This window comes from Carassius auratus, chromosome 28 (assembly GCF_003368295.1).
Source record: "Carassius auratus strain Wakin chromosome 28, ASM336829v1, whole genome shotgun sequence".
Lineage (NCBI taxonomy): Eukaryota > Metazoa > Chordata > Actinopteri > Cypriniformes > Cyprinidae > Carassius > Carassius auratus.
The window spans coordinates 17,276,640-17,692,230 of NC_039270.1; the positions used below are offsets into that span (position 1 = coordinate 17,276,640).

Sequence of the window (415,591 nt, forward strand, 5' to 3'; positions counted from 1 at the left end):
ATTACATATTGCGCCTTTAACTTTTCAAAAGAGACTCATATCAGTCTAAGACACATGACTTCTTCATATGTACGGGTCATATGATGTGATTTTAAATGTTTCCTTTCTCTTTGGAGTGTTACAAGCTCTGGGTCCATAAAGAAGATCTGTAAAGTTGCAAAGACTAAAGTCTTAAATCCAAAGAGATATTCTTTATAATAGTTAATAGTCAACCACATCTACCTAAAACGGCTCGTTCTAACACCCCCCCCCCCCCCCCCCCACATGTCTACGTCAAGATATGGGAAGATTTGCATGACGCCACCCAAATGTTAATGCAAAGAAATAAGGCTAACTTTTATTCTCGCTGTTGCTGCCCGATGCCTTGTTGTGGAGATGCTGTGTATTTTGTTGTAAAAGCGAAGCTTCTTTGATTTGTCCTCCAAAAGAGGACACAACAACAAATCAGTGGTTAAGTTGTATCTACAACACTGTTCCAGAACAGTTCAACCCAAATTATCAGATGTGTGCAAATGTTTCCTGTGAGAGCAGCCTACAATGCCGGCATCTGTTTCTATAAAGTGGGACAATTCCAACTTTGCAAAGACAGTCTGGTGCTTCTGACTCACAGTCTGTAAGTACGTTTTCATATGTAAAGAATTTGCCACTGATTCAAACTGAGTTTTGAGGAGTGTAGAGTAGCGCTTGTTGTTTGTCGTTTCTAGATCACAAAAGCAGACATGGTTATAAGACATGTAATAAGACAGTATAAGTGATTATAATCAGGAATTTTGTCACACTGTGACTGAGTGTGGAATCATGGGAGTAGTGGTCTTCATCCCCACAGCCGATGCAATCCGATGGGACTCGGGCAAAAATGATGTGCTTGGATAGCTAATGATTTATTAACATAGTAGAATGAAGCAGGGTGAGGCTTAAAGCCATCAATGCGAAACAAGGCCACTGAACGAGCGTGACACACGGACTGTGTCACCTGTTAAAATTGCTTATTTCTCTGGATATAAATATTAACTGAATCATTTGGGAATGATACTGTAAGTACACAAGTCAGCTAAATTTATAACACTGTTCTAATGGTTTTGGGATATTTTGTATAATACATATTGTGCCTTTAAATGAATCATTATTTTATATATATATATATATATATATATATATATATATATATATATATATATATATATATATATATATATATATATAACAGAGAGTTACAGACTATTTTGAGTTTGAATTTTAATTAATTGGCTAAAAAGAGATAAATAATATGCCCTGGAATCTTGAGGTATGAAAATCTCTGAATTGGCCTACTCTTTTAAGTCAGTTATTTTTAATGAGCTAAGATAATGAAATAGATAAAGAATAGCAGTGCCACGATTATAACAATAAAGGCACAGAGAAACTATATCGTTGGAATCACTCCCAGAACGATTTTTTCCAGCTGATAAATAATCATTGACACCCAATCAGAATCCATACTGCTATCACAAGCTGGAGAATTTAAAGTGGCAGACCATTATCGTTAAAGACGTTATCTTTATTGTCATCTTTATAGTTATCGTTCTTGGTGTGAATGGGCCTTTATTCTATTTATATATATATATATATATATATATATATATATATATATATATAGAATTTATATATGACCAAGTCTAATGAACCATTCATTGACCGAAATCTGTCTTTATTTGTTAAATGAATCTGAAATGCGTTTATGATTCTTTAAAGTCAAATCACTTATTTACTGACTGAATCAGCTTTCTTTAAGTAGTAAACAAATCTGTAATAGAATTGTTAAGTAATTGGAATGGTGTAAATTCCCACAATCCCCATGACTATTCCTGGATCAACATGCTTTGTTGCTAATGGAAAAGGATTACTGTCAACCAACAGCCACAACCCTACCTCTAAAATCAGAGAGCAATAAATGGGTGATGTTGATCCAACAACATGCCCTTCTTGTGTGAATCGCATTAAGCGTGAAGAGCCATCTAAAGTGACGTTTGACCTTATTTTTTATCTATTTTGACTCCTGACTCTCTGTCTGCAAAATCTCGCACCAGACTTGAGAGGTACAGCAAGGTGGCGCAACGTGGAAATACTAATAATGTCTCAAGCCTCAGTGCCCAAGTTCACCCTCTCTCATCCGCAACAGTTTGTCTGCCCTCTTCCACTGGATTGCTCCTTTTTGAGATCTCCATTTTATTTTGTTACCATGACAACCATCTCTAAGTGAGTCGCCCACATCTCTCGTTCCCTTTCCTCTTTTATTTTTTACTTTCCTTGCAGTTACTTTCATCTTTCTGTCTTCTCGTCTCATTCCCCTACTCTTTCTTCCACCATCACTGTGACTCTCAGTTTTCCATCTTCAGGCTCACCCACATTTTTTTTTCTTTCTCACCACCATAATATGTGGTACAGATTTATGTTCAGTCTTCTTCACTACAGTCTGCTATAAAATATTAATGCTTCATTCCAAATATCTCCACCATACAGAGTTTCAAATGGGTACTGAGTTGCTCCTGGCTTTTCTTCTTCTTCTTCTTCTTCGTGACATAGTGTCTGTCTGAAACTGCAACCAAACAGACTTTAATAAAGGCTAATTGCACCAGATTTAACATCAAATACATCACCTAAATTGACATCAAAGGGTAAACTAAGTTATATAAAAACATACATGCAGCCAGAAAATGCTTTTTACTAATCGGTTAGCTATCCAGTCATAAAAAGATCAAAAGTAAGTGCCCTCCAGGATGTATTGAGATAAATCCAACGGATGTGGTTTGAGTGGAATAAGATGCAACATACTCAACTTTAAATATATGTAGTTGTTTAGGCCACATAAGTAATCTTCACTCATCTCAGACGGCTTCATGGCTTCTCTGAGGCTTCCTAGTCCTGCATTTGTAAGCAAACTTATACTGTATATATAATGACATTTCAAACATTAATTTTTACTACAACTCAAACTGAAAAATGTGTGTGTTTTTTTTTTACTAAAATTGCTGTATACAAATAATCTAACAAATATATAATTGAACAAATTTAAGACAAGAGTATCATAATTCAGCTCAATTTACTTCTGTGTTGTCAATTCAGTTCAATAAATGTGTAAATTTTGCAAAGCTCTTAATTTATGAAACAAGCTCAATAGGTCACTATTTCATTGTTAGCTGATTAAATTCAGATTGATAACAGTGTTTGCAGTGTTGCAAAGTTAGTGTCATTATTCAGCTCAATTCACTTCCAAAGTTTAGTTGATATAGTGTCAGTGCAGCTAAACAGAAAATATTGCTGAACATAAGTAGCCTTTTAAAGGTGGGGTATGTATTTTTTCAAGAACGCTTTAGAAAACTGATCCAGGCCGAGTACCAAAACAAACTTGTAGCCAATCAGCAGTAAGGGGCGTGTCTACTCATGATGTGGAGGAGAGAGCGTTCAGTGCTCAGCATGGACATTAGCAGATCTGAGCGACAGAAAGATAGAGATGGCGGATAAAAAAACAGGAAGAAAAACATTTGCGGAACAAAAGAAGGCTTAAGATAAGGCGAGAAGTAGGTAAATATTGGATCAGCTTACCCAGCGCTGGAGAGAACTCATTGGTCGGCTGGCACAGCCGATTCTGCCATAATCGTTGTTGATGTGTGGGGCGGAGCTATCAAGACCCTTCTGGGGTAGGGGCGTGTTTGTTTTTGGGGTTTGAAATATCAACACTGGCTACCAGAAATCACTTAGCCAACCTTTAAACCCCAACTTCACCCACTGGAAGTTTGTAAGAGAAGAAGCCACACTTAAATGACCAACCATGAACTAATAATGTAAGCACTAAACAAAAAACGTTGCATTAGCATCCTCAACATCATCACTGTATGGCATCTGGGAACAGTGTAAACCACATTCAAACAGCTGTCATGAATGAGACAGTCATGAACAGAGTAACTGCAAATCTTACAGTAAATGCTGATTGCTATATGGAGCAAAGAGAGTGTTAAACTGTAAAGTTTGCTGCAGAATTTAGCATATAGCCCAGGGATAGTAGGCTTCTATCTGGGACAGTTTTTGGCCAAGTGTATACTGAACGCAACTGATCAATTAAAGAGCATGAAATAACAGCATAAATGTACCCTGTGTTGCAAAGAAGCCATGGCTGTGTCTGGTTACATCATATTGTGTTAGAAAAAAAAGCATCCTTCAGACTTATTTGGCAGGATCATGTCCCTTTCCTTTTAAGCTAAAGAGAAAAGTGATGAATATTCAATCCTCTGGCATACTTTGCGTGTGACTGTTTGCATGGGAGTGATAGAGTGGCTGAAAAAAACAGCGAGTGCACTTCACCCGAAGCAGTCATCTCTTCAGCATCTCTCTTCAAAGCAAATACTGTTGTTCACACATTTCTCACACCCCAGGGACACACTGTGGCAAAGGCAGAGTGGTGGCATAGGGAGGCGTCTGCATTCACATGGGCTGATGTTTTTCACCACTGAAACAAGGGGCTCTATATATCACGCTGCTCTGGCTAAACTGCTCTGCTGTTCAGATGTCCATTTTAAAGCTTGATGCATTGCTGAGTGTATGGAGTTGGCCAGCAGGCCGCTAAAGCACTCTGCACAGAGAGGGGAATTAAAATCAGGAGTTCTCTGTACGGGTATGAAAGCACATGGAGAAAAGATTTAAAGGTGACTTATTATGCACCTTTTTACAATATGTAATATACGTCTCTGGTGTCCCCAGAATGTGTCTGTAAAGTTTCAGCTCAAAATATCCCACAGATCATTTATCATATAATTTAGAAAATGCCCATTTTGAGTTGAAGCAAAAACCCACTGTTTTTTTGTGCCTGTCTCTTTAAATGCAAATGAGCTGCTGCTTCCCACCCCCTTTTCCAGAATAGAGCTGTGTCATTACAGCTCAGACATGCTAAAAACATGTGTTTTGTTTCTGATTGTCATGTTTATCGCACTGAAATCATGCATTTTAAACTTCTGATATAGGGTTTTCTGAGTGCAAACATCTGAAGCACATGGACAGAAAGCGGCTGTCACAGCATGTAAGTACTAAACTAAGTTCTTATTCACACACAAGTTCATGTTAAAAAAACACAAGTTACAAAAAACAGTCGGTTATGTCTGTGAAGGTTTTAGATCTGTGTGGCTGCAGCAATATACAGTAAAAAATATATATATATATAATTCCACTGCTGTCTTGTCTCCTCTGAGGCTGGGACTCTAAATAGTGTTCTGTGCTCATCTGTGCAGCTAAAGACAGAACAGTTAGTATGTTTTGCTCAAACTTTCACCTTGGCATTAGAGCTGGTACACTGTTTTTGCTTGCAAAATCAAAATGACAGCACCGCGGGCGGAAGTTTACAGATTAAAGGGTGGTAATATTGTAATGAGATCCTTTTGCCACGTCACCAAAGGAGCGAAATCAGACACGCTCGTTTTCTCAGACACTTGAAGAAAAAGGCTTACCAAAACAAAGTTAATGGGTTAATCTTTTTCACATTTCCTTGAATGGTAATTGCACTGGGGACCTGATTATAGCACTTAAAACTTTGAAATCAGATTTTCATGAAATGTCCCCTTTAAAGGTGACACAGGTTACCAGTCACTCAAACACTGCCAAATTCAAAGAGATGTGTGGAGGAGGACGATTGAAGAGACAGACCGTGGTCCATTCTAATCTCTAGTTGCATATGTTGTGAATCAGTATAGACTGTGAACACAAATTTGCATGCTAGCAAGTAGGGATAGGCCAAACTTCATATTTTCAAAATAGACTAGTCATTTAGTTGACTCAACTCTTAATCATAAGACAGATGTTCAATAACAGCCAGACAAAGTGCGGTATGATGGAACAGAATGAAAGGGTCTATTAAACTAGACTATTTTTATCATGACATTTCCATCTGATTGTGTATGGTGGTGCTTTAAAGGAAATGAAATTAAAGATGGGATTTTTGTAAGAGGATAGAAGTGCGAATGGTTCAAACAGCTAAAGCACAGCACAAAAAGCATGCATGCATTAATGAATAGACAAACAAACAAAGAAATATTTACTGTGCAGAAGTTTGGTCAAAGTTTTTATTTTTAATTAATACATATATTTAGCATGGATGCATTCAGTTGATCGAAAGTGACAGTAAAGACATTTACAATTTAATATGTTTTCTATTTCAAATAAATGTTGTTCTTTTAAACCTTCTATTCATCATAGAATCCTGAAAAAATGTATCAAAGTTTTCAAAAAATAGTATCTGCTACTAAAACAGTATTCACCACTGACAGCTAATAAGAAATGTTTCTTGAGCACCAGCTCAGTACATTAGAATGATCTCTGAAGGACTGGATATAAAGCTTATGATTGTCCACCTTTCATGTCAGTCATCCCTTTTAGCAATGAGGACCTTGATCTGCTGAGCACTAGAGCACTTCTGCATTATATAAACATAATGGCATTCAGATATTATACCAATATAATACACAGAAGACTGCAGAACATACATAAATGAACAAATAAATCAAACGATGTGTGGGGGGGATTTCATCTGTTCCTCTGATCTGCTCTTTTAATCGAGCAAATCAAATTCTTGTGTAACACTTGTATAGAAAGTTTGCAGGTTTGTTTCCTTTGCAAGCACATACAGGATGAAATATCATTTCTGCTCATTCTCTGATGATGTCCTTTATGGCTGCTCCTTATCAGACTGTGTAACCTTTGTGAAAAAGTCGATGTATGACACTGTCTATCTTGACTGTGCAACATAGTAGTCAAGACTTTGGTCACGACTGACAGCACTAACTGACTGTTTTACGTCACCAGCCCACGTCACGCATCCCTACAAGGATAGCTACTCACCTGGGAATTGTATTTCCTCTTCTATCTCCCTCCAGGTGCATTCTCGGAATTTTTATTTCAGTGAACTGGAAGGATTTTAACAAAGGGACACTCCTAACAATGTCCTTATTAAGACATATCCTGAAAAATGCAGAGAAGAGAGTTCGGTTGAACCTAGTTGTGAGAGAAGCGGATCAAAACAAAGGAGATAAAAGACAAACATTTTAAGAAAAATCTCTAGGAGGAGGAGGAGGAGGGGGAAGACCTGAAGGAATTGGGAAAAAAATGAAGCAAATGAAAAAAGGCTTTGTTTATTTGTGGTGTCAGGGATGTTTGGTTTCACAAGCTAATGAGAAGCAATTAGACAGCTGCCAATTAAGCATGACCGTTAGACTGTGACTGAGAGGATGGGGAAAAGACAGAAATACTGATGAGGGATAGAGCACAGTGACAGGAGACGGCTGGGCTTTAGGGGAGAACGAGGGAAGAAAAAACACCGAAAGTAATTATTACAGACAGAAACTTCTGGAAACCTAACAAAGAGCTTGAGTGTTTATCTCTGTCTGTAAACAACAAGCCCTGAGGGCCGCCTGAATACAAGCACTCTGAGTGCTGTTGGTCAGTCAATGTGAAACCCGTGTGCATAATATCTCCCTTAACATGGTGGAATTGTGGAAACAGAGCCATCACTGTGGCAAATAAGCTACATGCTCACTCAGCCGTTGTGCCTGGCGCTGGGGAGCTCCACTCTTCAGGCGGAACAGTCACACTGTGGAGGAGCAGAAATCTGGAGACGAGCGCGTCTATGTGTGTGTTTTTGTGTACGTGTAGTCCAGCAGGAGGTGCTACTCTGGGTTCTTGCTCCGTCTCTGTGAGGGTTCCACTCAGCCATCTGGCTCTCAGCTGAAGAAGTGATGCTGAAGTAATGATTAACCTCTACAGGCTCCAGCTCTCTGCTAATGGAGGCTATTTCTCTCTCTCTTTCTCTCTCTCTTGGCCCTTCCCCCTCCTGCTGCTACCTGAGACTGGTCACTCAGAGAGATTGAACTGATGGGTGTCTAGGGGTGTACAACCATAATTATAGGGAAAGGCAGGGCTACTTTTATAACAGAGAGGTTTTTTCCCCCTCGATGTCCAGATGGAGCAAGTTGTCACAATTGTTTTAAATATACAGTGCCCTTGAAACCCTTGGTAAATATGAGCAAAGGTGGCTGTGAAACTAAATCTGCATCTTTTATCCTTTTGATCTTTCATTCCAAAAAAATCTATCATTGAAGAAAGAAGATGGAAAGTGTGGGTCTCATTTAATAAATGTTTTTCTCTAGTTCACTTTGGCCACAATTACCAGCACCACATTACTGCAACATCCTTTTCCCAAGATAACAGCTCTTGAGTTTTTTTTTCTTATAATGCCTGATGAGTTTGTAGAACACCTGACAAGAGATCGGAGCATTCCTTCATCCAGGATCTCTCCAGATTCTTCAGATTCACAGCTCCGTGATGCTGCTTCTTCTCTATAGTTCTTACAGGGTTCAGGTCAGAGAACTGACCTTGGACGGCCATGGCAGAAGCTTCATTTTGTGCTCAGTGACACATTTTTCTGTTGAGTTTAATGTTTGTTTTGGATCATTGTCCGTACAGAAAATCTAAACACGGTTCATTATAAAATTTCTTACAGAGCCAGTCAGGTTTAGATTTTTTATCTGTAGGTATTTGATAGAATCCACAATGCCATGTCTCTAAACAAGATGTCCAGGACCTCTGGCAGAAAAATATAGGCCTTTGACATTAAAGATCCAGTAGTATATTTAACCCTGGACATGTGGTCCTTTCTATGCCTGTTTGTACTAAACTCTTTTAGTGGTCTGCTGCCAAAAAGCTTTCTGACCATATAGAAGTCAGTCTCGCTTGAAGTTCCAGTCATGTTTGACAACTGAATATGCTGGAGTTTGTTTTGGGATGAGCAAGGAATTTTTTTTTCTTGAAATTCTCCCAAACAACATGTCGTAATAGGGGCAGCTTGACTCTTTATTTTTAGGGTTTCTGACCCCGAGACTCAATTAATCTATGCAATTCTCCAGATGCGATACTTAGTGAGTCTTTTAAAAACTTTAAGAGTAGGCTTTCAAACTAAGTCCAACTAGAAAAGCATGTCTATCTTTACAAACATTGCTTTTCTAGTTAAGTAGTCATTAGTTTTATCTACAGTTAAATTACAGTTATACATAAAAAATATATATTTTCTTACATTCAAATATGCTATGCAGCTTTGCATTCTGTTTGCTACCTTAATTCAAATTCAATTCATATGAATCGGTAATTAAAGGGTATTCTCATTTCATTTCTGAATGGCATGGTTCATTGAACTGTATCTTTTCTATCTGGTGCAATGAAAGCCGAAATGTGGAATAGCTTTTTCTAGCCAAGACATTAAGGTATGTGGCTACACAGAACTCTTTTAAAATAAATCTACCCTGAGAAATAATTAAAAAGAGTGCTGTGTAGCTCCAGTTTTCCCTATACATTCACACATATTCTTCAGAGCGGACTGCCCATCTAAGCCTTCAGCTTGTCTCAGAATATTGCACACACACAAGCACTACATTAAGTCTCTCTTCTCTGCGGCCAGCCAAACTCTTTATTTAATTTGGCTAATTAAAAAGCTAGGATAACCATTTTGCTGATTACTCATAATTTTGTGCGTTAAAGAATTGAGCAGACAAATTAAGCCAGCTAGTCTCTTCTTCATTTCCCTTAACTGACCCAGTACACACACGCTTTCTTGCTGTCTCTCCCACTCATGCTGTTAGTGTGAAGGATGACACTGATTTTATATGATGTGACACAATAAGCTCCTTAACACATGGAGTTAATGGACTCCATTTCTGAAAGCATGGGGAAAACTAAGGATAAAAACCTTCCTCAACTCACAGCCTTTTAGATGTACATAGATATTTTGAAGAGTTCCCGAGGTATTGCTGGTAGTCTAACAGTGCTCATACTTTCAATACCAGGTAAAGGACACTTGGGAGCTTTAGAGATGGTACTGGATGAGATATGAGATACCAGGACATCAGCACTGTGCCTATGAGCAAGAGATACAGTCACAAGAAAAAAGTATGTGAACCCTTGGATGGATCATAAAATAGAGTTTGCGTAAACACAACACAACACACACACACCCACACACATTTGCAAAATGAAACAAATTCAAATTATTATTAAAGAAATTAAGTGCATTTGGAGTGCATGGTGGAAAAAGGCTGTGAACCCTTTAATGTAATAACTGGTTCACCCTCAGTAACCTCCACAAAATGTTTCTTTTAATTGCTGGTCAGAGGCACAGAGATCAAAAGGAACTTTACCCAACTCCTCTCTACAAAATTGTGACAATTCATCAATATCTGGTGAGAAATGCTCAGCATTATTGCTCAGCAATAATGATTCACAAGATTTTTGGGTGAGGTAACCAATCAGTATTTGGTAGCACTTTATTTTACAGTCCTGTTCCTCATGTACATACTATGTACTTATTATAGTAATTACAATAACTGTGTAATAACTAGGTACTAACCCTGAACCCAAACCTAACCCTACCCCATGTAGTTACCTTGTATTACCAGAACTTTCTTAGATAAATACACTGTAAGTACACTATAAGTACATGTTAGTACACGTACTGTAAAATAAAGTGCAACCCTGTATTTTCCCAGCCATCAGTGTATGTCACAAATTTGTTAATAAACAACCAACAAAATACTCATTACGTCTGTGCTGATATCTCAATAACTCCTGTAAAACACAATTTATTTGTACCCTAATAGGGCTACATGGAATTAGACTGAAAGTGTGGCATATATGTGACTGGATGACACATTTAGAGGACTTATAAATCTCTTCTTTCTCAGCACAGCTCCAGGGTCAGGGTGACTGATGAACTTGTTCCCTTGGTGGAAATTTTCTTTGGATGCCAATTTCAACCTAAAAATCTTTTGTATTTTTCTAATAATGGTAGCAGATAGGGGTCAGGCAGCTTTGCTGTACACCAGTGTAGACTTATGTCTAGCTTTAAATTGAAGCTTTTCTTTCATTATTTCAAAGCTTTCTTATGGTCGTTTCTGCATGATTAGTCACTATGGTTTTTTCAGAATGGGGTTATGATCATATGCTGCAAGGTGGTGTTATGTACAGTCAGTGGATCATTATCAGAAAATAAACCCAAGCAGGGTGACCTGGTATATATATATATATATAAAATTGCAAACCTTCCACTAAGAAAACAGTCATGTAAAATAAAATTTGCCCACCAACAACATCATCATAATTCTAATGAGGTTATTTTAACTGTATAGTCAAAAATGTAGAAGTAATTACATTGCAATGAAACAAAAGAGCGCGAGTAAGCCTGTGGTTTGATCCATGAAAGTAGTGCTGGTTTAATTTACCCAGATTAGCTTATATAAAGTGTTGCCACATATGAGGGCAAATAGAGGACAACAATCAGGCTCCAGAAATAATTTCAAACATTTCAACGAGAACTGTTTTTTTTTTTTTATTATAAAAGCTTACTGTGAGCTACAATGTTGTTAACCGATAATATGCCTTTCTTGGAGCTGTCAAACTGCATTATTTGGAACTTGTTTTGTTTTTTTCTATAGTTGTGTTCAGGGATCTCGCAACTAGGGACAGCAATGTCCTTTTCTCCCAACTGAGATTGATAACCCATCCACCATCCAGTGTCAAGATCCCGAAGCACAGATGTTTCGAAACACTGCTTTGAAGTGTGATTTGAAACACCTATTTCACGGGACCAAGGCGATTCGAAACATCCACGTCATGGGACCAAGGCGATTCGAAACACCCACGTCACGGGACCAAGGCGATTCGAAACCCCCACGTCATGGAACCAAGGCGATTCGAAACACCCACGTCACGGGACCAAGGCGATTCGAAACACCCACGTCACGGGACCAAGGCGATTCTAAAAACCTACATCACGGGACCGAGGCGATTCGAAACACCCACGTCAGGGGACCGAGGCGATTCTAAAAACCTACATCAAGGGACCAAGGCGATTTGAAACACCCACGTCACGGGACCAAGGCGATTCGAAACACCCACGTCACGGGACCAAGGCGATTCTAAAAACCTACATCACGGGACCGAGGCGATTCGAAACACCCACGTCAGGGGACCAAGGCGATACTAAAAACCTACATCACGGGACCGAGGCGATTCGAAACACCCACGTCAGGGGACCAAGGCGATTCTAAAAACCTACATCACGGGACCGAGGCGATTCGAAACACCCACGTCACGGGACCAAGGCGATTCTAAAAGCCTACATCACGGGACCGAGGCGATTCGAAACACCCACGTCAGGGGACCAAGGCGATTCTAAAAACCTACATCACGGGACCGAGGCGATTCGAAACACCCACGTCACGGGACCAAGGCGTTTTGAAACACCCACGTCAGGGGACCGAGCCATTTTTTCATGACCGAAATAACATATTCACAAAGAGTTCATTCAGTTGTCATAGAGATGTTACAACACATTACAAGAACAGAACAATAAAAAAAACAACTTTCAAATTAGGGCTGGGCGATATATCTAACATATGATCATGCACATCTAGTCAGTAAATCTGGTTCCCTGATAACCACTAAATCGCCATCACCTGCTTTTAAATGGAGCGGCATTTAATAGACAGAGCCATAGATCACTGACAAGCTAAGCAAAATATTGCGTTCATTATCGAAGGCGATTCTTTTGGGATAATGAACACGATATTGTGTAGCTTGTCAGTGATCTATGGCTCTATTGTCAGTGTCTATTCTCAGATATATTGTTAGATATATCGCCCAGCCCTATTTCAAATATTTATTATAAATACAAACATGCTTCAGTCAGTATTCGAACCTAAAGTGACAGGTTCTGACACCATGCCAAACGTGCACTCCCTGACCACTAACCACTCCCCCATCCCACAAGCTGACAGGAGTGTACAACATATACCTTATAATTTGTCAATTTTGCTTAACTAATTCATTGCCAAAGCTGTTTCTGGGCAATATTTGAAAATGACCACTAGTTGTCACTGTGGAGACGGTGTCGAATTGTTTCGAAGCTTCTGCACATTTGCTTCAGCTGTTTTAGTGTCTCATGAAGCCTCGCTCTGCCCATCACTAATAATGGATAGTGATTGCATGTATCAGAATTAGGCTACCTAATTGCTCGGAAATCCGCCATGGCACAAGTGTTACTGCCTCTTAAAGGGAAGGTGAGGTGACACTCTGATTGGTTCATTGCATGTTGCACCCAAAAAACACCCATTAATCATTAATAGAATAGGAACAACTCGTTTAGATCATGTGCCCAGGCACGCTGATCGCTTTCCCGTCTTTAAAATACGGCCTGATGTCTCTGGGCCAAAAGAAGTTGAATGTGATTGTTTGACAGAAAAATGACAAAATCAATAAAAAACGAACTGCCTATCCCTCCATGTTTACAAACACAACACCGGAGACACAGCCTAATTATCAAAGACTTGATCTGAGAGAATCTGTGATGTGTCACCTACATAGGTCACAGGCATCCAGTATGGTTTTCTGGCCTTGAGTCTTATGCACAGAGATTGTTCCAGATTCTCTGAATTTTTGGATGATAATATGCACTGTAGATGAGGATAACTTCAAACTCTTTTTCAATTTTTCTCTGAGAAACTCCTTTGTGATATTGCTCCACTATTTTTCGCCGCAGCATTGGGGGAGTTGGTGATCCTCTGCCAATCTTGACTTCTGAGAGACACTGCCACTTTGAGAGGCTTTTCTGGCAATCTAACTTTTCCGGCCTCTTATTGCTGTCCTGTCCCATCTTTTTTGGAATGTGTAGCTCTCATGAAATCCAAAATGAGCCAATATTTTGCATGACATTTCAAAATGTCTCACTCTCGACGTTTTATATATCATCTATATTCTATTTTGAATAAAATATGTTTATGAGATTTTTAAATTATTCCATTCCTTTTTTACACACAATTTGTACTGATTTCCAACTTTTTTGGAATCAGGTTTGTAAAAATGTGGACCTGTCAGCGATTCAAAATCCTGCTTTGTGAAATTAGCTGACTGAAAAATACATTGCCGATGACCTACAGCCAATGAGAGAGCAAGATATAGATTCAGGAAGCTAAGGGATGAGTTAAATAAAACATAGTTTTTTGCAATTGAGTTGTTGGCGATTCATACTATTGTAAATACCTCCTGTCGCTGAACGATTGTGTAATGTGAACACAGCAGCAACTGATGCTTCCCCAGTCGTGCAGTGTGAAAACAAGGATGATCCAATGACTTTGAAAATCGTGCAGTGTGAACTCAGCATTAGAGGTCATTTCCTGTTAATGATGTCACAGAATTGACCAGTATTTTGAAACTTATGTGGTAATGGTGCTTTACCGGTAAAAAATATGGAACGTCATTGCCTGTGTGAACAGAGCATTTTTGTCATTTAAGTCATTCTAACAAATTTAAGGCAAGTTACTGGTATTACTATGTGAAAGGGGCTAGTGATGACAGATTTTACATTTTTGTGTTCCTGTGTAAAACTGAACACAGAAACTCACACTGTAATGTCTTTTGTGGTTCAAGGGGAAATATAAACTTACACAGAGCTACTCAAACACAGAAGGATATAATCTCAATTTCTCTTGGGTGACTGTGTTTCCCTTTGTCGTTCTATTCCTCTCTTTTTCCTCTCACACACACGACAGTGAGGGGGAGCCTGTGAATGACAGATTGCTGAACTGCTCATATGCTGTGTGCCTCGCTGGAAGAGCGTGAGTCACCCCCCACACATATATCCGCACACATTTATGTGCGTTTATCACAGACGCATCGAGTTAAAATCATCAACATACATCCACGCATGTTTGTGTGCATAAGCATTAGTAGACTTGATGACATGACGTTTTAAATAAACATAAATACAGACCTCCAGCCAATAATCATCATGATAAGCTCACTGAAAACCGTAAGCGCGCGCGCACACGCATCCCGTTTAAAATATAATGACCATATTTAAGTGGCTTCTGTCAGTTCGAGGGTGAATGTGTCAGTGGTGGGTGAAAAAAATGGGTCGGAGGTTTGTAATCTAACAATGAAAAGCAGAGAAAAACAGTGCTTAATGCTACTCGATTGTACATAGTTAGAATAGCAAAGCTTGTAGCAAATACAAACAGGGTTCAAATAAACTTGGCATTATCGACCAGATTAATTTATCACGCAAATAATGTGGCTAATGTTAATTCAATATTTGGCACAGGGTTTGCTGCTCTAGGCCTAAAATCACCCTTGTGTTGTTTATCTAATTGTCAGTTTTCTTTTTCAGTCTAATCTAATAATTTTGCATATGTTTCATGATTGTATTCACATCGGTGTTTGTTTTCAATTTAAAAATAAAATAAATAAAATAACTTACCTTTGACCAAAAACAAACATTATGATACTGGGCTGCCACTTGATGTCCAATATAAATGTCTCGATGTCTTGATGTCTCGAAGCAAGACCGGTGGAGACCCAGTTTGTGTTTGAAGTCAACGGTCATTGGTTTAGCAGTAACAGACCATCAGTTATCAAAGATAATTACTTCATAAATCAACAGCGTCCTCTGCTGGCTCACACCGCCTCTTACGCGACAGAAGTAGGCCTTGCTATGTATTTCTATAGAAGTTACATAATTACCCAATTGAAATGATAAATAGAGCACATCAGTATTGTAAGATAATCTGCCTATGAGAACATGCTGGCAGGCGAATGATGAAATTTAAGAGGCGCTTGGTGTCCGTTGAAAATAATATCGATCTATAAAAGCATCCACAGCAGGTTTGTGTTTGGAATACAGTGTTCTTCCTGACAGACTGTAGAACACAGCGTTCACAGAATCACTATCTTTATTCTCTTTGCTGAGACTCTGATTATTTGCCACGCACTGCTGAAATAGTGTTGCTTTTCCACTCTGAGTGTGAGATGTTAGTTCTTACTGAATAAATATTAGTCTTGTGACCTTGAATATCTGTTAACTTCATGATCTGTGAGAATATATGCAAAGAAATAAACACGCATGTATGTGACCCTCTCTGTGAAAAGAATGATTGATTTCAACAGTTAATTTCACTCTGATTTTAATCTTTGACATGTTCTTACTCTGTTGATATTAAATATATTATGGTTACATTTTCACACCTTATAAGGCTATTGCCTTAAGGATGATTTTATGTAGAAAACCATAAATCACAAAAAATGACTTTAGCTGGATTTTTACAGCCAGGATCATATATATATAAACTTTTATTTTGGATGACAGCACTAGAATTCACATAAAAGCCATGCTGTGATAGTATTGGCAGAAGATGTTACTTATTTAAAATAGGGTATATTTTCCCTTTTCCTCAGAAACCCTATGGAAATGTACCTACCAGCAGGAAAACAACTTTAAAAAGTAAAAAAATAAAAAATAAAAAAATATTGTGAAAGTATTTGCTACAGGAGAATATAGGGCAACAATTGTCCTTGCATCTGAGAGTTAAGAATTGTGGATAAAATTAACAGATTCTGCACAATTTTTCTTAATAAGTAGTCACCCTCCTCATCACTGTTCTGAGGTATGAATTCACTATAGTTACTGTGACACATGCAATGAAAGCAAGCACCTACATTTTTGCTTGAGTTAAATGTTTAAAAAACTGAAAAGTAAAAAGAATTTTTTTTTTTTTATGAAATTGGCTGGTTACTCATAGCTTATGCCAGCTTGCCTGAGTGCAATTATTTTCCATGTGAGAAATTTTATGCAGACAGCCAGCAATAATCAGCACATTTATGGGCTGTGCTTATTTTTGCAAAGGGGAAAGGTTAATGTTGCTCAAAACTGTGGGAAAGGAACTGACCCTAGGAAAATCAGGCTCAGAGTGGGAACATTTGTGACTCATGTACTCCTGATGCACGAAAAGCATGTATGTGAGTGAGAATGTGTGTGACAAGCACTCGAGGCAATAAACTGAATGATCTGACACTATTAAAAGATGTGCTGCGGGGTCCAGTGGAGCTGAAATCCTGAGATACGTGAGCAGGCTGACTCATGTGTGAGTCCACACACATATCCTTTAATACATATTCAATTCATCGAAAAGAGATGGTTTTGTAACGTTACAGAAGATTTATTTCAAATAAATGTTATTCTTTTTTTTTTTTTTTTTTAGTTTTAAATATAAAATAAATGCTAATGTTTTAAACATTCTTCTCATAATAGTCTTGAAAAGATGTACTGTAGTTTCCACCAAAATATCAAGTACAACATTTTTTTTTGTTTTTTTTTTTGGAGCCGCATATCACCATACTGATTTCTGAAGGATCATGTGACACTGAAGACTGGAGGAATGATGCTGAAAACACAGCTATTCCACCAGAAGAAAAGAAATACATTTTATAACATATTAAAATAGCAGTTTTTAAATTGCAATTGTAAATTAACTTTTTTGTTTTGTTTTTATGATCATCTTTCAAAAAAAAAAAACATATTTAAGATGAAAAAGTTATTGTGAATTGTAATAATATTTTACAATATTACTATTTTTACTGTATAATTCAAATGCAGCCTTGGTGAGCATAAGAGAATTCTTTAAAAAACATTTTAAAATCTTTTTAGAAAATGTTGTCCCCCAATTATAGCAGAGTTTTACACCCACACACACACACACACACACACACACACACACACACATTTATTTACAGCCCCATATATTTGCACCAGCACGTGGCCTCAGGACATGCACAGAGTGAAATATGAACAGTACAAATAAAATGTGTCTATGTATAATAATCTGTATGTGCTCACAGAATGTTTTTATTTTTTTCAAGATGATTAATAAGAACAAGACTCACAGTAATATGTATCCCTTTTAATACTGCTAGCGTTCGCATTAGAATAGTGATGGTGCAGAAAATACTGCCCTGATCCAATGTAATTTACTCGCACTACGGCACAAACAAACACTGTGCTCATTTGCATACATTTCCTTTGGTTAGACTGACATCTTAAAACACAACAGAAATACACACCAAGAGACCATAATGGATCCCGTGGCTATCACTTTAAAAGTGGTGTTGATTAGTACTGCCTCTGTGTAACTAAAATTACTAAATGTGAGACAAGTGACATTTACAAGCACGACCAAAGCGGATAAAATAGCATATTATCATACCTATTAACACCTTGCGTGAAATTTGCAGCTGTAGATAACATCCTAAACATCTGGCCCCTTTTACACAGGCATCAGATATAACGCAATTCTCGGCAGAAGAAATATGTCACTGATAAAACGTAAATAGGCGGTGACATCTTTGGTGTGAGACACTCTCCTTAAAATACACTGTAGGTTCATGCAAGCATCAAGACAATGCAGTTCATATTCTCCTTATATATTAGAGGATCTTGATACCTAATCATATTATAACGTATGAAAATCTCTGCATATTTTTGATTCAAAGCTACAATGTGACACACAATCAAACATAACATTACTATGTTCTCAAGTAAGATCGTAGTGAAAGAGCTTTGGAAACATTTTCTCATTCTGATCCCAACTTTACGCACTCAATACAACTCTAAACCTTTACCTGTGTACCCTCCGTCCACCGAAAACAAAGCAGTCTTCAATAAAAATGGCTGTGAAGCAGGCTTAAACCTGGACACTCTGTAGGCATCATGGACCCCAGAGCTGGAGCTCGATGCTGTTCTGTTGGTTTTATACCACCTCCACGTAGTTCGCAGGGTAAAGGCCCTCTTTCCCTCCGTCCATCATGCCTCTGCACCAACCCTGATCATCCTCATCCTCGATCTTCAGAAACTCCTCACCTGCACACACACAAACATTAAACATCACGTACATCATTCAGACAAATAATATATGAACACACAAACTTACCTGCTTTGAAGGACAGTTCATCCGTCTCCTGTCCAGCGTAGTCATAAAGAGCTCTGACTCTCACTCCTCCAATCATTACACTGAGGAAACAGACAGTCACTAGAATAAGCCTTTTCTTAAAAATATTACGATCCACTAAATCAGCAGACAAGCATTTGCTCTTTTCTAATGCAAATGTGTGGATAGTTTTAATCAAAACCTGGTTGTTGCCTTTTGCTGGATAATCATGGAAGCCCATTTTTGCCACATAAGAAAAAAAAAACATGCTTTTGTAAATCATTAGGAGATATAAAGTCAAAATTGTCACACAATAAGTCAAAATTATGAGACTCATAATTACAAGATAAAAAAAAATCCAAACTATGAGATTAAAAGTCTCATAATTCTTACAGGTCAAAATGACAATAACAACAACATAAAAGAAAGTCCTAATTATAAACAAATCTAATAATAATTTGCACAATGCTACATTTGAAATATTTACTCATAATTATGATTTAGTATCTCATAATTGCTGGCCATAATTATATGACATTTTATGTCATAATTCTAAATAAATCTAATGTTTTTTTGTTTTTGTTTTTTTTATTATGCTGCAAAAATAGGCTTCTATTGTGATACAACATAGAAACATAACTGTATATTTGTTTCTTTATTCAATACATTAAATATTAAATATAACATTTTTAGGAACCATATAACTAACAAAACTTACAGTGTGAAACACTAAACCAAAAGAAGGATAATAAAGGAAGTTTATGAGGATTTTAGGGTCCATTTTTTTCACACCTTCCTAAAAAGGATACCAAATACTATAACATTTCGGACTGTTACTGTCCTCGGATGAGTAAAATAGGATTTATCTATAAATACTAAACTTTGTTGTAAGCCAGTGCTCTTGCAATACATAGAAAAGATAACAGCTGATTTAGGCTCTTTTTAAAATCTTCCTGAGGAGTTATGAATACGTGCCACCTATCATTCTCAGATCATGCAGAAGCACAAAGAACACAGAACATTAGAAAGAATTTGCTCCAAGGATGTTGATGTTACTAGCCTAGCATCATTGCATTTAAATATTGATTCAGATTATTGTACTGCATTGTTGATAGCAATTAAAGGGTTCACGGTTCCATAGTGAATGTGCTGTAGAAACATTAGGAACTAATGTAATGTTCTCACTCAAAATGTCTTTTTCTTTTAAGTCGACTGTGATCAACGTTTGCCTCAGTTCTGGTTCACAGTCACCACAATCTAACAATACTGCATAGTGACTTACTTTTGTAAAGAAAAACAGCCAGAATGTTGTGCAATGTCACAATTAATTCCAGTACTGGATATGTTTGCTTCTGTGTTTTACTGAAAAAAATCACTGTTCAGTCCCCGACTCATCCTTTGTCAAGCTTGTCTGAGCAATATTAACCAAAGAGACTGAGCTTTGCAACAGGTCAATACACAGCAGCAAACATTAACAAGGCCTGAAGTTCAAGACGGCCCCGTTTGGTTTGTAGTGAACAACAGTCAGGCAGCCCAGCGCTGTGAAGCCCTACAGCAAATATCACTGTAGTAAACTGACCTTCTCTCCATCACTACTGCTTTCTGCTCCACCTCCTTCTTTCCCTTTTTATGCTTCTTGTCTGGTGTCCACTCCTGAAATAGAAAGAGAGTGAGAGACGGAGTGAGTGAGTGAAGGAGTAAATGTGGGTTTTGGCACAACAGAATGCAGTATATTTGAAGATGTGCTGCTGTGAGATACATAAATATCACATATAACAACAAAGAGGTCAGTTTAACACCCTCAAGAATGCATGAGTGATACCAGTGTAGCTAACTGCACATTTCTCATCACACACAATGCACCTTATTTTTACTATAAGACCGGATGCGATCATTTGTAGCTTGAATGTGCCAGGCTTCCTATGCACTAGCTGTACAAAAACAGTCACTTACACTGCTTGATCATTTCAATTATCGTAATACATTTACAGTATGCTTCTAGTTATTTACCTATAGCAAATAATAAAGCAGAAGTCACGGAAAAGACTTTACTTCAGTATTTCTTAATAAAGTGGAAGGGTCCAGGTAACAGAGGTCGAGTAACAAACATACAATGGCAAACACTTACCACACCGTAACATTTTCTTTTGGAAATTTAAAAAGTACGTTTTAGCTAATGTTTGTCAATGTAATGTTTTTGCAAGATAAACCGCGTGTATTTACCTGAAACTGAGGCCAGTCGGTGGGCATTCCTGGCCCGTGTGTATTCTTCCACCAGCGCAAATCTTCCTGATCGCTGATGGACATCAGAGTGTTGTGGAGCTCATTGTACACTGCTTTTACACTAACAGAGAGAGAGAGAGAGAGAGTATGAGATACTCATTGTGAGTAATACTGAAATGGACAGAAACTGAGATTTGACCAGTACAGTACAGCGGTTCTCACACACCTCTCGTTGTTGGTGATATCCAAGTGTCTGTGGATGGACAGGAAAGCCTGTTTGAGGAAGCTTATCCTTTTTCTCTCCTCCTCCTGCGATTGGTCAAAGATCGACTCCATTTCCTCCATGTAGCGTGGAGCATAACGGGTCACTTCCTCAAGAACCTTCTCATAGCGGGCTCGAACCTGTGAACAGGAATTTGCAGCCAGTCAGTCAGATGTGTTGTGTTTATCTGCCACTTCAGACTGAACTGGATTTTAAAATGCAACTTCAAAACAATGTTTAAATTGTCAAAGCAGTTATTATTCAAACAATAAAAACAATGGTTAACTTTAAATATATATATATATATAAGTTAGTACAAATGCAGTTCTTTTAAATTAATTACTCATTAAAAAATCCTGAAAAAAAAAATGTTTAAATATTGATAAGAAGAAAATCAGCATTGAATAAATTACACTTTGAAATATATAAAATCGGGAAACATTTATTTTAAGCTGAAATAATATATTACAATATAAATGTTTCTACTGTATTTTTACTCAAATAAATATTATTTTATTTTAGATTTCAAACTGAGTCTTGAATGACAATCAAAAATGTCCTGCAACAAATAATACTAAATTTACACGTATAGTATTAGGGAATACTAAATAGTTAAAACACAAGTCGTGTCATCTGTTGTTGTTGTTTTTCTCCACAATGCTGTAGATTAATCTTAACATAGATCATTATTCTGAGCAGTACATTGCATGATTTCACTGTATTGTTATGAAGCTTGTAAATGTAAAGTTAAATGTAAAGTAAGGTAAAAATGTAAACTTTTTTCTGCTTCCTTTTCCCAACTGGGATGATAAAAGACTATTTGAAACGGTTATTTTCTTTTTCTGTGTCTGTTTCTTTCTGACAGTCTCCCCCGCACCGCAGCGCACTCACCTTCTCTGTCTCCTGGTGAGCCAGTTCAGTCTCCTCCTGGATCTTCCTCTGTTTCTCGATGGCGATGTCAGGGTTGCCTTGGGCATGGGCCTCCCGCTCACGAGCCATGTGTTCCTTACGGCAAGCTTTGTGAAACGCTGACTTAGCCTTCTCTAGCTGCCAAAAAATAATAATAATTAGTTTCATGTAGGCCAGGGGTTAGTATTGCACACTCCTTCATTTTCAAAAATGTATTATTCAACAATTACCATATTTAAGCATTTATGCAAAAAAAAAAAAAAATATTCCCCCTACAATACTGTGTACAAATAAAATGAGAACTGCAATGCTTGCATTACCTTCTTCAGTCTCTTGGCCCAGGGCTTCTGAGCACGCGAGAAACCAGTTTCAAAATCCTGGGACTCCTTGAAACCTCCAAATATCTTCTTATGGAAAGTCTCCTTCTGCCATGTCCGGATGCGATCTCCGTCCTCTGACACCAGAGAACGACAGATGGAGGAGTGCAGTGACGAGAGGCGGTCAGCAGAAGAGAGGAAGCACTGCCAGGCTCGTAACAGAGAGCCGTAGAGAGGACCTGGACAAAGATGAAGACAAACATATTGATGGAAGAAAGAAGAGGGCCATTTAAGGTCACAAGAAGAAACTTGTGGACATCTCATATAAAACACGGGTCACAGCTCCTTAGCTATATGTAAAGCAATACATTTTTTGTTCAGAGCATCTTGATGAAAACTGCAGTACTCACTAGCATCCACTAGAGGTTTCCACTTGGTACTCCACTCACTAAGTTGCTGTGCGTACTGTCTCTCGACCCTGGCTCTCTCCTGGAAACACGTCACTATATCATTACACGCCTGGAACGCGTCTTCGGTCCTCTTCACTGTCTGGTGGTAGTTCCCTGGCTGAAAAACAGAACATGGAAAAAACTGTAAGATATTGAGGGGAAAGAAAACTAAAGACTTGGCACTAAAGGTTTATAGGCTGTTTAAGAGGTCAAGAGTGAGGCATTTACTGTTAGACACAGAGAAGATGTCCCTCTCTCCCCCAAGGGACTGGCCTCATTTCTTTTCCAGAAGGGTCACTGGGTTTGTTTGCTATGGATTGGACAGGCTATCAGTATAGCGTAAGGTTTGTTTCTAATATAAACGCCTGAAGACAACATGTGGTGTGGAAAACCAGAGCACAATTCAAACATTATTCCCCCGAAAAAAGAAAAAAGAAACATCTGTGACTAGATGAGTACCAGTGAGTGGAGAGAATTCAGGCCACGGTAAGTGGGGCATCACATGGACAGCCCAGTGAAAGGGGTTGATTAACTGTAATAACACAATAAATGAGAGAGAATGAGGGAGGAGGGCAAACATAATGACATTTCCAGAATGGGCGTCGTGTTTGCTGATGTGGAGCGTGTTCTTCCATTTTATTAGCAGCTCCCCCACAATTTGATCAATTCATCTCTCTCCTCTACATCTTCCTTATGTGTTATTCTTTCTCAGTTCTTTCTCTTTCTCTTAGCTGTGGTTTGCACCACGTATTTTCCCCAGTCTGTGAAAAAAGTAAAAACAGCTGAGGAATCTCAGCTCCGGCCAAGAGCGCTGCAGAGCAGCACCTGCCAACCAATCAGAGAATCCCAGAAATCAAACAAATAACACGGTCCCTGTCAACGGAGTATAACATCCAGCTGGACTCAAAGCTGCACAATATTGCAACAGAACTGTTTTACTGAACAGACAAGTCTATTTAAAAATCAACCCCGTTTAACTCCGGCCGAAACTTTCTGCATTTCATCACGGCAATCTACAGTCAGTGCTGTGGCTGACCAATCACAGCATCTAGGATGAACACAAAAACCCTACAGCGCTCAGTTCTGGTCAGCGGCCAGCCAATTACAAGGTAGGACATGCAACGAAACCCTTGCAGGCAGAAGCAGTGTGGTTGTGGTAAACTGACTGAACATCATTGGTCGGAGCACTTCACCCCAAACCGTAGCACTGGCCAAGCTCCAGATGGGATGGCAACTCAGCAAAAAGAGCTGAGGCTACAAAAGAGAGCTGAGGAGAATCTTAAACAGCTTCTGTATGATCATACTGCTCTAGATGTCATTGATAATAACAACAAATCACCACAGGAAACTCCATAAATATTCATCAGATAAAACTCACCAACAATGTATATGTGGGATACTATTACATGCATATTCATTTACTGTAGATGAAGAATTACTTTTTTGCAATGAAAGTACATTTTAATGTTCATTAGGTTCCAAAAAAAGATAGTAAAACTCCAAATTACCTACTTTACTGGGACCAACCAACTGCCCCCAGGAGAAAGAATATAAATCTATTTGTGAACCTGGACCACAAAAACAGTCTTAGGGGTCAATTTTTCAAAACTGAGATTTATACATTATCTGGAAGATGAATAAGTAAGATTTACATTGACGTATGGTTTGTTATGATCGGAAAATATATGGTGGAGGTATAACTAGTTGAAAGTCTTGAATCTGAGAGTGCAAAATCAATTGAAATCAAATTAAGTTCTTAGTCATGCATATTACTAATCAAAAAAAATTACAAAATGTCCTCATGGAGCATGATCTTTACTTAATATCCTAATGATTTTTGGCATAAAAGAAAAATCTATAATTCTGACCCAGACAATATATTTGTGGCTATTGCTTCATATACTGTACACACATGTGACTTAAAACTGTTTTTGTGGTCCAGGGTCACATTTAATAAACAAATTAAATAATATTGTAATGAAAATCTGGTTTCTTTTGGGTTTCAAAGAGGCTTAGGGGATACAAAATATCATTAGTCAAAATAAAGACAACAGTGGTGAAGAGAAAGTCTTCTTCAGTATGATGCAGTAACAAGTGTACTGTATGTGTGAGCATCTAACATCAATTTGTCCCAAGGGGGCCGTCTCTGTAATAAGTATACTGTAAATCACTTTGGATAAAAGCAACTGCTAAATATCAGCTTGCTATTTACTTTCTTCCTAAACATATTGTAAGTTTAAACATGGGCATGACAGTTAATAGTGCCTATGTGTAATTATATATACAGCATCATTGCATAATTGCCATTATTAGTATCATAAGAACTTGTTAGAAGTATGTTAACTACTGCACTAATATAAAACTGAAAACTAAATGCTAACATTTCGACGGATGAGCAAACACACAGAGGGTGATTTAAGGTTAACACAGAAAGATCTGAACATGCAAAATGTGAAAATAGTACAGAATTGCTATACAGTCTAAAAAATACCACATTTATAAAGGTATTTAAAGGCAAGGTTCTGCAATGATTCCCAGCAGCACTGCAGAGCAGAACAGCAAACCAATTAGGGAGCCGAGAGACAAAAGCTGAGCTAATTAAAATGGGTGGAGGCACAATGGATGGAATTTATAGACTGAGATTAAAGGTTAAAGAACCATAAAACATGCTTCAGAAGTCTCAAAGAAGTAAAATAGACTTCACTCGAATATTAATCTTCATTTGGCTAATGTAGGGTGTTCAGAAGCTTTTGTGAAGCATTCCACTTAATGTCCAAACAGATCTTGTCATTTCCAACTGTTTAAACTGTTTAACTGTTAAAACCAAGTCAAGCTACATCATTCAAATGCATTTCTTTCTGCTAACACATACATAAAGCAGAAGCGGATGGTATTTTCTAGAGGTCCACCGCCCGTCTGAGTCATTGCTGTCCTTCCTCCCACTCTCACTTACCATCCAGAAGCTCTGATTGTTGACATCCTCAGGGCCCGTCTCTGCCGAGAGCGTTGACATGATGACAAGTTGACAAATCTGAAATAGAGATATGAAAAGCAGCATTTAAAGTTGCACGCATTTTCCTCATTAAAAACAGTTACAAAAAAAGCAGTTATTGGTACCTTTGAAAAACGTTTAAAAATCATCTATATTAACATAAGATGACCACTGCAGAGTTTAAATCTACACAGGGCGGGTCGCCTCGTGGGAGCTGCCATGTTGAGATCACATGACAAACAATATACTTGTCACTTTACCTCAGTAACCCGCTTTTACTGCACACTTTCATTTGGGGAATACATTAATTCTTGCTGACTACTGTAGACTACATTTCTACAGGGGCATCGATAAACAAAAACATTTGTTTTTGCGTGATGCTGCATCCAAACCACTAGGTGTCAGTATAAGTGCATCCCTGTTGCATCAAATAGTGCAACAAACAACACAAAGTTCCTAATATGTCTTAAACAAAATTACTAGTAGTCGTTTTTCTTCATTTAGCTGTGAGAATTAGAGGTCAGTAGTTGGGCTAGTACTCTCCATTTGACATGGCAGATAATGGCTGGATTGTATTTCTAGCTTGTCTTAACTTGCAGACAACAGTCAGATATGTGTGACAGCGCTGAATCGCATACTGTGTCTAATAGCATGCTTGGAGAGTGTTCTGTTTTACAAGCTTTCTTCTCTTTAAACTACAGTTTACGAACTGCGTCGGAAAGTGCATGTCTCCAACAAACAAGTTTAATGGTCTTGAGGTCTAGTTCTTGAAGAAAGGAGGATAGTTATATACAAGGTTGTTTACAGAAGATCAAAGAGCTCTCTGACTGACTAGTTAATGTGTGAAAAATGAAGCAGATGCAAGTGTTGAAGTAAGATAGATAGATAGTGCTTAATACTCTCCACTGCTATCTGCCTTGATCCAGAGCGCTGGGCTTTGACATTTGAGCCATCCTAAAATAAACATGGACTGAAAGTTCACCAACACCAACACATACTCAAACACACACTCTTCTAAAACCACACATGTTGATGAGCTCTTTGACACACATGCTTGCAAACACAGGCGCATGTCTGAGCTGCCCTGAACACACACCCTACAGACAGCACAACATGCCTGTGGCCATTTGTTTCTGTAAATGCAATAAACCACATTTTGTCACAAGACATGGAGAGAGAACAGGACGACAGAAGCGAAGTGCATGAACAAGCTGTTATTTGTCTGTTTTTTCTACTTTCTCTTTCCCTCTCTGAGGGTTCATGGACCTCAGTGCGTTATCCCACATTTTCTCTTCCTATCGTCTTTCACACTGCATACCATCATGGGTATAGTAAATCACTCTATATTTGAACTTTAACCTCACTTCCTGTTCCCCCTCTTTTCCTCTCCCTTCAGATATAGTCTTGTGCTCTCAGAGAATATGAGCAGGGACAAGCTTAAAGGGACAGTTCAAGCTTAAATGAAAATTATATTTAATTTCTTTCATTTCTTTTAATTCTATTAGATTTTTTGTTTAAGGCAAAATATGTGGTTTGTTGAACACCCAATGAGATTTTCAAGATTCCAGAATGATGCAAAAGTATATTTTAAGTCTTCTGTAGTTTTGTGTAAGGAAAAGACTGACATGTACTGTATGTTATTTTAAGTTTTTTTTTTTTTTTTTTAATTGTTAAAAACATCTGAATGAATCATTCATAATCCAGACTGATTCAGATCTAAAAGTTTCGATGTAACGGAGGTAGATCTTTGCTTTCATTGTGTGACATACATCAGAGTGAAACAGACTGAACGGGGAATTTTTTCTCCATTGGTTGTTGATGAGATGGAGCCAGATGTAAATGCAGGTTTTTGGTCAACTGTAATGAAGAGGCGGGTTTATGCAGAACTTTTAAAAGGCAATGTCATTCCACCAAAAGATGACAGATATGACATTTTGATAAAAAAAATGATAATAATATAAATTAATTAATTAATAGATAGATAGATACATAGATAGATAGATAGACAGATAAATAAAACATAAAAGACCATCCATGGATTAATCGTTCAATATGATGCGTTTAGAATATAGATAGGGTTAATACTAAAGGGGAAGATTTTCACTGAATAAATGTTTAAACTAAACTTAAAATTTTCTATACTTTTCTGATGTATTTTTACACCAGTTTAGAAGATCAAATGATTTCATCTGCATTCACAACTGCATGAAAAAAATCAACTACATTCATCAAAATTTTCCCTGTTTTGTTCCAAGTAAGACAGAAAGTTATGCGGGTTTGAAGCAATATGAGGGTGATAATGTGATAACAGTATTTTCATTTTTTTCACTGTTGTCTGTTTGCATTCGGTCTTTTGTGTGAAGTTAACCGTCTCCAGGAAAGTTTCATCTTCATAACCCATCTCTGTTTAGTCTTTATAACCCAGAATAAAATCACAATTTTATGTATAATTATATAGAAGGTATAAACCCATCCACTTGAATGATTTAAACGATCATTACTGCAGAGGTACTCTAAAACATCTAAGAAAATCACAACCTAGAATGGCATGTTACAAAGAACTGCATTTTGGAAAAGGACAAAATAGTCGATTCAAAATAGAGATCAAAAACTATTTGAAAGTTTCGAAAGATCCTGTAACTGGAGAGGAGGGAATGACCCATTTCTCTGAAAATATCATCATGACGTTGCTGTGAATGTCCCTCTTCTCTCCTCTTATTTTCTCTTTTCTCCCCCTTTTCAAAGCCCCTCAAACCCCCATACCCCACACCCACCCTGGCTCTCTTTTTCTCTCCTCCCCCTGTCCCCGTTTTGAGTGTCACACATAACTCAACACACACCCACACACTGAAGAAATATATAGCAACTTATGAATGCATCAGACAGAAATAGTATATGAATTCTGCAGAACTCATCAATGCGATGTGATCTAACCTGACAGAAACATATGAACAAATAAAGTAGGATAGAGGAAAAAAGGACGCAACAGACTCACCTCTAACTTTTTCAGAGAAAGTCTTTTAGTTCACACTTTTTCTTTTCTGGAGTAACAGACCACCCCTTTCTGCTGGCTTTTCCACTTCTAACGCCACCATATGTTTATGGTGTGTTCTGGACACACTCTTTCTCCTCCTCTCTGTCTTTGACCCGCTGTCAGTGTTTAATGAGGTGGCTTCCTGTCACTTTCTTTCTCTCCTCTCCTCTTCTCCCTCTCTCCAGATCCCCCTCTTTCCGAAGCAGCTGCGGGCGACCAGACTCTTCTCTCTGTGGATCATACTACATGACAACCCTCCTCCCTCTCGCTCTCTCTCTCTCTCTCTCTCTCTTTTAAACACAGAGCTGCTCCTTACAGTAAAGTGGTAATGAAGTGGGTTCGATCCAGACAGTTAGTTCGGATGTGTTTCATTCAAGAATAACTTACAAAGAGAGACACATTTTTACTTACCCCCCTAATTAAAGATTTCATAGTAACAAAAGAAATGTTCAAATAAGGTCTAATTTTGTTAACTAATGCATTACTGTAACATGAACTAACAATTAGCAATAAATGTTTACAGCATTTAATAACCTGTTACTTAAAAATGTTCATGTTCATGTTAATTAAACTTTTGATTTTTAAGAATGTATTTGTAAATGTTGAGATTAACAAGATTAATAAATGCTGCAGAACTATTGTTCTTTCATTAATGTTAACAGATGCAACTTTATTGTAAAGTGTTACACATTTCATATTCCGTGAATTATTATATTTTGAATAACCACATACATTTATTTCTATCACAACTTCAAAACCTCAACTTCAAAACCTCACCTCAAAAATGCTTAATCTCATAATTCCCCTGGTCTCCGGAGGTCCACACAGCAGCTGCCTGGCACTGGCACATCCAGGGGTTCTTAGGGATGGGAGATGAGAGAAGAGCTGCAGATTGTGTTGAACAAAGCGCTGTGACTCAGTATTACAAATACGGCAGCTGTTGTACACACTGACAAGAGCCCATCTCAAATATCTCTGCATGCATGCTTCAGTTATATTTTTATAATCTCAGTAAAGCATTTTGATAATTAATAATGAACCATTCTATCTCTGTTCTATTTTTAAGACAATGTGGTCATAATCGGGGTTAAATATCCTACCCTTACCATTTTACACTGAATCACATAATACCCTCTTTCTGATATTTTACATATTTTACTGTATTACATTTAGCTGCTATAAAACTATACGGAAAAAAAACAAACAAATCTACAAATAAATTATATGAAAATCATACAGCATTATTTTATTTTAAATAAATAAACAAAAATCCATATAAGTTCAAATAAAGTTAAGAAATATTGTAAATATAAGAAAAGAAATCTTGCTTTTAAAAGGTCAAAAACCTGTTCAACCTGATGAACCAAGCAAAACGTTAAATCTCAAACTAACATAAAGTGGCCTATAGGCCTAGCTACTACTACAAATGTACAATTTCATTTGTGAAAGTACAATATAGGGAAAAAAGCAGTGAACTACATTATTAACCAAACAAAATATCTGGCAAGATATTTGGGCGAGTTACGAAAAAAGATCACTTTTAAACGTTATGTTTCTAAATGCACCACAGCCCTGCCTGCTTGAATTTTGTAAAGGCGCTATTAACGGACACCTAAAGGTAGGTCCTACTCAGGATATATAAAGCGGCACACTGCAGGCGGAAGAGTCCTCACTCCTCAGTCTGACGCCGAAGAAACTGATAAACTATGTGAGTTTGTGGGTAAGTGTATGGTTTTTGGTTTTCTTTGTTAGGAGTGTATCGTATTTATTGTTAAACCCGGGATTTATGTTGTAATAATGGTAAACATAAGACTACTATAGGTTAATGCATCTTAAGTGGGTTTATTCAGCTCTACCGTCACCACGTGGCGCGCAGATGATGAATCGCATCTGAGCGTGTGGTGCGCTTTAGTTATTTGAATGAATGAGTTATTGCCTTTCAAATTGTTTTTAATGTGTTCGCGCGGAGTAAGTTAGTTCAAACACCGCTTTTGTTCACATTAGTCTTACCTCTGGGCATCTTTTCTCTCTCCTGCAGAAAGACCTGGACGCTTCTGCTGCTGTGAGGTGAGATCCAGCTTTAATCACTTTATTTTGGCTTGTAAAACGCTTCTGTGATGTTTTAGCACTGGGCTCTGAACTCCTGTGAAGACACCGTGCAATTCTGCTCCTGACATGGCAGAATCTGAGAAGTGCTGTTGAAGTTTACTTTTTTTTTTTTTTTTTTTTTTTTTTTTTTTTAAAGGAATGAAACCCAACACTAGTAATAACAAGTATTCTTTCCTTCCAGATTGGAATCTGTGACCGTGGCCTGTGGAGGAGCTTCTGCGTTTCTACAACGTGTAAAAATCAATACCGTACAAATGCCGGTTGTGTAAATCTATAAAAGTTTTATGTAATTCGTGTTTGCTCCTTTTGTTCTATTAAATGAGACTTTGAAAACCATCGTTGGCGTCTTCAGGTTGATTTGGAAAGTGCTGTTAAACTGGTGTTCCTACCGAAGTCGTCAAAGCTGAAAATGGTTTATGCTGCATTACATTAAATGCTTAATCCAGTCTGTAACTGGCTAAAAGTGGCATGGAGTGATTTGGAAATGTACGACTGAGGGAAAAGTGAGCACCCTGTTTAACTTGACCGATTAGACTTAACTAATAGTTTTTAACTTTAACGATGTCTAGCTGCCTCACATGATCGCAAACTGGTTGTCTTTAACAAAAAAAAAAAAAAAACGGTCATGAATGTTTCTGAATGACAAGTAACGTTAGCCATAAATTGTGTAGTCCTCTGCATAATGCTGTACGCTTTGAGAATCTATTATTGCTTGCTTTCTTCTGTAGTCTCCTAATAGTTGTATGCATGCCAGTAGCCAGGTTTTGTAAAATATTGAGGCTCACGGGGTTTCTATAATAACCCCCTTATTATATAATTGTGCTATAATAACCCTTATAAATACAACTAATTATATATACTAACACTTGAAAAGATAACCGAGATGTAGATGTTTTTGGAGGGATGCTCGTTTTTTAATATCCTAATTATTGCATCAAAGTTTAATACTTTACTGTAGTTATGGGGTGGATTATTGTATCCGTTTATTCATGCAACCACACATATTGCTGTTATTGTTTTTATATTTTTACGCCTCTAGTGGCCCAGAAGATAAACCGTGTGTCATATTTTGACAGGTTCGAATCCGCCTTTTGGCCAACTTTTTTCTCCCTTTTCAAATCACATCTGAAAATGAGGAAATAAAAAAGGTTTAAAATAAAGTATTAATTATTCCATACTGTTTTATAATGTACTACTATACTGAGGTGCAGATAATTGCCACTATTTGCAAATTGTATTATAAAGATCAGAAAATCCAGCTATTTGAACTTAGTGCAAATAGCCGCTGCCTTTTTGATTACTGCCAGACACCGGCGATGTAATATTGCCAGATATTATTGAAATAAACAAAAACTATAAATAAATAAAACAAAAATTATTTCAAATATTTTAGAAATTGGGTAAGATAAAGTTATCGCTGACCCTAAATAGCAACTTCCTACTTTATTAACTTTCTAAAGTGTCCTATTAAGTGGAAAAATGAGTCAAAAATGCTAGATCTGGGAACACAGAGGCTGCGTCTCGCGCTCTCGCTTACAACTCTGTAGACTCGTTCACTTCTGAAGCGTCTCGGAATATATAATTTTCACACCACGGACGCTAAACATTCAGAATTATACATGCAGAAATTCATATGAGGAGTTTAGCAGCAAATTAGTCAATTAGAGAACACAGTTTGGTGCGGACCTCGGTGACCTCATAGGTGGCTACGGCCATGGCTGTATGTGCCTCAGTTGTAAAAGTGTGAAGAGTTGAGTCTTTAAATAATTTTACATTCCTGCTGGAAATCGATTTAGCTTCATTACTCAGGACAAAGCTGGCACAACTACCACAAGACATGCCAAAATCAGCGAGAAAGCTACGAATTTGTGTAAAATTACCTGTTATTTTCGCATGTGTAATTTATGTAAACGCTTATTTAAAAAAAGCTAAGATATGTACTAATTTATATATATATATATATATATATATATATATTTTTTTTTTTTTTTTTTCTTAATAAACACTTGGCTAGGTGTAAATGCACTAGAACTATGTACGTTTTAAAACGTCCATATAACAAATGCGCTAGTAAACCACAAGCCACTCAAGGTAATTCCTGCATCTTTTATTATAATTCTAATAATCTTTACTCATTTCTTAAAACATTTGTATTTCATATGTGTATATGAATGTATAGTCGCATACACATATATATTCTGTAAATAACCCTTTACTGTTCATAGTTAATTTTCTTCAATTTAAAAGAAAAGAAGATGCTTTCTGCACACCCTGGACGGCTACTGCATCAGTTGCTCCTGTGTGTGATCCGTGCCCAGACCCTTTAATGGCTATGTGATCTTCAATGTGCATGTATCCTCAGCACGCGTGTCTGAATACTGTTTTATTATTAGAAGTTGTAATATTTGACAATCTGAGCTGCAGAGCCTGAGGACTGAACAAAGACTTACAAATTACCTTTTCCCAACCAGAAAATGGTCCAATCCTTTATTCAGACACGCGGATGAGAACTGTTACATGTACTCCACCTAGTGGACAATATTGGAAAGTGAGAATATTTAGCGTTCATCAGAGTGCAACACCTGCTGCTATTGAAGCGAATTTGGTTGATGAATTGGACTGAAAAGATGAGACAACAGGATGTGTAGAAAGCATGATTTGATTACACGTTAAACATTTGGAAGACAGAGATTCTTTAAAACTTTTTTCCATCTCAGAAAGATTTCTTTCATTGTCCTTACTGTTATCAACATCACTATACTTACCAGTCTTAAACATCAAAAATACAACAAGTTCTTCAATCGTTTTGTCCAGTATGGGTGATTAAGGTAAAGCCATCACTGTGATGAATGATGTATGAATCCCACACTCATTCTGAGAAGACGAACAGATGCAAAATGGGCAGAGGGAGATGAAGGGGGCAAAATCTTTACAGATGGTCCTGAAAGACACATAGACAGGAAGGTAACAAAGGTGAAGTTGTTGGTGGTTTGGACTCGATGACTGCGGATGAAAGGAAGAGGAAAAGGATGAATGACTCATGAAAGGTCCAATGTGATGATAAGGAGCCCTTTTAATTGATTGAGCAACAATTTGTGATGTGGGAGATGAGGGCTGGAGGTCACTAGATTTACTTAAGTTCGAGTGATGGAATATGAATGTAAAGGATATATCTACTGCCACACACAATAAACTTCTTGATAGTCCTTGCATACAAAGTGATGACACAATAATTTTGTGTTTTAAGGGAAAAGCAGGAGGGTAAAGGGGCATTAAAAGACACAATTGTCTTGTCTCCAATTTAAGTCCTAGAGGTACCACAGATCTGAATAAGTTGCATGTGGTCACAAATTAATTATTATTATTTTTCTTTTAAATGTCAAGCATAAACACCTGTCCAGCATTTGCGCTCAGAAACAAACAAGAAACACTGCAGCTTATAGCGATAACAGCAAGGACCATGAGAACAGTGACTGCAATTAATAACATCTCTTAAATCAACAACAGAACTCCAGACCCACTTAGAGTTTAAAAACTGTTATAGGAACAATCATCGTATTAAAACAGATATTAGCACATATCCCTCACCCAGGTCAGAGTGCATGTTCGTCTTGCCTCGCCTCCATAGAAAGAGTGTTTTTTGGAAGGAGAGAGGGAGAGTGACTTGGAAAGAAATACAGGCAGTTTGGTTTTCCCTCCCCCCCGTCTCCATGTTGTCTCCTCTTCTAAAATGGAGCCTTGATATCGTTGATAGGTTCATTGAAGTCAGAGTCAACTCTATATTTTGAGAGTCTGTGGTAAAAATGTTGATAAATTTTCAGCATATATATATATATATACTTTTAGTTTTACAATGTTTTATCATCTTCCTTCTTTAAAATATTTTTTTTTTGCGTTATAACTATCTTCATCTTGTATCCATAGATATTTTATTGTGTCCAATTATGTGTTATATAAATAAAAGAAATGAGTGTATCGTCATCGACAGGTGTTGTCGTACGTTTGTGTATGCTGCTATCAGTAGATTGAGGATGTACTGAGTGCATGTGTGTAAGTGGTAGAGCGCTTGTGTGTTATGTTGGTCTGGGCACTTATTTTTGCTACGGGTTTGTAATACAGTGACCAGTCTGTATATATATATATATATATATATATACATATATATATATATATATATATATATATACATATATATATATATATATATATATATATATATATATATATATATATATATATATATATATATATATATATATATATATATATATATATATATATATATATATATATATATATATATATATATACATACATATATATATATATATATATATATATATACATATATACATATATATATATAATTTCATTACAATACATGAGAAGGTAAAGAAGTTCTAGTGAAATACAAGATAAGCACAAGCCCCAGTCTGACTTCAGCAAACTAGAATTCCTCCATTGGTGAGGTAAAAACACATAACAAATCACGGTCATGCCTCTAGTGATAACCTTTCACATTAGTACACGCACACACACTCACACACAAACAACAGGAACCCAAGCATAAACACAGTCTTACCAAATAAGTGCCTGCCGTTAAATTGGCCTCTATTTTAAGGGCTTCCCTAGTCATACCAGACAGGAGGTTTGTCAGTACTTGCCCTCCCTGCATTGGTCTATATTGAACCTACTCTATAAATGAGACCATTTGTTAATATTTGCCAGTAATACAGAATACAGAAAACTGAGAAAAAGAGAAAGATAGCAAAGGAGGTTTCAATATCTTTCTTTCTCCCTATCTCTTCCTAAAGAACTACAGAAAAACAGAAAAGCTAAAGAGCATTATGATTGATTCCCTCAAATTATTTGGCTCAGTTATGTAGTTACCTTCTCATGTTGAACTTCGGTATCCTAGTAAAGTTAGTTTCCCCGATTTGATTAATCTATTTCCATTTTGATCACCTTGTGAGTGCCTGCAAGCTAAAAACCAAGTGTGTTCTGTTTAAATGTTGATATGTACGGATGTGTATGTGGGTGTTAGTTTTTGTTGACTGAAACACACATAAGCGCAGGCATGTTCACAGTTCGACAGGCCTTCGATGCTCTCCGTTTCTCCTGTATCTCTCCATCTGCGAGTCGGCAGTTTGACGTCGAAGTCACCTCTTCTTGCATGTTTCTTAATTCAGGCAATAATCTCTGATGGCAGCAGTTGTCACCTCATCCTTCCTGTCCTCTCAACTCCGGTTGGCCTCATCTCTCCTTCTGTCTGTCCGTTTATCTCGAGAGGAGAGGGCAGAAATGGGGAAAGTGCTAGAAGACAGCCTGATGATAGGGGGGAAGGTGGAAAGTGTAAGCAAATATTTTTTCTTTCTGTTTGCCAGCATCCCCCTTTCTGTTCTCCTTATCTTTATCCATGCCATCCTGGACCTCATGCAGCGGTCCACTCCAAATGTTCCCAGAAGTTAGTACTAGTAATAGCATATCAATGGTTTTATCTCAACTTTACTACCTTTGTTTGTTCATGCACTACCCCTTTCTCACCCTAATCCCTCTCCATCGCTGTCCTCCCTTGTGTCTCTCTGCTTCCCCTTCTATCCCTCCTCTCACCTGTCCATCACTCTCCTGAGCGCCCTCTCTATGTTCATGCGATGTCCAACCCTGGTCACACCCAGGTCCAGGTAGTCATCCTTGGTAAGAGAGGGCAGGTGCGTGCCATCAATCTCGTTGTCTAGGAATCGCTCCCTGTGCTCACCCAGGTTCAGGTAGCCCAGCCAATCCGCAACATCATACTTAGTCCAGTATGGGAGTGGTTTGGAGGCGAAAGGTTTGGTGGGTGAAGGGGGTGGGAGATGAGGGTAACTCAGGCAAGTGGGTGGAGGAATGGGGTGGAGTGGTGGGGATGAGGTCCCTGACAGGAAGTGGGTGGGGGACAAGGAGCGAGAGACCAACAGAGAGGAATTTGGAGGAGGTGGAGCCCCTGAGGGGGCAAAGAGAGGGGGAGAGGGGGAGAAGTAGGGGTCCCCAAGAGGATTGGCAGGTGAGGGTGGAGTAATAGAACCACGGAGATCATACAAGCTGCTATAGAGGGGCGTAGTGGGGAGAATGGGAAGGGAAGAGGGGCGGGGAGGGCCAAGCTTGGGGCGGTCAGAGGGTGAAATTAACGGGCTGGGTGCTCGCCTGCGCTGAGCATGATGTGACTCTGCCTTACGTGACTCTCGGCTGGGGATAAACTGGAACTCCAGGGCTTTGGTGCGGTAAACGGGCCGGTGTTTGGGTGAGGTAGGGTACGGTGAATATGAAGAGGGAGAAACAGGTGAGTGTGATCGGGGAGGAGGCTGGGATGAGGCAGCAGGGGGCTGAGGGGAAGGAGATCGAGCCCAGTTTGGGTAGAGTGGCTGGGAAGAAGGGGTGGGGGAGGGAGACAAGGCAGGCTGAGAGAGCTGAACAGGAGATGGGGAGCTAGAGCGGACAGAGGGAGGACTCAGGGCACCTGTGGAGTCCTCTGAAAACCTGAAATGAGAGAAAATGCAACAAAAATTAGGGGAAACAAGTAAGAGATAGGACAAAAAGAGAGAAAAAGGAAAAACAGTTTGACAGTAAAGAGAAAGAGAGAGTGGAACAGTGCAGCAGTTACCTGTGTCTGATGTGGGACAAACAGACGTACATGGACAGTGCGATAAAAAGCAGAAATCACAAAAGAGAGGAATAGTTTAACAGACACAGTTAGACAGTACACACACCCGGAGTTCATTGGTGTTTGAGACACTGATAAATAAATGAGAGTTCAAAAATGTTTTTGTTACTCTGAATATCCCAGGTGTTCTTAAACTGAATGGCTCATATTTTGATTATGTCTCATGGCATACCAAATCACACAATGCTTGTGCCGCTTAAGAGATTTTCCATGCCACATGCCTCCTTTCAAGGCCACCATGCAGACATTTACACAGTCATGCACATATACCTAAACTGATAACACACAAATACCTATGTCTGCTCAGTGATCGCTGAGTTCCCCAGTTCTCTGTTCCTTTGCTCCTCTGCTGTAATTTGGTGCTGAGTTCATTGATGATGCTTGCCTTCATACCGGATATGGGAGGATGCAGTTTACGTGCCTCCACATATGTCCCCCCAGTCTGGATCCCTCCCTCCCCCATCGACTGCGCTGCTCCAGCTGACCCGTCACCCCATAGAGGTTTTATCTCTGGAGTGCGGGGCCGGTCAAAGTACATTACAGAGGAGCGAGCGATCCCTGGCCCTTCCCTCATTCCATAACCATCGCGGACATTCATGTCCTCCTCCTCTTCCTCTTCTGCCTCCTCCTCCTCCTCTTCCTCCTCTCTACGACGGTGGAATGCAGGGGGTGCCGTGCTGGTTTGGCGTCGAAGATCTCCAGCCCGGCTCCCTTCTCTGTACCTCTGTGTTTTTGGGTAGGTGGATGCTGTACTGGCGGCTTTGGCATTGTGCATTTCAAAAGTCTGACCATCAAGATAGCTCATATAAGACTCTAAAAAGTCTGCCCCACTTGTTCTGTCAGCCTCTGTTGCCCTACCTCTTTCTCCAACTCCACCTAAGCTACCCATCCCTGCTCTCTCTAATCTTTCTCTGACCCCACTACCACTAAGTGCAAGGATGTTGTCTAAGTGATGGTCACTGCTGCTTCGGCTGTCCAGCTCCTCAATCCCAGAATCCACCACTGTCTCCTGGGACTCGCCACTCTTAGCTGCAGCTGCTGGGTGGTGGATGACGTTCTGCGCTGGGCCTTCTGCTACCCCCTGTAGCTACTGTGGAGACAGTTGCAATACGTGTGTGTGGTGTGACAGTGGCAGCAATGGTAGTAGCAGAAGAGACGACAGTTGTAGAAGCAGTTGTGGAACAGCTTGCGGTCACAGTTGAGGCACCTCTGAGAGATACAGAAGTTGCTGGGGTGGATGTTGCTGTTGGAGGGCCTCTGTAGGCAGGTGGAGCTGGAATAGAGAGAGGAGGTGGTGTTGGAGAAGAGGAGCGTCCGGCTGAATTTGTACTGTTGTATAAGTGTTGTGACTGAGAAAGGCCATACGGTCTATGGTAGGAGGTGGGTGGTGGCGGAGGTGACACAGAAGGAGGTGGAGGTGGCCCAGAGGGCTGCAAGGTGGAAGGGGAGGGAGGTGGTAGTGGGTTGGGGGAAGATGGAGAGGGAGACGGGGCTGACTGGGTGAGGTTGGCGACCTCACTGTCATAGGAAGTAAGGCTGGAAGTTGTGGAATCTCCTGCCTGGGGTGAGGGCAAGGGGTGTGTGTTGTTGGAACCCAGACATAAAGCAGTCTTTTGGAGGGGGAGGAGGTGGCGGAGGAGGTGGTGGTGGAGGTGGATGATGAAGCTGCTGGCGGGCTGTCATATTGTGAGACATCATCGCAGAGTAACCCAAACCACGATCAAAACTATTGGCAAACTCCAGAGGTGGAGGGAGAGGATCAACAAACACAAACTCATCATCTACATCTACTGAGGGAGCTGGGGGAGGAAGAACCATCAGACCAGAGCCACTTGCACCTTCACCTGCAGCTCCTGCTGAAGGACGTGTAGGGGCTGTTGTTGAAGGTGGAGAAGGTGGTGTCAAGGAAAGGATGTATGCCCCAGCCTCACTCTCCATCCTCAAGAACGAGGGGCGTCGAGGCTGCTGGGGTGTTGGCTGTGTGGACTGCTGCTGTAACTGGGTCTGAGCTTTTTCTATCTCTCTTTCCCTCTCTCGTTCTCTCTCTCTTTCTCGTGACCTCTCTCTCTGCCGCTCTCGTTCGCGCTCTTTGTAAGTAGGCTGATAGTGCTGAGACTGATAGTGGTGCGGGTGGACAGTTTTATCCTCAGAGAAACGAACCCTTAGGCCTTCTCTGGGAGCAGAGGTGCCAGCAGCCTCCCTATCTGCACGCTCTCCAGCCCCTGCTTCCTCACCCCAGCTGCTTCCTGCTCCACGCAGGATCCTGGGAGATGGAGGCCGAGTGGATGTAGTGGTGGCAGCGAGTGATGAGGAGGTAACAAGGTATGAGGAGGAGCTTGAGGACTGAGCAGCAGAGGAGGTTGCAGAGGAAGACGAGGCCATTGAGTAGGAGATGTGTGACGTTGGTTGAGCAGTGGATGAGGGAAAGGCCCCAATGCTGGACAACTGACGGGTAAAATGATGTTCAGTGGTCCTCTCTCTGCGTATGCGACCATCATCTTTCAAAGCACGTTCCCTTGCAGCCAAGGCCAAGCCTAGTGGGGATGAAGGGTCTAGAACTTTCCCCGTTAATGGGTGAATGAAAGTTGTGGTGGAGGCTTGCTGCTGCTGTTGCTGTTGCTGTTGTCGGCTTCCCGCCCCATAGAAGTCAGCAGGTACAGACTTAGGCTGGTAATCCCCAGGAGGAGCAGGTGAGGAGTACTCAGGCAGGCCGAAGGCAGGAGGCATACTGCGTGTGTGGTGGATAAAGGTATCACCTGAAAACATGCCTTCATCTATAGATTTGGACGGTCGCAGACGAGGTGGAGGCTGGGAACTCAGCTGCTGTTGGGAAGTCTGGGTCCGTCCTCCCATTTCTCCTGCTCCACCCAACTCTTCTTCAGCAGAAAGAAAAAAGGATGCACTCTTCCGTCGTGCCTCATGGAATCGTTCCCGATCTCTGCGAGCTGCCCCTACAATGGCAGCACCAAACTGGCTGGTGAAGTCTAAACTCTCTTGAGTACGCAGTGATGGGGGTGGGGGAGCAGGTATGGATGGAGGGGCTGGCGGTGGAACGGTGGGTGCAGGTGGTGGAACAATAGGTTGGGGTTTAGAACTTTCACTCTCTCCTGGAGGAGGCGGTTCAGCTTCCATGCTGCTGCCTTGGCTACTGCGACCACTGCTGCTGGTGGAAGGAGCTTTAACGATGATGGTTGGGATAGGAATAGAGCTCTTCTCCACTGACCCCTTCCCTTCCAATGTGCCCTGGCCCAGACGCAGATCCTCCACCTTTGACTGCTTCACCAAAGGCCCCTTGCCTCTCCGGGCACCACCTTTTGGTATGCCTCCTGCCACTGCTCCTGCCCCTGTTGCACTGCGGTCCATCCTGGAAGGTTGGCTCTGAGTAGTCTGCTGCTGTTGTGGAATTACAGTAGCTACACTAGTGGGTGGGACTGCATTGCTGTAGCCCCTTCTCAATGCTGCGGACTTGGCTCCTGGTGCTCCTCCAGCCCCTGCAAGGTCCCCTGTGTACCCAATAACCTTTCTGGAGGCAGTCCTGCTTGGCACAGAGGGGTGGGATTGAGCATGGGAGTAAGAGAGTTCACCAGTTCCGGAACCAGCAGGTGGTCCAGGGGACCTGTCTCTTGGTCCATGTGTGACATGTACTGACTGTGAGTAGAGCTGATAATGTGCAGAAGAGGAAGTGGATTGGGACACAGAAACAGACGGCTGCTGGGAAGTCTTCCCCCTAAAGCCAAGAGGGGGAGCTGAGGAGAAAGGGGGCTCAGGGGGAGCTGTAGTAGGGGGAGGAGGGATGTCATCTGAACCCGGTACTGAAAGACTGCGGGCAAACTTCATGGCTGGAGGATGAAGGAGCTGCTTCTCCTCCTCTGGAACCCCTGCAGAAAAAGAAAACCAAAAAGAGAAGATGAAATACATTTTCAAGGAAATAAATAAAGGGAGAATTAATAGAACGTAGAGTTACAAAACAACAAAGACAAAAGAAAAATATGTTTGAGAGAGAAAGAGAACGTACAACAGCTGGGAGTGAGAAAAGAGTAAGAATGGAAAATATATCTTTATTTCCTAAAAAAAAAAAAAAAAATGAGCAGAGGGCAATAAAATGGAATACAGAAATGAGACCATCTTGTAGTATGTCTGTCTGTCTGTCAGCTTGTCTGTTATTACCATAACTGGACAATCCCCCAGCAGTAACACGTACAAGCCATTCACCTATCTACTTCTGCGAAGCTCTTTTGTGTCAGTGCAGACCAGTTTTAGTTACATTGTGTTATACAAGGACAAATGCAATACACAGAAAGTCTACCTCAGGACACAAGAAGTGACATACACAATGGCTTTATCTAATGGCATGCAAATTGTACAAATGCTTGTTTGTTGTTTAATGTAGATAAAGTTAGCAACTGTGCAACCCAAGAAAGTTAACGTTCAAATTGAATATTTAATAACATATTGACATTGACAGCATTACTGTCATGGCATGGGACAGAAAGCATTTCTTATCACACAGATAGTGTGCTAATAATATTGGGGGTTACAAATGGGCTGTAAACTATATAGTTCGACCAAGAATGAACACTCATTAAATAAATGTCATTCACCTTTGTTATGGCAACTAGCCTCTCCAGTAACCCATTCAAACCCCGGACAAAATTCATATGGACTGTTTCCAAAAACTTGACATGTATGGTCTCTATTCTAAAGCACTAAAGCATTACAGATGATAAACATTAAAGCAAACCCACAGCAGCACTCTTTTGAATGCTGTAAACGCACGTACCATAGATGTACAGCAGTATGGTTAGACAGACAGGTGTGCAGACAGACAGATGGACTAACAGACAGCCTCACCGATGGACTTCTGTCGCAGCATACCGTGCGGGGGGCCGTGGCCAGACACAAATTGACCACGGTCATAGCCTAGCCCTGCTCCAGATGATGTCATTCCCATTGCCGATTGGTCGAAACCTGGCTGCTAAAATACATGGAGAGAAATAATATTATAAAACAATTTTTTAAAAGAATGTGATATTGCTAAACTTTTTCCGCAAAAAATATAGCTCAGAAAATATTGAGTATCATCTGATAAATTTGATCTCATAATCATTATGATCTTAGCCATCTTTAATAACTACTTCAATCATCTCACAAATAGATGTAAACTCACCTCATTATAAAAACCTCTGCCCCGTTCTCTTTTTACCCCCTGAATCCGAGTCCCTGGGGCCTCATTGGTACTGATGGTCTGCTGTGCCGCTGCTAAAATCTCATCCAGTTTATCTACCGTAGAATTAAAGAGAGAGAATTAATTAATTAATTTACAAGCTATTTCTATTTTTTTTTCTTCCATGAAACACAAAGGAATTTATTTATAACAGAATAGCAAAGCTGCTCTTTTTGCATACAATTAAAGTAAACTGGGGTTATACTTGTCAAGCAAGATTTTCAATGAATAATAAAACTAAATATCAGCCTAAACATCACACAAAACTATCATATGCCTTTAAATCACTTGGAGTATGGTTGAAAAGATTTGGACTAGGACTATTTTTATGATGTTTCATCTTTTTTTTCATTCCGCCTAATATCTATTTGGTGCTCAGTAATGGAATTTTTAATTGCATAACTGAATAACTGATGAAAGAATATTTTTTTTTAGGGTGAACAATCCCTTGATTTTTTAACTAAGTATGACTAGATGCATGACAGTCCCTCTGTATAACACCAATGAATCTCTTACTCAGAGCCATCTGATAAACTGTCCTCTTTTTCTCTGTAGCTTGTGAAGACTCAAACTCTGTAACAGATAGACAGGTTTCATCCCATAAGAAATATTTGCAGAGCCATCAGGTCAAGTGTCTCATACAAGACAGACTAAGCGGACAAAGAGCTTTACCTGATTTTTTTTTCCATGGGGCAGAGGCTGTGATCAAGCAAACAGAGAGTCAATGTAAGTTGGAACACCATCAGCCTGTAGTAATACTATATCAACTAACAAGTAGCAAGAAGTTGAACACTTTTATTTAGGTCAGGCACAAACAAACAAACAAACAAACAGAAAAAGCACTCTTTTCAGGATGCACACAAAATGCGTTCCCAATCATGAACACACACAACTTTAGCAAAACACTTAAAGTGAAACTGAAGTGTCTCTTACCTCTGTCCACTGTGTATGGAATGCCAGGACAGACAGAAAGATTAAGGAGGTTATAAGACCGGTTAGTTAGGGTTTCTGTCAGTCAACTAAAAAACAACCCATGTGACAATATTGTGCAGGAGAAGTTCATAACAGCCACAAGTGAGTGTGTAGGGATTGTATATGTGTTTCTGTATGCATATAAAGCTGAAGGATTCTAGTGGGATTATAGGATGGGTTGATCTGCTTGCCTGTTAAAATTAATCATTAGCCCTTTTGTATTCCTAGAGTTGTTTCTGTCTTTCTTTCATACATTTAGATGTTGCTGCCTGTATTATAAGGTACCAGTACAGCAAAACATTCATGCTAGAGCAATTTCGGCTATCTTTAGAGCATGGCAGCCAGTGAGGTGGGAAATGGCACCAGGTGGAGAGGTGAATACGTCTGAAAAGGTGAGAGTTCTTCACTCACATTAAATTGCTGCATTTGAATAGACACAGGGTATGAAATAACATAATACCTGCACACATTAAACACCTGAGACACCTTCAGTAAACTGAGAAGATACAACAGTAACACATTAAAAGCACTCTGATCCAATTATCATAATGGAGTATTAACTTAAACAGCATTAAATGTAACAGCTGACATGCATTACTCTAGTGCCCTACATTAGTCTCTGGACTTTTGGCAGTAAGTCTGTTCTACACAGCAGCTTATTCTGGATAAAAAAAACACCCACTTAGACAGGAAGGGACCACGTTTTACTACATGTAAAAAAAAAACATTGCTATACTTTGCCTTTTATTACGTTTATGTTTAAGGATTGGTAAACCTCATGATCCGTTCATGCAATAATAATAAACTGGTATGAAACAAATTGGTAGTTCATTCAAAACAAAAAACTCCTGTAAATGGTTTTAAAGTCATCAACAATAAACTGTGGAAAAAAAATACTAGTGAAGCATAGATAAATACTTTTTGGTCAATGACTATTACTGTTATATAATATATATTGATATATATTAATTATATATATCTACAATATATATAATTGGCCAATATAACATGAGTCTACACAGCAGCAGAAACGTTCCTACAACTTTCTACAAACATTTAGTAATAATGTATTTGTGATCATTATCAGTTAATGACATTACCTTTCAAAAAATTTGGGGTCAGTAAGATTGGTAAAATGTTTTTGAAATAATTCACTCATGCTACCAATGCAGCATTTATTTGTCTCAGAAATACAGTAAAAACATCAATATTGTGGACAAAATGTGTAATTTAAATAACTTTTCTATTTACAATATATTTTCAAATATAAATGTAATTTAGCTATGCAGTATTTTTGCAGCAATTACTTCAACCTCACATGATCATTAAGAAAACATTCTAATACGCTGATTTGGTGCTCGGTGAACATTTCTCATTATTAATAATGCTGAAAACAATGGTACTGCTTCATATGTTTTGTGGAAAGTGGGACACATTTTACAGCATTTATTTGAAATATAATGTCTTTGTAAAAATGTAAAGATCATTACATTCCCATTTGATGAATTGTGATCACATTTGGACCCCTTTGATATTACTGACCCCAAACATCTGAACAGTAGTGAATATATACTGGCCTAATTAACTTATCATAAAAGATAGACTGTCCAGCTGTACTGAACATACACAATGCACAAGGATGTCAGTACATGCTAATTATAAGCGTAGAACAAATTTATAAATTCAGTAGCATGAACTTGTTACATCTAGCTCTTGCTTGGAAGTGTTCATTGTAAACATGACTGTTTATGATTCAAACCTGTTCACCCTGATTTCCAGAACCTGCGTAGAAGCCAGCCAATCTGATTGAGTGCTGTAATCAGCACTCACTATTACTGAATTGCATTACCCTCACACTAACCCCGACTACTGAATTATGGGAACTGGGCTGATGAGAGCATTGAGCATTTACAGTAGACACAATGCCACTAGGGACTCGGAGCTCTGAGAATATTGCTTGGGCTAAAGAGAAGGGAGAACGGAGAAGGGAAAGCATGCCTCAATGGACTACAGAGGTGATTTTAGTTTTAAAGATTGAATAGGGGAAGGTATATACATGGGTTTGGATACAGATAACAATAAGCAGTGTTTGTCTTTGTGGTGGGGCGTGGAAATAATCTAGTCTGATTCTCTTGATGTGATATAAGCCTGACTGGTAAACTAAATGATTGTCAGTGATGGTGACACCTTGAACCAGCACATAATGTGCCTCTCTAGCAATGCTGCAATACTACAGTAACACACACAGCACTCAGAAACCTGTTTCTCTGACAGCCAGAGGTGTGTGACTACAAGGGAGGTGGCTCAGATTGAGGTTTAGGGTTAAAGCTAACAGGGGTTGCAGGTGTAGGATTGAGGGGTAAGGTGGAAGGCAGGGGATATAAGGGTTGGGAGGGGACAGTTTTTGGGGGGTTACCTGTAGTGGGGGTGCTGGTAGTGACTGTGGAACTTCTGAAAGAACAGCAAAAGAACATTCTTAATGCTGTCTCTCTCTTTCTCTTTCTCTTCATCTCTATCTCTATGTCATCCATGTCATCAAACACTTCCCTCCATCCTTTCTACTTCTTTCAGTGTATGACCCATTCACTCTCTCCTCTCCCTTCTGACCGTTCAAACTTTTCTATTTGGCTCTTTCATCCTCTCTTGAATTTCTCTCCTCGCTGTCCTCTCTCTGGTTCTGTCCTCAAGTGCAGTGATTCCCAGCCCAGGGTATGCAAACCCCAGGGGTTACATAAGCAGAAAGTACTTTAAGAAATGTAGCTTTTTGCTGAACCCATATGATAGAAATGACTCCTTAAATTTAAGTGCTGCTAATAGAATAAAATTATTGTTAAAGATTATTCATCATGATTCAGTTGTATGTTATAATTCTAAATACACTACTGTTCCATATTGTTTATCATTTTTTTATACTTTCTTTCAGAAAGGATGAATTACATTGATCAAAAATGACAGTAAGACAAATACTTTTAACCAAATATTTCCATTTCAAATAAATGCTGTTCTTTGTACTTGTACCTATTCATTAAAGGGCCCTGAAAAAATTATAAATGTTTTACTCAAAAATATTAAGCAGCACAACATTATGCTTGATTCCTTAACTTTATTTACAACAAGATGTATGACAGCAAAATGTTTTCAACACTGATAATAATAAGAAATGTTTCTTGAGCAGCAAATCAGTGTATTGGACTGATTTCTGAAGGACCATGTGACACTGAATAATGATGCTGAAAATCCACCTTCGTTTAATTAGTTTTTGAAAGATATAGAAAACAGAAACAGCTATTTTAAAATGTCCTAATGCTTAATGTTTTTACTGTATTTTGATCAAATAAATGCAGCCTTGACAAGCATATGGCATTTCTTTAAAAAATATTCCTGATGAGCACAAGCTTTTCAACAGTGGAGCATGTACTACATAGAAACACCTTATAGAGGCAGATTTCTGTGTCACTATATGTAAATCATATCCAGCATATGAATTCAATTGAAAAAAATATGGTTTGTGCTGATTAAGGGGCAATTGACCCTTGGCGAGGGGCTGTAGGGATCAAAAAAGGTTGGGAAACACTGCACTCACCCCCCCCCCCATTCTGTCCTCTCATTTCCCACATCTTACCCATCTCTTCCAGTTCTGATGTCATGGATTTGGAGCGCAGAGCGATAGCCGGTGTGCTCAGCCTTTTACTCTGCTGTGGGACTGTGTAGAGAGAGAGAGAGGGAGAGGGGGAGAGAGAGAGAGAGAGAGAGAGAGAGAGATAGAGAGAGAGAGAGTGTGTGTGTTAGCGGTGTCCAATTATAATCATCATGCAACACTTCACTGTTGTATCTGCTGTGTGAGTTTGTATCTCTTACTTTTCTTTCGGACCCCTTCCTCCATATCAGGGTTCCGGGTAACCATGACAACCTTGACCATGAGGCTGTTGCCGCCTTGCCTGATCATATTGACCACCTGCCTGTGTCCCACCTTAACCACATTCTGACCATTTACCTGGAGAAGAGAAAGAAGCAATAAACAGGAAGATACAGAGAGGCCTTGAGTAATGAGGACAGTTCTAGAGAGAATTGAAGTAATGATAAAGGAGGGGAGAACAGAACATAAGTTCCATGATGCAGTTCTGCAGACACCTCGATAAGGAAGTCTCCCATTCGCAGACCAGCTCTCCAAGCCACGCCTCCCTCGTCGACAGACTCAAGGTACTGCAGTGCTGGAAAGGCTGGGGTGGGAGTGAACTCTTCTATAGGGGTCTGAGCTACAAAGAGAGGACATTTATATAATCAGTGTAGCGTGCCTGTCCAGAATGTTCTATTGAGGTTGACAATTATGAGAAAACACGAGAAAATGACAAAGAAAAGATGAGCAGTGATAAAAGAATGTGTCATATGTTCCTCCCATTCCTGCTCTTGAACGCATCAGTGTAAATGTGTGTGTAAGAGAGTGAATGTGCCCTCTTATGCAGTGTGTGAATTATTCAATGACTTTCAGGGGGTCGATTTATTAAAAGAGAGTCATTTTTGCCAGTTGTTTTTGGGGCACTGTCTTTTTTTGGGTAATGTCATTCTTTTTTTGTCACCCCAAGCCATTGACATTAATAACAAAAACAGATATTTTTAGGGTGCAAAAACGGCACTTTTAATTCTGGGGCTTTCTGAACATATGCATTCATTATCAGGAGCACAACACAAACTGCTTGCATACAGTTTAATTACAGCCAAGAAGTTACTACTGTTGTTCTGGAAGAAAATTGAGTGTTTTTCATGTAAGCTATATGGCTTGGAGAGATGATTTCTACTTTACATTTGGAACAAATTAGGTACTGCCTGAAGGGCAAATTTGAGCAGTTTTTCAAAACTCTGTTATCCTGATGGAGACTCTACGGGCTAAAGCATCATTTGTTAATATTAATAAAATGTTTATTTCATTTTACAATTTAACGCAAACAGTTCTAGTAAGGGATGGTTTGTGATGTTTTTTTTTCTCTCTCTTTTCTTTTTTTGATTTTGACGAAATATGTAACAAATACATCTTCAAAATCTTTATCTTTCAATAAAACGTATTTGCCAAAAAAAAAAAAAAAAAAAAAAAGAAAAGTGACAAAATTGTATGTGATATATGGTCCTGTTAATGAGCATCTATTTACTGCATAATGACAAATCTGTGATCTAACTTTGTGGTTAATGAAATGCTGAAACAGAAATTAAAATAGTAAAAAAAAAAGATATTATGCACCCTGCACTTACCCTTGGCTCCTCTCAGCACAAAGCCAAAACCTTCATTGTCTTTTTTCTGCAGGAGGACTGTCTTCTCCTTGATTATGTAGTCACTGAAAGAAAGAAAGAAAGAAAGAAAGAAAGTTGGAGTAGAAGAGGCAGATAAAAGAGGACAGAAGACATGGTAAAAGTCAGGAAAACACTTAAACAAGCTACTGAGTGAAGGAGGTGATGGTGGGAGGGTCAGAGGTCAGAGAAAAGCGGAGTACAGTGTATGAACCATAGACTGTATAAAAAGGTAAGAACGCATACATTACAGGACAGCCTGCACTCACTCTTTAAAGTTGAAGTGTGCCATTTTCTTTCATTGCTAAAATTCTTCAATGCCGGTTTAATATGTTTTTCATTAGTGGGGAGGCACAGATGTCACATATAACTGAAAAAAATATATAGGCCTATATGATTTTTATGGTTAGACACTGAAATTACCTACCTAAAAAAATACCTAAAAATTATATTTTAAACAATATTTCCAAATAGCAATATGCAAGATGAGAACATAAAGTTTTGTTTTAAAACTAAACAGTGCCATGTAATAACTTTTGCTTTAATTTTCTAAAATATTTAAATATATGTCCTCTCAGTAAGATGTTTTATGAGTGTTTTACAAAAGTTTTTTATTACAAACAAATGCCTATTTAAAAATAATGTATCACTGTATACCTTTACCTATCTAACTGACCCAAATTGAATGGCAAGGTAAGTTTAATACATATATCGTTCAAGTAAGCCATTGGTTGTCGGTTATCGATAGCTGTCCCACTAGTGGTTTCCATTCACAGCAGAGCCCATCTAACTGACACCACGGCTTTGTGTACAATGCTCTGGCATCCATGCTCTTGTGTCAACACAGTATCCCCATCCTTCAGCTCTGTGTTCAGAAGATTTAACCAACTGTATCCTTTCACTGCCCCAGGACCAGAAGAGAGGGACTAGGGGGATGGACTGGGTCGATGCAAAACACAACGGCAGGTCAGACCACACACGGCCATTCTCCTGCTGTAAACAGTATTACAAGCACAATTTGGCGGGAAACCAGTTACAGAGGCTTGATTTGAAGGCTGTCTGAAGTTCATCCATCGAACAAACCTTCACAACATTGTGCCAATCTTGAATGGAGCTCAAACGTCACACAGCCGAAGACTGGGCAGAACAAGTTGATCCACTGCAATAACACAATAATGTCGTCCTGTAGTTAGGATCCAGATCTACAGATCTTCTATGTGCTGTTTGTATGTGCAATGGGCACTGTAAGTGAGATGTTGGCGGTTGCCTGAGCAACGGCCAGAACTGGATATAGGAACTAGCCAGACTAATATGTAGACATGCACAGTGAGTGATACAGTGCACACACTTGGCAGCCATATTGAACAGAATTCGTCATTCAGCTTCCCAATGTTCACCTCGAAGGGAATCTCAACAAAACACCCAAGCATAATGTTTTCCAAATCAAACCAGTGTAAGCTGGGCCAAGTACATAACTAGCCACAGCTAGAATATAAAACAAATGGCAAAAGCCAGGTTGTTATGTCTGAGATCACGTCTATATTTAGGCACTGTTTGCTCGGAATAGTAAAAGGTGAGGCAATGCAATCTCAATGCATCATTCAAGGATTTGCAGAGGTAATGAACATTTGACACAGAATCCACAGTGAGCTATATATATATATATAAGTAAAAAATAAAAATAATAATATAAAATGTATGCATTTAGCAGAGGCTTTTATCCAAAGCAACTTACAGTGCATTCAGGCTAGCATGGCACAACAATGTAATTCATAATTTGCAATATGAAAATAAAATAATAATAATACATTTTATTTTAGGTGGGGCCGGTGAAAGTTATTAAAAAGCATGTAAAAATCCTTATGTAAATAGTAAAAAATCCTCAAAAACCTTAGTTGTGTCCCCACTTGCCTTTGTGCATTATTCTATGCTATTTTGTAGTATAAATACCATAGCATGGTCACACTGAAAACTTTACAAAACAGATTGTGGAATTTTGGACACTTGGACACATGCACTCAACTGTTGCAGTTTTCATCATATAGAGTCCTTTATCAGATTTCAAAATTGTATGATAAATACATGTTCAATCCATACACTAGACTAGACAGTTAAATACATAGCATAAATGCACTGTGTAAAGTATGTCACTTGGGACACAACTCATATGTTTATGCTTCTTAATGAGTGTATACTGGACTCCAGAATGATTTACGAGCAGTTGAAATGATTCACAGCTCCTTCAGTCATTATATCACTCACTGTCATTCAGTCTCTGCGCTGATATATTTGTGAATGTGTGAAGTCAGTAGACAGTTATGCTGATACTTAGATGGTATAGGTTTCAGTGAGTTAGATGAGTCGTTACTGTGTTAGTGACTCAGTGTGGTTGTTTGTCCAACAGTGTCTCTGCCAGTCCATGAGTCATATGGCCGGTGATTTCATGAATCATGTGCAGCAGCTCTGATAAACGCCATCAGAAATGCTGCCTTCATGCTTTACAGCTCCAAACCCAGATGCTGCAGGTGTGCATGTACAGCCCAGAGCAATGTGTCTCCTTTCATCTAAGTTGAAGTGTTTTGGGGGAATCTTAATGTGATAGTGGCATTAAAGCAGCGCTCGACTATAAGGTCAGTGTAAGAGAGATTCAGGCTAGTATTGCGCTCGTGTTGTCAATGCACTACCACAGTTTGTGGGCTTGTTCTGTACAGGTGTTCAAGTGGGAAACAACCAAGCAAGCACACACAGACGCACAATCGAGTCCACACAGTGACATATATTAGTAAGTGCACTGAGTGAACGTGTGAGTGTACTGAACTACAGTAGATCACTCTCCTAGATTGCCCTTGGCTGCCCCGGGTTGAAAACCATGGAAATGAAAGCCTGAACAGTGCTGTAGGATTTCAGGTATGACACTTGCAATAAAATACTAATATTGCAAGTTCAACATTCACAATGCAAGAAATTCCTGCATACGTTTATCTGCTACAGGTGAGAGCAAATTAATCCACAGAAATCAACAAAAGTAAATGAATTATGTTAGTTAAATGAATTATTTTAAATCATTTTGAGTTTAGTGAGCCTGCAAATGTTGGTATTACTTACACAGTAAAGGAAGTGCCTTTTTTGTGTTACCATCTGTTAAAACTGTTCACTTTGCAACATGGCAGATTAAATATTTTGTAATAAAAAAGGACACTAGACCAAGCCTGTACACGGCTAAATTTCGCCACAAAACATTCAGTAAAAATGGAGAACTTAAGAGGGCAGAGGTTAATACCATATGTTTAGCATGTAATATATACATAAAGTGCCCTCCATAATTATTGGAACAGTAAAAATTAAAATTACTCTGTTTTCTGTGGAGTCAAGACATTTGCAAATATGATTAAAGAGCCAGTAAGATGAAAATTCTAAGCTTCCTATCACTGTTTATAAGTCCTGTACAATAGGTTTAAATCCATCCAAGGTTAAAAAACATTGTCATTTTGTCAAAATATCATTTTAAAATTACCTCAATTCTCAGAGAACCCCAAACGGTTCGCGCGAAGCTATTCAGTTTCCTTAAACCCCACCTTTCGGAGGCATATTGTGTTCTGATTGGTCAACTGACATAGTCAGTTTTGATTGGTTGTTCCGCACACAACTTTATGGTAAACAATGCGTTAGCATCTTTTTGGGGTGAATTATGTCTTATTCCTCTCATCGCGAAGCAAACAGTAAAATAAAAAACTTGAACAGTCTCGCTGCTTTTTCTTCTGTGTGTTCAGTTTGAATCTGAAAAGCGCGTTCAGCGCGGGGGCGTGGTCACATTAGAATGAAGGGAGACATGAAAAACAGACATCGCGTTGTTTTCATATGGATTACTTTATCACAAAATATCTGTTAGCAGCACTTGTTACACTTCATTTTAATGACGTTTTTGCAAATGAAGATCAGCGCAGACAGGCTGCAGACAGCACACATACTGATAAGGCTCTCGGGAGAAAACAAACACATAACTTCATAATCATACTTCACTTTGTGATTCGGAGATGCTTGTTGGTCTAAATAAAGTTGGTAATGAACCATCTTTTATGGCCAAACGCTTTGAAAATCCCGCTGTACTCACCGAGATTAGAAAAGCAGTCATCAGTGAAATGTTGTGAACACAACAAAAGGGATTTGTTGTACTGCTCTGGTATTGTGGTAAAAATACATTTTAGCCATTGGTTCTTCTGATCTTCATTCTTTGGCAGTGAAAATAAAACAAACTTGCCTTTACAATTAAAAACACACTGTCTCCTCGACATGATGCTCTCACACCAAACAGAGCGTCTGTGTGGGGGGTGGGGCAGCTCAGAGTTTAGTTTCTCTCAAGACGGTAGGCGGAGATTATTATGCAAAGTGTCCTGGTGACGTACATATAGATGGGCAAAAGATTTGAAATCTATAACGACTCGTTTCAGCGATTCAGAGTCGACTCCTTACTTTAGAAGCCAATAACTTTATAAATCGTGTACTTTTAGGACAGCTACATCATACACTGTAATACAGGTAATTTTTGATTTCCCATCTGTGTGGCTCTTTAAAAGATGAATATGAGACAAAACTAAGGAATACCACATTTTATTATTAGCTGTTTCATACATTGTCTGACACATACTGTATATGTTTTACCAAATAAAAAGGACAGCACTTTCAGAGTTCATCCCACTATCTGATGTGAGCAGAAGTGTTGGAACAGTTGAATTTAAGGCAGATGTAAAAGATTAAAAGCCATTATTTTGTTGCAGATCCTTGCATGCAATCAGAGCAGTGAGTCTGCGACCTGCAGACATCACCAGACTCTTGATTTAAATGTGGAGATTGACTTGGGCAATCTAAGACTTTACATTTTTTTGCTCTGATAAAGTCCTTGACTGAACTGGCGGGTGATTGGGGTCATTGTCCTGATGCAATATGTAGTGCTTCCTGATGACTCTGTTGGTATTTTTTTTAATATTGGTAGCCAAGATGATTTTGTACCCTTCTAAATTCATCCTGCTACGGCCATTATTGAAGATTCCAGAGACAGCCTTGCATGCCCATGCCATGACACCACCTCCACCGCACTTTACACATGAGGCTGAATGCTTGGATCATTTGAAGTTCCCTTTTTTCTCTCCACACTTTTGCTTTCTCATCATTTAGATGAGGTTGATCTTTGTCTCAGCTGTCCATAAAACTCTACTGGCTTTTAACTGTAATCTTGCCTTTCTGTTTTTGGTACTTGTCAGAGGTTTGCATCTTGCTGTAGCTTCTGTAATTCTGTGTCAAAGTCTCCTGCGGATTGTAGATAGACAGAGCATCACCCCAGTTTTCCATGTATTTTAGGGTTCATTTTCACAGCTTTCATGATTTTTCTGTGATCAACTACTGTCATTTTTCTCAGCCGATCAGGTTGTTGTTGGTTGCTGATCTCGCTGGTAGTTTCCAAACTTTTGATTTCTCCATGCCCTTTGTTTTTGCAGTAGCTCTAATTGACTTCCTCTGTTCTGTTAGCAGCCAAAATGCTTGCTTTTCTCTCAAAGTCAGCCTCCTCGTCTTCATCCTGGTTTGTGTGTGTCGTCATCGAATGCGAGACTGAGAATGCAGAAGCAATGAATTTAACTGATACGACACATTCCCTGCTTTTTATATCTGAAGAATGAATGCAACAGGACACAGCTGAACACTTAGAAAGACCTCTGAGGCAACTGCTCCAAACTTCTGCTCACATCAGAGGGAGATGAAACTCTAAAAGTGCTGATCTTCTTAACTGGTAAAAGATTTGTATTGAAACACCCAATAATAAAATGTGACAAAGTCACATTCTGTAGTTTTGTCTCATATTCATCTTTTAATCATATTTACAGATTTCTTGGCTCCACAGTAAACAGAGCAATTTTGTCTTTTTTGTTCCAATATTTATGAAGGGCACTGTATATACAGGTATATTGCAAGTATTTATATATATATACAGTACACACCAAAAGTTTGGACACACCTTCTCATTCAAAGAGTTTACTTTATTTTCATGATTCACACTGAAGGCATCAAAACTATTAATTAACACATGTGGAATTATATACATAACAAAAAAGTGTGAAACAACTGAAAATATGTCATATTGTAGGTTCTTCAAAGTAGCCACCTTTTGCTTTGATTACTGCTTTTCACACTCTTGGCATTTTCTTGATGAGCTTCAAGAGGTAGTCACCTGAAATGGTCTTCCAACAGTCTTGAAGGAGTTCCCCGAGAGATGCTTAGCACTTGTTGGCCCTTTTGCCTTCTGTCTGCGGTCCAGCTCACCCCTAAACCAACTCAAATGGGTTCAGGTCCGGTGACTGTGGAGGCCAGGTCATCTGGCGCAGCACCCCATCACTCTACTTCTTGGTCAAATAGTCCTTGATGCCTTCAGTGTGAATCTACAATTTTCTTAGTCATGAAAATAAAGAAAACTCTTTGAATGAGAAGGTGTGTCCAAACTTTTGGTCTTTACTATATATATATATATATATATTTACATTTACATTTCGTAATTCAGCAGACGCTTTACATTTACATTTAGTAATTCAGCAGACGCTTTTATTCATAAATTACTTACAAATTAGGACAATGGAAGTAAACAAAATCAACAAAAGTGATGATATGCAAGTGCTACAACAATTCTGTTAGTTTAACATAGTACATGTCATGTAGCAATATTTTTTTTATTCTATAATAAATAAAATGAAAACACAGAATAGAAAAAAGAATGTGTTAGTTAAAACTAGTGTTAGTTTTTTTCTCAAAGAAAACAATCAGTTAGTAAATGAATAGAGTGCAAGTCTAAAAGAGGCATGTTTTTTTTAAAGAATAGAATTAGAATGGAGAGTGCTAGAGTTAGAGGGTCAGGTAAAGATGGAAGAGATGTGTTTTTAGCTGATTCTTGAAGATTGCTCTGATTTAGTTGGGCAGGTGCACCACACACACACACACACACACACACACACACACACACACACACACACACATATAAACATACATCTGCACACACAAATTATGAAAATATGGCCTACCTTTCTTTCTACCATTATTATTATTTATTTTTTTGTCAAGTAATACTGTCACTTTGAAGCCTGATTGCTTGTGTTGGAAGTTGTTTGCACTCTAGGTCTGTGTGAGGGCTTCTGTGTGTGTGTCCAGTGCCAGTCAGGTGCTGGTGAGATATTGTTTCAACTGTACCATACTGTACCCACATGCTGATAGTCACACTGTACACAGGCTCAGCCCTCAACCCACTCCATCTGTTCATTTCTCTCTCTCTCTTTCCTTCAATGCTTCCAAACTCCAGCCTCCATCTAAAAGCTAAATGTAAAAGCTTTCAGTGAACCTCTTAAAGACCATGAACCCGAGGCCAGGGGGTTGCTCATAACTCCCCGTCAACTCTTTCAGTAACTCCTCTGTGTGTCACCTCCTACCCTGCTTTCTATCTCAGTCCTGTCTTCTCTCCAGCAGTCCTTCCGCACTCCTCCTCACTTATCTTCGATCGCGCCTGCACAGAGGGATGCCAACGGTGGCCATTCTCCATATCACCCACTCATCCCTGCCCAGATCGAAAACAAGCCAGGAATGAATTGATATGCAGAAAGTGATAGTCTCTCTTCAAGTTGGCACTCCCTTTTTAAAGTTACAGACATATCACACCCCACCGAACCTCTCTGCCACACACTTAATCGTTGTCTTCGCTCTCTTTCTGACATTTTGGGCAATAGGTTCGTCCTATGAAGTGACACAGACAGTTTATACAGTAGCCGTATCCGTAATTACTGTACGTACGGTGAAGACTACGCAATCTCAACGTGCAACTATTAAGAGGTTACACCATCTTCATAGTGATAAACCAACACCCAGCCACCTCGCAGGGACAATAACACACCACGGTTGTATTTGTCCAACTTAATAAAAGAGTTTTCGGTCTAATAAGAGCCAACACATGATAACATCAGTGCACGAAAAAAAAAAAAAACGCCATGCGGACACTGTACAAGATCAGCACCACATCAAACCTAACACACTCCACAATAAACGCAGCAGGGGTTACAAGAACCCAGCGCATACGTCCCCTCCTGAGTGATCATTCTTAATTTCTTGAATGTACACATGCAAATCCCACATACGGTGTGTATGATCACACACACACCCGACAGAAGAACCCAAAAGCATCAATCCCTTCCAGTGAAGCAAACTCCTCTAAATCAGCAGCTAACAGAGCCCAGCGCATTCTCTCTCCATCCCACACACACACACTCACATGCGCAGAAACACACACCCGTTTAGCATTCTGTCCATCAGAGCAACGGTGTATCTGGCTGGAGGCAGACATTGTATTCTGCGGCCGTTAACAGAGAGACAGAAGCTGCGATTCACACACGCGCACACACACACACACACACACACACGCATGCAGCGGTGGAGACGTGCTACCCTGGCTATTGCGTGAGCGAGTGCTCACTCTTCTGCACATAGACACACGCACACGTCCAAACACGCGTGCATTGCAACACATCCATGCCTGTCGATCCACTCCATCACTCCGGCTTGTTCCTTGCACAGATGCGGCGCTCTCTCTAGCCCACCTCCCTCCCTCCCTCCCTCCCTGCCAACCGTGAGAAAAACATGAAAACAGCCAGTACCTGTAAATGAACCAGACGCTGCGATTCATAGGGCCTAGCGACGGCCAGGACGACGAGAGGGAGAGGGAGAGAGAGAGATCCTCCTCTCCGCATCCTCCCATCGCCATTTCCCCCCCCTCCTCCTCCTCCTCCTCCACCTCCTCCTCTTATTGCTGCTCCTCTTCCAGCCAGAGAACAGCAAACGAGAGCCGTGCAAGGGGAGGAGAGGAGGAGAGAGAGATGGAGAGAGTGAGAACGAGGGCCTAGCTCTCCCAACCCTTTCATACTTAAGACGGAGAGAGAGAGAGAATGTGAGAGAGAGAATGCAAGAGAGAGCGAGAGAGAGAGAGCGATGGTTCACTGTGACTGCGACAGAGGAGGAGAGAGAACGAGCGAGGCAAGGAGAAAGAGAGGGAGGGAGGGTGAGATAAGAGGGACAGAAAGAGAGAGAGAATGTGTGGTTGGAAGACATGGTTTAGCATGAAAGAGGAGAGAAATGATGCAATTTGATGAAGGGAGAGAGGGAGAGAGAATGGGGCTTGAGGTGACTTAGTTTGTTTGCTGATTAGTTAATGCATGCATTGAATGTAAAGGATTTTTAGACGCCATGTACAAAGGAATTATTTCAGCGTTTTAAATAAAGCTAGGGATAATTCACAGGTGTCGCAGATGTCAATCGCTCATGGCGTGAGACGCTTAAAAAACAGCAAAGTGCACCGTAACAGTCGCAAGCATTCATCTAGAGCATATTTAGATAGAAAAAATAAATAAAAAGCACATGGCTAATGCGTGCATACGCACACCTGCTGCAGTGCAGGAGATCAAACCATTGGGAAGGTGCAATTAAAACGCCTAGCACCAGTTTCACTAGGGCAAGATAACTGTCATCTATCTCTCTTTTACTCCTCCCTCTCATGTACACATCTGCCTCTTCCTCTCTTCTTCAGCAGCCATGTGAGATGAACAGAGCGATGTTTCTATCACTGCCTCCACAAGTCACTGTTTTCCCATTCATAAAACTGGCAGCAGCCTTTGAGAGGTAGAGAGACAGGAAAAGAACAAGAGAGAGAGAGAGGGAGCACTTTCTAGTGCTCTTGTTGGGTAGCCATAGAGCACTACAGCTCTGAACCACCCTCCGCCTATTACATCATCAATATCACTAGCTACTGAATGAACCTGATTTTTTTTATTTCTATTTTCAATGCTGTTGCCTGTGGTCACACGGATTCATTGTTACATCGACTGAGACAAGATACAGCAGTCTGAGGGACTGTGTATCTGGAATATATATATATATATATACAGTATTGTTCAAAATAATAGCAGTACAATGTGACTAACCAGAATAATCAAGATTTTTCGTATATTTTTTTATTGCTACGTGGCAAACAAGTTACCAGTAGGTTCAGTAGATTCTCAGAAAACAAATGAGACCCAGCATTCATGATATGCACGCTCTTAAGGCTGTGCAATTGGGCAATTAGTTGAATTAGTTGAAAGGGGTGTGTTCAAAAAAATAGCAGTGTGGCATTCAATCACTGAGGTCATCAATTTTGTGAAGAAACAGGTGTGAATCAGGTGGCCCCTATTTAAGGATGAAGCCAACACTTGTTGAACATGCATTTGAAAGCTGAGGAAAATGGGTCGTTCAAGACATTGTTCAGAAGAACAGCGTACTTTGATTAAAAAGTTGATTAGAGAGGGGAAAACCTATAAAGAGGTGCAAAAAATGATAGGCTGTTCAGCTAAAATGATCTCCAATGCCTTAAAATGGAGAGCAAAACCAGAGAGACGTGGAAGAAAACGGAAGACAACCATCAAAATGGATAGAAGAATAACCAGAATGGCAAAGGCTCAGCCAATGATCACCTCCAGGATGATCAAAGACAGTCTGGAGTTACCTGTAAGTACTGTGACAGTTAGAAGACGTCTGTGTGAAGCTAATCTATTTTCAAGAATCCCCCGCAAAGTCCCTCTGTTAAAAAAAAGGCATGTGCAGAAGAGGTTACAATTTGCCAAAGAACACATCAACTGGCCTAAAGAGAAATGGAGGAACATTTTGTGGACTGATGAGAGTAAAATTGTTCTTTTTGGGTCCAAGGGCCACAGGCAGTTTGTGAGACGACCCCCAAACTCTGAATTCAAGCCACAGTACACAGTGAAGACAGTGAAGCATGGAGGTGCAAGCATCATGATATGGGCATGTTTCTCCTACTATGGTGTTGGGCCTATTTATCGAATACCAGGGATCATGGATCAGTTTGCATATGTTAAAATACTTGAAGAGGTCATGTTGCCCTATGCTGAAGAGGACATGCCCTTGAAATGGTTGTTTCAACAAGACAATGACCCAAAACACACTAGTAAACGAGCAACGTCTTGGTTCCAAACCAACAAAATTAATGTTATGGAGTGGCCAGCCCAATCTCCAGACCTTAATCCAATTGAGAACTTGTGGGGTGATATCTAAAATGCTGTTTCTGAAGCAAAACCAAGAAATGTGAATGAATTGTGGAATGTTGTTAAAGAATCATGGAGTGGAATAAAAGCTGAGAGGTGCCACAAGTTGGTTGACTCCATGCCACACAGATGTCAAGCAGTTTTAAAAAACTGTGGTCATACAACTAAATATTAGTTTAGTGATTCACAGGATTGCTAAATCCCAGAAAAAAAAAAATGTTTGTACAAAATAGTTTTGAGTTTGTACAGTCAAAGGTAGACACTGCTATTTTTTTGAACACACCCCTTTCAACTAATTGCCCAATTGCACAGCCTTAAGAGCGTGCATATCATGAATGCTGGGTCTTGTTTGTTTTCTGACAATCTACTGAACCTACTGGTAACTTGTTTGCCACGTAGCAATAAAAAATATACTAAAAACCTTGATTATTCTGGTTAGTCACATTGTACTGCTATTATTTTGAACAATACTGTATATATATATATATATATATATATATATATATATTTTAAATACATAAACAATAGCCAAGAAAGCAGAAGTGTGAGTTAACCGACTCATGTAACAAACACTATGATAAATATTAAGTATTAGCCATATTGAAATGAATTTGCAGCAAAACCTCGTAGATTGAATACACACGCATGCTAACTTTACTCAGTTAAATGGTTAGCTGCAGTTTATAATGCGCATCTAACGTGCATCTCCCCTGCTGTTATGACCAGACACCCCCCGACCCATTTTCAGCATGCAGTCCATCCGTTGAGAACAACTGATCTAAACCACAATGCATGTCCACCACCATTCAATAGTTTGGGGTTTGTAGGATTTTTATATTATATTTTAAAGAACTCCAGTCTTCAGGAATCATTCTAATATGCTGATTTGCTGCTCATGTAACAGTGTGCTCATTTTTAGTGTACAGTATTTTTACGGAAAAGCAAAATATACTTGTCAAAAATATCACCTGTAAGCTTTTCTTTGTCCTAGCAATTACCTTGTCTCTTGCTTTGAAACCAGTTCTTTAAATAATACCTTTGCAAACACATTGTAATTACGCTGGATTATACTTAGATAAAACATTTCTATTCAGTTTGAAAAAAAGACAAAGACCACACTCCTTGAATAAGATAAAAAAAGTGGTTTAGACCATTTTTTGTTTAAAGAAACTAATGGGCACACACCTTGTTTGGTCTTTAAAACTACTGCAACAAACTTCCTAGTAATAGTTAAGGTCCAAAATGTATTTAGCAATAAGAACAAGAACTACTGTAAAACCTTCAAGAATTTAAAGGTTATTGTCTATTAAGATGTTAACTTTTAAATGCATAAAATAACACAAAATGTATTTTCTGCAGAGTTAAGTATTACTGATTTAAAAATTAATAATTTTTTTTTTCTTTTTTTTTTTTTTACATAATTACATCAAATTAATGAACTCTCAAAAAGTAATTGGCGTGTTAATTAGCTCAATGTTTGTAATGGTCCAAGAGTCTCTGCATGTTAATCAGACTAATAAGCAGGCCATGGGTCAACGACATTAGCCATGCATGCTATGTGTACCATTGGTGCATGGTTGAGTAATCATGGTCACACAAGCAATAAGAGCGAGAGAGATTCATATAAATCTCACTAGCCACTGGACAGAGACAAGTGGATCTGTTTACTTACACAAGCAACTGTTTGTACAGCTATCGGGACAGAAAAGATACACGAACAATCTCACTCACTTCTTATTGCCTTTTAAAGTGTCTGTGGGTATCGCACTTGTCTGTGGTGCATTTTTCGTCCTACTCTGAACCTGTTGATCTGTTCCTGTCTCTGGACCGTGGCAGATGTACACACTTCCACACCCATCTGCTTCCTCTTCTGCCTTCTGTCCAACTGACCTTAGTTCTTTCCTCTTCCTCTGCTTGTCCTCCCACACCTAACTCACTCTGACCCTCTCTGTCCTTTATTTTTTTCCCATCTTCTCTTATTATCATAGTTCTATGCTGCCACTGCCCCTTATTTCTGCAATGAACTTGAGTAGAGGCTTAAACCCCTAAAATCATGCTGCCTTACCTTAAAGGGCTAGTTCACCCAAAATTACAATTTTGTCATCATTTACTTAAGCCCCTTTCACAATGCCATTCCAGCAAATACAGGGGTAAAGTGTTCCTGCAATTGGTCCCTGGTCGCTAGATTTTGCACTTTCACACTGCCAGTGATGACCCGGTATATGTGCGTGCTTTCACACACAACCCTAGAAGATCCCGTATTGACACGTGACATCAGCGCGTGACGTGTAATGTACGAGTCGACAACGCTAGGCACGTTATACTTTCACTGAAGCAAGCAAACGATCTCTGCGTCAGCGCGGAAAGTGAGGAACTAACTGATCTCTGCTTCATTACAGTTTGCACATATGTTTTCGTTCGCAAATGTTGATCTTCCTTCAAAACAGCCGGTATCTCTAAAAAATGATTTCTAAAAAAATTGGTCTAATTCCGTGTCGAATCATCACTCCGACACGGAATTAGATCTGGCTTTTGTTCACACAGCGCTCGTCCCGGGTTGAACCCCCAAATGTTACTAGGTCCCCGACCCGGGTTCAATTCGATAATCAATTCCGGGACGTGGTTGCTTTCACACAGAAGGCGACCCGGCAATGTTCCGGAAATATTGCCGGTCCGAGGTGCAGTGTGAAAGGGGCTTTACTGTCATATGGGTTTTTGTCTTCTGTGGAAGACAGAATTTCCAAGCTGTACTTTTCCATGACATAAAAGTGACCAGAACTAGACTACTAGATTTTCTGTAAACTTTGACTTTGAATCATGAGTGTTTTTCACACAAATCTTATCATATCTCAAATGATTTGAAAATAGTGCACGAGCACGAGAAGAATACTTTATTTGGTGTTTTTTGTAATTTCTGGAGCTTGACAGCCCTAGAACAATTCTTTTCAACCCTTTTGGACCTTTTGGACTCCAAAGTCCACAATTCTTCACAAAAACATTCCCAAGAGAATGTTCTTCAGGGTTACCACTGTTTTCATGCACACAGACACACACACATAAAAAACACACAATATTTTTTTTACTCAGAATTTCTACCCAATACAGTTTTTAGAGCTTGCCACAGCTATGTAATGTCCATTAATTTTAAGATTTTATTAATTTACATGATCTATTTAAATGTACTAATTTACCTCATTTATGCAGTTTTTTGATTATTAGTTGTTTTAGTTGAATTCAAATTATTTTAAGTCAGCCTGAGGCCCCCTTAGAGATTTGCTGATGCTATTTGAGAACCACCGCTCTACACTGAAAAAAAAAAAAAACTGATTTAAGTGAACTGGTTTTAGGTCAACAATAATATATAATTATCACTGAATCAACCAAAATACATACATTTTTTAGCAACAAAAGTAATTTTATCAGGTAGAAACAGCATTTTACAGTATAGGGTCTTCAATCCTTTAAATGTATAAAGCAGCTTGGTCATTCGGTTAAACTTCTCATAGTGTTCTAGAACACAACGATGACAGTATTATCACTTAAAGGTGATCCATCCCTTTAAAAACAAGCACACCAATGTACCCACCAGACAACGCTTGCACAAGAAGGTAGAGAGAGACCCCTCCCCCTCCCCCTGTCACCTCCCTCTCCTTTAACAATGTCTGTAAACAAAACAGATCCTATGAATGAAGGAGGACAGCGAGCGAGTGAGGGAGGCAAACGCAGCAGCACATCTCCATCACTCAGAAGAAACACAGTCAGGGATGAGAGAGCTGAGAAGCAGAAGACACGAACATGAACAAGAAGATGAAGAGAGAGCAAAAGGGGAGAGAAAGCAAGAACTCACATCATCTCTGTCAAAGCCTCTTTCGCTGGATGTCGATGTTGTCCTCGCTGCCCTCCCCCCTCCGTCTCCCTCTGCCTCCTTCGCTCTCTACGGCATTGCTGGATCCACAATCTACTGCCTTATTCCTCCTCTTTCTACAACTCTCACACTCTTTCTGTCCTCCAGCATGGTAGACTACACCACACCGCTGTTCATTCAGAGCATGTGTGTGATGAAGAGCATGAGAGAGAGAGAGAGAGAGGAGGAGAGAAAGAGAGAGCTAAAGAGAGGGAGAATCAGCAGGAAGAGAGGGGGTAAGGAAGTGTGGATAGTGGCAGAAGGCGTATGTGTGCCTGTACAGTACAGTATGTATTTGTGCACGTGTTCCCATATCTGTATCGATGCCAGAAAACTTGCTGGCACGTTTTCAGCGGAAGACTGCGCAGCCGTGTTCAAGCAGACTCGTTCAGTGAACTTTTACCTGAAATTATACTGGACGTCCTTGACCCTATTACGCAGATCACTGTCCTATAAAAAGCTCACGTGCACTGGGAAGGGAAAAAGAGAGTGCTGCAGGGCGCTCAGGGACAGGGACGCTGGAATTATGACACAGTTGAGCTCGCACAGGCCGAAGGAAGACAAGGAGCAGAGAAGGATGATGCAGAGAGAGGAAGCTGCTATTAAAAATGACTCTGCGAGGGAAGGACAATGATGGAGGTGGTGAGGCGATGCCAGAAAGGACATAGTGATTTGTAGGGTTCTGGAAAAGTGGGGCTGGGGTGAGAACAGAAGAGCTGAGAGGTTGGAGGAAGAATAGAGACAGTTTGATGAGAATATTTTTATAGAACTTAATCAAGGTTAATATTTTTTTTTTTAAATGCTATTTGACATGCGTTCATAACACATTAAAACTATCCTATAAAGATAAAAAAAATGTATTAAATGTATTAGTAGAAGTAGAAATTTGAACACACACACATACATCTCTCTCTCTCTCTCTCTCTCTTTCTCTGTTTATATATATATTTACATAGTCAAACCAATTTTTTTTCAGACACATTCAACATTTCTAACCTTTTTACTACTTTATTTGCTATAGTTTAGAAAATGGACAATATGACAAGAACTCAGAGTTAAACTGTGGCAGAACAAATTAAATTTATCTTGATAATGTCAGATAAGCTTGCTAGAAAGGTATGTAATATATTAAGCTGAACAGCTGTCAGCTGTTGAATTTAACTACACTATTGATTTAGGTCAAACAATTAGCAAGCAATGTTTAATTTTGTTCAGTCTTTGGTGTAAAAAGGTTGCATTAGCAATTAAAGAAAAAACACTAAAGCAAAACGTGGTCAGGTCAAAGTGTCTGAATAATTTCTGGTCCCAAATTTTTATCAGGTTTACTGGCAGCCCACTGTCAAATCTTTGGGTATAATACAACCCAGAATGTTTGGGTATAATACAACACAGTTTACTTTATTTTGCTATCCTCATTTACATAAATGAAATAGCGTTTTGCATCAAAAATGATAGCTGGTGACTACTACTGATTTTATTACTACACTAACATGTTTCACACTTGTATAAAGACTTAGGGTAAGGTGCCAAAAAGTTTTTTTTCCTCTTTGGTCATGTCAGTAGTTGCAAGATGCTTTTTCATCCATTTATTCATCCATGCATCCATGCATTCATCCCTCTCTTTCTCTCTCTCTTTCCCTTGCTCTTTAGTGCCCTTCATAGTATGACCTCCAGATGGAGTCACCACAGGGGTGGGAGGGTGATGGAGAGAAAATGAAAGAGTGCAGGGGGTTAGTAAAATGGGAGGAATTAAAAGAGAGAGAGAGAGAGCACAAGGGAGAGGTGGAGCGGGACGAGGGGGTGACTAAGCCAAAAATAGAGGGGTGAGAAAAAACATTTACAAACTGAAAACACAGTAAGAAGTTTCAATCTGTGTGTCTTTTAGTGTATTTCTACACATGCACGAATGGGAGTAAGCGAGCGTGATCAGTGAGATTCAGAGTATACATTAAAAATCGGATTTATTATGTGTATATTTGTATGTAAATAATTTGCTAGGCTTGTATTGTGTTGTCTTGCAGGCTGCTGTGATGAGGTGAATGTGAGCTCTCTTTGCGACTGGGACAGAATGACATCACATGAGGCAGCTTTATGTTTACTGTGAGGTGCTAATGAAAAGAGCACAGCAGTGTTAAGTTACCAACACATGACTCACAGACAGTTAGACAGACTGAGATAGAGAGTGAGATTACAACATGGCCACCAAATACAGGTATTACAGTCTTGCGCAAAGTATTTCATTTCATAGGTGTGTCAGTATTTTTAGTCCCACCCTGCTCCCCAAGGCCAAGTGAGTAGGCTACACCATAGAGGAGCTCAGTAACTCCCCTCATTTCCCCAAGCCCCTGACAACGGCCCTGGGTGACACATGTCACATGACACTGATTATGTGAAACATCCTATAAAAGTAGATTACTGATGATTTAGGAGCCGTCCACAAAAGAATCTGTTTTTGCATTTAGAAATGTGTGATGCACAGCATATATATTAAACACATAAAGCATATTTTAAATGAATGGCAACTTACCCTGTATAAAATAAATTAATAAAAAATATGAATAAATTAATTTTAAAAAATACAGAAGCAAATAAAATAAAATCCTCAGACCCAGTTTACATTAAGTGGCCTTAACTACTATGTACTTACATTTTAATTAATAATTTAGTACAATGTACTTATTGTGTACATACATGTTTTTACATTGTACTTATATATAAAAAAACTACATGTAATTACATCTGTATTTAATTTCTGTAATTACATTTATAATTACACTGTTGACCCATACTTTACACCTCAACCCACCCTTAAACTTACCCATACCTCCAACCCTCTTCCTAACCTTACCCCTATCCCATCTCAATAGCAGCAAAAGTGTTTTACAATACAATATGGACACAATAAGTACATTGTACTTATTGTTTTATGTAAGTACATAGTAGTTAAGACCACCTAATATAAAGTGGAACCAAATCCTCTTTACAATAATTTGTTAACAAATTTTCCAGTCTTAGAATTAATCATACATATTTGGAAAAATATTAAGTGTTTATTGCTGAAACAATTAAAAAAATATTTAAAGACTTAAAGGGTTAGTTCATCCAAAAATAAAAATAATGTAATTAATAACTCACCCTTATGCTGTTCCAAACATGTAAGACCTCCGTTTATCTTCGGGACACAGTTTAAGATATTTTAGATTTAGTCCGAGAGCTCTCAGTGCCTCCATTAAAGCTGTGTGTACGGTATACTGTCCATGTCCAGAAAGGTAAGAAAAACATCATAAAAGTAGTCCATGTGACATTAGAGGGTCCGTTAAAATTTGTTGAAGCATCGAAAAATACATTTTGGTCCAAAAATAACAAAAACTGTTGATGTATGATGCTACTGAGGTGTTTTCTGGTGCGCCGAACAAAGATAACACGTCAGCAGCATCATACGTCAACAGCCACAGCAGTCGCACTCACAACAGACCCGGAAGAGAAGAAAATGCTGAATAAAGTCGTAGTTTTTGTTATTTTTGGACCAAAATATATTTTCGATGATACAACAAATTCTAACTGACCCTCTGATGTCACATGGACTACTTGATGATGTTTTTCTTACCTTTCTGGACATGGACAGTAAACTGTACATACAGCTTCAATGGAGGGACTGAGAGCTCTCGGACTAAATCTAAAATGTCTTAAACTGTGTTCCAAAGATGAACGGAGGTCTTACGGGTTTGAAACAACATGAGGGTGAGTCATTAATAACATAATTTTCATTTTTGAATGTACTAATCCTTTAAGCATAAAAAATATAAAACTCCATTATGAAGCAGATCTTAAATAAAAAAAAATCAAACAAACTTTGTGTTAAGGAACTTCACATTAGAAAAAAAAAAAAAGATTTTCTTTTGTGTGTGTGTAAATCAAGTCTACAACCTTCTGGTTACCACACTGAGCTTTAAATTGACAGTTCACCCAAATATGAATATTCTGTAATTTATTACTCATACTTGCCTCATACCATTCAAAACCTCTAAGACCTTTTTTCATCTTCAGAACAAAATTATTTTTGATGAAATCTAATAGTTTTCTGAATCTTCACAGCAACTGAAATATTTTATGGCTCAGAAATGTAGCAAGGACATCATTAAAATAGTCCATGTGACATCAGTGGTTCAATTGTAATGTTATGAAGTTATGAGAATACTTTTTGTGTGCAAAAAAAAAAAAAAAAAAATACGTTTACTCAACGCTTTCTTCTCTTCCAGGGGCCTGTACCATGAAGCTGGATTAGGTGGCTAGCCAGCTATGTTTCAGCTTAGTTTCTGCCAACCCTGGGTTTTAGGTACTATGAAAGTAGCTCGGCTTTAATCGGTGTTCGTTGCCATGGTATCTTACGCTGCACGGCTAACCTGCTCCGGGGCAGGTTATGTTCTGGATTCAAGATCTCAGACTGAAGGTGAACCAATCAGATGTGAGAGAAGTGACACATGTCTGACACAAAGTCACTCCAGTTTATTTTGCTCCAAATTAAAGGTCACTAATGCTAAAAAAAAAAAAAAAAAAAAAAATAGAAGTCCAGCTTTAATGATAATAACTGAGTCATTTTATGATTTATATAATTATAGTGATTCATATTATTATTTATCTCTTACACACAAGCAATTTTAGTTTAACAGTTATTATAAATTATTTTAATTAAATATTAATGTATACAGATCATGTAATATAAATAAGCTGTAGTATCAAAAGATTGCACTATTTAAAAAACAAATCTGAATTTATATGTTCAAGTCTCTATCACCATATATTTTCAAATGTATAAACTAAGTTAACAAGTTCCACTTGTGACTACAAGATCATTTATTTTATTAGTCCTCCTTCATTTTTCATATGACATTTAAATTTGTCATATTCTTCAATCTCTTAACCTTTAGCAAAACCTTTAACCTTTAGTTTTGAATCTCGCTGGGTCTCTCACGAGAAGTAAATCAAACTTGCTTTGTGTTCCAAGGCTCGTGATTGGCTGTTCGCCAGTGATGTCACACATTCATGTGCACGCGCTCCACAAACTCAGGATCAAAGCCCGAATTGACAAAGAAAGTTGATGAACAGCATCATGGTACCAACAAAGCCGGATTGGAGAGGTTTGGTTTTGTCAACTCAAAACTAATCCTGTAAGTCTGAATTTGTTCAGCTACCATCATGGTACATGCCCCAGGTCAGTCAACACCAGCATTCAGGAGAGTACCACAACACACGTGTGTGATGCTGCTGACGCAGCTGACCCAGCTGACACAGGAGCCGGCGTTCTGATGAAAACCCAGATGTGCTGAGACTTGTTTACAAGCAGAGGAATGCACAGGGGTGTAAAGGGATGGTTGGGGGAACTATCCCTTTGAACATTACACTGCACTTGGTATACACTTAGTACACTACTCTTACATGAAATATGAAGCTTGAATCGAAATGCCACACTTTATCCGCTTAAATGATGGATGACTAATTGTAAAGTATTGTAGTTCAATTCAGTGTTACATTCTTCAGCGTCAGTCTCAGCTGTTTAATTCTGAAATTAATTTCAAATAACAGACTCGCATCTGACTTCCAAAACCAGCTTCACAAGCCGCAAACATTGAGATGCATGAATCACACGCTGGCATCTCCGTCTACATGCCCGTCAGTCTATCACTCACACTCACAGCAGTGCGAGAAAAGACGCCAAGGCCTCCTCAGGTGAGTCACAGCCAACGGCAGCATTTCAGAACAACTGACAGAAAACTCTCCACGTGCTGAACGAAACACAGACTAACCCACAAGACACGCGAGTAGATAATAAAGAATGCAAATTTTTTTGGGAAGTTTTGGGAAACAAATCTATATGGGAAGAATGCAACTTGAAAAGACCAACATTTTAGATGCTTCTTAACTACCTTAAACTAACAAGATGTACTTTGAATGCAATTGTTGTATTGTATTTATGTATTTTTTTTGTATTTTACGCCTTAGTGGTTCTTTTACACTAGTCCACTACCTAAATCAGCAACAAACCAGCGTAAACTAACTCTAAACTGGCCTTCTCAGCAGGAAGTCCTTCATTACAACAAATCGACATCTACATATTAGCAATGCACATCCATAAATTTGAAAGTGTTCTTACCTGGGCGCGTCAAAGCTGTCGTAGGATCCAACGGTGTAGTGTCGGAAGAGTCGCTTGGCTCTCTCGCTGCGGCTCTCTGAAAGACGCACACACAACCGCATCCACATGAGCTTGGGTGTGAGGGTGCAACTACAGCATGACAGGAAAATATATGTCCGACTTGAAGTTTCCTGCTCTGACAGAGCGCTGGGCCCCAAACCACGGTGAGTTTAGCCAGCGTGAAATGGCACAATCGGTCTCTCTCACACTCCAGTAGTGCTGTAAACTATTAATAGTCATCATAACTGCTCTCCCTCTCCAAGTCTGACATCACAACATCACAGGGAAGCTGTGGCAGTCCGACTGTCCTACACCTCCATCTGGGTCTATCAAAATGACAGCTCTGAGTGTAGCGTGGACGTCTTTGAAACAAATAATGTGTGTGCAGGTGCATGAGGAGTCTCACCTGAACGGGACTCCAGGCTGCGGAGAGCCACCTCCTCCACGCAGTCAGAGGGGAACCAGCCCGTGCGCCCGCGAACTGTCCCCTCCCAGTAACCTCCTTCACCCACACTCAACACTGAGAGAAGAGGAGAGAGAGAAACAACAGTGTGTGTGTGCGAGCAGGAAACATGAACAATGCACAATGTAATGAAAACACAATATATAGACCAGAAGCACCATGACCAGACAACTGGATTTTGAATCACCATCTTTTATATTTAGGTTCCACATTTGTTTCAGGATGCTTTGATGAATAGAAAGTTAGAACTGCATTTCTCAGGCTGGAAATGACAGTTCAGTTTTTGAATGTGGATCCCCTGCACACACTCATATAATGAACCATCAAAATAATAATCTTATACCCCTTAGGGCACCAAAACAGCTAGGACTGCCCCTTGTACCCAATTAAAAAACATAGGTGCAAGACGCCCCTGATACACACTTAGAGCACAATCTGAAGTACAAACAAACACACACACCCGGCTCAATCACAAATCACATGCAAAATGACTATCACTTATGCGTTTACTAATTCTTTAAAAAACATTCACGTATGCAAGCTATGGTGACAGATGTAAACAGAGTAATGGACTCTAATATAAAACACACACATACACACACACTAACATGCACATTGTTATTGGTCACAAACAGACATATACTGACATACCAACACATATCACCAGAATACATACACAGACAACGTTTATCCACACCTGTGAAAAACATACAGAAACAAACAAACATTTAACGGCACTCTTGCTGACATACACACATATTCTCCCACAACGCACACTGACACAGAGGCACACACACACACACACACCCATTCACCTTTGACTTTGTCTCCCTTGTTGAAGCTGATCTCACGGTCCCCCTGGGCCGAGTGCGAGCGGGTGGCCACAAACACACGGCCAGGCACGGCACTGTAGAGACGGCGCCGCTGCCCGCTTGCTGTGCCCTGACTACTGATAGAGCCAGCCCTGTACAAAGGCACACGTATCAGACAACAGGGTTAACATTCATTTATGCACATTTATTACCGGCTCGACTCATTCAGTTGTACGTCTTCAGAGGACGTGAATATTGATGATGATTTAGGCATAGAGTTCGCTGAATCACAAGCTATAACCTTGTCCTTTCTACTCTCTCTTTCTCACCCTTGTCTTCCTCGTGTTTGCCGGCTCCGATCGTCTCGGTCGCCTGTTCGGCCACGGGACGGGGAACGGGTTCGTGCTCCACGGGGACTGCTGGAGCTACGCAAGGTGCCACCATGCTTTAGACCCTGACAGATAGACATTAACACGATGAGTAGCAATTAAAGTTCAAACATAAATACGAAGAATAACAATTAAATTGCATGCACAAAATGCAAAAATTTAGAATTTAGTTGTTTGATAACTTTATTTAAATATATGGGGAATTATTAGCATTGGTATCAGTGATAGTTGCTATCAGTCATAAAAAGAGGCTATTAAACAAACATTAAATATATACTGTCTTTATTTTGTTTCTACATTCATTTGAATATTGAATGTAAAATTATTGCAATAAAAAACTATATTTAAAAACTTTAATGTTAGGTGGGGTTAATCATGATTAATCGCAGTTAATTTCAGAAAGAAATATGCAATTAGTTATTTTTCTTAATAAAATGATAAGGAAAAACAAAAAACAAAACAAGTACCTTATTTTTGTTTGGGGGGAAAAAACGTACAGACCCCCACAATTTTGTATTTATTTATACATGAAACATTGTTTTTAAAACAAAACAATAAATTACCTGCACGGAGACTAGGCTTGATCCGGCAGCATTGGGAAAAGCGATCCAATCTGGCACATTCATACTGTTGTCACTGTTGGCCCGCAAGAAGGGGTGAGGATGGGGCAATCCAAGAGTACGAGAACTCTCCCTCCTCTGGGGGGCATACTTTGGAGACTCCAAAAAGGGAACTGACATCAAATCAGGAGAGAAACAGTCATATCGAGAGAGAACAGATGCCAAGACAGACAGAATTATGCTCCAATTGCCAAATAATGTCCTGCAAAATGCACTTCACAGGATATTCGGTGTACAATCGTACACTGCATGGGTGGTCTGTATTCAGTGATGTTGCAAAGCATTACAAATGAAGTGAACTTCAACAGATCCCCTGCTGAGTGTGTAGAGAGCAGTCAACACTGCTTAGGGACTGTGTGAATCGCAAAGCAGCTAAAGAGAGACGAAAGTATCAAGCTCCAAATGTCACACAGTTTGAAGAGCAAATAAACTGTCTCACTGAGAATAAAAATACCGGCACAACCAAAATAAATCTCCGCTCCTTACCTACGTCTGATTCACGGTGGTTTTTAATGATTTCTCCCAGCTCAAAATGGCCAGACATCACAGCTACCTAGAAAAGAAGTTCACCTACGATTAATATTTGCATCTGTGAATGACGCACAGTGACGCAAGGCTTGGGAATAACACAATACTAAACACACATGCATTTACTTCCCTTGATCTAAAACACAAACGCACGATCACAGTCACAGCTGGATCTGTGGAGATGGCTGAGGTTAAGTAAAACTCTTTCGGCTCGCTGCAGCTTCACTCCACCTGGGACTCGCAATGCATGCAAAAAACGATACAAGCTACGAAACCGCAAGTGAAAGGTGCCATTTCGGTGCCACAAGCATCGACAGATTTAAGTGCAAAAATAAAATAAAAATTTGTTTACAAGCACAACACGTTTTGACATTAAACCGACACATGCACTAAATAAGTCAGCAGAATCAAGATGTTTACATAATTGTAGACATTATTATTATACTAACTTATAGTTATCCATGCATATTAAACTGGAATAGGTGTTCCTGTGGCTCAGTGGTACAGCATTGCATTAGCAACCCAAAAGGTTGTGGGTTCAATTCCCAGTGAACATACATATTGGTGAAAAACAAAATGTATAGCCTGAATGAATAGCCTGAATATCGCTTTGGATAAAAGCATCTAATAAATGTAAATGGATGGGAGGAGGCATCTTAAAATCCAAAAACATTCTTTACCTAGAAGTTATCTTTACCAACATAAGGTTGGAAGAGGGTTTGTAGAATTTAGCTTCATTTAATTACTTGATTCAACCAGTTAATGATATGCAGAGCGTTTAAAAACAAACACAAATAACAACATGCAAATGTCTCATAATTACCTGGAAGGGGGTCTGCCCACTGTTATTCTTTGTGTCCTTACTGGCTCCTCGATACAGCAGAATGCGGGCACAGCTCTCCTACATGGTGAAATTAGACAATAACGGCCTGAAGATATTGAAGCCATCTGATGCTGACCATAAAATGTAACAAGCATTGTACATCATGCAACTTTATGCCCCAAGTAAATACACAACTTGTACACAAAATAATGACATTTTCACAGGGATCTTTAAAGCATGCTTGGAAACAGCATTCTGTTGACCAACTGCTGAAGAGCATGTGTATGCTTGACCAGCACTAGTTAGCACAAACCAGCCTGAAAACTCCCGCTGGTTTAAGACAGGCATTTTCAACATGAGATTTTATAATTTGACTTGATTTTTGTGTCAGGACCAGCTGTTATACCTTGTTATATAAAGCACATATGTGCAGGGCAGTGTTTCCTGAGGCATTCTGGGATGAGGAGTCTGCACCATAAAAAAGCAGGTGCTCTAAGTGTTGCGAGTTCCCATTTTGACAAGCCTGGAGAAAGAAAAAAGAGAACGAGAACAGGATAGACAAAGAATGAGAGGAGAGGAGGAAAGAGAAAAGAGAGGTGGATAGGAAGAACAGAAACATTCATTTGACATTGACAGAAGGGAAAAGAGGGAGGGAGGAATAGATTTTATACATCGTCAGAACAGACACCTTTGCTAATTAACACCACAGTGGATGTGTGAGTGAGAGGAAGAGAACGAAAGAATCGAAATAGATATGGAAATGCACACATGCACAGAGAGAGAACAAGGACTGAGCAGTGATTCCCAACTGGTGATACTTGGAAGAAACTTAAGATCGGATTCTTGAACTTGTAAGTCTTTATTGCTTTTATGTTTGTAATGTCTGTCAGCAACTTGTTTAGCTTTGATAATTATTAAATTCTGCCACAAAAGATTGCACATGACTTTATTCTTGTTAAAGATTCCATCTGGTTGTTTTTAAAGGCTAAAAAGTGATTTATAAAAAGTAATAATAAAGTGATTTATTAAAGGGAGGAGAAACCTTGCAAGTGTGTTTTTCAACCACAATTTGACTGTTTTCAGTTTAAATGTGAATCATTGTAATCATTCCCATAATATTACTAATGATGCTAAATGATATCTAGAGTAATATGAGTCGAAAAAAGGAACACATTTTCTTGTTAGTCTCCATGAAGCTTTACAGACGGAGGAACTGTGAAAACACTCAAGAAAGTTTGTACAGTGTAAGAAGGCACATAATAATATCTGAATAGTATGGTGGTGGTGTTTTATGAAGTTTCTTATGCTTACCAAGGTTGTATGTGACCCTGGAGCACAAAACCAGTCTTAAACCCAAAAAACATTGTATGGGTCAAAATTATAGATTTTTATTTTATGCCAAAAATCTTTAGGATATTAAGTAAAGATCATGTTCCATGTATATATTTTGTACGTTTCCTACTGTAAATATATCAAAACTTAATTTTTGATTAGTAATATACATTGCTAAGAATTCATTTGGACAAATTTAATGGTGAATTTCTCAGTATTTTGATTTTGATTCAGATTTCAGATATTCAAACAGTTATATCTTGACCAAACATTGTCCTATTCTAATAAACCATACATCGATGGAAATCTTATTCATGCAGCTTTCAGATGATGTAAAAATCTCAATTTCCAAAAATTTACACTTAGGACTGGTTTTGTGGTCCAGGGTCACATTTATATTTTTTTAATACAGTGTAATTTTTGTTCTATGAAACATTATTACAATTTTAATACATTTTAAAATTGTATTTATTACTGTATATGCTTATTTGGTTCTCATGACATCTCTTAATATTTCCACAGTTTAAGTAGAATTTTACAGTTGTGCTGCTTAATATTTTTGTGGGGACCATGATAACGTTGTCGTTTTGTAACAATGTGAAGTTGTTTCTTTCACTTTTGATCAATTTAATGCATGCTTGCAGAATAAAACAAACATACTGCAAACTTACTGTAATGGTACCGTAAGTATCCAAAAAACAAAAAACAAACAAACATAAAAACATAACGTGTGAATAATATGCAGGGTAGATGAGTGCTTCTCCTGACATATGAATGAATGAATGATTGACAGATACAATAGGTCACAAAAATCAAACCCATAGAATAAAAAAAACCTTACATTTTTCACTTTTCTAACTGTTATAATCGACTGCAATAAAATTACATGAATTATCAAATTATTGTTACATATATATATATATATGAATTTGTATGTTTAGAATAACACTAGACAGTTGTTGTGTGGTACATCAAGTATATCAGTTACAGCAGTTATACACTTCTATTATTCATGTGTTTCCTGTATATGTCACACACTGTTCTTCTAAGCACTTTTTGTACCTGATGGGTCTCGTCCCAGCCATTCTCATCACGGACCCCCAGCTTGGCTCTGTGGAAGAGGAGGGTCTCGCAGCAGGAGGTGTCGCCCCCTGTCAGCACAGTGTGGTAAAGTGGTGTCAGCCCGCGGCGGTCCTTATAATCAGAAGATGCCCCCAAAGACAACAGCGTCTAAAAACACCCAGAAAACAGACAATTACATTTAAATATGACTTTCTGATTACAAACATAAAGTCATCCTAATCATGGTTCTGAGATGCTATGTGTTACCAGTAGGGCAGTGTGCACATGGGCTCTGACAGCCTTGTGGAGAGGGGTCAAGCCATCCTTTGCCCTGAAGTCAATGTGAGCTCCCCCCATCACCAGCACCCTGATGATCTCCCCTCCGCCCGGCTCCGTCTGTACGGCCAGAGTCAGTGGGGTTTCTGTCACACACACATGAGGACAATCGGACAGTTACAATAGCCAAATAGACAATTACCGTTTCCTTTCTTACCGTTTTTTATTTATTTATATAACAGTTATATTATATGACAATAAGAAGGGAAACAGTAATTGTCTTATATTATTAAATTGCAGCTTCCAAACACTTCCAAACTTTTTACATACAGAAAACAGTAGTTTCACGACTTTGCAATGCTCTGTGGATAATATTTACAAAACTGCACATAATTTGAAAAAGTTAGTGAAATGTATTAATTTTTTATAGAAATTTAAAAAGAAAAAATGTTTAAAATTAACATTATTATACTGCTGTAGACACTACGGTAGAGACATTTTGTAAGAAGAAGAGTTGAAAAACATAAAAAATAAAGTAATAAACATGTTCTAAATTAAAATCTGGAAAAAATAAAATACATTATTGGCATGCCAACTAAACAGTCTAAACAATTTGGCTAAAAAGTTTTGACCTAAACCAATCGATCAAGATCGTCTGCATGTTGATGTGATGATGTAGAAGCTGCCCTTTCGAGTCACACAGTGCCTTGGGAAAATATTCATACAACTTAATGTTTTTCACATTTTATTAAGTGGTTGCCTTATTAACTTCTTTAAATTACTTTTTTTTTCCACATCAATCTACACTCCATACACCATACTGACAAACCAAAAGAAGAATTGTAACTTCGTAAATGTATATAAATAAAAAAAACTGAAATAAGTACACTGCATAAATATTCATACCCTTAACTAAATATTTAGCTGAAGAATCTTAACAGCCTTAAGTCTTTTTTGTTTGATGCGACAAGCTTTGCACATCAGTATTTGGTAATTATCTGCCATTCTTCTCCTCGTCTCTTCACCTCTCAAGCTCTGTCAGGTTGGATGAGGTCAGATAATAGAAATATTTGACTGGGTTCAATCCCAGGCTCTGGCTGGGTCACTCAAGGACATTCACAGAGTTGTCTATAAGCCACTCTTGCTGTGTTTAGGGTCATTGTCCTGCTGGAAGTTAAACCTTTGGCCCAGTCTGAGCTTCTGAATGCTCTGGACTAGGTTTACATTAAGACTGTCTCTATATTTTGCTGCACTGAGCTTTTCTTCTACTCTGACGAGTCCCTCAGTCTCTGTCACTGAAAAACAGCCCCGCAGCATGAGGCTGCCACCAGCACACTTTACTTTTGGGATGGTGCTGTGCAGGTGATGAGCAGAGCTGGTTTCCTTCAAACATGATGTTTAGAATTGAGGTTCATCAGACAGAAAATCTTGTTTCTCAGAGTCTGAGGGTCCTATAGGTGGTTTTTAGTATTTTATCCAAGTGTGTTTTCATGTGTCTTCATATTTCTCCTATCTCCACATATGATCATGGAGCTCAAGTGAAATGGCCACACTCCACACTAACCAAAGCTCTTCTCCATCAGATGCTCAATTCTGCCAGAAGTCCAGCTCTAGGAAGAGTTCTAGTTCTAGTTCTAGTTCTAGTTCTAGTTCTAGTTCTAGTAAACTTCTTCCTTTAAGGGCAACAGAGACCACATGCTTCTGTCACCCTTCAATGAAGCAGAATTTTCTTCTGAACTCTTCCACAGATGTGTGGCTTGACTCAAACCCGTTTCTGAGCTCTACAGGCAGTTTTTTTTTTAACCTCAGGGCTTGGTTTTTGCTCTTATATGCATTATCAGCTGTTAGACTTTTTATTAAGGCGTGTGTGCCTTTCCAAATCATACCCATGCAGCTGAATTTGCCAAAGGTTAACTTCACTTGAAGTGTAGTAACATCTTTAAGCAATATGAATGCTCCTGAGCTAAATTTCAACTGTCCCAGGTAAGGGTATGAATAGGCCTACTTATGTAATGAAATCATTTTAGCTTTTTATTTTTAATAAATTTTGCAAAGACGTTAAAAAAACTTTTTATTTTTTCTTTCTTTACAATTATGGTGTATGTAGTGTAGATTGTTGTGGGGAAAAAACTAATTTAAATCAGTTTAACATAGGGCAGCAACAAAACAAAATGTGAAAAATAATGGGGTATGAATACATTAGCAAGGCACTGTATATTTTTAATAAATCCATTGATACAGCTCACAACGATTCAGTCATAAGATTGATTCACAAATCAGCCTGACCCAGATCCCAAATTCAACCCAGTGATTCGGCTGCAATGGTTAACAGCTTTATAATACACATACAGTGCATATGTTTTCAGTAAATTATCTAAAAGGCTAAAAGGCCATGCACTGGTCAATTTTGAGATTTGGGCTATTCAACTTTTAATAACATATTTTTGTTTTTAGATTAGTGGAAAGAAATCATCCAAAATACACTTTAAAGTGTTTATTTCATTGTATTTTTTTTCCACTTATCTGTAGATTTCAAATACTATACATATAATAAAGGCAGTTTTCTCAGGAGTTTTTTCTCAGGCAGTGAACCGTAACTCTCCACCTCAGAAATATTTACATAAACAAAAATGGTATTCCTATCTATTTTCAGAAGAGTTTTACAGAGGACCTTTTGTTTCCTCATGATTTTATATATTTAAAACATTTACACTTAACATTTTATTCCTAAAAAGTGGTGAAATTGTTTTTTTCTGGCTGGTGACAAATTATTTTCTGATTTATGGAGTGATAGAAAGACATAAAAAACAAGAATTTTGAACCTGGCTTACTCCAGAATGTATGCAAATGAGTCTATATTTAATTAGATGTTGCAACATCTGCATATTTAAACACGTAAACCATTTTTTTTTTTTTTTTTTTGCAATTAATGTATTCAATCAATTGAAAGTTAAATATATTTATTTTCCTTATTAAATAGGTTTGGAATGGCATGAAGGTGAGTAAACAAAAAATTGACTTTAGCCTAAACTATCTCTTTAATTGCAACATCAATTTTCTCTTGGATCAGCCTCCTAGTGGTTGCAAATGTTGCTGCAGCTCTCACTCCTTGTTAGCAGGCTCTGCTTCGAGAAGTGACTGTCAGCCTGGCAAGCACAACATCAACTCTGTGACAACGCAGACGACACAAACTGTGAACAACACTCAAGGTAGCCTTCTTGCAAGTCAAACACTGCTGCAAACGAATGCTAATATTACTCTGCATTGTCATCTGGTCCATAAAACGGCTTTCACAGCATGTCTGGCCATGTCTCCAGCTCACCAAATGCTTGCCAAAGCGCTAAAAACTTGAATTAATATGCCATCAAAGATGCCCCGTTACAAATACATTCAAATTATTCAGTGGTTTTTGCTCTGTTGACACGCATTGAACTGAACCGCTGAGCTGCAGTAATTGTTTCATCTCATTAAACAGCCCAAGTGTAGTAATTGGGTTTTTGTTTGTTTATTTTGGAGGCAGCTACTGAGTCTAACGTTAACTTTACGCATTTGTTGCATAATTTAAACTCCAGATGACTTTTGTTGGCAACTGCATGGATCATTTGAGAAGATGCAAATGTCCTGTACACGCTCACTGAATATTCATTCAGCCCTATTTCCATATGCATATAGCATGTGTGTGGACCAGTTTCTGCTCTGCTGGCAGAAATTCATTATTCAGTTCACTAATGGAAAGTTCATTAAGTCTCACAGGAAGAGAACAGTGTAGTGCCTGGCACCTCACCTCCTGTATCAGGGTCATGGTAGTTGGGGTCAAGGCCTTTGTCTATAAGTTTGGCAACCTTTTCCACAGCCCCAGCCTGGATGTAGTCCATGAACTTCTTCAGACTGGCCTGTAGGGGGAGACACATACAGTCATGCTAGGCAGTGCCCTGAGGATAAGCTACTTATCAAAGGGTCATGAAACCCCAGACCTCTTTTTCAGACAATTTAGCAGAGGTGTTTGTGTTGCACATCATAGAAGACCATGTTAGCAACCGTCATTTTCATTTCTTTGTAAAGAAAACGGGTTCATTTCAAGCTTTTTTGCACTATTTTCATCTCCCAGGTTAAACATCTACATAGTGTTGACATCACAATTTGTGACAGGGCAAAGGACAATAGGTTTGTTTGAGATGACCAGAATCTGTGCAGTGATCACCCTGAGATGCATGCCAGTTAGAAAAGTGTCCGTGTTACGGCCAACTTTTTCTGATGTCATGTCGTCGAGGCGGCTGTGTGGGATTGTGCAGTCAAGTGCAGTTTCTCTCCACCGACTGCGCTGATAAAAAGCATGATGGGAATCGACAACACAGCTTAATGCTCATTGGCTCAGACAACCGTGATGTTGCGTTCTCTCATAAAATATTAAATTTTTTAAATGTAAAGTTATTTAAATTATGCATGAATATATATATATATATATATATATATATATATATATATATATATATATATATATATTTATATATATATATATATATATATATATATATATATATATATATATATATATATATATGTGTGTGTGTGTGTGTGTGTGTGTGTGTTTGTGTGTGTGTGTGTGTGTGTGTGAAGCAGAGTGCAAATGGCTGGCCATTTATTTGTGTTTTTAACTCAAAGGGAGTGAAATGAAACTGTCTGAAACAAGTAGTGTCGTCTGTCTCCCCTCTTCCCCCTCCACTCTGCATCGCAGTGTACCACACACTCTTTTTTGAGCATTTCTAAAACTGTGGTGAGAACTAACCAGTGCTGAAACAGGGGGTTTCATCATGACCCTTAAACTTGCAGACTAAGATGCAAGTAGCACACTTTGAATGTTCACTTTATACTTCTATTTTTAGAAAAGAATTTGATGATTTGTGTGGAGACGCATACCTTTGTGTGTAGTTTGGCCAGCTGTTTTTCATCTAGATTTGTCTGTTTGTACACCCTGGTTTTGTAGCGGAACTGTGTGAAAGAAAAACAGTCAAACATCCAAAATCAGTGGAAGACAGTTATCTTGGAGCTATCAAAGAAATGTCCATCAGTTTGTGGAGGGAAAAAAATGGTTACATTAATGTAAGGAAAAGGAGATACGATAAGTAGAGTTAAAAAGCACGAATGTTGGTCTTTTCTCAAAAACCCTTACAGAAATCTTTTCAAAATAAAAGTTTTTGTGATTAGTAAAGTTCTCTGAGGAAGGACTACTTTTCTAGGTGGACTAACTCCTGTTTATGGCACAATTCATAGTATTGTTGTGTTGATTAATGTTCATGTAAACCAAAACTATTAAAATAGTTTCTTTTCATAGTTTCATTTGTTTTATTATTTATTTTATATTACCTCAACGATTAAAAAAGTAATTTAAATCCAAATTAAGTCAAAATAAAATATACATTTTAGATGAAACACTTAAAAAAAACTATGTCAGTTAGAAATGATGACATGGAAACTGACTGAAACAAATAAATTTAAGCGAGACGTATTAAAAAAAAATTCTAAAATATACAATATTTAAAAAATTTTTTTTAAATAACAATAAATACTAACATTATAAATAATACTAAAAAATTGAATTCACCAACCCCAGCTATAAACTTCAGATATAATGCTTTTTTTGTGAATTAATAAGACTTTGTGTTGAATACTGTTGTATAACATTAATTGCCTTGTGTGCTACAAATAATAATAATAATAAAACATTTTACTTTTTTACATTGTAAGACAAATCTCCAATGAACCATATCAGGGTGATTAGGATTCATAGTTAACAGAGAAGCCGCTTAAAGAATTATTATCACCAAGGCAACAAACAATTTGAAGCAGCAGTTTCCTAGCACCAACATTCACATTCAATTATAGAACAAGACTTTAAAAATAAAAAGAAAGAAGAAAAAAAAGTCAGTAAACTAATTTGCCTAAAATGAAGAGGAGAATAAAAGGAAGGGTACCTCCAGGTAGGGCACTCCTTTCTCAAAGGATTGTGGGTATTCGCGGAGCGGCCTCTCTTCCTCCAGGAACTTGGCATCGTGCCCATCAGTAGCAGGTTGGAAAAGGCCGTAGTTTAATACATCCCTTAGAGATTCAGTTAGACTACACAACACCTGCTGCTTTGCCTTCCATACGGTTGCATCAGGGTTAAACCTCAGACACTTCTACAAAAACAGAGAGAGAACAACTGGCTGTTAGATAAACAAAACGATTATATTATATTACATTATATAAAGTAACACTTGAGTATAGGGAACAATTTTTAACCTATTATGAACATATTGGCTGTTTATTAGTACTAATAAAGCACATATTCTGCACTGCCATATTCTACATTCCTAATCCTGCCCAATAATACCCAAACTTAACAACTAATAAGCAGAAAATTAAGGTTTATTGAGGTAACAGTCAGTTACTGGTTTGTTAATAGTGAGAATTTGACCTTTAAATAATGTGTGACCAAATACTATATTGTAATATTACATTTCAGACATGTATAATACTTATGCCTTTTTTTGTGTTTATATATATATATATATATATATATATATATATATATATATATATATATATATATATATATATATGTGTGTGTGTGTGTGCGTGTGTGTGTGTGTGTATTGTTTTATTATTTACATTTTTATTATTCACAGTAACATTCAAAGCTTTGGGGTTGGTACATTTTTTTTTTTTAATGTCCTTAAAAGAAGTTTAAAAGAAGTGTTTTCTGCTAACCAAGGCTGCATTTATTTAATCATAAATACAGTAAAAACTAGCAATATTATGAAATATTATTACACGTTAAAATAACTTTTTTCGCTTTTCTTTATTTTAATAAAATGTAGTTCATTCCTGTGATCAAAGCTGAGCTTTCAGCATCATTCCTCCAGTCTTCATTGTCACATGATCCTTCAAATATCACATAATATGCTGATTAGCTGCTCAAGAAACATTTTACATTATTTTTCGAACAAATTATTAACCGTTTCACTGTTTCTTTGAATAAGAAAAAGGCATCAAACATTTGAACAGAAGTTTGTATGACTCTTTTATTATATTTATTAAAATGACTTTTTTTCATATATTTTACATTATTCACATAAAATATACATGCTTGAAAATAAAATGAAAATTGTATTTGTTAATAACTACCAAACAACTACTGTAAATGACAATTTATTCCTATTGACCTTTAAGAGACCCAAAAATAAATAAAATATCAGTTCTGACCGATGTGCACTAGAGGGAGACGTTGTGATTCACTGAGGTGAAACATCCCCTCTTTTGGATTAGCAGACCCCTGACAGGGGACCTGTCCATCAGCTTCATTAACATCCAATCTGAGACTTTAGTCACCCTGGTAGTGCTAAATGGCAATGCTAATTTATTAATTAGCCTGCAGTAATAACCACAATCCACAGCCTGCCCAGGTACTGCAGTAGACGCTCGGGAATTGGGACGTGATTTGTGACAGACCCCACTCGGAAAGGACAGCTCGGTTCCTGCTGCAACATCACCTAAATCCCTTGCAGGCTACAAGCTTGAGCACAAGCTCCAGGCTAAGGGACATAGTCGCTTCGAGCTGGATTTTGGGACAGTAGCGCTTCCAGGAAATGTGAAAATGGGACAGCCCTGCAGCAGAGTGTTAGACAGAAATCCCCTCCTCTGACCTTAAGGAGCTGCTGGGATTGGTCCGTGTCTGTGTTGAGGGGTTAAGTCCCAAATGGTCAGTTTCCTGCACTGTCCTCTTGTATGTGTGTGTGTCTGAGAGAGAGAAGGAGAGAGAGAAATAGAGAGCGTGTGTGTGTGTGTGCGTACATGCAGTGGCACAGAAGTGTGAAATTTCTTCCGCCCTCTGTTATTCAGTCTCACACTTTGCACACAGCCTATCCCCATCACCATGGCAACCAGTTCATTAGTGGAGCAAGCTGCAGGTTGCCATAGAAACATCTCAGCAGTCCCTCGGTGCCATAGACTGTATCAGTGCGCTATGGTATGGTGCACGGTTTTCACTGTAATCTTACGGAGAGCATGTGCACTGGAGGGAGTTCTGCCCTAGAGAGGTCATGGGTGTGGTGTGGACAACCTCACAGACAATTTGGAATATCGAGACCTGATGAGATCACTTACATTTCAGTATATACAAGTCAAACATTTTGCATATGCAAGGATATGCAAAATAGTGCACCAAGAAATGAAAAATTCATCATCTTTTATACATGCATCATGCCTCCCTAAACCATTTCTCTTTTTCTTTTGTGGAAGACGAAAGGTGTTTACAGGAGAACATCCATGCTGCTTTTTTCCCATATAGTGCAAGTGGATGGTGTTTTTTTTTTTTTTTTTCAAAATTAGCACAACAACAGAAACAAGTCGCAACACAATGAAAACAAGCGGAACCACAATAGAAGATTTCACACTGTTTTAGTTCCAGAGCTAAATGTACAGTACTAAAGTAGTGGGACGATTTTGCACAAACTATTTCCCAGTACCATTTAAAGAGTTGCATTCGCACCGAGTGTATTAGTAAATGATGTAAGCCGGTCGACAGCAATGCCATTTGTGTGTGACGTTCAACAACGTTAACAAAGAAGAAGAATGTTAACAACAGGAGGATGGAGGACGCTGTGATCGGAGCTGTGTTTTCTGTTGTGTCTCATGGGTTTCACAGTTATGGACGTATACGTAAAGGGATTGAAAGAACGGAAAGGAGGACTAAGAATCTCCAATGACAACTTGCAGAGCTACCTTTGCTACAAGTACCAGCACTTAAGCGTCCGTCCCTTTATCGCTGTTCATCACACTTGCAAAATAAGTTGACACAATGTTTACAGTATGTTACACAGCATTTTAATTCATGGCAGGTGAGGACATTTTCAAACACATCTGGCCAATCAATGTCTACTTACGTCACGGTTAGTACCAGTTGTGCTGGTTAGACCCTGCTGCAGAGTAGGAGCTAATCTGGTTCTGGAAAAAGGCAGTCTGGTACTAAAATCGCACGCAGTTCCAACGGTGCAAAAAAGCCCAAGAGTGGATAGTTCCACAATTTGATTTGGTTCTATGAAAAGGTTCCGGTGGTGCGAAAGGCCCTATTGAAATCAGCACAACAGAAATTGCAAAACAAATCGCAAAACAATGAAATTAGCACAACACAATGGAAACAAGTCGCTACAACGAAATTAGCACAACACAACAGAAACAAACCACAGTGAAATCAGTCCTATACGTTGTGTTTTGGCGATTTTGTTGTGTTGTGCACTACTGGTCCACCATACTGGACAGCCTCTTATTCATATCTACTTCAATGTATGGAAAAGAACCGTGTGAACGTTCATTCAAACATCTCCTTGTTTGTTCCACTGCAGAAAAAAAAACTCATAAAAGTCTGAAATGACTTTAGGTTAGTAAAAATCAAATAACTGTAATTTTTGAGTGAACTATCCTTTTAACACTTCATGTACAATGCAAATTATTTATTAAAAAAAGTGCACAGCACAGATGTAGATGTGAGTTCATTTGCACCCATGTGATTACAATAATTTTGTTGGAATGATAATCAACCTGGAAAATGATTTATTATAATGATATCTAATTATAGTAATTTGGCAGTTAATCTAAGAGCTATTATTTTCAGGTCCAAACCACAGACTTCTTCACAATGCCATCCTCTCTTATTTTCCTCTGATAATAAGCGTGACATCCTGTGGTGTTTTCAAAGCATTGAGGAACAATTTACAGATAAAAGTTCTAAACAGATTAGCTAATTAAACAAAATGTGCCTAAATGTCTTTGCTTGTATCTTCTGGTTTAATTGCTTTATTGATAAAGAATCTGTTTAAGAGCTACTTCTCTCTCTCTCTCTCTCTCTTGACATTTTCATACTTGTTTTTCTCTGTTCTTAAGCTAATATTCTGTTTTGAGCCCATTACTATTATTCTTTCTCTCTGTACTTTTTCTCATTAAGCTCAGTGCCAAGAGATACAACATTCAGTTAAAGTTAAAATATAAAAAAGACAACTTTGATCTAATAGTTTGGTTTAACTTCTGCTCTGGTGACTTTTTTTGAGAGACTATCTCTCTTATCCATTTAATGTACATGTAAAGTAAATAAGTGGAAACCAATGTTTCAGATAAAATACCAATCCTGAATAGGGTCATGTTACAGAGTTAGTTCAACCAAAAATAAACATTTTGTCCATGTGTTACTCACCCTCGAAGCATAGGTGTATGTCACTTTCTTCTTTCAGACGACCAGAGTTAAATTAAAAATAGAGTTAGTGACTAGCGCGGTGAGAGAACGGAGAGAGAACAAAATGCTGGTAACAAATTAGAAGCACAAAATGTGGATTTGTAAAGAAAATGGAGAATTTCGATATAAGCCAAGAGGAGACTTTTTTCCCTACATTTCCCAGAGGAGCGCGCAACGCATACATCTTCCGCATTCCATAGTCAGCACATGTGAAAAAAATAAAATAAAAAATAAGTGTTGTTTATTACGTTTGCAAAATGCATGGATTCGCTACAGGAGGACTTTATTCACTCCCCGGAGCCATGTGAGGGACATTTTATTACAGATGCATGCACTTTATTTCAAGTCTACTAAACTGTTGGTAATAAACACCAGCTTACCCCATTGAAAGGATTGGAAGAGCAATGACAATTTTTTATACCTCAGATTAGCTTCATCTGAAGAAAAAAAAAAGTCACATACACCTAGGTTGCATTGAGGGTTGGTAAAACATGGACAAATTTTCATTTTTGGGTGAACTAACCCTTTTACAAACATGTGCTAACGTGGACATTACAAAAATTCATTACAAATAAACTGAGTTTAGCTGTCCTACATTACTAGATTGGTTTCATTCAAAGTACATTATTGATTTAGAGGGCTGGGATCCCTGCAGATTGCGTATAAAATTGAGAACAGAAAAATGGCACATTTTGTGATATACTTAAGGTGGTCACGGATCACGAGACCACAGGGTGGGTAAATTGTAAGTCATGAGGTATTTATTGAAAAACTGAAGGAAGCAGAGGAATGGAGAATCAGCAGGTGAGTATCACAGTAGCTTTTAAGATAAGTCCCATTCCATGGTCCCATTTCTTTGCAGGAAACATTGAAGACTAAAAGACAGAAAACTGGGGAAAATGCAGGTAATTGAGTCAGGTACATAAGTGGCTTGTTGTAACAGTGAGGTGTAGGGATTACCAATGACGAGACCAGACAATGAGGAAGTGAAGGTGGCTTTATACCATAAGTGATGAGGCGAATGGTGGCAGGTGTGCTGATTTGGGATCAGGTGCAGATGTGTAGCAGGCGAGATGCTTGGAAATGGAGTCCTTTGTGGTAAGATGACTGGCTGGCGACTGGGTTGACAACTGGGCTGGTTAACTTGTGACAGTACCTCCTCCCGGAAGGCGCAACACCAAGCTAAAAGGAGGCCACTGTGACTTCCGGTGCTTGATTGTGCCTCGTCGGTGCTTACTTGGGGCCAATGGCCCAGGTTTTTTGGCCCAACGCAAACCTTGGGCCAAAGCGGGTCGGCTAGGGCTAGAGGAGAGGTTATGAACACAGGCCGAGTTTCTCTGTATCTGGAGAGCATCTGCGCTGTGGATCATTTCAGAAAGCTAACAGCTATAACACCAGTATTAAAAGCTTTTTAAAATAAGTTGAGCTCAAAACTCATTTTAAGTCAGCAGCGAGTGTTTGAAATAACTTGATCCGATGTGGATTATAAATCACCATACAAGGCAGAAATAATTATAACTGATGCAAAAGACTATGCACGCTAGGCATTAATGTTACCATAGTAAACATGGTAAATACAACTGCTTGAAGAAATCAGACGTAAGCTTCTTATACTCTATCACAATCATTAATTTATTTAGTAATATATTTTGCCATAGGTCTCGTATCGAGAGTTTAGCTCCGCAAAGTCTGTCATAAAAATATAATATTTTTTTTTGTTTGGGAGCTTTTATAAAAACATAGAAATGATAATTTTTTCTAAATGTGACTACAAATAAACAGAAACAGACTCGACTGAATAAGGACACTTTATTTCTGTGTGACTAATTTTCAATCCTGATAAATTAATTCATTATGATCAACGTATCACTTATTATAGTAAAACATCGATGCTTTTGGATTTAAATATTTAACAAAGCGTGCAAAACGGCCGCTTTTATAGTGTTTGTTTTGTGATCGCACTAGTTCCTGTGACAATTTTTTTTATTCGTTTTCGGATAACTTCTCTTTGTGGTAAAATAATGGGGTTGCATGATGTTGTTCCTGAGAGGTGTGTAAATGGCAGGTTTTAGTAAAGCGCAGCAGAGCTCCTGGCCCGATGGTGGAAACGCAGCGCTATTTTGGCCTCTGTGCTACAGGTCCGAGGTTATTAGCCCCGCCCGGCCCATTTGAAGCACTAGCTCGCACTGGTCCGACAGTGGAAAAGCAGCTTTTGATTAAAGAGGGAACGGCACTCCTGGCCTTGACTGGGAAGATTATTCTTACAGCGAGGGGAACGGCTCTCCTGGCCGTGGCAAGGAATCTCCTGGCAGTGATAACATACTTGGATTTCTAAAGGCGGGCATACACTGTTTCTGTGTGATTTCAGCAAGGTACCAACTCGCACTGTACAAGTAGATCGCATGCAATGTAAAGCCAAAGCTCACGATTTTTATGCGGTCACTGTACGGTCCAATCGTCAAGTTGCGATTTGACTGCTCACACTATACATGGGGAATCAACCGAATCAACACATAGGATCCCTCAGAACCCGAATGTTTGTGGCTGTTTCAGAATAATCATGCTTTCCCGGGATAAACGCACTGCTTTTGTGATATGCGGATGTCTGTGTACTGAAACGTTCCCCCAAAAAAAGGCGCTTGTGTATCTAGACGCGCAGGTGGCTCGGAAGATGTGGCCAATATGTTTTATCCATTTTGCAACGCGAACTGGAGGTAAGCAGGCGCTTTCTTCCCTCTTTTATTTTTATTTTTCTTTGCCATAACCCCTCAAGTTTTCCCTCCACACTACACGACGTGTCACCATGGTTTCGTTTATGGTTTCGCGTATGCGCAGTGGAGGGAAACTCGGAAAATCGGTTCGTAGCCCTGCTTTAATACTGCGATACCTCACGAGAGGCGACCAAAAAGGCTTATCGCCTCTCGTTTCCCTTTGTACACTGCATGACAAACGACGCACGAAAATGCTGAAAATCGGCTTTACTTATGAGATGCGCATTTGATCGGCCGATCTTGATCGGTGCACCCCTACAGATCATAGGCAGGAGCCTTTACTGGACTCTGGTCTGGGACTGAAACTAGCTTTACACTTTGATCAAGGGCTGAAATGTGCTCTGGCCTGTGGTCAAGGCCTTGAGCTTGCACCAGACTCTGGTCAAAGGCTGGGGCCTGTACTGGATTCTAAAGGTTGGAGCCTGCTTTGGACACTTGTTGAGGGCTGAAGCTGGCACTTGACTCTGCTCAGGGGGTGAAGCCGACAGACCTTGCTCTGAGGCTGAGGCTGACAATGAACTCTGGTTGAGCCCTGTAGAATGTTCTGTAATCCGGTTTGGGGCTTGAGTCTTTACTGGGAACTGGTTGGGGCCGGGAGCTCCGGGGACTCATTCTAGGACTGGAGCAAATTAACAGCCTGGAGCTGATACTGGAGCAAACTTGGGGGTTGATTCCAGAGTCAGAAAAAACAGTGGGTCGTAGTTAGGAGCTTGACTTGCAGAGGCACATTTCTTCCTCCTGCGCCTCCTCCTTTGGGCAGACTCATAAGCTGGAGTGGACTCGGGATCAGCAGCCATGATCGGTGATGACTGAAAAAGAACGGGATGGAGTGGATCTCAGGACAGAAGAACTCTGTAGAGGAGAGACTAAGAATGTGAAGGATTCAGGTGGGGGCTTGGGGTGAACTCATGCCACTGGCTGGAATTGGGGAAACATCACATGAATCTCCATCTGCTTCACCAAAAAAAAAAAAAAAAACTGGCACCCATTACTTTGAGAACTCTATTAATAAAATCCACCAGAGATAATTCATAAACATCCAAAAGCATAAAGATGATTAGCAGGTCATTATCCAGTTTAATCAGGAACATGTGATTCAGAACGGAATCACTCCAACTCACCCAATGGACATGTTTCCCCAAACTCATCCACATAATGCTCCAGAGAATGGCCATCTTGGCAGAGAGAGTCATTATTATAATCCATATTGGGGGTCTGGTCTTCTGTCACAGAACAGGAGACCACAAGGTGAGTAAATGGTAAGTGATGAGGTATTTATTGAAATAAACTGAAGGAAGCAGAGGAACGGAGAATCAGCAGGTGAGTATCACATTAGCTGGTGAGATACAGGTAAGCCAACTTAGCTTGATCCTAATAGTAACCTGTCCTTTTTCCTTCCAGGAAACACTGATGAACATGACTGAAGACAGATGAATTACATGTAGATAGGGATGCACCAATACTGGTATCGGTATCGGGCCCAATACTGTGCGCCTGTACGTATACTCATAAAAATGCCCCGATACCAAAAGTCGATACTACACAGCGTGTGAACAGAGCTGTATCCAGAAAAAGCAACACTGACAACAGAACAACAGAGAGTAGAATGAAGTTATCAGAGATTAAGGATGTCTATGAAGTACATGTAAGTAATTAATATAATGTTAAACATAAAATATTCATGCCTGTATAGCGGATGTGCACCGCACGAGCTGATAAGCAGAGAGCGCTGAGTAGATTGAGCACGCGGCCGCGCAGCTGCACAAGCTTGTCGAGTGAATATCTCACACAGACATCACTGGAAAGTTTGTAGTTCAGGCGGATATGTCAAAAGAAAGCAAACAAAACAGTGTACAGGTTATTAAAGTTATTTGACGGTGAGGAGAGTGAGCGAGCGAGAGCAGAGATGTATAGTAACGAAGTAGAACTACTTCACTACTGTACTTAAGTACTAAAAGGCGGTATCTGTACTTTTCTAGAGTATTATTTTTTTCTCCTACTTCCACTTTTACTTCGGTACATATTTTCGCTGAGTTTAATACTTTTACTCCGATATTTTTTTATGTGCGGCATCGTTACTCGTTACAATTATAATAATGTTACGAATAATTCCATTACAAACCACTGCCAGAACTGTAGATGGCAGGTTTGATGAAGCTGGCACTGAGCGAATCAAGCGACACTGCGCGTGCTGAATGAACTGCTGTGAAGAGAGAGATGAACACCGAGCCGAGCCAGATAATGACTCGTTCACGAGTCAAGAACCGGTTGCATCGGTTTTCGGATGACCAGTAACGTTAGTTCTTTCTGACAGTTCGATTCAATAAACCAGTTGAAGAAAACAGTTCACCGATTCTTTTGCGCTCGATGCAATGGCGTCATTGGCGTTGACTGCACATGGGCTCATAACAATAACACAGAATCAGTTCAGAATCAATCACCAAAAGAAAACAGTTGGTTTGGAAAACAGACGCGTCTGACACAAAAGGTTCTTGACTCGTGAACGAGTCATTATCTGGCTCGGCTCGGTGTTCATCTTCAGTTCTCTCTTCACAGCAGTTCAGTCAGTGTACTGTTTGAGTCAATGAATTACTCCGGGATATTGGTTTGTTTTAACTCCGAGGGAGTGTCAGACACATTAAACAAGTTAACGTCTTAATTCATCTGTGGATTAATGCGTATTGGAGACGCAAACTGTTTAAAACGATTCAGTTCGATTTGGCGGACTGTTTCAAAAAGATCCGGTTACATCGAATGATTCGTTCGCGAACCAGATATCACAAACTGCTTTGTTTTTAACTGTCTTAAAACAGACACGGAAGAGAAGACAATGCTGAATAAAGTCATAGTTTTTGCTATTTTTGGACCAAAATGTATTTTCGATGCTTCAAATAATTCTAAATGACCCTCTGATGTCTTATGGGTTTGAAACAACATGAGGGTAAGTTATTAATGACATCATTTTGCAAATTGGGCTAACTAACCCTAGTAACCGTTTTTTGTTTACAAGAAGTTACAGTCAAAGGAATTGTGATTGTCCTTTAGGTTAAACATTTGAAATGGTACAAACAATATGTTCAAACTTTTGACTACTTTCTTTAATAGCTACATAACACAATACTTCTACTTTTACTTTCAGTAATTGAGTAGTAAATTTTAAAATAGACTACTTGCAATACTTAAGTACAAAAAATGTTAATACTTTAGTACTTCTACTTAAGTGTGGTGCTTAAAGAGCACTTCTACTTCTACTCAAGTCACTTTTTTGATAGAGCACTTGTACTTTTACTCAAGTATGGTTCTCTAGTACTTTATACATCTCTGAGCGAGAGAGAGAGAGTGAGAACAAGAGCAAGAGAGAGTCCGAGAGCAAGCACTTCTGTTGCAAGATCTTGATTGCTGTACGCTACATTAGTGCATGCATTTGGATTAAAACTAAATTGTAAATATAAAACAAACAAAATTTTAGGGGCATTCACTATAAACAACATTTTAAACATCAAGCATACACAATTACAACAATAGTGAAACTAGCAGACTGTGTGAAATGCACTAGGCTGGAAGTGTTTTTTTTTTTTGTGACGCAAATTACATCAACAAAATAGCATGGGCGTACTCGTATAATGTAGAAGGAGTGGTTCCCTGCATTAAAGTATTGAGCTGCTACAATGGAGCAGCTCTAATGCACCATTTAAATCAACAGTGAAAGAAACAAAAGCATATACAATACATTTTATCAGGTATAATTAAGTGTGGAAATAACTGGAGGAAATATCTGTTTGCTAACTGAAGCCAACTAACATGATTGTTCTTCTTATCATTATTATTTTTTCTCCGTACCCAATATTTGTATAAAAAAAAATGCTGTGAAAATACAGGTATCGGTAAAAACCAAAAATGAAAGCATCGGTATCAGACTTGTTTTGAAAAGAAAACAAAAGTGATATCAGTACGTCCCTACATGTAGATGAGACCAGACAATAAGGGTGTGAGGGGTTTATACAGTTTGATCTCATCAACATTGGACATCGTTTGATTAAATAACAAACAAAAATGTATGTGTTTTCATGTCTTTCTGCAAGTCAAGTCAAGTCACCTTTATTCATAGCGCTTTAAACAAAAAAGATTGCATCAAAACATCTGAAAAACATTAATTAGGAAAACATTGTGTCAAAATTGCAAAATGACATTTAAATGCAGTTCATCACTGAAATCAGTGATGTCATCATTCAGCTCAGTTCAGTTTAAATGGTATCAGTGGAATCATTTCCAATCAAGTCAACGATATCGATAAGCAAGCCAGAGGCGACAGCGGCAAGGAACCAAAACTCCATCGGTGACAGAATGGAGGAAAAACCTTGGGAGAAACCAGGCTCAGTCGGGGGGGCAGTTCTCCTTTTACCAGACGAAGCCAGCAGTTCAATTCCAGGCTGCAGCAAAGTTAGATTGTGCAGAAGAAACATGTAAAGATTTACAGTGCAGGGTGGAAAAATAATCTGAATAGTTGGATTAATAACACTTTTGTCAGTAAATTAAATCACCAAATGTTTGCAAATCAGACCTACAGGAATTCAGGGGGAACTCTGCACTATTATTCCTTACAAAACTGTTTCAGCTCTGTAATATGCTTGGGATGTCTGGAGTGAATCTCCACAAGGCATGTATTCTTCTGTCGAAGTCATTCTGTTGCTAATATACTCCTATGTTTTGGTTTATTGCCTTGTTGCATCACCCCGCTTCTAAAAACTTTATATATTGTTTTTAAAGGCTGGGCAGTTCAGACCAACAACTCATCTTAAAGTCAGTGAATGTTTACATGGTGTGTTCAATAAGGACATAGAAACGTATAATTGTGACTTTATTTTCTGTGACTTTATTCTATGATATTTTAAGTAACAGACAGGAAGTAACTGAGCCAATCATGGAAAGACCACTATTTCAATAAATGAGCATGAAAATATGCTCAAAAATGTAACCCATTGATAAAAAAGTAAATAATTACTGCAATTTGAAACTGTCATATATATATATATAATGCGAGCATTATGTGGTGTAGTCTTACTAAAGTGTTTACTTGTGTTTGACTGGTAGTGTTTCTCTCTCATTCTAGCAGCTCCCTCAGGCCCGTTTCTGCAGGGCAAGTGCAGAGGGGATTAGTAGAGTTTAATGAGATCTATAGGGAAATAACATTCACTGCCTCCTCCTACTCCTCTATCTCTCTCTCTTTCTATCACTGCCATCTTCATGACCACTCCCGTCCCATCTAGTCTTCACAATTACACATACCTATCTTTTTTAACCATCTTCCTCTTCCGCTGGAAAAATTTTTTTTCTCTCATTGGCATATAGTTTTTTAAAAGCATATAGTTTTTTACATTTTCATTTAAATGTGGTTCTTTAAAACTCTATTTATTAAGATTTCTGAAAAAAAAAAAATGCATCATGGTTTCCAAAAAAAAAAAAAAAAATATGTATGAAGCTGTTTTTAACACTGATAATAATAAAGGAATGTTTACTGAATGCCACATCAGCAAATTAGAAAGATTTCTCAGAAGTCATGTGACACTGAAGACCGGAGTAATGATGCTGAAAATTCAGTTATGAAATCATATAAAATAAAAATAAAGGTTATTTGAAATTGTAGTAACTATTTTGCAATATTTCTGTTTTTATTGTATTTTTTGATTAAATAAATGCAGCCTTAGTGAGCAGAAGACACCTCTATAAAAACATTAAAAGGGTCACAAACTGCCTTTTTTCATTATTTTGTACTGTTCTTTGAGGTCCATTTTCTACCAGATTTCTACATTGAAATACATCATAATTTATAAGTAATAGACTATTTTCTGTCCTGTTTCGAGCCCCTCATCAGAATGTTCTGTTTGATAAGTGTGCCAGATTGTAGACTTGGAAGTAAATGCCCACTGCTATGATTGGCTAATAGTTGTGTATGTTTGACAGCGTGCTTTCCTCATAGATGGACACTGCTATGATTTACGGGGGGAAAAAAACACATAAATACTCAGTACATATGAAACGATGTGTCATAACATACACAGCAATAATGATCACGTAATAAAAATTATTACTCTCACTTGTGTGGTGAGACATTTCTGTTGAATTGTGAAAAATAAAGTTGATCAAATTAAGTTTATTGTTTAGTTTATGAATAGACCTTTACTACATGTGTGTATTGGTGGTCAGGGCTAAACAGGCAGTGATTTAGAAGAAGGTGATGATCTTCTTCTGCGTAAGTGATGTTTACTACATTGTTACATCATAAAGTGGCAATCAGATTCAACAATCTGTTAGCAGATTGGCTTCAATATAAGCTGTTTTAGACAAAAGAGAAAGTTTTGAGTTCTGAAACATACAGAATATTTTTTATAGCACATGACTTCTTATATATACAGTCAGGTCCATTAATTTTGGGACATGGACACAATTCTAATCTTTTTGGCTCAATAAACCACAACAATGGATTTGAAATGAAACGAACAAGATGTGCTTTAACTGCAGACTTGCAGCTTTAATTTGAGGGTATTTACATCCAAATCAGGTGAATGGTGTAGGAATTACAACAGTTTGTATATGTGCCTCCCACTTTTTAAGGGACCAAAAGTAATGGGACAATTGGCTGCTCAGCTGTTCCTTGGCCAGGTGTGTGTTATTCCCTCATTATCCCATTTACAAGAAGCAGATAAAAGGTCCAGAGTTAATTTCAAATGTGATATTTGCATTTGGAATCCGTTGCTGTCAACTCTCAATATGAGATAGCTGTCACTATCAGTGAAGAAAGCCATCATAAGGCTGAAGAAACAAAATAAACCGATCAGAGAGATAGCAAAAACATTAGGTCTGGCCAAATCAACCGTTTGGAACATTCTTAAAAAGAAAGAATGCACCGGTGAGCTCAGCAACTCCAAAAGACCCGGAAGACCACGGAAAACAACTGTGGTGGATGACCGAAGAATTCTTTCCCTGGTGAAGAAAACCCCCTTCACAACAGTTGGACAGATCAAGAACACTCTCCAGGAGGTAGGTGTATGTGTGTCAAAGTCAACAATCAAGAGAAGACTTCACCAGAGTGAATACAGAGGGTTCACCACAAGATGTGAACCATTGGTGAGACTCAAAAACAGGAAGGCCGGATTAGAGTTTGCCAAACAACATCTAAATAAGCCTTCACAGTTCTGGAACAACATCCTATGGACAGATGAGACCAAGATCAACTTGTACCAGAGTGATGGGAAGAGAAGAGCATGGAGAAGGAAAGGAACTGCTCATGATCCAAAGCATACCACCTTATCCGTGAAGCATGGTGGTGGTAGTGCCATGGCGTGGGCATGTATGGCTGCCAATAGAACTGGTTCTCTTGTATTTATTGATGATGTGGCTGCTGACAAAAGCATTAGGATGAATTCTGAAGTGTTTCGGGCAATATTATCTGCTCATATTCAGCCAAATGCTTCAGAACTCATTGGACGGCGCTTCACAGTGCAGATGGACAATGACCCGAAGCATACCGCGAAAGCAACCAAAGAGTTTTTTAAGGGAAAGAAGTGGAATGTTATGCAAAGGCCAAGTCAATCACCTGACCTGAATCGGATTGAGCATGCAACCCAGCGTCTGGTGATGTCTATGCGTTCCAGACTTCAGGCTGTAATTGACTGCAAAGTTTAATTTCAAGTCCATTGTGGTGGTGTATCGAGCCAAAAAGATTAGAATTGTTACGATGTCCCAATATTTATGGACCTGACTGTATATGTGTGTGTGTATATATATATATATATATATATATATATATATATATATATATATATATATATATATATATATATCAAAAGATCAAGGGAATTTTGATTTCTCAGTTGACCCCTTTAAGATAAATAGCTAAAATACTGTTAAAGACAGTTAGTTTTTTTTCACTTTACAATACTTTCCCTCCCTGACTTGTCCTATCCTCTTTCCACGTCTCTCACTCTCACTCTCTCTCAGTGATCGCTGGTTCATAGAGCTGCAGGCAGACTCTGTGGTTAATGAATGTGAGATGTGGGGTCGCTCTGATAATGCCCTGATCCCCCTCAGGGTTCAGCGCCCAACACTCCAAACACATCTGTTTCACTATTTCGATCACTGCATACAGTTCCTATGAATTTTGGGATAATACTAATACATTTTGATGTTTGACTTCAAGTACATTTTGTACTATAAACAATTCTAGTTCTATTTTGGGTCACTGCTTGATGTCTGATGGCAAATCTGTGTCCAAAAGCATTTAGTGCATTACGGGGTGAATGGGCATTCCCGCGGCCCTACATTTGCTCAGTTGTGCTTGTGCACATCCTGTCTCTCCCCAAACTCATTAAACCACAATTAACGAGCAATTGCAGTTTATTGAGGGTGAATTAGCTGGTATGTAGAGCAAGCCTAATGTACTGGGATTATACGGACACATTACTCCACAGAAAAAAAAACTGAGAGACTCATAAAAGAACATGGTTTGAGGCAAAAGAGAAATCATGAAGACATAGGAGAGAAAGACATGAAAGAGAATCTCAAAGTCAGACGAACCTTATTATAGGTATTTTTAATAAAATAACACTAACAGCTTTCTGCACCTGACTGCCTTCTTTAATGTTTTAATGACTAATTAGCAATGTAACTGAAATAACAACAGATCTTTTATTTCATATTGTGACGTATGTCCAAGTGAAATTAATTATTGAAAAAAGAAAAAAGTTGGGAAATGACTTTGTTCCATCCATTGGTTTCTGGACTGGATCTGAATGTGAGGGCAACTGTAGGCAATGGCTTAGACTTTTAGCAGACTAAATGTTTGGAGAAGACTGCCATACATCATCAGAAAGAAGAGTGACATTTTATTGGAAAACTGGGTTATGATATTTTGATGAATAATTACAAGTTCAAAACAAATACAAAAAAAATTACATACATGGATTAAACATTCACAATAACATCAATAAAAGAAGATTAATATGATTTAAATTATGTTACTCAAAATTACTGTTAAAAGTTAGTTCTAATTTTAGAACCCAATACATCATGAATTCAATCGCTGTATTGCAGCATTTGACTCATGTATCATTTTTGCACAGGCAGGTGTTGCAGATGGGCTAAAATCACAAGAAAAATGTTTGGCAGAGTGTTTCGATGCAGCTCAGATCACCTCCAGGTGTTTCACTGCCATCTTGTTTCATCTATCCACCAATCTTACACTAATTACAATTTGCTAGTGGCTTGTTGGACTAAATAAGCAGCTTCAGATAACTGGAAATAGAAAATACCACTCATTGTCTCTCTCTTCCACTTGCACACAAACATACATAAACATCCTCCTCACAAACACATGCACACTAATAGACATATGCACCCCTACATTAATTATGCAATGCCGCATTGGAAGAGTAAAAAAGCAAGAGCAGATACAGTTCAGTTTTTACAAACACTAAGAATAAAAAGAGAAAATAACAAAGAAATTGCCGAAACCTTGAATATGCTCCCTCATTGGGCATGTCCAAATGCATTGTTTGAGTATCATCCATTCTAATAGAATGCCTCCATCTGCTCAATATTTGAATGCAGATATCCCATGATCCTATGCGTGTGGTTTGCCAGTTGGTTGCAAGAATAAAAATGTTTTCCGACCTAGTTTAATTAAATTAATTCAGTCCCACTTTATATTAGGTGGCCTTAACTACTATGTACTTACATAAAAAATAATTGTACTTATTGTGTTCATATTGTATTGTAAAACACTTTTGCTGCTATTGAGGTGGGATAGGGGTAAGGTTAGGGAGAGGGTTGGAGGTATGGGTAAGTTTGATAAATAATTAATAAAAGTTTAATTAAATACAGATGTAATTACATTTTTTAAATATAAGTACAATGTAAAAACATGTATGTACACAATAAGTACATTGTACTAAATTATTAATTAAAATGTAAGTGCATAGTAGTTAAGGCCACTTAATATAAAGTGGGTCCATTAATTCATAGATAACCAGATTGTTTTTCCCCCTAGAAAAAAAAATATATATATATATTTAAATTATAAATTAGCTAGAATGTGTCAGGATTGGACTGTCTTTGTTGTGTTTTGCTCCCCACGTGCTCCCAGTGACCCAGTTTCTCCCTCATGTGCCCTTATTTGGTCATTTCCTGTTCTTAATGTCTCTTAATTAGTCATTCTGTGTTCCTCCCTCTTTAAGTCATGTATTTAGTTTGATTCTGTGTCTTTCTTTGGCTTTCAAGTGTGTGTGTTGTATTTAATAAAGGACAGTTTCATTTATCCCTGATTCCTTCCAGCAGTGTATCGTGACAGAAAGTCTCTAAATATTTGCTTGGTTATTTCAAACAGCTCACAGTAACTATTTACATTTTATATAAATTGGTGTTTATTTAATTCCGGCTTTGCTACTGTCCAGACGATATTGCTTACTGCTCTTTGCTCCGTTTATGTACTTTACCCAGATTTTTAAAACAACATATTTAGTGCAGAAACACTAAAACTAAAAACTTTACAAGAATGGAATAATGCTAGCCAGGGGCTTACATTCCAGAGACAGGAAAACACTGCTGCCTACATTCAAACAGATGATAAAGAAAATGCCTCTTCTTGTTGCATGAACTGCCACAAACTTCTACAAAGGATTGTGGTTCTTGAAACAGTTACTTGCTGGACTTCCAAAACACTCGGGACATCAGATTGTCACTAGTATCTCATATTTTTGTGGTAGCATTCTCTACCCCAGATACGGCTGTGACACAGAAGATTTGAAGCATTAATGAATGTGGGTGAGGAAACCCCAAATGCGACTGAACATGGATCTTATCAGCCAGCAGCTAACATCGCTACTAACAGGCGTTTAAGATTGAGCAGACAGCGGCATTCAGCTCCGAGTGTAGCCGGCCCCAGGACATGAAGACATGAGAAATATTTCTATAGAAAGCCTGTGTCTACTTTTTAATGAATTCAAATTGAAAAAAGAATATTCTCTGATTATCTAATCTGTATGAAACTAAAGCGAGGTACAGTCTTTCCTGTATCTGAGCTTGAAGTGTCTAATTTTAAATGAAGAAATTCAAAAAAAAAAAATGAATCTCATCTGATTATGTAATATGAAACTAAAGCGAGGTCATAAGTGTAAGGTGAACCAACTCCAGGCTAAGGCTAAAAGCAGCCAAATGTTTTAAACATCATAAAACCATCTCATAAAAACATCTCTTTAGGCAACAGCTAATTAAATATGTTTAATGGGACTGAATTTGTATTGAACGTGATTACAATTTTATAAAAACATTAGAAATGTATATTTAGGCTCTATAACGTTTCCTTTCCATGGTTATTCAAACAGGGAATAAATTATAGCTAACGTTATATAGAAATGAACTGACATTATCACTAACTTCAGAGGCGTCCTGTCCATTCAAAGTTTTTACTAGTTAGTCTATTTGGGCTTTTCTTGCCAAACTGAAATGTTTTGTTTAACTTCTCTTAAGCTTTTTTGTTGTTCAGATATGTTGTTATTCAGAGTATTTCTATTTTTTAACCAAAGAAGCTCAAATGTTTTATAAAAATGTTTAAGTATTACCGATGTTTTAAAGCTTAAAGGCTGGACTATTACATGTTTAACTCTAACTGAAAGAATATGAGTTTAATAGGGATTTTAAGACCTAGCCTAATTAGAGATTTAAATAATTAAGTTACTTTTCAGACAGAGTAATTAGTAAAGTAATTTAAATACAATATTGATGATGTAACTAGTAATAGTAATGAATTACTTTTTGAAAGTGGTTCCCAACACTGAGCAGGACTACAACTACATGCTGCTTTCCTCAATCAACCGTCTCTGATGTAAACCAGGAATTTCGGAACATTCTAATGAAGCACAAGACTGCAAATCAAATCATCATCCATGTGGGGAAGAATGATATCTGGAAAGAGCAGTCAGAACCCCTTAACAAGGATTTCACTGAACTCCTTGAAACACTTAGAAGAAGTTCAGTCAATCATCAGTAGGGCTGTCAACGAATATTCTAAATTCGAATATGTATGCGAATAGTTACAAAAAAACTAATTTCGAAGGTGAAAATTAATATTCGAATTGTGAAAAGTGTAAAAAAAAGCCTGCGGTAGTAGAGTAAAGTTGTCTGCTTTGCGAGTGGGCGCGCTAGCGTGCCTGAGGGTTCAGGGGCAGGTCACAGGAGTTGCACTGTCTGGCACAGCATCACTGCTGAAAGTTGACGCGTCTTCATGGAAGATGCCAGCAAGTGCAGAGCCCAACTCGACCGCAGCAGAGAAAGTGAGGTAAAATTGTTGACCCGCGAGATAAAGTTGTATGCAAGCTATTTAAGATACAGTTAGCATACCATTCGACCACTAGCAACATGAGTTCACATCTCAAAAATGTGCACCCAAATGAGCATGGCATAATGTGTGGAACTCCAGCTAAACAGTCATGTCTTGACACTTAACGTTACTTTGCATCGCCCGCCGCAAGCTCTTTGTCTGCAACACGACAAGAGGCCATAACGGATAAAATAATTTAATTCATTTGTAAGGACATGAGACCAAACAGTATCGCGGATGGGGCACGCTTCGGGAAGTTCTGGCAAGCAATGGATCCGAGGTTTGATTATTTATAGTTTCATGTCAAGGAAAAGTTCCATGTTTACCACAGCACAGCTCGCTCGGAGCATTCAATGTCAGTTCTATATGCTGTAAAACTTCAATTAATATTAATAATATTTGTTTCAATCACTGAATGAAGCCTGCTATATTTGGGACAACAGTGGCGACCTTAAATTGCTTGCACAAAAATTAGTTTGTTAATTTAAACCATTATGCGCAGAGAATGTGAGCGTGAGGTCTGCAGTCTACATTAGTTGTTTTCCTTGTTTTTGTGTAGGTAATACTTTGTTGCATATGTTTAAACTTAAATAGACTACCTATACAAGTAGTTATGTCTCTTTGAATTATTTTGTCCTGTTATTGACATAATGCGCGTGCAGCGCGTCATTGACAACATGCGCAACCAGATGTTCGAATAGTTTGAATATTCGTGTGTTTTTTAGAGGGAATATTTGAACGTCATTTTTGAGCAATTTTGACACCCCTATTCATCAGTGGACCACTCCCAGCAAGGATAACTTTTTTTTTGGTGATGTTTTTATGGTTGTCTGGGCTGCAGTATAAAAGGAGTCAACTTCATCGACAACTTCAAACTTTTCTGGGGCCATAGACAACTGTTTAAACTGGATGGCCTCTACCCAAACAAACTTGGTGCAACAGTGCTAATGAATAATATCTATTTCTCCCACTTTCATCCTTCAGTGTGTACCAAACTACTCAACCTGAATGGCACACACACACCTGGACAAGCTGTGTGTGTGTATGACCACAGGACTTCATATCAACTTTTGAGTCATCATGTGGTTGACACATCCCACAAGGACACTGATACCAGCACGCAGCCAAAACAAGCACTGCTCACGGACAAAACGCCGGCTGAACCCTGTCCACATCTCATCATAGACAGACTGTGAGATACTACCACAGCTCTAAAACTCAGCACCCAAGGACGATTTTCTTGCTGGCCAGGGAACAGCCAGGGAAGCCAGGACAACATATTCCAGCCACTGGAATCACCAGAGTCAGAGCCCCGCTCACCAAGCACATTATCCCTCTCTGCAGCATCTCCGCATCTATGCTTATCACAGAAAATGGAGAAAATGCTGGACTCTCCAACTCTCTTGAATAAGCACTGTGCTACTGTACGTCCACACTGATTGTATTGTATTCTATGTATAACTGTTTTAATTCATTTTAAAAGTTTAAACAGAAGTTTAAAGTAAGTACTATGAAGGTAAAGAGAATGTGGGCAAAGAAAGACAAGCTTGCTGAAAGTTGGACCTCTGAGTTCTATTTGTTTGGTTTATGATGGTCAAGGTAAGTAGGGGGTGAAGTGGTGGAATAGTTAGGTATTTTGGGGGGATTTCCACTTAGCGGGCAAGAGGTTGAACAAAGCTTGAGAATGCTTGTTTGTGTTAATGAGCACATTACTTTTTTTAAATTCCTTGTTTTTATTGTAGTCCTTATTATCATTATTATTTGAATGAATATTTTACTTCCTTTTATGTAAAGCACTTTCAATTGCCATTGTGTATGAAATGTGATATATAAATAAACCTTGCCTTGATCTTATTAACTAAAACTATTAAAAAGTTTTGGTAATCTAAGTAAAACTGAAATACAATATAACAAAATATAAATATTACTCCCAGATTATTACTAAAACTGATATAAAAATGAGTTACAAAATTTACAATAAAAACCTTTTAGTAATATTTAAAAACAATAAAAATACTAAAAACTAATAAAAAAAAATTTAATAACAAAAGCACATAGAATTACAAAAAAATTTACATTAAAATGAACACTAAAAATATAAACAAAATACAATTCAATATATTAATAAATACTAGTATACAGTGCCTTGTGAATTTATTCATAAAACTAAATTTTTACATGTTTTGTTTTGTTGCTGCCTTATGTTAAACTGCTTTAAATTACTTGTTTCCACATCAGTCTGCACTCCATACACCACAATGGTAAAGCAAAAAAATGTATTACAAATTAAAATTAAACCTGGGACAGTTGAAATTTAGCTCAGGAACATTCATATTGCTTAAAGATGTTACTACACTTCAAGTGAAGTTAACCTTTGGCAAATTCAGCTGCATGGGTATGATTTGGAAAGGCACACACGCCTTAATAAAAGGTCTAACAGCTGATAATGCATATAAGAGCAAAAACCAAGCCCTGAGGTCAAAAGAACTGCCTGTAGAGCTCAAATCACACATCTGTGGAAGAGCTCAGAAGAAAATTCTGCTTCATTGAAAGGTGACAGAAGCATGTGGTCTCTGTTACCCTTAAAGGAAGAAGTTTGAAACAACTAGAACTAGAACTAGAACTAGAACTAGAACTAGAACTAGAACTCTTCCTAGAGCTGGACTTCTGGCCGAACTGAGCAACTGATGGAGAAGAGCTTTGCTTAGTGTGGAGACCAAGAACCTGATGGTCATTCTAGTTGAGCTCAATTATCATATGTGGAGATAGGAGAAATATACAGAAGGACAAACATCTCTGCAACACTCCACAGATCTGGGCTTTATGGCAGTGTGGCCAAACTCAATCCTCTCTTCAGTTAAGACACATGAAAACACACTTGGATAAAATACTAAAAACCACCTATAGGACCCTCAGACTCTGAGAAACAAGATTTTCTGTCTGATGAACCTCAATTCTAAACATCATGTTTGAAGGAAACCAGCTCTGCTCATCACCTGCACAGCACCATCCCAAAAGTAAAGTGTGCTGGTGGCAGCCTCATGCTGCGGGGCTGTTTTTCAGTGACAGAGACTGAGGGACTCGTCAGAGTAGAAGAAAAGCTCAGTGCAGCAAAATATAGAGACAGTCTTAATGTAAACCTAGTCCAGAGCATTCAGAAGCTCAGACTGGGCCAAAGGTTTAACTTCCAGCAGGACAATGACCCTAAACACAGCAAAAGTGGCTTATAGACAACTCTGTGAATGTCCTTGAGTGACCCAGCCAGAGCCTGGGATTGAACCCAGTCAAATATTTCTATTATCTGACCCCATCCAACCTGACAGAGCTTGAGAGGTGAAGAATGGAAGATAATTACCAAATACTGATGTGCAAAGCTTGTCTCATTAAAACAAAAAAGACTTAAGACTGTTAAGATTCTTCAGCGAAATAGTTTAGTTCAGCAATGTACTTATTTCCGTTTTTTATTTTTAATAAATTTACGAAGTTGTGACAATTCTGTTTTTGGTTTGTCAGTATGGTGTATGGAGTGTAGATTGATGGGGGAAAAAAATAATATAAAGCAGTGTAATATAAGGCTTCTTGAGTATCTGGTCAACTGGGCAGCGAGGCAGCAAAACTGCCTTCAGTTTGACTTCCACTGAAAGAACACTCTGGGCCTAAGTCTTTTAATTCAATTATCGAGCATAATCATATGACTCATGAATCATTAATCTCCTGCAACTGCCCACAGCTATAGGACGGTCCAGGGAGCATGATGGGAAAGTAAACCTCAGTACTGTCATTCAAAGGAATGAAGCACAACTAGAACCATACTGTAGAGTACTAGATGCTGTCGTGTGTTTCTGGTCTGGGAGAAAGCAGCGCCATTGTTTGAATCCCCTTCGGCAAACATGTTCACAGTGACTTTAATTAAAAGGTCCTGCTTTAATTTGTGGTGTACAATAAAGAGATCACAGCAGTGGTGATTTCCTCAAATCAATGATCTTCTTCACCCGTCTTGTGAAAAAGAGCTTCACTTGCACAACATCACATGCATTTTACTGGGCAAATTTAAGCCCAAATCTTTTTATCCCACCTTTTCTCTCTATCTTAAACCGTTGAGGTCACCTTGAGTCTGTTTCTATTTGAAAGACATACAGTTGTAAACAGGATTTTTTTGGGGGAATGATTTTTGCCAATTGGATATTTAACTGAAGTCCCTGTACTTACATTCCCTTGTTTTGTTTTTTTTTGTTTTTTTTTCTTCAATTTGCTCTCTCTCACTCTCTCTCTCGATCTTTCTTTTTGCTTTATCTGGGGAAAAAAAATGCCAACGTTTGCACATCTGTATGGAGGAGAAGTCAGGATAAAATCTACTTACACACACATGCATGCACACACACTCATGCAAGCGCACACAGACCGTATAAGCATATGCTGGAGGGCAATTTCAGCAGATCCAGCCAGCGTCAGCCCATATTTAAATATAGATTCCTGAGCAATCAGAATCCAGTAAAACCATATACCATATCAAGAGAAGTGTTAAATATTGTATAGTATAAATGTTCAAAGTAACTGGACATGTCAGTGATTTATTTGAAACTCTTTCTGACAATACCAAATCTTGAATACTTAAAGTGACAAGGGCTGCGTTTCCCAAAAGCGTCGTAACAGTATCTACACCGGGCTCGAGCAGCGCGATGCGACACATGAGACAATAGAACCTATAACAACTAAGTGTTGAGGCAGTGTAAGTCCAAGTAGATTATAGAACCATTACCACCAATGGTCTCTACAATCAACTTATCTCACAATGCTTTTGAGAAATGTGATGCTTCTGATCAAGTATTCAGTAGTGAATCAGTGGATTTAGTTCTGATGGAAACAACCGATCTGAATGTAATGTTGGATCACTGAGAAACTAACTACATATATGCTACCATTTTAAAGTTTGTGATAAGTAAGATATTTTTAAAAGAAGTATCTTATGCTCATCCAGGTTGCATTTATTTGATCAATTAAAGACAATGGTGAAATATTATAACAGCGGTTCTCAATTGCAGTCGTCACGACCCCCTGCTCTGCATATTTTGTATGTCTCTCTTTGTTAACACAACTGATTCAGATAATCAGCTCATTAAAAGTGAGCTCCATGCATGAACAGTGTTCCCATTGACATGAGGTGTTTCTCAATGTCAAGGAAGGATCCTCGGAAGCCAGTATTTCGAGGATGCTCCGTCATCGACATCCGTCGAAGGACTGTTCCAATGTCGAGGATCCTCGGAATTTCAACCAAGGACTGAGTCCTTCGTTTAAAGAATATGCCATATACAGGAAAGGATGCATATGTGTATCCTTCGCGCTCTCAAATTACCCACAATCCTATGCGCGCAGCTTTGCTATCTTGTTCAAAAATTCAAGTCGGAGTGTTAACGGTTTTTATTTACATTACCAAACATTTGTTATAACTGTAGTAAATATAAGTAAAGTTTAACGTTTAAATGCCAGTACAAATTACTACCATATTGATATTGTAAATTATACAAACAAAACAAATGGTTAACTGAACTGGATCTGTCATTTAACAATTGTTAACTTGGTTGCGTCATCGGCATATCTTTTATAAATAACTAGTTAAGTTTTTCGACTGAAAATATCAACATGTTTGATATCCTCCGACTGGATGGAATCAGGCTGATGATACACTGGGCAACTTTTTGAACAATATTGCCGTCAACAGGCAACCAGGTGAAACACAGGGCCCACAACTGATCGATAGTATTAAGATAGAAAGTGTTACCCATTCTCATTTTCTATGGAACCTGTCAACTCAAATCTGCTCTGACTTTCGGCAACTAGCCTCAACTTGTCCAGACAGTAAAAAAACTAAAACCCAACTTTGTGCATGTAAACAAACTTATTGAAAGTGCTAATGACACTTCTGTTTCGTGGTGGCAACCGCAGCACTCAGTGTGTGTTTGTTCGGTGTGTGGCACACTTACTGGCAGCATGCAGCGCTCTGGGATCTATTTTAAAGTCTATTCACATTTTATATATGTATACGGTACTGTTTGGGAAGAAAGTGTAAGCACAGCAGGTCTTTTGTGCAGCAGAGGTCATGTGTTTTGACCAAGAGGTGTCTAGAAAAGCTAGTTCTGACATGTCATAGCAGAGCACATGCGCCAGACTTTTTGAGATGACATTGAGCACTTGAGAACAGCTTTTCCAAGTCTGTGAAATTCATTTTTGCCTTCTTTTTTAGATTCATATACTTGTCATAAACTTGTATCACTCCCAGTATACGCTTAATTGATTCTTGGAACGGTGTTTGGCGGTGCTCTGACTGTCTGGTTAATATGTATGCTGTGGGCTCAACCAGGCATGGCTAGCAAAAGACGGATGTTGCATAGTGTATGAGTGGGTAATTAGAAAACAGGTGTGGGTTTTTGTGTGCGTGTGTGTGTGTGAGACTAACCGTCTGTTTGATATCAGGAATGCCAATTCGAAAGACCATCATAGCTATGGGTGTGTCATCGGGGGTGTTGCTTGAGCTTCGCTCTCGTAGCTTCCGCTGCTGTTGTGGCTGCTGCTGATTAGCTGGCGCTTGGTGGGTGGGTCCAGGGTTGGACGAATACGGGTTGGCCGTGTGGCCCGGGTTGCCGGGTCGTAGCGGTCTGTCTCCTGGAAGTCGTCCAGCCATTGTGCCTTTTTGCCTGTGCCCCTCTTCCCTGCCTCCTCTCAAACGCCCTGGTCCTCGCCTGATGTCATTTTCATCATCCACGTCCTCTTCATCATCCAACTCCAGCTCTCCATTCTCCTCCTCGCCTTCTTCGTCCACGCCATCATCATCCATTTCCTCTTCTTCCTCTTCCTCCTCTTCTTCTTCCTCTTCCGCCCCTGGATAAAGGTGTTTACTGTTTCCCAGCATCCTTTGCTGCTCCTCGTCGCTGGAGAGGGGGCTGAGCGGCATCGTCATGGCGACAGGGAGAGTGGCACCAGTGGCAACGGCATCATCCCCAGAGACACACTGTGAAAAGAGAAGAGGAGTGTAAGCATGAGAAATAGCGAGAGGTGGATGATGAGAGGAGGAGAGAGCAGACTGAGAGAACAGAAGTAGGAGTTCGAGAGAATATAAAAGAACCAACAATCCCACATCGCTCCATCACTTAGCAGCTCGCACCAAGTCACAGCAGGCCGTTCATGCAAGACGTGATCGTGCATTTGTGCCATTTTTAAATGCACACTAGAGTGACGTTTTTACAGTCGCGACGTGTCTCACTGGTTTTCAAGCATCTCAGGCCTCTAGCATTACGTTTGAGAAATGAATGAACCAACGGGAATGGAAATGAATCAAGATGAACTTCTCTTAACTTGACACAGTGTCTCGAAAACATGGAGCTCATAGCATGGGACTTCAGTGAAGTGCATGTTTACAAATGTTATTTTTTTTTTTACATCTGTTAAGTCACTTAATGCAATTGTTCTCCACAAAATAAAAAATTACATCACCATCATCATTATGTGTGCCACCTTTACAATTCAGTCCAGCTAAAAAATAAATAAAAAGACTTTAAGTAACACATTTAAAACCAGCTATATATTTCTGATTTATTGGCTGAAATATTGTATTACTTTTTTACAGTTATATCCAGATTGGTTTTGTTATAAATATTGCACTCATGTAACACCAATACATATATATCCATAAACCATAATGGTAAAGCAAAAAACAGGGTTTAATATCTTTGCAATTTATTAAAAATAAAAAACTTAAATGATTCCATTTCTAAAGTATTCATACCCTTATCTGGGACACTTATATTTTAGCTCGAGAGCATTCATATTGCTTGTAGATGTTATTACACTTCAATTGAAGTTAACCTGTGGCAAATTCGATTGAATGGGTATGATTTGACAAGGAACCCACATCTTAATAAAAAGTCTAACAGCTGAAAATACAAATCAGAGCAAAAACAAAGCCCTGGGGTCCAAGAAAACTGTCTGTAGAGCTCAGAGAGCTTGTTTCAAGACAGTTTCAGGCATCTTGTTTGAAGTAACCCAGCTCTGCTCATCACCTGCACAGCACCATCCCAAACGTAAAGTGTGCTGGTAGCAGCCTCATGCTGCGGGGCTGTTTTTCAGTGACAGAGACTGAGGGACTCGTCAGAGTAGAAGAAAAGCATCTGCCCCCATCCAACCCAACAGAACTTGAGAGGTGAAGAGAAGAATGGCAGATAATTGCCAAATGCTTGTTACATCATACCCAAAAACACTTAAGACTGTTAAGGTGCATCAGCTAAAAGCTGAGTTAAGGGTTTGAATACTTATGCATTGTACTTATTTCAGTTTTGTATTTTATTACGTTTACATAGTTGCGATAATTCAGTTTTTTGCTTTGTTAGTATGGTGTTTTGAGTGTAGATTGATGTGGAATAAAAAGTAATTTAAAGCAGTTTAACGTAAGACAGCAACATAACAAAATCTGAAAAAAGGGGTATAAATACTTTCAAAAAGGCACTGTTTATATATAATCATATATTGCTTAATTATTTTTATTTTTTTCACCAAGAGAGGAGCATTTAGATAATGATCAGTGAGCCGCATTAACTTTTTTTTTTCTAATGCTCTTGGGTGCCTCATTAAGCATGAAAGTGAATCATGACACCCCATCAATATATTGAATTCACCAAACTGGATATTCATTGAATTGTCTTATTTTGTGTTCAGATTAAAACAGTCATACAGTATATACATTTTTGGTGAACTATTCCTTTAAAAGGATACTCCACACCAAAATTAAAATGTTGTCATTAATCACTTACCCCCATGTCGTTCTAAACCCGTAAAAGCTTAGTTCATCTTCGGAACAAAATTTAAGATATTTTAGATGAAAGGCTTGTGACTGTCCCATTGACTGCAAAGTAAATTACACTGTCAAGGTCCAGAAAAGTATGAAAGACATCATTTGAATAGTCCATCTGCCTTCAGTGGTTCAACTGTAACGTTATGAAGCGACAAGAATACTTTTTGTATGCAAAGAAAATAAAAATAAAGACTGTATTCAACAATTTCGCAACCTTGCAGTTGTTCTTCAAAATGATGCTACGGTGATGTGGAATTGTTAAATAAAGTCATTATTTTAGTTTTCTTGGCATACAAAAAGCATTCTCGTCACTTCATAACGTTATGGTTGAACCACTGAAGGCAGATGGACTATTCTGATGATGCTGTCATACTTTTCTGGACCTTGACAATGTAATTTACTTTTAACAAAATATCTTAAATTGTGTTCAGGACAATCCAAGCAGTTATGAGTTTGGAATAACATGGGGGTGAATGATTAATGCCAACATTTTTATTTGGGGGTGGAGTATCCCTTTAAGAACAGATCAAATTGTCAAGGCATCAGCATTATGTTCCAATTCCACTGCACAAGCCTAGCTAGTTATCAATGCAGAACAGTCTCCTTGGGAATGGCCCCTTGGCAAGAAGCCAATTCTCATTCAGATTACCAGCTACCCCTCATGTCCCACTTGCCCTTATGCAAAACATACACACTATGACGTGAGTGAACTGTCAATGTACAGACACCCATGCACTGCTTGTATTACAGTAGAAAGAAGATGTTTGGTGTCTACCGGCTCTGTCGCTACAAACACAAACCCGTGCACCTCTTGTATTACAGCACAGACTGGACTCTTGCCACACACGCCGCAAACAGCACTCGACACAGTGTTGTAACTTCTCATATGTCCCAGATCAGTAACAAAGCCACTGTAGCCCAGCACTCTAAGGCACTGAGTGTCTGTCCTTCAAATAGATCTCTTCAAAATAGGATCACTTGTGTTTAGCAGAGGGAACCAAATACTTCTCTGTAGTGCCACTCACACCCAGCTGCTGTGTGGATCAGATGCTGCACTCACACTTTAGATGTGGAGGATATCTTATGACAATGTGTCTTGTTCTGGTGCCAATCAGCTGTCGTATCCGAAAGTGTTCACTTATTACCCATAAAATCAAATCTGTCTCTATACACAGAACCAGGGGTTTTCAAACTTTTTGATGTCAAAACCACTCATATGATTATCCCTGATGTGACATGACATGATATGAAGCCATTTATATTACAATTTTAGAAAAATAAAAATTCCAGATAGGATTTCAACAAATCTGCATTCAGTTTTGTGGAAGAAAAAACACAGATTTTCTTTCTTTCTTTTTTTTTTTTTTTTGTTAAAGAAAAACAATAAAATAATTGCAATTATCTCATAATGTAATGTCTAGAGAAAGCAGAATAAAATAGTGAAATGCTATTTTAGTAATTCAATTTACTGAATATGAAAGTAAAAATACAAAATCATTACGATTTAACACATTTCATTAATATCTAAATTGCACGTTACTTTCACAGCCACAAAAGGACATTTTGCTATTTTTTTTTCTCTACAATTTTTCACAGACTCCCAGGATTCCCTTTTGGCACCCTGGGCTACCCAGACATCTGCTTGAAAACCTCTGCCATAGAGATACTACTCTTAATACCTGACAACTTTAATTAAATTACCAGCAATTATCAACCAGTTTCTTTTTTTTTATCTCTCATTTATGCCATATATTGCACTGCAGATCCTCAATTGTCCATGTCTGCCATCAACTTAACTGAACTTTCATAAAAAAGACTATTTTATACCTTGGCAAGATAGGAAGCAATTGAAGAAGCACTGAACAAGACATCATTGCTTGACCGCCACCAGGGTTATTGACTCTGTAAAGGAAGCTGGAGGGCAGCTGGTGTTAATGTCTCTGCAGACACTTAATTCAGAAGCAGATCCTGAGGGTACTGCAACATAATTTCTTTGTTTCATATGCCCATATCCTCAGCACAGAAGCAAACTATTCAAAACAATAGGAAAATAGCCCTAGAACATCTTAGCTGCATGAAGAATTTCAGTCATTCAATTAAAAAAACACTGTGTAAAATATACAGAGAGAGGCGCTATCAAAGTTGACAATGTGCCAAATACAATTACACCCAATTTGCATCTTCAGCAAAGCACACAAATCATAATAGCTGTGAGCCTGTGGATTTGTTGTGAAGTGCCCCACAGAGATTCAGGGAGACAGCTAGGCTTCCTGAAAGAGTATCTTAGTACTGGCTTAAGGAGTTCCCTTCAAGTTCAGTGTAATACTCTGACCCTCAGGTTGTTGATCATCAGTCATTTAAAGCTTAAATGTGTTTATGAACAGAGAAGTCAGCTCGTGTGTGTGTGTGCACTGCATTTACAACACAGATTGCCTTTTATTTTCTCAGAGGTCTATGTGTGCTTCTGCATGAGCATGATTCAATTTGCTGAGCGTGAATGATTTTTATGCTATTTATGTAGTCTGAAAAGGCACTTGCAATGCAAAGTGGCAGTGTATACCTTTTAGTCAATGTTAAGACCAACAGCACGCTTGCGTGATATTTTTTACACTAGTATCCAAATAAGTTTTTGTGTGAGAATGAATGTGTGAGATTTCCGGTTTGTAAACTGCTGTAGGGAAATAACGAGAAGATTTACAGGGTGCAGTAAACAGTAAAATTATTTGCACTACAAACCAGTGTGTCTGTAACTGATAATTTAACCCTCTACGGGACACCTTTGCAATTGAATACCCATTGGCTAGTAAATTTTGGCTAGTACATTTTTTTTACAATTCTGGCTAGTAAACTCGCCAGACTGATATACCACATATGGATGTGTGTGTGTTATATGATAATCAAGTATTATTTAATGATAGAGTAAGACGTTAGTCATTAAAATTAAGAAGAAAGTGAAGTGACATTCAGCCAAGTATGGTGACCCACACTCAGAATTTGTGCTCTGCATTTAACCCATCCGAAATGCAGACACACACACACACGCACGCACCCAGAGCAGTGGGCAGCCATTTATGCTGCGGCACCCGGGGAGCAGTTGGGGGTTTGATGCCTTGCTCAAGGGCACCTAAGCCGTGGTATTGAAGGTGGAGAGAGAGCTGTTCATGCACTACCCCCACCCACAATTCCATCCGGCCCGAGACTAGAACTCACAACCCTTCGATTAGGAGTCCAACCCTCTAACCATTAGGCCACGACTTCCCACCATATAAAACCATATATGAATGCATATTAGTCATTTAACTGGTCTGGTGGTGCTGTATAAAAAAATTAAATGGGGCAAAACTAACAACGATACTGATAAGATAATATTATTATTAATAATAATAATAATAATAATACTTAGAATTCTAATAATGGGAATGATATAAAACTAACAAGCTGATAGATTCATGAATATTAATCAGCTTGTGTGCGTTTGGCATAATTTAGTCTCATATGTGAGTGATTTACTCGCAATGTAGAGGGTTGTACATTAAAATAATATGGTAAGACACACCAGTTTGCAATATCAATCCGCAAAAAAAGATTTTTTGTACAGCTAAAAATAGCTGGAAGCACTAATAGACCCATAAAATTAATGTGATGATGCCAACCCCCAGCATGACGAGACAAAACCAATAAAACCCATTACAAACAAGGCATTTGTTGCATCCAGAAGGGACATAATTTCTTATTATAATGACTAATACTGTCCTTTTACGCGGTGCAATGCGTTGTGGGCCGTATAAACATAAAAGCATGTCTGCACCTGTGATTGGAGAAATGACAAACAACAGGCGCTACTCTACACTGCTCAAAACTCTGTTTGAATCATCAGTGGCAAATTCTTTACATAAGAAAATGTACTTAAAGACTGTTAGTCAGAAGCGCCAGACAGTCCTTGCAAAGTTGGAATTGTCCCACTTTATAGAAACAGACACCGGCATTGTAGGCCACTCTCCTAAGTTCAGGATACAGTCCTCCGTAAAATGTGCTGCACACATATTTGGTGCATACACATATTTGGGTATTGTAAATACAACTTAACCACTGATTTCTAAATGTGTCCTCTTTTGCAAGGCCAAATAAAGTAGTTTCACTTTCACAATAAAACACACAGCATCTCCACAACATGGCGGCGCAGCAAAAACAATACTACAACAAGAATAAAAGTTACACCTTCTTTCTTTTCATATACATTTGGCCGGTGTTATGCAAATGGTCCCCACACAGTGACGTGTGTTTAAACAAGGCGGGCGTGGACAAGTAACCAGTTGGGCAAGTAACTCTGAAAATTTAATCAAATTATTGATAACAAATCACTCCTTTTAAAAGTTCTGATTACTTTATTTCAAAGGTAATTAGAAATTAGTTGCATTTTTAGTTACGTTACTTTATTTCCATGAAATGTATGAAATCCCAACATACACACTCCCCGATAATTTTTTTTTTAAAGCATTAACATTCACAGAACACTGTTATTTTTAACTGAAGTAAGTGGCTGCGGTGTGCATGGTTTGGCATGGCAGAATGCCAGCAAAGAGTGCTGCATTTATAATCTCTTTTAGAGGGTGTTTGAAAACAATTGTGTGGCCACAGTGTGTGAAAACAACCAGCCTATAATGGTAAAAATCCAACCACCCATTGTTTTATAATCCCAGTAAATCATAAACAGTCTCTCCACATGAGCAGTTCCAGGTTTCTCACTACTATGACGCCATACTTGGGGAAAGTCCTGCCCATTTGTGACTCTCTCTGCCTTACTAGGATAAACATAGGCTTGAGTAAGAAACAGCAGTCCGCCATTACTGATTTATTGCTATAGCTGTTGGAGCCGTCAAAAGTGTCGTATGTTGGGATGCACCAACGAACACAGGAGTCTCCATATGACACTGTAATTAAATGTTATTTTCAAAGGAATGTCCCAGGAAAAACGGAAACGAGCTATACTTTGTGCTAACATTTTAAGCTGAACTGCCTCACAAATGAGGGTCAGTTTAGAGCTAGAGTTGTTGAAAGATTGCTTCTTAAAGAGGGATTGATACCAACACTACAAACATCCAGACTACAGACAAAGTAAGCATCACAACTCATATTTTGTTTTCCAAAAGAGCTTCTTGGCTCTCTGTAAGGCTAATGTTGCTAAAGCTACCATTGTCTCTGACTGTTTTCACTAATGCTGCCTTCACGTGCTACCAGAATGATTGTAAATAAAAATTTAATTTGGAAGCAAATGTGAGATCAGTAACACGGTCACCACCAGTTAAACCGTAACGCCGGTGGTATGCCCGAAAGCATGAGCTTTTGAAGCTCTGTACTCTTCTGAAAAAGGGAGGCAGGAGCAATAGCTCATTTTCATTTAAAGGGGACATCAGAAAACAATTTAAAATATTTTATCAATGCATTCTATTCACCTTTAAAGAAAGGCAGCAGCTATTTGCTCTATGTGTAAATAGCAATTGAGGCTATTTACATAGTTAACTTTCAAAATAAATTTTGGTATGTTTTAGCTTACCTCAAGGGCATCCAAGATGTAGGTCTCTTTGTTTCCGAAGTAGTTTCCATTTTAAAATCTTTAGGTCAAACCATTCTTGTCTGTGACTCACATAAAACAGGTATTTAAGGAAATCACAATGGAAGACGATTTTGATATATCAACAGACAATGTTGAATTTTTTTCACAACCATATTTATTCGAACCAGAATACACAGATCAAGTACTCAGAGCGATGGAGGAAGCATCCGCTGCAGCAGCACGTCTTAAAGCCTCAGAGAGACAGAGATCTCTTCAAAATTGGTGGTGTTCTTGTAGCAAGTGTTGTGAGATGCCAACAGAAGTGGAGAACATATGTTGTCATGAATGGAACAACTACAAGACGACGACGAGGACATTGACAGTATCGCATCACACACCTGCCTGACTGAAGATACTGAGTTTTCTCCACTGTTGAGCCGCAGTGTTTTGCACAGTGTGTTTAGTTTGCCACGTATAAACTGGAGTCAACATCCAATGCCCGAGGGACCCAATGGCACGATGTCAATAGATTGAGTAATGTGTTGTGTTTTTATTATTATTGCAACGATTATAGGGTGCATTATAAACCAATTAATTAATTAAATTACTGCATTATATTTCAGACAGTGCAGATTGGTGGCGTATCGTGTGGTAAACAGTAAACAATGAGTGACGTACACGCACGAGAGATCACTTCCGGGGCTTTCCGCGCTTGCGCAGAATAAGCCAGAACGCACGCACATGTCACACACCAGGAAGCACGCGTGCCCTAAGATCAGTTGGACGTGGTTGTGTACAAGAGGCAAAAACTATATAAATACTGTTTGTTTTCTCACACAAACACTCGTTTTGTGTTTTAGGTCATCAATGTGTACTTACGATGGGGAATTGTTTAATTTGGACTTCTCTGTGCATGCTCTTTGAGGTGGTGACCATAGACCTCCATTATATGAGTCACAGACAAGATCGGTTTGACCTAAAAATATCAAAATGGAAACTACTGCGGAAACAAAGAGACCTATGTGGATGCCCATGAGGTAAACTAAAACATACCAAATTTTAATTTGAAATTGAACTATCCCTTTAAGTGCAAATAGCTATATATTAACTGTAAAAATTTTACTACTTATTGCAAATAGTTGCAATTATCTGCATCTCAGTATTGTTGTACATTGTAAAACAGTATGCAATATTAACTTATTGAGTGTAAATTTGAATTCAAATTTATAAATGGATACCACCTTATTGGGTAAATAAAGCCCTCCCCAAACCTATCCTAACCCTACCTGACACTTTATTTTCACTCTTTGATTATATTCTTAATTTTCATTTAAAATAAATGCTTTTCTGATTTGATTTGAAATTTGAAAAGGTAGAAAAAAAAGTTTGCCAAAAGGTGGATTCGAGCCCAGGTCCATAGCGTCAAAATGGACATACTACACATTTTACCATCTGCACCACTGGAGCTGAAGATTATCAACTGTTTTTTTGTGGTGGGTGGAGATAGTGTAAATAGCTTCAGCCAACAAGGTGGGCCATTTGCACTTAGTGTAAATAGGCACTCTGTTAAAGAAATCATGTTAATGCTGTCAATAAGATAATTCACAAACAATTTTGTGACGTGTGGGATTTGTTTTAGAGAAGTATATGCCAATGCTCCTCATAGCTGCCTTAACTTGGGCAAGTAAAGATGTGTTTACAGTGATTGGTGACTGCATAAAACACAGAATATAAGAGAAGAGCTTGGGAACAGGCTGTTTGATGCATATTGACCAGCCTGCCCAGATCAGACAATGAGTGAGGGACAGAAAAAAAAGGAGGAACAGCGATAAGTAATGGGGAAAATATGGAAAACACCAGAGGGATGAAAAAGGGTGAAAAACTGACAGAAAATATGTGATGGGAACATTAAAGGGCTGTAAAAGAAATAATATGACTGTCAGAGAAAATAAACGACAATGGCCGAGAGAAGTGGAGTGGGAAGAGAGGGTAATATGAAAGAGATACAATAAATGAAGCACAAAGCCCTCTTATTTACAACCAAAGATCAAACTAACGCCCCTTTGGCAAGCTCTGTGAAATTGTGCTGTCATACAAAACTCCTTTATCATTACAGGCACCCTAAAACCATGAAACAGAGCCACAAATGGTGTGCAATTTAGGCAGAAACACTGGCCATATTCCATAACATAGGGACTATAAGTCCCTGTTCAATAGAGCAATGAAACAGACAAAAACCACATGATTTAGGGAGTATTGACAGTACAGAGAGTAACTAACAGAGGAGGCTGGAAAAAGAAAGAGGAGAAACAAACAGCAACATTCAGCTGAGGTAGACCAGCTGACATGAAACTGAAAAGCATATGAATAAGGACAAAATGAAAGAGTAAAAAAAAACACTGGCTGAAGAACAAAGTATATTTTTCCTGCTGACTAATCAGAGATGAGGGGGATTGAAGATGAGGGAAAGCGGGAGGGAGCTGACTCTGAGATAGAGGGCAAAAGGAGAAGGGTGGAGAGAGCTAGAGTGAGAGACTGAAGGGGGCCAGGATGGTGATAGGGAGGGATTAGTCTCAGCAGGTTCTGGATCCAGGGAAGAGGAACTCGGCCACAGCGGGTGAAGGGAAATGTGAATTGAATGGATAGATTAAAAATCAGAACACTGAAGAGCTGAACTCATATGTGCAGGCCTGTAACCAGAGGCCCAGACCTCGGTACATTTTTCATGTACAAAAATAAAATTTGATCTCTGAATGACTAATTAAACTCTTGTACAAGTCATGTATAATTCAGTCTGGTATGAAAATGATCGCTGTGAGAAGCCGGCTGAGTGAACGAGTCATCAGAGTTATGTGAATGAGGGCGCGGGCGCTATTATAAGCGTTTTGTACTTGTCTTTTCAACTTAATTTAACACTTTAGAAAGTTAACAAAGTAGGAAGTTGCAGTTTAGAGTTAGCAATGTCTTTATCTTATGTTACTTGCAAAAGATTTGAAATATTTTCAGTTTATTTTTTATTTATTTTTAGTTTATTGTTTGTTTTAGTAGTGATATCTGGCAACAATGTGTCTGAACTTAAATTGACAGCAATCAAAAAAACCCACGGACAGGTTTTTACTGGCAGGATACGATATTCGGTAAGAGAAATGCAAAAATTATCATGATATTATCTGTCATAAACGTTATCAATGCTGTCAAAAACAGTATCATGTAACACTAGTACACACAGATTTGTAGAACAAGTAGGTTACAGAATGAAATGAAATACACAAAAACTAGCCTTGAAGAATACTTCTATGTTATTCAGTTAAATTTTCCCAAATCATGCTATAAACTTTTATAAGAGCACCAGACAAAGTTATTGTAGTTATGTACTGTTGCATGAATAATAAACAACTGATCAAATTATCCACCCTTAAATATAGCAAAGTATTAACAAATTTCAATGCAATAAATAGGATATGATTTAAAAATAATCATCCCTCCAAAACAGAGAAAACATCCTTAAAGGGACCTTAAAAGCTTAGTTAATAAAAAAAAAAAAAAAAAACATTATTTCAGAATTCTGTTATCATTTACTCAACCTCATGTTGCTTCAAGTCTCTATGACCTTTTTTCTTTAAAATGAAATGATTTCAAATTTGTTCATGCTGCTCTTTTACTGAAAAAATGCTGTAAAGCTCCAAAACTGTAAAGCTATATAGTTTATATGATATGTTTGTCTGAAGAGCAGACGAGAATTAAATCTTTATTCGTAAATAAATTTTATATTGCATGCAGCTTGAAACTACCCTGCAATTATATCCAGAAGAGGCGTAATACAAACATTACTATAATAGAAATACTAGAATATATTTTTTGGTCTTTTTTATTGTCTGACAATGCCTGGTTACTATCAACACAAAAATGGTTTTAAAGCAACAGTTTTTTTTTTTCATTTTTGAGGTAATTTTTCTTTTAAAGATGCGATAAAACAAAAATAGCAACAGATCTTGTATTCCATATTGTGACACATATTCATGTTTATAACATGAATTGACAAAATAGGGTGGATTTTTATTTAGTACAAACTTATTTATACACTAATCATTTTTGCAAACTATGCTGCATGTGTTTGGAGTGACGTGGAGGTGAGTAAGTTGATTTATTTTTTTATTTTTAAGTGAATTTTTCCCTTAAGGTCATAGTTAGGATAATGAAGGATGTCAGAGCACAACATGAACTGAGCATATCTCAATTAATCTTGAGCAAAGGGGGAAGGTTTGAATCAAGACAAAGGAAGTGATTGATGCCCTACAGAGGGCATCGATCACATGAAGAGATAACGAGTGCAAGATAACAGTATCTCTCCCCATCTCTTTCTCTTTCCTTATCCTCCCATGGGTCCCTTCTCTCATTTACTCTGTCCAAGCAAACTTGCAGCTTCGTATTTCTGCTAAATTTTAATGAGCTTCAAGGTTACGGAGCCTGTTGAGCGATTACTCAGTATCAAGGTTTCTGAAGTTTGATGTGTATTGTGCATTGTGTAGCGTTAAGTATTTTTACAGACCAGTCTTGCCTTGTCCTGTTATTTTGAGTTTGTTTGCCTTTCAGTTTTGATGAACCTGAAATACTTTAAATCTGCAATTACAATATCACCCTATATCTAATCAACAGTATTACCCTAAGTGTTGCCCTAACTTGTCTAACAGAGTTGTCTGGACAAACAGTTTCATATTTAACATGTTGTTGATTTGATAAGGATTCGTGAGCTCCCAAGGGAGCACCGCAGCATGAGCAGTGCCGGCTCGTCGGGGGAGGCACAGCTTCCCCAAAATTCTGAGGTGAAAATTCACAGTTCATTTCAGTTCATGTCTCAGAATGTATATATTTTTGTTTGTAATTTCACAGTTGTAACACCATTACGTGAAAGCGCCGTTTTTCTGTCGCGAATGTGCCGAATCTGCTGATGTAATTACAACCACTAGGTGACAACCGTAGCGGCAGGGCTGATAATTACTAAGTACTTATGATGAGTACTGATATCGAATATTTGATCTCCAACAGATTTTCCAAGCTGTCATTCAAACAGTATATATATACAAATGAAAAATAAAGGGAACTAGAACAGTAGGCCTAATTAAATAGCACAACAGGCTAACTCTTTTAACACAGATTTTTAAGAAGGGATGGATGTTTGTTTTAAGCGATAGGACAGGTAAGTTCATTTATATTACCTTGCTGTATATGTGTCATTTTCTTAACGTTTTCTGACCAAAAGCCACCAAAAAGCCATTTTAAAGTGGTTAAGCAAATATTAATAATAACAATCGGCAGGGATCTCCAGACCAATATAATTAGTGTGTCTCCTCTATTTTAAAACCCATGAGTCAATTATGCGGTTATAGTTATTGGATTAATGTGTTGGTGATTTACTTTGTTGTTGTGTTCTGAGCTTGCCTTTATACACAACGTTTGTTGATTCTCACCAACCTTTTTTTTTTTTTTTACAACATTCTGGTTGTTCAGCTGACAAAACTTTAATGATAAAAAATAAAAAAACTTTTATTTTTAATTTTAGGATCTAAGACCTTTATGCAGTGTGTTCCACTGTAAAGAATGTAAATCTATCCTTTGCAGCCTTGTTTTCAACCATGTTAAAATCAATATGGCATCTAATCTGATTAAGGTTTATTGAGATAGCTTTGAGTTTAAGACCTTCACCTTGCAAGATTTGAATGACTGCAGAAACGATTGAGTTGACTTCATGTTAAAGGATAGTTCACCCAAAAATTTAAATTCTGTCATCATTTATTCATATGAACCTGTATGACTTTCTTTCCTCCACAGAACTCAAAGGAAGGTGTTGTATTGATAACCAAACTGTATGGGCAACAAACAAAATACATTTTTAACCGAAGAAAGAAATTTATACAGATTTGAAATTAAAACTTTTGGACGAATACTAATTTGGATGAATAAAAAATATTAGCGTATCGGTTTTCAGAGCATGACATCTATAGTTGCATTGTCAAGAATTTATAGAAAAAATAAAACTGCATTTACAGCAGTGAATGAGTTAATTCAAGATAACCACAGAAAATGTTTCACTGAGACCTGTTATTAATGCCATTTTTTATTTTAAACTTAAATGCAACATGCTTCTTTCTTACCTTTTCTCTTTCTTTCTTTTTTCTTAATCTGTAACTTTATTACAGTATAGAAGCTTTCTAAAACGGCAATGATCTCCCAATAAAATACAGTTATTTCTAAAAGCCTCTGTGTGTGAGCTCTGCTGAGAAAAAAAAAAAAAAAAAACATTTTAAACCAGCTTAAGCTTGTCTTCTAGTCTCCCAGATTGGCTAGTTTCAAAGCACTTATGAAAAATTTTAGCTGGTCAAGATGGGAGACCAGCCTAAAACATGTTTGATAACCTATTTATGACTCTTGATCAGGCTGCTTCTGACTTGATACTCATGATAGCCAATGAGAGCGAGCAAGCTTCCCAAACCAGATGTTGCGTGCTTCCATACCTGAAACTTGGCCATCACAACCATGCCACAACAGTGGATTATTGAGAAAGAAGATTGCTTTTTTTTCTTTTGGATTTCTCAATGTAAAGGCCCGTTCACACCAAGCACCATAACTATAAAGATAAAGTTCTAAAAATAGTTTTCAATATTAAAGAATGTCAGAGTCCACACCATAGCTGTAACGATAAAGGCACAGAAAAACCAATATCATTGGAATATCAGGTTTTTTTTATTCTCCAGCTGATGAATGATAAAAGACATTGACACGTGATCAGAATCACTAATGAGCTCGAGAATTTAAAGCGGCAGATGAGCGTAAACTTACAGACGATATTGTTCGCTGGTGTGGACGCTTATATTGTTATCTTTATAGCTGTCTTTAAAGACAAAACTTGCACGAGGAGAACCAACTGACAATGTTGTTCATCCTCCATTTGTTTTTGTTTGCAAGTCACATTTAATCTCGCGAGTCTCTGTGAAATCTCGTCTGGCGAAAACAATACCACATTCGGCAGGTGTGGTATTCAGAGGATTATAACGGTAAACATTGGTTGAAACTGTGCTTAAGTAGGACTAGCCTATGTGGTCTCCACCAGCGGTTAAGTTGTGTCGTCTATTGTGTACAAGGTTTTACACTGATTGTTACGTGCTCGGACAAACCTGTCAGACATCAGCTCTTAGTTTATCTTTATTCACCGACCCCAATAGTCACATGTATAGATAAAACCAACTGGTCATTTCTGTCCATCTAGACCTCCTGTGAGTTTCCAACGGGAAAATCCGCATAGTCCTTCTTCCATCCCTAAAATGGCTTTTCTCTCTTATCACTCTCTGTCATTTGCACAATCTCAGGTGTTCTGCCCTCTCTCTCTCTCTTTCTCAAGCTCTCTCACTCTCTCTCTTTCACCCTCACTTTAATGTAGGACAAAGCATCTATATAGATAGATATTTTCAGTATCTCGGCCCCCAGGACATTAAACTGGGAAACTTCCAAGGAACAGACCGCCCCACTTTCACACCATGAAACTGGAACGGCCAATTTCTCTCTGATACATACACACAAACGCATACACACAAACGCACAGGTACATACGTGCCTATCCACAGGCCAATGCTCTGTGTACAGATAGGACAGGAAATGATGTATGTGCACACTTATTCTCTTAAGACTGTCTCTTATGACCTCACAATCGTGTATGTCAGAGCGAATGGCAATCAAGCAACTAAGACACAAGCTCGGCCCCTCAGAGAGTTATTATGCAGTCTCCTCCACATAATGGAAGCAAGTCATCCTAATTCCCTCTCTCCATCAGCCATCGATACACAGGAGCACATAAAACAATAACCAACGCACCATATTTCATGGTTTGGGTAATAACAGCGAGTTACTTCCGGAGCTCTCTTTCCTGCCATTCATAATTATTTTGAAGTATTGGGAATGTCCGATTATGTCACTGAATCGAACACTCATCATGACACAGGCATGTCAAGAGACAACATACAACAGCATTTGCAGAGAAACATTTTCCCACAGATGGGGAAAAAAGCTGCCAAAATCTCTACTGTGTACTCTGTATGATCCTGGTCTGGTTATATAACAGATATCACATTAGAGAGCTGAAAACAGCTGTACTTCCACATACACGCACCTTAGGGGAAGCTACAAATCAAACTCCCCCTCTGAGTCGACAACTCTCCACCATGGGGCTAATTAAGATCTCAGATCCCGCTCAGACTGTCTTCTCCAAAATGGCTGCAATTTCAAAAGACGTTCAGAAAATATTATAAGATCTGGGAAATGTCTCAGACAGAGAGGGGAATATAACTCGCTCAACCACAGCCATCCTCCCTTTTTTGACATTTCTAACAGATTTTTTCACTTGAATGTCAGTAGACCAGGGTTATGTACCATTTACAACTGATAGATAGATTTTAAAACATAATGAAAATAGGGAACCATTATTGTAATAAGATTTTGCAATATTATTGATTCATTTATTTTTGATCATCTAATTACAAGAGAGTCCTAACCGACCCCAAACCTATGAACGGAAGTAAATGAACTTTAGGCACCAAGAGCAGAAGAACACTTATTTCCCACCGAACACATTAGCATGTTAATTTACTCTGTGCAATTCTGAAACTTCCTCCTTTTGCCCTTCGAATCCAAATTCCAGTTCAACTTGTGACCTGATAAGGAGCCAGTTCTTTAATTCAGTACTGTACTCTGACAAAAGACACTGTTCTGAGTCAGAATCTGGCTGACGATTTTGAAGAAGCTCAGACCCTTAAAAACACTCTCACGTATGAGATTAGTAAAATTGTGGCATGTCAATCGAATTTAAGAGAAGAAAGACAGCTTAAAAAGAGAAGACTTCAAGGGCCACTACAGTCTCACGAAACACCTCAGCATCATGCCTTCATTAAAGTGGAGAGATTTCATATTCTATTCACACAATGATACTTCAGAGTTCACTAACATCATTCAGCAGTGACCTGTGGTTCTAGAAGAAGAGCGTGAGATTCTTACACAGAGCAGCAGCCCATATACAGAGTATTTATGAGCGTGTTTCAGAGAGACGGAGAGAGAGAATAAGCCAGCATGTATGGAAAGAGAGAAAGCGAGGCAGAGGGGAAAGGTCACCATGTCTTGTCAATAACAAAAATGATATCAAGTGACTTCCACCTTCTCTTTGCTCGCGTTTGACAGTGATGTCACCTCGTGTCCTGTTCATCAACCAGCCATTGGGCACATGACAGCCTCGTATTTCCTCTGAGCTCGAACCTCGCTCGACGGGCGCAGTGATAATGTCAAAACATGAAAACAGCCCTAGTCCCAGCCACCTCCGAGAGGCCGAACAATGCCTCGCTAGCCTGCCTTTTCTGGCTAGACTGATAAGAGCAAAGACATCTCAATGGGAAAGAGCTCGCAGAAATGTTGCTGAATGGAAGCGCATAAAGAGGTTACACACATTGGAGCGGAACGCTGCAGGGGGAGAGAGTGTGTGGGCTCTGGGATTGATGCTTGAGTTTTTCATGCTTGAAAAATGATTGGAGACGCCACGCACGATGGCACAAACGCAGGACGGATCATCCCACTATGAACGAGACATATTGATGTAATGCTGCTTTCAGTTTTTCTTATAATATTGCATATAGCAGAATATATAAAAGATAGTCCAGACTATAGTCTTTTTACCCTCCTTCCATCCAGCAGACGTTACAGGAGCCTACACTCTCGCACCAGTTCTCGCACAATTTATATAAAAATATCATTGCACTACTGTTATTTTGCATAGAATACATTGTTTAACAATACTTTTGCACACTCATCCAACTGTATTTATTACCACTGTTCTCATGTTCCTGCTGTTCATAATGTATATATAATCTTTCATTGCTCTGTTCATAATGTACATACAATCCCTACATTGCATTCATATTTATATTCTGTATATACTCTGATCAACATTGTATATAGTAACTCCACTGTACATTCTGTTTATCATAACTTTACATACTCTGCACTTTTATGTATATAAAACACTATATTCTTGCACTTCTGGTTAGATGATAAACTGCATTTCATTAGCTCTGTACTTGTAATCTGCATAATGACAATAAAGTTCAATCTAATCTAAATCTAATCTAATCTAATCTAAATCTAATCTAATCTAAAGGGACAGCTCAAAACTAAGGTTTCTAGTATTTTTATGGTAAAATTTAACTAGAAATATAAAAAAAATTCTTCCATCTAATAATTACATTTTTGATGGAAAAGAATATTTGATTTTAGTGTAAACGTAAACTTAAAACTTGAAAATTAGAAATGTTGGCAACTAACAAATAAGTTTAATTTGAAGTCAAATTCTAAAGAAAAAATATAGAAATCTTCTATATAGTAAAAATCTGATACATAACAAAATTATTTAAACTTAAAATGAAATGAAAACTAAAGTTAATTCAAAATATGAATAAATGGAATATTAGTATATAAAGAATCCTAAAATAAACCTGTATTAATTTTTCTTTTTTTCTCTGTGGATCACAAAATAAAAGATTTTAAAAGAAAATACATTTTAAAAGCAAATGTCTTTGTGCATAGGATGAAAGTCAATGGGTTCCAATGTTGTTTCGACCACATTGACTTTCACTGTATGGAAAACACAATTGAAAAATATACAAATATCTTTCATTTTGTTTTGCACGATAAAAAAAAATTATGCAGGTTTGCAGCAACTTAAGGATAATTAAATGATGACAGAATTTTCTAGATGTCAACTGTAGTCCAATCAATCTAGTCCAGTTTGTCTCATGAATATGTAATGACTTAAACAGCAGTGTGGGAAGTACCATCCATAAATAAATTAGGTTTCTATTTGGCTTTAGCAAAGAAAACAGACAAAATGGATGCATTAAAGTTATACGTGTTAAATAACACAATGTTATGCAATCAAACTACCTCCTCTTATTTGTCAATAAACTCTCCTGGCCTTTCTTTTTCTTGCCTGCATGTCTGAAAAGACACCCTCAAGCGAACTTTGGATCTGTGTGGTCCACAAAGGCTCCACTGACTCAGCTGTTGTGGTCAGTGTGTAGGTTTTCTAAGCTAATGCACTGAGGCTTGTGTTAAAAACAGAGCTAATGGGCACGGATTATACAACTAGGAAGAACTTATTAAATCCTACGTAACTATCAAAAAAGCTAACAAAAGGATCAGACACATCATATGCCCACAACAAATCAACACAACAAAGTAAAAAAAATGGTTTTCTTATTCTAGGGGATTACAAATGAATGCTCAAACAGCTACAGTATATCCAAAAGGGATAAAAGACATTTGAAAAAATACTAGTCTTGACAGTCTGAGGTAAATCTCAGAAAAGACAAAAAACGAGTGAAATCAACCTCAAAATCCTTCACATGCACAAACCACTGCATTACTGAGGTGTTTCCCGTAAATCCCTTAAATGCTAGCAGAAGATGTGGTTGTGTATTTTGTCGACTCACAATCTTTTTCCATTAATACTGATATTTTAATCATTTCTGTGCAATAACTCTTTAAACTGAGGAGATCTCAGTTTCTCTTGTTATTTTATCTTGAGGTGGAGTATTTGGTTTGCAAATAAATGTGTTTTAGAGTTAAAAAAACGAAATGGAAGATTTCCTCTCAGCCAGCAATTGGTTTGCAAGGAAAACAAACTGATTTTCCTGCAAACTAAACCTCCATAAAAATATGATGACATACTTGGGTAAACCACAGCTGTATTAACATGTCAAATAAAGCTGGTTTAATGTGTTTGAGACAGTGCTGTGTGGCCTGAGGGCTTCCTCCAGCTGATGGTGTTTGACAGAACTGCAACAGTTCAGGCTGTGGTTTCCTGACAGAATGCACTGCTGTTTTGCCACGGCTCCCTCAGGTGCAAGCCAAGCTGACTTGGCATTTGGTGAGGGACATATTTTGTCATGATACAGTCGTCAGAGGGATTTGAGTGAGCAAACACAGGATTGAAATGTCTCTGTGTGTCTGTTTGAGAGAGATGGCTGAGAGGGAAGGCGGGACGAAACTGGATCAGTGGAGCTTGCACTCAGACAAGTACATGCTCTCTCTTCCTCTGCGAAAGTGCAATTCACACACGCACTACAGATGTCAAATTCAATTCCACAAACACAGGCCAAACCGAGCACTGGTACTGTAATGAAACAAAATGGAAAAGATTATGAAACTGTATCACAACTTAAAAAAAATTTAAAATGTGGAGGCAAAAATCCCACGTTGCACTTTTTTTAGGTTGTAAACAAAACAAAGATTATTGAAGTATGTTTTATAATAAAATACTATTTCATACTTTTTTTCACATTTAATTTAACGTTACTTGCTTTATTTGTAATTGAAATGTACAAGCAGTTTCTGAGTGACATCTTATCTTCGAAGCACTGACATGCTGACTACATCGTACAACAAATAATACAACATTTTTATAACTTTGACATTAATTGAATAATCCAAAAATACTCCATTCCTTGTAGAAAAATAAATAGAAGCTCATTTTACCTACCAATTACTTAATATTAGACATGTTTAGCATTCATGTTAATGCATGATTTTCACACATTACAAAACATTTACCATTGCTAAAACTTGTGACTGTTATGAGTTATGAACTAAGTGTGACTGTTATGAGTTATGAAATAGCATATAAAATGTTAGTTTTTTTGTTATTATTAAACTTATTACTTCATATAAATATTTATTGTTAATTTAATTAATTTCGGATTACAAAGATTGCAGAAATCATAATATAAACATGTAGCCTACATTTAATTTCAAATATAAAATTTTAAAAAAAAATTTATTAAATATTTAAGCACCTTTCTTCATTGAACGTGTTGAAAATGCTGTATTTTGTAGGAAAGCATATGACACACACACACATAAACATGCTCTGACGCGTTGAGCCATCCATCAAACAGATGAAAGTCGTGACATTTGCCAAGTATGATAACCCATACTCAGAATTGGTGCTCTGCATTTAACCCATCCAAGTGCACACACACAGCAGTGAGAAGTGAATTATCTCAAGGGCACTTCAGCCATGGGTATTGAGGGTAAAAGAGCACTGTTCATTCACTCCCCCCACCCAACTACTGCCAACACCAAGACTCGAACCTGCAACCTTCAGGTTACAAGTCCAACTCACTACCCATTAGGCCACAGTTGACCCAATCTAGTTGCTGTCCCTTTCTAATATTCAATGCTCCAAACCAGCCAGTGACACATCATCTTCCTCACTGAGATCTGACAGATTGAATTGCAGTATCAAAACTTTAACCATCAATTTAAAACCACCACATTTTTTTTTCACCATCTGAGCATAAAATACTGTGAAGAAGTGTCATATTGGGTAAATGATAGTGACTTGACATTTAGAAGGCAGTGTCAATATTATACGGGGTGCTGATGTCACTGATGTGAAGCTGCTTGGTATTTAAATGAGTTCTGTGGGCAGCTTTCTAACCACCTTCACCGGAATCAATAATAAATATTCCTGCCGGCCCTCAAAAAGACATGACCACCATAAAACATCAATGGCATGTTGAAGGTATAATCTTGGTCAGATTCCCACTGTATTATATATTCTGGATGCCATGGAACAATGAAAACTATTTTTATATTCCTTTTAAAAAGCCAACAAAAGGGGTTTTGCAGTGCAGAAGAACCATTTTGGGTTCCTCAAAGAACATTTTGATCGTCTGAAGCACTTTTTTTCCCCACAATAAAAACCTTTTGTGGAATTGAAAAATTCTTTGGATGTTAAAGGTTCTATATGGAACCACAGATGCCAATAAAGAATCTTTACCTGTACTTTAAACACATCAAACCCTTAATTCCACAAATTCTCACTGCGTTCAAAATCATTAGCTTAGCATCTATGCATAAATAGTTTAAACATAAAGAGAGATAAGAGTGGCTTTTATCTCAGCTACATGTTTTTTACGTGCATTAATCGTTATCCATTAACATACACTAACTACTGCCTCTAAAAGCTTCTGCCTTTGATGGTTAATGACAGCAGCCTTCATATTCTCAATTAATTTTAGTGGAGAGTGTCAGATGGAAAATAGAGAGAACAGCATCAAGATGCTGAAGCTTAAATTTGACTATTGTGTGTTCTAATTGTGAATGAAAGGGGAAAACCAACGCACAAGTAATCGTCTTTTAATCGTTCTAATCTATTCTATATAGGCCAATCAATATGGCAACAATTCAAACAGCACTTCTCTTCCCCCTCCCTCTCCTCCAGGGCCCTCAGCTTCGACAATACGTGTGCACGCTTCAACTCCTGTCTGTGTTTGCATTTTAAATTATTCAAAGCAATAAAAAGAACAGAAAAGATGATTAACATTCCTCCAGCTTTCACAAGACTCCAAATCCACAGCTGTCACACAAAACTGCACATTCTGCTTGAGGAAAGGTAGGGATGCATGCTCCCAGGACAATGCTAAATGATGCGTATGACAGAAATGATAAAGTGCCATTTCACAACAGCATTATTTTTTTTACATCTAGAAAAGATCCATGAAAAACATCTGAAAATTCCCTAAAATGCAGTACAAAGCGCAATTTTACTGAATCTCCTGACTGTATTGTTAACATATTTAGTGTAACTCAATAAATCATATTATTGATTCTGTAAAATCACTTTCTAATAATCTCTTTGATTGAGACACAAAACAAGTGATCCTGGTTTCTTAGCTCTAATCTCTAAGACTGTGATCAATTAGGGCGCTGCAGGCAATGGTCCATGGCTGATTTGAAAATAAAGCAATAATCTGGCAATAATGCATTTGAGGGGTGTGAATAAAATCAATCCTGTCTAGTGTGAAAGCTTTCTGCTTTCAAATGTTAATGTGACGATTATGGCCATCATTACGTAGTCTTCTTTCGTAATTACCAAAGCTCTGGAGAATCTGCGCCCTGTATAACATAAGAGTAGCCACCTGGACAGAGTCTGAAGAGCCAACATCACTGACCTTATGTTGAAAGGAAGCCAGAAGTCTTAAGCCTTGATATTATGGAAAATAATTGTGCCTGTGAGAAAAGCTTAGAGAAACGCATTGGGTTTAATACAAGCTTTCAATCAGCAGCAAAACAATGAGAGTGACTTACAATAAATATGAAGGGGGCCAGTTTCACTTTCAATGGTGTAGCCACAAGACTTAATAGGGGTCATATGACGTTGCTAAAAAAGAACATTATGTTGTGTGTTTGGTGTAATGAAATGTGTTTTAATTTGGTTTAACATTAATAAACACATTATTTTACACATACTTTACATTATTGTTTCTCCTCTATGCCCCGCCTTCTCAAACGTGTCAAGTTTTACAAAGCTCATCGTTCTGAAAAGCAAGGTGTGCTCTGATTGGCCAACTATCCAGTGTGTTGTTATTGGCTGAATGCCTCAAGCGTGTGATGGAAATGTACAACCTGTCACAGTGTCTGGTCTGTAGGTGTTTCTCAATGTCAAGGAAGGATCCTCGGAAGCCAGTATTTCGAGGATGCTACATCATCGACATCCGTCGAAGGACTGTTCCAATGTCGAGGATCCTCGGAATTTTAGTCCTTCGTTCGAAGAATATCTCATACACAGGAAAGGATGCATATGTGTATATTTCGAGCTCTCAAATCACCCACAATCCTATGCGCGCAGCTTTGCCATCTAACGTTAGTTCAAAAATGCAAAAATGTCGGAGCGTTAACGGTTTTTATTTACGTTACCAAACATTTGTTATAACTGTAGTAAATATAAGTAAAGTTTGACATTTAAATGCCAGTACAAATTACTACAGTATGATATTGTAAATTATACAAATACAAATGGTTAACTGAACCGGACCTGTCATTTAACAATTGGTTGCGTCATTGGCATTTCTTTTATAAATAACTAGTTAAGTTGTCCAAAGTAATTTAACGATACCATTAAAAGCGTTATTCAAACAGACCTTTTCACTGACGTAATGACGCAATTACGTGCACTTGCTAGGCTGTTCCATTTATGTGTTCTCCAAATGCTAAAGAGGACTCTCGCCTAGCCTCTTAAGGAAGTGACTTGGAAGGATCAGTCCAGCCAAGGAAGTATCCTTGATATTGAGAAACGCCTTGTGTTTCCCTGGGTGTCCACTAGTTGTCACACTTCCCCATAGTCACCCCACTGCAGGCACTACATTTCCCACGAGCCTTTGTCCCATTCATCACTGTTAATTGCACACCTGATATTGCACTCAGCTGTCTCCACTTTCATCGTTTTCACCTGTCCATATGAACCAGCCTGTCTCATTCTGTTTCAGTGAGACCTTGTTTTCCGTCACCCGGCTTTCTCGTGTTCCCTTGTGGTTTTCTTGTTTCTTGTTCTTGGACTGATTTTTATGGTTATGACCTCTTGCCTGTTTTTGATTGATTTTGGATTACCCCATTAAAACACTGCATTTGGATCCATCGTTTCCTGTGTGCATTCGTTACACGCCCCTCACCATACTGTCATACTGTGTCCCGGTGTGACAAGACAAAACCAACTAAATCCTTTACAAACGAGGCATTTGTTGCATCCAGTGGGGACATAATTACTGATTATAAGATGTTTTTAAATGTCGAGTTGCATCGTGTCGCATAAACATAAAACCATCTTTGCATATGTGATTGGAGGAACGACAAACAACAAGCGCTACTCTACACTGCTAAAAACTCAGTTTGAATCATCAGTGGCAAATCCTTCACTTATGAAAACATACAGCCTGTGTGTCAGCATTATTTGTCAGAACACTGCCATTGTATGCTACTCTCCCAGGGAACAGTCCTCTGTAAAATGTGCTGCACGCATCTGAATATTTGGGTTGAACTGTTCTGGAACAGTGTTGTAAATACAAGTTAACCACTGATTTCTAGTTTTCTTCTCTTTTGGAGGACAAATCAAAGAAGCGTTGCTTTCACAACGAAACACACAACATCTTCACGACATGGCTGCAACAACAATACTACAGCGAGAATAAAAGTTACTCCTTTCTTTGCGTGAACATTTGTGCAACTTTGTTGCCATTATAACATCATAAACCGAAAACTGAATTTAAGTTCTTTTATAAAAAAAAGTATAACCTTCACATTTCTGCTTTTAAATGCTTAAAAATGGGCCCCATGTACTTCCATTGTAGGTGTTTTTTTGTTGTTGTTGTTGTTGTTTTTTTTAGGAAATCAACGTCATGCCAAGGCTGTCAATTGGTGGTTATGCACAACAAACTTCTGTATTGTGTAAAACAGGTTACTGCTTCTGGTTCAGGTATGTGAACCAGATGTGTATGTGCTTCATTAAATATGGAGCAGTTATACTCAAGATGCTACCAGAGAAGGAGCTACCAAAGATGAGCCTAAACTGTCCATCACATAAAGTGATATCTAAAAGTGTTTTTTTTTTCTAATTATTTTTCTTACTATCATTCAGACATTAAAACCCAATAAAATGCCAACAACAAAAATAAATATGCAGCTTAGCTGATTGCCTTTATTATCACCGTCAGTTCATGCTGCTATTAATATTTATTACATAATTTCTCTGAAAAACAGATGCGATGAGACCAGTTTTGGCATATGCCCCATTGAACTTGAATATTGAATATTTTGAACCCCAAAATATTTCTTTAACTGTTTAGACAGACCTTCAGACACGAGAAACGAAAAGATGTTTTCAGCTAAATGGAGCACTGAAAGTTGCAAGTTTATGTTTGTTTGTGTGCATCAAAGTCTGCCAGTGTACATGCAGTGTACATGGACCCTACCGCCGGCGTACGGCTGATTAGTTAGGGAGGATCTGTCATATATCATTCCCCATTCACAGTGCCACCACCCTCCAATCTTTCTATAAATACAACCAGCAGCGCCTCCATTATTAATGCACACAGCCACTCCAGCCAATCACGCCAATCTTTGCTGAATCCATCATCCCAAGCTGAACGGCACAATCTCCAGATGCCTGCCTGTCTGGATGACCCTCCCACAGCTTTCTGAATAAGGCCTGCAGCTACACACAGGCTGTAGAAGAGGATCAAAACCAGGATCCTGGGGTGGATGAGGGTCTGGCTCATTCACCATAATCTTTTAGAAATGGGATGAACGGATGACTGAGCACATAGTGAGGGCAATATAACTGCTCTGACACACCTGAGGACACATCATCCCATTGCTGCAATGTGAGAGAGTATTACAGTCATTTCTACCATTTAGACCTCTTTTTTATTTTTATTTTTTCAAAATATTATTATTTTATCCGGTCAGTCTCTTGAGATTAAAATCTCAATAAGTTTGATGGCAGCACAAAACATTACAACAATACCAACAACAAAGAATTATATGTAAAGAAATGTGACTAACTGCATAAATGCCAAAATTACTGCTTAAAAATCTTTGACCTGAGTCCTAAAACAATTTAAAGGCACTAGGGTTTGAAGTGTAAAAAGTGATTAGGACAAGACCCTGACTCTGGGCAGTTTGCATCAATATTACTCTAATATTAATACTGAAGCTGTATTTTTCATTTTCAGTACAATTGATAACTAAGAGGCAAGGCCACGGCAGTTGCATTTGTATTAAACGAGAGAGCAATGAGATATGAGAGACATCAAAGTAGTGCCAGTTTCACTTACTCAGATGAGCGGTGAATAGAAAATGGCAAATAATACGAAATACCTGACAGATTTATGCTGTGATTGACCAAATATTCCAGAAAGCCCCACAATAGTGATAAGCATCATGACACTATACATAATAAGGTAGGTCACTGCCACATGTTCATAAAAAGATGTGTAAAATATGACTCAAAACTAGGGCTTGTTAAAACGTGATGCAAGTGCACAGATGGACTCTTGTTTTCTTATAATTTATGCTGTCACATATTGCTCATCTCTTCAGGCTAATAGCTTTAGGCTTGAACATGCACCTGTTTTGGTGAAAGAAGAACTGTTATGAATCGTTTTCGATTTTCTTTTCTCAAATGGAAAAAAAGAAAGAAAAAAATGGGCCTATACTACAGGTCTATCCTTGTATTCTTGGTAAACACATATCAGCAGTGTTCCCACGTTCCAGGAAAGCTTGAAAATGTCATTGAAAATGTTCTAGAGTCAATATTCATTTTTCAGTCCTGTATTAACTCCAGTGACTTCCAAAACACTTGTTTTTGAAGACACTTGTTCAATGAAGCCAGACTCATATTGATACTAAATATACAAAGTTCTGTCATCATTTACTCACCTTCCAGTTGTTTCAAACCTGTATGAGTTTTTTCCTTCTGCTGAACACAAAAGAAGATATTTTAAAGAATGTTGTTATCCAAACAGTTGACGGTAGCCATTGACTTCCATAGAATTTTTTCTAAGTCAACTGTTTGGTTAACAACATTCTTCAAAGTATCTTATTTTGTGTTCATACTTGTTTGGAATAACCTAAGGGTGAGTAAATGATGACAGTTTACACTTTTGGGTGACCTATCCCTTTAAGTACCCAGAAAAATGCTAAAAACAATCAAAAAGACAAAAATCACATGTCAAATTCTAAATAAACATTCACAAATCGAACTTATTACACAAAATAATAAGTGATGTTATACAAATTTCCATGCCAACTCACCTAAAAACCATTAACCTAAAAAAGGACATGACTGACAGGAAGGACAGCTTTAAAAGCCTATTGATCTAGTTGTTGACTTGAGCTGACACTGCCACCGCAGCTAAGCTGAAGGTTGATTGATGGTCTGTGTGCGCCTGACACTGATAAACTGAGACAAACCTGCCAGCATATGAGGAAGTACATCTGCAAATTTAGCATAGCTGCTGCAATGTAGGCTGAAGTATGTGGCCATTAGACTTGCAATAGATGAGCAGAGACTGAAGGATAGCAGACATGCACCACTGGCCTCCAACGAGCTATTCATCAACCAATGCAGTGGATCACACACAGAGTTAATCTGTTTGGCACAACTCTAAAACACGTTCCTAATAAACAAACCGGATAGCGTCATTTGCCTTAATGGAATTCAGTCTTCCCGGATCTGCAGGGGTGAGCTATAGCCATTTTTGCACACTGATATTCTCATCAGAAGCTGTGTCGCTTTATTATACAACTGCAGAAAAGCAAGCGTGGCTGGATTACTACAGGTTTTGTGTGCAACTATATGATTGTGCAAACAATGTGATTTTATGCAGAAGTATTCATGAGTAATTGATTGTCTCCCGTCCTCATTAAGCAGGTCTCAGCAGCATAATCCCTCTGAATGAAGATGAGCGCTTCTTAGCCACACACCAACATACTGTTACTCATTCTTCATTGCAGTTTTGATCAGCTAACACAAAACACAAGTTAAACATGTTTGTCCATTTGCCTGATATGGTTTACTGATTGATAATAGACTGAATGATATTACGCAAACTGAGAAGGGTGAAATATTTGTGCGCTTAAAAGTCTTTAGAGGCTGCTAACTTCGATTAAAAAAATCAGTCCGTGTTTATACAGCAGTGGTTCTCAACCTTTTTGACTCCAAGGTTCCCAAATTTTCCACAACTACATTAGAAGGTCCAACTTCAAATTTAAAAAAAAACTTCAAAGCTCAGTACTTCAAAGAAAAAGATTGTTGGGGAGGTGGGGGCATCTTGATTTTTAGTAACATGCATCACACGGAACAGGGGCCTTAACATTTTTGATGACAAAAAGCCCAAAATATAAAGTGATCAAATTTAATTGAGCAATTACATTTTTTGAAAATTTGTTTGGTTTGATTATTCTTGCTATTTCTACTACCAGTTCTTTTTTGTATGTATGTATGTATTGATTGACTGAAATCAATAAAACACAGTACAAACATGTTCTTGCCTTATTCCAAGTCACTGATTCAGAATTTTATGGTTCGGTTTAGCAGGAAGTGTCATGTATCCATCAACTTATTCCAATTCACAATTTGAATATTTTCGGGTCATATATGTCTAGTAGGACATTCTTACTTAAGTGACCCTTGTTGTAACTACATAGATATGCTTAGACACAAAAATACATAAGACATATGTTTGCACAGCTATATGCTGATTGATTTTTATTTTTACTGTAATTATAAAACAATGGCTGTCAATAAAATGTAATGTAATTTTCTATTGACACCCAAGTGGACCTCAGTTTAAAAACCCCTGATATGGAGTATTACATTTACTCCTAAGAGTCGTCTTACTGAACCTGAACATCAACACTTAATAAATGCGCATAAGCAGCGAACCGGTCCATAGAAAAGTCAATATGGGGCATAATGCACTGCCACGGCAGTTTAAAACTGCTGTTCTGGGCCAACCGGCTCACCACCAATGCTTCTGAGTCTAAAAATAGCTGTACTTTGATGATGCACTGGTGACTGCTGGGAAAATTCATGCCCCACTCCCCCTCTTTTGCTGCATCCCTCTTTCCCTCTCAATGGTGCAATTAGCACTAATACACTGGGATCCGGTCCACAGAATTGCAGGAGACTGCGGCCAATCGCTCAGATCAATTGGCATCAATGAGCACATACTCATGCAGCGAGCAGGAAGGAAGAAGAACAGCAGCATGCAACCATCTTTCTCTTGCATTTTTGCAAGTGAGTGACTGAAAGAAAAAGAGAGTGATGATGCCCTCTGAGATTTAACAAAGGGATTCTGTTCTACTTATGTGCATACACACGCTCAACCACTGCTGTGAGAAACACCCCAATGCCCTGTGCTCACACCAATGCCGACATCATCTCACGCTGACTCCGCTTGAATTTCCAAAGTGCTAGACCAATCTCAGCAGCAGGACTTGTGTTTAGGTTTTTTTTCAGTCACATGGGGAAACAGCTCTGTCAGTACAAGGGGGCTTTGACACAACACTCCTATTCTGCCAAAGCCAGATACGACCAGAGTCCATGACACCTGTCCCTATGTAACACTTCAGCAATCAAAAACTATTGATCAACATCAACCTCCTTGCCTGAGAAAACCAGCTTAAAACAACATTGTCTTGGTTTGGTGCTTATCTAGCTGGTGGACCAGCAATGTTATGCTATTTACCTGCAATTAAGGCAAGTCATCAAGCCCTTACCCTTTGATGAAGATAGTTGACCCAGGAAGTTTTGCTAAGATGAAGAAAAAAAAGACTGGTGGGTACACCAGCAAAGCAACATCCAATTCTGAGGAACAGAAATCAAAACAAAATAATGCAAGTTGCATTATCAGATCATTTACACCATTAAACCAGGATGACTATATTTCAAATATTACATTTGAAGGGATAGTTCATCCCCCAAAAACTGCAAATTCTGCAATCGTTTGTGCATTCATGTACCGTTTTAAATCATTTCCATGCAGAAACAAAAATCCTTCTGTAGAACACTTGAAAACACTTCACTATTTTGAAAAACGCTGGGTTCCAAAAAAACATTGGAACCTAATGAATTTCATTTTAAGGATAAACACACACACACACACACACACACAGAGAAGAAATAAAGCAAATGCAGGTTTATGCCAGGACATAGCATGAGGGTAAGTAAATTTCAAGGACAATGATCAGATTTGCATATGTATGCAAAAACTTATCTGCTGAAATTATAGAAGCACTTAAGTGTTCATATAAAGTGTTTTAAAAAGACATTGTTTTAGTCAGAAAGAAGCTTAACTTTTAATGAGCATATAATGCACTGAGCTTGGCACAGTTTCTTTCAATCCACAGTGAGATTTGTAGTATAAAAACTTCAAATGCTGCTACTAAACGAAAATAGAGCTCCAAAATAAAAATCCAGCTGTACTCTGTTTTTGGGTGATGCCTCAAAGCAGCAGTAGATCTCCTCTGTCCTTGAGCTCACAGGTATGGCCGCCAAAAATCTTGTCATTGTCATGACAATCAGTGTGCAATTTTTTCACAGTAAAGCCTTTATGTGACACAAAACTTGTCAGTGGAAAACCACTTGTCCATGGCACAGTAAAAAAAAAAAAAAAAAAAAACATATGTAAGCCAAGCAAAGTGCTTCAACTTTGGTGAAGAAAGTGGTGAGAAAAATGTTACACAGCATAACTTTTTATAAAAGCAATGTAACTTTGTCATGCATAAGTTTTACAAGTGACTTGTTTTTACCGGACACTGTTAAGTACTTTGGTCAACCATGGTTGTTTTTAAATGTGCTATATAAATAAAATTGAACAGAACTGAACTTCGCCCAAAACTAGTCATCGGCCCAAACGCCAAAGAGAGACACACTCAAGGCAAAAGAGCGAGAGACAGATGGAAAGTGGAAAAGAGGAGTTTGGGGAGGTGAGAGAGAAAGGACAGAGCTGAAGTAGGCCAGAGCACAAGGGAGACCGTCTGTCCCAGATCAGTCCTTTACCGCGAGCAGAATGAGAGAAGGAGAAAAAACGTGAGCGGAAGTGCGTAAAACGACTGGGCTAAATCCTGAAAGCTTGAACTCTGCCCCTCAAGAGCCTACACAGTAAATATTAGAGGAAGGAGAGATTCACCATCTTCAACCACTGGGCAAACACAGAGAGAGAGAGTAAAGGATGAAAGGGCAAGAAAAACTCACTGATTGTACAAGGGACAGAAAAGTAAAGTGCTTAAAGAGTGGACGAGGAGGAGGGGAAGTGGTTGGCAACAGCTAAAAAGCCAGGATGGAACTGAGCACAAACACAACCTGATAGGAGTTGAGTAAAATGAAGAGGAATGAAACAGTGAACACTATATCAGGCCTCCACGCTGGCCTAATTCACACAGATCCATTGGTATCGATCCATGCTGGCCAGGTAGCGCCCACTGCCTCGATTCATTAGCTTAGACAGGCAAATGTGTTATTAGAAAACGCTCAGGATGGAAATATGTGTGTTGAATGCCACATTTGTATCTACTTATTTCAACTTCAACTTCAACTAAACAAAATAAACCACTTTATGAACCAACCAACAGATGACAACCACCCTGTATCAGGTCAATACAGTTTCAAAGGACAATGTGAGAAGCACTTCAGATTACATTGATTAGAATTGTTCTGTGTGACAGTCATCAGGTTGTCCACATGTGCAGTAGATTTGAGTTGTGTGTGTGTGTGTGATCATTTATCTAAGCCTGCTGAAATGGTGTGAGCTGTTACTATGTTGAGATGAGAACATTTCTCCTCATTTACTGTTACGAGTGTGAGGATGTGTTAATAATGTGCATAATGAGAGAGAAGTGTTTGAACTACAAGGAGAGCAGCAGTGCTTGCACATACCAGCACGTCTCTATACGAAGACGTGGAAGAGGCAACAAATACAAATATGAAATAACTGGAAAGAAATACTAAGGATGGGTCAGGATGGATGACGCTACTCTCACATACCTGCAGTACTATAGTTGTCCTTCTCTTCAGCACAGATGCATTAGACAGTAAGTGACGGTAAAGATTTTTACAATGTTACAAATTATTTTTTTCATCAAATAAATGATTTTTAAACTTCTATACATCAAAGTATCCTGAAAAAGTATAATGGTTTCCACCAAAAAATGAAAGGGATAGTTCACCTAAAAACGAAAAATGTCGTTCCAAACCCTTAAGACCTTGTTCATCTTCAGAACACAAATTAAGATATTTTTGATGAAATCCGAGAGCTTTCTGACCATCCATAGACTGCAAGGATCCTACAACGTTCAAGGCCCAGAAAGGTTTTAAAGACATTGTTAAAATATTCCATGTGACATCAGTGGTCCAACCGTAATTTTATGAAGCTATGGGAATACTTTTTGAGCGGAAAAACTAAAATAACTTTATTTAACAATTCCTCTTCCCCAAGTTACCATCTACTGCTATTATGGAGAGTACCATGACACATGCACGTGCTTTCCTCTGTACATAAACGAGGCTCAGCGCATCCGTGTTTCTACAACATGTTTGTGCCATGGTACTCTTAATAGAGTGCAGTATAATGGTTGTAGATGGTAACTCAAGGAAGAAGAATGGTTGGAAGTCTTTTTTTTTTTCTTTGCACACAAAAAGTATTCTCATAGCTTCATACATTTCTGGTTGAATCACTGATGTCACAGACTATTTTCTTGATGTTCTTGGTACCTTTCTGGGCCTTGAACATGGTAGGACCCTTGCTATCTATGGAGGGTCAGAAAGTTCTCTGGGTTTCAACAAAAAAATATCTTAATTTGTTTTTCAAAGATGAACGAAATTCTTACGGGTTTGGAACAGAGTAATTAATGACAGAATTTTTATTTTCGGGTGATCCCTTTAAGCATCACTTCTGTTTGGAAGACTGATATTAATACAAAATGTATCTTAAGCAGCAAATTTTAATTATTTCTGAAGGATCATGTGACACTGAAGACTTGAGATAATGACTGCTGAGGATTCATGACATGACTAAGTATAATATGATAATAAATATGTGGTTTTCACACCCCTACCCTGGACACATCCATGTGTATGCATACTATGCATGGGGCAATGCAAACAAGAGGAGAGGCCGGGTTTTCCAGAGCATTGAGTGGAAGGGTGTCAGTGGCGTTCTAGTTTCCCAATTTATCAATGGCCCGTTCCATGTGGCTAATTTTAACTCTCTTTGTATGCCTTTGTCTGATTATCCACTCTGTCATCCTATCTCATTTCCCCCGAAGCGAAAAACTCAAACTACACCAGAACAGACTCTAAGTGCATGTGTGTGTTTAAGGGAAGACATAGAGGGTGTGAGAAAAGAGAGCGGGTGACAGTTGTGACAGCATGTGACTGAGGAAGAAATGTTTTATTGCATGCAATGTTGGCAACACCATTCTGCCACAATGTCTGTGCCAGGAAAACAGATCTGGAATTTTTTGCTTCACTTATCCTAATATTGGCAAATATATATATATATATATATATATATATATATATATATATATACAGCTGGTAGAAGTTTTTATCCACAGATCTTCATTTCTCTTTGGCTTCATTGCTTATTTTTCCCTCCCCCATGTTATTTCTCTCTCTCTGTCTCAATAACTGGCTAGAAATACATATATTGTGTAATTATGGGTGCCCGCAGCAAAGACCTGCAACAATTTCCCTCTTCTGAGCACAGACAATGTATCAGAGGAGGATATACGCGAAAAACAAAGGCTTCTAATAATAGATTCAGCAGATAATGGCAGGGGACAGTCCCAAACTAAATCAACACACACTCTCGGGAAAGCAGCACACTGAGACTCAAGATCTCTTCACATCCGTGCAGAGGAGAGAATGTTTGCTTGTTGGTTCACTTGTGTGCCACTTCTAGCCTGTGAGATGAGGAGGTGGCTGTCTAGTTAAGGGGCATTCAGTGGGTTGTGTCTGAGCAGCAGTGTGTCTGTGGGCGGAGAAGAATCTGTAGCGAATTGTGTGATTATGGGAATCACCTGAAAAGTACCTAGCCTACTTATATTCACAACATTTTATAATAAATATTAACCTGGAATAAATGGCATGTATTAGACAAACGTTAGAAACCATTTTTTTTTTCCCACCCAAATGGGTATGATTTGCTTTCTTCTATTGAAAGCAAAAGGTGAAATTTTTATGACCGTTTCTATGTTCGGTTACACACAGAAATACACTTAATGGATACAGAAGCTTTTAAGCTTCAGAAAGAACACAAAAACATCATACAAAGGGGTCCATATGACTGTCAGAGGTGTAATGATCTGCATCATCTGACGTTATACAATAGTTCTGTGTGACAAAAAGATAAAAGAACTTAAGCTGCTATTCATTCAAAATATTGACATTTGCTCTGGCTCTCCTTGGCGTGTTTGTGGATTCATGATCACATCAAGTCAGATCTTTTTAATGAATCGGTTGATGCGCTTCACAAAACCCAGTGGTATTGATTTGTGCACAAAGATTATCATTAAATAATAACCTTAATTTTAATCTGTACTAACAAAGCTTTTGCATGGATTTATAAGACATGGAATATAGTGCACTAGTCGTATGGACCACATCCAGTGATGCTTTTTGAATCATCAGTTCAATATAATCGCATGGAAAGGGTGACCAGTATAATATTCAGTATTGCACCCTTTGTGCTCCACAGGATAAAGACAGTTGTAAAAATCTGAAATGACATAAGAGTGAATAACTGATGACAGAATTTTCATTTTGGGTGAACTATCCCTTTAACAGCCAATTCTGTCATTCACTGCATATGCTTATAAGAAAGAAAGACAAAAGGCAGTGTACAGGAAAGAAAACTGGTGTGGCATTTAAGAGATGCAATCATACGAGAGAGCTGCCACACTTTCAGATCAGTCCGTGAGGAAGAACATGCCAGTGTATGTGGGTGGGTGGGTGTGTTTCAGGGTGTGACAGGATACTGCATATCAGGCTTCTCCCTTTAAAATACAGAGGAGAAAAAAAACATATTGCACTCTGCACAAGGAGCTGATTTATATCATTTAATTGTCATTATGATAATCTTTCTATGCCAAGCTCTTTCTCTCACAGCAATGCCACATATATATCCAGAAAAACTTCCTAAATTCTGATTCAGTATTCACCTATTCTTTCTGTACACCTCTTGTTTTAAGCGAACCTCTGTCTCTTTAAAGGAAGATCAGATTCTCACGCTGCTGCAGCCAAACTACAGATAACAAGCGACACCAGCCCAGTCTGATCACCTCACATCATTCACTCTGTCCAACAGACACAGTGCATGCACGAGTCGCTTTTCCCAAACGCTCATATTTCTCAACTTTGAATGGCAAACCACCAGCCAGCATCTACACTCATAACCTCTTTCAGGATCCATTCATCACTCATCCTCCGCACATTTTCACAGCCTCCCATTGCATGCACAACCCTGGCACAGGCGTGAGGAGAAAAGAAGCCTCACTTACTGTCTTGCTGTGGTTGCCTCTATTTGTAGATCCCTCCTTTGTAAATGGAGAGAACGACAGCAGTTATAAAAGAAAGGGAAAATCCAGCAGCTGCTAAAAAAAAAAAAATACAACAACGGCAAAAAAGAGAAGGAGAGGAGAGAGAGAAGGCAGATAAAAAAAGAAAAAAAAAAGAAAAATGAAATGGAGGAAAATAAATCAACGTGGCAACAATTAGGCCTTTTGAAATTACATTTTAGAGTGTGTCCTGCGAGCCGGTGAGCGCTGGGAGCCAATGCATATCCTCAGCGGGCAGACACCGTTCCAGTGGCCGTGCAATAGTAACACTTCTATTTCCTCAGATCCGACAATCGATCTCTCCCTCTCTCTCTCCCTCCTCCCTCCTTTTCTCCCAGCCACGTTCAAACAGCCCCGATCGCTCGTTTTCTTTCAGCTGGTTGGTTGGCTTCGTTCCTCTCTCATCCTCTTGTCTCCCTCCCTCCATACCTGCATTTCTCTCTCTCTCTCTCTCTCTCAATCGCTTTTGTCCCTCCCCCTCTCCTCCACCGTCTTCTCCATCAGAATCCAGATACAAGGCAGACCCCTCCTTCCCGCTCTCCTTCTCTCCAGCATTCTTTGATGTTGTGAGGAGTTCTAGACTTTTGGCTGAGGACAAGGAGGAGATGTCTTAGACTATGGAGGTTTCTGAGGATGGCATGAAAGAAGGAGAGAGATGAAATGAAAAATACATCAGGCTACACATTCTGCACAAAGCAATAATGTGAACTCAGGCTAAATTCATTAGAAGGAAACAAAAGACAGCCATTCGCAGCATGGGGCGAAGACTACTGAGGAGCACGCGGTAATAGCGGTTTCCTGGACGAGAACACCTTTCGATACGGTCTGCTGAAGAGATTTTGGCTCTGCAGCAAAGGCCAACTGTGTTAAAACATGAATCGAGAACAGAAAATACATCTGTAAGAGAAGAATTTACACTACAAACGCAACATGTTTCTGTCTGAAATGTTTTCTGTAATAACTGTTGTTTGGATTGAATCTGATGGCCTCACTCAAAATAGGTTATCACCCAAGGATATCAGTGAACTTATTTTGGAATTCAGAACTGAATTGAGAATGTTTTTAAATTCCAAACTCTGTTCCTGAATGTGAATTGAACTAGAATTGTTAGAATTGAGGTGAGAAAATAGGAACTTGAGTTGAGGTGCTTATTTTAATTTATGATTAAAAAGTTGAAAATAAATTAAGAGAAAATACATTTAATAATAACTCAGGTACCCAAAAAGGCCAGAGGTGCTCAGGAAAGGGTGAAAATACATATCACCCATACCAACTACATATACTATGTTTATATGCATTTGTATTTGTACGTATGTACTGTATATGTATTTATGTATGCATGTATGTGTATATATTCAGAATTTAATTTTACACATAGATTTTTTAATAAAAATCTTAATAGAGGGGCTACATTAAAAAGGTGCTGGTGCTCTTCTATTAAAAAGAAATCAATTAAAATAAATTACATTAATGTTATTAATTAATTTAATATAACCTTAAGGTCTATAAGGTATTTAGGATTCTACAGACAGATTAGGGTGGAACAAGATTTCATTTTCCAGTATGTCATGAACTTCTCTGAACTGAATTTCAGCTTCATGTCAATTCACATTAATTCAAGTTAATTCAACTCAAATTCCAGCTGATTAGTTGAAAGGGGGACAATTTTTTAGTTATGAGTTTTGTGTAATCCTGATGTCAATAGCAGGTTAACATGTCCATGTGACTGTCAGCCACCAGGTTCAGCTTGTGTTCAGTTACATCAGTATGGAGTTTGTCTTGTCGCATGTCTGAAGGTATATGATTATGTGTGCATTAGAGATCTGATTTACAGCATGTGGGATACGATGCATCATAAATCTAATGTAAGAGTTTCACTTTGGCCCTAACATAAAGTTGTTCCACTCAAGTCTACATATATATATATATATATATAAATATAAAATGAATAATGCCTACCAGTTCCACTTCCACGTGCACTTGGATGGGTTAAATGCAGAGCACAAATTCAAAATATGAGTTATAATACTTTGCTACATGTCTTTTTCACTGTTGTACAGTATGAAATTACAATGATTTTCGATGTTTTACTGTGAAAGAATGAAAGAAAGTGATACACTTTTATCCATATTATAGATTTGTAATGTTGCTAGAGCCCAATTATCCTCAAAGTTTTGTTGAAACTCATAAATATTGAATTGCAAATGCTAAGATTCTTTATTGTACGTAATCTTATTTTTCAGGTGAGGTTGACCTGGTAAATATACAATTTAAAATAGGAAATTTGACCATCATGTTTATCACCTGATATGGCATACATTATATGTAAGGCCAAACATTTCTAAATTTTGGATTTTCTTCAAGATTTTTGCAGTACAGTAGTGCAATAGTGAACATATGATATGATAGTTCTTAACCTGCTGTTGTCACAACAAAAACATTTCTCCACTGCAAAGTCTTGCCTTTATGCCTCCATAACTGCCTTTCATGTCTCCTGCTACTATATTTTCTTCCTTCAACACTAAATCAGTCTGGCTTTTAACCTTCCATCTACAAATTCCTCACTATTTTCATCCAGTGTCGTTATCGAGCGTTCATCACATCTACCATCTACTTTGCTTTAAAGCACCAGGTGCTGTGTCTCTGAAACTCCCTCATACATCTTTCCTTACTCATCCATTAAGTGGCTACTAGCAGATTCTTTCAACCCATCTTCCTCTTTGAGATTCACAGCGATTCCTTGTCTCTCTTTTCCTTCATCACACAATTGTTTCTGAGAATGAAGTACAGCTGTTTTACACCAGTGCTTCTGATGTAGTCTGTCACATCCAAAAATGTAAATCACTTCCAAACCACATCTAAAAAGGCTTTGGTTAATATAATTGTGTTTACATACTATATTATCGCTAACTGTGTTTGATAATTCTATCTCCAGAAGACACTGATTGAGACCACTTACAAATAGCTTAATGTCATAGGGCAAGTAATTCAATATACAATTTTCTGCTAAATTAGCACCGAAGCATTGTGGAACTTGAACGTCCAGTTAAGGAAAGAATTCATCATTCACTTCTGGATCGATTTAAATCCCTACAAACACTGATACTGTAAGGCAGTTTGTCAGCTTTGCCTGTTTCAAATCTAAAGGGGTGAAAGTGCCTCCTCCGTTCCCCTGTCCTAATCTATTATCCATCCATTTCCACCCTCTGTGGATATGACAACAGGCTTTCAGGCTGCTCCGGGTCTCTGTAAATAGTGCCATTTGCACGGCTCTCTAAGGGAGGTCACTGGTTCTTCATTTAAAGATGATGTTATAACTTTTAGTACATTTACACTTCAGAGTTAGAAACATCACATCAAATCCTGGAAAGCTTGTTGAAACTGAATGTTGAACTGTAGCACAAAGACAAAAAAAAAAGAAACGAGAGGGAAAAGGACATTGAATAAAGCCTTCCGGCAGAAAATACTTAATTGATCGGACCTCTTAAATAAAAGAATACGATTTTAATAATTGATTCATTTCGAAATATAATCGCATGGCAATTATCAAGGAACAGCTTTTAATGGTTCAGCTTTAAAGATTTCATTTTCATCTGACGGAACGAGCATTAAACATGGATGGAGAGATATGGCTGGAGTTACCACGAGGGAACAGATGGAAAGGTTAATGTTGCCATTTTAAACTATAAATGTTTAGTAACATTACGTGTACAGGAAGGTGGGAGGAGGGAGAAAGGATGGTTGGGTGTAGGAAAGGATTACTGAATAATTCAAAGAGAGAAGAAAGCACGGATGAATCAAGCGGGCTATAGTGCCTGTCTCACACTGAAGCAGTATAAAATGGAGGATGCTACTGTACATCTCTTTTGTGGCGCAAATCCGCCTGTAATATCTGTCAGTGAAAAAGGCAGTGTCTTCAAAAGAAGCGAAACCTTGTGTCGCCAGATCTGAGTCAACAGCAAGAATTGCATGTTGAGGTCTTTCGTCACCTGCTTTCACAGTAAACTGGAGCCTGGGTTTATGAATTGTTACATCTGCACAAAGGAAGTCATGGTGACACCGCAAGGTTTTTGGGTCCTACAGTGTTTTCCGCAGTGCCTCAAAGGTTCAGCCTTTCACCGCCTCAATATCCACTGCCTTGCTGCCTGTGTCCTCGTTATGGAAAAGCTGTTCCACTTGGCTTCAGAGTTAACCCTCTGCTCACTGTTGAGAGAAGAGAAAATGGGTCATGAACGGGGAAAGGGGATGAGCGGGCGATAAAGAAGAAAAAGCAAGTGGACAATGGCTGAAAGGATTGAGGGATGAGGAAGAACCAGAAGTACTGTAACAGAGACAGTTGGGTGAAGATATGGCATGTATAAAAATGAATGAACAAACAAGGTCCTGTTGTTTAAAAAGGCAAAGGTAAAAAGCAAAAATGGAATGTAGACAGCTGAAGAGTTTTGAAGAAGACGGCTAAAACAAAGGCTACGGTAAATGATTAGCTGTAAGCTATTAGGAAAGCAGTAAATAAAGTGCACATTTTAAATATACATGCAAAGGACAGTGCAAACACACAATAATATGAAAAGAAGTGAGGAAACAAGAAAAGGCTGGTTAAATCTGAATAAGCTGCAGTGATTGATAAAAGTGCTTACCATAAAGATGCATTGTGGGTGGGACAAATGTGCAAATTTATTCATAATGCCTATGCATTTGTCTGTGTGTGCGAGTAGATGATATACAGACGTTCCCTTCCCTCTCCTATGGCTAGTTATTTATATAGTCTTTGCAGGAATTAGGCCAATTCTGACACTGCAGAAAATACCTGCAAAGACCTGTAACCTTGAAGAAGTATCTACTGGTAGTGCTCTTTGAGAAAACTGATGAAACTTAAATGGCTTTTTACAAAGGGATGAGTTGAAAGAGGAAATGTATAGACTCTTCAGTCAGATTAAACTCCTAATAAAGCCATACAAGGCCTAATCAATATAATTATTATATATCAATAAAAATCTATTAAAGAATTGCCCTTTTTAAAAGAAACATTAATTTTGAGATAATAGACACAGACAGATAGATAGATAAAATAAAATACCATGAACGGTTTCATTTAAAATCATTTCATTTTAATTGCATTAATTTCATTCTTTACAATTTTACAGTTGAACATTACAATTGAAAATGTATCTCAAATGTCCTAAGTAACAAACAGGATGGCCATACAAGACATACCGGAAAAAAGACATCTGAATAGTAGATATTAAAAAACGATAATATACATTAAGTTCAGTACAATCAAAATATTAAGTTATATTGAAGCACCATGTTAAGAACATATTAAAATAAATATAATTAATACACTGGCTTTTCATAGACCAAGGCAAGGCTTAACACAAACTAAGTTATAAACATGTAGGACAGCCCAGGGCTCTCTCATGTCTGCAACTATTAAAACTGAGAAGAAACCAACAAACGCATTCCATGTACTTGGGAGGTAAAAAACAAAAAAACAAACAAAACAAAAAAACAACACAATATATATGGTCGGAGATGGTGTCAGGTTTTGGGTCTTGGTGACCTGCAGGACTACAGTACATTATCGTAACAATATTCTATAAATGTTAAGAGAGTCTGATCAAGGATCAGCTCCAAAGGACTCTAAACATCACTCTAGAGTAATACAAGTGGTAACTAATTAATTATGCATTGGCCCAGTGTACCAAAGCAATATCCAATATGATACAAAACCCCATGAAGCTGATATAAACAAATGTTTGGTGTTAAAAAGGGCATTTAATGCCTAAAACACAATTGTGCTTGCAAAGCGTGTGTGATTTGAGTGGAAAAGATGGGAGTCTATTCAAATGAATGACATCGCAGATGGTAAAGATGCTGAAATCTCTGTGATTTGTATGCATTTAATGTAGCAGCTGCTGCGGTCCTTTATCGACATGCAAAATCCCCTAAACCAAATACACAACACCTGAGAGCAGCTCAAAGTATGTGTCTTTCATATGTCTCACAAATATCTGTGCAGTCAGTGTGGCACACTCATTTACTTGACAAATGGGCTTTCAAACATCCCTAAATTAAAAGCACATGCTCCATGCTCTGGTCCTTCATGTGCTAAACCACTGAGCTGCGCAAGTTGCCAGCCACGCTGCTTTTTCTCACATATGATTGCTCACATGTCCTGCATTCTAGACTGCTAACTCCGAACTGAAAAGGCTATGAGGAAACAGAGAATTTTCACATTGTGGAGAACAAGCTCCCCATCATGTGGCAAGTCTAATGTACTACAGGACAAACAGAATATCTGTTTTAATACAGAACCACTAGATTGAAAATATTACCTTCTATAATAAGGAACTAAACAAAATCCATCATGTAGCATACATATAACTGAATCAAGTGTGCTAATAAAAATATGTCTTTAAATATTTCGAGAAAATCTGTTTCGATGCTAAGAACCGGACATTTTACATGATACAAGTTTAATGGAAACAAAAAGAACATCTTATTACATTGAAGTTGTTTGAAATAAATAAAGTCTCAGCATATCAACGACAAACGGTCGCCATTAATCCGTATACTGCAGGTCCAGATCCACTGTACCATCAGTCACCACAAGCCTAAGTCTCTTAGGCTTGCGTTCTGTTATGGGGGTGCTTTGTGAGTGTGAGGTGGAGAAGTGTAGAGAGTTACATGAGTGAGTTCCTGTCGCCTGATGCTGCTGATCCTTACTGGTTTGGCCCCCGTGGACTTTAGACCCTGCAAACTTACTTGCAGAGGAAGGAGGTAAGAAATTTGAAGGACCACACGCTTCTACAACCAGCCTTCCTTGAGTTCCCGAAGGTTCCATGAGACAATGGTAAGTGTAATTTGCAGGTCCTGAACCAGAATAATTCAAGCTTTCACCATCCTCACTGTAGCCCAGAGTCAGAGAATGATCTCCAGTGAAGTTGACTACGTAAGACTGGTGAGGAGGTTGACCGTGTTCAAAGGTGGTTGACTGAGTTTTAATCAAAGGGACTTCATGAATCGAGGACTCTCTGTATCCCAGATGAGGACTGCTGTGCTGCGACGCAGGAGGTGAAAGAGAAGAGCTGAAGTTGAAATTAGAAGAATCACAGTGAGAAATGTTTGAACACATCTGATTCTTACTGGGCTGGATAGAAGACACTCCAGAAAGTTGAATGTTTTGAGTGGGAGCCACAACAGCATGGGGTTTTTCCAATTTTGAGAGTTTGCTTTGAGTTGCACTGTAACATTGAGAACCTTGAGATGAGGGAAATAAAAACGTGGAGGACAGAGATGGATCTTTATCATTCCTTGAGATCTGGGACTTTAGGCCTGCATTGTTCTTGAAAAAGTTTGTTGTGGTTTTGCTAGAGCTGATGAAGTAAACGGGATGAATGCGATCACCTTGCGGACCAGGATTAGCAGGGTACTGTTTGGAAGGGACATTCTTTGGGGTTTTTAGCAGATTTTCAGCAAATCTTGAGAACCCAGCATTAGGAGATCTAGCAGAAGACTCTTTTCCACTGTGAGAGCTTGATTGACCTGGACAAGCATAGATGCTTTCCAGATTGTTGGGAGATTTCGAGCTGCCTGCAGCCACAGAAACTCGACAAGCACTCTGGACTTCTTCGTTTTTCAAGACATTCTTGGGGTTTGAAAAAAAGGGAAGCTTCTTGTCATTGCTACGAAAAAGTGCATTGCCAGAGTGGAATGCACCTGGATAATCAGCATGGAAGGGTGTAACAAGGTTACTCTGAGGTCCAGCACCATGTAGACTTTGTGCCGACTGGTTTGGAAAGACAGATTCAGATTCAGATTTTGCTTTTGAGCTATGCAGGTTGAGAGGTCCATTGTCTTTAATGCCAATTTTAGCAAGGCCTGACTCGGAGGACTTCAAGTTAACAATGGAATCAAGAAAGTTGAACTTTTTATCCTGAGGATGCACACGTGAATTTGGGTGCCCAGGCTGTTTAGCACTTGTAGATGCATTGTTAAACATGGTCAAGTCTTTGGGAAGAAATGGTGTTGCTGAATCTTCCTGGACCTGGAGCTCTATGGGAGTTTTGGACAACTCGCCATCAGACAAGTACAGATCTTTCTCAGGGTCTTGAAGAGGAGCAGAACTCGTGGCTGTATTACAGAGCTTATCTTTGAAGAGACTGAGTTGAGATGCACCAATAGATGAGGATGTGTCAGGCTGAGAAAACACAATATCCGGGAAACTCAGCTCCTCATCACTACTGAAGTTACTCACTGGGCTTGGCGATCCTAGGTAAGGGGTCTCTGGATTCCAAGCATCATTGGGACTTTGGGAAAAGGGGCTGTTGAAGGACCCGGTGTTATGTGGTTCACCAGGATAGTAATCTATTAAAGAGCCTGCCAAGTTGTTTTGTGCAGGCATCTGATCGTAGCTTTCGAGATTTAAACATGGAAAGTCCAGCACATCTTCAGAATAGTTACTAAAGCCACAATCTGTGGAAAAGGGAGAAATGGGAGGAGACTGAATTTGAGAGGCGGTTACACTGGTGTTAGTGGGCACACTTTTTTCACATACCTGTGATTGACTCAGAGCCTGGAGTTTTGACAGACTTTTATTAATCTGTAACAAATTGTGACTCAAGCAAATGTCATTCCTTTCGTTATTGTCACTTCTACTAACTCCAGGCTTAAGACTATCGAAATTGTCTGACACCTGCTCTTTTACACTCTCTTTTGCTTGAGTACACCCACTGACATTACTAACTCCTGCCAGCCCATCATTACAGGGAGAGTCAAGTGACAAATGTGAAAGGGATAATGGTAAGGGTGAAGTCTCAAAGCTCAGTGGGTCTCTGAAGGTCTCTGTCCCCTTGGTACAACTATGCCCCGCCATTAGTTGCTGGCATTGAGACGGGTTTTCGTCTTTAACATTGCCGAGAGGCATCTGTTCCACCATTGCTGCTGTAGAGAAGACAGATGTTAATTTTTTTGGCTCCATGTGCACAGTATCAGTGCTCCTATCTTCATTGTGAGCTTCTTTCCACTCCACCTCCCACTTGCCTTCAGCTCTCCTGCACAATCTAATCAGAGGTAAGGGTTTAATGTCATCAATGTCTGCCTCAATTTTTGGATCAGGTGATTTTTCTTGTAGTTGCTTGTCGGTAACCTCACTACTGTCTTGAACAATTTCTTTTGGTGTACTAACGATCTTCTTGTTAATGCAAACAGCTGATCGGTTTTGTTGTCTCTTACATGGCTTAGCTGCGCATTCTTTTCTGCAATGCTCCAGCACATCTTGAACTGCTTTGGTGGCTTTCTCCAAACCTTCGCTGTCATCGGCCTCCCCATGCCCCCGAATCCTCTCCATTTCTGCATTTAAAATTGAGACCGAATCCAAAATGGCCCTAAAAGGGTCAACTAAAGCCAAGCATTGCTGTGGGCTTGACTTGTCCGCAACACTTTTTGCCTCATCCGTACACTCCATTGACCACTCCTTTCCCCTCTTCCTCTTAAGGCGGATTCTGACGTTATGCTTCTGCTCTTCTTCCATGTTATCTGAAACATTTGAGGTAGACAACTCATCGCTGATGGCATGTTCACTATTATCTGTAATCTCACAGTCCCCTGGTCCATTATTTCTTCCTTCTACTCCTTTGCCACTTTTCTCTTGGTTCTCCTCTCCCATGTTGCAATTGATGGCTTCTGTAGTTTTAGATGTCTCATGCTTAGGGTCACTGATTGTCCTCTCACAAACATGTACTTTACTGCCATCTCTATATTTAGGATCTCGGACATTGCTTCTCCCTGGTCCACGATGAGCACTCTGAAGAGCTTTACAGTTTTGTTTAGTATTGGAAGTCTTTATTGACTTGGGTGAGCTACGCTTTTTGGACCCAACGCCGACATTGGCTTTGAGAGATAAACTTGATTCTGAACATTTCGACAATGTTGTATCCACACTGCTGCTTTCTCTTGGCTTAGGCAACAGATTGTCCAAAATTGATTCTTTGCCTTTACTGACATCAGTACAAGGTGTTGCAGGTGCATTAACATCCTGTTCTGGGTCTGTATCAAGCGATTCTCGAAACGCTCGTTTCTTTAGGGGAATGCTGCTCTGGGGACTGTGATCCAGGGAAACCTTGCACACGGATGGAGGTTCTGAGGAAATCAAAGTGTTTTCTGACTGTTTCACTGGAGTATCTTCATGTATATTTGGATGATCAGCTGCCGTGAGTCCTTTATTAGGGTTCTCATTCCTGTTATTAAGTGCTTCATGCTTGTCCTTTGTCTCTTTACAGTCAGTAAGTGATAGTGTCTTTATATTATCAGCTTCTTCTTTACCACTGTAACTGCACGCAGGTTGGTGGTCATTAGAGTCCTTATCTCGTTGACTAAACTTGCAACTCAAATTCTTTCTAATATCCTTCAGCAGTACCCTTGCCTCTTTAACAACAACAGTCATGCTACCAAAACGTGCTGTTACCTCTTTCTTTTTCAAGTGATTTTCTTCAACAATTACTTCTTCTTGCTTCTTGATCGTGTTTTCTTTATCCTGCACCTCAGGTATGTGTTCAACATGTGTCTGTTTCTCATCCTTATCTGCTCTTTTCCGTTTCTTTACAGCAACTTCTGAATTTTTGGGAACTGTAACTTCAACAGTCGCGACCGTTAAAACGTTATTATCTTGCTTGTCTTCAATTTTATGCTCACTGTGGCTATCCTTACCAAACACATCCACAAGTTCTTTTACAACAGGTTGTGTAACTGTGTTTTTGCCAGTCTCTAAATCACATGTTACTCTTAAGTACTTATCTGCACTCTCCATATTTACTGGTCTGAAATACAACTCCTTCACCCCTTTCTTACCTTGTCTATTGCTGTCTTTGTTCCCATTCAATTTTGTGCTCTGCTCTACTGATGCTGCTGCTGGTGCTGTAACCTTGTCACTTCTACTGTCTGCCTCCCTCTGACCTGTACTTTCAACCTCTGGCTTTCCTGGGATAGCCACCCTGACCAGACTTACTCTGAGGTAACGATTTAACCCTGAGTGGAAAGAGACAGGACTATTAGGAGATGGAGAAGACAAGGAGGGTGTATCGCTAACAGTGCTAGATGAGACAGACTGCCTGTGATCCCCTGAGGTCTCTGAAGCTACACAAGCACTAACATCACCTGCCCTAGGAGCAATGGAACCACTGATGTGTCTCCTGTCGCCTGCCACTTCCCTGAGGCAATCCCTAAAGACACTCTGCTGCGTCTCTCTGATCACCGTGCTCTCTGTTTGTGATGATTTGTCACTGTTAGTTTCAGCATCTCCATCAACGTGTACATGTTTATCATTACAAGGTTTACCTGGAGAAATTAAAACAGGGTTAGTAGTGTCCTTGGACTCAACCTTGCTTCTTTTTTGCTGCATCCCATTTCGTGTCTGAGAGTCAGAGCATTCATTTTGCCCTTTAGAGAGTTTAGAATTGGATTTGATCAGTCTGGTCCTCCTTTTGTTGAATCTGGAGAGTTTAGATCGACTCCTTGCTTGGAGACTGCTCAGACGAGTACGAAGAATATTCCTGGTCCTTGAGGAAATGCCCTGGTTGACAATTCTGACAGATGATGCATCAGTGTTACCTCCCTTGGCCTTCATGCTGTCTCCTTCATGTACACTGGAAACACATCCAAGAGTAAAGGGTTTAAACCTAATAACGGGGTCTCCATTTAACATTTCTCCATCCTCATCTTTCGTCTCCTCCGGTCCATTTATGTTAGCACTACTGAGAGGTGGAGAAACAGATTTGCTGTTCTTTGTGATCCTCTCTGGTTTTGGTCGCTCTTTCTCAATTAGGTATAGCAGGGCCCTTTCTTTGCTCAAGGGGTCCTTACAGCTTAATAGGAAATTTGTGCTGTGCTGATAGAGGCAGATGCTCAGCTCCTTTAGCTTCAGGTGAGGGAAAGATGAAAAGAGATTTTGTGTCCTCTTTTCCACCTGTTTGCATTGCTCCTCCCTCCTCCACCTATCAGTCTTTCTCATCTTGCTCAAAACAAGGGCGTTCCTTTTTGTCCGTTGGGAAAATTTATTCCTCATTGGCAAGGCTGACAAGAGAATGAGACAAGAAGAATAGACAGCCAGAGTTAAGCGGTTGGCAATAATGAGATTATGGCAATACAGGCTTTATTAGGAAATTGCATGAAGATGCTTAATTATAACCCTTTTAATTTTACACTCAGAACATACGCATTTTTTTTTCCAGGACACAAGTAATAAGAAAACAACTAAATATGAATGGCATAACAAACATACCTGAGTTTGATACAGTAAGAAATGGCTTTGGGGTGCCATTTCCCCTATTCCTGTTAAGCCTTAGGTCAGTCTCTCTGAACACATATTTCTGTCCTGAAGGATCCCCAGAGCAAGCCACATCTGGTGACTGGTCTCTCTTCTTAAACGATCCCTCTCCTCTCCTGCATCGATTGGCATCATTAGAGTTGTAATAAAAGCAGGTTTAAAAAGGCTTTTAAAAATATTTCTGTCATTAAAACCTAACTGACAATAAACCCTAATACAGTTCAGACCAAATACAAGCATCAGATTGGCCTTGAAGCAGTATTAATGTATGTTCGCTCACCTCTCACATGTGCAACATTCACACATTTCATTATTCTCTCCAAAAAAGCTGTCCCCATAGTAACAGGTAATCTCCTCCCCCGGTGAGATGGGCCGCACCACTTTTACACAAGCTCCATTCTTATCTCCAGGGTCAAACTAATAAGAGGAACAGAAACCATGAGCAAATTACTTTTCAGTATACACTGTTTGCCTATAATCTATATTTAGTCATATGCCGGGAAACAAGTGAAAACAAATTAAAGAAACGTAATTTTAAAAAGGCTGATGCTCTGTTAGAACTGAAGTCAGAAAGAATAATACAATAAAATAAGTTAATAATCAAATTTATATATGTTCACTTTTAAACTACCGTTCAAAAGCTTGAAGTCAGTAAGATATTTAAAGTGCTTTTGAAGTCTGTTATTCTCACCCAGATTGTATTTGTTCAAATTTAGTAAAACAGTAATACTGCTAAGAATCATTACAATTTAAAAGGACTATTCTATTTTAATATAGATGGGGATTTGACCAAGAAATGCATCACACACATCTGTGTATCTAAGCTCATCTCAGTGTACAAATGCATCAGCCGACTGTGTGCAGTTATCAAATCAGTAATTTGTTCTAAAGAAAAACTGGTATAGTTTTATATATTATAGAGTGAATACAACCATGACAATTGAAAAACAATTGAAAGAAACACCTTACTCTCTTTTATCAGAACTAGCAAAACCTAGTTCAACTTTACAGAGAAGTCTAATGAATCTAATGTACATAAATGGACATTCACGCTCCAAGATACACTACATTTACAGTAGTGAAAAGGTTTATATACAATTCAAAAGATTCGCTAGTTAAGCAAAAGTAATCATTTAGTATCTTACCGTACAGTTGGGTCTGCAGTCTTCTCCCAGCAATAAAAACAAAAGAAAATATTGTAATCAGATCTTGTACGTTACCAAAGACCGTCTTTTGAAAGAGATGAATATTACTGATCCATTTATGCATACAGGCTCGCTCACCATGATTGATAAAGGCAGCCGGCCCCAACCAAAGCTGAGCACATCTCTTGCGCGTCGAGTACATGACACTGAAGTCATTCACTCCTGCTCTGAGGACAGCACTATCCTCAGGACTCAGCTCAGCTATACAGCCCTGCAGGACCTCCACCCGCTCTCCAACAAACCTGGACAATTCAACAGCGTCAGATCTTTAAACACGGTCATCAACACAACTTAAAAAGTAGACCAGGTTACTATGTATAAGAATTTAATAATTAACATAGTTTAAATTTAAAACAATTGAAAAATTCTGATTAAAAAAATAAATAAAAAATCTAACCAGTGTCGAGTGGATGTGATTTTGGCTCCATTAGTCTCCGAGGAATAGCGGTTACATGGCTCGATGTTCACACCACTGTCCAACAGAAATGCTGTCATATAGCGATACATCTAAAGAAAATAAAGAGCAAGTTAAAACCATTTTTAAAGGGACACTGCCATACACATGATGTTATTTGAATATTGTGACACACTCTGCTTGTCTTTAATAAAATTGGATGGAAGGAGGGAAGAAAGGAAGGGAGAAAGGGGGTGCTTCTCAATTCTTATTTGCCCATTATAGTTTCCTTTCGTCGAGTCCTAGCTCCACCCCTTAGGACGTGAGGGAAGGATGTAAGGGGAGAAAATGAGGATGGAGAAATCAAAGGAAAGCTTATTTGTGCACTGGAATATTCTTGTTCACTCAAGCATCACTTCAAAGCTTCGCCAGCTATGCTCAGTGGATCTGCCCTTGTGTTATTAAAGTTTGGTGATCTAAAACATGCATGATAAATATTAATAAAGCAAAGTGCCCTGTTGAAAAACATAAGATGTATGGTTTATTTAAACTGCTAAATTATGACGGATGTGATGAGGGAGAAGAATTTATATGCATGAGGCTTTTCGACAAGAAAGTTGTCCAAATAGGATACACCTGTGTATTCTCACTCACAGCTCCCCTGAAATCTTCCTCACACCTCGTCATGCAATTAGAGAACTGAGATGTCCATCAAAGTAGCTAACTTCAATCAGTTTAATCAGGAAACAAGGAAGCATCAATTTGAGTAGTGAATAACACCCATAAGCCAAGCTTTGATTCCTCCATCCTCATTTTCTTTTCTTGCATCCTAAGGGGATGAAGCTAAACGTGAGAAATTGAAGTGAAGAAAGGAAACAAGGATGCACAAATAAGAAATGAGAAGCAGAGAGTGAGGAAGAAAGAAAGAAAAGCTCCTCCTCTCTAATCGAACAGGTGTTGAACAAAGCAAATAGTTGTAAAAGATTAATTTTGATCATTTAAATGCTTTCAAAAATCTAGATTTTCCCTGCCCTTGTCTATCTTAGGCAAACAACTTTTTTTCCAGGACAGCCCTTTCGTGTACAGAGAGACTGTACTCATCAAGAAGGCAAACATCTGATCTAGCAAAGACAATCATGAAAGCAAATATGCTGAAGAAAAAGCAAACCATCCTTGCTAAACTAGCCACAACAACAGCTCCACATTCAAAGCGATTCAAACACTCTTACATTCCTCTTTGGTCAAGATTATACACGTGTACAAGCAACCAAAAAATGGACACTCAGCAGTTCTGGATAAGATATGATAACTCACGTGCTGCTTCAACAGCTCCTGTCGGTGTGAACCCAGGCCAGTGAAGTAACCACTGACCCATTCCCCATCCAACAGGGCATCAAAGGTGGCCTGGAAGTCATGTGTGCGTTTGAAGCGCAGAAGTGTCTCTCTGAGGTAACCCCATCGCCGGATCTCAGGGGGAGGACTTCGTTCACATAATGAAAGATATCAAACAAATAGTTTACACTACAGTTCAGAGGTCTGGGGTCAATAAGACATATTTAAAACAAATTCATTAATTTTAGCAATGCCACATTAAACAGATTAGATCAAACTAAGTGTCAGAAAGGATGTGTATATTATAATAAACAATTTATATTTCAAATAAATAATGTTCTTTTGAACTTTCTATTCAGCAGAGAATCCTGAAAAAAAGTATCATGGTTTCAAAAATTTATAATAATAATAATGACAGTAGTAGTAATAATAATGATCATCATAATAATAATGGTTTCTAAGTACAAAATTAGCATATGAATGATTGCCATCACAGGAATATATATATATATATATATATATATATATATATATATATATATATATACATACACATATAATGTTTCATTATAATACTGTTTTACGTCTTCAAAAACAAACCTCAAAAGCTGACCCTAAATTTTTTAACCATTACTATATGAAAAAACAAACATATTACATTAGCCCTATCAGAATAACAAAACAAATATGTTTCTTTAAACTACTGATCATGTATAAAGCAGAAGCACAGTACCTTATGTTCATCTTATGGGTGCTGAACCCCAGTAAGGGATCCAGCACCAGACTCGTGGCCAGATCATCCGTCTCACACAGCTCTCTCACACTCATTCTATAAGATCCCTCCATGGTCGCCCACCATCAACATGCTGGAACAAAATCAAGCTGATGAGTTACACATCGAAACAGCTGCAAGTCTACACAAGAGAAGAACAATAGCAATTATATTATTTCCAAAACTATAACCTTCGTCTTACAGCATAAGAAACATATTTGCTGTGTCTGAAATGTATGTTACCACTAATAAAAATACATGCATTTTGTTCAAATTCATAATAAGGAGTGAAAAGTGAATTTTTGTCCTAATGATAGCAGTGGTCAAGCAGACACAAATGTTCTCGAGCATGACTCGAGATGAGTATCTTCAGCTTCAATGGAAACATCTGACCATCTATACTAAGCCACATGATATACATGTCATCCCATGGTAATATACATGTTACAATATACATGTTGCCCCTTGGTAATATTATTAGAACACACGGGATTAGTTTCCACTGTTATGCTGATGATACTCAGCTATATATCTCAACGAGACCAGAAGAAACTTCTAAATTATCTAAGCTAACAGAGTGTGTTAAAAATGTAAAAGATTGGATGACCAATACTTTTCTCGTATTAAATTTGTATAAGGCAGAGATATTCATTATTGGACCAAAAAGTAGTACACAGAATCTCTTGGATTATAATTTGCAACTAGACGGATGTACTGTTACTTCCTCTACAGTCAAAATCTGGGTGTTATATTAGACAGCAACTTGTCTTTTGAAAATATTTCCCATGTTACAAAAACAGCATTCTTCTATCTTAGAAACATTGCCAAGCTACGAAACATGTTATCTGTTTCTGATGCAGAAAAGCTGGTTCATGCATTCATGACCTCTAGACTGGACTATTGTAATGCACCTCTAGGTGGTTGTCCTGCTTCGTCAATAAACAAGCTACAGGTAGTCCAAAGAGTCCAAAGAAAATATAATCATATTACCCCAATTTTACAGTCTCTGCACTACCTATTAAGTTCCAAATTATCATTAATTACCTATAAGGCCCTAAATGGTTTAGCTCCTGCATACCTAACTAGTCTTCTACCATGTTACAATCCATCACGCTCCCTAAGGTCACAAGAAACACTGGACTTTTGGTCGTTCCTAGGATAGCAAAGTCCACTAAAGGAGGTACAGGTTTTCACATTTGGCTCCCAAACTCTGGAATATCCCAGGTCGGGGACCTGGTAACATTGCCGGTTTCAGTCCCGGAACAAAAAGCCAGAACCAATGGGGTAAAGGGTGTGTCGTAGTGATGACGCACTTTATTGTGTGACTCTTTCACCAGGTGTTTTGAAGGCAGATCAACATTTGCAATGAAAAAATGTGCAAACTGTAACGAACTAGAGATCAGGTAGTTCTTCACTGTCTGCGCTGAAGCTGAGATCGTTCGCCAGCTTAAGTGAAAGTTAACGTGCCTAGCGTTTTTGACACATTAATTACACGTATTTTCCATAATCGCAGTGTGAAAAGGGCTTATGTTTCTCTGTTTCTGCCAGTAATTTACTAGGATTTCCACAAGCTTCCAGTCTGGATCCAGAACACCTGAGAAGAGATGATGCTGACCCTCAGAGGACCTCAGATGATACTAACCCTGAAGCAACAGACAGAACTAACACATTTTGCTATAAGTTTGATTCCAACATATAATAATTGCTGTTAACAGTGATCATCGTCTGTTTGATTACGTCATTAGCTGAATTTTACTGTTCATTTCTGCTGTATGTACATCAATTTGACAGTCACCCCTGACAAGCTTCTACTGAATATACTGTAGAAACTTCATCGCTATTCAAATAAACGTATACTGAACAAGATCAGTGTCACAAATCTTATTATTTGATATGCATTTTACCCTACCCAGAATATTTATTTTACAGAATAACCTTTTGTTTTTTCACTGCAAAGCTTCATTTTTAGATTCTGAACTCCAAATCAAGTTTTCTTATTTTCATTGAGATAAACTGAAAGACTGTAATAATAACAGCAGTTGTGGTCATTAACACTTCAAACTCATAACCCACTAAATCACAAACAGTACACATTAAAGTAATAACCTCACTGCTGAAAATAACTGAATACTTTTACAAAGCACTTTCTCTTTCAGCTCTCAGGAATAATTTGTAAAGTAAAAGTGGTAGAGCCCTTTGAACCTTCATAAAAACCCATATTAGACAAAGAAAATTCCCCCAAATGTTGCTAGCTCCCAGCATGCAAAGCAGCATGAATTAATCATGTGTTTACTGTTATAGGATTGTTTCTCTGCCTCTTTTAAACTTTTGCTGTGGTTTTGTCATTATTGTTAGTTATTTGTTGTTTTGTGATGTTAAGAACACATCTATATATCTCATAAAGAATGAAGCATTTTTTTCATTAGTGAATGTCTACATTTTAATTGACAAAGGTTACTCAGAACAATTATTAGGACAATAGATGAGAGACCCTAAAAATCTGAATGCATTTAGTCAGCAACTATGTTTTACAGTGTGTAAACAGCAGAGGGATGACAATAAGAAATGTCTGACAAAGCGAAAACATACCATAGTTATTTCCTCAGGAAGACACTTTGAAACACAGAGCCAGCCAATGCGGACTGAGAGTCTCATCAATCGAGCATATTTATGATTTAGGGTATGCCCAAACAATTATTGGATGGAACAAAGAGGTTCATTTTAAGAGTCTAGATAACGTCTATCCAAACAACTCCTAAACTGCTACTTTCGATATCTCTAAAGTATGTGTTTGGTGTATCCTCAACTGCTGCAAACAGGTTAAACCTCTTTGGGAGAAATTATATCTGCTTTGAAAAAATGTGATGTAAACTTTTCATTTAGAGATATACCTTATTTGTCTTTGCCTAGATTTGATGTGTTTCTTGTTCATTGATAACAATAAATACAAAAAGTTTGCATTTCTTTCCTTTACCTTTTTTTTTTTTTTTTTGGTGTGTCTGGGGTGTGTCTTCCTCTTTCCCTTTCACTTTGTTATTGTACTTCAATGCAATTTAGTTTGTTTTCTTACAATAATAAAATAATAATATATATTTTTTTAAAACTTCGTGTTCATTGCAGTTGCTTTCGAGACGATTTAGAGACGTTGTTGTATATTGCATTGCATAGTGCCTGTTTGGTAATGTGTAACGTAACCATGATGATTATAGCTGCTGTCTTGCAAGCAAACATCCTTCTCTCGGGGATTAATAAACGTATAATAATCCTTCTCTCCACTGACAGGTCAAGAGTCGCTCTACAAGGCAGCTATTCAGTCAGAAAACACTTGAGCACTCGAGTTGTAATCGAGCTCGAGTGTGAAAATAAGAGCTAGAAAATGAGAAACTAAGAAAGCGTGAAAACACCAGCTCAGAGAGACCTCCGTGCTAGTCCAGAGATCACAGCGGCGAAAAATAATTAAATAAATACTATATACGAGGCCACTCAAATGGTTAATAAAATAAGATTACAGCCGCATGGTCTCACGGAGACAGCTTCATCCGTCGTCAAGCAGCTATGATCGCGCCAATTAGTCGTTATTAAACAACACTCCTGACTGGAGGTCAAAGGATAATTGATTTTACCATTTCATAACAGCTGGTTATTAATGTTGAGAGCGCGAGGGGCCATACATCACTGTCAGAGGAGCGTTAACGGACTTCAGCCAAAACCGCGGAGGTCCAGTTAACGTTAGCTCACAGGACAACACAAGCTGACCATCGCGGTCCAAACTGTATCTTTTTAAAGATGATGTATATATTCCACAGTGACTAAAAAAAATAAAACGCTTTGCAAAATCATCGCGAGAATATATGTGTTGTATAACAGAAAGAGCAGTGCAGTTACCTGACGGGCTTTCCTTCAAATTTCTGGTCGATTTGTCCGTAGTGAAATTCGTCTGTAAGCTAGCAGGCTAAGTTAGCTCTTCCTGTTGGCTACGAGTGCTGCTGCCATCTGCTCCTGATATTCCCATATTCCATGATTTTGGGCGTTTCTACTGCGGATATATGATTTAAAACCGGGAAACTGACAGTCGCGCTGAGGTGATTTGGGTATGATACTAGCATTAATTTTTCTACGCTGCGTTTGTTTTCGAACGTTGTAGAAGTCTCGTCCTGGAGATGAATTCAACCAATCCTTGACATCCTCACTCGCGCTCCTATTGGCTAGTGAGATGAGTGACAGGGAGCTCGGCGTCATTTCTCTCACTCTATTGGCTGGCTAAGTTACACGGCGTCGAGATTGGCAAATGAGAATGCAGATATAGGAACTACCTCGCCCTTCTACTAATCAGCGGCCGAGGAAGAAGCCCGCTCCCCGCCTCTTCTCTTTCGCCGTGTCCTGTTGACCTCCTGGAGTTATGCAATATATAATAGCAGGCTGTTTGTTAGGCATAATGCGTGTTTGATGGGATTAAGATTTTCTGATTATGCACAGTAGATGTTTAAATATTCATTACTCTCAGTGCGTTCTTTGGACTTTTGTATGTAATATTTAAATATAGTTGTTCTGTTTGTTGCATTGAACTTTGTTTAGAAGCAGTAAGGATAGATTTAAATCTTTTGTATGTGTTATCTGAGTTCCAGTTTTCAGTTAAAATATTTCAGATGGAAAACCTTAAATACCCTAATTAGAATTTCTGATCATTTTTGCCAATGTAGGAATAACCTATAAAAACATACTCTTCCAAAACCTTCCCCATGGGTTTTAACAGGCCTGGAAATTATGCTTCTGTGTAGGTGATGTTTTAATCTAATAATTTTCAGATATGATTGATTTTACTATTTATAATCTATACACTATACCATCTGAAATAAGATGTCATCTCTTCAATTCATCTAACATTGTTTACTGAAAGACACCCTTCTCAATATTGGAAAAATCTTACTTACAAAACAATAAGATACCCAGTTCTGAATACCCTCAATTCTGAATAAATATTGAAACAACCAGTACAAATACATTTTTATTTTTTGTTTCAGGTAGCTGAGAAACAGGATTTATCGTTGGAAATCAAATGGCACTGGAAAAATAAAATCTTAAAATCATTTTTGAAACCCCCAATTGGTTTGTTTCTCATTATGATACAGTTGAAATAATATACTACAGTGCATTAAGGAAAAACATCCCTGATTGCTTTATAAGAGACAGGAAGAAAATCACATCATCTAAATAGCCTGCTCTCTGTCAGTAAAACAAATAAAAGTACAATTATATATTAATAAGCAACAACTCTACTCCTAATAAAGTCTTAATCTCAGTGTTGCTGTAAAGCAATTATTTGCACAAATATAGCCTTGTTGAGATCAGAGATAATAGAAAGGCCATCAACTAAATGAAATACATCAACTTTTTGCCTTTTTTTTTTAATTGCACACATACGTAGTTTAAAATCCCCGCAAAACAAATACAAGATCTATCAGAAAAGAGTGATATGATTATATTATGGCATTTATGATAGACTTTGAGACTGAAAATCAGATGCCAGATGAGCAATGGCTTAGATGTCTCATGTTTTGTTGCCAGCATTATGTTCTGTATACAAGTAGTTCTGATGCAAGAAAGCAATAGAAGCATGTAGGAATGCAATCACTACACGTATCAGTTTGATTGGTCAGTGCTAGTCTCCTATACTTGACCAGAAATGTTACGTCAACAAAGACAGACACACCTTGATCTGAAGACCTCAATTATGGGATGTCTTTCTAAAAATTTAAAGCATTGTTAAGCTTTCCCCTCCTCAAAAGCTAGGTCACCATATAGAATACTAAATATGATATTTTTCAGAAATTTTAAAATACACTTAAGCTACAAAAATTAAAGGATGACCTGCTTGATTTAAACCATTTTGGATATCACTACTTCGCCTTACAAATATTCATCTCAGAACATATAGCAGGGCACTACAAGAACTCAGTGTCTTTGAGCCAGCAGAGGACACTAGTGTATTGCTTTGCAGTATTCTTATACCTTACAAACACATTAAAGTGTAATATTGACTCAGAGTTGTGTGAAATGCGCCATCTGCTGGCAGCAGAGGTCGGCGTTTGTGTGGCAAGCAGAAGAACGCTTAAATACTAATTACAGTAGCAGCTCCTCTGAGATTTAAATGGATCAAACTTTAAATCCTGCCTGGCAATTCAAAACACTTTTGAAATGGAGGGAGGGGAATGAAAAGGACAACAGGTCTCTAGAGGAAAGGGACAAGTTGAGCTGGCAAAGCAAAATCTGGAGCTGGGTGCGACGCCCAACATTAAAAACCAAGATAATGCTTACTAGTAAAGGGTGGAGGAAGAAAAGAAGAACAGACAGACCAATAGGACAGATAAGAGTAATCATGTTTAAGTAATTAAAAAGGTTAATGGAAAGAAGAACTGGAGCAAAGGGGAGGAGACTGAGTTGAGAGGAAGCACACACATCACGCAAGCTGGAGACAAACAGAAAATGATTAGGTGCACAACCTCAGTCTTTCTCAGCAAATGTCAACTTTGGTCAACCCTGAAAGACTACATTCAGTCCTCTTCAGTCAAAATAGAGAACGAAACCAAGAACAAGACAACAGTAAACACCTGAGGAAGAGAGTCGTATCTTGGGCAAACTGGACACAGCAAGATAGATAGTACAGGATGACAACTTTAAATAAAGTTCTCTTTATTGATAATTGTCTTCCAAAAAAGACACTAAAAAAAACACACATAGTAAGCAAAGAATTTCAAAGCTTTTTGTTGTGATCCATCTACAAAAAAGTAAAAAGTTCCAACATGATTGTGTTTTAAATCATTGGACCTCTATATGGAAATGATGCACCTGTGACAGTCTCTCTCTACCTCACGCTTTCTCTGCACATCCATTCTCCCTGCATGTGTGTGTGTGTGTGTGTACATGCATCATATTTCACTCAGACTGGCTCTCTAACTAATGCAGGATGTGCAAGTTCTGTGTTTGAAACAACGGAGGGACACAAAACAGTGAGGGGGCTTGACCCTCACCTCTCGACCCACCCCCCTTTGACCCCTCTGTCTGTCTCGATCTTCCCCAGAGCCTGGCTGGGGGGCGTTTACACGGAGGCTCCGTCACAGGCTCCCTGACAGAGAGACAGGTGGAGAGATGGGGGCAATGAGTGGTGGAGGGGGAGGGAAGGATGGGTGGAAAACCAAACACGAAGAGCATAACAAACATAACTGCCGCTCACATGTGGTCTCATATATAAACACATTTTGTAAAGTTACATGAGGAAAAAAATTAAAAGAGAAAGAGAGAGAGAAGAAAGGTACTCTTCAACCCTGGGTACTGTTTTGCTTTACAGCCGTTTGGAGACGGAAAGAAAGAAGGGAGGTAGAGAAAGAGTGGGGTCAGAACAGGGAATTTCGGAAGAAAGGACGTTGGGGGGGCGGGGTGGAGGGGCCATCCAGCGGGTGTTATTTCTTGGCTTTTCCACCCTTGGCTGAATTTCGCGGCGGGGTCACTGGACGCCCTGATCCCATTCCACCTCCTCCACCGTAGTACAGCTTCTTATCGGCTGGCTTAAGGATCTGAGAGAAAGACAGAGGACGAGAGTAAGCAATGGCGCACAACAGCAAACGCACTTCCAAATATAGACATGTCCGCCCACAGAGAGACAGAGAGAGAGCACTTCAATACATACTGTGAGCAATGCAGAAGCTCCGTTTCAAATCCAACTGAGCTACTTACACAGAGATCAACCCAGCGGACATGGAACCTCACAAGTGACCATTTTAAAAACACTATATAGGCAACAACTCTGTGCTGGACTTATTTCAAGACAGTTTAACATTAGCAATACTGAGCTGCCTACATAGGAAGCTGCCTACTAAGGACACTCAACACCAGGCACTTGACGCACAACTGGCAGCAACATATGCTAATGCGAAACAGCTGAAAATCTGAAATCCAGATCCAGAAAAGTTGTCCTTAAATCCAATAAACAAATAGTGGGTATTTTTTTTACCCCATTTACACTTTATAGAATTGGATCATTTAAAAATTAACTGATTTGTCACACAAAAAAATGGTAATAATTTACCAAAGCTCTGTGTGCACTGCATTATAAAAGGACTATTAAAGGATATACAATTATCTTGTCATAAATAATTGAAATTGTGTATTGATACGTGTTATAATGCATTAACTGTGGTAACAATTATACGCAAGATTGTACAATGCATTATAAAGTACATTACAAGGCATAATTAATGTGTCTTTTAATGCATTATATATATATATAAGGTTTACGGGTTACCAAAAATTTATATTTATTTATTTATTTATATATAACAATATAAAGTAAAGATTTTCCTGAAATGACAGAACTAAATTGATTAAAAACCTTGTTACACCACTGACAACAGACAGAGCTTTACTGGCTGTGAAATGTTACTGCACATTTAGAATGAAGTACCTTACATAGCAGCATGATTAATGACCCAAGCTTCCTTAGCTTTGTACTGAGAGTAAAAAGCATCTTTTGGTAATGCACTACCTTTTGAAACAGAACAGAGTCACTGTAGAGAACAACCTTCAAAAGATGATCTAATGCAAAACTACAGAGGAAGTTGGCCAGACCTATTACACGCAAGTATACTTGATGCATTTCCAGAGAAACTGGAAAGCCCTGTAATCAGGTAAAGGCAAAAGAGAGGGAGGAAAATGACAGCACTTCTTCTCTTACCTGGAAGGAACACATGAGTGTCTCATCCACACTCATCATGGCCCCGGCGTTATCAAACTCGCCACAGTAGTTAGGAGCAGAGAACAGGGTGACTAACTGTCTCTTCGCGAAAAACTCATAACCGTCCTCCACCACCTGCACAAGATGATAACGTCACATTTTGTACAGTCTTTTAATGCTGCAATGCTTTATGGAAACATCCGTAACACTGAAGAGCATAAACTAACCTGATGTGCCCTGCATATTAGGTCCATGTCGTGTTTGTGAAGGAATTTGGCCACCACATCAGCACCGAAGGTGAAGGACACGCCACGGTCATTCTCTCCCCAACCCAGCACGTCTTTGTCTGGGTCGGCCCAAAGCAGGTCACACAGCAGCCCCTGGTCAGGTACGTCCGTGGGCCTCATGACGCGCCGCACCTGCTCCATTGACTGCAGGTCTGGAGAGAGGCCTGGAGCAGAAAACTATTCATTAGGTTTCAAAATGCATTTCTAGGGAGCAACTTAAATATAATTTGCCAAGAAGCATCCAGACGCAGTGGGCTGCAAAACACCACAAGAAAAGGCATTAAATCTGTAAACAGAAATGTGTTATTAAGACTTTCATCAGCATAAGTGAGAAAGATACATTTAATGTCTTAATGTTGTCTGCAGAGTTCCAAAAAAAAAAAAAGCTTGATTTTTTTGGTGAATCAGACTAATCGCAATACATTTCCTGCTTTTGTTTTTTGAGTGCAGACAGTGAAGGCAACTCAATTCAAATGAGACTGCACATTCAAAACTAAAATATGATTTCGTCTGATGCGGCTGTGGTATATGAGCTTCGCAGGAAATGCTGGTTGTCTGCCGTTTCCCCCACATAATGCATTCATGACAAACACCTCACATTTAAGCAGCTTGAAGTCATAAAACATAACATCAGCATCTTTATGCGAGCACTCCATATGGCCTTTTATGTTTACAGTGGTCCATATTTACATCATTTCAGTTGCTAAGCAGAGCAATCATTTTAAAGACGTGATGACGGATTTATTTTTTTATTTTGGTTACAATTACAGTTCATTTCCAGGGTAGATTACTCCCACGTCTGCAGTTCAAATGAAGCGTATGCTAAACCCATTTAGTAAGTCCCCTGAGTTTGTGCCAATCAAATGAACCAAATGTTATGGTCTCCCGGTGATATGGCTATGAACAGCTATATTTTAACTTCTCCAGGCAAACTGCAAAGTCAATAAAGGAGTTAGGACAGAACATTAAAATTGCTATGGGGACGAAAGACCTCTGCCTGCACTCTTACCTCCATGGCAACAGAAGATCTTCTCGTCTACGATGGCAGCCACAGGTAAACAGTTGAAACAGTCTGTGAAAGTCTTCCACAGCTTAATGTTATATCGTCGCTTACCTGAAGAGATGGGGAAAAACCTGCCTCTTAGCATTTAAAACTATGTAATGTGTATACGGAGAGGTGTCATTAGTGGTAATGTAATTCTACTCACACTCATCATAGAAGCCATATATACGGTTGATAGAGGCGCACTCATGGTTGCCACGCAGCAGGAAGAAGTTTTCAGGATATTTGACTTTGTAGGCCAACAGGAGGCAGATGGTCTCTAGAGACTGTTTCCCTCGGTCCACATAGTCCCCCAGGAACAAATAGTTGCTCTCAGGAGGAAAGCCGCCGTACTCGAAAAGACGAAGGAGGTCATAGTACTGACCATGAACGTCGCCTGCAGAGACACCAGAACTATTTTGTTTAATACAGGAAAATGCACAAATTAGGACATGAATTCCTTTTTCTTCCAGGTTTTTATTTAGGGGGAGGCCTGTAGGACAAACATACTCACCGCAGATCTTGAGCGGTGCTTCCAGCTCCAGCAGAATTGGCTGGCTGAGGAAAATTTCCCGAGATTTGAGACAGAGGCCACGGATCTCGCCCTCGGTCAGCTGTACGTTCTTGCCTGGCCTGGAGCCTTTAACTGGAACAACACAAACAAGCAGAAGGGACAAAATGAGAAAAGCAGGAAACCAGCCAACAAAAAAAGCAAATGTGCCAGATTATACCCAATAAGTGCTTTGAAAACTAGGAGGAAGATCTCGAGGATGATAAACTCGACTCAAGAGGCTCTCTGAAATGATGGGCTGTGCAGACCAGTGACGCACATCAGTACACAAACTCTACATCATGTGTCTCGGCTCAAGCATGCACGCAAACCGCATTTGATTCTGCAAAAGGCATGTACAGAATTTAGCAGGTTTGTTTAAGCATTCATTAGCATGTCGTCAAATGCACACGAACACAACCGCCGCACATATGGCTTTTAACAACCACAATACAGTTTAAAGAGCTCTCCTCTGAGTAATGTCTGAACCGTTTTGAAGATGATGTGCAACTGAACTTCAGACAGAAACAAATACTCATGGCCAACAAAACATAGGTCAACAGATTCTGTACTTATCCTTGGAGTCACTTAAAAAAAAGTTGAGCTCCAACGAGATTTGCTGCTGCTCTGTGACAGAAGACTTGCAGGCTCTAAACAGACTGTCATCTCACAGAACGCAGACCTGCGGTAGTATTCAAACGTACCCTTTTAGACTAGCTGCATGACACGCTGTTCAGGGGCTTAGCTGGCAGCAGCGGATGAAAGAAAGAGCACAGGATGTATCTGGAGAGGAGAAATATTGCAGGCTCTTTGGACAGGGCTGTAAATGACATCTCCGGGGTCACACTGGCCATACATCAGAAGTGTCATATACGTGTACGGGATGTTCGGAAAGGAAAGATAAGAGACCCTGAGGCAGCCCCACAGTTGTATTCAAGCAGTTGCTTGGTTTTAAATATACATTTCACATAACTGGCTTCAGGCAAGAATAATAGTACTGAGTGTATCCTGGCGAATCACATAATCAGGCAGTTATGCAAGCATTTGAAAGATGGCTTATTTGTGCACATTCACAAAATCGATCCAACCAGCCTACACCTCTAAATAAATGTTTAAAGCATGAGGTTTCTCACAGATTAACCAAGGACACAAATAGTCAATTTTGGAGAAAAAAAAATTATGACATCAAACTACTTGACCAATGCGACTGCCAAACTAGTTTCATGGTGCAGGACAAATGCTGCATCCAGCCATCTCTATCAATTTAAATCAGCAGCACAGAAGATGTCTCAAGTGATGTGAAGGTCTACAGAGAGAAGCAGCTGGCTGACTCAATGTTCATCCAACCTGAATCCTCATTTAAAGACATTTACAGCACAATCCTTCACAGTGAAAAATACATGCATTCAGCATTCACTTACTTCATCATAATTCTCTATATCAAGTTTTAATACCCAAATAGTAATAGGGTTAGGCAGGTAGATACGGGTAATGAACACTCCAATAAAATAATAAATAATAAATATTGAGACTTAGATTACAGCTATCACCATCCACCAAGGCAGGAACTTATCAAGTTATGTCTTTTCCCCATTCATGCATGTAAACTACCATTCAAGTTTGGGGTCAGTTAAAGAAATTCACACTTTTACTCAGCAAGGACGCATTAAATTGGCCAAAAGCAATAGTAAAGACATTAATAATGCTTAATTTGAACTTTCTATCCATTAAAAATTAAAACTGTAGCAAGATTTTTTCATTTTCAAAAACATTTTCAGAAACTCACCATTTTTTAATGGTAGTGTAACTGTATTACATCTGCATGCAAGCAAATCTGCATGTAATGGCACTCAAGCGCTGAATCTATTTGATACTTTTAATCCTCCAGAAAGACTTGAATTGTGTATTGCAAATGTTGAGGGAAAGTATTGTTACTTTTCCTTTATTTTAATCTGTACATAGAGCTGAATCAACTAGTGTGTTTGACATCCATACCCTGCTGCCTATTTGTAGATGAGCTCTATATTTATCTTGCCTCAGGTTTATTGTTTGTGCACACTGATGATAATGGAGAATTGTTCGGTTGCTACTGCGCTGTCACGAACAGTCTATGTTTGCATCCAAGTCACCTGGGAAGCTACATTTCACTTTCTGCCTTGCCCTATAGAGCAAAGACAATAAACTGAATTTGACTTCCATATTGTGGAACCACCACTTCGCATTTTTTGGTAACTGATAAGTGACGTTCAATACCACAGCTTTGTGTTAATAGAAGACTTTTTAACAAACAAATCAGATGACGCACACCAGTCTAACAGTTAGCTGGGGTCACCTGAAAGAAGGCCTTTAAGGTCTCAGGCAGGGCCTGGACAGTGACCGTCGGCTCAGTCAGTGAAAAGGGGGTATAAATAGGATCCTGCCGCTCGTCACTTTAAACCCAGATTAAGGCCGGCTAATGCCCTAACAGCACTTGCTCTAAAGTTAGTCACAGGGCCAATAAGCATCACAGAGCTTAGACCCAACACAAGGGAGAGGGTGGACCTATGACAAACAAACAAATAAACCTCTCAAACGATAACCAGTAGGTGTGCAAAGTTACGTGTGCTACATTTCATAAATAAGTATAAATAAAAGGTACTGCAAAGAACAGTTCAACCGCCCACAAAAATGGGGGTGTACTTGGTTGACAAACAATCAAATAAACCTCTCGAGCTGTAGCTAGTAGGTGTGTTAGTATTCTTATCAATGAGAAAGCAGTGCAGAGAACAACAAGGCAATCAATCAAATTTAACTAAAAGTGTGCATCTAGCAGTGTCATGCTATGGGGAAACACATGAAATGTCATGCCAGTCCAGCACTTAATCGGTTCGCACGTGCTCGTCACACGGACATCCATGTGTTCTGCCTCAAACGCGTCAGGTTCTCAGAGGTGATACCCTCCACACTTAAATCCAATGAAGGCAATGAGATAGAGGGACAGTCTGAGAAGAGGAAAACAACTTATTTATGTGACACCTCAACAGAACAACAAATGATAGCAGATGCTACCATTTATATACCATTTAGATAACAGCAACCAGCCCCAAGAGAAGAGAGAAAGAAAAAAAAAAAGGTGCAAAAAGTTTCCTTCATGCCATCTGTAATCAGTACAATTGATTTTCTGTTGGTTGGCCATGAGGCTCCATGCACAACAGTGCGGCAGTACAGAACAGCATGAACCGAAAGCATCTAGACTTAAAAGCTGGAATCTCTGAACATTCCACAGAACAAGTGTTGGAATCCGAAAAAAAAAAGAAAAAAAGGGTACTGCCTGTCAGAAGAGGCACCGCTGTGTTCATTAAAAGAGAGGATTAAGTTATGCAACTTCTTGTAATTATTTCCAACGTACAGGCACAGTAACCCATGTACACAAGAAAACTTTGGTACATAGGACAACACTCAGATTCTGATTCGTTCACCGTACTGCACTTGCGTGTGTGCCTGCATACAAACACTGACCCTCCCTGCAAGGTCAGAGCAATGCACTTGTTCCCCAACCTAAAAACCAAAGACAAAATAAGCAATCTGTTTAAGCAATATTGATATCTCTGTAATTTAAAGAGCAGCTATCAAATAAACATAAGATCCTCGGGAGAACCAGGACTTTGGACGGAGGCATCAAGCTCTAAGGGGAAAAAAGGACAGCAGGATTACATAAGGAGATTTAAATACAACTAGTATATCAGGCTTGTTTATTGAATTTTTTACTGCAATTTGCGGAAAGAAAAATGTGTTTACACAGCCATGCAGCCAACAGGACCTAATGCCAAAAGGTAAAAGGTCCAGTGTATGTGGAAATCTGTTTTCTTTGTAGGTCTTTGTGACTGTTTAAATTGTGTTTCTTTCCCTTTTCTCACAAAGGACAAAATACTGTGAAAAAGACATTCAGTTTCTTGCCAAGTAAATAAAGCCTAAATTCTATCCAGCAGCTCAAATGCCCCACCAGCATCAGACCTCACACCACATCAGGCCCACACAAAATTAGTAAAAACGTGTAATTTGGAGAAATGGATTAAAGTATGAGAAAATATTTATTAAAACAATTCACAAGAGGTGGAGATTTGTAAAAAAAAAAGTTATGAATGATAAATTTGTCAGAAACTACAATGCCGCGTGGGCCTGCTTATGACCTTATGCACAACTTCCTTTGCTACAGAAACAGCTGGAGAAATGGTACATAGTTTGGAAGACCTAAAGTAATCATGTTATGCCACACACATGCTTGATGGGATTCAGATATTTGATAAACCTGTGCTAAGCATCGCAATGTTTACCCTCAGTAGGCATCAGCAAACATTAAGTAAAAAAGACATTTCTAGTGCAACTAAGGGACAACGTCAAAAAAAATTGTTTCCAATGTCTTATGAGGCTATATACTTCTTCCAAACCTGAAGCAGTTATAAAAATAAAAAAAAAAACTGTTCAGTATATTTCATATTTATATCTACAAATAGTATACTTCCACTTCATAGAAATCAACTTTGAACTGTAAATCATATTACAGAACAATGTCTCTTCCTGGAGAACATTAACGACCATCTAAAATGATATTACTCTGCAAATTAGCCTGGATCGACCATGTTTACAGGACTATGCAATTAAATCTTTGCAATTAGGTCACTAAATAGGCAATAAAACCAAACCCAGTAATCATCATCTACAATACAACAAGCAGGACTCTCTGGAAATCCCATCTAAGAATTAAGCATTTACAGTGAAGAGTAACTGCAAATCACGAAACCCTTTTTATGCAAAGACAACGTAAATGTATAAATCCATCCTCTCCTCAGCTTCCACGGGTTATGCCATGTTTTGAGGGCCACTATTGTGAAGATCACTTGGTTCTGCACCTGCACTAACTACATCCTCATTAGTCAGAGTAATCCTACTGCTGCCGACCTTAATTAGACACAGGTCTTCCCCTGCTAAAATGGAAGGTGACCAAACAGCAAATGTGAACTGGACAGAGACAGAAATGTGAGTCACTTTAAGCACACAAGTAACGTATTACATGAAATACTGGCAGAATTTCCGCTCACAACCTTAAAAATAATGAGAATAAGAAAAAGAAAAGAAAAAAGAGAACATGCAGTTGTCAGCTATATCGGTTTTTGCAATGATAGCTATGAGATTATGGCTATAAAACTCCCGGGCAGAGTTTTAGTAAATTACTTTAGACTGGTTGGCTAGCAACTGCTAATTCGCTCCACTTCCCCCGGCTTTTTCTCGGGACACAAATATGCTTACAATTATTCTATAATACGACACATATGCAATACAAACACACATATACACGAATTTTTGGGTTTTACGCATTTCATTTCAGAGCCACAGTTAATAATTAAAAGCTGTGCAGAGAAGCGCTCACCTTCCAGGAGACGCTGTATTATGGAGTCAATGTTTAATTTGTCCGGCTCCGCCATCTTAGTGGGTTTTTCTCGGGTTTATTCAAACACGTCGAGTCTGCCGTTTTCTGCTATTTTGGTGATTGGTCAAAAAATAAGGCCCCAGTCCGAATAAGCAAAGCGTATAAAAGCTATCGTTATGGAAATGTGGATTTACTGGCTATATTTCCTTTGTCGTTTGGTTGATCGCTAGCTGCTAACACCGTTAGCCTGATGGCGCTAGCTATTGCCTACCCGTATTAAAACACCAGGAAACGGTTAATATGATACAAAATATCCCAGATATACCCCTTCGTCTCTTATTTTGATTCTCTTTATGCCCCACGAGCATCAAAGACATTCAAACTGTCCCTATTTTCCGTTTCCTCACAACCCCCTTTCTCTCATCGTCTACGGAACTTTAAAAAAGACCGTGTTGTTGAGGAGCGAAATCAACGGAGGTTGATAGGACCCGCCTGCTCCTGTAAATGCAGGGAGATGATTGGCTTACATGTCACGTTTGAACAGACGGTGTGGTCGCTCATTGGCTAGTGTTCATTTCCAGAGCTCCGCCCCCCTAGTGTTGTAAAGTAATGACGTCAATGATTGTGGAAAAGGCAGAGGGGATGTTCACGTACTGCGAAATTGCTGGCGATTATAATGTACTTTAGGTTTAGGGACTATAGCATTGTGATAAATGATAGCTCAAGACAACATAATTATATCGAGGCTCTCACGTTGTCATTAACTGTTTGATGTCTGACAGGTTTGTTCATAGTTTCCCTACCTTCAGGATCATCGTCTAACACACCAGCGCCCTCTAAAGTTGCTTTGTAATCACAAACAAATGCATAAATATACAGTACGAGAACATGTTAAAGTCACTAAGTTCTTCCGTAAATTACAATAGTTTAGAATAATTAGTAAACATGTGTAGAGTTGTAACTTACTCGCAGAGTAGTGTCTGTGGTCTAGCTGGCATCTCAGGCTTTAGGTTTTAGGTTTTAGTAACCATGTTGGCGTTATACGCGGAAAAATGAGCTGTGGACAAGTAAACTGAATTTATTTAATTTAAACTGAATTAATATTGTGGCCTCATTAACCTCGCGTGTGATTAATTTTTCTGTGAGACGTCGTCATTTATTCATTATGTAACACACAAGTCATAGTTTATTTGAAAGGTTTTGTTGTCTTACCGCAGATATTCGTGCTGCACCACTCAGTGCCGCTGCTTGCGCTTGAATGTTTGTAACGGTTTTTCCCAAGGGGCAAGCAACTCGACCGGAAGTTGAAGTCGGGTGGGGGCTGCCATCTTTTAGCAGAACTTCACTTGCGTTAGCATTCCCATTGACTCCCATTCATTTTGGCGTAACTTTGACAGCGAATGACTTTACATCTGAGGCGTTTAAAGACTCTGTTTGTCCATTATTTATTTCTAAAGATACACGACAATGTATAAAGGGCTCCATTACCTTCTATGTTACATTATGGCCCCGTATAAACAGTTTTTGTAAAAATAGGCTAACGATTGCGTCATAACCACTCAACGCTCTGTCGCATTACCGTACAGACAGGAGGAGAAGCTCGCAGGCAATTAACTTAATATGGAGTACTGGCGTTACATTTTAAAATACTATACAAAATAATTAATCAGAATACTTACTCCTGCTCACTCACGACAAAGAACTCCCCGCTCAAGCTCGCCGTCTCTGCAAGATTAACGATGGCAGTTTGCACGCACAGCCACTTAGAAGATTTACATCTGGCAGACAGGTTGCTGACGTCGTCAAGCTTCGTTTGAGTTTGCGCGTCAGAAACGGAAGTGCTAAAAAACGCTAAAACTGGGCTTCATTTGTCTCAATTGAGTTCCAATGGGGTCGCTGTGTCCATTTCTTTTACTGTCTATGGTTTTTCCGCGCAACCTCTGAACTTGTGCGTAACTGATTCAGTGCCTTGTTATGCAACTTGCATATTATGCCCAGAAACAGGGATGGGCGATACCGCATATTTTGTTTTCGATACGATACCGATACTTTTAACTTTTGGCCAGTATCGTCTATATCGATACAGATACGATACTTCTAAACTTTTATATTATGAAATTTATGTAATTATTATGAGTACATGGGGTAATAATACCTACTTAACTTTATATTTGAAATGCATTTATACATTCAATATGCCTTAAATGCAACTTATTAGGTTATATTTTTGTTTACACATGGTTAAAATATGTTTACTGTAGTGGTAACCAAGGAAATCTACAAATACTAAACTATGTTCACTATGGTTAACTGTCATAAGGGACTGCCAGTAATAAGCTTTTGCATGCATTAAATATTATTCTGAGAGTGTATGATTTATATTAACAATACAGAATAGAACATGAGCAATATAAACTTTTAACATTCAAATTTAAATAAATTTACTGCACAAACTAGGGTACAATTTTCAATATAAATTTTCATATAGCCTATGTTTTTTTCTGAATTGTTCTGGGCTGCCTTTTCCAAAAACATAAATCTTATTATAGGACGAGGACGTAGCTCTATTTAAATACACTGTCAGAAGTGAGTGAATGCTCTCTGTAATTGATTGATTCTGCCTTGCCACATATGCGTGTGTTCAGATGAGCAGGAAAATTCTTTCCACACAATTATTTGCTAACATAGGTTATTTGTCCAATTTAAGGCATATTGTTATTCGCCCATCCCTTTCCAGAAACCTTCGCTCCTGGTTTAAATGCGTTTGTTTTGATTATTTTTATTCTCAAAACTGATCATGTCTAAAAGGTGTTTTGCATACCAGATTCATTTAAAATAATTCACTTTTGTCACTTGTCAAAGTTTATTATTAGGGGTAACACATTTAACACAGAATAGCTTCTGGTTCATTTATGAATATTGTTTTTTGTAATTTTTAAAACAGCACAGTGCACTAAAGGTTATTGTGCAATTTAGAAATGTGTGAGATGGCCATGAGTACAGACGAAACATTGTATGTTGCCACAACTGCATCTGACATCACAATTAGTAACTGAATAAGAGTAAATTAATTAATACTGAGTATGTAATTAGTAATATACTAAAGAAACAATTAAGGAAATTGTGTTCTAACTTTAGCCAGTCTAGTCTTTACAGAACATCTTATAAGGTTCATAAAAGAACCTTAACTATCCTAAGTTCTAATATGAATCTTTTACCACGACAAAGGTTCTTAAAACAACTGCCAAATAACCAGTGGATCATTATAGAACCTTCAAGTTCAACTTTGAACCTTTTTGATTGCTAGAAGTTCATTTTCACAATAGGTTCTTTTTTTAACTCTTAAGGTTCAATCTCTTCTAAGAGTGTAGTTCCACTTTAGCACAATCAAATATACTTCAGTATATCTTTAGTTGGACTTCAGAACTACTTCCAGACAAATAAAGTGCATTATTTAACAGACTTTAAGTATTCCTGTTTACTTTACCAAATCACAATTTCCAGGGGATTTTTATTATGTATGAATATGTATATGTATTTGTAGTATACTTACCATGAAATAAATGTATCTCAAATAAATTTAGTATTTTTTTTCACTGGGGAACTCCTATCTATTTTGTCCAATCTCTTATACAGTACATAGTTTTTAAATGAATCATTCCTTGCATCACACAGCTGGTGTTATTATTGTGTCTCCCATGTTCCGATGTTTCACAATTTAAATCCCAGCCGCTCTTAACTTGTGACAGTATCTACTCATCATATGTGGTTTCGACGGTGACCAGGAAGAGCTTATGAGGAGAACATATGAGGTTGTTTTTGACATGTTATTAAGATTACTGCTGAAGTTTCAGAGGCTTTATGATTCATAGTATCAAGATGTCCGACCTCCAAGAGGGAATATTTCCATTCAGTATCCTGCTAATGTGATGTATGTGATGATAATATCAGTGTTCACCAATGCATACCATTTATTTTTAACAAAAAATAAAATAAAATATCAAAGACAGACCTTCTCTATCTAAAAACTTTAAGAAGGTGAGATAAAAAGGGGGAAAGAGAGCAACAGAGAGAAAAGGAAGAAGTCCAGACAGTTCATCTTTACAAAGCTGCCTCTGTCTCATTTCTACTCCACCCACTGGATTCCTCTACAAAAGCATCCTCACATCACAACACCTTCATCAGAGGTAACAGTCTGGGAAGGAGGGAGACTAACCTAAAGAAAAAGCTGAAAGACTACATCCAAAAACAGGAGGAAACTTACAGAGAATCTTCATCAAGGAGCTACAATAAAAGGTAAAGTTCAAACTGTTTACTCTTTGTGAAAACTTTAAAACAAACAGCGAGGATATATATTTTGTTTTCAGACTTATTTGTTAGGTGTATAACATTGTTTATATTTATCATGTTGCTTTTTCTGTGTAACAAAACATATAAATCATTACATATTACAAAATGTCTTGAAACACGTCGCATTGAAAAGTGTTGGGATTCACTTTGGACTTCTGTTTGATCGTTAATTGTTAGAATATAACTTACCTGAATCCTGGACAGCATCCAGACAAAAAAAAAAAAAAAAAAAATTCCTCACTCATTCATGAGCAGAATTATCATTGTTTAGAAGGAAAGAATACAGTTTTGGAGGAGCCGGACAGCATGTTAATCGCTCAGAGAGCTGCTGAATGATTCACCGTCAACTCAAAAACTGCCACAATTAGTGTTAGTCATTTTGCTGGTGCCCACGCAGCACCTGGTCACCTTCTCCAGCTCCTCATACATCCATTGAGCTTTGTTAGTGCCGAGTAGGAAGACAATGCAGTGCACTATAGTGGACTACAGGGACTTAAGTGCAGTCCACACATTCTAACAGTAGTTTTATGAATCAGCCACGAGCAAACCCTGAGGAGATACAAGAGAAGTTCAGTTGAGATCGACATGAACAAAAAGCCACAGGCATTGGGGGAGAGTGTACACAGAACGAGCAGTTCACTCAAAGTACTCGCTGTTTATTTGCTACAGTTGAAGTTAAGAAGAATGGAATGGAATGGAACACGTGGTACCTGAGACTCCTCTCGAGGTGGCGGTTACATAAAGATTTCTTTAAAAGCAGATTTTAGGACCTGTTGAGACTTGAGGCTTGCTTCATGATGTGGGATTTCTTAGAGATGTTGTTTTGTTCACGTTTCAGCCCTGAGAAAAAAATCCTGTATGCACCTGTTTGAAGGGAGGAGCCATTGTGCGCTTAAGAACTAGTTTAGAATATTACTAGTCTTACAAAATATACCATGAGGCAAACAGGAAGGATTCAAAACCACTATCTTCTGCTATTCTTCTGCTGTTATCTACTCTACTGCTTTTGCAGGGAGTGCATTTTTTCTTTGATTGCTTTGCTTTCAGGTTAACACTGTTTCCAAGCTGAGAGCATCAATAATATTTTTCTAATCTATTATTATTAGGCCTATTATAATTTAACATCCTTTACTCCTCTTTCAGAATGGGCTCATCTGGTGTACAGATCGCGTGTACGGCGCTGGGAATTTTAGGTCTCATTGCAGCGGTTGTGACCATCGCTGTTCCAAGATGGAAGGTTTCTGCTTTTATTGGCCAGAACATCATCACTGCACAGGTAAACCATTGCTGCCATTTCGAAAAGTTCAATTCAAAGAATAAATGTGTAGGCTTGGGAAGTGCACAAATATAACACTTCATCATAATTTATTCATTTTATTAAATAAATAAATAAAGCTGTAAATATTTAAAAACAAATATAGGCCTACCAGTCTTAAGTCGCTGGGGTATATTTATAGCAATAACATTGATTGGGTCAAAATTATCATAATTATTTTCTTTTATGCCAAAAAACATTAGGATATTAAGTAAAGGACATGTTCCATAAATATATTTTGTAAATTTCCTGCTGTAAATATATCAAAACTTAATTTTTTATTACTAATATGCATTGCTAAGTATTCATTTGGACAACTTCAAATGTGATTTTCTCAATATTTTGATTGTTTTGCCCCCTCAGATTCCAGATTTTCAAATAGTTGTATCTCGGCCAAATACTGTCCGATCATAACAAACGATACATCAATGGAAAGCTGATTTACTAATCTTTGAGGTGTATGATGATGAATGATGAATCTCATGACTGGTTTTGTGGTCCAGTGTCAAATATATGAAATACATAGTTATAGTCATTTAACAGTCTACTGTACCTTACAAAAAGATGGAGACTGTAGCATGATTATTTATTATGACATTTTGCCATATATATTTAATTTAATTAATAATTACGGCTGAAAAATAAAATTCTTTAAAGGATGTTGATTAAATTCTATGGATAAGAAGCTATATTTCATATTTTTGCTCTGCCACACAGGTTCAGGAAGAGGGCTTGTGGATGGAATGTGTGACACAGAGTACCGGACAGCAGCAGTGTAAAGCCTACGACTCGCTGCTCATCCTGGGCTCTGACCTCCAGGCGGCCCGTGCCATGACCATCATCAGCTGCATGTTCACTGTCCTGTCCCTGCTCACTCTGTGCGCTGCCGCCGACTTCACCACCTGCATCCAAAACGAAGAAGTCAAGCCCAAAGTGAGACTTGTGTCCGCTATAGGGATGATCATCGCGGCCTTGTTGCTGATCATCCCCGTCAGCTGGGCTGCTCATAATGTTGTGCGCGACTTCAACAATCCACTGGTATCACAGTCTGTTAAGAGAGAGCTGGGTCCATGTATCTTCGTGGGCTGGGGAGGAGGAGTCCTGCTCCTGCTGGACGGAGGCTTGCTGTGCTGCTTCAGCAGACCCTGCTCCGGAGGATCCAGTGGAACCACCAAATACTACAGCAACAGCGCCCCTGCACCAAGCAAGAATTACGTGTAGCTAAGCTAAGGAGTAGTAATCACAGAAATTGAATTGGTAGTATGTGAAATATGTCTATGTTAGTCTTTGATAGGCAATGAGAATCACATAACCTAGAAGAGGTCCAGACCTGCAAAGATAAATATTACTTGTTTACAGCTGCTGTCTTTAAGCTTTTTAATGAGTTTCATGTAGTTTACTGCTGCAATTTCTCAGAGCAGCTAATAAACAATGCACTTAATTATTAAGATTCAGGGATGGGCTGAGCTTGTGTCCAAAAAACTTTCAGGTTATTTTATCTGGGCATGTAATTGTCATTTCAGTAATGTTACTGAATAACTGAATTCATTATTTTTGAGTAATACAGAACAGATATATTTTCAGAACTCTTCAGGATACGGGTATCTACTGTAATCTGCACAGTTGCTACACAGTTGTATGTGTGTGTGTGTGTCAGGTCATTATCATTTCTGTTGCCTTTCTGTATGTTCAATAAAACTGTGTGGTTTAAGACATTTGTGTGTGTAGAATGAACAGAGAGTTTTTGACACATAAGCGAATCTTTGTTAAAATAACACTGGCATTTATTTCAAATCCTACAAAACATATATTAAAATGGGCTTCAAACAAATCTGGTCTAATTAAAAAATCTTTTTTTTTTTCTTTTTTTTAAAATAAGGAAATCCCTGAGGAGTTAAATTTGGTCTGAAATGGACTGTAAAAGGGTATCCCATGAAAAAATTTCACATAATTCTACAAAATGTTCTTCCGAATGTACACCTTTTACTACTTTATTACATGTCTTGTACATGTCCATTTGCATTTTTCTTTTCATTCTGCTGGGGTCTGTCTTCCGCTACTTGCTCTCCAGTTCGCTCACTCTCTTGGTCAACTGCTCCACCATCTCTCTCAGCTCCTTCACCTCATTCTGCAAGGCCTGCACGTCCTGTTCATGAAACGGAAAGAAAGGCAGAATGAGTTTATTTGTGATAGAAAGGTTTATTAAAACACAGTAAACAGGCAGAGGATTCCCGTGTTCTCTTACCGCGCTGTCAGACTGTCGGTTGCTCGAGGAAGACGATGTGGTGGCCATCAAGCTCTTGATGACTTTGAACTCTTTGTTTTTGGTAGCCACAAAACCGTCTTTCAGGGAGATCAGGATTGGTTCCCCATCTTTACCAGCAAACCAATCATCTGCCTCCACTGATGGCTCTGGACCAATCGTGTCGGGGTAAAGGTCTTCTTGAAACAAGTCCGACTAAAGCAAAGAAAAGATAACAGTGGAATAAATAAGCAGCACTTAATAAACAATGTGGCATTAATAAACTAACATAAAAAAGGACAGGCCGTTAAGCAGTAATATTGTTTAATATTGTTCCAGTTTGAAAATAACTATTTTCCAATTTTAATATATTTTAAAGTGTATTTTATTCCTGTGATAGCAAAGCTGAATTTCCAGCATCATGACTCCAGTCTTCAGAGTCACATGATCCTTCAGAAATCAATCTAATAAGCTGATTTGCTGCTCAAAAGAAAATTTCTCAGTATTATCTCTATATCTTTGATACTTTGTGATACTTTTAAGGATTATTTGATGAACAGTTGAAGTGAACAGCATTTGTTTGAAATCATTTGCAACATTATAAATATCTTTACTGTCACTTTTGACCAATTTAATGTTTTATAAAGCTGTCAGTTTCTTTCAAGCAAAGAAGCTCTAACTGACCACAATCCTTTGAGCATGACATTTAAGCTGATCGTTGATTTTGAGGAACTTACCTTACGAGGCACAGTCATAACAACAGGTTCACACTTTCTCTCGTGGAGTTTATAGAACCTAAAATAAATATGAAATAATGCAGGATTTAAAACGCTGACCTTTTTGTATGTTTGTGGGAGAAAGCAAGTACACTATAGGCCTGGCTGAATGGCTGGATGTGTTTACCTTGCAATTTCACACTTGTTGACTTCCAGGCCTCTCTTGGGCATGTAGCCCATGCCCTTCTGACTCTCTTTACTGCTGTACATGGAGAGATAGTGAACGTATGGGGCCTCGTCCGTCACCTCAAAGTATCTGATGCTGCTGTCACCCTATCAAAACATATGCACTGCTTAAAACATCCAACTTCATGAACAGACAACACTTCATGACCAATGTCTTGTCTTTCTTCGCCCCTTACCTTGCCACAAAGGTAGACTATACCAGTGTCAGGGTCGAAGAAAGGTAAGAGCACCCCACTGCTGGTGTCCAGCTCCTGCAGGGTCAAGGGCTCACCAAAGTTTTTCTGCAACCACAAACACACTTTTGTGAGTCACTTTCTAAGTTTTCCTAAAACCTAAAACCAAAATGCGTTCTTGTCTTAGGGCAGCTTTGATTAACTTTTCTGATCCACTTCAAATGTTGACTACTGTTAAAAAAAAAAAAGCAGAAGAAGCAGAAGATGTACTCACAGGATCCCACAGCGCCACCTGTCGTTCACTCATGCGGCTGAAACCGGTGGTCAGGATCTTCCCATCAGACACAAACACAGCTCTGACTGGCCTTGAGCCTTCATGAGGCTTGTCCTTCTCCTGAACAAACATGTACACAGAAAGAAGTCATATGAGCAGCGACAAATCACATGACAGTAAACGAGCTGGCAGAAAGGAACGTATGAGAAATGTTCACAATTTTAATCAAATGCTTTCACTGAACTTAAAATGTTAAAATTGACACAAAAATGTGGCCCCGTTTACTGTTTATAGCGAATTTTCGCAGCAGGTTCAATTTGGTCACGAAAATTCACTGCATTTTTATTTATTTATTTTTTGTCTGGGAAATATTGTTATTGCATCTTCATTTTAAGAAAACATTAAATTAATATCAACTTAAAGGATTATTTACAATAGCTTTAAATTATTCAGTATTATGTGCTCCATCTAGAGTTTTCTGAATACTCACATGATCATTCAAAAAAAAAAAAACACACCAAAATGCTTTCCACAAAATGAAAACTTTCTGGATGTGACAACAAAATCAATGCAACTAACAGTAAACAACGTAACCATATCAATTATTTATACCCCATGCATTTTCTTTTTATCATTTTTCACACTATTTTGACATTTAATTCCAATAAAGGCATACACGTACATCGATGACGGAGCCCTTGCGGGGGTCTATCACTCGTAATTTCTTGTCCTTGCAGGCAGTGAGGATCTGCGAGCCGTTTCTGTTCCAGCAGGCGCTGTAGATCATATCAGTGTGCACTGAGTCAATGCGCACCACTGCCTCTCCACGAGCCACGTTCCACAGGATGATCACATTATCACAGCCTTCAAGAAGAAAACGAGAAAAAGAGAGGCACAAGGTAAATAAAGTATATGTGAAGACACAGGGGGAGAAAGGAAAACAAAATCATGTCAAATTTATAATAAACCTCAGATGTTTGTGTGAAGAATCAGCAGAGGGCGCCATCATTACATTTCAACTGCCTCTATATTCACAACTGAGTGCATACAGTATATAGATGTAGTCTAGCCTGCATTTTTTGGTTATTGAGTGTGTGTCTAATGTTGGTTTACCTGCACTCATTAGCACATTGTGGGCAGTGGGGTGCCAGCTGAGGATGCCCACACGTTTAGAGTGACCTTCCAGCTTCACAACTGGGTCGTTCAGTGGTGATGTGAGACCTCCATCTGGAATCTCCCAGATCTATTACAAAACAACATTGACCTTATGTTATAAGAAGTTGTAGGAGCTAGACTTGAGGCAGTATTATATGTTTCACACCAGTACGGTAGCTGTGCGAATTATCCAAGCATTTTTCACTTTTGTATGACTACAGTTCAACTGTTTTGGTGCAGAAATGTAATTTGATCAAACCATTAGGCCAAAGGCACTCACCATGACACTACAGTCTTCAGAGCCACTGGCAATGATGTTGTCATTATGTGGGCAGAATTCGATGTCCAATACAGGTCCAGTATGACCACAGACAGTGGGCAGGGACAAGTCAATGCGACCCGTCTAAAACACAAATCAAAGGGAGGAATGAGCTTTAAAGGAAAACATTGGTATGAAGTGGAAAACAAACATACACAAATAAACCCATTAACAAGACCTTCAAATGACTGATTATAGAACATCAACTCAAAACCTCTATTGCTCTGACAAACAGAGCAGAAAGAGCATGAGAGAGCTCAGACAGATGGGGGGGGGGGGGGCTGTGTCAGCTGATCTCAATTTTACAGCTATGCCTTCAATTATGCCTAATAACCACTAACCCGTTTAGAGAGGACAGCACTGTGCAGGAGTTCCCATCATGCTCACGGAGAGCACTTTCACTCTGCCAGAGTCATATTGTTAAATGTGAGTATTGTGTGCAATCTATAAATTCTTTTTGCAATAAATTAGGGGCTGCAATAAGTTAAGAAATACTACAGTGATATATGACTGGACTAAAGCATTGCTGTTCTTAACTTAAACTAAAACCATTAAAAATCACTGTTAATCTGAAATACAGCTCAATAAAAAACTGAAATATTGCCTTTGCAACTAACTGAAAATAACCAAAATTACTAACAGGGAAATATATATATATATATATATATATATATATATATATATATATATATATATATATATATATATATTTTTTTTTTTTTTAAAAATGAAACTAATAAATTAAAACTAAATACAAATATATAACTGTGTTTTTACTGACTAAAAGTTTTATTAAAATTAAAATACTGAAAACTGCAAATACAAATTTAATAAATAAGATAAGAATAAATCATATAGGATTATATGATTAATATTCAAATAAAACTAATCTTAAAATAATTCAACCATTGTCAGATCAAGTGACTGGTGACTGAATTAAGTTCTTAAGTTCAAACAGATATTTACACCAAATGAATCTTTTACAAAAGAGTCTTACTTCTGGTTTCAATGGGGTCCAAATGTTTGAGATCTAATTTAATACAGGAATACAAATGCAAATTATATTATAAGCACGACAACTTGAGCTAAAAGTGTACTTTAAAAAAAAATTCATGTCAGTATTTCTATAGTACCATGCACCCCTTTACTGACGTGTAAACTCAACAAATTTGTGCAAAACCAGATGATCATGTTATCAGTTTCAAAACAAACCGTCCTCAAGCCACCCAAACCAAATAAAATGGCTTGACTCAAATGTTCGTGTTCACTGGGAAACAATGGCTGGCATTGAGCAAAGCACAGAGTGTAAGATGCACAGCAGATTGAAAATGACAGAACCCCCATTCATTCTCGAAGTATAAGACCCAGGAGTGCAGACAGAGCAACATATAGAAACAGAGGACCAGAGATGATGGACCGAGAAGATACAAATAAAAGGCATATGAAATAACTGTACAACCAAAAAAAAAAAAAAAAAAGAGGAAGGCAAGAAAATGTTTCCATCATCTCTCTCTGTAAGAGATGCAAACATCATCTGGTAATTTTTGAAAGGCATTTTGAAAACATAGCATTTTTACTCATAAAGTTTTGTGAAGTAAAAAAGTACAAATTCAAATTTGAAACCAAGCTGATCAGACGAAAAAGGCAGGCACATCGAGTCTAAGTGGCAGCTGTCCTTTTCTCACAGTTCTTGTCACTCACTCAGTCTGCAAGCTGTCACCACATCCTGTGCAGAGTTGACAGCAGCGCACTCCAAATAAGGCAAAAACAAGATGCAAGAGAGCATAAAGAGAAGAGATGCTAAGCCTGGTGACACGTACGTATGAAACTTAACCTTGCACTTCCTTATTTAGACAAACACTGCATGACATGTCTAGAGTTCAAAACACAAAGGCCACTGAAGATCATTTAAAACAGGTAACGGCTTGAAACTATCAAGACCGAAACCTACCTATCCAACTTCATTTGAAGTGTATTCAAGACATTCAATGAATTTGAAGTCTTTCATGAGTCTGACATGCTATCTGGATGCACCTTGCTCAGGGGCAGGACAATGAAAGCTCCTCCACCGCTGGCATCCACAATCATGGCCACAAACTTGGGGTTGACCGAGCAGAAGTTGCTGTCCCAGGTCATCTGGGAGATCCTGATGTCATCATAGCACTGGTCGGCCTTCACCGGCTGGCCGAAGACATGGCGAAACTTACTGGTCCTGACCACCTTCCTAGACATGATGACCTGAGGACAGACATGAGGGGAAACAAAGCACACACATGAGAAACAATAATGTTGTTTCCTCATCATTACGTTTTGTGTGTCTTATAGGCCACATGATTCATTGAATTGAAGTTGTTTTGTTATTGTTGTTGAGGTTTAGCTATTTGTGATTTGTGGTGAAATTGGCTGACTCCATTCCAGCGATCGAGAGTGATCTTAACTCGTCGTATGCTTGCACTCAAGTTGTGTTCTTTAATTAGTACCTAAATTCTCTTCAATTTGCATGAATTCTTGTAAACGAATAGTTCTAGATAAGTGAAGGTGAAAAAGAAAGAGAATGCATCTGTTCAACGTCTTTTTCAACTTTCTATCTTTAAAACTGCATTAGGCAATGAGCTCAAGAGAAAGAGGAAGGAAAAAGGAAACTAGCATGAAATGACAGAGAAGGAAATGCTCGGGCTACTTCTTCAAGTCTGATGCCACTTTCTCTGCAGGTTTTAGTAATAAAGCATTTTGCTTCATGCTGCCTTCTCATCTATTTAACTATTTGTTGCCCTTTTTTTATCCCTTATCATACCTATATCAAATGCACTCTTGTGCATATTCCTAATTAGTTAACAAATGTCACACTCATTTGCAATGCATCATACCATGTATGCTCACAGCACAACCTGAAAAATGAAAGATGCATAAGAGCATTAAATAGACTGAGAGAGGAAACTGTCATAACTGGACTAAGACCACAGCGAGTGTGGGAGCGCAGGAGAGCTTCAGAACAGTTACACCACATCCTTCCACACAGGCAGTTATTTCTATCTGCTTCGGAGATCCTACTAAACGTTTTCATCATGAAATAAAACAGTTAATCCAGTTAATGCATCACAATAGTTGTTATAATCAAAGTGGGTGGGAAAGGAGTACAGTAATTAACTGCAGGTTGTTCTAAACCTGTGACTTTAGTCTTGTTTGGAGCACAATCGTGCAGAATGTGAGCGACTGTCAACCTCAGTCAGTCCTTTTCATTTATGTAGCTATTTTTTAATATCCAGTGAATATGAATGTGACAGCGATTCATTCAGACTAACATCTTTTGTGTTCTCCGGAAGAGAGTAAGTCATGCAGGTTTCGAACGAAGTGAAGGTGAGGAAGTTCAATGACAGAATTAACATTTTTGCCAGAGCTAAACTTCAAGTTTTATTATTATTATTAGCCTACTACTATTATGTTGGCATGAAACATCTGTTTACATTGCTTTATCCTTTCTCTGCATTTCTTCCAAGCTCATTTAAGCAAACTCTTACATAGTCTGCACTATTTTTATACAATAATATGCAGGACTCAAGTCATACCAGCTTCATCTTTATCTGGAAATACTGTTTAGTTCTCTTACTAAACTTCCTCAAATATTTAACCGTGCCTTGCTGCAGTTCAGAAAGGCACAGCTCGACACATTGAACAATGACCAAATATTAACATAAATACAGTACTGAACTGACTACAAACTGAATGTATTACGAACGAGCCGCAGATTAGGTCTGTTTTTCAAACTCCGTTAATCTAAACAGCATTTTTAAAGGCAGTATTGAAAGCCTAGGCGCGCCCAGTGTGCTGTCTAGTTAGTCAGCTTATTAGGTCGCAGATAAAGATGCAAAGTTATGAAGTGTTTCCAATCACAGAAGCACAACACACAAACACAGGGGGACTGTACCTGAGACCTGTGGCTGGGGAGGGACTCCGGCTCCTGAGGCGAGAGGATGAGACGCTGGACGCGGACAGATGGAGAGGAGTGGGTGAATGCCAGCAGTTGCGGCCAGAGCTCACTCTAAATCAAGGAGGAAGTGAGATTTTGAGATGTAGATGCGAATGGGAGGTGTCCTCGCTTTATGTTTCCTTTTAAAGTGATTTACGTTGTGTGAAGCTGCTCCTCAGTTGATCTCAAAACTTCATCGTGTCATAGCAGCACCGTGAACGTGACGTGCGCTCGCTCGCTCGCGCGCATAAAGTTTGCGGTTTCGCAGACATGTTTGTCTGAATATTATCTCCCTGTTGAACTTTTCTGTTTTCACAATCAAATTTCCTACGCTTTCTTTTGTGACAATAGGCCACTAAACACTAAAGCAGTGAAATGCTGCATTAAAGTAACTGCCTTTAACTTTAAAAATGACCACGACAAGCATATTTCCCGCCAGTAATATTAAAACACTTAACAACAACATTAAACACTGTTTTGGCATCCTAAATAATTAAATATTGTGAAATCTTCTTAAACCGTTTGAAGGAGGTTGATTTATTTGTTTTGTCATGTTTTTGGTGGAAACTAGTACACCATTTATACCGTAAAATGACAATTTAATGACAATTACCCTAAAATTACAATTATATTTACACCTTAAAATGACAGTACTTAGGTTTAAATTTATTCATTTACTATGAATAAAATATAAACTATTTACAGTTTTTTTTCCAACAAGAATTGCCTTTTCACATTCAGATGAATGCCTCAATTAAGGCAACCCTAATTTTCACATAAATTTCCATTGATATTTGAACAATAGCCTAATTAAAATAATTATTCTCCAGAAAAAAGGGGTTAATTTCTCAAAAGTGACAAATTTAATAAATAGAGGAATATAATTAAAAAAAAATAGGAATAATAAATTTAAACACCAACAGTCGCACACGCACCTCACTGCACCTCTGAGAATAAATAGGCAAACGTAAGTGGAGGTCAAAATATAAAAGCATTTCATCTCCAGTCCTATTTTAAATCATTTGAAAAAAAAAAATAATAAAAAAAATAAAAGAAGTCAAACAAGACAATTTAAAAATATAAACCTCAATTTATTGCACAATTGCTGCAGGAGACCGTGGGGTTTGGAAGATCTGTCTTGTGTGAACAAATGTAACCGTTGACACACAAATAGACTGAGAGAGAAATATAGGCCCATAAAACAAACTAACAGAGACACACGCTTGTGGATTAAAAAATACATAATAATAATTCATTTACAACAAGAAATGCTTATGTGAAACCAAAGTAAATTTTGCAGTGAGTTGAGGACACCTTATAAAACAACAAAAACTAAGATATCCGGCCTGTAGGGCTCAGTGCGAGACCTGTGACAGACTTCATCCAGAAGGTCAGCACGGTTTAACTGAACATCATTCATGCTGCTATCGACGCAGAAGAGTCAAAAGAGCGCTGTGGCCACCAGATGGTGCCAGACTACATCCAAATTCAAAAGAAACACACAAGCAGGAGCGGAAACAAAAAACTAAAAACCGACAGATCTTTCAGAGACCTCCTGTCTTCCTATGTGCATTAGTATTCTCAACCTTTGTACTTAAATTAAGATGATCACTGATAGTGGTAACCCATCCCAGAATAATAGTAATAATAACAATATATCCATTATCATAATAATGCACAATGTAACTAATGATGAGTAGTTTTTAAATGATCATTAACAGGCTATCCAGCACCTGCATACTAAGAAAAGAAAAAAAGTTATTATAGTTTCATACATCATGTCATTTTTTTTCTTTTTCTTTTTTTACCACAGGACATTAGAATATACAGACAGGAGAACATCATCCATGAGAACATCATCCTTGTTCCTCCTCTAGAACATGGGTTATGATGCAATCCATTTCCTTGAGGGCTCAATGTAACATGCTCTGCACATTCTCACATCACCTAACTAACTACATGAATAAACACATTCTTGATCAGCATTTACGGACACATTCGGCCCCACGAAGGCAATATGCATCAAGAGGGATGCACAGTCCAAATGCCTGATGACTGACAAGCCATCGCGACCTTTGCCCTTGAAAACATACAGCTGTCAGCATTTTTTTTTTTTTTCTTCAGTCTTTGATTCTAACCAGAACAAGCAAAGAAGACATGACAGGATGAAAAGAAAACTGGCCCGAAATCAGCTGTTGAGGTCACTCAGTACAAGTGAGCACTGACAGGGCACCCTGAGAAGAGGAAACCCCAGGATGGCATGGTCTGAGCAAAACATGTTGGTGTGAACACACAGATCTGTTTCTTTTCAGTACTGGTAAAACATCTTGTTTTTGGAATTCACATGTTCAAACATGTTTGTGTGTGTATATATATTATGTGTGTACATATTTCGCTTATGCATAGTTATCCAGTGGATTTCAGAGGTAATAACATATCAGGACCCCAAACCAAAACATCTGTATGCCACTCTGTACTTTTCATAATGTAAAAAAGATTTGACCAACCAAACTATATTACAATCCCTTCTAAACAGCTTAAAAACACAAGACTGTGTTAATGACATTAGGACATCATAGTAGTACAGACATATTATTGTGACGTTAACTCTACTAAATAATCAAACAGCTTTTTTTTTTTCAACTCTCCAACCAGGCCTTTCATTGTGACTTCACAATTCTTGTCACTCACTTTTTACAGTTACAGAATGATCAAAACACTTCTGCCTTTGAAATCAAATCAGACAATCCGTATTGAGTGTCACTCTGAGACGAAATACGTTAACATTCAATATATTTTCTTCTAACATTGTTGCTTTATATATTAATATGAATATATAAAAATGTCAGTATGTATGCCGCTCGCATTTTATGCATATACAGTCTTCATACAGGTATTTATGTTACCTATATGGACTTTTAAGTTCTTAATTGGTTTTCACTTTGATCCAAAGCCCTTTTGGTAAAAAAATAAACAGTGCAGTTGATTACTTGATATGGTTGTATTGCCTCTGGGCTGCTCTCTTGATTTCATTCCATAGCTAAAGACAGATATATTGGATGCATTAGCTCTGTTACCGCACATTAAGCAAATACGTCAGTGGTTGCATTGCACAAGCATCAGAAATCACATGTTGTGTTTCAAGGGGATTGGTTTACTAGTACTTACATGCACCACTTGATTTCAGAGGCTAATGTTTATCATTTAATAGCATTAAAGGGGTTGGGGTAAACCTTCCCCAAATCTGAGGGACTAGTGGTTAGTTTTTAAAACCACCCTGGTCTGCTAAGATCAGGACCGTCGTGCTCGACACCTGAGGCCCTGAAACATCTAATTTGGCATAGAGTATGTGTAAGTGTTTGTCAAATACATCTGAGCAACATTCTACAGAACATGCACTGATTCTACACTAATAGGTCTGATCTCTGCTAGAGGATATTAGAGTACTTGTGGTAGTGTAAAGATATGTGATCCCCAACTGGTTAAAATAATAATAAATAAATAAATAAATAACAGTAGTAGTAGCATTAAAAAAAAAACATATTCAAACATTGCCAAATGTCAAAAGATCTTAAATATAATAAATATAACTAAATACAAAGTGAAGGTAATTGAAATGAACGGCAGGCCTCACTGAAGTTTATTCTAAAAGCTATTGTGATAGTGTCAGTGAATCTATCACATCGTGTTGTTTGTTGGTCAGTTCTTTAAAACTAGTGAGGTTGGAAGGGTTAAAAGAGTCATCCTTGGCTTTTTCCACTCAGTGATGCATAAATTTGGAACAATGAGAACATCTCCATAGTGCAATCTGCATTAAGAACTGTTTTAGTTTACATGAATCACATTCTAAAGCAGATATAAAGGAGATTGTTCAGCTTCAGTCACTATAAACAGCGCTGTTAAACCTGAAGTCGTTTGGCAACTTTTCTTAGATCAGAGGGGTCATTATGAATTATATCCCATCAAGTTCATCCCATTACTAGGGATTTAGATAATCTGTATATATAGCATTAATTTGGCACAAGTGAGCAGAACCAATATTCCCTTAGTGTTCATTGGGGAATTCATAGTGTAGTGGCATGTGTAATATTGCTCCATTCTGGAGTCTAATATTCATCTGCCACATCTGATGAGCGGGAACATTCGGTGCACAGTGGACAAGGATGGCCAGCAGAGAATTAAAGCCTTTGTGCAAACAGCACACCATTAAGAAAATAATTTGGCTTGTCTCGAATCCAAGGTTACATAGATAATTGAGGTTAAAGGTCAGAAAGAAATGAAATCTAATTTAGAGTGGTACAAAATCCAATCTTCCAAAATACAGATTAGGATATTAAAACCGTAAGTGTACAAGGCTGAATTGACTGTTCAGCAGCACAGCAGAGAAAATATCTTCTGCAGGTAACGGAAAATGTTTCCCAGGGTATTATTGAAGTCATGCTCCTGGAAAAACTGCATTGAATAAATGCCCTTTAGATGTTAACAAACATGATCAAAGTCACAGAGGGCACTAAAAAAATCAAATGGGCACTCAGCAACTTTAACCGGCCAGTAAACGTATAAATGGCAAGGCTACAAAACCAAGGAATGACCCCTTCACCCTTCACTTACAGGTATCAGGGTGAGAATACAGAAAATGTGGACCTTAACAGTGAGACGACAAAAAAAGAGTGGAAAAAAAAGTGTGATAAAACAAGTAAAATCAACTCAAGTATTTCCAGTGAATGTTGCTGTGAGACTGGGCGTACAGTACGTGTGTGTTTGTGTGGTGTTAGCACTGATGTAACATCTGATATGCTGCATAGTCTGCAATAGAGTACTAAGTAGAAAGTTGGGTGGTGCGTACATCATTTCTGCACCAGTGATCTTTGTTTGTCACTAGCAAAATTGAGAATAGAGACAAACTATAATTCGTTTTTCAGAAAAGCCATGCTATTTTGTGCAATGAATTTTAGTTGTACACGATACGTTAAATCTTAAATTTCGAGAGCCAATCATATGAGGGCTCGATCATGTGTCGCACTGTTCAGCTAAATTTAGAGGTCATTTATTAAATGCTTTAAACGCTGGTGAACACATGACATTAAATAATGTCAGACCCCATATGTGCGTGTGTGTGTGTGTGTGTGTGTGCCTAGAGAATGTGTTGGTCTCAAACCAAATAAATAAATAAATAAATAAGTAGCCTTTGTTTGAGCTAGCAGGTCTAAAGAGTGCCATGCACGGACAATGTTAATGCGAACGCAGATATGTACATTCTGGCTTCTGACGGCACAAACAAGCATGTGTGTCAAAGCTGGCACTGGTGTCTCCTAAAAAAACATGTAAAACACTTCTCATGGACTTTCGTGCACACATTTATATACAAAGCACACAGCCCCCCAGCCCCCCCTCCCCCTCCCACCCCAAACCATTCTTTGCCCAATAACGTCGCGTTCCCAAACATCTCATTACTAAAAGAGGTCCTCACGCCCCATTACCCATGATTCCAGACTAGCAGGGGCTACTGTCAGTCTGACGGACAGTGATACGTGTTGATCCACAGTAAGTCGTCCAGCACGCCCCAGTGTAGGTACAGTATGGACACCACCACCAGCACATGCATGATCTGATGGCTGTTGCACCAGTAGTCAAAGAGGCCCGGGCAGAACCGCTCGGGGATTCGCGTGATATTAATGACACCGCCCAACACCGCTAGGGCATCCATGGTGAGAAAGTGACCCAGTGACGTGGGACTTCCTCCGCCCACACCTACCCAGCGCAGAAGGAAAAACGAGAAGCGGAAGAGCGCCTGCCAGGCGAAGGAACGCAGACGGCGCACACTGCTGCACGCTGTGATGGCACAGTAGATGGAGTAACTGGAGAGCAAGATGTACATCAGCAGAGCCACTGTGCGGGTGAAGGGGTAGCAGAGAAGAGTGCTGTACACGATGGGCAGGGCTCCTGTGAACCGAAACACAGTGTTACTAGGAGGACAAGTAACTGTACAGGTCGCATCATTCACGTATGTTTGGTGAGCAGATACGAAATTTCCACAAAAAAGGGTGGATTGCTTTATGGCAGCAAAAAATGCATCATGACATCACAACAGTGATGTAATTACAACAGTGGATTCCACTCACTTAGGCCACATAAATCATAGATGATGCACACTTTGTGTCATACACACACTAAACTAAAAAACAACCTAATATAAAGAATTGATAACAAAATGTTAAGAAACTATGTGAATAAATAAAATATAAACTACAATATATTAAGAAGGGATCTGTCATGCAAAAACTTAATTTTTCATAATAAACAGTAAGCTGATTTACAAAAAAAAATTAATTAAAATAACATGTAATAACAATTTTCCTGCAGTGCCAACATACATGCATTCTCTTCAAAAATAAATAAAAAAAATTAGAAATATTAGAACATTGCCTAAATAAGTCAGTTTTCCTAATGTAATTAACACTATCCTCCAAACCATTTCTGTCTCATCAGACCTATTTCACTTTTACAAAAAATCTAATTAAATTAGTCAAAATGTCCTTTTTTGACTTTTTACAGAACGGTCCTTTGTTTTCCAACTAAATGGTGGATAATTATGCAAACCAGGAAAAAGCATTCCAAATGAGATCTTTATCAAGCTAATCGAGCAAGAGACAACGGAAGTGCTGTGAAACAGTTTTGTCACTGCTGCTGTACATGTGACAACAGAGAATACCGTCTTGTTGTAAGCCACTTCAGTGTCTATATCTCTTTTGTTTTCTCTTTGCTTCTTTATTTCCTTTGTTGCAACACTGTTTTCTTGTATAACACTTCTCCTTTGATAAAATGTTGCAACGGCCTGAACGATGACTACAAATGTAGGAGAAATGCACATTTCAGATCACCTTCATTGGGCATGAACAACCTATTCAAAAATATCAAATGTAGGGGGAAAAAACCTTGATTAAGCAGGGAAAAACAGAGAACAGAATTGAAAAGAATACTGAGAGATAATGCGGGTTGATCTGACAGCAGATTGAGATGCTGACCTAGCGTGTTGATCATGCAGATTCCGCACATATCTAGCGTGAGCAGGGTTTTGTAGACGGGCTCGCCGCCCTCATGGTTCATGAAGAGGTGGTAGACCACTGAGCCCAGCTGTGGTGACAGGCAGGCCAGGAAATGCACCACACCGAGCCACGTCACGCTGATCTGTGACCAGGGGATGTTGAGCGGGAGCAGCACCAGGAAACAGAGCAGAGGGATTCCTGAGTGGAGACAACGAAACAACGAGACAGAGAGGCTCAGGAGAGTCATTGTACACAGAAGAAGTATTTGAAGTGTTGTTGCAACACGCAAGGCCTGTGAAGAGAACGAGAAGGTAGTTATTTGACATTATGCTCTGGCAAGCCCTGCTGTGTTTCGTCGTGTCCCTTGAGTTAAATGCTGCAGCCTAAACAACACATGGATTTCTGCAGGCCCAGGGAACGGCCCAGCACACTGAGGGTCTCGGTGGCTTTGCTGTGCTAATTTTAGCAGCAGCTGCCAAAATGCAAACTATACACCGACACAAAGGTCTTTAAAAGTCTTTAGAACTAAATAACAGTCAGTGGCTTTCTATTAGTGGCTCAAAGTACATTAAAAGACAATCTCGTTGGACAATCTTCTTGTTGCTTGTGAATCTTTTTCTCTCTAAGCCCCTGTCATTCCCCTAGTGTCAAATGATTTATCCTAGTCAGGTAAAAGCACCAGTGCCTTCTAGCACATCTATTTTGAGTGAGTTATCTCTGTTGGCTTTACACTCACTCTGATAAAGACTCTAATGATAGAGTACATGCACTCTGCCCTAGAAAACTTAATGCATTTGAGCTGCACCTAAATTTGTATGTAGTGTAAATATCATATTAAAAAAAATATATGCAATAATAATATTTAAAATGTAAATAATTTCCACCAAATAAGACAAAATAATGCTTTGATAAATTAGTTGACAAAAAAAAAAATTAATGACATACATTGTGATACATAGTGAAAATTATGATGTAAAAGTCTGATGATTCTGACATTTTTAATATCCTAAATATGATGCCTTGTCATAATTTTAATTAGCATCATAATTACAAATTTCATTAACAAGCATGAGGTGAAGATGATGGTGATTATGTCACCATTTCTTACCGTTATGTCTTTCTAAACCTGTATGATTTATTTATTTTTTTAACACAAAAGAAGATGTTTTGATAGATGTTGGGTCCTGCTGACATTTGTGTGGACACAAGGAGACATTGTTTAAAATAACTTCTTTTGTGACCCATAAAAGTGGTTTCGAACAGCATGGGGATACATTTTTCTTCTTCTTCTTTTTTTTTTTTCCATTGAACTTCGCCTTCAATTTTGTGGTGTACGTGCAATGTGTCAATCATTTTTGCAAAAGTCTGCAATCAGATAATAGACCATTAGTGGCCATACAAACAGCATGTGGGTTAAGGTAGCCCACAGAATGGAAAGAATACAAACACATTAGCAAGAAACAGACTAGTAATGATTATAAGTCATAGTTAAGTGTCAATAATAGACAATCATCTTTAAACAGTGGATGTTACAGGTAGAAACCTATGGAGAACATCAAACGCTGCTCTGAAGACATGGCGTGCAAACATGGGATACAATTGTGCATAAATATCATGCAAAGTAAAACACAAATACTTGAACACAAAGCAAATACTGAAGGAGCATGCAACCTCGGTTGCATTCAAATGCAAGAATTGAAATTGCTCCATGAACCGAAAAAAGTGACGATATATGCAACAAATGAATTCATTGATTTTTCTTTATTGTCACTTTGTCTTACAGACTCCAAAAGATGTTTTTTACCAATTGAAACAGTGCAGACACAGAAAAAATGCATCTTTATTTCAGCTTAGTAAAGGTGCAGGAGCAGCTCCCTACAGCAGCAAAGTCATCCTCTGGGTCAAATTAAGCTGTGTCACTCATTTCAAACCTCTCATTTCTGCTTACTGGACTACAGTATAGGCCAGAACACTCTCAAATATAATCTGAACCACAGCGTTGGCTTAAAAACACACTCTGAGCGCACAGTACTCAGATGCAGTGTACTTCTCACGGATTTTCGGCAATGCACATCAGCGTGAATGTGTCATTTGCTATCAAAAAAATATAATATAGTACTAACAAAGTTTTTCAGTCCAAATGGCGGTTCCTTGACAGGAAAGGGTGTGTATGACAGTACACCTGCAGGAAACCACATGAGCCAGCTTGATGGTTCCACACAGTCCTGCAATTTAGAAGCATCTCCAAGCAGAAATTCCTTTGGAGTTGACCCTTATGCCTGATTTTACATTGTTTATATTTCCTCTCAGCAAGTGTTGCATTGGAGTGCTTGTCTAGATAATGCTCACTGCAGCGGTGATATAAAATTACTTAACCAGAGAATATCTCCTTTTGTTATTAACAAACAATTAATTATGTATAGCAAACTGCAGTACATCGTGATGTACACAGCAAGAGTGGGATGTTTGCATTTGCAAGGTGTAGCTGTATAATAGTTTAAATTGATAGTTTTCAGAAAAATAAAGATAATTCTGCCAGTTTAATCATCCTCATCCCGCTCCATGTATGACTTTCTTTTGATATTTTGAACAATCTATTGGTCGGTATTTTCCATTTAATGGTGATTGAAAAATGTCAACATTCAAAAAGAACAAAAAATCACTTCAATCACAACCGTAATCCAAAAGACTCATACACTATGCTTCAAGTGTTTCAAGTTCATGAGAGAATGCTTCATTTGCGTTCACTTACCACAAACCGTGACACACTTTTGATGCCTTTTGAGGCTTGACAGTGAATGGGGAAGATGTCACTGCATTAAAAAGACTGATAAGGACAACTTCAAAAATTTTCCTTTGTTTTCCCCAGAAGAAATTTGTGTGTGTTTAGACCAACATGACTGTAAATAAATAGTTTTGTGTGAACTATTCCATTAACTTGTGGTTTCTGAAATGGCCAGCAAATGTGGAGTTCACAACGCACAGTGCTTAAGAAGGAAATATAGCGCATATCCTGTGTCTGGTGGTGTAGCAACAGATCATTTAAATGGGCGTTAGACTATAGCTATGAATGGGTAATATGAATGCAAATACTGTTAACATGTGACCTAAGCAGCCAGGATGGGCAAAACTCATACTGACATGGGTGGAGTCCTGCAATTTATTAATACCAATTCATTAGTTAAAAATAAAATCAAAACAATGACCAAAAGTAAAGAATGTAGTAAGCACATAAAGAGAGAGGGCACTGTCCGCTTCCTCTTTTGAAGCAGTAGAGGCCGGCCTCACTCACCGTGTGTGTAGATGTTCCCCAGCTCATTGTGCAGATAGAAGAGACTCTTGATACACTCCTGGACGGAGGAGATGGGTCTATATCCAGTCAGGACATATCTGTTGAACTGTAAATGTGGAGGGGAGTTTGCCCAGTCCAGCAGTCTGGGGCCGTTTAAAAATGCCATAGCAACCAGTAACAGTCACGACGACGTTAAAATAACTACGCTATACATTACACTTTATACGCACGACACCTACTAAAAAAAGAGCCGACACCCTAGACATTAGTTGAAGAAGTGCAGTCCGGTCATTTGCAGCCAGCTACATGGCTAACAGACCTGCTGCTCTTTAGCCGAAACAAACTATTTTAAAAAGCAACTTTTGCCTCGGCGAGGTTCTGTTTTGGAACGTTGGCGGGCGGCGGCGTCATCCACACGGATTGACGTAGAAATTCCAGGCTGCGTTCATAGTGAGCTTCGCTGATACACACAGTGCTGCATGTAACATTTAAACCAAGAGCTGTCACACCCTGCTCCAGCCTTTCAAACAAAACCCACCAGCTTCTGTCAGCTCGACTTCAGAGGCGACCCGAGGAGAGGCGGCTTTCGTTCGCTGCTCATCAAACAGCCACAGGCTGATTCCACCATCGGGAACAGCAGGGGTTTCTTGAACGCGAAGCCGTGTGCTCTGTTCAGAATAACTTCCTCATATTCCCACAGTGTGAATCATCACCATCATCATCTGTCCGTCCGGAGCTTTGGCATCCACTCTGATTTTTCTCTGACTGTGACACTCGTGTGTTGCAAGAAACTGATACAAAAGACTCATTTACTGGACCTGGACGAAGCAGGTGTGTTTGTCTCTAAACAAACACAAGTATGCGCTTAATAATATAGTGACGATACGACAATATTGCTTGGCACAAATAGTCACTAATATACCGTACAAGTGCCAGAATCGATATGACATCCCAAGGGGTTTAGGGGGTTAACATTAAAATATTCAGCTCATGTAAAAAAAAAAAATAAATAATAATAATAATAAAGCACACGAGTTTGATATGCTCTATTATCTAATTCTCATAGATATGGCAAGTTTTCCCCCCAGAATATCACGCATATCCTTACATCTGCTCCTCTCAGCGACGTGCACTCTTATCCAATAAGGAAGTGCACCGTGCAAAGAAAAAGTGCACACGCTTATCAATAACTATAATAACGATAATAACGATATTTTGTTGTCAAACGCACTTGGTGCGTTTTCGGTTCCCTGTCTCACACTAACCGGATAGCTCGCGAGCTAACGGGCTAGCTGCCGTCACCTTGATTTTGCGGACTGCAAAAACACACGAGCTGCACAGTCAACGTTTTAGCAGCGGTTAAACATCACAACCGGTTTTCCCAAACAGTGGTACACTGATTCCCGCGATCCCCCATGCTCCGTCTAAAATATCTCCATCCGGTGGCTTGGCATTTGTCATCCAGCGAACGGAGGAATGCACCGAGCTCAGCTCACAGGAGCACGTCTCCCCTCTGCTGCCAAGTGATGTTGCTGCTAGCTTGCAGTGATTTCAGCCAGCAGAGTTTTAAACGAGGGCTTTGCCGAGGAGCTCGGTTTCTGATAAGCGGCTATTCCAAAAAAAGGTTAATATCCTCTACATTCCCCGGCGCACTTCTCACGGGCGGACAGAAGCCGGTGTGCGGGAGCATGCGGCTGGTGGAGGGGCGCAGCGGCCCGGCCTTCTCTCCTGATCATCCGCTGATGCTGCAGCGCTCTAATCCAGTCTGGACCAACTGGCACGAGCCGGGGGTGGCGCGAGGACAGGATCCATTCAATTGGTGCCTTTTAGATATTTTTTCTACTGCAATATATATACTGTATATTTTAGAATGTAGCGTACTATAAATATTACATTACAGTCTATTTGACAGTCATTGCATTTTATACTGATAGTATTTTTTATAATGATAGCTCAAAAGTAGCCATGACCGATAATGAACGAGTCGGACCTTTCCTATGAATTTGTTGGCCAAAACCGAGTTTGAACGATCCGTGAACGATTCGAACCAAATGATTCGCTTACGAATCGAAGTGAATCAGTCGGACCGAATCTTACCGTGAATCGGCTCCTGTCAGATTCGCAATGAGCCTGAGAAAAATTAGCTTAATTGAATAAAACAAATAAACAGGTGTTACGACGTAGGCCTACTGGACGTTTAACTACGACTTGTAGGCCTAGGACAGTTTACCGTAGGCCTTTATTAAAATTCAGCCAAGACTTTCAAATTAATTTTAGTAGCATATAGTTATTGTAAATGCAAATTATATTTAGATTCTTGAATTTTAGTTTAAGTTGCGCATCATGGCAGCAGATAAATTGCAAAAAAATAAATAATAATAAATAGGCTAAAAACATAAATTAAACAAAAGAACCGACCCGCAGGATTGAGTTGGACTTCCCATCATTAAACCTTAAAGCCAATAATAACAAGTGTGAGGATTGCAGGTGGCATAATGACATTCAATGATACAAGGTAATGGATGATTATTTATTTGTGGTGCAAATATTTCTTTATTATTCTTTTTAAATATCTTTGTTTTAGCGTAAATATTATCATTATTAGTAGTAGTATTTTGCATAGGCTGTATCTGTTTTATTGGATAAAAGATTCAATAACATAAAGCTGTTCACATGCTTAAACCTTAAGTTGTTTTGTAAAAAGAAAAATTTGGAATAAAATTTTCATTTCCAAAGAAATTAATTTCACAAGCATGCTGTTAACAGATTAAATTAATTCCTTTCCCAAACTTCGTCAACTGCTATAAAATATGAGAAAATGTTTCAGGAGTTTAGGACACAGACTAGGACATGATTATTCGATAACTGTTTTATTTCCTATTTGGGATTATGTACATTATTTATTTTTGAAGGTTAATTGTAAGGTTAAACCAGCCTGCTTTAAATGTTTTCAAATTATCTACAGTTGACATTTATTATTTACAAAGTTAATTAAAAAATGTAATTAGTTACATTACTTTAATAAAGTCATTCTTACATTTTATATGTTTTATATATATGCATTTTATATGAGGAATTTGTAATATGTAACCTATCTGGCCCTTGTGGATTTCACATGGGCCAGATGTGGGCCGGATCTGTTGCTGTCTGGGATATTACATTTCCAAAGTAACCTTCCCAGCAATGACTATAATGTATGCAGGTCAAAACCTTAAATGTTTTAGCATCTTAACATCCATTTGACTACACCACACAAAATAACACATACACCACAAGTGTAAATAAAAATTTCCAACCACTACGTGAAAATGTAGTTGTTTTATGAGTCACAATGCCCATGCAGAACAAACCATGCAGACCGCAGTTTATCAGCATCTGGTCCTGTGAAAACAAGCTGTTGTTTTTTTAACACAATTTAAAACAAATAGTGAACTGAGGTGCTAATGTTCATGGTTAAAACATTGGTTACACTTTTTAATGGTTAAAAAGTAAAGTTACATGACCTAAGATACAGTTTGCCTTTTACATTAATTTTAGCTTGAACACATGCATTATGCATGCATCAATATACTGTTTGCATTATTTAAAGATTTTAATCAACAGTACAGTTAGCTTTAAAAAAAGTCAAAAAACAGTTTTAAAGGGTTATTTCACCCAAAAATTTAAATTGTTTTACTCGCCCCTGAGGCATCCTAAGTGTACAGGTGCTGGTCATATAATTAGAACATCATCAAAAAGTTGATTTATTTCACTAATTCCATTCAAAAAGTGAAACTTGTATATTATATTCATTCATTACACACAGACTGATATATTTCAAATGATTATTTATTTAATTTTGATGATTAGAACTGACAACTAAGGAAAATTACAAATTTAGTATCTCAGAAAATAAGAATATTACTTAAGACCAATACAAAGAAAGGATTTTTAGAAATCTTGGCCAACTGAAAAGTATGAACACGAAAAGTATGAGGATGTACAGCACTCAGTTCTTAGATGAGGCTCCTTTTGTCTGAATTACTGCAGCAATGCGGCTTGGCATGGAGTCGATCAGTCTGTGGCACTGCTCAGGTGTTATGAGAGCCCAGGTCACTCTGATAGTGGCCTTCAGCTCTTCTGCATTCTTGGGTCTGGCAGATCGCATCTTCCTCTTCACAATACCCCATAGATTTTTCATGGGGTTAAGGTCAGGCAAGTTTGCATCGCAAACCATCACTGACTGTGGAAACTTTACACTGGACCTCAAGCAGCATGGATTGTGTGCCTCTCCTCTCTTCCTCCAGACTCTGGGACCCTGATTTCCAAAGGAAATGCTAAATTTACTTTCATCGGAGAACATAACTTTGGACAACTCAGCAGCAGTCCCGTCCTTTTTGAAGCGAGACGCTTCTGAAGCTGCATGTTGTTCAAGAGGAACTTGACACAAGGAATGCCACAGTCTTGCATACGTCTGTGTGTAGTGGTTCTTGAAGCACTGACTCCAGCAGCAGTCCACTCTTTGTGAATCTCCCCACATTTCTGAATGGGTTTTGTTTCACAATCCTCTCCAGGGTGCAGTTAACCCTATTGCTTGTACACTTTTTTTCTACCACATCTTTTCCTTCCCTTCGCCTCTCTATTAATGTGAACAGCCAGCCTCTATTGCAATTACCTTTTGTGTCTTGCCCTCCTTGTGCAAGGTGTCTATGGTTGTTTTTTGGACAACTGTCAAGTCAGCAGTCTTCCCCATGATTGTGTAGTCACAGAACTAGACTGAGAGACAATTTAAAGGCCTTTGCAGTTGTCTTGAGTTGATTAGCTGAATAGAGTGTGGCACCAGGTGTCTTCAATATTGAACCTTTTCACAATATTCAAATTTTCTGAGACACTGAATTTGGGCTTTTCCTTTGTTGTCAGTTATAATCATCAAAATTAAAAGAAATAAACATTTGAAACATATCAGTCTGTGTGTAATGAATGAACATAGTGTACAAGTTTAACGGTTGAATGGAATTAGTGAAATAAATCAACTTTTTAATGATATTCTAATTATATGACCAGCACTTGTATATGACTTTCAGACGAATCCAGTTGGAGTTATATAAAAAATCGTCCAGGTTATTCCAAGCTCTATCATTGCAGCCAGTGGGTGTTACAGTGTTTCAGTCCAAAATAATTAAAATAAAAAAGCACACAACTTAAAAAAAATAATAATTAAAAAAGTGTCTCACACGGCTCCGGGAAGTGAACAAGAGCCTCCTGTAGTGAATTGATTCGTTTTTGTAAGAAAAATATCTATATTTAAAATGTAATGATCACTAGTTTTGAATCACTAGTGTAAACTGATGTCATATGAGGTCAGCTTTGCACAATGCACCGCTCAAAACAAAACAACAGTCACCAATTAAAAGTACAAATTGAGGATATGTAAAGAAGAATGTGAGAGGATTTCGATACAAGCCAAGAGGATTTCCTTTGCTAAAGTAAGGAAACTTTGCTTCTGTTGATCCTGTAAACAAATGTTGATTTTAACGAGACTCACAGGTGCATGTGCAACACTGACCTCATACGTCATCCTCCCGGAGATGCTTCTGTGTACTAACTGTTGGCACAAGCTATAGATTAAAGGAATAGTTCTCCCAAAAATTCAAATGTGATGTTTATCTGCTTACCCCCAGGGCATCCGAGAGGTGACTTTGTTTCTAGAGTAGAACACAAACTGAGATTTTTAACTGAAACCGTTGCAGTCTGTCACGGACCAAACAGTCCTGCCATGAGGAAAACAGAAGTTTCTTTAGAAAATGGGTTATTTTACACCCCCCCCCCCCTCTTCAGGACTCTCGCTGGTAATGCGAGAGAGGTAGTCTGCAGTAACGTTTACTTTGCCAGGGATGTGCTGGATTATGAAGCGAAAAGGCTGTAATGCCAGATACCAACGAGAAATCCGGCCATTAGTATCCTCCATTCGCTTCATCCACTGAAGAGCTTTGTGATCGGTCTCAAGAGTAAATTCTCTGCCCAGGAGGTAATAACGAAGGGAGTGGAGAGCCCATTTTATAGCCAGTGCCTCATTTTCCACCGTTGAATACCTCAACTCTCTGGAGAACATTTTCCGGCTAATGTAAGCAACTGGATGGCGGTCCTCTGGTGGCCCCTGGAGAAGCACTGCTCCTAGACCTCTATCGGAAGCATCTGTTTGCAGAATGAAATCGTCATTAAAGTTTGGACTATACAGAACTGGTTCCTTACTTAGTGATTGCTGGATGTCATGGAAAGCTGCCACTGCCTCTTCTGTCCACTGGATCTGGTTGGGACACCGAGATCCTGTCATGTCTGTGAGGAGAGCTGCTCTATTGGAGAACTGTGGGATGAAGCGGTGATAAAAGCCTGCCATACCCAAGAAAGACCGTAGTTGCTTCCTTGTCTGTGGCAGCGGAGATGACTCTATGGCCTGAATCTTGTTGACCTGTGGCCGTATCACCCCATTTCCAATGATGTGACCAAGGTACTCTGTCTCTGCAGCAGCGAAGACACACTTTGATGCATTTATGGTCAGCCCGGTAGAATGGAGACGCTCCAAAACAGCACGCAGATGTTCCAAGTGTTCTTCCCAGGTGGTACTGTAAATGACAATGTCATCCAGATATGCAGCTGCAAAATCAGTAAAACCACCCAGTACATGGTCCATAAGCCTCTGGAAGGTGGCTGGAGCCCCATGTAAACCAAATGGCATGACTGTAAACTGGAAGAGACCCCATGGAGTCCTGAAGGCTGTCAACCCCCTGGACCGCTCAGTTAGTGGAACCTGCCAGTAACCCTTACACAGATCTATTGTGGTCAAGTACTTTGCCTTCCCCAATCGATCCAACAGTTCATCAATTCTTGGGGTGGGATATGAATCAAACTGAGAAATAGAATTCAGGTACCTGAAGTCGATTCAGAACCTTATGCTTCGGTCCTTCTTTGGCACCAGGACCACTGGGTTACACCACTCACTTCTAGAAGGCTCAATGATCCCCAGGGACAGCATCAGGTCGGTCTCCTTCTTCAGTGAGGTCAGCAGCCGTTCCGGGATCCTGTAACTAAGCCTCCTCACCGACGACCCCTCCAACAACAATGTCATGTTCAACCAAATCGGTCCTCCCAGGATTCTCCTGGAATACCCCATAACCACAGATTTCTCTCACCTGAAGCTGCTTTTCTTCAGAGAGGTGGTTGAGGTTGTGGCCCCCTAGAACCCCAGCTGAAGGCAAGTACTGTTCATCCACTTCCTCTTCCTCTCTCACACCTCTGATAAGCATCACCTCTTTTTGTTCAGGTTGCTGCACCCACTCCTTCAGGAGATTTATATGAAGTGTCCTGCTCGACCGAGGCCACCTAGGGGTTGCTACCTGATATGTGGTAGACCCAAGTTTCTTTAGAACCTTGAACGGCCCCTGCCACTTTGCCAGAAGTTTGTTGTCGTCACTGGGGAGGAGCATCAGCACCTTCTGTCCCGGGTTGAAAGATCTCTGCCGGGCTGACTGGTCATACCAGGACTTCTGCTGTTGCTGGGCCTCCTCCATATGTGATTGGGCGAGTTCGCTCATCCTTTCCAGCTGCTCTCTCATCTGTACAACATGGGATATTATTCCCCTTTCCCTTTTCCTTTTATCATCTTTCTTCAATATTAGGGGAGAAAAAAAAAATTTCCTCAACTGGATATCCCACCGCTGCCACCAATTGTCACGGACCAAACAGTCCGGCCATGAGGAAAACAGAAGTTTCTTTAGAAAATGGGTTATTTTATTACACCCCAAAAAAATACTGAACAATAGAAACCAAAAAATTAACAACTAGGTTCTATAAAAGAGGTCAACAAAATATAACTATACTCAAAACAGCATACAACAAAACAGAATATGAACTTAACAACCTCACCTAACAGAATGAGACACCAGGGAACATATATAGTGGCTTGACCAAACCAATTTACACAAAAAGGGGAAAATAAAAAATGGGAGACAAGTACAAACAATCACATAGCCAACAAACTAAACCCAAACCCCCCCCCCCAACATGGCAGCACATGGTATGGCTTAATTGGCAGGTCACAGGATATCACAGTCCTCCACCCTTGGCCACACCTTTCTTCCCCCCCAGGACAGAGCTCTCTCCAACATGGTAACAAAGAAACAATGATTAATAAACAGAAAATATTTACATACCCCTACAATGTGAAAATGTGTGCACTCCATTTAAACAGTGTGTTGCTAAGACAAATAATATTATATGATAACCGAAATAAACTATATTATCAATGTTTCTAAATCATGAATTGTTTGGGGTGTGGCTATTGCAAAAAATTACTTAACCTATGTACCTAAAACATAACTTGGGTGCTGGTATTACCCTTCCTTGCCAATTGGTCATCCTGTGTGGCTTGGGCAACCACACAGTCTGTCACTCTTATTATAATGTAAATGGATGGGAATCATGGCATAAACATACAATGAAACAGAAAAAAAAACATACACAAACAAAACCCTGTGGCTCGGGACGATATATTGATATGTAAAGACATGAAACAATCCGTCTGTGCAAGAAACTGAACAGTATTTATATAGTTTCTTACCTCTGATTCACACAATGTGCAAACTGTTCTCCTAATCGGGTCCTCATATGCACAATCTACAGAAGAAACAACATCACCTTGGATGATCTGGGGGTAAGCAGATAAACATCACATTTTCATTTTTGGGTGAACTATCCCTTCAAAGTGATTATTACATTTTTAATCTGGATTATTTTATATATGTATATATATATATATATATATATATATATATATATATATATATATATATATTAATGCATCAATTCACTACAGGGGGCTTTGTTCACCCCCCGGAGCCATGTGAGAGACTTTTTTTATGGATGGATGTTTTTTATTTTTTTTAAAATAATATAATTAATCTTCTTTTTTTTAGGTCGGTTTTGCTGAATTTAAACCACATCCCATGATGTCAAGCAACACCTTTTCATACATTCTATCCATTTTACTCGTTTTTTTCACACATGATGAGTCAGTGACCATCTAAGTGTGAATGTTCTTGTACCTGTCCATTGCAGTTGGGACACATGAAGTACATAAATATGAGCACAGAACAAGTAGATCTCAGTCTGTGTTGGGCGCTCTCAGATAACGATTAAAAAGACCTTGCAGGTAAGTGAAAAAGTGCCTAAACTCACACTCTTAATTGTGAGTTTATTAACTGATAATAATACCAATATAAATACATTCAAGTTATTTTTAAACTATTTTAAACTTCAGTAAAAAAAAAAAAGAAAAGAAAAAAGGATGATGCTGAAGCACTAACAGCGTTAAAATGATTCTAGTGATTTTGCATGGGAACAGTATAAAAGGTAAACTGCTAAAAATCTAGCATCCCTATATAGAATGGTTAATTATAAAAATATTAAAACTTATTTTATACATAAGGAAGGGTCTAGGATACACCGATCAAATCCTGCACAAAGATTTTGATTAGAACCAATATACAATATACAAAGAACTATATATGTTGACATTTGCAAAGTTAACAGTATTAATATTGTGCTCTAATAATCAGATGATTTTTTTTTTCAACCTTATTTCTGATTTATGTATATCATGGCAGGATAACACCCAAACTCGCAATGATTCCTCTAGTTATCCTGTGGTCTGGGATTCTTCTGTACTTTCCTCTTCCAGCCAGCCCGTCATGTTTTCTGGGTAAAGAAGCAGAGTGCCAAGATGCGGATTTCGTGCCAGGATCTGACTTGGCTGGAGAGGGTTTCGACATAACTAAGATGCAGCACTTGGGGACTTTTGTCATCGACATGAGTAAGTGGGAGCTCACGAACAACACGTGTAACCTGTGCAAAAACCCATTCATGCAGAAAAAAAAGCAGAAGCTCCCAGTGTCTGTGATTTACTGGAGGGCCACCCAAAAATGCAAAAGGGTCATTATCCAGCTCCGTTTATGAGTCCAGCGAGTCCCTGGTCAGTTCCAGCACCTCCTCCATAGAGAACAACTGGAAAGCCGGCCTGGGAATAGGCAACATTGGTTAGTAAGGCATCGCTGATGATGGCTGGAACGAACTCCAAACTCGCCGAGTATTCAATGGCAAAGACCAAAAAGGACACGTTCAGCTTCATCAAGCAGTCTACATCCTGCGAATACTACAGGTGAGACTTAAAATATGAGTTAATTGCTGTGATGCATATGATTGTATAAGGGTTTTAATGTGCATCACTATTAACTGTTGTCTTCAGATATAGCATTAGCAGCCGCGCTTCTCTTCATCACGAGCTAAGCAATGAATTCACAAGTCTTCCAGAGACGTATGACAACCAAACAAAAGAAAGCTACTTGTCACTTGTCGAAAAGTTTGGCACACATTACATTGTCCAGGTAAGCCAAAATATAGAAATATCAATGCGTGCTATTTCTCTCAGTCTGTCGCAAATGTGTCACTGTTGCTTGTAATCTGTCAGGTGAAACTCGGTGGAGCAGTTCAGTCTGTGACCAGTGTCAGGAACTGCATTGCTACTCTACAGGACCTCAGTATTGATGAGGTCAAAACATGTCTGGACGTCGAGGTATCTGCTAGTGTGGGGAGGATCAGTGCTGACACTGCTGCCCGTCACTGTAAACAAAGCAAAGACAAAAAACTGAGCAAACACAGTTTTGCTAACAATTTTTCTGACAGGTTTGTTTTCTTGACTTGGCAGAATGTGATTTAACTGGATTATCAGCTAAATTATTAGTTAAAAATGGCTAAACAATATAATCTGATATAAATATTAGTGTGTGTGTGTGTGTGTGTGTGTTTATATATATGTATATTACAATTTATATATATACAATTTTTATCATTTTTTATTTGATATTTTTAAATGTATATTTTAATTTAGAATATCTATAATATAATACATACATTTTTATTTATGGTTTATTTTTGTATTTTGTATTATGTCATGTAATTAACATTATACTTATAATAAGAAGAAGAATATTTTTTTTGAAATTTGAAATTTAATCACTGAAAATAAAATGGGATTCACAATTTAATATTTTCCTTGAAAGGTAGTACATTAATATAATATAATATAATATAATATAATATAATATAATATAATATAATATAATATAATATAATATAATATAATATAATATAATATAATATAATATAATGATAATAGACAAAAATACAACAAGTGCATGTTATCATCATCATCATCATCATTATTACTGGGGGAAGGGTTCAAGCTTTCTTTTCTTTTCTTTTCTCCACAAGGTTAACTGAAATCACGGGTGGCCACGCTCAAGACACAGCGCTTCTCTTCTCAGACAAAAATGATCCTGGTGCTTTCAATCAGTGGCTCGCCACAGTGCCAGAAAAACCAGACGTGATTTCCTTTAAACTGAAGCCCCTCCATATGTTGCTGCCAGTCAAGAATCCAAAATATAAGCAGTTACGCCGAGCCATTCGTGACTACATACTGCAGAGGGCCCTTATGAAGAACTGCTCTACTCCTTGCAAGGCCGGTATCCCAACTAACCCCAAAGAGCCCTGTAAGTGCAGCTGTCATAACATCGCTGGAGTAAAAGCAAACTGCTGCCCTGCACAGCGTGGACTGGCTCAGATTAGTGTAACCGTGATGAAGGCGACGGGTCTATGGGGAGATTACTTCTCACAGACCGATGGGTATGTCAAGGTCCTGAGAAATCAGAAGGTCTTTCTAGGGGAAACACCAGTGATTTGGAACCAAAACTCACCAACCTGGAACTGGAAGTTTGGTCTTGACAGTTTCGTTCTCTCTCAGTTTGGGGGGCTGAGACTAGAAGTGTGGGATAGGGACAACAAGTGGGACGATGACCTCCTGGGGGCGTGCAACATACAACTAAAAGCCGGAGTCAAAAGCAACTTCTGTCGACTTAACCATGGTTTGCTGTACTACAAAACTTCTGTAACCTGTGCTCCTAGTTTAGCTGGCTCCTCATGCACAGAGTACGCGAGCTCTCCGATGGCCTCCCATCTAGAGAAGGTGTACGTGTCACGACACGCCCATCCCATCCCCAAAGATGAGCTGCTGAAAATGGGAGTGCTTTTGGATGAGCGCCGCTTGCGGTTTAGTCAAACCAGTGATCCTAAAAGCAAAACCCAGACTTTGTGAAAGCTTATTACCAAAGCACAATAAAATAAGTATTTGTGTTTTGCATCTAAGCATTAACGTGACAGATAACTATTCTTTTAACATCTTATTACTGGTGCTTAATGAGCTTTTTATTTTTATTTTCTTATTGCTATTCAGATCTTTGATACGACCTGCGTGTGTTTGCTATATTTCCTCAGTATGCGTTATGCTTCGCACTTTCTTGCATGCAAATTTTTGTGGTTAATAAAACAATCATGAAACAAGTTGAAGTGATTTTTCTAAGTCATTCTTGTCATTTTTAGTTGTAAGGATGGCGAACTGTCAAAAGTGTGTAGGAGGTTTAACACCACGAGAGGAACTATGTGACTAACAGCAGCACTGAGGCACATTTAGTCAAACATTAAGTTTTGATTTGACACGTGTAGTCCTACGGTCTGGCTCTACATCTGCATGTTTTAACAATGCACAGGTCAACGTGTAAATGAAGGCTCACATGTTCCCTTGACTCGTCATCTAGACCACATTTCAACTTAGAACATACTCAGCGCTGAAGTGGCTATTTGAGACCACATTCAATTCCTCTGAACTGAAATGCGTACCCTCACTCAGCCCACAACGGATGGATGAGTGTATCTTTTATTGGTAGCAAATAACGGTAAAGCCCACCCACAAGCTAGCGTTTGTTTCCTACATATAGCCCCCTCTCACACTTCAGTCATCAATGCCTGCTGGAAAATACAGAGTAGTTCAAGGTAAGATGAGAGTTTTACATCACCTTTCAATGAAAATAGTGATATGTTTCGTGCTGCTTAAGTTTGCCTGTGATGTAATTCAAAAGAAATAAGCAACTACAATTGCAAAAAAGCTTTTTCTATCATGTTCTCCACACAAGGCACACATCCTGTTACGGCAGTCCTGTTTATATTTCAGAATTAGTTACATTTTGGAGACTAGAATTTAAAATTAGGGCAACATTTTCTTTTTAAATATGTGTGAAAAAATGTGTGTTTTATGGTCGGTCACAATTGTTACCGGTGGGATAATGCGTGTACTGAATTAAAATATTTCATAAAAATCATTACCTATCTCAGTCCAGCTATTTTAAACAGTTTGATCACATTCTGGGGTTACTATAATGCATAAAATATAGGAATATTGAAACGGTTTTTCAAAATTGTTACTTTGTTTGTAACACATCATCAATATTTATTTTATTTTGTGCTACCAGTATTACAACATCAACATAGTAACTTATTTGTAGCATTTGAACTTTAATTCAGTGCAATATTTTATCATTGCAACATTTTAGTGCAGTTTTCACTTACAATAGCCAACCTAAGTTCACTGTCATCCCACTATTGCGACCGTCAAGATCGTTTACTCAAGCTATGACCACGCTCAACAAAACTGAATATATGTGAATTCATATATGAATACTTGACACCTTAAAGATAATGTGCACCAAAAATCTGTGTCATATCTTTATGATAACATAATTTACTAGCCTATTGTTTCGGAGCCTTGATACAGTCATCATCTTCTCAAGGTGCAAACAGGAATTAAACTGCTTTGGTCAGCTGACAGTTTGCACTAACCACGTGAAACGGCACATATTTGATTCTATATTTGCAGGAAGTGCACTAAAACATCAGTCAATAAGGTTTTTAGAGGTTTATAAATAAAAAAACTTTTTTACCGTCACTAATGTGTCAGATTAGGAGTATTCACGGAGTTACAGTTCATTTTAATGACGTGTTTGTAAATGAAGATCAGCGCAGACAGCACACCTTGTTTGTTATCTTTATTTTATAAGTCCACAAAGGTTTGTTGTTATTATGTCTGTATCCAAAAAATGTAGACCCTTTACAGATTCGATTGATGTATTGCTCTTATCTGTACGATTAAAACTGAAAGTGTAATTTACGGGGTTATCTGGAGAAAATGACTCACAAGGCATATCAGCGTTAATCGACTCCAGAGGGTTAAATTGGTTTTAAATGTTTGTCTGTTTTTTTTTCAGAAGTCAATTACAATTGTATTTGGTAATGACCAAAATAAACCATAATGTCAATATTATTATTATTATTTAATTTTTATCATTATGAAGGCTTTCGAGCTTTCACATAATAGTAATAATAATTTAATTAAAAAGTAACTGAAATTAGTTTTTTTTAATTATTCCTCATGATCCCTGTAGCAAGATCCACTAAATTGTCATAATCCTAATTACAATAAAATATAATAACCTTTTTCCATCATGTTCATGTGCAAAAGACTGTAATTACAAACTTGCAGAACAAGACATCCGTCCTGTTATAATATTTCAGAATAAGTGACATTTTAGAGATCAGACTTTAAAAGCATTATTTAAGGTATGCATTTTTATTTTATTTTTTTTATTTTTTTTATTTTTCACTTTGGAACAGTTTAGAATTTTGAGGGTGAAGGTTTGAGACTGTAATTTTTGTAATTAAGTCACTTTCTGTCATTTTTTACGCACCACTGACTGTGCAATTCAATTGACTGTCATTTCCAAGTTTGCATAAAAATAAAAAAATAGATAAATAAAATATAAACACTCGCACATACATAACGTTTCTGTTTTTTTTTTTCATAGGAAAGAAGAGCATCCAAACACATCTTAAGCAATTTTACAGGAATGTGGGCCGGACTTGTTTTTTACCTCTTTCTGCCCATCGTGCAGTCATGCACTAAAGGTAAACCGAATGAATGTGCAGAAGCAACCTTCGCCCCCGGGTCCAACCTGGCCGGAGAAGGATACGATGTGACCAAGATGCAGCGCAAGGGAGCCTTTGTCATCAACACCGAGGTCTGGAGGCGAAAGGATAAATCGTGCACTCTTTGCAGGAACCCCTACATGGAAGGAGCAAATCAAAAGCTTCCCACATCTGTGGTAGACTGGAGATCCAGCAAAAAGTGCAGCATTCAAGTATCAAGTTCCCTATACCAGTCCAGTGAGGAACTGGTCAGCTCCAGCATGTCCTCCATTGAGAACAACTGGGCGACTAGTTTGGGTATAAATGTTAAGGAAAATTCAGGCTCATTAATTTTGGCAGGAACTAACTCGAAGCTTGCAGAGTACTCAATGGAGAAGACCAAAAGAGACAAGTACAGTTTTGCCAGTCAAAGTATCTCTTGTTCATTTTACAGGTGCGAAATACCAGCTCCCATTGCCTCATGCCTTTCTTGAATACTTCATGATAAAAGAAACAAAAGAGTCATAACCTTCTCCTATCTCTTCTAACATTTCCATGTCTACCTACAGCTACAGGGTCTCCAACAAGCCTGTCCTCCATCCCGAGTTCAAGCGCTCTGTGAAGGAGCTTCCCAAGACATACAATCTTGATTTCAAAAATCGTTTTTACAAGTTCATCAACACCTATGGAACCCATTACATCACTAAGGTAATTCTAGTTTACAATTTACTCCACATGTATGGATTGCAAAGGCCCTAAATGCTTCAACGACACAATACACTGAGAGTCAAACCATTAATCGGGAGTTTTGTGTTTTGCCAGGTGACTCTTGGAGGAAGCGTCCACTCTGTGACCAGCATCAGACAGTGTGAGACCGCTCTGCAGGGCTTAAGTGCAGATGAAGTGAAGACATGTTTGGACGTGGAGGCAAGTGCCAGCATCCGTGGTAAAGTAGATATGAAAGCAGAAAGTAAGCACTGTAATGAAGACAAGGACAAAACAGAGAGCAAAAGCAGCTTCTCCAGCCGCTTTAATGACAGGTGGGTTTAAATCATGACGTGTATTTTAATTTCCAGTAGTCATATATTTTCTGTTCTGGACATCCCCTATTTTTTACATTTAGATGAGCTCTGCCATCATCTAATGCTCACTTAAAGTAAATTAATAAATACCTCTAAATGATTAACTGTAATCTTTAGCAGATCTACGATTTGATATCCCTTCTCAAATACTGTAAATGATAATATTGTGATGCCTAAATTCATTTAGCATGAATAATTTTTATTTGTCTATTTATTTTTAATATTTTGTATATTATTCATTTAGACATACAGTATAGTTTTTTTTTTATTCTCAGTCATTTATCTGCTATCAGCCATATTGTCAGCAGACATTTACTCCAGAAGCAAATTAAAAATTAAAAATGTTTTCTTAAAACAAGAACAAATATCAATGGGGTAAGAAAAGGAAAACATTTCTCCGTACCCCATTGGCAGTCATGTAAAAAAAAAAAAAAACATTATCAATTAAAATGTTTGTACTGTTTTGGTGTTTTATCTGTTTTGATGTTTGTAATAATATAAACTCCATTAATCATCGGGAAGAAGGAGGCGGGAACCGGCAGACAATGAAACTGAAACTTTAATAATTCAAAATAAACACAAAATAGCACATCAGCCCCTCACGGATGACTGTTGCGCACAAATAAAACCCAAACACAACTAAAAGCCCAGGCCTGGTCCTCTCACATCCTTCACTGTCGTCGCTCCAGTTCTATATCCTTCCATCTCCTCCGTGGGACTCGAGACCGGTGGGTCGAGCAGGTGTCGCTCATCTCCAATCACTCCCTCGGCCCCGCCCCACTCGTCACATACCTCCATCGCCCCTCGCAGGCCGGGGGTACTCCCGAGACTGCGCTCTACCCCCCACTCCCTCCTTCCGGGGGGGACCACCCAAGGGAACCTGCGGGAACCTGGGGGTAGGACAGACGAGGCGAGAGAAAAGGAGATGGAAGGAGGAGCGACAGAGACGAGAGAGGGGAGAGAGTAGAAAAAAAAAATTCCGATTCCAAGACGCACTGCTGCTTGGCCCTCCACCAGCTCGGTGATCTCCTCCGCGGTGCCTGGTGGTGGCACTGGACGGCCCTCAGCGGACGTCGCGACACTCCTCCGCCGCCCGGTGGACAGCGACGGCTCCTCCGGTTTTGGGCTGCCGGCAGGAGTCCCCGGTTCCCTGCTCCTCCACATTCAGGCGGACGGCAACAGGCTCTGGCCCCCTGGCGAACGGTGCCAACTCCTCCGCTCCCCCACGGACGGCAGCCGCCCCTCCACATCACGGGCAGCCGGCAGCGAGCTCGCTCATCCCCGGCAACTCACTCCAGCCCACCGCCTCGAGCGTCCATGGCGGCACACTCCTCGCCTGCTCGATGGCACCGCGGATTCACCACAGCAGAGAGGGATCTTCAGCAGCGCGTCCCTCCCTCTCCCGGGTTTCGGCACCACTGTAATAATATAAACTCCATAATCATCGGGAAGGAGGAGGCGGGAACCGGCAGACAATCAAACTGAAACTTTAATAATTCAAAATAAACACAAAACAGAACATCAGCCCCTCACGGATGACTGATGCGTACAAATAAAACCCAAACACAACTAAAAGCCCAGGCCTGGTCCTCTCTCGTCCTTCACTGTCGTCGCTCCGGTTTTATATCCTTCCATCTCCTCCGTGGGACTCAAGACCGGTGGGTCGAGCAGGTGTCGCTCATCTCCAATCACTCCAACGGCCTCGCTCCTCGTTCCCACGGCCCTCAGCCCCGCCCACTCGTCACAATGTTGTTGTTTTCTTTTTAAGGAATTATTTTCATTCTTAGACAGCACTTTGGTCAGTGCTCTGTTGTTTAAATGGTGCTTTATGAATAAATAAACTGATCTAACTAAAAGTAAATGTATCTTCATGTTATAATATTTCGATATTTGTACTGGAAAACAAACCAAAAACACTGAGAATGAAATTGACTTTATAAAATAATTTCATGTTCACTTCAAAAAGGCTTTTAATATCAATGTATCCCTAATCAACTGGTTTTTAATTCAAAGGCTGACCGAGGTGACCGGAGGTCACACTTCAGACCCTGAGCTGCTTTTCTCTGGAGGAAAAGACCCATCAGCTTACAAAGAATGGCTTGACTCCCTGCCACAAAACCCAGATGTAATTACCTACTCTCTGGAGTCCCTGCATGAGCTGATCTCCAACAAAGATCCAGTGCGCAAACACTTGCGCCAAGCCATCCATGACTACGTCCTGGAAAAGTCCCTCTGGAGGAACTGCACCGACTCTTGCAAAGACGGCGTCAAAGCCAACCCAAGCAACCCGTGTGCCTGCACTTGTCGCAACAATCCCGGGATCACACCAGACTGCTGCCCATCCAAGCGTGGGCTTTCTCGGGTAAAGGTCACAGTCGTGAGGGCCCAAGGCCTGTGGGGTGACACGACCACAGCGACCGATGGGTATGTTAAATTGTTCGACAAAAATAACATTCCGATTGGACGCACTGATATGATCACGAATAACAACTCACCCTACTGGGGGAGGACCTTTGATTTGGGTGATGTTGTCCTGGCAGATAATGAAAAGATAAAACTGGAGGTGTGGGATGAAGATAGTAAATGGGACGACGATTGGCTGGGAAACTGTGAAGTACCCATAAAAGCAGGTCTGAATGAAAACTTCTGTACTTTAAATCACGGTCTGCTGTTCTACAAAACAGAAGTGACATGCGCTCCAAGTTTGTCTGGCCCCCACTGTGCAAAGTATGTCGGTTCCCCCATGAACTTTCAACTGGAGAAGGTATACACATCCCGAAATGCACGACCTGTGCCAGCAGAAATACTGATGAGCAAGGGAGTACTTCTGGACACACTTTATGTATTTCAAAAGACAAATTACAGTGCTAAAACTATTCTGTAGTCAGTTTTGGCTTCGGATCTGATTGTGCGACTATGCAAAATATAACTTGAACCTTGCTTGTATTAATCACTATTAAAAAGTCATATTTAATATAATTCTTATTTTCATATTTCTCAACTTCAGAGACAATGCGCAATACATACAGATATATTTATTATCTGCTGTTTTTATTGGAGGATTTCTATGCTTGCACTGGCAATGTTTCAAAAACACATCACATATGCATTGTACTGTGTTATGCTCTTTCAGTCTACACTTTGTATTGCTGAAAATGATTTGTGTTTATTGCAAGTAGCATAATGTCACTATGACAGTTTTTTATTGTGTGTAAAAGTAATCTATAACTAAAAATGTAATGTTTCATGTCATGAAAGACTATAAATTGTCTGGTTGGAGTTGTAATCCCTTTTCTTTTCTGACCGACTGGATAGTTAAAAAATGGCATAATAAACGGGGTCCAAAACAACACTAGACACCACTTTGAGACATTTTGAGGTCTTTTTCAGGTTTGAAATGACACGATGTAAATGAGTAAATGATGACAGAATCTTTATCTTTGGGTTAACTATCCCTTTAACAATGGCTTTGACTTGTTTCCTCTTAAATGTCACCTCATGAGTCTGACACAGGATGCTTGTCGTGTGGTTTTCCTGTAGATGGATGAGAACAGAGCAGTATGTTTACCCCATGTGAGAGCTCAAAAGATTTTGACTGTTATGTCATTTTCTTAGTGTTCACTTTAAAACATTGTGTAATCTCATAACATAACATGACCTCAACACAGAATTCAAAACCACTTTTGTAGCTCGTTCTGGTGCATAATAGCTACCACTGTGCCCTTAAGCAGGACTGGGCAGTCTGTTGAAATCCTCATTGATCATAGTTGTCAAGCAAACACTCAGGAGTCAGATTAGGAGGTGGAATATTTAGTGTTTCATAAGAATTAAAATAACAGTCAATGAAGTGCTTAGCATGTTTTAGTTAGATACAGAGACACACAAGGGACATAAAACACTCCACTGGACAAGACAAACGAACAGACTGGGGACACATCAAGCAACATAACAATGAACATCAAAACCACACGTACACAAAACACACATGCCCGGCGCAAAAGGGCACCAACACCAACACCAAAACAATATGGCAGACAAAACATGTCACAAAACTGCACAACGGTGAGGAACACTAGGCATAAAAGGGCTAAGAAAACACTGACGAGTTTAAGAGCATGGCCTTGGAAATCAGCCTAGACGGAAAAGGAAGATGAGAAGTGATGGATGAGAAAGGTAAAAGACACAATACGCAATACATTAAGAATACAGATCTTCTAATATATCATCTACCTTTGTAGCCATTCCCATAAATGCCACTAAGCTTGCTTCCATCCTTCTGTCCTGTTAAAAAAAAAATAATAATAATAATATAGTGAAACTAACCACACGTTAGACCTTAACCAATGTCATTAGGTTAGACAGCTCATATGATTGATTTACTCACCAGCATAGGGCCCTTGACCCCCAGTACTCAGTGCAGCTGCATATCCAGTGCCTGTGATCAGTCACCACAATGGTTATTAGTCAACAGCATGTATGTATTTAGTCATGTTAGTGGAGAAATGGTGAAGATGAGAACGCAGACTGGTGGTCATTTGGCATGCATCAGTTATCAGTCAATATTAAAAATGATTTAATGATTTAAATGCATACACTACTGTTCAAAAGTTTGGGGTCATGGTTTTGGGTCTCTTAAGCTTACCCAGACTGAAAAATACAGCAACAAAACGACAATATTGTGAAATAATATTGCAGTTTAAAACAGCTGTTTTAAAACGCTATTTATTCCTGTGATGGCAAAGCCGAATTTTCAGTTACAGTCTTCAGTGACACGTGATTCTTCAGAAATCATTCTAATATGAAGATTTGATGCTGAAGTTGCTTTCTTATTACTATGTTGAAAACAGTTTTGCTTATTAATATTATTGTGGAAACTGTGATGCCTTTTTCTTTTAGGACACTTTGATAAACGGGAAGTTTAAAGGACCATTATTTATTTGAAAGAGAAATAGAATAGAAATCTTGGTATCACTTTCTATGAAGCCCGTATTCATAATACATTAAGAGGGTATTCTTAAGGCATTATAATGAATGTATAATGCATTATAAAAACCTTATAATATGTTGTATCATCTCATGAATATTAATAAGAATTACTTATTTGTGGTGAAAGCTTTTAAGAGTATGATGATTTATAACACAATGAACAAGTTGCATTCACTTTTACAAAGGATTATTCTTCTCATTGTTATAATGTATTATAAGTCTCATATCTTGCCATTTTTCTGATGCTACTTTACTTAAAGTGGTCAGAGACCACTTATAAGTAATAATAATAACAATAATAATAATAATAATAAAATGTTCTCTCAAACAGCCATAAGTTCAGATATCAGATCAGATGAATGTGTAATATGACACATTTGCTTTGAACTATTTGTATTGTAATATCAGTTTGATTATTTTGATGGTACCCTTAAGACAAGAGTTGATACGTAACTCTGCATCTACATATCACCTAGCAGTCATTAGAGTATTAGTATGCCTGCTACTGTAAATATATGCTAACACTTTATTTAGATACAGATAAACTGACTGTCTGTGACTTTGCAAGTACATAACTTATTGAGCATATTCTTGAGCATACTAATACTAATACATAATACTCTAGTGAGAGTTATTTGGCATGTAGTTGCAAAGTTACTTATAGTCGATTGATTAAGAGGACAATCAAGATAAAATGTAACCATATAAAACATAGTATTTTTTCAGTTCATTAACATCAGCCCAACAGGAAACCACGCACAAGTGTTAGTAAGAAACAGATCTGAAATAAACAAATGTCAGGATATGACACAGTCCATTACAATGTAAATGAAGTAGATTTAATTTGATGTGCATTGAGTGTTATAAATAATTATACTCTTAAACTTATAACCACAAATACGTAAGTATTATGACGTATTATAGTTGTTGTTTTGATTATTCATGAGTTGGTATAACATATTAGAAGGTTTTTTTTTATAATGCATTATGCATTCATTATAATGCCTTAAAAATACCATTATGATGTTTTAAATTTAAATAAAATTTACATTTATGCATTTAGCAGACGCTTTTATCCAAAGCGACTTACAGTGCATTCAGGCTATCAGTTTTTACCTATCATGTGTTCCCGGGGAATCGAACCCCCAACCTTGCGCTTGATAACACAATGCACTGCCACTTGAGCTACAGGAACACATAAAAAGGGGCTTCATAGAAAGTGTTACCGAAATCTTTTATAACATTATAAATGTCCTTACAATCACTTTTGATCCATTTAATGTATCCTTGTTGAATAAAAGTATTTACTTTCTTTCAAGGAAAGAAAATAGATATGTATTAGATGTATATGAAAAAAAGAAAACTGCTTATATTCTCACCATATTTGGCGGCTGTCTTTGTAGCATCAGCACCCAGGCTGACTTGCTCAGCACCAAAAGGATAACCAGCATCAGCTGCAGGTAAACACATTTACACCTGTGTCACAATCAGACAGTCTATGATGTTCGGTTTTTCTCTTTTTGTTATCAACTTACCTTCAAGCCCAGCTGCAATGACTGGTGCGTTGTAAGGAATCTGGCCTACAGCTCCGCCTGCAGCAGTAACATTTTGTAATCAATAAAAGGACTTGAAATATATTGCCCAAAAACTTCACAATATTACCTGCTAATGGCTCCATTGCTCCACCTGTACCACCTGATAGGAGACACACCATCTTTACTGTCTTTCTTGTAACAGTTATCGGATCTCTGTTAGCATGTTAGATTTATTAATACTCTTTACTCTCTTGTTTATAATCATCATTCGTTTTCTGAACAGGGGACATTTGTGTTCAAGTCAAATCCTCAAGCAAAGCATCAGGATAGCCGGTAAACTGAGATTTGCATGTTGCATTTGAATGACAAAAATGTGCAATGCACGTACCCAAAGAAGTGTCTGCCCCAAGCGTTGGTATTCCTCTGTATGTAGCTCCACCATAACTACCAGCTTTGCTTTGAGGGTCAAGTCCAGCTGAGACCACAGGCTGGCCACCGTAAGGCAAGGATCCAGCTCCAAGAACTCCACCAGCCCCTTTAGACAAATTAAACCAGAGGTTTTACAGGAACAAGCAACCACAGAGTTTTGCCACATTTGTCAATGGCAGGTGAAGTAGGAAATGCTGTAATCTGTCAGTAAGATATTTTTTTAAAGAAATTAATGCATAAAATTGATCAAAACAACCCAAACCCTGTTTGAACGGTTGTGTATTCAGTGTGTTTCTATTTAACTGTCATCTTCAGATGACCTTTCTTACCATATTTTCTAGACTTGGCATCAGCACCCAGGCCGGGGTTCACCACCAGTCCTGGACCTCCAAGGCCTCCAGCGCCAAGACCTGCGCGAGCAGACATTGACCTCTGTGATTTCATGCAGATGATGCTGCTTCTAGTTAATGTATGCAAAACACTCGGTTTACCATCTCCATTAGTGGCATCCTAGGAGCATATTACGGTCTTGCTCAGATTAGCTTAGTATTAGTATAAAAGTAATTGCACTGGCAACAGCTGATTGCTCAGTGGTCAAGCTATTGCAGTTCAGACACTTCAACCAGATTAGGCTGGAGGAGGCTATTTTCTACAATCTTGATTAAAATAATCTTGTGTATAATCACAGGACAGAGTGTATTACACACTGGATGAAGTGCTGACATTATTGCAGGTGTTTTGAATCTCTTTAGTGTGAATGCAATGCTGTTGATTACACCCATAACCTTACCAGCTATACTGTTCAGACCAACATTATCACCTAACACTGATGGGTAGGCCGGTCCTGTAACATAATTATAATTGTCTCTCAATTATAATTATGCTTATATGTTAGTGTGACATTGGGACATGCTCCATCGTACCAATCCAGTCCAGACTCACCTGCTCCATAACCGTCTGCTGTGCCATAAACCTCACTGCCGTATCCGTTGCTGAAGCCTGCTGAGAAAACATTATTAAACTCAACACTTCACAGGGTGTAAAAGTAACACAGGAAACACCATTGTGTTTCACAGTCAAAGTCAACAACTGTGTAACCAAGGTGATTCGGAAAAAAAAAGAGCATAACATAGAGTGTGAAATTTTGGGTGTTTCTTGCACAGACTGGCACGCCAATGTTTGTGCAAGAACTCAGATGAAGAGGTCTTAGAGGAGCACTTCGCTCTTGGCTTTGTGCTGAAGCAGCAGGCTGCTGATCTGACCACACTCGTGCTTAATGCATCATGCAATGCATAACAACAACGTTATGATATTATGAAAGGTTTTACTAGGGTACTAACAGAGACAAGAATAGAAAAATCATTAGAAGAAACAAAGGACAATATTTAAACATCTATATAGAGGAGAAAAGGCCTAAAGTAGTTGTCATAGTTTTCACTCCAGTAACTATTTTTCAGGACAGATCTATATCAACAGCCATAGAAAAGTGGACAGAATAAAAAAAATAATAAATCACAAAAACGAAACTGTATGATTATTTGTAAATAATCAGATGTTTATTTAAAAGTCTGGGGTCTCTAAACATATTTTAGTGTTTGTGAAAGTTTTGAATTTTTTTTTTTTTTATAAATCTTTTGCACAAAAAAGTGTACAAACTGCTGTAGAAAACACACTTTAAACTCAAAACTTCACAGTTGCTGATATGCAGCCCTTGTGACAATTAGCCCCGTCTCCTCTATATAATGAACAAAAGAGATATTATTTACCAATCTGCTTTCCTGCTCGAACTCCCTGTGGGTATCCACCTGCCCCTAGACCTGTATCAGCAAAAAACAACAAAAAAACTGGTAGCTTTAGCAAGATATGATTATTATAGTGCTTGTTAGAGAGAAACAAAAGTTCACAATTTCTAGATACCTGCTCCATAACCGTCAGTTAAACCAGCTCCAAGATAACCACCAGCACCAAGGCCGTATCCTGCCAACAAAATATCAACTATGAAAATTTGGCCACTAGTAACAAAGATCATGGCCATCACAGAATAATGTGATCGTACAGGGGCCTGTTGGTCAGAGTAATCATGCAAGGCGAATTCACAGTGTGTGTGTCTGGTCCATATGTGTGGCCTGTGGGAGAGAAATTAGCATGCATAGGGCACACATCAGCACAAAGATAAAGGCTCAGGTGAAGCATATAAAAAGAAAAGAGAACAGCCCCAAGAAATAGATGAGGCATTAGTCCAGCACGCACACACAAACACACAGAAACCTTTCTGAACAGCTGTGGTACAGAAAAGCACTTATTCATAGACCTGCAGCTGCAATGAGTTCACGATGAGGGGTGCATTTTCCAGTCTACAATCATTAACACACTAACATGTCGAATGCCATATATACAATTCATTGGATGACAGCTGGAATACTGAGTTGATTTTAGACTGGAGAAAACAGCACCTCGTGACATGCATTCAGCCATAAACCGGTGATATTTTAATAGGAAGACGTTTACCCATATTGGATGGTTCGGTGCCCTGTCCGTTAGGCAAAACTGGTCCTGTATTGTATTACAACAGTGGTTTATCTCAACACAGAGAATCCAACATCAGCTATACAGTATGCTTATTAAAAACAATCTTTTTGCATGCATTTCCTTCCACTCACTCTCCCTTTACTTCCAACGAATATAAACATATTCATCACAGAAATTTTTCACTGATTACTCGCAGATAGGAACAGATCATTTGTTTTGCTACAAAGGCGATAAAAACTTTACCATTGTTAATAATTCCTCGTCCATTATTCATATCTGCTGCTGGACCATAGCCTACAGATCATAACAGTAGTTATCTACAGCAGTTTTGATTAATAGACATCTATACCACATTACAAAAGTCCGGGGATGATAAAGGTATTATAAGCTAAAATCACATGTGATGGTTTCCACACAAATATATGAACTGTTTTCCACATTGACAATAATAATAAATGTTGATGATGTGACACTGAAGACTGGAGTAACAATCCTTCACAAGAATAAATGACATCATAAAATATATTAAAATATCAAACAGATGTGAAAGAGAATTATTTTTTTTATTTTTTATTTTTTTTTACAGTTCTGATTAGCTTTAATTCAGCTGTTGGAGTGTGTTTACCCTTAATTTGAGCTCTCATTCCATTGGTCACTCCTGGTCCTGAGGGGAAACCTATTGAGCGCAGCTACAGTTACTATATTAGTCCCATTACTTAAAACCCACAATTTTGACTTGCCTATGCCATAAGAGGACACTGTACACAGCTGTATACTAACTATCTGCTTGATAAGTCTGACATCTCATGTCACTGTTTCCAATGTCCAAACACTCAAGCAGATGCCAAACGCAAACGACAAATAGTGATAATATACACTCATGGTGTGCTGTAATACTACCGAAAAATATATAAAATGATCCTAACTTATATCTCAGATGGCCACTGTTTATAAATCCTTAAATATTAGTGTCCAAGGTACTGTAGTGTATCGAGATTCTCAACTGAAACGAGCAGAGACTTGGACACAGAAACAGTTTTTCTCATGTCACGGCTTAACAAGCGGATAAACACTCGACTATATACTACAGCTATGTCAATCATATTATACAACAATGAATCTTTCAAATATGAAGTCCCACATACATCTGGGATGAGTTTTACCATTGGCTATATCACCCTGTCCATTAGGGACCCCTCCGCGACTGTAACCTAAACACCATAACACCAGTTAACATTCACCAAGACACCATCAGCATAGCAGCTGCTACTGTTGCAAGAGCATTAGACAAAAAAATCAACACATTTCAGGATAGGCATGTATTGTATAGTGAGATAAATGGAAGCAATGTGCCACTCATCATGCAGTGTAAATGGTTCAAATATTGTAACTAAAAATCCAGATTAATAAAGCTTTAAAAAGCATGAAAGCCAGACGTGGAGGTGCTGAGGTTTACCATCGCCCCTCTCTCTCTGTGACACGGGCTGGCCAGCTCTAGGCCCAACACCTGTGAATACAGACACATCAGCTAGAGCCAAAGACTTCAAGGGTGAGAAAGATATTTGTGAATGACACTTATTAGGGTGTTAACTTGAACTTGACCCTGGTGGAGTACTGAGTCAGCATGCATTCTAACTTCTCAAACATATGCAAAGGTGCACAGGATAGTGACTCATGGTGTGAGAGATAAGGTTCACAGCAAATATCTAATGCACAACAAGCTACCTCTATTGTGTCACAGCAAAATGACAGAATTGCACAATAGATGCTCACAGAAGCAGGCACACAACATCTGAAGCAGGTGCAAAACCAACACATGACCAAGAAAAGTGGCTACTCAATGGAACTGCACAATCCTGCTTCCTACATTATCTGGGGAAAAAGCTACAAAGCTGTAACTGGGACAGTACCCTTTCAAAAAGTACTAGATGGTCCTAATCTGAACACAGTTTTATTCAGTGGGTGGAACAGTCAGGACTTAAGGACCTATACTGCTTTTGTTTATGAGCAACTAATGCATGAATGAAAAATATGATTTAGACTGATTCAAACATCTACATGTTCCTCAACTTTTCCTCTAATCTTTTTGCACGAGAAAAAAATAATTGCCCCCTGCTGGCTGGACAACTGAATTGAACCTCAGACCTGAAACTGATTTTGTGCTCTAAAACTTCCTAAACCTTTCTAAACCTTCAGCAAAGAAGCCAAAACTGACTCAAACATCAACAAAAATCCAACAAGCTCAAATAGCCTATATTACGCTTAACAAGCAAAAGGGGCTGACAGAACAAATCGATGTCAAATTTTATAATATAATATTATATATATATATATATATATATATATATATATATATATATATATATATATATATATATATATATATATATATTATATATATATATATTATATTATATATAATACTAATGCATAGATTAATACACCTATACACATACATACAAATTTTTTAAGTAAAAAAAAAATATTCCTTAATATTTTTGACTTTTTAAATACACATAAAACATTCCTAAATCATTATATACATTTACTTGAGAAGCAAAGCACTGTTTTTAACAAATGTATCAATATTAAGTGACTTTATGCTTTAAACAACAATAAAAACTGCCAATAAGAAAAAGAAACTTAATTTAAAGCAAAAAAAATTGTCTTACCCTATTTGCAGAAATATATATTTTTTATTTTTTAAAGCATTGTCATCACATTTTTACATATATTTTTATTTATTTATTTATTCAGAAAACTTTACTGATTCTATGGTAATTTGTTTCTCAGGTAAATATATGTTGATTTAAGAATGTCTAGATATTTATTTATTAAAAATATTTTTTATTTGTTGTGTTTTTTTTTTGTATGTCCCATTTCTACAGTTACAAAAGGAAAAAAACATGAATGAATATCTATGAATTTTGATGACGTGTGAATGGGAATTAGCCTATCCCTAAAGGAAATGCAAGAAAGAGTCAGAGATTGGAGGCTTTACCCAGTTTTGATGGTTTTGAGCCTCGCCCTGTGGGTGTGCCAGCTGGTACACCATATCCTGAAGACCACAAAATTATTAATGTCAGTTTCACAGCTTTGATACACCAAATCTAGACAAGCCTTTCGTTTTATGACATGTTTTGTAAGAGCATTCATATTACAACACCGATTTAAGATAGGCTCTAACACTTTGACCAGCAGACACAACTGCTGCTGTTCCATATCACAAAAATCTGCACAAGCTGTTACTCAAACAATAATGCACATTAGATTACTGCAAATGATTACTGCAATTAAACAAACAAAGATATTACACTTGCTTAAATCATCCAGTATTTCCAACACGAAAGCACCTATATGATGTCCAAACAGACAACCATCCACATCCACCAACATGAAACTGATAGCACAAGACATCTGCATATTCTCTGAAAACTCACTAGCTCATCCACAATAATAAACCGTGTGACTAGTGTCACTGTCACACTGAAGTGGCTTTTGAACGTTTATGTATGCACGTACATAATAAAACAAGGATAAAAGTCTAGAAATGATTCTGCAAACAATTAACTGTAGGCAAGGTGCATGCCCTCCTGCAGCGCCTATCAAATTTTCAATTTACCACTTAAACACCCAAAATTGCAGAAATCTGAAATAAAAAAAAATATTTTGGAGGAAAAGGGGTCCAACTGTTTCCTGGAATAAAGTGGATAAAATTAGTCAGTTGAGGCTGCTGTAGCGACCAGATTAAACAACAAAACCTGTTCAGACCCCTGAGTTTAGTTAAACACACACATTTTCCTAATGCTTTGACAAGGAGAGGTTACATACCGCGTCCAGCGGCGGGGTATCCTCCTGCCCCATAACCTGGCAACAAAACAAGAGAGATGTTAAGGTTACAGAAAGAAGAAGTAAATGCCTGTTTAGTGGAAGCCTCTCATGGTAGACACATACACTCCCACTCCCACACATCTTCATCAGAAACATGACACCTAATCATGGCAAACGGACAGCATATATCACTACGTGTGAAAGATTTTAATCACAGCACAAGGTCACATTCTGATTGGTTAGATCGGATCCAATCTGTTACACAACCTTCAGGTCGGAAAGAGATGGCAGTAAACTGGAATGTGTCATTTAATGTTAATTGATTGGGGTCACTCACCTAGCTGTGCTCCATAGCCGTTACTGGTGTAACCTAGAAAATGTCCAAATCAAACAGTGAGTAAGTGTTGCAAGAGTCCTTCTGAACCGAAAGCAAATGAGCAGCTCTCACCTCTTCCTCCGAGGTTCCCTGCTGGATAACCTAAAGCTGCTCCCAGCCCATTGCCTAGGCCATACCCTGTGCCGAGTCCCAGCCCAGCAGACCCCAGGCCAGTCCCCAGGCCAGTCCCCAGGCCAGTCCCCAGGCCAGTCCCAAGGTTTGCAGCTAAGACCAAAATAGCAGGATCGTGTTGATGAATGCAAGCATTATAAATTCATCAGACGTAGAAACTGATATCTGCCCATTATAGTTTTAGGAAGGACGTACCTCCTCCATAACCTCCGAGTGTTCCATATCCTTGTTTCAGACCTCCTCTGATCGCAGTGGGTCTGTATGCCATCCCTAAAAGACACCATGCTCATTACACATACTACACACACACTGAGTCCACATGCACATACTGTAATAACACAGACTATTGCACACATTTACACACTGTTTGAGTGCATTCTGCAATAGTTTGGGGCCAGTATACCTTTTTTTTAACTATACGGTCACAGTTTAGAATAGGTAACACCTATTATTTGCTTATTAGCATGTGTATTACTAGATTATTAGCCATGTATTAGGGCTAATTAAGAACATATTAAGGGCTTATTCTACATTCCTAATCTTACCCAATACCTAAACCTAACAACTACCTCACTATCTATTAATAAGCAGCAAATTAAGAATTAATTGAGAGAAATGTCATAGTTAATAGTTAACAAGTGTTACCTATTCTAAAGTGCTACCAAATATACTTTTATTCAACAAATACACAGTACAATTAACAAAAGTGACTAAAAAGATACTTATAATGTAACAAAAGATTTATATTCCTTACAATTTTTTTTATTTCTATTAATCAAAAAAAGGTATCACTGATTCCATAAAAATCTTGAACAGCAAAAGTTTTTTCAATACTTGATCATGAAATCATCATATTAGAATGATTTCTGAAGGATCATGTGACACTGCAGACTGGAATAATGATGCTGAAGATACAGCTTTGCATCACAGGAATAAATGACATTTTAAACTATTCTGCAGGAGAGAAAAGTTATTTTGAATTGTTATAATATTTCACAATAATAACTGTTTTTTTTTTGATCACTCAAATAAAGTATTTATTAGCATTTGAGACCTCCTTCACAAACATCGTACAGATTGCAAACTTTTGAACGGCACTGTACACAAAATAAAAAGCTGAATAAATTTACCTCCAAGATAACGGCCAGCTGTTTGTGAGAAAAAAGAAAAAAAAAAAATTAATGATTGGTATAACAGAATCCAAAAGATTAACACTCACATTTTGTGAATAAATAAACAAATACAGTAACACTTAAGCATTGGGAACAATTCTCACTGTTAACTAGTTGCTTATTAGCATGCCTATTATAAACACATTGGCTGTTTATTAGTACTTAAAAAGCACTTTCTGCATGACCTTATTCTGTATCCCCAATGCCTGAAATTAACTAGACTTTACTGAGGCAAAAGTCATAGTTAATTATTTGTTAATAGCGAGAATTGTGATCACAAATACATGGTCTCTTTTTCAAAGTCAGTTCTGTCACTTTGGCATGTGTTAAATCAAAGGTCAATTGTAAATCTTTATTTATTGTTTGTACATATTTTCATCTAAATCACCTGTTTTTCCTGGCTTGCCTGCCCCATATCCACGGGCCCCGAGGATACCAGCCACTGGACCTGACAGTACAGAAATCACAGAAGGATAAGATAACCTTTGCACTCTCATAAGCAAAGTGTTCATTGGATTCAGCAGCATCCGTCAGGTTCAGGCAGACAGACTTACCTCCAGACTTTACACCGACACCAGGACCTACAGAGAAAAGACAGAAGGCCGGATTGATAAAGAAACTCATCATGTGAGGTAATGTTTATGTTGTCCTCTAACCCTCTGTAATATCTCACAGAAACACTATATATATATATATATATATATATATATATATATATATATATATACAGAATTGAAAAAGCGCAAAATACCTCGACTCGCCAGTCTTCCCAGAGCTCCAGTCTGTGGCCTAACTCCTATAAAACAAGGAAATAAAAAACTGTGTAAAAGCTTTTAGCCTAAAAGAAAGAATAACATATTTTGAATACCACATTCAAAAATAAAAATACCATAATTTTGGAGATTTACCATGGAAACACAATGTTTTCTGACAAACCTTCTATGCAAGTACTTATTATGGTCAGCATAATATTAACTGATAACATTACTATACTAACGCCTAAGTTTTTAAGAGCAGGGCTCTTGAAGGTCGTAAAAAACCCTCCAGCAGAGGGTGCTCAAATAGATTTAGGAACTTCTCAGTTAGTGAGATTAGCTCCAGTTTGAATTCTTAGAAACCAACCTATAAAACTTCCATTGTTGGGATACTGTGTCGGTTGACGTAGTAAGAGATTAATGTGTGAATTTCATTGAACTAACCACTGTGTGTGCGTATTTGGGACAGGCCTCCACTGATGCCCAGAAAGTGTAAGGACAAAATGGTCTGTGTATCGACCGGATAAACTCAGGACTGACAGAAGGACGACAAATTTTGACCACCGCTGTCACCTTCAGGCACCGGGTTTTGATCTTCAGACATGAAATACGACTGTTTAAGTTGCGGTCAGTGTATATCCAGGCAAACTCAGACACATCGAGCCATGTCTCACTTTCTGAGCTGTTTCTCCATTTATCACACTCCTCAGACATTTAACATGCAATCGTTATGTGCATTATATTATGTCATTTCCTAGACACCTTTTATTCTGACGTACAAACATTCGTGGCTGTTGGCTGAACGTTTAATGATGCGATAATGCCTCAAGATGACTGAAGAAGACAGTGTGGCTAGTGGCCAGTGTGGCACTAGATAAAGAAAAGCACCACTCTTGATTACTTCACCTCAGTGTTGCGTTTACAGTGTTGCAATATTAAATGGGGAAAAGGATTAACAGTTCTAAACCTAAAAATTATATTTCTGATTAATCTAATAGTGCATTGGAAGTATATGCAAACATATGGTTTAAAACATTTACAAACATATAATTTTTCTGTTTTCTAATATAACCTTGTGTATTGACATGTAGCCTATAAATAAAAAGGTGTAAACGTCTAAGCAGATGTAAATATGTTATTCTGAAGTTCTATTTTATTGAAATCTCAATTCTCAAAGGAACAAGAATTGAGAACTAATGCATTCTATTTATTTACCCAAATTATATTTCAACTGGATTTCCCAAACGTTTTGTCATCCGACCTAAAATATTTACTTCAAGTTCCCTGTGAGATTCTCTTATGCCATGACATGGAGGTAAAAAAATAAAATCTTACATATTTTGTAATAAATGTTTAACTTTGCTTCTACTTTTAATTCATTCATTTTAATTACAGGTTAATTCATTATTAGCCATTTGATTTTTATTAGATTTTCATGCATACATTTAAATTTGATCAATAAACTGCTGGAATCTGTCCACATTATTAGAAATTCAAAGCGGCATTCAGATAGAGAAACTGCATGATTGGTCTCTCCACCTACATATTGCTCTGCTTTAATGTGTCAAAAAATTTTATTTTCTCAGCAGCCAAACATAAGTGCACAAAGGAGGGCTTGAACACATGGGTCAGCCTTGTATCTGGAATTAACCTCACAACCTTAGTGACAGAGGAAGAGATTCTTTTTTTTTTTTTTTTTTTTTTTATCATAATTTGCATTTTAGATTAAAATCATTTAGTTACAGTTACAATTATTTTGCCCCATGGGTGTCCCAATATTGTAACAAGCATTTCTATTCTCCCCCTTAAATCTCTTCAACAAGTCCTTCAGAAGACAGGTCCAACTTACCTCCTTGTATGGTGCTCTGTACCAGCCACAGGACCAGTGAGGTCTGCAGGATCGCCCGAACCAGCATACTGGCAGACAGACAGACAGACAGACAGACTTGGTATTAGCAAATAGCTGAAAATGCACACAGGTGAATTGCGAGTCAAGCACCCCCAGCTGAAAGCAGCACCACTGGCCAGTTTACCCTCCAGGCCTTTATTTATTCTCTGGACGCCCATGTCTCTCCTCTGACCGGCCCTGCCCTCTGCTCTTCTATTGGGTACCCTCTAACAAAATCACCTGCCTTTTCTCTCATTCCTCGTCCCATTCTACCACCTCCTTTTCTCTTGCTCTACCAAGCCTGAAGAAAATATATATATATATATATATATATATATATATATATATATATATATATATATATATATACACACACACACATGCATATTACAACACTGATTTAACATAGGCTCTAACACTTTGACCAGCAGACACAACTGCTGCTGTGCCATATCACAAAAATCTGAACAAGCTGTTACTCAAACAATAATGCTCATTAGATGCAAAAGCAAACACAAACGATTACTGCAATAAAACCTTGCAAATGCAGAAAAGACTCCTTCTAGTTGAAAAAGTTTATTTAGATTTTTCAAATTAGCTTCAAACTGAAAGGTTCTTTTGGGATCCAAAAATGATTTCTATTTAATCACTGCAAACACACTCCTTCAGAAACTTTATTTTTAAGAGTGTATTTTTTTCATTGCGTCCCGGTAACTCAAAGCCATCTCTCCTTTATCAAAGTAAAAAATTCCTCAAAGAACTTCAGTATTATGGTAATATTGTTTATAGGGTGATTGTTTTGTATGTTATACACTTTATTTACACTAGATGCCAATAAAGAACCTTCATTTATAAAAGTGTAGTGACATTTTTATTTCCTTAGTGAGATAATATACAGTTAATATTATTAAATAAATTAAGCTAAAACAATGTCATATGTTCATGTATTTATTGGTAGGATAATTAGTAGTCATCTAGATCATATAACAATAAAATGTGAACATAGTAAAAGTTTATTTTGGTGTCAGTTTAAGGGCTAAGCATTGACACAAAGATCAGATTCTGTGAGTGCTTACACACCTCACACTGAGAATCCAGTGCTATGATTTATAGTAGTAAAAACACCATGTGAGACACTGCAGTAGCTTCTGTTTGCAATGATTCAGAAAGATAGATTTATAGGTTATGGGTGTTCTTTTTGTTTTCATTAACTTTGTCCTCAGATGTTCATTTGCTTCCCCTTTAAGCCCTCAAAATACCCAAGCTACCTCTTAAAGATTTTCAAAAAGATCCCATTTTCCTGATGGACATTATATGAGCATGAATTTAATATTAAGAATCACAGAAAATGCATTAAAGGAAATAAAAGCACACACTTAATTAATAAAGACAAGATTAACATCCATTTGTTAAGAAAAAGGAAAGTATTTTATGTTTAGATGACTTCCATAGTGTTTCACACTCTTGTGTTTCCTAAGCAGGCGTTTGTCTAATGAGTTAGATTCAATTAGGCAGTCTTGAGGCCTGTGACACACAGAGCAGACAGTCTTGTGATGAAAAGAGCCAAATGGAGGAAGGACAGGTCCACTGTGTTGTGTATAAGTTGAAGGTTATTACCTGAGCTCCAGACAGGTCTGTCTAGTAGTTTTCTGTAGCTTGTGACTCTGTTTTATTTACAAACCGTGTAAATGTCCTGCTAGTGAGGATTTGTACATATAAAAGAGGAATAATACAAACCAGCGTAGGATGTGGAGAAGCAAAGTTCCACATTAAACGTTTATAAAAGCTTGTTTTCAACAAGACGACAGTCGCTGGCAGAAACACAGTCCAGTGAAGTCATATTTGAACAGCAATTTAAAGCCTCCGCTACGACGTCATCAGCCGTTTATTTCGACTTTTGAGCTTATTTCGACGTTTTCTGTCAGCATTCGTTCTTTTCCGCATTTTTGTTTTCAAAAGGCATGAAGAACCACCTTGCACCGAACACAGAACATGCACTGTAAACCACAGTAGTCAGCTTCATGCTTTTCACTCACCCTTTTTCTTGGACAATCTATTTGTTTTATCATCTTTAGCAATGCAAACACAGACACTCGTCAGACAGAATGCACACATAAACAGGTGTAAAACTAGACTAATTACTTTTTACCATCCATCCATCCTCCAATCTTGTTTATAAGAGTGTCCTGTCTGATGAGTGTCTATGTTGACTTCATATTATATGAGGAGTACGATGAATGATGAATAAGCTCATTAAACACTCAATATGCTTGTTTGGACAATATTAACTTGGCTTTTCCCTCTGGAAAAGGCTTTAGCTGAGTTAATTTTCTACAGTAACAATCTTGTCTTTAATAACTGACATTAAATATTGTTTATTTATGTAGTTTTTTCTGTTTTTAATAGATGTAGACAGCAGTCCCAACACAAAGTCTGTTCCAAAAACCTAGGAAACTTCATTTGTGCCACCTCATAAAACACCTTCTTTTCGCCAAATTTGAAGTCAACAATGCAATGCAGTGCCAGCGTGCAATGAATTTAGCAAAAATAAATAAATTAATAAATAAATCCACACAATCTAAGGTGACCGATGAAACAACATAATTTTTTTTTATATTATGAATACAATTCCAATTCAGTCGATTCTGAACGATACTGCTTTAATAAGATAAGTAACTGAAAACCAACAATTTTAAAAATGAAAAACTGAAATTTTCACTAAAAAGTGAGAAAATTGTCTTTGTTTACTCAATAACACATTAAAACAAAAAAATATATATATTTTAAATATATAAAAAGTTTAATTTCCAAACTGACTTCCATTTTCCCCATCATTTGCTCAAAAACTAATTAACACACAAAAAAAAGATACTTAGAGGAATGTTGATAAAGTCAATGGGAACTGAAATTGTTTAGGTACAACATTTTCCAAAAATATATTTCGACAGAACAAATAAAGACATTCAGGTTTGGAATGGCATGAAGGTATGCAAAAGATGAATTTTCAAGTTTTAGGTGCACTATCTCTAAAGTATTGCTTCATTCCACATCACACTAGGTTTAGCTACCTGGTTAATTTATTCAAAAGATTTCATGGCCGACAGTGCACAACTTCAAACGCCAGATAATCAGGATAAGTCCACTGTTAGGTTGTTAAAGTTACAAACAAAGAAATATTCGAATGGTGTCACTGAGATTATGTGCACACAATCCTGACACAGGTGTAGAGAGAGACAGGCCTGATCTTTGGGCTATGTAGTCCACTTAAACGGACACCCAGACACTAACCACAAGCCACCCAGAAGCTTGGAGCAGAAAGGACCACAGCATAATACCTGATAGCTGGTGTCAGACCCATTAAGAAGCAAATTTACCGTTTCTAAATATACCTCACACGCAGTTTGAGGCCCGCAGGAGTTTGACTGTGTGCCATCACCACAGAAGAGGTGAAGATAAATAATCACAGGGAAATTCACTCTTTGTGAACGCTTTTGCACATATGTGTAAGAATGTGTGTGTTTTGGTGTAAATGACAAAGCTTACGAGTGTTTATTACTTTTATTGCACTGAAACAGTCGTCTGTGCTCATGCTGCATAATAAACTCTTGCAGAGTAACTCTACACGCACCTAGTATTTCTGTGGCACGCCGCTGCATGTCACTCTGCCTGCACCTGTGCTGTGTTAGCGTTTCGCTCCACAGTGTGTAGCATAAACGGTGGGAACACACACTGAACCGCCGAAACATGCTCATTTTTTACTTTACAAAGCAATTTTGACTTGTTTGTCAAAATATATGGTTAATGTTAGTCATCGTGAATATCTGAAGTTAAGGGGCCAGCCAAGCTTAATACTGTAAGTGCATAAGTATTTTTCAGATACCATTTTACACAGTCTTACTGTCAAAACTAAAAAGTAAATGTCATCGATGGAGAGACAGACAGACAGACAGATAGATAGATGAATGGACAGGCAGACAAACAGACGGAGAGACAGAAAATTTAGGATTTGTCCATCAGTAAAATTCCTGGTTTCCGGTATCCCGCTGACACAGTCAGACAGAGACAATATTAGTGTTATATTCCTCCATGTCAAAGATTTGCTCAAGTTGTCTACAGGACGACGTCTTTACTAAAAACAGACAAGCACAGTCCTGTCCTGGTCCAAGATACACAGAGAAATGAGACAGAAGAAAGGGGAACATGGAGGTCAAAGACAGACAGAAAGCTAATACTGTATGTTCTTTCTAAGTTAGACAAAGGTTACAACAATACTTATTTATTTATTTTCAAATTCACAGTGTTTCAGAATCTGTTATAGATGTAGCCTACAAACACCGTCTTTCACAATTCTGTAGTTTTATTTTTTAAGTCAAGGTTGCATTTATTTAAACAAAAATATACATTTACATTTTTTATGGTTGCTTTTTTGTTAGCGCCATGCTCTACTGTTTGAGCTACAAAACATTCTGTAAAAACAGTAACTTTTTAAATATTAACACAATTTCAAACTATTTTCCATTTTAATATATTTTAAAATGTAATGTATTCCTGTGATGGCAAAGTGTCACAGGAAATCATTCTAAAAAGCTGTTCTGGTGCTAAAGAAGCATTTCTTATTAATATCAATGTTGAAAACGCTTGTGCTGCTAAATATTTTTGTGGAACATTTTGCTACATTATGAATGTCTTTACTGTCACTGAATAATTGAATGCATCCTTTCTAAATAGAACTACTTCCTAGCATGACATGAAATGGTTAGAACAAATCACTTTATAGCCTTGTCTTCTGCATCCCAGCACAATTAACCATCTCTGCGATGTCTTGCATTTTTTTGACCTTCTCTATTTTGATCCCCGTTTCTTTTCCTCTGCCAATCTGCCTGCCAGACGGACCTACTACAGTGCCCATTCCACACAGGAAACCTCCATCCCACCTTAAAACCTCTGACCACATAGCAATGCTGAGTTCCTTTATCACAGCATGTGCAGCCAAACAGACTGCAATGAAGGCACATGCTTGACCAGTAGGTGAAAAACACAGTGGCTGTGAAAATATCAGAAAGAGGATGAAAGCGGCGAAAAATAGTCTCGTAAATACCTTCCAGTGGCGATATTAGTTACATTGATTCATCCCTTTGAAGACACTGGCCACGGGTCTCCATGGAGTGATGATATAGTGTCATGTTTCTGACCAGATTCATGGTTAAAGATTTCTGTGTTTTTACTGTGGACCCAGTCAAAACCAAAGAAATCTTTACTACTCGGTTTATACACATATTCAACTGTGTTGAGTCTACATGTCTGCTGAGACTAAATAGCGTGCCAAGTTTACAGAAACAGGTGTATGCTAGATTAACCCCCGAGAACACGAGAAAAAGAAAAGTCATTCTCCACATGAGCTTACAAAATGCCTCTCCATAGACAAAATCACTCGCAGATCATCAGGCTAGAATCCAGAGCTGGTGCTGGTGCTTCTGACTTGTCTATCGGCGTTGGTGATTGTGCCTGTGTAAATGAAGCAAGACGGCGACTCTGCCCACAAAAACACTGAACCAGACGAACATCCCTGATGCCCGGCTAGTCTCTCCCAGCCTGGGCTGTAGGATGACTTCATGCCTGGCACTAATGGCTGTTTGCATTGCAAACATGGAAATGGAAGCTGTGCAGACAGCGATGTACAGACGACTCTGTAGAATGAGGTTCGCACATTAAGGCTGCACAACGGTTGCAATGAGTGTGAAAAAAATATGCATATGTTTTTCACACTTAATTGTGCACATGCACAAAAAACATACTGGAGCATCTCCCACTCTTAAGGCATGTTTATGCCAAAGATGATAACTATAAAGATAAAAAATATTGCAAAACTATATCTAAAAGAATATTAGATTCCATACCACAAATATACTGATAGCGGCACAAGATCACTGAAATTGCTTTCAGAATATTTTTTTTTTTTACAGCTGAAAAAATATTGACAGGCAGTCATAATCCATTTCAACATTTCAGTTCAAACATTTCAGTTTGCAGACAACAGAACTGCGAATCATGCTAAGAATAAGCAAAATAATATTGTGTGATGATGGTATGGAGTAAAGGCCCATTCACACTAAGAACAATAACTATGATGTTAGTGTCCACACCAATAGACTCTGAATGGCTGTTTTTTTTTTTTCAGCCTTTAAAAAAAAAAAGTGATACCAACAATTTCTTCCTCTTTGTTGTTATCGCTACATCACTATACGCGATACACCATTTCCTACCATAAATGTATCAAAACTTTTATGAAAAAAAATGCACTTGTAATATGCATTGCTAAGGACTTTATTTGGACAACTTTAATTTTCTCAATTTTTATTTTATTTTTTTTTGCACCCTCAGATTCCAGATATTCTGTGTTTTTTTGTTGTTGTTTTTTTATGTGATGTATAAATCTCAATTTCAGAAAATTGACACTTAAGACTGAGTTTGTGGTCCAGGGTCACATTTATTAAATTATTCCCATTCTAAAAAAGTTCATTCACAGTATTCATCACAAAGCAGCCATACAGTATATTGATTGCTAATTAGTCATTTAGCTGGTCAATTTATCTTTTAGTCAGTGCCTCTATCCACGGAACATTTGTATGCCATGGAACATTTCTAAAGGTTACTGCTCTTGTTCAAAAAACATGTCTTTAATTTGAAGAGTCAACAATAGGACATTTTCAGAGGTTATTCTTGGTTTATGGTCGGAAAATGCACGCAAACTCATCGAAAATATACATAGAACATAATTTGATGTTTCATGGAACAGCCCTGAAATAATAAAGACATAATTTAATATTATTAAGATGGCAAAAGGATTTCAAACTGGTACCACTAACAAATCTTTAAGCTATTTTTTTCGGTAGGGAAATTGTAGCAAATATCAGCCACATGACTCATATAAAGACAATTATAAACAACAAAATGTCTTATAATACAGTCCAAGGATAAACTCTTAGTGCACTAATCTTCAAGTAGTTTATGGTTTATATAAAAAATTGTGCATGATAATATGTAATACTACATACAACTAGATAAAGATTAATGAAGATTTAATTTGGTAACAAATACTAATTAGCTTACGGTAACCCTTTAAACAATTAGGCCAAGAACATTTTAAATATTTCTCATCGTTGTAGCAGCTGCCAGCAATGCAACACTCACAGCGACACCTTGTGACATTTAAGTCTATATACTATATAAACAAACTCTTAGTTCGACTTAATGACGCTTCATAAAATTATTAGAACTTATTTCTAATCAATAAGCAACAGAACAAAGGCAAACCGCTAATTATATACAATGTACTGTAAATAAATAAATAATCTGAAATAAAATGAGATCGAACATTTACAGTCATGGCGTTTTTATATTCAATATGTACATTTAAAATCGAAATGCAAAATCTTTCACAAAATCGCGCTTGATAATCAATTAGAAAGCTTTTTCAAGGTTGTTTCTTAAACGACCGTTTAAACCAAACATTCGATTTTTCCGAAATTAACAATCATATTACTTATGAATATTAATATGAAACAACGAATCTGTTTACGACCTCTTGCCAACATCCTATCACGCAAAATAATTGATATTTATGATCTCAACAGTCATTGTGGAAGAGGAATTCGCGAATTCGTAAATTCGCATTTGGCGCCAGAGCTGCGGAACTGAAGCGTTTGTCAAAAGAGAAGTGAACTGAACATTGAAAAACAAGAGAAAACTGTGAACGTGAGGTGACATAAGGTGAAATAAGGTTACCCACGGTCACTTAGTCACGTACACACAAACACACAGAAACCCAAGCCGTGTGTATAACCTTATAACTCCGACAGCTGTCAACTTTCGACCGAACGCACTTCATTATCTAACAGACTTCGTCTTTTCTACATTTCATATATCCTACATCTGTGAGCTAACAATTTTTTTTAACACACAAGCCAGTTTGCAATATCTCCTATATCTGATTGTTGTAAGTATAGCTAACTCATGGCTCCCCCTGTCTCTCCATTACAGATCTGCCCATGCACTTGACCAAATATAAACTTCATGTTTCTTGGCAGACAGACAGATTTTAGTGGGGAGGAGTCTATGGTTTAGGCCAGGACAGACCAAAGGACAAACAGACAGAGGTGTAGAAAGAGAAAGTGGCTGATAACTGAGGAACAAAGAACAAAAACACCTGACCACCCTCTTTGGAAGCAGAGTATGTAAGTGCCCTTTGCATCAGATGCATAGTTTTAGCTGTTTTGAACTGTAAGTGTAAAATATTAGGAGCAATGGAGGAGTATTTCATTCTTTAACAGCAGTAATGCAACACACGACCCACAACGGACAGCTTGTTTGTCCTTGTGCAAAGGACATGAGCTTTATTCAATAAATTAAAATAATCGCAGTAAATTTATGACAGTTTTTCTATAACTGCTACATGTGCATAGTTTCAAGGGGGTTTATGATTTCAAATAGCAATCAGCATCGATGGACAGAACTTTTTTTAAAGGGATGAGATAAGCAACAGGCCACAGCCTGGCTAATGTGTGAAACCGTTTAAAGATACGTCTTTTTTTTATTTAAACAAGTATATCAGAGAACAATTATGTAACATTTAGCAATGTTATACTGCATAAGGAGGCCATACAAAGTTAACATGGATATAATAGAGATATACGTCAGGATTGCTCAGTATCTGACCTCAAACTTTGCATCACCTTCACTTTAACTACTGATCAAACCCACAGTCAATGTGCAGACAGATGCATGCCATGCTTCAGTTGTCCCCTCGACTCTTGCTGTTGTTTCACAGTTTGATGAAGGCACTATTTAAGTTTGTGTCGACAAATAACACTGAGACTTACACAGCTGACATTTCACGGGTGTGCGAACAAGTAGAAAGTTGTTACATTTGACTTTTGGACCATTTCTCCTGCATAAAAGAATCTGTTACTTCTCAGTTGTAATATTTTCAAATAAATACTATTAATCAGTGAAGGATACATCACATTTCTCAAAAGTGACAAGTCAAGACACAGATGATTTCCATTTCACATAAATGTTGTTCTTTCTATTCAACAAAGAGTCCTGAATTTTTTTTTATCAAGGTTTCTACAAATATATTAAGCAGCACAACTGTTGTTGTTCGACATTGACAATAACTGTTTCATATTAGATGATTTCTGAAGGATCATGTGACACTGAAGACTGGAGTAATGATCCTGAAAATTTTGTTTGGCCATCACAGGAATAGGTTACATTTTGTATTATATTACACAGTGTTATTATAATGACAAACAATATTACAATTGTTGCTTATTTTTCATCAAATAAAGGCAGCTTTGGCGAAGACCAGAAATATTCGACTCATAACCTTGGAGTCTAAATATAAAAGTGCTCATGATTTGAAGTGTTGTTTACCGTCTGTGCTTCAGAGATGGCGATGTCTCCCACTGCTGTGGTGGTCCGCCGGGCTTTTGCTGCTGCATCACAAGGAAGCCATGAAGGAGGAGGTTTGAGATGTTTTTCTAAGGCTGGGCTAGATGAAACGGGGGGAAATAAGCAGATCTTATCCAGTATGGATAGCCAAGTTCTCATGAACCATAATAAAATATTGCTTTACTACGTCAGGTTTATATGGTAAAATAGGTTTAGTGACTTGACTTCATGCATGCGTCTCAAAAATTAAACGATTTTCAGGTTATTTACATATTCACAGAGTAAGAAAGAAATACTGACACAAATCAGATCTTTTAAAAACATTTAATCAGTAATCATTGATTCTACTAATAGATGTACTAATGAAATGAATCATTCACAGCAAGGACCTGGAAGATCCTGTCCTTCGTCTTAGCCCTGCCCGGTGTGGGGGTCTGCATGGCGAACGCTTACATGAAGATGCAGGCCCATTCCCATGATCACCCAGAGTTTGTGCCATACCCACACCTCCGCATTCGAACCAAGGTGACTATATTCTTGGGTTTTTCACTCCTAGTCCTCTGTGGACACAGAAGAAAATGTTGATGTTTTCACTTTGTAAAACATCTGAAATACATTGGACATTACATGAATCAATTTCAAATAGCACGGTCTTTCTTTCACAGCCATGGCCATGGGGTGATGGGAATCACTCCCTCTTCCACAACTCTCATACGAACGCTCTGCCCACTGGATACGAGGGACCTCATCACTGAGCAGGACGCCCCCTGCTGTATCAACTGTCCATCCCCTCCGTCAGATGCCAATCAATACTGATGGACAAGCTTCTAACATTTTTAACAGAAATAAACAGTTTTCACATGAATTTTGTGTGTGTGACTGATTAAGAAAGGCCCCAAACACTACATGGCTGAGACGATTTAAGTATTTATTCAATTCTACTCAGAATTGACTAAATTTGCCGTTTGCCAAATAAAAAGTCCAGGACTGAACTGAGATGACAAAAAATTAATAATAAATAAAAGATTTCTCAATCTAAATTAGGCACAAATTCTAGAAAAATAAAAAAAACAATGTAGACATAATTAATGCAGAGCTCATTTATTGAGAACCATCCTCTGCCTTCCACCAACATTTGGCCATTTCCATTATTCAATTTCTCATATATACAAAAAGAAAAAAAAATGGCACTCCAACATACATTAGATAATCCAGACTTCTATAAATGAATAAAGTGGCATATACACAAAGAAAAATATAGCTAACATAAACAGCTCTTTCTTGTGACATTATATTATCTACATAACATACTGTACAAAATCATGTACAACATCTAGGTTCACTGGGATTACCATGGAATCAGCATTAAACCCTTTTTTGCTAAATAAGATGAATAAATGAAGTTAAAAAAAAAAAGTCTACTCCATAAACATGTCTTGTAGTAGACACATGAAAATAGTAGGAATTAGAATGCTCTAAAGTATTTTCAAAATATTTTTCCTAACTGAAGTTTACTGAAGATCTCGTCCCATTCCCTTTTTGTGTGTCAGCTGCTAAATTAGGTTATACAAACAATACATTACATTCACTTCACTATCCACTACTGTTTGCCCTTTAGCTGAGGGCTGTTTTGATGAGGTTTAAGATGTCCTTCCTCAGCCCTTCTGCGCAGTCCGCCTCTTGCGCCAAACGCAGGAAGCAGTCAGTGGAGAGGGAGGGCTGAAGAGGAGCAGGATGGAGCCCCTGAGGCCGCAGCAGTATGGACAGACAGGCCTGGCCCAGTCGCAGGTAAGAGTAGCGCTGTGAGAACCAGTACACTTGAGGCAGCAGAGACCTCAGCCAAGCTGCCTCAGTGTCAGAAGACGATGACAGAACCTCTTTGGAACTTTGAGAGGATTTAGAATGTTGTTTGGAACACTTCGACACTTCAGTTTTAGTCAAGTGTGGTGATCCTTCAGGACCCTTGCAGACCGAACCAGCATCCATTCCATCTTTTGAACAGCAATGTTTGGTCAGGCTCCTTATGACCGAGTAGAGAAGGTCCACACTCAGGTCCTCAGCTGACCGTTGTAAACCAGGTACTAAAAACCTACAAGCCCCGATCATCACTTCAGCCAGTGGGGTTTTTTGGAAATTCCTTCTCTTCTGCCAAGCAAGATTCAACCTCGTCCTGTGGTCCAAGCAGCCCATGAGAGGCTAGAGAGGACAAGACAAGACAATGTGTGTCATGTATTGACATTTGGTCTTTGTTTCCGTCAGTCAAACGACAGCCGTGTAAGTAGTGCAGAACAGGTAAGAGCATCCCACTGTTCACGTCCTTGATCCGGATGGCATCGCCTTTAGCTTTTTGGGCCTCCCCAAATCCTCCCGTCAAGAGGGCTCTAAAATACTCAGAGCCAACGTCTTTGGCTCCCTCTTCCCCAGTGACAGCCTCGTGACTGGCTAATAGAAGGGTTCCATCGTCAAGGAGGAAAGTCATGTCATGAGTTGCCTTCAAGTAGGGACATGTCTGGCTTTGTTGTGTTTGGGATTTGTTATCCAGTAATTTGGCTGTCTCTGTTCCGGTCTGGCAATCTATGCTACAATTCTTTCTGTCCTCCTTGGAACATGACAGCAGACTGGAGAGGCAGCCAATCAGAAGAGAGATGTACAGGGATTTAAATCTCAAAGGGGATGGCTGTTCAAGAGGATGCAACCAGCCGGCAAGAAATGTCCAACATTTGTCAGACTGGTCATCTTCATCATCATCATCATCTTCTCTGTGACAGCCAATCAGTTCAAGAGCTGCTGCCAGCCCTCCACTATCCAAAAGCAGCTTCTTCAAAAGAACTCTGTTGCTGCAGAGCAAGAAACAAAACAGCTGATCAAATCAACTTCATTTGCTTTTGGTTTCAATCATTTCTTTAAAAAGACATTAAAAAATGATTCATACATGCAATTACTTGAATACACCTCTTGTGTGGTGAAGATATATATATATATATTAAAATTCACACTGGCTTTTTTGGAGAATGGTTCCATGTGACCTTTTCATGACAAGTCAAGCTCAGTTAAGGTTGGTGCAGGTCCCCAAAAACTTTTTCTCCACTGGGGAATTGATTTTAACAGTAACTTAGACTAAAGACAGACATACACTGAGCTACAAGGTTGTTAATCAAAGGTCGTGGCTTTTGCTGAAGCCATCTGCACACATTATTATAACTTTTAAAAAGTAACAGCAGAATTCATGGTGAATGACTATGATTCCTTGAAGAAATCTCCACCAATCTAATAAACCAAACTAGCAAATCACACCAAAAGGTACACTTTAGCACCCAGTCACTCTCATGACAAACGACATACCAAGAATGCATATTTGCATAATTGGCAACAAACGTTGTTTTGATATACACAATCAATAATTTTAAATCAATAGTTTTATATTCAGTCATCAATTATATTTTGACTGTTGTTCGCAGTGTTCAATGGCTAGTACTTCTTTCGTTTATTAAAGCTGCTAGTTACAGAATAAAAAATACCTCTATCTCTTTGTCAGATAGAAAAGAAAGAAAGAAAATCTTTAAGTTCAATTGGTTTGCTCAAAGATTTTTTTAAATTACAAACACACAAAGTAGATTTTCTTATGAATTTTGAACACTTTGATTTGACATTGACCCACATATATTAGGCTATAAAATCATAAGAAACAAACCCTGAAAGTTAATGAATCATACCTGTTAATCAGAGGCAGAGAGAGGACACAGTACAGCTTGTCAGATTCAGAGCCTGACAGCATGATGTGTGTAAGAACTCCAGTGCCGAATCCAGACTCGCTCTGAACCCTCAGATTACTGAGCAGGGTCAAACCTGAGGAGAAAGAAACATTTTAGCTTTGAATAACCAGCAGTCTTCATATGCTTCAATAGCGTATATTAATAAGGTCTCAAACCTAGTTGTGTGATTTTGCCTCTGACTTTCTCTGATTGTCTGTCCGTTCCTCCTTTGCATCCCCCGATCTCCTCTCCTCTCACACACAGTCTCTGTTTGATCAGAGCCACGGCTCCAATTCTGATCAAAGCCTGGAAGCAGTTTGGGTTGCAGCTGAGGCGCCCAAGCATCCGAAAGCATCGCCCACTGGGGTCATGGTGCTGGGTGAGGTAGTACAACAGCCCGGAGAAAACACTTGTGTTGACGAGCGCTGTGCTGGGGTCTGAGGCGTGGGAGAAGCGTGACAAGAGCAGAAGAATGGGGGATTCTGGGGCCCAGGCCTCAGGGTGATAAGGATGATGGTAAACTGGGGTTTTTGACATCACAGGGGGGCTGTCCAGGGTGACCACACTACAGCGAGAGGAGGATGTAGAGGAGGATGAAGAGGCACGCAGCCTCTTTCTGGGAGGAGAGGAGATTTGGAGGGGAGATGAGGAAGGTTTCGTCACTGAAGGTGGCTGCTCAGATCGAGGGGAGGAGGCACAGGGGGGCTGTGAAGAGGAAGGCGACCCTGGTACGTTTCGAGGAGATATTGGAATGGCGGAGGAGGAGCAGGAAGAGGAGAGCCGGATGGGTTTGGAGCGGCTGGAGGGAGAAAAGTGGGGTGGACGCAAGGTCGAGCTTTGTGAGATCTCAGAGCAAGGTGACGATGAGATGGAGGATTGTGGGCTGCTACCAAAGACTTCACTTCCACATGGGGATTCAGTCAGCTCACCCTCAGATGAGATCAGACCCTCAGAAACCAGCCAAGACCTGGAGGAAGGCACACAGACAAAAATTAGCAACATACAAAAAGTTCTTCCATAGAACATGTATCAATGTGGTTCACACAAATGATCACAATTCAATTATGATTGGAATGTCCATTCTTCAAAAATGGACTCTCTGATTTTGGTCATCTTGTCAATTAAATTACTGAGAAAAAAGGCAAATAATGAAGGGTTTCTGAGCCTGAAAAAATCTGTAATGATGACGACTAGGACTAATTGTTTTCAACTAAAACATTTTGTTTATGTGTGGCAATAAAACAATAACTAAATAAGATATTGATGCACTAACAATGTTTTTAGAAGAAGACATTCTATAATCTAAAAATGAATGTCAAATTAAAGTTAGGTTTTCACAACCAGGACAGTTTTAAAACGTACTGATAAATGGTCAAATGCTTACATTTTTGAATGATTGCTTTAATTTTCTAATAAATGAAAATATTTATCAGTTTGTTGACTAAAATTAGATTGTAAAATGAACTCAACTTAATGATGAAATGAAAAATTTATTTGAAATTTAAAGCAAAAAAAAAAAAAAGTGTATATTTTAACTCTGCATATCATATTACTGATCAGTGCTGTTAATCTGCCAAGTGTGAAGATAATTATGTACATGATTTTCTTTGATTTTTATGTTCTGCTTTTGGTAAGATGAATAGCTGACCTAAGGCTGAGGAAGCTGGAAGATCCCGAAGACTGGTCTTTGCTCACATCCTCCCTCTTGTTCCCTTCAAGGGCTGAGAAGTCAAACGAGTCAAAACAAGAGGTCATCAGTTCAGAGCATGGAGAACCAGAGGACAGGCTGGCATCAAGCTTTCCTGCAGTCGGTTCTTCTCCGTGAGCAAGCTCAACTAACCGCTTGATCAGCAGCGGCACCAGCCCGAGCTCCTGCAGCTGTTCAAGAGCAGATTCATCGTAGACGAAGTCCACACAAGCAAGAATTGCGAAACGCGTGAGTGGATGGTTTTGATGGGCAGATAAACAGCTGATCAACACCTCCAGACCCCCGCTCTCCTTTACTTTAGCCCTGTTTACAGCCTCTCTGCAGCAGAGGCACAGGGCCTTGAAGAACACACCCGACTTCAGAGGATCCTTTTTCACTTCCTCTGTGAACTTCTGAATGACTCCCAACGAACCGACCAGTGGCCTCAGGCAGCCTTGAGAGCACAAGTTAGCCAGAGTCTTCAAAGCTAGCTCTTCCAAAGTCCGACAACCTTCTCCCGAGGCAAGGACCCCGAGCTGAGTCAATGCCCCGGACCTGGACATCTCTCTGGCACACTCTGCACTGCAGCCTCTGGTGAGCTCATGAATGGCACGAAGAGATGCCCGCTGCAGACCCAAAGGGTACTCTGGAGCAATGAACAAAGCAAGAGATGGAAGAGCGCCTTGTGAAAGCAGCAGAAGTCGGTTGGCAGGCGTTTCAGAAAGGTAGACAAGCGCCCGGGCAGCAGACTGGACACATTCCACTTTAGCAGCACAGAGCTCAGGGGCTGGAGTCAGTGAAGAGGGAGAGGATGGAGATGGAGAGAGAGACAAGCAGAGCAGGAGAAGTGGAACACCACCTGAGCGAGAGAGACAGAAATATAAGGATTTTAAGCCTTTACAGCCTGTGACTGTACATAATGGAGGAGAAACACAATTATTATATTACTTTAAACATATGAAACTCTGGGACAAACCTGCAGAGTGGACCTCAGCAGAACCCTCTGGGTCTATCGCGAGATTTCCCAAAGCTCGTGCTGCTCGATTTTGCACCGTCTCCACAGAGACATTCCTCCTGAGGACATCCACTACAAAAATAAAAGATCATAAGCATTTATGGTCATGACTATTTATATAAATAAGCAGCATATTTTGTAATGATGCAATGACATAGAAAGAACATGTAGGTTCCCCCCCAATAAAAAAACTTTAGTGAAAAGTTTTCAAAAGAACAATTTTGGCTTAAGTGTAAAGAAGATTTTAATACTTTACAGAACTTTTGTCCCCTTTAAAGAACCATTTGTGCAATTAAACATTTCCATGGATGTTAAATGTTCTTTATGAAACCATAGATGCCAAAGAAAAAAACGAATTTTTAAGATTTTATTTTTTGCTGTGATCTCATGTGAGTGACAGGTCATGGGTCATCAGAAAATGAATGTCATTGCAAGGGGAGGGAATTTATTTTGATTAAAGATTGCTAGGGCACATTCCTTTATTACATAGATTAATAATAATGACATGCACTAATAAATCATTTATAACAATGACTGCAATATTCCAAAAATAATAAGAATTGTCATTTTGATTTCATAAGACTTCATGTTACGGAGTATAAAAATACATATTTAAAAAATGTGTGGAAAATGAAAAATCTGGATCCATCTGATCTCATCAACTACGGACCCATTACGAAAATGCTTATCAAAAGTATTGGAGAAAGTGTTTTAGTTTTTCAGTTTCCCCTTTATTAATGGGAAAAATATACTGGATCCTTTTCAGTCTGGTTTTAGATCCAAGCATAGCACTGAATCAGCCTTGTCAAGAGTGGTTAATGACTTGTTAATAGTTCTGTGTTCTGGAAATTGCACAGTTTTGGTATTGTTGGATTTAAAGGGGTCATATGATGCTTTTTTTAAAGATCATTATTTTGTGTATTTTGTGTAACAGGATTTGTTGACATGCTTTAATGTTCAAAAAACAAATTATATTTCAAATACTGTACATTATTGTAGGTCCTCTATGCCCCTCCTCTCTCAAACGGGTCATTTTCTACAAAGTCCCTCCTTCCAACAAATGTAATCTGCTCTGATTGGCCAACTGAACCAGTGCATTGTGATTGGCCCGATCACCGCAAGCACTTGTCTGAAATGTAACGCCCCTTTCCATAATCGCAAGCTTCATCTTTCAAAATAAATGTAAACAATTAATTATGTCCTTAGTTTTACAATCAGTTCAAGCCTGAAAGGGGAACAGAGTCGTGTGACAGAGACAGTGATGAAGCTTGTATGTGTTTGCAGTACACAAGACATGGACAGTTAAGACAGCTGACTCCACTGGGTGACCCTGTCTCTCTCTCTTTCACACATATACACACACATACACAGACGCACACACACACACCCATGCACGGAAACATATATGCAACGCACAAAACTCTGCATTTGAAGAGTACAGCAAATTATTAAACTAATAACAAAACATACTTAACCGTAGCTAATTCAGAAGCACCATATTGTCGTAGCAAGTCAGAATGACCTCCTCTCCTAGGATCACGAAACGGTCGTCTATAAAATGCATTGCTGTTCTGTTGTAAGTAATTTTGTAATAACTTTAGAGATTCCTATATGCACCTACTTTTGGAAGGTCAAATAAAGTTCTTTCATCCACATACACATAGCATCTCACTGACGTGGCTGCTTCAACACTAACTGCAGTTACTGAAACCACGCCTTCTTTCTTTGCGTGAAATTTTGGGTAGCATTATGCAAATATTTCCACATAGTGATGTAGGGATGTGGGGGCATGTTTGAATGAGCCGTTTTAGGGGGCGTTGCAGAGCCTTGACTTTGATAAAGAATATCTCTTTGGATTTGAGACTTTAGTTTTTTGCAACTTTACAGATCTTCTTCATGCACTAAGAGTGTGTAACACTCCAAAGAGAAAGGAAAAATTTAAATTGACCCCTTTAAGTGCGGAGTTTGATACAGTGGATCACTGCTTTCTTATAATAGGCTAAATACCGAGGTTGGTATTTGTGATTCAGCCTTAAAGTGGTTTGAATTATATTTTACTGAGAAGAGCTTTTCTATGGAGATTGGTAAGTTTAATTCATTGCCTGCTTTGGTAAGGGGTGGGGTGCCACAGGGCTCCATATTGGCCCGATTTTATTTGCCCTGTACTTGCTCCCTCTTCGTTACATTTTTGAATTTCACAAGGGTTCCCTATCACATTTATATGGATGATACCCAGGTATAAATGTCAATAAAACATGGGTCGAAGTCCTTATCTTATTTGCTAGCCTTTGTAAAAGACATCAAAAGTTGGATGAGTGATAATTTTCCTCAGCTGAATGATAACAAACCTGAAGTCATTCTATTTGGCTCCCCCTATTTGGTAGACGGCCTGACCTATATCTGCAAGCAAATATCCACACTCACGAAAAGAACCTGGGCGTTGTTTTTGATTCAGAGTTACAATTCCACAAGCAAATAAACTCTGTTGTCAGTCTGTTCTATCTTTTAGAATTCTAGAGACAGGCATTCATGCCTTCATTGCAAAAAGGCTTGATTATTGCAATGCCTTATATGCGTATGTCAACCAGTTTTCCTCTTCACGTTTGCTGCTGGTTCAAAATGCTGCCGCTCACTTATAAATGAGGAAGAAAAACAGTGAGCACCTCACGCCTATTGTAACACTTCTACATTGGCTACCAGTTGAATTCAGAATGGATTACAAGGTTCTAACTTTTTTATTTAAATCCTTGCACGGTCTGGATCCTATTTACATCTAAGATCTTATTTGTCCATGATCCCCCTGAAGATCTCTTAGATCATCCTCTGACAAACTATTAACAGTTCCACTTGAAATCTAAAAAAAAAAGAGAGCCTTTTTCTGTCTTATCCCTTAAGATGTGGAGTTCGCTACCTCTATCTGTTTGTTTTTCCTCCTCTTTATCAGCATTTAAATCATCATTGAAAATATATCTATTTCTCGGGTCTATTCATAACTTTATATATGTTCGTCTCAGTGAGTTAAATTATTAGTCTTGATTTTTATTAAGTTTTATGGTTGTTAATTTAATTTTCTAAACACTGTATTTTTTTAATTACTGTCCTCTCCTTGTGTTATTGTGAAGCACCTTGGTCAGCATTTATGTTGTTTTAAGGTGTTATATAAATACAAATGACCTTGACAATCATATCAGATATCAGTTAACTGTTCATAGTGCATGAACTGCATGAAAAATGAACTGATCTTTATGAAGCCTTTGAGTGACTTACCAACAACATTTATGCCATCAAGCTTTCTTACCTATGAGAAGAGTAATAATAAAAAAGCATTAGTCATATACAAAAAATGAAAGCTACATATATGCAATGAACACAAGCTATACATTAGAGTAGCATCTTCCTTACTTCTAGTCTTGTCTGTTTTTCAGTGCAGCAGTTGGCCAGGATGCTAAGTGCCAGGTCCAGAAACTTTCTGGAGCTTTCTGGTCGCCTTAGGAGATCGAGCAAAGGAGGGAGTCCTCCTTGTGATTTGAAGCGGGCTATCCTGCCGCCACCTCCTTTGATGTGCTGCGTCCGAATGGCCACCAATGCCCTCCACTGACCAAGCTTTGAGTCTCTTGTCTGCATCCCTGGCTTTGTCACCTCCAGGGACAATCTTATTTTCTGCTCCTGTCAGTCTACTGCTGTGACTGTCTGCTAATGTGCGTGTTTTGGACAGCTGAGCCAAACACCAAGTCAGAGAGGATTCTGGGAGATTGGCAAATGCCTCCGAGGTGCTGTTCACACTTTTTGAATGTCGTTTAACTCCTTGCTCTAAATGTGTAGACATGATGACCCAGGAGTCCAGACTGACCTCCCCACCACCACCCCCTGTTTTGTAACTTTATTATTTTATCTTCCTAATAACGTAAGGAAAAGTAATACTTTAGTTGTTTTAAATAACTTGGCAACAAACCCTTATTCTATCAAGAATTAAAAAACTAAAAATAAATAAATAAAAGAACAGAAGAACGAATACAAAATTCTCCTATGATTGACATTCCCTCCACAGAGAAACAAACATTCGAAAAACTACAACTACCAACTTCATCGCTCAAAGCAAGCCCAGCGCAATGACTTCTGGGAAATGAAGTCTTTTAACCAACGCGACATATTTCATTACGGCCTACAGCGGGAGGTAGGCCACAAAAATAAACTCATTGACAGTGCTGCCTAAGTATTAATCTATTTGGGTGTATTTTGATGTTTCAATGAAGAGTGAGAAGGCTTCGTTAACTTTCCATCTTACTCACGTCAAATTTCCCAACACGCTACAAAGCGCAATCGTCTCAGATTTGCACTGACGCCATCTTTAGTAGAGCAACAAACAGGAGGGCTTTCCAGAAAGGGAGGGGTATCTGTAGACTCGTTCTCTTTAAAGCTGATGGGAGTTGTAGTTTCTAGATAACTCAATTATTTACTTATTTAATACTTAAGATAACGAAACATTACAAACTGTGTGAATATAATGCATGTAGACATTTATTTTGCCATAAAGAAGAAAATAGACTGTGCGTTTGACTTTCTACCTTGCACGCTAAACACTTGTAAAAACCAATGGCAAGCATTTCCCACAATCCCCTCTCACACGCTGTGTCCATTTCCGAAAAAAAAGCACAACAACGCCCTGCTCAGCGCTGCGTGGGGTTTGGGCGAGCGAGGTCGTTGTTATTATCATCGCTGGAATCGACTGCTCGGAAACAACTCATCGCTGGAGTTGTTAAAATCCACGATTAGTCGCAATAACGCTTAACTTAAAATTAAATGCAAACATGGAGGTCACTGAGACAATTGTCACAGACGCCATTGAGGTGGAGGAATCAACAACTACGGTTACGACTTTAGAGACTGAAAAGTCAAAAACAGGTAAGATGTGAGTAAGTCAATGCAGCAGGCATCTCCAGCGAGGAAGACACGATGAACCCGATGCTACAGACCGGCCTTCCCACCAGTGTTAGGTTACTGAGAAGAGCTTCAGACCTCCAAAACAATAGATTTAGTACGGTATACTTAGCATGGAAAATAAAAGTAAAAAACAAAACCTAATATATATAGAACACGATTGATTTCTGTCCCTCCTAACAGACTTGAGCTTAAAAAAAAAGTTTTATGCAGTTTAATCGTAGGTTAGTATTAATGTAATTTGTCCATTTTATTAATTAGCCTGAATTAAATGGATTCATCAATATGAAGTGACCATGTTTCTTCAGAAAACACACACACACACAAGCTGAATTGTGGCCTACGTTTCCTCCTAAATATCCGATTAGATTCTTGTTCTGGAATAACTGACGATCTACTCTATCTTTTTCATTCAGAGTTTGTGTGGACTCTGCAGGCTACATGGCATCTCGTCCACGTTCGTCTGGACATGGACCCAGAGTTCGACCAGCCCGTGGTCAAGAAGAAGAAGCTGTGGGAGACCGTGGCCGAGAGAGTGACTGCGAAGCTAAGAGCCGAGGAGGGCACAGACGTTTCAGTCAAAGCCTTCGAATGTGACCTGAAGTGGAGGAACATGTTGGCGACATATCGCAAAAATGCTGAGCGAGCCAAGAGACTGGGAAGCAACAGTGTTCACTGGGAGTTCTTCAAGGAGATGCATGGAGTGCTGGGAAGGAGCTGCGTGGAGGATGAGGCTCAGCGCAAGACGAAGCTCAATGGCACCAAGCTGGGCAAGGCCATAGCCAGCAAACGATTTACCCCGATACGGCCCACACCCTCAGCACCAGCGCCAACAGTTACCCAGCGCTAGGCCTCCTCAGGATTTGCTGCAGCTGTACCTGGAGCTGCAGGAGAGGAAACTGAACATGTGGGCTCAACAGAAAGCGCTGGAAGAGAGGAAGATTGAGGCCATTAATAACTTGGCACGTGCCATAACTTGCCTGTCCCAGAACAACAGCCTACAATTGCCCAAAGAGTGTCTGCCGGACACCCCTGTTACCCCACAGTAGTCTTTTTTTTAGATAAGAAATGCATTTTTTATTTTTAGAGAAATGCCCGATATTTTGAAACCTTTTTCAGACAATTAAAAAGACATGAATTGAACAGGAATTTTCTGAAAAATGCTTGGTTTTTAAAGGAAAAGTTAAAGAGGTCACATTCATGTAAAATGAGTACAGGACAAGTTGTACATAGTATTTTTTTGTTTTAATAAAAATCATACAAAATGTTTTCTGGTAAAGCTTTTTTTTTTTTTTTTTCATACCACCAAATAATTATTACACACAAATCTCAAGAGCTTCAAAGGAATACTTCACCCAAAAATGACAATTCTGTCATCATTTACAGATCATTCCTTAGATTGTGACGGTGTTTTCTTTTGACATGGACCAGTGATATTATCATTAACTTAAACTAAAAACATACTAAAATTAACATTATAAACAACAAAAAATAAACATTAAAGTTGAAAAAAAAATTCACTTAACGTTTAAATTGTAGTATTTCTGTAAAATGAGTAATTGTATTTTATGTTAATAAATGTATAAAGGTTGTTTTTTTTAATGCCAAAACTCTTAATCCTTTAATCACATACAGAATCGTAGAGCTTTTCGACAGTTCTGTTATCATTTACAAGTCGTTTCAAACCCAAAAAACTTCTGTTCACCTTGAAAACACAAATAATGATGTTTTTAAAGAAACCTTGCTCCATTCCACCAAAACTTTGATGGTTCAAAAAGTTCACAGAAAGACTGTTCAAAATTCCCTTTTTATTTACTTGCACTCTATCTGAAAAACAGATTTAATTGAAGCTTTCATTAATTACCCTAAATTAGATCAGTTTATTATATAAAGCAATAGTTTTACTTCAAAAGTCTTGATCAGCTTGATTCATGTGGTTTATGTTTAAAATTTAATTTTACACTTTTTGACGAGTGTAAGTTTTGGCTTTGTGAACTTTGAATGGATGGACAAAAATTAAAAAAAAAAGATAATAAAAATGTCTTCGTTTGTGTTCCAAAGACGAATTAAAGTCACATGTGTTTAGAATGATGAGTAGATGTCAGTTTCTTTTTTGGGTGAACTATCCCTTTAAATATGCAAATCAGTCTCAAAATCTTATTGTGGTGCTGCTTCCAATGTGCTGTAAAGCAGATTAACTACAGTTTCTCTCATTTTCACCCCAGCAGCATCTTCGATTACCTCGTCCACATCTTCTGGTGTGCTGCTCTCTACCAGTCCTTTTGTCACGTCCCCCATGTCCAGAAAAACATTGTGTAATATACAAGCAGTCAGAACCACTGCTTTCGCCCTGTCGTAGTTTCCCATATCCAAGTATCTCAATTTCTGGAATCGCTCTTTTAAGTCCGCCACAGCCTGGTTGAATCGGCCCAGATGGCTCCCCAGCGATCTGTTGTAGAGGTTTTCCTGCGGGTTTCGACCTGCTGGGAATGGAGTAAGTATTTGTTCTGTGAGCGGGTATCCGGCTCTGGCTATCAGACAGGTCCCTGGAGGCACCATCTCAGGGTTTTGCCGAATCCTTTCAGCTAACGTGCATCCTCTGTCTTTTTCCGATCCTTTGCTGATGTGGCAGTAAATGAAGCGCCCTTTGTCATTGCACACCAGCTCCAAGTTCAGCCAGGAATCTGGATGTGGTTCGTTCTTGGGTGTCTCGGCCTCCGGAGCGTCGCTCTCACTGTCTGGTTTCCCAGCAGGCAGGCGGATGGGGATGCGTGTGTCGCCCAGCACGCCCAGCACTCGAGGGAGACCGCTCTCTTCCAGACCCTCGTTGCGACTCAGCCAGCTGGAGAAAGGAAGCAGATGTTGTTGGGCCTCTTGTCCTGCAAGGAGAAAGGAGAAAACAATGCATAAACCTGCGGAATAACTACTGTTATTTTATTACCACTGATATACTATTATAGTTTTCGTTCATATTTTAAATTAATTTTAAAGTTTGTCTTGATGTTCTGTTTTATGTCATTTAAAACAAAAAGTTTATATTAAAAAATTATATTAAATGAAATGCTAAAATTGTTAGTGAAAAGGTCAGTTTTTAATATTTAAATTGAGCTAGTGTAGTGATTTAATCCTGTTCCTGCCACTAAAATAGCCATAGATTAAATAAAACAACTCTGTGGAACGGCCACCTAATTAACTCGTACCTGTAGGCCATTGAATGAGCCGATCCTTTTGTGTGATCACTTGTTCACAGAAAGAGAAGAAGATCCTGTGAATGTTCCCCTTCTCCAGATGGAAACTAGAGGACACGCTGCGGTAGCTGATGCGTTTGGACAGGAGCGTGAGGGACAGGAGGACAGTGTGAGACAAGGACAGTCGAGCTCTTCCAGACAAGCGGTTCTTGCTGTGGCCTGTGTTGGAGCTTTGCAGGAAATTGGTCACATACTGGAAGAAATAATAAGACAACGAGAATGATGTAAAGCAGTGGTTCACAACCCTTTCAAATGTAAGGCCCAATGACTTTTCCAGTGGCTCATGACTTGCTGTATTAAAGGGGTCATACTATGTGATTTCATGTGTTGCAAGCTCTTTGTGCATATAGAAGATCTGTAAACTCAAATCCAAAGACATATGCTTTATAAAAGTTAAGACTCGTCCACATCCCCACTAAAACGCCTAGTTTAAACATGCCCCCACATGTCTACATCACTATGCGGGAAGATTTGCATAACACCGCCCAAATGTATACACAAAGAAAGGCGGCAAATGTTCATTCTTGCTGTAGTGTTGTTGCCACCGCCATGGAAGCTTAAATTCCAAATATGGAAAGGGGCTTGAGGTATTCAGCCAATCACATGGCACTGGATAGCTGGCCAATCACAGCACACCTCGCTTTAAAGGCAGGGCAGAAGGGACGATCAATAATGTACAGTATGTGGAAAATAATGTGTTTTTTGATCCTTCAACTGCATAAACACTGATTACACCAAATCCACAACATGATGTTCTTTTTAGCAATATCATATGACTCCTTCAAATATAACTAATAATTGTAGATATCTAAAATTACTCACAATTTCTACACAAATTATTTTAGAGCTTGGAATAATTAGAAAAATGTTTTAAGTTTAGTTAGTATACAATAAAATTTTTTAAAGATGTCTCTTATGCTAACCAAGCTAAGCAATTCAACACAAAAACAAAGCAAACAAAAGTTTATATTGTGAAATACTGAGAAAATAAGTTTAACAGGATGCATAAAGTATGTATTACAGTGATCAAAAGTGACAGTAATGACATTTGTTACAAATAATTGCTGTTCTTTTCAACATTTGATTGATGAAGTGCATGCTCTAGTCTAGCAGACCCACTGTACCTGTACTGTAGGGTTGGCCTCCATGGCCTCAGTAGCGTGCGCGCGCTGCAGGGCAGACTCCTGCGCGCTCCTGGACCCTGACGCCCGGGGGGTCACTGTTTGAGCCGGATCTGCTGGCGATGAAGCCTCCTGTTGAGAGGTTTGCTTCAGCACAGAGGCCATCTGCTCCTGAACCTGGGCCACCAGGTCAGCCTCGATCATCTCCTCCACCGCTCGGTCCAGCCTCTGGTCCAGCTCCCAGTGAGACAGTGGCTCCCACTCCGCCTGCACCGCGTCCATTATCACGCGCCCCGCGGCCGCCACGATCCGTTTACGAGCCTCCATCTACACACAGCTCGGATTAATGTGAGAGGAACGTTACACGGATGAAGCTAGCCAAGTGAGTTGGCTCTCCAAAAACATACGTTAGACGCTGCTAATAAACGTTGCTTCTACAGTAGTTTGTGGAAGGTTAAGAGGAGTAAGTTAAAAATCTGAGCTTAAGCAACAATGAGGGTAAAAGCAGTCAGATGCGTCAGTAGATACGAGCGCTGTAACTTTACCCGTGCAAACTGAATGAACTAAGTTACTGGATAGTTCACGTGAATAGTGATTGAGTTAACAGAGAGGTGATTTTTAAATTAAATAAACATCTTAAAACCTAAAATGCGTGGTGGCACGCCCATATTAATTTTGACCTTAAACTAAAACACGGAGAAGATATTTGAATTGACAGACCTTTATAACAGACGATCCTCTCTTTCCATTAGCTTCTATTGCTACTAGAGACAGATCTACTGCGCATGCGCACATTTGACCACTATGATTGGTCCTGTGAGTTCAATACAACGTCCATCTGTTAAGTGTCGATAAAACACCATATTATCACCCTTTTCTCTTTTAACTTGTTCTTCGCTAGATTTGTCATGTTTTTAAAAGAACATTGTGAAGAGAATTTGACTGACTCTAGTATTAATCTGAGTGACTGGAGACCCGACCTGCCATCTCAATATGATTTAATTGAGATGCCAGGTCGGGTCTCCAGTCACTCAGACTAATACTAGAGTCAGTGTGTGTGTGTGTGTGTGTGTGTGTACTGTGTATAGGCTACATATACATACATATACATATATATATATATATATATATATATATATATATATATATATATATCAGGATGTTTATTTCAGTTCATTTTGCAAATAATTTAAACATTCATTACATTACATTTAAATAAAGAGGGAAGAGATGTGTTTTTAGCTGATTCGGGTTGAGTTGGGTAGGTCATTCCACCAAGAAGAACATTTCATTTAAAAGTGACTTCTTTAGGATGGCACAATCAAGGATGTTCACTTGCAGAAGGCAAGCTTCTAGAGGCACATAAATCTGAAGTAATGAATTTAGGTAAAGGGGTGCAGAGCCAGTTGGTGGGATGTGAAGCATGTTCCAAAAGAAAGGGCCTGATCTTCTTGATGTTGAATAAGGACAGTTTTAGCAATGTGGTCTGAGAAAGTCAGCTTATCATCAATCATAACTCCAAGACTTCTGGCTGTTTTTGATGGAGTTATGGTTTATGTGGAACTGTGATGAAACGATGGGTTTGCTGGAACCACAAGCAGTTCTGTCTTGGCAAGGTTGAGTTGAAGGTGATGGTCCTTTATCCACCAAGATTAGACAAGCTGAGATGAGAGCATGTGAACATTCATGTGAAACCTATAAATATTATTAACATTAAGCAATATTCTTTTCTAAAACTCATCGCTTCTTCAAAAAGAATTTAAGTATGTTTTAATTAAATACTATTTATCTAAACCAACTCTGTTTGGTATAATTGATGATCACATCTTAAACATATTTCCAGTGTGTAACATTTCTGCTAATAAAATAACTTGTCTCTTACATCAGTCAAGTCCTCCAAATACACTTCTAGGCTCGTTATGAATCGGGTCTGAATGAGACGGCCTGTGTCCCAATCTGCATGCTTTCCATTCTAAATTCTTTGTGTATATTAGTAATTTTCAATACTATTTAGGGCAGATAGGGAGGCTAGTATGCACACTGGGATGCAGGGATGGTTCTGGGATGAATCGTCGGTGATCAAATCTGCATCGTTCAGATTTTGTGAACTGGTTTAACCGATTCATTGAAAAGTTCCAGGCGAGGGCACCTAAACCCCCACGGATTACAGAAGTATCTGGGGAAAGTTTTTCCACAGATATGACTGTGTGTAATGCGTTTAGTTTTACGAATATAGAAACATAACCTAATCTTAGAAGTCTTTCACTTTTAAGTTTCAGACTCATAAATGCAAATATTCCCATTAGAAATCACATTTCCTCCCATCTTTTTTTTTGCACTTCACATTTCTTTTTCCATTGTTGGTTGTTATTCTGTATTGTGGCAATTATATCTTCACATTTATTATTAATAATCATATTAATAAAAAAACTAAAACCCCAAAAGCAACACCCTTAAGAAACAGTCGTTGAACATTAGACAAGGAGTGGAAAAGGGCTGATTTTAATTCATTTAAATGCAGTTACAGATACTGCAGCATGATTTTCTTTTCTGTTTTTAACTTTTTTCTTGTTTGTTTGTTTTTGCAAGATCACTGTGAAGGAGCATCGCCATCACTGAGAAGAATAAGGGTGAGTTTGCAAAAACATTAGGATTCTGTTTTTTTTGTTTTTTTTGGGATGAACGCAACCTCAGCATTTGTGTTAAAGTTAAACATTCACTTGTTAAAGCAACTTCGCCCAAAGGCTTCATGCTTATTGATCTTTACATTTTTACTTGATTCTTTCCACTATTTTAAAATGCCACACACACACTCACACAAAAAACGGACTAGCATTCACACTCCCCTTTGATTTAAACACAAAATCAGGGAATTAAATGTCAATACTAAAGCTCCCAAACAAATATTCCAAAAGAAAACAGGCGGACACCACCACACTCCTCCAACAAAACGACTGTAAAGAAAAGCAAAACACACTTCAGGAAGCAACAAAGCGAGTGGAAAAATGTATTTACAATGAAACCACTGTATGTCAGAATTCACCTTAACCATGTGCTGTGTATTCATTTGCAGGCATCCATGCCCACTCTGCTGCTCAGGATGCTCCATGATGTGCATGTACACTATATTAGGTTGGTAACATAAAACTGTTCAGCTTATGGCCTTCTGCAGCCCAATAAAATGATGCAGGATCTAAATAAGAATTATTATAATATCAATAGTCATTAACACACAACAGCGTACTGTAAATGCGATCAGTAAAGTGGGCATTTGTAAAACCTTAACAGCCACAAACACAAACCCACCCCACCCCAATCAGACTGAAACACACAAAAAGCACAAAACGTTAAACTCTCCCAAACATAACATTTTGCTTGAATTAAATAAGAAGCACGGGGTTAAATACTCCGATATCTAACCACCTCTGACGGGTGACTAACAGCTGTCTGACAGATGAGCAAATTCATCCAGAAATCAAGGGAAACTTTACCAAATCAAAATGGGGCGTTGTGATTGGTGGATTAACCTGTAGATGAGCAGACACTGAACATTGGAAGGGTTTGCGACAATACAGTGAGAGTAAGCTGCTAGTGCTCGATGGGACGTGAGGAGGAACAGGGAGAGCGATTCAGATTCCCAGCAAAGGTACAATATCACACAAGATCACTCTCACTCATGCTTTCCCCCTCCTTTTGTAACTCAAGACGCACCACCATCTTTAAACACACGTGTTTTGCTTGTCCGCTGTTTTGGACACTCTTCACCCCCGCTGTCTCCCCCCACCCTCCCCCCAACCCTTTATCTTCAGTTCCTCCTTCACTGCACGGCTTGTTCGTTGGCAGTGCTGCCCGAGTCTTGAGGCTTCATGACATCAGGAAGCTCAGGAGGGCTGGAGAAGGCCTCTATTCTCAGAGGCTCAAAAGCATCATCTGTGATAGAAGGGACAGACACGGTAGGAAAATTCAGATCACCAAATATCACACAGCAGGACATGAGATAAGCGACCGAAACAAGAGCTCACCACCGATGCGAAAAGCCAGTCCTACTGTGGCCGGAGCCTGAGGCCTGGCTGTCTGGTTTGTGAACCCAGAGTCTCCGAGAGTCTTACTATCTTCAAGCAGCATGTCATCCTGCGGGACGTGGACAGATCATTTAATAAAGCACATGATATGCTCACAACAGCCTGTGTTTCAGAAACTGGTCATTCCTTTTATGCTGCTCATGTGCACACTTATTGTCACTGAATAACACTGAATAAAGTATTAAACTCACAGTTTTTTAAATAATGGATTATTATTAGTTTGTTGTATTTTATCACAAAGTGAACACAAAGTGAGTTCGAGCAGACTGCTATCCATTTGCTTTTTCCCATATTCACACACATATAATAACGTTTAGTGTACAAATGTTTAAAACAAAGGAGAATGCTGTTTAAAGGAAGTCATTTATCACTTTCTATTCTGTTAATCCTGTAAATGTGTTTTGTTAATCTACAGGTCAGTAAACCTTGAAGCTATTATTTGTGGGTTTTCTTAACTTTGGGATGTTTGAACTAGTATTAACAAAAGATTTGATTAATTCTGTGATGTTTTGTGGTATTAGTTTAGGTTACACACACTACCGTTCAAAACGTTTGAAGGCTCGTCTGCTCACCGAGGCTGCACTTACTTAATCAACAATACAGCACAAACAGTTGTATTTTAAAATAATCAATACAAGTTAAAGAACTGTTCTATTTTCAAATATTCGCAAATGTAGTTTATTCCAGTGATTTTCAGCACTACTACACTCTTTCTTTAGAACTCATTCTTATATGATCTGCTGCTCAAGAAACATTTTGCAGTTATTAATGGTCATAACAGTTTAGCTTTTTTGCATTTGCAACATTATAAGTGTATTGACTGTCACTTTTGATTAATTAAATGCATCCTTGCTTAATAAAGGTATTCATTTCTCTTAAAAAAAAATTTAACTCCAAATTTTGTAACATGGTGTGAAATTACATAACTTGGAATGCTTTTAATTCTTCACAACAGGAATGACTCCACTACATACAACCGTCAGGATATACTGCAAGAGCTATAACACATGTATACATCAATTAACAACCAACAGCATGATGAAAACTTTCTTCGCTCACCTTATAAAGTCTCTGGTCCTCTGGCGCTCGCTTTAGGATGCCCTCCACGATCCGCTTCAGCTCGTAGACTGTGGTCGACTCCTTGGCATCCGTGAAGATGGTTGTCTTGTGACGTCTGATCATCAGAAAGACATCCTGAAGAAAAACAAGGATTTAATCCTCTCACCATCAACACAGATGTCGATTTATACCGAGTTCAACCCTCCACAACCTAAACTCATTGCTCCTTTGAGTTTTGACAGAACATTTCTTGTCCTTCACACAACAAAATTAAACCTCAATCATCTTAGAACTTCTTTAACTCTCAACACCCGAAAAAGAAAAAAAGCAGTGTTTGTTGTAATTTACAGGTTGAAAAACCACAGGGGTTTTAAAAATAAAACCATAAAGAGAAAAGCAGACGGTGAACAACTGAAACATGTCAAATACACAACAAACACAACTCTGACAGCTGCAGTTGTGTTAAGTAGCTGTTGTTGTTGACTCAGTTACTGACAACACTTGTGCGGTTTGTTTACCTCAAACAGCTAACCAGCATTACGAGGTGATGAAAATTAAATGATAATAACTGTAAACGCGGCTAAACCGAATTATCTTTAAAAAATGGACGTGCAAACTGGAGCTAGTAACAACGGCAGGACAAAACATGTAGCAACTCATCTAAACTTGATAATCTTTTGATGATTATCTATCTAATATCATTTATCGCGCGGACAGATTAAATGACTAAAGTTAGATGGTCACCTAAACAGGCCGGGCCCAGAACGACCAGTGACAGGATCTGTCCTGAAATCAACACCGCGGTCACAGCCACACTTCGGCTTCAGCTCACACACAAGCGATAGAAAACTGACTGCCCATGGGTTTAGAATACTGATCGACAGAACCGTCGTCGAGCGCAATGTAGTCGCAATCTAATTAGTAACGTTAAACGGGGCGGATTTAGCAGGGAATGTTAGCAGGGCTGCTAAAAATATTGCGAAACAAAGAGGACTGTGTAACGGCAGCGTTCACACTCGTTAGCCCTCCAACCAGCGGCTAGTTTACGTTTAATCCGTCACAGAAACATTTTCAAACTACAAAAACGAAAGAATTCGTTCGATCTGGGACTGATTTGCTTCCCCACTCACCATTTCTCTCCGAGTGTTTCGCTGACTTCTTCCACTATCCCACGCTGCACTGCGGAAATCAAAGCGCTCGAGCCGGTCCTCCACAATCCCAGACGTCTTTGCGCCGTGAACTCGTTTCTGTGCCGGAGACGCGCCCTAGTGGCCTCACACTGTTCAGTGCATATGTTTGAACTAACACTTGTTGCACAGGCACTATCCATTTTATGAAGCTGAATATACAGCTTTGTCTATTTCTGTGAAGTCATTCTAATGCATAATCGTGTGCTTAAGAATGCACTGTATGGCGTAGCTTTAACAATTGTTATCAGTGGGATCACTGGCCAAGTGTGTTCATTAGAAGCGTGCACATTGTAGAATGTGTGGCTTCCAAATGTGACCCTGGAGCACAAAAGCAGTCATAAGAAGCACTGGTATATTTGTAGCAATAGCTAACAAAACATTGAATGTGGCAAATTTATATTTTTTTCATTTATGCCAAAAATCATTTGGATATTTAATAAAGACCATGTTCCATTAAGATATAAACTTCCTACCGTAAATATATCAAACTTTAATTTTTGATTAATAATATGCATTGTCAAGGACTTTATTTGGACAACTTTAAAAGGGATTTTCTCAGTATTTAGATTTTCTTGTACCCTCAGATTCCAGATTTTCAAATAGTTGTATCTCAGTCAAATATTGTCCGATCAAACCATACATCAATTGAAAGCTTATTTATTCATTTGATAAAAAAAAATGACCGGTCACACAAATACAGATACGAAATGCACAAAGACATGACGTCATCAGGAGTATACACAGTTTATTCTGAGCAAGACTTGACAGAATAAACTCTCTCACAAAATTAATCGTGGTTTTGCTATAGTAAAAGTGTAGTAAACATGTTTACTTTTTTTGTTGTTGTTGTTGGTTTATTAGCATTTGTAGAACCAGAGTTTTACTACAAATACCATGGTTAAACTATGATTAGTGTAGCAAATCTACAGTTTATCTACAATAACCAAGGTGTTTTTTTGTTTTTTTTTAAACCATGGTTAATTTTCGTAAGGGCTTCGATGTTGAGGCAACATTATAAAAGATTTATCTGAAAAGAAAACAACAACAATCATGCACACTTCATTTCAGGCTTCCACAATATCCTTTAGGATTGCCTGCAACTCACAGGAGTATTTGTGGATTTATTAACATTAGATTCTCTCTTGCTGGCTCAATCTGCTTGAATCGTTATTTACAAATACTACAAATGACTAAAGAAAAACATGTCTATCCCACTCCGTTCCAACTATTTTTATTTACAGCTAGTACTACTCTCTTTAATACCTTTTAATGGTATGTATTCACAATGCTGCCAACTATTTCAATATGAAAATCACAAAAAAGATCTCAGTCCGGGTTTCTCTCTCAGTCTGACTTTAACAGCTCATTATTTTTCATCCTTCGCCCAAGCGGTGTGTACTGTGCCTCTTCTTCACTGGACCTTCAGTTTGAAGCCACACACCGGTTACAGCAGACACACTAGCAACAGAGGAGACAAAACACCCTGTTGGTTTTGTTGGCAGCAATTCTTTTCATTTATGAATTTGAATGACAAGGTACAACAATATCTTTATGCAGTAATAACAGAACTGTTCATTCACACTTACCTGCTTTTGTGTTTTATGAAATGACAATGCAGTCTGCTGATTCTCCTGTGTTAACAAGAAGTTGAATGATAATTAGTACAGACGTGGAGGAAACAGACACAGGTAAACTGAGATTTGGATATGAGATGATCAAACTCACGGAATATTCGTTTCAGAGCCTCGATTTCCTTTAAAGGGTTTGGTTTCTGGATTTTGAAGGTGTATTTTGCGAGGTCATCTTCACTGAGCTTGATTTGGAAAAAAAGCAAAACACTCAAATTTAATAATATACGCATACACCGTCATTCAAAAGTCTGAGGTTTTTAAGGTTTTTCTCAAAATAACTTAATACTTTTAAACAGCAATATGAGAGCGATTTCTGAAGGATCATGGGACACTGAAGACTGGAGTAACAGCTGCTGAAAATTCAGCATTTGAAAATACATACGTTTTGATAAAATAAAAATAAATGTCCATATCTACACAAAGCAAAGCAATTCCGCTGCAGATTCTTGACATAATCATAACCAGTAACACAATAGTTTTGAGCCGCCAGTGTGAACAAAGCTGTTGCAATATCACAGTACATACTGGCTGATCTCTGGGTGATGTGTAAGGTTTAGTTCCCTCACTGCGATGGAGTGACAGAGGTCTGTGTTTGGTTTCTGGGTGCACACTGCAGTTGAAGCGCAGCACGCTGACAGGCAAATGAACATGCCAACTATCTGGATACTTCTTCACCAGACCTTCCACCATACTGTAAGAATAAACCATACCATACATTTTTCAGAATAACTCTATGCTCTGTAATATTATGAGTTATGTCCAAACACATCTCAACTTACTTAACAATGTGGTATTGTGTGTGGGGTTCAAGCTGCGACGCCTGGTGATGCCGAGAGACGAGGGAGAGGTCCTTTATCATCAGAATATTATTGAGTGCTCTGTTAACCTTGATCAGAAATTCAATGGTATTGAGACACTGAAATAACCTTTCAGCACATTTAAATGAATAAAAATACAATGACAAAGAATGAAAACTGCATGAATCATGACTTACCGTTCGGACCTGAATCCCTCTAGCACCCCAAGGTGTGAGGAATCCCAGAGGAAACCCGTAGCGGGAAACAGCATCACACATAAGCAGGGCAATGGAATCAGAATTAGGCTTTTCTGATGGAAAGATTTCAATCCACTTGGTGTAATAATCACAGATGACCACGATGTGGCTATAGGGGCCTTTGCTTTCTTGAAAAGGCCCTGTTACATCTATACTCAGCCACTGCCATCTCTCTGTCACCTACATGGAAAAATTACCATAAAAGAATATCAAAATGCACAGGTAAAACTATGGTAAGCCACACTTTCATTACTATATCATGTCTTCACACAGAAACCACCACTGTGATAGAGGACAAAAGAAAAGCAGAAATCTGTAAAAGGCATACCCGGATAAACGGAGAGTTTGGATTTTCAGGTGTTTCAAGAGGTGCATCATCATCATCATTTCCAGGATCCTGCACATTCATATAAAGAATAAAAAGATAACAATGCTAAAACACCATTCAGGAGGCTATTTCCAGACCTGTAAGGCTTAAGTTTCTACATTTACAGACTGTTATAATGTACAGGTCTACATACACTAGCATCATCATCATCATCATCATCTTCTTCATCATCAGCCTCATCATCACCCTCTGAAAGCTTCATCCAGTGAAAGCTCTGTGAAAACACATTAACTGGTCAGTGAATGAGATGCTGTACAAAAGACAGACACACATCAACAACTGTTAACCTGTGGTTTGCAGTAGTCATCATGGAAGCTGCCAGCGTGCAAGGGGCCAAGGCTGGAGCCATCAGCATCCACAGACACACGAACAAACTTCCCCTCGAGCCTATCAAACCCATGAAGAAGAGACAGTTAGTAAGACGACTAGAGAGAAAAAAACTGTAACTAATACAGAGGCTAACAAACAGTACCGCGGTGTTACTGGTGCTGATACTGTGGTTGGCTTTGGTTTGATAGGCACTTCAACCGGCTTACGATTCTGAAAAACACAAAACAAATGAATAATGTCAAATAAAAGAAAAGATGAAAGACTTTCTAATACAGATTGAAAACAATGGTCCTCAACTGAGGACACAGATTTTATATTCCTGCATTCTTTGTAAGCCAAACCCCTTTGACCTAAAAGTTCCTCCCGAGATTTTATACACCATAAACTGCATAAGACCAACAATTCACAAAATATTTACATGACAAAGGCTGAAAAGGAAAACCAGCAATTATATGGAAATACTTGGATGTAAAGAACCACTGCTTTTTGTAAATGCATTTACTCAATTTTTTTACTTGAAGTGATGATGAGTGATTCTTCTAATGTCCCATACATACCAGAGATCGTCTCTTGACAGCTGGCACCTGTGTGTGGACGAGCACAAATACAAATCATGAAAAAAACACGGGGACTGTGAGCAGGAAAAACTAAACTAAAAAACAACGGGTATTTGAATTACAAGTCACACAATTTTAAAGACATGCACAAAACTTGCCTTCCACTGCAGATGTTTTGGGAAGTTAAAGATAGTCGGGACAGCGTTCTTGCGCAGTCGTTTGTGACTGCCCACTTGCTCAAAGCAATCCTTCTCAAAATGATCCGAGCACAGGACTGAGTTTCCAGTCGGCCACCAGTTCTGCCATCTCATCCGACGGAGCCACTCTCTCACTCTCAAGCCGTCAGCTAGCGGGAACCTGGAGCATGCACGCACGCACACATGCACACACACACACGCACACACACACACACACAGAGCGAGAGAGAGAAAGAGAGAGAGACGTGCATAAGAGTGTTGATGCATGCGTCACAAAACCATAACAATGCTGGACAAATATGCGTGCATTTAAATACACATTGTATAGCGGGTTATTTGAGGGTTTGTTCGGAACTTTACGAACATGAGATATTATAAATGCACAACTTACTTGTGAAAAGAAAACTCGCCCCTGCTGTATGCCTCTCTATACTCTCTATCTGAACGCTTCTTGCACTTATAGGCTGAACACACCGGCATTGTTTTGTTCAATTCCAAAGCAATTTCAAACGTTGAACAGACATATTTTGTGTATTTCCGGAAACTGTTCTTCTGGTGGGGTTTAATGACAGATTGAACACTGGGAGTACTGCCACCTAATGGACGCGTCTAGGGATCTCCGTTTCGCGATGGAGACCCATTCTCCTTCTGTGCTGAGAGCTGTCTGTTGTTCTGCTTGTTCTCTCTGAGCCTCCTTATCGTCCAGCTCTGACTGCTGTATAAACAAACAGTATTATTGATAAAGAATGTACTCTGGGAAACCCCCAGTGCTGCTTCACATCAGTGCTTCAGTGAAACATTTGTTTGTGTGTGTGTGAACAACCAATCGTTATCTGTCACTTAAAAGGAAAGGTTGCCCACAGAAACGTCTCGGGGTTTAATTAAAATCTTAATTTTTGTGTCTTATGGACTTGAACAAGAGTCTGAGTAAATGAAAAAAATGTAATTTCTGAGTTTTGAACTATCCATTAAGTCTAATACTTAATGTCTGAGATGTAACGAGATAACGTTTTTATTTAGACTACTGTGGTCTTTTTTTTCTACAGTTTGATTAAGTCAATGTTACAAAAATGATAACTCACCTACCTGTATTCATGAATGCCACTCAGAGACATTTGTCGCCATGTACGTTACAGACAACATGCAAAAATAACCAGTGAATGAATCTTTTAGTGAACGTGTTCAAAAGAATCGATTCACTGGAATAAATGAAACTCTCTACCGCCAAACAACATCAACAGCTCCTCGAAAATGCATAACTGCGCAAAGACAAACCGTTACGATGACAGCAGTCCCGTAAATGATTACATTTACAATACTTTAGTTGTGAGTTTGTAACTGCGTTTGTTCATTACACACAACACAAGAACAAACACACAAATAAGTCTGTAAATGTATTTTTGCCAAAGCTGTAGCATCCCCGATTATTTCTGATTAGCAGCTACACGATATTAAAACATATGTTATACATGATGTATGTTTTGATTAGGAGACTTTACATCCGAGGATTGACTTTTGTTACTTGGAACTTGCAACAAACATCTCAAACTTACGTGTGAAAAGAAAAGTCGCCCCTTTTGTATGCCTCTTTATAAGATCCATCAGAGCGATTCTTGCACTTATAAGCTGAACAAACGGGCATATTTCTAACAGAATATGTTACTGCTCCATTCAGTTTCACCAATTCCGTCGCATGGGGCAACAACAGCAAACGACTGTTTTGTATTTCCGGATGCAGTTATTCACTGAGAGACCTGTTACTGCCATCTACAGGACATCGTGTGACACTGCAGCCAGCCCCACAATCAAACACGTGTGGACTATTCCCAGAAGACTATTTACAAGTGCTTCTCAGTAAGTTAGAATGTCGAGGAAAAGTTCATTTATTTCAGTAATTCAACTCAAATTGTGAAACTCATGTATTAAATTCAATGCACACAGACGGAAGTAGTCTAAGTCTTTGGTTCTTTTAATTGTGATGATTTTGGATAACATTTAACAAAAACCCACCAAATCTCAACAAATTAGAATATTATGACATGCCAATCAACTCAAAACACCTGCAAAGGTTTCTTGAACCTTCAAAATGGTCTCTCAGTTTGGTTCACTAGGCTACACAATCATGGGGAAGACTGCCGATTTGACAGTTGTCCAGAAGACAATCATTGACACCCTTCACAAGGAGGGTAAGTCACAAAAATGCATTGCCAATAAGCTGGCTGTTCACAGAGTGCTGTATCCAAGCATGTTAACAGAAAGTTGAGTGGAAGGAAAAAGTGTGGAAGAAAAAGATGCACAACCAACCGAGAGAACCGCAGCCTTATGAAGATTGTCAAGCAAACTGGATTCAAGAATTTAGGTGAACTTAACAAGGAATGGACTGAGGCTGGGGTCAATGCATACAGAAGTGTCAAGGAATTTGGCTACAGATCTCATATTCCTCTTGTTAAGCCACTACTGAACCACGGACAATGTCAGAGGCGTCTTACATGGGCTAAGGAGAAGAAGAACTGGACTGTTGCCCAGTGGTCCAAACCAAAGTCCTCTTTTCAGATGAGAGCAAGTTTTGTATATCATTTAGAAACCAAGGTCCTCGAGTCTGGAGGAAGGGTGGAGAAGCTCATAGACCAAGTTGCTTGAAGTCCAGTGTTAAGAATCCACAGTCTGTGTCGATTTGGGGGTTCAATGTCATTTTCTGGTGTTGGTCCATTGTGTTTTTTGAAAACCAAACTCACTGCACCCGTTTACCAAGACATTTTGGAGCACTTCATGCTTCCTTCTGCTGACCAGCTTTTTGAAGATGCTGATTTCATTTTCCAGCAGGATTTGGCACCTGTGCACACTGCCAAAAGCACCAAAAGTTGGTTGATGGCAAACAATGCAGAAGAGCTGAAGGCCACTGTCAAAGAAACCTGGGCTTCCATCCCACCTCAGCAGTGCCCCAAACTGATCACCTCCATGCCACGTTGAATTGAGGCACTAATTAAAGCAAAAGGAGCCCAAGTATTGAGTACATGTACAGTAAATGAACATACTTTCTAGAAGGCCAACAATTCAATAAATGTTTATTATTTTTTTTTTTATTGATTTTATGAAGTATTCTAATTTGAGATAGTGAATTGTTTTTTTTTTTGTTAAATGTGAGCCAAAATCATCACAATTAAAAGAACGAAAGACTTAAACTACTTCAGTCTGTGTGCACTGAATTTATTTAATACATGAGTTAACAATTTGAACTTTTCCATGACATTCTAATTTATTGAGATCCACCTGTATTTGTTCGTTTATTTATTATTTCTAAAGGAAACGTGCAATAAATGCTGTGCATTTATTTTATGATTATGTTATTTTATTTTTTTTGGTGCAATTTAAATTTTGTTGTTAAAAACAATACAAACTTTAAAATGTGACATAAAACAGATATGTTTTATTTTTTAAATATAATTATATAGTTCAAACATTTTATTATTTAAATAAAAATGTTTGTTCAATAAAAAAAAGGGGAAAATAAAGGGGAGCTAAAGATAAAGAAGAGTTTTTTCTCATCCTCCAGTCCAGTTAGTGGCAGCACTGCGCATAAAGTGAGCTTGCCAACATCACAAGAACAAGACAATGACAACGCAGCCCTTTAAATGACAGCTTGTGTCCCTGGATACTGATTTCAAAACACACACATTTAACCATCAGACGTATTGTCGTAGCAGAAAGACACAATTACGATCAAATTGAATAAAACGCTAGACATATTGGCGTTGTCCTCGTTATTAGCGGAATAAGCAGGAATATATATCAAGGAGATATGCAACTTTAAAGATGATGTTTATTAAAGAGGAGCATGATGACACATCTGATCCAGAACCCTGCACAGCAGAAAATCAGCACCAGGAAGGTTGGTGTCTATTTCTGATTATTTGTTTCTCTCTTATTATTTATTTTATTATTATTGTGATGCATTAATGTAACCAGTTAGAGCTGATTAGATAATTGAATGAAAAAATAATTCTTTTTTTTCCTGTTGGTTTTTAATAATGTATTGTTGTCATATCAGGCCTGACGGAAGTGAAAGAGGAAAGTCAAGCTCTGAATGAAATGGAGGAGAGACGTCAGCTTCACAAAGCTCATGATGTCCTCACTGGAGAAAAATCATTGATTTGCCCCCAAACAGGAAAAAACAATCTCTCTCAAAGCAGCACTCAGACAACAGCCAAAAAACCTTTCGCCTGCTCTCTGTGTGGAAAGCAGTGTGCCCACAGAGGCCACCTGAACGATCACATGTTAACTCACACCGGAGAGAAGCCGTTCGCTTGCCCTCAGTGCGGGAAGAGATTCTCACGCAGAAGAAGCCTCAACGATCACGTACTGATTCACAGCGACGAGAAGCGCTTCGTCTGTCCTCAGTGTGGGAAGAGTTACAAACGCAACGAGCACTTTCGGAGTCACTTACTGAGTCACGATGGAGGCAAGCCCTTCACCTGCTCGCAGTGTGGAAAGAGGTTCAGTTTTAAACGAACCCTTAAGGATCACATCAAACTTCACACTGGAGAGTGTCTGCACACGTGCCTTCAGTGCGGAAAGAGCTTCCTGAATAAAGGACACCTTAAGGATCACATCAAAATCCACACCGGAGAGCGACCGTTCACCTGCCCTCAGTGTGGAAAGAGCTTCATCAGTAAACAAAACGTTACATCTCACATGAGAATTCACACGGAGGAGAAGCCTTTTAAATGCCTTCAGTGTGGAAAGGGTTTTGCGTGGGCAAGCTGTCTGAAAATCCACATGCGCCACTCTCACTCGGAAGAAAGGGAGTTTACCTGCGAGCACTGCAATAAAACCTTTGTTTTAGAGTCGTACCTAAAGAGACACTTGAAGATTCATCAAAACGAGAAACCTTTCGTCTGCTCGGTTTGCGGGAAAAGCTTTTTGTGGCTCCTGTGTTTCAAAGCGCACCAGAAAATACACGAGGGCGTGAAAACCCACGTGTGCTCCGAGTGCGGCAGAGCCTTTGCCACGGCCGATTATTTGATAAAACACCACAAAATCCATATGGGAGAGCGGCCGTACGTGTGCTTGTACTGCGGAAAGAGTTTCACTAAGAAAGCAAACCTGGTAGATCATGTAAGGCTGCATACTGGAGAGAAGCCGTACACCTGCGCTCAGTGTGGAAACAGTTTCACCTCGAGAAAAGGTCTGAGCTATCACAGAGAAAAGCATTGTTCTCTAAGCGTGCCTCAGTCATGTTCCCTTGAAATCCAGATCGTGCCAGATATGCCTAAAGATTGCGTTTCTACCATTGCATCTACAACCTTTAGTGGTGAATAAGCTCTCGTTCAGTCTAAATGGCAGCAGAAAGTTTGTGCATCTAGTACTTTATTGTTAAAGAAAGTGTAAGGGAAGGAAATAAAACAGAAAACCAAGGGAGTGAGGGTGGAGTCTGGAAAACTGTACATATATTAGAATACACAAATGTAAATAAAGACCTTCTGTAGCTCCGCCTCTTTTCAGCGCTGCACTCATCGTCTTCTGCCTTCTATTTTTATTTCCACAGTGTGAAGGATTTCTGAATGAACTGTTCAGTTTAAAATATTCCAGGTCTACTGATATTTATTTATTTATTTATTTTTGAAATCTTCTTCAAACATTACAATGCACATAAGTTGTGTTAAATCTACAAGTAAATCCACTACAGCCAGCGGATTACTCTTTAACAGTGAAGCTATCCACCTTATTTTTCGATATGGAAGTAAGCCTTGTTTTGCAAATGTGTGAGACTTCCAGTTCATTAGCCACTGTAGAGAAATAACGAGAAGAAAAACAACATATAGTCAACTGTAAAACTGTGTGATCCACAAACCGGTGTGTTCATAACTTAGATAATAGTTTAAAAAAATATGGTAAGATGCACCAGTTTGCCATATCCAGCAGCAGAACAAGCTGTTATGTTTTATTGTTGTATAGTGTTAAAATAATTATGCTATATTGATGTGTGCATGCCCAGTAGCCACAGCTGTATCCTAACTGGCCTTATCCAGCTATCCTGCTCTTACGAGAAAAATAAGGTGGTATCCAGCTACTGCAAAAAGTTCAGAGACAGATTTCTGAAGATGGCTGCGCACTTGTTTCTCTGATGCTCTATAGTATATTTAGAGAGGGTCAAGCATGCACCTAGAGGAATAGCCTATATTTAAAAAAAAAAGTAGCATTTTTGTATTTTATTTTATTTGTTTTAATTAATTTTTTCCAAAGTAGAATTGTCCTGGTCAAGAATGTATACAATCCTTGTTGATGATTCAATCAAGCAAATTCCAAGATCTAGCTAGCTGTATAGAAAATAATATAATGTGCATTAAAATAATAATAATAATAATAATAATAATAATAATTAAACACATGCGATTTGAATAGAACTTTCTTTTTATATATTTTCATTTTTTTCCTGTCACATTTTGATTTGTTTTCTTTCTTTTTTTTTTCCTAATTTTGTGTTTTTAATTTTGGTGCTAGTCTTTATGGAACTAAATATAAAAATTAATGTATTTACAAAATATGATTACCCGTACTCTTTGGCATGCTTCACAGAAATGCTGCTCATTGTGACTGTAAATGTTTACTGTACTGTAATAAAAAGAGTTGAATGAAGGGTGTTGTGTGTGTGGTTAATTCCATAGACAGTAAAAGGTTAATTCACGCTAACAGTTGTAGGTGGCGGTAGTGCGCTGTATCAAACAATAGACTGTATCAAACTAATGAAAACAAGAGCAGGAACAGAGGTCAAAAACATACTTTATGATGGGCTTTTAATGATCACATGAGAACTCACAGAGGAAACTTTCACATGCCCTCAGTGTGGAAAGATGTTCCCACACAAAGGAAACTTTAAGAGGCATATATTACCGTAAGTCACAATGAAAAGCTGTACACTTTCCCTCAGTGTGAAAAAGTTTTAATCTATCACAGAAAAAAGCACACAGCATTCATGTTCAATCTGAAGGAAGGTTGTGTCAGATGAGTTCAGTTGTACTGTGACTGAATATATCAAGGGAAACATGTGAAATTATTTACGATTGATTCAAGATTCAAGTTTATTGAATCTCTTAAATTTTTTAAGCAATGCCAATAATGTTTGTGTGCTGATTGTACATTATAAAATACAAATATTTTGTCAAATTGATGTGTGATGCCTTTTCAATTAATGCAATAAAAACACCTGATCATTTACGAAGAATTGTCAATTGTTTCTCTCAACTGCAGACCTACTGTCAGTTGTACTTATGCGCAAATGAAAAAGAGGGATGCAACTCTAAAAGTGTTGTTATTCTTATAAATCATATGTGCCGGAGCAGAAAGCACTTAAAAGTGACATTCTGTAAATTTTTCCACTGCCATTTTAACATATAAACTGTATAGAGGCATATATTTTTAGAACCATTCAAACGCAAGCATGTCAAATGTGTTTTTTGGCATGCATTTATAATTGTGCTCAGAGAAGCTGATCTCATACAGGAACAGAACTGGACATTTCTGTGCTCTCAAATAGTGGTACAACTTATTAATATTAATATTATTCATAACATTTACCCCACTTTTCTAAGTTGTTATTATTATTTTAAATACTGAGAATAGTATTGACACGTTAATAGCGTTCTTACGTTAATAGCGTTCTTGATAGAAGTCTTTTGTTTTGGCGTTGCTACTAGCGCCTGCTGTGAAACAACAGGATCACACAGTGATTGATCTTCAGTCCTAGTGGAAAGGCGGCAATCAAAAATTCTCCTTTTTTTATTCGTTTTATAGAGTCGTGCCATCTCTAAGAAGAAGAACTGCAGTTGTGTCTATGGGATGTGCTGAAGGCAATCATCAGATGACTTCAAACAAAGAGCGTCCCAGTTGCACACCGACACCGTGCGCACGGGGCAAACGGCCAATGCATCAAAGCACTCTGACTCTTGGCGATCAGACTAAAGACATTTATTCTACTACACAAGCAGAGGTAAGAGCACGCTGCCAGCTATCAGCTTAACATTGGATAATCGCATTTTTTCTTTTTCTCAACCCCTTGGTAGAAAAGCGCATTAGGAACAGCATTAGAACATTACACATATAACGCTGAAAATTCTGAATAGTTCTGGGAGGCATGTGCAACCGGTTATCCCTAATTCTGCGATTTAAACGAGGGGGTGCATAAACTGTCAAGGGTGCAGAATTCGTATTTAATTTCGTATTTGAATTTCTTCTGAATGAGCGCCCACTGTTCACTCTAACTTTCTATTTCGGATCACACCTGCTCTGTGTAAAGGAAGATCAGATATTTGTCAATGAGCTCAGGATCTGTTGAGCAGCAAATCCTCCAGCATGATCTGTCAGCCATCTCTCCTCTCAACACTTGATCAGTCAGATCTGACCTTTCCCATGGAATTGGGCTATGTTTAATCTGTTGCCATGGCTTGATTTTCCCTCCTGGGTTAAAGGTTTGAAATGTTGCATAAATTACATTTGACTGAAACGCTTGTATTGACACATTTAGCATTTTGCCTATGATAAAACTGTGACTGTAAAAAAAAAACAAGTATGGAAATGACATATTTAGAGTTTTGATATTTTGGGATATGGTCATTGCGCTACTTTGGGCACTACTTTAACCACCAAGCAACTACACCCCAGCCCCTCACCCCACCTGTCCTCTTTTAGGAAAACTAAAATATAGTCATTGGTCACCTTAATTCATAGTGCTATTATTAAAAAAAAAAAAAATAGCACTAAATAAATAAAAATAATTTTGCTGACAGGAACTAACGTTTCAACTCTGTTTAATAAAAGTATTTTTCTGGGAGAGGCCTCGATGGTCAAGCGCTGGTGCTTCTGCCCCGAGATCCATGTCATTCCTCTCAGTATGATGGAAAGCTGGAGCTCAGTCACATCCCTGTGTCACGAGGAGGACAGACACACTCCAGAGATGTACACGGCCCAAGGGACATCATACCAGTAAGTCTGAAGTCTTTATTCAGTTGAAGGCAGTAGTACATCTTCACAGTAGGATGTTGAAGCTACTGAGTATGTGAAAATCATATAAAACACATAGAAGTACCAGCTCAAAATACCAAATTAGTACTAAGGATCATTGCTTAATTTGTAAATTGTGTGGTCCTGAAGCCCTGCTTAGGATGTTGTTATGCATATGTACAGCATTACATCCTGCACAGAGTGGGGTTACAGAACAGGACACAGAACAGGGAGGGGGTCGTGATGAAAGAGGTCACCAACCCCGCCGAGGCCACACTGTACCAGACAACATATCAAACCGTGCACTGCACCACTTCCAAAAGATATCAAACAAATGAAGCATGTGGACAGCCAGTCCCCTGGCACAGGCATAATATTATCACAGGTAATTTAGCCACTGTGTATCTACACAAAAGTAGATGCTGAAGTTTGTGTTGCAGTATGCAAGTGACTCTCATAAATGACCATGCAAACAGGCATTTTGCTATTTTGGGCTACAGGAGAGGAGAAGGCAGCAGCTGGGCCCGGGCCGGTCAGAAGACAGTCTGGGGAGAGCATTCTGTGGGAAGCTCGGCGTTGGGAGATGAACAGGGACTCTTTTCATTTATACTAAACATGGCAACAATAAATAACTAATAAAAAGTACTCAAAAGGACTCGAGACATTTCATTGTAGTGGTTAGAAGTCAAATAAAGTTCTACACTGCATGTAGGTCTTCAAAACTTTAAGAAAACTGAAAAAAGAGGTATATTTGAAGGTATGTAATTATCTGGTATATTCGGTCTCTGAATAAGTTACTATAATTTAAATCTAAACCGAAATAGAGGGCTAAAATTAAAGTAAAAGCTAAATATTAGCAAATACTAATTAATAATACTTAACACTAACCCAAATATGATTTCTTATAATTTAAAATAATATACAAGCGTTGTATATGTGTGTGTTTTCTGCCAAGTAAGCATTTCAAATTTGCATTTATTTTTTCTTCATCTAGTACCATCTACATATTATATCAGCTTTATCACTAAAACTGATTTTTTTTTAAATAGTTGACAAAAACAATGATTTGGGAAAAAAAAGTTTTCAATCAGTTTATTATTGTGCTGAACACGCCCAAACACAAAATGAGAGTTAAAAGAGAGAGAGAAGAGAGAAGACAAACTTAAGACAAGCCAGCAGAAACAAAGAAACATGAGGAGAGAAAATGAACATGTATATACAGCCCAGCAACAGGTGTTGGATTGGGAAGAGGCTAGAGCTAGAGGACAGTAATGAGGTCCACACAGCACTAGTACAGCAGTACGGGTCTACAGCTCCCCGACACAAACACTCCAGTTCGGTTTTTCCAGTGCAATTTTCAGAACAGTGCAGAAATGCATATTTCCAAACCATCTGAGAAAGAAGACTACTGATGATGAGGTCTGTGCTTCTAATTAAATAAAGTTAAAGTTTGGTAGATGCTTCAATTTAAAAATGAATGAGATGAAATTAAGCTTGTTTTAGATTTTGCACAGACTTAACACATTTACTACGACGTAAATTATACATTGACGTAAAACGGCTGAAATGAACGCAACATTTCAGTGTTGGAAAAAAAAAAATACTTCATGGAAAACAAAAAGGTATAATTTGAAATGAAACCTTAAAACAAAAGAAAAAATACCTAAGAACCTCAAGAGAGATCAGCGCACATTTAAGCTGTTTACTGGATCAGCTCAGGCTTTGCATTGGTCTGTTGAGATCTGACGTTGAGTGGGGCAGATGACACTTTAACACTTAAATTTATCCGGATTTCACTTTTCACTAGAGCCTAATCTGTTACTCATTCTTCTTCTCCTTCTGTTTAAGAAGTTTGTTGACCTCTCTCTTCACCATGCCAGTATATTTGGTGATGATGCCGTGCTGGTTGAGGCCAGGCAAAAGCAGAAGGAAACTCACTGTGGATAGAAAACAGAACATGAGTGGTCAATCACTAATACAATAGCCCTGTGGAGGTACAAACCTACCCCAGACACTGAATAAGAGCTACTGTTCAGTTCTTACAGTTCTTGTTCTATATATCATACAATTATTCTTATTGGGATATCGATATGACTGGAATCTTCTTTTTTTTTTTTTTGAAAGTACTATTCACTTCATAATGGATACAACACTTTCATCCCAAATGAAAAATGACTTAAACCTAATTGGTACAAAGAGATTTAACAACCTTATGTGGAGGGAGGGTAAGTGGCAGCATATTTCCGGATTGCTTTGCGTGACCTATATACAAGGACCTCTTTGTTGAGCAGCCTAGTCACTGTTTGCATGAGCTTAGCTTTGATAAAGTACAGTGACTTCTCTACAGTTTGCACACTGTGGCGTGTCATAGATCTTACAGTCTTTTTGCTGCTAGAAAGTCGGAATGCATTTGTGGTGTAAGAGACAGGACATGAGCAGCATATTGTACTAATGTTATACAACACTTTCATCTCAGGGGATTTCATCAAGCAGTTTGCTTAACTTGGTAAACTTTTAGTCTATATAAACCGTGTACATACCGATCAGGTAGGTGAGGAAGAGGTTATGCACTTGTTGTCCGATCCAGGCCACAGCCACAAGACTGCTGATGACGGAGAGGTAATACTGCAGAGAAGTAAAACAAGAGAGACCATTTTCTACAGGAATTACAAGAATATACACAAATGCTTTCACTTGCACAAGCTACTTGGTTTGAACAACATCGGATCATTTCGATTATCTGCTCACTGTCTCCATGAGCGATTCATTCAGTCAACCATTGAGAAAGCAAGTGACGGTCTTTAGAGGCATAGTTCACCCAAAAATTAAACCTGTCATTAATTGCTCTCCCTCATGTTGTTCCAAACATGCAAGACATCTTCAGAACACATGAAAATATTTTTGACGAAATCTGAGAGCTTTCTGACTCTGCATAGACAGAAACACAACTACCACTTTCAAGGCCCAGAGAGGAAGCAGTGCACAGAACTCAACAAAATAGTTCAATAATCTAGCTGACATCAGAGGTAAGCCATACTTTTATGAAGCTACGAGAATATTAGTGTACAAAAGAAAACAAATCGCTTTATTCAGCATTTTTTTTTCTCTTCCGCAATTCTCAAGAATACCACAATGCATGCATCCAAAAAGATCAATTTGTGTTCTGAAGATGATAGAAGGTCTTACGGGTTTGGAATGACCTGAAGAACAGTAATTAATTACTGAATTTTCATATTTTGGGTGAACTATCCCTATAACTCATTGGCTCACTTGATTCATTTAAATATTTGGATTCATTAAAGGGAAAGAAACAACAGTTTTGCTGTGGCTTTGTTCTGAACTATTTCCTTTTGTGAAATTGAGCAAAACAGATGATATTGACAACATTGTGTCTAAAATATTACCTTTACAGTTTTAGATATTCGGGAAAACCAGCACTCTTGCTCAAGTGATCTTGCTAAACTACATGATATGATATAAATATCATAAATGTATTCGACAAAAACCAACAAAAGGTAATTTTTGTCCCTCATATCTTGGATTTAATGGTCATATAACTGCATTCTAATAAGCTACATCATGGATTTTTTCAGGATTATGAACATTACATAAAAATGTTCTCTTAGGGGCTCAAGTGCTCCTTAATTATGTAGAAGTAGGGCTAGGCTTGTGTTTGTTTGTTCTTACTGCTGAGCAACAGTGATAAAGACAACTCAGTGGTGTGAAAGAGTAGCTTGGTTCAAGTGTGAAATGCTTATGAGTCACTAGTAAATTCGAAGACATGAAACAAGGAAGGTGCTGTCAAATAAGCATACCATTTTTGGCTTTTCTTCCTTCAGGGCAAACAGACGTTTCCACCATCCAAGCACACGGCGCTGAGTCTTCACAAGGTTCCCACAGATCTCATGGAAACGCTGCTGCTGTTCTGTGGTCCTGCGCAGGAACAAAATAGTGCTCAGAAAACATGCACAATAAACAATGTCTTTACAGGCCCCACAAACACATCAGAATTGTTTACTCCTAAACGAAGAGGGAATCTGTTTTGATTTCTGCTTAGCCATTGCATTTTATTTCTGGGCATAAAACATGACCATATTGAAGGCTTAAAACTTAGAGCCACAGGAAGCTGCCAGATACTAAAATAAATAAATGCCAGGGGTCTGATCTCGACTCGCTCTGCAGAATGTGATGTGCATAGCAAGACCTCTCAGTGCAGAGTGGAGATCTGCTGAGTCAAAGCAACACTGTGCCTGACACTGGACACTCAGCAGCAACTGCAAGCTGTCACTCAAAGACACCAGAGACCCGGCTCCTGAACTAGAGCAAGGGAACTTGTCAGGCGAGACCAGAAGAGACAAGAACATACACGCTGTGCAAATACCTACGTCTCTTCCCAGAGGATCTGAAGAAAAACATGCCATTTGATTAACCTCGCTAGTAGATGATGAGATTGTAACTTTAAAGCCTGTGGGTGAAAGCAGGGCTTGCAGTCATCCATTCACTCACCATTTGTTAGAACCAAAAACACGGGGGGCAAGAGTGGGCACCAAGTAATCAGACAGGCACAGGATCATGACAGTGAAGGACAGACCAGTGAGCACAGAGGGGTCCAAGAAGTATACTAGCCTGCCAATGACAAAACAGATCATAAACTGTACGCAATTAATCAAAAAACAGCAAAAAAAAAAAAAAAACACAGTGACACATGATTAGTTCATAGCACAGGATGTTTCTGAAAGTAAAAGAAGGAAGAATAAAAAAGGAACTCATTCTTATAAAAAGACATCACTATTAAGAACTTTCCTTTAAAAAGTATATCACACACACTATAATATATATATATATATATATATATATATATATATATATATATATATATATATATATATATATATATATATATATATATATATATATATATATATATATATATATATATATATATATATATATATATATATATATATATATATATATATATACATACACACATACATACATACATACATACACTTTTTTTTTTATATAAACGTAAGCATCTTAGGGTGCTTTCACACTTGGATTGACTGCGCTTTTGCTTCAGACCATCTACAAATGTTAAATCTTAAAATAAAACGTAATGGTTACTACTTCATCTTTTTAAAGAAAAAAAAAAATCCAGCAAGTCATATTCAATTTATTTATTTATTTATAAAGCTTCCATGTACTTTCATTACAAAAGAACTTCATTATCGTTTATTTAATTCCAACATAAAAGTTCCTGTTAAAAACTAACCAAATTTAAAAAGAATGTTGATAATTTCCACATAGGAGAGACTTGTTGTTCAATCCAAACAAAAGGAAATATATCGGTATTGGCAATGGCTATCAGCTACCAAAATGAGCTGGAAAATATTGGCAAAATCCAATATGGTGCATCCCTGCTGGCAACATTATTCTAAATTCAAAAATAGTATTCTATTCTTTCAGAATGCAAATGACTGTATACAAGCAATAAGTCCCCTGGCATTCATGACCTCATTCTGAATATCAAATAGATCAGATTACAACATCATAATAGAATATTATAAAGAGCATACGTTTACAATGTCTTACAACCTATATAATCAGAGGCTCTAGAAAAAAAAAAAAAAAAAACTTAAATACTTCAAGCTTTCAGTGTGTAACCTTATCTTATTAACTGAAGTTTAAGATTAGGCCTTTGCTCAAGAAGCAGCTCTAATGACTCACATGAACAGGATTGAGGTGGCACCCACTAACACTGCTGGGTACCACTGCTTCTCCCAGCGCAGGAACTGATCTCCAGCCAGGATCACCTCTCCCCATCCTTGCAGCTGCTCCTCCAGCTGACTCGTCTCTTGAGCCTGGACAAGAGCTTTCAGTCAGTAACGGTGTCAAAACAACGAGCTCTCTTACGACAGACGACACGGCATTATCGGAAATCGTTGTACAATGGGAGTGTCATGAATTCATGTGATGGGCAAGTCCAGCTGGAATGTCAAGAATGTTAAATAGACACCAACTTATATCAAATATATAAGAAGTTTAGGAGAACAGCGACTATGAAATCCTGTGTTCAAACCAGCAGGCCACATTTAAAGGGTCTGTCCAGCTAAGTTACTTCCTTTATCTGGGATATATCACGTACAATTATATGTAGTTAAAATTTTAAAGTGTATTTTAAAAGGCTTAAGCATAAACATCAACATAGTTCTTGGAGGCTTTACAACGAATGTAAACTTAATCTAAAAAAATATTTAAAAAAAAATCTAGACCAGGATGTCAAGACTTTCGTCAAGCTTAACCCCAGCAAAACTCAAAAGCAAATACTTGAAAAACGCAATATATTAAATACATTACAAACCAATAAATCAATTATCCATAAAAACCATTTAGTAAGACGCTAGATGTACGGAGTAATCCGTTTTGTTAGCACGGAGTTGATTAGCTTGCTAACACCTTATCACGCAGTTCATTTCCGTTGCGTTTAACTTACCTTCGGTTCGGAGCATATACAAGACCAACATTTACTAAATTAAAGAAAATTAAGATTAATTGTGTCATGTAATGTTTAATGTTGAGATAACCGCAGTAGATGTCCGCGTGGCATATTGCTAAAGAAGACAACCATAAGACATACATTTCGACAGCAGGCGAACTGCCCGTGAAACGGAACATTAACAGAGCACTTACCAACAGATTTGCACTTTTATTGTCGCCCTCAGCCATGGTTTATTTATTTAGGTGTACTCCAGATATTGTATTGCTCGGAGAGCACGATTACATGAACGCGCCTCCCCTGTACTGCGACAGTCTGTCAACCGACCGTTATTTTCAGGATGTTTTTATCTGAAATTCGGAACACGAGGAATCATGGGAAATGTAGTTCACTAGTGAAATACAAGGGGACTCGTTTAAAAATATGGTACAGTATGGCAAACCTAGCCAACATTTAATCTATGAGCCGTACTTGTATATTTTTTCATGTTACTAGTACTTATTTTTTTAGATAGGCTACTAGTATCTTTTCCATCAAGTACTAGTGCTTATTCATTAGTATAGGTACTAGTGTCTTTTATAAAGTTACTAGTACTTATTCATTAGATACTAGTGCTCATTTATAAGATACTAGTACTAATTCCAATACTGACTAGTATTTAATTATAGTCTTCTTGTTAACAAAAATATAACTTGTACTTATTTTAATAGTTACTAGTAACTTTTCAGACCAGAGATATCCTGAACTTAATAGATACTAGTACCTCTTAAATTTGCATTTCTGTCCAGTATGGTAATCGTAGTCCAAACGGAATACCTGATATCTCAATGACTGATCCCCATAGAAGTCAACATCAAAAATGTTACATTTGTTACTAGTAACAAAAATTACTAGTCACTATTGAATTAAGTACTAGTATCTAATAAGTCCTAGTATTTAATCAATAAGTAATAGTACTGAATAAATAAGCACTAGTACCTAAAAAAAAAAGCACTAACAGTTAATAAGTACTAGTACTTAATGGAAAAGATACTAGAATTTAAAAAATAAGTACTAGTAACATGAAAAAATATACTAGTACAGTTTATGGATAAAATGTTAAAAAGACTTTCCATAGTATGGTCCTAAAACAACAAAGACATTTCCCCCCAACAAATAAGCAGTGAAATGTGTGTAAACTCTAATGAGTGAACAGCTGTGGGCTCAGAAACTATATACTTTGAAGAAGAGCAAAAGATTACATTTCCCCTAAATTAAGAGAAACAAAAATCACATCTTAAAATAATTTGGGTAACACAGTTTAATCTCTGAGCTTAACAAAATGGAATAAGATTAATATATCTTCAAACTATGCTAAAGAAAGGGTACAGATAATGGGATTTCATAGGTGTACATTTCTGTAATGAAATCGTGCGAAAACAAAAGGGCGAAAGCTACACACAGCCACAACATGGAATGGGCCCAAATATTAGTTTTAGTAAATTAATATACGTAATGATTCTATTAATTTACTATTTTATTATATGATATATAGCTTGCAGTTGTAAAATACTTTTCATGACAACTGAATATTTCACTGTAACTTCAAAATAATGTTTCATTTTAAACCAATATAAGTTCAAGTGACGAGTCAACAAAACCTACATTTGCTAATAATTTAATACAAAACGTGTCATGCTCAAGAACAAATAGGCTTTCCACATTGGGTTACCATTAACCTCAGGTTAAGCAACCTTACCAGACTTGGTTTTTGAAAGGGGGTCACAGCACTGCTTTATGTAGTCTAGCCCCTGAACAAGGTTAAGTTGCAGTACAAAAGATAGTGTGAATTAACAAGTGTAAAAATCAGACCAACATGAACAAAAACAGCAAATGCTTTATTAAAGACCCAAGAGGTTTAATTATAGTTTTATTTGACCAACAAAGTGGAGTAAAACCATTAAGAGACAACAATTGTAACCATCACCACATCACTATTCCATTACTTATTTCTCCCACTAAAAATGTAAAACTAGGTCAAGATCAGTAAAATGCAAGCTTTAATGAGGACATGTATCAGCGGTGATACACTTCCACAGGCAAGTCAAAAAAAGAAGAGCAATCTAGACTAAATCCATAGCAAAGAAGGAAAGGGAGAAAGAATCTACAATACACAAACAAGATCAGAGATGAATACTAAGAAAAAAAGCATTTAGAAACTGATTCGCACATCTCACCATATAGAGCCTGGGTCATGCTCAACGATCAAATCAAAGAGACCTCAGACTGAGCACTTGGCAACTCCAAGCACTTCATTCATTGTGCCAAATATTCAGAAACACGTGACCGTAAATGTTCACAAAGCCACTTTGCAATTTGCCTTTTAATTGAGAAATCGGTTCAGTATGTTGGTGAAGGAGTAAAAAGTTATTTTTGCAGCATTTCCTATATATACTTAAGGGGAAAAGGTCATTTTTTGTGGTTAAGAAGGAACTGTAAGGTCTGCCAAAGGCTTCCAATGGAGTCCTATGAGCCTTCTGTTCACACAGCCCTCCACACCCGCTCCAGCAGGAGACAGCTCAGCCGCAAGTCGTGCCCGACCCAGAGCCATCCAAAAACAGAGGCCAGAAGACCCCTCCAAGACTGGATACCCTTTCCCTCCACTCTCACACAAATGCAGTCTTAGAAAGTCGCTAATTACCGCAGACCTTTGCTCTAAGAGTGGATAAACTGTCTCCTGCAAATTTTCCCTGTGGCAAATCCTATTTGTATTGATAGTTGACATTTATTTTGTTGTTGATACAGGGGTTGGTTGGGGGGTAGTTCAAGCCGCGTGTGCCTAGACCCCCCCCCACCCCGCCTCCCCATCTTGGTGAGCTCCCCACACATCTCGGGGGAAACAGATGCAGACCCATTTCGTTGTGTTAGCTGGATCGCCAGGTGTAGCTGTGCTACGGGGATCCGGTGTGGGTCCGAGGGAGGGTCTCTACACCCCCCCCACTTTCCTGCATGGTGCTCTGTGGCTCCATTGCCCCAGACCCAGTGGATTTCGGTGGATTTCTACCCTCGCTGGACCAAAGTGATCTACAAGGATCCCGTTCACACCCATGCTGTCCATCCCTCGTACAACTGTGCCAGGTTGTCCAAGTTTGTCGCCTCTTTGATGACGTAATCCACCTTAAAGAGCAAAATACATGGCATTAACAAACAGCAGCAGTAAGGCTGTATATATAAGGAAGGAAAGCTCACCTGTTCAGTGACACTCATTCTCCTGTTAGGGTCCACGTCTCTCCCTTCCAGTTTGGCCTTCACCCTCTTCCACACACTAACAGCGTAGGAATTCCTCTCTTGCACGGCTGAAGGAAAAACTGCTGATCAGTGATCTTAGTAAAGCTTCAAGTTGATTTCATAAGAGGACTTTAATGAAAGGCCCTATTTTCGTTGTCAGTACAAACTGTAATTTAAACGTTATAAGTTAAAACTGCCTGAACGTGAACATCAGTGAAGTGCTTTTCATCCTCAAGCGAACATGGAACTATAGGTTAAAATAACTGAAAATAGGATCTTGTAGATCAAACATGCAGATCTAAAGATTCTAAACCACTTTTAACCACTAATTTTGTTCAAATAAATCCAGATTTGGTAAGCGAGAAACAAAAAAAATACAAAAATGACAAACCCCAAAACTTTTGAATGTGAGTGTCTTTAAATCAATAGTTTATAATAATTAAAATGTTTAAACCAATTGCATGATTAGCATTAATTTGATGAATAGTGCCTTTTAATACGCATCTTTTAAAATAGCCACATATTGGTCAAGCACACAAATGTTAAAATTGCGACATTTATAAACGGACCGATCTCTTGAGACGGCACTTGGATCTCAACTAACCTCTTCCAGTTTTGGGATCCCGCACGGCTCTTTTGGGGCTTGGGGCCAGTCCTTTACTGTTGATCATCAGAGTGCTGGGGGGAGTGTCCACCGGGGTCCCAAAGTTTCGAGGAAGAGCTTTGCGTGCATTCTGAGACATGCTGTCAGGCTGGGTCTTCACACCACTGCAGCGCACTGCTATAGTGACCGAGAGAGAGAGAGAGAGAGAGAGAGAGAGAGAGAGAGAGAGAGAGAGACAGAGAGACCAAACTCAAATCACCAACAGAGGAAGAAAAAAAAAACACCATGAAAGAACCAAAGCTAGATCTTAAACTTACCAGCAGCAAAGCTGGTCTGGACGGTGGAAGTGGGACTTGCACAGTCACTTCCTCTCTCAGTGACAAGAGGAGAGGCGAAGCTCACCAAGCCATTGTAGATGCTAAGAAAAAAAAAATCCTGAAGCATTACAAGTTGCGTTCTAATGGTGTCACATCCCAAAATGTCAGTATTTTGGTACCAATACCAGTGAAACTCCACAGTTCTCGGTACCAAAGCAAAACACAAAAGTACGCCAATTAAAAAAATTGGACTATAATTTAATCCAAACTTTGTGCATATTTAATTTAAAAGGGCTTTTGAAATTTAAAATCAAGAACAACAACTAAGTTAGTTTAAAAAATAAAATATAATAAAAATAAGCCCAGAACTGCTTTTCTGACTGATATGACACCATGTTAACCATTTCTACATTCCCTAGCCTGCATATTTTACAATTCATTTAAAAGCATCTGGTGTGTAAAAATAGTAAATGTGTCATCCTGTTTTTTTAACCTTAATAAAAGTTATAGTAGCATTAAATAGTTAATAAATAAACTTCATTCTAATGCAAATTCTATTAGCATTAACCTCACTTATGCTAACGGTTAAATACTCCAATAATAGCATTTATTTCAACCTGACATTCAAAATAAAATATTTAATAATATTCATAACAGACTATTACAGCACTATTTGTGGTGGCATATATATACCCACTGCTCCGGGTGTGTGTTCACAGTGTGTGCGTGTGTGTGTGTGTTCACTGCTCTTTGTGTGTGCATTTCGGTGGGTTAAATGCAGAGCACAAATTCTGAGTATGGGTCACCATACTTGGCTGAATGTCACGTCACTTTCACTTTTTATATGCAAATTAATTCTCTGCCAGCAGGAGGCCTTGAGCGAGAGAAGTTTCCCCGGGAATGGCTGTAATCAATTAAGCACTGAGCCTGCGCTCACAAACGCTGCTCACGCATTACAGGCAAGATGAAATGAAAGTGACATCCATCATTTTCGGTTCCCTTCAGAATTACAGTGATATAAAAACACCCGCACTGGGTGTCGACTTTGATACGTACAGTGCTCATGTGATTATTCAACAATGTCAAAGCCTTTTGGAAAATCTATTTGTGATGGTCAGTTTTGATATTGTGGCGGCCGCCTCAAACAAATCAATGTATGGGAAACACAATGAAACTAACCTGCTTGAACCCTTTGATTTGATCTGGATGTCTGTCTTTAAAGTGTTTTGTCAGTTTGGTATGTCTCATGTCTATAGTGTTCTGCTCACCTCTGGCTCTGAAGCTTTAGCTCCTTCAGGGTGGCAGGGATCTCCTGCAGCAGCTCAACCTGCTCTTGGCTGCGTGGTTGACCTGTAGCTTGCACTACTGTGAAAAGCACTATCTGCACATTGTCCTGCCATGCTTTGTATTCGGACAGGAACTGACGCACACTACCCTCATAAGTCACTTCCTCTCCCTCTGCAAGGGCATTTTCCTCATCCTGCCAAATTGAAAAGCAGGTCTCATTAGAGTGCACACAAAGGATAGATATTCTATAACACTTAAAAAAAAAAAAAAAAACACTGTCAGCGGTTAAAGGTGACCAATATATCATTTAGCATCAGAGGCTTATATACCTTTGCCATGGCACGCAGGAGGTGCTTAACATCAGCAAGCTGGCGGTTGTGATTGGACAGGATGACTTTAATGGAGTCGACCAGCATCTGCAGGGTTTCGGTCACTCTCTCCAGCTGCTGCTCTCTTTCCTCCTGCATGGCTCTCTGACTGGACATCTCCTGGGTCAGCTGAGTCTGTGCGTACACAAGCCACTCAGGCCCACCAATGGACAGATCCATGGCAGCACTCTGCAAAGACACAACCCAGTGCTTTTCAATCAGAAACTGACCACACCAACAGATTACGGTGAAATGTGTTTTTTTTAATTCACAAGTAGTTTAAGTGATTTGGAGGGATGCGCTGCTCTCTTAAGACTGGAGTAATTATGTTGAAAATTCAGCTCGTCATTACAGAAACTACTTAAGTTACTTTTAAATGGCACGTTTTAGAATAACAGTTTTTTTTTTTACAGTATTTTTTTAATCAAACTTGGCGAGAATGCGACATCATAAAACAAAACCAAAATAAAAATTACCGATTCCAATTGACTACCGATCACTATCGGCTGAAAATCTCTTTGGGATATTTGATCACCGGTCTCTATAAAGGCCGATCTCATAAACCGATTTCAAGCTGATGTCGTGAGAGGTTTGGCACAACATTGTCTTAATTGTAATAATTATAATGCTGAAGGTGAGGTGCAATTCATATTTCATCATTAAGTAATTTGAACTATCTGTGAGATAATTTCACAAAAACGGAGAGTGAATCTAGTGGCTTCAAATCACATGGGGTCCACACTATAAGCGAGCTGCACACTGCACAGTTGACACAGGAATTGTCACTTGCACGATTGCGGCTGTGTCGCATTATCACAAAAGTTTACAAAAAAGCATTTCTTTTAAATTCTTTAAACCATTCTCGTGCGCCCTCCTGGAGACTAAGCACTCATGCACACTCTGAAGTGCACACACACGTTTACAGAGCAGATTTTTCTTGAGCTCATGTTAACTGATAAAAGCGTTCACTGTGTCTACTGTGTTTCACAGTCAACTGACTATGGCTATTTGGCAAGGTTTAAAGGAAAAAAGCACTTTTAGATAAACAAGGCAATAACAGACAGCAATCGTGGAGGTAGGAAAAAGTTATTTATAAAGCATTTAAACAATTAAATCAAAAGAAAAGGCAGTAGAGCGGACTGTTTCTGTCTATAAGTTTTCATTTAGAATTTATGTGATGATGTTTGTGATAAAGAAAAGTACCTTAAGTGTTTTGCTACTTGCTTGAGCAACTTAAAATATAAATCTATAAATCTAGAAGTAAATGCAAAAGTAAAAAGCATTGAATAATCGGTTTCTTATTTTTATTGCATTTAAACGCGTCTATGAAAGACTATTACGGTTCTGTGTAATAAAAAAAATAATAAAAAAATCACAGTGCTGAAAAAGCATTTTCAGTAACAATGTTTGGATTCTAAATCAAAATGACAGATAAATGTTGTGTGCAGGAAACAGCCACGGATCAGTTGCAGACTCCTGTGTGAAAGCACAGTGAGCACCAGCTGCTTCTGCACCGATTACGTACCGAATTAGAACACCCCCTTCTCAAGAGTCACTAAAGAGGGAAATTCAACCTAAAAAATGAAATTCGGGCCCTGAAAAAATGTCTAAATATATTGATTGGATCAACACTATAAACAATTATACACGATAAGGATCATTTATAAAAAGATCGGCATCGGTGATCGTATCGGCAGATATTGCTTCTGGTGATCAGCCTCAAAAACCCCGATCGTACCACCCCTAGTAGACAGAATAACAAAAGAAAAAAAAAAGCACATTTTAACACCCAGCCTCACCAGTCTATGCAGCAGCTGAAGTTCCAGAGAGGAAACGGAGGTGCTGAACTGGGCAGCGTAGGAGCAGGTGGCCTGGCATCGTTTCACAAGTTCAAACAGTGTAGCATCCATGTTCAAGGCTTCTGGAGTGCGGGTACGCAGACCTTCGAAGTTGAGAATGGTGCTGCAGAGAAAAGTAACCTGGTTGGCACGCTGACTCTCCTTCATCACCATGGCACGGCGTTCTGCTATAGTGGCCTCAAAGTCCTGCAGCACTGGGGCGAGTGCAGGGTTTGCGCCACCGGCCCACTTCAGCCTCTGCTCTATGCTGCCCTCTAGACTTGCCAACTTCTCCTGCAACACAAAACCCAACATTTTAGATGAAAAGGTTTCCATTTAACTTTTGACACGGTTTCCAAAACATGCGACGGCGTTCACCTGGACACCGCCAATAGAAGCGTCGTCCTGACTGAGTTTGTAGAGCTTCTTCTTCATGTTGCTCAGGATGATGGAGCGAGGCGGCGGACTGACCGTCATGGGCTGCGTCCTCGCACCGAGAATGTCCTCATGCTGCCACTGATGAGAGAGAGCAGAAGGTGAAGGACACATTTACTGATGCTTCAGAAAATTTCATGTGTGAGATCCCACAAATCTGCTGGCGCTGACCAACGAAAAGCTGCTTGGTTTTAAAGTGACTGATTATTGACAATGTATCCTACACCTGTTTTTATCACTAGAACTTCACAGCCACAACCGATGAAATGTTTTTTTTGTAAACGGAGGCATGGTTCATACCTGGAACATGGCGATGTGAAGCTGAGTCCTCTGCAGGCTGACCTTACAGGCTTCGATGCTGACTTCCAGACGTCGTACCAGGTCCAGTTTTTTCCAGGCCGTGTCGTAGGAGCTGGCCAGCACTGTAGCCCTGTTGAGCAGCAGCTGGGATATCCGTCCTGCCTGCACTCCTTGCTCTACTGCTTTCTTGCACAGGTCATCCAGAGAAACCTTCCCCTCAGCGCCGAAGTCCTTGGCCTCCACCTGACCGATGAGATCCATGCCGAGGGCACTGAGAGCGCTGCAGATGGCCAGGCCCAGAGCCTGGGTGGGGAGCCCCATCAGCATCTGCCTCACAAAATCTGCTGTGAAGGCTTTGATGGGCCGCATCATCTGGTCTTCACTCACTACAGTGGAGCCCCTATACATGGGTTTCACTATGGCTACTGGGCCATTTGAGGGTGGAGGCTCATCAGTGGGTGTAGGACATGCTCCTGTTAGAAAAATAAGTGTCTAACAAAAAGCCTGATTCTACACTACTTTGTATTTCTTACTTTATTAATGTGTGATTGCTAATATTGAGAAAACATTGAGAAACTGTCAAGCAGATGTTTACCAGATAGCGTCTGTGCAAATGATCCGCACAGACGGAAGAAGTCTCGGATGGTCTGGAGTCTCTTCAGGAAGAAGATTTCCTCCAAGACCTGTCTGGTCTGCACATTATCAAAGAAATGGACCTGTGTAGCTCTGGACTCCCGGATCACATCCACCTTTCTCCAGGCAGCAGGCACATCCATAGAGTTCAGCTAGAGGGAGAACAGGATTCATTTGGACAGAACTCTAATCTAATAAACATCTCAGGCATGTGATCAGCTAGGGACAAAAACAGAAGAAAAACCTGACCACGCTCATAGCCATAGTCAGCTCTTTTCTTATTCAACTCTTTCCACTTCAGGCATTTGCAGTCACAAATTGTTGCTTACATGGAACACCATTCAATATGAATACACAATAATAATAGCATAAAAAAAAAGTTTTATTCTATTAAATAAGAACACACTTAATATTATTAACTCAAATATATTACAAATCACGAAATGAACTTTTTTTTTGGCCGAAGCTGAAACTGGACACAGTTTTCGCGTTTTTCCTCCCCATGTATTTAGCCAATTTTTTCACCATTGCTTGAATTAAATGGTGAATGTTGATGGAGTTCTTGCTTTTTCTCAGCTTTTATTTTGGTGGAAACCCACAGGAAGACCTTCAGTGCTGACAACAGCAGATTCATAAATGATTCTCATTACCAACTTGGGAAGACGTTTGTTGCACGCATCACATTGTCACATGCCTTGTAAAAATAAAATGTTTCTGAGCAACTGACGAGTAGCAGTTTCAGTGAAGATATTCCCCCAGATTTTTTTTGTTGTTGCTATTTTCTGCAAACATTCAGTGCCTCCCTAATTATAACTATAATGTAATTATTGTTAATGCTCTAATCCATACGCTGTTTAACTGATGTGTACACTCCTCAAACTGACAAAAAAGAAAAAAAAAATCTCTTATATCTGTATTTGATAAATCATTTAGGACATCTAAAGTGTACTACAGACTGAGGTGGTCAAATATTAGGCCATCTACACACAGACGCATTTAATTGTATCTATAAAATTTAGCATCGCACTGGTGTTTAAGCCCGGGTGGATCTGTCCGAGTGGATAAATCTGAAAAGGACACTGTTTTCGTGCATACAGCCAATCCATATATTTAGTGAAACAATGATTTCATCACCCTACGTCTAGACCCTGGTCAGACACTGCTACTTCATTTAACAGCAGCAAAAACATGAACAAACACGGAACGACTGTCTATCCATTAACACAGATTAATAAACGCATTATTTCATGTTTGTTTGTATACAGCGCCAAAGGTTTATCCACATGGTCCATGTCGTCTTCTCTGTTTTAAGTGCATCTCTGTGGCAGAATTACAGCGCCACATACTGGTCTAGCATGTATACTACATCATTTTGTGATGGTTTCATGGTTTTGTGTGCACATATATTTCTCAAGATGAGCAAAAAACAAAAGATCTGATAGAGATCTGGAGATGGCCTTAGACAATGTTACACCTCTATCCAAACATGAATTACAAACTACAATGCTTTACAAATCAGTATGTTTACCTTGTCAATCAGAAGTCCAAAAGCTGTCTCCAGCTGGGCAAACATGCCATCAAACGCTACCAGCAACATCTGACCGGCACTCATCTTGGGCGTTTCCTGCCCGGAGCTCTCCATACAGCGCGGCTGGATCAGTTCGGAGTACTGGGCTCGCAGAACCCTGACACAAAACACAGTTTAGTCCATACAAATACAATAACATTACCTACTCCTTCGTAAATCTTTCTATTTGCCATGTTACCTGGTGATATCCAGATAGTGGTCATCTGGATCTTCCTCTAGGCCCATGGCGGTGTTACGAAGGTGAGCCTGCAGAACGTCCCCCAGTCCCTGCAGCGAAACCCCATCTGCACACTGATCGATAAGAGCGTCCAGCTCCGCTAGCATGGCCTCTAATGTACTTTCTCCCTTCAGCATGCAGCGCAGAGCCTCTGGGAAGATGATCTGACGGAAGTTTGTGTTGAGCTCCTTCAAATATATATAAAAAATGTTTAAGAGGGTGGAAAACCATCAGTGAAACCACTTTATACCATTAAACACTGAGAGCATTACCTGAAGGCAGGTGTAGACGCCATTGGCAAGGTAGACAACTTGCGAAGTCTCTGCAAGGCTGAGGATGTCCAGGTCATGTGACAGAAGCTGGCACTGCTGCAATAGCTGCACAAGGCACGTGATGTTTCCACTCATGCTGCAGAGCTCTTCCAGGAACCAGGCACCATCACGGGACGTCAGCTCCACCAGCTGCTCTCCGGCACTGGCTGCAGCTCCCTCCATCACCAGGTTACGCCTGCAAAGCACACAAACACTGAATTCTCTAATTCTTTAAGATCACTGGGGGAAAAAAAGGCCAGTAAATCATTTCAGCAACAAATGAGGATTTTTACTTTCTTGTAGTTTTTTTTAAAGCCACAGACTCATACCTGGTGAGGGCACAGAGGGCAGAGACGACGATGCCGGCCAGGCTGAAGGACCCGAGCTCGGCGTCCTCGTGCAGGAAAACCTTGATGCAGCGCTCGATCTCCTGCAGCTGCTCCTCACAAATGGCAACACCAGCACCCTCTGCCTTCAGACGCTCTACCTGCCGCAGCAGCCGGGTGTTGGTTTCCGCTGCATGGTGCTGCAGCGCCATCTCGATGCTAGACAGGAACTGACATGAGGCAGGAGGGGGCTGGGGTGCAAACTGCATTTCATATCTGAAAAGAAAAGAGGTTTTATGATATCAAATTTATTAAAAGGACACGGAAAAATCCATTTTAAAAATGCAAATTTTACATGCAATCATGTAAAAATGATAACTGTTAATAAAAATGCATGATTGATTTTTCCAGGGCATGAGAACCTTTATATACATTCAAAAGTTTGGGTTCAGTTTTTTTTTTTTTTTTTTTTTTAACACTTATTCAGGATAAAAAGCTTAAATAATATAATATTACTACTAATAATATTATTTCATAATATTACTATTTCACAGTACTTTTGATCAAATGAATGCAGCCTGGGTGAGCATGAGACTTCTTTTAAAAACATTTTAAAAATCTTACCAACACCATACTTTTGATCGGTAACGCAATAATAAAATGCTATTGCTTTTTATTATGTGAAGTTTGACCAATTACTGCTGGAAAAGCAGCCAAAGAGTGTGAACTGGAGACACAATCAGTAATTGCTCTTACTGGTGGTAGATGGTCTGGCAGTGATCCACGGTCAGGTCACACACCAGCTCCTCCATCCACTGTTTCCACGTGTGAACCCTGTGTCTGAGCAGCACTGCACGGGGGTACAGCAAGGCCACGGTGGCATAGCTGTGCAGGTGCTCGAGACAGCCACGCAGCTGAGAGCGCCGCTGCTGTAACAGAGCGCTCACCTCCGCCTCCAGCGCCTCACACTGGCTAATAAGATGTGCCTGGCCTGCATTCTGCAAGAAAGAAGTTGCTGGCACGTAGCTAGGTGGACCTGCAGTTTACACAGACCAAAGGAACAAATTAGAAGCTTGCAAGAGCTCCTTTTGCTTCTCATTAAACTTCAGTTAATATTCTGTAAAAGACAGACAAAATGATCTGCACCTAAATCAATAGGGCTACTGATCTCCTGGAGGAGACTGGCAAGCTGGGTGGCCTCTAGACTGGCGAAGGCAGCATGATACTGAGAGATGCACTGATCCAGATCCGACAACTTCCCCTGAATAGCATCCTGTACAGTTCTCTGTCTGGACTGCAACTGAGTGTGCTCCGAGTATCTAGAAAGAGATGGGAGAAAGAACTTCTAATTTGTCCCATCAAATCTACACTATTACACGATCAAGCTATAATTGTGACCGGCTGAACATGATTTCTTGATGGTCTCGTCTGCTGACCTGTGCTCCAGGGAGTGGATGGGATGATCTGCTCTGGTGTCGGCTCCCTCCAGGAACTCCATCTCCTCCAGCAGCTTGCCCTGCACTTTCTCCACTTGAGTGAGCTGCTCCTGCAGGTTTAGGTACTCATCCACTGCCTCGTCCACCTGCGGCAGCACTCCAGTCATCTCATCACGGTTCTTGAACCAGTTCACCTAAATATACACAAAACAAAAAAAATTGTATAGCGCTTTTCACAATACATATTGTTTCACAGCAGCTTTACAAAGAACAATGTTAATGGGTATTATATGTCAACATCTTCATGCCTTACTATGGCATTTAGCATATTAGAGCTGGGAGATAATACTATTTTCATTTTGTGCCTAATACAAGTACCAAAGCAGTTGAGAACTGCTATATGATCACTCCATGTAAGCATACTGCATGTATGCAGATAAAGCTGTGCACTTGTAAATCCACCTTTTTATTTTGTACTGAAATAAATCAGACAGTTGAGATTTAGATATAGTTCAAATTGCTCTAATTGGGTGTAATTCATACATGCAGACAAAGCGGACAAGACAAAACATCATTTTTTTGATGTTGCATCCAAGCTTAATTAATCAGTAGTTTGGTTCCCCTAAATATGTGATATACAACATGGCTCAACCAGGGGCAACAGTTTGAGGATTGAATACCTGCTTACCCAACCAATGTCATGCAGCAAAATTCTCACCTTAATCTCAGCCACACGGGAGGAGAAGAGGCTGCGTGTGATGTCTCGCTCCATCTCTCTCTTGCTCTGCTTGTTCTCTGCTTGCTGACCACCACCTCCATACACAGCCCCCGCAAAGCCCACCTCGCCACCTGCTGTCCAGTCCACCAGCGGATCATAGACAAACGCCTCCAAAAGAGTCAAGAGGGTCTCTCTACCACGGCGCATTATCTGGATGACCTGAAGGGGAAAGGACACCGTTCAAATGTATATGCATGCTCTAAATTAAACATTAATGAATCATTCCCATTCATGAGGAATCTCATTCTTACCTGTTCACAGGACAGTTTAAAGATGCCCTCCACCCCTGTGACTCCCAAAGCGGTCTCAATGTTGTGTGTCATACGGAAAGGAACCTTCTCTGGTACTCTCAGGCTTTTTCCTGTTAGGATGACGAGGTATGTAAATGTCTATGCCAAATGAAGTATGTTTTGAGTCATTCTCAAGTAAACAAGCACTCACCCTTCTCAAAGCAGACGTTGTAGTCAATGTGTACCACCTCACCAGTCGTCATATCTATCAGCACATTGTCGAGATGGCGATCTCCTAATCCAATGATGTATCCCACCATTGACATTACAGCGGTGGATCTGGCATAAGACTAAATGAGACGCACAAGATTGGTTAATTCTAGTGTAAGGCTCTTACACTCCGCTGAACATAGGTAGCACATGTGAATAGTGGTTCCTCTGACCTGAGTCACACTCCACCACTCACTGGGGGTGGTACAGGAGCACCAGAGCTCCTTTGCCAAGAGGTTAGGAGGTGTAGCCTCCATCAGCTCTCGGAGAACGTCTCTCATGACACTCAACGGCCAGTCACGGCGCGACACATCCAAACTGAGCCCGACAGCCTTTAAGGCAGGACTGATCTTACTGTAATAGAGCTCACTGGGCCGTGGAACCATGGGAAGATTCGGAGGTTGCTGGAAGGAGTCCTGTGCCTACATTTAAAAAAGGTATAAGATTTGGTCAGAATTTTTAAATCTTCCTTCACCAAAAGGCAAGCCAGTCAATAGGTCTGCACTATTTACATCAACTGAAAGTGACAACTGGGATTTTTTATTTGCATATTTTACTTTTATAAATGATCTTAATTTTTATGCAACAAATGTTCTTACAAAAATCCTGAAAAACCATGTTAGGTAAAACGATATTTCTGAAGCATTCTATGCTAATTTTCCCTCTCACCTTCTGCGCTTGGAGCACAGCCTCACGCTGTTGCCAGCGTTTGTACAGACCGAACAGAGGAGTGGCTCCATCCACCCACTGGATGAGGCCTGATCTGGTGCCCAGCGGGGTGACAGAATAATGACGGGCGTGAAACCTTGGGCTCTCCTGCTGATTCACTTTAGTGAACATGGTGTTGACGATAGACAAAAACTGCATGATCCTCTCATCCAAATGCAAGTCCTCCAGTCCTAAAACGCAAAGATAATGTTTACATAGCATGTATTAAATAGAATAATTCTCACAAAAATAATTAACTGCTCAATTTAAATGGATTACTTTTACAGTGCCTTTAATAGTTTTAGTGGAAATGGACTTTAAAAAGGAGGGACAAATCTCAAGTAATATGTTTGTGTTTGAAGAAGAACTAAAGTCTTTGAAATGAGTTTTTGGTGATGCTTTTAGACACGTTTAAAACTCATACCTTTGAATAGGTAAGGATAATTTCTGCCATCAGAGCCTAGGAAGTAGAGCTTCTTGGGTTTGGTTTTAGTGGGCAGGATGGTGATGGTATTGCCTACGCTCTGGATAGTGACTGCGTCTGTAGCAGACACCTCCCCTGGCAGAGCCATCTCTGTGTTGCTCATGGCCGTCAGGCGGGGGCTGATCTCATCTAGCTGCAGGAGGTAACTAGCCCGCTTTTGTGCCCTTTGCTGCAAGCTCAGCATGATCTGTGACAGAAAGGGGTAGGATTACAAAAGCTAAAATGCACAGCATGCATATCAGCGGTTCACTTATGCACACAGCTGTGCTGACCTGTTTGAAGGGCACCCAGCTGCTGGCAGGATTGGCTGGATTAAGAGGGCTCCTCAGTCTCTCTAGAGCATTTTGGATGGCCTCTCCGTACGTCTCCTGAAACCACGCCTCGTGAGGAGTCTCCGCCGGAGCAGCCGTGATGCTGCGTACGTGATCCAGGGCAAAAACCACAGGCTTCATCAGAGCCGAGTGCTTCTCTCTCATAATGGCCACCTTCTCATCCCTAAACCACAAGAGATTGAGAATTTAAATGATTTTCCAAGAGGCACGAGTCACTCACTAATTAAGTTTCTCCTTCTATATTGATTTCCAGGGTCGTGACTTACTTGCGCAGAGTGTTGTTGTTCTGAACTCTTTTCACCTCGTCCTCCAGCTGTTGGATCCTGCGCAGAACGTGCATGTGTTGCTGCTGCAAGACCCCCAGCCAGAGCTCGTCCCAGAGCAGAGTGACCCTCCTCAGCTCGCCCACCAACAACTGCACCTGCACACGCAAGGATCAACAAAACAACTCTTAAACACAATGTCCTTTAACACAAACAGACACTTACAGAACAGCAGAGTCCTTTCTGTAATACCTGTAGCACCATGGTGGGGTTGGCAGAAGAGAGCTTGTCTACGATCTTGCTGTAGCAGTCCTGCATCATGGCTTGGTCTTCGCTAGAATACATCATGTCTTCCCCGCGGCTGCTCTCCTGAGAAGTCGGCCCGCTGCCCGTCTCGCTCTCACCTCCACAAAGAGCCTCTCCCTGCATGTTCCCAAGAAGGGTTGGCAGGGACGACGGCAGCTTATTACCTAGAAGAGATGAAAATGACATTTTTTTCTTCCTTTCTTTCATCTGGCTAAAAATGTTTATGCCCATGCTTCGGTAGACACATGGCCTAAGGTAGCCGGGATGTCCCCGTCTGGAAATACAGCATGTACCTGCAGCCTGAGCCTCTCCACCAAGTGAGATGGATCCAACAATGGCAGGGTAGAGGATAAGGTGGGGTGAATCTTGGGCGACTCTGCACAGCAGGCTGCAGATGCTCTGGCGGATGTAAGCCTCAGGGTGATTTAGTCTGGAGAATAACTGAGGAATGATACCTAGAGAGAAAACAGAGATATTAATATTGCATGAACAGAAATAACTATCTACATGATGTAAAGAGTTCATTACTGTATCCATGTTCAAGTTCTTACCTCTCCAGGGTGCAGTGGGGGTGGATGCCAGGCCATGCTCCAGACCCTCTCTTAATTCCCCAGCATGCTTCACAAGCAGACGCAGCAGACGGAGGGTTGCCATGACAATGACATCATCGCTGCTCTGTTTGCTGCACTGGTTGTTCAGCAGCAGCTTGGGGTCGTCTTCATCTATGGGCACCTGATAATCAAGACACAAAGATATTTGATCGATTTCTGTTTTAGAAATGTATCACCGTGTTAACATTAGAGGAGGAATCCTCTGACCTGCCCAGCGTTGAGTTTGAGGAAGGTGAAGTATGCTCTGCAGGAGACCCGGTACAGGCTGAAGATTCGGTCAACCACTCTCCTCCACACCCCAATCAGCCCATCGGTCACAGTGTCCTGCACCTCAGACAGCCACGGACAGGCACCCAACAGCTGTCGGACGATCACATCCACCATGTCGTCCTCATCATCCTCTTCATTCTGCAAGGCCATGTCCTCATCCTGCACAAAACCAGAACTATTCACATCCCCATCGCAGATAAATGAACATCAGCATTAACATCCAGGCACAAATCTACAAGGTAAAATATCTTTAAAGAAATTGAGATGTTTATTTTAAATGCACAGTTTAAATCAATCAAAAATGGAAGTAAAACATAGCATTCCAAAAGATTTTCATTTGTAAAATAGATCTCAGTTTTCAACACTGATAAAATGTTTGAGCACCAAATCAACCCACTAGAATGATTTCTGAAGGATTATGGGAAACTGAGTGGAGTAACATTCACAGGATTGTGTTTTTTTTTTTTATATATACAAAAACTAACATTTTGGCCATAAAAGGTCTCCTTCAAAAACACCAATGGAAGAAAAGAAAAAAGCTCCAACCCCAATCTCTTAAACTACAGTATGTTTGAATAAAATGACTTTTCTAGTATTACATTTCCATAATGTGCAGTGTGCCACAGTATGAAAAACACTGATTCCGGCTCATTTACAAACTGTGAACTCCATAACCTGAATTCCAGCTGGGCGACACATGGCCTGACCCAAAATGCCGAAAATGGTCTCTTTGTCCTCATCACTAGTGCCTGCTGGGAGCAAGTCCTCGATTTCTTTCTTCTCTCCAAGCAGCAAAGGAACCCCTTCTCCTTGACTATCAACAGAAAGAATAAACACCAAACATCAGTATGAGCATATCACTTGTTTTTTTTTTTAAACTAACATTAGCAACTTTATAGAGAAAAATACCTGGCATTGTCCACAACCTTCCTGCCCCATCTGTACGCCCAGCTGGCCAGAGCAGCCCATGATTTTGCCACTTCAGGAGCTTGAGTAGTTGAGAGCTGGTACAACTGGCCAAGGACGAAGTCTGGCTCCCCAACACCAACACTGACTGAAAACAGAACAAACAAATCCCCAAGATAATTACTAAAAAACAAAGACAATATTAATCAAACACTAATACACACTGCACTGTAGAATGCAATGTGATCATCATATTGGTCCTCAACCATTCATGACATACATAGCATGGTTTAATGCACTGGCATTAAGCTTACCTGTAGTCTCTGTTGTAATACGTGGCATTCCCTGATCTTCCAGCGGCAGCTCCAACAGGCCAGAGATGTTTTTGGAGAGAGCCGAGAGGTTGGTAGAACCAGAGTTCCTTTTCACCACCATTTTAAGTTGAGGAGTCAGATCTTTCCAGTCGGCCAAAAGCCATTTGCACAGAGTAAGCACAGAGCGACAGGCTGCACGCTCACACTTTCCAGAGTGACAGTACGACAGCGCACAGGAGCTCAGCATTTCCATAGCAGATCCAGACTGACCTAAAAGACAGAGAAGTGCTTAGACATTCACACTGTCAAAAAACACCAAGACCAAGTGAACTGGCCCAAATCAGACTGAAACAGCTTAGAAGCACTTGCCAGCAGCAAACAGAACTTTAGCCTTCTCGATCTCCAGCTCTGGTCCCCACTTCTCCCCAACAGTGCCCTCTAGTGACAGCTGCCTGAAGCTTTGCACCAGGTCCTGACCTTCGGAGTCACTCACTGATGGCTTGTTGCACAGACTCAGCAGTCGTGTGGCCAGGGCGATATTTCCTTGCTTACGAGCGAATTTCACCGCAGTCAGACAAAGCTCCATCAGGTGAGAGTCCACTGGAGCAGACGATCCTGGATGAATCATTGCAGAGTCAACAGAGACGCCACATCACATTCATTAGCTATAATAACACAGAAGAGAAGGAGACTTTACCTTTGAGTTTCTGGAAGAGCTGTCGCTGGAAAGTGGTGTATCGGAGAGCATGCAGCCATGGCTGGACATCCTGCTGCTTGCAGGTGGTCAAAGCTTCACTGAAGAGCGGAATTAAGCAGTCCTATTGGGAGGAAAACAAAAAACGGGGATTTCTTAAAAAGGTAAAGACACATGACAATGTATTTGCATGCTCACAGGTTTGATGTGGTGGCTCAAACCTCTGGGTGCTGGTTGCAGAGCGAGTTCTCTAGAGCGTTGGCACAGTGCAGCTGCAGGGTGCTGAGGGTGGGCAAGGAGTCAGACAGCATCAGAGTGGAGAGACGCAGGGGACCCAGAGAGATGCGGCCCGTCTGTTTCAGGTACTTCACCAGGGTGCTGAAGACGAAAACCCAAATGTAGACTCACCATCAGTACATACTAGGGGTGTAACGATACGCGTATTCGCATTGAACCGTTCGGTACGACGCTTTCGGTTCGGTACGCGGTACGCATTATGTATACCGAACGGTTCGTTGGAGTAATTAATTATATTTGAAAAAAAAAAAAAAAGAGAGAGAGAGAAATATAATGATATGCGTTCAACAAGGTAGCCCAATAACCCAAACAACGTAACAGGCAACGCCCCTGACACTCCCGAAGAAGAATGTTTATGTTAGGCTACTCAGCAGGCGCTCGCTCACTCAGTACGCGCTGAAGGCTCGTTGCAAAAATAGCCAATGCGTTTAACAGACTAGAAATGAGAAGATCCTCCAATAACCAACAGGTCTGGTGTTTGGGTGCACTTTGGATTCCCTTTAAGCTATAATGGTGATGGCAAGAGAGTGGTGGATAAAAAAACAACGGTATGTCGCATCTGCAACATGACAGGGTACACCAGCGGGAATAAAAAAAACAAAAAAAAAACACCAGCGGGAATATCTGGGATATATGCGTCAGTACTATCTGGGAAAAGACGAAAAAAAGGAGAAACAGGCACGCAGCAAACTATCCCTGCAGCATTTAGAAACTATAGCTTACAGGGAATCCAACCCAAACACCAGACCTGTTGGTTATTTTAGGATCTTATATTTCTGGTCTGTTAAAGGCATTCGACATTTTGCAACGAGCCTTCAGCGCGTGTTGAGTGAGCGAGCGCCTTAGGGGCCGTTCACATATCGTGCCTAAAAACGCATGGAAAACGCTAAGCGCGTCTTTCTCCTCCTTTCCAAAGCGCTTGGGCAGAAGCGCTCATGAGGCGTCTGTCTTTGCTAATCAACAATGACGTGCTCTCTCCATGAGACGCGGAAATTTCAGCGAAGGATAAATGGATTTGCAGCTCTAAAAATCGCTTGCAGTAGCTCTGCTACTAAATTTATTTCAAAATTGCAATCCATATACAACTATGATCAGCTGATCCTTCATCTTGGCTGAGCTCTCAACGTTGTTACGGGAAAGGATGAAGCTGATTGGTTGGTTCTTGTCACATGACCCGCGGTGCGCTTGCGGCATTCTGAAAAGTTGAGATGTTTTTACATTTTGCTGTATCAAAAACGTATCGAACCGAACCGAACCGTGACATCAGTGTATCGTATCGAACCGAACCGTGAATTTTGTGAACCGTTACACCCCTAGTACATACACAACTTTTTGAAAAAATCTACTGTGTTCAGACTATTTACTCACTCGGACGATGCGAGAACCTTCTGGTCCTGTTCGTGATTGGCTGCAGTGATGGCTCCCACAGCGCTTCTGAGGAGCTGTACCTCAATGGCCTTCTGGAGCTCTGAGGGGTCTGGGCTCAACACAGCAGGAAGAAGCCTCTTCAGGTCTGTAAACACAAACAAACAAACATTAATACAAACCACACCAAATGGCGGTTCACAGAAATGGATTCCACATGTTCTGACCAATATAAAACAAATCATTAAAGGATTTTTAAAGATAATCTTTACAAAAAGCAATTTCTAATTTCTACAAAAAAATTTGAGCTGAGCATTAATAGGTGAAAAATGCTGCTGCTCCTGTATTACCATGTCTTTTCCAGGCCTGACAAGAAGAAAAAGAAACCCTACTACTTTTTGTTTTCCATGACTGTGGATATAATCATACCAATCTTGTCCTTAGTTGTAGAGTTCAGAAGGCCATGATCCTCCCCAGGGAGCAATTCCAGCTGGGCACGGCACTCTGCGAAACCCCCCTCCTCAAACCTACTCAGAGCTCTGGAGGACAGACAGATTAAAACAATTATCTCCATGAACTCCTCACCTTCCTACAGTCAGAGTCAACAGTTCTGCTACTACACACCTGATGTAGTTAAAGTCTGTCTTGAGGTTGACACTGGAACTGCTGCTGTTCTTTTTGAGGTTCATCATGCTGGCCTGCCACTCCTGCACAGACTCCCAGTCGCTCAGGGACACATAACACTCACAGGCCTTATTAGCCAGGAAGTTGAGCACTTCTGGAGAACACTCACTGGACTTCAACAACACCGTTTTCCTTCCATCTCCTGTTAAAAAAATAAAAAAAATAAATAAAAGATCAGAGGACAAGAGGCTCTGATATCATTAAAGGCTAGGCATGGGGATCCTCTGGAAACTCACTTTTTTTGGTCCATTCTTACATTTACACAAATTCAGTCTCAGTATTGAGACACTATAGAGCTATACCAGCCAAACTGAATCAGTATCAACAAAAAGCATCTTTGCACTGCAGAGGTGGACGAAAGCTGCATCTAAAGTGTTTATTTACAGCCTTAATAATGCAGCTCAGAAGTGAACAGCGCATCTATACTGCAGTTTTCTTAAACACTACTATGAGAGTAACGTTTTAAAAATAAAACTAATATGGAAATACAAAACGACAACAATGAAACTAAACAACACACGATATATGAAACTATAACTGCTAATAGGTGGTGGTATGTCCTCTTCATTCATTTGTTCAAAAATTCTGAAACAAAGCAAGTCACTATTGTCTTTATGAATGATTAACGGAACCATTCACTCATACAATTCATTTAAAACCTAATTCATTAGTAATGAAACATCACTGTCTGTTGCTTTGAGATGCACAGCGGTTCAATCTGAACCAAAATATATTAATATATATTTTTTTTTACCTCACCCCTATTCAGGCTTATAATGTTTTTTATTTTATTTATGCGAGACATTTACGGCAAAATACTCACCACTGCTGGTGTGTTTTGGGCTGGAGGTGTTTGTGCCAGTGAGTTTTAACAGGGAGCGATCAAAGCCTTTAATGGAGCAGTCTATCCCGGTGATGGCACACAGCTGCTCTTGGTACTCTAACGCTGCCTTCTCAAACCTTGGGAACAGTGCAACATTTTATGAGAGCTGAGTGACTAGACAAATTTGCATGGTGTAAAGTAGGTTAATTATTCTCAGAACAGGGAACACTTACTTTCCCTCGGCCTGCAGTGCCACTGATCCTAGCCAGCCCAGACTCTTGCCACTGTTGGCCAGACTCCAGGCTGCCAGACCTTGTATGGCTTCTGGACATCTCAGCTCACACAACGCCTCCACCAACATGGTGATTGGCACCTCCACTTCTGGCCCCTACAGGGCCAAGCACAGAGCAAACACAATGAAATAAGGTTTTCGGATATTAAAGTCCTAATAGTGCAGAGCCAGTGCCTTACAATAACTGACATCTCATAAAGAAGCAACGGTGGGAAGATAATAGAGTTATGGTTCCAAGCCTTCAACCTATTTCAGTCATCATTTATGTGTGAAATGTAAAATGTATTGCAAAAAAATTTGTGTCAATGGAACATTTAGAATTTAACTAAACATTGGATTTTTTGCTTAATGCCTATTTTCCATGTTTGTTGGAGCCTCTTTTGAACAACACTGCTTGAAGTCTTACCTGTGCATTACTGTTCTTGATCTCAGTGAGCAGGTCAAAGCCATGACGGACTGTGACTGCTGGCTGACCTGAGAGAAGGCCCACCCTCATCAGGGCCAAACGAATTCTGGTTAGCCAGTCCTGGCACGTCTGTCTGTTTGTGTAGAAAAATGTTCTGATGCCCTGAATAAAGGAACAAAGACGAATTAAAAAAATAAAGCTGAAGATGAAAACATGGAATGTCAATGGAAACCCCATTAAAAGTCCTTGGAAGGATAAAGCTAGCATTTCATAGTGATAACATGAAGGCTAGTTGTGTATATAGAGAGGACAGACCTTTGGTGGTGCGGTGAGAGCGCTAGCACAGCCTTCATACGCATTGTACATGAGTTTCTCCAGGTTTTCCAGGAACTGCAGAAGCAGAGCCAGGCGGAGCTGATTGGTGTGGTGACCCTCATCACTCTCTCCTCCACTCCACTGACTCAACTCCTGCTCTGTGTTCAGACTGTGAGCCGCCAGGCTGCGGATCATACCTACGCCAGCACAGGGTTAAAATATTGATTCATAATCACATGACACGCAACCCCTTTCAAAAGTTTGGGATTACTAAGTTGTAAAATGAATCCTTCTATTCAGCACAGATGCATTCAATTCATTAAAAGTGACACTGAAGACATTTATAATGTTGAAAATGTCTTTCAAATAAGTGTTATTCTTTTAAACTCTTTATTCAGCAAAGAATTCATTGAAAAAAATGTGATAAAAACATTTATAAATGTTTCTAGAGCACTAAATCAGCATATTAGAGAGATTTCTGATGCATGATGTGACACTGAAGACTGCCGTGTCCAGTGAAAATTCAGGTTTGCAATCACAGGAATAACGGTTTTGTAAACAAATAGTGAACGGTGGCAAACCACATTTAGGTGCATCTCAAGAAATTCTTCAAAAAGGTCTTTATTTTTTGTAATTTAATTAAAAAAAAAAGCAAGCTTTCTTATATTCTAGATTCCCTTCACACAAACTGAAATATTTCAAGAGGTTTCTGGTTTGAATTCTGATGGTTACGACTTACATCTTAGGAAAATAAAAAATTCAGTATCTCAAAAAATTGGAATATTTCATTTTGAGCTTGATTAGTTTGATTAATTTTGAGTATAAATACTGAGTGCCTCTTGGGCTAGTTTACAACATGCAACCACAATTATGGGAAAGGCTACTGACTTGACGGTTGTCCAGAAAACAATCATCAACAGCCTCCACAAGGAGGGTAAGCCACAGAAGGTCATTGCTAAAAGGGCTGGCTGTTCACAGAGTGCTGTATCAAAATATATTCATAGAACATTGACTGGAAGGAAAAAGTTTGTTTTTTGATTGATCTGAGAAAATATGAAAAATTTACTGATACTGAATTTTTCAATTCATAATCATCAGAATAAAAAAACAAGAACAACAACAACAAAAACTCTTGAAATATTTCAGTTTGTGTGCAATGAATCTATAATATAAGAAAGTTTGCTTTTTGAATTAAAAACAAAACAAAAATAAAGAACTTTTCCATGACATTCAATTTTTTTTTAGATGCACCTGTATATATGTGCTGTGCACTCATAACCTGTAAGTGTTCCAGCTTTGATTATTTTCAATAATTTTAAATTAAGGTCCTTTTAGAAGATTATTCATTAAATTAAATGTAATTGCATGGAATAGAGAGACCTAGGTGTATTTCCCAAAAGCAACTAGGGTCACAAATCCCATCATTACCATGAGAATTTAACAAGGCTTGCAACCCGTCTGGCTAACAATGCTTTTGGGAAATGTAGCCCAGCAATCTTCAAAATGTATTCACATTAGGGATGTCAATTTTCAATCATTTACATGATGCTAGCGACTTTTTTTTAATGAAAACAAATGGTTATTTTTAATTTTAGGCATATTACTTACAAAGGCTATGCATTTTCTTTAAAGCATCCCATTTTTCATCAATTCCTTAAAGCATCCCATTTTGTAATGAATTAAGAATTTAAAAAACACTTGTTTTAAATTAATTTATTCCCTCAATTCAGTTAAATTACGGGTTAGGGGAAAAAAAAATAATGAAACCGTGACAGTTGCCACAAATTAATAAGTCGTAGGAACGAATTAACAAGTTGCAGGAATGAATAGACTATCTGTCCTGTGTCCCGCAGCCCTGGCCACGATACGAAATAATTATCTGCCGAATTACTTAGTTACTACATTTCTATTGCTTTCCATGTTGAAGAACTTTGTGTTGTTTCTATTTTAATGTACTTTTAAAGTTTAACCCCTTACTAGTAACCCCCCTTTTTTGACATGGAGACCGAAATTACATACCCAAAATAAAAAGGTTTCTGCTCATGATTCTTTCTGACTAGATACATAATCAACCTTTGTTCACAAAGCTGACACTTTAAAGTTTACTGTTCAGGAATCAGAATCACTCAGACTGTTATGATAATAGAGATATATAAGCTCAAACATAAAAACAAAAATAAAAATATTACAAACATATGTTTTAAATGTATTTAAAAAAATGTTGATGTAGGAAATGAGTTTGAAAACACAGTGTAGCTAAGGCCACAAGTCTTCCAAGACTTCATAAAAAATTTCATAATCGAATCTGTAAAACGGTGAATTTTATGAAATATTTTCTAAGGCCATGTCATGTGTGTTTTTAGAGAAGGCTAATCAGATTGATTTATGGCCCTTGTCATCTCTGTAAGATCTCACATGTAAACACTGATGTGTGTTTTATATGTGTGTTTGGCTGTGAAAACTGCCCGAATCATGATTGTATTGTTCTCACCAAACAGTTCTTTCACACCTCCGCCAAGTATGACACATTATCTGCATTATTCTTTTATCATTATTCTTTTGTTTTTATTCCACCTTTATTAGCCTTGATTGTGGTTTTTCAGGCTTTACAAAGCAACAAAGCAGCGATCTCACTTCAGTCTCTCTTTGCATTTAGCCCTTATTTATCAAAAGTCTTACTATAAAAATACAACAAAACATTTTCTTACGACCTTACGTGTATTATTGAGACAAAAATGCATTATGAAGAAGAAAAGCACCTGCTATTAGTAGCATTGGTGCTAACGTTAGCATCAAGCTACATCTGACAATTTATGAAATTATTAGTACACTTTTACTCAAAACTCACTTTAAACCCCGATCGAGTGTTTATAATAACTTCCTTTAGCGATCAGGGATGGAATTTGGTCGTTTACTGTTGTAAAAATATGTTATTTGTAGCCTTTTTCATCGCTGCACAAGTTAGCATTTCCGATGTACATTTTCGATTTTTTTTTATAAAAACGCCCCAGATCTCAAGAAATTCTCATACCAAGCTTTACTATCGTAATCGCGGGTTTATTATTCAGATATTTTGTGTGTACAGAGGTGTTTCAGTGTTGTTTTGGCCAGATAACTACCAGGAAGTGTGCAGGAAGCATGTGACACGATGGGGCGGTGTCCAGATATGAAACTCTAAGATTGATGTTTGAAAGACCCAATCAGAGTCTGAGTCACACACCGCACGAGCTGTGACTACTGCACGCACACACAGATCGCTGGGAGAGGCTGTTTATCATCTGATCGCGTAAATCCGTGGAAAATGAATAGAAATGACGATTCTGTCTGAAGAAATATGAAGTAAACATCAGTAAATATATCCATATATCTCCGCAGATATGCATCTTTGGTTTAAAAATCCTTATTGAAGCTGTTCAGTGAGTCTTTGTGAACACAAATAAACCGCTGCTGACGTGACTGAATATGAGTGAGTTGTGAATTTCTATTCAAAATGTGGCATAATACGGATTTATTATTTTGCACTCCTGACATAAATCACAAAATATCTGTCACTGCAACGTTTTATCAAAATATTGGTCAAATATCGAAGCTTGAGTCTTTAAACTTTCCATTGATGCACAGTTTGTCCAGATGAAGTAAGGCAGTGATGTTTAATGTGCTGTGAAAGTGAAACAATAATAAACTGGGGCCGTCAGCGATGTTTGCACGTAAAGGGGTTAAATCACTTTAAAAGCTTAATTTGTACATTATGAATGAATGATGCAGTTACATTACTCACAGCCGCTCGCACGTGTTTTGCGCATGAGCTGCACACAGCCCAACATTAAATAGGTTAACCGACTATCGATGGCTTTAATCGATTGCATCTCCTATCGACAATTAATCGATCAGATTAATCATTGACATCCCTAATTCACAAGTATCTAGAATGACAAAATAAAGTCATACAAATTTTGAACGACATGAGGTGAGTGAATAGTTTCAAAACTTAAATTAGGCAAACTATTCCTTTAAGAAATATTGGAATGTTTTGACAAGTCACATTCCTAAATGGATAACTCACTAACCCTCTATGGTCTGAAAAGTATCCTGGGCTCGTCCCAGAGGGGTCCGGAGTTTAGAGAGAACAGTGAACTGAGCGGCTTCCCAAACCGCCCACTGCCACAGCACCGCCTCGGTCTTCAGCAGCGCACGGGGGACCATGGCGGAGTCTTTCTTCTCCAGCCGCTGACAGCTGTGGTACAGCCGCTCCAACCAGGGCTCCTTACTGCGTACGAAACAATGAATATCTAATAAATAACCCCAAAGATAATGACTCACAGCACCCCTGCAAACTGCTCTCATTTCAGCTGTAGATCTTCTACATGACATATACTCAAATGAACAAATATGTCCAATGTGTTCTCGACCAAGGTGAGAATAAAGAAATGAAGCAACTCACCCGCCACGGTGGACAGTTCCATATAGAATAAACCCAATGAGGTCAGAGAAGTCCTGTGGGTGGAATGTGTTGCTAGGCACTTTGCTCATGTGTCGGCGGATGGCCAGAGAAATCTCCTTAATCTCAGAGTGACCGCGGGCACTGCTAGGAGACAAGCCGTGACAATTACCATCACATCACCTACAGCTGGAGGAAAAACTATTGTGTGAATTCAAGACGGGTGAAAACGAGAGTCTTGCAAACCTCAATGCAACGTGCATGGGAACAGATCTCAGCAATTTCCCAAAGGCCTGCCGGACTCGGACTGCTGAGTGGACCAGCTGAACTCTGCACACGTCCACGCACCTGCACAGAGAAAGAACAACGAATCAGTGCTGATCAAACTAGATGTTTTTACCTCCGCCCCCAAGAGTTGCAGCACTAATGAATGTTCCTGCAGGAAGACAGTGTCTAACAAGCAGAGGATGTGTGATTACCTCTGGAGGAGCTCGCTGGTCAAGGAAGATGACACAACCTGAAGACTGTTACATGCCTGCAGACATACGGTGGGGTCTTCATTCAAAGCTACATTGAAGAAAACAGACACGTTAAAACGTCTGTGCACTTGGTCACCAGTTTATTATCCAAACCCATTATTTGTTGATCTTTATAGCATTGCTTCACCTTTCTGAACTAAAAATCCAGAAATAACAACAGAGATTAACTCACAATTTGCCAGTAAGCCTTTGCAGAATTTGAGGAAGGATGGGAGTGAGAACAGAGGGGAGTAGGTTTCAGATTTCTTCATCATCAGACACACCTCTAATGACCAGGTGAGTAACAGCCGCCTAAAAAAGTTAAAGACAAAATAAATATTAAAAGGAATTATTAACAGTGCAGGCTGAGACCCGATAGAAATCAGATCTAATCTAATTCCAACATAAACACTAGAAATAGGCTAAATGAGATTTATGTGGATAAATATTCCAGTTCATGTAAACAATCTAAATTCAACTTTTATTTTAAACTATTATGGCACTACATTTGAATATTGAAAACACTTCTGTTTAGCATGTTTGGAACCCACTGTAGATTCACTAATTTCATAAAAATTAAATACTAAGCAGATATGCATACAAGTAAGGAATTAAAAAGAAAGGTGCGATTACACCTGTCACCGTTTAAGTGATCACAGCAGCTGAAAGAGCGAGTGGTTCAGATTAATACATCACAACAGGCCTCATTATAGACAGAGACAGGCAGTGTGAGCTCTGTACCTCGCCTCAGGGTTGAGATGATCCTTGCTGAGCAGCATACCCAGCAAATTAAGGAGCGTGCTGAAGTGCCTTTTGGTTGCCGTGGTAACTGTGCTGATGACAGCCCCGTCGAAAAGAGATGGAGACGAAGAGCTCAGGCTGCTTGAGATGAAGTGATCATGTCTTGGGAGAAATAAAGAGAGATCGGCAGCGGTTTATCAGTTATCACACCTGCAGCGAGAGGCTCAAATCGAGTAAATGACTGTGTTTCTTTGACAGTTTTATGTACACCGCAAGAAATAGAATGATAAAACCATATAGCACTGCATAATTCATGAAAACACACTGCCACTTGTCAAACACGTCAGTGTGGTTCTGCATTTCTCTCACTGTGTTCGGCCAATACATTTGTGGTTTTAATTTAATATATTTTTCATTCAGACAAATGCAGTTAATAATCAGACAGTAAAACAGAAATATTGTGAAATGGTACTACAATTTTAGAAGCCTTTTATTTTTCTATTACAATCTTATATATTCTAATATAATGTAAATTTACATTTTCACATATTCCTTCAGAAATTATTCTAATATGATTCAGTGCTCAAGAAACATTTCTTATTATCATTGTCAAATTTTATGACGTGTGTGTGTGTGTGTGTATATATATATATTTTTTTTTGTGGAAACCATTTTAAATGAACAGAAACTTCAGAAGTACAGCATATTTTTGAAATTGAATATAATTTTAACGTTTAATCGACAGTGTATATAACATAAATATATATCATCAATATGATATGCTATATTATAATAATACGATGACCTGGAAAACACTATGACTGTGGAAACCCTGAACATTTTTCAAGAAGCATAATCCAGTTAAAGTTAAGTGGCATTGTTACCTGGTGCAGTGGGAATAGAGAGTGTAGAGCACTGCATACTGGACAGCAGGGTGATGAACTGCCAAGTCAGAGTGAACTACAACCAGATTCTGACTGAGCAGGGCAAACACAGTAGGGGACAAAGCCCACATCTGTAACACAGGCAAAATATGTGTTATTACTCTCTTCTCTTTCACACATTTTCTTGTATGACTGCAAAAAATGCTTTCACAGAGCCAAGTATGAATTAATGCTGACCCCGATGAGGGAGTTCTTGGTGTTGCCAATGGTGGTGAGAGCACTGAGGTCGAAGAGAAGGATAAACTCTGCTCTCTCCGGGCTGAACTGCAGCTGGCTGAAGGCAGGGTGTTGTATGTTAGGACAGGCAGCAGGCAAACCCAGAGGGCTGAGCAAACTGTTCAGCACACAGCCCATCTCGCCCAAGACCAGTTTATAAGCTGCCTCCAGGGTAGGGATGTTCTTTAGGCTCAGCACAGCATGATACACTCCATGTGCAGCTGCCATCACCTGGGACACAAATAAAAAAAGCCTTAACCCATATCTGTTTTGTCTGCTGAATTGATAACAATTGAGGTTACTGATCGTACTTCTCTTTCTCTGTGGAAACGCAGCTCCAAGAGTTGGGAATTTGGGGCCAGCAACTTCTCCACAAAAGCAGCCGGGATGCTGGTGTTTATCTGGTCAACAATCTACAATCACACACACATAAAAACTAATTTAAAAAGACCAAGCGTGTGAAAAAGTATTGTAAAGACAAAAACAATAGTGACCAGGCCAAAGAGTGTACTACATTTATTTACGCAAGTCTCTACTCCAGTCTGTCGGTTATTGGATTAATCAAGTCAAGTCCTACCAGCGTAAGCAGGGTGAGGACGGACATGCTGTACTCTGGTCCGCAGCTCTGGCAGCTGTCCAGCTGGTCCAGGCCGTAAGAGATTACAGCATCAATCAGCTGGTTGCCCAAATCCGTGCTCACCAGCAGGACACACACACACTCATTTCCCGCTGTCAGCACTGCCTCCGAGAAGAACACCTGCTTAGCTGTGGTGACACAGGCTAAAACACGGTTCAGAACCTGTGAGCCAGGAAATGCAAACGATTTACATCAGATCGGTAAAGGACTTGTGTAAAGTGTCTGTTGATCTATAAATGACAGCAGTTTCTCTTTTTGTCTTGCAGTAACACTGATATTTGAAGCAGAGGCCATGCGTGTTGGATACTAACATCAGTGACGTATGCTTCTGTGATCGGAGGACCTCTGATAGGGTTAAAGCGTTCTCCGATGCTGTGCACAACTGTGCTAAAAACTCTCAACAGGGCTGCCAGTTTTGGCAGGGAGACCGTGGGAGGGGGAATGTCCTCATCTCCTGATTCCCCAGATACACCATGACTCAAATCCTGTGAAGTAAAGAACATTAGCACCTCAGGAATCTCCTAATAAATGGCCTATCAGACACCAAATTAAAACAATTCATGTTACCTCAGCATACGCCTCCATATCTTCCAAAAACTGACCCAATAATGTGGTTGAAAAGGTCAAATCTGCGACCCAAAACTGCTCCAGACTCTGTAACCAGCCTAGAAAGATATAAACAGAGACAGGTCAGACGGGTAATTTCCCCAGAAAGGGAAATGATACTCAATATAAAACAAATCGTACCAGACACTTGTTGAGTTAGAGACTGTTTCTGTGTGTGGTCTATATGCCAACCTACTAGGATATCCACTGTGTCCTGAAAAAACAAAAGCAGGAGTTCATTTACAATTTCTTTGCTTTAAAAAATTGTACATTTAAGACTGCTAGTGCTGCTTACTCTGAAGTTGGTGCTGAATATGTGTGGATAACACCGGGCCAACAGTAAAATGCATTTTACACTTTGGCACAACAGCTCTGGTGTGTCCAAGTTCTCCAAGATAGACTGAAGGCTGCTCATCACCAACTGAATGACAAAGGGGTAAAACATTTCAGCCCCAGAAAAAGATTATACAGAAGGGTAATCCAAGATTTAGCAATGAAGCAGTAAAAATACCTGCATTACAGATGAAAAAGCCTTCTTCTCCCCTGCCGTTTCAAGTGCCTTGTGCACTGCCACCAGGTACAGAAGCTTCACCTCGTCCTTTGTGGACCCACTGAACTTGAGGAACATCCACTTGAAGATCCGCTCTGCTTCATAACTGAGGGAGGCACAGAGCAATCCCAGGCAGCTCGCGGCCTCCTGCCTGAGCTCCTGCAGGAGCTTACTACTGTAAGGCCAAACAGAAACGTGTCATCAGGTACTGCATGGATTTATTATGCAATAATTACCCGTTGACTGTACACTACCCTGCTTTTATATATACACATTTAAATAAATAGATATTACACATAAATTTGAGTGGAAATTTGGCCAGATTTTCACTGCACAATTATCATGGCCAAAATAACCCAGGATATTAATGGCCCTTACCCTAATGGCACACTTCATGTGGACTTGTGGTCTTGTAAACTTACAATAGCCCTCTCATGTGCATCCATTAAGGTTTCAGAAGTGTGCTTGTGAACGCTCACTTTGCAGCCACTATGCGCCCAAAGTAAACTCCAACCTGATAATTATATAAATTAAAAATCCCATACTAGTGGGCAAAAAAAAATTCAGTTATGGCGAAATGTAATAATGGCTGGTTAAATTGTTTATGACTAGGACTCAGTAAGGTGTTCATAATACTTCTTGAACAATGAAGTGCTAAATACACCCTCAGTGGAGTGAATCCTGATACCCCCCCCCCCCCCCCCCCCCACTGTGTTAAAAATAGGCTGTGCAGTCATACCTCTCATTTAAAATGTCATTCAGGGTGCTCAAAATGGAATCCAACTGTTTCACTAGGACCTGTAATGTATGAATGCAAACAATACAGATTAAAAACAATTTTATTCTATATACACAAAAATCCACCTGAGCATGTCAGACCATACCACTTTATTTTCAGAGTGCACAATGAACTCCCTCATTTGTTTCATAGTGGCCAGTCTGCGTTCCCGGTCATCTTCCCGTGACGCTCTCCGCAGAAGATTGGCCAGACGAGACTCCTCAGAGTGAGCCAACGGTCGGTCTGGGACATAAAAGAGAAAGTGATGCTAGTAAATAAATGAATTTAACAGACCCACCTAAGATCCAAGGCAATTCATCCCAAACAAACAATGTATGAGCACTGAAAGGTGAATGTACCCTGTGATTTCCTCATGTCCTTTGCAGCTAAAGCACGGTTTCCATGCTGAAAAGTGGTTATATCAGTAGTCACATCATTGATTCTCAACTCTTGCCCCAGCGACTTCCAACCATAAGTATTTTCAGAGAGGCCTCCATCAGCGTCATATCCACCTAGAAAGCAGGAATACTGTCAGTAAAGGAATAACATTTAGAATCTGAAATTCCTGGAAAAAAAAACACCACACGAGACATTAAAAGCATAAATCAAATGTTAGAACATTGTGTCACTAAGGTAGGTTCTATTTTCATAAGCAGGGCAAAATGTATATGGTATAATCTAGGTCTAACTATTTATTTTATAACATTTTTCTCTATTAAAAATAAAGCAAACAAACAATGGAACAAATATATTACACTCATTTAAAAAAAAACTATGTTAATTTATTCACACAAGGAACCTCTGGGACATTCCCAAAAAAAAAAAAAAAACTTTCTGACATTACTTTCTCTTTCTATTTTTAGAAACCGAAACCTTAACCAGTGTGACACACAGAAGAGGAATCAAATAATCAACAAATCCTCAGCAGAATGACACAATGCAGGTGGAAATAGTAATAATAACTGGCGGACATAATCCAGCTGATTAAAGCCAGGTTAAACAAAGGGCCAGATGAAGCACACACCTCCGTCTTCGTGTACATCTGTGGCAGAGAAGGCTTCATTGTGCAGTGGTGGGGTGCCAGGCTGTTCAGAGGGCAGAATGTCGAAAAGAACTTCTGAACCACGCTCTCTAGAGACACTGCTCTTCACACCGTCCTGGCTGGCTGACAGACTTTCGCCTCTGAAAAACATTCAATATACCTTCAGTGGTGGCTACAGCCTCCGTTGATGTCAGCATGCTAAAGGTTGGTGTTTACTCTGATGACATCATATGCATAAAACACCAAACACCTCAATTAGTTTACAAACACTTTCAAAAGGCACTATCGGTAAGATTTTGTAAGGTTTTTGAAAGAAGTCTCTTCTGCCCAGCAAGGCTATATTTATTTGATAAAAAAAATACAGTCAAAACTATCATTTTAATTTGTCAAATTTCAAATGTTTTATAAAAATGTTAATTGAATCGCCATTGGCTAGTACATTTTTTAGTTTACTCGCCAGACTATAATAAATGTTTTTAAAAAGGTATTTTTTTAAATGTATGAAAGTATGCTCTTAACATCAGTGTGAGTCAATTAAAACTTGATAACCAAGTGTGAATGCATACTAGTCATTTTAACTAAACTTCAGACTGGTGGTGCTGCTTTTTTGGTCATTCAGTGTTTCTGTATAAAAGAATTGTGGAAAAATTAACAAAAATACTGATAAGATAATAATGACACGGATTCTACTAATAAGAACCATATAAAATGCGTTAAGGAACAATGAGCTGCAGGATTCATGAATATTAATCAGGTTGTGTGTGTTCGCTTGAATTGATTTGCTGAAATCGAAACAGGGATGATAATAGAGCATCACAGTCCTGCCCACAGCCCGAGAGAGCTTTGGTGCCGGAAGTAAATTTCCCATTCATTTCTCCCATAGACTTTCAGATGAATCCGTATCTAAAGAGTTTTAGAGCATGTGTGAGGATAACCAGCTACGGCTGAACTCATAAGCATACAAATCATTTAGAGTGAAAAAATTAAGAGAAAATCCAAAAAAAGTCAAAGGTACAAGACTGTGTACATATTTTCATTTCCGAGCGAAGGAACTACTCATCCGATAAACCACGGTGCCTCACTGAATACGACTGAAGCCACAACCACGAACGAGCCTTTTGAGCGACTTCCAAATCTGTTGACGCCTGCGCAAACTTTTTTCTCCAGTGAATTTTATTTTATATAGTGAATGTCCAGTAATAGCAATTCTTTCAGTATTGTGTAAATAAATAGTGTTTTATATAGGTATTGTGTATTGATCTTTATATATATCGTGTATTTTATATATTGTGTGCGTGAAAGCGGTTAACGATAACGTCAGCAATGGTGCAGTGCTTTGTACCTGACTGCAATCACCGCTCAGTTGACCATTACACAAATGTTCAGTAAATGCACAAAAAGGTATGCCTAGGCTAAATATTGTTGACAGTGGCATTATAAAATGCTTTTAAAAATTATAAAAAGGCTACAGTAGCCTAGCTAAAGTGGATGATAATGCTAACTAACGTTACCAACCTCATGCTAACTAACGTTACCAACCACTTCCATCTGAAGTGGTTTTCACCTCTTTGAACACTTTTTTTTTTCCTCCCTGAAAAAAGCCATCATGGCAGCCAAGGAGATCATGACTGCACTGATAAGTCTACCGTGCAAAAACTAGAGTTGTTCCGATTCCGATACTAGTATCGGAAATATCTCCGATACCACAACAAATTCTGGCATCGGCATCGGCGAGTACATGAACCCATATACCGATCCGATACCATTTTCTTAAAAAAGACCTAGTTATGACCGCAAGCTTTGCCTAACCGCTGCACGGTTCTTCTTCGCTGCTCAAAATGCATTGAAAACACAGGAAGTTGTGCTGTGTTGCCACAAGCAACCCCTGTTTAGAGCAGCGAAGAAGAAATGAAAACGCGTTAGCAGCCCTTATCTATATATGACTGGATCACTCATCACATTCTAAACTGCCAAAAGACAGTGAAGCCGCTACTATATTATAGATCAGTGGTTAGCAGTATGTCTCTGTAGTACCGGTAGTTACAGACTCTCGAGTATATTCAGTACCGGCAACTGCGTTCAGTCGCTTCCGTGTAAGTCAAAGCGCAGGGCTCCAGACAGTAGCCGAATATATACTAGTGTCTGTGAATATTAAACTGCAAAATACTATTTAAATATTACTCCCGCAAAATCTACATCTCTGTGGGTGACTGGCACAGATGCGCGAGAGCTCGCTGTTTTGTAGTCTCTGCTGTGTGTCATGAGGACACGAACGCATAAACCGTCACTTCATGAGAATTTACCGTTTCATTTGAGAATACTGTCATATCATAAACACAGACACTCAAAGATCTTCATGGCAGCCCATTAAAATAAATGTTTGGTTTACATGAGTAAATTGACAATATATAAAGCTACTGTTGTAGCCTACAGTAATAATAATACATCTCTATAATAATAATAATTATGCCTAGATGGTTGCTTGTTTTTTACTTGTTTTTTACTTGTTAGAGATTATCTGATTAATAGATCTTTTTTTATATTCCTAGACTTATTTGTTGCAGTTTTTTTATACAGTTATATTGTAAAACTTAAATACCTTTTTTAGTTTGCGGTGTTAGATTTTTGGCTGCATTTGAAGTTCTTTTTTGCATAAGAAAATAAATAATACTGTCAAATTCATGTTAGATAATAAAAATACTGTAATAAATACAGTAGTTCACCATGTATTTGTTCATGTTTTATTGAGGGATCTGTCTGAAGCACACCATAAAAAAATTCTAGCAATTTACACAGGGCTAGTAGTATATACAGCTGTATATACAGATATACACCCAGGTATCGGATCAGTACTCGGTATCGGCCGATACCCTGAGCCCAGGTATCGGAATCGGTATCGGGAAGAGAAAAAGGGTATCGGAACATCTCTAGCAAAAACACAACCAGTTTTTATTTTATTTATTTATTTTTATTAATGATCTTCAGTCTTCACGGACCATCGCGGGATTTAACCAGATGGCTATACGAGTTCCACCAATCAGATGCATCACTGTGGGATTGTTCAGGATTGTGGGTAATGAAGTACTTATCCAAGACATCGTGAATAAAAGGCATTTCTCTCAAAACAAGGTTAGTTCCCCATGAACCTTTGGCGTTTATATAAGCATATACTATCACTTAGCACAGCCGTAGCTGGTTTTAAGTCTACCATGTATGGTTACGTTTTTATGGCTTATACCCCAAATGTCAATGCAGAAATTGTATTGAATTTTTACTTTCGGCACCGGCTGTGATGCTCTATAGCAGAGCGCCAGTTAATGAGATTGCTGTTTGCTCATTAGTCCCGCCCACTACTGGAAAACCCGGCAAAAAAGCTAAAAGGAACACCATTATCCACAATTGATTAGTTGGTATAAAGTTCAGCATGTGGTATATGACATGCCTTAATATTTTTTATTTTTTAAATAAACATTTTGTATGTTAGTTTGACATTGTATTTTACCGTTTTATTGTTTTTGTGTTTTTTTTTAATTAAGAAAAACAATGAATCCGTCTTTTGTTTTAGTCTTAAAACTTAAAAAAGTTCTGTAGATGTAGGCCTATGTAAGCAAAACTGACAGTTATCTTTTCTTGAAAAATGTTACAACAAGTTGAAATCACCCGAAGCCCGGTTTATAACATAGCAAAAGAGGAACTCCTGTTCACAAAATTCAATCACAAATTACTGATGAAAAAAAAAAAAAACAGGTTGAATGTTAACCTCTTTCTAGACTTGCCACAATAGAAGGCGATTTTGCAAGTTTTTTTTTAAACATTTGTTTCTTGTTTAATTGGAACATGTGAACTTAATGACATGACATAAATTTTATTTTTTTGAGTGAACTATAACTTTAATAATCCTAATTAAACTACATTTTGAACTCTAACAGTTCACAGAAATGTAAAGTTGATAATTTACATCACCTCCCGAACATTAAATAAACAGACCTTTTATAAAATGGCATAAAGTATTAGTACTGAAAATTTGAACCATTAAATCGACAAAGATACAAAATCAGCACAATTGATTAATCTTCCCTGCATATTCATTAAAACTGCATCTGCACCCAGGACTTATGGACAAGAGGTTTCATTTCTCAACATGGTTTCAAATAATGCAACTCATCTCAAAACTGTGAAGTTTCATCCTAAATAAATAGTAAAAAAAAAAAAAAGTATTTGTTTCAAAGTTACTGAATGGACATCGACAATTGGATTATGAGACTAGATTTAACTCAAAAGAATTAACCATGCAGCTCTCGCTCTCGAAGTTCAAAGTTCTCGCTGCCAATTCATAAGCTTTCCAGACTAACACAGACACACTCGCCTGCCTTTGACATTCAGTCCAAGCTTCATCTGTTTAAACTATGAAAACGTCCAAATTAAAGCGGTTTAAAATTACAAATAAGATCATAAAGCTTGAAAATTGGGAATCCGCCTCTCAGTCAAGCCGCACAACGAAAATAATGGAGCGGGTTAGCAAAGTGACATGAGCGTCGAAAATGATATGAGCTTTACAGGAGGAGTTCAAAAAGCATTAAATCAGTATGAGACGGATATTAACCCGTATGTCTCCAATCTACATAAAGCGTAAATCGACTAACTTACTAACTTAATCGCAAATGTTGAAAACTACCCATGCTATGCAGCTTGTGGCTAAACGTGTTAGACCACACGCGTTTCCCCTCACAAACCACAAATGAACGCCACGACACATCCGCGCGTTTGTCAAAACACACAAATCCATGCCGTTACACTCATGCTTTTACTCAGTCTACAGACCAAAGCTAGCGAACAAACGCAAACATGTTAACTTTAATATCGCCAGTGTTCGCCGATTGTTTGTGAGTTAGCTCATGCTAACATCTTGCTAACCAGCCTGACAAATACAATCATGAGCGCTTGACACTTGTCGGTTTAACTATTCCCAAAGACTAGAGCTCAACCTCATTATCGTGCGACGTGATGTGAGATGAATGCTCAGGAATTACTCCTCACGTGGAGAAAAAGAGGCCCAGGAGAGCAAGGCCTAGCTGAAGCCTCGGTCTGTAGTGCGAGTGTTCGGCGGCGTGGTGCGCTACTGACCTGGGCTGCCAGTCATTCCAGTTTCGCTGCAGTTTTTGGGCGCTGCTCAGCCGAGACCCGAGGGCTTTGCGGCTCATTACCTTCGCGAAGACAGCATGACCCGTCTAACACGGGAAGAGTCCGCAAACAAACACTACTTTCACCGTTCAGTGTATGTCCATGCACAGGTTTGAAATGCACTGTGTTTGAAACTGAAAGGCAGCGGCCTGACCCTCCCATCTATTTCTCTGCTCTTCCCTTCACCGCGGTGCACACGGAGGCTTCTCCATCTGCCGGTTGATAGATATAACTGCAGCTCTATTGTTGTGAGTGCAAAGGCCGAAGCAAATACATTTCCCATGGTGCCTTCACGCAAAATGGCAGAAACATGGACTTACTAAAAATAACTCTAAAGGTTGTTCGTTCACCTGTTTGGCAAGTGTAGGTTAAGCAGGAAAAAGTAAAAATTTGAATGTGAAATTTCACTTAAACTTCACTTGTGCAGAATAGAAACGTGGTTTCCTAGTGACTACAGGATGTGTTTGAAATGGAGAAAAACGAAGAAGAGCTTCAAACATAGAGAAAAGAAAGCCACGAAGGCAGCATTTCAGTGCTGTTTAACTGAAAAACATCTCGTTCAAGTTTCCCTTTCACTCATTAGATTCAGCGAGGCACGTTTGGTTTTATATCTGGTACATTGTTATTGGTAGTAATCTCAGAACACAATTTCTACAGATCGTCTCTGGACTGCAAAAAAAAAAAAAAAAAAAATTAAACAAATAAAACTTCTTAAATCAAGACACATGTAAACGAGAAAACAATTGATATTAAGTCTTGTTTTCTGATTGATCAATATCAACAAGAAAAACATTTGGGGTAAGCAAGATAAACTTGAATTAAGTTTATTTATTTTTTCTTGTTTTGAGCATGGACTTCATTCATTTCAGAAATCATTTATTTCTCACATCAATACATTTTAGTTTAAGAATTTGTTGATATTTATTAATTACAATTATAATAACTTTAACTAACTAATACTATATTAACTATATTAATAACTGTCTTTATTAACTATAATATTTGGTTGATGCTTGCTTGATTTAAGATTTTAAATGCACCTCCTCCATTATGCCAATTTATAAAGCAGAAGGTTAATAATGGAAGAGTTACTAGAGCATTACTAGAGGAGACTGCTGGACAGTTATGCGTACAACATTTTTTCAGTCAGAGCCATTAACTATTGGAATACTCTACAAACTGAATTAAGGATTTTTTTTTTTTTTACATTTAAATATAAATTAAAGAAATGACTAAATGCAAACTGTATTGGTAATCATGTGTATTTTTTTTATGATACTTCCATTATCATCTTTAGTATTGTTATTGTATGTAATTGTAAATGCTGTTGTATGTTTATGTGTGATGATAACTTACTGTGTTTCAGATTTTTCTCAAGCCAACATCAAAGTTTGTCTTGCGACAATTATTACATAATGTTAACACATTAATGAGAAGCAAATATGTTTGATATAGAGTTTGAGGCTATTGGTTGAGGACAAACTGTTATTTGCGTATATCCATTCACCACACCCACATTGCATAATCATACCACGAGATGGTAGTAAGGAGCTAAAGCAGAATTCATCAGCCCATTTTTTCCTCCTATATCTCTGTCATGTCTTGCAGTAATATATCCTGTTAATATCCAGTAATACTCAAACCATTGCAGTTTTTCCAGCAATTAGAAAGAGATGGTCTACTGAAAATGGCCTATTCACTTTCACAGAGCCCTGCTGTGATATCATGCTTTTTGTGGCACACTTGTCCACCTCAATGCATGGAACTGAAGTTGCTAAGCAACAATGTGCACATGAAACACTGAAGCTGTACACAGAGATGACAGCAGGTAACGTAAGAGTACATGGCTCACAGTGTGTTACTGCACCCTTTGAGTTGACTAAGACTGTTAATTAAGACTATATAAATGTACTGCAAACCATTATTGGCCACATTTTTGTGTTTTGTTAAAAAAATAAACCCTAAGAGCGGCAGAAAGCATAATTTCACGGAAACTGCTCAATGGAGGTCAGCAAAAAGCAGCCATAATTAACATTATGTGCAGCTGTTCGAATGTCATGCTACAGGAAGTGCCGATCGTCACAGCTGTTGCTTATCTAATGTGCACCACCATCTGCACTACACCTGAGGGATTACAAGCAATGTTGGAAAATGTAAGTAAAGGTAACCAAAGACATTTTTCTGGAATGAATCACCCCTTTTCCATGTAAAATGTACAACGTACAAGAACATATCTTTGGGAATTCTACCAATAAAACAGGGGTGCTATGTTTCATCTCATGTCTGCACATCAGCTGGCTTTGAACTGACTCAAAATCAATACCAGACCCAATAAATATATTTTTAGCTAGCTCACAAGTCTCAGTTCATCTTCCTCAAACCGGTCATGTGCACGCCCAATGATGCACTGGAAATGTCTGAACTACTCTCTCATTGTTGGCTTGGGCGAAAACTCAGTGATCCAGGCAATGAACTTAGGCATGTGGCTCTGTAAAGATGGTTTTGAAGAACCCTAATGCCAGCCTTGTGGCCACGTACACACTGTAAAGTTTCAAGAGGGACAATCGCATTTAGATATGGGAGTGAATCCCCTAAATTATTGTTTTGAAGTTACAACCGAACTGAAGACTGCTATTTTTGACCAAAGTAAAATTACAGCAATCAAAGACTTATGTTTGGCGATTTTAACTAAGCCACTGTTATTAATGATCGAAAAGCTGCTCCTCAGAGCACGCTCTCAAAGTGTTGTCATGTCTGCTTATTTTTAAGCATCTTTGGGCTTTTTCTTTGGGTTTACAGAATTCAGTTCAGTTGTAACTTGAACTGGGTGTGTACAGAACCGGACTTCAAAGTGAACTGACAACCAAACTTTGATACAAAGTGTACATGGCTACTATACAGTGATATAGTCCTACATGTAAATGATAATAAAAGTTTAAAATGTTAATTAAAGCCTTTCCTTCCTGTATTGTACTGCATGGTAGATATCATTTGTCTACACCTGGCAGGATGCAGCAACAGGACATACAGAACGACTCATTTACAGACCATATTTAGCAGCAATCTCATCTAAAAATCTTAAATGGAGTCCTTCTTCAGTATAAGAATGAGTCATATCGCCACGCTCCTGCCCTTAGCTGTTATAGGCGGCAGCCCTCACAAAGATAAGAGGAATCCTGGGCCTTTAATAGCATGGGCTCTGTAGGCAAAGAGATAAAGCAGACGCGCTATCAAATGCAAGACGGTGTCAGGGGAGACTAATGGAACTAAGCAAGTAGTGTGAAGTGGGTGTTCAGACAAGCTGGACGTCATTATATTTCCAACAAATGATTACAAGAATAAATGTTTTCAGATTTGAAGTTAAACCATTTAACTGTTAGTTATTTTCTTGCTTTATACTATTGGCAAACATGTTGGTATTTCTGAAGCATTTATATTACTAATTCCAGGTTGTGGCCATACTGTGGTGTTTGAGGATTGAGTTTCACAAGTTAAAGGTTAATGAGGAATCACAGGTCATTTGTGTTTGATGTTTCTGCAGCGTAAAAGTAAAAATTGCAAGAGTTTATTATATTATAACAAACATAATACTGACTTAATACTACTCACTAATAAAACTGTTATTGCTTTTAATTAATATAATATAAGTTCCATTTTGATAAATTCAATGATTAAATTCAATTAAATCTGATGCAGTCTTTTTGAATAGTAAAATAGATAAGGTGCTTGGCCATACTTTTTTTGTGAAATGAAAAGGGTTGGTTTGATTTCTTATGTTTTCACAAGAAAACAAAACTCAAAAAAACATTTGTGATCACGACGACTTGCATTCGTTTGTAAAAACAAAAAACCTTAATGTTATATTCATATATTTTTTAAATGTAATTAATTCCTGTGATGACAAAGTTGAATGAATTCTGTGATGACATCGGCAGCATTTGCTCCAGTCTTCAGTGTCACATGATCATTCAGAAATCATTCATACTGATTTGAAGCTATAGAAAGTTCCAGCATTTATCTGAAACAGACATTTTTATAACAGTATAAATGTCTTAGTTGTTACTTTGATTTATTCAATGCATCCTTCATTTATAAAAAAAATCTTACTGACCCCAAATTATCAAAGGATATTATATGTAGTAAATTGTCCGCCCAGGGAGCATTAGATAATGACACAAAAAAAAAAATATCAGTTTTAGGCTCTTGGGTTCTCTCTTTCTCCCTTTCTTACACAGTCTGGTGTCAGTGTTTTGGACTTGATCAAGTAGGAAGAGTCCAAGAAAAGGGCAGGAGCTGAGAGAGGCTCGCCTCACACACCCTCTACTCTCCCCAAAACTTCACACTGTCCTGCAGCACACATGCTCACAAACATTCACAGACCTCAGTCTCCTCTCTTGCACTAAACATGCTCTGTTGGGAACTGTGTTTAGCCCTACTGATCACCGGCTTCCCAGTGTGGGCTCTGCCTTCAACAAACATCAAGATCACACAAGGTGAGTGCCACCAGAACCGTAGACAAGGATACAGTGCAGACGCAGTTAATATGCTTTAATTTGCTTCTTTACACAGCGAACAGACAGTCTCAAGCTAAACCAGAGATGCATTGCCAAGTTAAAGATGCTTCTGTTTATAATGCATTGTTTTAATCCGTATTTTGCAAACAGTTTGCCCAGTGAATGAGGATAAGACATAAATGCCATACTTGCAATGTTTTATTTATTTACAAGAGCTCAGACTAACAGTGAATCCGTCTTTAAAGGTTAAGTATGACTCAGATGTGAAAGGCAGGAAAAGTTTCCCTGTAACATGTTATGCTGGAAAAATAAATTGCCACTAAATAATTCAATTGTTTTCCTTTAGGAAGCATTTTTCTCACATTTAGCTGTCTTGAGTTATTGTAATGTAATATTTAAATTAGATACTGTAATACTCATGTGTAACCTATAATTGTTTTTGTTGCATAACAGCATTTCTTTAGCTCTTGCACAGTTCAAACTAAATTGAAAGCAGGCTGGTGCTGTGAAAACAAAACTATGAGATTATATTTTGACATCAGCTAAATACTTTCAGATATAACATAATAATATATTTTTGTGTTGTTTGTAAGTGTTTGACCTATTATGTGCTCGTATACTATACCGAACTGCTACCGTTTCCTTTAGCACTGCCCCTGCAGCTGTCAGACTCAAACCAGCCTGTGGCATGTCCGCTCTTCTGGACTGAATTCGAGGGTTACTGTTACCGCTTCTTCCCCTTGAACCGCACCTGGGCTGAGGCAGATCTGTACTGCGCTGAGTTCTCAAACGGACACAAATCTGCCAAACTCACCTCCATCCACAGGTATGACTCCTCACTGACAGTGCTGCCATTGCACATTTTGCTGGAACTTCTATTAAAATACTTTCTCATAACTTCTTTCCTAGCTGGGAGGAAAATGTGTTTGTCTACGATCTCGTGAACAGCCGTGTACCAGGAATTCCAACAGATATTTGGATTGGCCTTCACGATAGAAGACAGGTAAACATCACACAATACGAGATTGATTTTTAATGATTCACTGATGTTTTATTATGTGAAGCAGTCATGATTCCTAGTGACCCATTAAAAACTTTAACAGCTACAGGACTGACATAGCTTGTGTGAGCTGTAAAAGTCCAAGCCCAGTATGTAAATCCTCCCACTATTAATCCTATGAATGGAAAATAGAGTTTCTCTGAGTGACGGCTAATCATTTCCAGACAGTGGTGAACCCACACTTTGGTCTAACACCAAGTTGAGGTAGATAGTTTATGGATGATGTTGTAACAAACCCTCAGTTTTGTAAATGGAAAGTTGATCTGAGATCCTGGATCAAATGATCCAGAAAGCACCAAAGCTGTGAACTCATACTTGGCAGGAAGATTTCAGTTATCACTTCAGGGTTAAGGGGCAAGGAGCAAGCAAATGTGACAGTGTTGTTAATCATTGTTTGTGGGTAGGAGGGCACTATGGAGTGGACAGACGGGTCACCCTATGAATACAGTTACTGGGATGGAAATCAACCAGATGATGGCATCCATCGCATCCCTCAGGAGGAGGACTGTGTGGAGATCTGGTACAGACAAAACAGTGGTGAGTTCACAATGTTTTGAATCATATAACAGAAATTAATTTAGATCATTTAGTACAATTAAGATAACAAGTCATTGTCTTTGAAAGAAATATTGTATGCATACCATGAAACTGAAATTTGTATTTAATCAATACATTAAAAACAATAATATTGTGAAATATTATCACATCTTAAAATAACTCTTTTTCTATTTTAATATGTTTTCAAATGTAATTTAACACTGTAATGGCAATTTGCAGCCATTACTTTACTCTCCAGTGTCATATGATCTTTCAGTAATCATTCTAATAAACTGATTTGCTGCTTGAATAACATATTATTATCAATGTTGAGAACAGTCATGCTGCGAAACAGTTTTGTGGGACCAGTATTATATAAATATCCCACTAAATATGTCAGGACATTACGAAATGAAGTAACTGTTGCATCTTTCCATCTTTTGCAGCACTGAGGTCTTGGAATGACAACAATTGTGATAAGGCTTTTCCATTCGTCTGTAAGATTCCCACACTGGAAAACTAACCTCAGAGCTAAGATTGTGTATCCAGTTCTTTATCATCAACACTGACACCCAACATCACTCAATCACAGCATAGCAACAGATGTCTGCTTATCTCCATCTCTCTCCAGCCTGACATGGGCACTTCATTTGCATTTCTCTCCCCTTCACCCCCACCGTCCTCCTATCACTGTTGTATATATATATATATATATATATATATATATTTTTTTTTTTTTTTTTTTTTTTTTTCAGCAATACCGTAGAAAAATTATTTACCTTAATAGTTTCCCAAAGAACCTTTCAAGAAGCATTTGTTTCTGTGGCAAACATTTTAATAGTCTAAAGAGAGTCTTTAGTGTAATGGAAAGCTTCCATGAATGTTAAATGTTCTTCGTGGAACTATAGAATAATGAAGATTTATTTTGAGTGTAGATAGTGAGCTGCAGTATATGGCTAAGCTGAACTAGACGGAACACTGGTTTGAATAATTGTTTTGTTTTTTGTTTTTAAGGAAAACTGAGGTCCAGTCATCTGGCTATTAATGCTTTGAGACATTACTTCCTTCTTTTCAAATAGGGTACTTTTGCTGGAGACCCTATGATTTTATAAAAAGTCCGAAAAGGTCTCTTGTTTTTGATAGAAAGGATATTTTAAATTTCTTGCAGACCTTGAGACAGGATGTGTGTGTCTGTGAGTCGGTGTCCGTCTGTGCACATTTATCTGTCACTGACCTAGAAGGTGAGATTCTAAACCAGAAAGCATTTAAGCCTCCGTTGACTGCAGAGCTTCAAAAGACAGAAAGAGCTTAACCTCAGCTAGGCAGATGACCTTTTCTGTTTTTCTCTCTAGTTCATGTGCTGTGCCAATTAGTTAAACCCCCCCCCCCACCTCATTCTTATCCACACAACTTATAGCAAGGAATTGAGTATATTACACTTCAAAAGTAATTCAACACTGTCACGAAATATTTAAGTTTAACAATAATAAATAATAATAACATAATTGTCACTAATTATGCTTATTTATTTAGAATATACCTCAATATTTAGAAAACCTTTTATATTATGGGGCTGTTCACGGTGCCTTTCCATTGTTTTTATGCAAATGTGCTAAATGGATATCTTTGACTGCTTGCATTTTCTCATGCATGGCACACTGCTTTAAAAAATCTGTGATGAAATGAATTGTCAACTTTCATTCATGGACATGGACCATAACAATTAATTTATTAAATAAGTTTTCGTTATAAGATTGTAAAGTTTTCATTTCAAAACCTCAGCTTTAATTGCATTTCTGGACGGGCATTTTGGAATAAAATCTGTCTTGAAATATGTCAAGAGGAAAATTCAATTTGTAAATTCGTAAACAAGGTAGTTTTGATGATTATGTGCCCTGACCCACGTGGACAGTGGGGTTAAGCTGTTCCCCTGTGGCTGAAGAGACCCTCTCGTAAACCTCAGAGTAATTATCTCCCTCTTAAGGCCTGCAGAGGGAACATTTTTACACAAACAAGCCTGGATCTTTTGTGTGTGTGTGTGTGTGTGTGTGTGAGAGAGAGAGAGAGAGAGAGAGTGAGTGCCATCACTGCAATTGCAAATATTTCAACAGAGGGATATATATATATATATTTTTTTTTTACTCATTTTTTTTTTTAAATGATCCAGTTATTTTAGATATTACTGATGTCCAAGTTATATAAAATATGAAAGGTATAAGAAGATTCTATAAAAATTCCTTCAATAAAATAAAAAGCATACTAAAACAATGGGAGAAGCCCCGTAATAAATTTCACTTTAATGCATGATGGAACAACCAAAATACACTTTCCTCACTTAATACATTCCAGTCTCTGTGAAAGAGAGCTTTAAAGGGATTGTGCTGATCAGAGGTCTGCTTCATTTCTTCTCACAGTTAATAAAGCACTACATGAACAGCATCAGCGGAACAAACTCTCAGACGTTTCAGAGCAGGGAGATGGGGAACAAAACATTTTCCCTCGAAACCAACATCTTTCTATTAGTGAAGTCATTTGAACAGCCTTTTCATTTATTTATCATTTATCTATATTCTTTTTCATCTATATTGCAACATGCTTTGTTCAATTCTCTGTACACAATTTAAATTATAAATATAAACAGATATGTTTTAGAGATAATTATATAGCTATTATTATATGCATTTTTAAAATCTAAATAAATACATGTCTTCACTGGCACAGCTTCATTGTTATTAATATATCTAATCATTTGTAATCATCTACATTAACATTGACAGTGGTGGAAACATACAACTGACCTGAAACAAACACTTATCTCGCACAGGTCACACAGAAGAAAGATTAAGAAGACAGATACAGTAATATTTCTGATTGCACTTTGATTCTATGCTAAGTACATATCCCCCCCACCCCAGACTAGACGTATCTTGTTTATGCTTACATGCTTAATAGACTGACGGAGAAAGAGTTGAGACAAAATACGCTCCAAGATGTTGATAATACAGTACATGAACTGAACTTGGCAAAAGCGTGGAGTGAAGGCAACAGCGTAAAGAGAAATGCATGGATCTGCACCTTCTTGGCATGGCATTATATTGCCCAAGCTGTGAAAGCATGTTCACATGTGCAGACACTAACACTAATGCATTTACAAAGTGATACAAACCTCTACAGAACCCTGAAGAAGCCATATTATTATTTAAAGCTTTTTTTTTTTTTTTTTTCTTTTTTTGTCAGGAAAATTATCTTCTGAATGATCTATATATATATATATATATATATATATATATATATATATATATATATATATATATATATATATATAAAACTTTGTTTTTATAATATTTTTACATAGTATCTCTTATGGTCAGCAAGGCTGCACTTATTTTCTCAAAAATACATTAAAAACAGTAATATTGTGAAATATATTTATAATTAAAGTTTTCTATTTGAATATATTTTAAAATGTTATTTATTCATGTGTTTCAAAGCTGAATTTTCAGTCACATGATCCTTTAGAAATGTCCCCCCGATGAACAATGCACATTTTAAAAGAACAGCATTTAAAAAAAATAGAAATAAATGTTTTTTAAGGAACTGAATGCATCCTTGCTGAATTAAACATACTAATTTCTTTAAAAAAGAAGAAGAAGAAGAAGAAAAAAATTCCTGACACCAAAATGTTGTGATGTTTGAGAGATGACATGAGTAACAAGATACAGAAAAATCAACAACAACAAAAAATAAAAAATCTTTCAAAAATATAAAAATAAAATAATGCATGGCCTTTTAGGGTTTCTGTAGACCTCAGCTGCCATAAGTGCAAACATTTACCAAACGCAGACTGACAAACACAATCAAAGATCAATATGTGCATGAAGAACAGTGATACAGGTCACAAAACACAATCAAACCAAGCTTTGGTGTAAAATCGTACTTGAAACATTCAAACCAGGCGATAAAAATGACCAACTGTGTTTCCCACAGATTTCCAACTACTTCAAGAACTGCAATCATATTGAAATCTGAAAAAAGAAACAATATGATTATTAAAACACTGCAGACCAAGCCAGTGGTTAGGTACGGTCTCAACTGCCTGAGCCTCAGCCAGAACGCAGCCGAGGATCAGATGATGATGAGACTATTGAGCTCCCATGTAAGATAGTATCAATGTGATAAAAGAAAACATGGACAGCAGGCTTCTGCTCATCGCCATAAACAGAAAAAACTCTCGGAGGTCTTTTCTACGGTCTTCATCTCCCGTTATAATAATGGTAGGGAGAGTGAACACAGATAACACCAAGACAGAGCCCACTATTCTACAGAGAATAGATCTATTAGTTTATGTTTCATCCCAATAAAAATTATACATAATACACCGGGAAACTCTTAGATGTTTGTGTTTTAAGTGTTAGGTTAAAGTTCTTCTCCACAGATCTCTCTCCCACCTGCAGTGACTGTCCTGTGTCAGTATTATGTGACCTCGAGCGAAGCCGGAGAGACGCGGTCACACTCGGCACGGGAGCGCAGGCTGTGCCACTGTTCCACCGGGGTGCGCTGAGAGCCCAGGAGCCGGCGCCAATGGGTGGTTTCCGGCGGGCCGCTGGAGAACTGGCCGATGACAATGCGACCAACAAAATCATTGCTGCTCTTCATGTTATGCCCATAAACTAAGAAGAAAAACATAAATATCAATGTTAAAACCAGACAGTCTGTTATCATCAGAGCTGATTTATAGATGAATTAAAGTCATTCCATAATTGATGATCTTTACACAATTATTGAACCAAACTGAATCAACAATGAGCTGATTTCAACTGTCTTTTTAGAGCTGCTTTAAAGCAGAGTTGAATTAGGTTTGCATTACTGAATCATGATTCTTCTGATTGTTACTGTAAAGCTGCTTTAAAACTGTAATGTATAAATAAAGTTAATAAAAAACGTTTTATTAGCAATGATGGTTGCTTGGAGTTTCAGTATTATGAATTGTAAATTAATTACGCTTTTCCCTCTCTATTCACTATTTTAAGACCACTTTTACATAGGAAAAAAAGGCCATAAAAAAAAAAAACTTGAAATAAACTGAAATATGATATTTAAAATTATTAAAAAATGTTAAAATAATTAAAATGATATTAAGTAAACACTAAAATAAAAACTATATATATATATATATATATATATATATATATATATATATGACAAGACACAATTCTTAAAACTTTAACTAAAATATAAATATAGTATACAAAAATAAAATTGAATTCAAAGTATTAACAAAAACTGTAAGAGGAAATCAATCATACAACAATAATAGTAACACAAATGTGTCCTCTCTTTTCTTTGTCTCAATATTCATGTCAATCTGTTTTTCTCTGCCTCAGTCCAATTTTGTTAATGGAGTCAGGTCAGAGTATGAGGCCTTGTTAATTTCATCATTGCTCATAAACAAGATTGAAGACTTTTCTTCTCTGTGATTTTCCCCTCTTTCCTGTAACTGGCGGTGGAGTGCTGGGAAAATAGCAGGAAGCACAAATAATATTGTCACAAAGCCCAGAGGTGGCAGTCAATGATGCAGCCGCACTCCAGACAAGGATCTCGCAGCATCACGACTTCAGCTGCAGACCAGAGCTGGTGATACGCCGTCAACAAGCAACATCAGCTCTCCACAAGCCGTTTATCCTACTGCATGCCAAGGACTCCTTCACCCTGCTGTGGCTAAACTTTACAGCTAAAGCTGTTATTACTGCCTACAGGAGTGAGAGCAGTATTTATCTCGGCCTCTCCTTTTCCTCATCACTATAGGAACTCAAAGTGTGTGTTAAACCACATAAAGAGGAAGGGAGACACTTCTATTTATAGTGGAGAACTGCTTTGAGAACCTTCAGACTGGATCAGCAGATGTTCTTTTGAGAGACAAAAATGTGAATATGTGTAATGTGAAGAACATCACATTTCACATAGTCTAATAATGTGTGCATACCAGTGGCATAGCAAGTCAGCCTCGGGGCCCACATGCAAAAAAATAAAAATAAAATAAAAATCGTATGGCCTGCCAAATGTTATAGGTTAAAGTGGGGTCAAATTCCGTTAACTTCACTTATTGTTGTCTTTTCTGTGGTAAATAACATGCTGTGACAATTCACAAGATGTTTTATTAAAGGTATAAATGCTTGAAAATAATATTTCATGTTTTAATAAGTCCATTCATTATTTGTAGCATACCAGCCCCCAATAATTAAATTAACCATGGTTTAATTGTAGTAAAAGTGTAGTAACCTGTCACATTCCATGGCTTTTCGGTGAATTGATTAACCACAGATTTACTTCAAATACCATGGTTAACTAATGGTTAGTAATTAAAAATTTGTTCCCTCATTTTAATCAAAAGCCCTCACTTGGCGGTCCCCTAATTTGCCCTGGCTCATATGCACTTGCCTCTGATGCACACCAAAAGTGAAGCGGATATTCAAATCACATTATTGCTTTAGATTATCCCTCCTGAGAGTAATGTAGGGCGATAAAACAATACATTTTTTGAGTCATTTGCTCAAATGAAAAAACATTGCATAATGCTCTTCTCCATTTTCTGATCTAGCCGGTTGGTCAAACTGGAAGAGTCAATAAGGACGTGTCATGCGAATTTGGAGCCTCAATCGGAAGTTGAAAAATTTAATTGCAAAAAATCATGCAATTTATGATACTTTTATGATGTGCTTTTGCCAGTGTTATTTAGTGTCACTGAGATACTAATGCAGTGTTTATTATTATTTTGAATATGATTTTCGGTAACACTTTAGAATAAGGTTCCATTAGTTAATGTTAGTTAACTACTTTCGTTAACATGAACTAAGCAAGAACAATCCTTCTACAGCATTTATAAGTCTTAGTTCATGTTAATTTCAACATTTACTAATGCATTATTGAAATCAAAAGTTGTGCTTGTTAACATTAGTTAATGCACTGTGAATTACCATGAACTAACAATGAATAACTGTATTTTCATTAACTAACATTAACGAAGATGAATAAACACAGTAATAAATGTATTATTCATTGTTTGTTCATGTTAATTAATACATTAACTAACATTAACTAATGGAACCTTATTCTAAAGTGTTACCTGATTTTCTTTTTATATTTTCTAATTTTACTTTTAGTTCAAGTTTTAGTAATTTTGTTGCACGTTTTCATCATTATAATTTTTTAACCTTTATAGCTTTTAATATGTTTTTCAGTTTTAGTTATTTTAGAACATCAGGTTAATCTAACTGAAACTGAGAAATTCGTCCAATTAGCTTAATAAAGATTTTTTTTTTTAAGATATGGTTTATTTCAGGTAGCATTTATTTTATTTTGCATAATGAGAGAGCAATTTTATGCTTTTATTTTTCAGTAACTACAATAACCCTGGCTTTGCATCCTATTTTAAGTTTTAAAAAACCCAGACCCCCTTCAATGTAACTGCACAGAAATGAGCAATCAGCATGCCATCCAAAAATTTATCGAAAGTCAAACGTGTTTGGAGAAACATGAGGGTGAATAAACGACGGCAGAATATTCATGTTTGACTTTTTCTCTTGACTATTTCTGTCCAGCAGGAAAAAATTCAAATAATCTCACTAATCTCATCCGATATTAAACTTTCTTCTATGTATAACCATACAACTCAAATAAAAGAGTTTGTTAAATCATATTCATCTGTCTTCATGCATTGCAAAATCCATGTCAGTTGGAAGACATCACGAGCTGGAAGCAGAGGAACAGGCGTGGTGTGTGTTTGGTGCAGACCCATGCACTGCACTGTTGAGCTGATCACATCACCGGTCCTGAGGGAACTGTGCTGCTCGGGGCCCTTCATACTTGATAAAACCACAACTGTGATGAGGTACAGATCATTCCTGCTGCTTTAGAATGACAAACACTGAGGCAAAGGCATCAAGGGTTATCTCATAATGCAAGAACGTCTCCTACTCCAAAAGCACAATCATGTTTCAAAGGAAGCGCATTTGAAAAGTTCAGTTAAGGGAAATCTCCAGCTCAAAACATAACCAACATGAATTATGCTGGGATGCTGACCTAAACTTTATTCTAAAACACTGAATCTTAGTATTATATAAAAAAAGAATAATAAAACAAAATAAAATACAAATTATGAATGTAGTGTTCATATTATTGTAGTTATTGTTACTATTATAATTGTATTTTTATTCTTATAATTTTAAGTAAACTAATATCTGATTACTTGATTTAAAGTTGTAATTAGTTGTAATAATAATAATGATATTAATAATAAAGTCTACATTTATTAATTTAGGGTAATATTATTAAAAATAAAACAAACATGCAGTTTTTAAATAATGTGATCAGATATTACGCTAGTGAGCATTCTAATAATAAATCTATATTATTAGTTATATAATTATTTTATTAAAAAATATATGTAATAACAATTAATATACTACTACTACTAAAATGTTATTTTGCTGTTACAAACGAATAATACATTGTTATTATTAGAATGTTAACTAAAGTAATATAACATTACATTATTTAAAAAAAAACACTGGATATTTGTGTTATGTTTTAATAATATTACTTATTACAATAAAACAATAATTAATGTAGTCTTTATCATTTATTTATTTTCTATTATTAGAAAGGTAACTAAACTAAAATCAAATTACGTAAGTCTACGACACTGAATGTTTGTACTATATGCAGTATACTCAGGCAAATACATTTATGCTGCTCGGGTACTTTAATAAAAAGTCTGTGTAAACACATTAGAAAATAAACAAACCACTAGTCAAAGCACTCCACCTTTGATTATGGGCACAATTCTGACCCCTTCCAATGTGCATGTTGGGATTCATGTTAAACAGAGCCAGAAGATCTGTTTCCACTCACTGCTTATGGACATTACACTATCATTACATTCCCATTACCTGCTCTGTCAGCGGGATCCTTCAGTTAAAGTGATACTTGTGAAAAATGACACTAGGAATTGCAAAGAAATAAAACTATGCGCTAAAGAAGAGAAAGGGATACAAAGAGAGAGAGAGAGAGTCTCATCAAACAGACCAGGAGTGAGAGACAGAGGCCAAGCAGGGCTTTGTAGTCTGAAACATCAGAGAGAAGCGCTGGGCAGGCAGCCCTGGATGCTACAACTGGGGCTGGTCAACACATGCTCACCCTTTAGCATGAGATATACCTGTCTGTAAACAACACTGTTGACTTAGCACTGATTAAACCTGAGTAAACCAGCATTAACTACACGTTGGGCTGGGCTTACTGCTCTGTACTGTCTCAAATGGCAGGTTATGAGCGCAGGCCATGCACCATCAGCCCTGTGCAATCACAGTGCATGGCTGCACCTGGGTGACGAGAGCAAATATTAAATGTCAGTGTGTACCAGTGCATGCAATCTCTGCATGAGCAACTGTCCGGGTCAGCTTGTGACTGGCAGCATCTGTGATTGAATAAATCCTATTGGAATTTAGATGAACCTTAATGAGGTGCCCCATGGCAGCCCTGGGTCACAAGCTAGATTACACTAATTGTGAGGAATTGCTCCATGTCACCTGGGTAAAAACTGGCATGTTCTACCCTGGAGATGTGGCTTTTCACCTTTAGGTATCCAACAAGACAATTTCAACTGTTAAGAATAGGCTGATGTTTAGTGTCATTAAATAATCAAGAATAGTATCACACTAAATAGCTTTCAAAAGTTATGGGGTTGGTATGATTTAAAAAAAAATGTTTTTAGAGAAGTCTTTTATGCTCCCCATGGCTACATTTATTTGAGAAAAAATACAGTACAAACTTATTGTGAAATATTATTACAAATGAACTGTTTTTTTAATTTTAATATATTTTTAAAAATGTAATTTTTAGTTACTCGAGGCTTCATTATCATGTGATACTTCAGCAATAATTATAATATGCTGCTCAAGAAATGTCTTTTTTATCATCGATGTTGAAAAGACTTGTAACAATACCTGTGAACACAAGACTGACTTCACACAGTTCCTCTTGAGGTACACGGAAGCTAAAGGACTCGTTGTAGCAGGGGTCGATGGTGCCCCTCATACAGGACGTTTTCTTAGTCTTCATCAACTTAAGGCCTGTCACCAACTGCACCTTAACAAAAGGATCTGGATACAGAGAAGAAACAGCTGGGTTGAAGTTAACATGAGTTCTTGTAATGTAGCAGATATCTCAGGGAAACAGGATACTCCGTGGGGGGAAATCTGGGCAGGGCTGGATTTTATCCATTAGGAACTAATTAGGTTACATACCAAAATGGAGCAAGACCAATAGCGAATTAGCTAAAACAAAGATTAAATATTTGACTATTGGTTAACTTTATCACATGGGGTGTGTGGCCAAAGTGATGTCAGCATAAAAGGAAAGTTTTCTCAGAGACAAAGCAAGTTATTCCATCACTATACTTTGACAACACTTGCATGGATTTCTCTAGTCACTGAAGCTCTGGTATATTTCCTCTGACATTGAAGAGAGTTGAATGTGGAAAACACACTCAAATGCATTTACCTGAGCCTTGGCACATGTCCGTCTGCAGCAGCTGCTTTGCTCGGATGATGTCCACATTTAACCTGCCAGCACTGGGCAGGTAGTTTAAGGACAGAAGAAGCTCACCAAGCTCAACCTCATTCTGAAAAACAGATAGAGAAATCAGTTTCTTGATAATGATGTCAGGAAATTAACACTTTCTGCATCTTTTTAAGTGTCAAAGATTGCAACTGAAGCTCAACAATGAGAACATTTCAGCATGAAAAAGTATCTGGTTTTGTCTAATATTAATAATATAATTTGGAACAGACAAATACACTACCATTAAAATGTTTGGGGTCATTTCTTTTTGTTGTTGTTGTATTTATTATAATTTTTTTATTAACTGAGTGCTTTTATTTAGCAATGATTTAGCAATGATTCATTAAATTAAAAGGGTCAGTAAAAACGGTTCATAGTGTTACAAAACATTCCTATTTCTAATAAACGCTGTTCTTTTGAACTTTCTAGTCTTCAAAGAATCCTGAAAGAAATCGTTAAATTGATTACAAAAATATTAAGCAACTGTTTTTAATTGATAATAATAAGAAATGTTTCTTGAGCAGTAAATCACAAGTTTTCAAGTTTTTGGACCACAAAACCAGTCATAAGGGTCTTTTTTTATTGTGATTTGAACAATATTGTAGGTTAATATGTAGCTGAGCATGACTGTGCATTTAATAACACATCCTAAACAGAGCTAGGGCAAGAAATATTTAGGAGTACTGTGGTGTGCGTACTTATAAGGCAGGACATTCTGAAGTATGGTTACAATGATTTCACATTTTACCAAATTACCTCATTTAATTCTTTGTGACCTAACTTCTCAGTTATTGAGCAGGCACACACCTACATTGACTGAAAAAGAAATAATGTGACTCGGGCGAGAGGTAATACCTGAGAGCTGGGCACCAGGGCCTTCCACCAGTGTCCTCCCTTCACTAGATCAACCTCACTAAGAGGAAGAGACACTTTCCCGATGACGCAGTGGCGTGAAAACTTGTCAAAGTCCACCACGGAGAGCAGTAGGGTGCGTCTCTGTGCCTCCAGGAAGGGGACCTCAAAAGTGAAGCGCTCTTCAAAAAACGGGTTCTGGGTCTTGCGTTTAACGCCGGTCTGCCTGGAGTTCTTGTGGTCGGGCAGTAGGCTCATCTTCACGTAGGGGTTGGAGCGGGCCATGTCTTGGCGAGCACCATCGCATGTTACGGGAGGGGGCAGGTCCCGGGCCTCGATGACTCGCACGATGAGGTGAGCGTTGATGAGGTCGTACTGTGTGCTGAAGTGCAGCATGCCCAGTTGGTAGCGCCCCTGGATCTCCTCATCCGTCAGAGAGTCAACATCATCGCTGCAGGAGTCTAGAGAATACAGACGGGGCTCCAGTTTGTGGAAGTAGTCATCTGGCGGTGTCGGGGGCTTACGCAGGGGCTGCACCACTTCCTTCCGGGGTCCCATAGCCCAAAATTCAATCGGCTTTACATCCACCATGGGGGAGCTTGGCCGTCTGGCGTTCAGACCTGCAAAATGGGAGAGCCATTAGGTGAAATTCAAGCATTCTTTCTATTCTGTATAAACTGAGAGTTGAGTCTAGACTCACTGGAGAGCTGGCCTGCCAGGGTGAAGGTGGATCGGGACGTTTCTGAGGAGGGCAGCTTGCAGTTTGTACTGGGATCAGTTTGAGTAGGTGAAGCATGGTTCTCGGCCACGGTGTGAGAATCTGTGTCTTTCTCCTCATTGCATTCATTGACACTGGAAAATATGAGTTTGTTAAGCCTTCATAGTAGCACTGACACATATGTTAACATTTATATTATTATTTCTTCAAACATTTTGGGTATGAGTGTTTTTAAAAGATGATTCTTATGTTTGCCAAGGCTGCATTTATCTGACCAGAAATACTGTAAAAACAAATTGTGAAATTACTACTATTTACTATTTATTATATATAAATAATTATTCCTATGACGGTTGAGCTGAATTGTCATTATACCATTCTTCAGTGTCGCATGATCCTTCAGAAAACATTTCAAAACGTTTCCTTTTATTATCAATGTTAAAAACAGTTGTGCATAATCTGCATAATTTTTTTTTAAGGATTGTTTGATATATAGAACAGCGTTGAGTTTGTACATTCCAGACTTTGTACAAGTCCATCTCAAGTTGAGGTCAAGACCATATTTTTATGATTAGTCAACACCAGCTCATTTGAGACTTCAGGTCGAGTCCAAATGTTTCTAAAAAAATAAAGATTTGAACTCAGATTTCAGTCTACAAAACGGGAATAGAAAGTTGAAAAGAACAGAATTGATTTGAAATAGAAATATTTAGTTACAACAACTGTATTTTTAACTGTAATTTTTAACCAATTCAATGCATCCTCTCTAAAAAAATAAAATAAATAAATAAAATAAAATCTTAGTGACCCCAAACTGCTGCAAATATACCACATTTGGAAGGCGGAACAAACTTCTGCATAGCAAAACTATTAATTCATACACTGCTAAAATATGACAAGAAGCAGGGTTTCTTGACCAACGTGGCCTGATAATAAATAAAAGCAGACAAATAAATCATAGTCTATATTGTAGGCTAAAACATAGAACCATTTGACATGAACTGAAAAACAACCGTAAAAAACATCTTACGATCCAGCACTCTGTGACTGAATCCACTTCTTAATGAATGTGCAATCACATTATTGCCCAATATTCTGTAATATTTGTGCAACATCCTGTTCAAATCTGATTGTTTTCCATGCAACCACAGAGGTAAATATTCTGCGCGGGATATCTTTGTGCAGGCCTGATCCGAGTCATCCCTTGGGGATCATCAAGGACCCTTTGTGTCCATGACTACAGCTCAGTGGGAGATAGTTGTCATAGCTACGGACGATTCTAAAGCAAATGGCCTTAGGAGTGATCAGAGGCAACGAGAGTGGCCGGACTTATAGAGTGAGGGATATGTCATGAATGTCATAATCACAGTCTGGAAGAACATGTTCTGTTCTGTTAAACATGCAGCCCTTGCATCTCCAATATGTTATGAAATGAACACTATGGTTGCATTGTTACTGGAAGCTCATAATCAAAAATCTTGCAACTAATCTAGCCATTTGGTCCCTGGTTTTGGTTTTAAACAAGCATTCAATTCCCACCCAGCATGATCTCAGTCAAACCAGCACAAGTCATTAGTCCCTGGTGACCACATCGACTCCAGTCTTTAAACAAGTGCGAATGACATTTCACAACAGGAAACTGCTGATGGTTGATAATGAATATTGCAAAATGGAAAAACAGACATCTATGGCCACCTTGGTTTAGTCCTGGTAAAAGTCATTGAATGATGTCATTAAAAGGATGCTTAAAAAAAGAAAAGAAAAGCTTGACAGCCTGTGGTGACTGCTTGGATTCAAATAACAAATTATCCCTGCTAATATATGAATCACGTCTCCATTTAAATCATATTACCCTTGCTTTTCCTGCATGGGAACACAAATAGCTCCACACCCCAGCCATTAAGAGCTTGAGTAACAGAGAATAGAAACACAGTTTCCTAGAACGTCTCAGGAAAGCCATCTGTGGCATCAATACTACTTCCATTAGCCCGCAAAACCAATGACTAAAACTAGAGATACATAATTTACCACTTTGTCAACAGTAATTAAAACTTTAAGTAGTCGAAGAAGCTTACACTCAGTAGGCGTACATATATATATATATATATATATATATATATATATATATATATATATATATATATATATATATATATATATATATATATGTAGAGAGAGAGAGAGAGAGAGAGAGAGAGAGAGAGAGAGATGTAATATACAATATGCTCCACAACACTTGTTTTTAAGTAAAGAATATCATCTGAGATCTTCATTAATTCATTAACTGATCATAAATCCAAAGCTATGATATCTGTTCACTTTGGATTGAAAATACAAAACAACCATTTTAATTTTTGAGATAATATCTGGAGTACCACATGCTGAATTAAACACAAAATGTCAATGTGACTGCACTCTAAAAAAACGCTGGGTTGTTTTTTCAACCCAACTGCTGGGTTGAGGCCGTTGGATAGGACTTTGGGATGTTTTAACCCAAGTTTGGGTTGAAAATAACTTTCTTTTTTAACCCAGCGGTCTGGGTTGAGGACGCGGACGTGAAGGAGAGCACGCACGTCACGTCAAAATCGTACGTCTCCAGTGCGAGCAGCCGCCATTTTCTCAGCGTGATAGAAGCGAGAAGCGAGTGAAAGACTATGGTAAGTAACGTTAAATATTCTAAATGTAAAGTTATCTTTTATTGTTTACCCGGTTGTATGAAAGGCGGAAGGTTTTATGAAAGGCGGAAACAAAGGAGCTTAACGTTATATATATATAAAAACGGACGCGGTTTTCGCCTCGGACACGGAGGTCTTAACTGCCTCATGTAACGTTACTGAACGGAGGATGTACTTTTAATATAACGTCTGTAAATGTATTTTGTCATATTTACATACTATTTTACATTATCTGTTCTCTTTGAGGCGTTAACAGACGGTTATGGTCACGGTTACGCTCATGTGAATTTGTCTTTTTTTTTTCGCGGTTAAACTGAATGTATGTTTGTCTCCTAAAGGAAACGGCATTGTGTAGTAAAGACTAGCATAATTATTTTGAGGCTGTTGAAGTGGTAACTGTTAAAAGTATGTTTTACATGTAATATTTCAGACTTGTCGAGCTCCTGTCTTCATTGTCCTCGCGCTGAGAGTTAAAGACACAGAAGCTGTTTGTGTGAGGAGTCACAGACCTGTGTGAGGATGAGGAGGAGGTGTTCTTCTGAAGAGAGGGACAGACGGGTTAAGGAGAGTAAACTTCAGAATAACATCAAGTTATCTTTATTTTTACTAAGACTAAAATAATGTGTGTGTTTTTTTTAGATGTTGAAATCCAGAGACAAGATAACTTCATTCTTTTGAGACTGATGTAAGTTAAATTATTATTATTTTTTTTTTTAGAAAATTAATGTTTATGTTGTGTCCTGCCTGTTAACTTCACATTTTGATGCAAAAACAGTGTGATTTTATATATATATGTATGTATGTATATGTATGTATGTATGTATGTATGTATATGTTAATATTTTATTGAAACCATTGATGTCCCTCTTTGCAGAACTCAAACTAACTGGAGTTAAGGACACACAAGTCTGCTTGTGTGAGGAGGTGGTTTTCTCAGCTTCTTCTGAGGAGAGGGAAAGATAGTTTAAGGCAAGTAAACTTCATAATTTCATGTTATCAGTTGTTGTTGTGTTTAACTAAGAGTAAAATAATGTTTGTTTTTTGTTTTTGTAGATGTTAAAAGCAAGAGACATGGGAGAGCATCATTCCTTTGAGATTTTATGTAAGTTATTTTTAGAAAATAAATTTTTCTGTTGTCTCCTGCCGGTTTACTTCACATTTTGATGCAACAACAGTGTGATTACGTGCTCATTTCATTAAGACCATTGATGTCTGTGTTTTTTATTGCAGAACTCAAACCAACTTTGGAGTTGTGTGATTTGGAGAGTCATTATTCTTGGTCTGCGCTCTTAGAGGTAAAGTTCACACAAAAAATCATTTACTTGCCCTCAAGTCATTCCAAACCTATAAGACTTTTGTCTGTCTTTACAACATAAATTAATATATTTTTAGTTTTCTCATAATATTTGTTAATCCATTTATTGTTTAGATAATCAGTATTTTCAAGCTTCATAAATATAGAGTTATTGTAGAAGTAAATTCTGATATTTATATATGAATACATCTTAAATTATATGATAGCAAACATGTATGTTCAAAATAAAATACTGGTCTCCCAGACCAGCAATGGAGGACACAAAAAGAGAATATTAAATATATTCATATGTTTTCCAAAAAATGAGCAGAGTTTGTATGAGTCTGGAAAAACATGGGGAGAGTAAATTATAAACATTTTAATTATTTGGTGAACTAACGGTTTGAAGAGCAGCCCTCCATGTACATGAATATTGTGAGGTATGTGAATGTCATGTCTGTTTTAATGTTTCAGTAAAGAAGCTTTCTGAAAGCAATATTTATTCAAACAATATCACCTGCCCTCACACTAGTGCTGCCATTATAGCCTCCTGGAGCCCTGTGGTGGACTGAGACATTAAACAACCACACAAAGTGTTGAAACTTTAAAACCGATTATTTACCTATCCTTACGGATGTGAATACACCTCTACCTGAAAATGGATAGAGTTTAATTAAATGTTTAATTTTTTCAAATGTGTTTCTCTTAGGCCACTGATGAAGAGCAGGCGGTGACTGGGATGAATCCTGGTCAGAGAGGAGAATCTTCTTTCCCCTAAACTGATGCAGCGGTGGTTTTAAAGGAGGACGCTGCCCTGGATGATGTAGAAGATGTCACATGCTGTGCTGATGGGGCTTCTTCATGATTACATCAGTTATGCTAAAGAGATCATGAAAATTGACCGTGATGCATGATCTGTATTCATGGACAATGAAAAAAACTGTAAGTGTATAATTTGTAAAAAAAAAAAAAGAAAGTTAAATGCTTTTTCTGTGTTGTTTAGTAAAAGAGTTTACACTCTGTCATTCATACACCTGCTCACATTCTTTCACACACACACACACACACACACACACACACACACGTCTGTTAAATGTTATAATATCAAAGTTAATGTTGTGATTTATTTGTGTACTGTCATGCCAGAATAGTTGGAAAAAAACCTAACTAATTGTACATTTATTGTATGTGTTTTCGTATATTTTTATACAATATACAATTGAACAAAGTCCAATTTGATCTTAAGTTATATTCATCAAATGTTCAATGCTTTGTTTATGAATTCTGTAGCTGTTAATGCCATCCTTTTCTGCATTTATTCTAATATGTTACTTTTTGACTTTTCTCTTGTTTTTAATAAATATTTTCCTTTTGGTAATTATTATTTGTGTGTAAAAGTGATATTTAAAATGAACAACATTTGTAGGTTTAATGCCTAGCTCAATTTGGGTTAATTTTAACGTAGAAATGCATTGTTTCCCCACATGGCTGTACTCTGCGAGTTCATCTTCTGCCAGCAGGAGGCGCTAAGAGCGGGAGAGGTAGGTTTCTCCGGTAACGGCTGCAGAGCAGCGCTGAGCTCACAAACGCTGCCTTATCAAGCACATGCGAAATGATATCGAACATTTTCTAAATACAGTAGTTTTCCTTCTGAAATACAGTGATTAAAAAAAAACACCCGCTCTGTTTTTTTAAACCCTGCAATATAGTCATTTTAAACCATAAAAAAGGCAACCCAGCAGGCTGGGTTAAATATGATAACCCAACTGGTTGGGTTAAAACAACCCAGCGCTGGGTTCGTCCCTTTTTGACCCAGCGCTGGGTTGTCAAAATAACCCAAATTGGGTTGTTTTCAACCCAGCAGTTTTTAGAGTGTGTACTGTAATATTCCACTTTTGGCATAGAATACTTCTGCATGCATACTGATACTGAACATTCACTTTCTTCATTTATTATTTAATTGGAATGTCATCTTCTTTTTTTTCTTCTTTTTTTTACACAAAAAGTGAATGAAAATGCAACCTAAATGTACTTATTAATTTGCATTAAATTGTTCAAAAGTGATAAAGATATTTATAGTGTTACAAAATATTAATATTTTGAATTATGCTTCTTTTGAACTTTTTTCATGTTCTACATTCATGTGACACTGATGATTTGCCATGACAGGAAAAGTTTACATTTTAAAATACATTACAATACACTGCTTTTTCAATCAATGATATGCAGTGAAGCACAAGAGGCTTAAAATATTACCAACCCTAAACCTGTATAGTATATTGTATAGTATAGCATAGCCATAAAAAATAGTTCATACTGTGAATTATTCAATAAGCAGGAGGCTAGTATTGCATGCCAAACATAACCAGAACGCACCATCCATCATCAACAATGTGATTTTGACAAATGATACCTTTGGGATTGTCTTGAGACACTGTGTATTCAATCTCAGTCTGTCTCAATTTGAGCCAGACTGTAATGATGAGAGAGTAGACAGATGAGATGAATGATAAATAGTTCTGGCTTATTTGTGGAGTGTGAGCATTGTTTGTGGGTTGTACGGGTGTGTACTCACAGCCATGATGGAGTCTGAGCTGGAAAAGGCCCCAGAATCTCCACCTCCTCATCAGTGGGCTGACAGCAGCTGCACTCCCAGCACCACTGCCAACAGGAGCGGCACGACCAGCGACACAACAGGAAGTCAGACAGTCTGGAGAGAAGACCCTGAGAACAAGACCACAGAGGGACACAAAGACGACTGACTGACCTGCACCAGATGCAGACTATACATATGGTGATAGAAATGGTAATGAATGATCTGTGCTTTTTTGTGATTCTCTACTCAACTGCAGCTTGAAGCCAAAAAGTCTAAATGTAGCACAAGCCCCAGAGAGATTCTTACATCTTTAGTGAGACTATTCTAGAGGGACTTTGAAGTAAACTAAACAAGTCAGTGCTGATACACCAAATAATACTTTTATTCGGCATGGATGCATTAAACTGATTCAAAATGGTACAAAAGATTTGTCATTCAAAAATAACTTGCTATTCAGCAAAGAGTCTTGAAAAAATGCCTCACAGTTCAATAAAAATCTAAAGCAGTGTTTTCAACGATGTTGAGCAGCAAATAAGTATATCAGTGTGATTTCTGAAGGATCATGTGACACTGAAGACTGGAGTAATTATTCTGAAAAGTCATCTCTGTCATTACAGAATATATTACATTAGTTACAATATTTCACAATAATAATGTTTTAATGTATTTTTGATCAAATAAATGCAACCTTTGTGAGCATAAGTGACTTCTTTCAAAAACATATGCAAAAAAAAAAAGGAAAAAAAAATTTGAACAGTAATGCAAACAATTTTGTTTCCCATGGTGATATGTTTTCAAATAAAACAGGAAGTTGGGCGGGACAAGCATGCTTTAGTCACTCAGTGTGACCGTTATTAGCTAGACCAGAACTGAGGCCAGATGTTTAGATAGAGGTCCTTTATGAAAGACATATTAGTCATTTTACAACACAGCTTGCTTGTTTTGATTTAGACTGACTGACTCCAAAGAGGCAGGAGAACACAAAGTTTGTCGAATAATGAATGACTTGAAACAGGATGCTGATGATCAAAAATACAAATTCAGCTCAAAGGGAAAAGGTCAAGATACAACTCTGATTTTGTAAACACAACCCCCCCCCACCCCACCAAATCTGCATTAATGAACAGATACGATATAACAGGAGATTGAATTAATACATTTTATGTCCATACCTCATTGATGGGTTCCAGCTGGTGGAGTGCAGCAGAGGGTCGAGGTCACGTCCAGGAAAGACAAAACAATATTTAGTGAGTGAGCAGGTGTCTTCACTGATCTTTCACTTTTGTGTACTCATATAAAAAATACAACATTTTAATAATTAGCGTCAATGAAACCTTATTTTAAAAAGAACAATATTAAACGTTTTATTTTTCTCGTGCTAATGTTTCTAAGACATACAATAAAGTTCAAATGTTTGGGGGTGAGTAAAATCTTTTTTTTTTTTTTTTTTTAAATATATAAAATTATAAAAGTTATTTGAAATTGTAATTTTACTGTATTTATTTTTTCCTGAAATAAATGCAGCCTTGATGAGCGTATGAGACCTCTTTAAAAAACATTAAACATTTTACACCCCCCCCCCCCCGCAACCTTTTAACAGTAATATATGCTGCTAAGTCACATGCTAACTGTTCAACACATCTGACTCATCCCCCGACCGTCCAGTTATTTACCCCTTCCTCTCAACACTTGTGAACATCTACAGGTGGATTTCTCTCCAGTCCCCCACTCCCTGCTCCAGCTCTCTCTCTCTCTCTCTCTCTCGCTCCTCATCAGCAGCCCAGTGTTGTCTAAGCAATTAGCTGTGGCTGTAACCATGGCAACAGTGATACGAGCCCCTGGCGCTCCGCACCTTGCTGCCGCTGGCTCAGGCACAGATGACTCAATAGGGTCACAGAGATGAAGGGGGGCGACTGTCCCTACAGGTCCCACTGGTCCAGCAACTGCTCTTCCCATACCATGAATCACAACACAGCGTTCAGACACACAAATACACCACCACAGAGCTTAAACGTCAAAAACAAACTGCATGCACACTATAGACAAAAATACAAATAAATGAGTGAGTCTGTCTGAATGTCTGTTGTCATTGAAAATATTAGTTTTAGATTTACTCATTAGCCTTAAATGAGATTTGCTAATTCTGTTAAAAGACTCTGTAAATCTGTACAATATCCTGGACACCACAGAAATCAGTGGCCATTTCTTTTTGAACTCACGTAGAACAGTTTCCACAGACCTAGTTTGAATATGAAATCATCTCATCCTTAAATTTCATAAATAATAAGACATTAAAGTGAATAAATACACACAAATAATATAAAATACAGCTGAAACGGTTTTAGGCCTTGACCGGAAACAATCATGACAAGAAAGATTCAGAATCAGATTAAGGACAAATGTCAGAAAGAAGACAAATCGGCAGATGAGAAGTGTAATCCAGAAAGATCCGGATGGGACAGAGTGTGTGATGGGACTCACCTGTGTGTACGCCATCCTCCTCTTACTCTCGCCTCACTGTCTCACTTCCCATCCAGAGCAACATGCCACTCTCTGGATCCAGGTTTACTCAACAAAAGAGAGAGAGAGAGAGAGAGAGAGAGAGAGAGAGAGGGAATCTGTAGATGTGAATCGAGTAATGAATTCAGGTCTCTGTGGACTTGGTTCCTCCATCCGTCCTTACTTCAGGAGTGATGATGAGCCGAAATCAAAACAACAAACAAACCCCCTCTCCCTCTCTATCAGCCGATCTCTCTATCTATCTCCTCTTCCTCCCCATCATCTTCAATCCCACCCACCCAGACACTCCTAATCTCCCTCTTTTAGTCCCCACGAATGACACACAAGACAGCCAGCTCTCTCTCCTCTCCTCTCCTCTCCCTGGAGAGAGCAGAGCCCTCCTCCCCTCCTTCCCCCTCCTGCCCCGTGCTTCTTTCAAAAACCAGTGACTCATCCAGGTTTGCAGAAGCACTGATGGATATCAAATCTGTTATGTGCATCCCTCCCCGCCTCCTCCAGTCTGTTTTTACAGCACCTCGCAGGCTGCAAACACTTGTTGTTCCCTTCACGGCGGAGCGAGTGGAGAGGCTGATGGTGAAAGCTGGGGTCTGTGTGGCCACCTGCTGCTGCTCTGACTGAGGTACGCTGACGTGCTGCTGGCTTTAAAACCTGGTTGTGTTCGGAGAGCCTGTGACTTGTGTTATCTGTATATGACAGGATGGTCATTTGTGGTGCAGCATTGTAACCTGAGTGGCTAGATCGCAAGGAACTTTAAGTTTCCTTGGAAACGGCAGGAGCACATGACCTGTTGCTGAAAGGCCTCGCTCACTAGACGTGTGGAGCACGTCAGGTTAGGAAGCCAAAAATTTCACAGAGTGTTGGACTGAACTACAGCGGCTATAAAACATACACTACACTTCAAAAGTTATTATTTTTTTTTTAAATAAATTAATAGCTTTATACAGTTAGGAAACAAAATATTTATTTTACAAATAAATGATATTTTAAGCTTTTGAGCAATCTATTCACCAAAGAATTTTGAATTTAATGTTTTTAATAAAAAAAAAAAAAAAGAAGAACAATTGCTTTAAGCACTGGTTATAATAGGATTTTTTTTTTTTTAAGAAATGTTGAGCAGCAAATCAGCATATCTGAATAATTTTTGAAGGATCATGTGACACTGAAGACTAGAGTAATGATGATGGAAATTCATCTTTGGATTACAGGAATAAATTACAATAAAGAAAAAAAATATTCAAATAGAAACAGGTCTTTGAATTAATATTTCACAATACTATTGGTTTTACTCATTCATGATCAAATAAATGCTGCCTTTGTGAGCAAAAGAGACAAAAATTCTAGTTCATACATTTGGTACAAAAATAAATGTGCCTGGAACAGATTAATTATTTACAAACTAAAGAAGCCAAAAAGTAACATGGGCAAGAAAAAAGTAAGATGTTTAAATAGAAGAGTACTGTAAATAATCCCTAGTGAAAAATAAATTCACTATAATGTATTTGAAATACATTTATTTCATGCTACCTATACCTAAAAAGAATACATTTTATATGTACTAAATAAAAATGCCCCATTATGTTTTGTATACTAAACTGGTATACTTGAAGTCTGCTAAATTGGAACAACTAATTTTGTGCTTAATGGACTTTAATTCTGCAGAAGTTGTGATGAAGTCCAACTATTTGATTGTGCTAAAGTGAAACTAGTATAAGATCACACAATCCTCATCAAGTGACATTAAAACACATTTTAGGCTTAATTTTAAGAAATATACATTGTGCACTAGTAGCAGCCCTACTCCAAATAAAGTCGAAGTGTAATTTTTATATCAGTAAATCTCCAGAAATATATCAGTAAATATGTTAATAGATTTGAACTATACTTAGAATGAGAAAATGTGTGAATTCAGGCGTTTTATTTGTTTCTGTTCTTGAGAATCTGTTGAAGTGCTTGTCTGATGGACTTACAGTGACCTCTGCTGTTATATCAGGCATCTTTCTGCTATATTTTATATCCACAGATATCATTTGACTTCAGAAAGCTTGGAAAATATAATGCTTTTTTTGTGTCTATTTTGGAGCTGCACAGATGCAGGTATATTGTTGGATCTGTGATGAATTGCTAATATCCCCTTCTATTGTAAGTCATTTGAGCGTTCAGGTTGAACATGAAGCATATGAGGTAAATGATTACAGAAATGTTGGGTGAAAATCTAGGTGCAATATATCCACTTTAAGTTCCAAACGACTGGGTTCATAAAGAATGTATATGGCCCACCTATATCCAACACATCTGTCACATTTGAAATCATTATTAGAGGGCCATACAGGATATAAGAGGGCTATAAAAGAAGACATACTTTGCATACTGTGAGATCGTTTAAAAAGCAGAATTATGATCTTTTTATTCCCTACTTGTCCCCCAAACACATACTGACCTCTTGTGGCACACACATTGCATCCAATCATGCGTCCATGACTAAAGCTGGGATCTGCTTTGCCAACAAATCAAATCTTTAAGCAAATGCATAATTTAAATGATAATTAGAAAGGATGAGATGATATCCTTATGTCAGAGAGCACCAATTTTAGGCCACACTATAATTTACAATGAGCCACATTGCTCTAAACATTATACTCAACTGAGAATAAACACTGTGAAAACAAGACTATACAGAAGATAATTACCTTGACTGTGTCTGAGTGCATAACAGATGTTTGGAGTTTAATATTATGAAAAATAAAACATTAAAATACAGTAAAGTACATTAAAATGCACTGAGAAAAATTAAGTCATCTAAACATTTTTTTAGAAGATATATTTTGTAGCTACCTAAACCATATTTCATTTAAATGAAGACAATCACACCAGATGTTTATAGAAAAATATACGGCAAGTAAAATGATAAATTGCTGACTTGACGTGCAGGATTTTGGATCTGTTTCCATATTTTATTTACTCTGTCAAAAATAGTTTCAGGTCTTACAGTAAGCAAATATTCAACAAAACTGTGCAGTCCAAAATATAGATATTTATTTCAATTCATGTATTAAAATACATGTATAAATTATATCTACTATTTATATATTGTTTTCTCTATTATGTACATCAAGTACAATGTGCTTTACAATCAACTTACATTCACATACAGTACCAAATATACATTAAATGACATATACATTAATATACAAATACATTCAACATTAGTTACTCTGTATTTTATATCGCTTGTTTTGGACTACATTTAAGCATCTTTTTCAGAGCGTGCCCTGTTTCATTTCCTTATTTCATTTTCTGTTCTGCTTTCAGATGACAGACAAATATAAGCCTCAAAGTCTTTTGATTTGGTACCACAATCATTTCCCTCTGAAGCTGATGAAACTAACATATGTCTGACAAACGTGACCATGAACGAGAACATGATTATGGATGAGGTATGAACAGGAAAGGGAATAACAAACTAACCCCGTGGCACTCACTACCTGCAAGAGATCAGTATAGATCTCTACTTCCTTCGTGAAAGTAAACGCAATGCAATCAGCCATTGAAACTAAAGCTACAGCATGAATAAATGACCCTGGACTGAGGTAGCGTGTCTCCATAGGGACAGACTGTAGAGGCTTGTCTCTGAGGGAGAAGATCATGTGCACGCATGTTCGGGTCACTTTAGACAAGTCAGATAAAGTGAAGAAAAAGGGCATGCCATCAGTGCCTTAAGGTAATGAACTGAGGTGAACTACAGCACCAGTTATAATTTCACTCATTGATGGAATGCTTAAGCAATACTGGAATTACTACAGCTATGAAACAACATTACTAATTTATTTGTTCACAATAAAGGATATATTTAGGCTTGTAAGGCGTTTTGCAATGATCAGGCTATCAATTTTACATTGCTTAATCAAACTGCCTCTGCAGAAGACATTTTTACAGTGTTCACACTGCAGTTCTTCCCTGCAAAACAGGATGTTCGTCTGTTTAGGCTGGCATTACTAATACTGTGTGGGTGTGGAAAAGCTTTGGTGTTTATGCTGTTTTGACAACTCACTACCCTAGAACCGTGACATCATGGTCACCCTGAGTCAACACAAGTCTCCAAGTTTGATCTCCAAACCTACGCCTGGAGAGAACTGACTGTATAAAAGAGTTACTGTGCTTTTAAAAAGCAAGTTTTAACATATCAGATTCTCTAGAAATAAATTTGCATGAGTAGAAAATCAACATGAACTGAAATTCGAATGAGCTTGGTTTTTAAAGTACGTCCTGCAATTACAGTATAATACTGATTTGTACAGTAAAAAGACCGATTTGATTAAAAGTATTGCTGTACCTACTGAGTACTACTATTTACATTCTTGTCTTTGACTACTACCTCTGGGGGGAAAATCCCCCACTTAAGTTCACTGAATTTTTAAAGTCAGATGCATAAAAATATTTCAGTTACTGAAAACAAGCAACTATAAGATGTAGTGACCAACATCTGTTTGTGTTCAGCAATACCATTTATAGTTAACCTTTACTCTGTATCAATATATTTGCAGCGGACACCTCTGCCAAGGCTGCTCCTCTGTGGTCGCCCGAGGCGAATTAGGCGAGGGAGGTGGTTCCAGGAGTAGGCCAGTCGGGCGGAGACCATATCGAGGGTGACGTCACTGAATTCTGCCCACAGGTTGGCGGGTACCGTCTCTTTGACCAGTTTGGGCAGAACAACAGAGTCTGGCAGAAACCCATTAACTCCTCCTAGGAGTAAATGGCAGAGAGCCCGAGACTGTAGGCTCTCCCTCAGACTGCGAAGAAGATCATCCAGCCGGTCCACAAGGTTGCACTCCTCCCAGGATTCAGGGGGTGTACTGAGCAGCAGACGAAGCCAGGCGGTCTTCAAAGCATAGGACGAGAGCACTCCTCCCCACTCAATTCCAGACTGGTGGTCTAGAGTCTCCCCACTGAGATTACGAACCTCTTTAAGGAGCTGAAGGCACTTCAGATGACAAGAGTTGGGGGGCAGTCTACCTTTTAGCCAAGCCAGCAGTCTCTGCTCCTGTCTGGGAAAATACACAGTCCATAGGTCTTCTCCTCGCTGACCCTGCCGGGATGCTACCAAGAAGGCGCCATCGCCGAGAGGAAAGGCTGGGATCAGGCGAATGCCCATGGAGATGTGGCAGCAGACGTAATCGGAGCGAGGGGTCAGGCGGAGGAGCACCTGCTGCTCCTCGCTGAGAGACAGGCTGAGGGAGCAGCGCTGCTCAAATGGGTAACGGACGGCAGCGAGGCAGCGCTGGGTGGCTGTGTAAAACCAGCGCTGGACGGAATCTGGGTTCATTCTATAGACACTTTGAGCCGTGTTCAAGTGCATGAACGTGTCCATGAAGGCCTTGTGACGGCGTGTCCACTCCGCCTTGCGAGGTGTGTTTAGCGTGCAATGCGGTGCCCCCCCTGGCTTGCCAGTGCAAACACCAGCCTCCAGTTTTAGCCCACGAGGTGCCCTCAGAGGCACAAGGATGTCAAAGCAGTCAGGTGAGCCCACCTTGTGCTCCTCATAGGAGCTGCCCATTTGAATGAAGTCACCCCGGAAGGCCAGAGAAGACTCTGGCGGGACATCGGTGCGACCCACTCTGACAAGTTCACTCACCAGCTTGGCAACATGGGCTTTGCTGTGGCCCAGCACATGTGGAGAAAGACGCACATGCCTCTCGTAGTGATCGTCCAGTAGCTCTCTCTTGGAGACTCCTGATTTTCCGTGGACCTCCGGGACTTTGTGGAAGCCCCTCCTAGCAGTACCAGGTTGAGTTGAGCAGTACTTTATGAAGAAGTAACATAAGATAAAAGCTAGGATGTACTTGAAGAGCGTGACAGCGCCGGGTCCCTGGTCAGCGCAGTCATTCCCCTGGTCCTCGGCTGCTCTGAAGATGTACTGATGCAATAGGAGCAGAGCAGTGAGGATGCAAGTGACCAGCGGCCAGAACAACCTGAGGTTGAGAGTGTAAACACTCATGCTCCTTCTCCTTGTTCTCTGCCAGTCCACTACAGCTCTATGGGAAAAGTTGGGGCTAGCCCATGTTGAACCACTCGCCCAGATGCTGAAAACAAGACCAAGCTGATGTTTTTTCCGTCCTCTCGAGTAAAAACTGCTGTGAAGTTTCCTTGCAGATGCGGCGTGTGCCGAGGGCAAGAGGATTCCTCTCATTCAGGATGTTTGAAAATCCCCCCTTTTGTCGCAAGTGAGCACTGTGTGAAACAGGAGAGCGGGCTCTCAGTGTGTGAGCTCAGAGGAAATGCCAAACTCTTGAGAGAGGAATTTCTGTTTGAAAAAAAAGAGGCGTTCAAAAATCAGAGCCTGGACACACTCCTCCTCCCTCTTCTCTTAAAGAAACAGACCTCAAAATGAGAAGTGCTTACTGACAGATTGGACCCTTAACTTAGCGATTTAAATAGCATGATTACTTCTAAACACATACGTGGATTGAAAAACCACCCACATGATAAACATTTCAAATGTTAATAGTAAACGGTGCAATACTTAAAGCACTGTTCATCCAAAAACTCACCTTCATGTGGTTCCCAACGTGAATGAGTTCCTTTTTCTTTCAGTGGAGCACAAAAGGAAACTGTTTTACAATGATAGCATCACACAACTTTTGTAAAATGCTAGGAATAAATTATAGAAAATGATGTCAGAAGGGGTGTGGCCCTTATAAACAGAAGATCACTGAGAAACACTGTACACACACACACACAAATTATTACACAGTTCTCTGTGAAGGGAGTGTCACAGTAAGAAATTTGTATCTTTGTCGAACCGTTAATGACCCCTAACCTCAGCGTGAGCCCTCCCCCGGTCACCCAAACAATTAAGCACTGTCATCTCTCTCATTCAGTTCACAGAGTGCTTTTATACTGCTGTAAGGACATACGCCTTTTAATATTATTTTGCTTTATGGACATAAGGTTTTAGAATAGCTTATTCAAAGCCCTAATCACACTATCCCAAATACATAAAGTCCTGTGTGCAGAATTTGAATTTAAGCAAATAGACACAGTCAGTACATACTTCGAATCAGACACACTTGAGGTGGCCACAAACAGAAAAAACTCCACCTTCTTCTGCCATGTGCATGTTTCTACCAAGATCTTTAGTTTTTTTTTTAAACAAACACTGGCCATGGAAGTAATGCATCAAGTAAGGACACTCATAGACACAGAACATAGCAGCACCTGGCTTAGTCACACTAACCTGTATGACCCGTCAGAGGATAAACACAGAGACAGCTCGCTAAACATGGCTGACAGAACAGTTTAGATAACAATATAACTGATCTGTTGGGACTAAGCATGCTTTTCTGCCATGTACCTTCTTATCAAACCCCTTGTGCTATTTTGATCAGTGTGGCCTCCTCTAAAAATATCAAGCTGTCTGAAGCATACCAGCAACTAAAAAACAGCAGATAAATGCACCGATGATTTGCATTTACCATCGAGTTGAACGCAGCTCTCTGCTTTTTAAAGAATGCCTTGTGGTTAGCGTCAGAGTCCTGAGGGAAAAAAGCTCAGAGAAAAAGATTTACACAATTATATGATTCATAACACCAGTCTGTGCATAAGCTTTTGAGCACAAGACATACACTGTCAAAACTTGTTTGTAGTGAGCTATGCTAAGTGCTAATAAAGAGAGAAACACTTGCGTTTTTAAGAGGCTTACTACTTTTAATTTCTGAAATACTGGCAAAATAGTTTACAATAAAATATCAAGACAGATTTTTTTATTTGTATCTTACCCATTTAGCTCTTGGAAAAGTGTGCTATTAAGGCTCAAGGGCATGTGATCTGTTCGCAATGAGCAACTCATGCAGTGTTTCCAGATGGGTCAGCTTCCTCTGACACAACACGAGAACTAAAGTTTGTGTGATAGCTTCTGCACCACATTAAGCGATGCAAATATATGGGGGAATATGTTTAGAAACAAAAACCTTCAAAAGTAGAAGAGAAAGGCAGTAGGGGCAAGAAGCAGCCTGTGGCTAGTGGGCAGTTGAAAACCTCACAAAATGTGGTCACAGTTAATGGTACACTAAAGGCTGAGGAATACTTGTAGTTACACTGGGGTTGCATCAGCCTCCTTCTCTCTGAATGTGAGCGTACAGTAGCTCTGCCTCCTAACAGAACCTGCCAAACTAAAGAGGCCTCTCAAGAACTTTTCTCCAGTACAGTCAACATAAAAGACTCTAGACAAACTGAAGCAAGGGGCCTGGAGCATCATTTGTGCATTTCTAATGGCCTGCTCTTTTCTTATCAAATCACTGTAAAACCCCTCAGATACCAGAGCTGAAAGCCAGGGTCTCAGACTCTCTGTGGACTGGCCAGGATGGCTTCATGCCCTCATAGATGAAGTCATGGGAAGCACAGGGAAATGGTTACAGCTATTTCCCACGTTTCTGCTACACAGATTATAATACATGTTTTCATAGCCACTCGTGAGATAACTTCCCCTAATTCTTGATGTAAATGTGTCAGACAGTATATGCATATGTGTGTGTATATATATATATATATAAATATATATATATGTGTGTGTGTGTGTGTATGCATATGTATATGTATACCAAGATAACAAGTGAGCATGTTTAGCATATTATATAATATGACTGTGGTCTCTTCTTTGTGACCCAAAATACTTCAGCGGTTGAGTCCAGACCGCCCTGTTGTGTTGGTGGCTGCACAGTACCTTTTACTTAACAGACAAAAACTGCCCTCTTGTGTTCACACACATGACTTTAATAGCAACACAACTGTGGTTGATAAAAAGTTTATTTTATTGTTCTTGAGTATACCTTACAGAATGAGACAAAAACTTATGCCATGTATAAAATCGCAATAAATAGATTTTAAATATATTTTTACTGCTGTGAGGAACACGTCATTATAAATGAAATATGTAATTTCTGCAACACTAGTGCCACTACATTGAAACTGTAAAAACAAAAAACAAACAAAAAAACACTTAAACAGGCTTAAATATTCCCCCTACTGGTCACACAAAGAAATAGTTCCAGGCTAAAGATTGGCTGAGTCTGTATTACTGTGTTGGGCTGGATGGGATGCTCAAACAAACAGAGCAAAGTTTTGATAGAACCACAGTGTTTACACATTTCAGAAAAATTTGCCCAAAAAGGCTTGCTTATAGTTGTATCTGCAAATTAAGCTGGGAAATATTTTAACACTTCAAAGACAGAAAAGGTAGCATCCATATTTACAAGATATCAGGTTAACTCTTTTAAATACTCTGAAAATACTTAGAGACGTTCAGAGATGTAGATTGCAGCTTTGCAGCCCACCTGTATGATGGCTTTCATCAGCTGATATCCAGGCACCTGCAATAAAGATGCATCACCTGTCAGTAAAACAGAAAATGGCAGAGCACAAACATCTCTGTATTTACATTATTACTGTTATTGAGGATCTTAATATTGTAGTTCATGAAAGACATTGTCATGAAAATAATTCAGATTTACTGATTCAGCATCATGCTCCAGTCCAGTGTCATGATGCTCCAATTCATCGTCCCGAAATTCTTTAATCAGCTGACAGAAAAAAAAAGAATAATAATAATAATGAGTAATAGTTTATGCATCTGCATCATCATCAATATATTTTTTTTCAGTTTGGTTTCGAGACTGAGTTCATGCTTCTATTTAACATTTTAAATTAAAATTACATCACACTTTTTAAAAATTACATCATAATTTTTTTTTTTTTTTAAGTAGTACTTGCAGTATATTTGTGACATTAAAGAAGCAAATCTTCTAATACTTAAGGTTTCATAATAATTCTACAGTTTCTTTGCGTGTGATGTTTGAAGTCCACCATGTAAGGCTTGCAGACACCTGCAGCAGCTCAGTGTACTTCTCAGGATCTTTCTCCATTAGAGTTCTGATCTGACTGTTGTAGTGCTCTGAGATACTCTCCTCCACAGCCACAGTGCAGGCCATCGCCCCTTCCTTTCCCAAGAGAGCAGAGCCAGCGCCTGTACAAAAAACAGATGTTTGACACACCAGACGTTTTCCATGACTTTTCCAGTTGTCTGTTTTTCACAAAATGAAGAAGAATTTGTAAAAATCAATGCATAGACACTCCACCTAAAGGAGCAATTTCAGTTGAGCATTTTATTAAAGGAATAGTAAAGGAATAGAAACCCTTTTTGATAAATTTAGCAATATATCACTTGCTCACTAATGGATCCTTTGCAGTGATTGGGTGCTGTAAGAGTGAGAGTCCAAAAAGCTGATAAAATTTCTTAAAATCGGTTCAGATTAAAAAAACAAACATCTTTCTCAAGGGTGAATACATTTTGTTTAGGGTGAACTACTCCTTTAATTTCTATACATTTGCCATTCTTTAAAATGAGTCTTTCATTCAATTCATTCAGGAATGAGGTAAACGGCTCTCTCATTTGAATGAACCTTTGAATCATTGATTCATCCGATTCATTCAAACGCTGATTCATTTGAAATCAGCATTATTTCAGAAACTAATGTTCAAATGAAATGTTCAACAATGAAATGAAATGTTAAACTGTGGCTTTATAGGTATATTTTTGTTGGCTAAACGGAGCAAAAACAGACAATATTGTGTTTAAAAAAGAACACATTATTAACATATTATTTAATGTACTGTTGTGTAAAATCACATTTGTTCTTGTGGTATTCGGATATAAATAATATATATATATATATATATATATATATATATATATATATATATATATATATATATATATATATATATAAAGGAAATATTGTAGAAATAATGTAAAGGTCACCCTTACCAAGAGCAAATCCTGCTATGTTCCAGAGTGGAAGCAGGAGGGTAGGACGCACTCTGTTCTCAGCCAGTATCTCATTAAACTTTTTCAGGTGCTGCTTCTCTTGATCCCACATTTCCTTAATTAACATATATCATCACATTCAATGCTTTAGTTCCATATAACACCAGACTCAATGAATGCTGTTCTTTCTAAACAAACTAATATAACAACCCTCCCAAACGTGATGTAGGGAAATGGTAATCTTTGTGTGATAACTGCCAGCTTTGGTTTATGGACTGATACCTGAATGAGTGGACTGATTTGTGTACGGCCAAGAACAGCCATCTGACCCGCATAGATTCGGTTGGCACCATATTCTCCTGCATGGTCCACTCTCATCATCCTGTGAAGCATGGCTTTTTCTTCTTCATCATTGGTGGGAGGCAACACAACATATCCCCTTACACTGGACACAACAGCTGAGAGTCACACAAACATGCAATGGTAAGTGAGGACCATAGAAAGAACATTACAGGTGTGTTCACAAACACACATGCAGTTTGTTTTAAAATACAGATGTTCTGAGCTCTAATATATATATATACAAGAAATGACATTATAAAAAATAAACATAACACATTTGCCAAATATCGCATAATTTTGGCATACATAAATATATCATACATTGAAAACATGTAAGTTCTTTTTGCTCTGCATTTCAAATAGACTTTCTGAAAAACTACGGGTTTGTGAGTGTCTTTTTTTTTAATAAAAAAGAAATGTAATGCAAAGTGTAGTCATAAGGGCAGTTATGAAACTGCATCTTTACTTACATTTGTGATTTGTACAAAGTTGACACGCTCTCGGTAATAATGACTGTTTAGAATCACGAAGCATAAGCTGAGGTCTGACAAACCTGTGCATGTTTGCGATTGTTTTGATAACGGAATAATGGATGAATGTTATTGAAAGGCTCTAGGTGGGCGCGGTGTCGCACGCGTAAGCGTTTACTAGTCGGCGCTTGAATATTACGTCAACGACTGGGGCTATGAGAAACTTTACCTTCGCGCTTAGGTAAGATATTTAATTCACTAATGTCCCACCAAATGTAAAATAAAACTGAAGTGATATGTGAAATAAATGTATTAAATAACTGAATTTATTTACTCAATCGTTTTAACATGTTTCCTGCTATAGTGCAAAAAAAGTCACTAGTTAAAACGACTAAATTCACTATGCCGAATAATACAGGTAAATGTCAATTATTTAATTTCTTGTGAGGTTTTAGGCCACTGTGTACGTGCCCAAACTTTGTTTGTAGGCTAATGCTTAACCAACCAACCAACCAACTTTTTTTTTTTTTTTTTTTTTTGGTCAAAGCTACTAATCTTTTGATAATTACTTATTAATACTTATTATTAATAATTTAATAATAGTATTAGTAGGCCTGTCTGCATTCAACATTTATTTATTTATTGGACAGTGTTCCATAATGTTGTTTACCTTAATGTTCACAACAGTTTAATGTTTTAAAAAAAAAAACATTTTAAAACATTTTAAAAGGCACATTTGGTTGCTTTAAAAGTGACATATTCTACATGTATTCAAAGTTCATGTGTGGTTCAAGCTCTAAATAAATACTGATAAAAATTCAAAAGATAAAACAAGATGCGTTTTAAGCAGGTGAGCGTGATTTCAGCAAGTACAACATGTTCCTGGACCAACATCCTTGTTGATCCTGGAACAATATACCAATCAAGCAATGAGTCGAGGGATACGTTTTCAAGAAATGTCAGTTTTAGATGGTTCTAGGTTTAGAGGCAGGGATTGGGTTTAAGTCTATATTTTTGGACAGTAATGTTGATCCAGGATTTATTTTGCTGTACTGTACATCACACATATATCTGGAACATGGTAGATGGTACTCTGCTGGATTTGTTGATATTCTTGTTTGTGTAGGAGATGCTGTCATTTCTGGACACAGTGGAGTGGGCGTCTGCTGGTGGGTGTTGACACAGAACCTACAGCGTGTCTGAATGCTGCTATCGCTGAGATCAGAGAACAGTATGAAGGCCTGGTGAAAAACTGAAGCACGGATCAAATATGGGGTTAATAATTTTAGAAGCAAACACACACACATCGAGTCGTTTCTGTTGTTTTTCACTCTTCCCTTTTGTCAGTAACAGATAGTTGAATTTTAAACGGAAAGCTTTTTTGTCCATTTTATTTATATGAAATTTAGTCTTATACATGACTCTTAACAGCTCATAGCATCCTAATATATTGCATGAGTCACTTTACCTCATGCCTCCACACAGTGGCACTCTCACACAGCAAATCTTATTCCGCTGACTCCACGAAGGAGCACAGGGCCTATAGCAAATAACAAATAGCAGCAGTAAACTCCATATAATTGTGATTTACCAATATCAATCTCTTTTCAGGATCGAAAAGAAAACTATTTTTCCTTGTGGAAGTTTCTGGTATAAAATGTTTAAGAAAAGTGTTATCAATACATGTAAAGATAATTACTTGGGATCACAGCTGTCATGTACATGTATGGACATTACAAAGACAGTATCCATTTTTTAAAGAATGTGTTTAACCATTTTTGAGGTTAGATTCCCTGGCAATGTAATAAAATGTGTGTTTTGAATGCATTGTAAAGGCCTGTTCATGGGACGATGACCATGATGACTATAAAGTTTTAATAATCATTCTCATTATGTGAGAACAGGGAAGTGCAAACCACAGCTGTAATAAAAGTGGCACAGAGGAACGATATTGATGGAACCCTTTTCGGAACATCCAAAATCTGCCTTTAAAGAGCTTAGGCATTTAAGTGTCAGATTACATAGCAATTAAAGCTGGTATTGAGCAAGGTGACTTCTTGGACTTCTCACTGTGATCCAGAGTTGGGGTACTCAATGTCGGACAGAAAAAAGTCATCTGTTTATGTAACTTGCATTACTTGTAATGTGTTACCCCCAACACTGGACGCTACTATGATCTTGAATTCACATCACTGCACCCTCTGCAGTTGAACTTGGACACTATCAGTTCATTACTGATCTTGTGCACTGTTCTATATAAGTGAAAATCCTCAGATGAACTCATGCCGATCCCTCACTTTAGGACAACCTTTGCCCAATTCCCTCCTCAGATGTCTCTGAGGTTTACTTTATGTGTGTCATTTCACAAATTACCACTTCTCCTTGTGAGAGCTCTAGTGAATAAACATCTTGTCCTCCAAATGGAAATCAAAAATAGAAATGGGAAAAAAAATTTTTTTTTCAGGATTTAGGTTCACAGAAAAACAGAATCTCACACTTTTAAGAGCCTTCCAAAAGTATATTCAGTAATATAATGGAATATGTCCAATTCATGTGTTGCTTGTTTTTGTCCGTATTTTCTGAGAATTGATTTTTGAATGGCTGTCAATAAAAAATACCTACCCTCCTGCTTGCACTCTGGAACATAGCAGGATTTGCTCTTGGTAAGGGTGAATACTTTTTGGCATCTATTTACTGGCGTAATGACATCTACCATCAGAGATTCGTTTGAAGATAACCAGCCAAAACTTGCCTCCTTGGCTCAGACAAAAACAGCTATGTTTGCACAGAACAGTAGCATTTAGACTTTTTGTGGAAAACTTGAACTCTGTGAATAGCTTACTTTGTTCTAGCTCAGTTTAAATATGCTAAAACATATTTTAAGATTGTACACCTTTAAGTACAGGTGCATATTTATTTGATATGTTTGTCAATATTAATTGCCATTTCCCAGTGGTGTGCACGGACATGCATGCACACGCTCAAATGCACAAATACACTACTGTTTAAGCAAAATGGGGAATATTTCCCTCGCAGTGCAAAATAAATTCACTAGGGAAAAGAAAAGAATACTGCTTCAAGCTCAAGTGTGAGGGAAATCCACATACCCACTGTAGCGTCAGAAAAGCACTTGCCATCTGTTTACAGCAGTTCTCCACCACCCTATTACATTGTGCAGTAATGCTCCAGGGATATCTGTTAAAGAGCTGACATTTAGCCTGTATTATGTATGGCTTTCCATGCAAATGTCAAAGCACATAGAGAAAGAAACCTTTGATTATTGCTCTTATTTGGTGATAGTGGGGCTGTTGTATTAAGAAGGGATTGAGAAGCAATTTACTCCATTGAATTAAGATTTTAGAACAGATTTGTTTTTATTTTTGATGTTGGCAATAGTGCTGCAGTCTTCTGATGCGTGCTCTCTATAACTTCTGGTTTGTGTTAAATCAATATCAGACCCATCCGGATATGGGCAAGTAGTAATAGTTGCTTGTAAGACCTTTAATTTTCCAATTGCAGCTCCATTTCTTCCTGATAAATTAGCATTGATGTTTCTGATTGGGAATTGTGAGTATTGAGTAAGCTGGAGAGACATTATTCAGTGCCTGCTGAAGGAGTTATTCAGGTCAAGAGGAGTTTAAAGATGTAAAATGTGCTCTGCCAGTTCTTTGATGCTGTGATTCATTCTTTATATCTCCGTCTCTGTCTTTCGGTTCCCATGGTTCAGCTGCCCTCTTCAGGCATTAAGAATTTTCAAAAACATATTGCAAAATATTTACACAGGACCCTTTCCAGCTTATGGCAAACAGCCTCGGCTCTCATTTGAGATTTTAAATACACCAATACATACAGCATCAAGCCTTCGAGGCTCAGTAAAAAGGCAAAGGAATTACTACGAAATTGCAGATAAATATTTATTTGAAAATACCTCAGCGGTGGCAGTCAGTACAGACAGTGCGTATTGTTCACAGGGATCACTGCCCTGATGAGGGAGCAAAAAAAAAAAAAGAAATTTCAACAAGAAGATGGTTCGACTGAATAGCAACGCAATAGCTGCCTGATTTGAGAGCGGATTTAGTCTGCAGGAAGCATAAGCAGACTGTAAACACACATCTGAGGCGTTTTTCTGACAGAGAAAGCAAACAGTTTAAAGTGTGGGACATTAGAGAGGTATTAGATCCAGTTTAAACACTCTCAGATCGTTTTACAGAGTCACCCTAAAGAGCTGGCTAAAGAAACCGTCATTCATTACACTGGTAAATGTATAAGCAAACATTTTTGATACAGGTGATAACATATAAGGGCATGTAAAAAAAGTTGCTAAATTATTTTGGTTTGGTAAAATGGCAGACTGGTTTATTTGTTCTCAAAGGAGACAGCAGCTTGTCCCACACCTCCAGTTTTATGATAGCCCCCCCTAAAGGACACATGGTGGCCCTTATGTCCAGAGATTTTCCCTCAAAGTTAAAGCCTGACCTATTGGCCTCCTCCCTCACAAAGCCCTGTGGGTTGTTTTGATAGTACATTTCTTTATAAAGGGTCTGGTCACACTCCTTTTTCTTTCGGGTAGATGCCTACTGCAAACCAATTCTTATACAGATTGTAGTCCCAGGGGACAGAAAACATGACGGCCAGGGTCTCGATGTAGTCATTTCTGCTTTGCTCGAACAGGTCGTAGGTCATAACCCCAACGCTGCCGGTGACCTCAGAGCTGGTCTAGGTGAAGGTGTATACTCCGGTCTTGAGCGGGCACACTGTGGGCTGAGGTGGATTGAAGGTTTCACCACTCTCAAGATAGACCCTGTGAACAGACACAAACATGCACACATTTATTGCTACACAAAATGCACATTTAAATGGATAGTTCACCCCCCCGAATTCAAATTCTGTTGTCGTTTTTTGACCATAATGTTACACATATAGAGACAAAGTTTTAGTTTTGAGTGCTTGGTTTAACATTATTTTTTGCTTCTGGTTGAAGTCCCACTTTGGGTTGAAGAGGCAGTAGTCATTTGTCAGGTTGGTGATCTCTATTGTGATCTCTCTATTTAAACTGCTGTGTTGAATTAATGTGTTAAAATCAGGTTTTATTACGGAAAACAATTTTGGTCTGTGTATGTGCATACACTTAAATATAAAGCATATGCATTAGATTAAAGTTCACATAACCCTTCTCAAGTTCATTTCTGCCTCTCTCTTATTACCTTTGTCAATGTTAAATAGCAAATAAACAGGTTACAGTAATTACACACAGAGACCCCACTTCATAACCCATTGGGCCTGTAGCGATCTTCATTTTTATAATGCACTGATTTTAAAAGAAGCAAACAGTGTGAAATAGAGTTGCTCAAGTGTCCATAACTGAATAAACTGTCTTGCTAAGTTGTAATTTTAATATGGAAATTAGCATTTAGTTTTGATTATTAAGTTATTATTATTTCATCCCAAGGAGAATGAAGTCTTACCTTTGTGGCACTCTGGAGTGTGTGTGTGTGTTACTCAGTAAACAGTGCGTTCTGAAAGAGTCACTGCGTTTTTACTCTGTCCCTTTCCCAGTCTTCATCATCAGCAACAAGAACAGTACATACCCACCTGCGAAAAAAAAGCATGCTTGCTCAAATTTAGTGTACACCCTCATTACACAAACAGGGAGACACACTCTCACACGCACATCAGCTCAAGAGGCGTCAGTGACATGCTTGGAACAGTTCCACACCCAAAACTGGTCGTTAGATTTGTTAGACCAAGTGAAGTTGCAAGTAAAGATCTGTCCAGGAAATGACTACAATTTGAAGGGGTTCTCCAAGCTCAGATTCAAACGTGTAGGTATGATAGCATTTACAGGGATACATTTTAGGTGAGGTTTCCTGATAATTGGTAATAATTAGTCTTTATACTGTTCAGTACACTAATAATAGTGACTGTTTGAATTGGAATGTTTGTTCTGTTACGTGTTTTGAATAATGAGCCTAGAAATGTGCTCATTTCATTTCCTTTTTAAAAAAATAATACTTTCACATTGTCACAGAATGTAGTTTTAAGAGTTTTAGGTGAGAATGTAATTTTTTAGAAGAAGGAAAGACATCAGCAACGATCTTAGAGAAGCAAATGTTGCTGCCATCAGTCTGGGAAGAGTAATACAGTCATTTGCAAACAAATTGAAGTCCATCATTCCACAGTAATTCACAAGTGGAAGACATTCAAACAGACCCCAATCCTCCCAGGAATGGACATCCCAGCAATTCACCCCAAGATCAGACCATGTAACTCTCAGAGAAATGGCAGAAAACCCAAGAACTTCACGGCAAACTCTACAGGCATCAGTTAACATGTTCAATTATGACAGATGGTCTCACATTTGACTCTAGAATAATTTTGTATATAGAGGAGTTTATGGTCAACTCAATTACTGCAAGGTGCCCAGGACCTGTGCAAAACAAACCCAAAATCATCAGCCCTCCACCATCATGTGTGTCTTTTGCTATGAGGCGTTTGTGCTGATTTGCTCTTTAGGGTTTCTTAGGATTTCATCAATTTTGCCGCTGTGCATTATGGCCAAACATCTCCAATTTGCTCTTGTATGTTCGAAGGACATTGTTCTAGAAGTCTTATGGTTTGTTCAGATGCAACTTTGCTAACCTAAAACATGCTGTTGTGTGCTTTTGGATAGAGGCTTTTTCTTCTGTCATACCTTTCAAACATGCCATCCTTGTCCCATATATTTTTATAATTGTACTGTCATGAACTTTATAATTGAACATGTTAACTGAGGCCTGTAGAGTATGCGGTGAAGAATGAATGTCTTCCACTTGTGAATTATCTTCATCACTGTGGAATGATGGACTTCAGTTTGTTTGCAAATGACTGTATTACTCTTTCCAGACTGATGGCAGCAACATTTGCTTCTCTAAGATCGTTGCTGAAGTCTTTCCTTCTTTGCGTTGTGTAAACACACACCTGAAGACTCTAGACCAACAAACCGCCTAAACTTTTATAGAGGTGCTCACACTTAATCAAAAGTATTTGAATGAAAAGTAATTTTGGCATTATTTTTGGTCAATAAATAATGACACTGAGCAATATGTCTTGTGTTGTTGTTCATCTGAGGGTTTAGTTTCCAAAATTTAAGACCTGCCAATGACCATATATATATATATATATATATATTTATTTATTTCATATAAATACAGTATATAAACAAAAATACGTTTTCAAAACAGTCTTTTTATTTAGACACGATTTGGGATCTACATTCAGAAAATTTTATTAATACAGACATCAAAAAGTTGCATCAACATTTGAAAGCACAATGGCATATGCATTATATGCATATGTAATGCATTATGACATTACATATGCATATAATGTTTAAGATGACAACAAGTAAATGGAAAAAGTATTTCAATTCCATATGTGTACTGTTACTGTGAGACTAATTTTGTTTATTGTTTAGCCCATCTTGTCATAGACCTCTAGCTTAATAATAGCCTTTCCCACAGTAGACATGGTGGCCCTTAAGTTTTTTTCCTCTGTGGATGATTCCAGTTCCCCCCACATCTGCACGGGTGAACTGGCTGAAGTCCTTCCCCTCATACATGTGTTTGTACAGGGCCTTGTCACATCCACAGCTGCTCTCAAACAACCCGATGCCCATCACGTTCTTGTAGAGGAGGTAGTCGAAGGGGACGGAGAACAGAACGGCCATGCGCTCGGTGCACATACGGTTCTGCATGTGAAAGAGGTCATAGGTCAGGATGCCCACAGCCCCGGTGGCAGTGTTGTCATCCTCAGCGAATGAGCAAACCTTGGTCTTGGTGGTGCGGATGGTGGGTTGAGGTGGATGGTAACTGAACCCACTGGACATCTACACTCTGAAAGAAGTTTATCGTTTACATTGGTCATAATATTTTATGGATATGTACAATTACAATAAATAACAGAGAGTCAATGAAAGGAATTTGCACAAAAATTTTGATCAATAAGTCCTAGTAACATTTGTTTTTTCATTACTTTAACTCATCAAAAGAATTTTACCAAATTCAACTAGATTTTTTTTACAGTGTACAATTGACCAAAATATAATTCTCTTCATTTTAAACTGTATTTTTAAAGAGTTTTGTCACTCGCTAAACAGATTTAGCTAAAAACTTCATTTAAAAAAATCACATTCTAAAGCATGATTTTCTCCTTACTTTGGATTGATAAGGCAGTAAACGCTGCTAACATTGGTGATCTCCACTGTACAGTTCCTATTAGTGTTTATAGTTGCTTCTGTGAGAGTTATGAAAGAGGAAAAATAGTTTAAGAAAAGACTGGAGAAGTCAATTAACAATCAATCCCTGCACAACTGATGGCAATAGATAGGTGCGTAGGAGAAAAAGACCAAAAAGGACAAAACTGAAAACCAGAGCAAGATGTCTCACACTGTTTATGAAGAGACTGGAAAACAAAATAATTTTGAAAAGGAAATGCTTTCTGCAAAGTACAAAGGGACAGTTATTCTGTATATTCTGCTCCATAATTATTATTTTAACCAAATGGATTGTATAGCAAACCCTTCAGCACTCTACTTTTCACCATCGTTACATCGCAGATGAATTAAGGGTTAATGCTCATCTCTGTATTTGAGGTAAAAGCTTTTGTTTTTGTAGCACACACATGGAACTGGTTAAGAAGTACCTGAAAGTCACCTGCTATTAAGAGAGCTTGCTGCTGCTGAGAGAATTGAGGGTTTGCTGGGCCTCTGTTTCAGCGTAGATGAACAAAGTGGTTGGTGAGTGACAGAAACACTAGTAGAGACACAAACACCTGCTTGTCCCCTTCTTTTCCTTCCAATGCTGACAGGAAAAATAGAAATAATAGCAGAAACATTTGTGGGAGAGTTTGGTGGGAGTTGACACAGTTAGACTAACTGCTTGCATAACTCTTCATCCACAAAGCACCATTTCCAGAATTCATGCCCAGAAAACTACATCATGACAAGAGGCATCTTGCAACAAAAACAAAAATAATGTACTTGCTAATTCTGCAACAATTCATATTTTAGTAGGTAGATTACTGACTCAGTGCTGATGAAAACATGACATAATGTGATGCCTTGTTGGTTATGGTGCAAATATTGAACTTAAAGTTAATATTGAAAGGACCAAATCCACCAACGCCCTAAAACTTTGTGCAAAGTGAAACAGAATGACAGAAGGCTTAAAAAACAGAGTGCAAGAGCAATGAGAGATTATAGCACACTTGTGCAATATTTGCACTACAGTACATATTATCAAAGCATGTTAGAGCATCTTTCCTAAGAGTGACAGTGTGTGATTGAACATGTCTGGTCAGATGAAGCAAGAGAGCGAAAGCATACAGCTGCTCCCTAACAGCTGACAAAACTGAGACTTTTGCGAGTCCCACTGCATGTACATACATTTCCCCTTCATTCCTGAAATTTTTTTAACTCGCACACCTTGCAGAAATAGGTTCGGGATGCACTCACACATCTGACTGAAAGTTCAGGGCCCTGATTCGTTTTCCAATAGGGGGCAGCAAATATACACCTATTCACCCCATTAATCCTCTTCTAATTATAAAAGATTGTACATTCCTGGAGATATTACATTAATTATGCATATATTTTAAAACAGATGCTAAGTGCGCTATGCTTTTCTTTTAAAAGGATAATTCTCTCAGTAATTCACTCGTCCTCATTCAAGCTCTTTATAAGAAAAAAAATGGTTCGGTATGCACACATACCCAACAAATCATTCAATTTTTTTTTTCCCAGGAAATTCGGACAATAAATGCCGTTTTGGTGCTCTTTGATGTATAAAGACCTCAGTTCTGATCATCCCACCCTCTTTATTACTGGTTTTATTGAGTGCAATTTATCTATTTGCCTACAAGTTTTTAATTTGAGTGTTTATCATTACAGTTATAAATAAATAGTAGGCTAATTAAATTTAAGTTTGGGCTCTGTTGTTAATTATAACCTTATGGTAATGTAAAAAGGGCTCCTAGTTTGGAGCAGAAGCTGAGGTAGATTATTTTATTACTGAGGCAAATTTAAAGACAATTTTAATATCATTGAATTTATTTAAATAAAGAATAAGTTGTTCTGTAAAACATTGTTTAATTTAAAAAAACAACAATTTATGTTTAGTATTTTTTCCTCCTGCTGTACTGAAGCGTGACGTCAAAACCAAGGTATGCACTGAACCGTCATGTTTGTTTACCATTACACCTCTACTTGAGGGTAAATAAATGATGACAGAATGTAAATTGTTGGGTGAACTACTCTTTTTATGCTTTGTTTTTAAAGCGCTCTCTCCCACCTTCAATACCATGACTGAGATGCTCTTGAGCAAGGCACCAACTGGTCCCCGGGCACCGCAGCCCAAAAAATGACTTCCCACTGCTCTGGTTGTGTTTTCATGGTGTGTGTGTGTGTTCAATTCTGTGTTTACACTTTGGATGGGATAAATGCAGAGCAAGAATTCTGAGTATGGGTCACCATAAAAAGTCTGTAACATAGTTTGGTTAAAATTTCTCAATGGTAGTGTAAAATACACCTTTTTTACCCTGTCAAAAGCAGCTCTTTTCAGAGCACGTAGTTTTGTAGCATATTCCTTTAAATGTTAATGAGCTCTGCTGACCCCGCCCCTCTCTTCGGAGCAGCTCTTTGAGAGTGTTTACTTCAGCCTCATTCATCTTGAAACTTGCAAATTAGCACATTATTAGGAAAGGTGATTTGCAAAGATTCTTAAAAAAATGTATACTCACTTCTTCTGTAAGTGAAGCTGGATCACAAGATAGATCGGGGGCGCATTCCCTTCAGAAACAAATGTAATCCACTGTGTCTTCAGCAGCTCAGATGTCGGAGTAAAAAGACTGCTATTATTATTACATCTAACATCAAAACACCTCAAAAGCTTAGGAGTCATTCTTGTCTACATCATCTCTAGCGGTGAAACAATGGTGCACTGATGACTCACTCAGGGCAGGTTTAAGGTAAGACACCAGTTAAGTCTGTTGTGAAACGCTCCTGTCAATCAAACTATCGAGGGAGGGGCCTGTTGTTGTGACATCACACAGACAGGCATCTGAGATTGGCTCGATTTGAGAAAGGGGTAAAGATTTGAGCAGGTTAAAAAAAATCAATGGGTGGATTTTTATAATTATAGGGTTGTTGTGAACACACACGGCCAACACACATTTCAATTCAACACAACCTGCAAAACTGCATGTATCATCATACGGCCCCTTTAAATATTTAATGTAGCCATTGAGATGCGTTTATATGAATTATAATGAATCAATTTGTTAAATGTTGCTTCATAGTAGTCCCCATAAGCCACTGAATCATTTTTTTTTACTGTCTTTACAGTAAACCAAGAAAAGCTCAAAGCGATTTGTTGGAAGTAGTGCAACTAAAGCTATCCAATAAACCGCTTGATTCACATTCTCTCCACCAGCCGAGGTAATTCAGCATTGGCTGAATCCTTTCAAAGGAAATCAAAAGCTAACCTTATGATTAGATGTATTTCAGTGTAAAGTCCACATCCCATTACCCGAGCCAATAGAGGCTCTCTAAATGCATAGAGCTGCCGTGCATCTGAAGGGCTAAAGATTAATCCCTGGAGCCTATGGAGCTATTCACAGATATAGGGCTTTCAGATGATGGACTAATAGCTATCGTTCTTGGGTTTGTGTGTAAGTGTGTGTGGGGGTTATGCAAACAGAAATGATTACGCACAGTCAGGTTGAGGTGTGCGTGTGTAGGGGGTTGGAGTTGTCGGTTGATTGATTGTTGAGGGGGGCGAGAGGTTCCACACGTTCACTTTGTGATGAATAGGTTGTCAGATGCCCTCCAACTACCCAAACAAGGCCGTGGTAAAACAGGCATTTAAGTGATTACACCAAATGTGTAAATATTAAACGTCCATTACAGAGGGATTATATATGCTGCCACTCGGCAGATGAGAGGCGAAGGAGGGAGAAAAAAAGACAGTGATGTGGGGATGAGAAAAAAATGTAATAGAAAAAAGGACAGGTGCTCAAACTATACATATTTGTTGTTTCATGCCCGACTAATGTTTTTCTGTTTATGCTCCTCCAAATCTTAGGCATTAATCACATTTTGAGAGCACTTGAGGTGCATGTTTTGTGTGTGTGGGCGTTTTGTGTATCTCTGATGCTTTAATGACCAGGCATGTTCCCGCATCCCCAAATTCAAATTAGCTGAGATAAAGAGCGTTTCCAGAGATTCAGCGAGGGGCTGGGGATGCGTGAATATTTATCTTTTGTTTAATGATGATTTGTGCGGTGTGCCCTTTTATTCCTCTGCAGCCCGGTAATCGATAGGGTGGTGTGCGACATGAATACATTTGCGTCCTCTCCAGGTAGCAAGAGCGAGGCTGCAACCCGCAGGAATGATTTAAACTCACTTGTCAAAAAGACAGAAGGCTGAGCCCTTGAAGGTATGCAGATTTCTATTGGATAGTCCAGAACTTGCACAATTTTTGGTCTGACTAGTTTAGATCCTGCCGAAAGCAGGAAAACCATGATGTTTCATCATCTGAATTTCAAATATTACATAAATAGATAAATAATTGAAGGGGGTTAAAGTTGAGTCATTTATCTGAATAAACCAGACTGGAAACTTGATTAAAAGGTTAAAGTGGGTGTCAAATATGCAGCGAGAGTTATGATGGGAGGTTGCCGGGTGTGATTTCAATATATCTTAATTTTTTATCAGTTCTAAAATTAAAAATTTATACCTCTTGTGGAATCTATTGCTTCAGAAATGTATCTGTTTAATTCAGTAAAATGCAAATTTTTTTCCCAACAAACATTTTTCGGCGTCTTATCACACGTTTTGTATTTCACTACATGGGCTCTTTCTTTCTTTGGTCTGGAAATAATTCTGTGCTTCAATCATGCCTGCTCATGTTTACTGTTTATGTAGTTGTCATATTTGGGACAACTGTCTTTTCCCCTTCTCTCTTTCTTTCTTTTTTCCCCCCTTTTTGTCTGTGGTTCCACAAGTCCCTATCTCCCTCATTCTATTTATATTTTAAAATGTCTTTTACAGTTCCTGTTTGTCTTCTCATTCTCTCTTTCTGTATGATTCTGTCATGTCTTGGCTCTGCTACCTCTGATTTCTCTCCCAAAATTGGCTCTCGTCTCTCTATTCTTTAAAGCCAGGGAAGTTATCATACCATTGTTTCCATCCTATTCGTCTCTTCCTTTTGTTCTTCTGTCAGTGTTGCTCTTCTTGGTTTGTCAGGAGGACAGTTCCTTTGTGTTAGCGTGGCTATTATGCTGTCCTCTACAGCATTTATAAAGTAAACACTGAAACTTCAATTAAAGGGATAGTTCAACAATTTCTTGTTTTGTTGTCATGCTTTACTCACAAACATACTTTCTTGGAACACAAAGGAGCTGTCTAACAGAATGTCCACGCTGCTCTTTTCCATACAATAATAGTAAGGGAGTGAGCTTGATTCAAATTGGCCAGCTGTTTAAAGAGTTGTTTTTGACTGATTTCGCTATAAAGACACTGTTCATAACAGACAGTTGTTTGTGGGGTTAGATTTTGGTTTCTCGTGATCACGGGAAGAACTCCACACAAGGGACAGTGTCCTCAGAGTCTTAAAAGTTTATTGAATGTAGACATTTATACCGTGGTTCTCAAGCAATTTACAATTCAAGGAAATATAATCTTGGGTAAAATAACATAGCTTATGATTCATAGAACGGTTGTTGCTTAAGAGCTTATTTTTTGAGAAGCGAGAGAGCAAAAGGTTGAACAACACATAAAATGTCACACAAAACCTCCTGAGCAAAAGTCAAAAGGCAGATGGTAATTGACAGTGATGACTAACAAGGAAAAAATAAGAGTATAGATCACCATAGGTGTGGTTATCTAAGGCCCTTTTTTATTTTTCACATGACTTGTGCTTCCTTCGGCAAACCTTTTCCAGACTGTCACCAATGCTAGTATTTAAATTATTCATTTTACATAGAAGTTAAAATTGAATCAGTCTTGTTTTTTTTGCACGTGTGACCACTTTAGTCACCTTCTGGAGTATGAGGCCTGTGTGAGCATCAGTAAATGATGACAGAATTGTCAGAAAAGATGAAAAATGGAGCCATAATGACAAATGAAAAAGTGCTGAGCGAAAGGAGACAGAAATGAAAGTGAAGAGAGGAAGACAAATCAATACTTTCTTGTCTTGCACTCCAGTCAGCGTGCATACATGGGAAATTTCCTCACCTTGTTCTCTCTCTGCTCCTTCAACCCTCATTCACTCTCTCGCTTTTCCTCCATACAGACATATCCTCTCATCCCTCCTTCATAAGAAATATAATCCCATTGATCACAAAAACCAATGGGAAACCTTTCTCTGTAAACACACAGCCGTTCAATAGGAGACCAGGGACTCTATTGGGAATTCATGACAGTTGTGTGTGTGTGTGTGTGTGTGTGTGTGGTGATTACTGTAAGTTGTGTGTGCACGTGTTCTATATTTGACTTCTGAGATCCTGAGTGGCTCAGAATCAATTATAAGTCTTATTGCCTTTCTGTCTTGTCACCCCTCATCCTCAACATGCACACGCGTCATCCCGGTGTCGACCGAGGGCACGAACGCCCACGTGTGTGTGTGTGTGTGTGTGTACGTGCACATTTCCTTCGATTCCTCCCACTCCCACCAGTGCAATTAAGCGTTGTGCTCAGTGGACGAGGGGATCAAAGGTGTGAGGGTTCTCTTTTGACTGCAGACGAATGCAGTGAGATGGCACGAACAGACCAGTGCGAGTCTGGTTATGGATTTTTGCCCCCGTTCCAACTCCCTCTCGCCTGTCGCTCCCATCACAGTGTGTGCAAGTGTTTAAGAGTACGCATATCTCTGCGGAGTGTGTGGTGTGACAGGCCATGGCCTTAAAGAGAGCAGAGTCCTTTCCCTTCCTCAGACTGATCCTAAATCATCAGCTGACACTTTAAAAGGCCACCACACAGCTTTTTACTCCATCTCTGTCGCTGTACATGAGTCGTGTGTGTGTATGTGAGAAGAGGGACACATGAGACTGCCCATCTTTGTGTTCCATTATACACAGTTCTGCACATTCATTTATACACCCTATTTACAATAATAAATAAAATACAATATAAAACAATAATGCTGTGAAATATTCAAAGTTTTCTATCTGAATATGTTTGAAAATGTTATTTATTCCTGTAAGGGCAAAGCTGAATTTACAGCAGGACTACAGCAATACACTATTAATAATTGCTTTTCAAAGTTGTAATAAAGATGAGTGGAGTATACAGTACATCTTACAAGAGAATACCGTTTCAGTTTTTCTACTTTAAACTTTGTTTTAAATCAACGTTACTTACCTATGCTTGGCATCTCTTTGTAAGTAATTTTGTAAGAAATTTACTACTAATTACTAATTGAAAATTGTTTATACAACATTTGTGTGTGTGTGTGTTTGTGTGTTAAATATGAAACTCTATAAATGACTATTTTTGTTTTTACATCATTTTTTTTCTGCACTATTTACAGTTTTATTATAGACTTGTGCATCTAAGAGTCTTAATTTATTCATATTAATTGTGATTATGAATTCAACTGAAAAGATCAACAAAAAGGTAATATATTATTATGTTTGCTGTCAAAGTGTGTGAGTGACATATAGATGCTATTGCAGCTAGTATGACAGAAGCACACTTTTTCTAAATGTTATTATTGTCTATCATGTACATGTGTTTTTATGTGCTGCTTCTGCAGGGTCTTTTCACAGATCTCTAAAGGTCAAGTGACCAATGAGGGTCTTGCCCCCCAGCATGATTTATCTTCACTACAGTAATATTACAGGATATTAATCAAAATGTCAAATGATGTGGCTCACACTGGTCACAAGGTTACACTCAAAGAGATGCCAGTTTCCTCGGCGCTGATAGAATAGAGAGAACCTTGGCCTACACAATGACAGGAAAATCTAATATTTTTGTTGGATCTGTGGTGTAGTAGATTGGTGAGTGGTGGTGCACAAGTGGAAGACATAGATTTGATTTTGTCCTGCATTGCCATCTGCCCCCCCCATAATTTCATTCCTTTATCTCTACTGTCATTTCAATAAAAAGTGCCAAAAGCTTAGAAAATGAAATGAAAAAGAAAGTGTCACTTTTACCCAGTCTCCTTGAAAATTTCCCTTTTCACATCATGTCTCAGACTTCTCTCTCAGATTAGTGACATCAGTTCAGCAAGTCCTAAAACTCCTCTGACAACGTGCAGAAAAGCCTTTACACTCTACAGCACAATGAGCTGACACACACTTCCCAGGAGAAGCTCATCCATTCCCACAGTTCATCCGCTGTCACTCTTTCTTCACACACACGAACAGGCAAACATCTGCTCAAACGCAAATGTGCAATATCAGTATTAATGACATTGTAAATGAATGTAAAGAATCTTAAACATTTTTAAGATAAGATTTTAGTGCCTCTTACCTTTTGCAAAAGTCACATTACCACAATGCAACACCTGTAGTGGGTCATTGCTATGCAGTTGCTGTTGTGTTCTGTGGCTTGTAGCATGTGGTTGCTGTTTTCTTGCTGGTTGCTAGATGGATGTATAGTATTCCAGTAAGCTTTTATTATATTCTGATTACATGACAAGTACCTTTTTCTGATGATAACTTAAGTTAGTCATGTATTCTATAACTGTAAAGCTGCTTTGAAACAATCTGTATAATATAAAGTGCCATGTAAATAAAGGTAAAATTACTAGAATAATCTGCGAGATATTTAGAATATATATATATATATATATATATATATATATATATATATATATATATATATATATATATATATATATATATATATATATATATATATATATATGTTAGGGCCGGGACTCGATTAAAAAAATTAATCTAATTAATTAGAGGCTTTGTAATCAATTAATCGAAAATGTATCGCATTTTAATCGCATATTAATATTTGATCTGAGAACAGTGCGAAGTAATTTTTTTTCACATGGATTGATAGTATACCATTGAATAATGACTGAATACATAAGCTTAAGCAACAAAATATTGTTTATTTTTGTTCTACCAAGTCTAGCAGACCAGTGCAATTTTTGCCATTAAGTGTAGCAATAGCATATTTAGAAACAATTTAGAAATAATACCTTTCAGAAATTCAGGAAGCTTATAGGTGCTGGAACCTTCTGTAAAGAGTTTTTTAAGTAAAACACAATACTGTCAATTACATTCAGAACATTGGAAACCCTGACTATTAGAAAACATCTCTCTGTTGCTTCAGAGGCCATAACATACTAAGTCCAACTCTCAATAACCTTGGCCAAGACAATAAAGAGTTTAACATAAAAGCTGCAGTAGGGAACTTTTGTAAATATATATTTTTGACATATTTGTTAAACCTGTCATTATGTCCTGACAGTAGAATATGAGACAGATAATCTGTGAAAAAAATCAAGCTCCTCTGGCTCCTCCCAGTGGTCCTATTGCCATTTGCAGAAAGCCAGTTGCACCAAAAAATTAATACATAGTTCAACATCAAGTGTAAAGTCCACGCTAGCTGCTATATGTTTTGTGTTGAGGTGATACCTGAGGCTCAATGTGCTGCTGCGGTGATATGCGAGCGCTAGTTGGTGCTTCAGTATAATCGGTCCGCCGAAACTCATCCAGTGAGAAACGTTTCGCGGTGCAAAAATAAGTTATTAAAAAAGCGGGATTTTTTTTTTCTGTAGCTAATTAATCTTAATTAACGCGTTATTTTTTGTGTAATTAATTAATCTCAATTAACGCGTTAAAGTCCCGGCCCTAATATATATATATTTTTTTACAAAGTAATAGAGGTAAATTTTTCTTTGTATTTTATCTTTTGTAAATTTAATTTAATGCTTACCGGGTCTGCATGCTGATTTGGTCCTCAAGAAACATTTCTAATTATTATACATTTTACACACACACACACGCACGCACGCGCACACACACACACACACACATGTTTGTTTTTGTGAAAAGTGGGGACATCCCATAGGCGTAATGGTTTTTATAATGTAGAAACTGTATATTCTATCGCCCTTCACCAACCCTACCCCTAACCCTAACCCTCACAGGAAACTTTGTGCAGTTTTGTATGACTTATAAGCGTTTTGAAAAATGGGGACATGTGTTATGTCCTCATAAGTCACCCTCTCCTTGTAATACCTGTGTCATACCCATGTCATTATACAGATTTGTGTCCTGATATTTCACAAAAACATGCCCACACACACACATGTTTGTTTTTGTGAAAAGTGGGTTCATCCCATAGGCGTAATGGTTTTTATACTGTACAAACTGTATATTCTATCGCCCTTCACCAACCCTATCTAACCCTAACCCTCACAGGAAACTTTGTGCATTTTAACTTTCTCAAAAAAACTAATTCTGTATGACTCATAAGCATTTTGAAAAATGGAGACATGGGTTATGTCCTCATAAGTCACCCTCTCCTTGTAATACCTGTGTTACACCCATGTCATTATACAGAGACTTATCCTGATATGTCATGAAAACAAGAGCGCACACACGCGCGCGCACACACACACACACACACACACACAGAGAGAGAGAAAATATAGCCATTTGTTTTCATCTTCTGATTTCAGACAGAAGTGCTTCTACAAAAACAGGCAACCCTCACAATTTAGATCCATTCGGAAGTACAGTAGCTTCTGCTGTTTCAGAGAACTGTCAGGCCACTGAACCTACAAGATAACAGTTACAAAATACACTGTGAACTTGAATCCACCTCAGCACCCTCCTGAGTAAACCCCAGGGAGCGAATGCTGGAGTTGTGTAATGGCTGTTTGTGAGTGCTGTATGGATCATTGTCAGGCCCCACAGAGAGAAACAGTGAGGCAGTGACTCACTGTGAAAGAAATGCACAGTTACGTCTCCACAGTATTTAAGTTCTCCTTAAGCTAACCACTTACTTGTAACAACTTAAGTGGAACTGACCATCAGTTTGTGTTTATGGGTCAATAAAACTGAAAGTGTACATACTCCCTCGATGCACATCTCGATGTAATAAGAAGCCTGCAGACAACAGGAATGTAATGGGAGAGCTCCCCAAATCAAGAGTTCATTTTGTTTGTATATAGTCTTTTTCACAATAACTACTGTTTTACTGTTTTAACCTTATGACATATAGTTGTGCACTGCAGTTCTGTTTACATATGACATGCTATTATGCTAACCAACCCATTCTCTAAATGCACACCTAAATATGTACAGATTTTTCATTTGTGGCTCATCTATCCCTTTACATTTTAATTAAGTCAGTTTGGGTTATTGAAAGCAATTTCACTCCTGTTTATAACCAAACAGAATGTGAACCTAACCGTATTTAGTGCTCTAAAAGACTGACAACTGTAGGCTTCTGCTGCAGTGTGAACAAACGCTTGGTGGGTTGTAAACCAGGCCCTAAACAACTGTGAAAACATGAGGGCATTGAATGAGGATCTTTCACATTTTGACACACATCTGAAATATGAAATACTGATCCGTATTAAGCGGTGTGGATATTGCTGAACACAGAGACAAATCGTGCTCATCTCCAATGACCCCGGCGAGGAAAATGAAAGTCCACACCCTATCAGTAAATAAATCAATCAAAATTTAATTCAGACTTGCACATGGTGACCTTCACTTCGGCGGTCTTATAAAAACGGCCATCATGCCACGTGAATTTCATTTACGGCCTCCTACTCTCTGTCCTCTAAAAGCAATAAGGAGTAATTGGGGATGGCACTCACTCATCCCAAATTATCTTTTTCGGTCCTCCACAGCGAGCTGTCACAGAAACACAATCCCTCTCTCACTCTCTTACATCCGTTGTCTTCTGTCTCTCGCTCTCTTTCTCTTCGATGCGCATTTATCCCATTACTCTCACTGTGGAGACTAATTAACTCTCCATAAGTGAAAATGAGAATTGGTTTCTAGTGGGTGTTGGACACATGACAGAGCCTCTCAATCCTGACGTACGTGGCTTACACACCTTTGGCTTCCACTGTGATTGTTAATCTGTAAGTCCCCAATTAAAGCCCACTGGGGGTGTCATCGCGATGTCATCAGGTGTGTCCTCATTAACACTCAAGGGTTCGCTCGGCCCGCTCAAGACCTGGCACAGCCTCATTTGTTTCCCTGTGTAATGAAGGAGAGTGGAAATTAGCATAATATGTTTGCTTCAATTAAGAGATATCACACGAGCAAGGCTGCTGTTGCACTTAATGTCTGCACGATAATGATTTGGTTGTAGGCACATAATCACAATCAGGGCTGTCCTTTGGGCGGTGCAACTGGTGCAACTGGTGCAGGCGCATAGGGCCCCTTGCTTTGAGGGGATCCCGCTCCCTACCTCACAACCATGTTGATATTCAATACAGGAGCCAGGAGTGCATGGAGACACATACCACCACTTAAGAAATGCATTGACCAGACTGACTCTTGGAGACCAACTATGCAGAGTTCAGCTCCAACCCTAAACAAACATACCTGCTAATCAAACAGCTAATTGAAGTCACCTGAATAGCGCTTATGAAAGAAAATGTCATACCCTTTAAGGCATTTTTTAGACCAAGTAAAAAAAAAAAAAATTAAGGATGCAACATTAACAATGCATTAGAATTTGAAAATCCAACTTACAATACACCACCAAACAGGTTTTAATCATTTTACAAAAAAAATAAAAAAAATAAATAAGCATAAGCTCCTGTTTTAATCATAAACTCATTTCACTTTGAGAAATTTCTTATAAAAAATACTTCTTATTTTATGTATCTTGGTTTAAGAATGAATAGATATTTAAACTAAAATACTGAGGAAAATATTTTTCTCCGCATACAATATGTAATGCCAGTACTTTAAGAATTAAAGACTGTCTGCTCTGATTTAAGCTTTTTGATGACTGAATTTGTGAAACTGCAAATTAAGACTTTTAAAGGCCTTTTTAAGACTCGCAGCAATTCTGAATTATTTAGTTCCTTTCAACTCTGCCCCTTTCTCACAATCGACTGCAAGCTTGCATTCAGATCTGCCTCTATCCAATCAACAACCAGTGAAAAGAACCAAGTACCTGCCCTACATTTTTCTTCTTTCACTCAGAAGTACCTCGCAGTATAAATGAAAAGTTCTGTTGCTATGTCCATTTCATTTGGGACTTTAAGTTAGAACATGAAAAGAAAATAATAGTGAAGAAGAGTTTTATTCTTAAAAATGTTTCCGGCCCCTGATTCTGAAAGAGTGCTGCATGGCTGGGTGCTTCGACCAATAGCATGAAAACACAATTCACAAGAATAATCAAGAACCACAGTGTTCATGAATTAACAGCTTTTATTGGAACAGCAAGACAAAATCTCCTTCTGTGATCAAAAGGCACTGATCAAAAGGCTTGAATGAATACTATGGACTGAAGTAAACACTAGTGGAACTCTGTCGCCTTGTTTGTTATCAGAGGATTATGTTAGTATCATGGCAGGAGTCAGTGCTCTCTGAAAACAATAATGCAAAGGGAACAGATGTGGCCCACTGTGCCTGGCAACACATGAAATGTCAAGTGCACTTGAAAGAATCACTGTGTGCAGAATCAGAATAACACAAACTCACACACACATAGATGAAACTGAGCCCTTCTTAAAGGCTTTTTCCCCTCTTTTTTTGTATTAAGCCTCTTTAGCGTACTGAGCCATTTTCCCAGGAAGCGTCCTTGCCAGGATTTTTATATTGGGTAAAATATCCAGATTTTGGCTGTTTGTGCTGTTGCAGATCGATCGTTATATGACATTCATAAGAGCTAGAGAGCAGAGCAGACGGCTCCTTATGCATTAAAATCACTCTCTTGGTCCTTTGTGTCATACAATGATCGGTGCACAGCGACGCTTCAAGTTGAATGAACGAACAAATACTTAACATGTACATGTATTTGCATTACTTTGATCGTTCTCTGTAGATCTCACCTTCTCACGCGATACGATTGGTTAATTATGTAACATACCTGCATGTTATTGGTCAAACTACTTTGGATGTTTTAAGCAATATAGAAATCCTGGCAAGGACGTGTCTTGGGAAAATGGCTCATATGGTAAACCTAACTGAGCTTGCATGTATACTATGATCTCCTTATATATATTTTTTATTTTATGCTTTTATTTGCTGTTTAAACCTAATTGATTTGAGCATGCAGTGTTCCATGCGATAGACCATTGCTGTAAAGCAGGTCTCTTCCACTCGGCTCCTGGAGGGCCGGTGTCCTGCAGAGTTCAGTTCCAACACACCTGACCAAGCTAATCAAAGTATTCAGGAATATTTCAGAATGATGAACAGATGTGCTGGAGAAGGGCTGGAAGTAAGCTATGCAGATCACTGGCCCTCCAGGACCAGAGTTGACTAGCCCTGCTGTAAAGGCTTAGTCGTAGTCAGTGTAGATCCAGACTGATTTCTTTCAGTTAAACTAAATCAGATGTGAAAATGTGGGACTGCTCTGGGAATTGCATTAGCATCATCTTTTTTTGAAGGTTAAAGGTGAAGTGATGCTTTTTCTGTTTAATACTTTTTTATTTTCTCAGCTTAGACTGTAAGTGAGGCATACGTTGGTTTATTTCCCTGGGAAGTGTAAACACTGTGTCTCTGTGACAGCATCAAAACATTGTTCTGTTTGTTTAAAAATCCTGACCAGCCTTACATAGCAACACTGACTCAACCTTTGCCCTGATTTTGGGGGAGGGGTGATCTCTCAATGGCAGGCAGGTGGAGTTTTTGGAAAAAGTGTGTGAAAACAGTCATTATTCTTTCAGTACCATTTGATGACATTAGTGGTGTATGTTGCATGCTTCACTTTTAAGGGGATAGGTTACCCAAAAAACAACACTGGGCACAACAGGCTTTTATTTCGGGGAGGAGTTATCTCTTCCTGGCCAATGGCAGGCAGGGGGAGTGTTTTGGAAATGTGTTTTAAAAAAACTCTTTAAAGGAATAGTTTACCCCAAAAAAACAACGCTGGACCTAATTTACTTAAAAAAAAAATATTTATATATATATAAAGAGATACAGTATTTTACAAAATGTACAAAAAATGTTTTTGTTTTCGCAGAAAAAAAATCCTTATATAGGCATAGTTCTGTAATGTCATTAAGGTGAGTAAATGATGACATTTTTTTTTGTGAAATGTCCCTTTAAACGTCGTGTGCCATCAGTATAACATTAAATGAATATGTCTCATAGCCCTATTCTCTGTGGACAGATTATATGCAAAAGAGCATCCATCAGAGGACAAGCCTCGGAGTGAGAGTCATCGATCTCCTGTGGGTCCCGATCAGCAATAATCACCCCCTTCTCAGTCCTGGTAATGCTAACCTATTGATCTGTTCCACGCCCCCTCTGTATGCACACATTTATTTTCATTAAAGTTGTTATACACTGGATGCTTCAGACATCACAGAGAAACAAACACACACATGCAATTCAATGGGGCACAGTGGCCAGGGGTCTCTGACCACTTGGGGGCCCCAAACTGTTGCAGATATATTATACATGTTGTATACAAACAAAAACATTTTGGTTCCACTTGAGTAATTAATTGGCTGATCAATGTCAAATTTTGCCATACCAAAGAAAAGATTGTGCCATGATATTAATTAGCTATTTATAACCTGGTTTCTTCAGAGAAATCATCAAAGAAAGTTTTCTGTTTTAGAATGAAATGCCCTATTCGGACAGGAGAAATTTGCATTTCACAGATGTACTTGGTGATTTTAATCCTGTCCGAACCTGCCACATCTGTCACACAATCTCTGTAGTAATTCAAGAGCAAGTTACCTACTGTTTTCAGCAAACTTAGTGATCCTCTGAGAAAACTAATCCCGTCCAAATGCGATTCTCTGCGATTGCTGGCGATATTTTATTTCACGTGTTTCCTTGTGTTTCTCTGCGATGCCCAGATGTACAAAACAGACCAGTAATAAACACAGAGATGTTAGTCCCGTCCGAAGTGGTGCATGAAAATCACAGACCTCAGGTGGTCAGAATCGAAACTCAAACCTAGTTGAGAAAACTAGTCTCATCCGAATAAGGCTGAAGATGACTAGTTGGAATGTCAGAGAGTGGAATTTACTAAATAAAAAATATAAATGAATGGAATTTTTTACTATTTATTAATTTATTTTTCTGTTAAACTATTATCCAAAGTTTTGATAAAGTCTTGATAAATTGTCCTTATAAAATACACTTTTACATTCACAATTTGCATTCACATAAACTTCTGTTAGTTTTGAATGGAGCACATCCCTGGTGTGTAAATGTGGAAGGGGGACGTGCAGGGTCTGATTGAATTTGTTCTCTGATGTCCAGGATCTTTTAATAGGGTACACAACCACACTAAGTAGGAAACATTAGGGAAAGGTATGCCTACTATTAAACAAGCAGCATGGGAGTTATTTTAATAAGCTCTCAAACAATATATATGTTAAAAAACCTATTAGGCATTCCTCCTGGTACAGACCTCCTAACTAGGTTTTTAAGTGGAATGTAAGTAATGGGGATTAAAAAAACGACTGCAAAAGAGTTGGTAAGAGATGGTTTATTAGAGGGGGTGGGGAGAGAGAAGAAAATGAAAGACAGAGAGTCCTGTTTTAATTAGTGTGGTCATCTGAGGTGGCTTGTTGAAATCACCTCATATTAATGAGAAATGACCTTACCAAAGTCACACTGATTTCAGCTAATAGTCACCGTTCTCCTTCAGAGCGGAGCAGCCACACCGCACACTCCCTCGAGTCACAAACCGCCCGCTATACATAATCAGCTCTCGGTCTGAGCGCCGGGGCAAATCAATACGTCATAAATATATGCTGCAATATTTATTCATGGATGATCTGTGAGCCGCAGAGGCCACAAATCTAATTCATTCAACACTGTCGTGTACAAGCAGGAAACAACAGCAGCCATTAAACACAGCTCCAATCGACCGGGTTGAGATTCCAGCAGTGCCTCGCAGCCACACCGGAGCACAGGATCTATCCAATCACGGCACTGAGACAAAAATGCACTGATGCTGCAATGCCTTCTGGGACTGTGCCTGCTGTCAAGCCGCAGGTTTTGGGGAGGGTGCTTTGTTTATCAATTCATTTATCTCACAAAACAAGAGAAGGATGAGCACTTATTAACTTTCCTCTGGCCCCACTCCTCCTCCCAGAGGAATTCCTTCATAAATAAAAGGAGTGAAGATCTTTGCATAATTGTTTGTTTCTCTTAAAAAAAAAAAAAAGTAATTAAGAGTGTGGGACTGAAGGGCAGTGAGCCAGAAGAGGAGTCGGGGGAATAATTAAGGATTGATCAACAAGAGAGACATTTACAGGAACTTCAGTCTGTGTTGGCACACTCGCAGATGGCACTCTCAAAATATCTTTGTTGCGCGCATATGCTTGAGTGTGTGCGCGCGTGTGCAGGTAGTTTAAAAGGACCTTATGTTGCAAACTGAAATGTCATAATGTTTTACATTCGTACAAAAGACACAAAAGATCAAAGGCACACAAGCCTAAAAATGGCAACATCTAAATTAACTTGTTATATTCAAGTTCAAAATATTATTTCGTGTCTATGAACTAACCTATGAATATTCATTGATTTATACCAACAGATCTAATTTTCATGGGTTACATAAGGTATCGCTCTTTTAGGTTAAAATTGCAAGTTACCGTAGATTTGAAGTTTAACTTGAATGACATAATTCATATTCGCCCTGCATAGGCAGCACAGAAGCTGCACCTGAATTGGTACAAGTACAGATGCAGGAATACACTTTTTTACATTTTGGTCAATGTTTTTAAAATACAATTTTGAAAATAGAAATATGATGGAAAAATAAAATGAATATCAGACTAAACTGCCAGTAGGTTAGGTGGCAGCAAATTAACTTCAGTGAGTCACAGAATAATTTAACAATTCGTACAAAGCAGCTGATTTATTTAGTAATGAGCCAAGTCCCACTATGTTTTGATGGTCTATGAAGGTTATACATTGAAGTTAAATTGAGTTTAGTATATTTTTAAGTGACGTGACATTATGCCAAGTATGGTGACCCATACTCAGAATTCGTGCTCTGCATTTAACCCGTCTAAAGTGTACACAAACAGTAGTGAACACACACCCGGAGCAGTGGGCAGCCATTTATTCTGCAGCGCCCGGGGAGCAGTTGGGTGGTTCAGTGCCTTGCTCAAGGGCACCTAAGTCGTGGTATTGCCAATTGTTGTGAAATATTGTGCATAAAATGTGGCTGTGCTGTCCTGAAAAAAAAAAAGCTTTTGATTTGGTATGTATACTGTTTATACGTGTAAGGTCAGTTTTTAAAAAAAATATGAAATTAATACTTTTATTCCATAAGAATGATCAAAGGTGACAGTAAAGACATTTATAATGTTCAAAAATATTTCTATTTCAAATAAATGCTGTTTTTTTTTTCCCTTAAGTTTCAACTCATCAAAGAATCCTGGAACATGAATATCAGTTTCCACAAAAATATGAAGCAGCACATATTGATAATAACATAAATGTTATAAATGTTTCTTGAGCAGCAAATCCTTCACACATTTTTTGAATCAAATGTAGCCTTGGTCAGCATAAGAGACTTCTTTCAAAAGAATTAAAATGTATACCAATCCCAATTTTTTTACACAGTCCTGTATATATATTTCAAAATTTAAAATATGCATCTATGTACTGTATGTATGTCTGTGTGTGTAGTGTCCAAATAGTTTTATATATATATATATATATATATATATATATATACATATATGTACAGTAGGGGTCATTCTTGCTGTGTCTTACAGTTGATTCTAGAAATCAAGTCTATAAATGATGCTTTATGAAAGTGGACTGTATATGTGTCTGTGTGTTTTGTGTGCCAATAGCTAAGACTTCAGACTGACTGGGCAAACATGCTCTCTTTCCAGCCATCAGGACCCAGACAAGTATACCTTGCTGGCCTCTTTCTCCTCCATTCAGCTCTAATAGCCAATCCATCCATTCACAAAACCCACAACCGCCATGATAGGCAGCTAATTAATCACAATTGTGTGTGAACTTTCTTTCCTTTTTTCATATTCAGGAAAGGTCTGATTCCTCAACCTTGCCCCAATGTGAGAAATGCATCAAAAATGAAATAAATAATGCTTGCACTTAGCTGAAACACACACACACACACACACAAACACACCATGCCTCTGTAAAGAGAATGATGTTTTGGTCATGGATACACTGTCAGTCAGGTGCTATTTTCTGAAAAATGCCCCAACCACAAATCAATAACCTGCCATTTGTGATTAAGGGAAAGTGACAGGAGATGGGAAGGATGGCGAGGAAGAGAGTGAGAAAGACGAGACAGAGATAGCAAACTATGAAAAATTACAGCAAAAGCAAGAAATGTAAATAGAACTTTGGATAAAGCCTTGAATTTTTGGAGAATGAGTCACTATAACTAATGTTAAATATGTAGCCTTTTGGTCTTGTTACCAACAGTCTTACCATCGAATCATTTATATAAAAAAAAACTAAGTTAAAATTAAAACTGGAAGATATAAAAGCTGTCCGTTGCTGGTCAATGTCACAATGTGTTGGCCCACAGTGACATAGAGAGAATGCAACGGATTGTGGGGGACAATCACTCCTCCATTTATCACCCAAAGCTGTTCTTATTGCAGAAACCCTCCTATGACTCTATGTCAGAATCTATGATTCATTTCCTGTGTGAAGGAATTCCAGCAGAGGAAATGAATAGAGTCCATAAATTCAGACAGACAGCGCAGAGGGAAAAGCATCCAGCCTCCGAGTTCCAGCTCTGACATTCACTAAACCTGCTGTTCTGAGGGGTTAATATTCTCACCGAGGGAGTAAATGCATTCCTGCTCCTCCCATGAGCACCTGCTCCAAATATAGAGGGACTGGCAGGATTAAAACTACAGTAACTTTAAAGAGGACTGTGCTTTTGAGAGTATGACCTGAAACGAGCATTAATCAGTCATTTGGAGTAGATGGCACATTTAATTTGTTGAAAACCAACTGCTGTGAGAGATGGATGCACAGTCTGTTGGGTCAATTCGTGATTTTTACAAACTGTGTTTTTTGTTCTCTGCATAGTTGTCAATGTAAACAATATTCAGCACTATAATCCTGAACGGACTTCCAGCCATTACAGACTTATTTGAATTTGGAACAAATTAAAGTTGCACTCAGTAGTTTTTGGTGTTTATGATGTGCAAGTCAATATGCAATTTTCTGTTACCACCGCCATTGTTGCAGTTAACCATGATTTATTTACTCAGCAAAAAGTAAGCAGAAGTATTAAATAACTAAGGAAGTCTCAAAGTAAAACATTAAACAGGTATTTGTAAAATGGTGTCAGGCCACTGAATTATTAGCTTTTAAGCTTTTAAAAACTATTTTACTCATAAAACATGTCAGAGCAGAGCTGACAACACCTTTTTCTGTGTGTGTTTTCGTAGAGAGAAAGAGAGTATGTGATTTACGTATGTAATCTTGTGTACTATGGATCTAAAATGAAAGGTGATACAAAATTCTCACCTGATAGTATTATGGAGCATATCTACAAATTTAAAACAACAACAAAAAAACAACAACAAAAAAAACATGTTATCAAAGCAGAGATAGGTTGACTCGCAGCATGTTTACCTACAGAGGGAGGGACTGATGCATGGGCCATCATAGCTCAACTGTCCTTCTCTGTCTCTTTCTCTGTCCCTGGAGCGAGAGCTCAGCAGGAGACATGAAGTCTCCAAAGCGAGCAGCTGTAGGGGAGCAAATCTCGATTGTGAGTAAATTATGACATTAAATACCCCCTTTGAGCTCTAACTAGAGCCTCTTACAAGATCTTCCTGGTCTGCCTCTAGCATAACCAGGACCGGCGAATAACACCGTCTCTTTAATATGCTTTAAATTTAGGAATTATGCAGGTTATTTTTTGACGAGCCTGGGGAAATGAATTGTGTTAATGGATGTTGTTGTTGTTGCTGGAGCAAAGGCTATTGAACGGCATCTTTTTACATGATAGCACATACAGTATATTGAGTGATTTTATTGCTTGAACAGTCATTTGTAACCTTTTGTTCCAATCATATCCCTTGAGGTTGACCAGTTTTACTAGTTATGCAGTCCGGACTGTATAAAGCGTAATGCATTAATGAAATGTGTAAAGCTTTTTATGGCTGCTGTACTGATGCACGCGAATGGTTCAAAAGCTCTCAGAGATTTTAGTGGCATCAATTTTTGATTTTCATTACTCTCCATACTGAAGCTGTGACCTGTACCGGGGTATATTCTCAGGCGTTTTATTTTGTCGGTACATGTTTTAAGGCTTTTTGGTCATTTCCAAAGATTCTATCCTAAAATAAAGCTCCACAGTCCTAATTCTCTGACAGGTCTTTAACTGAAAAGACGGCAGGAAGACTTGAGTATGACACTTTGCCCTGCTGACTGCACTCTCACCCTCCTTCTGTGATGAGTCCTCCACCCTGACCGAGTCCAAAACCCAGCAGGTCTGGGCACCTGCCGAGAATCCCAGCCGGAAAACGTTCTGGGCTTTACCGGAGAGAACAACCCCTTATTATTAGACTCTGGCTACAAATCTGTGGACTAAAAAAAGAGGAAATAAGTAGGTCAGTTGCCAATTTTGTCAACAATTTTGCTATAACTACATGGTTTACTTGACTGACTTGTATTGCACAATCCTTAAAGGCAAGACCGTTCAGTCACCAGCCTTCTTGGTAATGGGCAACTGTGTGTACAGTAGGTAAGAGGCATATAAATACAGCTCTGCAAAGACTCAAATGTCCAAAACTGTTTGTCAAGGTTATGTTTCAATAACATATTTCTACTCATTTATACATTCTGAGAACAATGGCACCATAAATTTAGCTTCTTTAGCATAAATAGCACTTTAAAAAATGTGTTCAGTGAACTGTCTGGCTGGTCCAGCTAATATCAGAAGAAATATTGATATGAAAGTTCCATTTCTACAGGCATAATATTTAAAGGGATACTTCACCCAAAAAATGGTTTCTTTCTTAGGTTGAAAATAAAAGAAGATACGCTGGTAATCAAATAAATAATTCTTCAAAAGATCTTAATTTCTGTTCAACATAAGAAAAAACGGTAACACTTTATAATAACTGCACACTATTAATCATTAATTAAGCATTAGTAAACAGATAATTCATAATTTAAAAAGCATTAATAGACAGTAATAAGCAGTTTATAAATACAGATATAAATGCTTTATTCTTGATTTAAAAGCATATCTATAATGTGTTTAATAATTGTATTTTCATACTTTATTCATGATCAATTTATCATTTCTCAATGAAGTATAGCATTATTTACAAACCAGTTATTTAGGAGTTGCCAGTGATTCATAAGATCACAAGAAATGTAGCAAATTCAGGTAGTTATAGAGCATTTAGTAGTGGTCAGTTAACTATTTATGTGAGCTCATCTAAAGTGAGGATTAGTTATGCCTTGTAAAGCATTTATAAAGGATATTTAAAGGCTCAGTTATCTTCTAAACAAACAAAAAAAACGGAAACAAACACCACACAGTGATACAGAACATGGAAATATTAACAGCCTTTAAATCTCATTTGTAAAAGCTTTACAAGGCATAAATAGTCCTCACTTTAGATGAGCTCACAAAAATAGTTAACTAACAACTACATATGTTTTATAACTACCTGAATTAACCCTGAATTACAGTAGAAATACATGTTAATAAACTATTTATTAACACTATAAGTAACTATTATTGTATGTCTGAATAAAAAGATGTATGAATGCACATTTAAATAGTTTATTAATCATTTACTTACAATTTCTAAGTGATCTTATGAACCACTGACAACTCCTTAATAACTGGTGTGTAAATAATGCTATACTTAATTTAGAAATGATAAATTGATCATTAATAAAGTATGAAAAAACAATTATTAAATACATTATAGATATGCTCTTAAATCAGGTATAAAGCATTTATATCTGTATTTATAAACTGCTTATAAATGTCTATTAATGCTTTATAAATGATGAATTAACTGTTTCCTAATGCTTAACTAATGATTAATAGCATGCAGTTATTATAAAGTGTTACCGAAAAAACTCCTACAGGTTTTAAACGACATGAGGGTGAGTAAATGTTGACAAAATGTTCATTTTTTTGGGTGAACTATTCCTTTAAGTAAAGTAAAAGTAATTAGACTTTTACTGGACTTTTTCACTATATATATATATATATATATATATATATATATATATATATATATATATATATATATATATATATATACAATATTTGTCTAATTTAAAAATAGTATAAAAATGTTTGATTAAAACAGTTACTGTAAGATACCTTATTAAATATAGTGACCATTTGTAAATCATTTTAACATCAAATTATATGCAATTTTAGTATAAAATACTGTCTTTTTTAAAAGTATAGAAAACTATGAATTTAGAGTGACATTCCTGAAAGTGCACATTCCATATGATTTTACTTTATTTAAATCGATTTTGTATTATTATTTTATTGTATAGTGTAGTTCTAATGGGTTAATTGCATTTTATGTTATTTAGCAAAAATTTCACCATTCATCCATATTTTTCTGCTGTACCACTTGTGTTATTATGGTGGTTATCAGTACATTTTAAGGTCTGAAATTGGTTTTTGTAGTTCAAGTAGCTTGGTTAACATCTAATTGCTTAATGAAATATTTGGTTAAAAGTTGGAAACATTGTTACAGTGTTTTTTTTCTGTGAATATCTGGGCAACCACAGCTGTTTTTCTTTCTGTCTTTTTTTTTTTTTTTACATTTACAAATATATTTTCACAGTGTTCAGTATGACTATAAGGTCAGCTGTGTTTTATCATATAGGACAAAAGCTTTTAGTTTTTCCCTTGGCATGTTTTTCTCACTTCCTTTTTTTCATTTTGTACATATCCGAAATGGTTGTTGACCCTCTGACCTCTAAGTGTCTGCTATATAGAGGCATTCGTTTCTATAGCATGTCACCCTCCAGCATCAAATCTGTATAATTCCTGTATTTTCTCAGCGCTCAGTGCTAGCAACCAAAGTGAACTCTCTTTTGCAAATAAGCCTCCCACTTTCATTAAACCATTCACAATACCGCTCTGTTTGGGTTCAGACAAAGAAGTGTGTGTGAGAGGTTTGGCAGAGAGAGGTGGCAGAGTGAGAGACAGTAAAAGAGAAGACATGGAGAAAGGGACAAAATAAACAGTGTTTGTGTCTGTGTGTGTGCGCGTGTGTGCATAAGTGTATTCGTTTTTAATCCAACTCTTTGCCACACACATAATCCCGCTGTAATTTAAATCACGCTCCAGCACAAAACCACCTCAGTTTCAAAGAAAAGCAGCTTTTAAATGTTTGTGGATAGTGACGGGCAGAAGGTAAAAGAAGCGGACGGAGAACAAAAGCAGAGGAGGGAACGAGTTCACATCAGTATTGAGACATTGGATCAGTTGTTGCAGAAGCCCAGCCAGGAAAGAGGGAAGGTTTTTTTTTGTGTGCCGGGACTGGACTGTAGACAATGGGGCGGAGAGATAGAAGTGCTAGAGGGAGGAGGTGAGGGAAATAGAGGCAGGAGGGAAGACAAAGCTGGATGTAATGATGTAGCTTTCAATTACCTGCCTATTTCACCTGACTGCCTCACAGGGCAACCGCTGCACAACCAGGACACACACACACACACATACACACATTCCTCCTTTCCACTGCATGCGCTGTGTTCCTAAAACAGCCCACAGGAAATGTTATTGCTCAAAGGTTGCCGTTTTAGCTCAGGAGACATAATGGCATCACTTGTGTCTTTTAAGCATCTCAGATTTCCCACCAGTCCTTAGGAGAAATAAAAGCAGAAGCAAATGAGAGAATGGTTGACCTAGAGCTACAATAGAGCTGTATTGTTAGTACATGTCTACCAACTCTCTTTAGAATATTAGTAGACTGTCTGCTTGATATAACACATTAAAGTGAGCGCCTTCCAGCAAACATTCTACTGACTGTAAGTATCTTTGCAAATATATATCAATGTATTCTAACCCTACTAGTCTACTAATACTCTGTGAAAACTAATGAGAGATAGACATGTACCTGTAGGTACAATGTTACTCATAGTAAACAGAATTGTTATAGAGACCATTTAAATAGCATGAAACCGTTAGTCCCTAATAGTGAATAGCATATGATGTTTTTGATAAGAATGTTAATATTAATATTTGTTTCTTGGAAAATGTGGGAACAGTTGGTGACATTTTTGAGACATACAAAATGATTAGGGTATTTTCTTCTGAAGCAGGAGACAAGCACATAGCCCACTACAGATGTGATCCCATCATTAATTCCCCCACAATTCATTGCAATGCAGCAAGGTGATTCTGTAAATAAAATTCTCTTCATTTCTTTGGCTGTTCTTCGTTAGAAAATAGACGGGGTGAATTCTTTCCATGTCATATTGACTTTGAAGGGAGTTTATACTTTTACTCACCCTCATGGTGTTCCAAACCTTTATTACTGTCTGTCTTTAATGAAACATAGAAGCAGATATTTTAAATACAATGAAAAAAGAGTGGAGCCCAATATTGTTTTGTCAGAATATTTGAGAATATTTTCTTTTTGAATCTAGAGAATGCAAAAAAAAAAACCCTGAAAACATGGAAAATTAAGGTGCAGAATGACTGATTTTATTTATTTATTTATTTATTTTAATATACCTGCAAAAACGTTAGAAATGTTTGCAAACTGCTTTCCAGAAACTGACATGTAAGACTACTCACACAAATTGAGCAATGTCTATAAAATGGCAAAGGGAAATGAGAAAGTACTCTTATTTTCTATTATTCTTATTTTCACAGAGGATGACATCTCTGAGGACATCTGAGCATTTTGTTAACCTAAAAGACATTAACAGTACACACAACACCATTAAGCATCTTTATTTGCTTAAAGGTTTATTTTTATTCTGGTTTATTTTGTTCACTTTTATTTGCTTTCCTATACAGGGGACATAATTGAAGATTTAACCAATTTTTATAGTGCACAAAAATGCACACACGAGTGTTTTTGCTCTATATACATTATAAGATTAATTGAGTAAGTTTTACAAGAAAATGCAATTTCACTCTTTCAAAATTGTATGTTTAATTCAATAAGTTACTGGCTGTTTCTTCATTAAATTCAGTAGCAATTTCCAAATGAAAATTGTTTCTACACCAGCTGATTTTACGTTGTACATGCAACGCAAAATGTTTCCATCAGCTTGACTTACTGATTTTGATGAGTTTTTGATTAAAAACATACAATATGTAAATGATTTATTAATCATATAATTTTCTACAGTGTGTGAAACAAGCTAGTGTCCCAGCTTGTGTGTTTGTATGTGTGCTGTGTGGAAATGCTTTCCAGTGGGTCTCTCCTCTGCCAGGTCCCGCTGTTTGCGAATGGGTCTGACATCAGATTAGAAGCCCTTTGTGCAGTGATGCAGAATTAAGCATGGCGTGTACGCCAGCACCAATCTGCACATTTCTCCTTACATTCCATAAGCGTTTAATTAGTCATGCTGTGTGAGGGACTTGTTTACATATCGCACACATACCCACACAAACTGAGATGCACAGAGTGAACTGGATTAACACATGCACAGAGCGGTCTGAGCAAGTGATGTACTGTATCACTGTCTGCGTCGTGCACTCCTGAAGCAGCTGGCCGTGCAAACATCATTGTCTTCCTCCATCACTTCCTGTGCTTCCATTCACATGCCAGTCAAACCACAGTAAATGACTCTCAACAGATGATTTGGCTCATATTTCTAATTTCCTGAAGCTTCTGAGACCCTGGCTATTCTGTTAAGTGCTTGGAGACTGAAGGTCCCTCTGATTACGAGTGAAATTGAGGCAGATTGCATCAACATCACAAGTACCGCATGTCTAATGTTAAAAAGGCAGTGCATGAAGCAGATCATTTCCTTTTGATGTAATATCTTATGTAAAGCTAATGAACCAGTCTAAAGGTCCAGTGAGGATCCTCCAGGTTTGTGCATTATGATTATTCTTCAATACCGAGAACCTCTCAATTATTTTATGTTTTGCTAAGGGCCAAACATATAGGCTTTTATTCAGGGATCCAGAAGTTTAGTGATTGTCAGCAGCATCATGAAAGGAATTGAAAAAAATAAAAAAATAAAAAATTTGCTTCTGTGTCCTTAATGGTTCCATTAATGATCCTTTGAAGGAAAAAAAAAAGTTTGAAAACATTTGGAAGAAAAAAAAAGGAAAGAACTTATTTCAATCATTTAAAGCAATTACAGAAAGCCTGTTTACATCTTTGTATGTGACCCTGGAGCACAAAACCAGTCATAATGGGTATATTTGAGGCAATAGCCAAAAAAAACATTGTATGGGTCAACATTTTTGATTTTTCTTCCATGCCAAAAATTAGGATATTATTTAAAGATCATGTTCCATGAAGATATTTTGTGCATTTCCTGCCATGAATATATCAAAACCTTAATTTATTGCTAATGACTTCATTTGGACAAGGGGGTTTTCTCTATATTTAGATTTTCTTTGCACCCTCAGATTCCAGATTTTCAAATAGTTGTACCTCGGACAAACCATGACAATGGTAACAAACCATACATCAGTAGAAAGCTCATTTATTCAGCTTGAATTTAATCAGCTTCAATGAAAAAAAAAAAAAAAAAACCTTATAACTGGTTTTGTGGTACAGAGTCACATATTCAAACAATTAATCTTTGACTCCATTGATTTAAGTCTCACAGTTAAGCTGTGAGCTGTATGTTTGATTCACTAAAAAGAACCACCTTAGTCATTGTTTCAGGAAGTGGACTGTTTGCGACATATGTTTTTGATTCATTAAAGTCAATCGTTCAGAAATTGGACCTTTATAGCTGCGCTGTATATTTTTGATTCATTAATAAACCCCTGTTCGATACAGTCAGTCTTTAATGAATCAGACTAAATTGGTTGATCGGTATGTTCTTAATTTATTAAAAAGAACTGGCTCATTACAGTCTTTCATGAATCAGACTACAATGATTGTGCTGTATGTTCTTGATTCATTAAAGAGAACCTGCTTATTAGAGTCAGTCGTCAAAGAAAAAGACTCAGATGTCTCATAAGAGTCATTTGTTTGGGAATTGGGCTGCACTGATTGTGCTTTCTCTTTTTGATTCAGAGGTGGTGTTGCCGAGCCATTGAATAGGTAAGTATTTAAGTACTTTAGTACCGTGTTTGGTTTGCATCAGGCCATCAGCAGAAGAATGCATGTGCAACTGTTAACAGAACCATTCAGTTCTGTTTTTAAATATCCTATTCATGACTGTTGCTTCCCTGTGCCGGTCGGTCCCATGGCATTATATGGGGCTAAAGCTACTAGTCCAGTGAACTTGTTCACCCTCTGCATCAGTGTTAGGCACCGGGTCCCCAACCTCCCAGCCATATGGTCCAGTAGCGGCTAGGCGGAGGTGTCTGAATGGCATGCAGACTATCTGCAAAGATTCCTTGTTACGGAGGTAAAAATAGACAACAGACACCTCGTCGTGTCACCTCACTCTGACATCAGTGTGAGACAGATGGTGCAAATTAATGACAGTGAAACAGAAAGACTGGAGATCGCAAAAAAAAAAAAAAAAATCACTCCTCCTGAAACAACAACCATGGCGAATAAACAATTTAAAGGAGTGGCAGAGATGTCCATTGGTAATTAGTGCTGGGACTGTGCTGCAACTCTGCTTTTGACAGAACCCTGGGTGAACTTGTTTATAATGCTCAAATATGCCACTGTTTGAAGTTATAAGATCCTGCTTGGCTAGCAGTTGCTGGTCTTTCACCTTTTTCCTTTTTATTGACTTCTTTTATATTAGATAAAGTACTTTATATTGTTAGCCGGGTCCAAAATGCACCAATGGCAAATGAAATGAGAACATTCACTGTTTATACTGGCCACATCCCAATTTGGGTTATTATTGAATAATAATAACGCTTTTGCATTTAGAATAGCACAATTTGATTTGGTGAATTAATGGCAGATATTTTTCACATATGACACCAAAACTTGAGGAATCTACTGAGGGAAAAGAGTTGTAACTGATGTTTTCTTTAGTAGACAGTTTACAAATCATCAGAAATATGTAGATTATCATCCTTAGAATTCTGTTTAAACCATGTAAAGTTGCAGTTCCTAGTACATTTCCATCTAACTTTTAACACCTTTTATGGGTGTTTATTTTGGACCCTGTCTGTTACCCATTGTTGTTTCGGTTAAGACTTGCTAGGGGGGTTTTCTATGTAAATTTCAGGGTCACGTGGTGTCAGACATTGTGTGCGAGACTGGTGGCTTTCTGAGATAGAAGGAACGAGGCAGAGGAAAGATGAATGTAAATATAGCCCTTCTGGAAAGCTCCCTACTGAATGACCTCTGACAGCCGTTTGCGTTAAATAGCGTTGTAGTTCAGAGATTCAGGCTTTATTGCACAGGTGCTCAGGGAACAAGAGAGGCCTGAGAGGATCTAAAGCATTATTAAAGCTCAGAGAATGTGTATATAAAAGAGAGAGAGAGAAGTAGAGGGTTAAAGAGAGAGATCAGGAAGTAATGAAAAGAAAAGGTAACAATTACACAAGAAAGTTCCAGAATTTATATGAAGGACTAACCATAAAAGTTATGACATTTACTGACCAGGGTGAAATGAAATGTAAATGCAATAATAGTTGATATATAGTGATATAATCTTGACATTTGCAGATTTGTTAGCTTAGTCATACAGTTTTTAGTAGTGTACAGTTGGACCCTAATATACAAATTATTTTGACAGCAAAGTGATCATGTATTTGCATAACAAAAATTTAACAACAGCAGCTTAAACAGCATGAGTACTGCATTATTAGTAGTCTACACAGTTTTGATCTAATATTAGCCAACATTGTTCAAAAAATTAAGGGGGAAAATATAGTATAGTATATATATACATTGTTTACGTAAATGTCACTATTTTGCTTAAACAACTACAATCACATTTAATAATCTTAATAGTAATGATAGATACAGGAGTAGACTGACCAATTTAGATGTGAATGAGAATTTTAGGCTGTTTTATGTGCCGTACAATGATCATGCAACTTATTATCCAGTTGTTGTTGTTTTTTTTGTTTTTTTTGGGTTCATTATCCTCTATTCTAATTGGCTTCTGATACCGAAATGAGAAGCGATAAAAGAAAGTAAGAAAGCAGAACTTGAAAAATGACTATTTTATGTTATGTGTGATTGTTATCGGTGCACTCCAGAGCTATATTTGATAACTGTGAATGATGATGACAGATTATTGTGTGGGAAATTCACGTGTCTTGTTTAAATGTAAAAGTTAAATTGGTTAAATGACAGGCAGATTGCATAGTGGGAGGTTTATATCCAGATTGCTGGGAAGGCTCAGTAGCTGAACTGTTGATTCTTGTTCACTCCTGTCTCCTGCCAAATAAGCATGACAAACAGTCTGTGGGTGAGTTTACACAAGAAACTTTCTGGTAAATCTGTTTTGTTTTAAGGTGCCATTGCATGTTCATTTTTATTCAGTTTCCTTTCACCTTCCTGGTAAAAGAAACATTGAAACGTTGTATTTAACAAGTATTCAGCTTCATTTTTGTAGAACATGACATTGTGTGCCTACATTATCATAAAGGCAATTTCACACATACACTCGATTATACAGTTATCATACATAGAAATGTATTTTAATACCACTTCCACATATGGAACCAGAAATTACATTCCTGCTATGATAACCGAGGTCCCATTTGCGCAAAAGGATTGACCTCAATAATACACTGTGCTCTTTAATAAATGTAAGTGCTCTGGCGCCCCATTGGCTTCATGTAGCTGCTAGCAGTCCCCTCCTCTCCATCTTGATATCACACCTGCGTGACAACTTAGAGAGCACAAGTTCACTGTCCATTCTTTCATTACGCTCTTGTTCCATTTCAAACCTTTAGGGTGGGGGGAGTTGTTTTGGGGGGAGGGACACCAGATGGCCACCCCTCTCCAGAGGTCCGGTGGAGACCCAGCTAAGTCATCCACTCCGACAGACTGGCTCTTCCCCAGCTGAGGGGCTGTGTGCCAGCATGAGCCCATATGGCCTTCCTGGCGCCGGAGCCAGGCTCTGGGTGGGCACACCGTGGGTGGCCTGAGCAGCACTCACCCACCCTGAGGCTCTGCCCACAGGCATGAGGCTGGTCATGGAGGAGATGATGAGGTGGAGGTGTGGACTTGACAATTTTGGGTGATCTGTGGTGTCACTGAACAGTTATCGCTACCACCGTTGTTGATAGTTGTTGTCTTCTTTTACACCATAAATAGTAATCTGGCAAGTTTATGGCAAAAAAGTTTTTATGGGACTTAACGTAAATTAAACAACCTGGTCTCACAGAATTCCGTGAAATGTCCACGGGTCCTTAACTCAAAATCCGTGAAGCCATCACGGAATTGCCCCAAATTCCGTGACCCGGCCACGGATATTTCTCCAACGCAAGTCAATGACACTGACCTCCCGTGATCCACACACGGATACCCGTTTCAATGACGGAGTACAGAACTCGCTGAACGGACGTGCTTTCTCATTTGGAAACGCAACATTTGAAGTATTTGTTTCTTTTCAATATCAAATGCCATAATGACGTTAACCAGACAGCTGTTGTAGTTATTGCATTGTCCTGTCATCATAAAAATTACGTTTGTTTCAGTTACAAAAGTCCCGTGATGGCACGGACCTCCACAACCTGACCTCACTCACTTGTTTAGGAACTTACAAGCTTTTCGTCGACACTAGTTGCAATGGCATGTAATTAACTTGGCATTTTTTCTCGTCCTGTCATCATAAAATCCAGTTTGATGGCGTTTTACACACATTTTGGCTATAGTCAGAACTAAAATCTGTGATAGGAGCACGGAGTGAGTCTGTGCTTAGATCACGGATAACTCTAACGCAAGTCAATGACACTCATCTTCCGTGGTCCACACACGGATCGTTTCAGTGATGGAGTACAGACCTCACTCAATGGACGTGCTATCTCATCTGGAAACGCAACATTTGAAGTATTTATTTTTTTCAACACCAAAAACCATGACCAACCTGACTGTTATTGTAACTATTGCATTGTCCTGCCATCATACAGATTCACTTTGATTCTGTTAGCCTAACTAAAATCTGTGATACGAGCACGGAGTGAGTCTGTGCTGAGATCACGGATAACTCTAACGCAAGTCAATGACACTCTTCTTCCGTGGTCCACACACGGAAACCCAGTCTCACGGCAGTTCGTGATTTTGTCACGTAATTTAATCTATTTATTCGTGGCAGGCACACGTTTATTTCCTTATTTTCATGATTGCAGCACGTTTTTTTAAACTAATGCATTTCAACTGGAGGCATCTTTCGAGCATCAGCACAATATTTTCTGATTAATTATTATTATTATTAAATTTTTCACAGGACAACAGAAGAAACTCACTGAAACTTGAAAAAAAAAATCGGAGCTTAACTTACTGTACAAAACTGAGCAACATACTGTATTGCTGGTGACAAAAACACATTAAAACTTTTTTAGCTGTAAAATGCGCAATGGTTCTTTTTTTACTTTTTCATTGATTTTTATTTTTTTCATAGGCCTAGATTTAATTTTTTTTTATTGCAGAATTCAATATCAAGTCCTTGACACATAACTGTAACACATTTTCACATTAAGAAACAATTTAGTTTAAATAAAAAGAACAAAAAATATCTAAAAATAAATAAATTATTTATTAGCGATAGGCCTACAGATTTTTTTTTTTTTAATTTATTTTTTATTTTGTTACTTTAGACTCTAAAGTTAAAAGTTTTTATTAAGGCTATTGTAAAGGCTTCTTAAAAATGATGTCGCTGATGAGCCTCTGATCGCTGTCAGATTCTGTGATATGAATGTCCGCTAATGGGTTTAGAATGAGCCCCGCTCGGCCCGTGTTCTGGCTTACTGTAATATTTCACCTGTAATAAGACCGAAATAATATAATTAAAATAAAGAAATGAATGAATACATGATAACATCTAAATAAATGTTGATATATTTAGCGTTATAGTTTTAAAAATATTAATAAACAGCAAATCAACACAGAAAGACCTAAATAATAATAATACATAATTAATAAACAGCGCCGCCCCTCCCACTACGCGCATCACGCGCTGTGCGTCAACCCCAAAGCGTCAAAAACTGAAGCGTGGTCAAGCGCCTCTAGCGTCACTGACATGAGATGTTTATCGCTTTGAAATCACGTTCAAGAAGTCTCATTCAGCACACATCGCGATACTTTCCATCAGTTTGCAAGAGCCGCAGGATGGGTGAGTTATACAGTCTATGGTGAGTAGTAGTAAATATGCTATTTTAATGCCTGTCCTAAAACGTATTCTGTCTTCTTTATTAATCAGATGAGCGCCTTATGTTTACTCTCTGTATTACATCGGTCATCCGAGGCTGTCTTTGAGTTTCATTGTGTTTAACTAAATGAACACAGCTGCTAACTGGTTAAACTCTATCGGTCACGTGACGTGACGTGCCACAGACCTGGGATCCGTTTTATATTCATTTCAGGTTCAAAGATGTAAGCTGTATTTGTAGTAAAATCATGGTAACCATGACACCTACAAAAGTAGGTAAAACCCAGTAAACAAGACATTTACCATGTTTTTTGTTTTTTTACCACAGTAACTGTAGCTTTACTGTAGTATAGTAATAGCACATTAATCACCAAATTAACTATAGTTGTACCACTGTAATGGTAGTGTTTTAATGTGCTTTTATATGACTTCTTTCACAGTAATCACATTTACTGTACCATGCTTGTAATACCTTTTTAATGTAAAAAAAAAAAAAAAAAAAAAAAAAACATTTTTCCCATCTTGCAGTTCAATTCATATTTGTTTATATCTTAAATATTTAGCTCACAGATCACTATTAACATTCTGTATATAATTCTGTTTTATTTTCTTTCCCCTTGTATTAATTTTTTAGCTGAAAAGACGTAAAGTAAGCAGTCACCCCAGTGGTGTTTGTGGAGAGGTATTCCTTCAGAAATGGAGAAGACAGAAAGCTGCAGAGGCAGGTTGGTCTGTGATAGTTTGTCCCTTTTATCAAACATTCCTGTTGTTATCATTTGCACAGCATTTTGTTGTTTCTTAAACTGTTGTACGGTCCAAATACCCACACTTGCCATCTTTGCACATTTCCTTTATTTGGCCCAAGTGAGCATGAAGATCACAATGTGTGTCGATCTTAACATGACAAAGTTCGTTTCAACTTTGTATTTTAAAAGAAACTTCTAAATGTCTTTTCAATAGTCCCTAATAATACATTTTAATGCGCTTTTCTAGAACCCAAAGCGCTAAAATTAGCACCCTATTAACCCTATTAAAGATGACAATTTATTTTGTGGTGCTTCTAATTAAGTGATAAAAAGAAGTTACAAATGATGTACAAAATAAATATACTTTTCTGTGCACCAAGAAAACATGCAACACTTTGTTTTACTACTAAATTAGTCTCAATTTCTAATTATTATAATTAATATTTCACAAACATTGGAAAGTTGCGTGACCTCTTGTTAAACCCCTGCAAAAAGTCTCACATTAATTCCAAAACATGATGCATGATGGGATACACTAAGCATTGTATAGCGCTCCGGAGCAGTATTGGAGAGGTTTAGTGTGTGTTAAGGACACCGTGCTTTGGCATTATTAAGACCGGGGGCAGTCTCATAGTCACATACACACACTCTCAAGTGAATAAGACCTCAAGTGTGGGTATCTGGAAAGGGGAAAAGTCTTTAAAATGATCCCTAAATACAGTCCCACATCAAAGTCTTAATAATTCACTAATGCTTTCATGGTCTAAAAAATAATGTATGTAAGTAATGTATAAGTTAAAGTATATAGTAATGTATAAGTTGCATGTAATGAAATAATATTTCCTTTCTTTCTGTCTTACAGGATTGTTTGCAGATAATGCTGTTCTTCTTTTTCAGAAGTTTTTGGTGGGCCAACCCTCACAAACCTTCCTAAAAACTAAAAGAGCTATTACTGAGTCTCAGCGACTCTTGCCACGATCAGCTCTTCCCAGGTACATTTGTTTACTCATCAAATGCTCTGGTCTGAATCTTACTTTAAATTAACTTAATTATATGTTTAATGAGCAATATTGCTCATTGCACACAGAGTAAGATTATCTTGTTTCACAGAAGAGAAGGAAGACCAAGGAAATGATTTGCTCAGGATGAGAAATGAAAATGGTCATCTTGTGCTCAAGCAAACAGAAGTCCTCTGGTATGTGTGTGTTGAAGCAATGCTGTGTTACAGGACTTTATGATGATCTCTCACAGGACTGGTCATGTCAGCCGTAATTATTCTTTCCAATGTTTTTATATTTATTTTATTTTATTTGATACAGCTATAATAATTATAGCATGTTAGCAAAGTTTGACTGGAACATTTTTAATCTAAAGTTTTAAAAAAACACCACCTGTTATTCTTAAAAGCATACAAGTGTCATAAAAGTGGTTTAATTGATATAAACACCAATTGACATTATCTTACTGTTTTGTGAATGTTGTGTTATAAATTGTGAATTGATAGTTGATTGGTTTGAGCAAAGCCTTACACTGCACAGACTAAAACACATTTGTGAGAGAAGTCATTAGCTCTGGAGAAAGATTCTAGAGGAAGAAAACCCATTTACTGCAACAATAGATGAATTCTAGAGTCTCTGAGATCTACACATGCTAATGGAGTCTCATGAGCAAGACCTTTGCCTCTGTAACTTTTTCTAAATTCTTGCATAATGAAATTGTTTATTGCAGTATTTTAACAATTGTACTTTGTACAGATGATCTCATCAGCCAAATGAGGGGTTTTGACCAAGTGATGCTCTTGAAAGGACTGAAAGAAGAGGATGTGGTAAATTGTCTTCAGAGAAAAAGCTTCTCAAAAGATCTTAAAACAGCTTGAAGAATGGTAAGTGTACAGTACTACAAGGGTCATAGTTACTCACCCTGCGAAAATCACACAGAACATAAGATGAGCTCTCTGTCCATTAAACAACTTCATCTGGATTGTTTGTTTCACTTTGACCAGGTCTGGGATCTTAAGACTGAGAGATCTCACTGGCACCCAGTTAACCTCCATAGAGAACATTTATCAGAAGCGCTGTCTGGGTAGGGCAAGAAACATCATCAAGGATGCCTCTCACCCTAACCATGGACCTTTCACCCTCCATCCATCCGGCAGGCGTTACAGGAGCCTACGCTCTCGAACTAGTAGACTCAGGAAGAGCTTCTTCCCCGAGGCTGTGACACTCCTGAACACCGCACCACCAATCTAACCTGCACCTGCTCTTTTACTGCACTGGTCACAGTACTTTACATACATGTATTGCACTACTCATATTTTGCACAGACTGCACATGGTTAAATCCATTACACTATAAACTGTCTAAAGCTGTTACTGTACAAGCACAGTAAACTATTTCTACAATAAATATAATTGCACTACTATTATTTTGCATATAATAAATTGGTAAACTATACTTTTGCACACTCATTCAACTGTATTTATTACCACTGTTCTCAAGTTCCTGCTATTCATAATGTATATATAATTCTTCTTTGCTCTGTTCATAATGTACATACAATCCCTACATTACATTCATATTTATATTCTGTATATACTCTGATCAATATTGTATATAGCAACTCCACTGTAAATTCTGTATTTCATAGCTTTACTTACTCTGCACTTTTATGTATATAAAACACTATATTCTTGCACTTCTGGTTAGATGCTAACTGCATTTCATTAGCTCTGTACTTGTACTCTGCATAATGACAATAAAGTTGAATCTAATCTAATCTAATCTTCTGGCTGAGAACAAGCTACACCACATCAGTGCTGGATATCAACCAAAAGCTGTTTCCAGACACAAGAGAAGATCACGATGAAACCAGTTTAGATGTGTTGATAAGGAATCATTATTTTCTGAAACAGTATCAAATGTCTTATATGTATCACATGATCTGTATCACAGTTCACTGGATGAGAGGTTAATGTATTTTTGATTATGAATAATTATTTTCCTTGAATCTTATTTGTCTTGATGCTACTTTATCATCTTTATAGTCTATGCTTCAATAAAATGAATATGACGAATATTGTGTTCTGAAGATTCTTGTTAAATACATCATTTTACTAGGTAGGCTCATATGTGTTTATTTTAGACTTGGAAAAACTACATAATCATTATTGGGATTATTTTTTACTTAAGACATAAAAATATTTGATCAGATTAATGACATCTGGGACATCAGTACACCAGAAAGTTATTATTGTTTATATTTAGTAACAAATACCAATTGTTTTGTGAAAGAAAGGGAGTTACGAGATTAATTATTTTTGCATTACAAGATGGTGCCATGGGCTTTATAGTTACAAACACTTGAGGGATAACTGAGAATGTAGCAGGAATGATCAACGGGATCTTGTACTGCATTAAAACCAAGAGCAGGCACATTACTGATGTCCAGTACCTGAGGAGCAAGATACGGGGGTGAGGAGGACATTTTTACACTGATTTTTGCTAATTAGTTATTAGTAATATATATATATATATGAATGAATTTGTCCTTGTGTAATAGTGAAGTATCACAATGTGTATACATTGTCCTTGATTACTGCTTAACAGTGGGGAATAGATAATGGCATGTTGGGTTCATCCATTATATTTATTGATGTTTACTTCAAAAATAAAAATAAATAATCTATTATTTTTATTATCAAAACATTTCTTTATAATTTTTCCATGTTTCATCAGATGGCCTCACAATGTCCTGTCAAAAGGTATAATAGCAATGATGTAAGAATTAGAAAACAGAGGACTGTGAAAACTGTCAGATATAAATGTGACTCCATGATGAGGAGAATACATATATGTAGGTTTTACTGCCCTTCTACCCCCAGGGGCCCAGTAGCACCCCCGGAAGAGCCCAAAACTGTACATTTCAAATGGCTGTAAATCAGAGTCCAATTAACATATCAAAGCGAAAATCAGCATGATTACTACTTATGCTATGCTGATAAAATAATGTTGGGCACAGTTTTCAGAAATTAATGGAAAGATGGCATAAAGGCATTTTAAATATTGCATACTCTAAAATACTAAATTTCACCATGCCTCTCAAATATATCATAGTGGTTTACACAGTGAACATATTTATATGTCTAGTTTACCATTCAATATATTATTTATTTCATTTCGGTAATAAAACTTTTTAAACTACATTACCCATAAGCCTCCATCGCTCTATCTATGGAAAGGGAATTCTAGGCGCTGTTTTTTGTAGTTCATTGAAGTTATTCTTAGGGTTAGTGTTAGGATCTCGGTAAAAAGGTGATTTTTCTCAACATAGAAACACCCAATGTTGACTTAATATATTTACTTATGTGATAATAGCAGCAAAACATACTTTTGTAACATGATCCGCTGTTTAATATGGGTTAAAAGATAATCGAACCACAGACAGTCCTGTGGTGACAAGGGACATTCACAGCCAATGACATCAAAGCTGAGCAGCGTCATCACACTTCCTTAACCATTTATTGTCATTCATGAACGCTGTTTTCCGTTTTTCGGCTAAAGGGATAGATTGGTTAACAATAAATTAAATTTGCCACCGATTAGATAGTGTTTTATTAACGTCTACACCTTCTTCCAACTATAATGCAAATACAGAAATTATTGTTATTCAGCTTGACAACAATTTGGCAATATCGATGTGTACATGTGTGTGTCCAACACGTGATGTGAACTGCACAGTCACAGTTGTATCTTATCTAACCAATAGATTCATTTCATTCAATTTAAAAGATACATTTTTTCCTGAGCAATGACAAGAGCATTTACTAATAAAAAGTAAAGAGTGAAATTATTAAGTTATTAAATTATTTAAATTTGTTTCTGTGATTTGCCTTGCTTTACCAATTAATCTCTAGTAATAAAAACTGAAATAAAGCATAATGAACATACATAATTTTGTAAGAGTTTTCCAGTATTTATAGATATGTCAAACTCATTTAAAGACAAAGTGCGCATATTACTGCACTGTCACCAAGCTCGTTTTTAAAGAATAAAACTATCAAGAAAAAAAAGGCAGTTATGTTGTAAACGTTAACATTTTTCAGTGTGCAAATTCTTTTATTAAAAAACAAAACATTATAAATATGGTATATATCTTTCAGAGAACACCGTAAAAATATAAATTTTCATAAAAGATTCTATTGACCAAAAAGTGATACAACACAATGTAAATGTTTCAAACTCACAAAAAAACATCATGAAGACATGCATGTCAAGTGTGCAATATCATCTATAAAACTCAATCAGCAGAGCATCACGTAAACACTGATTGTCCGAACAATGGAAGAAAGATAAAGTGTTCAGGAAAACAAACACCTGCTACATAAAAATGCAGAAATATAACTTTAACAATAACATCATTCACTTCATGACTGGAACTAGGGGATTGCTGTGCATGAATATGTCCTTTACTAAAACTCCTGATGAGAACTGAAGCTTTTTATGATAAAAGCACCAGAAGTAAAGTTTACTGTATGAAGCTTGACAAAGAGAACACAATGCTTTATCAATATGATAAATGCTATTTTTTAACTATTGTTGTCATCACTGGTTCTGTATACAGTACAGTATATGGGTTGCTGGAAGGTCACGATGTATTCATTATAAGGTTAATTAAAACAAAGTTACATCTTCTGCAGAAATCAAACCACTGCAAAGTCTTGAGTCACTGATCCAGGAACCATTTCTCTGTGTGTGTGTGGGGGGGGGGGGGGGGGGAGTTAAAGAGGTGAGTCCTTGTGCATGACGGAGAACTACAGTGTTATCTGGAAACAATCCTGTAAGACAGAAAGGATAGAAATATTATGTAATTAAATGCAACATTACTGTGTTTTTTTTTAGACCATGAAAGCATAATCTGCAAAGATGCTGTATAATTAAATGTTAAATGCATCCATTATTAAAAGCAAGTCATTAATAGCAATATCTAGTCATGGAGATCACGTATAGTGGGAACATGAACTGATGGGGCTTATTTAAAGTAATTTAATGAGAAGCCAATGAACAATATAAACTTTCTGACTGTGTGGGGCAACTGATTTTCCAATATTGTGATAGTGTCAGATGAGATTGTCCAGGGGCTTGTACAATATCATACAAGTGTTAAATTGAATTAGTGAATTATTAAGACTTTGACGTGCGACTGTATTTAGGGATCATTTTAAAGACTTTTCCCCTTTCCAGATACCCACACTTGAGGTCTTATTCACTTGAGAGTGTGTGTACGTGACTATGAGACTGTCCCCGTTGTATAACACGGTCTTAATAATGCCAAAGCACGGTTGTCCTTAACACACACTAAACCTCTCCAATACTGCTCCGGAGCGCTATACAACGCTTAGTGTATCCCATCATGCATCATGTTTTGGAATTAATGTGAGACTTTTTGCAGGGGTTTAACAAGAGGTCACGCAACTTTCCAATGTTTGTGAAATATTAATTATAATAATTAGAAATTGAGACTAATTTAGTAGTAAAACAAAGTGTTGCATGTTTTCTTGGTGCACAGAAAAGTATATTTATTTTGTACATCATTTGTAACTTCTTTTTATCACTTAATTAGAAGCACCACAAAATAAATTGTCATCTTTAATAGGGTTAATAGGGTGCTAATTTTAGCGCTTTGGGTTCTAGAAAAGCGCATTAAAATGTATTATTAGGGACTATTGAAAAGACATTTAGAAGTTTCTTTTAAAATACAAAGTTGAAACGAACTTTGTCATGTTAAGATCGACACACATTGTGATCTTCATGCTCACTTGGGCCAAATAAAGGAAATGTGCAAAGATGGCAAGTGTGGGTATTTGGACCGTACAACAGTTTAAGAAACAACAAAATGCTGTGCAAATGATAACAACAGGAATGTTTGATAAAAGGGACAAACTATCACAGACCAACCTGCCTCTGCAGCTTTCTGTCTTCTCCATTTCTGAAGGAATACCTCTCCACAAACACCACTGGGGTGACTGCTTACTTTACGTCTTTTCAGCTAAAAAATTAATACAAGGGGAAAGAAAATAAAACAGAATTATATACAGAATTATAATAGTGATCTGTGAGCTAAATATTTAAGATATAAACAAATATGAATTGAACTGCAAGATGGGAAAAATGTTTTTTTTTTGTTTTTTTTTTTTTTTACATTAAAAAGGTATTACAAGCATGGTACAGTAATGTGATTACTGTGAAATAAGTCATATAAAAGCACATTAAAACACTACCATTACAGTGGTACAACTATAGTTAATTTGGTGATTAATGTGCTATTACTATACTACAGTAAAGCTACAGTTACTGTGGTAAAAAAACAAAAAACAAAAAACATGGTAAATGTCTTGTTTACTGGGTTTTACCTACTTTTGTAGGTGTCATGGTTACCATGATTTTACTACAAATACAGCTTACATCTTTGAACCTGAAATGAATATAAAACGGATCCCACGTCTGTGGCACGTCACGTCACGTGACCGATAGAGTTTAACCAGTTAGCAGCTGTGTTCATTTAGTTAAACACAATGAAACTCAAAGACAGCCTCGGATGACCGATGTAATACAGAGAGTAAACATAAGGCGCTCATCTGATTAATAAGAAGACAGAATACGTTTTAGGACAGGCATTAAAATAGCATATTTACTACTACTCACCATAGACTGTATAACTCACCCATCCTGCGGCTCTTGCAAACTGATGGAAAGTATCGCGATGTGTGCTGAATGAGACTTCTTGAACGTGATTTCAAAGCGATAAACATCTCATGTCAGTGACTCTAGAGGCGCTTGACCACGCTTCAGTTTTTGACGCTTTGGGGTTGACGCACAGCGCGTGATGCGCGTAGTGGGAGGGCGGCGCTGTTTATTAATTATGTATTATTATTATTTAGGTCTTTCTGTGTTGATTTGCTGTTTATTAATATTTTTAAAACTATAACGCTAAATATATCAACATTTATTTAGATGTTATCATGTATTCATTCATTTCTTTATTTTAATTATATTATTTCGGTCTTATTACAGGTGAAATATTACAGTAAGCCAGAACACGGGCCGAGCGGGGCTCATTCTAAACCCATTAGCGGACATTCATATCACAGAATCTGACAGCGATCAGAGGCTCATCAGCGACATCATTTTTAAGAAGCCTTTACAATAGCCTTAATAAAAACTTTTAACTTTAGAGTCTAAAGTAACAAAATAAAAATAAATTAAAAAAAAAAAAATCTGTAGGCCTATCGCTAATAAATAATTTATTTATTTTTAGATATTTTTTGTTCTTTTTATTTAAACTAAATTGTTTCTTAATGTGAAAATGTGTTACAGTTATGTGTCAAGGACTTGATATTGAATTCTGTAATAAAAAAAAAATTAAATCTAGGCCTATGAAAAAAATAAAAATCAATGAAAAAGTAAAAAAAGAACCATTGCGCATTTTACAGCTAAAAAAGTTTTAATGTGTTTTTGTCACCAGCAATACAGTATGTTGCTCAGTTTTGTACAGTAAGTTAAGCTCCGATTTTTTTTTCAAGTTTCAGTGAGTTTCTTCTGTTGTCCTGTGAAAAATTAAATAATAATAATAATTAATCAGAAAATATTGTGCTGATGCACGAAAGATGCCTCCAGTTGAAATGCATTAGTTTTAAAAAAACGTGCTGCAATCATGAAAATAAGGAAATAAACGTGTGCCTGCCACGAATAAATAGATTAAATTACGTGACAAAATCACGAACTGCCGTGAGACTGGGTTTCCGTGTGTGGACCACGGAAG

The 415,591-nt window shown here is 38.4% G+C and overlaps 22 protein-coding genes, 1 long non-coding RNA gene, 1 other non-coding gene and 3 pseudogenes across 32 annotated transcripts; 9 read left to right on the forward strand and 18 right to left on the reverse strand.

Annotated features, from left to right (window-relative positions):
* Positions 1-17,780: 17,780 nt before the first annotated feature.
* Positions 17,781-29,234, reverse strand: LOC113047038 (protein kinase C and casein kinase substrate in neurons protein 3-like). Its single transcript, XM_026208283.1, has 10 exons — positions 28,966-29,234; positions 25,932-26,009; positions 22,940-23,096; positions 22,533-22,768; positions 22,195-22,350; positions 21,268-21,443; positions 21,042-21,162; positions 20,398-20,471; positions 18,822-18,901; positions 17,781-18,751 (listed from the first exon to the last, which is right to left on the reverse strand). Exons 2-10 carry the CDS (start codon positions 25,989-25,991, stop codon positions 18,642-18,644), a joined length of 1,170 nt encoding a protein of 389 aa, XP_026064068.1. The 5' UTR covers positions 25,992-26,009; positions 28,966-29,234; the 3' UTR covers positions 17,781-18,641.
* Positions 29,235-30,640: 1,406 nt separating this feature from the next.
* On the forward strand, positions 30,641-31,450 carry LOC113047644 (uncharacterized). The gene is made up of 3 exons (XR_003276330.1): positions 30,641-30,724; positions 31,043-31,071; positions 31,295-31,450. It is a non-coding gene; the product is annotated as an uncharacterized LOC113047644 (long non-coding RNA).
* On the forward strand, positions 31,111-31,200 carry LOC113047691 (small nucleolar RNA SNORD88). The gene has a single exon (XR_003276349.1). It is a non-coding gene; the product is annotated as a small nucleolar RNA SNORD88 (small nucleolar RNA).
* Positions 31,451-35,486: 4,036 nt separating the features above from the next.
* LOC113047039 (SH3 and multiple ankyrin repeat domains protein 1-like) lies at positions 35,487-145,190 on the reverse strand. Its single transcript, XM_026208284.1, is given in 31 exon segments — positions 35,487-36,438; positions 36,724-37,626; positions 37,751-37,756; positions 38,104-38,840; positions 38,842-39,387; positions 39,389-41,688; positions 42,662-42,785; positions 42,978-43,090; positions 43,551-43,607; positions 43,707-43,733; positions 43,968-43,976; positions 47,629-47,709; positions 47,865-48,000; positions 48,138-48,262; positions 49,251-49,333; positions 70,459-70,534; positions 70,904-71,017; positions 71,776-71,924; positions 72,102-72,226; positions 72,725-72,894; positions 73,268-73,334; positions 74,133-74,210; positions 74,539-74,655; positions 76,527-76,694; positions 76,794-76,948; positions 80,587-80,695; positions 81,720-81,791; positions 82,775-82,978; positions 108,665-109,216; positions 144,540-144,575; positions 144,772-145,190. Coding segments are annotated over 29 exon segments (7,440 nt in total). The 5' UTR covers positions 109,166-109,216; positions 144,540-144,575; positions 144,772-145,190; the 3' UTR covers positions 35,487-36,350.
* Positions 145,191-149,682: 4,492 nt separating this feature from the next.
* Positions 149,683-164,796, reverse strand: LOC113047040 (uncharacterized). Of its 3 annotated transcripts, none has more exons than XM_026208287.1 (10): positions 164,507-164,796; positions 160,583-160,715; positions 159,832-159,997; positions 158,521-158,630; positions 158,202-158,365; positions 158,064-158,083; positions 157,199-157,335; positions 156,874-157,034; positions 155,931-156,665; positions 149,683-155,855 (listed from the first exon to the last, which is right to left on the reverse strand). In XM_026208287.1, the coding sequence occupies exons 2-10, from the start codon at positions 160,693-160,695 to the stop codon at positions 151,159-151,161; spliced, it is 6,303 nt and encodes a 2,100-aa protein (XP_026064072.1). In that variant the 5' UTR covers positions 160,696-160,715; positions 164,507-164,796; the 3' UTR covers positions 149,683-151,158. The 3 variants fall into 3 exon arrangements, with proteins under 3 accessions (XP_026064072.1, XP_026064073.1, XP_026064071.1); XM_026208288.1 differs by having other exon boundaries at positions 149,683-155,621; positions 155,751-156,665; XM_026208286.1 differs by having other exon boundaries at positions 149,683-156,665.
* Positions 164,797-167,287: 2,491 nt separating this feature from the next.
* On the reverse strand, positions 167,288-177,101 carry LOC113047041 (serine/threonine-protein phosphatase alpha-2 isoform). Its single transcript, XM_026208289.1, has 7 exons — positions 176,636-177,101; positions 171,193-171,324; positions 170,845-171,075; positions 170,646-170,750; positions 169,577-169,800; positions 169,350-169,484; positions 167,288-168,192 (listed from the first exon to the last, which is right to left on the reverse strand). Exons 1-7 carry the CDS (start codon positions 176,688-176,690, stop codon positions 168,079-168,081), a joined length of 996 nt encoding a protein of 331 aa, XP_026064074.1. The 5' UTR covers positions 176,691-177,101; the 3' UTR covers positions 167,288-168,078.
* Positions 177,102-180,811: 3,710 nt separating this feature from the next.
* On the forward strand, positions 180,812-183,855 carry LOC113047043 (claudin-6-like). Its single transcript, XM_026208291.1, has 3 exons — positions 180,812-180,931; positions 182,129-182,261; positions 183,018-183,855. The coding sequence occupies exons 2-3, from the start codon at positions 182,130-182,132 to the stop codon at positions 183,519-183,521; spliced, it is 636 nt and encodes a 211-aa protein (XP_026064076.1). The 5' UTR covers positions 180,812-180,931; position 182,129; the 3' UTR covers positions 183,522-183,855.
* Positions 183,856-184,060: 205 nt separating this feature from the next.
* Positions 184,061-191,522, reverse strand: LOC113047042 (coronin-1A-like). The gene is made up of 11 exons (XM_026208290.1): positions 191,351-191,522; positions 189,460-189,663; positions 187,387-187,509; positions 187,065-187,194; positions 186,634-186,815; positions 185,952-186,071; positions 185,681-185,785; positions 185,446-185,591; positions 185,280-185,337; positions 184,546-184,758; positions 184,061-184,446 (listed from the first exon to the last, which is right to left on the reverse strand). The coding sequence occupies exons 2-11, from the start codon at positions 189,655-189,657 to the stop codon at positions 184,357-184,359; spliced, it is 1,365 nt and encodes a 454-aa protein (XP_026064075.1). The 5' UTR covers positions 189,658-189,663; positions 191,351-191,522; the 3' UTR covers positions 184,061-184,356.
* A 940-nt stretch (positions 191,523-192,462) lies between these two features.
* Positions 192,463-203,902, reverse strand: LOC113047044 (progestin and adipoQ receptor family member 4-like). Its single transcript, XM_026208292.1, has 3 exons — positions 201,731-203,902; positions 198,418-198,636; positions 192,463-197,335 (listed from the first exon to the last, which is right to left on the reverse strand). Exons 1-3 carry the CDS (start codon positions 201,894-201,896, stop codon positions 196,902-196,904), a joined length of 819 nt encoding a protein of 272 aa, XP_026064077.1. The 5' UTR covers positions 201,897-203,902; the 3' UTR covers positions 192,463-196,901.
* Positions 203,903-210,717: 6,815 nt separating this feature from the next.
* Positions 210,718-214,191, forward strand: LOC113047045 (perforin-1-like; annotated as a pseudogene).
* Positions 214,192-214,562: 371 nt separating this feature from the next.
* On the forward strand, positions 214,563-220,967 carry LOC113047046 (perforin-1). The gene is made up of 5 exons (XM_026208294.1): positions 214,563-214,648; positions 216,514-217,067; positions 217,183-217,321; positions 217,436-217,653; positions 219,709-220,967. Exons 2-5 carry the CDS (start codon positions 216,556-216,558, stop codon positions 220,577-220,579), a joined length of 1,740 nt encoding a protein of 579 aa, XP_026064079.1. The 5' UTR covers positions 214,563-214,648; positions 216,514-216,555; the 3' UTR covers positions 220,580-220,967.
* Positions 220,968-221,473: 506 nt separating this feature from the next.
* Positions 221,474-235,449, reverse strand: LOC113047047 (fibroin heavy chain-like). Its single transcript, XM_026208295.1, has 26 exons — positions 235,290-235,449; positions 233,437-233,481; positions 233,240-233,266; positions 233,074-233,133; positions 232,644-232,661; positions 231,709-231,783; positions 231,454-231,606; positions 231,343-231,375; positions 231,006-231,041; positions 230,176-230,232; positions 228,631-228,681; positions 228,338-228,385; positions 227,800-227,850; positions 227,418-227,468; positions 227,154-227,198; positions 226,563-226,622; positions 226,412-226,462; positions 225,588-225,644; positions 224,975-225,055; positions 224,605-224,751; positions 224,344-224,376; positions 224,217-224,273; positions 224,061-224,135; positions 222,080-222,130; positions 221,926-221,976; positions 221,474-221,828 (listed from the first exon to the last, which is right to left on the reverse strand). Exons 1-26 carry the CDS (start codon positions 235,354-235,356, stop codon positions 221,824-221,826), a joined length of 1,485 nt encoding a protein of 494 aa, XP_026064080.1. The 5' UTR covers positions 235,357-235,449; the 3' UTR covers positions 221,474-221,823.
* Positions 235,450-243,412: 7,963 nt separating this feature from the next.
* On the forward strand, positions 243,413-245,646 carry LOC113047050 (cytochrome c oxidase subunit 6A, mitochondrial). Of its 2 annotated transcripts, none has more exons than XM_026208298.1 (4): positions 243,413-243,562; positions 244,778-244,855; positions 245,164-245,306; positions 245,447-245,646. In XM_026208298.1, the coding sequence occupies exons 2-4, from the start codon at positions 244,780-244,782 to the stop codon at positions 245,534-245,536; spliced, it is 309 nt and encodes a 102-aa protein (XP_026064083.1). In that variant the 5' UTR covers positions 243,413-243,562; positions 244,778-244,779; the 3' UTR covers positions 245,537-245,646. The 2 variants fall into 2 exon arrangements, with proteins under 2 accessions (XP_026064083.1, XP_026064085.1); XM_026208300.1 differs by having other exon boundaries at positions 243,426-243,558.
* Positions 245,647-245,866: 220 nt separating this feature from the next.
* Positions 245,867-255,140, reverse strand: LOC113047048 (armadillo repeat-containing protein 5-like). The gene is given in 9 exon segments (XM_026208296.1): positions 245,867-246,914; positions 246,916-247,618; positions 248,495-248,627; positions 248,710-249,500; positions 250,182-251,079; positions 251,197-251,307; positions 254,503-254,533; positions 254,638-254,844; positions 254,846-255,140. Coding segments are annotated over 9 exon segments (3,609 nt in total). The 5' UTR covers positions 255,062-255,140; the 3' UTR covers positions 245,867-246,395.
* A 2,519-nt stretch (positions 255,141-257,659) lies between these two features.
* Positions 257,660-261,488, reverse strand: LOC113047049 (uncharacterized). Its single transcript, XM_026208297.1, has 4 exons — positions 261,263-261,488; positions 260,546-260,869; positions 259,374-259,614; positions 257,660-259,052 (listed from the first exon to the last, which is right to left on the reverse strand). Exons 1-4 carry the CDS (start codon positions 261,335-261,337, stop codon positions 258,331-258,333), a joined length of 1,362 nt encoding a protein of 453 aa, XP_026064082.1. The 5' UTR covers positions 261,338-261,488; the 3' UTR covers positions 257,660-258,330.
* Positions 261,489-263,021: 1,533 nt separating this feature from the next.
* LOC113047051 (elongin-B-like) lies at positions 263,022-266,938 on the reverse strand. The gene is made up of 4 exons (XM_026208301.1): positions 266,814-266,938; positions 265,684-265,818; positions 264,565-264,673; positions 263,022-264,472 (listed from the first exon to the last, which is right to left on the reverse strand). Exons 1-4 carry the CDS (start codon positions 266,814-266,816, stop codon positions 264,360-264,362), a joined length of 360 nt encoding a protein of 119 aa, XP_026064086.1. The 5' UTR covers positions 266,817-266,938; the 3' UTR covers positions 263,022-264,359.
* Positions 266,939-267,593: 655 nt separating this feature from the next.
* LOC113047052 (uncharacterized) lies at positions 267,594-272,761 on the reverse strand. Of its 2 annotated transcripts, XM_026208303.1 has the most exons (14): positions 272,584-272,722; positions 271,422-271,745; positions 270,992-271,190; positions 270,834-270,860; positions 270,419-270,486; positions 270,234-270,333; positions 270,080-270,160; positions 269,887-269,955; positions 269,499-269,738; positions 269,284-269,390; positions 269,030-269,195; positions 268,599-268,686; positions 268,460-268,504; positions 267,594-268,331 (listed from the first exon to the last, which is right to left on the reverse strand). In XM_026208303.1, the coding sequence occupies exons 2-13, from the start codon at positions 271,508-271,510 to the stop codon at positions 268,473-268,475; spliced, it is 1,266 nt and encodes a 421-aa protein (XP_026064088.1). In that variant the 5' UTR covers positions 271,511-271,745; positions 272,584-272,722; the 3' UTR covers positions 267,594-268,331; positions 268,460-268,472. The 2 variants fall into 2 exon arrangements, with proteins under 2 accessions (XP_026064088.1, XP_026064087.1); XM_026208302.1 differs by lacking the exon at positions 271,422-271,745 and having other exon boundaries at positions 272,584-272,761.
* A 1,896-nt stretch (positions 272,762-274,657) lies between these two features.
* Positions 274,658-277,277, forward strand: LOC113047053 (gastrula zinc finger protein XlCGF57.1-like). The gene is made up of 2 exons (XM_026208304.1): positions 274,658-274,919; positions 275,079-277,277. Exons 1-2 carry the CDS (start codon positions 274,844-274,846, stop codon positions 276,347-276,349), a joined length of 1,347 nt encoding a protein of 448 aa, XP_026064089.1. The 5' UTR covers positions 274,658-274,843; the 3' UTR covers positions 276,350-277,277.
* Positions 277,278-277,789: 512 nt separating this feature from the next.
* LOC113047054 (uncharacterized) lies at positions 277,790-280,751 on the forward strand. Its single transcript, XM_026208305.1, has 4 exons — positions 277,790-279,017; positions 279,845-280,009; positions 280,211-280,412; positions 280,528-280,751. Exons 1-4 carry the CDS (start codon positions 278,862-278,864, stop codon positions 280,638-280,640), a joined length of 636 nt encoding a protein of 211 aa, XP_026064090.1. The 5' UTR covers positions 277,790-278,861; the 3' UTR covers positions 280,641-280,751.
* Positions 280,752-281,104: 353 nt separating this feature from the next.
* Positions 281,105-286,877, reverse strand: LOC113047055 (ADP-ribosylation factor-like protein 6-interacting protein 1). Of its 2 annotated transcripts, XR_003276190.1 has the most exons (7): positions 286,721-286,877; positions 285,758-285,891; positions 284,534-284,653; positions 283,843-283,960; positions 282,568-282,652; positions 281,310-281,964; positions 281,105-281,279 (listed from the first exon to the last, which is right to left on the reverse strand). XR_003276190.1 is itself a non-coding variant. In XM_026208306.1 (6 exons), exons 1-6 carry the CDS (start codon positions 286,754-286,756, stop codon positions 281,846-281,848), a joined length of 612 nt encoding a protein of 203 aa, XP_026064091.1. In that variant the 5' UTR covers positions 286,757-286,877; the 3' UTR covers positions 281,105-281,845. The 2 variants fall into 2 exon arrangements, 1 of the variants encoding a protein (XP_026064091.1); XM_026208306.1 differs by having other exon boundaries at positions 281,105-281,964.
* A 1,505-nt stretch (positions 286,878-288,382) lies between these two features.
* LOC113047057 (serine/threonine-protein kinase SMG1-like) lies at positions 288,383-325,657 on the reverse strand. Of its 3 annotated transcripts, none has more exons than XM_026208307.1 (62): positions 325,396-325,657; positions 320,254-320,411; positions 319,589-319,741; positions 319,336-319,472; positions 319,191-319,249; positions 318,413-318,626; positions 318,197-318,322; positions 318,043-318,115; positions 317,863-317,960; positions 317,607-317,780; positions 317,236-317,457; positions 316,970-317,071; positions 316,620-316,889; positions 316,383-316,513; positions 315,499-315,660; positions 314,951-315,069; positions 314,719-314,806; positions 314,486-314,587; positions 314,243-314,386; positions 313,869-314,068; positions 309,802-309,998; positions 309,487-309,648; positions 309,022-309,176; positions 308,789-308,925; positions 307,906-308,107; positions 307,711-307,820; positions 307,285-307,429; positions 305,841-305,997; positions 305,623-305,743; positions 305,295-305,540; positions 304,926-305,195; positions 304,615-304,759; positions 304,381-304,519; positions 303,643-303,864; positions 303,376-303,556; positions 303,118-303,279; positions 302,771-302,988; positions 302,522-302,676; positions 302,196-302,418; positions 301,864-302,110; positions 301,401-301,630; positions 300,905-301,153; positions 300,673-300,811; positions 300,483-300,592; positions 300,172-300,390; positions 299,454-299,647; positions 299,164-299,336; positions 298,774-299,053; positions 298,021-298,293; positions 297,653-297,887; positions 297,342-297,568; positions 297,104-297,260; positions 295,538-295,727; positions 294,943-295,415; positions 294,586-294,723; positions 294,169-294,501; positions 292,331-292,558; positions 291,983-292,194; positions 290,715-290,815; positions 290,398-290,574; positions 289,755-289,861; positions 288,383-289,682 (listed from the first exon to the last, which is right to left on the reverse strand). In XM_026208307.1, exons 1-62 carry the CDS (start codon positions 325,470-325,472, stop codon positions 289,605-289,607), a joined length of 10,926 nt encoding a protein of 3,641 aa, XP_026064092.1. In that variant the 5' UTR covers positions 325,473-325,657; the 3' UTR covers positions 288,383-289,604. The 3 variants fall into 3 exon arrangements, with proteins under 3 accessions (XP_026064092.1, XP_026064093.1, XP_026064094.1); XM_026208308.1 differs by having other exon boundaries at positions 314,243-314,383; positions 325,396-325,656; XM_026208309.1 differs by lacking the exon at positions 320,254-320,411 and having other exon boundaries at positions 325,396-325,656.
* A 3,817-nt stretch (positions 325,658-329,474) lies between these two features.
* On the forward strand, positions 329,475-332,250 carry LOC113047645 (C-type lectin domain family 19 member A-like). The gene is made up of 5 exons (XM_026208997.1): positions 329,475-329,945; positions 330,615-330,792; positions 330,876-330,969; positions 331,431-331,563; positions 332,010-332,250. The coding sequence occupies exons 1-5, from the start codon at positions 329,858-329,860 to the stop codon at positions 332,084-332,086; spliced, it is 570 nt and encodes a 189-aa protein (XP_026064782.1). The 5' UTR covers positions 329,475-329,857; the 3' UTR covers positions 332,087-332,250.
* Positions 332,251-335,103: 2,853 nt separating this feature from the next.
* On the reverse strand, positions 335,104-353,191 carry LOC113047058 (synaptotagmin-17-like). Of its 2 annotated transcripts, XM_026208311.1 has the most exons (9): positions 352,797-353,191; positions 351,488-351,505; positions 350,295-350,443; positions 343,733-343,884; positions 343,036-343,652; positions 342,121-342,241; positions 341,565-341,720; positions 336,012-336,233; positions 335,104-335,588 (listed from the first exon to the last, which is right to left on the reverse strand). In XM_026208311.1, the coding sequence occupies exons 1-8, from the start codon at positions 352,809-352,811 to the stop codon at positions 336,037-336,039; spliced, it is 1,425 nt and encodes a 474-aa protein (XP_026064096.1). In that variant the 5' UTR covers positions 352,812-353,191; the 3' UTR covers positions 335,104-335,588; positions 336,012-336,036. The 2 variants fall into 2 exon arrangements, with proteins under 2 accessions (XP_026064096.1, XP_026064095.1); XM_026208310.1 differs by having other exon boundaries at positions 335,104-336,233.
* Positions 353,192-355,778: 2,587 nt separating this feature from the next.
* On the reverse strand, positions 355,779-360,710 carry LOC113047059 (inositol 1,4,5-trisphosphate receptor-interacting protein-like 2). The gene is made up of 3 exons (XM_026208312.1): positions 360,305-360,710; positions 359,381-359,480; positions 355,779-359,133 (listed from the first exon to the last, which is right to left on the reverse strand). The coding sequence occupies exon 3, from the start codon at positions 359,017-359,019 to the stop codon at positions 357,352-357,354; it is 1,668 nt and encodes a 555-aa protein (XP_026064097.1). The 5' UTR covers positions 359,020-359,133; positions 359,381-359,480; positions 360,305-360,710; the 3' UTR covers positions 355,779-357,351.
* A 906-nt stretch (positions 360,711-361,616) lies between these two features.
* LOC113047060 (5-demethoxyubiquinone hydroxylase, mitochondrial) lies at positions 361,617-364,563 on the reverse strand. Its single transcript, XM_026208313.1, has 6 exons — positions 364,464-364,563; positions 363,934-364,109; positions 363,652-363,766; positions 362,711-362,850; positions 362,339-362,407; positions 361,617-362,197 (listed from the first exon to the last, which is right to left on the reverse strand). Exons 1-6 carry the CDS (start codon positions 364,552-364,554, stop codon positions 362,120-362,122), a joined length of 669 nt encoding a protein of 222 aa, XP_026064098.1. The 5' UTR covers positions 364,555-364,563; the 3' UTR covers positions 361,617-362,119.
* Positions 364,564-368,788: 4,225 nt separating this feature from the next.
* On the reverse strand, positions 368,789-370,160 carry LOC113047367 (DELTA-sagatoxin-Srs1a-like; annotated as a pseudogene).
* Positions 370,161-371,912: 1,752 nt separating this feature from the next.
* On the reverse strand, positions 371,913-373,421 carry LOC113047368 (bryoporin-like; annotated as a pseudogene).
* Between the last annotated feature and the right edge of the window lie 42,170 nt (positions 373,422-415,591).

Coding starts and splice junctions, on each gene's coding strand:
- LOC113047054 (XM_026208305.1), top strand. CDS start 278,862: ATGGGATGTGCTGAAGGCAATCATCAGATGACTTCAAACAAAGAGCGT. Junction 279,018..279,844: donor ATTCTACTACACAAGCAGAG/GTAAGAGCACGC, acceptor GTTTAATAAAAG/TATTTTTCTGGGAGAGGCCT. Junction 280,010..280,210: donor GCCCAAGGGACATCATACCA/GTAAGTCTGAAG, acceptor GCATATGTACAG/CATTACATCCTGCACAGAGT.
- LOC113047042 (XM_026208290.1), bottom strand. CDS start 189,657: ATGTCTAGGAAGGTGGTCAGGACCAGTAAGTTTCGCCATGTCTTCGGC. Junction 187,510..189,459: donor TTGTCCTGCCCCTGAGCAAG/GTGCATCCAGAT, acceptor TTTGTGTTTTAG/ACGGGTCGCATTGACTTGTC. Junction 186,816..187,064: donor CAATGTGCTAATGAGTGCAG/GTAAACCAACAT, acceptor TTCTTCTTGAAG/GCTGTGATAATGTGATCATC.
- LOC113047059 (XM_026208312.1), bottom strand. CDS start 359,019: ATGAGAGGAATCCTCTTGCCCTCGGCACACGCCGCATCTGCAAGGAAA.
- LOC113047040 (XM_026208286.1), bottom strand. CDS start 160,695: ATGGAGGGATCTTATAGAATGAGTGTGAGAGAGCTGTGTGAGACGGAT. Junction 159,998..160,582: donor ACCCATAAGATGAACATAAG/GTACTGTGCTTC, acceptor ATGTGAACGAAG/TCCTCCCCCTGAGATCCGGC. Junction 158,084..158,201: donor GGCTGCCTTTATCAATCATG/GTGAGCGAGCCT, acceptor TGCTGGGAGAAG/ACTGCAGACCCAACTGTACG.
- LOC113047041 (XM_026208289.1), bottom strand. CDS start 176,690: ATGGCGGAGCCGGACAAATTAAACATTGACTCCATAATACAGCGTCTC. Junction 171,076..171,192: donor AGCACCGCTCAAGATCTGCG/GTGAGTATGTTT, acceptor GTGTCTCTGCAG/GCGACGTTCATGGTCAGTAC. Junction 170,751..170,844: donor ATATGGCTTCTATGATGAGT/GTGAGTAGAATT, acceptor CCATCTCTTCAG/GTAAGCGACGATATAACATT.
- LOC113047055 (XM_026208306.1), bottom strand. CDS start 286,756: ATGGCTGAGGGCGACAATAAAAGTGCAAATCTGTTG. Junction 284,654..285,757: donor GCCACCTCAATCCTGTTCAT/GTGAGTCATTAG, acceptor TGTCATTGGCAG/GCTAGTATACTTCTTGGACC. Junction 282,653..283,842: donor AGGAAGAAAAGCCAAAAATG/GTATGCTTATTT, acceptor ACTTCTCTGCAG/TATTACCTCTCCGTCATCAG.
- LOC113047044 (XM_026208292.1), bottom strand. CDS start 201,896: ATGGCATTTTTAAACGGCCCCAGACTGCTGGACTGGGCAAACTCCCCT. Junction 198,637..201,730: donor GGGGAACATCTACACACACG/GTGAGTGAGGCC, acceptor GTCTCCACTCAG/GAATCCCTCTGCTCTGTTTC. Junction 197,336..198,417: donor CTGCATGATCAACACGCTAG/GTCAGCATCTCA, acceptor TTCGGTTCACAG/GAGCCCTGCCCATCGTGTAC.
- LOC113047645 (XM_026208997.1), top strand. CDS start 329,858: ATGCTCTGTTGGGAACTGTGTTTAGCCCTACTGATCACCGGCTTCCCA. Junction 330,793..330,875: donor AAACTCACCTCCATCCACAG/GTATGACTCCTC, acceptor CTTCTTTCCTAG/CTGGGAGGAAAATGTGTTTG. Junction 330,970..331,430: donor GCCTTCACGATAGAAGACAG/GTAAACATCACA, acceptor GTTTGTGGGTAG/GAGGGCACTATGGAGTGGAC.
- LOC113047038 (XM_026208283.1), bottom strand. CDS start 25,991: ATGTCAACGCTCTCGGCAGAGACGGGCCCTGAGGATGTCAACAATCAG. Junction 22,351..22,532: donor GGGCCAAGAGACTGAAGAAG/GTAATGCAAGCA, acceptor ATTTTTTGGCAG/CTAGAGAAGGCTAAGTCAGC. Junction 21,163..21,267: donor GATATCACCAACAACGAGAG/GTGTGTGAGAAC, acceptor TCTCTCTGTTAG/TGTAAAAGCAGTGTACAATG.
- LOC113047050 (XM_026208298.1), top strand. CDS start 244,780: ATGGCGATGTCTCCCACTGCTGTGGTGGTCCGCCGGGCTTTTGCTGCT. Junction 244,856..245,163: donor AGGAAGCCATGAAGGAGGAG/GTTTGAGATGTT, acceptor AATCATTCACAG/CAAGGACCTGGAAGATCCTG. Junction 245,307..245,446: donor ACCTCCGCATTCGAACCAAG/GTGACTATATTC, acceptor TTTCTTTCACAG/CCATGGCCATGGGGTGATGG.
- LOC113047060 (XM_026208313.1), bottom strand. CDS start 364,554: ATGCACAGGTTTGTCAGACCTCAGCTTATGCTTCGTGATTCTAAACAG. Junction 364,110..364,463: donor ACTTTGTACAAATCACAAAT/GTAAGTAAAGAT, acceptor TGTGACTCTCAG/CTGTTGTGTCCAGTGTAAGG. Junction 363,767..363,933: donor AAATCAGTCCACTCATTCAG/GTATCAGTCCAT, acceptor ATGTTAATTAAG/GAAATGTGGGATCAAGAGAA.
- LOC113047053 (XM_026208304.1), top strand. CDS start 274,844: ATGATGTTTATTAAAGAGGAGCATGATGACACATCTGATCCAGAACCC. Junction 274,920..275,078: donor AGAAAATCAGCACCAGGAAG/GTTGGTGTCTAT, acceptor TTGTCATATCAG/GCCTGACGGAAGTGAAAGAG.
- LOC113047047 (XM_026208295.1), bottom strand. CDS start 235,356: ATGCTGGTTCGGGCGATCCTGCAGACCTCACTGGTCCTGTGGCTGGTA. Junction 230,233..231,005: donor ATACCCCGCCGCTGGACGCG/GTATGTAACCTC, acceptor TGTGGTCTTCAG/GATATGGTGTACCAGCTGGC. Junction 224,136..224,216: donor CATTGCAGCTGGGCTTGAAG/GTAAGTTGATAA, acceptor GTTTACCTGCAG/CTGATGCTGGTTATCCTTTT.
- LOC113047052 (XM_026208302.1), bottom strand. CDS start 272,672: ATGCCCGTTTGTTCAGCTTATAAGTGCAAGAATCGCTCTGATGGATCT. Junction 269,391..269,498: donor GAGGGATTCAGGTCCGAACG/GTAAGTCATGAT, acceptor TTTCTGATCAAG/GTTAACAGAGCACTCAATAA. Junction 268,505..268,598: donor GGCTCTGAAACGAATATTCC/GTGAGTTTGATC, acceptor TTGTTAACACAG/GAGAATCAGCAGACTGCATT.
- LOC113047046 (XM_026208294.1), top strand. CDS start 216,556: ATGTGGGCCGGACTTGTTTTTTACCTCTTTCTGCCCATCGTGCAGTCA. Junction 217,068..217,182: donor ATCTCTTGTTCATTTTACAG/GTGCGAAATACC, acceptor GTCTACCTACAG/CTACAGGGTCTCCAACAAGC. Junction 217,322..217,435: donor GAACCCATTACATCACTAAG/GTAATTCTAGTT, acceptor GTGTTTTGCCAG/GTGACTCTTGGAGGAAGCGT.
- LOC113047043 (XM_026208291.1), top strand. CDS start 182,130: ATGGGCTCATCTGGTGTACAGATCGCGTGTACGGCGCTGGGAATTTTA. Junction 182,262..183,017: donor AGAACATCATCACTGCACAG/GTAAACCATTGC, acceptor TCTGCCACACAG/GTTCAGGAAGAGGGCTTGTG.
- LOC113047057 (XM_026208307.1), bottom strand. CDS start 325,472: ATGAGCCGCAAAGCCCTCGGGTCTCGGCTGAGCAGCGCCCAAAAACTG. Junction 318,323..318,412: donor CTTTTTCATCTGTAATGCAG/GTATTTTTACTG, acceptor TTTGTCATTCAG/TTGGTGATGAGCAGCCTTCA. Junction 309,999..313,868: donor TACTTTTCAGACCATAGAGG/GTTAGTGAGTTA, acceptor GTGCTGGCGTAG/GTATGATCCGCAGCCTGGCG.
- LOC113047049 (XM_026208297.1), bottom strand. CDS start 261,337: ATGTGCGCATGCGCAGTAGATCTGTCTCTAGTAGCAATAGAAGCTAAT. Junction 260,870..261,262: donor GAGGATCGTCTGTTATAAAG/GTCTGTCAATTC, acceptor AGCTGTGTGTAG/ATGGAGGCTCGTAAACGGAT. Junction 259,615..260,545: donor AGGCCAACCCTACAGTACAG/GTACAGTGGGTC, acceptor TATTTCTTCCAG/TATGTGACCAATTTCCTGCA.
- LOC113047051 (XM_026208301.1), bottom strand. Junction 264,674..265,683: donor AGGACCAGAGACTTTATAAG/GTGAGCGAAGAA, acceptor CACGTCCCGCAG/GATGACATGCTGCTTGAAGA. Junction 264,473..264,564: donor ACTGGCTTTTCGCATCGGTG/GTGAGCTCTTGT, acceptor CTTCTATCACAG/ATGATGCTTTTGAGCCTCTG.
- LOC113047058 (XM_026208311.1), bottom strand. Junction 343,653..343,732: donor CCTGGCAGGCCAGCTCTCCA/GTGAGTCTAGAC, acceptor CCCATTTTGCAG/GTCTGAACGCCAGACGGCCA. Junction 342,242..343,035: donor CCCTGGTGCCCAGCTCTCAG/GTATTACCTCTC, acceptor TCTGTTTTTCAG/AATGAGGTTGAGCTTGGTGA.